This window comes from Strix aluco, chromosome 9, assembly GCF_031877795.1.
Source record: "Strix aluco isolate bStrAlu1 chromosome 9, bStrAlu1.hap1, whole genome shotgun sequence".
Lineage (NCBI taxonomy): Eukaryota > Metazoa > Chordata > Aves > Strigiformes > Strigidae > Strix > Strix aluco.
Window position 1 is genome coordinate 6,930,520 of NC_133939.1, and position 458,993 is coordinate 7,389,512.

General features: G+C 43.7%; 7 protein-coding genes across 22 annotated transcripts; 3 read left to right on the top strand and 4 right to left on the bottom strand.

The window, feature by feature from the left end:
- Positions 1–1,721: 1,721 nt before the first annotated feature.
- KLHL24 (kelch like family member 24) lies at positions 1,722–24,949 on the top strand. 3 transcript variants are annotated; one of them, XM_074833602.1, is made up of 8 exons: positions 1,722–1,846; positions 4,518–4,643; positions 8,132–9,119; positions 14,138–14,322; positions 15,451–15,569; positions 16,672–16,860; positions 17,279–17,467; positions 18,679–24,949. In XM_074833602.1, the coding sequence occupies exons 3-8, from the start codon at positions 8,200–8,202 to the stop codon at positions 18,877–18,879; spliced, it is 1,803 nt and encodes a 600-aa protein (XP_074689703.1). In that variant the 5' UTR covers positions 1,722–1,846; positions 4,518–4,643; positions 8,132–8,199; the 3' UTR covers positions 18,880–24,949. The 3 variants fall into 3 exon arrangements, with proteins under 3 accessions (XP_074689703.1, XP_074689705.1, XP_074689704.1); XM_074833603.1 differs by lacking the exon at positions 1,722–1,846 and adding an exon at positions 2,616–3,218; XM_074833604.1 differs by lacking the exon at positions 4,518–4,643 and having other exon boundaries at positions 1,735–1,846.
- Positions 24,950–27,599: 2,650 nt separating this feature from the next.
- On the top strand, positions 27,600–77,553 carry YEATS2 (YEATS domain containing 2). Of its 12 annotated transcripts, none has more exons than XM_074833605.1 (31): positions 27,600–27,661; positions 28,567–28,676; positions 31,768–31,865; positions 31,973–32,065; positions 35,059–35,301; positions 37,514–37,629; positions 38,767–38,928; positions 40,636–40,747; positions 42,207–42,251; positions 43,278–43,464; positions 45,140–45,379; positions 47,277–47,435; positions 49,861–49,964; positions 52,553–52,660; positions 53,719–53,892; positions 55,065–55,323; positions 56,085–56,246; positions 57,829–57,944; positions 59,046–59,201; positions 59,915–60,088; positions 61,477–61,675; positions 64,296–64,427; positions 64,675–64,773; positions 65,790–65,901; positions 67,140–67,213; positions 68,303–68,382; positions 69,334–69,535; positions 70,914–71,140; positions 71,994–72,068; positions 73,483–73,556; positions 74,389–77,553. In XM_074833605.1, the coding sequence occupies exons 2-31, from the start codon at positions 28,577–28,579 to the stop codon at positions 74,522–74,524; spliced, it is 4,218 nt and encodes a 1,405-aa protein (XP_074689706.1). In that variant the 5' UTR covers positions 27,600–27,661; positions 28,567–28,576; the 3' UTR covers positions 74,525–77,553. The 12 variants fall into 12 exon arrangements, 9 of the variants coding, with proteins under 9 accessions (XP_074689706.1, XP_074689708.1, XP_074689707.1 ...); XM_074833607.1 differs by having other exon boundaries at positions 74,416–77,553; XM_074833606.1 differs by having other exon boundaries at positions 52,556–52,660.
- A 2,827-nt stretch (positions 77,554–80,380) lies between these two features.
- Positions 80,381–96,701, bottom strand: MAP6D1 (MAP6 domain containing 1). The gene is made up of 3 exons (XM_074833615.1): positions 96,113–96,701; positions 84,893–85,010; positions 80,381–82,243 (listed from the first exon to the last, which is right to left on the bottom strand). The coding sequence occupies exons 1-3, from the start codon at positions 96,619–96,621 to the stop codon at positions 82,166–82,168; spliced, it is 705 nt and encodes a 234-aa protein (XP_074689716.1). The 5' UTR covers positions 96,622–96,701; the 3' UTR covers positions 80,381–82,165.
- Positions 96,702–101,513: 4,812 nt separating this feature from the next.
- PARL (presenilin associated rhomboid like) lies at positions 101,514–114,932 on the bottom strand. 2 transcript variants are annotated; one of them, XM_074833616.1, is made up of 10 exons: positions 114,674–114,920; positions 114,353–114,551; positions 113,945–114,085; positions 111,356–111,404; positions 109,265–109,360; positions 107,764–107,913; positions 107,242–107,312; positions 105,796–105,897; positions 103,825–103,922; positions 101,514–101,840 (listed from the first exon to the last, which is right to left on the bottom strand). In XM_074833616.1, exons 1-10 carry the CDS (start codon positions 114,718–114,720, stop codon positions 101,723–101,725), a joined length of 1,071 nt encoding a protein of 356 aa, XP_074689717.1. In that variant the 5' UTR covers positions 114,721–114,920; the 3' UTR covers positions 101,514–101,722. The 2 variants fall into 2 exon arrangements, with proteins under 2 accessions (XP_074689717.1, XP_074689718.1); XM_074833617.1 differs by lacking the exons at positions 101,514–101,840; positions 103,825–103,922 and adding an exon at positions 103,929–104,471 and having other exon boundaries at positions 114,674–114,932.
- A 3,808-nt stretch (positions 114,933–118,740) lies between these two features.
- LOC141927342 (claudin-15-like) lies at positions 118,741–132,769 on the top strand. Of its 2 annotated transcripts, XM_074834517.1 has the most exons (6): positions 118,741–118,805; positions 119,220–119,495; positions 127,547–127,711; positions 127,863–127,944; positions 130,715–130,825; positions 132,202–132,769. In XM_074834517.1, exons 2-6 carry the CDS (start codon positions 119,276–119,278, stop codon positions 132,299–132,301), a joined length of 678 nt encoding a protein of 225 aa, XP_074690618.1. In that variant the 5' UTR covers positions 118,741–118,805; positions 119,220–119,275; the 3' UTR covers positions 132,302–132,769. The 2 variants fall into 2 exon arrangements, with proteins under 2 accessions (XP_074690618.1, XP_074690619.1); XM_074834518.1 differs by lacking the exons at positions 118,741–118,805; positions 119,220–119,495 and adding an exon at positions 123,644–123,860.
- A 1,462-nt stretch (positions 132,770–134,231) lies between these two features.
- Positions 134,232–136,013, bottom strand: DUSP28 (dual specificity phosphatase 28). The gene is made up of 2 exons (XM_074834519.1): positions 135,413–136,013; positions 134,232–134,466 (listed from the first exon to the last, which is right to left on the bottom strand). The coding sequence occupies exons 1-2, from the start codon at positions 135,758–135,760 to the stop codon at positions 134,332–134,334; spliced, it is 483 nt and encodes a 160-aa protein (XP_074690620.1). The 5' UTR covers positions 135,761–136,013; the 3' UTR covers positions 134,232–134,331.
- Positions 136,014–142,090: 6,077 nt separating this feature from the next.
- GPC1 (glypican 1) lies at positions 142,091–358,438 on the bottom strand. Its single transcript, XM_074833619.1, has 9 exons — positions 357,878–358,438; positions 250,986–251,144; positions 173,614–174,005; positions 156,934–157,099; positions 152,330–152,460; positions 149,124–149,243; positions 148,217–148,350; positions 146,855–147,030; positions 142,091–146,410 (listed from the first exon to the last, which is right to left on the bottom strand). The coding sequence occupies exons 1-9, from the start codon at positions 358,032–358,034 to the stop codon at positions 146,193–146,195; spliced, it is 1,653 nt and encodes a 550-aa protein (XP_074689720.1). The 5' UTR covers positions 358,035–358,438; the 3' UTR covers positions 142,091–146,192.
- Between the last annotated feature and the right edge of the window lie 100,555 nt (positions 358,439–458,993).

Genomic DNA, 458,993 nt, shown 5'->3' on the forward strand with positions numbered 1-458,993 from the left:
GTACTATACAAGGTGAACTGCCTGTTGATTTTCTCTTTGCTGTTTATGTTGTTTGGGGTCCTTCTTGCTTTTCCAGCCAGAGGATGAAAAATTGACTGACCGATCTCACTTCTAATTAAATCTGTTAAGCAGTTCTGAGTTTTAGCTTGGCAGGAAAATGGTTGAAGGTTTCAATTGTTTAAGATGTTTGTGAAAACAATTTACATAACAAAATCAATTGACATTTTCAGTCTGTTTTCAGAAACTTAGCCTTTTAATTAGTAATTCTAACTGTTCTGCAAGGCTGCAATTTACCTGACCCCAGGGAAAAGCAGAGCTCATTTAGCCTATGAAAATCTGAGACTGGTTTGCTCCAGAGAGGATCAGTCCTGCAGTCCTGAGCACATGCTGCTTTTCTAATAGTTCCAGCGAAGGAGCAGCATTAGCTACTGCAAAGAGCACAAGGCTGCGTACGCTTCCCGGGGAGGGCCTAAGGAGTCAAAAAGAGGAGTATATCCTGAGGTCAGAAGACTGTAGCTTCACTGAAAGGTAAAGATACATTATGCCTGGGATCGATATCTAACATTGAGGAGAGCAAAGTAAGTGGCAGCTAATAGAAGAATTGATATTTCTTCCTTCCCCTCGGCGGTAAGGGGCAGGAGGGAGAGGTCATCCTTCTAGGAAAGAGAACGCAGCCAGTTACCTGGGTACATCAGCTCCACAGCATTGCATAAGGCCTCATTTAGTACTTGCTAATGAACTTAATTTAAGCATGTATGTCCCTGCCCTTGCCTTGCTACTCTGCTTTATGGACTTGCGAGTTTGCTTATGCTAAAGGGCATAATTTCCATACTCCCAGGCATGTTCCATCAGCCTGTGTTAGAGCATGGGCTGGTGTCCAAATAGTTTGGATATGAAGTGAATTTGGGCTCCAGGACAGGCTCAGACCTGCTCTTGAAATTGCACGGCGATGACACCAGGGTCCTGCTTTTATATTTGCAGTTGAGTGGCTGCCACCGCTGTGACCTCCAGCTGCAACAGCAGTGCTCTTCACGGCCCTGCTTAAAACCAGCCTTGGCTTTCTCCCGTTAGCAGGGAAAGGGGCACCCCTTTGTGCTACAGTTGAGCTGGGACTGGGGAAAAGCTCTGTCAGCTGACAATTCCATATTAATTCGGTGAAGCTGTAACTCAGGTAGACAAAGATCCCCCTTTGATTGATTTTTGTGCGTATTGGTTTCTATTTTGGTCGTGTAGACTGAAAAACTACAGAGATGGTGTTTGCTTTAGCTTGGGAGATGGCTCCTGTCGGGGGGTTCTGGCCGGGCCCCCCGGGCTGGCACAAGGCACTGTCACCGCGGAAGGCGCCATCCCAAGGCACCGCCTCCAGCCTGGGCACACTGAGGGTCGGGGTCCGGTCGGGATTACCGGGGCGGGGGGGGTGGTGCCCCCCGGTCCCATCCAAGGGAAGGCGAACGGCAAGAGCTCGCAGTGACAAAAGCTGCGGCCTTGCCGCGCCGCTGCTGCCGGGGGCTCTCACGGCCCCTCCGCGCCCTTTGGCCGCTTGTCCCCGGTTCCTCCCGGGACGCTGCCGCAGACGGAGCGCGGCGCGGACCCCAGTTTCGCGGCCGCCGGTCTCCGGGCGGGGCGGCGGGACTACAGCTCCCAGGGCCGCGCCGGGCCCGTGACATCACGCGCGGTGGCTCGGCGGTCACATGCCCCGCCGGCCCCTTTGTTTTGAGCGGCGCTGGCAGCGCGACCGGCGGCGGCGGAGAGGCCCGAGCGCACCGCACCGCTCCGTACCCGGCCCGACCCCCGCCCCGGGCGGCAGCTCCCGCGGGGCGCAGCGCGGCGGGGCCCGTTCCCGGCTGTGAGTGCGGGCCGGCGCGGGGGCGCGGGGCGCGGGCGGCGGCGGCGCCCCCGCGACGGTCCGGGAGCCCCCGGGGAGGGCGCGGGGCCCCGCCGAGGCGCGGCGGTGGCGGTGGCGGGGCCGGGGCGCGGGGCCGGCCGGGACCGTTAGCCGCCGCGCTGTGAGGCAGCGCGTCCCTGGCCCTGCCGGCAGCGCGGGGCGACCGCCGCGGCGGTGCCATGGCGGGCAAGGGCCGGCGGCGGCGCCGGTGCCCCGGGACCTCTCGGCTGTGTGTGTCGTGTGTGTGTGTGTGTGTCCCCTCGCCCCCCCGCTCCGGCACTGAGTGCGGGCAGCGGGGCCCAGCGGACGGTGCGGTGCGGCGCGCCCGGCCCGGCCGGCGGAGCGGGGCTGGGGGGGTGCCTGGTGCCCCCGGTCCCCCCGCGGCGGTTTCGTAACGCGGGGCTGCTCCGTGCCCCCCGGGCGGCGGCGGCAGCGGCGGCGGCGGGGGGCCCGCGGCCGCGGATTGGGCGGGCGGGCGGGGAGGCGGGGCCGAGGCGCGGGGCGGCGCGGGGATTGGGCAGGCAGCGGGGGGGGGGGCTGTCGCCAAGACGGCTCGGGGTGAAGGTGAGCTGGAGGGCGCGCGTGCGCGCGGCGGCCCCGGCCCGGGAGACGGTGGCGGCACTGCGCATGCGCGCCGGGGCACGGCGGGGGGGGGCTGCGACCCGGAGGCCGTTGGCTGTGAGGGGGGGGCGGCGGGGGAGCCGCGTCCTGGGCTTAGCCTCGCGGGCGCAGGGCGCCCGGGTTCTCCCGGCGGCTGTGGGGCCGGCCCGCTGCGGCACCGCGGTTAACCCCCGCCTCGCCGGCGCCCGCGGCGTGGGGCCCGCGCGGTTGTGCCCCGCGTTTGGCGGCGCTGGGTACAGGTGGTTCCCGCGGGCTGGGGGCCGCGTCCTGCCAGGCGCTGCCATTTTGTGCTGCTGCAGCCGCCTCCAGCCCCGCCAGTAAACAACGGGCGAGCGGCCCGTGGGCGTCCCCTCAGCGCCGGCCTTGTCCTTCACCCCTCGAGTCTGCTGGGTTGGCGCTGGGGCTCGTGTTTTTGGTTCTGTTTGTTTGGGTTTGTTTTTTTTTTTTAGTTTGGATGACGCTCTGTTTCCTTATATAGCAAAAAGGGGTGGCAACAACTTCGGAATGTTTTGGCCTTGAACGGTGCCTGTGTTCGGTCGCCCCCGGGCCAGGGGCACGGAGGGGGCCGGTCACTCTGTGTATGTGTGTGTGTGTGTGTGCGGACATTAAGGACATCCTCCGATTTCTTAAAATTTTCCTGGCTGGGGTTTGTTTTGCGTGTTTCGCGTTGCCTTGCTCTGTAGGATTCTCGGTAACGCCCACGGTTTCAGATGTAAGTCTTTATGTATTAGTCCAATTTTCACATCGTTACATACTTAAAATTCCTGTTCCTTTCGGTAAAAGTAATCTCCCTGGGTATCGGCCCGGCTGTCTCTGCCTGTGTGATCGCAGCGATTTGTTTCTTAGTTTCAAATTTAACAGGCAGTTGGCTGAAGCCCCTGGAAGCCCTTGAAACGCCTAATCTGGATGTGTGCAATGACCGGGGCTTTCGTTCGGGTTTTTTAAAGCAAAATCTGAATATATGTAAAAATAATAGTGAAACCAAGGTGGAAGAATGTTTTTTTCAGTCTCTTCCCCATAGGTTAATGATAGTATGCAGTGCTGCCTTTTTTTTTCCTCCCCTTTCCCTCCCCAGTGGGTGTGTGCCCTTTCAGGTGACTTTTTCACTTACAAAAAGGTTACCTAAAGACTTCTGCACAGTTTAAAGGTGTTCATTTTCGCTGCTTTGTTACTTAATAATCACGAGTCTCATGTCCAAATCAGTTCCTGTTTTTGCAGGGTGATTTTTGAGGGCACTTAGGGCTTTTTGTATGTGTCATCACCTTGATTGCTATTGAATTTTAGCATTCAGAGTATTTTTTTTATCAAAATAGTGTCTTATTAGAATAAAAAACTTTTTCTACAGTGTACCTAACTCCTTACCATGTCGATCAGCTTGTTCACTTTGAGTACATGTTTATTAGTTCTTCAGTAGTATTAAAAACTTCATCTTAAAGGCATTCAAAACGTCAATTTCTACCATAAAACAAGAAGAATTTATTGGTTTTTTTTAAAAAATCCTTTAAAATCATCAACTTTTTTGGTCTTTTTTTGTATCACAAGGAAAAGAAGTGCTGTGTTTGTTTTTTGGTGGAGGGAAAGGTTATGCTTTTCGTTTTTTTCCTCTTCCTTCCTTTAAAAGAAAAAAACTAGAGTGGTTTGTGGTTTAGCCAGTGTGTTGCAGTAGGTACAACGGGGAGTTTGTTTTCTCTGACTCCTGTGGTAACCAGACATCTGAGGTGAAGCACATCTGCAAATCATGTTATCTGAACTCACAAACAACTAGAATTGGCCAAACCCGAGTTACAGTTCCCATGCTTCAGAACTAAAATACCATTTATTTTATTAAGCTTGGTTGCATTACCTCGGGGGTGCTGTTACTAATACCGCAGCAGGTAATAGTAGATGTGACGCGTCTGGGAGCTGGAGCCACACAGGCGGTGTGTGGGCTGTGCTGGGGCTGTGCTGGGGGCTCCTGCCCTTCCCCAGGGCAGCCGACGTGGTTCCAGCGCCTCTGTTTCTCCCTTCACAGACGGTCACTGGTCCGGCCACGCCACGCGAGTGCTGGTGCTGACGTGAGGCAGCGGCGGTGGGCAGGGGCGCAGGGTGGAAGCCACCTCCACGGGCAGCGGCAGACGGAAGCCCAGCTCAGCTTCAGGTACACTTTCTTGAAACTACAGCCCGAGGGTGAGCTTGGAAGGTAGAGCTGGGGCACACCTGATGACTAGGTGTTACCGAAGGGCCTCGCCCCGACCCTGGCTGCATGCTTCCTCTGCTGCTTTCTTCAGTTCTGCTAACGGACCGAAGGAGTTCTGTGACACAGAAGTGACAGAAAACAGCTCTGCCGGAAGGCTGCTAGCTGTTGCCAGAGCTGCAGATGAAGGGAGAGCGCTAAAATACACGAGGATGTTGCAGTGAAGGAAGGAGTAGTCTAGTGCAGCATAAAAGTAATTTATAGGAGGATTTACTGATAGAAGATGTCAGGGCAAATATTTTGTAGACCTCATTTACTGGCCTCTGATTTGGGCTCTTAGATTATTTCTGAGGAATGTCTTGTATAGACAAGATTAAGGAAATAGAGGAACCTGATCTTCTGGTGAACCCACCTTAATTAAGAGATGTGCAGGTAACATCTGTGTTGGAGCTGTGTCTGTATTTGTAAAGCATTTTTAAAACCTGTTGAAAGAAAGTGTGATTTTTTTTTTTTTCCTTTCCAGTTTTTTGAATGGGTAAACTGGTTTGCTTAAGGTCCGTCCTTGTTGACCCTTGCTCAGACAAGCGATCCAATGTGTTTTGTATTTTTTTATACAATAATTTCTAATAGTGCCTTTGGGAAAAAATTATTTTGTTTTTCTTTTGCTTCATTTAAACTTCATGAAGAGATCTCAGTGTTAAATTCTCTAAATGGTTGGTGTTTTGTAATGCAGAGTCTGTAGGCGTGTGTAAGTACATATGCAGAAAGTGCAGACAGGTGTATCCTCTTGTGTTTCCCTCCTTTGTGCACTCAGCAGCTCAGCTTCAGGCACAGACTCCCCTCTGCCTTTCCAGCTTTGGGGCTGAAACATGGGGCAGGCAGGTGGAAGTGGTGGCATTTTAAAACTGCCAGAGCGAGATTTGCAAGAAGGCCATGTGTATGTCTGATAGAGCTGAACATGTGATAGTGTTACTGATAGTCTTACAAAATTAGTTTGCTTAAGCAAACCTACAGAAATGATTAACTGGATAAAATTGAAGCATAATATATTCAAAAACAGTAATTTCTGCAACGGAATGTAATTATTCTTCCGTTCTGTTCTCTTATGTGTGAATTTACAGTGTTTATCCCCTTGATTAGTTTTTGCTCCGTGGATTTTTTTTTTGGTCTCCTATTTCTTTAAACCACTGGGACACTAAAAAAGAATAAAATCATTTGCTGACCACTAATTTCGTGTTGTTCCAGCATAAAGAAGACATTGCTTCCTTCAGTGAGCAGTCTTAACCCAGAGTCCTTATTTCCATTTATTGGTGATTGCATAATATAGTGTTGGTTTAACTTCACACATAATGAGAAAGATTTAATCTTGAAGCTTTTTGTACTTAGTTGCTGTGTTTTGCCCTTTCATGCAATATGTCGGTGTCCTGTTTCTGATTTCAGGCTAACTTTGCTTTGGAAGAGCTCCATTGGCTTTAGTGAAATTCTTTTGATTTAAATCTGTGATACTAGAATCAAGCCTTTGGGGATTATATTTATAATTTCATTGTTACATTTCCCTTTTCTACTGCTGATGCTTCACTTCTGCCCACTTTCTCATGCCAAATAGTATGGAATCAATTGCAGATAAAGTTCAGTGTATTGGTTAGGGTGTTAGCAACTGAGCTGGTGAGGTGGTGGTAGTGGTTGTTGTTGCTGGTTTTGGTTTTTATCTGGCCTGCATCATTACAGGGTGGAACAGTTGTGAAATACATTGGATAGAATACCAGCTACAGATTAGACTGTTTATGCCTCCTTAAAATCTCTCTGAGGCAATCAATCAGTTATTAGATAGGCTCATTGCAACGGTGTTTTTCAGGCATCAATGTTGACAACTGGTCCTATTTTAATTAAATATTTTGTAGAGTAAATAAGCCATACCAAGAATCTACCTTGTAAATATGTTTAAAAATTTTATATGGAAGATGACAGTTTTAAAGCCTCTTTTCTCAATGAGTATATGTATGGCACACATTCTTTTCTTGCTTTTTAAGAGGGTGCCTTTTAAAAGGTGCTGTGTAAAAAGCCTGTTTAGAAAAAGCGTGTTCATTGCTTTCTATATTAAGTGATGATGTAGCCAGACTGGGATTGTGTAATTGCAGCTCTAAAGATGCTGGCACGTCAACAAATGAAATTGCTGTGAGGAGCTGACGTCTACTGACTGTATAAGTGGGGAATGAGGGAAACTGAATATAACCTCTTGGAAGCATGAAAAAAATCTCCATAAACTTTAAAATAACTCAGTACATGTCCTTCTAGACATAGAAACAAGTATTACATGTGTCTGGAATGATACCTGTGTCAGACCCAAGAGGGCGTTTTGCCCAGCCTCTTGCTGCCTCAGTATATTTTGGTGGACATTCATCCAGTTAATTTGAAAGCTCAGGATTGGCAAAAAGCCGTATCACTGCTAGGTTGGTTGATCACGTTACCTCTAATACACGCTGTCTGCAAAATCAGCTGCAGTTTCTTCACCTAAAAACATACTATTGGCATACACTAACATTTGAGTGCTTGATTTTTGCAACTTCAGTGCTCTGATTAATGTGAGTCTGTGTTTGCATGCTGGGGGGAACGTTGTACACTGTCTATTTGAAACTGGAAAGTGTTTGAGCAAAAGGTTTTGCTAAAAATTATTGGCTAGTAGTACTTGGGAAAACAGATCTCCCTATCCTCAGTGAGTTGCCCTTGGTTCTTATTTCCAGTAGTTTTTTACCAACTAATATAATTCTTTCTTCATTCTGTTTCATGTGCTAGCAGCTTACGTTCATTTTTAATTGAATCTTAGATTATCAGTGAACTAATTTTTAGATGCTAGGAATGAACAGGTAAAAACTTATGGCCAACGTTATTCACTGAGATAACTGAATGTTATTAAACACTAGTATTATAAGACTTCATTGTGAGAGACTTGGTAATGAAAATGGAGTGATTTCTCTACTGAATTTTTATTTTGAAAATCTCAGGGGTTTTTTTTCCCTTTTTAACTAGTGCTGTTGTAGTAGTACTTGGAGGCTCCAGCTGAAATGAGGATTACACTGGAAAATGAGAAAAGCCCAAGCTCTGGATCTTTATCCAGGAAATCTTTGGCTTTTGTCCGTTGGGTGATTTTCTGGAGCCAAGATCTCCTTTTTTTACACCTTGAACACTAATACAATGCCAGTGGTGCTGAGACATTCAGAACTTGCCATCCATGGCACCTGTTCTACGGGTATATTTTGTATTTAGCGTGTGGCAGGTGATGCTGCATTGCCCTGCACAAGGTGCATGGTAACTTGCCCTGTAATACCATGTCCCCTATAGTAAAGGTCAAAAATTGTACCAGTTCTTAGAGTGACCAAATAAGTATCTTGTCTAATTCTCATATGAAGTTAAGAATATACCAGACTGAATACTGAAGTGTTTTAATTTTTCAGACCGTAGCACTGCGAAGGAGAAACTCTGCAAATTTTTCTCAATGACTCTATAGCCAACTGATGTAACAATGGTACTAATATTGGGACGCAGACTTAATAGAGAGGATAGTGGGATACGAGATTCCCCTGCAACCAAGCGGAAAGTTTTTGAAATGGACCCAAAATCATTGTCAGGCCCTGAGTTTTTCGACTTTTCCTCGGGATCATCCCATGCTGAAAGCATTCTCCAGATCTTCAATGAATTTCGAGACAGCCGGTTGTTCACAGATGTTATTATCTGTGTGGAAGGGAGGGAGTTTCCCTGCCATCGAGCGGTTCTCTCGGCCTGCAGCAGCTACTTCAGAGCTATGTTTTGTAATGATCACCGAGAAAGCAGAGAGATGCTAGTGGAGATCAACGGCATTTTTGCTGAAGCTATGGATTGCTTTTTACAGTATGTATACACTGGCAAGGTGAAAATCACTACAGAGAATGTGCAGTATCTCTTTGAAACATCGAGTCTCTTTCAGATCAGCGTTCTGCGTGACGCCTGCGCCAAGTTCCTGGAAGAACAGCTGGATCCTTGCAATTGCCTGGGAATCCAGCGCTTTGCAGATACGCACTCGCTCAAGACCCTGTTCACCAAGTGCAGGAATTTTGCGCTGCAGACGTTTGAGGACGTGTCCCAGCATGAAGAATTCCTCGAACTGGGGAAGGATGAGCTTATTGATTACATTTGCAGTGATGAACTGGTGATCAGTAAGGAAGAGATGGTGTTTGAAGCTGTCATGCGCTGGGTGTACCGGGCGGTTGAGTTGCGAAGACCAGTGTTACACGAACTTCTGACGCACGTCAGGCTCCCGCTGTTACATCCAAACTACTTTGTTCAGACTGTGGAAGTGGACCAGCTGATTCAGAATTCCCCAGAGTGCTATCAGCTGCTGCACGAAGCCAGGCGATACCATATCCTTGGAAATGAGATGATGTCTCCCAGAACTAGGCCACGCAGGTGAGGAAATTTTTTTTTTCCTTATTTTTAGGAGAAGGACATAGTTTGATATACACATGCCCAGAAAAAAAATCTCTTGAAGATTATTTTATTTTGCATTCTGGAGCCACTACAGTTACACTTCAGTACTTCCTCAAAACACATGAAGCTCACATTTGTCATGAAAATGTACATAAGTGAGTCTTTTTGCACAGATCACTTTATTGCTGTGAAATAAGCGACTGTTCAGGTAAGTGAAGTTATATTACCTTGTAAGTAAAATATTTTCTAAAGGTTAATGTTTGCTAGATGAGAGCTTATGTTATTTCATACAATAGCAGTGTCTTGAAAAGAACTTACTGTGCTATAGCAGGTTAACCATTCCGTTTCCCAACCTTATTTCTTTTTATAATAAAGTCATGTAAGTGTACAGCACACTGTAAAGGATGTGGATGGAGAGTCATATTCAGAGCATTCACATGCTACATCACAAATACTTTACAGATGGAGTAGTACCTGGATTTGTAATAGACAACAGCAGGTCTAAGAACAGGTTCTTAACTGTAAAGAAGCTAAATCTTGCATTTTTAAAAAATTATGAAACAGTTCCTGAAGTATTTCATGCTTATTCTATGACATATTAATGATTCAGAATTGCAGCTACTTAATAATGTGTTACACAAATAGGTGACTGAAGTTGGAAGAAGAAATGAGGAAGAGTCCATTAGTGGCATTTATGAGCAATGGTAGTTACAATTTTTTTTCCTGAAAAATGTTTTCCCAGTAAAAGCCTTACCTCCACATGATAGTTTGTTGTTAACTCCAGCTGATCTAAGCTGTAGTTCTAGAATCATGTGTTATATTAATGTGGTGCAGTGACCTGGTCTGGACAAACAGATTGTGTTAGGAGTTAGTCCTCTTTGTTTACTCTTAGTCAGATGTGGTTGCTTTATAGTGACTGTGCAGGGAACCTTTTTTTTTTTTGGCATGTGTTAAATTGGGGGGAAAAAATATTTGGCAAGCATTTGCCCCACTGTTGGCTTTCTAGTCTTCACTCCTGCCATGAGAGAAGAAATTCTTCTTAAACTATTTGCAGCCCTGCTGCCAGGTTTTCTAAGCTGTATGTTGCCATGGAGGGTCTTTGGAAACTTTTTTGGTTCATGGGAGTTTGGAAACTGGTGCAACGATGGTTTCTGAGGCATTTCCTACCCTGAGTCTGGGCCTGAGGGAGGGACCGTGGGAATTCAGACCAAGGACCTCCTTGTTTCATGAGCAGCTGGAGTGTGGCTGTATCTTGTGGTATTTGGTGTGGTGGTGGTTGTACGTTTATTATGTAATTTGATAAAGAAAGCAAATACACTCAGACCTAACAGTCTTGACAAAGTGCATGGTGTGTATGTATTGAGAACCTGAGCAGCCTCAGTGTAGCATTCCAGTTTGTAAATGAAGTACCTTGCCCAACACAAGTGATTTCTGAAGCAGGGGGGTAGAGGGATGTTGGTTTGGGATTTTGTGGGTTTTGTTGGGTTTACTGCTGAGTTTATTAAACTGCACTGTGAATTCGAGTAGGCAGGAACAAGAGAAGTAATTTACAAAGAGAAAAACTGGCTGGCCTCCCAGCAGGAATTTTTTTCCCCTTTTCTATATACATTCATGGAATAGTTCTTTGTCATTTTCTTTCTGTTGCCTATAGCAAAAAGAGATTGTGTTCTAAAACAAGTTACCATGTCCCTCTTTCCCCCATGTTTTCATCACACCTTTTTCTGGGCATTTCTGGGGGGTTTGGGGAGGAGAGGATGCTGGAGAGCTCTTTTCCTTCTTTCTTGTCTTCCTCCAATTTCTTTTTTATGTAAACTGTTTCTAAAAGGAGATGGGCTGCAGGGTCAGAAATTCCCATGCCAGTGTTTTTACTGAAACTTCTGGAAATTAATTGTGATTCCTTGTATGGGTATGTATGCACCTGCGGGCGCAGCGGGTTCTACCCATTTTTTAAAAGAACAGTGTGGATTGCAATTTGCCATTGAGTTTCTTTTTTTTTTTTCTTTTCGAAGCAGTGAAGAGTTACCTGCAGTAAATACCAGTTTAAAACGTGGCATAACGGTTGCCTGCTTGCTCTTTTGCCACTAGGCATTGTTGACAAATGCAGGTCTTTTTGAAAGAGCTTTCAGTTTTGTACTTGCAACGACATAGTGACATCTTGAGGTTGTCTCTCATGCTCCTTTTAAGTCTGCCTTGTCCCCTGCTGGTTGTGTCGCACAGCAGTGAGCAATAACACCTTTCCATATGCAAACCAAACCATGCTTTTCCTACAGTATGCTTTGAATTATCTTCAGATTTTCATGTACCTGTGGAGTCTTCAATCACACCATTTGTTAGGCTGTCTGATAAAAATATGAGTGTTCTCTTGAATTACTTAGAAGTTACTACATTCACACATTCTAACACATCCTTTTTAGTTGCCTTTAGAAAACTTAATGTAGTTCCTTCTTTTTCCCCCAGGGAGATGAGTTTTTATTTCACTTCACATTTCTGTCATACCATTTACTACCCAAAAGTGAATTAACGGGGGGGGGGGGGGGGGAGGGGGGAAGTGATTTACCATAATTCTTGTAATTTGTCTCCCAAATTTAAAATGTTTTTGGATGTAATCAGATGACATTCAGAACTACTGAAGTTCTTGTGGCCAGCTGACGCTGTGCTGGTTGGTGTTCTCACCTCGCCTAGAGGTCTGCATGTAACTCAGGAACCCCTGGAAACCTGCTCTTGGGAATGCACAGTTTTGTGCACCTCTTTCTGGTGGGAGAGTGTCTGCCGGAATCTCTACAGTGCTTGTTTTACCTCATGTCTGTTATTTTGATCACACCGTTTCTTCTGAAGGGCTACAAGGAGGACTTTCTGTACCACTGATTGAGATCACAGCTTTTTCTAATCTCCATTCAAATACACTCTTACTTCTCTTCTGGAATTAGCCTTTGCCTGTATGTTCTTTTGGTGTACTCCCACATTTTTGATTTTTTTCTTTTAAACTGATGTGCTCTCCATCATTTGCAAAAGATCTTTTGGAACTAACTTTAAAATCTATACAGTGCAAGACTCCTTCAAGAAAATGTAACAGAGAAACTGTTTCTTAAGTGAAGAAAGGATATAGTTATATAGGTACTAAAATGCTGGGAAAATTCTTGGTTTTCTGTGGATTTGAAATACTGTACTAAATGAAGACTTTCTTTAAAGAGCAAAACTCCATCATAGCAATATTCATAAAGAGCTCTCTCTGATCAAAGATTTTGGTTCATTTAGTTTTAAAATAAAGATTGATAATCTGGTACAGTAAGCTTTTCAGTAGTTGGAGGCCTTGATTCTAATCTAGAAAGTAATCAACAGACAAACCTCTTTCATACATACAGTTAGCTGATGTAGTTGGGCTTGCTTCAGAGGCAAATTATGAGATGAGTATTTTGCTTTTAAGGAAATTCTCTTCCTGGGTAATGCTTTGCTGGCATGGGAACTTCCCCGCTCTTACCCTTTGAGAGATTCTTTTCAGAGTTGTTCCTCAAAAAAGCAAAAAACAGTAACAGTAAATACATAGAAACCAGGAACGAGCATGACTTCAAAGCTGAGCAGCTGAAGAGAGTGGTTCTTCTGGCTAGTTCAGGTGCGTAAGTATACTTCCTCAGATACATATCTTCTATGTAATGTTATAGTGCATTGCCTTTGCCTGTTTAAAATATTCTGAGTAGAAATATATATGGCGTATTTAAATTACAGTGTGTGGTGACAAGGAGATAGAAGGGCTAACTAGTTTTATTCCTGATGTTTCAAAATGGGGAACCTGTTATCATGATTTATAAGTTAATATGTGCATAAGTTCACATGTTAGGAAGTTTGGGGACAGATCATGCAACTTTTATCTCAAATGCAGTCTTAAGTCCTTTTTTTTGAGGACTGCAGTACTCAGCAATGGTGTGAATGGGATGGAAGTTAAAGCACAACACAACAAAAAGGCTTACTGAAAAAAACCTCAATCTTGCATTCAGTTTTACTTAAATAGTAGACAACACTCCTTGAAATAACTGTATCAGTGCAAAATCCTTTAATCTAAAAATGCCCTGAAAAAAAAGGATTTTGACAGATGTTTACAGGAAATTATAAATTTGCAGGGAGGAATAAAAGTTGGTCATAATTTGATTTGCATGTTGAAGATGGTTGGTTGATTTCTCCACATTCAAATGTGGATCAACATATAATGAGTTGTTATTGCTGCAGATATAGAATATGTATAATGCAGAAGCATCAGGTTAGTAGAATAAGAATGAGTGTGTGGAATAGAATTTAAAGGCTTATTTGCATGTACTGCAGACTGTCTAATACTTAATTTTTTCACACTGAGTTTTTGTTTTAGGCTTGAATTTTTACTTCAGCATTCCTTAATGTTTCCTTCTTATCACTACACTTCTTTCTCACTTTCTTGACTGTGCATTGGCTCTAAGGTCTGGTTTTTTTCCTCTTATTCTGGTGACTGTATGCCTTCAGCTTTTTTTTGCATAAAATAACCCAAAAGATTTCAAACTTTTTGAGTATTTAAGCAGTGTAAAGTACTGTGAATTTTGAAAAATTCAGGGAGGACACAGGGGATGCGAGGACTGGTTTCATTGTGAAACAGATTGCTCATCTCATTGTCTCTGGCCTCGCTTGAACTGTTTCTGAAGCCTCTACATACACAGTCAAAGGAGAACTATTATTAGAGTAAGGGCTTTCTGTATTTTTTAATTATTTGATTTTTACATAGAATGTTGTGCAGTGCAACTCCACCACTTACACAGAATACCTGTCGGTGGAGTAACTTGCTGTGTAATGAGACAGCTGGAAACAGTGAGAACCTCTGTTTGCTACATGACTTTTTTTCTTTTTTCTTTGCTGTGTAAGTTAATGCTAACTAGTAAATTTCCCGATTTTAACAGAGTTTTGAAGACAATGTTGTTTGCCTCCATGTACTAATAAATAATCTTTTACATCTTAGTTTTCTGTGTTCACTTTTTTAGATCAACTGGTTATTCTGAAGTGATAGTTGTTGTTGGAGGCTGTGAACGAGTTGGAGGGTTTAATTTGCCGTATACTGAGTGCTACGATCCTGTAACAGGAGAGTGGAAGTCACTGGCTAAACTTCCAGAGTTTACCAAGTCTGAGTATGCAGTGTGTGCTCTACGGAATGATATTCTTGTTTCAGGTGAATAATCCCAAAAAATTTTAAGATTTCTTTCTTTTCTTTGTTTTTTTGTTTTCTTATTAAGTACTGTGAACTTCCAGATGCTCAACTGACAATCGCGTTCTGATGTAAATGATGAACATCAGCCCCAAACCAATCTTACTGTAGAAAAAAGTGTTTTCTGGGATTTTTGTTTGGTATTAATTGGTAGTGTTTTGCAGCTGATTCCAGGGTGTCAATTGTATTTAAAGAGACTAGTTTATGCTCGTTAAGTACACTGCTTTAAGATTTATTAGTGGCCTGTTTGCAGCAACAGTTGGAAAAATTGCAAGCAAAAAATCGAAAGCGGTGTTTTTTCTAGCAGCATTTTCTCTGCTACAAAACATTCTGTGTCCTGGTTAAAACACCAGTTGCCTAGGAGCACTGCAGCACTGGTATGTTGCTGGTCACTTGCTTCTGTCCTATGGCTGCCTAGACTCTGAAAGAAAAACAGTTGAAGCTTCTTCTCATCATGGGAATGTAAAATGGAAATGAATTCCTTTTAGCACCAGAGTTGGGGATCCATTTATACCAGCCTTTTACAGTGAAATGAGCAATAGCTGTAGGTGTTAAACACCTCTCATTCAGTCTTTTAGCAAGGGTAAATTATAGGGTGCAGCTGATGGTTTAGAAACCAAGCCCCATGTGTTAGTTTAACCAAAGAAATTCTCTCCTCAGATGTGTAGTACCTATGTTTGAACAAAATGTAAAATGAAGGAGATGGATGCATGAACCAAATGGAGGAGCAGCTAGTGTTAGGGATGTGCCATGAGGCACATAAAGTTAAGATTTCAAGTGTCCCATCCAGGTAGTGACAGTGAAGGAAACCTGAAGAGCATGGGCAGAAGCCATTAAAATGCATTCCAATCTCGAGAAATAATCTCATCGTGTTACTGGGAAAGGCACACATAAGTGAAACAACTTAATGTACGTTGTCATGTTTGAAATCCACTGAAACAGACTTTTTCAGTCTAGCCTATAAATATAGCTAGATCTTTATTTCACATAAAAAGGATACAAAGTTTTCATTGCCCACCATAGAGGGACATGTTAATATTTCTCATTCAATAATAAATTTATTCAAATTGTCTTATTTTTGTTTTTAAAAAGGTGGAAGAATCAATAGCCGGGATGTTTGGATTTATAACTCTCAACTTAACATTTGGATCAGAGTTGCCTCCTTAAATAAAGGCAGATGGCGTCATAAAATGGCTGTTCTTCTTGGTAAAGTAAGAGAAGTATATTTATAATTTTTTTTTTATAGTGGGGATGTTTGCTGTGTATAAAAAAGCAGTGGAGAAAATATGTATGTATTTAGTATTACTTTGTATTTCCTATCAAATAATTATAAAAATGCGTATTTTCAAATAAAAGACTATTTTAAACAACTAGGCTCTTTTATCAGTTAGACACTATCTGTGGATATGGAAATCATGTTATCCCTCAGTTGGGATTTTTTGTGTTTGTTTTGTCATTGAAGTGTCTTATGCCCAAGAAGCAATTTTTTGGGAAGCAGAGAAGCATCTGGATTTGCCTGTGCTTCAAAAGTGCTGTCAAAAGTTTAACAGTTTATGCAGTTAACAGAAACTGGTACTCCTCTGAGTGTTAGCTCTCTGCTCTTTTATTTGATGTTTTATGTTGAAATTAACCAAATATGTGCTGTGGGGAAATGGGAGGTTTTGCTGTATTTTGAAGGCATTAACGCAAAACCAGTAGTTGGGATCAACTGCCTGTGGGGACTCCATTAGTGAAAGTTAGGGAAGATGTGCATGTGGTATCCCTTGGACCTCTTAAGAGATGAAACTTGCAGCTGGAGCAAACAGAGGGAAGAAGGTAGACAGAAGCAGTAATGAGCTCTGCTTCTTAAATACGAGAGAAGCAACAGGAAAGTAAAGTTTACAAAGTGAGAGGAAGAAATATTTTTGTAAGCAAGTAGGAAAAAAGCAAAACACACAAAAGCAAAGGTAAATTCAGATGGACTTTTGCTGCTGCTGTTGCTCAACATAATTTGTGAAAAGAGAAGTGCAGAGAAGTGCCTTTTTTAACAAATGCCATTCAAATAGGAAGTTTCTCTCTCAGTATTAATAATACTGTGCTTTGGACGTGTGTTTGCAGTGTCATTCCACATGTGACTGAATGGAACTCTCCAGGGAGTCTTTACCTATTATTTTTAGATGATATCCTTCTCCTGTGTATAAAGTAAAATGTGGGGAAAGTACCCCTTCACAAACCTAGCAAATTAGGATTCTTGCAGCTTTAATTTAATTTTGTATTTAAACGTAATAACTACTCTAAAAATGAAATGTTGATAGTTTTCACCACTTTGCACAGGTATATGTTGTTGGAGGATACGATGGGCAAAACCGCCTCAGCAGTGTAGAGTGTTACGATTCGTTTTCTAATCGATGGACAGAGGTGGCTCCCCTTAAAGAAGCTGTGAGCTCTCCGGCTGTCACCAGCTGTGTTGGCAAACTCTTTGTGATTGGGGGTGGTCCTGATGACAACACGTGTTCTGACAAGGTCAGTTGTGTTTGATTGCTTCCTCTATCCATGGTAGACAGTGTTGCTGGTTTAAAAACAGATCATACAGGGATCTGTTTTAACTGTTTTGCTGAATGGAATATGGAATTACTACAGTACAAAAAGTAGAGAGTAGAAAACGTTAACTCAATGATACATACTGTTCCTGTGGTCTTTCTCATGGATACTGTCATCGCCTTCAAGTTCTGTGAATTCTTAAACTTGTTAGGAAAGTAATGTTGAATATAGTGCATATATAGACAATATATGGACTTATATTTATATTGACTTCATTTTCTTGGTGGGATATTGCCCACCAGGTATTTTTGCTTTGACTCTTCTTGTATAACCTGTGTGGGTGTGCCAGGCTGTTACTTCAATTAGGCTTTTAATCTGAAATGCATGTATTTGTTTTCAGGTTCAGTCTTATGATCCCGATACTAATTCTTGGTTGCTCCGTGCAACTATCCCTATCGCAAAAAGATGTATCACGGCTGTGTCTTTGAACAATCTGATCTATGTTGCTGGTGGGCTTACCAAAGCAATATACTGCTATGATCCAGCTGAGGACTACTGGATGCATGTACAGAATACATTCAGCAGACAGGTAATTAACACTAAAAGCCCTCTAGACATCTGAAAGGTATTTTTTAATGTTAATATCTTGGCATGAAATGAGTGTACACTTGTTTAACCCTGTTAAAATTGCATCTCTGATTCCATTCTTTCTTTACTTCTTCATCTTCATTCAAAACCTCACGGAAGAGGAAGTTTCTAAACCAGCAGCTTTTCAGTTGGGTGTTGCTGTTAGCCAGTCCAGACTTTTTATTTGAGAGCAGTTACTGTTGGAAAACAGTGTAACAGTATAATGGATGATGTTTTAATTGTATAGAAGTTGATCTCTGTCAAGTTCTGCTGTATGTTTTAATTTAGACTGAAGATAGTAATTTCCTTATAATTTATTAAAGTTTTTCAATGTAACAAATATTGAAGGCTGTTTTTACAGTGTGGTAAAAATAAAAAAAACAAACCAATGTGTGGCACAGAAAGTGTCTGCCTTAAGCACCAAGAGCTGTATCACTTCCACGTATGGAACTGAGCAGAATTTACAAAGGTGTCCCCTTGGTAGTAAAGTATCTGTGTATCAGTTAATTGTCCTGGTGTTTATAAAACATCAATCACATACTCTACGGTATCTAACAGAATTAACAGAAATTTGTTCTTCTTTTTCCTGGCCTTCCCTCTATTCCTCTGTTTAGGTCTGTGTTCTCTATTTAACAGAATATTTTTTTCCATGCCGGCTTTTAAGGAAGAAATAAAATCCTCTCTCTCTTTGTTTCAAGTAAGGCATAGTGCTGTCTTTCTCTTATGCACTCTTTTCTTAGTCATGGCTTTTTACCTCCCTCTTTACATCCCTCTTCACTATCTGTTACTCCTCTAAGGTGCTTCTCCTTGTTCCCATTTTTTTGCATTAATAGTACCTACCGTGGCCCCTCTTCTGAAAACCTTTATTCTCTCTCCCTTTCCTTATCTCGGATGTTTAAATGGTAAGTACAGTGTTCAGCTGTATTCCATTATATCCCTTGTCTGAGCTGTGTGTAGTGAAGGCTTAGACCTGAACTAGTCTTTTCTGTAGGATTGTGCTGCTGCTGTCCCCAGTTACTGTGCTTTCTGCATTGGCCCTCTCAGGAGGGAATAGTATAGGCCAGTCTCTTTACAAAGGGTAGTCACAATGCTGTCCTGCACTGGGGTAAACATGCAAGAATCGAGGTCTTGTTTTTTAAATAATCATGTATTCCTTTGTCTATTTCGAAACAGGAGAATTGTGGCATGTCTGTGTGTAATGGAAAAATCTATATCCTTGGTGGAAGACGAGAAAACGGTGAAGCCACAGACACTATTCTTTGTTATGACCCTGCTACGGGCATTATCACAGGAGTAGCAGCCATGCCCAGGCCAGTATCATATCATGGCTGTGTGACGATTCATAGATATAATGAAAAAGGCTTTAAACTGTAATTTTTTTCTTGAAAAAAGAAGATGATGGCATGAATGAATCCAGTGGTCTGCCGCAAGACAGGCTTTTTAAAGATAACTGAAGTGGGAAGAAGCCCTTTCCCTACCTAAGCGTCGTATGAAAATTATATCCTGTGCCTTTAGAAAAAGGGTTAATTTAACTTGCAAAACAAGTCTACAAATCTATCCAGTAACCAGAGTTCAGCTGTATCTGCTGTGGGCTCGGATACGAGAGCAGTAGTAGTACATTGTACTAGTGTTCAGAAAGCTTGCCCTATGTGTGATTAGTAATTAAAATCTTGGAAGCTTTTTGGGGAAAGTGCCTTCATAAGCATTTGTGCCTGTGTCCTAAGAAGTGATATCTGCAAAATGTTTCAGGTTCTGCTAATTGGAAAAATACATAGGCAAGTAAATTCCAAAGAATCATCTAGGAGAATTACTGACAATTTAAAAAAAGTATATAATTATAATTCATATGCATGGCATTCTTACAAGCAGATTACTTGGCGCAACCGAGTAGATTTTATGTCAGATCATGCATGGTTTGGAATTTAAAAAAAACCAAACTCAACAAACCAAACATAGGACAAATACTAGAATCTCTGAGGAGTGCTTTTTTCTGAAGGAGAAATTGGTTGTTTAGTGAGCCACTGCAACACACTGTGGTAACGATTGTGTACCTTAACACTATGGACCTTGTTCATAGTGTTGTTAAGTGTTCATCAGAAGTACAAGGCTACATGACACGGAAAACTAGTGACCACTGGGGTGTAGGCATGCATCTGTGAAGCAAATTTTGAATCCCAGTTTTTAACTTTTTGAATAGTATGGCTGGAGTTTGAAAGCTACTGGGTTCACTCTTTGCTCACTGCAAAGTATCTCTAGACTACTCAAGGAATAAAGGCTGATGAACTCTGGATTCTTCGCTTTTCTGAATCGCACTATAAACTACCTGATGATAGAGATGGGGACTTGGGTTGCACCCTACAGCTTATAAATTGATCTTTTGGATATCTCATCAGAGATAGCAGAGTACCCACCACTTATTTCTTGGCCTTTCTTCAGACAATCACTTACTCTAGCACAGTTAAACTACTGTATAAGCTGCTTGGCCATCAATAAAGAAGTTTTTGAAAGGTCCCTCCTGTCACCAGAAAACTATCTGTGGACCTGTCCACGTAGCCATATGAGGTATCTCCCACATAACATGTTTGGATAATTTTGAAGCCTAGGAAGTGCCTGTATTTTGATCCTTTTTTTTTTTTTTTAGTAAAGGTATTTTTTTAAGTCCTCCCTAGATTCCTGTACTATGTCTCTTTGTTTCCAGTACACAGTTGTACAGTTGAGGCACAAGTTCATGAAAACTGAAACAGCACTTGAGAGTTGGAAAATGAATAGGATTGTCTGTGTACCAATTTCCTGTTAATCACCCAAAACCTCAGGAACTGCCTTTCAAAAGAATTTGGAGGACAGCAGCCAGTAGGGAAGTTGGTCAGTGCCAGGGCAGGAAAAAAAACACATAAGCCCCCTGCAGAGACAGCCCTGGCCTCGGGGTTCTGGTCTCCGTGCTTGCTCAGGAGGGTGAAAACAAGCACCATTTCTGGAACGTCGTTTGTTCCACTGGACTTTCTTCATCTGTTTTCCCAGAGTATTTCTTCATGAGATGGAAATTCTGACCCTCAGTAAAACTATGCCAAACTGGGAGTCATCATTTTCAGTAAAATATGGTCATGACTTTTAAAGAGCACTGGGAGCTGCACTTTGTGATGCATTAACTTGTAACCTCAGGAAAGGACACAAATTTCAGTTTCTGGCTGAATACCAAACACTGTTTTGTATATGTTAAGAATACTGATAAAATACAAATCTCTGCGTATCAGTGGTGTAATTAGAAAGTTAGTCCCTGAGCATGTACATTCACACTGCCCTAAAAAGAAAGTCCCTCAGTAATGTAAGACAAATGAATCAGATAAATTAATCCTTTTCTAAGTTTCTTGTGTTTCTGCTCACCAGGTGTTACTTCGAAAAGGTAATTTCAGTACCTGTGAATAAGGTCCGTTGATAGCAATGGTAACTGCCCAGTAACTGATATTATATACTAACACTGTATATAACTTGTGCCATCGTTGTAAATGAAAATGTAAAAAATGATAGGAGCACTTCATTGGAGATGCAATTTGAGAAATACTCTCCTTTCCTTTGATTTCCTTCTGTTTGTATGAAGACCTGTAATGTTGATTGTCATGCTAAACTGTTTAAACATGCTTTATTCTGTAGGTGTAGAACAATGTCATTTATGTATAGGTATCTTTTAATCTGTGTTTATAATACTGCACTAATCTGTAAATAACAAGATACTGCTTTCCATGGTTTTGAAGATTCATTTTATAGTTTAGTTGTCTTAACAATTTATGTACCGTTACCTATTGTTTTGAAAATGACAGTGTTTAATGAACCAGTAAATGCAGAAATGTAGATGTAGAAGAAAACTTCTGCTTGCAGTTCTTGAAACCTGTATTCAATGCTGAACAATTACGTGTGTGGAGCATTGCTAAAATGGCAGTTACTCATGCAATGATTTCCTTAAAACAAGCAGTACTTTTTTTTTTGCTTGTTAACTCTGTAAATAATTTGCACTTACGGCCTGCTCTGTTAGAACAATTATTTTTAGATATACTAGAAAAGAACAATTGGACTTTTATAGTTTAATGAACATGTACCATTTTTTTAGAAGGATGCATTAATTTGGATGTTGCATTCCTGAGCCACCTGTTCTCTGATGCATTTCACCTGGGTATGGATTAATTCAAAGATTTAAACTCTCACTGTTGTGCGTATCTGGCTGCTTGCAGTTTATGGGCTTGAGCAGCAAGGGGGGTTTATGTCTCAGCTAGGAGAGAAAATTATTACTGTCATCGATTAGAGCTACCAAACCTATTACATTTATGATGGAAATCTTTTGATTATAAAGTAGAGACACCTGCACAAAGATGTAACTTCAGTCTTAACCATACATGGGGAGAGGGCTCAACTATCTCCAAAGTCACACCTAAAAAATAAATTCTAAGAGTTGTCTAATAATTCACTCCACTAAACAGATAATTACCTTTTAAGTATTTCACTCTTAAAAGGAAATGAGAGTAAATATTTTCCTTCTCCGTATTGATGTCCATGATGAGTTACATCCTCAGCAATATGATGTTAATTGAAAAGAAAGTTGATGCTTCCTTGCAGCCTGGCTTCAAGAAGGTTTTGAATAGATAACTTCAGTTCTGCATTATAGTGCAGCCTCTAGCCTTCTGCTTTTAGATATACTATGCATTCTCTCATTTTACAGACAGCCAGCGTGTAACGTTGCCTGGTAATCATTTAGTTTTACTCCCGTCTTGGTAGTGCTTAAGTGGGCATAATTTGTGGAATCTCTTCCATTTGTACCATCAGATGATTCATTTTATACTACATTTTTGGTAAGCACTTTGAGGATTTGGCACTGTGCTTTCCAGCCTAGCACCAAGGGTCCAGAGGTGTACTGTTATTTTTTTATTCTAATTGGCACCAAGGCCATCTTCATCAGAGATTGCTTTTGTTTCTGCTCTCTGAAGCACATATATCTTTAATGCAGATTATATTGATACAGACCCTTACCATAACTGACTCAAGCTTTTTAAATGGTATTTTTAACACTGCAAGTTTTTGAGAGAGGCTGATGATGTAGGAAGAGGAGGTGCTCACCTTGACAGAGGTTCAGAGGAAGCTTTGGTCATCTGTGATTGTTGATCACTTGTGCTTGAGAGCAAGGATACTGCTGACTGCTCCAGCTTCTTCCTCAAAATAGTTGACTTTACCGCATTATCTTAGATAATTTCTCAATTTATGCTGCTTTTGTTTTATTTGAGCTGCAAGGACAAAACAAGCAGCAGTCCCACTACTTGTGACTTCAGGTTTCCCTCCTGCCCAAGGCATGTGGAGTGTTGGAGCTGTCACTCTTGGTGGGTAGGCAGAGCTGAGAACTTTGTCCAGCTCCAAAGAGAGAGACAAGAGAGAAACTTATTGGGGTGGGGTGAGAGATGGCAGGAGGCAACACAGTGTGTTTGGGGCTTGTGTGTTTGGCTGGGCTTGCTGAAAGCAAAACATTCTGCATGCTCATAAGCTTGCAATTCCAGATGCTGAAACTCAGGTGGTAAAAATACTTCACATTTGTCAACTCACTGAACTCAGGTGAAGCAATAAATATGCATATATGGTCATGGTCTTCTAGGGGCAGTGTTCAGGAAAGCCAAAGGTTCATTTTTCCTAATTGCCCAAGTAGGCAAGTATATGTGGGGTTTTTTCTACCACTGAAGATGGCAAAAGCCAATTCAAGAGTATTAAGAAACTCACAAGACTTGATCACTGTGTGGCAAAATGAATGTTTTCATCTGAATGTAGTCTCATGCACACAAGAAGGTACAAATGAAATGGGTGGTTGTGCTTGGTTAAAAAATCTGAGCAACGTATACCCAGAAAAAAGAGTCTACGTGGTAAGATGAGATTTTTAAGCAGAAATTTGCCATCTGGTTGGGGGCTAAGCAGTGATTTTTTTTTAAATGTCTAGCACACAGGTTTCCTCAGTGTTGAATTATTTCAGGTGGTGTTAATAAAAATGGATCTCTCTGTCAGTGTATCATGATTGTGTCAGTGCTATGAACCTTGCCTCCAAACAGTAAGCAGCCTCCTACCACCCCCAAACCAGATGTGTGAATCACATGCTCTCTGCACGCAGGCCTTGCGTCAGCTGTCTTCCATAACTAATGTTACACATAAGTTTATGTTACTCAAAGTGTATAGCCCTGATAACATTACTAAGAATTCTATTTACAGGAACGTTTCTTGTTTTCTAGTGTAGTGCTCCAGTTTATGCTCATATGTTTATGTGCGCACATCTGTGCGTGTGGATAATTTTGTGATCAATTTCTGGTAGTGCTGTTATAAGTAATGCACATAAAAGCCCCTGTGTACAGCATGTTGATAATGTAATTATGGCTTCCTTTGTATTATTAGTTCCAAAGAAAATAATGTGTGTTAATTTTGAAAATACCTGTGCCTTGAATTCACCTATATTTTTATCTATTGTGAAAGAGAGTTTGGATTACTTCTCTCAGTGTATCTTTATTAGGATTGGTCTTACTGTCCAGACTGTTGATGTCCTTCTAAGACAAATAAATCTTGTCATTCATTAACCAGAATAGTTAAACCTCTTGTTTAGAATATGTCTAGAATGCTTCCATTATTACAGTGCTATGGCAGATTTAATCTAGGGAAATCAGTATTAGTTTTTTCCAATTTTTTTTGTTTCCAGCACTCGTCAGTGACAAAGGACTTGAGTTTAGTCTTTGACTTCCTGTCCTTAACATACACAGTTTCTTGTTTTAGTCAATAGCCTCTATGATATTTCTGAATGCTCCGACTTGTCAGTCATGAACCTCTTGTTCAGTATACGTAACATGAAGCAATAATATGGTGCAGCATGGCAATAAGCAAATCAAGAGACTTGAATGTAATGTACTATTACTAATTTCATCTGTGTAAATGCTGGACCTATGAGTCATTCTCCTTTTGGTGCACCTGTAGCAATTTGCAGTCAGATTAATAGGAGCTACTTGGCCATGGAAAGAGAATTTACCTCCTGAACTGTTACTCATATGATATTTTATCTTCACCTAAAATCATGTTTGGATTTTCCTTTTTTTTGCTGAGGAAAACAGCAGTTCATGTTATTCCTTGCCAGTTCCTTTACTTACTGGACCATAAAAGGCGTAGTTCTGCGAAGAGCTGATCTTGTCTTCAAGAACAACCTGGTGCAGCACAAATGACATTTGAACAGAAAAGTGCAGACCACTTACTGTGTGCCAGAGTCAATGTAACGTTATCTCGCATATAACATCAAGGTCTTCAGATTGTGCTGACGGTAGAAAAGTGATTTTGTAATGTAGCACAATTGCAATAACACCTGTTATATTTAAATATGTTTCTTGCATAATTCTTTGAAATTTTTTTAAAGTTCAGTGTACCTAATAAACATTTGCCTTTTGAATAGTTCACTGTGTTTTATTTGGGTTATGAGAGGTCCCAGGGTGGGGCTTGGTGGTGCAAGGAGGAAACTCCTTCCTGTTTTTTTCTGGGTCAGTTAACTTGTTGGATTCTTTCCCTTTGCAGCCTCTGTATCTATCCATCAGTCCGTTCTGTCTCCCTGTCTAGGTGTTCTCCCTGCTCACCCTTGTGTCCTTGTCATGGAATTTACTCTTGATGTGAGTCAAGGCGAGCTAGAGGCTGTGCAGAAGAGTAAACTTCAAAGAGGAAGAAAACGAAAAATGATAAAGCAGGGGGGTGGGATATGAAATACCAGTTAGTCCTGGGTATTGCGATGGGAAAAGGATGTGAATGGACTTGGAAGACGAAACCAGCATGGGAAATCAGGAAAAGGTAACCTAACGCTAGGAAGAGGACTGGCAACAATACAGCTTGGAAAGAATCCTATAGAAAATTTATTCTCCTAAAATTAGCTACCTGGCTATCTTGAGGTCCCACTTGAAGATGGCAGCCTAAGGGTTCAGACTGAGATGGAGTGGCACTACTGCAGTTGAACTGATACAAAGAAAGTATTTGGTTTAATACCCCATTTTTTACAGATTACACCCATCTTTCGTGTATTTCTAGTGGTACACTAGCTGTACTCCTGGCTGCTGCTTCCCTGTAACGTGCGTTCTGGATCTCAGACTCAGAACTTGCCCTTCATGTAATCCTAGTCTTGCCTTTTTCCCAAAAACATTTCTTTTAGACATTGAGACAATCAAATACAACTTCTATAGCTTTGCCCTCCAGCCCACTGAGATCTAACCTGTATTGCAAGTCTGTTCCCTGTGTGGTGTATTCAGGTGTGGGGTGTTCTGGTTCTACCAAAATAAAAGCCAAAGGCACTGAGGCCCTGATGTTCAATATACTCGGTGTCTCCGACACAGAGAAATAAGTTAAAAAAAAAAAAATAAGGAAAGGGAAGCTCTTTGTAGAAACGGTGCTAGACATTCTCCATTTTAATATAACTTAAATGGACATGATGATGCTGCATCTTTCATGTTTTTTTCTGCAGCTTTGAGATGAAGAAATCAAGTAGCTGCAGTTTCAAATCTACCCCCACAGAGATGAGAGAGTCTAAATGTTGCACTCCTGAGATATGTACTGGTTTTCGAATACCTTCTCTCATGAAATAAAACTTGGCAAGCCAACAGCATCTGCTGCAGTTCTACAGTGTGGCAAGGCTGGTTTACAGCAACCGGGTGGCTCTTGCTGTGGTGCCAAAAGTTACAACCAAGCTCAGTGCTTGCAGAAGTTTACTTTCTTGAAAGGACTAACATCGCCTGAAAGGGAGTCCACAGGCTGCAAAGCAATGGAAATATTTTTGAGGGCTGGAAGCCCATCTTGAGATATTTTAAGTCTTGAACATAGTCAACTGGCAGCAATATTTTAACAACAGCCTCTTCTTCCTCTTTTCATTAAGCAGGAAAAAGGAAGAAAATAAAATTGAACTGCACTATATATGTACTTCTGATCAGCGTAATACAAATTTGAGTATAAGAAGAGTATATGTCGATTTGCCATAATTCACATTGTTTGGTAAGAAATCAGAAAGCTGTTGTAGTAGTGGTCCTGAAATCAGAAAAAAAGAGGACTTTAAGGGCTAACCCTTGAATACTCAGCATACACTTGCTAATTAATGGCCTCATAATAAGTTTGTAAACACATGTATGAGCAGGACATTAATTTATGCTGGTTAGCAGCTCACTGTATGAACCATGGGACTACCACAGACCAAAGAACTCTTTGCCATTAGCCACGCCTGACAGAGGTGTTACAGTGGCCAAAACCAAACACAAATTGTGGTATTAACTACACTAATTTGGCCAATTTTGGCTCTGATTTGAGAGACTAAGAAATAGGGCAAGTAGTAAATGTGATATAAGGTATTTTTGAAGCCTATCTTTAGTGAGATCAGTGCAAAACTCCCTTCAGTGGATCTTGTGTGCCCAACGGGTAAGGGCAGGCCGGGGCCACCACCCCGGCCATGAGGTGACACGGTGCTTCGCGCTTGTGGGGGGCTGTGGGCACCCTGCATCTCAGGCAGCCCGTGCCTCAGTTCTTGGTGTGGTTTGTGGGTTTTTTTTTCTAATCATCATCCTGAACATCATCTGTATTACAATGTCTTCCTCAAATGAGGTTGCTTCACCCAGTAAGTCAGGATTCGGTCGATACAGCTGAACAGAAGCATTCCGCTGTCGCCAATCGCGGTTTTCTTCTGGCGTGGAGGGTCAATTACTGCCCCAGACCGCGCGTTACCTCCGCACACCGAGAGAGGCGCGGTCGGGTCTCCACAGCGGCGGCCCCGCCTCGGCCGCCTCCGCCGCGGGAGCCTTCCCCGCCGCGCCGCTCCTCCCTCCCGCCCTCGGGAACCGGGTCGGGCCTGCCCTCCGCCTGCCGCCGAGGCGGCACCTGCCCGCGCCGGCAGGTGCGGGGCCCCCCCCCCGGGGCGGCCGCCGGCCCCGCCCCGCCCCTTCGCCGCTGTCCGCCTGCGCGGGCCCCGCCCCAGCGGCTGACGGGCAGCAGGCACACGGCCCTGCGCTCATGGCGGCGGCGGCGGGCCGGGGCGGCGGGGGCCGGCGCTGAGCGCCCCGGGGCGGCGGGCGGCGGCGGGCGGTGCAGGCGGCGGCGGCGGGGCCGGCGGCGGGGCCGGGCGGCGCGCGGCGGAGCGCGGGTGAGCGGCGGGGCGGGCGCGGGGAGGGGGAGGAGCGCGCGGCCGCGGCGGCGGCGGCTTTGTGTGCGCGGGCGGGGGGAGGGGAGCGGCGCCCGCCGCGCACGTGGGCCCGGCCGCGGGGACACTGCCCCGCCCCCCGCGCCCCCGGGGCGGCCCGGCACCGGCAGCGCCCGGTCCGGCCCGGCTCCGCTCCCCGGGGCCCCGCGCCTGGCGCGGCCTCGGCTTCACCTCGCACCTCCGGGTCCTGCCCCGCGGCGGCGGGAAGGTGGCGGAGGCGGCCCGGCGGGGCGCGCGGGGGGTTGGGGCCGCCGTCCCTCCCGGGCACGACGCTGCGCCCGCGGCCTCCCGCCTCCGAGGGGCCCCTCCCACGGGAAGGGTGGCGGTCCGGTTAAACGGCGGCGGGGAGGCACCGCGCCCGGGGGAGGCACCCCGGGGATGGCACCCCGCCCGGCCGGGGCGCGGGTTCCTGCCGAGGCACCTGTGCGCGTCCGGCGGGCCTCGGCGTCCCCCCGCGGGTTTGGGTGCGGGGGGCTGGAGCTGCGGGCTCGGCGGGACCGGGCGCTCCCCCGGGGTGGCGGTGCCTGTGCCGAGGGCCGCCCGGCCCTCCCGCAGCCCCCTCTCCGAGCGCGGGGGGCTGTCCCCGCGGTCCCGGCGCACCCCTCGCTGGCCGGGGGCAGCGGTTGGCCGCTGCAGCACCGCCCCGGGGGGCCGCGGCCGGAGCTCCTGGGCGCTGCAGAACGGGACCGGCTCGGAGCTTGGCGGCTGTGGGCTGACCTCTAGCAACCGGGGAGGGCAGGAGGTGTCCCAGCTCCTTCGGGAGCGGCACCGCAGGCCTCCCCACGGGGAGCGGTTGAAGCCCAGAAGGTCGCTGTGGGGGACGTTAATGCTGTTGTTTTCCCTCGCAGTGGAGAGAACATGTCTGGGATCAAGAGAGTGATCGCAGAGAAGGACCCCGACTACGAGGAGATCACCATCACCCATCCCAGCAAGCGCCACAAGGCAGCCGAACAGTCAGGTAGGAGATGTCGGAGCTGGAGGGATCTCCCGGCTGGAATGGGAAAGGCTGTGGATGCACGTGCTGTCTGCAGGCAGGACTGGGGTAGGAGCCTGAGGGGCCAAAGGGCAGGAACGGAGCAAGGGTGCTAGTGATGCCTCTGTATAGCCAAAGGAGGGTGTGATTGTCGTACACGGAGCCGTTCCTACCTGCTGGCTGAACCGTTAGTAAGGCGTGAGGATGCAGACTTGGGTGCTCTATCGGTAGCAGCTAGAGCACGAGCTCTCCAGGGCCCCAGCCCTGTACGTTGGCTCCTGTTGCTTGCTGAAGCATTTGCCAGTGCATCTTCCCAGCAGTTACCCGTGCTGAGCTGGGCTCCAACCTATGCGTCTGTTTTGCAGTTGAAGTCTGCTTCTAGAAACGTTGGAGGTTTGTTTGAATTTTGGGGGATACCGGTCGGAGTACGGCATGGCAGCGAGGGGAAGAAATCCATGGCACTGCAACGGGGGTAAAGAAATCCACGACCCTGCAGTAGGTAGACTGGCTCTTGGAAGATGACAAATGTTTGCAGGAGTAGGCGGATAAAGTGAAACAGAGCAGCGTAGAAGGGATGAGTTAGGGAGAAGGACTTTCAAAGAGGCAAGGGAGGAGGAGGAGCAGCTACCCGACTGAAGGAAAGGTGGATAAAGGATAAAGAAGTGTAGTGGAGAGAGAGTAGCTGGATGAGTAGGTTTGCATTTGGCACGCTCAGATGTGCTTGCCTTGGGAAGCAGCCTGTTGGCAGGCTGCCTGGGACAGGTTGCAGTTGTCGCTGGGCAAATGAGAGCAGAGCTTCTTGCCCCTGGGACAGGGAGTAGACTAGCGATTTTTGGCATAACACAGCTAGTGAGAGGATCATGATGGGAGGAGCTGACAAACAAGATGGTGAGAAAACCGAAGCTGGCTGTGGGATGTGAAGAAGATCCAGGAACAGAGCAGGATGCCGGAGCTGCCAGTTGGAGAGGGACTGATGATGTCTTCGTGGGGGATGTTTTGGAGGATGGCGTACAGCTGGACAAGTCTGAGGAGGTTGAACTCCAACTTGAATGAGTTTCTGGGCAGGTCCTGTCTGCCAGGTCGGTTAGGGGCCCTGACAGTGGAGCTGTGCTGGAGCTGGCCGTGGCAGAAGAGCGTCACCACCCCCAGCTGCCTGCCCTGCCTGGCTGCCAGAAGTCGCCACCCTCTGTGGTGGAGTGTCCCAAGGACTGCAGTTGGGTTTTTAATCCACTTCTGAAACAACTTTTCAGATGGTCTTAATAATTAGCAGGCAAAGTCTCAGGGCCTTGGAAAACTGCCCTTGCCAAAGTGAACTTTCTGTTCAGGTGATTCCTCTAAATTGACTTCTTTCTTCCTCTCGGGGAAGATCTCCAATTGTTGATACAAGAATTCCTCAAGTACACAAAGTTCACTAACACAGTCTTAATTAGGGACTGTGGTTGACGCTAAGCTGGGAAAAATATGAAAATAAAGCGTTCTCAAAAGCTTCTGTAATATAACCACAAATCCTAAAGTGCTTTAATTGTCATAATGCTGGTGTTGCATGACATCAGCCTTGGGAAGAGATGCAGTGGTCCCTGTCTGAACTGTACATCTCATACCTTAATCTGTTTAGGTTTTTTTTAAGTGTGGCCTTACATGTGAATTTCCTAGGCATGGTGTTCATGGCTGGGGGAAAATTATATCCCTCTGGTTTTTAATTTTGCGTTACTCATACAGATTCAACCATAATTCTGTTTTAATGTAGGCTTGAACTATTTCTGGTCCTAGAATATATACATACGGCTATCTGGAAATAAGTAAAAATACTTAGGATAGCCCTGTTGCATATAGAAGCATCAGTTGCCTTGCTCCTGTTGTAGGTACCAGATCAGACAGTAAAATTATGTATGCTAGCTGGAACATACCAGCAAAGTTTTGTCTTGCTTTTGATTTCTTTACTCTTTCTTACTGGGATGTTAGAAACCTCTTCAAACAGATATGTACCCTTTAGTAAAACAAATGCTTCCTCTGAAGCTCAAAACAAAGTCTTGGTGCTGTCACCTCCTATTCCACATAGAAAAAGTGTGAGATTTTTTCAGAGGAACCCAGACTGTTTCTCTCATCTGCTCTCCAGTGGGGTCACTGTACTTCTGACACAGGCTGGAGGGCCTTTTCCAGGCTTTCTCCTAGAAGTACAATTTTTGCTTTTCCAAGTTCTTGCTTAGAACTTGATAAAAAAAATGATGTTGTTTGAGCCCCCTTGATATAATGGAGGTGACTTAAAGGGCAGTATTGAAGTCTACGGTAGGTATAGAGCAAAAAGAATTGTTCTTCCTATGCTTATACATGTTCTAGAAAAACACAGTAAGATGACAATTTAGTTCTTGGCTGCTAATTTGCCATAAGGTATTCACACAGTTTGAAATATTAAACTACATGCTTTCCACCGAGGTCAATAAACTCCAGCTGAAAGGCTAAAATTTTTTGACTGCTGTGCTGGAAGAGGATTTTCTAAGAAGTAGACCAGCTTTCGATAATGTAGTTTCCTTTGTGGGTAATAAAAGGCTTGTAGGCACTCCAAAGCAGGCTGGACTTCATGTGAGTGCTGAACATATAAAGTATTAGTTTGCCTTATTATTGCTGCATGATGTGTAAATTTCCTGGATATGAATTGGGCCAAAGAGAGCAGAAAAATGTACGTAGTGTTCCAGCATACTCCTGCGCAATCGCAGCGGTAACTGCACTTGGCCGTAGCACACTTGAGTTTTTCTTTTACTGTTTACAGTTTTACTGAGACAGAAGTAAACAAACTGGTCCTGTTCTTCCCATCTTGTGTTATTTGTCATCTCAGACCTAAAAAGGCAAAAATAGCTCTCCACATAAGCCAGCTTTTAAAGATACATGTGGTTTTTGTTAAGACAAATTACTTTCTTCTGCAAAAAAAGATCCTTCCCTTTTTTGTGTGTGTGCTGAACTTATCCCTTCGCTTCTCACTCCATAAAGATTTCTGATCTTTATGTTTTCAAATAGAGCCTCAAAAATAGAAATATAAATACTTCCTCCTTCTTTGTTTTCCATGTGTGGGCTTGTACAGCTCGAGATGTTGCTGTGCAGAAGATTGAAACCATTATAAAAGAACAGTTTGCCGTTGAAATGAAGAGTAAAGAACATGAAATTGAAGTTATAGATCAGGTATAAAGGTTTTGTTCTTAAAAATACATAAGATCCTGGTGTATTGGGTTTTGAGGGGATTGCTGCAGTGGTTAACTGTTACTGTATGTTACTACTTCTTTTCATAGCGCCTCATTGAAGCAAGAAGGATGATGGATAAGCTGCGTGCCTGTATTGTGGCTAACTATTACGCATCTGCTGGTCTCCTTAAAGCTGGAGAGGTAAAAATTACTTTGGGAATCATAAGGCTTTAGGGAATATTTGCAAAGGAAGATGTGTAGCTCACTGGCTATTCAGCTGATGTTTGGTTTTGAGATGTGATTTTCTGAAATGGTGGAATGCAAACTGCAAATGGGGTGGCAGTGGGAGAGGAGACTTGTACATCACCACCTGGGCCTCACGTACTCAGCAAAGACGAGTCTTCAAGGAGCGGTTGAGAAGTCGTTCAGCCGCCCTTGGTTCTGGTTTCTGAAATACTCTGCATTTGTTTTTTTCATCAGTTCTTGCATGAGAACACCTTGCCTCTCACACACTGCACGGTTTGTCTTTGCAAAGCCCTGAAAAATGGGGAACATGTTTTCCCATTTTGCAGGAGGATAGTGGAAGCAGATGGGTTTTGGAACTTCTCAGGGAAAAAAAAAAACATAAATCAAGATTTCTTGAGGCTCTGGCAGTGCCATGAAATCATCTTCCCTTTACCCTGGTAGCCAGTCTGTTAATGGTTTGGTGAACAGACTGATGGCAGCAGTAAAGCAGGAGGTAAATCAAGGAGCTATCACAGAGAGATTAAACAAACCCCAAACCCTGTTAGTTAAATCCCAGTTCTGAACATTCTGTGCTTAATGGGCTGGTAATGGCAGGGTGTTCATGACTCCTGCAGACTCCCAATTGTAGTTCACTACCGGTACAGTCTTTTCAATTCAGGGAGTAAAGGTCTGAGCTGATTTTTGGAAGCTGTAAATGGGTGCCACAAACCTGGGTTTTACTTCAGTCACATGAGAATTTCTCTTCCAAGCAATGGCTCGCACTGCTACTCCTGCTTTTCCTATTTCCAGAAGGCTTGGAGTGGGGTAAAACCAAAAAGGTTCAGCTTGCTTTTCCCCTCAGTGAACTTGAGGTGAGCAACTGGAGTTGAAGAAGGTTATGGTAGTATTGGGAGGCTTGGAGATCCCTCTTCCCTCCTTGATTTTTGTGTGGGCAGCTGAAGAAGGTGAGATAGGTTCTGATCTTTGAAAGTGCTTTTATGCAGTGTCATCAAGAGCTGTACTGTCCCCTGTTCTTTACTTGTTCTGCCATGCCGGGTGTTTGTTTTTTTCCTTGCTGATTTTCACACTTGCCAGAAATAACAACTTTTGTAATTGTTTTGAAGTATTCACAAAACTTACTGGTGCATCCTTGCTTTGTTTAGTTTTCCTGTAGTTTTTATGAGTTTATGGCTAGTGTAGCTGTATCTTCAACTGCGGGTTTTTTTTTTTTAAGTCCTGATTTGCATGCAGGCTAAATCAGTTCTCTTTTTATTTTGAAATTGTTACTGTTTTCAGATTTCTTTGGTGTCTGTTTTTAATGTGTGGTTAATGTATGTTTGACTTGGCAGTGAATGATTTTCTTGTTTCTGCTTCTGGTAGAATGGGAGTCTTTGTAGTTTAATTCAGAACTTCTAAGAAGATGCTTTGCAAATTCCTAACCTGTTCTCATAAGTTTAAACAGTTCTTCAACCCCGTGCTGCTGGGTTTTGAGGCTTATGATTCCATGTGATTACAGTTTATTACCATTTCCCACAAATTAGTGGACAAGGTGTTGGTCATTTTACTTGACTAGAGGTTTAAAAAAAAAAAAAGTGTCTTGCTGGTGGTTTGGTTTTCGTTTTTTCTTGGTCATGTTGTGTGTGTGTGTGTCCCTGCCATTGGATATATGGATGTAAGACTCCTAAGTAGGTAATTGAGAGTTGATAATTGCTTTGCTCATGTACCTCATGGACAACTGGAAAGAAAGCTCTCAAATGAAACTTTAAAGTCCAGTGTGGGACAATGTTTAACTCCACTTCTGCTACCACCTCTCAAGGGCAGTTCTGCTGCTCCATAGTGGTGCTGGTGTTTGTCCCTATGGACCCACTCCATCACATTGGCAGAGTTTTGAATCAGGGAATTTACGTGGATTAAAAACTCTGCAAGGGAAAAAAAAAAACCAAAAGCAGCAACAACAAAAAAACCCCACCAAAAAAACCTACCAAAAAAACCCCCAAATCAGTTTCTTGATTTGTTTTTCTTTGTGACCTGCCCCCTCCCCATGAATAATTGTGCCAGCCTGGCTGATCTGGGTGGTTCTGGCAGGGAAGAAGAAAGCCTCTTTCAGCTGGTACTGCCTGCAAAACAAGCTGTCAGTGCACTCTGGTGTGAGTCTGTGTCGTCGGGAGCTGGAGTGAGCCTATCTGCCCTGGCAGAGGGGTGTTTCTGCTGATTTGATTCATCATCAAACCAAGGTGACAGGGAGGACTGGTGACTGGGAGAAGTGGCCAAGGGACACTTGCTCTGAGTGATGGGTGCTTTCCTTACTACTTCTGAGGTTAAAAGAAAAAAAGGGGCCTTTGTCACAGTAATGAAAAAAACAAAGGAGATTAAAACACTCCCCCGCCCTGTCCTCCCCCTGCAGGTTTAGGAGGATCTAAGATTAGCTCTAAGATATCCATTTTGAGGAAAGTTTGCAAGCATGCCTAAGCACATTATTCTTTATCCTCCCTTAAGCTTTGGGAGCAGACAGGGTGCTAATATGTGTAGCTTGACTCATAAGCATTGACAAGACTGCCAATGAGTATCAAAACTAAAGAGCCTGGTGCATTTATGTACCCTGCTTGCCTGCAAGAATGAGGCAGCTGTGGCCTTTCTGTGTATGGCAAAAGGCTGTAGGTGTCTGCACAGGAATGGAAGATGTTATTTTCAAAGTGATGTTATAGGTATTTGAGTAGGCTGCAGTCCTTTCCAAAACCAGGTGGGTTTCTGAGATCAAAATGTCTAAAGGAATAGATTCAATTTGGGATGCAGTTTCTGTAGAACAGTTTTAAGCTTTTGTCTTCTGTGGCATATGATTTTCCTGCAGGGTAGCTGATTAAATATTTGTTCTTTCTTCATACATTGACTTTTTCTCTTCTGGCGAAGCTTTGTTTTTATCTGGGCTGCAGGGAAATAGTGACTGGATCTGCCTGACCTCTTTGTTGCAGGGTACCAGGTCATGTGATGCGACAATTCTTAATCACCCTTCAATCAAGAAATTCTTGGAATCGCCCTCTAGATCGTCATCTCCAGCTAACCAGGGCTCAGACACTCCATCTGCTAACCACTCCGAGAGCGACTCGCTCTCTCAGCACAATGACTTTCTCCTGGACAAAGACAATGGCAACTTGGACACAGACGAGCGGCTGACAAACAGCCTGGACCAGAGACAGAGCAGAAATACTGGCCGGGTAAAGTAAAACTCGAGTGGTGGTCAAGTTGTTGGAGGTGTGTGCTCTGTCTGGACTCAGTGCTGGCACCAGGAGCTCTTCATGTTTTCACCCACCTTGCTGAAGATCTGTTTCTTACCCTCTCCAACCGCTTGCTCCCACTGTCTCAGCCTGGCTTTGCTGTAAGGCTAACTGAAGTGTATGTAACTTGGGTAACTCCTCTTAACTCAGTCTTGCCCGACAGAGAGGTCAGCCAGGCAGCGGTGGTAGCGTTTGTGTTCGCACAGCTCTCTGCTGCTGTCTGGGTTGGCAGCCTCCCAGGAAGGAGGTGTTTTACTGCTTGAGCAAAGGGTTTTGCAGTGCAGGTAGAAGTCAGGTCAGGAAGAGTAGAGCCTGGAGAGAAGAGCAAGATGTGTTATTCCAGCAGTGTTTTTATGAGGTAATGCTGCTGCCTGGCCCTGGATGCCCACAGGGTTGCTTGGAGTGGTTGAACCACTGGAGTTTGGGGTTTAAGCAGCCTGTGATAAAAGCATAGTGACACTGGTGGGTTAGCTCACCCTGGGAGCGTGAGCTGGTAGAGCCTGGGTGCGTCATTTGAGTTATTTTTCTCTTGGTGGTGCTGCTTGCTGTTGTGATAATATCACTGTTTGCCTAACTGAACCAGACTGACCCAGGTTAAAAATACCTTCTGTCATTGTTCCCCCATACTTTTTTCTGGGGTATTTTTGACCTGGATCCATTCCCTTTATGGCTCGCCTTGCAGCTACAGAAATGCTTCCTCTGTTGGCTGCAGTTAGCTCCACTGGGGAGGCTCTCTCGCTGGCTGCAAGCGAAATGAGCCTTAGTTGGGGAAATGAAACTCTCCAGTTTCTTTTCAGTTCCTTTAAGCTGTCAGGCCTGCCAGAGGAGTACAGCCTCTAACCCAAACCAGGGATGGGTATATCTCACTGCATGTGACTACGTTCTGCAAGTGAACAAGTTGCAATAATATGTGGCAGAAAGAGCAATGATTCTGCCTCTGAGCAGCCTGACACCCTCTATAATGGGGCTGCAGTTTGCTGAAACCCTGCCTAGGGTCCATTGCAGAAGGTAGATACACAGTATATAATGTGGACCCACCTATATCGTAAGCCACCAGACCTATGTAACTTGTTTCTGAACTGGGGGCATTGATGGAGCAGTTGCATTGCTTGGGTGTAGCATGTTGGTAGATTTTTGACCAATGCAGCTCGTGGCCCAGAGGTGGCTGAGGGAGTGATGAGGAGCAGGAGCCATCCCAGCCTTCTGTGGCTCCAAGCTTCAGTTTGAGGCGTCACTGACAACAGAGGTGGTGTAGCAGTTCCTAGTGAATCCGCTGCTCCCCACGCTGACACTCGTCTGACGAGTGCTCAGCAGAGTATGCTCCAGGAAGCTGCAGCACCAACTCTGTTGTTCATGAGAGGATGACAGTCCCTTATTCTCAGGGCTGCCCCTTTATCCAACAGAGTTACAGAAAAGCCTCTCATTCCCCTGCAGATGACAGTGCAGCCTGCATTGGCACTGTGGGCAGACATGGCATCATTTTACCAGGGAGTCTTGGCCACTGTTTAATAGCTGAGGTTGTGTTATGATGTTGCTTAGGCTGGATTTATTATGCCCAAGTATTACAGTGGATTTGTAGGCTTATGTAGATGTCAGAGATGTGACATGGCTGACTGCTATCCCTGTTGAGTTGGAGCTGAATTCTCGTCTGAAGCCCAGCCTCAATTCTTCACTGAGAAGCAACGCTGGAGTCCCTCAAAGCAACATAGGCTGGGAATGATGAAAGATTTAGATTTTCAGAAGCCACTTGTGGGAGATATCACTTTGTTTCTGATTAGTGACCAACACGATGTCACTCTAGCAGTGCTTGATTTTTTCAGATAGTGCAGTGGCAGTGCTTTTGAAACCCAAGCTGAGATCATGGCTCAGATCCATGGTATGTCACATAATGTAGGCTCAGTTAAGCTATGCAGTGTACACTTGGCTAGGTAGTATATCATTGTTGCATGCCTGAGTTACTTCAGCATGCCTAGATAGCAATTTAAGTATTTTTAGGGATGATTCATTGTTGGTCTCTCATTTAGCTATACAGGTTTACTTTTTTTAACAACACCTTACTTTTCTAGCACCAAATAAAATGATGTTTAAGAGGAATGTTTGGTTTTTTTGTTTGCCTTTTTTTTTTTTTTTTTTTTTCTTCCCCTACCCTCAGGACAGTTCGGGTGTTTCAAGCTCTCAAAAACCAGGACAACGAAATGCCGGACTGTCCAATGATGAAACCTCACGGCTTTATGTGAAGAAAACGATTGTGGTTGGCAACGTCTCCAAGTTAGTATCCAGAGTCTGAGGGATGGTCCTTTTATTTCAAGATTAGATGGAATAGGAGGTTAAAATTAGGAGACAAATAAAGTTGCTAGACTGGCACAATATGAGGTAATGCCCTTGAATAATCACTGTACCCAAGGCTGCCCTCCTCTAGTGTCTGCACAAGTGTTCTAGTGTTTTAGTAGTTGTTTTGGTTTTTTATATATATATATGGAGATTTTAAGATCTGTTTCTTGGAAGGGGAGTCTTTCAGCCTTCTGACCAGTTAGAAATCCCAAATTTTTCCATTAAAATTTGGAAAACCAGGTTGTCCTAATGGCTAATTCAGTGTGTCCATAGGAACAATGTATTTTTTTTAAACTAAAAAAACCAAACCAAACCACCAGAATGAGGAAAATTGTGAAAGTCCAGCATAGTCTGAAGAAGTGAATTTGTACAGTTTTTATAATTTTTTTTTCCCCCCAAATTTTAAGACACGTAAATATGTGTAACTTTTGAACTTTGAGGAAATCAATGAAGAAATGCATTCATTTTAGGAAATTATGCACAAGTCCAGGTTTTAACTCCCCCCTCACACTACTCAAGTTGGTCTTTTCCTCTTCTTGCATAGAAAGTAGCAAACATTTGCTGATGAGACTTATGATGTTAGAATTGTTTCTTGAAAATCTGCCTAAGCCTGGACCCGGAACCAAGTATTGACTGTGAAGTTTCTTAAAAATTTATAAGAACTGTTATTTTTTGTATTTCTGGTAGCAGCTGCTGATGTAGTGTTCTGGTGCGGTTTTGCTTCCTGATATCTCGGAATAAGATGGGGAAAGGGATCTGACAGTGGTAGGGTGTTAAAATTAAGTCTTCCTAATTAAGAGCCAAATGTTTAAATGGGTGAATTTCCTATGGCAGTTGTGCACTAAAATAGAGGAAACGTGTTGGAAGCATAGAGTAGATTATGGTACCTGTGTCTGTTCTGGATGAACTGTCAGAGTAAGAAATAACGAGCAGAACTGTACAGGTTCACAGGCAAGGTTCACATAGGAATTTTACCATCCCAAATTTTTTGCTTAATTTTTTCCAAAATACTTTTTGTGGTATTTATCTGTTTGGGATTTTTATCTTGTTTTTGTTTTTTACTTTCTTTGCCAGGTACATTCCCCCTGACAAGAGAGAAGAAAATGATCAGTCGACCCATAAATGGATGGTGTATGTCCGAGGCTCTCGGAGAGAACCCAGCATAAATCATTTTGTCAAGAAAGTTTGGTTCTTCCTTCATCCCAGTTACAAACCTAATGACCTGGTAGAAGTGAGGTAATAAGGATTTATTCCAGTGACTATTCCAATCTTTATGCTTGCCAGGCTTACAGTGCCAAGGTTCTTAGAAAGTTAGCAACTTCTTTTCCTGGTTTAGTATTCCATGTCTGTCTTAACATGTCTTTAGTATTCCATGTCTGTCTTGGCTTGACTTACTCCAAAATAATAGTAAAAATAAATCAGTTTTTATGTAGCAAATGTGCCAAGCAGGATTTTTTTTTTAAATTTCCTACTGAGAAAAAAGCATTCAATTGTTGCATTTCATGTTATTCATGCAAGTTTGTGCATCTCCTGTATGTGTTACACTGTCTGCTGCGCAGGTTAGACTTGTTGATAAAAGAGGTGTTTTCTACCTCCCTTCCATTCCAGTGTATAAAAGAAAGAGGAGCCTCAGAAAGCTGTTTTGCCCATAATTTTAATGATACACATGCGTTTGGGCAAGAAATGGTATCCCCCTCCCAAATATTTCTCCAGTGTAGTGAGGTCAGTGGCGCTGGCTTCGTGCTTCATCAGTGTAATGGTGCTGATGCTACAGAAACAGAGCAGCTTCTCTGTCAAACCTGTATTCAAAGCTGTGACTCTAATGAGGTGAGCAGGGTCGGTTCTCTATTGATTGCTGCAGGGAAGTGCCCTGTCAGTCTTTCATTCTTGCTCCTTTGGACAAGACAGCAGGAGGATGCCTTCAAACTACTTTGTGTCCTCCCAAAGAAATTCCTCTCCACAGCATGCTCAGCTGCCTTCTGGAAGAGCATGGGGAGACTGCCTAGGTACAGAATGGCAACTTAATTCTGGCTAAATTAAACTACTGAAAGGCAACTCCAGAAAGACTTATCTGAGATAAGAAGTGTTGGTATGGCTCAGTAATGTTTCTGAGAAGGCAACCTTGAGAACGACGAAAGCAGACTCCTTTGTTTTTCTTATATAACGTACTAAATTACACTTGACTGCTGTCTTTTTGTACCTTTCTGAGTTTCCAGTATCCGATATCAGTGCTGTTTGTCTTCTGTTTTAATCCCGTCTGGTTAATTGATTTCTTGTTGCACAGTCCCAGTTGTCATAGTGAACATTAATGTTCTGGACTAAAAATAGCCTTTAAGCCTCTTGCATTCTGTTTCATTGCAAAACTGCAGTTGGGATTTACAATAAAAACAAGCTGAAATACAAAGAAAGTAACAGTAAACGTTAGAGACAAGTATACCCTTCTTTTTCAGCTTGGAGAATGCCAGTGTTGAGTTAGCTTTTCCTTGTCTGTGTGTTGTTCTTTTAGCGTTATATGAAGCATGTGCCTTCTTGCTACTAGATACGAAATAACAGAAAGTGACTGCATAATGCTACATTAAAAACTCACCTTGCTGCTGTGTCCTAGGAGCTGACTTGGGGTTTTTTGGAACAAGTATTTTTCATTTGGCATTATGCAGCCTTTCTGTTGTTGTTGTTGTTTTAAAAAAATGTTTGTTTGCTGTGTTCTCTCATCCAACAATGTATTACCATTTTCTTCCCTGTCCCCTCGTGCAAAATAAAAGTAGGTTTTCAGCTGTCCAAAGCCACAAAATTCTCATTTTTGTGATTGCATTCTCTCTTTGGTGAATAGCAGGCCTGAAGATAGCTTTAGTTGTCAGCTAGAAAGCAGTCTTTGGCTTTCTGAAAAAGGGGTAGGTGAAAGCTACTTCTGCATCCAGAATGTGAATCACCATTTGTTTGCAGAGAACCTCCATTTCACCTGACCAGGAGAGGCTGGGGAGAATTTCCAGTGAGAGTCCAGATACACTTCAAGGATAGCCAGAACAAGAGGATTGATATCATACACAATTTGAAGGTATTTGAACAAAATATCTGAGAGAAAGGCGATTAAATGAGCTCTCCTGTGAAATCTAGAAGAGGCTTCGCTTGTGCGTGTGATTCTGTCTCTCTCTGTTGTGTGTATGTCCTGCTGGTTATTTGCACATGTATAGTTGAGCTGGAGAATAAAAAAAAAATCTGGGAAAGCCTCTTACCTTGGCTATATTGGAGTGAATGTGGGAGCCAAGGAACGCAGCTTTGCAGAGGCTGGAACTGATTTTACACACAGCAGCAAAACATTTACCTGTTGTTTCCCTGCAGTCTGAGATTTTTGTTGTGCTCTCACTGGCTTTAACTGGACAGGGTGCTGCAGGGCTGTCCTTCTGTTGGTAAAGGGTTGTTAGATGTGTTCTGTTCCTTCAGCACTTGCGGGTATTGGCTAGAGATTATCTTTTGTTAGAGTGGGCAGGCTGAGATTCCCCGTTCATTCCTTGTGCCTTTTGAAGAGAGCCTTCTTTTTCAACTCATTCACCTGTCCTGTGACACTTGATAGGATTTATAGTATGCAGCAGTCCTGGAAAACTAGGCCATTGCTCTTGTTTTCCTTTTAATTAGTAGTCCCTAGCGTTAGTGGAATTAAGTCCTGAGCTGGTTTAGTTTCCTGTTTCTTTGAGCAGCACGATTAGTTTTATTTAAATTCTGCCTGCATTAATGAATTTCGTGCTAATGTAGATACCTCATTGCAACCCCAAATATAAACAGTAGAGAAGATTGGAAATGTTCCTCTGGAACTTAGGGACGTTTAATGCAGATGATGAGTAAAATATATTTGAAGAGAGATAACTTGGGGAGAAATTGGTAACAGATGGACGTTGTGCATCAAAGAAAGCCCAGCCTACAGATGAAAATTGAGCCAGTCCATGGCACACAAGAACTCGAATCAGCGAATCTTTGCTGTTCACATATGGAGCCTGTGGCTGCTGTGAGGTGATGAGTGAGCCGAGGCCTCCTCTGTGGCTGCCAGGCTGAGCTCCAGGGCAGTGCGAGCCTGTCAAACGCAGCTTAGATATCTCTGGGATTTTCTGCCTCTATCAGCTGATACTCAGTGTGAACAGTGAATCAAAAATTATAGTGTAAACATAGCCTGCGTACTGGTCGGTTTAAATCTCTTTGATTTTTTTTTTTTTTTGTCATTATTATTTCCTTATATTGACATCAGGAATAAAAAAGGACACTCCTTGAAGGCTCGTCTTAGTCTGAAATAATATTTCCCTAACAATCTCATTTCTTTCATCTTGGTTGTGGTTGACTTTTTTGCAGAAGAGAGGGTACTTAACAGAGTACGCAGATTTCTGACCCCGTGGCCTCCAAAAACTTGGATACACTGCTGCTCAACTTACAATACAGTTGTTTGGAAGAAGTTGAAACTATGTAAATTCTAGCTAATATATTGCTTTGCCCTGGTTAATATAAATATATTATATTGTTTTACCCAGTTGGACAGGACCTACACAGGCCTGCAGACACTTGGCGCAGAAACGGTGAGTCAGCGGGTCGCAAGATGGGTGTTGGACTTTGATTCCCTTAAGGATATTTAAAAAGAAAGAGATACATGGTACTAAGCACAGAGTCAGACCCATTTGATTTCATGATTTCTGGAAAGTAGATTTTGCTCTCTTGTTAAATGATTATGACACCTTGTCACTATTCATGACAACAGTAATTTTATTTTCTCCTCTCTAGTTCAGGGGAGACTATTTCCAGCTCTTTCATAAAGACCTTAACTTGTACTACAGTTCCAATTTTTATTTCTTTGTGGAGCTTCTGGTACCAAATGTCTCTATTTGAATTCTGATGTGCTACAGATCTCATACATAAAGAATATAAGTTAAAGGGATTACCCAACTGTCCTGCTGAAATTTTGCAGTATGTTAAGTACTTTTAAGTTTCTGCATCTGTCAGAATTCAGTATCTTCATGGAAAATGAACTCTTTAAACTTAAAATAAATTAACTCATTTGCTGTATCCCTAAAGTTTTTTTTTGGTATTATTTTCCCCTTGTACTGTAGTGAATGGAAATTTTTGTGGTGAAATTGCATTACTTCAGCTTTTCAGTCTGTGGAGAAAACATTAATGTGAGATGTCTACTGTGATTAAAGAGCACTTTTGAAGAGTAGATAATGTGGTGTGTTTCTCAAGGCCTTATCAAAAAAGGCAGAAAAGGCAAGCTGCGGTTTTGTGCCTGTCCCTAAGGGGGTATGCAGTCCTTTCCTTAGTGGGATGCTTGGAGCTCAGCTCTGTATTCCTTCCAGCGTTCACTATTCAGATTTCCCCACGGACTGAGAGATGTGCTATTTTGCCATGGGGGTTAAATGTTGGAAGATTTTTGTCTTAGCTTGGGTGCTGCTGGACCTCTGGGAAGTGTCCCTGAAATGAATGGAAATGTTATGCAGAGGTGGGGGGAGGAGAGGTTTCTAGACATTAAAATGAAAAGGCATAGTTGTGTTCACTTTTTACATCTTTACCCAGCTACCAAATATTAATGTCATCCTTTCTCCTATTTCTAGGTAGTGGATGTGGAGCTACATAGGCATTCCCTTGGCGAGGAGTATCTCTTCTCCCAGTCTTCAGAGTCTGACCTTTCTGACGTTCCTACATCTTTACCACTGCCATTGAGTATCCCAGCCCCAGTCAAGGCTTCTTCACCAATTAAACAGTTGCGGGACTCCAGCCCAGATGCTTCTGTGGACAAAGGTAAAGCGAATGGCTGTTGGTGAAATTCGAGTTCTTGGAACTTCAGCTCTTCTGGATACCTCCTCTTAATTGCTCTTGTGACTTAAAGGTTGCAGTGCTACCTTCTCCTTGCTCACCCCAGATGATCATTTCCTCAATGTACCATGAAGTGTAATTCTGAAATTGTTATGGTTTATTTGGGTTTTGGGTTTGATTTTTTTGGTGTTTTTTTAAATCTGGAGTTTGTTGAGTGGGCTCTGTTTTGCTAAAGGTAGTGAATATGGAGCTTTATGCAGCAGATGCAGCTGGAAGAAAGGTTGTTGAATAGCACTTGTAGTTTTGTTCTTGACAGACTGTTTTCAGAGGGTTTTCTAGGTTTCTGAATGTTTTGGGGACTGTGTATACATTTAAGGAATTGGTCTAGTGGTGTGTTCAGTTAAATATGTTGGTGCCTAACATGAGTTGACTGTGGGGGAACAGAAATGACTACATAACTGTGGTGTTGAAAATAGAAAGTGAAAAAGATGTAGTGTATGTTTGTCTGAGGGATGGCATCTGTGCATGTCATGGTCTCATTCTCACCAGCCCCTGTAAGATCAGGAAATCTGGCGTCTGTTGCAGTGGGGCTGCAGTTGATGCCTTAAGATCATTTGAATTGCCTGAAATAAGCTAGTGCTGGCCTCTTGGGCACACTGTTACGATTCTGAGTTTGCGTGAAGTAGGAAAAACTGTGCCTCTGTTAGCATTTAGCTTTATTTTCTGAAATGTATGGTGTCAAGGCTTACATGACAGACCTTGGTTAACTGGGCTGATAAACAAGGGTGTCTTTTATGGTTTGTGCATTTTAGTGTGAGAAACTTGCTGGAAAGAGCAACTTTATATTTCAAAATATGGTTCCATGCAACACGGTCTGATGCCTTTCTTGATTCTTCCTGACATTCCTGTGTTCATGGAATTGGCTTTAAGCTGGTGTCTTGCATGGTGCTCTTTGTGGTAGGTGCCATGATGCCACTGGCAGTGTTCTGGCTCAGCAAGAAGAATGCCCACTGTTTAAATGTGATGTTTTCTTGTGGCCAAAAAAGGAGAAACACGGCCAAATTTTAAATGCACAGGCTTTTTAATCAAAAAGGAAGATACGCAGCACCTTTTATGTGAGCAGTGCTGCAGCCAACAGTAAGGAAGTAAACCTGCCTCTCTTACACTGACAGGCAGTGGCTTCTCTCATCAGCTCCAGGTTAATTGATCTTCTGCATCAGATAAGCCGAATCAGGTGAAAAGGCAGTAGGTGGTCTACTTGTGCTCTTACACAAAAAAATGCGCTGTGAGAGTCTCTGTGAAAGATCCAGCCTTAGTCCTGTGGAGCTCTAACTGAGGACACTTGAAACTACCAGCAGCTTTTGGTCAATGGAATGGTTGTTCCAAGAAAATATGTAAGAAGTGGGTGATCACCTGACACAGCTGAACAGCCTGTGCATGGTAGCGTTTTATTCTTCTGTTCAGACACAAATCCAACAGGCTTGCGTAGGAGGAACCCCCTACCCTACTTTCTCCTCATTCAACACTGCCCACCAGTTGCTTTTCCTTCCTTCCAGAGTGTATTTGTTGTACCTGAATTTTGTTTGTGTAGAGAAGCGCAGAAGGGAATTAGATTTCTCAGCCTAAGAACTATTTCTCTTCTTTTCCCTGTTTTAATCAGGATTCCCTGGGAATGCTGAAACCGAAAGACATGCCACGTTTTATTCCCTGCCATCTTCGATAGAACGGACTCCCACCAAGTTAGCCACACAGAAAGTTGCCTTTGGCTCTCACGGAAATTCAGCCTTTCAACCCATTGCAGCTAGCTGTAAAATAGTGCCTCAAGGTCAGAGTCCAAGCCCTGCAGAGTCACCAGGAAAATCCTTCCAGCCTATCACCATGAGTTGCAAGATTGTATCAGGTGAATGATAGTTTACTTACCCCAGTGCTTCACCGTGGAAAACAAGAGAGTGAACCAGTTGGACTTGTTTTGTGTCCTTTCCCTGTTTTCCTGCCAATCTTTGAACATCAGGCAGTAGGAAACTCTAGAATAAGGAGCTAAACACACTTCTTAATGTTCAAGGAAAAAAAAATCAAGTCTGAAATGCTTCACATCAGATCAAAAGCAGGATGAGAGCTGTTCTCTCCCTGTTCTTGAATGCTTTTAAGTATGATAAAGATAGTCTTTATCTGGACTGCTACCTACAGAAAGGCCCAGGCAAGGACACATCTTCCATGTGGGGTATTTGTATGTGGGAAGAAGACATTCTTCTCCCTCCCACTTTCAGACAGCTGGGATGCATTAAGAAGAAAATTTGTTTCCTGATTATTGGGCAAATAATTAGGTTCAACCTTGTAGACTCAAATGGTCCCTCTTGGACCTGCGATATCTCCTCAGATGGAACAGCTTTTGTCTTCCTCTTCCAAAAGTCCGCCCTCTGGATTAAATTGTCAGCTGACTGCAGTGAGCAATGTGATACTTTTTTAATAGCTTCTGAACAAAACATGGTCAAGGTGCTGTTTACTCATTTCACTTATAGTCCCTTCCCTGCCTGGACATCATGCCATCCACTGGATGATGTTTTACATCAGAAAGTTTTAATGTGCAGCTCACCATGTCACATGTTGTGAAGCTGAAAGATGACCCATTACATCCCTTCATTTTCTGGTGTTCAGGGTAGAGAGGATGAAGCACCAGCTATCAATATGTGTGATTTCTGACGATCTGCTCCTAGATAATTTTCCTCAAGTGTGTCTGGTTTGTTGTTTTTTTATAAATTTCAATATTGTTCCTTGACATCTTAAAAAGGTACTCAGGCTGATTTACTTTTGAACCTATGCCAAGTGCTTTCTTCTTTCTTAATAAGCTCTTCTTTTGATCTTCTTTTCCTAAGGCTTCCCAGAAAGCAAGAATTACAGGAGCCATCCTATCTTTCTTAAAATCCTTGGACTATTTTGTGTTGATCTTTGCTATTTAAATGTTTCCCTACTCAATATTTTTTCCAAGGTTCTGCTGTCTGACAAGAAGTGTCACCCCTTTTAGATTTCAGAAGCAGTTTATAAGACATGGAGGTTTTATTTGACCAGCATTTGTTCCATTTTAATTGTCAATCACTGCCAAGAAAGCAGATTAACAGGCAGTTGAAGCTTAGTGTGCTTTCTGCTGTTTCTTTACTCCGATCACTTCCTTGCCTGTCCTTTTCTCTGCATTTCTTGTTTACCCCCTCATGCAGCCTCTTTCTTCTCTAGTTTTTCTCTCTCCTTGTCCTGTTACCCTGAAGTTGCACATCTTACAGTTTGCTTTCAAGGGCTTCTGCTGTAGTGAGAGCAGTGAAGAGACAAGAGCGTCCATGCCTGTCTGATGGCTGCTGTATCATGCAGCCTTTTTATGTGAACTGCTTAGTTCCTGGCTCAGAATGCCTGTACTGTGGGCTCCACGAGTGAAAGAGAGAGCCTACAGAGGAGCTCGGCTCTCTTTTTTTCATCTCCTTGGGTGGACTAGTTTTGGCAGTGAGAATGATTTAGGTAATGTCCCTCAGGATTCAGAGGTGGAGCAGATGACTTCTCGGAGTCCCTTTGAACCCTGCTTGTCCTGGTAGGCAGAGAATGTCTGGGGTGGGTATGAGCCATAGTGCTTTACATGCCTTTTCCTTTCCTTCTGTCTCCTCTTTCCTTCTCCAAGTCCTGTGATCTTGCTCAGGCTGGGAAATGCATCCTCAAAAAGTGTTCCTTCTCTAAGTTAAAAAGTACTACTACTGCTGTATTTTTATGTTCTTAAAACATTTACAAGATAGAAGCATTGGACTTTTTTTCTTAAGGTTCTCCAATATCAACCCCTAGTCCATCTCCGCTACCTCGTACCCCAACCTCCACTCCGGTGCACATGAAGCAAGGCTCTGCTAGTTCAGTCGTTAATAATCCATATATTATTGTGGACAAGCCTGGACAGATGGTTGGAGCAGCAGCCACAAGCACAGGTGTGTAGTGTGATCACAGAAGGCAGTGGCTTAGTCTTACCCGTTCAACTTTATTCTCCCTTTAAAATGATTAGTATAATAACAGTATTTCAGCTTGTGAAGATGGAAAAGTCGTCGGCAAAGAAAGAGGGAGGTATTGTTGGTTTGCACAACTGGCCTGTGTAACATGATTAAGGGTATCTCAGACTTAAACATAACTTCCTTTAGGAAACAGCGCTTAATATAAGGCCAGGTTGAATTCACAGATACCTCTTCAAAGAGAGCCTGTTCTTTGCAGGCAGCAAGGGAAGGGGAGAAAGTAATGTAGACTGGTGCACAGAGATTTAGACCGAAACAGTGCACAGGTGATGGGATGAAAACTGTATCACAGATGTGGACAAAATGCATGGAGAGCTTGCAGTGATTTGCAGATCAGTCTTAGGTCCCGGTGTACGGTGCTCTAGATGTGTTGAAATGTGTAGACCTAAGTTACCAGGAGAACAGCCGTGCTGGTTTTTGTTACTACTCAACTTCTAGCTGGTCCTATTCCAGCCGGTTTGGATTCCTCTAACTGGATTCCCTCAGTGCTTCAGTGGTGACGTAAGCCTGGGGTCAGGGGAGAGGACTGAACTGCAGGAGACAGGTGATGGGTATGGGAGTCAACTGGTAATCTTTGTGTTGGGGCTGGAGGAAAGGTCACTCAGAAGTCATTTATTTGTTGTGATTAGTGGCCAAGAACCACTGTCTATTTAAAAACACACTTGTGTGTGTGTACTTGCCAGCACCTTAGAAGGGTGTTCAGAGCCACGTGGTCAAGTGCAGCATCCATGTAACAAACTGCTGGGCATGGTTGGAAAGTGCAAAAATTCTTCTCTTAATAATGGTTCCTTCTTTTATCTGAGGGAACAGAGCTGTCATGTTCATTTTAACCTCATCACAGAGGGAATTGGTAGGGGGAGCATAGTCATAGCTGAATTTTTTAAAGTATGTTTTGGGGCTTTCTTGGTAACACTGAAGCTGTTTCACCAATAGGGTGGGGGTTTTTTTGGTTGGTCGGGGGTTTTCTGCCTTCTTCCTTTTCTGTTTCTGCTTTACCTCCAGCCTGACTGTCTACTCTGTATATGTGGTTTATCATGGTTTGGGTAACTTTTGTGTTCTCCTAGAGATTTGTACATTGAGGATAGGATCTGTAGATGCACCAGATGGTTTGGACATGCAAGTCTTAACACCATTAAAGGTACAATTTCCCATCACATTAGTGTGATGTAAGTACAGACTGGCCTGGAAGAAACTGCCTGCTGCCTCTCCCTCCCCTGCACTCCTGTCACTTCCCCCATATCCTGCACAACTTGGATCAGATCAGTGGCAGAGCAGAAAATTAATACCCTCCCCTCCCCAAATGGGCTTTGTTGTTAGATAGCCTCATCGCCCGACCCTGTGTGAAGGAGCAAGAGGGCACGTGGAACTGGCTTTTTGGCAACAGCAGCCAGGCTGGATTGAGAGTACTGGGATACTACAGCCAGCCACTGATAAGACTGCAGATCATATTTAAAAAGAGGGGCGAGATGTTTCTGCTCTGTGAAAGCCAGCCTTCCTAAACCCCATTATTTCAAGAAGTGGCTGCCCATTTACTTTTAAATTTAAGTGCAGATCGTAGTGCCACTGTATGAGACTATTACTGTGTTTTTGTGTGTGTACTTCATGGCTTTGGCCTCTCTTGAACAAATGAAAACTAAGAAACCAAACCAAAAGCAGTGACAACACTGCTGCTGAGCAACAAAGTGCTGTGTATGCACTCTGATAACACAGGGTAAGTTTACCACTGAACCAGCTCGGGGTTGGGGGGGTGAGTCAGGAGAGTGCTGTGGCATATGTATCCAGGTGTTAATTTTGCAAGAGCTGTCTTCTGCAGACAGAGGACCCTGTGTCTTCGTTCCTTATTTCTGTTTCTTCCTTTACCCTATTCACTCTTTCCCTTCCTCTTGTTACTCCTCACTTTGTCTCCCTCCTTTTCTGGCCTTCCTTTCCCTTCCTGCTCCAGCCTCCTCCAAGCCTTCCCCTGTGCCAGTGTCTGAGGCTGGTGTAGGTTCAGAGGGCTTCTGGACAGTGGAGAACGTTACATCTGCAGCAGCAGGTTCTGACTGGCAGCTCATTTACTGTCCTAGTTTCACATATTTGCACCTCTAGCCACCCGGGAAGGTGCCTGACCATTTGCTTGCAGCAAGTGGAGCTCTGGGTGGAGAGGACCTTCTCTGGGGCATGGATTCTGCAGGTGGAAATTCGGTAGTGGATTTGTTTTGTGCCCATGCCAGCTCCCTCTGACGTACCTCACGGGGAATACAGAGTTGAAATGAAATGTTACGTCTCTTGTTAGAAGAGGTTTCATGTGTTCAGTGGCACTGCTCCCTGGCCCTCACCCGACATTGCTTTATTTCCCGATACACAGGGAGCCCAACCAGCAAACTGACCAGTGTTTGTCAGGCCTCTCACGGAACTGGATCTCCTGTATCAAAGACCCACGGGAGCAGTTTTGTCACCTCAGCTGTCAAGGTAATGTTCTCATTAGGTGTGTACTTTCCATTTAAAGTCCAGCTTCCTATTAAATAGGGCTTATTAGTATTATAAATTCTGCATTTTGGGCAAGTTCTTTTGGTTGTCATTTCATACGAAGGTTTACTGTGTCTAACAGACGGAGCCATGTGAGAACATGGTGGTTATACAAGATGATAGTGTCACTTCATGCAGCTCTAATTAGACTTGCCTACACCTCTGTTAAAGGCACTGCTCTTTTGCTTTTCTACAAGGAAACGCATGGAGGACATAGCTCTCAAGATGTCTTATCTGTCAAAAAAGCTCTTCTGTAGCTGCCTTTGATCTTCTTCATTTTGGTAGTGACAATAAATGATTAAACCAGAGGTGCCTACCTCAAAACCTTCACTCTGTTCACTACTTTTGTACAGCAGCTGCTCGTAGCAGCTTGAAAATAGCTCAGTGGTTTTACAACTGTCTGCATTTAGAAAAATGTTTGTGTAAACAGCAGAGTAACCAAATGTGTAAACAAACAGTGATAAATAGGGTTCATGCTTCTGATCTGGAAAGCCCAAAAGGTACAGAGCTGAAGAGTCTCGCATAAAATCTCTCCCACATCTTGTGCTAGGAAGGATATTTCTGGCAGGGAAGTGGCGTCAGCGAGACTCTTTCTGAAAGCAGCTGGTAGGTGTGCTGCTGAAAACAGGAGCGTTTCCTTGTCTCCAAGTCACAAGAATATTAATGCAGGATATGGGGAGGGGGGGAAGGCTCGCCAGTCAGCTTGCAGAGAGCAACTCACTTTACATTTGGAACTCAGATGCTTCCTATGTCTGTTCTGGAAGAAGTGTTGAAGATTGCTGTCTGAAGCAATTAGTTTGGAGTAGCATTTTAAGTGTCAGGTGTGCAGCTAGCTGTTCAGCTTTTAAGAGCCTGTCTGCTCAGATGGATTTCACATAACTATGTTGAAAACCATTCGTTAGTCTTTATTTTTCACTGATTTGGGACAGTTCTTTCTGAAAGGTTTTCAGTGAGTCGAAGTAGGCACATGTCATTAGTAACAGCTGAATTCTGTACTTCCAGGGCAAAGTTAAAAACTGAAGATATTTTAAAAATACAGATATAAAAATCATAGCTCTGTAAACAGAAATTTGATTTATGTCTTCTGGTTGGTGGAAAGCTGTAATTTTACAGTTTCTTTAAAGAGGAGGGAATATCTGATAGTGTGGTGTTACAGATTGTGCTTAATTCACCACTTTTCATCTCTTCACAATGGGCTAGTTTCCTCTGTATTTTTAATGACTTAATGCTGTGTTTCTTCAGACACTTTCAAATGACCAATATGCAAGCTGCTGCTAAGAGGACTGGTTATGCCTCTAGCCTTGTCTTCACACCTCCTCCTGTTTGCTACCAGTTGTATGGCGATGTGGTAAACCAGAGCAGACAACCAATCTGGTTGAAAACTAATCTGTTTTCAGCCATCTGTGTCAGTACAAGGAAGATGGCAGGAGTATTAGGTTAGTGTCTGAGGATGGGCCAAGTGATTGTGAAACCACGGCTTTGGAGTTCACATTGATTATAAAAGAGTACAATTATTTTACTTAAAGCAGAACCATAACAGACTTTCTCAAAAGCATTTGACTTCTCTACCAGCCTCAGATCCAGAAATGCCAGGTGCATGATTTTGCAGGTGTGGATTTTTTTTTTTTTTTTTTTACGCTGTTTAGTTACATAGCCTCACTGTTCCTGTCAAATGGTGAGTTCTGCCTGGAAAGGCTGTGTGCCATCACATCTTTCTAGTTATAGGAGAGCAAAAATTCATCTGAGAGAACTTGGAGAACTTTGCTTGCACACTTAAATTGAACATTTTTTTCCCCTCTGTAACTTGCTGCTTCTTAGATTGTCTTCTCTCTCTGAGATCATGTATAGAATCACAGAATGGTTGAGGCTGGCAGGGACCTCTGGAGATCATCCAGTCCAATTCACCTGCTCAACACAGGATCAACTAGAGCACGTTGCTCAGGCACGTGTGCAGTTGGGTTTTGAGTGTCACCAAGGCTGGAGAGTCCACAGCCTCTGAGCAACCTGTTCCAGTGTTTGATCACCATTACATTTTTTTTTTTTTTAAAAAGAAGATTTTCTTATAATTAAACAATTTCCTGTGTTTCAATTTTTCTATTTCTGCCTGTTGACTCTTGTTCTTTCATTGGATACTATTGAGTGTTGTCTGGCTTGATCTTTACACCTTCCCATCAAGTATTTATACACATTGATAAGATCCCCCCTCAGCCTACTTGAATTTTACAGCTCTGAAATGCTTTGTATAAAAAGTTGGTCGGAGAACATGAGTTGATTTCTTTCACCTGTGTTTGATATGGTAAGATAACAGTTACTGCTGCTGGAGATGTAATTTTCCAAATAAAATTTGCTTTGTAGGTTGTGTTAAGTATGTTATACTCCTTTTACTTAAGTGTTGACTGATTTTGGAAATGTCTTGTACAGGTAATTTGGCCTGCCCAGATGGTCCCTTCTACCCTTTATTAGCAGTCACTTTTTTAATTTCTTGTATTGGACATTTCACTAATTTTTGTGCCATGTCTTCCTATTTGCAGCAGGAGGACTCTCTGTTTGCCACCATGCCACCCCTTTGTCCCATTGGGAGTCATTCCAAGGTGCAAAGCCCCAAATCGGTCACTGGAGGACTTGGAGCTTTTACAAAGGTATTCCTCTTGGCTTTTGTGCCGGGACAAGGAGCCCCATAGTGCCATTTCATGCTGACTTGTGCCACAAACCATGTAACTTCCAGTGCATGTAAAACTAAAACCTTGCTGCCAAGGGCTCTCTAGCACCTCTCAAAAATGTATCTTGTTTTCTTGTCTTTCACTGTCACTCTACTGTACTTATGATCTTTTTTTATCTCCTCTTTCATCCTTTCTTGTTTTTCTTTGAATCCCTGTCATACTGAGGCTGGTATTTTAAAAACTGTGTTTAGTGGGATATAGTAAAAGTAAATTTCAGTAGATCTGTCAGGAGCTGCTTAAAAAATGATAGAGTGATTTTTGAATCTCAGAAGTTGCTACTTCTGAGTGTGTTTCCCTAAATGTTACCATCTGGAATTTAAAGTTGTTTCTGGCAGTATTAGGTGATCCAAGTAAAAGGTGGAAGAATGCTTCCTACAAGTTACAGTACTTACAGCAATCTAACGCAAAAAAACCCCAGCCTTTCTTGGCTCACTGCTCTTAGGGATTAGGTTTAGGGCCTGTCCCAGAGAAACATAAAACATATACACAAGAGAATGTCAGCTATAATAATCTACAGTATCTATAGTTGTAATACTGGTTGTCATTTTGCAGGATAGAAAAATATTGAGGTTTAGAATGTGTTCTGAGCAAGAGGGTGCTTAGAAATTTGAAACCTTAAAGTGTTGTGGCTCCATGCTGAGGTGCAGGGCCTGAAGAAGTCAGGTCTGGCCAAGTCCGTTGTTAGTATGACTAGCAGTTGTAATATTACTAGCAGTTTCTGTGGTTCTGTAATTCCTGTGAGAACCTCTCAAATCTGGAATGCTTTGTAAATACACACACACGCACCCCCCCCTCACACTTGTGTGTTGGGAGTAGCCCTTGTCTTGGAGCTGGGTTAGAGACCACCTGGTGGTAAGAACCGTGTCTGAGTCTACTGACTGTTGCCTGCCCTTTCCTGCAGACAGGCTGTTCCAGAAATGATCCCCAGTGATTTAAGGTGTTTGCTTTTCTTGTTATTATTTCTTCCTATTTAAAAGGTGATAATAAAGCAGGAGCCAGGAGAACTGCCCCAGCAACCCCAGCTACCAGCAACAGGGACAACCACGCAGACCTCTGTGCAGCAGTACGTCACTGTAAAAGGGAGCCACATGTTAGCCTTGTCACCGCAGAAGCCTGTCGTGAGCACAGGCGAGGGGACGGTGCAGTCTAAGGTATGAGGCACTTGGGCATCTTTGGTGTGGTCTAAGCTGTCTGTCTTGTGGTTTTATTGCAACACTTCATGCTTCTCTCAGGGGTGTAGGACTGCTTCTGTCTCACACCCAGGCAGCAGCACCGTGGTTAGCTGGTTTCCCCGTGTGCTCAGTGGTTCATATCATGCTTACCTGTAGCCCTTGAGAAGGGAGCAGGGTGAGCAGCACTGTTGCATTTCATTGTGTCCAGGGAACATCTCCCACTTCTGTCTTAACCCATTGCCAGAAAGTTGGCTGCTATCATCAGCTCTTGCTGAAGGTGTTTCCAGGTGTTTCTGTAAGAGGAGGCAAATTCCTTGGACTGCAGGCCTGCAACAAAAAAGAACAGGACAAATGGGGAGTGGGGTGGAGGCTGAGCCAGCACTAGCGATAGGTGGAAGCAGTCCCACTTGAGTGGCAACTCAAGTGTTTTATTGTAGGAGTCTGTGCCAATGCAGTGCTGCTATGACAGGAGTGATGCAGCTTCTGAGAAGGCACGGTAACTGTGCAGTCACGAGATGACAAATGTGTCAGAAATTAACTCTATTCTTGCCTGTTTCCATTGTGGATAGAGTCAAATCATATGTCAAGTACAAGAGACTACCTATGGAGCTTTCACTTTTGCATAAGTAAATTTATATTTACATTTGCAACAGTTCATTATCCTTTTTACTGCTTTATTTGCGTGTTCGAGCAGGTATGCAAACTCGTGTTTCCCTGCAGTTATTGTCAACACATAAAATTGAAGCACTTTGTGGGTTCTGCACTGAGGCTGTAGTTTTCCCAGGGAGTCTGTTCCTATTAATGTGTTGAAACTAAATTTCTGGAGCTCTGTGCTTTGCCAGGGCAAGCTTTATCTTCAGCTGGAATAAAGCCAATGCTTATATATCAAAAAAAGATGGAAGTGCCCTGTAATTTGAACATACCTAATCTTTTGTGGGTGCTGTGAAATCCTGGTTGTGTTTAAGAGTTTATCTTTTTATTTCAGATTGGTCTCTTGCCAATTTAATTTTGTTTCTGAATGAATAGCTTTTATACAGGACTAGACATGTATAAAGTGTCCTGAAATGTCTAGAGATGGAGGTAGCATACCAGCTAGAATTCACATGATTTCTCTTGCCAGCAGCACATCATCCAATACTTATTTGTTGCAGGTTGTTGGTGTTCCAGTTGGTTCTGCTTTACAGTCGACAGTGAAACAAGCAGTGGCTATAAGTGGTGGCCAGATACTTGTGGCAAAATCTAGCTCTTCAGTAGCCAAGGCTGTTGGTCCGAAGCAGGTTGTGACTCAAGGTGTAGCCAAAGCCATCGTGAGTGGAGGTGGAGGGACAATTGTTGCTCAGCCTGTGCAGACTATAACAAAGGCACAAGTTTCTTCTACAGGTGCTCAGAAAAGTACATCTCAAGGCTCAGGTAGAGTAATTTTACATCTTGTTAATAGCTCATAATGGGTAGACTTTGAGGTACTATAATGATTTCTTCAACTGCAGAATAACTATGTGTGATTGAAAAACTTCAGAATTAATGGGTCTGTAGGGAAGTTCAGGCTGACTGAGATTAGTAATAAAGAAAATGATAACTCATTATCTGTAAGGGGAAAGAGGGAGCACAAGTACTTTAGAACATGCAGTGTTCTGTGAGTGGAGATCAGACAGATGTGCTGGAGACCTAGCAGACTTCCATGGAGCCAGGTCTCACATTTTTGCCCAGCATTGTGGTCCTGAGATGCTCAAAGGGCTCCACATAAATCCAACCAACAAGAGCCAAACTTCTTATTTCATCTTTGCATCTTCCCCAGTATGGGGAGTATGGGTGGGAGCACCCCGCCTGCTTCTGCACACAGCTGGCTTTAGTTGAGCATGTTAGTTCAGGCTCTGACAGTTTGAAAAGTGTGCCATGGCCTCTGCATTGGAATAAGCCTGTAGATCTCACAGCTGTGCTGCTTTGACCTGCAACCATAAGTGGTACTGCACGCAGAGAGATTTATTTTTTTTCCAGACCTATCCAAAAAAGTGTCTGTGCATCGCTGGTGGAGTTAATCTGTGGTTAGGCCAGCTAAGTATGGATTATCAAAGGCTAGCTGCGTGTCACTCCTTGTACTTTCATCCTGTGCAGATTTCAATGCATACTACTTTCTGCAAGCAGTAGTTTTACTTTTTATTCTTTCTTTCTAGTGATGGCTACACTGCAGTTACCAGCCACCAACCTGGCAAACTTGGCAAACTTACCACCAGGCACCAAACTGTATCTCACCACCAACAGCAAGAACCCTTCTGGGAAAGGAAAACTGCTTCTGATACCCCAAGGAGCCATACTGCGAGCCACAAATAATGCCAGTTAGTCTTGCAGGGAAATGTAATGAGTTAAATAATGTAATCACTGCATAATTAATAAGTTTGGTAGTTTTTCTATAACGCATCCTGGTACTGTGGAAGTCAGTAGTGGGATTAGTGGGATGGGGTTTCTTTGTTCACAACAACACAGTATATGGTGCTTTTTTAAGACTGAGATCTCACAACTGTCTTCTGTTTTAGATGAAACTGCTCTTCATGCAGTGCTCTCAATGTCTTTCTGTGCTGAAAGCAGAAAGTGTAATTTTCCTCAGAATTCAGCAAAGGGTTGTCTTTAACTTTTCCTTGTGATGTGTAGGAAGGCACAACTGCATTTTCATGATGTAGAACTGAGATGGATTTGAATGTAGTTGTGAAAGCTATTAATAAGTAATGGAATGACACCCTGGAGAAACTAGAAACATAAGAAGCTAACTCTGAAAAGGACAAGATACTGTATCTGGAATGAGGGAAAGAAATAATTTTGAATGTTGATACAAGGTTTAGTCCCAAGCTGTTGAGACCAGCAGAAGCACTTTTTTTGTTAATGGGCTTGTGAATCAAACTTGCTGTGAAATACCTGGAGAATAACATTGCTAAAATAGCTCTGATGGGTGATACTTTTGTTTATAGCGTGTTGTGGCTGTAGGGAAAGAATACTGCCCATTTTGGACTGTGTAGATGAAGAGTTTTGTCGTGAGCCTTCTCCAGAATGCTCCTTTTGAGGCTGGGGGTTGGGATGAGAGATGGATTGGGTGTAAACTTTTTGCTCCCAGTTCTGATGCTGGCACTGAGGAGGAGGTATCATTCAGTTTAATATATAAGGTAAATACCAGCAACATAGCAATAGAGTACATGTCACTGAAGAAATAGATACTCTGGCTGAAGGTATTTTTGGTCTGTAGAACTTGTGATGGGATCCCCATTTCTTGAGATTTAGAGAGATAGCTGGGGCAGTCCAACTTTGACAAGTAAGTAATCTCACAGGCGTTGAGGAAGAGCAAATACTTGTGTTTTTTATGACAGAGCCATACATATTTTTTTTACCCTTGTTTCTTAATGAGAGACTGCAAAAAAAGTCAGCGTTCAGACTGTTCCTTCTGAAGGCAGAGCAATATCAAAGTGTCACTGCAAATTACCACTGCTCGGTACCCATGATCTAATACTCTGTTAACAAAATTGCATTGGAAGAGCCAGTGAAAGTACAATTAGGAAGCCAGTGGGATTCACAGTGCTTCTAGGGCTTTTGCTGCAGATACATAATCTGCAAAAGACTGATGAAAAGACTATTCATCTGTTGGGCAGAGTTTGCTTTTGATAGAAAATTCAAAAGCAGCCTTCAGTGAGCTTTGCTTGCCCACCAGACCTTATTTCCCCATAGCTCCTTTCATTCATGGCGTTTGCTGAGCTATAAGAGAACACAGCAGCACATCTGAACTGTGCTGTACTGGGTAGTAATGTTATTGAGATGCAAAACGTGGCATCAAATGCCTTGCAAAGTGTTTTCAATTACTTGTATATATGGGGATGCTTTAGCAGCCCACAGTGTCTGGTCACTGAAGGGTCAAGCCTTTTCTTCTGGTTACAGGTCTCCAGTCTGGTTCTTCTACAAATAGTGGAGGAGGAGGAGGAACCCAAAGCACAAGCAGTAACTTGTCACAGCACCTCACCTATACATCCTACATCCTGAAGCAGACACCCCAGGTCAGTGGCATAAGCATCTCAGTTGAAGCAGATTGACATTTCAGGCTGCAGTGGTGTTAGGTGGGTGTCCTGTGGTTCTGTAGTACATGAAATGTTCTTGGACTATGGGGTCTAGATCCATCCTCTCTGACAACCCTTGCATCTCTTCTCTCTGACAAGCACCTGCTTTGCCACTTGCTGTTGCTATTGGCACATCTCTGCCCCTCACCTCCCCTTGCAGGGTTGTGCCCTCATGGCTCCTTGCAGGCTGAGAAAGCAGCGCTGAGTAAGGCCATGCTGAGCAGGGGGTGGAGAAGGGACAGTGCCTGGTGGCAGGGCCACAAGGGTCACTGAAACAAGAGAGGTGATCTGAGGGAGATGATGGTGGAAGAGCTATCTTAAACAGTAGCATATGTTAGAGTTGAAGGAGAGCATAAGAGGTAGGAGAATAAAGGAGGGTTGTTGGAGGGAAACAGCAAGGCTGAGTAAGAAAGAAAAATGGGGAAACCCAAGATTGTGTGAAGGGACCCGTGTGTGACAGTGGGTGAATGAAGCCTCTGAAGGGTAGCAACTGAATACTGATGTGAAGCAGGAAGGGTGGCAAGGTCTCGGGTTGTAGGTTATTAGAGCACACGCCTCCAGTTGTCGCTGTGATTTCTGCATGCTGAGCTCTGAATATATAGCCTTTGTAGGGGGACTAAATACATTTTGAAGTGAGAAGATGGCAGAATGTCTCAATTTCTCCTTTTTTTTTTTTTTTTTTTCCTTCCCCCCCAGCCCAGCAGAAGCTTCTCTGATCTTGCATGCTAAGCAGCATTTGTCACAAAGAGTAAAGTTGAAGAGCATAAAGTGTATTAAATTGTAGTGGATTCCTCTGACACGACAGGAGACTGGGTTTCTCACCCCTTCCCTTGCATCAGAATCTGTTCTGCACCGAGAAGGCTGTGTCCAGCTCTTAGTGCAGAAGCATCCACTGTAATGAGCAGTGTCTTGCTTTAGAAGAGGAAGTGTTGTTGTTGCATTTTATCTACAAGCTTTTATCCTGTATTGACACTTGCAGATTTCTGTTGACTCTTAACTGTGTTTCAAAGTGCTGACCTCCCTAACTTGTTTCTGGAACAGGGCACCTTCCTGGTCGGCCAGCCTTCTCCTCAGAGTTCTGGAAAGCAGCTGACTCCAGCTTCAGTTGTTCAGGGCAGTGTAGGAGTTGGAGCATCTTCCACACAAGGACAAGCACTAAAAGTGATAACTGGCCAGAAAACAGCTCTATTTACACAGGTAAGATGCAAATGAGGTGTTTCTCTCTTACCAGTTAGCACTTTATCAGATAAAGTATAGGAACCACAGCAATACATTGTGAGAGCTTTTCATTTTGTAGTTGTTTGGTTTGGTTTTGTATAATTATGATGCTGACTGTACTGTGGTGAGGAAAGCACGTAAAGGCCTACTGTCATATGTGGATATTGGACCACAGTTTTCCAGCTTTATTTCTGTGCTCAGAGTGGGTCGTGTGTAAGCTTGGGTTGCTAGTGTGTAAATGTCCTTTGGGATTTCTTAGTGAAATGAATTAGAGAAGTGAATACAGTCAGGTGCAGAAATGTGCTTTAAGTATTTGAACCTTAGAAATGGGTCACCTGCTAAAGGTCTTAAAATTTTGGGGGTTTGGTATCCTTCAAAGGTCCTTCTTCTAAAAACTACCAAGTGGTCCCTATGAAATTCAAAATCCCTGAGAGTACTTGTAATTGATCATCCAAAATTCAAGATTGATAGACATATTTTTTCAAAGTCAGCAACTTGGTAAAGTTGATTTTTGAGGTGATAGTTTTGTTCCAGCTATTACTTGCCACAATTTGCCTTTTTCAAAAGTCTTGAAAATATTTTTCAGTAATATAAAAAGCATTTGTCTTGTTTGTTGTGTTTTGGGGATTTTAAAGTCATTTTTAAAAAAATCCAAATACACCTTTTTCCTTACACTGAATTCTTTTTCAAAGGCTGCACCCAGTGGACAGACATCACTGGTGAAAATATCAGATGGGTCTATAAAATCAGTGCCTGCCTCATCCCAGCTCTCCAAACCTGGCACCACTGTGCTGAGAGTGTCCGGAGGTGTTATCACCACAGCTGCTGCTCCTGCTGTGGCCCTTCCCACAAACGGGGTGGCCCAGGTGAGAAACAACATTGTATTACAGAATTTTGGCAATGTTTGCACTCTAGCCAGTATAATCTCCAGGACAGTCCTTCTACTGCTTTTCCCCCCTATTGGTTTTCTTCTCAGTCAGTGTTGCTGGTGGGCCTGCTCTAATTTGTGTACCAGCACAGTGCAGACAACTCCTTTTCTGCTGGGTTGTTTGCTGTTTGACATGAAGTAAATACCTGTGAAGAAACAAGGGGAGAAGAGAAACTGAAACTTGCACTTTCTTGCTTTTAACATTGTTGAAATTCAAGTAGGCAGGGAAGGCTTTATCTGAAACAGCTTTTACAATCACACAGATCAGATTTTTTGGGCTATGCAGCTTTTAAACACCAAATCTGCTGCTGGCACAAAAATTTGCAGAAGAACGTGAAATGCCTGAAGGTCTGTATCTGGCAGGCCAGTGAAAGCCAGGAGTAACTAGACTGTAGGTCACTTCTCTGAGATCACAGACTCTCCACGGTGCTTAGTCCCCAATCTGCTACCAGCTGGTTTCAGAGGCTAGCAGTGGCCAGAGTTCATGGTCCTTTGGTCCTGACTGTGTTCAAAGGATGTCACTCCTCTCCACCCTGGGGGAGTTGTGACAGCACAGCCTTGGAACAAGGTGCTTCAGCACACAGTGAGGTTGGAAGCAAAATAAATGTTTGCGTTCCTAGAGTGGATACAGCCATGTATCCCATTGATTCAGGATGTCCACCTGAAGTGGAGTTGGAGTTCACGGGGTGGGGAGGAGGCAGCAAAAAGGAGAGTGTATAATTCACTCCGAGGGTTCCCCTAGCCTCGCTGCTTTTGCCTGTGGGGAGGCAAAGATTAAACAAGTGGAGAGTTGACACCGTGCTGCCCTTGGAGGGCTGAATGCTGGCGTACACAGCGTATATAGGTGAAGATGCTAAAATTTGTGTTAAGTGCTACTCAGTGTTTTTGCAGCTTTCAGCAAAGCCGCAGAGATAGAAATTTTCCATCCAGCCTCTTTATCCCAAACCTTTTTCCCATTTGTCTACTGATACCTCAGGACTTCTGAGCAGCAGGGAAATATGAAGCATTCCTGGGTCAAATTTCTCATCTGGAGGCCTACCTGCTTGCTGAAATTAAGGGACCTGGCTCCAGATACTATCAAAGCAGTTGTGGTAGCAGTTCCTGTGAGCATGGTTTCACTTTTTCTGCTTGAAACAGCCTCCATTCTTTATGTACTATCATTGTATATGGGCTTTTGGATATGTGCTTGAGAGCCTCTTGTTTGTTAAGGATGGATAGATAAACATTCGGTTTTGCTACTTCTAGATGTTACCTCGTTGTGCTTATTGTTGAATCATCCATGACATGAAAAAGAATTTGTTATCCCTCTCTGTCTCTTTCATGCAGCAAATAGATAATGCAGGTTCCAGCTCATCATCTTCTGGAACTCCTGCAGCAAGGACATCTGGACAGCAACACCAAATCTGTATAAGCCAGAGCCAATCTACTTCATCAGTGGTGAATAAGACTGCTACTTCCACTGTTGTAAGTGTTGCTTCTCTGATGACTACACCAACGCCTGTGGCTGGAAAAGCTGCCGTATCAGGTATTAACTTCCTTCGTGCCTTTGCTATAGAAAGTTAAAATCCAGATGCGAGTTCTTTAGAGGTCTTCACTGTAAATGGAAGAATATAGTTACCTGCATTTGTGAATGTGTAAAAATAAAGTCATGCTTTCTAAAACGTATCTTACTAGCGTAACTTTTGGCTTAGCCAAAGAGATGTCGAAATCATTTGTCATCCTATCACATCAGTACATTGACTGTATCTGTTACAAATAATAGTTGAGTTGCCCGTTGGTATTGGAGAGAGATTTTAGTTTTTATGCCAGATTCACATTAGAAGATGCATTCTGCCTATTTGAGAGCACAGTGTATCACTGAATGCTGAAACTATCAAGGTACCAGCAATACTACAGACTTGATTAGTTTGTGAAAGTGAAACTCCACTGAAGTTGGAGAAGCTGCATGAGCAGAATTTGGCTCTGAGGCTTTGCATCTGCTCTGTTTGGCTTGGAAAGGACAGAGATGTTGATCAGGGGGGACTGAAGGCTTTGAAGTCAGAATCCATTAAGTACAGTGAGGTAGGCTGGATCTGGAATTTTTCAAGTTAATAAAGATGAGGTAATAAAGATGGACTGCCCTTATGTAGAGGGGAGTTTTCCTTATTTACCTTTACTGTCTTCCAGTATCTTTTGTATTATGGAGAGCAAATACAGTGGATTTAATTTGAATATTACAGGTTAAAATTGGAAATTTTCATTTTGACTAATTTACCTGCTGGCATGTTCTGTTCACTTGAAGTGTCTTCTTACTAAGTGGAAACAGTAAAAATACAGAAAGAAAAAATAAGTGACACTGAGCTCGTCTGACAGTGTCTTTTTAAAGCAGCTCTTCCTTGTTTCCTATGTACGGTCTTCTAAACGCATCCTTTTTCATTACTCTGTTTTTCCTAGAGCCTGAAAGTAAACAACATAGGCAGCTAAGACTGCCACAATTCTGCAATAAGCAGTTGAGTATTTTACTCTTTGCAAACAAAGCAGCAAGGGTTTTGTTTTGTTTTTAGAAAATATGCCATTGTAAATAGCTTTCAGATTAAAACTCCTGTTTAGGTATGAGAATGTTATCTAGATTTTGTTTTGGTTTTTTGTAACCTGAAGCACTGATTTCATCATGAAAAACTTATTTCTTCAAGAATCCCAAAAGAAGCAGGGGTTATAAAACATGTTATTTCAACATAAAAAACAAAACAACAACAAAACAAGTGTTAAAATTCTGAAGATTTGTATTTTTAAAGGAAACTTTTCAAAAAATCTCAAGTTTTCCCTTGTTTTGCAACAAACAATATCTCCTACTCATCAGGCTAATAGGTTGAGTTGAAAATGTCCCTTCTTACTCACCTTGCCATCTGGATCCCTTGCTGTCCTATCCTGACACATCTGTGCATCACACACAAATGAATTGGTAATACTGGGTTAGCCTTCTTGCCTGGAGGTGAAAGCCTAACTGACCAGTGCTGTGCATCTTTCAAAACCATGAGACATCTTCACCAGACCTTGCATGTCTGGTATTTGGAAGGCAGCTGTGTTTCTTAAAAAATAATAATAAAATATGAGGAGAATGGAAACTTTCTCTCAAAACAAATCGTGAGTATAAAATTATCATCGTGAAACCAAGAAGTCTACTGTTGTCAATGTTCTAAAATAGAAGCCTTTTAAATTTCCACAGTCTGAAGAAGACTTAGCTATAGATGGAACACAATTATATTGAAAATAGCTGGTTTACTAGTAGAAAGGATGGATGTAGGCCCAAATCACAGTGTTAGAGTGCTGGCTCTGATGGCTTGCGATGTCGTCACTGTGGAGGAGAGAGCTGGTGGACAGGTGATGAGTTCTACTTGCCCATGGCCCTGTGTCACAGCTTGGAGCCGTGCTGATTTCCACTGAAGTCATTGGGTGCTGCCATTGATAATGCTGTTAATATCTGAATGCCCTGCTTGTTCTTTTAGCCTTGTCTAAAATCAGTGATTTAATTCAGTCCCTAATTTAATATGCTTCATAGCTTGATTAGCCATCCTTATGGATGTATTCAGGGCATGTCACAGAAAGACGCAGGACACTCAGTTCAGGTGTGTCCATCAGACTTGCTGCGCAGCCTTGGGCTTGTCACTTAGTTAAGATGTGGTTGATGTGCTCTGCTGACTGCAGTGGATGCTGCTGAGCGGAATTGCAGAGGTGTGTGTGGCACTTGGATACCTCAGTGAGAGTGGCTGTGTAAGTACAACAGAGCTGTAGTTCACTGGCTTACCAGACCCTTGAGCACAAGGTCTTGTTCTGACAAGAACTCTGCTGAGCCTGCTTCAATTAAAAGGTTTGTGTTACATCAACTTTTGCTTAAGATTACTTAGGTAAATAGGAAACTTGCTTTACAAATATCAGTGCTGTGCAGCATGCAGTACTGCACACACTGTGGTGCACCACCCCAGTATTTTAGCAGTCAGATGTGTCAGTAAAAACTTGTCTGACACTTCGCTGAACTGTGGCTTGTTAAGAGGGTGGCAGTGCTAGCTTACATGCCATCCTGGTGCAGGCAGAAAGGGAGAGAAGTAGCTGGAGATTAACTAAATGGTGTGTTTTATTTAACATTTTGTCTTCCGTTCTTCTTGCAGGGTTGCTAAAAATCCACTCAAATCAGTCTAGTCCACAGCAGGCTGTTCTGACAGTTCCCAGCCAGCTTAAACAGCTCGGTGTAAACACAGCTTCTGGAGGTGTTCAGACAATACTCATGCCTATGAACAAAGGTAAAGGGCAGAGGAGGATGACAGATGGTGTTTGAAAATCCCCTTTGACACAGGGTAGCTCTTGGTCACTGTTGGCATACGTGGTCCAAAGTTAGAGATAGAAGAAAATGTAGCAAGGAAATTCATCCCTAAACTTTGTGCTGCAAAAACACTGTGTTGCTTCTGAACATGGTTATTTGTCAAAGTGTGAAATTTGATAATTTTTTCTTCTTTGTTGTCCTTTTTTTTTTTTCTTTTTCCTCTTCAGTGATACAGTCACTTTCTACCAGCAAAGTTTCAGCTGTTTCAGCTGTCACAGCAGCAAGTACGATTGTCCCTAGTCCCTCTCCAGCATCCATCACTAAAGGTAACAAGGAATTTCTCAATAAGATAAGTAGTGGAAATAAGCTGGTGCTGCTTTATGCAAATGGCCTGGCTATGAAAGTCGACTCTGTGACTGTGGGTTCTTTTATTTCCATTGTTAGTAGGGCTTAAATCAAATAAAAATGGTATCTGGGGACTAGGAAATTAACAGTGACTTCCCCATCAACAAATCCCAAAGCATAGGCAAGTAGAGAGAGAAATGAGGATGTTCTAGAAAGCTACTGTGAGTACCTTAAACATTCATTGTTTCAATCCATATTTGCAGAAATGCATGGAGCAGCATGTATTTAATCACAGTTACTGCTGTTCTCAGAACAGTGACTGGTGAAATGTCCCGGAGAATGCTCTGCAGCAGCACTAGATGTAGACAGCACGTGTGCATGCACACACACACAGGGGAAAGATGGACCTACAGTAATTCCCAGAATAATGCATAGGCCAGCTGAGATACTCAAGGTCCAGTTCTTGCAGAACTGTCATGCGTCTCTCCCATCCCAGATGAATGAGCAGACTGCCTGGCTGTTCTGGGTTGGGAACGTCTCCTTCCCTGCTCCTGTCTCACCAGAGTTCTGTCCTAGATGTCAGAAAGTTCACTGATGTCAAAATCAGCGGTGTCTTCAAAAAAGTTCTCACTCTGAAATGTCACTTCCTGCTAAAACTGTTAGTAGTTTTCTATCCAGCTCTTTGTTTACAAAAAGGCCAACATACATTTGCAGGCAGTTCAGTTTAGATCAGGCAGTCATATGCAAAACATCAGCAATTGATGATGCAGATTTTCTATAAAGTGTGAGATGGGAGCACGTTGAGATTTGGAGGAGAGGAACATGTTCTGGTGGCTTTCTTTCAGCAGAACTGAAGGCCAGATTTGTTCATGCTGAACAGTCAGAATGCAAACAACAAATGAAGTCATGTTGTTCAAGACCTTTAGTCTTACAGGACACTATTTATCAAGCTGACTGGTGCTTTTTGTCTTTTAAAATGTATTCTGTTTCTTTGAAGTTAAGATGGAGCCTGATTCAACAGGACAAAACTGCAATTCTGTGGGTACCCAAGAAGGCCAAGCAGCAGTAAAAACAGAAGAGAGCTCTGAACTTGGGAATTATGTTATCAAGTAATTTTTCATTTCTCTTAAGGATTTCTGATATTTGAAATGCTAGGGGGAATGGAGGAGATTCTAGGGATACATGTAGTAGTCTTAAGTTTGACCTAGAAATACATTATAAAATCTTCTGTCCCGTACACTGCTGTATCATGAATCCTTTTGGGTAGCATTTGTTTCAGACAGTGTTACAATATTTTCTTTGTAAATGGATTTGTACGCAGGGCTTGTGAAAGGGGAAAACATTATTTGAAGATTTGCAGTTGTTCTGGGGTTTGCTAAAATCTCGAGCTGCTAAAACCTCTTTATCATCCACTGCTTGTATAATTCCCATTGCCACTGTGTGTCCTTACTAAGCTGAAACTGTCCAGTGAAATGCAGGTCAAAAAATCTGAAATAAGTAGAACTGTCTCTCCTCTTGCCTCTCTAGTCTTGCTAAGCTCGTATACTTCTGTAATTACTTAGTATGAGGGCTGCCTTGGTTCAGAATTGGAATTAAATAATAAAGATCATGGGAGTATTTGTTCACTGGACGCTGTGAAATCTGGTGCCTTGTTTGTGATGCCCTTGCAAGTACTTGTTAGGTGTTTTTCAGCAGAACTCAGTTTGCAAAATTTTCTCTGCTTATTTTTTGTAGTGTGTAGGATGTTTCTTCTGCTCTTGATTCCTCCGGTGGCTGACTTTCCCATCTCCATGTTTTGAAAAGTTTTGTTATCCTGACATATCCCTGCAGACGTTACTCTGGAGAATATGTGTAGGAGACAGGAATAAATCTTAAGTCACTACACACTGGAAATTCTTTTAATTATAAAATAACTAATGGAAAATATGGTTCTTCACAATTAGATACAGTCTGGCTGGTTAAGTAAAACTTACCCAAACTCCCGTAAGTACAAAGTTTCCCATGCAGTATCCCATGTTCCTACTGGGACAGCCTGCACTAAGGTCCATCTTATCCCTCAGAGTAGCGTTGCGATGATGCAGGGATTTCTTCCAAGCCTGCCTGGAAAAACCTGTCTTAGTTTCTTCAGCTTGGCAGATGCAGCTTCAGATGTGAACACTTCAACAAGAGGAAGGGCTGTTTGAAATACCTTCTCCGGATTGGGGCATAACAGTTTATCCTCACACTGCTATTGCTATAATGCAGTGGGGCTAGGGACTTTAAACCATGCAGCGATTTTGAAACCTTTTGCATCTGGTCCATTGTTTCCAACAGTATTCTTCATTGTGATTCTTTTTATCCCTTGCAGCATAGAATATTTGGAGAATATCCAGCAGCTTTTAACAGCAATAGTGAAGAAGGTTCCATTAATTGCTGAAAAAAGTAAGCAGTAAATGAAAAGGGTTTGCTTTCTATTTTCAGTGTATCAACAGACTGCCTTGCATATTCTGTAGCCACAAAACTTATTAAAAGGCGGAATGAAATGAAGCCATTCTCCTAGAGAGCTTACTCAAGGGGTTATTCTAGAGATACTTAGAATTAGATTCTTCCAATAAAGCTAAATATGTTGTCAGCAGTTATTAACTTTTATCTGTTTTTTGGTTAGAAATAGATTATATTTCTTCACATAATGGCTGCAAGTAGGTCTTCTTTTCCCTGGTTTGTCCTTAATTGATGTGTTTTTCTCTTTTTTTCTTTTTTTAATTTAATATCAGGGTTTCAGAAATGCTTGCAGAGATGATGGCATAGCTCAACATTGGAATGTGTTTGTTGTTGGGGTTTTGGCTTTTTTTAAAAAAAAAAAAACAAAAGGTGGTAGTTTGCAGAGAAACATTTTAATCTTTTCTGGTACTTTATAAGTGCATACCTCTTACTCATGTACATAGCTGAGAATGTATCAGCTTTCTCTGGTAACTAATGCACTTTGAACGAGTGGTCCTGGAGACTGGGTAGGGCAGACCCTCTCAAGATAAGCACAGTGAACAAAGTAGGAGTGGGTGGCACAGTAGAGCTTTCATTACATACAGCTCTCTGGCCTACAGTAGCATTCATGAATCTGTTGCTTAGGATTCATATACTCTTCTCATGTTTTTGCCAGGAAACCTTTTCACTGTTGTTTCATTTTTATGTTGTAATTTGTTTGCAAAAAAGCCCCAAATGAGGAGACTTTGACCAGTAAGACAGACTTACAGGTCCACATCATTACAGTTTTTGGAGGAAAAAGCAGCTTAAAACAGCTCATAGCCACAGATTTCTGTGTATGTGATCAACATCCAAAACCCACAGTGTCTGCTGCGCTCTCTGTGCTGTGCTCGGAGAGAGCACAGCATCTGTATGAGTTAGAGAGTTACAGTCCTTCATCCTGTGAGCATGAATCACATTTCCCTCTTCCTCTCCATTAAATAATACCAAAATTTATCTTACTTCACTTACCAAAAATTTAATACTGTATTTTGGCTTTGTGTTTTCTAGATGAAGATGCAAGCTCTTTTTGTGCCAGTTCAGTGGAACAGTATTACAGCTGGAATATTGGAAAGAGGAGGGCAGCCGAGGTAATCCTCTCCTCCTGTGTTTCATAAGCAGTCATTAGGGACACAAGAAGGATTTCTGAATTATGGAACCTTTCTTGTTGGCTGATTTGTTTTCTGAAGCAGTCTGTCACATTTTAAATGGAAGCATTCCTCACTGCAATGATTTGTGTCCAGGTAGTGATTCAGTTCATTGTTTGGAGACTTTCTCAAGCAAAAGGGACTCTGAAGGTCATTTTTTGGCTGATTCAAAGCAAGATGTTTTTGAAGCATTTTAAAAATCAGAATTTTTGCAAACTGTCCTGTTAGCACTTCATCCTCATCACTCCTCTATGGCATATTATGGTCATGGGAATTTTACCCAACATACTTTGTCTATCTTTTCATGGGACTGTGTCTGCTTTCTGTAGGAAGAGAATTGAGAGACATAAGCAGTGCTAGTGCTGAAATAGATTGTTGGTTCACCAAGGATAAATATTTCAGTTAATTTGGACCTTTTTGTATTGTGGTTGTTATGTTTCCCCCTATTTATTCATAATTTTATCATCTTGCTATGGAGTTTTACAGGGAAGATGTTAAAAACTGATTAGACCCTCTGCTGTTGCCAAATTAAGTGATTAAACAGTTTAACCAAAACTTTGAGAAATATATTTTGTTCTAGTGGATTTCTTGCACTATGTCATCTTAGGTGTTACTTGGGAGATGATACATTTCAAGTCAAGGCAAAGGTGTCTAGGCCCCTGTAAATGTGTGTTCCTTTTTCTTGAGGTTTTGTTTGGATGACAAAGCAGAGTTTAAATGGCCTGCCTACAGCTGCCTAATATCAGGATTAGGACCATCTTCCACATTTGTTTTTCCTCACCATTCAGACTTCTAAGAAAATCGTGTTCCTTCTGTCTTCCTTGCAACCTGGATTATTGTCTAGCCTTAAATGTTTTAGCCAGCGTGATGAGCTTTCCCTTTGGTTTGTCATAGTGGCAACGAGCAATGACAGTGAGAAAGATCCTACAAGAAATCATAGAGAAGCACCCCAGGTTTCACAATATTACTCCCCTGAAAACAAAGCACGTGGTGCACTGGTGTCGATGCCATGGCTACACTCCACCTGACCCTGAGACCTTGCGGAACGATGAGGACTCGATTGAAGACGTGCTGACGCAGATAGACAGCGAACCAGGTGAGTATGGGGGGACAGAAAGCTCCTTTCTGCCAAAGATGCTGTTTATTAAGTGGCTCAAGACTGTGTGTATGCACACACACGTGCTGCTTCTTCAGGAGAAGGGGATTCTTACTTTCTTTAACTTAATTTACTTTGGAATAACAAAAGTTGGAGATCGTAAGGGCAAGCCTATAAGTGAGACTGTCCCTTGTCACTATCAGTCCTGATGTTTTCTGGGGCCTTTTGGGTTTTATTGTGCTTTGGGGCACTTGGAGGCCCAGTGTAGATAAATCTTATGAGAGGTGCTTCTCGCCCCACAGTGTAATCATTTATAAGTGGGCACACAAACTAAGCATAGGGACTAGTGACATTTCTGTCCTTGGGTAAGTTTAGCCTCTGTTAAGGCTTAGTGTATGAACAGTGTGAGTGAGTTCAGGTGCAAAAAAAACCAAACCTAACTTGGCAGTGGTGGTGTGGAGCTCAGTGGGGGTTAATTTACCTCCAAAAGTGTGGTGAATTGGCCCGTGTGAAGCTTCACATTTTGTTATTACCGCTGCTGCATTACTCCACTAGGCATAGCTCTGGGATCTCCACAGTCCATTTTAGTATGTATTAAACATACATCTTTAATTTCATCCATTCTTCACAGTTAAGCTCCCTTGTTTCACCTTCAGATAATCCTTTTCCCAAAGCTGAATGTTTTTCTGTTCTGATCATACAGGGTTTTAAGGTATTTCACACAAGTGTGTGGATTTGATTATTCTTTGCTAGGTCTGGCCCTGCGTTGCAGTTGTTGAAGATGGAAAGGAAGCCTATATCCATCTTTTAATATTTTTATCTAAATAACTAGATTTGTGTTTGTCTTTGAAGAAAAGAATCTGTTTATTGTATAGCTTTCCACTAATGGTTTTACTGGCTCGTGTTGAGCACGCAGAGGAGTTGCCCTTCCATAATTTCACTGAAGATCTGTCTTCTGATTTTTCTTAAAAAGCATGATAATGCTTGTCACAGTGTAGAAGATGATTTAGTGCTATATGGTGCTTGCATAGTAAAAGCTGCATTTCTCCAAGCAAGTTGAAGGGCATCAGACTGCATTGCCAGTTGTCAAAAAGCTGCTGTGAGGATGCTTAGGAGACTCGCATTAGCCTGGTTTTGTTTGAAATGCAGCCTTCTTGATTGGTGTAAGGGCAGATGAGGGAGAGGACCATGAGTGTCATGAAGATATAATTAGAAGACTCTCAGTGACTGTTTGCATTTCTGTTCATCCTTATGTTTGGTAGGAACTGCAAAAATAACTTCCAATTACCTTTATTTCTTACCATATTTTGAGTGTGCATCTGTTTATAAACAACTTTTCATAACCTATCATCTGTCTAATTGATTGCTTCTTTTTCAGAATGCCCTTCATCTTACAGCAGTGGTGAGGAGCTGTGCCGAAAACTAGAGGAATTGCAGCAATTTCTGAAACGAGAACCAGAACACGAAGAGGAAGTAGATATTCTCAACTTTAGTGAGCCGTTGAAAGTAAACATTAAGAAAGAACAGGAGGAGAAACAAGAGGAGATGAAGTTCTACTTGGCTTCCTTGCCTGCATCAGAGTTTGTGAGGGACACTGCAGAGAAGGTGCATAAGTAAATCATAAAGCTAATAAGAACTGTTGTTAAACTAGTTGTGATCTTACATTTATTTAGTTTCCTGTCTTTCATCTATATGGGCCTCTGGATGCTTTATGGAAGTTTTTATAAATGCCAGAAAAGTTGGACCTTCTGACTCATGACACTCAGCTGGGCAGTGCTGGCAGGAGAAAGTGAAGCACGTCAGCTGGGAGGTCATTTCAGAGTAGCTGTATTGCAGAGCTTAGTACCAGAAAAATCATCCTGGAAGGCTAGAAACAAGGGGAAATGAGGAACGAGGAGCACTAGTACCGAATTCTTCCTGTCCCATCACGTGAAAGACTCAGACTTGTTGCTTGGACCGGTGCTGTTTAATAGCAGCTCCTGAAAAGGAGTTGTGGTAAAGATTAGACCACAGCAAACTACTGTTTGGATTTCTTCCCACTATTCAAATTAGAGTAAAAGAAAGGTAGAGAGGAGTGTTCTGCCACAGCAGCAGGAAGGAAAGAGAGAAGACTGGCTCGGCTTGTAGGAAAGAGTGCTTGCCATTTACCAGCAGAGACAGGAGCAGCCTGGGTTTTGGGCAGACTTTCTGAAACAAAAATTAAAACTTGCTGTTGTTTCTTCTGTGTTTTAGAGGCATTTCTGCAGGCTGTTCTACTGGTCAAGCTTCATTTTCTCCAGATCTTTTTAAAATGAAGCCTGAGATACTGCTTGAAAGTTCTGCAATGTCTGCTTGCTTGCCTTTTAACTACCCTTTCTAATAGATTTTTTTTTTCTGTTAGTCTCATTCTCATCTAATCTGTAGTACAATGTGGGTTGTGTTATATGATGTACTAATTCTTTTCCCTCTCATTTTATAGATAGGGATTTCTTTTCAACCTGCTGAGGTACAAAAGAATGTTTATGCATCAGTAATAGAAGATATGATTTTAAAGGTAAGAAATTACTTCACAATAAGAACTTTTCTGTGACTATTAGCCCAGTAATGTAGGAAAAAAGATAGAATATCCTTATTAATATGCATTTATCAGATCGGGAGATGCAGAGTCTGATGTCTATCTTTGTGCATGTATAGAAAGATATAGCTGGCCAAAGAGAGTCATATACTTCTGTGTGTGTTTCCAGCTTTCTAACTGATTTGTTGGCTTGGACACAGAATAGTGACTTGCAGATTCCCACCGTGAGTAAGTTACTGACTCATTGTGTAACTTTGAAAGTACTCCTTACTTTGTCCTACCCTTCAGAATTGGGGGGAAATCTGCTGGAGGTCTGTAAGACTTGATTATTTTATACAAGTTTAGTTATTTTTTCCTAAATACTATTCAGGTCCTTTTTGCCTGGGTTGTCTCTGCTGGGAGACTGCTGAATTCCTGCAGACAGTAGCAATTCTGCCTTATATGAGAAACCATTTCTCTATCATAATCACTTCTGGAAAAAGAGAGATGGTTTCTTAGCAAAGCTTTGAACAACATGGAGTTGGAGTTCTTGGGTTTGGACTGAAGGCTAGCACGGATTACTTTTAGCAGTGCTCTGCTGTATTTCAAGCCAAAGACAATTTTGGGGGTTGTTTATAAAGACTGCTGCTTATCAGAAGATTAGTTTCACAAGAGGTAATTGATTCCAGGTTATACATGCACTTGCGTGCACACTTCTGCTGTGCTCTGTCACTGCTCAGAGTTGAACTCGGATATAGGTACATCTACTTGTAGACACAGATTGTAACCATCAGATTGCTCCATTATAATTGTAGAGTTATGCCAGCTTTCCTGACTGAATGTCCCAGAAACCTCTGCTCTAGTCTTGATATGGGCACAGAAAGCCAAGACCCTTAATTAGCTTTTGACTGAACCTTAATTAAGCCAAGCGTGTAGGGCATATGGCTGCCGTCTGCCTGCTGTCCAGGCTGGGAGGTTTTTGTGAAAGTGTCTTGCCATAAGCCTGGTGACCACAGGGGGTGGCCAACAAGCATATACCAGCTCTCTGGAGCATACCTGGAATCTGCCATGGGCAAAACAAGCTCTGGTGTGTGAGGGGAAGGGCCCTAAAATGCTCTTTGAAGCACAGGCTCTGGAACACTGGATCCACCCTGCTGCGCACATACTGCTGTGCAGGTCCAGAGAGAAACCAGACTGCTCTGTGCACCTATAGGTCTCTTCCTTTCTGTTAAATATACTCAGTTCTTACTACTGTGCTAATAAAACTCACTTGGGCATCTTGAACTGCCCCCTGCTGATCGAATACAGGATTGAAGTGAGCCAGAACTTCAGCTGCTCTTCCACTGATACTTGAGCAAAGACCATTTTCCTTTCCTCTTTTCATAATGCTGTCTCCTGATGTCTTTTGTCACAGGCCACTGAACAGCTGATGAGTGACATCCTACGGCAAGCGCTAGCTGTGGCATACCAGACAGCCCCTCACAACAGGTACAGCAGCTTGTTTCTTCTTGGACCACTTATGCCAGCACTAAGGGCTGAACTGCTTGAGGAATTGAGTCAGATTTTGTGTGGCTCCGACCATGTGAGTGAGGGAATTTATGAACTATATTCTGGGAAGACCCAAGCCTTATGAGGGGATTTGTCATCTCCTAGCAGTAGCAAAGGATGGAAACATAGACAACATTAAAAACAGGCAAGATTCTTTGGTGTTGTCATGTTCAAAGGCAGATGACCTGTTTCTACAGGGCCACATTGGAAGGACCTTCTCACTCTTTTCCATCTGAGGTTACTTTGTAGACGGCTTACCCATGGCTCGCCAGAACTTAAACAACCTAAATAATCTCTTTTCTGTTTTACTGATATACTCTTTTTCTGGCTGAGATACCGAGTGATTTTTACGATAACGATTAGGCCACATTTTGGTTTCTGTTCAGCAGCATGATTTGGGATAGCTTGAAATTGAAAAAAGAGAACAGAACAAAACAAAATCAAAACACTAACGCTCTGAGAAAATGCTTAGGTTAAATACTTGCTTGTATGCAATATAGAAATGCTTATATAATATAGAAATGTTTATATAATATATATTAAATATATGTATATGTTATATATATCTATAGTCTGTGCTTAACTTCAGCACTTGATTTTCTTGTCCCAGTGCCCAAGATGTTTCTCCCAGTCATTTGAGAGTGGCTTTTTTGTGCTTTTCCTGTGTTGCTCTAACACAGGGGTGGATTTTGGGGTTTTTTTTATTCCCCCTGTTAGTAAATTTATTGACTTGCTGCTTTATGGACACGTGTCTTTTTATGTATTATAACAGCATCTCTGATGCCTTCATTCCCGGCAGGACTCCAAGAGAGATCACAGTGATGAATATTCACAAAGCCATCTGTAATATTCCCTTTCTTGACTTCCTCACAAACAAACATATGAAGATACTAAATGAGGAACAATGAAATAGAGCAGAGAAGATGCTACAGGAAAGGTGGATTTATGACTGAAGTTGGGTTGACAAATCCAGTATTTCTATAGGACACAATTACATACATTTATAACATTGGGCTACTAGATTGTTACCTCCAATTAAAGATGCACCTTAATGCAACAAAATGATGCTCTGTTCCAAATCAAGTTGTTAAATGTCAGTGTTTACTTGGTAAGTGTATGTTCAGTGGCTGAACAAACATTGTCAGTTTGCATCGAGTTGCTAGCTGTGAGAGACTCCACAGGCCTGGTCCCTCTGAGACAGCTGTATTGATGAGATATAACTTTTTTTTTTTAAGAAAAGAAATTATGTTTTTTGGTGCAGTCTACGTACAAGTTGGTGTCCCCATGCAGTGGGCAGAACAGTTGCTTTGGCACTCTGAATATAAGAAAAGTCAAATGCAGCTTTTAAAGGTGGGCCATTTGAGTAGATGGGTGGGTTTATTGGTTAGGTTTGGCTGGGGGGGAGCAGAAAGCTGATGGCTGCAACAAATTCTGCCAGTCCTGTTTGAGCATGATGTATGTGACTGAGAACACAGCTGGGTAGGCTTATCGTTAGCTTATGCAGCTACGTATCACCTAACCAAATTCCTTGCCTCTCTAGAGGTGTCAGATGCCACCTTTATCACCTCAGAAAGGGTAGACTGGCACATGCTCAGTCAAGATGAGCAAACCATGGTCAGGCTTGGGAAGATTTGGCTGACCACTTGTCCTGCATGGGAAAGGAGAGGAGCAAGGACAGTATTCCATGTTTGTGGGCTTGGACTGGCTGAAACCCTTTGCTTGCCCAGTGAGTGCCTCCTCGGGCTGCCAGGAGGTTTAGAGTGTGTTGGAGGGCAGGTGGCCAGCTGTGTTGTACAAGTCTTTATGTTTTGACAGCATTCACTAATGATCAGCTTGGACTGTGAAATGCTGTGGGAGCAGCACCACTTTGGCTTAAGTTCTGCTCAACACAGGCCTGATAGGATCAAAAAATCAGAGATTTGCTGCTTTTGGGGAGCTCCTCTGATGTCTTGACTGCAGGAATAAGTTCTGCTACTAACCCCAGCACTTACCTGTCTCAGGAACATCACTGATGTAGGAGACATGTCTGCAGCCTGGCTATCAACACCTTGCTGAAGAAGGCTTTGCTGACAACATCCTGACCACCCCACATCCACCACCCCTTTGTCCTGCCCCATGGGTGCTTGCTAGTAGTGTGAATAAGCCATTGTAAAGTTGGTGGGACTCCTGTTGGACTGTCAGGGTGCTTGTTTTGTGAGGCAGTGCTGTCATGTGGGTTGAGCATGGGTCAAACAGCCAGAACCTCCAATGCGCTGATCTCAGCTGGGTCTCTGATCTGCTGCATGGCCTTTGATTTAATCACTCTGTGCCTCAGTTTCCCCATCTCTGAGCATGGGGAGCAGGATACCTACCTCACAGGGGTGTACTGAGGCCTCGCTCTTGTTGGTGCCGTGCTTTGACAATACAAAGCCTTTTATAAACATTAAACTACAGTTATCTTTCCTGGCCTGGGGTAGGAACAGAAATCTTCAAAATGTTATCTTTTGGTGCTTTTTTGGGGCTAGAAGACAGGTGATGGTAACTCCAGTAGTGTGCAGGATCTGTGGAAGATGGTTCAGTTAGTGGTTTCAGGCTTCCAAGGAGAGTAGCGTAGGTTTGATGCAGTTCTTAAACTGAAGAGGGTACTGTGTACCTCAGATGAGGCGCTGCCTGTCTTCACCTTTTAAAATTAGGGTCTGCAGGAAGGCCCCTCTCAGTTCATCAGAGCTAACGGGGAGTTACAGTTCGCTTGAATATAAGAGTTGGCAGAACCTGACCCTTGAATCTAGGAAGTGGGACCAGTGGATGAAATCCAAACAGCGTTCAGAGAAGGACTTAAATGCCCCCTAGAAAGGGCATTTCAGATGCTCTGGATTCAAAAGATAATCCTGACTTGCTCGGATGAGCTGAGTGCAGGATTGCCTGCACGAGTAAAGCGCACAGCTTAGTCCTGACAGTTTTTCAGCTGAGGTCAGTGTGAAGGAGTCGAGCAGTGGTGATTTTGTTTGAGCTCAGTGTTGAGAGTCGGGAGGAATCCAGGTAGCTGGGGAACTGCAGGCCCCACGCTTTGTTTGTAGGCTGTAGTGAACTCAAAGTGCATACTGCTTTCAGGCGCCTCTGTACACAGCTTTTACAAAAGAGAAGGGCATTTTCAAGATATCTGTTGCTATTGCTATGACAGCCTGCAGGTTGTATGGGAACAGCCTCTTGGGCAAACTCAGTCATGCTATGATCTTCTGCAATGACACATGCATTTCCAGCCCCCGTCTCTTGTGGGCTTAGTTTCTGGGATTTTGATACACCCAGATCAGCTCTTGAGGATGCAAGAGCTCATCTTTGGGCATCTGTTTGCAAATTGTGGCTTCCTTGCCTGTGTCCTGCTTTTCTGTGAGGAATGGAGTTTCAGAATGAGTCCTGAACCTGGCCCTGAAGCAGGCAGGTAATGCCCCTTGTTCTTAATGGGGTTCTTGCAGAGGAGATCTATTGCTACATTTCTGAGCAACCACAGGTTATTCTCCTAGGAGATGCTGTATTAATAATATATAAAGTTTGCTGAAGAAAAATAAACGTGTTAAAAGCAGATAGAAAATAACACATTTGGTTAGTCCTTCAGATATAGAAAACATTTGCAACGAGTTCTTTGAATTTTGAAAAGTGGTGGGAGAAAAATTTGTTGGCGAGAAGTTCCTGTGGGAATTGCTTGGAGATGAGTTAGAGGTTGTGGAATTTCATGCACCCGTTCAGGTGTGTGTGGAACGCTACAGATAATATGGTGTGTTAAAATGTTACGGTATATTTCTCTGGCTTTCTAAAGAGTCTTGATACAAGTTAAAGATCTCTTCACAAATATTGCCCCTATTTGTAATGCTGAGTGTTTAAATCCTTCATGTTATCTGTATTATACTGTATAATTGTGTAAGATACGTATGTTTACAATAAATTCTTTTATTAGCTGTGCTAGGATTGTCTTGACTGTCACCTGTCACTTGAAATTTCTCCAAATCCACAATTTTTGTGTGCTCTATATATTCAGAATGTTTTTGTTAGTTCTGGGTAAAAATTGGTAGTTAGGGAATTGATCTGAAAGAAAAGGTAATTTTTCCCTTTTCTAGTTATTTTAAAGAGCTCTTGGTTTTGGAGGTTGGGGGAAGGGAAGGCAGGAGCTCAGCAAGCTTAGCTCCTCCAACTTCATCCTCCAGAACAGCCTGTTTAAACAGCAAGTAATTGGCTTGTGTGGAAGATTGAAAAGCAGGGTGGGTTGATGCTGGCTGGCTGCCAGACGCCCACCCAGCCTCTCTCACTCCCCTTCAGCAGAACAGGGGGAGGAAGTAAGATGAAAAAGCTTGTGGGTCAAGATAAAAACAGGGACATTGTGTACCAATTACTGTCATAGGCAAAACAGACTCAACCTGGGGAAAATTTATTGCCAGTTAGAATAGAGTTGAATGGTGAGAAACAAAGACGGAAAGCCTCACCTTTCTCCATCATGCCTTTTTTCCTAAGACTTGACTTCAGTCCTCCATTCCTGACCCCCACCTCCTCTCACTCCGCGAGAGGCACAGGGGAATGGGGGGTTGCCCTTACCAGTCCCTCTTTGCCAGTCCTTCTCCTCCCTTTCTGAAGCTCTCTGGCTCCCCTGAGGGGCTCAGCTCCCTCGGCTGCCCCAGGGCCACTGGAACTGTCTGTGTCCAGCATGGGGCAGCCCCGGCCTCACCGCACAGAGACCCCACAGCCCCACTGCCAGCGCCTGGGCACCCAGTACAAAAAGAAATTGAAAAAATAAAATAAAATTTAACTTATCCATTTTCCTCAGGCTGTGGGGAGGAATCATGGGTGTCTGTGAGCAGACTTAATGCTCCGTTCTCTTTCAAAATACTGCAGAACTCATTTCTACTAAATCCGATAAAATTGCCTCCCAAAGAAGCTCACAGTACAATGCCTTTACACCGCCAGAGCCAAACAAATGACAATGACGTGGCCAAGAGAGGCTGACTGCACCCTGGGCTGGGCCCTTGACACAAACCCCCTGATGCCTCCTCTCATGGCTGCTGTGGCCCTGCCCTCATCTACATGAACACATCTCTGGGATGTGGCGGTCAGCTGCGGAGTGCCCAGGACCATCCCCTTCAGAAATGAAGGTATTTGCACGCAGAGCTGGCACGGGAGCAAGTGGTGTGTCTGGGTCCCAGGGTGCAGTCTTGGTGACACCAAAGCCTCTGCCACCAGGAACAAGGGATCATCCATCCCTTCTGTGCCATCTCTGCCCTGAAAGCAAACACGGCCTCTCCGGGCTCCATGGCACCAACATCCATTTGTGGCAAATCAGGCTGGTCCCTGGGATCTACATTACTGCAGTGGCCAAGATAAAGAAAATTGGTGTGAGTAAGAGGTGATGGGCTTGCATCTGATTGTTCAACCTTCAAGAAATTAGTGCAATGTGAAGAGAAACATGCAGTTTATGAAAGCAGGGAAATCACTGATGTGCTGCTTGTGAACTTTTCAAGTTCAGGTAATGAGAACTGTCCTGAGTAATGGAGTATTTCCCACACCAGAGCTTCACCTGAGCATGTGGAAGGGCAGGTGTTCACAGCTGCCTGGCACAGTGGGTGCAGCTGGCACAAAACTCACTCTCAGCATCCCAACAGACCAGGTGCCAGCAAGATGGAATGAAACAAGCAAGTTTAGTGTCACCCTATAGGTAGTAAATTATAATGTGTCAGGTGTAAAACCTTCCTTTTAAAGGACATTTCTTTATGTGTCAAATAACCCTTGTTTGCAGTGTGATTCAGTTGGAAAGCCTTGATGAACTTAGACATGAACCCAGAGCAACTGGGAAGACAAACCCTAGTGTGAGAGCAATGTTGGAAGCAGTCCTGGTATCGTGACTCCCTGAAGCCTGCAAAACCTGTGTAGATTTGCCTTCTTCAGAGGAACTTGGTGTGTTACCTTTCAATTTGACTGAGGCAGGCACTTACCATGCAAAATCAGGTATGTTGCATCAACAGCCAATTGCAATGGTAAGTACCTGCTTGGTTTTCCTTCCATTCATCCCTCCTGTAGTTGGAGCCAGGAACAGCTCATGAGCCTTTGGCTTTCTCCTGGAAGTCTCTGAGGCATAGCTAGAAGAGCTGGCATCGCACTATCTAGGGAAGCTGGTTGTACCTTCAGCATCTTCACTCACCGAAATGTTCTTGCAATGATCTCTGTTAAAATTCAAAGCTAGCACCATTTTCCCATGATCTGTGTGAGAAGACAGAGTGAAACTGTGGTGAAACACAAGTTGCCTGTCCCCTTCTGTTAACAAGCACATTGTGGGCACCACTGAAAGGGAGTCTTGAGAGCATGGCACCTGCATCAGAGTGGATCTAGCCCCTGTGTTCGATAGTGAATGTAGCAAATTGGTATCATTGGTTCATCCTCTTTTCCCCTTCACGTTGATGGACTGCTTGCTGAATGGTTTGCTTTCCCTTTGAAAATGTTGGAGAAAAATCCCGTAAGCGATTATGAATTCTGCAGAGCAATAGCTTTCCTTTGGAAAGCAGTTGCACTTTCAAATCAGCAGTTAGGCCACAGCTTGAAATGTGCCTTGGAAGTCATTCTTGCTGGGGGTCTGTGCCTGTGGATAAGCTTGAGGAGTAACAGATTGACTGCTGATGGCTGTGAATGCAGTCGGGCATCTCCCTGATAGGGTGTCCTGTGTGTGCAGCTGTGTGAGAGAAATGCAGTGGCAAATTGATTACCCAAGGGTTATGTTTTACAACAAAAAAAATTTGGGAAAGAACCAATAGCCAAAATACATTTTAATTTATTAAATTAAACCAGTCCATTTGATAAAATACAAGCTTATTATATTACCAGTTTGTTTACAACTGGGTTGATTTTTTTTTTAAGAAATACAGTGAATTAAGAAGAGAAACTGAATAGACAATTTATCCTTTTTTTCTTCTTTTTTTCTTTTTTTTTTTTTCTGTTAATAAAGTCCAGGATTTAAATGAACTTAAATTCTTTGAACAAAACCGTTAAAAACATTATAAAGAGATTAAACAAGCAGATTGAATTCTTAGAAACATCTAACATGCAAAACCTGTAGTACAGTTTGAATGTTTCAAATGAATTTCCAGAAAAATGCATCTCCTGAAAAATTATTTTGGCAAGCACTGGTATTACTGTACGTTCCTCTGGGAATTATCGGCAATGCATACGTGTTTGCAGAGTCCCCAGAGTTCATTAAATTTGCCTTAGACTTCAGCTAGTAAGAAGGTTAAGAAAAAAATTCTCCTGTGTTACAGTCTATTTCATTACAGATGAATGAATAACTGATCAGTGTTCAAGTCTGAGGATAGTTTCCTTTCATTCTAGCCAACGCATTTGTGTGTTGCAAACACATAAAGTAAAAGTTTTTCAATTTCTTCCCCCAAAATAATTAGTAAAACCATGAAATAAGCAGTAGACTAATTATATTGCATAAGTTGTTGCAATAGAAACTGTAAACCCACTACAGTCTCGATGAACAAAGGCTAAAAAATGTTTTCTTAAAACACACGTACCTCAGCAAAAGTTAAATGCACACCAATCTAAAAAAATTAGCTTCAGAATAATGATACTTAAAATGGCCTATCTTAAAAATGAAGGATGTCTTACATTCTACGTTACATTTTTTCTTTAAGAAGAGTTTCTAAATAACATTCGCTTCTGGTTGTTCCTAGCATTAGCATTACCAATATACAGGCAATAATTTAGGAATTTCAAGGCAATATTTTCCACCTTGCATATGCAAAGAGGTAACATTTATTAAAAGTATAAGCATGTCCTTTTCATTAAAGGATCACAAATTGCTTTAGGTAAAATCCATATACAATATTTACACTCACCCTAACAGCTATACAAATTACATAAATATCTTAGATCCTCTGGAGCCTGGTAGGTGCCTAGCTGACTCTGTCCATGCAATCCACTCCCAACCAGGCTGGTGCATTGCTGTCAGGGCTGTCTCCCAAAGTTGAGTCCCCTCTTGCTCCTGTGTCAGTTTGGAGCAGTTCAGAAGTTCTGGAAGTCCAGACCAGCCTCTCTGATGCTATGGTTCCTGGTGATGTCACTTGAGGTCCTACTTCAAAACCCTTCAAGAAGCTCAGAAGTCAGCCAGACACTCCCTGTCTTTCACTGGCCTACTTAGAGGGTGCTGCTAAATAAGACTCTTTTTGGTTTTAATTATCCATCCCACTTGTGATTGTTTTCCCTCCCACCCTGTGTAGTTAAGCGTAGGGATGTTGCCCGCAGTACTGCCTTTGCTGCCCAAAGTCAATCTCCTAATGTGACGCCAGCTGGCAGAGTAATGAACCTGCTCCTGTGAGAAACTAGGTCACTCCTCGCAGCGTGTTTTGCCAGTTCTGAACCAAGCGCTTTGCGGTTTGTTGTGTTAACAGAAAGTGTGTGTGCATATCATTAATCACTGGAGCTGTTTTTGATAATACCGGTTCTTTGATCTTAACACTCCTCATGAAAATTGCATAGTGATACTTCTTAACAGAAACACTGCGTTTAAGCTGCCTGGGTGTGAGGAGGGTCCAGGTTCACACGTTGAGGATCCGTGACGGCGCCTGGAAAACAGCAGAAGGGTTGGGGGAGAACCTGGTCTTCACCTCTGGGATCTAGTGGGGTGAGGGGGGAGAGAAACGTTAGTGTGACACAGGGTGCGGCTGTCTGGAGAGTTTGAGGGGTCTGGAGCGTTGTGATGTTCCATCTGCCCTCCCCTGTAACGTGCCACTACCCGACAGGCGTTAGCTCTTGGCTGGGCACACAGGATGATTCAAGGGCAGGTGTGATGCTGCGCCACCGAGGAGGGGCTTTGTTTAACCCACCCCTTGGACCTTGAGGTGTGTGGTGTGATGGGCAGGCCTTGGCAGGAGCCAACCTCTGCAAGATAAAAAGCTGCCCTCGTCACAAAGCCCCGCTGGTACATACTCTACAAATATCACAACAAATTCACCACTGGACTGGTGCTGGATTTAAGTGAGAGGAATTACAGTGGTGTCTGTCTGGTCCTTAACCTTTTGGAGAATGCCATACAGGCTCGGTCAGAATGCTCCACTGCAATGCTTTATGGGGCCACAGGCTATGTGCGCTGTCAACAGAGGCACAGACCCAGTGTACCCGAAGGAGAAAAACTAGTTACTGGCCATGCCAGGCTGTGAAACCGCAAGGACTTTAACAAGGATGTAAACTACTCAGGCCTGGAGGAAAGGTAGAGGTAACAGAAGTTGCTCTCTCTAATGTCTGTGGAGTCAGAATTTCACCCAATATGTAGCTGTTGAGGTTGCACTGAAGCATGAAGGACACCTGGATGCTTGTGTCTTCCCTAATGTTTAAAACCCGAAGGATCTGAAGAAAAGGACTGGCTTTAATTGTGCATCCAGCCCAGGACTCTGGGTGAATCTGACCATAAAACATGGAAGGGTGGAAAGCTTTGCTGGGTGCTGAGTACTTCAATGCACCATCCAAGTAGAGAAAGAAGAGCAAGACCACAGGCAAAGAGAGTACAGGAAAAGCTATTGATCTCTTTGTTGCATTGTTCTGATTTTTCCATTCCCCTGGGGATGCATCTGACATGCTGAGGAACAAGAGGAGCATCACAAACAGCCTGTACACACAGTAGCTGGGGAGAACCACCAGTCTGAGTCCTACATGCAGGCTGTTAGGACACAACATAAACCTACTTCCCATGTCCAGCAAAGCCATGGGCTTCAGGCAAGAGGGAAAGTCCAAATGGCTAAGTGTAAACCAGGAAGAATCTGACTTCTCTTTGAACTGGTGGCTCCTCGGCACCATCTTCATTCCAGACTACACCTTTCCCATGTTGTCCCAGAAAAAGGGACCTTTGCTTTCATGGTCCAGAGTGTGGTGGCATGTGTTTGTGTCTGGGATTCCAGACTTCTCTTTCTCTTCCTCCAGAACTGGGATAGAGACTGTAAGGGGTTCATCTAGGACCCTCTCATTTGCATCCTATCTGACAAGTAGGAAGACACTGTATTTTGCCCCTCCGGTGTCAAAATAAAAGATTAAATGCAAGGGTCAAAATGCAAGGTTTAAGGGTTAAATAACCTCTATCCTCATTGTTGCACCTCAGAGCAGCCCAGACTATTCAGAGCAAGGAGGAAGTTTTGGTGAGGTTTGCAAATTCTGTTGTGCCTGAGGTCAACTGTCCCACTTTCAGTAGAGCTTGGATATACCCAGCTTGTGCCTTGTTGCAGCAGTGTGTCAGCAATCCTCTGCGGAGGAGGCACTTGACTGTCTGCTGATTAAACACTTCTTCCTTGTGTCCTCCAAGGCAAAGATTTACTTTTTACATGTGGCCCTGGAGTAGCTGCTATTACCTCTAACGGCACAGCACGCTGCGGCTGGGGAATTCAGCCCCGGCCTCATCACTGCTTTCTGAGTCACTTGGTGCAGCCTGTGAATGGCTTTTGCGGTTGGTTGTGAAGCACCATTCTCTCCGGTGGTCTAATGCAAAAAGCAGCTAAACCAGAGCCTTGTCAGTGTGCACTTTCCTTCCTTGTGGGGATGGGGAGGATGTGGGGCCCTGCCAGGGAAAATGCTGAGTACAGAGAGAACGTTTCCTTGTGGGATTTTCAGTAATGTTTAGATGTATTTTGCCAACAAGCAAACAATCTTATGCTGGTTGTAGAAACTCGCAGAAAAATCCCAAGGAAGTCTCAGAGGCCCAAGAGCTGTGTGTCTTGGCTGCTTGCCACAGCTATGTCCTCCTTGGTGTTGGTAGCAGGGGCAGCTTCTGCCCTTACCAGCATAGGGGAGTTCTGTCCTGTCTGGGTGGGTGCTGTTCCTCAGGCTGTGATCTGCAAATGTTCCCATGCAAACACCTGTGTCCGTGGTTGATGTTAGCTCCAGAGGTTGAATCTTGTGCTACAGCCCTAACACCAGTGCACACTGACTGCTCTGAGTGTGTGCAGAGGGTGTAAATGCACCTTCCACAGAGAGAATGACACATGCCTTGTATGTAAGGTGTTCAACTGAGGGAATCGTGAATCTTGGAACTTCCTGACTGCCGCGCAGTTTAAAATCTTGGTCTCGGGTTGAATTATGATAAGTTACAGTATGACATTCTCTACCATGTCTCTCTGAAAGCAAGGGATGGCCACATTACCTAATGGGCAGTGATGAAAGAGTGGTCAATGAGCACATGGCTTTATTCTTACATGCACCACACCAATAAAAAATGAGTTCCTGGTGTGTACTTTGGCCTTTACTCACATTGACTTTGGGATTTTAAAAATGTTAATTACCTTAAAATCTGCCTTGTAGCTTGTCTCTTGAACAAAATGGTCTTCTGGGATAATGAAGCCTTGCTTTGTCTTTATAGGCTTGGATGGTTTTGCTCCAGTCCATGGGCGATACTCTTGCCTGAAATGAGATTGTCAAGACAGAAAAACCCATAAAACACAACATACTCACAGGGTACCTCTGCGCAGAGTGGTTGCAAAGCCAGAAGGCAAGGCTGGTTACAATCGGCTCATAAGATTGAACTTGTCTGAGGCATACTGAGAATAAAAGAACTGAGCCTAGGGGCCTGCCTCTCTCAGAAAGCCCAGGCTGAAAGATGCCACAGGGCATAGGCAGGGCTAACTGACTTAACTCTTCTGTTATTCCTGGCAAAATTGTGCTCTCTCACAGAGGTGCTTGGTGTTTTCCTCCTCTATAAGAAAAAGTCAGGGTGACTTTTTGCTTGATAGCTCATTGACCACTTACAATGTAAAACATTCTCTGGCTCATTGGTCACTTACAATGTAAAACAACTTGGTCTGAGGCTGCGAGTGCCTAGTCTTCACACGCGTGGAGGGAGGCTGCTGATGTTCCCTTACTTGGCTTTAGCTCGCTCAACAGCAGGCGCCTTTACCATTGCGTGCTGTGCTGTGCCTCTGTGGCAGCTCAGTCTGAAATGCATCTGAAGGGACGCACCATCTCAGCTGGCAGATGCTTCTGCTGATGGTTTTTCTTCAGATGGGGGCAAGTGCTTTGACTTTGCATGATGATGTCTGAGAAAGGTGGCACTTGGCTGACCTATTCTTGGCGCAGTGACATCTGAGAAATGAGTGAGGAGATGCACTGAGGAAGGGGCAGCACATGTTTCAAGAGCACTGAAGAGCAGCATGGCAAGGTCTGGCTTAGCTTGGCTGCCCGCTCCCTTCTGCAGCCTTCCCTCTGCTTCTCTCTACCTCTTGTCACAAACAGGCTTCACTAATGCCCTCTCCATTAGGACTTTCTGGATGCTGCAGTAGCAGCCAGCTGAGCTGGCGTGTCTGCTCTCAGGAGAAGACAGAAGTCTGCTCTCTGTGTATGTAACTCTGGCAACCAATTCAGGCAGCTTCTGTAGCAAAAGTAGAGGCGACTACCCAAGATGTCACAATTTTATGTTTATAGCCTGGCATATTTAAATAATAAATGCGTTCTACTAGCTGCTTATACACAGGATCAAGGGCTAAGACTGAGTCCTGAGCCACGTCCAGGCTACGGAAATAGGCTGTGTTTTAATGTGCTGAGCTTAGCTTTGATCGCAGCCTTTCTGATTCTCGTTTTTCCCAAGCATGCTATTTGCTATTTTGATAGTAGCTGCAAATTCCTCTTTTAAAAATCTTATTTAAAGAATGGAAGTGCAGAGTATTATTTTAGAATGTATAGTTTGGTCTTGATCCTTTTAGTATATTACCAAAATATCCACTGCCTGGTTTATGCTTGATTTCTTAACATAGACTCAGCCTTAAAATGCTGCCTCTTTTCTTGGTTGATTTGTAGACTCAGGGTACAGTCCTGGACTGTATCTAAGCCAGTGAGAAACCAGCATGTTAACACAATTCCAAAAAATTAAGTAACTGTTTCTTGTCCGAGTTAGCTGCCAGCACTGGCCTCCTGTCAGGACAGATGAGTACGGGTGCAGGCACAAGGAAAGGGGCAGGAGCTCGCAGCCAGGGCTGACAGTAGTTTGTCAGTTTGAGTGAAGGTGGAGAGAGTTCTTAAATCCACGTAGTTACTAATGGATATTGCTCTGTGGAAGAGCTTCCTTCCTGCTGTCAGAAAGCAAAACCAGGCCCCTGTCAGGGCTGTCTATGTGCACTGCAAATCTTGTCTATAATCGGTTTGCTCTTGCTGTTCTGAGCCGCCACCTCCTGCCTTCTCTGCATCTTGCCGTTCAGGCTTGCTCAGACAGCAGGTAAGTGCCTGTGCAGCTCTCCTGGTGCTGCTGGTGCAGTTCCTGCTGCTTTCACACCTCAGGATAAGTAAGCACCTTTGCAGAAATGTGATTTTGGCCAAACGCTGCCACAAGAAGACATTCGACAGGGAATCCCAGATGCATGTGAATGCAGAATTAAATCTGAGCTCTGCTCTGCTGCGCAGCCAGAGGGAGGACACAGAGCTACTGGGCAAAATATCAGCAAAATGGTACAAAATCATCAATTACATCCCAGCAGTTTCCAGGAACTGGAACCTGCTACCCCACATAAAGCCAGATTGCATCAAGGGTGCTGGTGGCATTGATTCCCAACCATTCACCCTCGCGCCAGCTGGTCTCCCTACTGCATTACGCTGCAATGGAGTGTGTCCCCAGCTTTCAGTGAATGACTGTGCTGCCTGTCTCTGCAGTCGCCACTTTGTAGCAGATCATTTGCTGATTTGGCAGGCCCCTGAACACAGCCCTTTTGGATCACAGGACCCTCATTTTGGCTGGGAGCCAAACTGTTCTCTTCTCAGCCTGGATAGCCAAAACTATTTTCAAAGCACCTACATGCAATCAGGAAACGCTCTCCCTTCACCCACGGGAACAGAAATGTGAGGGCAGATACAGTCACGGCTCAGACCCACAACAGCATTTCTTATTTGGAATTGGGATTTCCCCATGGAGGAAGCCTGGACTCTGAGCCACAGGGAAGGGCTGGACAAAACACAGACAACTTATCCCCTCTGGGAGCTGGGGCACTTGAAACAAAACGAGAAATGAAAATTATAACCTTTGGTCCAGAAAGTACAGCTAACTAAATTTGCTCTGCCTTTCAGCTTGCAGGACACATCACCCATCTCCAGATGTATAGCCAAAAGTCAGAAGGAGCACGAGCACAAATACTACTTTGGTGACTTGACTAGACATCGGTCTTGGAGTCATAAGTGGAGACAAAATGCATGAGCTACTCTGAGCCTGGGGAAGAGGAACTACCTGTTTTCAATGTTACTTAGTTTAAGATGTGAAGTGCCAAGATTTAGTGACTGTCTTCCAGGTCCAGCTCAGCCGTTCGTTGCTTCTCCCTCTCTCCCCCATTCATTACCATGGGTGGTGTCTCCTCCAAGACCACACAAGTAGCAGTTATTAGCAAGAGAACAGAGTGGCGGGAGAGGAAATTACAGAAATGGCATGGAGAAGGGGAGAGCCCTGTGTGGTGTGACATCCAGCTGCCGCTGGGGATGAACACGAGACAATGACTGTTGCTGCTGGAGACAGTCATCTTTGTCCTTCCTGCTGTACCCCTCCTCCTCCTCCTCCTCCTCCCCTTGTCCCTAGACAGTAGCAATCACCAGGTTACCTCGGGGCTGCAAGGACCTGCAGTGGAGGGGAAATAACCTGCAGGTCTGTAACTCAGTATCCAGGCTCTCTTTAGATTCTCTTTGGTTCTCCATTGTTACAACCTAGAGGTGAGATTTTTGATCTCCATAAATAGAAGTGACCCAGTGGTACTTATAAGTACTAAAGCACTGAAGTTGTGAAAGAAAAAGGCTTTAAAATAGTAGAGATCAAAAGGGAAGGGCTGCTTTTTGTTTACTGCTATTTCTTTACATCTGACTCGCTCTAGGAAGGAATAAGAAGCAGCTTTTTGCAGGTGGTTGCCCCTCTTACTCTGTGGAACTGTTTGATCACATAAATCACTGCTTTGTCGATTGTTTCTTTGCCCCTTCTCATAATTGGTTAATAGGGTCCAGGGAAAGGTGCTTCTTTTGTAATATGTCAGGATGTGTCTGGAGGGGAAGGTTTGGATCAATGCAGTGTAAGACCGAGATGCGCTAGTGGCCTGCTGGGACAGTCTAACCCCCTGGTGGTGATGGGAAAGTGAGCAAGTGGGAGTACAGCTTATGTATATGCTAGAAACAAACAAAAAAAAAGCATTGGACTATTAATTACCAGGGGTTATTATGAAGCCCAGCTTTGAAGAGAGCTGTTTCAGTGAGCTGGTGGTTGTGTGCCATCTCCCTCCCCGGGGTGAGCAGGACCACCTGTACCAGGGCTGTTGAACAGTCTACACAGGAGGTCAGGCAGGGGGATGCTCTCATCATGATTCACTGTGTGGCCTCACAGAAGTCAGAGGATGATTTGGGAATGATGGATTCAGGATTGGTCCTTCTGTTCCTTCCACAGTGCACTGCTGTTGCAGCTCAAGCTGCTGGGTGCTGCGAGCCACACGGCTGCCAGCCCAAGTGCTGCTTCCAGCTCTTCCCCTGTTTCATGCTCCACAAATGTTTTCTGGCCTTGCAGAGAAAACTGCCTGTGAAATCTTTTTTATTTCACTGACCTAGTGAAAATCTAACCTAGAAAGCTTTCTAATTTCACCAAAATGGAAGGCAGTTCTGTTGGGCATGGAGAGGCAGAGGGCGGAAACACCAACTGTGCTGTTTGCAATGCTGGGGCTGCCCTTTCCAGCCAGAGTTACCTTCAATGTTTATAGCATTCCTTTGCCCCAATGATGGCACCAATGCCATCATAGTTGTCATTTTTGTACCTCATCTTTATGTCATGGTTTGCTTCGCATGATTATCAGTGGCATTCTGAGCCACTGCATCACAGTCCCATTTCTCATTTAAGAAATGGAGAAAAAGGCTCATTCCGTATAGCTGAACTTAACTCTGAGCTATACTGCCTGAGCTAGTCTGCATTTATTCTTCCACCACCCTCTTCCTTCTCATACCCAGCACAGCAGTGAGAATTAAACAGCATGATGAACATTCATCCTATTTTCTCTTCATAAGGAAAGTTGTGTGCACAGCTTGGGCATGTTATTTTCTTTTCAAAGCACACACTACTCCGGATGTCTGTTGGGGAAGCCAAGGTGTGCAAGGGGTTCAGGCAGAAGGTGTAGGGTGTGAAATGTCTCCCTGTTTGTGATGCAGCTCCTTGCAGGCTCCTGGCATGGCCATGTAGCCGCCCCTTCAGGTGGGACAGTTTTGTGTTACTCAGGCAGAGCTGGGCAGCCAGCCGTGCTCTCCCAGAGCACAGGCTGAGTCCGCTTCCCACAAAGACTTACACCCACCAGGGTGCTGGGACATCTCCTGGTCAATGGAGGACTGCACATATTCTGAGTCATGGATGCAGTGGTGAGAGCTCTGCATGACGGACAAAGCCAGGAGGCCCTCCTGGATGATGGAGCCATTAAGCTGCTTTTCCTCTGAGCTATGTCAGACACCGGTGAGGTGCTGGAGGCCCTTCCAAGCCTTGGACACAGGAGCAGATTGTGCCCATTGTCCTATCCAGCCAAAGAGCACAGAGCAAGGACAGAAATGGGGGAAAGGAAAGGCTGATGGAGGGGAAAAAATAGAGAGGTAGAGGAAAGACATAGCAGAGGGGTAGAGAGACCAGCACCGAGGAATTGCAGAAGAGGAAAGCAGAAGATGCCTGGCTGCTTCCTGACTCAGTTCTCACCTGTAGCAAGGTCAGGCAGTACCTGGAGCTGCTCATAACTCACAGGAAAGAAGCAACAGCAAAAGACTGGACTGAAAGGCCAGGGAAAAAAAACCTTAAGGCTCAAACTGTTGTCTTAGGGTGAGTTTTGGGGGCTTGCTCTGCTCACAGACAGATCCCTGAGGAAGAAGCACTTACAGTGGTGTGATAGCACAGGCAGCTGCTTCTCTCTATTGGAGCAGTGTGAATGGGGGTTTGTGGGCAGGTCTTAGGGTCTTGACTTCTGTCATGACCCCAGTTCCCATTCTTTTCCCTTTTCTTCTAATGTAAGTCTGGGTGTACTCCGAGTGGAGGAAATTCTTCCAACCTTTATGCAACAGCTTTGAATCTTCCCCATTTCAGTTCTGCAGTGTACTTTGCACAACAGACATCCTCTCTTGAGCTACTCTTTCCAGCCCCCCTCACTCTCTCCTCCCACAGCTCTGTCCCTCTCCAAGCCCTCCCTTCCCCTGGCCAAGCTATGCAGCACACAGTCTCTCTGGATCTATCCCAATGCCTGCACCAAGCAAGCTTACTTCTTAAACAGCGTCAAAATCAGGGGCTTCAGTATTAATTTCCCCAAGCACCAAGATACTTAAGAATGTAAAGATAACTGTAAGCCTTGATTATAAAAGCTTTACTCCTATTATTAAGGATAAGCATGCATTTAAATATCTTGCTGGATCAAGGATGGAGCTCCTCATATACAGTACTATTAACCCTGCCAGCTCAGGTGTGTGCTGTGATCCCATACATTGCTGAACATGAGTGCAGGGTTTTTTTCTGTTTTCTTCCCCACAGCTGAAATAAGATGCTTTTCAACATGAAGCAGTCACCACAGTTCACCTTGCCTTTCTGCACAAGCAGTATTTGAAGGTGGGTGAATAGTACAGACAGCCAAGTAACATGCTCTGTGACTGCACCCATGGTTATGGGGGAAAGGGTCATTCCCCTTCATTCTGGGGTATCTCCTGTGGTGGGGAGGATGTCTGCTCCATGGTCACAGTGCAACCACTGGCACACGCTGAATACTCACGCAAGAAGATGGGAGTTCAGTTTGCTGAGGGATCTTCCACCCTGCTATTCCCAAAATCATTAGCAATGGCACATCAGGCCCTTTCCCCTTAATGACCCCAGCTCTCTACACATTTTCTTTTCATCAAAACAAAATTGCCCACTCTTGGTGAGCAGGAAACCCTGCTAATCTCAAGGTCCCCAGCTTGGTCTGCTTTACTGCTGTGCCTCCCACCTGTGAGTAAGTCGGCTGCTCTCGACTCTCACGCCTGCTCAAAACACCTATAGTGCAGAAACACCAACCTCAGACATCAGGCTCTGCTCGGGGCTGGCACTGCATGTGTGCAGAAATTCAGAGTCATCCTCCCCCTCCCCTGAGTGCTAATACAAGCAAAGCTGATGGGTGGGGGAAGAAGAGGCAAAACAATCACTCACAGCTCCGATGCAACATTTTCACTTACACATTTGAAGTGCTTTCCAAAAGCTGGCAGGTTACCGAAGGGGAAACTGAGGTCTGAACTGACTTAAAGAAGTACAGCTGAGCCTTGAACAGGGTTCTCCTTCCAGCAATACCAGCCCTGGCAGAGAGGTTGTGCCTTCATCCCCATTGCCTTCTAACAAGGTAAGATGACACTCAGAGAACAGAGCCAGCTGGAGGTACCTGCTGACAGCACCAGCTTCTCTCATCCGCTGTAGAAGGGAGCTAAGGAAAGCACTTACATATTCCTAAAATGTCTGCTAAATGCAATCAAGACCTAGTACTACAATTAATTAATCGTGTGCAAAGCCAGAAGTACGCAGCATCTGCAACTTATTGCTGAAAGGGAGATGCCACTTCCAAGACCCAGAAGGACAAATCCTTATGAAGGTGCAGAGGGGGCCCCTCAGTGCTTTCTTCCACCTCCTCCAGCATCAGTAAGGTGTACTCTACCGCAACCCTCTGCAGCGGTCGCTGGGATCTTTTCACAGTTGGAGCACATCCCATTTTAGCCTTCCAAGTGCAGCTTGTATTGATCTGCCTTGGCCTGTGTGCCTGAGCTCCCCCCATGTAGGCCAGTTGGGGTTTGACTTCATTCAGACCCTGCAACTCCAGCCAAAATCCAGGTACCAGAGACAGAAGCTGCCCCAAAGATGTGGGGACACGGGGCAATAGTTTGGAGGGAGCTGTGCTGTCCTTTCACCCTTTATATAGAATTATTCGTTCAAAATTAAAAACATCTTTGCTTCCTCAGAGGTACAGGTATTCTTCCAACACCCCCTCCACCTTTATCTTTCTTCAGGCCATAGAAAGGCTCCCCCAGAAGTCACTAGGAATGGGTCTTTTTGTCTTGGTCACTGATCCCGGGGGGGGGGTTTATTTTGTTCTGGCAAATGCCACGTCAGGCTGACTGACTGCACCATGCACAGCTAGTTTTGTATGCAGATGAGTTTTCTTCTGTGCTTAAAAGAGTGCAGAGAGAAAGATGTAGCAGCAACTTGCAGAATGAAGTCTCATGGGAGCAGTGCACCGATGCACAAAAGCGTAACAAAAGGTGCTGAACATTATAGGGGACTCACTGCTACACTTGGGTGTTCCACAAAAACAAACATTCAATACGCTGTTGTAGAACTGTGCAGTCAAAATCCCTGAATTAAAAAGAGACAAACAAACCACAAAACTGAAAAAAACCCCCAACGCCTTCCAGAATTAAGAAAACCATCACTGCCATTAGCAGCTTGGAGTGGACCATATATCAACGCCAACTTTTCTGCACCGTCCTGTTCAAGCCAGTGTTACCCTCCCTTCAGATCTTTTCTCTTGAACATTAAGGAAGCCCAGGCAGCTGCCGAGACCTGACAAAGTCACAAAATGCAGCTGGAGGCTGCTGCCTGGCAGCACCCACACTGCCAGAGCCGATCCTGCGGGCAGGAGCCTCGCGGTGCACGCCTGACCCGGCGGGGTGCGGAGCCTGCCGCACCACCGGTAGCATGTGGGTCTCAAATGACCCATTTCTTCTGGGAGCAGATGCAGCTCCCCACACCCACGAGAGGCCCACGATCCTCAGGGCCCCTCAACCCACTCACGGGGCTGAGCCATAGGGAAGGGCGGATCCACCTGCAATAGCAGAGAAGGGGGAATCTCCCCAGCGTTCTCCCTTGAAACAGAATGAAGGTCTGACCAAAACCACGTGTCTTCCACACCTTCGCTCCTCTCCAACCCACCTGCAGTAGTCCCTGCCTGCATGTCTCTGCACAGGACACCCTCTCCCTTCTCCCAGACCCCCTAAAAGCATTCTGTAGTTCACACCCAACCTCCTCCTGAGGGCCCAGCACCCTCCAGCTGCCCCCCGGTAACACAACCCCCCTTTGCTTTGCCTCTACCACAGCTGATCTGCCTTTCCTGCCTCCCCAGCGCTGCCTCCTCACCTGTGGGTGGGTGCAGCCTACAAGAAGCGGGGCAGGTCCCACCTGCCAGAGGGTAGTGGAGCTGAGTGGCCACCAAGGGACAGCGTAATGCACAGGGAGGGTCTTTTTCTCCTGTTAGGAAGATGAAGAACATCAACACTTAATGGTGCTGTTTGGCTGCTGCCTGAAGAGGAGATAAATGTCTGCAGACTGCAGTGCTGCCTTTGGAAAACAATAAGGTAAGAGGAAAGCAGGACTGAACTGCAGCTGTGTTAGTGGAAATCCTGCTGTGGGGGCTCAGCTTGCAGAGGGTGGGGGTGCTGTGGATTGTCCCTTCCCTGCCTCACACCAGTGGAGCACTCCTGGGGCTTTGGTGGGACCAAAGCTACCAAACACAAACCCAGTGCCCCAGGCATAACTGAAAATGAGCGTGAGTGACTCTGCCAAGTACCAGCCACTCCACCCCTGCTTAGTATTTATTTATTAAAAAAAAAAAAAGCAACAAATCCAAATAGACTCTTGCAGCCTGTGAAGCTATTGTGGACTCTCCTCCTGCTGCTTGTTGTGACTCCTATGACTTTTCTAGGGCACATTCAGTGGTATGGGGATTTCTTAAATTTGCAGTGTCGTACTGGGTGATAATTCAAAGAAGCTGTGGGAACTCCTAGAATAAGACAAAGGTGGTTTGACTTGTACAGCCCTCTCTGCATTAGTTGTTCTGTATAGCCCTCAAACAACTTAAAGGTGTTATGTGAGAACTGTATCCTGGGGTGGTTGCCCCAGCTTGTCCTCTGTCCTCGTCCCGCATGAATCCTCCTGTCAGCTCTGAGGAGTTCCCCGACTACCCTGAGGTCTCACTTTTTCTAAAACTTTTGATTTGTGTGTTGGTATCTCGCCACTGCTTTGTCCTGTGATCTGCAGATCTTTTGCTCTTTCATGACAGCAGTTGGGAGCCCCGTGTATGAACAGACGAGTCAGAGGGCGGCAAGGTGTGAGAAGTGACTCTTTGCTGAGGGTTGGAACAGCTGTAGGGAAGCTGCAGCTCTAGTGTAGGCTAATGTGCCCTTCCTCTGGGGTCAGGCTCAAGAGGCGGGGGAGGCTTCAACAGCAATATGGAGATGGATGTGTTTCCGAAAGATGAACATTGCTAGTCTTGTTTAGGCAGGCTTCTCTGTTGAAGTAATTCCTGCGCTCCTAGGAAATTTAAAAGTGCTTTTCTTTTACTCTGTGATTGTCCTGTGAGATGTGGCAAAGGATAAGATGGCACATAAATTCAGACACTGCAGTTATCCCTTCCAGAGTCGTATATTAACTGCACCAGTACCAGGGCAGCTGCCTGAGCAGGGTAGAGTGGGACCAGCAATACGCTCTCTCACGCAGGGCTGTAATCCTTCCCAGGGCCCCCAGTGTGTTTGTCTTAAAAGCGCTGTGATAAATAATCTAATGAACTGCAATTATGAAAAGAAACGTCTCCTAGGTACATAATAGATAGTAAGTGTCTAAATACTTGGAATTCTATTGGAATAAAAATAATTGCTCTATTAATATACCTCATAGGTATATTAAAACCTGCCAAACACCATTATGAGGGAGCATGTGGTCCCAACGTGCAAGCAGTACCGCGTTCAGCAGCAGCCTTGTAGGAGCTGAAATCCCCTCTCCTCACACGGAAGGAGAACAGGGGCTGAATTTCGGTGCATCCTGCCTGATTGCTTGCTCCAGAAAATGAGTGTCGGTAGCAGTCATGCTGATCACAGGGAAAGGAAGGCATCAATAACATAAAAGTCACTTAATCGTTTTTAAAAGCTCTTTGGGAAAGGTGGTGTGTGACAGTTTTCCCCATTACCCACACTGGCACGTTCTGGAGGGTGCAGCCCCGGTGTCTTTGCGTCTGACTAATCCCCGAGGCGGTTTTGGCTCGATCGAACGCGGCGTTCCAGGGGTCTTAAAGGGAAAAAGCCGGTGGCAGGGGCGGGCTGGGGGGGCGCAGCTGCCGAGTGCGGACAGGTCCCGGCGGCGGGGGGGATCCCGGCCCGGCTTTCTCCCGCTCTGCCCCCGGCCGGAGCTCGGGGAGGCGGGAGGCTGGGCGGCCCCGCGGGCGCGTACCGGGGCGGGCTCTGCTGCAGAGGCTTTAGGGGAGGTGCGGGCCGGGCTCGGGACCCGCCGGGGAAGCAAGCGACGCTTTTAAGGACCGCACCTCCAGAAGCCCACGCGGCTTTGGCGACAGGGCGAGCCCGCTGGCGTGGCGGCGGACCCTGCCCCCCCACCCCCGGTTACAGCTCCCCCCCGCCCCCCGGCGCGGCCGCTCGCCGGCATCCCCGCCCCGCGCTGCGGAGGAGCGTCCCCCGCCCGCGGCAGGAGCCCCCCCCGGGGCTCGGGGCGGGGAGCGGGGCGGTCGCCGGGGCCTGGTTACCTGTAGGAGGTGGTGTGGCCGCCGTCCGCCTGCGAGCGCGGCCGGAGCTGCTCGGGGCCGCCGCAGCCGTCGGCCACCGGCCTCCCGCCGCCGCCGGGCAGGGCGCAGGCGGCGCGGCCCGGGGCGGGCTGGGGGACGGCCCCGTCCCTCCCGCCGCCGCCGCTGCTGGCGCTGACCCAGGGGAAGGCGTCCCGCCTCGGGAGGGGCCACGCTCTGAAGTCCCGCCGGTACTGGGTCTCCGCCGCGAAGGGCTCCCCGGCGGCCGCCGCCCGGCTCCTCCCGCGGCCGCCCGGCTTCCCGGCGGCGGGGGGGTCCCGCGGGCGCGGGGCCGGGGCGGGCGGGCGGGCGCTGCCCCGCGGGGGGGGTCCGCCGCGCTGGGCCGCCCCGTCCTCCTGCTCCTCGATGTCCGAGTAGTTGTGGATGGTGAGCGGCACGGAGAGGTCGGACTTGTCCAGCTGGCTCCAGAAGCGGGCCAGGCAGCACACCCGGCTGATGCAGGGCCAGGCCATGGCCGCAGCCCCCCGCCTCGCCCGCAGCGGCGCCCGCGGCTCCGGCGCCCGCAGCCGGCCGCGCACCCGGCTTCAGCCCTCATCGGCGGCAGCCCCTCCTCCCGCCGCCCCCTTCCCCCGGTAATGACACCCCCTCGCCGGGATTACGGCCCGCGCACGTGACCCGGGCTGCCGGCGGGAGCTCCGTGCGGCTCCCGGGGCCGGCGGGGGAGAAGCGGCCGAGAGCGGACCCGGGCTGCGCTTCCCCAGGCCCCGCCGGTGGCCGCTCCCGGGTGCTGCTGCGCTGCGGCGGCAGCCCCGCCGTGTCCTGCCCTGCCCTGCCGTGCCCCGCCGCCTTGGCGGGGCTGGGGGCCCTCTGGGGGTACCGGCTGCCCCCTCTTCCTGCGCCTTCGAGGCTGGATGTCGGGTTTATGCGTTAGGATAAGCTCGGTAGCATACCCAGTCACAGGCATCCGCCGAGCGAGGAGTGTTGCTTAATGATAATTTCTAACTTGCTTAATTATAATTTCAAGTTAGCCGTAACCATTTATCATTAGAGAAAGCATTTGTATACGAAAACTGGTATTTATAAAATAAGCGATCTGGATGAGAAATAGCAGCTTTGCGATGCTAGTTTCCAGTAGCTGTCTACAAAAAACCCATCTCTCTTAACATTCCCCTCCTCCATTTACATTAACAGTTTAACCACTTCACTTTTAAAATGCTACCTATTGACCAAAATCCATTGTCTATTATATATCTTAATATATAGTCCACATTGTTTACTGCTCACCAGAGACTGGAAATTACAGCTTTGCTTTTGTACATTCGGGTTCAAAACCAAAGAGTCCTGGTGCAAACCACCGAAGCTGCCAGAATTATATCGGGGATAAGTCTGGCTTTGAAATTTGACATCTTATGTAATAAGTGGCTACAAGCCATAATGCTCCTCCACAATTCCCCATTCAGTGGGTTATTACAGAGGAAGCTGAATCTCCCAACGGGTCACCAAATTATGAAATATAAGGCTGTGTAAGTGAAGAATGCAGATAAACTGAGACGCTGTCATCTAGTTAAAAGGCTAACTAGACAGGTACTTCATCTTAGAATGTAATAATCTAGTTACAGGTGGTTATCTGGTAAGATCTAATAAATTAATTACACAGTGGAACTTGAAAAACTAAGATTTGCTGCTTTATTTCAGCTGAGCAGTCTGTATCTGTAGCGTATTAACACTTCAGCCCTCAGTCTAGATTTGCACCTGCTTCTGGTGGGGAGGAGGGCTAGAAATGTGGATATGGACTGAGGCAGAACCTCTCCGCAAGTGTTTGGCCTCTCTTTGAAACACAGTTACCAAGGGATAGAAAGAACGCTCTTTGCAGATGATCCTGGTCCTAAACACCTGATCTGGCACTTGCTGGTGCTACTAGCAGTTTTGATTTCACACACCCCCCTCCCATGTGTCAGTTAGGGCAAGGAGACTCAGAAATTTCAGGTAACAACATTTTGGTCCCACACAGAAGTCTTGACACAGTATCATACGGGATATTGAATGCTGCATTTCATTTGTTGCCTGAAAAACCCACAAAAGTAATTTTACTTTTAGGAATATGCAAGGAGGTAATTCTTAACTTTCTGCTACTCTTTTTTTTTTTTTTTTTTTTTTTTTTTCCTAGAACCACTCTGCTCTACACAGTAATTTTTAAAAATAAATCAGACTTGGGTGAAATGTACAACACTTCATCCTGGTAAAGAGAAATGGATTTTACAGTCGTGGGAGAAAACAGAACATCCGCTTTATCATCTGTTATCACTGGCACAGTACAAATGATGCTCTGATCCTTGTTCCTAGGCCTGACTTAGCAAAATACATTGGAGAATAAATCGGATGTCTCTGCTCTCCCTGTGCCTGCCGCTTCCTAGTACTGAATTCAGCTCTGGCACTGCGCGTCTCAGAGCCCACCTACAGCATCAGGGAGCGCTTTGAGCAGCTGCTCGTCATAGCTTGTAGGATGAAATTGGCACAAAGGCTATCTCAGACGGAGAAACCAGAAGAAGCTGGATGAGATTAAAAAGTTGTCTGCATTTAGAAGAGATTTATCATGATTAAAAGCTGGGGGGGGAGGCGGGGGGTGGAAATACTGCAACAGTAAGACAAAGGAAAACCATCAAATCAGAAAGCAAAACAGCTGTTGCTGCCAGGAATAGGGGCTGAAAGCTCAAATCCACTGTTCTAATACTAAAATGAAAATTCAATAGAGCAGATCACTACACTGAAGCAGAATATGCCTGAAACATGGCAAGGCCACAGCAGACTTTCTTAAAAGTCATGGAAAAAGGATGAAGGCTTGTGTCTCGACATGATTAACCATGACTTTATACTTACTGCTATTTTCCTATGCGAATGCTAGCTGCTGCTTCTGCCAACCATCCACATAATTACCACATTGTACTTTTATTCACAATAATAATCTCTTTGAAAAGCAGAAAAAAAAGCCTTTCCATGTGGTTAGTTTTGTTTTAGGTGGTTGGTTCTTTTTGTTGTTTTTTCTGGGGTTGGGGGGCTTTTTTTCATTCTTCTAATTTCTTTGGCATTCAAAGATGTGACTAAATACTGAGCTACGGGCATATACTGATGCCAGATTTTTCAAGGAGGGCATTTGCTTGCCAGAAAGTTATCTTACTCTGGTGAGCTGTCGTAACTCCAGGCCATTCCTTGTCTGACTTTCCTATTGCAGTTTGAAAGTCACTTTGGACCAGAGAAGATAGTTTACCTCTGGCAGATAATGCTGCACGAAGGCTCAGGTGCAAAAATGACATGAAACCCACTGCTTGGCCATGTGAATGTTCTTGTACCACCTTACATATGTTAAATACCTCTAGGGTTTCTGTAAATGAGGAAGACTTGGATACGGAACAGCCTTTAGAAGGGTCAATGCTGTTAGGCCTAAAGTTAAGGTGAAGCTTAAGCATGAGACCCTCGAACTACAGCCACTGTCTGAAAAGAAAGCGACTTTCAAACCTCTCTGGCTGTTCCAGCTGTTTTTTCAGGAGCTTTGCGTCTCTGCAACTCCAAGAATCCAGCAGAAGTGCAGGCATCTGAAGGGTCAGCCTGAAAATGTCACAGCGCTCATCTGCACTCCTGCAAGCTGAAGGGCTACAGCAGTACCACACTGCCCTACCGGCTCTAACAGACCACGAGCGGGACTCCAGGCTCTGCAAGTGATACAGGGGCATCGCTTTCAAACTTTGAGGTAGACACTGGCTACTATGGTGAAGAACTTAATTGTAACCTTGGCTTATTTTTCTAGACCTGTAAAATATGATGTCCTTCAGGGTTTATACACTGTTATTTCCTGCAATATTACACCCTGCTGTTTTCAGCCAGGTTCTCTAAAAAACCCTTATAAAATACATAAGTGTTGGAGAGACTACATAAGTTGAGTGCACAAGAGGTAATGCAAGGAAGGGGGGAAAAAGCGGACAAAGACAATAAGTTAAATAGGTGAAAAAACAACATGCAAAATATTGTGAGCTATGACTTTTGAGCTTCTTTGGCATGAAATACTCCCTTATGACCAGCCCGTTCAGTGGCCATCTTCGTTCACTGCCGGCTTCTCCCTGCCTCTGCGTCTCCCATCTGCGGCTGCCCTCTGCTGCAGGCAGGGCTGCACTGTGCCTGCAGCCCAACACACCGCCAGGCTTGGTCCCAGGGTCGGAGAAGGAAGTAGGAAAGGAGAAGTGGTTTCAGATTAGAAAGCCAGAAAGCTTCTGCAGCAGAGCAAAGGAATATTAGATACTCCCACTCGTTCATGTTTTAAGTGTTTAAGTTGACAGGCTCTTAAAGGAACAAACTCTCAAGTGTCTGATTTTCCAAGGGAGAAAAACTTAGACTCGAGTACTGGCCTGTGGCAATAAGGGAGTTTACAGTGATTTTGTACTTACATCATTTATTACAATGGGTGCCATTTAGTATTACGCATTCTTTATCCCTACAAGAAATGTATTTTCTGTAAAGTTAAAAATCACAGGTTGCTTCTTACAGATGCAACATGTTCTTTAGCCAGTCAGTCCATCCAGAATGACTAATTCAGCCTCCAGGGAAAAGTTAAGGGTTTGAACCCACCAACTCATATCTGGGCAGACTCCTCAGCCCGTTGCGTGGGGTTGTGTAGTCATACTTGCAGGACAGGCAGAGTAGCAGCATACCCAAAACCCCACTTTTGTTTTTATTTGTATTAATAGGAACATTGGTCACAGTACTAACCTCAGGTTTACTTTAGCAGTTACTCCTGGTTGCAGTGTTGCTGATCTCAGGCGCCTCATCTATTTTTGCTGAAGGTGCTTATTTTTCTAGAACTGGCACATTCCAAACCAAAAGTTACTGTTCTAAAATTCTTAGAAAAACCTTAAAGGAAACTAGCAATACAGTACAACTTTAAAATCACAGTATAAGTCATTCTTTCACTGCACGTAGTCATGAAAGAGAAAAAGCTATCATTGTAGTAAATTCTAACAAGATGTGACAGCATCTTCGAAGTGGATAGAACTGAGAAACATAGGTTGAATAAGCCAGAGCTGATGAATAAAGCTGGACCATTAACCAGTATGTAAGCTTTGGCAAACAATCCAGTATTGCTTCATGTTATTTCAAGTTTAAGATCAAAAGAGACCATTGGCTTAGCTCATCCAATCTTTTCAATGCGTGCCTTCTAGGAAAGCACCTAGTGTTGTCTGGTGGACATTAGGCAGATGCATGATCTATTCAACTTCCTCAGTTTTAAAAATGTTTATCTTTCTAAGTATTAACCATTTGTACCCCCTTTTGCAGTTTTTTGAGCAGCTTTCAGTCACTTCATTGGAAAGCATGTTTTTTTATTCCTCCTTTAAAAAAGGTAATGCAGACTGTTACCTCAGAAAGCAATAGGATAAAAACCTTTATTGTTCCACCTTTATCAGAGTTCATTTTCTATTGATATGCATTTTTGTCACTGTAGTTTACATTAGAAGCTTCAGCTCCTTAGAGGCTTAATGTGGAATAGCAAAAAACCTTCAAAACCAATTCAGTCCCACATCTTCAAGTAATATACCACTTGGGCACAAGGAATCTCCAGGATTAGAATCAGTTAGATCTTCCACCTCCTCCCTTTCCTGTGTTCTTTGTCCTCATTTCATGCCAAGCTTTCACCAGTGGTTCTCTGTTCTTCCATATGAGCTCATGGCCGTAAGTCACGTACCACCTGAGAAAGAAATACTAGTGAAAACTAACTGCAACTTTTGTCTGTATCTGAGGAACAGGTTGATTACTAAAAAAATTAAGTAACTCAAATGCTTAGTATAGGAGACAAGATAAAACTAAGGCAGAAAGAACAACATTCTTGGAAAGCGGCAGTGGCAGGGAAGGCGTTTGTTCTCTTGATTCCTAATAGTCTTTTCTTTGTGTTCTTGCTTGTCTTAGCCCTGAGAATGAACGGTTTTCATCCCTTTAATTTCATGCTCTCATGACTTCTACTTTAAAAAGATGCAGAAAACCATTTCCATTTAAGAAACTGTTAGAACAGTACTATTGCTTGTGCTAATCCTTACTGGCAACACCAGGCAAAAGTACTTTTCTCGTATGTAAATACAACTGCCCCAGAATGAACAGCCACATTCCATTCAAAGTGAATTTTCTTCTATAAACATCTAAAAACATTTAATCTATCAAAATTCTAGCTTGATTTATATTCATAGATAACTATATATGCTGATATATGCATATCAACATAAGTAATTAACCAAGGGAGGTTATGGTGGAGAGGAGAGGCAGGAGGGGAAGCAACTGCATGGAAATAGGTTGAAGGCTCTCCCACAAGCCTAACTTCACACCTAAGCCCTGAACAACAAAAGCACTTTTATATGACCCATCAGCCAGTGCTAGGTAAACTGGCCATTCCTTTAAATCATATAGGTGCTCTCCGAAGTGGACAACTGTCCTTTAAATCATATAGGTGCTCTCCGAAGTGGACAACTGTCCTTTAAATCATATAGGTGCTCTCCGAAGTGGACAACTGTCCTTTAAATCATATAGGTGCTCTCCGAAGTGGACAACTGTCCTTTAAATCATATAGGTGCTCTCCGAAGTGGACAACTGTCTGTGAGGCAATGGATAGAAAATACTTTAGCCATTCAACTTATGTTCTAAATAGAGGCCCTGTTATAGGATGAAGTGACCAAAATGATCGCAGAGTAGAACACATGTAGGTGAGGAAGGCAAGATACTTGTCAACTCAAGACAATTTTTACTGCAACTGCTACCCTATTTTAATAATATGTGAATTTGCATTATAATGAACAAGGTGGTATCATCATCATGGCAGAAAGTAGTTACCATTCAGCAAGACCTCATCAAATTGTGATGCCACAGAAGGGGAGAAAAGGAGACTGCAGCACAAAACTTACTGACAACAAGGCCAAGAAATAGCAAAGGCAAACCAGTTTGTAGACCAAAATGAAAGTGTCCCCCACCTGCTCTCTGTCTGGCCTAGTTAAATCTCAGGTAGGCTTTTAAAATGCCTACATAAAATATTTAAAAACACTCTTAGCAATAAGTGTGCAGATTAAGACATCATTGCAATCAGATAGAAGGGGAAAAATTCATTAGGCAATGCAGTTCAAACATGGAACAATGCAGAACTGTTTCCTACAAACTGGTTTCTAGTAGTTCTTCCCAATTAGGAAGGCTCCACACAAAGGCAGTGCAGCAACACTGAGAAACAGCAGTAGAGGCTGCTCAAAGGAATTTGGCCTGAGCTTATACTAACTCTGTAGCTCTCTAAATTGGCAATTAGAGGAAAAACACTGAGACAAAGACATTTTCTTAGCTGCTTAATTCTAAAGTTATTTTAGTTTGTCCATGCTGTGTTTTGTGAGAATCTTTTCTGCCTTTTGACCCTCTTCAATGTGCTGGGGAGAGCAGGATAGAGACAGCCAGCCCAGGTTACGGTGACAGGACAATCTGACATCTAATCTATCATTCTGAGGCAGTTCAGCTCAATTTCTTTCAGTTCTAAGCATCTGTTAACGGTATTTTCCACACAAGGATAACAGTGAGTTGCCTTCAGTGCTACTTAAGACAGCTTTCCAAAAAAACCTCACACTTCAGAAACAAGAGGAAGTGAAGAGGAAAATATATAGGATAAATTTAAATATGAAACAAACAGAAGTTAGTAAATACAGACTCACATTCCAAAGAGAGCTCCCCCAAGATGTGCAGCATGGTCAAAAAGTCTCCAGCCTAGAGCAAGTCCTGCACTGTCAAATGCAATTATGGCTTTTAAAGCCTGGAAATAAACAGAACATGGAAGGGACAGGATCAGTCACAGCATGTAATGGCCACCAATAACAGTGTTTCTTATTCTGGCACAGAGCAAAAATCTGGGATCAAAACACATCCCCTAAATTTTATATCAAAGCAATCACTGTAAAAAAAAAAACCACAACCACCCAACAGTTTTAAAACAGACTTGAGTCCTTTGTTGCACTGTGCTGTCAAAACACAGCCATGAGCAGCTACAGAATAGTGCTGTGTAGGAATGTGTGCTTTTCAAATGGTCATCTCTTCCAATCTTAATTTCTAAAGCTACACATACATTCCAAACTCAGGTCAGAGAAAAAAAAAAAGGAAGTTGCTTGAAAGAGTATATGCTATAAAAGACACCACAAAGTACATAACTGCAACATTTTCATTCACTAATTCTGACATAACTTAGATTTACTTAGATGCCTCTGTTCTCCCAAACACAACCCTCTAGTGGATAGAACGTGTGGGGCAGCATCCCTGTCATCTTATCTGATATAAATGGACCATCACATCCTCCTCAACGACACATCTGTTGGAAGGTAGAAAATCAGGATAATAGTGAACAACTCCATGGCCAGAAACAGCATGAGCAACAAACAGCATACCATCCTCAGGAGATGTAAACCACCATAACTGCAATTATGCAAAATTTTACTAAATGTCTCATTCCAAAAAACCCCAACAGACTTAATGTTAGGATGAAATGTTACTTTAAGTAGGATTTCTTTCCTTAAGCATATGTGTTAGGATAGCAGCTATATTGCTACATTGGCTTGTTTATTTCAAAAGCTGATTACAGTATACAGACCACAAAAGTAAGGTAGGCTAAAGGAGTACACAGGGCTTAGAAATACAATTACATAGTAGGGCTAAAATTATTCCAGCGTTTATACTGCAATAGCCAACGTTGCTCTTGTTTTACTGCTGCAATGAGTACTTCCTTATGGCAGCGCTCTATGTGGCTCTGCCAGTATTTCTACCCTGGCCATCTTTTTAAGGAAAGATGCAGTTAAAGGGTAGCATGCAAAAAACCAGGTCCACTCAAGCAGAAGTGCAAGGAAAACACGAAGGCTGTATCTAAGATCACTTGTTCAAATCTGTAAACCTCACTCACAAAAAATATTAAGTCTCAAGCTTTGTCACTTCAAGATCGTAACTGCTTTAAGTAAAACAACTTTAAGTAGTGGGCCAAAGATGATTAACGTATTAAAGCAAGTCAAGATAGACACGAGAAGCTTTTCTTAAATGGGGCAGTGGATGTGCTTAAAAGAACTTAATGAAACAAAAAAGGAGTTGTAGTACTACACATGAAGAAAAGCCTCAGTAGTTTATTTCTAATCCCAGCAGTGTTCTTGAAAGTATCAAAAGATGGTATCCAAATGAGGAGGCAGGTATTCCTCCAGGGCTGGAATGTTATTTCCCTTGAGAAGTGAAATTCTGGTTTTCCCATCTTGATAAATTAAAGAGTGCATCATCAATATTAGATTAGCCTGTAACAAGTGCTGCTATAAAAAAGTATCACCCATCAGAAAGAACAGTGCGTGTGTGCACATCTCCTCAGGCAGGGGAACCCAAGTCCCTCCCAACATCTTTCACCTCTTAGTATCAGACTGAAACACACCCATGGAGGATGGAATTTAGAATAATTCTGAATTCACTACACACTTGTGTAATGACCATGCTAGGCTGCAACAATTCAGAATCGGTCTCCAGGAATTCCGTGACCTGTATTCTCTTTCAAAATAAATTTAACAGCTTAGAAACACAAACAAAGAGGACACATGCCCAGATACTGGAGAGGTATGGGGGAAAAAGTTAAGAGTAGGATTTCTTTGAAGTTCAAAGGCACTTACACTTCCTGCTGTAAATGTGAACATTGGAAGAAATATGATGGCTAGTTTTGCTTCTGGCATCTTTGTACATACGGCTGCAAGGACAGTCATTATCGCTCCTGACTGTAAATACATTAAAATATATGAAAGTAAGCTGAGATGTTACATAAGGGAAAATTAATTTTTCTGCATGTGAACCCATTTTCCTTTTGACTTGTACTTTCAAATGCAGCCCTGTGGTAAACCTCAAAGCACAAAGCACCACATCAAAGTTCAGAATAAAAATAAACCAAGACACCATGATTTAACTTAAGTATCTGAAATTGAAAATACTGGAAAAAAATACCCCTTGGATACTCTTATATAATTAAGAAATAACTCCCCCAATTTTTAAGATAACAATTTATGTTAATATGCCTTTTCCCCAGTAAACCCTAGAAATCTAACATATATTAATCAAACACAGACATCTCAGATGAAGAGAGTCATTCTGAAGCTTGTACCAAAACAAAGAAAGTAACAGATGGATAGGGACAAGAAATCTTTTGTCAATGAAACAAACAATTCCCTGCTCTGCACTAAATTGACCATGGGCTTTTGTATCCATGAAATACCTCAATGAAAAGGCTGTGAATACAGTGAACTAATGCAACGTGTGGCAAATTCAGTAAGTTCAGATCAGTAAGTCTAATGGAAAGTAACTTGCTCCAGATATAGTTTATTCACAAGATCAAGGGACAATACGTGGACAGCACTACCAAAAATTCTAACTTTGGGACAGTTCAACAGGTTTTTTCATTCCTATTGGAAAATAAGAATGTGACTTTTGGCTTTTATAAAAATTATTTAGTAAAGTCAATTAGAAGCCTTTAAAACTTGGTAAATGGCTAGGTTCACCTCAAATTTATAGCAAGCGTTTTAAAATGTTCTACTACTAAAAATACTTGTGAAGAACCGACAAGCACAACACCTCGTCAGTCTGCCTCGTATCTTTCATACTGTGAGACTTTTGGCAGAAGAGCTGCTGCCCTTTCTGCACAGCATGCCCTACAACTTCTGCTGGTATCACATGCTGATTTGGATTGTCTGATTATATTATCTCTTTCTGAAGTATTCAATTTTTCAGTTAGAGAAGACTGATACACAATTATGAAAACATTTATGAAATAAGTTACAGAACTGAATTATCTGCTTAGTGACAGGAGGTCCTGCTGCTACATACTCATTTACAAGCCATTAGCATTAAGTGGCATTAGCTCTGGGCTGCCGCTGCAAGAGAGTTAACATTTGAAGAACAGGCAAGTTCTTGCACAGGAATCGCAGCCTGGTTATCTGTTTTTGGTAAACCTTCCTAGTTTCCATTATCCCAAATTTATTCTTGGCTTTTAAGCCAGTTAAAGAATACAGCAGGCATTGAAAATGGCTTCAGAGATCATTACGGGGTCTCCCATATTCCAAGATACTTACAGCTCCAAGGGATGGTTCAAACCTTCCAGTGACCATTTTAGCAACATAACTGACAAAAGTGGAGATAACCCCTGGAAGGGAAAAAATTCCTATTGGAAACAATGCCAACAATGCAGACAAGCATCAGAAAGTTCAACAATGTTACCTGAACATCTTCCTAAAGAAGGTAGTGGAAGTGGCATGGGTGGGTTTTTTTGTTTTGGGTTGGGGTGGTTTTTGTTTTAACTTGGATTAACTGTTATCTTTTCCCATGAAACTCCCATGAGTCTGTATTAACAGCTATTTTATTTTGTCATGGTATTTATATATTTATATCCTAATATATATATATTTTTATATCCTAAAAACCTATCAAAATTCTGTATGACAGCAAATAAATACTGCAGTTAGTTTAGAGCAATGTGTGGGACTGAACAATGGCCATCTGTCACCATACATCTATTAACTGTGCACACACTTTACTTGCATGCATACATATTTATATTTTTTTAGCGTTGTAAATATATATATATTTAACATTACCAGCAGAAAGATACACTGCAATGAACTGCTCACATCCCAGAAGAGACACAATGCTGCTGGAAAAACTCCATAAAACATACATATTTGCTGCCATGTGGAAGAGAGAGAAGTGACTAAACGTAGACAACAGCATAGGAGAACACAGGGCTCCTACAAAAGGGAAAAACAATTAAAAAAAAGTCAGTGTTTTAATTTGCTTCAACTTACATGTCATGCAGACTAGAAATTTATCAAGACATACTATAGGCTAATTATGCTTAGAATTCTCAAATACAAGCTATGTAATAAAGCCAGAAATGTAACAATTTTCAAATTCCTTGCAATACCTTCTGAAAGGTAGAACATATACCCCAGAGGTAAGCAAACTGTACAAACAGCTACTTTAGAAAAGTCTTAATTACCTACTGGGGAATATTTCATATAAAACATTTATCTTATGACATGTCTCCTATGCTTTGGAAAGGAAAAAAGATTTTATTTATGTATGTATACAGTAAAAAGATTTTTTAATATATTAGCACCTGTATAAAATTATTTTGCTACAGAGATGGACTCAAAGAATAACGTTCCAAAGAGCTACTGGCTCTCCTCACTTGAAACAGCGGCCTTAAAAATGCAAAAAAGCCAATTAGCAGGTTTGAAGGTCAACATTATTTAAAATAGGAGTGTTTGGAGTGACTGATGCTCAGATCTGGGTAATAACTAAACTTTAGGTTTGGAGTGTGTGTGGGGAATTGGTTGAGTTTCCATTTTTTCAGCAGAAATTAAGAGGATAGCAGAAAGTACTCTCCTAACACATTTGTCTCATCCTTCTCTACTGTAGAAGTGAAAATTAATTGTTCTGCCATTAAATACTAGTAACTTGCTTTCCTAAGTTAACATCTTCAAAACATTTCACACACAGTGAAAGCCAAGTTTGTGGTGGTTTGGTTTTTTTTTTGAAACAAGGCCTCTGTACGTAACATACAGACTAATGCTTGTTTATTGACGAAAGTGCACATGAATGCGACAGATGACTGTTCTATCTGCATGCCACAGAACATTAAGGGGGGGGAAATTAAAAATCACATTTGAGTCTAGTTTTTGAATGGCATTACATAGTGCAATTTATTTTCCTCCTTCCCAAAGAGTGGCATGGTTTGCATTCTGTCCAGGAAAGCAGTAGGGGTTGATATCACTGGGAGAAATGTCTCTCCACCTTTACAAAGGCATGAGCTGCAGCCTACTGAATGCAGTAAAAGGCCAGATAGCAGGCAACAGTTTTGACGCTACAATATTTAGAAAAGCACCAGTGTTTTGTTTGTTTTAAAGAAATCAGATCCATTACTTCTAACTTTTTCCCCCTCAAACCATTTCCTGTCTGGACAGCGCGATGTGTTTGGGCATGACTGAGACTGCTTGTGGGTGGTGGAGCTACAAGCCAGCTTCAGCTTCTGCAGTATGGTCAGAGGTTCTGTTACATTCCAAGGTAGAGAAGTCACCCGAATTACTGTTCACTTACTGGAAGATGGATCTGAGGTGAAATATGTAAACATAATCCGACGCATGCCAGGCAGCCTCCATAAACAGAATACGAAGACATTTGCAGCTATAATACCTATAAAGAGGGGGGAAAAAAAGTATAAAAGCAAATTATGAATGTAATATGCCATAATGCTTACTGTAAGCAGGCATTCAAAAGTAAGCTTACAAGAATCATACTTTTTCTTCACTATTCCATTAAAAGCAGTATACTTTATGGAGTTCAAAAAAACCCCAGAAAAATACTGAAAGCTATATTTTTATAGTGGAAGTCTTTCAGAAGCATGACATTTAATTGCAACTGTTTGTTAAAACAGTGTAATGAGTGCAACAGTCCAGAAAATCTGTACTGAAGATGTTCAAGCTACAGTTTCAAACTTCTATTCCACTGTAGAACCAATGAAACAAGAGTCAGATTAAAAGGTCTCACTTCTCGCCTCTCAAGCTGCTTATTCCCAAATGCTGCCAATCTGCTGCCTGGTTGAATTTAACTGTGCATGGAGGGGAAAAGATTAAGGGAACCATATAAACACGCAGTATGCATCCTGTCCATTTTTGGGGAGCTTTGGTTTTGAGGGAATCGTAAAGACACTGTTTAGAGATCAAGCATAAAAAGTTGAGTTGACATTGCTAAGGCATAGTCACCTCTGAGAGACAGCAAATGCACAGCCTTTTACTTCACAGAGGTTTATTGCAATCTTACTTTATTTCAAATAAAAATGTGAATTATTAGAAACATAATGATGCAAATTTATTTTTTCTTGTTTAAAGTGTCTTCTCTATTTCTATCCAAACATTTAGATATTTAAAATGTTTTTATAATAGCTAGAAACATTAAAGAGGAAAATAATTCTGATTCCTGGTAAATGCCACATAATTATTCTCTATTTGAAGTTTGCAACAAAATGTAAGAACTGTGAAAAACTATGATATACAAATCCTAGAACCAAAACTTCAATAAATTTCTTTTGACACTCCATCCTATTCCACCATGCTCTATTATTAGAGGAAGTATTTTGCCTGCATGCTAAACCAAGATGTTACAGAACTGTCAACAATCTCAGTACAGTAAGTCCAACCTTGTTATGGCAATCAAGGGCAAGGGTACGTATCTGAATGGCTCAGGGTCTACCAACTAGAATTTCTATTGCCAGTTAGATTAACTAGATGCTGAGGGACTTTCTAGAGACCACAGAACATGAATCTTCACCACCCCTGCCTCAGTATAGTATTTGTATCTGCATCGTGACCTGGCTTGCGTGTTGAAGAGCAATTCAAAGCACTGTACAAAGCTTCTTGACAGCACTTGTTAATTGAGTGGCCTGAGATTATTTCTGCCCCAAACATTCAGCACTTATGCAATCTGTTCTTAGACTGGGAGTCAACTCTTCAAAGAGGTAATAAGTGTGTTGAAAATTTTTTTCTAAAGTGTTTCTACAGAAAAGTAAATGATATAGAAATAGCATTTAAGTAACCTTATGCTAACAACCTGCTAATATACATTCAATGAATACTTAATGTAGAATATATAACAGCAGATATGGCTCAGCTACTTTATTTGGATTTGAATCAAGTTCTCATCAATTTCTCTCCACATATTACATTTATCTTGGGGATTTCAAGTGACATTAGGCTAACCAATCAAAACTACATCATAACCAAAGGAAAGCTGACAAGATAATTTTCTGCTATTTTACATACATCATGCTACAAACAAGAAGCATCTACTAGGGAATTTTATTTCCACGTATCAGTGGAATATATATGCCTATGCCTTCTAAAAGCATTTGCTGTTTTTTTACAGTTCCTGAGGAAAATGTTGCCAGGAGAAGATTCTAGCTAATCCTCTACACTCTCTTGCACAGATGCATAGGAATGTTTTTAATGCATACAAAAAATAGTTTGTGAGAAGGAAGTGCAGCAGAAATAGTGTATGTGCAGGTGTAAGTTTACACATGCTTTGTGCCTAACAACCTAAATGTGGTATGAAAGCCATCTGTTTTAACATACTGTACCTGTTTGCCATATTTCTCTTCCTGTGAATGTCTAATACTTGTAAGCTAACACAAACCTGTCACAGTCCGCTGACCCTCAGTCAGGTTATTCCACCAGCTGTTAACCTGAAACAGAATCATACATCAATGCCACTGTAGAGTATTTGCAATTTCAAAAACAGTCACACAAGGTTCTACCTTTTTAAGAATAGAAAGCATTTGAAATCTGTTAAGTAAATTGGTTTCAAGCTTTTTTATTTCTGACTGGTTTAGCTTTCCAAGTTGGCATTTTCTGCTCAAGAAGTTATCTACTCTCCTTTTCATAAAATATCCCAACGTAGATGAAGAGTTTCTTCAAAAAAAATGCAGTTATATCCTTTTACACAACTCCATGGGTTTACCTCTGCTTGTACTAAACAAGGATCTAGCCATAATGCTTACTTCAGCAGATTAGCCAAAGTTAGTATAAACCCTGCCTCAACTAAGCCTCATCCTAATGCTGTCTAACATCACACCACCCACCTTTGAGAGATTCCACTTTTGTGCCAGGGTCACTTTTGCAGAGGTGGCTCACAAGATGTGGAATCCACTCCCCCTTGCGTCCAGCTCACCCAGCCCTCCTCCAAGTTTAAAACCCCTGAAAAAGTTTATTTTGAGTGCAGTCAGCCCACTGACAAATTCCACCCCCCTTTCCCTTCCTCAGCTTTCAGGATAATTTTGGACGAGTATTTTATTGATAGCTCAATGACCATCCAACCGTATTGATGGGGACAATGTCATAAAAATTATCTCTAGGATGGAGGTGGGGGGAAATAATACTGTGCGTAAAACAAACCATTATTTAATATCAAAGTAACAACTTCATTACATTTGTTTAATTCTCTGCCACGGGATTCAGATACTGGTATTTTCTATGAAGTCGTCCAGTATAAGAATACTAAACAAACATGAGTTTTCTACAATACAGGAAGTAGATGCTCTCAGAAGCTACTGGGGGATCCTGAATTTTTAAAAATATAATTTAACAACTGAAGATGGGGATCAGGAGTTTAAGCCTATTAACAACAGGGCTGGTTTGGGTTTGGGGTTGTTTTTTTTTTTTTTACAGCTAATCATCAGATCTTCCCCTTTAGGTTTTGAAGGAAAACAAAAGACACTGAAAATATTAAGTGTCAATCACAATCTCACCTGCAGTTCATACACACTGAGCAAGAAAGCATACTAGGCCTGGCTAGGATAGAGTTAATTTTCTTTATAGCAGCTCTTACATGGTGCTGTGTTTTGAATTTTTGACTAAAACAGTACTGACAACACACTACTGTTCTAGCTTTTGCTGAACAGTGTGTGCACAGCACCAAGGCATTTCCCACTTCTCACTCTGCCCCTGCAGTGGACAGATGGGGTGCTGGGAGGGGACACAACTGGGCAGATGACCCAAACTAACCAGAGATATTCCCTACCATATAACATCATGCTCAGCAATAAAAGGGCAAAGAGGGGATTTTAGGAGGTCTGGTCATGAATTGGCTGGGCACTGGTCTACCCACAGGAGATGGTGAGCGATTGCCTTTGCATCACGCGTTTTGTTTTCGTCTCTCTTCTCCCACTTATCCTTATTACACATTTTTTTTGGTTGTTGTTTTATCTTTACCCCCAAGTTTTCTTGGTTTTATTCTTCCTTTCCTCTTCTATCCCACAGGGGGTTTGTGGGTGAACAGCTGTGTGGTGCTTCGCTGCCCACCAGGGTTAACCCACAACACACACCCATTTTGAAAGAAGTACCACAGCGCTCACAATTCACATTACAAAAACAGCTCCCCCTGTGTCCTGCCCAGGACCCCCTGCTTCTCCAGCTCCACACTCAGCCCTACTTCCCTTGGACAAGGAGACCTGAAAGAGTAATCAAGCCTGCTCCATCACAAGCCACAGTTGTAACCTTGAAACAAATGTAAAGCATATATGCATGTTTAGTTTTAAATACACTTAATTGAAAGCTAAATGACTGATGCTTTCAGGATGTCAACTAAATTTATAATAAGCCTTGGAGGACTTATGTTGTTCTCACTGCCTGAACTCCAAAGTATTTGCATGGAAATGTCAGCTTTCATAGAGAAAAAAAAAAAGCCCTCTAAACCCTCATCTTTGTGAGGTAAAGGTTGAAAATACGAACGCATATGAGAAGCTAGAGCATTAAAAAAAAAATCTTATGCTTAAGGTTCAGAATTTAAGCTAGCTCTGCACTCTTTGGGAATTCATGTTCACTGTTGAGAACACTTAAGATATAGCAAGAATAGATTTTTTTTTTTTAGTAGTGAAGAAGCAAAAGGTACCTAGTTTAGATATACAAACCACTACTACCGACCTCTCTTCCCTGCATTTCAGGGTAAAGGTGATTATTTTTCTCCAGTGTAGCTTCTGCAGTGATATTGTGAATTACAGTTTTCTAGAACTAATTCCACCAGTTTTTCTTGTAAGCAAATGTATCTACTGTACTTTGCTGAGAACCTACTATTTCTCCAAGGTAGAAATCAAGATAAACAGGACAAGTACCTGTTGTACAAACAGTGCTCACAAGAGTGCCTACACCAGAGGAAAGATGCGGCCGTGTTTTACACTCCCGCAGGGACCCACCCGTGCGCGAACAGGCCGGGCCTGGCTCCGTGTACCTGCTTTCTGAAGTCCCCCCTCTTCTGTGGCCGTATTTTATCCAACCAGTCTGCTCGAGCTTCCTCAAAATAGGTCTGGACCCGCGACTTGAGCGACTCATACTGCCAGATGGCGGCGGACCCGAAGGCAGAGCCTGTGAACTGGGCGAGACGGCGTAAAGTCAAGATGAACGCACCGTCCCGAGGACAGTCCACGCGTGGCTTCGGCCGAGGAAGCCAGGCTCGCCCCGGGCTTGCGTTGCGGGCCGTTCCCAACTGCTCAGCCCTCACCAAAGCCGGCACGTTGATGGGAAATAAGGCACCGCTAGCAGACGGCGGCCCCGTCACCGAGCCGCCCGCCGGGGCTCCCCACCTACCCCGCTCGCCCCCAGCCGGACACGGTGACCCCGGCCCGCAGGAGCCACTTACCCCCACCGCGAAGAGGAGCGGCTTGACCAGGCGGCGCGGCGAGGGGCGGCCAGCGCGGCTGGGCGGCGGCGGCGGGCAGAGGCTGCGGCGCGGGGGCGGCGGGCCGGGCCGCGCCTCAGCGGCGGCGGCGGCAGGGGGCTCCTCGGGCCGCGGCCGCGCCCGGCGGAAACCCTGTCGCCGCTCCAGCAGCACCGTCAGTCTGCGGGGGAAAGACGCGGACCGTCAGGACCGTCAGGACCGTCAGGACCGTCAGGACCGTCAGGACCGCCGCCCCCGCCCGCCCGGCCGCCCCCTCCCCGGCCCAGCCCGGCCCGGCGCTACCTGTGCGGCCGCGGGCCCCAGGCGCGGCCCCAGCACCACGACGCCATGTTGGGCGCCTCCCCGCGCGCCAAGCTCTTCCGGGGCGGCCGGGCGCCATTTTGAGGGCGCTGCGTCGGGCGCCCGGCGGCGGGGCCGGGCGAGCCGCTCGGTCACCTCCAGCGCGCCGGGCGAGGGGCAGCCCAGGGGTTCCCCGGGGCAGCTCCGCACCGTGGGCGCCGTGGGGCTCCCAGGCCCCTGCCGTGGGCGGCATTTTCGGCAGCGCCGCAGCTGCTGCCGGCCGCCGGGTCGGACCCGCCCACGTCCTGCCGCGGCCGCCATGTCGAGAGGGTCGTCCCGGCTCTGCGCCGCCATAGCGGGAGTGGCGCTGCCGGCCCCCTCTGGCCGCCATGATGAGCGTGGCAGCTCCTTTACCTCCCGGGCCCTTTCGGCGAGTAGCGCTGGCGCCATGTAGTTAGGGACCTCCTTAGAAGCGTTCTGGAATTGACAGACCCTGTCTCCTCCCAGCCTGGGGCTCAGGCTGCAGCAGCCCAAGAGGCAGGGAGGACGCTGCTGCCTGTGCCTCAGCCTTGCCGTGGTCTGCAGTGTGGCTCCACTTCACCTCACCACCTTGCCTCACCTCGCTCCTCTGCCCTGCCGCGCCTCGCCTCACCGCCGGGCCGCTCCAGTGAAGGGCTGTGCGCGGCTGACCCTGCCCCACGGCCTCCTCTCAGGCCTCTTCGCCAAGCTCTCCCTTGCCGGGTCGGTTGCCCCCAGGTGTCCCCTGATCCCTGTGCCTTTGGCCGGGTCTCCCAGTCTCTGCCGCCTGTGCTGCTCCTCCTGTCCCGATCTTCGCGCCAGCGGCGCGGCCGGGCGGCTGCGGGCAGCGCTGGTGAGGCACATGCTGGCAGAGAGCTGTCCCCGCCCAGCCGGTGCTGCAAACCCCAACACCCTCCTGAAATTAACTGGAAAAAGAATAGGTGTGTTTGCTTTGAAAATCACTTGTAATCGATAAGTTTCAAGAAGTTGCATGCACTTCTCTGGTTATCTATGTTGCCGTGGAGATAGTAATGGGACAGCCAGGCAGTGTACATGCCAGTCGTGCCTGGGCCTCCAGCGATCAGAGTGCAGAGCTGCCAAAATCAAGCAGCTGAATAAACAGTGGTTTATCTTGGAGGTGCATGGGGAGGACAAGAAGCAGCAGTCACGTGTTGCAGCAGGAAAAGTTCTGTGAGGGTGTGAGGAACACACTCCACCCGAGAGTGGCTGTGCTGTCTCCACAGCTCTGGGGGCAGCTCTGTTGTGACTGGACCAGGCTTGCACGACCTGACCCAACGTTTAAGCTGTGCTTTAGCAGAACGTTGGCATCAGCGCGTTCCCTTCCAACCCAAATTATTCTGTAGTTCATTTTGTGAAGGGAAAGTTAATAGCAAGATGAGAATGATCTGTATATTGTAATTGAAAATGGCTATAAGCCTCATTAGACTATTAGTAAGTTACACCAGCTTCAGAAGCGTGGTTACAAAGTCAAATCGTTTGGAAGTAGAGAGGAAATTAATTAATATGGTTCCTCTTTTTTTTTTTTTTTTTTTTTTTTTAACAGCTGGTGAAAGAGTTTGCCTTCTCAACTCAAGGCCAGGCTCTGACCTGAAGAAACCTCTGTAAATCTGTGGTGGGAGAATGCTCTAAGTGGTTTAGTACCGTATTTAAATGTGCATTTTATCTCTTTCTGATTGCACTCCTGGCCGTGGGTCAGCCTCAGCATTTGCTTGAGCTAAGAAACCTTTAGCAGGTTCAAAGCTGTATATTGCTGGTGTTAAAATGTGTAAATACATATGTAAATGAAACCAGTGTTGTAATCAATGCTCTGTCTCTGTTTCTCTATGTAACAAAATGAAAAAGAAGTAATTTAGAGTTTAATTAAAGAGTTTTTTAACTTGCAAGTTTAGACCCTTTTATCACTTGTTTTTGCTTCCAGAGACCTTATCAGGATTTTTTGTTTAAGTAACAAATATTTTTCTTTCTTAACACTTCCTATCCTTGTTCAAACCACATACATTTTGGCTGTGCTGTTTTTAATGTTAAGGTGATCCTTTTGTTCCTCTAGGCCTTGTTTTTATCACATTACAGCTCTTAGCTGTATATAGCCTATGTGTGTAATTTGCGAGGGATGATGCTTTATGTATTTATTTGGTTTTGGTTTATGGTCATTCTCCTTTAGACAGTTGCAAAGCATATTTGCTATTGGTTGTGGCATCATCTCAAATCTATAAACAGTGACAGTGTATGGCAGCTAGTACAATCAAGTCCTTGAAGGGCAGGGTGTATGTGGTACAGGTTGAAAGAGGAGGAACAACAGCAAAGTGGTTGCAGAGCGGTTCAGGGCTGCTGGACCTCCTCTGGGCAGGAGCCAGGCAGGTCTGTCCTGCCTTGGGGCACGTCTGAAATCACAGTTTTGTTTGTTAATGTGATCCACTGGAGGAGTGTCTGTCTGCACCAATTACTGATTGTAGGGCTTAAATGCTGCCAGGGAAATATAAGGAATATAAAGAAAATGGATTTTGTTAAACAAGCAAACAGCCCCTCCGCCTTGCCCCCCCGCCCCCCACCCCCATTATTTTACCCACTGGAGACGTGCATTTCAGGAGAGGCTCTAGGGCTCTCTGCTCTTGCCTTGTGTGGCCTGTTGATATTTGACCCATTACTGGGCTTCCAATCCTCACTGAGACACCAGACCCGCTCCCTGACCCCTAAGGATTCAAATACCAGCACTGCATGCTTTGCTTTTTAAGTAGTAAAGGTTTTCTTTGCATGCTTAAGAAGATCTGGAAAATAAACCACCTTTCAGTTGGTCCATTGTGCACCGTGCTATCAAAGTTTATTCTTCTTGCCACTTTACATCTCCCTGTGTATTGAACTGAAATGTCACCATCTTGATTCAGACCACATGTGCATCTTTCTGTTGAGGGACACTCACCCACAGTGAGGAGCCCACGGATGTTGTATCATCTCTAACAGGTGCGTTAATACAGGACAGTCATTTTAAGGGTGGGAGGACTCTTATAGTGGTATTTGTAGTCCTGCTATAACATGGTTGAATTTGGGTCAGGGTGGAGGAAGGTTGTTACTCTGTATTTGTGAAATCTAGTTTCTAAGCTTCCTCACTTTGAAACCTACGGTATTTTAAATTATTGTCTTTTAATGAGAAGTCTGTGTTTGTAACTTTGACATATGTCCTGCCCATAGTGATGGTGCAGAGCATACAGTTTTTGCCTCTTTTCCTTACTGCCAGGAATTAATTGTGATAGGTCATACCTATGTAGTGGGCAGAAACATTCATTTGGATTATTGGCCTTGCTTAATTTAAATTTATCATTTATTTCAGATATTCACTGTTGACAGTTATGTGTGTTTTGAAGAGGTTACACAACCACTTGAGAGACAAATGCTCCCTCCTCAATGTGAGATTAAACTTTTATCGTGGTATATACACTTTTTAAAGAGTGGAATAAATCCTTCTTTTCCTGTGCAAATGCATTCCAAGTGTTGCAGTCATTTAAAATGAATGATTATGGGAGGAGCCTTGAGTTCTTCTCTTTTCTTTTTTTTTTTTTTTTTTTAATTCAGAAAACTTGCATATTACTTCACAGTGGGGGCTGCATCCTAAAACAAATCCTGTCTTGAACTGTTTGCCTGTCTTATATGGACACGCATGTCTTATCATGAAAACAGTGTCTTGGTGCCAAGTGCAACAGAAGTTCCAAGTAAAACAATCATTGTGAAAATTGTAATAATATTTTTCTGTATTGTTTTGGAGTCTGATGGTGCGTGGGCTGCTCAGTGGCACTGAAAAAGCAAATTATATGCCAACGGTTACCAGGTTAATCTGAGCATTTTTGGTACTAACTTACATGATATTGTAATTTGCTTATTTATTTGATTTCACTGGAACTTCACTGTAGCAAAAAGCTATGCCTGAGCCTTTTTGCAACAGCTGGGCAGAGCTTTGGCCCTGGGTCCTTGATTTTTAGAATGGGGGGAAAGGTCCTAAAGAGTACAAAACTTTCGCTTGTTTGATCAAACTGGTCCTCACAAAGTGCTGACACTAGTGTCTAGCAGGAAGGTAGATGAAACAGGTTAGAAACATACCGTAACCGTGAGTATCAAAATTTATTTTGTTTTACATTTGTATTGATAGGCATTATAATTGGAAGATGGATAATTTCTTAAAGTATTTGATAGTTTTAATTTTAAAAGAATTTTGAGTTGGCAAACAAGCAGAGAACAGATGAAACATGGCAAATTCAAATCAGAGAATTCCTCAGTTGGGTACTCTGGTTTTACTTTTTGTGGTAAACATGTACAGTAATAAAATTGTTCCTAAGAAAGTACTCAGATGTCATAGAATATTTAAGTATTCCAATTACTTAATGAGATTTAGATTCCAATTCAACAATTGTCTTATGTGATGAATTATTTTGTACGTAGGCATCTTTCTGATGTTTTTGTAAAGATCAGGCTCGTGTAAAGATAACTGCATGTACTGTATGTGTATAAACCATTTCAACAGGTTTCCGATATAAGAAATTTCAGGAGGCTTCTTTGAAAACAACTTCTGTCAGAAGAATGGCGTCGTCTTCTCTACAGATTTGTGCGTTGCTGCTGGCTGTAGCAGGATTCACCATTTTACTTGTTACTACCATGTCTAACAGATGGAAAATTTCAGACACTGCAACAGTGCTCGTTACTGCAGACTGGATTTCTGAAGGTCTTTGGATGGACTGTGCAGTGACTGCTTCTGGATCAGTACAGTGCAAGAGATTTCGCTACATGTTGAGTTCAGACAGTAAGTACATGGCATATGTATATAAAATCCAGGGATGTAGTTTTATTCCTTCTTTCTGGACAGCATGCTAGCGCAGCTGGACAACATGTACTGTGGTTGTCACAAAGGGTCTATTACAGACAGGATTTGTCCTGTAGCACTTGCAGAGAGGCTTGAAGGGCTCCAGTGAAACCCGTATGCTTCACCCTACAACTCAGCTTAGTAACTGCTGTGGCTTTATTGCCCTCTCTGTGTTGACACAGAGGTATGGATGATATACAGTGAATCTAAGATTATTTTTTTAAATTGTTTTGGAAGAAATAGCATCCTTTTAATTGGCCTAATTCTTAACTACAAGCAGATCATAAGTCAATGAGCACTGGTGCTTGTTTGTGCTTTGGTGTGAGATAGGACTTCTTAGATATTCCAAAACTTGTCTGATACTTTGTGCTAAATCTGTTCTGGAATTTCTCAGAGGTGGCCAGTTTAAATTAAAATACATCTGTGCAACTGATGCTTTTGTATTTTTTGAGGTAGACCATGCTAGCAGGGTAGTTTATCTTCAAACAGAAAGAGAAGAATTGTCTTTGTAGGGATTGAAAATTATTTGTTTGGATTGTGCCACATTTTAAAAATATCTTTCTGTAAACACTTTTTTTAATGGTAAAAGACTAAGAAAGGACTGAGACTGAAATTCTTTCCTCAGAAAACTGAGTATAGAAACAGTAACAGTATAGCCTTTGAAAACTGGTGTTTTGTTAAGCCTTTGGTCTTAAACAGAATTTTGCATTTATTCTTTTACAACTTTCAGTATTGTGCAGCCACTTTATGAGTTATATCATGGAATCATTTCTTCAGCACTGAAGTCAGAGCAGCCTGAGAGCAAGGCAGATCTCTAAAACGTGAGTTTAACTCTGAAGAGTTAACTCTCAAGATTCAGCATATTTCTGGTTCTTCCTCAGTGCCCTGCCTTCGGTGGCCTCATCTGCTTTCGTAACAGTGGTGCCAGTTTAAGAAGAAGTATCAGCACCCTGTTATGAGGTCAGAATTTGTAGCCTCAAAAGGAGGCTAATCATATGCTTCCAAGGGTTTTAAAAACTACCCATTGCATCAGAGACGATGTCAGCTTTTCGTACTGTGCTGGTACCTGTTCTGCTCCTCTCCAAGACTTCCTCTATGTAGATAGCAGGATGCCTCTTTCATCTAGAAACTTAGATATGATTTCTGGAAATCAGAGTGATGAGATGGGGCCAACAGTCCTTCAGTTCTCGTATGTGGTAGGAAGATGGCGCAGATGCTTACGATGGTGTGTGGCGGCTCTGCCTTTCCTCCTGTAACAGGGAGAAGCAGATGTTTCAGCCCTGTTATAGAGACAAGTCCCTGTTATGGAACAGCCTCTTTTTTTAAAATGCAATTTCATTACACCCAACATGGAAAGAAAATATTCCCCAGGAACAGAAAACTTGCCAGTGAACAGAAGCAGTTGCCTCTCAGGGGTTCTCTTTCCCCCCTCCCCTGGCCCCCATAATTGGAGAGAGGACCCCTGGTTGGCAGGACTTGGTGGATCATCTTCAGCTGTTCAAAGAACTGCGTGTCCCCTAAAATCAGTGTGGGGTTCCCCATGGTAACAGGAGGGCATGTCATGTGGCTGCCTGGAGAGTAGTAGCTGGCTGTCAGGGGGCTGTTTCTACAGTGCTCAATCAGCATTCCTGGGTCTTGAAACAAATATACAGAGATGATCAAAAAGGTACAGCTCATGTTGATCAAACCTTTAGTGGGTTAATATTTTTAGTATTATTTTCCCAACTGTATTGGCTGATTTGATTTTTAAAAATATTATCTCTGCCTGTAAACCATCTCTCAACCATATTACATGCAAATATGCTCTGTTCTGAAAATATCAGAGGGGTTAGGAGCAATTTCTCTCTAAGGTCATAAGGTCTCTCTATGATCAGATATGGTGACATCTTGGTGTGTCGATGTTAGCATTTTTCTTACATGAGGAGTATACTTTTGTAGTGCATTTCCTAATTATTCCCATTTACTGCACTTGATTTGCTTTGTGGAGTGGTCTTGGAGTGCACAAACTGGTTTCCTTGTGGATGACGCAAAGCAAGGAAATGTGCTCCAGGAATGCACCTCCTGAATTCCAGCTGTTGATGGGTGTTCAGTTCGCCCAACGGGGTTAGAGCAAGTCTGAAGGAAAACGCCAAAGTTGTGGATGGGGTGGGTGTGAAGCTATTGACACCAACTCTTTTACTCTGCTGATGCAGAGCATCCTGCAGAGCAGCATTTGCTGTTATGTCCATCGATTACTGAACCATAGTTTACGAAATGCAGTGAAGAGTTAACCTGATGTTCTTTAACACCATTAAAGAATGATTTCTTTAACAGAATGATTAAAATGCCTGCTGCCATATAGGAAGAACTCATGCATTCTAGATCTGCAGTTTAATCTTTTATGTTTATATTTGTGCTTTATGCTGCTTGTTGAAATAGCTTTCTTAATTAGGAAGAGATATTTTTTTAAAAATGAAATTCTAAAAAAATTTTTTATCCTTGGGAGCAGTATAAAATCTGAGGACATGATTCAAGTTCCCAACTAAACTCAACTTTGAAGTGCTGCCAGCAGAAATGATCACTGAGGTCACCAGGGTAGCACCTGTATATGGACAAATTAATCTGAAACTCTTTGAAGAGTTTTTAATGGGATGCAGATACTCCAGTATACTGGTACAGTGTGTTCATTTTACTATGCCATCATTTTTAAAATTGCAGGGACTTTGCAGAAGGAGGGAATTCTGTAAAAGTCACCCCAGAAGATCAATTCTTATCACACACCACCTAGTTTCTTTAAAATATTGTAAGTACAGAGCTGCACAGGATCACACTGGCTGTGCTGCCAAATCTGTTCTTTTTGAAATCAATGACCATGATCCCCTTGGCTGCCAAGGAAGCAAAAATGTCGCGGTGGCACTATAGTATTCTTTTGCAGCTGAACCTACCAACCTACAGCATCAGCTCAAAGTGACCAGTGAATTTTGAAAAAAAACCCCCATATCTGTTATGGGCAAGTTGTGACTCTCTCAGCGGCTAATCGTTCTTGTAGTCTTTATGTAAACGCCGTGAATCTGTTACCATGTTGTGTCAGCAAAACTATTTTATGAAGAAACTCTGACTCCATTTCCTGCAGATAAGAGCTGATTATCGTTGCAAGAGATGGTTAACCCCATTTGGATACATAAGCAGTTTGAAATATTAACATTAGTGGGTGATGTGAATTGAGTCTATGATTTTGTCTAGTCAAGAGCAGAAGCAAGTACACAAAGTTTAACATACTCCTACTTTACTTAGAACAGATTTTTTTAAAATACTAAGGTATTTTGACAGACAGATGCAATCAGCTGATATGTATTATTTTTCATATAGCTATTTTCCTTCATAATTTTATTCCTTTTGAGATAGGTCTGTCACACTGGCTCATTCATTCCCTTATATTTCATTTCCATGAAACATAATTATTACAATTGTAAGTGGAACTATTTTTAAGCCTGAATGTATTAAACTATAGATCCATAGACTGTAAAATATTAATGGAAACAAATTTAACCTTCCTGAAAGAAGCTGGCAGTACAGTTGCTATGGATTACTTAAGACCATAACTCCAAAAAAATGTGCTAACTTTTCTAGCAACAGAATAAAGTTCCTGTTCTCAAGCTTTTTCATGCTTGGGTCATCACGAAAATAACAGTAAAGCTTTTTGATTTGAGATCAATAATAAAGTTGCAAACAGTTTTAATCCTGTGCGAACCCTAGTTGACTTCAGAGGAGAGACAGAAATGAAATATTTGCCAATATTATCATTCTTACAAGATATTTTGTAGAAATACTGGCTGGACTTTCTAGGCTGAGACTAAGAATAGGCTCATTTTGTCACTTCTCATTAAGAATTAATATTGTTCTTTTTTAAAAAATGTTAATATTTATCATGAACTGCTCCCACTTCTTATTGTCATGCACTGTAAGCCTTATCTCTGGGGTTGAGCAAAGAGCAAAGGTAGCGTCATTTTGGAGTGAAACCCAGAGATAAAACAGCAAGGAGGCTTCTGAAAGGCTTCACTTGATTGTAATCTAATTATAGGGATATTTAACTGTTACTACTCACAAGCATGACTGCTGCGTTGGAAATTGTTGGTTTTCTTTTGTGCTTGGGTGGGTGGGCAATTGTTGGAGCTACTTTGCCAAATAATTACTGGAAAGTCTCCAGTATCTATGGTAGTGTGATCACAACATCTACGTTGTTTGAAAACCTGTGGAAGAGCTGTGCAGAAGACAGCACTGGAGTATCCAACTGCAGAGAATTTGACTCTATGCTTGCCCTGCCTGGTATGTGACTTTGCACAGTCTTGTTTATATTGCTTAAAAATTTGTTGGAAAAAAGTAGAAAGGCTTTTGTTTTAGTAGTCTGGTAGTACTGAAAAATAACTGGTCAAGAAGGACTTTGTGGGTTGAAGTAATAAAAATCTCTTAAGCAGCAGAATGTGTCAAGCACATTAGGAAAGGCTATAATATAAGGCAAATGAAGTCACTTGATCAAGCATTTATTTTAATAGACATTTTAAATATGATGTAAACTCTTTTCTAGCATCTTGTGGGAGGAATTAGTAGGAGACATTTTTTTAACACATCTTGTGACAATTCCATGTTTATTTGGAATTTTATAGGCCTTCTTTTGCAATACTTGAATAGCTGTACCTCGAGTTTTTTCATATAATAGGTAAATACTCTTTATAGCTAAGAAGTGGTAGTGGTTTTTGCATGTTGAGACTGAAAATTGTAGATAATGTAAGAAATACAATGAGTGTATGTTATGAGTATAACTTATACAATGAGTATGTTATAAATTAATATACTTGTCAGGACTTGTTAACTAATGTCTTGTTGGATGTGGTTCTAAATATCAGGAAATTTAGAGCTGCTGGTTCCTGTACTCTGTATCAGTCTTCATCAGATTTGTGGATTGTCCTCAAATGATCAACCAAGGCAGTATTCAGTGGGTAGTAAGCATGTCTACAGACAGTAAAGCTAGTTTTTATTAATCTTGAATAATTCCGTACATAGATACTTCTTCTAGAATAAAAATGCCTTCCTGCTTAGTTGAATCTACACTGGGAGGTGGCTAAACTAGATAGGTAGGAGGATACTCCTAATCTGAAGAATGAGTAGTATATTGCTAGTGGGAATGAGGTATTAAATTCACTTTCTCTCTCAATCGGAAATAAACTGATGTTGTTGACCAGCTCTGACACTAGTGTAGCAATTCCCTGAAACTGTCTGTGTCCAGTATTTAGGGAATAATCTGTTCTTTTCATCTTTCAGTGTTGTGTAACCATTGGTTTTAAGATGCATGTGGGAATTAAGAGGAACATAACCCTATTTAAACTTCTTAGGCTCAGCAATAGCAGGATCATGTCCGTCAGACGTTATCCTCTGCAGAGTGCTTATGTGAGTGTGCATTTGGTTCATGTATAAACCACCTCAAGGGCTGGTTCATAACTTACTGCCGGCTGACTCCAGGCAGCATCTTGTCATTGATGTATTTACATGGGGTGTTGCCTCTGAGAGTGTCATAGAGCTCCCATGTGTGCAGATGTGGGCAATGGGGCCACATCAGGACAGCACCTTGGAGCTGCTGAGAAAAAAGAGGTTTTAAAGAATTTGGGGGCGGCGGGACAGAAAAAAGCATCATGAGTAGATGTGCTAAAACAAAAGAGAGAAAGGAAGGCAAACAACAGCAAGGCACCTGGAGAATTGCAGGTAACAATGTGGAGTCAGCAGGAAGGAAAAAAATGGTGCCAGATAGAAGGTAAAGTGACAGACCAGGCTCTGAAAGTGAATTTGTGAAGATTAAATTTGATCTGTTGAAGAGGAGATCAGTTACACTGTTGAGAAGATGGCAGTGTATTTGAGGGGTATAGGCAGACGGAAGGGGAAGGGAAAAGCAGCTTGCAGAATTGTAGAGAAAAAAAGGTTTTAGAAAGGAGAACTGACAAAGAAACAAGTTAGAAGACACTGAATTGTAGAAATTTTCAAGAGGACAGTTGGGCAAACCAGGAAGGAGGAAGAAAGTGGGTTTGGTAGAACAAGGGCTGAGCAAACAGTGGGACCTCCAAGAAACATCTGTAGCACTTGCAGATATGAGCCAAGGCAGACTAAAAATTATCATGGTCAGTGTAGGTGTGTTTCAAATCGCTGTTTAGAAACTTAGCTGAAACTGCTGCAGCAGAAGATGTGAGGGATTGGGGGAAGGGGAAAAAAAAGAAAAAAACAAAAGCGTCTTTGTTACCTCTCCTCAGAAGGACCGCAGAAATTTTCCATGAAGGTTTCCTTATTGGCAGCTGAGCTACGTGGTATACCTCTGGCTTTTGTTTTGTGCGTGGGAAACATCGGACTTGGTTGTTTTAAACAGATTCAAAGGTTTTGAGTTCAGCAAGCCATTAGCCCAAATCACAAATGTTTGAAGTGAGGACCTTTTTAAAAGCAATATTGCATAAGATCGAAACCATGACTAACTTCTATCTATCTAGCTAGCACTATCTATCTAGTCACAACTAGATCAAACATTTGATATAAAGCAATTAGTTAGCTGCCAAAATGCTTTTTAAACTCTTTTTTTTTCTTCCTTTTAAGGTCCCATAAGTGTTTCTTTCAATGACAGGATTTTGGGATAATTTCTTACAATTAGTATTGATTGATAAAATGCACTGACTTTGTATCTTGTTCAGTAAGCTCATTTTTAAGATAAAGACAACAGAAAATGAGCTTTCTGGACTGTGAAGTAAGCGCCTTTGTTAAGGCTGTTGAGATTATCATATTGTGGTACAAAGAGGATATGGTATGAGAACTCTTCTGTTAAAATAGTACAGCCATTGGCTTGCAAGCAGTTAGCCTGAGGGTATGCTTGTGTGTCCTGGGAAGATACGGGGAGTCCCATCTAATACTGCAGGAGTCCCAAAGGCCTGAAATGTAAGTTGTTGGATCCCAGCTATGGGTAATTCCTGCTGCCACGATGTAAGATCCCAAACTAGAAAGCAGCGCTGAAGTTGAGCACTTGTCCTAACAGTATCTTCTGCAGGCAAAAACCTTGCCCTGTTAATGGTACTCTGAGGGGTCTTTTCACTTTTATTACTGTCTGTATTTTTTCCTTGAAAATTTTAAAAATAGTGCTTAGCAAAACATTAATTCCTCAAATGATGTTATCCTTTAATTCTGTGTATTTACCTTTGTGTCTTTGATAACTCTCAAGCTTGCAGGACCAATACTCTTAAGCCACATAAGAGTTGTCCCTGTTTCCGTGCAATCGATACCAAATGTGAAGGCCGGGAGCTGAAGTGATGCAGAATGGTCAGCATAGCAGATTCCCTAAATTGCCCAAACCAGCTGTAACCTCTCCACAGGAGTATGTCATAGGGAGGAGAGGAGTGCTGCAGCTCTCGGATCCTCTCGTCTCCTGCTCGTTACCCTGACTCAGAGTTTAAAGTGTACAGCTAACTCGAGCATGTTCTTTCCCATCTCTCACTGGAAGTAGCAAAGCTGGAATATTTTTTCAATTCCTCTGTAGTGCCAGAGCCCCGCACACCTTGTCTGGGACCTGGAGTTTAGAGGTTTCCTGTGCACTCAGCTGTACAGGTGTAAGGAAGTCATCAGCATTTGTGAGTAGAAGACATTTCTGCTCTTGCAAATGACCATATATACCGTTATATGTTTTCACAGGACTTAAAGATGTAAGCTATGAAGGGCTTGTATACTTTTTCAGGATTTACTAAAGACCCAAGAGGATTTACTGAGGTTATAAAGTGTAAGTGTGGTTCAACTCTGAAATCTGATTGACTTGAAGGCTAAACACTCTAGGGTTTGGATGCTTCTCTGAACCAAATAACAAAGTTGGACAAGATTCACTCATTACTGCTCCTATTAATTTTATCACTCCCTCTAATCACTTTTATTTTTTCAGCACAAGATTAATTTAATTTCTGTATTATCCTGATCTGTTTTCTCTTCTTCTGTCTTAGCTCATATTCAGGCATGCCGTGCCTTGATGATTGCTTCCATCCTTTTGGGATTCATAGCTACAGTACTCTCGCTGCTTGGTTTGAAGTGCACAAACATTGGGTTGAGCGATGAGGATGGAAAAATGAAGTTTGCTGTCACGGGAGGATTTCTCTTTATTTTAGGAGGTAATATCGAGGCTGAAATGAGAATGCCATCAATACTTTGCATTGCTTTCACGGCAAGACTAAATGAAATGAACGCTTGTTCTTGGTTTAGAGCTGTTACAGCCATTAAAGCAATCATTTGCCTGTATGCTTTTTAAACTTTTTCTGTTAGGTCTCTGCTCCATGGTGGCTGTTTCTTGGTATGCTGCGATGGTTACTGCTCAATTTTTTGACCCACTGTATGCTGGAACCAAGTAAGTTAATAGATCTGTCATACCAAACTCCATCATGTGTTACAGACAGCTGCACTAACCTCAGCTGCTTGAGTTTCAGAACCTGGGTGGATCTTGTTATCCAGTTCTACAGAGGAAAAACCTGTCTTCAGAGAATCTTTTCACTGCAGACATGTTGGTGGGGAGGGAGGAGAGTTCTATTCTGGAAGGCTTAGTGAGTGTGTGGGGATTATCAGCCCCACATCTGAGGGGGTTTCTCTACTGTGTTTACATTTTCTTGTGAGACTCAGTAAGTGCACATCTCAATGCTATCAAGAAGAAAAGGTAAAAGTCTTAATTTTCTTCAGCATTTAGACCAAAAGACGTACAAAATTCTAGCTATGGATAGAATACAGTGCCTCAGATGTACAAGCAAATGAAAAAACCTACAGTAACCAGCTTGAACTGTGTACTGGTGACCTGCAGATAGCTGAGGAACATCATTAAGTTGTGCTGCTTGGCTTAAAGAAGTAAAAAAATATTTGTCACTATATATTAACAGCTCAACATTTGTCTTATGAATTAAAATGAGGCAAAGTTTGGAGGGCTATTAGATCATACGGTTGTGCACAAACAAGTTTTGAGGTATAAAAGCCCTTATTCTTGTCTGATATAAAAGCAATAGTCTTCAGAACTAAATGCCCACTTATGGCACCTTATCTAGGTCAATAGATTTAGCAATGAGGAACAAGGGTGGAGGCGACAGGGCCTCTCCTTCAGCAAGGGGGAAAAAGGAAGAGGGAAACATAATATATTGCCTGTGGAACATGAGAGAGCTGGTTTGGGGAAAAGGGGACATTTATCATTTGCCAGTACCTCTACCGAGTATATAATTTTTAGATCAATAAACTATAAATCTTCAGTTTCTAGGATCGTATTTGAAGTGTTTTGTAAGTTTCCTCCAGAGAATCGGTTCAGGGAAGGCAGAGGTGAAGTGCTTTGTTATGAATCAAAGTACTTCAAGCAATTGCTTTGGATGTTTGTCAGTTTTCCTCGTGTTTTCAAACAAGCACTTGCAAAGAAATTGCGCTTGTGAATACTTTTTTGTTTTATATCCCCTTGAGAGAATTACATGAAGGGTAATAAATACGTTAGAGGACCGAAACAACTGTTGATAAGGAATGTCAGTTAGTGGGATGGTTAGCAAGTTTTATAGTTATCTGGTGCAGCTTTGGGGCTTCAACATCAATGCATGTTAATCAGTTACCAGATTGTTTGCATTCAGTAGCTAAAGACATCTTTTTTTTTGATATCTAAACTTCGATTTATCGATAATGACTATCGATTCACTAAGTAGTTCTGAGTTAACTTTGATCACTGGTAAAGCCAGACATGATTTTGAGGAGTTTGTGCTCCTTGGACTCTGTGAGACTGTTTTAAATTCAATTGCAGGCCAGTATTGATCTTCACTCTTAAGAGAGTGGCAAATCTGTTTTTTCAGATTGCATTTTTTTTGGCCTGACTTCAGCGAATTAGGAAAGTTAACCCCTACTAATTCTTAGAGGAATTTCTCATACAGCTGTGAAGGCAATGTCCTGCAGATCCTTCCTATATGCTTTCCTTCAGTATGACATTTACAGCATTGCTGTCTATAGGTGACTAGTGAGCAGAGACAATTGCATGCACTTGGGCAACAGTCACTGATTGTTCCTTGGTATTCCTCCAGCAACTTGCACTCCTGTTTTTTTGAGATAATGATTGTCTCCTTGTTCTGTGTTTGGAAAGCACCTAAAACAGCAGAGACCTTGTGGCTCCAGTGTGCAATGAGAACACAGAGAGCAGTGAGCCTGTGTAAACCTCTGAAACCTCCCAGTTAGCATTAATTCTGGAGTCAGAAACTTTGACAGTGTCAAACAATGCTTTTATGTTTACAAGTGGAAAGAAAACACACATTATCTGGTTTCAGTATACCTTCTATGTAGTCCATGATGTGGGAAAGAAGCAACACCATGACACTTATTTTGCCCTTATGTTGGGTATTGCAGACCACAGAGGTACAGCCATATTGTGGTATAGTCTTTGTCTGAATATAAAAACTCATTTTCCTCTTTTTGTGAAACTCCTGCCAGGCTTTTCCAGGCTCAGTTGTGTCTAGTCTTTGTGTCAAATTCATCGTCAGTGAATTTCTTGTTTCCCGAAAGGTGTAGTTTTGTACAGTAAAACGGGGAACTATTCTTTTTCAACCTGGGACTATTCATAAACGTATTTCAGCCATGTAACCACAGAGAGTGCTGAATATTCTTTAGGATACATAAGTTGAAAACTAGGCCTATACAAATAACTAATTGTAGGTGATCTAGCATCGTGTCCATAGGAAACAGATTTCTGTGGTTAGCCTTTTCTCATGACACAGACAGCAAGGTCCAAATCATTCAGTTTCACAAAATTACTCCAGTTGCACAGCCAATACAAAGGCAAAATAAGTGTTGTGGGCTTCAAAGAATGTGTATGAATATTATTTATTATCAATAATTTATTAAATATACTCAAGTGTTATTGCTACTTGTCTTTATGTTGCTTAGTACTTTCTGTACTGCCACTAATTTGGCAGAGCACTTAAATATAAGCGTTTTACTGAACAGACACAAAGCCAGATCTGTTCTCCTGTTACCTGTTGAAGAACCTTTTAGTTAGCTGACTTCTACGCAAACTAGAATTTGTTTGCATTATTTGTGCACCTTATGGCTGAATCTAAAATAATGGCTTTGTGATCCTGTTATATGCTGTTTCCATAAAACCTTTCATGTTCCAGGTATGAACTAGGAGATGCCCTGTACTTAGGCTGGGCTGGATCTGTTCTTTATATGCTTGGTGGCATCTTACTGACCTGTTCATGCAAAGGGAAGAAAAAGCAGGATTACAGGTAATCTTGGATTTGTCAGTTGAAATAGTAGCTGTCAGTTGCATACCATTTTCTATCTGTATGCTATTCTCTCTCTCTCAACCCCTGGTATAAATCTGTAGCCATATAAAGTACAAACAGGAAATTGTAGCTATGAATTCAGTGCTATGGCATGTCACAGACTTGTGATGGCAGGGGATGCTGTACCAAATACTTGCACCTCCCAGATAGTGTACCTGTTGATACTTTGCCATCAGCGGTCACCTGTAGCTAGTATTTGCTAATTCTGGATACTGATGATGGTTCTAAGATCTACATGATGAAAATGTGCAGTGAAAGAGCAAACTACCTATTGCCAAAAGAAAAGAATATCAAAGAATACAGTGTATTATAATCAAGTTTCTCTGCAATACTCAGTACTATTAAAATATTCAAACGCCATTTAATTTGCAGAAAGTGTAATGGCATTTTCTTTTGATCATTAATTGATCATTAGATGCATATGATTTTTTTCTTGTTCTTTATGGAAATGTTTGTGCATCAAATCAGAAAAGTTGAGATTTCTAGCCTCAATATTTAATCTTGCCTGGATTTTTTTCAATCTTAAATTATTCACACATACAGAAGGTCCCTTTCTGAAGGGGAGGGATGAAATTGTCAGAAATAGCAGAGGTCTGTGTCTACCCAGAAGAACCAAATGGCTTGGAGGCTGTACTAGCTAAGCTTGAGAGGATGATAGTGTGGAAGGAAGAAGCATGCTCACTGCTGCATTTAATCTTAGGAAAGTTATGTCAAAACGCATAATGAGTGAGAGTGTTCCTCTGATACTCCCTTGCCTAATCTGAAGCCATTTAAGTTTTATGGTAATATTTCATCAGCCACATTGGACTTTAGATCTCGCTCACCACACTTTGATACAAAGTACCAAATATCCTGAAATGTCTTGAAAATCAGGGAAAAATGATGTATGAAATAGAAGTTCAACATGACGAATAACATCTGAAGGGGCTGGCTTGAAGATACTTTTGTTTACCTTTCTCATCATCTTGATTCCTGTATTAAAAGCTGCAGCTTGCACAAAGGCATTAAGGTCTAGGTTCTCTTTTGCTTTAGGGACTTGACTAAAATGCCTCTAGGAAGAGCACACGTGAGTCAGCAATCCAGAGTGCATTTGTGGTTATGAGAGAGATGGCTGGGCTGCCTGTCAAAGAGCCCATCTCTTTCCCCTTGGCTACAAGACTGATGAGAACAATAGGCCTCTAATTTCTGCGCCTTTGTGAAATATGTGCTATTGGTGGGTTGGATACAGACCTAAATGAGTAACTTCCTAAGTAGCTGAAACTGTGGACGTGTGTGTAGTATCTATTATTTTGTATCTTTTTTTTCTTAATTTACAGTTGCAACAAATATGCATATTCAGCAGGCCAAGCAGCTCATCAGCAGCACATACACGCCAAAAACTCTGAGACAGTCATAAGCAACAAGGAGTATGTCTAAATTTACCTTTTACATCACTTGTAATGTTAGTAGGTTATGGACTGAAATAAAGAAGTAAACTACTTCCCGGGTTCCAGTTCCAAGTTGCAATCTTTCATCTTAATTTGGAGCAGTACAAGGAGGAGGTATGGTTTTCAATGTAAATAGGAATGGTTTTCAGGGAACAGCTTTCAAATGTAAATAATTTTCTACAGAAAATGCAGTGATGTGAAATCCTGTGGCATGAAGGTTTTCTGCATGCTAAGAAGCCTGGTAAAATTTAACCACAGAGTGCAGTGTATCCTGACAATCAAGAGCAACTGTTTCTATTTCAGCTGACTCAAAAATGCGGAACTGATATGCTGAAGCTGACTGCAAGTTAATATGCCTCTGTTGGAAATGTATTGTGTTTTCATTAATGTTTAGCTTCCTACTTCTGTTTAGCAGCTTTAGCTTTGGACGGGAAATAAACCTTATTCCACAGACTGACTGAGACAGAATTTTTGATTTTATCCATTATCCATTAATAAGGATATAGTCTATATATATACTGTGGGCTTGAAGTCACATGTTATACTGAAATTCATATTATATGTGATAGTCGAGATTCATAAAAGCTACAGCAAATGTCCTAACTACCACTCACCTCCAAATCTGCAGCTGTGCAACAAATTTCTTGTTGGTTGTAATGCAGATACCAAAGATAAATGACACAGAATGAACCAAACACAGATGGGAGTGGAGAAAGCATCTGGTGCGAAAATGCCTTGTGATAACTAAGAAGATGATAGCCCCAATTTTTTATTTTTATTTCTATGGTTTCAGCTTTTAAAATAATCCTGTTTTAACTTTGAGCAATCTTTAACTTTGGGAACTTCTACTGCATCTGAATTGCCTAATTCATGTAATTCCCTAGTAGCTTTAGTCTCTGTCATTTTTCCATCAGAATTTCTGCCTGAAACTACTCCACTGCTGGGAGCATATGTTTGCCTTGTGTAAGCACCTAGACAGATGACAATGAGCTAACTTTAGTTTGTATTGATGCTTTGAGCAACATAGAATGGAATTTCACACTGCAGGTTCACAGGTTTCTTAACTTGTCCCTTTTAAATTACAAATGTGTCAATACAGTTCAACAAAATACCTTGGTGTTTCTCTCTACTTTTAATGTCTTATGATAAACATAATTGTAATCTGATTTAGAAGTTGCATGCAGCTTCCTTGATATCCCAATAGATAATTTCACAGGGCAACCTGCAAGCAGTCTTAGCAAAAATGATTTGGCCATGCTGCTTGCATGCAGATACAAGGCATGAGTTGGGCACTGATAAATCTTGTTAGGCTTAGTAAGTAAAGCTAAAAGGAGTTAGGATTACTTTTAGATTGCCAGTGTCATCTTCTCTCCACTATCAACTATTGTTTTAAAAATCATTCCTTTGGTATTTTGGAAATAATTTCCAAAGCTGAAAAGGCACTTAACTTGCATGGTGGGAGCTGAACTCCTTACCACCATCTGTATATTCTGTCCTCTGGATTTTTAGGTAGTTTTGTGATGGTATTTTGGTCTAGTTGAATGTAAGGCAGAGATGAAGCAGTTCCAGTGTTGGTTTCCCAACAAAGACTGTGTCAGCTCATGAACATGAATTCTGATCCAGCAGGTGAGATAGAAATTCAGAGCTTCCTTGGTCTGGCATCAGGTCTTCTAGTGATGTCGTGGGGAAGTTTAATTAAAAACCAAGAGTAAAATCCCTATGTACTAACTCACTCGTTCGTTCAATACATTGTTATCGTATCCAGTGTCATTCAGGGGAAGATAGCATGCGTTTCTCTGGCTTGTTTGCAGTCCTTCCAACCATTTCCTGGTTTTGCTGTTTCTCCCTCCTTAGCTGCCCCTTTCCCATGCACCTCCAACGGTAACACTCTGAATGCATTTAATGAACCAGCAACTCAGTTTGGGGAGTAAGGCATTTTATGTATAGGTGATATAGGAAGTGATTTTTTTTTTTTTTTTAAATCTGTAGCAAGCCATTTAACTCTCTTTACAAACAACTTCACACATTGCTATTTTTAAGTCCTTTGCTCAGCAGAGCAGACTGCTTTGGTATCTTCAAATCTTCTTCATATCTCTGCAGCTGAGACCAAAATCCTGCATTGGGTTCTGCTACTGGTCTGGCAGCCTTCACAGCCTAGGAAAAAGGAGAGACATGGTAAAAGCAAGGGTGGGTATCATGCAAGTGTTTTTTTTTTTTTTTCCCCTCTTACACTTTTGAGAAGATTTACTTTGGTTTTGATTTGGCTATAGAATAATAAACAGATATTTTGGTGAGCTGACCTCACCCTGTGCTTGCTAAGACCTCCTGGCACGTGGCCCCTGTTACAGAATGGATTCATGGGTGAGACACGAAAAGGAGCTGTTGAATTTACTGGAAATGTGAATGACTCTCACAAAGTGTGGTGACGCTGCTTGTGTTTAAGATAGCGTGAAACTTGATTGCGTATCTGCACACCTCTGTCTAGTGCTGAGCAAAACCGTTATCTAAATTAGAGACTTAGTGATACACCTACCAAACGGGTGAAGCCTAAAAGACCGTAGAGTACGAGTCATACGTATTGCATTGGCTTCTTAATAAAGCTGAGATGCTATTACTCGTAGCTAGCTAGTCCCTGGCTATTTAGCAGCCCTAACAGATGATGTTTCTTTGCTGTGTTAAGCTGTCCCATCATAGGTGATAAAAGCAAATCCTGCAAAACACCTTCTGTGCACACTTGCATCCATTTCACTCATTTGCTTTATGTCTCTGTCTTTAACTTCACTATCACGACTAAGCAAATGCTAGGGAAAATGTTCACAAGACAACCAACTTTGCAGATCTGCTACAAGGGCTTAAAGCCTATTTGCATTTGTAATTACATTTGTCCCAGAAACTTCACATTGAAAGCTTATTTGTCCAAGCTGGGGGTGAGAACAATTTACAGTGGAATTTTTATTCATATGTTGAATATCTGTGTAACTGCTAATAAACAGGTGAAAGCACCAAAATAATTCAATGAGAAATCATCGTTACTCATAATAAGCATTGCATTTCTTACCCAAAAGATGTCTAACTATAAATCTGGGTACACGTACAATACCTCAAATGCATCCTTGAGTGGGAGCTTTCGGTGTCTCATCAGATACGCGATGCAAATGGCAGCGGAGCGGCTGCGGCCATTTTTACAGTAAACCAAGCACTTCCCCCCGCTCCTCACGGCCTCTTCGATAGCGTCACCGCACCGCTCGAAATACTGGTACAGGTCTTCAGCCAGGTCATCGAACACGGCCACGCGCATGCCCCGCACCTGCCGCAGGCCAGGGAACGGCTGCTGCCTGGTGACATTAAGGCAGAAGGTGACTCCCTCTCGCACGAGCAGGTCCTCGCTGCATGCGGCCCTGGCGTTGCTGATGAGCAGCGAGGGGGTGACCTTGCCAAGCTGGAGCATCGGCAGCCCAGGCCGCGGTGCCGCCGAACCTGCCGCCCCGCCGCAGAGCTCCCGGGTGACCCCGCGTTCGAGCCACGGCACAGCCCCGGGGCGGCGGGAGGCCGGCGGGGTCAGAGTGTGTGCTGCTTCCCCCAGCGATGTGTGCGGGCTGCGCTGCCCTGCGGCCGCTGTGCTGGGCTATATTTATCCCGCTCTACAGTCTTGGGCGTAAAGGCTTCAGGCAGGTCCTAGTGCCTGCGGGATCCTGAGTGCTGTATGTAAAAAGCTGAAAACACAGATGGTAAAGCAGTTGGCTTTGTACAGTCTCTATCCCTGGAGCAGCTGCTCACAAGAAGTTAAAACCTCTGTCTTCCTCATGGGAAGGCCACTGCTGTGGTCAGCACTGGTGCAATATCGGCACAATGATGCAATAGTGATCTGATCACCCCCAGCTCACCACCAGCTCAGCTAATTCCCCTCACCTACAACAAAAGTGTCTTTTGAGTAGCCAGAAAATGATTTACTAGGCTAGCTAGATATGGTAGTGCTAATCTTTCCAGACTTCAGTAAAATAGCTGGTGTGGTGCCAGGGCAGAGCATATCTTACGCATGAGTGTGCTTGCCAAGCTGCTTTCCATCATTTCCCAGCAGTTCTGGCTGACTGGGGAGGTCCCGACAGATTGGAAATTGGCCAGTGTGACGTCCATATATAAGAAGGGTCGGAAGGATGATCCGGGAAATTACAGGCCTGTCAGCTTGACTTCGGTGCCCGGGAAGCTGATGGAGCAGCTCATCCTGAGTACCATCACAGAACACATGTGGGACAACCAGATGATCAGGCCCAGGCAGCATGGGTTTATGAAAGGCAGGTCCTGCTTGACAAATCTGATCTCCTTCTACGACAGGGCGACCTGCTTATTGGATGAGGGAAAGGCTGTGGATGTTGTCTACCTTGACTTCAGTAAGGCCTTTGACACCGTTTCCCACAGCATTCTCCTGGTGACACTGGCTGCTCATGGCTTGGATGGGCACATGCTTCTCTGGGTAAAAAACTGGCTGGATGGCCGGGCCCAAAGAGTTGTGGTGAACAGAGATAAATCCAGTTGGCGGCCCGTCACGAGTGGTGTCCCCGAGGGCTCGGTTTTGGGGCCACTCTTGTTTAATATCTTTATTGATGATCTAGACGAGGGGATCAAGTGCACCCTCAGTCAGTTTGCAGATGACACAAGTTGGGTGGGAGTGTTGATCTGCTCGAGGGTAGGGAGGCTCTGCAGAGAGACCTGGACAGGCTGGAGCGATGGGCTGAGGGTAACTGGGGGAGTTTCAATAAGGCCAAATGCCGGGTGCTGCACTTGGGCCACAACAACCCCCAGCAGCGCTACAGGCTTGGGGAGGAGTGGCTGGAGAGCTGACAGTCAGAGAGGGACCTGGGGGTGTTGATTGACAGCCGGCTGAACATGAGCCAGCAGTGTGCCCAGGTGGCCAAGAAAGCCAGTGGCATCCTGGCTTGTATCAGCAATAGCATGGCCAGCAGGGACAGGGAAGGGATCTTACCCCTGTACTTGGCACTGGTGAGACCGCACCTCGATGACTGTGTTCAGTTTTGGGCCCCTCACTACAAAAAGGACATTGAATTACTCGAGCGTGTCCAGAGAAGGGCAACGAAGCTGGTGAAGGGTCTGGAGCACATGTCGTATGAGGAGCAGCTGAGGGAACTGGGGTTGTTTAGTCTGGAGAAGAGGAGGCTGAGGGGAGACCTCATCACCCTCTACAGCTACCTGAAAGGAGGTTGCAGAGAGCTGGGGATGAGTCTCTTTAACCAGGTTGACATAGCGCTGAGGGATATGGTGTAGGTGGGAACTGTCAGTGTTAGGTTAATGGTTGGACTGGATGATTTTCAAGGTCTTTTCCAACTGAGATGATTCTGTGATTCTGCAATTCTGCGAGCTGTGCGGGACGGGCGGGGACAGGGCCCAGGGCCCAGGCAGGGGAGCGCTGCATCAGCCAGTGCCAGGCAGGTGCTGCAGGGCTGGACACAGGTACCAGCTGCTTCCTGGCAGATGAAGTGTGTGGCTGAGCTTCTCAAACACTTTTCCTTCTGACCATGGTGCAAAAAGGAGCCTGTGACTGATATTTGCTGCTGGCATGAAGATGAACATGGCCTATCACAGCAGCAGGGCATGGACTAATAGGACCGATGCAAAACACAATGCCAGCCAGTGAGGAATCAGCCGTGAGGGACAAGGATGAGCTTTTATTCCATCATGGAGGGAGGGGAAGCCGACCTGCCACACACCTGCCATCACCTGGGTCAGTGTCAGCCTGCCAGAGAGATGCCAGCTCCGGGCCAAGGCTGCCGGCTCCCACACCTGAGCACAAGCGCGTGGCATTCTCGCCTGCCTCTCGGCACACGCCTCAGTGCCCGCGGGCTCATGCCTCTGCCCTGGCGCCTCCTTCACCTGGGGCTCGGGGCAGCTGGCTGGAGAAAGGCTCTGCCAACCTGAGGGGAGACGGTTCACCCTGGGTCCCCAGAGTTGGAAGGGAGAAAGCTCAGCAGGAGAGCGTCGCCCTGATGCTGCCTGCCCCAGCAATGCGGGGAGGGCCCTTGGGTTCTCCTGCAGCCACAATTTCCAGGAATTTCAGGCGCTCCCTGGCATTGGCTCTTGCCCAGCTCAGCATTTCCACAGTGCAGCCCTATTCCCAGGCCATGATGCTGTGGCCTTCCTGCAATCACTGCTGGGGATTTTCCTCATCAGACACGCACACATCAGTTCCCTGTACGGTGGAAAGGAGCCAGCTGCTGCCCTACCATCCTCCTCCTGCCTGGTTGGTGGCAGAGGCTCTTCTTTCTTTTGCCTGTCCTCATCGACGAGCTTTCTCAGGCCTTGGCAGGGGTCCCTGGGCAGTGGCTTATGGACACACTCCAGTTCAAACCTGGGTGCAAGGAGAAGACACCAGTGTGCACTGAGGCACCACAGCCCCTTTGCAGTGTGCAATACTCATCAGAGACATTTTGGCCATGCTGTGAAGGCCATCGGTTTCCAAAGCAGAGCACAATGTACCCCAGGATGCCAGGCAACGTTGTTACCCAGCAGAGCAGCCCAGGCCATGGGACACTGTTGCCTGAATTCCTCTGCACGGCCCATGAGTCCTGCCTAATGGCACGACTGCATGCTGGGGACACAGCTGACAGCCCCTCTCCCATGGGCCACACGTAGTCACAAGAGCAGCCAAGGAGGGTGCTGGAACAACTGCTTTGAAGGCGGCAGTCCCCAGCATCTGCCTGTGCAGGCAAGCTCTGGCAGTCCAGCACTGCCAGATCGGCCCTGAGCCGCTGCCAGCTGGGCCAGCCGAGGGCTACGTGCACGCATGTACTCTGGAAAGACAATGATGCAGCCAGAGCTGGTCAGGGAAGCTGTGGTTGCTGTGTGAAGTATCACCAAGTCCAACAGGTCCCAATCCCTGTCTGCTGGGGGGGTGGGGGAACGCCCCATGTGTCCTCCTGAGCTTTGCCTGGCCTGCGCCCCACCGTGTTGGTGGGACATCCCTGCTGCTGCCTGGGGCCGCCGGCCCTGGGGCTGCCGAGCAGCAGGTCCCCACGGTGGGGAAGGCAGCAGAAGCAGCCCAGCCCTCCGCGCAAGCATCACTAGCACCTTCCCAGACTTTCCTGCCAGTGGAGCGGCTGCTCGCAGCAACACAGAAACCTCAAAGCTACAGCAACCCTGCTGTACCCTAATGGGTGACTTCAGCTCGTTACCTGCCTTGTGGAAATTTGCTTCTGTAGGTGGCAAGTGAAGAAAGGAGCAAGTTTGTTTAGGCTGTGATTGCCTTAGCTTGTACAGTTAAATTGCCATTGCTTTATGATAAAATGGTCTCAGCTGTCCCCTTTCCTCATCTCAAATGTAGGGCTGATGTATTGAGCAGTGAGATGCTCAGTGCAGTCTTTCATAATAACTAACTCTCCCCGTCTCCTAGTGTCTGAGCTGCTGGCATGTGGGACCTGAGCGCTGCCTTCGCAGCTGCTGCTCAGCTGGGCTGCACCCACTTGTTTTGGGGGGTGAGGGAGCCTCTTCCTCCCTTTCCCTGCACCCCTGGCACCTCTAGTTCCCCACTGCTCCAGCACCCTCTGCCCAGGTCCCCCTCCCTTGCCCCAGGTGCCAGCGGTGGCAGCTGGGTGCTGGCGTGTGCCCGGGCAGGGTGGAGAGGCTGTCGTTCCCAAGGGACACCAAGCCAGGGGTGAGCTGACTGCTCCGTGCAGCCCCTCTGCCCCTCGCCCTCCTCTGTGAGCGATGCACAAGGACCCATGTAATTTCCTCAGATGTGTTTCTGCTGTGCAACATCATGTCTCACTCTTAGAAAAATGTATTTCATTGTCTAGTTTTCCTTCCTGAGCACCTGCTATTTGCTTCTGTGTGTCATACTTGGCTTTAGTGTGGCCCAAAATCTGTTTAGAGAGATTATCCTGGTAGAATAAGGCCAACAGCAAGAACTCTCCTCCCTGTGAGAAGTGCCCACTGTGCTGAGTTCTCCCATCACAGCTGCTGTTGTTACCAAAACCATAATTGTTATTTCGCCTGGCATTGCTCCTGATGTGGCATGAACTCTCCACTGATCCGTATGGGCAGCAGCAGCCCAGCAGCTTGCTCTGGGATTTGCCAGACATGTCTGTTGTGACTTACTGGTGTGAAACTGGCCCACCAGTTCCCTGCAGCTCACCCCAGCACTTGTCCAGGAGACCCCTGCGTGCCACCAGCCCAGAGCAGCATTGCTGTCACATTAGCATCAGCAAATGTCACTGCTTCTGCACCTGAGAGGCCTCACTACCAGCCTACTGATGTCTGTGACCTACCTGCCTGCAGTTGACTTGAGAAAGGTCCTTTGTGCTTGAAAGGTTGTCCCTTCCCACCAGCCTGCCCTGTATCGTGTTCCCGTGCAGAGGAGGAAATAGAAACAGGGTAGGTATCATGACAGGGAGAGTAATTATAAGCTAAACGCAAATGCCATCTCCTGGCAGGGAAGACAGTTGCCTCCTCTGCAAGAAGATGGTTGAACTGCAGGGTAATAGTCCCATCCCTGGCTAGAAAAGGTCTGATGCCTCAGTCCAGATTTTGCTGGGGGCTGCTGGGGGTTTTCTAGTCTTGATGCTGCTGCCATTGGGAGGTGGTGGAAACACTTTGTGCAAACAGCCCCGGTTATGCCGGCTGCCTCTTGTCCTCTTGCCAGGCACTGCCGTAAAGAGCCTGGCCCCATCATCTTGGTGACCTTCTTATAGGTAAAGGGCTGCTATCGGGGTCCCCAAAGCCCTCCGTTCTCCGGGATGCAGGGCTGGGTGTGGCGGCAAGGAAAGAGGAGCTGAGCTGGGCTTGTATCACGCCCACTCCTTCCACAATTTCTTAGCAGTGAATTTGCAAATGTATGGTGTTCAGTGGCTTTACAAACCAACAGAAATGTTTGCAAACAGCTTCAATACACGCACAGCTTTAAGTGGCCATTATTTAAGATCATAATTAGACACAGAGGAGGCAAAAGAGGTGACTGGTCTGCAAACAGCTTCGCGTAGGAGAAGACCAACATTTCTACACTTGTCTGTATTCATATACATTTGTGCATGTGGTGCCTAAACTGCTGTAACTGCGGGACATGAAACCAAAGAAATACCTATTCACTCAAGGGTATCACTCATTTTATTAAATTTAAGTGATATTTGCTTCCAGGCAGACAGATACACTTTTAGTAGTTTCCAGTCTCAGACACTTCATGAGCGGCTTTCGATGCATCACCTTGACTCCTGCATTCACCCACTTCTGGAATTGGACAGTGCAGAGCTGACGCACAACCCCTTCTGCTGCATCAGTTCAGTCTCAGGCACACGCTTGAGATCAAACATCCATGTCACTGGGAGGGCCCAGCGATCTGCTTCGCTTGCTGGTAACCCTGCCAACAGTTGCACTACTACAAGGCCATGGTAAATAATTAGCACAACACTTTGTAATGACAAATACCAAGGGTATTTCTGATTCCTTGCATTATAGGCCATGAGTTTTTGTGCATCTGTATGAGAAAGACAATTTTTAGCATACCTGTTTCAATGACTGAAGTCAGGTTCACCCTGTTCCCACACACATGGCATCCATACAACCCCGGCAGCTGTTCCTCCAGATCACACAGGATTGAACGCAGGCAAACCCGTAATGCCAACACTGGCATCAGCCCATTACAAACCCTGTGGCTGAAAGCAAGCTTTCACTCCTCAGGACTCCTGACCTGGCCTTTATCTGTGCCTTAACAAGGAAAAAGAAAGAAAACTCCAAACTCAGCTTAAAGGGAGAAGAAATAAAACTGCCCTGTAAATACAGATTTAAGTCTCCAGCCTTTTTATTTATACAAGGATTCAAAGAACATATTTCAACTTTAGATAAACAGTGCAAGAGAGTTACAAGTACCTTGGTAACAGAAAGAAATAGATAACTGTCCAGCTATGCCAATAAGTGAAATAATTCTTACTCCTGCAGATAGAAATGCATCTGTTTAAAGCAAAGGTGGACTTTAGATATTTTGCTATACCTTAGCCCCTACCAAGCCCACCGGAAAACAACAGGCAGTTTGTCATTTGTAAATGATAAGTAGCTGCACTCTCAAAGCCTTTTGAGACCCTCGCCCTTAGTTAAAACATACACATTATGGCACAAAAGAGCAGGCTGAAAGACAGAGACACTTGGAAATCCACTATTTCTGGTTCTCCCCTTTCCAGGGACAGGGGTCCTTGTTAATATTTTTTCCTAGACCACTACCCCCTCTGCATCCCTGTGAAGTACAAGGCCTTTTCAAACCAGGACACCACGAATCACCATCTCGATAACATTGAAGCAAATGTTCCTCCCCAGCCATCCCCGTTCCCCACAGCTCCCCGCTCACGCAACCAACCTACGGCAGCCGCCAGCCCCCGTCGTGGCTGCAGCCCTGAGCCGCCACTGCCACGGGGATGGGGAGGTTTGTCACAACGTTTTCGAGGAGGCTGTAGCCCAGGAAATGTCATTTATAAGCACTGAAAGGCCCCAGCCTCTGCATCAGCCCGAGCACAGGCTCAGGGCTTGTCTGGACCTGGGCTGACTTCAGCTTGTTGAGCCGTGCCAGCAGTTGTCTAGCTGTCCGGTAACTATGGTTTGCTTTAGGTTTGCTTTAGTTTAGAGCAATACCGAGTCGATACCCTGGGGGGGACTCGGCCGTTTCAGCTCCCCAGTAGAAGGTGGCATGGCCAAGCGCAGCCCCAGGCCACCAAATTGCAGCACATCGGGGAAACAGCTTCAGGGCAACGAAGAGAACAGAAAAACTGAATAACCAGGAACTGGCAAAAAGCAGCAGCGTAGGCGGACTGTGTGAAAAGGTATACAAAATAAACCCAAGCGGACCCAGGGCCGAGGAGGGAGGAAGCGTCAACACCAACATCATGCGCCTCCTGGCGAAGAGGGGGAGAGCCCCCGGCACTGCCCTCGCCTGCCCGCGCAGACCTCAGGGTGCCGACGTGGGTCCGACCCCCAGCTCGGCTCCAGGACTGAAGCAGTCGCCCTCGGGGCCCAGAGGGACACTGAAGTGGGAGGTCAACCCCAGCCAAAGGGGGAAGGCATCAGGAAGGGTTTCTCCCACATAAAAGTTTTTACTGTATCCTTGAGGCTTTGTCTTATTAATTTGGACTATCAGGTTTTATTATTGTAACAGGACCAATAATTTGGACTATTAAATTGTTAAAATATTAACTAGACAATCAGTAAATTCTTGGCTTTACATTTGAGGTGTGTTCCCCTTGGGGCCCGTAGAAGCTTTTGAGGGTAACAGGCTGACAGCAAACACTAATGGCACAGAAATGGAAATGACAAGGACTTTCCTTTCAATCTCCCATTCTGCAAAGCAAAACGCTGACCTTGGCATCCATGTCTTAGAACTCCAATCCAACCCAACCATTTTTTGAAGAGGTTACAATGTTTTAATCCCTCCCTCCCCTTTTTCTTTTTGCTTTGGATGTAAAGTTTCTGCAGGACTGGTTGTGGAGATTTCTGTAACTGAAGGCTAAATTTGTATTGGCAGTTCTGGTTAAAAAAAAAAAAAAAAGAAAAAAAAAGAAAGGAACTCTTTAGAGCAGTAAAAGTAACATGGAACTTGCCATATTTCTAGAAGTAAATAAATCAGTATAAATTCATGACTTGCATTTACCCACTCGTGGGTTCTGATGGATCTAGTGTCATTGTCTGTCCTTTAGCCAACGTCCAGCATCCTGGCTTTCATATCTGGAACCCTACCAGATCAGATCAGTTTTAACCTTACAAGAAAGCGAGTACAGGGCAGAAGGGGTACCAAGTCAGTAACATCAGTCACTGTAACTTGGAGAAGCCAGTCATAGCTGGCCTAAAACCTCTGCCTAGCTCGAGGCACCGTCAGCGTCATTACCTGGCCCCCAGGTAACGCTCTCTCTGCACCTGCCTGCACCAGCTTTTGGCGTTACCTTGCTCATGTTCTCATCTTCCCTTAAATTGCACATTCTAGAAACTGCTAATGTTAAAAATGTATTTTTTCCCTTTTCTTAGAAAACAGCCAAACCCCAACCCCATGTTTGCTCAGCCCAAAGACACGTCTCCCCTGGCAGGACAGAGGAGAAATGCTCAAACATTTGCTGTGCAGACCAGTAAAGTACGAGATAGATACACCTCTGCCCTCCCTCTCACCCACAGTACAAACACATTTGAAACTCAAACCCAACCCTGTACGAATGAAGCCCAACCCCTGGGCATGCTCTTGGCCCAACCAGTCACAGTGACTGTGTGGTATCTATAACATCTGCTAAACCTACATCTCCAGCCAATGCTTGCTGTACCCATCAGGTACAGAAGCCTTCTGGAAGCCCTGAAGCACACAGCCCTACAAGCACAGACACTCCTACAGCTACGTGAGGATAATTATATCTTTCACTGACCACCCCCAGTCTCAAAACCCAGCACGGAGTCCACCCCACCAAGCATTTTGGGGTTAGGGCAGTCGCCCGCCTGACCCAGAGGCTGGTGTGTGGTGGGACGGGGCGGCAGAGGGTGAGCGGGGCCCTCCCTGAGCCAAACCGGAGCTGCTGGCGGGTGTCTGACCCACCATCACACCCCGACCCTGCAGCAGTTAGGGAAGGTGTGTGGGAGCATGGGGAAGGGACAGGGAAAGTGGGAATTCACTTAGAAACCTACAATGCAACAAGAACGAACACCAAAAGAAAACTCCCAACCAAAAACGTGTCCCGTCCTCACATCCCGCCTGGTAGGTGCTACCTTGAGTGAGTCTCTGGGGTAGGGACACTGCCCAGGCTCATCGCTACCAGCCCCTCTCTGCCCCTGGGCAGCTACCTGCGATGTCACTCCTGCACATGCCTGGTGTGAGCTCTCACAACCAGATGCAATGCTCCAGTTAGTAAAAAGTCCCTGGTGTGTCTTATTACCAAAAAAATAGGGATACCTATCCACAGCTGGGGCCAGAGGAGGAGGAGGTGTCAGCACAACTGTCTGTCAAGCGGAGAATCCCACTGTGCATATTTTCATCTCTCTGTTACCTACGACAGTACTGCACTGCAGGTAGAAATTGGACCATCATTACTTGGGTAAAAAATGGCTTTCCAACTAGCATGCAAAGAAAAAATACCCCAAACCCCAACCCCTAACACTCATTCCCAGTCACTTAGATGTAGAAGACCTACATTTCAAATTGTTGTCAGCTACGAGCTCTAGTCAAGAAACCCACTTGTGACCTTTCCAAAGAAAAAGGGAGTTCTGCGTTTTTGGGTCCAACAGCCACTGCCAAACTGTTTCAGTTCAACCCACCAAACCTGCTCACGCTCCTACATACGCTGCTGGAAGTGAAGGGCCATCTCTGCCTGCCTAGGAAGCACAGAGGAAAAACCTGAAAGAGCCCCTGAATGCAGCACCTGAGGAGCGCTGACGATCTCGGTCTCTCCGCGTTACGAAGTGGCGTTGCTCTCGGCGCCGTCGCGCTCTCGGCAGCTGTGTGGTAAGCGGCGCTCTGGCCAGCGGCTGGGTAACAAGGTCAGGGCAATTGTGTGTTCCACTGGAGGCAGCAGAAGAGCTGCCCTCGGTGGGGCCGGCTGGGATCCCCCCAGAGGCCTCTCTGCAAAGGTTTCTTTCAGCCCCGACAGCCAGTTTGTGGCAATAACAAAAGTAAAACAATGAGGTACAGAAAGAAGGGCCCAGCATTGGGGAAAAGACCAAGAAAGAAGAAAACAGCTCGAGCACTGCCAGAAATAGCAAACAACTGAAACCTTTTTCTCCTCCCTCTTTTTTTTTTTTTTTTTTTTTTTTTTTTTTTTGCCAAGGTGAATTAAATATGTCCTTTGGTTGGTTGGTTGGTTGGTTGGTTTTGGCAAAGTGAAGCCCTCGGCCGCAGTCTCTTTCCTGGCTGTGGTAGTGAGTTACCGCCACAAGTGCTGCGCGGCAATGAAAGCCACCGAAAGGAGGAGGAGGAAGGCAGAAGGCAAAGATCTGCTGCTGGCCCCATTGATGCCGTGTCCAGACTGCTTAGGAATAGCGTGCGTTTCTGGCTGCCTGGTGCTGGGGCTCTTAGAGAGTCTTTTGCCACAGACGTCATCAGGACAGCTGTCACCACTCCCGGAGCCGCTCATGTCGTCACCTGCACAGAGACAAACATGGGGTGAGCCCTGACTGCCTTCCCCTTGCTGCAACCCCAGGGAGCTCTGGCCACCAGCCCTGCCCTGGCCACCTCCTCCTCTCAGCATCCCTCAGTGTGGGGTGCAAGCCTGTACCTGATCTCCAGCTGCCTTTAACCACCCGCTGCTGCAGCAGCTGGAAAGCTCTGGAGCAGACAGGAGCAGTGGCCCCTTCAGCTGGGCCAGAGGTTTCAGCAAGGCACTGAGAGCAGCACAGCCTCCAGCCACGCTGCAGCAAGTCAGCTGCACTTGAACAGACCCTCTGCAGCCCCGAGCCAAAAGCCAGGTGGCCACATCCCCTCTCTGCCCTCGGGGCCTGGCTGCAGGGTCTGCCCCCGCAGGCTGCCAGGGCTGACTGCTCAGCCCCTCTCGCCTGCTGTGGGCTTCTCTGGTTCTGCTAAACTCACTTGCATCTTGGAAATCCACATCGTTCCCGATGTTAGCGTTGCCCAGCCGGTTTGTCATGATCTTTAGCTGCATGATTTGCTGGCGAATGGTCATATCGGGCTTGGTGATGTCCACTTCCACCTCCGGGTTGTTAATCTGATTAGCCAAGCCATCCCCCATCACTTCGGGCAGGTAACTGCGAAGGAAGGCAACAGGTTTAGATGTCTCCCCCCAGCTAAACTCACCTCTCCCCATTACAGACACCAGTGATAATCCAGCCTCTTTGAACCCCAGAGAAGCTGCAGTCAGTGGCGCTGGCTTGTCCCACAGCCTCCATATGCTGGAGTTTGCTGCGAGGCAGCCAGGTCTACAGACGGCCAGACCCCCTCAGAGCCTGGGGCTTGCCCTGAGGCCATCTCAACCTGCAGGAGGTGGCTGGAGGCCTTGCAGCATCACTGTCCTGGCATAGGGAGGGGTTTCCTGCAGGAAAGGCCGTGTGTGGTGCTGAGGGGTTGCTCTCAGGCTGTTACCTGTGGAGCCATGGTGACACTCCCCTGTGGAAAAGCTCTGTCCATATGGGAGTCTGAGAAGCACCTTCATCCCTGCCCTGGCTGAACCCTGTGGGGACTGACAGCCTGGGATGACTGAATCCCTCCAGCCTGATGTGACCAGACAGGACCCCCAGGGAAGCTTCAGTTAACTGGGAGCTGTCAACCCGAAAACAAAGCTGTGCTGCTCCCCTCGGCAGGGCCCCAGCCCATCTGCTCCCTCAGATCTGCAGCACTTCTGGCAACGGTGTGAAATATGGAAGAACCCAAGGCGCTGGCTCCAGGCTGGCAGAGACCAGCCCAGCAGGCCTGTGGAGAGGAGCGGGGAAAGGTGCACATCCAGCAGCTGCCCATCTTCCCTCACAGCCCCCCTTTAACTGTCACCCATGGGTGGGAGGTGTTTCTGCAGCTGTTTGATGTCACTCGGGTGCCTCCTCTCACGAGGGAACAGCATTTCGGAGCAGGTATGGATAGAAAGACGTGTATGCAATTCCCAGCAACAGCTCTGGAGTTTGTGAGGTAAATCCAGCCCTTCTGCCTTCTGAGTGGACGTGGTATTGCAAAACTGCTTCATTAGTACAAAACTACAGTTATTTCACGGTGAATGCATTTCAGTGCTTAACCCACCAACACACAGCAAGAGGACAACAGGCTTGACATTCCCAGGTACCAAATTTTCAGGAAAAGCATCATCTCTGTGGACAGGGACAGGGACACTCAGTGCTCAGTCTGAACCAGTGGAGCTGGCTGAGATGATGTATAAGTGCCTTTTATCAAACCTTCCCTTTCTCACCCCAGAACAGTGCTATCCTGGCACCTGGACCCTCTCCATACCTGCCCTTGGTCATCCCGTTCCAACACTTGTTGTCCGCTGATGAGCTGGCCATTACTTTTTTGCTGCACAGGCTGCCAGGCAGGGTGATCCAGTAAGTCTTAAGTGCTGTCAGATTCCCTTTGGCATCTAAAACCTGTAAACAAAAAGGACGCTCAGGATCAGATCTCTGGGGTGCCCCAGGGCTGTGGAAAGGACAAGGATTCTGCCTATTTTTTTTCTGTTTTACCATCACAAAGCCTGTTTTTATGCAGACAGGATGTGTCAGCAAGCTTCCCCTAAAGACCAACGGTCAACCCAAGCACCCGAGGCTGAAGGTTACATGCTAAGGACTGTCCTGGTACCATAGGGTTAACCAGGAGAAGATCATCTTCTGGGCCATGAGGGCAATGCTGAGAAATAGCCTTGGTGGAAGCCAGCAGGGCTCTGCCAGGGTGGGACAGGCAGGTGTCTGTGAGTGAGGAGCCTCTGAAATGTGGGACCATGGCAGATCCCGCAGCTCATCATCCATAGAATCCAGAATCTCCATGGAGGAGGACCTCTGGCCCCCGTATCCAGGCTGGACTGCCTGAGGCTGAACGACACCAAGGGCAAGGAACCTTTTCAGATAAGTTTAGCACCAAATCCCTGAGAAACTGGTTATGAGCAACCTAAACCCCGACCCTGTGCCAAGGCAGGATCAGATCTGCTTAGGTCATGCTGGCACTTGCCAACCTGATTTTCTTCAGATTTGCTAGCAAAGGCAATTCAGCAGCCTGTGGGATGGTCTGACCTGACTCCCAGGACCCAGCGCTGTGCTGGCCAGGCTCCCAGTGCTCCCAGAGCTCCCAGTGCTCCCAGGGGAGGCAGCGCACCAGCATGCTGGCCTGGGGGACACCAGCGGGGAGGCAGATTTGGAGGAAAACTCACCAGCATCTCCAGTGCTTGCGCAGAGGATTTTGCTTCCAATACAACCTTCCCCCGCCTTTTCTTGTCCTCGCTGCTGGAGCCTTTTGTGCTGATTTTGGGATTTCCACAGCCTTGGAAAACCTGAAAAACAAACCAAACTCTCTATCCCGTGTTTCGATACTATTTCTTTAATTAATTAGCACTCCACAGTTATGTTTTCTTTTTTCTTCTTAAGTATGCTTATCTTTCTACTTGCAAGATCTCTGAGATTCTGGCTTAGTTTCTGGTCAGGTTACTCTTGTGCCAGGATGTGTTTTCAGCTCACTGTAACTGGTTTGAGTTATCGCTACCAATTCAGCACTAACACAAAATTAGCACATGTGTTTGGATGAGTCACCAATGTTGATATTAAGTTATTTCTAGCAATTTTATCTGCTGCTATTATGACTGAAAAATAAAATTCTGGGAAGAACAAGATGGGAGTTGCTCATATTCATTATACCAGTGGTGTGGGCTTCAAGATTGCAGAGAATGTGAACTTCATCAATTTGGACAACAGGCTGAGGTGGGACTACCCCAATGACTCTTGCAGTTGGCACCCACACTCAGCAAATGAATGCCCCCTCCAACCAGGGGAGCGCCAAGACAGTACATGTGTCACAGTCTGTCAAGTTGGATGTTTCAGGGGCGAATGAGGAGGCCGAACTGATTTACCTCCTAACTTTGGGTACCTCCCATCATCCTAACTACCTGCCCAGGTGTGCTTTGCAGCCAAGGGAGAGCAGAAGCACTCTGAAGTACAAATTCTCAGATCTTGCCTGTAGGAGGAGAAGAAGGGTACCCTGGAAGCACCTGTTTCTCCCAGTCTCTGCATGACCAGTCCAGGCAACGACACCTCTGCTGCAGAGAGCCAGTGCGCAGGCCACTGAGCCTCACTGTGGCTGGTGGAAGGAGTCTCTGACAGCCAGATTTAATAAAGCGTCAAAGGTCAGGAGAACCTTTGCACTGTCAGTTTGATTCAGGAAACACCAGCCTTTACAAAGAAAGCCTTTTGATTTGAAAAGATGGCTCCGAGCCTGTTGTGGTTACCAGGGTGCTGTCAGAAGCTATGGATAAATTTGACTTTGCACGGTGTCCCCTTAAAGCAGAGAAATCAAGACCTCAGACAGGAGCATTGCTGGCGTAGCTTAGGCCAGCTGCTGAACGCTTTTGCTAGTGGATTCTGACAGCCATCAGCAAAGTCCTAATCCAGACAGGAGTCCCTTCGGTGACAGTGGGTCTCATCGGTGTGTCTGAGGGACGTTCAGCCTAGAAAATCCCATCTTGGGGTGCACTGTCCTGCTGACCAGATGGATCCAATGACTACGGCAGTTCAGCACCAAGCCCATTTGTTCATCTGTCTCCTTTGCTCCGTGCAAAAAGCCCCACCTTGAAAACTGCATGTAGAGCATTTTCAACTTGGTTCTACCAAAATAAAACCAAATTGGTTTCACTTTCTTATTGGCCTATTACTGTTGTTAGCAGGAGACAACTCTTTCAGGAGGTAAAAGCCCTGGGAGGTCTCCAGGACAGTGGCTTTGTGGCAGCTCCAGCACAACATGGTATCAAGGTGATCCTCTTGCCAGCCCAAGGGTTTTAGGTGAGCAACGCCCATTAGTGATGGAGAGGTGACGTGTCCTGTAGACTGAGGTGATCAATAGTCTCCTGCATAATGACAGCAAATAGACATTTGCAGCCTTTGATAGCTCCTGCTGTCTGAAATCCATCGGAGAGCCACAGGGAGAGAGGAGGAGTGCGAGGAAGCAGGGAGAGTGCTCCATGGTGCAGTGAACGCAGGGCTCAGTACCAAAAGTGTTTCTTTCCAGCCTTCCCTCAGATCCCAGGAGAACCCATAACAGAGGGTGTCACTGGGTTGAAGGGCCACTTCTGGCTCTTCTCACAAATGACAGACAGTGCCCTGGGTCTAGGCCTGTGGCCTTCAATCCTGGGAGAGAAGACTCCCAGGACTGGCCTTGGCCAGGCCTGAGCTCATCTGGCAATGATAACCTTTACCTGATCACTTTGCCATGCTCAAAACCGGAGCTTAGAGCTGCAGCAATTTGCAGCTCCTGACCTCTGCTACCAGTGGCACCAGCAAAGACTGTCACATCCACCTGGTCACCAGATCATACTGAGAAGCTTATCAAATGGGTTTGGTTGCTCCAGTCGAACACCAAATAGATTATTTGCTCATTTTCATTTTACCAGATTTACTATATGCCCCTTGGAAACACCTTTCTTCGCAGATGATTTTCTACGTTTTCCCACATCATGGGCTTGCTTTTATGTGGACTGCCTCAGTCTCACCTAACAAGGGAAGAAAGAATATGGTCTTTCACGTCAGAAAAGAAACCTAAACAAGTACTTGGTTACATGCTGCTCTTAATGCTTTGACGTGTGCCGGTGAATTTCTGCTTGGCTAAGCAATACTTCTGGCCCTTCCTTTCTTCAAGGCCCAGTTAGGACCTGCCCTGCTCCTTTCATCTCCATCTCTGTCCTAACTGTGGGATAGCTGCAGGGCTCAGGGAATGTCTGGGCAAAAAGCAGGAGCCCTGGAGGGCTGGTTTTGTTCCCAAAGCTTCTCTTACCTGCAGCTACAGAGGTGATTGTGGTTAAGTGGATAAATATACTAAAAATAGAAGACCAATAGAAGAGAACTTCATGACATACTTCTTGGAAGGCAGGTGAGTGTCAGGAGAGCCTGTTTTATACTCTCCAGATGGACTGCCAGATGGCAGCTCTGTCCCACAGATACAACCTGATAGCACAGTGTTTCCACTGCACAACATCACCCTAAGGCAGGTTAAACCAGCTGCCTTCTGTCACTAGGGACTGTGCACTTTCTGTAAGTGCCTCAGCTCAGCCAAAATACTTCACAACTCTTCAGACACAGAGGCACCTGACAGCAAATGGCACCATGCCTCCCACAATCACTGCGTATACAGTCCCACCGTGTGTGCCTGTACCTGGAGAAGGCTGGCAGGGTGTGGCACAGAGGAACATTTGGAAACACTTGAGAATGTTTTTGCCTGTGTAAGATGGGTGGTTTCCTACCATTAAAAGAATAGGCATTTGATCTCTTTCGTCCTTCATCTCCTTTAGTTCAGTTGAACAGTGAGCACAAAAAACATTTGTCCTGGCAGTTACACACGGTGTATCCTCAGCCAGGCCCAGGCATATGCTCTTACCTTGGCTGTGATTGAATCTTTGTTTTCTTGCAAGTTGGAGATAGCTTCAGCGATCCTCATGTGAATGGTCCCTATTACAGTGTCTACGTTGTACGGTCCATCAATCCGATCAGCCACTACGACCAGGGAATCTAGTAAAACAAGACAGAGACATCTCTCATCAGACTGTACAAACCAAGTTAAAGATCACACTCGTGCCGTGTGGGATAAGCTGCTGGCCCCTCGGCAGGCTTGTTGGGAGACATCACTCCATTTTCACTACTGCCCAAGTGCATGCTCGTACTCCTCCGGCATGGGACAGCTGTCCCTTCCCAGTACACACGTAAAGCCACTCTCAGTGGCGAAGGAACACAGGTCACCTCCTGCAAATGGTAAATGCAACCTGTATTCACACAAAGTGACTAACATTTCCCAGGGTGCTACAGAAAGGAAAAATGGAAAAGAAGAAATATTAAGTAATGCATAGCAGTACTTGACCCTAACTCATTGCATGTCTTCAGCAAAGCACTGCAGCCAGCAGAAAGAGGGAGAATGAGGGTCAGTAAAGTGCCAAAGGTACTGGATGTGGCAAATAGCTTCTGCAGCAGTGAAGGAGTGAGAAAAGGAGTAATTCTCCTCACCACCACCTCTGAAGGACAACATGTGACCAGCCAGGGAAATATCAGGCTATAAAGGCAGAGAAGCAGATCAAAATGCCCACAACTACACTGGTAAACAGGACAGGGAGTGACTGAGGGGTGCCTCTTGCTTTCAGCTCCTCTTATCTTGGAAAGCTCTGATGTCCAAGTGCGCCTACCTGGCCTGGAAGCTCCTGCCTGGATGGCTGCTTTGGGAATGTGCATGGCTTAGAAAAAAATTACCAGCCTCTGCCTATCTCCAGAGATGATTCTCAGTTCTCCAGCTGGGTCTGAAGCAAGGACAGCCTATATACTCATAGGGCATTGGGCACTGGGGAATGTCACTGCAGAGAAAAGCTGACATCCTGGGTGTCCAGTGAGATTTAAATAGGATCTCAGGGCAGGGCCAAAACTGGGTTTGGACATCTAAACCAGGTCTGATTTTGCCAGTCAAAAATTGTATTTCTGAAAGTCACTGCTATGCTGCTGCTGCCTCAGCTTCCTACGACTTGTGCTTTAGTAGCCCAGAGGCCAGGCCATGCATAAGCTTCTTCATCAGCATTTAGGCACTTGGCATTCAGTTACATGTGACCTCAGATGGCTCCAGTGTGGTCTTCTTTCCCCCTAGGCCACACCAGAAACCTCCTGGCAGGACAAGGGATCTGTCTGAGCACTGAGGTGGCCTGTGCTCATCTGGAACAGAAAGCGCTTCATGTTCCTGTGGCCTTGCAACATGGAAGAAAACAAGTGTGATGGCTTTGTGTTGGTTCTTCTCTACACAAAGAGGGTCAAATCCCAGGGTCTAGGTTGGAGATTTGTACCATTCATAAATGGAGTTATTAATTAGGAGTGATTAATTCCTCTGTCCTAAATCCTGATACCTCACCTGTCAGCCTGGCAGGAGACTGTCACAGCAGATGGTGTGATGTTGCAGAAAAGCTTATTCAGCATGAGTTTGTACTGCCAATGTTATTCATGAGCAACAAAACCACCAGGTGAATTATACCTGGCAGTCCAACAGAGTATCAGTAAAACACCTCCTTCAACCTACACCATCCCACAGTGTGTATGTGTCACCCGTGATACTGCTTTAAAGGACTGATGCTTATCTTTGAGCCACACTGCAAATTTCCTTTGAGCAGGAGTCCAGACAGCTGGGGTACAACCATGGACCACTGTCATTTCAAAGCTGCTAGGAAACTATTCAGTCCATTGCCTGGGCAAGACAGCAGGACTTGGCCCAAATACCCCAAATTACTTCCACGAGGTCTAGGTGAGGTTTGTGCAGAAACACTAGGTCCACAGTGGACGTAGTGTGTTAATAATGAAGGTCTGATCCTGAGCCTACTGTTGTCAATTTAAGAGCATGCTCAACCATCGCAAGTATGTTCTGTCTGCTCTTACATGATTGATGTTCAGAACCTGACAGCTCTCAGAGAATGACCAAGCTGGGTAAAGACTGGACAAGAAACAGCACAAACTCACAGAAGATACCAGATCATGCCCACAGGGCTCACAGTCTGAAAGCAGATCTAGCCTGCAGAGAGCAAGGGCATTAGTCACACAACTGGGAGGCCTCAAACCTTGGCCAGTCTGGAGCACGGATCACAAAATACTCTTTGCTCACGTCTATAATATAGGATTTAACAACATGCAAAGTCACAGATTGGAAACATTATGTATCTATTTTCAGGACTTAAAAAAAAAGAAAAATGCTTTTGCTGGTTAGCTTGAGCAAGAATGGAAACAAGGGCCACAGTTTCTAAGTTAATGTGCTCTCATCTCCTGCAACACAGTCCTATGGCAGCAATGATTCCTAAAGCTAAACATGCCATACAATGTTATTTTATATTCTGGGAAATAACATCTCCTGCAACATTCAAGAGCTTGCAGTTTAACTCTGCTGCCACTCAGGGGTTGCGGTGTCATCTTCGAGAGTGTATTTTCCAGACAATTTTAGTTTGCAGACACTAATGTTGAGATACAGACATTTAAATCAAAGGCTGCACCCCCAAATTAGTGATAAATTATGTTTGAACCACTTACTATAAAAAACTCCCTTAATTTGACCTGCCCTAATTTGTCAGATTGAAAGAGCAATGCTGTGTTTAGTGTAACAAAATCCTCTCCAGCTACACAGAAGGGCCTGGAGAAAGGTGAAGAATGGACAATGTCAGTGAACTGCTACCTTTGACTCTACGCCTCGCTCCAGTCCTTGATCAAATTGTGACCTCTGACACTAAAACGTACAACTGCAATTTGAAGGAAGCTCCAATTTCCTCCTAGCCATCACCCCTTGACAGTGTCTCCCGGGGAAGAGGAAGCCAGAATAAGTGCAAAATGCACCCAGAATTGCCTCCCTGTCAATCAAGCAGAGCTGTATGTTGACCTTTCAGGAAACGGGCAGTCATCCTGCCAGGAAAGCAGTGACGGGTAACAGTTGGCTTGCTCTGGTCAGAAAGGCCAAAGTGCCATCAGAGTCCTGGTGTAAACCCTGGGGAAGGGAATGTTCCTCCCCCTCTTTTGCTGCAGGCTCCCAAGTCACTCTCATGGGGAGCACTTCCAATTAGCCGCAGTAAGTTGCCACTTGGTTCGTTAGCCCCAGAGCGAGGTGCGCAGCTGGCCAATGCACCTCACCGAGCAAGTGCACCAGCCTCTGTGTGCAGCGGTTTGGTATTTATTTTGCCATGTCCCTTGAGAGGCAGATGACACTCCTTGTCCTTCAGTGGGATTTTTATTGTTAACACCACCAGACATCAACCCTGAGCCAGCCTGTCGGGCTGCAGCAGGCTAGTGAGTGAGCTGGCGGTCTTGCTGGCTCCCGTGGCAAGACACGGGAAACGACCAAGCCCGAAGCTCATCTCCTCTGGTGCCTGCCTTCCATGAGCCCAGACAAACACTAAGGCTCCCTCAGGTCTCAGATCACTCCAGATCTAAATGTACAACCTGGGAGAGAAAGAGGAGCTTGCTGGGTGATGCTCTGTGGGCACAAGGAGTGAGAGCTTTACCACTGCAAACAACCTCCCCCGATGGACTGCAGATGGGGAAAGGATGTGCACTGTAACACAAACACAACATTTTTCTAAACACAGACCCTCACCAGCCTTAAACCATGTCCATCAGCTCCACAAGCCACTCTCAGCAGTAGTTCACATTTAAACTAGGAGCCACGGGATCTGGAAAAAACAGCTGAGTGACACCTGTGGTTTTCTTAAAAGAGATGCCCAGGTCTGATCAGGCAATGCAGAATTTCCTGCAGGAACACTTGGCTGAAGTTCTGCAGCCTGTGTTGCACAGCAGATCAGACCACACCATCACAGTGATATTTCTCAATGAAATGGCCACCTCTATACAAACTACTTTAAAATATCCATTACCTTAGCTGAGTGACAAAACAACCCTGAAATGAGCTCTTTTCTTATTTAAAATACAAGTCTAATTTTCTCATTCCTGGTGACGTCTGTGACTTCCCCCTCCCCATGTATTTGTTTAAGACACCTCTTTTGTTTTAGAAGTACGTGATTCTGGTCCCTTTGCTCTCCATCCATGGAAACAGTTTATGGCTCCACGTCTCTAGGCTACCTCCCAAGGAGGGCAGCAAGTACTTCTCCTGTGCCCTCACAAGTGCTCTGGTATGGATGAGGCAGCTCCGAGAGTGTACATGTGGCAGGATCTGTCCCTAAGCTTCAGTGCTTGGAAGGGAAGAAAGAATTACTCGAATGCAAAGTGTGGGACAATCCCAAATGAGCACAGGCAAGATGACAACTCTTTAAGCCCTTGTTAGCCAGCCCAGCAGTGTCCCTTCTAATAGTATTAAAGCCCAGCAAAATGTCCTGCAACAGCTTCTAGGCATCAGATCATGGACAGAGAAACTATAGTGTAAAAGAGCCTCCAACAGTCCTTTCTTTACTCGCCAAACATTGCCTCAGAGAGTTCAAAAGGTGCCATGAGAGGCAGCTGTGCTGCAGCAGAGGAAGGCCATCTTACCCATCAGGTACTTCCACTCGGTGTTCAGGTCTGCTTGGTTGGCCAGGCAGCCCTTCACGACGTTCAGGCAGTAGTTGTTGCATGGCTTCACGCTGGACATGCCCCGGCAGTGTGGACAGTACATCAGCTTCATGATGGCACGAGTGCACTCGTGGCTGAGAGATACCTGGGGAGGAGACAGATCAGAGTGAGGCACACAGGCTGGTCAGGGGGGCATCTGGGAGAACTTCCCCCTTTCCCAGGGGTGAAGGAGCTTGGTGTGATCTGGAAGGTAGCACATTTACCCAGGTGCATGGCCCTGGGAACGCTGCTTCCCCTCTCACTGCCTCTCCTTCCCCCCACCCCTCCTCAGGTGTCACCCCCGTCAGAGGGACAGGACCTGCGAGGCAGCTGCTAGTTCCTCAGGCTGTGTTTGAACCCAGGGTTCTCGGAAAAACCTGTATGTGAGCACCATCCATCCAGCCAGGTCTGGTGGCCACAAGGACAGCCCAGGCTGTCCACTGGCTGTAGCCGTGACCCCGACATGTGGTGCACGCGTGTCTCTGGAGCCTCTGCAATCGGGGCCACCATCGTGCCCTTTCTGCAGGAAGGGTCTGTTCTTGCTGCCTGGCAGACACAGGTGTCCCGCCACAAACTGCATCTCTGGCTTCCTGGGGGGACAAACAGCGGGGGCTGCACATGGAAAGTTCTCAGCTGGCATCTTTGGAAAGGAGAATGGCGTTAGGGGAAGACTTGAACAATTCCAAAAATACAGGCAATTGAGAGCCCTCGACACTGGGAAGTGATTGCTCTCTGAAAGCACTTCAGGAGCCGCAGGCAGCCGGTGAAGCAGGCCAACACACGCCATGCCAGTGACTCACAGGCACTGCACGTGCAGTCGATGTTTTGCAGAGGTGACCCTGGAGGCGGCTTTGGCACCTTTAATTAAACCACCCTGGTCCCATAAGCACAGAGCCAGTGCAGGTGCAGAGCAGGGTAGCAGCCTCTGCAGCACGTCAAAGTCTCCCCAGACTGTCAGCCATGGGACAGTGTCCCTCTCTGACTGCCACGGGCAAGGGGCTGTCAGTGTAAGCTGAGTGATGAATAACAACCTGGCAGACCCTGCAGAGGTGCTGGCAGAGCTCAGTGCTCCCCTCTTTCTTTGCTGAAGTGTTTTCTCATTTGTGGTCTTTTTCCATCTTCGCTCAGATCCATTTGCAATTCCCTTGTCATTCTTTTAAAAGCATTTACAAAAATAAACATAAGCGTCTGCATGCAAGTCTCATTTGGTACCAGGTACTTGGCACTCACAAGGAGCCCAAAGGTGGAAAAGTAATGGAAGGGGCAAATCTTGACATGGAAAAATCCCTGAGCCTCAAGCTGTAGCAGCAATGCTAAGAACTGCCCTGACCTCTTTATTACTTGTGAAAAATACTTTGAACATGGCCTTTTAAGTTTCTTCTGGGGGACTCCAGAAAGATTCAGTTCTAAGTCACCCTTAGGAGAGTGTGAACATGCTGAGCCCACTATTAGAGGTTGAGAGAGAAAATCCCTAAGCTTCCCCCCTCCTGAAACTGCCTGCATGGTAGCACCTCACTTCCAGTCAGCCTTGGAAAACGAATGTTGGATGATGCTGGGGCTTCATCAGGCAGGATTTTGTTAAAATTACCTTGTGAGAATCCTCTTCAGGACCAGGACAAAAATTTCTAGGTCTCAGAGACAGAACCTACACAGAAACCGCTTCCCCGCCTCAGCCACCAGAACAAGCCCTGAGCTGCCTGTGGAAAAACGTCGTGTTCCACGGCGACCAGAGGGGCTGAGCCTTGCAGGAAGCACCACGCACGCCAAGGCTTCGCTCTGCCTCCTCGGCGAGACTCCTGCCTCCTTTCTGGGACAACTCCCGCAGCCAGACACCGGCTGAGGCTGCCGTGCGGCTCTGCTGCCAGGAGATGGAGGCTTCGTCCCGCCGCACCGCACGGGAGCCACACGCTTCATCTCCGGGAGGAGCTGGCGAAGGCACCGCCGTCTCCCGCCTCAGTGATCTGAGAGGGGATGCAACAAAGCAGAGGGACAGGCAAACAAAAGAATAGTTTACTTTACATCTCAGGGTTTAAACAACCATGACTGAAGAGTGACTGAAAAGACAACTAGGAAGAGCATGTTGAACTTCCTTGCTCATGAATTTCGTGGCTTGCATCAGAAATAACGTGGCCAGCAGGGACAGGGAAGGGATCTTACCCCTGTACTCGGCACTGGTGAGGCCACACCTCGATGACTGTGTTCAGTTTTGGGCCCCTCACTACAAAAAGGACATTGAATTACTTGAGGATGTCCAGAGAAGGGCAACGGAGCTGGTGAAGTGTCTGGAGCACAGGTCTGATGGGGAGTGGCTGAGGGAACTGGGGGTGTTTAGTCTGGAGAAGAGGAGGCTGAGGGGAGACCTCATCACCCTCTACAGCTACCTGAAAGGAGGGTGCAGAGAGCTGGGGATGAGTCTCTTTAACCAAGTAATAAGCGATAGGACAAGAGGGAATGGCCTCAAGTTGTGCCAGGGAAGGTTTAGACTAGATATTAGGAAGCATTTCTTTACAGAATGGGTAGTCAGGCATTGGAATAGGCTGCCCAGGGCAGTGGTGGAGTCCCCATCCCTGGAGGTGTTTAAGAGTCGAGTTGACATAGCGCTGAGGGATCTGGTGGAGTTGAGAACTGTCAGTGCTAGGTCAATGGTTGGACTAGATGATCTTCAAGGTCCTTTCCAACCTAGATGATTCTGTGATTCTGTGAACACTAACGCAGGCTGAAGACCTTCCAAAACCAGAGCATTTACACAGAAACCAGGAGATGCAGCTAGGAAAGGAGCTGCGACTTCTCCTTCCCCAGACAGAGCATTTGCGAACAGGAATTATACGGTGAAGCTCCAACTACAGTGTGCAACCTGCGCAGGCAACCATGTCCTGAACATAACTTTGTCTCCATGTTTCATGGGCATGCCTCGTCACTGCTCATCCCGGCTTACCCAGCTGTGGCCATGGAGCACCGTAACCTCACACAGCACAAACCGGGCTGCAACGTCCCGGGAGCTGCGGCACAAACGAGTCACGCAGCTGAGCCCTGAAACATGGGACTTCCCAGAGTACTGATGGGAACCAGGGAGCAGCCGGATGGTTTGCCTGTACCCACACAGACCAGTGGTTGCACTGCCACAGCCTTTTGGAGTGGAGGGACTGAAGTGCGTTGGCTGGAAAGCGGGACTGCAGCGGCCTGCGCAGGAAACACCCCTGGGGCGGTGCGGGCCAGCCAGCGGGTGCCAGAGAGGACAGCCACCAGCAGCTAGAAAACAAAGCTGTTTGGTACGCTGCCAGGGCCCGTAGGGGACACTGGGAGAGGCAAGTGACAGATCTTGGCTCAGAAAAGCATCTCCAACAGGCTTAGCTTTAAAGTACGGTGTAAACCCAACAACTGTACTGGAGCTACCCAGGTGACCACAGAGAGCCCATATTTAAATGAAGCTTGTGACAGGCCCAGTGGGCACTTCACAAGTATTTCTGTTTGCAGAATTTATCCTGGTCTCTGCATCTATTTCTGTGTGTGTCTTTTTCCAACAAAACAGAAAGGACCTTCACACCCTGAGCACAGCACTCCCTCACCCACCAGAGTCGTGGTGCGGGGCCACCCGTGCCCTGCCACCGTGCAGAGCTGTGGAGGGGAGCGGTGGGCCCACTCCTTGGTGCCCACTTACTCCATCTGGCCTCTGGCACGACTGGCGAGTGTGGGCAGCTGCCAAGGCTCCCCGTGATGCAGACAGCTGCCTGCTGTCCTGTAACCCACCTCCCTCCGACCTCTCCACGGCTGTCAGCCAGCCAAAACAGCCTGTCCCCAGCTACACTGCCTGTGTCCCTGCTGGTGCCCACAGAACAGCCGCCTCCTGCCCACACAGCTCTTGTGGGCTGCTGCCACCTGCCTTGGGGAAGCGGGTGCAGGCAGAGCACTGGGTGGCAATGGCACCTGAGGCTCAGGCTCAGCTCCTGCGGGTCTGGGGGGGAAAAAAGCTGCTTTTGCACCTCAGCGAGGATCATTTCTGGATGTCAAGGAGGAGCCTGTCACTCTCATAAGGTGGCTTTGTCACCCGGAGGACAGTGGAGTGCCACACTGCCCCAGGGGGGGACCCTGTGGCAGCCAGGAGATGATCACCCCTTGCCCCTGCTCCCCTGCCCCAGAGCCTCTCCTCTGAAGATGAGCAGGTGGCACATCCACCACCAGCTGCTGCTCCACTGAATCTGGCAGGTGCCAAGTGTTCAACTTAATCTCTTGGCAGGATAAGTATTAATTTTTGCAGGTGGAAAAGGCCAGGCTCCACTCCCTTTCCCCAAAGAACTACCCAAACCCCTCCTGTTGGCAGCAGCACTCCTTTTTCACAGGCGGGCTGAAGAGGAGAACCGAGAACAGAAGGATGAGAGGGCAGGAAGAGGAATTTCAGAGAGTATTTTCTGCATGTTTGCTTGGCCAGAGCTCAGTTCCACCCAGTCCATGGACTTCTGCTCTACACAGGACAGAGGAGAGTGGGGGTTTGGGGCTCCCAGAGCCCCTCCCAGCCCTGATCCTGCACCATCCCTTCGGGGGACCTGCAGCATGTTAAGGAACAGAGCCCTTCAAACATCTCTTAGTCCTTGTGGATTAGTTTCCTTAAGTAACCTTCCAGGGTTTTTCAGGGATGCTGTATCCACACAGGGGAATCCCAGTCCCAGTTAGGAGGGGCTGAGATTCCCTGCCCTGTATGGAAACAGCAACACAACCAGGAGAGCGCTGCAGCTCCCTTGCCTGCTCACCTCTTGGGCACAGCCACTCCAGCAGTGGCACTGGGGAGAAGAGCTCCTCAGGCTGGAGCCGTGGGGCCACGTGCCCTCCACGGCAGCTTGTTGCAGATAAACACCCCCACGGTGAGACTGAAGCAGTTTCTCTGAGCTGGCAAAGTCAGGACTGACCTCCACCTGCACACTGAGACATCTTCACTTCCTTGTGCTTCTGTTTTCACCCTTCAGCCTTTAAAAGAACCTGAAACGTTATGACCTACCCCCCTGCCCAACAGCTAATGGGTGCCACCTAAGAGGGAGAACCCCTCTGGCTTCCCAATGCAGATTTGCAATAACTAATAGATCAATAAGCAACATCCTCTATACATCATAGGTGGCCTAAAAGCATGAGCATGCAAACTCCTGCAGATGGAGTGAAACATAACATAATTTCTTCATCTTTAAATTACCTGGCACAGCGTGAAGACAGTACATGACAATAATTGATTTCTCTAAGTACCATCAACCTGGCCCAGCCTGTGGCTGGTTCTCTTTTAAGGAGACATAGTTCTCCTTTAACTTTAGTGGCACCTATAGTCTTTTCTTAGCTCAGTGACCTAGAAACTGAATTAAGATGTTAAGAGAACATGCACAATACATTGGAGAAGCCATTTCCCAAAGAACTGAAAAAAAATTACTGAGAGATATGGCTTGGAGCCAGGACACTCTTCACTCAGTTGTCAGAGGTATAAATAAGTATGCAAAACAAAGCTAAGCCCAGCTTAAAAATATACTGTTCCTACGTCATTGCTCAGTTAAAATCCACATACTCTATTCTGATCCCAGTGACATCAGTGGGTACAGTCCCTTAAAGTGTAAGCCCAGTGATGAAGTGATAAGGAAAAAATATTATCTTCTAAGACATACCCAAAATAGGGGACAAATTGGTATTGAGCAATAAATAATTTTAATTAAAACTACTTTACAGCTGGGAATACAGTAGTTGATTCGAGTAGCAATGAGGTAACGCAACAGGAACAGGTGGCTGCCTCATAAAAAGCCCTGTTCCACCATAAGCACTGACATTTCAAGGAGGCTGTCATCAGGTATTATCCCACGGCTGTGGCTTGCAGCAAGAGCCGAGCTCTGTGCTTTTCCATGGCTACTTTCCAAAGCCTGATATGTGCCCATGCTTTGTTGATGAAGCCACCAGGCCAGATGTGAATTGCTCGAGGCAAGAACTTTGCCAGAGCAAAAGATCCTTGCAGACTCTCTTGTGTCACGCCTCGGACGGAGCTGGAGCCTGCTCGCAGGTTTGCACAGCTCACGGCACAGCCGCCCATCGTGGCTGCTGAGCTGGGGCTCACCGTGCGATTATTCAGCACCAGTGCTTGCACAGCAGCCAGCAGAGAACGGTCACGTGTGGAGATAATATGACAGAAAATTGGGAACACATAATTCTCAGCATTTGGAGTGGCATTGGTTTCCCTCATTTTTCCTCCTCCTGAGCAATGTTTAAATCAATTACAGTAAAATGAATGACTTTTGCAAGTGATTTGCTGAGAGGATGGGCTGGGGGATTAGTCGCTAGCTGAGTTCCTTGCCACCCCCCAGCCAATTTAGAAAACATTCAGTGTGAAAGGCTTCAAACAGAACACCCCTCCTGCCATGTATTTTATTAATATGCTTTGCAAGCAGAGAATCACAGAAACACAGGAGGCTCAGGGATAACAAGCTGTCACCTACTCTGTCTCCCTGCATTGAGACACATTTGAGGAGAGCTAAGTCATTCTTCATATTACCTAAAGCATAACTTCAGAAGAGTTGTAAACTTTCTGAAGCGAGTACACAGGGAGGTGAAACTGCTTGTAGAAGGGGAAAGTATTCAGCTCCAACAGGTGAGACACCCCTGCACAGACACTCGAGGGACTGAAGACACCTGAGTGCAGACAGTTCTTGGGACAGCCAGGGCTTTAGTCTCTGTAGGAGACACAGCAGCAGGGCAACACTCTGGCCAAAATGGGCAAGATTTTTCCAGAGCATAGGAAAAAGCCTTCATGTCCTTTCTCTGTGCCTTTAAAGAACAAATCAAACTTGTGATTTACATGTTCAACCCAAGTTACCCATCTTTGCACAGATACACATGCTCACAGATAACAAAAGCATGTTTTATAGAGCCATGGGACACTTCTCTCTCAGCCCCACCATTATCTGTTCTTTCTCCCACCAAAGCACCTACCCAGGTTATGTGTTGATTTTCCAAATAACACCCACTGATTTGTAAGCCTTTTTTTCAGTGCAAGGTTTGGTGCAAGTCACAACAGATGCAAAAAGGGGTGCAATTCCTCCTGGCCTGACCCTGGACCTCTCTGAAGCTACAACAGTGGGAGGCTTTTCACCCTTCTGAAATGGGACCTCATTTGACAGTTTGCACAGAAGAACAGAGAAGTGCAAAGAAGAGACATGTTTTCTGCCATTACCCTAATGCCTACTGCTTGGAAAATATTTGAGACCCTCTAAAACATCCCAAGTAATATTAGGGTACAGAAAGGACCATGGAAGTGATGATAGGAGTCTTATACGTTACTGAGTTTTCACAAGCACACTGTCTCTTTTAGCTAAAAACTGCTACACCCTCCTCACTCCAAAAAGCATTTCTTTATCCAAGACAATTATTTCCTGAAAAGGTGGCTGGGAAGACCAAAGGACGAAGTGTGGGATGCAGAGAGAAGGGCCCTGGGGAACAGTGACCACAGAGGCACCAGCGCTGGGACAAGCTCTGTACGTCACGGCCAGGACTTACAGGGTCTTTTTGATCAAGCAATGATTCTCCCTCCCCCTCCCAACTTCCTGAGCGTTGGAGAAAGGTTGAGCTTTAGGAAGCCACAGGCACCTGGAAAATTGTTTTAACAGTGGCAGTACCCAGCTGCTTCCACAGCAGCACGGTGTGCGGTGGGCTGTGCCGCCGGCTCTGTCGGGCACAGCACGCCTGGCCCTGGCCGGCTGCAAGGGCCCTGCTCCTGCAGCTGGTGGCAGGGCTCCTGCGCCCATCGGGAGGTAGTCAGCTCCTTTGGCACCCAGAACCTGCAGCCAAGCTGCAGATGATGATTTTGAAGTGCTGGTTTCAAACAAGGAAAAGAAAAGAAGAAAAAACCCTACCCCAACCCCAAATCCTTTCTCCTTTTGAAGCCTGGCTTAAAAGCAAATTAGAACCTTCAGCCTAGCTGCAATTTGATGGGACTCCTCGGCCTTCAGGGGCCTTTAAGTACATCTGAAAGGCATTTAACACCAATAAAATAAGCTGAGCTCTTGCCGGTATTCTTCCTACCCTCCCTCTCCTGTTACACATTCACCCCCAGGCTGCTGTGAACCATCTGTGCCTTGCTTCCCAGGGGAAGCAGGGTTAGGTAGAGGGGAGAAATTTGGGGATGGAGAAAGAGGCCTGGATGAAAAACACAGGCTGCTGGAAGTGCTGTCAACTCCCCTGGCTTGTCATAGGGATGCGGGCAGGTTGGCTGATGGAGGCAGAAGGCTAAGCTAGTACCTAATGCTGTCAATGGAGCTGTTTTTCTGTAGGCTCTGTCCCCTCTAAAAATTTTGCCCAGGGGTGTATGAGGGCGGCCTGCAGGGAGCTCTCTGCAGTGTGGTGTTGGTGTTCACTGAGCTGGACCACGTCCCTGCCACGTGGCTGCTCTCCTGGTCCCTTCCTGGCTTTAGTCTCCGAAGAGCAGTGCAGACACAAGGTGGGCACGGGGACCTCTAGCACCTGGCTGCGGTTTTGGCGTGATGCAGGGATGGTTGGGGTGAACACAGAATACCTCCAGATATATGTCAAAATGTGCCTGCACTAACTCTCAGGTATATTTTTCCAGGTAGAAGGACTCAGTGTCTGAATGGCCATTCTAATCTCCAGAAGCACCAGTTAAACCCAGTGACACTAGGCAACTCAGACTTCCAAACTGACGGATGCTTTAAAGCCAGCAGATAGCAGGCGGGTTTCTAGAAGCAGGCACGTGTGCTGGGCAGCTAGAGGCAGAAAGCACCTATAGCTGGACACCTCCACAGGTCTGGGGGCTGAAGACAGCTACGCAGGCAGCCGCAGCTGAAGCATTCGTAGCACCCTCACTTACCTTCCCATGAATATTTTAAAGGCAGGTGATAGAAGTAAGGGAAGTTTTTCCTGCCAGCTGTGAAACACCCATTCTGGTTTAAGAGAAAACAGATCAGCTCTTCAATTCACAGATCTGGCCATGTGTGCTGGGAAATGCAGGCGGGTGTTCAGAGCCACTCCAATTACCCCAAATCCCTCAGTTGGAATTGTACAGTTGGGATAAAGTTGTCAGTATGAAGAACAGCAGCTACAAAATAGGCCAAGCAGGGGAGCGGATCCTGCCGGGCCAGTGGTGGAGAGCGCTGCTGAGCTGCCTGTGGGATGATCGCCAGCCCAGGTACAGGCTCAGCCAGCCAGCCTCGTCCTCTCTTTTATAACCAGACCGGGCCGGGAGGACAAGTTTGTGTTTCGCCAGAGAGCTGGCCGGCTCTGTGATCAGGGCTATCTGCAACATTGCAATTTCACGTTGGGAAACATTTCATTTTTACAGTCTCCCTGCGGAAGGACCCTCAAATACTATGACCAAAAAAAAAATCAGGGCTGTGCTGTTCTCTGCATCTCCACGTGTGCAAGCTGGAAGTCAGGGCCACGGCAGCTCCATGCACTGGGCTGTCAGTGCCCAACCTCCCCCATGAAAGGAGCGGGAGCTGCAGGTGCTCCCATCCCTCCGCTGGCGCGGGGAGCAGACCCTGTTCTCTCTGCCACATGGTCAGCAGCTGCCTTGTGCATGTTTATGCCAGCCCTGATGTAATTAGCACCTTGACGTGTGTTAAATGAACCAAGCTTTGCAATCTTTTAGAATAAAACTCTAAAAGAAACAGCTGCAGGGCTGACAGAAATATGATTCTTTCAAAGTCTAATGAATTGTATAATCACTTCAGTCATTATTTTGCATCTTCCTTCCACAAATGCACAGCGACGAGTCCTTGGAGCACAGTGAGTTTTAAGCCTCACCAAGTCCATCATTCAAAATACATCAAGCATGTTTCCAAACCCCCGTCAGGGATCAGAAAGAAAGTGGGGCGCAGGCACAGCATGCTGGTGGTGGCTGTACTGGGGACTGGTGGCAGGGGCAAGGCACAGACAGCCCTGCAGTTCGGTGACCCTCTTGCTTTCACCTCAACGTGTTCAGCTCAGCACAGGAATGAAGGCTGATGCCAAATCCATGTCCTTCGTGCTCCAGCAAACCAGAGCTGCTGTTAAGCCTGAGGCCAGACAAACTGCCTGGGTCCATCCCCACCAGCCCAGCAGCCAAATGGCCATTTTGCAGACTCAGAAAAAAAAATTCAAAAAATGAAGGCTAGGGTCATCCAGCCAAATTGGGGCAGCAAAACAGAGAGCAGAATTGGCCCTGTCTCCCTCCACAGCCAGTGGTGAGGGCACTTCCAGAGGGCAGTGAGGATGGCTCCAGAAGGCAGTACAGCCTGCGAGCGACACCAGACCTGAGGGCAGGACCCACAGCTGACCAGGAGGATCTGTCCCTTCAGATTCCTGTGTAGTGCCTAACTACCTTCAGATATTAAAATGAGGAACATCCATGTGGATACACAGACTGCTGTTATGCTCCTCTCCCTCCAGAGGAAAATACTGCAAGCCACCACCTGCCTATTCAACACACTCCCCGCTCTGTTCATCTGACGCAGTTATTTCCAGCTGGTACAATTTTCAATCCTTTGAAAACTAGATTCAATTGACTTTTAACCACCAGGTAAATACAGAAGACATATATCTGCTTGTCTGCATTATTTCTATTATATTCAGAACACCTATGGGTTTTTATCCCTGAAGGGTTGTGATTTAAACATAACAATGGATGGAAATACTGGAAAGTAATATGTGAAATACATAAGGAAGCGTTCAAGACTGCATGCTCCCCATCCAGCTCAATTTGAACCTGTCCAAATAAATTCCAACATTATTGCAAAATTCTCTCCCTAGCTTTACATGCAGCGGTGCTGGAAAAGAGCAGTGGGATGCAAGGGGTGCGTGTGGGGCTGCAGGAGCTGCTGTACCAAGTTGTTTAAAGCAAGAAGGCAGCTGATGGCAGGCTCAGGGAGCACAGTCAGCTCAGGGAAAGGGATATGCAGCTTCTGGGTTTGCAGAGGGAATTGGGCTGACAGGGACTTAAATCTAAAACGTTTTAAGCCATGCAATCCCACATACAAACTGCCCAGGAACAGCTCGCCAAGAACACATGAGACACTTAACAAAGGTGAGACTGACTTGACCTGAGCAAGGAAGGGCACATCCCAGCCCTCTGCGCCCGCAGGAGCCACTGCAGGAACTAGTCCCTGAAGGTGCAAGAGCTTATTTCAGCCTGTATTCTAAGATGGTGTTTACAGGCAGGGGTGTCTGAAGTACCCCAGGCTTCTCAACTCCTGGGACTTCAGTCCTCCTCCTCCTCCTGAATACAGCCAGACCTGCAAAAGGTGCTTGTGGCATTTTCTACCCTATGTATTGCTGCTGGGTCTGTTGCAGCACAAGCTTTTAGCACAGGCACCAACCAGCTCCTTTTCAGAAAGTCCCATCAGTGGTTTGCAAAGACAGTAGGGAAAAAAATGAAAAAAATCAGCACTCTCCACCAGTTTCTGTTTGTACCTGGCTGTGGTGAGCTGCATCCCATCTCTATCTCTGCTGGTGACACCAGCACCCTTGGGACCTGCTGCTCGTGTCCCACACAGAGATCCTGCAGGACTCGGTTTCACATTACCCCCACCTCATTTTTGTAAAGGGGGGGCCAGACCTGAGGCTGAGCTCCCGGATGAATGGTATCTCACCAAGCAGAGCTGTCTATATGTACAGGTAGCTGCTGTCAAAAGGTGGGAGGCTTATTAAATCTCATGCAAGCAAACAGATGATCTCCCTGAAGGAAAGTGCTACCTCTATTTCCTAGATGAGAGCTTCTCCCAGATGAAGAGATAATTTACTGTGGCACCCTGTGGCTCTTGGGGCAAAGCTAGTCTCTGTACAACAGCATCCTGCCATTGAGGCATCATCATAACACAGGAACACACACCTCTGCTGTGCAAATACTGAACAGCTCCAAAGAAAGAGGTGGGATAACCTCCAGTGAAAAGGAAATAAATGTGGTAATATAAGGATATTGCCACAGAACAACATTCTCATAACATCTATTTACAAACACTAATATTGTCTTTTCAGGATCAAGAGGAGGCCAATTTAGATAAATGCTTAATTTTATTACAAAAGTGAAATCCTTTAAATGAAATAAAATGTTATTTATGGTTGTACGACTTGCTGCTGATACTGTGAATAAAGATAAGTCACTGAAAGGATGGAGATGTGTCACCGAGCACGTGGGACAGGAGGTCACTGCACTGTGCTGTTTTAGCACAGTGGTTTCACAAGTGTGTGAAAAAGATTATATTCTTCACTTCATTTTATTCAGTCAGACAAATTTTATGCCTACTTCACTCAAAAAGCAACTGGGAGCTGAAAGACAGAAGTCAACTATGTCCTTCCAAGTTATGGAAAAAAGGGGGGTATGAGAAATGGCTACAACCTTAAAGGACATGAGGACCAGGAATGACCATACTGTCTTTGTTATATTATTGACTTGTTGGAAATGTAAAACATGTTTAGATGAACATTATTTTCCCTATGTGTCCAGCACATTCACTTAACTGTTAAAAACATCCATAAAAATTCTATTTTTGGGCCTTTTTAATTGGAATTCAGTTCCCATCCAAATGCAGCTTGACCCACCATGTGTTTAAAAATTACTCATATGGTAAATAGGAAAGGTGCCATTTACCTTATACTAACATAAAAGTTTAAAAAAACAAGGCTGAAATGTATTGTGAGACACAGATTGCTTAAATCAAAATGTACTGATAGATGACCTTCACCGGTAAAATGAAATACAGGACTTAGTGGAAAAGCTTATAATTAGTAAAGGAAGTCATCATATTTTGTTTCAAATTCAAATGAGATTCATCCTTAAGAACATCTACTAAGAAAAGGAAATGCAAACAGCTATTAAAATTGATTACTTAAGTAAGGGTTTCTTGCTTACGTAGCTGGTGTTGCTTCACATCAATCCCACTACCATGGGGGAACTTAAAATTCCAGAGCAAGAAGCAACAAAAGATTGTCCTAATAACTCACTTTCTGACTGATGAGCAAAATTCATTTTAAAACACCTCCTCTGCCTGCCTTTGGAAACAGAACATTATTTCTTTACTTTTTCTATGCTCTCACCCAAGATTCACAGGTTGTCAAGTCTCCCAGGGGAACTTGAGGATTCTGGACGTTTTTTGATGTGCACGGGGCAGCTCTCCTCCCCGTTCGTCGGTGCAATATGGGCACGGACCAGTCTCCTTTTTGGCAGTCCTGGTGCAGACAGGATCACCTCTGCTACCTGTCCCCACAGCACTTTGTGGAACAGTCCTGACCTAAGACTTAGATGCCTGAGCAGTATCATAACGTGAGTAATAAATAACAAAACCAGCCAGGATATTCCTGTTTATTATGCTGCATCTCTCTGACGATTTTTGCTTTTGTTATATAAGGGGTTATCTCTCAGCCCTTGCTATCTCAGTTTTGTCCCCCCCTCGCCAGTATTACAATTCACCTACACCACGTATTTCACAGGACCACATTCTCGCTCTCCTTGCTGAATGTGGCAATTGCTCACACCGTGTGGATCTCTGAGCAGCACCTGGCAGGCAGCAAGTCTCCCCGCACAAGGCCTTCACCTGTTCCCTTGAAGCTTGGAGTTGCAGCAAACGCTATTTTTGGGCAGCTGCCAATCTCACAACCAAAGAAAAGGATCCTAAACACAACTGGGATATTTCTTCTCTCTTGCCCTGGCACACAGCACAAGGTGTGCATCCCTGGGGGAGCCCCTTCTGCGTGTGCCCTTCACTAGGGACTTTGTGGCTGCTGCTGTTTTGGCAGCTGCTACTTCATGCAGACGATGAAAAACTTGGCATTGTGCAACTTAAACAAAAACCTGCAATTTGTCCTGAAAGAACAGCTACAGAAACACAGAACCTGAATGTGAACACAGAGATGCTGCGCCAACACCCCTACGCCTGTCCCAGGGCAGGGCACCCACCTGCGCATCCATCCCCAGCCCTGACGCTCTGCCCGGGCAGCAGAGAGTTGCACCAGCCACGCGTGTGCCTCGGGCTCCCTGGGCCCCCTCCCACAGCCACTGTGGCAGGAACCGTGGCATTAAAAGCTTTAGATCTTGGTGTCAGCGCCTGCACTTTGTCAGGGTGACTTGCCTTAAAAGCTAGGACGGCAGTAAAGATGAAAAATGTTTTTGCTATTTTCTCCCCAGCTGCCCTCAAACTCTTTATCCCCAGCAGGATGCAGAGCGCTGCTGCCAACACACTGCTCCTGTTCCCACCCCTCCGTGGCCACCAGCCACACTGGCCAAGGGCTGCTCGAGGGATGGCTTCCTACCAGGTCGAGGTCGGGCAGTTGCAGACTACGGAAGAAACGCCCCTTGGGCACAGTGGAGAGGCAGCAGGGATTAAAGAAATCTCACTAAATCCCTGTCTGTAGCTCAGTCAGGACTGGCTCTTCCCCATTTCAAGACAGCCAGAAAATCTGGCAAACAGCACCAGTCTTTCTCTAGATGCCCAGTAACGCAGACTCTGCACAGGACCTGAAACAGCAATAGGTTACAGGTGACAAACACTGAACCGGATGTGTCTGAGAAGCCAAAACCAGGAGGGTTTTAATAGAAATCAGTAGCTTTTCTGGGATTTGCAAATAAATAAAAATGAAGTAATCTAATTTTTCAGAAGCCCGAAGCTAAGTAATTTATTTCTAAGTGTCCCTTTTAAACAGGCTTTCTCAGACTTCCTGACCAAAACACTGCTGCTCCATATGAAATTTCAGCTCAAAGTTATTTTTAAAGACTACTGCTACAGCTGACAGGAAAGACAAATCCCGGTTTCTGATCTTAATAAAAGTCTTATACACTTTCTCCTAACGTCATAAGTATAAAGCAACACAAAAAAATGACTAAAACCAAAGCACCAGTTGCGGATCGAGTTCAGCACTTCACATCCGTTTGGCACTAGTGTAAATCCACATCTGGTAAAGGGAAGTGGGTAAACCAGGCCTTTTGTTTTAGACACAGCTGAGGGCTACCAGGGCATCCATAAAAAGGATTTCCCACCTCAGCATTCTCACCCCCTCTTGCCCAAAGTACTAAACCCATTCCTGAAGAAAGGGGAATGGGGCAATTTTGGCCTTTGTTACAAAATCACCTCTCGGGGAGGCTTTGCTGAGGTTTCCCAACTCAGTTCATGCAGATTGTGCTACAACAGCAACATGCCAGGTTAACTGCAATCCCAGGGAGGGCTCTTGTGAGAGAGAGGAATGGTTGGGACCCTCCTGGAAGACTCTCCATCCTGGAGGAATGGGTTGGGGGGAGGCAGAAGGAAGAGGAGGATCTGTGACTGGTCATGTAGCCCACATCCCATTTGATAAGCAATGCCAAGAGAAGGAGGAGAATTCAGAAAAGGGGGACCAGAATCAAAATCCAATGGGTCAGAAGTCTACATGAAGGTGGGGGAAAAATATGCTGCATGTCGGTATCTCAGGTCCTTCCCTTCCACTGATACCATGACCGCAGCTGCCCTGCCAGCCTGCTTTACCCACCAAACTTGGCTACAGGCAGAATCACACATGGCGAGCTGGAAATCTCTGCCATTCCAAGGATTTATGAAAAATACTTTACTTTGGTCCCTCTGAAATGACATCATTCTCCTCTTTTATCTCTCTTGTCAGGATAGTGTGATGTTAACGACATGTACAAAGGCTTTCGGGTAGCTGAACAGTTTTATAGTCCCACACTGATAAATTAAAGCGTTTGTCACTATTACCACATTAATGTTTTTTCCTGAGATCAAAGTCTGGATTTGCTGCATCAAATAGTGCCGTCCTCTGCTATGCATTACCATGCATTACCTTCCGAGGAAATGAATTGAGATTCCATATTTTTACATTCACATTTTAATTACACCCTGATTCTCACACCTGCTGATTGCCATCTCCACATGCAGTATGCAAGTCATTTTTTTAGTATGGATTTTCTTCTTGCTACCTGTGAGAAAAGCCTGAATATCTTGTTTCAGGACAATTGCTGCCTTCTGGCTCTGAAAGGCTGCTTCTGCAGTAAAAAATACAATTTCTTTCCTCCTGAAACCCTGGATTCAGTCATGTTAATTTACATTTATATAACACCTTTCATCCCTGAAGATCCCAATGCACTTTACAAACTCACCCTCTCTGTACACAGAAGCTGTACAAATATATGTGGCTACATAAACAGACACAGCAAGCCCATCACCGACCGCTGAAACGCATCTCTCTGTGTGTATTCCCAGCACACCTGTGACAAGTCAGCTCTGCATACCCTACATCATATCGCCATCAAGGAGGAAAATAAGGCCGTGTGATTTAGAGGCATGCCATTTCCCTGTCGGGAAAGAGCAAGGAATCTAGGCAAGCAACAGAATGGCTTTACAGCCTTGGCGACCGACATCTCCTTGGCACTCTGCTGCATAGGTTAAAATGAAGTAGAGACTGATTTGTGGTGAGTTATACCTCACTTCTGTTCTATCAGTGCCTGTAGAAGTCCAGGCTTGCTGTTCCCTTTCACTGATGAGTGACCCTCAAGCAGTTCGTTTTCTAAACCTGAAAAATACCTTTATAATGAAAAGATAAAGGGAAATAAGCCCCCCTCTCCCCAACAGCAGTAGTTGACTGATGTCCTGCCAATCTGAGGATGGAGGAGAAGGAAGAACCCCAACATACCTGAGACACCTTTCTGACCACGTCGCTGCCCACTAGAAAGCCCTGTGCATAGGAGCGTGCCGCGATGAAGGCTCGGGTTGCCTTCACCTTCAGGTCCCTGGGAACTTCCCCGAAGGGTTTGTGCTGCTCTGCGTGTTTCACCATGCAGTCCAGGTACTCATCTGTGATATGGTACTGGGGATTCATCAGCTTGAAGAGTCGCTCCAGCAAGCGTGTCCAGAACTCATTGAGGGCCTCTTCCAAGTTGATGTTGGAGCCCCGGTAATAGCGGCGTAACTCGCTGTACAAGTCCTTGAAGACCTTCATGTTTTGAGTGTACAATTCCCCATACATGCTTGGAAAAGCATCATAAAGGGCCTTTTCTGACTTGTTCAACAAATCCTGGAAATAACCTGAAGAGAGAAGAAAAAGGTGATGCATCAGTTGGACAAGCAGGAATGCAATGGGCTGTGCTGTTTTACAGCACAACCGAATGCCCTGAGAGAAGAGATGGGCCCTAACAGAGCATTTCCTCAAACCAACCTTACCCACACTCTCAGTTTTGAGCCTTAGCTGAGAAGATTGAAGGAGGAACCCCCCAGTGCTAGTGCCAGAGAACCACGCTCTGGGCCTCCTGGCCTCTTCTGGCTGCTTCACCTAGAACCAAAACTGAGGCTCTTCTCTGAGTGCTTAAGGTGCCACAGTGTTACTCATAGGTTTTCTTTACAGAACACATCAACTGTCATTGCTTACATATAACCGTAACTTGTCACAACACCTTATGAGATATTCAACCCTGAACCAAGAGCCAGCTGCTTCTGGCACAGACATTGACACTTGTTAAACATCCCTAGCAAACATTATAAACACACAAGGATGTCTGGTGGCTGCTCAGGAGATGGAGGTCTATTCTGTAATAACTGCTGTTAAGAGTCAGACTAACACATCAATATTAGTGTCCACACCAGAAAGAAGCAAGTTAAAAATTTCATCTAGAAGATAACCTGAAGTCTTCCATTTAATCACATGAAAGGCTGGAATTCCTCCAGTATTACCTGCTCTTACTATCATACAAAAGTGAAGGCTCTTCTGAAGAAGACTTCTTCAATTTTAAAATAGAACTTACCCCCCCTCCCCATTTTCCTTTTTTCCTGGCAGGCTGCCATTCCTGGCTGAAGCACTGATAATCTGGGGAAGCCAGTGGGACTCCAGCACAACAAGCACAAAGCGCAGTGGTCTAAGACAAGGTCCCTGCAGGCATGAACTTTGGGGCAGCACGTTTACTTGAAGAAGACATGGCTTTACTCTGACTAACTGTTGTTCCCACCGACGCAAAAACACCACAATCCACTGCACAACTTGAAGTTGCCTTTGGAAAGATGACTGCAACTTGTTTGAGCCACCTTTCTTTCCTGCCTTACTGCTTATTTTCCAACATGTTATTTCCAAAGCCCTGGTGAGTTGGAGCAGGGCTGCCACCAGCAATGGTGCCAACTCTTCAGAGATGCCCCCATCAGCTCTAGTCATGGCAGCCAGCCTGGTTCTGAGGCACAGCCCATAAAGCGTGTGCCAGAGTCCCAGGTGCTGCGACAGGAACAGGCACATATTATTATGCATTTAAAGACAGGGTTGTACTCAAGTGTTTTTGAACTGAGGCCGACATTATCATGTTCAAGTTTCTCATCCCATTTGACTTATTTGGATTTGCATCCTACTTTTATTTAGATATAAACAACTAAATGGTTTTATGCCATAGGTTCAGTGGTCATAGAAGTGACAGAAATGCGACTCTTGCTACATACAGCAGGGTAAAGGTGACAGACTCGATTCCTCCCTTACCAACATCTTTAGGTATTGCCATCTTCTCGACTGCCAGCTACCTTCAGGCTCTCTGAGACTGCACAGTAGGGAACTTATAGAAGAACCAACCCAATTCAATTTATTGATTTATATAAGCAACTTTAATCAGCACTTAAGTCAGTGAGAGAAACAATGGTTCAAATTATCATTTTCATTTCAATTCCATTTGTACTTTTTAGGGCCTTTTCGAAGCAAACCTGATTACACTATTCTTTAAATCTAAATTACTATTATTTTTTTTGGTGATGTATGATAAGATCTAGTTGGTGGGAAACTGTTATTCAATTAAAATCAAACAGCACGTCTTTAGGTATATAAATTAACTTCAATGTGCTAGGCATATAAAAAAAGAAAGAAAAGCTTCTGAAATATGCATATTGCATGTGCAAAGCTTTAATAAAGTATTTTTTGAGGGAATGGCACTGACTACAATTAAAGACCTCTAAACTTTTAGAACTAGTAAAGCTCATTTCCATAGGTCTTGCTTATATTCAGAAACTGGAAGGGCCATACAAGCTTTCCTACATTAATAATCTCTCATTTGCTTCTCAGATTTAAATGAAGCTAAAACTCAACAAGTGGATTGAACAAGTGAAAACACCTTCTGCATCTGCACAACAGGCTGCTAATACTGAAAATTCCTGTAGTATTTTAACAAACCAATACTGAGCATTAACAGCCTGGCTTCCTCTAGCTACAATCATGTATTGCTTAATAGTTTAAAATTTGCTTTAAGTGGTTTTAAAAGACCATGAGCAAACTAGATTTTAGCAGAAGTTTGGTTTAATCACTTATGCAGAAAATAAAGAAATGTTATCTAAAATGTGGAAGAAAAACTATGGTTTTCAAGTGTACTTTTGGAAGAAATTTACTCTTATTCCACCTGACCTGGCTGGCAGTTTGTATCTCCAAACATTTGTATGGGGATACCTCTCAAATGACTGATCTGCATGTGTTTCTCCATCTTCCCTATTAAAACTGGATTTCTTCCTACAGACACCAATGTAAGCGTGCTGCCAGGGCACCTAAGCCTCCTATAAAATTACCTTGTAATGGGGGTTCCTAATATGAATAAAGTAAAAAGCTGATCTCATCAACAAGTACTTTGCTAAAGGACCTCAGTTTAAGAAGAAGTGATGTCTGCAGCACATCTGTCTTAACACAGCTTATCAAAGCCTCTCCTGTGGAATCTCAAGACAAAGGACGATTTGACCCCTGACCTCCCCCTGGGTCCCAACTCCTCCTCCCCACCCCAGCTGCCAGAGAGGAGCTCTCTCCCAAGGTAGGGCAAGCTTTCTTGCAAAGCCTGGGGCCTCTCATCCCAGCCCAAGGGACTCCTTTGGGTCTGCATCTCCCCCGACTCGAACAGTTCAGCCGTTGCTAGCTCCAAAGACAGCAGCACAAGGCAATCTTTTCTTGTGACAAAATTATCGCTATGAACTGCAGGGCACTAACACAGGTGAGAACTTTCCTTTTACCAAAAGGCCTCCTCTACACGGAATAATTGTACAATATGTAATTAAAACTTGGCAAGTGTTACTGGCACATATATAGCACCTATCCTGGTAACCCTCATTCATCGGCCTTGACACAGACTGCTCTGCTGCTGCTGCAAAGTGCTCAGGTATCACCTCTTACAGCCATGGCTCCGTCCCCGGCATAGCAGCTGTGTGCACCCACTTCTAGGAAATTTTGGCTACTCCACCAACACGTGAGAGACTGTAAGAGGATGGTGTACTATTTGGGAGTTTCTCATCCAGCACTTCTCTCCTGCCCTAGCATTGCACATGAGCCTAGGCTAAGGAGATCACAGCAGGGCAAGCCCACATCAGGGCTGCCGCAGCCCCAAGCTCCCAGCCCGTCCACTCTGGCACAGCTGGGGGCTGACCCAGGGCTGATCCTGCTGCAGCATCACCACTTCTTGGTGCATGGCCACCTTCCCCTGCAGCATCTCCTGAAGGGGCTCACTTGCCAAGCAGATAACTGCCAGGCAGATGATTTGTCCCAGCAGGACACTTTTTAGGGTCTGACTAATCTGAGGTGGCTTCGTTTTTGTGTTGCCACAGCCTTCCTACCTGTACAATGAACAGAAATGGCATTCACCTACATCAGACACAAAATACAAAGTTTCTCTGGTGCTGATGAGATATCTAAAAGCTGCTCCGCATCTTAATGTATCGCTCCAAGCGCTGCTGGTTACCCATTCACAATTTAATTAAACTGAGCTCAAACTCACTTTCTTGTATAATCAGTGTTCTTTTCTCTGTGCCAAGTGACACTAACTGAATAAATTGCTCAACAATCCAGGTTCGACATGCAGCTTGGCACTCACCATCAGTAGGAAGAAAGCACCAACAAACGCAGCCCGATTTGTCAATCCAAGGTAAAATGACTTTTTTTGTATTGCTACAGGAGAAACAAGATGTATATCTTCCTGCCAAAAAATTGGAAACTGTTCTCAAAAAAGTCCAAGCTAATTAAGAGTTGATGAACTGTTACTTCTCACCTAAGTGAGGGAACACCAATTACAGTCAAGTCATTTGTGGCTGGTTCTCAGAAAGTTCTTCTAGATTTCACACACTGAGAAGAAAATATATCTACATTATCTAGGGAAAATTAATTAGCAATTAAGTCTAAATGTGTTTGTGATGAATGGCTGACCTGGCAGGGAATTTAAATGCCTGTTTTGCAGCATTAGAAGGCAGTAAGAAGTGGGGTTTGTCAAGAGGGATGCACAGAAGCTTGAGCTAACTGCCCCGGTCCTCGACACGATCTCAGCCTGCACCGCTTGTACACTTAGCACAGGTATCTCTAATTAACATTGCATCTTCTCCTTAACTCTCCCTGCCTACTAATATCTAACCTTTTAACGTATTTAGACATGTGTCATAGATTAAGGATATGCAGGACCTTGGGATAAAACAATTTGCTGAACCACAGTTTAGGCATCTGTCCTTCTTGATTTCAGGCAGAAGCAATTATTTATTCTAGGGGAAGCACCCCATTATCTGTACCCATGGTGGGTGGGGGACCCTGAGGTAACCTGGGTGGCTGGAAATCTCTAATAATACAGCTGTCCCACTATTTCTAGAAGTTAAAAATTACCACTCAGTGGGTCCATTTGGATTTATTAACTATCATTTGTACCACCACTGCTGGGTCTGCTCTGGTTCCCAAAGAAGAGTTGCAGTGATTAGCTCAGGCAGGGCATGAGCACATGGAGGCAGATTCATCCAGGTCACATCCCCAAGGCCCTGAGCTCTGTTGACACCACGCTGTCCAGGCCAGCAGCAACAGACTCAACCCATGCCTGTGTTCATGCACCGTAGCACGTGCCTTTGTTAGCCTTGGAAAGAGCAGGGATGGAGGGAAAGGGCTCATGAGGAGCCAGCGCTGGAGCTATAAAGCCCTTCTGCTGCAGGAGTCACCGCTGCACTCCCATCCCTTGGAGCAGGTACACAAACAGCTGAGGTGGCTCTGCAGAGCCCCTGAAACGATGCAGAGCCTCTGAAACGATGCATTTGTTTCCACTCTGAGTCACAAGAAAGCAGTTACGTATTTTCTGGACCCATGCTGAAAAACCATGGATGTTCTCAGCTTCTGCCAGCCTCAGAAATTTGACAACGGAGGTGTACTAGCCAGAGACACCTTCCTGCGAGTCACCCGCTAAATCCATGACTGGGCTTCCCTCTTTCAAAAAGTTTTCTCAAAGAGCCATTGAATAGGTGAGTCCCTCCCCACTGCTGCTGGTTAAGAGCTTCACAACACTGCAAAGCCCAGCTGGTGATTTTCTAATGTCAGTAATTCAGACAAATCAAGCTCAATCTTTCCTGGGCCAATGAAAGGCACAGCTCCTCAGTCAGGGCTGTTCCTACATGAAACATCCCCTTTCACACTCTTGATGGAAAGGTATTCAAAAGAAAAAAAATGAAATGGGAGTCTGTTTTATTATTATTGCCTCTCACTTCCAGGCTCAGAAACAAGACAACAGGCTTTGCTCAAATGAAATTTCCTTTTGGCAGAGGCCAGGTCTGAAAAACTTCTGCATCAAACACAAAAATGTCAGAAAGTTATGAGCAAAGAAATGAAAGGTTTTTACAACTGAGACAATTCTGCAACCTTGGCCGCTATTTCTCTTGATGTTGTAGTGACAAAAACTTACTTCTCAGAGAATTAAGTTTTCAACCAGAATCTATAACCTTTGCATTGCATTCAAGAGAGATTGTAAATCCCCACCCATTCCCCTGCTTCACAGCTTCCCAGAGTTCACAGCTCATTTTTTCACAGTTTCCACATTTTCACAACTCTGGATTCAAACTGGGAAGCTGTGAACAGCAAGGCAGGGACTGGCAGTTTCTCTCTGAAGATGGAAAGTTTTGAGTTCCCCCTTCCTCACTCCCCCCAGCTCTTTGATACCATTTGATCACTCAACATCTGGAACACACTGGAGTTTCTTCAACTAATATAATGATGGAAGAGGAATGGATGTAGGAGGGAATGAAGGAAGAACATCCAAATGCTCTTTGGGCATGCGGCAGATCAGGCTTTCTTCAAAACCCATCAAATTTTAGCAGCATACTAAAAAAATATGAGAATTGAGAAAGGTGAATTACTTTCGATCTTAATATTATTAAAACCTTAAGCAGAAAACTGCAGTACAAAAAGTCTTAAGCACAGCTGAAAAGAGTAGTACCAGATTGGAGGCAATGAGGGAGGAAAACACATTGCTCAGATGATGCCATTAATTCCAAAAACAGATTTTAAGAAGAAATCTCTTCCTAAAGGCAGGTTTAGTGTTGGATGATTGAATTTGGTGAAGAGTCTGGGCAACCACCTCTACCTACATCTGGAAGTCAGTCATAAGAGGAGGGGAAAAGCATCAGGGTGCAAGCCTGCAGGAGGAAGGAAACCCATGGCAGGTGATACCTCCAACCTTGTACTTTTCTTGGATCAGTAGAAGCAGCACCCAGAGCTCTGTCCTGTCTCCACCTTCCAGCTCCAAGCTCTTCCTTACTTCTTCCTTTCTTAATACAAGAGCAGACTGCTCCACCCCAGGACAGCAAAATTCAATTTCGCTTATGCTTCCAAAAAGCCTTGGGTAGTCCCAGCAGGAACTCCTAATTGACTTATGCTGCAACCATGTAGTGCAGCAGTGCTCCACAGCTACAGAAGAGTTGTTCTCATGCAAAAGATACAAAAGTTTTTCAGCAATGGGGCAAGATGAAAACTCTCCTGCTGGTTGGACAGCTTTGCATGGCAAGCTAGGTTTGTGGTCCAAGAGCCTTGCAGTGCAACCATAAACTGCCAGGACAGCCGGAGGTGGGGGCAAAAATGTGAGGAGGAGGAAGCATCAAATACTGTATCATAATTTCTCAAGTTTGAGCAAGCACATGAGCCTGCGGTGGAATTCACGCAGGGCCAGAGCCATGGAGCGTTTCTGCAGCTCTGGAGGGAGGCCGGGTGAAATATGTTCACCACTAACATCGCTATCATGTTTCAAGAAGACTGGACTAAGAACAGGAGAGAAAAATAAGTGTGGTGTCCTGAACATGAGTAAAAGCGGGCAAAAAAATAGCATGGGGATGTCTACTAGAGCAGAGCTTCCTCTCGGTGCCAGCCCTGCCAGTCTGAGGCACAGTATTTTCCTGGGCTGAGTTCCCATTTAATACACTGCTGCACATCCCAATACCGATTTGCTTCTCCAGTTGGTTTTAATGCTGTCCTTGCAGTCAAACTACTATTAGAAGAGAATAATTCAGCAACAGATTTAAGCCATTAAAATCCATATCTAATGCATTCATGTCTATTTTATTCACTTCAGCAAGTACAATGATATTTTATTTATAAAATTGTTATTACTCATTATTAATTTAAGTACTACCCATGGCTGTGCTGAAGAGCTGCTATCAATACCACAGCAGTAATACGATCTGGTTTGTACCTTAGCTGGGTGTTGCTAAAGGAAATAACCATGGCGAGACCAAGTGGCTTAGGCTCCATGTGCAAACAGCTCTGCATGTAGCAATCCTGATGGCATGTTCCTTGGGAGATACCGCTCTCCTCACAGTTTCACACTCCTGTGAAACAGCTGCTCTTGTGTAGCTGTTTCCTCAGTCCTGATCCACCCTGGAGAATGCAGTCCCTCCCTGCGCAGTCTGGATCACTCTCCTCTACAATGTCCGTCCCACGTTATGCATTGCCCCTGTTTGGTGGCTGTGACCTAAGAGGCATCATGAGAAGCCAAGACTGAGAACCGTGTAGGAACACAGCACTGAAGAGATGATGTGGGTCAATGAGACAAGTGCCAGCTCTGCCATGCAATCATCCGATTTAGTACTCTCCTAGGCCTGCTCAGTGCCCAGCACAAGAGCAGTTAGAGATTTTGCCCTCCCTGCTTCTACCAAAAGGCTGGTCCAGAACATCTCAGATGGGTGCACTCCTTTTCTTAATTTCTGGTCTAAGTTCATTCTTTATCCACTTGGTCTCTGCCAATGTGGTTCTATAGTTTCAATAGTTGTTTTTGTTTCCTGGTGTTGAGTCTCTGAGATATTATACACAAAGTTCCATATTTTCTCAGCATCCATGCTGCCTTGCTACACAAGCAAAGGTACTTTTCCCTCTTCACACCTGACAGACTCTCCAGTCCTTTTGATTGTTCCACTATCTCTTCTCTTCACCTCTTCTGGTTGGCATTAATTTTCTTAACTGTATGTGGTCAGAATGACAAAGAACATCTCCTTTTCTTCACTGGAAATAACACTGTGAATACTGAAAGGACTGCACTTTCCTTTTTGAGGAATGCATCTCATTAGCATTTCACAGACTTTCTGCCACCAAGTGGTACATCCCCAACTCTCTCCTTTGCTATTTCCAACCAATTAGTCCCCAGCTGTATGCCTTACTCTGGAATACTGAATTTCACCCTATTTCTATTATTTTGGTTGTCATGATTATCCACTATTCTCTTCAATAGTGACAACTTTTCTCAGCACTGTGTTATTAACTAATTTCATGAATGCCTTTCTTATCATTTGTGCCAGTCTTTAATGGGGCTGTTAACCAGGCTGGGCTCTAGGCCTGTCTTTGAGAACCACAACCGGGACCTCCCTCCAGCCCACGGGCTCTTCTTTCAACACAATGTACGTCCCCTTGAGCATGTCCTTCACCTGACAATTCCTTTACTAATTTTCATCTTCTTCAGCTTAATTAACTACTCAAAGTACAGATGCAAATGATTTTGAGGTCTCCTGAGATGAGGTTAGATCATAGAACAGACACACCACAAGCAACAGTGAATGCAGGTAGCTGTATAGGATTTGACCTAATCTCTACAATAGCTAGCTTTGGGTAAGAGCAAAGGATGGCCTACCTTAAACAGGTTTTAGACTGGGATATACATCAGACTGCTGTTTTCTTTTGTCAGGAAAAAAAAGCGCTTTTTGAGAAAACAAAGAAACTTTTTCCTCCAAAAAAAAAAAAGTTACTGCTACATGAAAATCCTTTTTGGACCATGGCTTTGCTAGTGAGAGACCCGGGGAGGGAGCACTGCCAGTCACTCCAAAGTGCACTTTTTCTGCCAAGACTTGGATAACATTTTCACACTTTTATAACGGAAGCTTGTGCCCATTTGACACTGTTTTGAATGGCAGAGAGATGTAATTACTTGCATCTAAATTTTTATTCTTCATATTCCCCCTCTCCTGTTTCTACAATTTGCCAAGATAGTTAGCTTTTATTCAAGGCAAGCAGGACTAGATCCAGCTACCAAGTAAGGGAATAGAGGACGTTCCCTGGCTGGAAAGTTCTCCAGAGGGAAGAGATGACCCTCACTCAAGGAACAGCGGGAAAATGGATATTCTGCTTGTCGTCCTGGTGAGCACCATACGACTATGGGGGCCCAAGCAAAGCCACCCAAGGTGACAGTGACAAGCCTGGGCGTCATGAGCACAGCCACTGAGACAGACTCTCCCCAGCTCCAGTAGCAGCTCCCTCCAAAACACGGCTAGTGAAGACACCACTTTAAACTTTGATGATCCTGCTGAAGTCTCCATTACCTTTCTAATGTCCCTCGGAAACAGATCTGTGCAAACCTTAAGATACCCCTGAATTCAAGTTCATCTAAAAACTTTGCAAAGACAAGAGTCACTTGGGGCTGGGGGGCAAAGAAGACTAAATAGTCTGTGTGACTGGCAGGACATATAAGCAAAGCCTGTGCGTACACTGCAGCATTAAGAGGAGCCAGCATCCCCAGGCTGGAACGCCTGAGCCCGCTGCAGTATTCCCTTCTGCCTGGTGGAAAAATAGCAAGGAGGAAGCAGGAGCAAATGGCACGCACCTGCTCGGAAAGTGATTCCAGGCACCACACAACACCCTTGCATACCCCGGGATATTAAATGCCATGAAACATAATGCAGCTGACATCCAAGCCATTTGCTTCGTATCTCCTCTATTGTTTCGGCTTGACACGTCCATGTTAGGGAGCTTGCTGCAGTGCAACACCCAGGGCAGGAGGAGGGGTGCTCGGGGTGAGGGAGGCCTGGCAGTTGCTGTGGGCTGCACATGTGGAAGTCCACGTGTGCTGTGCATGCGGCTGTAATCCAAAGGTATAAATGAGGTGTGCCCAGGTCTGTGTGTGCAATGACAAAGAGCCTCCAGTGGTGCACGCAGGCAGACGGCCCCTTGCACACGCATGGCTGGAAATATTCAAAAGTTGGATGTGACTTGGCTATGGGTCTGCATATGAGACTGACAGACAAGCTGCTCGCAGGCTAGGTTTTTCACATGGTTTTCTCAAACTTGAACCTCCGTCAAATTTCAACCCTGTTTCCTGTAAATCTCTCAAAACCTTTTTTGATTGAAGCTTATACAATCCAACACGGTGCAACAAGCCACAGAAACACGTGCCTTTTCTAGATACTCTGAATATTTACATATGAGGCTATACGGGGTCATACCAGAGCAATACAGTCTGGAGTTACAGGCAAGCCTGCAACCCTAGAGGCAAGGCAATACTGCATACTTAGGAAAGGCACTAACAACAGGACATGGGATGATCTTACCCCTCAAAACCCATCCACTAAAAGTCTTCCCGGGCAAGCCTCAATGTTTAAGTCACTGCTGGTCACCAGCTTGCATGGACTTGTCAGACCCTTTTTGAGCTTAGGTACACTACTAAGCTCTTGCAATAAGCCCCACATTCAGTATATTTTCTGGGAAAAAGTACTTTCCTCCACCGATTTTAAATCTCTACGGTACAACAGCCATAAACCTTCTAGTGCAAGAAATAATACAGTATACTCACTCCTCATTTGCCATCTCTAAGTGTTTCACAGACCTCTATCATACCTCCATGTCTTTGCTAAGCTGAAGAGTCTTACATATAAAAAGTAATCATGTACTTTTATTTTCTTCGCTGTTAGCCTTTTCCTCCTCAGCACAGGCTCCTTTTGCCAGTGTATCAAGCTGCAAAGACTCTTGTGGTCCGAGGCCCTACGCCCCATGCTGAGGAGAAGCCTTGTGCTCCAGCCTGCCTGGTGGAGAACAAAGAGCTGTGCTGCAAGGTCCTGCTGCAAGGAAACCTGCCGTAGGCTGAAAGCCCTTGCAGGCGGGATTTGGTCTGTTTGCATCCAGGGCGGGATAAGCAAATACAAGAGATGTGAATCTTAAGATCGTTTTCCCCACGTGTGTTCCTGGGATCTGAGCTGGCAAAGAATTTTAATCACGGTTCCTTCTAAATATATCTGTGCTACAACTACAGACTTGCAGCAAATGACGAACTGCAAGTATTGCCCCAGCAGGCTCTTATCAAGCAGATTTCACTGCAACCTCTCTGTGAGATAAGGACTGGGAAGGCGCGTGGGTGGAATTCATCGAACACACATCAAAGTCAAGTCTGATCTGGTGGCTTAGTCCTCACTTAAGGAAGAAAAGGCACCTCCCTCTTTAGCATGAGCTGAACTCTTCTTTAGAGCCACTCATCTCCCTCTACGGACTGTAGTAGCAGCTGGGATAACTAAGCTAAAGTAGGCTGAACTTTTGGATAAATGAAATTTTACAAGATGAATTCCACTCATTTTTTTCCTCTAAGAAAGCCTGCATTTAAAGGAAAACCAAAAGCATCACAGCTATCACTGACAAGAACATGAAAGGTAGTAAAAGTAATTGCTAATACTGCCTGTTCCTTTTCAGGTTTGTTCAGTAAGACCTGAGAGGCTCGATTTCTCTAACAGTAAAATAAACTCAGAATTGTCTTACAATATTGAGGGTTACTGGCAGTTTTAAAAGGAGCGGTATACACCCTGGATAAATGCACAGTACATACCTATACAGCAGAGGTATTTTTCACTCCTGAAAGAAAAGTGTTCCTTTCCTTCAGCTGAAATAAACAGCCGGTTATGCAGAAATGTGCTCTCCCAGCTGCAGATAAAAGGGAGACGGCCAAGGTAACCTCCCGACACCTCAACTGCATGCCCACCGGGCTGGTGACAAACTGCAGAGACATGGCATGAATGAGAGAAGCAATGGATCCACTCAGGAGATGCCTGCGCAGGTTGTCATGTTTCCAGCAGCACCTTCCCGATCAGCCTCACTGAGGCTGAGTTTGACTTCCTGCCCCTTTCAGCAAGTGCCAGACAGCTGCCACTTCACACATTAACCTGCCAGAGCACAACATCTCAGCCTCCTTCCCTCGCCTCAAATACACGCTGTTGAAGGTTGGAAATAATTAAGCCTTTATAGCTTTCAATGCACATCTTCTGACTTCTCTCTTACTTATAGAATATACCATTATCATGAACCAATTTGACACTAAGTTAGACTCTTTGCAGTAATATTTTAATTGAGAAAAACATCAGTGAATTATTATCTCTTTAGAATTAAATGCATTTCATTATCTCTGCAAAAAAATACAGAGGAAAAAACTCCAAGGTTTGTGCCTATCTTTGACACTTTCCATGTTCAAAGAGGGACTTATGCACTCAAGCTTCTCACTGCATAGTTTTCAAGATCAAAACTCCTTGTTTAAGTTTTCAAAAGCTGTAGGCTTCATACTGCGGCAGCGGGACAGAACTGACTTTGGCTTTTTATCTTTTTCTTTAGTGTTGCCCTCTGCTCAAAATGGCCTCTAGACAAACTATTTATTGTTGGGTTAATTAGATCATTTGAATCTATGCTTGCCACTGCATTTTTGCAGTTTGGAGTATCTAAGACACATGGTCCTTGGATATCTGAGTATCCTGAGTATCTGATACGTGGCCTTTCCCAAAGGAACAAGGAAGATAGAAATTACCAGCTGTGGGGATAATATTCTAGACAGGCAAAGTTCCCGTGTTATTATAGCAGGAGTTTATCTAAGTCTGCATAAAGCTCTTAATCCCTAGTTTTCTCTCTTTCATGCCATCAGAAAAGAATTTGTCTCTTTGTAAAAATAATTTGCTTATGACATTCCCACCCATGGAACCAGTATGAAAAAGAGAAATAGGTAAAGATGAGAGAAGACAGCTACTGTTAACAGGTCACCCGAAGTATGCATGTGTATGTGTATCTGACAGCTGGTAGTGGAAAGAATGTACACATATACAATAGTAGGCATGCCTCTTATTTGAATAATAGGCAAATGAATATCAATCGCTATTTTAATATAACTGAAATATGGATATATTATATACAGCTACCCTAAAATAATACTAAGTCATTACAGCACACTCTCAGAAATTAGGAAAATCAGAAGGATGGTGGGTAACACAGCACTTCCTCAACCCTCCAACACACAGGGATTATGCTAGGTATAACCACATGGTACTTCTCTCCCCAGAGGACAGAGAAGTGTGTCCTCTTCCTAAATTTTAAGTGCCTGCTTCAAAAGAAGCAAATTTTATCAGTTATTAAGGAAAAGGCATTCATGTTCCCTGGCAGATATTACAAGAATAAATCCAGTAGCAAATTTTAGTTCCCCTCCCCTCTGATGGTACCTGTTTTGTCAACACCATTAACTTTTCACCTTGTCCAATGATAAAACTTAGATATAGCTTGGTTTTCAAAAATCCTGAGCATCATTCGACTACTTCTACTCTAAAACACAAAGTCACTTATAAAGCAGTCCTAAAGAGAGATTTAAGCTTAAGCTTAGCTTACTTACCCTTTTTTTTTTTTTTTTTTTTAGAAAAAGTTTGTTTGTTTGTGTTTTTAAAGGTTGCTAAGTATGTTCTGGCCTATAGCCATGCTGGGATAAAACCACTGGATTCTCTGTCTGAGCCTGGGAGCCTCGCTTTGCTGGAGCTCACCTGTGACCCCCAGGTAGCGCTGGCTGTAGCCAAGGAGATGTGGTTGATCACTCAGTGAATGTTCAATCACAGAAAACGAAACAAGTAGAAAGACTTCATTCAGCCCTGTCATCTCTTCTGAAAGGACTGATGAAAATGTGGCACCAGACCAGGAGGCGCAATAGCTCAAGTGTCCTAAGACCTGACTTGGTGTTGAAAGCCTTATGAAGAGGATTAGTTTAAATCTAGAATGAGTCATAAATACTGAGGCATCACAAGCTATGGACACCTAAGTTATAGTTGTACTACTACTGAATTACTACTGTTTGAGTTCACTGCATTTCATTGAGATTCACAGAAGTAGAAGACCTTGTCCAGTATTTAGACTTTTTTTTAATTGTGTCTGAATATATTTTCTAATGGGCATAAACATATTTTTGTTTGTTTGTGGACTATACACGTTACATATTACTGGTTGGATTTATTACTTGTGTATAAGTCTTTAAAGTAAAATCGCATCATGACTGTGACCAGCATGGAAAATCTGCCACAAGATCTATTTGTTTTGGAAAATTGTGTGAGAGCAGAAGCTGCTGTTCCATCCTAACTATAGCTTAAAAAACCCCCATCCCTCAGCTGTTTTCAGATGAGACACAGTAACTGAGTGAATGTTCCCAGTCAACAATTCAGCTAAATTCCTGTGGATGGCCGCAGAGGCTACACCTGACAGTGGTGTATAATGCCGCAGCTATCTATAAATATGTGGCTACTGTCACTTCTGCACCCTCCGCTTTCACTCTGTATGAACAGGACAGACAGAGGACATCAGCGTTTTCACTGGCCCATGTGGCATCTTCACTTTGTGCAAGCATTGCAAACCTGAACTACCATGAACACAATATAGTCCTTATTTAGGGGCCAAAGTAAAGCAAAGCAGAAATTAATTTCTGTTTGGAATGCTCCACCCCTCCCAATCAAGTGTGCTTCCCTCAGCCAGGGCCGACTTACAGACCACCAGTCACCCTCACAGTATTTGTAGACATATAAACCTCATCAGAATCTCATCTGGAGGAAATACAGTTTTGAAGGCTTGGGAAAGAGTCGGCAAGAAGTTGAGAAATGCCTCTTGTCTCCCATTCTCATTAATTCCATTTTAAGATGTACATATAATACATGTATTTACAATTTATATGAATCAAAGATAAATCACCTTAGAATCTGCAAGCATTACAAAACCTCAGAAGACAACCTGCTTGGGCGCCTTTGCCTCTCAGGACTATTAGCTGGATACATCAATGCCTGAAAACATCTGCATCCGCCATTGGCTGTCATCATGCTTACAGAACTGAGATCAAAAATGCGTGTTAAAGAAAATATTAGCTGAGAACTGGAATGCTAACCACATTCTGACTGCAGCTACGCTTAGAAAAAAAAAAAAAAAAAGAGGAAACGACATGTGCTCCTTCTTTTTAAAAATTCATTTAAAACAACTGAAAAAAGGCTTTGGTTACCCTGAGATGCTGGCACTCTCTTCCTGCCTGAGATGGGGTTTCTGCTGCTTTTGAAGCATCTCTGGCTCAGGTCCAAGTTTGAAGGATGGGAGAAATGGATACTTGTTAAAAGCATGTGCTTGTTCCATTCTACCCAACTTAAAACTTTCCTTTTTTTTCTGTCAGATTCTATGCCAAGTACATTGCACCAGTGAATTGGACATGAATAATAAATTCTGACCTCTTTAAAATGTCCTCCCATGAATTTAGACTGAAATCCTCATTAAAGAGCTAGACAAATTAATGCATTTACTATGCATTTATGAAGATGCACAGAGATGTTGACAAGCAGCCGTCATTCACCTTTTTCTCTTATCACAAACACTTGGGGACAATCAGAGAAATCTCAGATCTGGCAAGAGATTTAGAATGGACAAAAGGAAATACTGTTTCAAACAGTTGAGTTATGGAAAACCCCACCCCTGTTACAAAATGTCCTGGATGCTGAAGACTAAATTAGACTCAAAAGATGATCAAGTCAGAAAAAGGAAAGTCCATCTGGTAGACTTGAAACAAAATGAACAAGAAGTCTAGTGTAGCAAAGGAACTGCAAAACATTAATGGGGCAGAATGCACACAAAATAACTTTGATGCTTCCTCTGTAAACAAGGGTGCACCTTACTAATTGCCATTACCCTGGTTACCCTGGGATGCTGTCAAGATTGAGGTAAGAATCAAAGCAAATTTTATTCTCTGCGAAAAGAAAGTTAAGACACTGGTCACTGGACTCAGAACACTGATCCACCGAACCGCAGCAAATTCGCATGGTCCAAGCCACAGATCTCTCCCCAGAGCCACCTCTGGGTCCTGCTCAGCTCACCAGGGACAAGGCACCCCACAGCCTGCTACAACCAGGACCCAGGGCTTGGACAAACGCCTATTTCTGGCACTGTTCCCCTAAACCAGAACCCTCTTCTTGATGAAAATCCCTTTCTGTGACCTTGCTGTGCCTAAGTGTATCCCCAGGGATCTTCTATAACCCAGAATCTCAGTGATTAACTTAATTAGGATAGCAACTTATGCATTTCCTGTTAATGAAAACCCATGTGATACACCACTAGATGATGATATGCAGACGTGCTTTCTGAACACGAGCTCAGACTGGGTGAAGCAGACCATGCTATAACCCAACTCATTAAAAGACAGCTTGTCCAGGTGACACAGATGTAGCCTTTTCTTTACAAACACACTGGTGAGTGAGACCTGAAAAATCTCCTCTGCATGTAAATGAATCCAAGTAAACCTACAAAGGTGTCTTATACTACTACTGCAACAATAATAATAAATGCGGCTTACTGTCAGCCCTGGGCAGAGGCAATAGATAACAAGACAACCTGAGCAGTAGCCTCGATAAGGCTCTCTGGTAAGAAGAGCCTATCCTATATATTGACTTTTCCACGCCTGTTGTTGTGGGCGGTAATTCAACAATTTGCCTTTGATTCCCTTAGGATGCTCCATCTGGGTTCAGATCAATGGCCCACCCAGCTGTTTCAGTGAAGTCTGCTTTTAACTTGCCGACTATAAAACAGTCATATAAATTTCTGGTGTGCTCAGGAAAAAATACTAGTGGTCAAGTGAGGTACATTCCCCAGAGAACTTTATCCAAGTAAGCCAGTTTGTGTCTGGAGGAACCACTTTTGGGTTATATTAGCTTTACAAAAGGGCATAAGTACTCTTCTGTGCAGTTAGATAGGACAAAGCAAACCGAAAGACCTTTCCCAATGTTTGAGGGAGCTGAAGAGCCACTCCCAGACCTAAAGTGCTGTGGATGTGGAAGCTGCTGGCCGGCGGGGCCCTGGAGGAGGACCAGCCAAAGGTACTGTGAGAACATGTCCAGTCATGCTCTTTTCTGAAATCCCCATTTACGCCATTTAACTGGTACACATAACGAACAACTCATGTAGCTAATTTTCTACACTTTTAATTCCCATTTCAACCACGTGCTTGACAACTTTCTGTTTATGCTGCTCCACTCTCTTTAAAGAGGGGAAAAACAGCTCAACTCCTTGATAAGAACATAAAGGACAATCTTACTTCATTTAGAGCTCCCTGTGTCCCTCTGATACACTCCAGGGCTCACAGCACTGGATTCTTCACACAGAAACTAAGAAGGACTATAAGGAAGAAGTGGCATTTGTGTGCCACTATCAGTAAGTCAAACACAAGAGACCCCTCTCCCCCACCATTTCACATGATTGATAAACAAACCTTCAGCCTTCAAAGCATCTGACACCGGTGTCTTGGTTCTTTTGCTGTTACTGTTCTCTCATGTAATGAATGGAGGGATTGCTTTGCATGATCTCCATCTGCCCAGGTCCTCCTTCAGCATTGTGCAGAGATGTCTCTTTTCACTGACTCATAGGATTAGGCACCTGGAGACCTCAGCTGAGGTGAGATGAAACTCACCCCTAATTTTCAGTCTTCCATTCAATTAATTAAATTAACATGTTAAGATCCTGGGACCACCTCCCTGCCCTTCTTTATAAATACTTGGGGAAGGAAACCCCTGGCATTTGCAAGCTTGCTCCTACTTCAATTCCTTTAATCAGTGTCCTACAGTGCTACAAACCGCTGCTGCTTTGTGGTGCTGACAACAGGAAAGAAGTCATTTAAGGCCTTTGCAGCTGATCAGTTTGAGACACAGGCTTCAATGCTCCTTGGTAAGGTTTTCTGCGTGGAGTCTCACATAGCTGACAGCGTGCAATGTGTCTGCAGCGTCTCTCAAATGAGATGAAGTGTCACAGAAGCCTGTATGTGCACATGGAAATCTGTGCAAGTGGATTGAACAAGTAAAAAAGAAGGCAAAAAAACAACCCCAAGGGAGGATTTCCTATCTATGCTGGTCTGTCCTCTAGGATGGAGCTGGAATGTGCTGGCAGATTCAAACCAACACTAACGGAGAGAGGGATGGAGATGGGTAGTAACACAGCTCCTACCAGTCTTGTGAAACAAGGAAGATCAGGCCAGGAAGAGGAGAGGCCAGCACACTGTCTGCATGGGAAAGGCTTAGCAAGCCTTCAGCTCACTGACTCCTAGAGAACGCACGCAGGAGACAGCCACTATAAACGTACTGAGTTCAGGAAAAGCTTCAGTGGGATCCTACAACTTCTTTGACATGAAAGTCAATTGTGCATGAAATATAAAGTCCTAGAATAACAGACTCCACTAGTTCTAGTGCTCATGGAACCACTTGCACAATATGTTAAAAAATAATAATAGAAAAACAGGTCATAAAATTTTGGCAGAATGGAGCAATGGAGCTGCATGTCCAGAAGCCAAAGTGAGTCAGAATAAAAAAGAGAAGCCAAATAGCTGCAACTTATTGATTAGAGATCTACTGAACAAATAGCCCTGGGAACTACTGAACCAATTCATCCTCAACAAAGGAGAAAGCAAGAGCTATTTCCTTGAAAAACTGCCTTAGAATGACATAATCTGTAACAATATTAAAGCAGACCATATTTGTGATTATTATTTTTTTTAAATTATGCAGTACTACTTTTTCAAGTCTAACAGCTAACCTTAGAGGTTGGGCAGGACCTGTTACACTTACTGACATATTTCTAATTCAGCAAATTGCATGGGCAAGCACCTTGAATGCAAGTGGCTGGGAGCAAAAGTCGCCTGCCTTTGCCTATAAATACAACAGCAGAGGTGTGGAGTGAAGCTGCTCTGCACCTGAGTACGGGGCAATTGGTCTCTGAGGGGTCCATGACCACTGACACCAACAGCACGAATCCCTGTGATCAGGTGTGAGCACTCCCCTGCTAATGCAGCTGGAGCCCAGTACAAGCCTCACTAGTGCTATACTTCCCTGCTGAGCATGGAAGGGCAAGGAGTATCTGCTGGATTTTCATCTTTTCAGTCACAGCAACAGTTTGTGCTTCAGTGTGAGGGTGGGAGAGAGAAATGCGTGTTCAGTTTTAAACATAGAAAGCCATGCCCTTCCTCCCTGCTCCTCTGCCTCCAGATACATGGGCTGTACGACAGACATGGAGATGAGACCACTCAGAGAACACACGCACTATCAAAAGCAGAGAGTGCGCTTTGTAACTAACTTCAGTTGCGTTACTGAAAGCTTTAACTAAGTCTAATGAATGTTTTTAGCCCATGGCATTTCTATCACTTGGTTTGATCTAATAGCACTCCTTTTTCTAATCCTCTTAGAATAGGCTGTTTTAAAGGTTTACTCAAGCTGACACTTAGAGCATGGTGCTAAAGTATCATTACAAGCAAAGCTATCTGGTGGTCATTAGCAGATGACAATTAGCTGAAAAACAAGTGTAGCTTGAATCACAGGACTCATGCCTTCATACTAATTTTCTCTGAAGCTCCTAAAGACACCAAGCCACAAACAGGGCTAATGGCAAAGGGAGAGAGGCTCCTTCGGCTCCCCATGGCAGCCAGGTGGGGAGAATCCTGCACAGACCCCCAAGTCCAGGCAAGCGCTCTGCCTGCCTGGGAGTTCCACTTGCACAAACACAGCCATTTTCATTTTTAGCTTTTGTGGAATTTTCTCCCTCCAAACGCTCTCCTTTCTTTTCCCCTCACCTTTTTTCTTTTCCTACTATGGCTCTGAATGGATCTGAAGGGCTTCTGCTGTCTGGTCTTAAACAGATACCACAGAACAGGACACTGAGTTATCACTACCAGATTTATTTTTGTCTGTCTGTACAACATGAGGTTTGAATGGGTTTCTGAAGTATCACTGTGGCAGACTTTGGGGATAACGATACTGATTTTGGTCTTCAACCAGCTGCCTTCTCAAATATAATCAATGTATTCTTTTCTCTCCCCACAGCAAGCATAGTTAGTTTATATTTGAACTTTTCCATCTTTGAGAACATGTTTACCACTGCCTCTTTGAAGGACATTGGATCTCATTTACTTGGACTTCCTCTGTTCTGCTCTTGCTGTGAAGAAAAGCCCTTTATGTTGATGTGACACTATAAAAATCCATAATCATAAAGTTAAAAATAAAACCCCTGCTAGAATAAGATCAGCTGAATATACTGAATTGCTTTCTGCGCTGTATTTTCATGTTTGACTTCAATTAAATTAGTTTTCTTCAGCAATTCAGAGGCCTCTATGCCACTGAATATAAAAATCATGGTGTATTTATGGCATAAATAAGAGCGCACAACATCAAAGGTCTTACTCCAACACAAACCTGCTTTTTACCACTCAGAAATTGCCACCAAGGACTCGTTAAACCCCAGAGCCTGCTGCTCCTGCCTGCAAGAGCTCTCTGGGTGCAGGCAGGAGTGCTAGGAAACCCAGTGGGCTCTTCAGCTTGCCTGGTTGTACTGGAGCTGCTGTGCTAGTGAGGGCTGTGGTTGAGCGCAGCACTGTACCATCTCACAGCCCCTTAGCTGCAAAACCAGAAACTATTTTGCTGCTGAGACGGTGCTCTGGGCCAGGCTGACTTCTGAGTCCTCTTTACCCAGCATAACCTCCTAACCAATGTGCTATACTTGCAGTCATGACAAATAGCAGCCAGCGCCACCCGGCTGTGTAAGACCCGAGCTTAACAACCAGAACCACAGAAAACCAAACCTTTTGGCACTGGCAGAAGCAAATGCCATTTGGCATGACATGTAGCCCTAACCATGACAATATGCACCATTACCAGATGCTGATGAAGGCAGTGGGGTTCATCAGTTCCAGCAACATCGACCATCACCATCCTAATGTCCCCTGTGGCAGCAGTCACTGCAGGGGTGAGGGATCATAGCTGTCTGTACCGTTTTCTGCCTTTTTTCTGCAAAACCCACTGATCCTGAGGAAGCATTTGGCAGATAAGAGAAGGGGATGAAGAACATGTAGTGGAATTCTTCATCCAGAGTATTTATTGCAATCTTGAGTCGTGCGCCGTGGCGGAGGGTTTGATTCTCCAATAATTTCACACTACATAAAAATCGAATCTGTGATAATTTAGAGAGGCTATCAACTGCTGCTGATCTTGACCATAAACAAAGCAAAACCAGTAATTGGTTTTACTGAAAAACTATGTGTGTTTTAACACTGGACTGTTTCAGGGGAAGGAGAAGAAGATTGGAAAGCACTGGTTTCAACAAACATGAAATTGCACAAAAAGTAGCAAAAATCACATGACACTGCATTTCCACACATAAAAGCAAATAAAAATTCTGTAATATTGGCTTCTTCAATTTAATCCAGTCTTTGATATTTCAGTTTGTTTTGATATGAAAAATATGAATTCATCACCATATTGAGTTTTCCAATTACTTCATTGTGCTTCTATTAATAAGAAAAAGCTATTGATTTAAACAATGCATACACAACCATGACTTTTCAAACCAGAATTAATATTTTTCTTAAAGGTTTTTCTTTTGGTGAGCTATTAATTATTAGAATTCAACAGCACAATAGTAAAAAAAACATACCCAAAGGGTTAAATCTCGCAGCTCTTGATCTGTCCCACGGCCACAGAGTGCATATGCAGCATCCATGTGTGGGACGAGGATCACAACCTACCAAGTGAAGTGAACCTTAAGTGCAGCCCCTGACAAACATCACATTTATGGCTGAATTTTCTGCGAGAGAGGAAAAAATAATGACTTATGGCTACGACGAAAGCTTTTTAGTCCTGTGGCTCACAAGCTGCATGGCAGCTCCTGGCAGCTTCCCATCAGAAGTGTTGCAAAATTTAATATTAAGGCTCATGGACCTCTGCAACTTCATGAGTCAACATGATCCCCAGCTGAGGTTAGGAAGGTGTGCAGAGGGCTCTAACTAAACCCATTGGATTCCAAGACCTTAAATCTTTTTAGAATTTAAAATGAATCTTCTCTTCCTACACTGCCAGAGTTTTACTCCTCCCTCTTTGCTGTTCCACATTCTTACAACACTAAATTGGGTGCCATTAATTACCAACATAATTTCAGGGTTATCACATAGGGTTTCTACTTTTAAAATATTCCTGTAAACCGCAAAAGGCAAGCCTGGGGCTTGATGATGCAAAAACCCCTTCCACTAAAATTACAGGAGTGAGAGACTTGGCAAAGATTGACAGACTGAGCATTCTCAAGGCAAGAAGTTAGAAGGCCATAACTCATCCGTGCCTCTCCGGGGCTGCAGAGCCACCGCCCGGCACACGAGGAGCTCACCTTAAGTTCCACTCCAGTTTAGACTATAAAGTACCCATTACCCTCGCTTGGTGCATATATAGCTTTTCTTAAATTAACACAGATGCCATTTCCTATTATAAATAATTTGTTCCTCAAATAGACATTTTCAGGAACAACATCTGTGCCTGTGCTTAATTTTCAGCATGCTGGTTGTCTTACAGGAGTCAATGGGAGAGGTCACACCAGTTAAACTAGTTGTGAGAACCAAACCCTGTGGGACTGGGGCCTTCATTTGTATTTTGCTTTTGTTTTGTCTTTGCCTGCTGTGGTTTTTGTGATATTTCAGTGACATGACTCTCATGGGGTATGGGGGGGTTATTTGTGGGGGATATTGGAAATGCCAGCCTTTGTATTTCAGCTATTGGTTTTGACATGAAAGGCAGTTGTAAACATTTTTTAAATCATTTCAGAAAGCCTCAGAGGCAGTTTTTTAAAGGTAATTCTTAGTAGCATTGACTTTAACTGTTCCATGCTGCTGACAGGGCCCTTGCAGAGTCTCCAAGCTGCTGTAATAAGAAGTGGAAAATCATATAATTTAATAATAACTTTAATATATATAATAATATAATTTAATAATATAATAATATAATGCTGTAATAAGAAGTAACATGAAGTGGAAAACAGGGGCCAGCCCATGCCCTGCCATGTCCGCTAACCCAGGCAGGCAGCAAGCTCTGTAGTCAGTCACAGGCAATGCTGTGACCGAGGTCTTTGCAGTTCTGCTTGTGCCTGAAACACAACTTACAGCTTCCACGGCCCAAACAAGCCCCGCGACACAATGGGCCCGTGCTGTGCACTGTACCCTTGTGTTAGCAAAGAGCATGGCAAAGCTGCTGCCTGCAGACTGCGCCCGGGGAAGAAGGGCATGTCCATCAGGGATGCTCTCTTGAGCGGCAGTGCTGCTGGCACTATCTGCACACTCCTAGGCTGTGGGGCACAAGCAGGGATCCCCCCGGGAGTCCCTCACTCCCCCCTCATATGCTGCCCCCCATCTTCTACTGCCCCCGAGCAGTCTCCAAACCCCGGCACCAAACTCATCTCTCATGGGGCAATTACCTGGCAGGGTGATACTCCGCTGGGGTTGGGAACTCCCTGCCGACTGGGCAGGGACACCCGGGATCACCGCAGCTACATTCACTGGGGTTCATCCTGCAGAGCCCCACGGCAGCGCTGCACCCCCGCGTGCCTCCACCCAGAGGCAAACATTAACCAACCTCCTGTTCAGAGTGGTTGTGTGTGGCGTGGCTTTGTGTGTCAAACCTGAGCAACATGGGGAAAAGCTTTTCGGTGGCAAGCATGAAAGATAAGAGGTTCCCAGTGGCTCAAAGGGTATATTGCTGCTTTCATACCGCAAATAATAGATACCAAACTGCCCCCAAGAAAATTTATGTATATTAATATATATACACATATACATGTAAGATCAGGAGATTTTACAAATCATTCCTTCATCCTTTTCCAAGTTTCTCCACACCCATAATCTATAATTTCACGTCTGGTATAGACCTGATGGATTGCAGCACTGTTGACATACTGCAATAACAAATAAACAGTTATTATTAATGGGACTATAAATCACATGATCAACCCCTGTGCCAGCTAATTGTAGTCATTTACATTCTACCTGCAACACCACCGCTGCCATTGCAGCTGAACGTGCCATTCCCTGTCGTACCCAGCCATAAAACCACGGGTGTGCGGAGTCCCACGGCTGCTCAGTCCACCCCAGCCGTGGCAGCCCCTCCAGGCATGAACAAAGGGAAACTTTCTGCAGCATGACGGCTGTGTGAAAGAGGATCCCGATATAAAAATGAATGTATTCAGGTTTTCATCTCTGGTTCATTTACTGCTATGAATATACAGAAAACTGAATGCCAATTGAACTGGTATGTCTGGGCATTAATTTTTCTTATTACCATGAAGGAATGGGCAGTAGGTTTTCACACCACGCCAAGGGGTGACGTTGCAGCAGAGCTCCATCATTCAGCCACTACACAATTTGCAGCTTCTCAGATACAAAACTCAGCAGCTTGGCATGTAGCCGCAGGCTGCCGGATTCCAGTGACGATCAGCCATGGTGGTTAATCATTTCGTCTTCATGTTGTGAAACCCTTCCATGCATTCCTTCAGTGTTATCTACTGCTGTGTTGGGTTTTAGCTCAGGCAGCTCCCTTGGGATCTCAAAAACCAGCAAGGTTGTTATTTTTATGTGTGTTCGCAGAATGGGTGAGACAGACTCTAAAAGCCTGTGAACCATCTGGGTTTGTTTTTTTTTTTTTTTTTTTAATTTTAAATAAAAAATCCCAGAATCCCCTGCTGCCAACTCTGGTGACGTGGTTAAATAAAGTCCTTGTGCCACCCTGCTCGCAGGGATGGTGGGCAAATTCAATGGCTGGTATGAACAGAGGCACCAGCTAGGGACGGAGCTCAGTCACACACTTCAGTGATCTGAGGACAGAGGTGCTGTCCTGAACCAGCGCTTTGTTTCAGGTTTGTCCTGTTTCTGCCAAGAGGAAAGTGGACCACATTTCTCAGTGATATCTCCCCAGTTCTTCTGCCTTCTGTTAATTGGAAAACTGGTGAAAGGAGCAGATGAAGGAGGCCAGGTAACCCTGCTGTTGCATCTGCTGGCAGGAATGCTTTATTTCCTTGAAACACACCACTTGCTTTGGTTTTATGGCAGGAGGCTCCGTATTAGGCCACATCCTTTATTAAAAGAGCACTGCTCAAAGGTTAGTGTCCTTTGCAACACTGCAGGATGCAGTAATTCCCTTTTTCTTTGTGAGCTGGTGCAAAAAGTCAGTGTGCTTGTGCCTGTCCTTCTGCAAGACCACAGCTGCACGGTGACACATGCGCTGGCCCGGTGACACATGCGCTGGCCCGTCACCTCCTGACGGCAGTGTTTGCATGGGATGGAAATACCAGCCGGATTGACTGGGAGGAGGGTGTTGGGTGGTATGCAGCTGGGAAAAGGCCTGCCCTGATAACGAGAAACAAAACTACTCACTTCCAAACTTTCTCTCACCAAAAATCAGGCCATAATAAGCACTTGTCAGTAGAAGAGGAAAAAGTGTTTCAACACCAGCTTTCAGGAGAGTGGGAAGGGAGCAGAGCAGCAGCAGGAGATGTGTCGGCTCATTGTTTCTCCCAGGCTCTCTGCCCCGAGGTTAGAAATTCTTCCAAGTCTCCCTTCCAGGATAAAATTTCCCTCTGGAGGCTGTTCCTCCTGATCTTTAATGTGTTTTCATTGCTGAAAGAAAAGAATGTATCTACTACCAAATTTGTTATTGACTTCTGGCGGGGCTCAGCTAGTCTCTCTTGGCTGGAAAACACGTTGAATTAATCTGGGCTAAGCAAATATAGACAAGAAAACAGACTTATAACATGAGAGCTTATTCTGTATTATTTTATATAAAAGAAAACTCTCTGCCACTTGAAGACGCCTCCCTTTCCCAGGGGAGGTTTTTCAAACAGCCCAAAGCATGGGAAGCATCCAGGTCAAACACCAGCTCTTTAATCCCCATCAGAAATACATACACACAGACTTGTCCATCACATAATCCAGCCTCCCCCACCCAGAGGCATGAAGTGAACAGCTTTTATCAGTGCCAGATTCACTATCTTTTCTCCAGTGGATACTGGAGAGGCACCAGTCCACCCAGTGCCTCCTGCCATGCTGGAGGACACCCTGCAGAGCTGAGCTGGGATGGTTATTGAAATCCCAGCTGATTCCTGCAGCACTGCTTGCCTCCCACAGCCCCTCTCCCCAGAGGGGCAGCGATCCCACCCACCAACCCGCACAGCTCCTCTTCCTCCTTCCACCTGCTCCGGCACTGATACAAACCTTGCTTATTCCTCTCAGGCAGGAGTATATGGGGCGGTGGATATAGATTTTCTTGGAGGTGGAAAAAGTAGGAGCAGGAGGCTGGCATGAGACTGGACAGGCAGAAAGGAGAATGAGGAGATGCACCAAAGGCAAGAGAGACAGGTTGAAATGAACAGACTGTGAAAACGCAGTATGTACCCACTTGGGCTGAGAGCAGCAGTAATAGCAGAAAAATATGAGACAGAAAAATATAAACCAAAGAAAGAAGTTGCCAAAACCGTGATGGGTCTTTTCTACTGCACCAGGAAGCTCCTGTGTGTTCACCTATCTGGAACAACAGCACTGAGCACACAGGTTATCATAGAAAGAAACAGCAAATTGCAATTAAAAATATTTAAAGAAAGGGTTAACCAGCATCACTCTGCCTGAGTGGCACATTCCTCTGGCAGTAATGTCTTCTATTTTTAAGATATTAAAAACTGAGCAAGTACAGTGGCATCTGGCCCCTAATTTGCAGAAATAACAAATCAAATGCCCTAAAATTGGTAATTTGGTAGATTAAACTATCAAAGTCTAGTCTGTTGGTGTCCACATCTGATAGTCCTTTGATCTTGTTTATATCTTAGAAATTGTTTCATGGACTAACTTTGTTGATTATCTTCAAACTGTGACAGGTTTTATTCCATCAGCAACTCAGTTGCCTTCCGAGCAACAGCCTGCTCTTTAAAGTGTAAATTAAGAACTAGTGAAGAGAAGAAAGAATGGAGTTGTTTGAAGGAGCTGCTGGATGTCAACAGAGGTCAGCACTTTGGTTTCTATTTCTTAACTACATATGTACAAATGACCTAACACAATCCAAAATTAAAAGCTATGACCAAGAGAGGAGGAACAGCCAACTACAGTGTTTCAGCATCCTGAGCAGCGGATGACGGATCTGGCCACATCAGGTCCAGCCACTGGGACAGTTTTGTGGAGAAGATGATAGAGGCCACATCAGATTCCCTCCTGGAAAGCCTACACCAGCGGGATCTCCCAGTGAGGAGGAATGGACAGCCTGTTCTTTTGCTAAAGCACATGACAGTGCGTGCAACTGGGGAAACACTAAGCAGAACAGAGTTTTTAGAAATGGCAGTGCATTGCCCATTCAGATATCAAATGAGCTGGCCATAACCCAGGAAATGCAGGGAAATGCAGCTTATTCCACTTGCAGTTCTTCTGGGAGTAGAAGAGGTTAAGGAGAGGCGGCTGCGAGCTGGTGACTGCTTCAGCTGGCTCTATTTCCTTGGAGCTGCCACTGCACAAACTACCGTGCTAGTCCTGCAAGAGAGATGCTAACCCCGGGCTCTCTTCAAGGCTCGTGGTGCTGCTGGCAAGGCTTGGACACCAGCCACGGCTGCCCAGCACGGCTGGTCCGCGCCTGTGCCCAGCCTCTGCTATACCAAAGCAACTGTCGGGGCTGGCTTGGGCAGCTGCCGGCGATAAGCTCTGCATGGCAGGGCCGCGAGGTGCTGGCGCTTGCCCGCTCCCCGGAAAGCAAGCCCGTCTAAATTAATGTGCTCTAACTGTGACGAGCTGCCAGTATTAGCCTGGCTTTTTGAACTAGCCCCAACACCGCACAAAGATTAGATCTTTATTTTAACAAGATTATTATGGTTTCCTAGGCAATCCAATGCATACAAACAATGGTACTAACAAAACATTGGATAAAGACATATCACTTCAATTCCCACATACTGCAAAGTATTACTTGCCCTGGGGGAACTCTGTTGGGAAGACGAGAATGCTTCAAGAAAGTTAACCCTGAAGAAATGAGTTGGAAACTTCCAAGTCTGACCAGTGTGAACATGTTAGAAACCGTGCAGCTGACATACAATCTCCAGCCTTACTAAGTACGATATTTTACCTCTGAGCCAAGGTTTTGCCCAAACCACGTGAAAACTTGCTTATAGATATAAAGAGAGACAATTTACATAGGTACACCTCTATCTTAAGAAATGTGATTCTGCACCTGAGGGCCTGCTGTATGATTTTTAAAGAGGTTTGACATTAACTTTATTGTTGTTATTCTTTGTGTTATTGTGCTTCAACTCAGCAATAGCTACTCAACTTCAAATTATTAATCAAATAAACATATGCAGAGGTCCCAAGGGCATGATGCCAAAAGCCAGCAGGCAGTTCAGTAAAACAGTATGAATCTGTCTAGAGCTGAAATTCAAATGAAGTTTACTGTTTCACAAAACTCAACCAGTTCCTCCACCACAGACTTTGCATGAACTGATTGAGTTTAAAATATCTGACTTTTATGCCAAAACTGACAAGTCTCTATGCTTGACACTCCTTGTCCTCTACTTAATCTGTAGCCAGTATTCCTGGGGAGGACCCACAAACCAGTGTCACATCCCAATAAAACAATCTTTTTGCTGCTCAGAGGGGTTTCCTCCTCTGCAACAGAACCAGCAAAGCATGGTTTGCAGCATTCAACAAGCTGCTTCTGTGCAAATACTCTAGAAAATTTCAGCACTGTCCACTAAGACAGAAAACTCTCAGTTTTCTTATTAATCACCCACCACCTATTGGGAACTTTGGTCCCACCTAACAGTCAAGAAGCACAAAGAGATTCAGTTGAGTCGCACCCTGAGACTCTCTCTCCCACCTGATAAAAATGGCGAAGACACACACTTGCAAACAAAACCAGGGAACTCCTCTTCCATGGAAGTGAAATCTGCTAGCTCCACAGAGCAAACAGTCTGACTTAGTCAGACTTGAGGGATTCAGCTCTGTTCTACCAGCTCCATCCCTGCAGATTCCTGCTCCTACTAAAAAAACAGTGACACCCGGAGCGCAGTATCTGCTAACACATGCTGTACACCAATGCCTCATGTTGCAGTACAACATAACTGGTCGTTAAACCAGGAAAATGAGAATTGCCTTCTTTGGGTTTTGATGGGGTCCACTCAATGCACTATTCTACTTAGTGCTGCCATCTTGTACAGGAGCTAACCACAAGCTGCTGATAAAGAATCTACATAGCTTTGGTAGAGTAGATTGCTCATCAATTTAATAGCTCCACTCAATTTTCTTAATAAACCTCAGGAGACATCTTCTGCATTCCTTAACTGACCTAATCTATGGGGCCCCGCATAGAACAATCAGTTTTTTTTCTTCAAAAACTGATGGTAGTAACAAATTGCATTTCCACAGATGAAATCAATGCATTGCAGAAACATTGCAATGCTGCCCGGAGAAGAAAAGCCTCAAAGAACACCAGCTCATATAAACCAAACCCCATGGGGCTCAGTAGCTGTTGGAAAGGACAAGAACCTATTTCCCTGCTAAACAGGTTTGCCTCTATGTATCTTCTTCAAGTAGAAGCTGACTCCAACTTGGTAAAAGTTGGAGATTGTGTGGCATGTTTCATAAAGAGCAAGGATCTCTCGGATCAGGCTTGCAACCAGTCTTCCCCACTGTATTGATAACATGGATTTGAACGCTCAAGGCTGTGCAGGAACTGAAATCATTAGAGCTGGTACACTTGCCTCCAAAGCCATAATAGCAAGATCTTTCAGAGCATTACATTACCCTTAACCCTTAGACCCAGCTGGTCTCATGGACTAATCTGGATTCTAGAAAGTAAAGCACCTCTGTGAAGCTGTTAACAACAAAATACATGTCCCCACTTGCATGATGCTTCCACTGCTGGAGAGACCCCGAGTCCAAAAGCGCCTGTGGGCCATCTAGGTTGACCAAGATTTTTTCATGTCAGAGAGCTAAATTTCATCAGTTGCATCACAAGAAATGTCGTAACTTGCATTTTGGTAATGCATATCTTCCAGAAGGGTATATAAAAAATAGACTCCATTGCTCCTCTCAGAAATATGTTCCAACAGTAAATCTTCCTGGGTGCTAGAATATGCGCCTTAGTTTACATCGAACTGATTTTAGCACTCAGCTTGCCTGCTAGCAAACTGTGAGTGTAACACAAGTAGAAACCTTAGAGAGCTGAACCTCTCACCAAGCTCACTAAAACACACCGGGTAGGCACAGCTCTATGGAGAATTGTTTGTCCAGGAGTTTAGCAGAAAGCACAGAGTTTTTCTCCCTTTGGGGTACAGTGGAAAATTTCAGACACCAGCAGCAGAGGTGAGGGTCACGATCCTACTCTGAAGCAATCCTGTCTGAAGCACTTGGGCATCCAGGATGAACTGATGGAAGGCATGTTTTGCACAGACACCCACCTAATTCCTCTCATGCATGGAATGAGCTCTTTTTAAACCATACAAATCCTACAGAAATATCAGTGATGCTGTGATTGCTCCCTGTCTTTCAGATGAGCCTTTAGGGCCGAGGACTGTCTCTTTGTCTGACATTTATACAGCACCTACTAACTTTGAATCGAAACCTTGATGGGTTCTGTATTTGTATCTCTCTGTATAGGTACTTCTTCAGTCCTGTTGTTACAGAATCTACCAGTAATAGTATGAATGTTTACTCAATTATATTTATTTTCTCTGGAAGGATATTTAATTTTTTTTTTTTTTTTTAAAACCATGTGCTTGCAGTTTCTTGGCAAATGTTACTAAGGAATGGAAAAGAAAAACCCTCAGCAAATGGTGCCAAGGAATGGCAGAAATTAATTTCTTCATCCTACACCTCTTCAACAGTTCTTTGCCCTTCCAATCAAGCCCCCTTTCTCTGTAAGACCTGAGAGCACTGGTGCCTGTGGTCATTACAGAAATATTCACAGTGCTGCAGCCTGCCACAGCTGATGACAGCTCTATAATCTAGGTGCAATCGGATATGTTGCCATGTTTAAGTCAGCTGGTTTGTGTTGGAGGTTTCAGTGCGGCATGCCTTCGAACTGATGTAATCCTCCATGTTTTGTCTGAAAAGTATGGCTTTTGGTCAAGTTCCTCTGGAGCCCAATGAAAGAAACCTGTATTTTTCAGGTCCTCCTTGGCCGCAGTGATAGTCGGTGGGAGGCTGCCACATGTAATTCAGAAACTTGGGCTCATCCCTGGGCAGCAAGCAGAGCGCTTGCCCACAGAAAACCCACTGTCAGCTGAAACCAACCTAAATTACCACCTGACTTTTTAAAAAAAGAGATTCAGCCATTCAGAAGCAAAAGAGATTTGCCAAATCAAACTAAGCCCCTCCAAGAAATTAACTCCCATTTGTTTATTATGGAGTATTTACCACCTTACAGCAATGTGAAAAGCTGAAACATAATTCCACTTGGGGAAACTGCCAGGGGCTGTTTTGCCGAGAAAGACAGACATGCATATTCCAGTCTCACTGATGCCACGGGAGCCACCCCTTCCAATCTGTGCCTTTTTCTATAAAACCAAAACCCTCAAACGCCATCAGTCTTTTCTATTTGCAGCCGCTGATTGCATGCCGTCCTCGCCCTTCAGGCTCTGTTGTTTCCTCTGACTTTGCTGGATTTTCAATGCCATTTCGTCAGCAGGCATAGAGATATGCTAACACTCTTTGCCTTCTCCCCAGTGACCAGGTACAAGACCCACTACATTAATTCTGATTTTAACTGGCTGTGCCCAACACTGCTGCTGCTTGTGAGCTGCAGAGAGGCAAGTTTGTAAGCTCTGCTGGCCCACTCCAAAGGATAAAGGCTTTATAAAGCCTTTATAAAATGGTGCTGGGCTAGTTTCAGAAGGCACCAGAGCGCCTGTGAGACAGAGGGTGTCAGAGCAGTACATGACTATCAGGGTATTTCAAACCAGTGATTTTCCAGTTTCTGTTTAGGGGGGAAGTGGGCTTCTATACAACGTTTGTATATTCAGTATCGGTGGCTTGGGGACTGGCTCGTTCCTACCCTGAATAGAAAATGGAAAATAAAGGGCCATTCCCTTTTGAAACTTTATAAATGACAGCAGATCAAAATAAGAACATCCTTGTGTCCTCTTCCTACAGGCAGGTCTGAACAAAATTGTAGGATTCTCAGTAATTAATTGCTACTGTATCCAAAACAGCAAATCAACCATTTTCATCTGTTACCTATGCATGTTTCTGTCAAGGGAAATGTAAATTTAGAGCTGGATGAGAAACACTTTCGAGGACTGGGCAACAACACTGGAAATTATTAATTCCTTTACCATACTTTTTAAAGGTACCTTTATTCAATTTTAACACTCAGCTATAATTTTTCCACATAATATTGGATAAGTCATGCAAATGACCCCCTTACTGATATGACATTACTAGCAATCAGTTCATAAATCACAACAGCTTGGCTTTTTCTTATAGGTCACTACTACAGAAAGGCTGGTTCAGAAAGAAAGTAGTGGACTAACCTGTACAAAAAGCTTTTTCAGGGCTGACATTAAGACCCAGCAAACAAAAGCAGAGATGTCAGCAGCTAAAGGCAGACAGCAAACTTCCTGTATATCTTTTTCGCTTCAGGCAGATTATTAAAAATACAATATATGATACAACCCTGTAATGGAGTCACTCCAAAATCTTGGCTAATAACACTACAAAACTTCCCAAGCACTGCCCTTCCATACCTACTCACACTGCATTTCACAATCTAGCAAGGTACGCAAAGTTAAAAAAAAGAGCTACTGAAAGTGACCTTTGAAAATAACAAAATGTTAATTTCAGCTGTTGTTTTATGTATCCCCAATAATTTATCCATGACCTGACACAGCTTCCTTGAGATCTTCAGCCTACCTGTCTGTGATCATGCATGTGTAATGCACGCTCGGCTACTGCGGTGCCCGCAGCACGTATCGCTGTCGCCAGTGCTCCTCCTTGACCTGTTTCCCTATAACAGAGCTTGATGCTTTTGACAGGTCTACCTTGACTATCCATGCAAAGCAAAAACTGGTGAGCCAGGAATAAAAGCTGCTTTGTGAAGGGGAAAAAGAGAATGACTGAGAACCTACCCAAACACACCTTATGTACAAAAGCTGCAAGTGTAGGTTGGCCAAGGTGAGTCTTATGGCAGGGGGGCAGTGGTGAAATTACAGCCCTGGTGCTGGCCTTGCTGGTAATGCTCAATGAGTTTTGTGCAAATACAGGAAGATTTGGCCATATCAATATTTAATTTTGAGTCATATTTCCCAATATGGTATATGCTTTCGGTATTGTTTCCTTTTAAACTTCATTTACATCATGCTGTTTGGTTTACTTGCCTATATACATGCACACAGATACAAAGACATGAGTAATGGAAGTATTGGGGCTTTAAGAGCCAGGATTTGGGGCAGCTTACATACATAATGTATATGTTACATACAAAGCCATGACTTTGTGGTAACCTTCAGGAAAGCCTCCAGGTGATGATGCATAATTAAGGGGCTTGCTAAGCCTAAAGGTACTGAGAAAAGCAAATTAGAGTAAAAACAAAAACAAACCCCTGTTATACTTAGATCTAGTATTAGACACCTGTTGTGGGGGATTTATAAAACACCCTTAAAGCAAGTGATTCATAAGCCATAGGCAAGCGACAGACAGGTAAGATACAGAACAAAATAAGCTGATGTGAAGCTTGTCGGTGTGCTGGTGAACCTCACACAAAGTACCAGTCCTGCTACCCTGACACACCCTCCGTGTTCCTTAAAACTGGCACAACTCAAAAATCAAACCACAAAAACATGTTTCATAAGAAATAATGTGTGATGGCAAGCTGCCTACAGCAACATTTAGTATTTTTTCTTCTGTCAGCAGGAAATCTGGAATTTTCTCCTTTGCCAGATGAACACTGTCCCCACTGAAAGCCAAGGGCACGCAGGGCTGCGTAATAGGGAATAACACTTCTTGGTCGCTTTCATTAAAATTACTTTTCACTGTATTTAATATAATTCAGCTTGTGCATCAGACTTTTCTTCAGAACTCATCCTCTGTACCCAGTTGAGAAAACTAATTATATCTAAACATTTAAAAAAGCTTCCTGGGACTGTAACAGATGAGCAGTGAGGTCTAAACCTCAGAACATTTCTGTCATGCGAGTCTTCCCATGTCAACTCAGATCTTTTAATTTTTCGGAGATGTTCTGGGATTTGAGCCTTTACTTAAGCCAACATTTTCCATTCTCAATCGTTCAAAACAGTTTTTCATAATTAAACCCAAGTGATGCCACAGTGGGAACCACTTGGATGATGAGCTGCTATACAAGTCAGTCTGTCAAGATGAATCAGTTCGTTATATATCAACTTAGAAAAATAAACTCTGTATTCATGGCAGAACACATTTAAGTTAACAGCGGATTATGGATACTTCCCTTAGCACAGTGCACACCCTCAAGATAAGGTTATTTTGTTCAGCAAAATCTGATTTGTAATTGCTGCACAGAAAAAAAAATGCCAAAGAAAAGCATTCAGCCTGCCCTTCGAAATGAACAAAACCCGTATGTAAAGCCAAATGCTGCTGGGCACGCGTACTCCGCTGAACACACTCTAATTGTATTTGCATTTCACACACTGTTCTACATAAAGGCAGTATAAGGAAACATTAACCAAATCACAATGAAGGTCCTTTATGCATGTCAAGAAAGGAAAGAAATGCAACAGATATAGAAGAAAGTACAATATGTCGAATGAAACAAGCCACAGTTAGCTAGTCAGCATTTTTTTGTGAAAAGGAAGACAATATTTGCAGGTAGGGGTCTAATTGAAAGCCCTCTAAAAGAAGCGTTCCTTCTGACTTCAGCAGGATTTTGGATCACATCCAGCGGATCCTGAATGCTGCCATTATCATATGATGGATGTGAATATATACCATCACTAGTACTCAAAATGTCACCTTTTAAAAACTTTATAAACAGACAAACATGGAAGACAGTAAAAATGAAGAAGATACCCAAGAGGAACTACTGAAGGAAAAATCAAGTCAAACAAACAAATCATTAATGCTCTTAAGGCTGATTATGTAGTTTGGTGATGGGGAACACATCACAGAGGGAGATGAAAGCCTGAGCTGTGGCTTCAGGTTCCCACAGTCTCAGACACTAAAATTCAAACACCGGCTTCCTGATTTGCACAGAAACCTATTCAAAAGTCTCGGTTCAGAGAAATAGGCAAAAAAATCGCTGCTTGTTGCCCATTTATCCAGACACATCCACATCGCTTTCCTTATGTTGTTTGTATCTGTTCTTCCTACTTGCTCTTTTGAGATCTCTGTGTTTCCGCACCCAGATGAAGTGTGGTAAAACAAGCTGACACAACAGCCATACGAGTGTTATCCCATTTCTAACTCTCAAAACTTGCTTGTGTTTAGTTCGATTAGAAACTGGGGATGAATTCTTATTTTGTTTAAATCGTTTTTTCTTCTTCTTACTTGAAGTTTTCTCTTGACATTGTAAACAGTGTTTTAGGCAGGCAGGTGATTAAATGCTCATTAAAATAACTAATTAGTGTAGCACCAAAAATATGAGATTATTATCCAGTGCCTTAAGGGCTAGGGTCTTCAGAGGGAAAAAAGTTGATTTGAACCAGAGAACTGACAGAAAACCAGGGCCTCTAACAGAGTCTCAAATGAAGTCTAAGCTGCAATTGATGTACCAGAATTATAACATCTTCTGTGGTCACCAGCAGATGTTATTGAACAACTTCAAAGCTAAACAGTAAGTACAGAAGAAAACAAATATTCTTCTGTACTAAGAAAGGGATTAGCACATCACAGCAAAGTCTGCAAAATAAATATCTAACTTCTAATTGTAGCTCTCAGCATTCTAATTACTTATTTGCCCACCACACACACGTACCCCTTTGCTGAAAACTGCAGGATGGGTCTGCGCCTACCAAGTTGTTGCACATTAAGTTGTACAATCTTATTACATATGCACTGATTACGGCTCACAGCAAGGGAGCCATGCTGCGGAGATGCTGTTTACAGAGACAGTTCAGTTCTCATCACAGGCAGGCAGAAAGGGCAGACTCACAAGCTCTTGTTACTTAAAAATTTAAAAAGAATGCAGAGCTTTGCCCTTCGTGTATAAGATGAGACTTATTCTGTCAGACAGTTTTCAACATAATTTGCAAATAAATGCTTTTATAAAACTGCGGAGACCGCCTTTATGATCTGATATAAAAATCAACAGATGACTGTTATTATAATGAAGAACTTGTTCAACAGGATTACATTCATTATTGTAAGTGATTTACATCCTATAAATCACTTCTTTGGGGATTTACTTTAATTTTCCTTTGGCTAACAGTGCTACTCATTCTGTTCCTGCTATTTTGGAGATGAAAGTTTGGAACATCTCACATATGTAGAATGCACAAATATTACAAGACAGGCTGAGAAAAGCTGTCCTGTTTGTCAAGTGCCTTTGGCTAAAGGAAGTTTTGAGCTTCTTGTACCATCTGTGTCCATATCCACTCATTACATTCAACGCTGTTCACGCAGTTCCAGCCTCAGAGCCAGGTCCCTGGCCAGGTGCAGCTCGGCAGATCTCAGCAGATCTCAATGGATCTTGGCTGATTCCTGTCAGGTGAGAATCTCGTGTCTTACCCCAGGAATGATTTCTGTAACTTTATTCAGATGGTGCAACACTGGAAGAAACATCACAGTGACCTGAAAACAATTACTAATGCATCAATGGAGGAGAAGAAACACACTAAAAATGTGGCAGCCTGGAACAGAGCAAGGATGGGTTTCATGTGTCCTGAACCTTCTGCCTGCAGTGCCAGAGAGGAGAAATCCAGGCTAGGCTGGGCTTAAAATCATAGGAAAGCATTACAAGCAGAAGCCATGGTCATGTTTGATTTGCAATCAAGCTAAATCAAGCTAAAGGGAAAAGTACCTGTAAAGTCTGGATAAGCAAAATTTGATGTGGTGCAGAACATGGAATCAAAATCAAAGGGAAAATAATGCCAGGGAAAGAGACCTGGAAATGGAGAGTAAGTCCATCACAGTCCTAAAGGTTTCAGGTACCTCTCTCTAATTAAAGCTTGTCTCCAGCTGAAGTCATCTTCAGTTTACAGAATGTAATGAGGAGATACAAATAAATAAAAACTATTTAATGTGTGAAAGGTTGCAAGACTGAGTCCTAATGCCTGAGCTCTTCCCCCAGTAACTTCCAGATAATCTTGCTGCTCAGCAGCTTCGTGTGCTCCAGCCTCCTTACCAGGAAAGCAAAAGGAAAGCTGGCTGACTTGAAGTTTGGATGATCACTGCAAGCTTTGTCTTGCCCTCATCACTGTGTCTTGGATTTCAGTACAAACTTCACATACCCAGATGCAAAGGCAGAATTTTGAGTGGTATCTCTTCTGCCTCTGAAAGTCTCTCAGGGATGGAGGTCCTGTTCCCAGACGGTGCAGAGAATGATATGAAACACAGACTGTTAGCCAGCTTGGATACATAAAGTGTGATATAACTGTGAATCAGTGTTATATGGTGGAAAGGGTATTGTCATACTTTGAAATGAGAGCCTTTAGAAGTGAAGATTGGAGGGGTTAAAACTGATACGAAACTCTGAGGGAATTCCACCTTGAAATTAGCCCTTTGGGAACCATAAGGATGGAACAGGATCAAGTTGAAGGGGAACTGCACTATCTTGGGAAACCGACCATGACCACATCGCTTTGGATGAGCAAGGGAGGCTTGCAAACGCCTGTTGGATCCCGCATGCCATTCTGGGTCCCTGATGGAAGTTAAAACAACGGAAAATGTTCTAGATAAAATCCCTGCCTACTCCCCAGAAAGACTGAATCCTACTGACTTCTCCACACTGGAAATCATACTATGGAAAAGATGAGCAGCATCTAGGAAAGTTCTCTAGAACTTCACAGTTTCCTTATTTTTTTCTTTTTTTTCCTAAGAGCAGCTGGAATACAGAATAACCCAGGAGAGCCAGCAAAAATACTGTGGCTCCAAAAATACTCTCTCAGCTGGGATTCGGCAGGCAGGCACACTTTCCAAGGGGCCACAAGTGATGTGTCCAGCCGTTGAGAAACCAGCCTTGCCATCCAACAAGGACTCTAAGCTTTTGGTGACAACGGCTGAGCAGCCAAGCAGCTCTGGGAAGCCCAAGCGGCTTGCACGTCTGCAGCCGAACAGCTGCGCTATGGTGGCTCCTGGGTAATCATTCCCATCCCTCTCCTGGTCTCAGAGGGGGTCAGCCACTGCTCCCTCGCCTCCATCTGGAGGAGCAGCTGGACGTGACACGCCAAAGGAAAAACTTCCAGTGGGCAAAAATAAAAATCTCTCAACGAGAAAATTTTTATGCTAGGAAATGTTACCAACCCAAATCCCACAGGGTCTCACTAACTAGTAATTCAATTATTCAAATCCCTTTCCAAAGGCACAGTTTTTTTCCCCCTGAAGAATGGGCTGGTGACCGGCAGCCCTGCAGGGAAAGGAATGCCTGTGTGGTTTCTACATTCCTTTCCTTCCCCTTCCCCTCCCAATTAAAATAACTTTCCTTTGCTCCATGAGGACTTATTTTGCCCCTCAGACCACCTTTTGCACAAGCTGTTCTCTCTATTTTAACCACACGCATCCCGTGTGTGGCAGGACTGGTGGGGACCTGCATGGCCGTGCCTGGGCCATGACCTGGTGAAGTGCCTGGCCCCCAGCTTGGCTTTGCTCCTGCCACCCCTTTGCTCCCTGTGGTTTGTGGCGTGGTGGGCAGTGGCTATACAGCTGCTGGTGCGGCCCCAGGAGCGGCATGGGGGACCCCAGCCCCAGGTACCCCAGCCCTGGCTGGCTGCAAGCCCAGGCGATGCGCCCCAACCTTCTTCCCCTGAGCTAGAGGGAAGGCCTGGCCCATCCACACTGTGTCACCTACAGCAAACGATTTGTCCTGTGCAGTAATATCCCTCCATGATGGAAACAAACAGTCAGTCACCAAAAATAACCAGGTCTTTAACCACAAGGCTGACAAGACCCTTCTTGTTTCAGGAGGCTGCATTGCCCTCTTCTTTAAAACCTGGAGTCAACTCATTGAAGTTGAGGCGCCTTTGGGGAGGTTATCAGGCTTTTAAATATGCGGCTTACTCTCTAAGAAAATGAACAAACACATCAGCCCTATGTTTCTCCTGGAAATGTGCATTGTTATCTTTAGCAAAAAGATATTATTTTTATTTTCAGGAAAAAGCTCCAGGGAACAGTGCTTATAACCCAAAACTATGTTATATCTCAAACAGCCAAGAACAGTTGCCTTCATTGGGGCTGGTCTTGAAACTGGGATTTTCCGCAAAATGACCCAGAATCTTTACAGAAAGATGGACAGAAGTGCCAAGAAAAGCCCTCTAAGCAATGGAAGTGGAAAAGGAACACTTGGCTAAATTACACGGACCCCAGCAAGTGTGCAGCCTCTCTATGCATCCCCATGGGGGAGCAGCCCAGAGCCCTGAGCCCTGCTACTGCTGAGCACTGTGTGGTGAGCCAGCTCCCTCTGCCAACAGCCCTGTCCTGGGGAGCTGCACGAGACCCCTGCGAAGACCCCTGTATCACTGAGACGCCTCCCTGGTACCTCTGGTTCCCAGTGCAGCATGGGCTTTAAACACTGCTGAGATCAGAAAGCATGTTACCAGGTCAAACTAACAAGATGTATTGTGCAAGCAACAGCTTTCCTCTCCTACTCTCTCTGACTTCACAGGACACTTGAGCAAGAGAACGAGCTTTAAATTTGAAGTTAATGTAGAAACGTGATGTTTAAAACCATCAAACAATTTAAAAATATGGCTTTAAGCAGAGGCTTAACATGTTGAACCATTGTACTCCTCTGCACAGGGAGAACAGGAAAGTAAAAGCTCTTGGCAGCTCTTCCCATGATGGACTGGTCTTTCCAGATGCAGGCTGCATAGCAAACAAGCATTTCCCTGGTCTTTCTAACACATCTATGCTCTTATCCCTACAGAACCAGTTTTCAATGAAAACAAGGTTAGTGAAGCACTCTGCCTTGTGTCAAAACTCTCTCAATATTTTACCTATGTAGATGCTACCGAATGAGCAGATTCAATGCTATGTACACAGCATTTGGGACTACAGTTTTCCTTTCTGATGCTCAACCTCTGTCTTCAGACATTGTATCTGTTTTTAGACAGACCTTTCTCTTCTCCGTGTCTACCACTTCCTGCCTCAACAATCAAGCACAGAGGAATCACATACAGTCATCTGGTGATGCCACCTCAACTATACAAGCTCCAAAGTGTGAATGGGGAACCCACCTGGTGAGCATGCTTAGGCTACTGCAGGAATCCCCTTCTCCCTTCCAATGGGTAAGTTGCCTCTGCAGTACAACTCTCCTTCCATCACAGTGAGAAGCAGCAGAACACAGTGTGAGCTCTTGCAAATTGTTGTTTTCTGGACATGTTGCTTTTTATTTGTACAAACATCCCTGCTCCATCTGCTCAGCTTTAGGCACATTATTAATGCAGTGGCAGCCTGAAAAGCCTCCACTCCCTGCACGAAGAACAATGTGACTTCAATGACGAGGTTTCTGAAAGGAGCTGGTGCCAGTAGGAGAAACAAGGACTTCACCATCAGCTATGGTGTGAGCTGAAGAATAGTCTTGAGGGTGAGAAGATGCCAAGGACTCACCAAAGAGTGAGTGGAAATGGAGGCCTCCCAGAGCATATGAGGCTTGGCAGAAGCAGTTGTTAATACTGGTGCTGGTTTGCAAACTTAAGTCCTGAAAGTGTAAATGAAAGCAGGGCTATGAATAGAAGAGGTTACAGAGACAAATGCCTTGATAAACTTGGGATCCTGGAACTATAGTTAGGGGTAAAGTATGTTTCCCAAACCAAATTATTATATTCCAATTGTTCACAACATGCCCATAAAAACTTAGGAGCAGAGAGAGAGGACCTCAGCTAGTATACATAAGCATGCACAAGCCCATTTTGGGCTCATCAAACTGCCTGGCGGCTGCCATGGTTGGCAAGCCCTATTTTGCTAAGACCATGCCGACTTCAATGGCCACAATGGGAATGGTTCCAATTTCCCTCTGATCCTGTGAGAGGCCAGCCACTGAGGATGGGCCCATGGGAGTGTACATAGAGAGACACTGACCCTCTCTCCCTCCTGAGAAAATGGTATCTCTGTGAAAGGAGACCTCAGAGGACTTCCTCCATGCCAGCTTCCTACCTCTCTGTGCTTTCCCAGCAGCACAAGTAATGTGCTTGCTGTGAGCAGCATGACAAAGGCAGAAGGCACATGCACAGCTCTTTCGCCAAGGGCAGCACAGGTTAATTCCCCTCTCTGAACACCCATGCAACAGCAAAGGCTCTTCAGAGACTATGGGAGAGACAAAATAGAGAATATTTCTGAGGTACTTCTGGTTGACCAAGCCTTCCTGCCTTGCTTTATTTTTGCTTCATCATCCAACCTTCTCTGGTTTTGGAAAGTTGGAGCAAAATCAGTGCAGCTGGTATTCAGCTGGACAAGCCTAAAAATATGCCTTCTTCCCATATGCATGGAGCAGAAATTTTTGCAGCTGTATGGAACTGCTTAGATCAGGGGGCCAATCTTCAGCTTAGCTTTGCTGATGTCCAGTATGTCTGCCAACCTACACCAGCTAAAGAGTTGTTAGAAAACATGTCAGCCTGTTGAAACGCATGGCACAAATGTTCAATAACACCCTATGAAATCAAAAGCAAATACACTAAAACAAATAAATCTAATAAAAACATTATATATTGGTTTTGTTTTTCATCCATGTGCATTAAAGGTAAACCAGTAATTCCTCTAGATGACTCTTGCAGTACATTTTTAAAGAGGTTGCAATCAAGGACAATTGATTAAAAAGCCTGAATGCTGAATGTGCCCAAACACTTCCACTATCTAGCAAGATGTGGTTTGGAAAGAGACCGAATCTCCTTTATTATGCCAACCTCATGATATGATCACAACCTTCTTTTTTGTGAAAGTTCAAGCCTATATGGGGTCATGCTATTAAAAACCCACTCAAATTCTAGTATCAAAACAGGCACATCTGAACCAAATTACAGCCTCTTATAACTGAAATAGATAAGCACAAAAATAAAGCGTTTAGAAAACAGTTTAGAAAACTTTAAAGTTTTATATATTTTTTCTACTCTCACTTTTGACATTTTTTTACTATTTTTTCTCCTGGATTCCAGACTGTGACACTGCAAGTAAATCCATAATATCAGGGGATATGCATTTTCAGAAACAGTAAATAAGGAAAGAGTCCTGACTGGACAGAATATAAACCTAGAAATGCAAAACTTAAGCATGGTTGTTGTATCCAACAGTTTGAACACTGTGATGGAAGTGGATTATTGACAGCTGCCTCAGCCAGCCATCACCGAAGAGAAATCAGGTAAAGTAGAATTATATCATGTTCTTGGGTTGAAAGGGGAGGTGGAAAAAAAAGAGTGACAAGCACTTTGAAAGCTTTGAAGAGGAGAAGAGATAAAGAAGACTAGGCCAGAAAGAAAACAAACTGGAGGGTAAGGAAAGCAGAAGTGCTGACAGTACTAATATAGAAGCAGATGACAGGGTAGACAAGGAAGACTGTGGTGAAAGGTAGGATTTATGTATCACATTTCTGGCACCATTCCTGAACATTTCTGAGGGCACAACCTCCAAAAAGAACTAAATTTAACGTAGAGTATATTCAAAAATGCTTGTGCCCCTCTAGCTGCCTCAGCTGCTGACTGCAACGTTTCCTCTTCCCCAGCTCAGCTCTCCTGTTTGTTTGTTTGATGCTAGCTGTGCTCTCATCACAAATTAACAGGCTTGCTAGTTCCAGCACAAGATGATGAACATGCTGAATGCCTTCAACCAGTGCAGAAGCTCTCAACTGCTTGGAGAAACCAGTTTATTTCTTATGGGAGTCACTTAGCGCTAAATGCCAACCTTTCTGTTCCCACAGCTCCTCTGAAACTGAAACACATGGCAAATCTCTTCATAGTTTTCAGAATGGTTTGTGCAATAAATCTTAACAGCCTGCTAAAACATGACCAGTTGCTGAGGTCCCAGTGGATTCATGGGAAATTTGGTCCCCCCTTCTAACTCCACTAAAGAAAAAATTAACACCACCACACCCCCCTGATATGAAGACTACATAGCGAGAACCCCCTTACAACAGCAGTGTCAAACATCAGAGAAGCATTATTATGGTCTTCTGGGCTATTACAGTAGAACAGCACTTCTTTGTCAAGGCAAATGTCAGAGGCAAACACTGAACACTTCCCTCAGACCTGAGTTTTCAATGTGCAACAGTCTCCAGTGAACAGCCTTGCCCACTTCATGTCATTGAAACGTGAGCTCCAGGGCGCTTCAAATGCTAGAAGCAGCTGCCAGCCATGCTTCTAAACAAACGTTAGTTAGCAAAAGGAATACATAATCATTTTATTATCTACAGGTACCATTGAATCATCACTTCTGAAAACCTTCCCAGATGCTCTGAGGATCCAATGTGCAAAACAGCCCACAGGGAAGAGCTTTGCAAGCTGGAGCTGGGGCACTGTCAGTCATTCAGCAGCTTTGGCTTCCACCATCTCAACTGTTTTTCCGTAAATATTGAATCAGTTGCTAAGGGATTTCACTGGACAATATGATATCACTCTGTTATTGCACCAGTGACTATATATCATCCCTTGAAAACAGAACAGCGTTGTTTAAACCCAAATGTAATTTCTTGTCAATACAGCTGTGGTGGGAAAGTCTCAAGAATCCATTTGGTGAGCCAGCTCCCTTCAGCTGCTGAGCCTGACGATGGTGCTTTCTCCAACATGAAATGCAATACCTCCCCATTACAATGGGAAATCCTAGAACAGTTAGGACAGAGCTTAGGATAAAGCATATCTTCAACAGCAAATACAATCTCTCCACTCTAAGTAAATATACAGAAGTTGATAGCAAAAGGCATGTTGTAATAATACATCACCTCCCAGGAACAGAAGCATATTCATGAGAAAAGCTAAACAATGGATTTTGTTCCCCTAGAAAATCTGTTTTAAGTTAATAATTTGTGATATGGGATGGATATGCATGTTACAGACAAGAAAACACTAGACAACTATTTATCAATGATCCTTCTCATGTACTGTCCTTGTATTTGAAGGTACCTAATGATTTTCATGGGGTCTTTTCATTTTATGAGCTTCATCAGAAACTCTTTGCAAAGAGTTGATTCGTATTATAAGATCCAAGGAGTGCCAGTTTCTCCAGCCCCAGGAGGGAGTTTCAGTTCCTCAAGATGGATGTGAGGGTCTCAGAAAGTTTCAGAGCTTTTCAATAACTCAGCAAAAGGTGGTGTAACAGCAGCACTAGGTAACTGCGCTCCTTTCAGGGCCGGCTACATTGGCACAGGCACCTTTCCAAGGGAAAGGGGATGAGAGGTAAGAGCTAGTTCTTGGGTTTAGACTGTGTATTTCAGGCTTCGGCACGATACCCACAGCCTGAGCTGTGAGAGGGTGGGGAACGCTGGTCTCGTGCTGCTGTTATGCAGCCTCCCGTCCCATGCAAACATACCACTGTTGCCCTGTTTTCTTGTTGTCACAGCGTAGCATGGGTGGTCCTGCCTCCACACGGTACTGTCGGATGCTCCTCTCAACCATTTAACTGCCTGATGCCAGGGCTCCTCAGCAGCTTTTGTCAAGCAGTATCTCTTGACGCATAAATACTAATTTGAATACAAATGCACATTTAAAATTCTCTTCCGCATTGCCCTGTTGCAAATAAAGCCCTCTTTCTCAGCTGTGCAAAGGACTCACAGAGAGAAAATGGCTTAAGTATAATAATTTCAAAACACAGCCACTCCGAGATATCACGTAGTGATATTCACGGTGGGCTGAGGCACATCTGTGCACATTTCTCAAGGGTTTTACAGGGCCAAAGTATGTGAAAGTTTGTGAAAGGGCTTCTTGTTAGAAGCGGAGCTTCCCCCAGCTCTCCCAGTGGAGCTGGATTCCTCTGGCAAACGCTCATGCTCCCACCCAGGGGCTGGGCTGCCCCAGCCATGGCTGCTGCCTCCTTCATCCTCCTCCTCCTCGGCAGGGCCTGGCTGCCTTGCAGGAAAGGCAGCCCACATACTGACAGGTAGGACTGGCTTTTTTAAGAGAGTCAACTTGGATGAGAGTATATACGGCAAGTCACAGATGAAGGGTACATAATTAGTGATAAATAACTTCCTAACATGACCAGCACATTTGTTCTTAATTAGCCTCTATTCACATTAAGTGAATTTATGTTACTGCTGTTATTAAAAATCTTTGCAGAGGACAATCAATATGAAGTTACAACAGCAGAATGCTAACAGGCAACGCGTTGTACATGGATGCGTTTTGAGAATATCCATGCAGTGTGAAAATGACCTTCAAATTGTAGGAAAACAATATCTGCATTTCCAATGGTCATTCTTCCCAGCAAAATGGATTTTACTGTACTGCTGGGCAGATCTCTCCCCAGTCCCCCTCCCTCTAAACCATTTAATATGATGGAGATGATTAGGATGACTGATCTGCTCAAGTAACTATGAATTTTTCTGACATCATCCGCCAGGGGAAAAAACAAACTACCACCACCACAAAAAAATGCAACCCAAACCAAAAACTGACCCCGTGTTTGAAGGGCCTGGACCCACTCTGTGCGACACATGCAGCTAAGGGAGACGCACAGCTGTTTGACTTTTGCAAAATGCAAGGTGTGACCCTATTATGATTAAAGTCTTTTTGTTTGTCTCTGCGCTGAAGTGAAGCAGGGAGTTTTTCTGGGTGGGGATGAAAAAAGCGATCAGAAAATTCTTGCTACTGAGTCATGACCTGATGGAAAAAAATAATGTAGCTATTTCACATGCTTGGGAAGAAAATAATTTCAGCCAGTGGAGACATATAGGGATTATCTAAATCAAACACAGAGGAACATCTGACTCCTTCTGGTATTTCTTGTGTTTAGAGTATGCAATACTGTGATGGGTCACTCCTGCAAAATGTTCTATACTTGATCCAGCTTCTGTGGATCTGGATTTCAGCACCTTGGCAACAAGATATAACAGTAACAGTTATTTTTTCCCCTCCAAAGAGCTTGACCATCACTTACTTTAATCATTATCTACTAAAATGGGAATTCTTTCTACTGAGATGAATGCTGGCCAGTGTTTCAAAGTCCTTCCTAGCATGGACCAAACCTTACTGGAGAATACATACCAAGAGCCACCCACTGCAACCCATGATCACACAGACAGCCCCATCTCTTCTCGTGGTGCAGCACCACCACGGAGGCTACAGCAACAGCATGAGAAAAGAAGAAACACCTACTCTTTGTTGCACTTTAGAAAGGGGACAGCAAAAGAATGGGCTACGTTTGTCTTCTGCAGATTAGCAGTGTTAGGTGAATCCTGCTGTATAAAACATCATCTATTTTAGATCCTAAATTAGCATACCTTCAAGAGTATTAAACAATGATTAATAACTTCCTGAGAAACCAAGTAAATTAAATACATATCATCCTTTTTGACACATCAAGGGCAGTACAGCAGAATATAGGTGGGCAATGAGGAGTAACGTACATAAACTGACTTTAAAAAAAATCAATAAAAACTTAATCACAGAAGAATATAACCAACATATATCTAACCCATGGAGATGTTCACAGGGGAATTTGAATTTCAGCAATAAACCAAATTCATTTCAAGTTAAACTAATATGGACATCTTGAATTTATTAGTGAAAAATGAAAGCAATGTGAACTTTAAGTTTTCAAAGGCAAAAAGACATTTAATAAAATTTCTCTCTTTTTGCCATGGGACTAAGGGAAAAATCCAATAACGTATTACCTGTGCAATTCTGATAAGTTATAGATTCTTATTTACAACACGTTTTAGTTTGATTTTATCTTAATATTCTGTAATGATTTTCTGTCATAATTGAAATTCATCCTATTGTTAATCATTATCATAACAAAGAAAAATTATTTAGTTTATAACTAAGAGAACACAACTAACTATTGCTATTAAAGACAGCCTATGGGTATGTTGCCTGGATTACCCTCTATTAAATAACAAGTATGGATTACTTTAATTGGAAAATTGTTTTGAAATAGTAAAGTATGGTAAACATTTTCTACAGAAACTTGTATTGCTCAAAAGCATTTTGCCAAAAACATTGTTTACCAAGGAAGGACTGAACCATAGATATTTCAGTTTGGACAGCCTGTGAGAGCGACCTATAGTTGAGTTCCCTCATGTCCACCACCCCATCTGTGGGATTTTGGTCAAAGTGCATCCCTGGGGATGCTTCTTGCTCACGCGACACAGCAGCAGAGCCTCGCAGCCCCAGCAGTCAACCCAGGCAGCAAGAATGGAAACAACCCACAGCTCCTGGCACCACTTCCAAATAACAACACTCTGGGTTTTGGTCCAAACATTTAATTTGCAATGAAATTCGTAATGTTCAATTTTCAGCTGAAAGACAAATATGTTTACAGAAAACTCTGATGCAGTTTTTTTCCCTGTGTTCACTGTAATATTCCATAAATTCATGCCTGTCATCAAATGACCACTGAAAAGCAGTGCTTAATAGGCTTTAACCTGCTTACTTCCCAAGCAGACAGATAACAGCAAACACTTCAGACAAACAAAGCCCTGTGCTGTACCTGCTGGGTACCCGCTGCACACCGAGGGGCTGCAGGCTGCTTGCACCAGGCTCATCCCATCCAGCCTCGTGCCAGGAAAAGTTCCTCAGACCTAGTTGTCTGATGTCTCACCGGAGGACTAGACACTAAAATCAGCATCTCATTTCCAGCTATTAAGAATTTTTTTCAACTCTGAGAATACATGTAATATTGGTATTTTTTCTTCAAAAGACAACATGATGAATGGCATGAACAGGGAACATGATCAGAACAGCAAATAAAGACTAAAAATCCATATGACAAGGAAAGGCTGCTACAAAACACTAATACTCAGTGATAGCAAATGCTCCCCAGTCCATGGAGTTCAGTTTTGAAATGAAGCTGAAACAGTCAAAGTGAACACTGCCTACCTTTAAACTTTCTTCTTTCTCAATTCTTCTTGATAACTAGCTCTAAATTTTAATGTATTTATAGCACGTGCCTCCAGGAGAAGTCCTACCCACTGGCAGAGCATTCACACTGGGCACCTGAGAAAATACAGACTATGTGGCTGGCACGCAGCGAGCTTTCACAAACACACCACCACAGAAGAATCAAGTCCATGCTTTGAATACTGCAGTAAAAAATTATTTGGACTTCTAAACCTCACCAGTTGTATCATAACACCATGCCTGTTTGCTCTGAGACATAGCACGTCCCCAGGATGGGGCCAGGACGGTGCACACAGGCATCCAGCGATCCTGGAAATGCATCACTGCAGAGCCCAGTGCTGCAGCCACAGTCCTGCCTGGTTCAGGTCTGCTCTGCATTTGTCTCAGAAACCCTGTGCTGCTGTAAGAGACATCTGTCATCCTGGAGACCCAGCCTTTCTAGGTATGCTCCCAGGTCATTTGCTCAGCCCTACTTAGATTGCACTTTTATCCTTTCTATGAAAATAACAAGAAACTTTAAAAAGAAGCCATGAAAAAAGCCTTTTTCTTGGCTGCAAGAAGAGCCCTGTGTGAATAGATCCACCAGACGTGTAAACAGCAGGTTGCGCACCCAGTGTTTGTTTTTCAGCTCAAACAAGGAGAGTGTGCTCAGTGATGAAGGAGGTTGAGCACAGACTTTTATCCAGCCACTTCTCATCTCCTGATTTCCCTTGCACATCCTGAACCGCCTGAAGGCAACTTAGAAAACCCCACAAAAGGCATAAGGCACATCATCCTCAAAGCGGTGTTTGTTCCTCTCACAGTTGTCTCGCGCTGTCTTCCTCCACAGCTCCCTTCCTCCGCCCTCTTCTCCTCCCTCTTCCATTGCTCTGCAATTTATTTTGTTTCTTCAAAAACATACTCCCTACTACGTACATGTCTATGTGGAGCTCTAGTGAGCTACCAGGTTATCTGACAGATACTCTCTTATTATACCTCTTGCATCCACCCTATCTTCCTGTACTGCTGCGATACGTCCTTCCAGGCAAGGCAGTAAGGCATTACCTCTGTGTTATGAAATGCCTGGCACACGTCTGGGTACCGTAAGAAATAAGGATTTTTAAACAATACATAGCTGCAAGACAAGTCTACACTCCAGATCTTTACAGACATAGTGACAAACACTTCTCTTATCCTCATTCAAAAGGTCTCAGTGCTTCAAGGTAAACACTTGTGAAGGGCCACAGGGCTACCTGTGCTCGCCAGCGCCAACCCACCCAACTTCTCACATTAAGCAGCACTGAGCTTCACCACAGAATTAGTATTTATAGCTGCACTTCTCTCAAGAGTTCTGCAGTCATTCAGTCTTGGAGGCTTTGGTTAGGGCTTGTCTTTACTTCTGACACCACGAGAGCAGTAAAACCTTGTTTAATATTTAATGCAGGCCTTAAAAGCGAATGGGCACCTCCCTTCTTCCTGCTTAAGCACCAGGAGCTTTCCACAGGGCACACACAGCCTTTCCCTCCTGTCACGTGGGAGGGCTGGCTCGGGGACTTTGAATTTTGGAGGACCTTTCAAGGAGTGTCACGCACAGTGAGCGATGCAGTCTGTCAGCATCACACTTCTGCTCTCCAGAACTGAAAATCTCTGGCGGAATAGACTCAAAGTTAGTGTTAAAGTGCAGCACTACCTCAGGGTAGCAAAGAACTTAGAAAACCATCTTCTCCAGTCCTCCTCAAAGTTGGTAATGAAAAATTTCCTTACTCATCTCTTCTATGTGGCTGCTTATTAAAAATAGTAATTACCATGGACTTTCTGTAGAAGAAGGAGAGCATGACCTGAATAAAACAGGTGTCCCAAAGTGGTCTTTCTACAGACCCTCTGAAGAATACTTTTTGTGCTCTTCATAGCCCAGACAGGCCCATGCTCCAGCACAGAGGAAAGCAAGGAGGAGAATCTATAGCCAGAAGCAAAAAGGACAAGGAGAAGTATTTTAAGAAAAAACTTACGGATCCAGAAAAGAACCTTCACAATTACATGGAGCTATTTCTGTGCAGAATTAGCAGACTTGCCAAGGATAACACAAAGAGGAAAGTAATTATATTTGCTCACTATTTAGAAAAAATTCAGATGAATGCAGTGCTATCACAGGGTGATGACCAAATATTTCTTATTCTAGCAGTAAAGGTGAAACAGTAACAACTGAAATAGCACTCTTAAAAACAAAAACCTTCAGCTACACAGTATCTGTGAGTGCTAAAAGTGCTGTAGCTTTTATAGTTACTTTTAGTAACCCATAAAACACAGGACAAATTTCAGAAGAAAAATGTGAATGTTGTACAAATTCTTAAGAAGCTAAATGAGCAGCTACAGCTCTGCCAGCCTGATGCCGGTGCCCTACCTGACTTGTAAAGAATTAAAGGGAGATGATAACTTGTGTGCAGCCTGTCAAACCAAACGACCTGAGTTGCTCTACAAGCTACAACAGAAAGCCCCATCACAGGAAGGGTAAGCCCAGCCCTGACATGCCAGCAGGAGCAGGATTTTGCAGGTGAAAGTGCAAGAAAAAAAAAGCTCTCCCTTGCCTCTTAGTCTGGTTATCACTCATGCCCAAGCGATGGGGTCTGGACCACATCTTAAAAAACCCACATGCCCTGCTGCAGAAAAGAGCTAACAACACAGAAACATTTGTGGGATGGAAGGATGCTGGAGGGAGGATCCTTTGGCTTCTTTATACCCTCTTTAGTTTCCTAGGCTTCTTCTGAAATGCCATTTCTTTGTCCCAATATTCTTATCCATTTGCATTTCTCTTCCTTATTCTTTGAAGTTTAAATTTTCCACCCTCTTTTGTCTTTCATGTGGATCTATCTAGAAATTGGTTGTGATATTCTCACTTACAATAACTGTGTACTTGTGAGCTAAATCCTACCCTATACTCTGTATCCCTTCCTACACCTAGATTTCATCCTAGAAAATCACTTCTATCCTTCTGCAGACCACAGTCAGCCAGGTTCTCACTATTCCCAGAGGTGGATGACATTGCTAATGTGTATGTATTACATACAAGCAGAAATCAATGCTGTCTGCTGTACATCTGGATCAATATCATGGAAATAAAAATGGATTCTGGACATATGAATAAAAAAATATATATGACAAAAAAGAAACCAGAAAATCTTTAAAGAAACCCATAAAACAAAGGCAGAAAAAAGAAGCAATTCCACCACATAAATACCTAAATTTATTTGCAGTGCAACTATTTTTAGATACCCCATTTTTGTTACTAACCTGCATTTATTCTAACGTGGGTTTTCGTGGTTTTTCTTTAACTGTCTGTGGAAGCTTTTTGGTCAGATATAGTAACAAGCACTCACCACAGTAATTTTAATTAACAAGCTCTAATAAATTTGCACATGTTGCAATATACAGCTCTAAAAATACATGTGTGCATCCCCAAGACTGCGGCCAGATTGCTCTGCAGCGAGGCTCCCCAGGAGCCATAGGCTGCTCTTTGAACATCAAGTCCAGCCCCAACGCCAGCACCACTGCTCGCAGCACCCAAGCAAGGCCCCCCTGCCCCAAAACCGCTCCTGGCTGCCCCCCCCCCCCTAGCACTTGTGCCCTGTTTCACCCACCACATCGAGAGGCTCCCACAGGCCTGATGCTGTATCCAACTCTGCATGGAAGACAAAGATTGCTCCCTTTTTTGGGTTAATCTCAGTCATTTTGTCTAGAGCCAACCTGTCAGTCAGAGGCAGACTCAGCGGTTGGCAGAACCACAGTTTGGCAGCCATACCCAAGAGGGGGAAAACTAAATCTCACTCTTGTCAAAACCTTCCAATTCCCACTGAAATTGTTCAGTCCACTGATGTTTGTCCCCATTTTTTTAACCTGTAAAAGGCTGTTCACACTCAGTGTGGGACACTGAGCAAGAACATAGCTATGTTTTTCCCCAACTCTGATAGTCCCCTGCCCCAGACCTGACTCCCTTTTCTATGGGAATGTTGCACAGTTCAGTCAAGGGTGTCAAACCCAATGCAGACACAAACCCCACCTGCTCCTCCCATCCCACACCCTGTTCTCAGATCTGGCCCTGATCTCCTGGGGCTGGAGTGGTCCCACTGACATCGAAGAGACCAGTGCCAGGAACAGGAGCTTAATAGGATTAGTTTCATATTTTCAAGCAAACCATGGCACAAAAATTCAAAGCTACAGAGAGAGCAGCTTTCCTGGGGACAGCCTTTCCAGCCTGGGCTTTTTGTGGCTGCTCAGGGGGTGCCCCAGGCCTCACCACAGCACAGCCACTTCACTGCGTGCTCCCAAAGCCGCACAGCTAGCGTAGGTGTTTGAACCAGCACACAGAGCTGTCGCAGATCAGGCAGTGCTCCTCAGAAGTGCAGTGCCAGAGCTGGGACGGCGATGGGGGCAGGGGAGCACGTCACACAGCGGGGCCGTGGCCGACAGCCAGGTGTGCAGCCTGGGGAACAGGCGTTACTGAGATATAAGAAAATTCTTTACTAGCACCCGTGCAAAATAAAATTGCCTGTGATATGCAGATGGTCAGTCAAGATTGGATAATGGTAACGTGGATGATCTCTGCTGCATGTGGTGTGCACACAGCTGGTCAGCACGACACCCGCTGGGACTTCTCTTTTTCAAAGAAGAGAAGAAATGGTTTCAGGTGGCTATTATTTCTTATACATACATATTTCCCATCACAGATATTTTAGAGGTGGTATTGGTCAGTTATCTTTTCTTCCACAATAAATTGTTTCTCATTTCAAGGGAAACATGCAGAAAAGGGTGTCATGTACTTATCACATACCAGAAATGCCCAGTCATATCACATTTAAGTACTTAGAAGAACTGAACTATAAATGACAGAGCATCAACATGTGCTGAACAGAAACAGGACAGCTCCTGCTAGGTTTTGTGAACCTTTCCACAGTTTGGAGAACTTCAGAGGATTACACCCTGCATAGACAGCAACAAGTTTGCAAAAGCTTCTTCTGTGCTGTACATTGTGCTGGCTTATGGGGGTGTTATACTGATGCTATTAGCCGAGACTCTTTTGACATGATGTAAAGCATCTAATAATTATACAGCAAATATGATGAGATGGAATTGAACCTGATCTCAATTAGCAACCAGAAGTATCCTTCCAACTGAGATTAATATTGATTAAACCATAACAAGACTAGTACTTGCCAATAAGAGCTCTATAAAATCAAGGAAAGGTGAGGCCAACCTCTAAGTTGGGAGTACTTTGTCACAAGCTGTAAAGACAAGTGATTCTCCTATGGCCTAATTTGTCCTTTTCAAAAATGGAAGTTTGGCTCTGTATAATTCAGGAAATTACAGTCATTTCAGTGGACAGTTAGACTGGCCAGGAGCCCAGAGCAGAGATCAACAGCCTTCAGGAGACGGCTGTTTTCCTTCCAACTTTCTCTATTCCTGGTACGATATTAATCACACCAAATCCCACTCCTCTCTCCCTTTCCCCCTTCTGAGAAGTACAAGTGAAGATGTGGTTCTCGCTACTGGTGTAATGTACTTCAAAATATGGGCTTGTGCTTTTTAATTTCCCTCCTTGCACCAAATTAAGGTGGATATTTTGGAGTTGAATATTGGATTTATTGGCTCTTCCCCCAAGTGAGGTATAATAGTTCCACCAGTCCAATCCTACATTTCCTTTACATGGAATGATTGGATTTATTGCTAGCCTTTTTTAGATCATATTAAGTCAAACCATAACAACTAAGCACCCTTCAGGGCTTACTGCAGATTATAAAATGCTGCTTGAAAAACAGACATGCAAGGGTATGAAAGGCAACAATACAAAGCTTACAACAAATCTTATTTTCAAGATTCTTGATCCTACTTAAGTAATGTTTTAAAATGTTCAGGCCAACTTCAGAGAGCTGTTATACAGCTCATGAAACACTGAGTGCTAATATCCTTCAAATGTATATAATATGTATATAAAATACGTAAACACAGAACATTAATTGGCAAGTACCTGTTAAAGCAAACTTCTTTTAGTAAGTTTTTGTTAATGCTTTTCCGATAAAGAGCTACTTGCAAAGAACAAAGACCAATGTGACAATTATTAATTACCTTAAAATCAGTGTAGGAGGCAAACAAAGCCTGGGAACCTCTACACCCTAACAAATCTTGACTTGGGAGACAATTTATGGCCATGTTCCTAGGCTGCCCAAAACAGAAACACTTCCCTAAAAAGAGGCTTGTGTGCTTTCTGCCACAGTAGTCACATGGCCCTGGCCAAGCAGCACAGCCGCAGCATTTCATTAACACGAGCTGCAGTAAGATCTGCTCCACGGTATGCCCTGAAAGACAGACCTTGTCTGTCCTGCTGAGGAGATGTCTATAGTTCATTAGTTGAATAGAAAAAGGCACTGAGAGTCCAGAAGAAAGAGGCAACAACTTTTCCAGACTAGTACAGGAGAGATCAACTCTAAATGCAATATAAAGGGGATGAGTCTCTTTAACCAAGTAATAAGCGATAGGACAAGAGGGAATGGCCTCAAGTTGCACCAGGGAAGGTTTAGACTAGATATAAGGAAGCATTTCTTTACAGAACGGGTTGTTAGGCGTTGGAATGGGCTGCCCAGGGCAGTGGTGGAGTCCCCATCCCTGGAGGGGTTTAAGAGTAGAGTCGACATAGCGCTGAGAGATAGGGTGTAGTTGGGAACTGTCAGTGCTAGGTTAATGGTTGGACTGGATGATCTTCAAGGTCTTTTCCAACCTAGACAATTCTGTGATTCTGTGATTCTGTAATTAATATCACTGCACAAATATAGCAGGCCAGTGAGCTACAGGCACAGCCAATGAGTATTATCTTGCCAAGGAACTTTTCTAGCCATCTGAAATTTCACCTGTGCACAAAATTGCTATCTTTCACATTCAAGAGCAGGCAAAAATCAGCCTAACATGGTGAGGATAATAAAATGTAATCCAGAAGCTTACTAGGAAATAAACAAGTTTGCCTCTAGCAGGCCATGATGGGAGAGCACCAGGAAGACAAGAACTACCTAGATTTTTTTTTTTTATTAGGTGCAGCCACTGGGACTTCTGCAGTTACTTGGGACAATGGCAGAATCTCAGCACAGTGACATTCGAATGCAACAGAGTTGTAAGAGACCAGTAGCTGCCCAACGATGCACTCATGCTCACTAAGCCTCTAATCCTAGCTTTGGTTTCTTTTTCCCTCCATAATCAGTTCAAACACTGCTAGAACTAATCCCTGTTTGCAAATTTAAAGGTTGTTTTTCTTCCCTCTGCTTAGGATCTGCCTTAGGTCACACATAGGGCCAGCATGGGTGAAGACATGGGCCAGACTCCCTCCAGAGTCTGGTATTCCTCTACTGCACACTAATGCCCATAGCAATAGTAATAATAATGCCATGGTGACAAAAACTGCAGCACCTACTTACTCAGCAGTGGTGCTGACTCAGGGGCCACTCTTGCCCATTTCCTGGTTCCATCTCTGAACAGACCCTTGCACCCCCATCTACAGCACCTCTGCCCATCCTGGCTCTGGTCTAGTCCTGCTCTGTAGTCTGTTCTCATGCAGCCTCTTCTGGTACACTGTTCCCCCATCCACTTGATTCTTCCTTTGATAAGAGATGCGCTGAGGAGAAGCCCTGGCCAGAGAGCCATGGGCTGGATAGGACAGTACCTTCTCTTGAATGCTGGCCAAGCTGATACTCACTCACATTACGATCCTTGTACCTTGCTCTGGAGTTCAAATGGGCATTTTGGCCAGCACAACTGCATCTGATTTCCAATCCAGGTCACCTTCACATCACACCAATGATCAGGCTTCAGTCATTAGGTCCACTGGCATTAATGATCCCCTTGTAACTCTTCTAGGTGTTATGACATTGCATACTCCTTTGTTTGGATTATCTCAAAGCATCCCATTTCTTGTTATTATAGAAAGTCAAGAAACATAAAATGAGCAGCGCTCCTAAAAATGAGTTTTATACCCAGCTCCACTGTGCAAGCAGAGTTACAGTGCAGAGAAAATTACAGGCAATAAATAAACGTGTATATAGATAGAGGATGTCTTTTAATACGTATTGCAAAACATTCTTTGGAATGCTTAATGAGAAACCTATTTCTGGTTCTCTAAAACCATTTTCTTAAGACTTAGTGAGCTCTGTACTTAACAAGGGTTAGTGGGCCAGCAAACGCAGTATTTTACATTTCCATTTCAAAGGATTCCAGCAGAGGCAGATATTTTCAAACATTGCATTGCAAAATACTGCTGCTATTAAACCTGTAAGACAAACTAATTGTGTCACCCACCATAGAAAATCTCAGTGTCATTTGGTATGCCACTGGAAGTGCAGAGGGATGGTGGGCATCCCTCCAAAGTACAGGTTACACCTATAAATACTCTTTCACTCATCCCATGAGCTTCTTTATCTGAATCTCTGGGATCATGTGACACTTCTGGAACCGACTTTCAAAAAATGGAAATAGCCAGGAGTCTACAATAAAGGTTTTTCGTCCTTGTCTTACACGGTCTTACGAAGAGGGGTCATGTGGTTAGATTGGGCTAATTTGATAGAACCACCTACTAAAATAACAGCTGATACTCAAAGATGATCTGAAAAATACCATCCAGCAATGTTCATTCCCCACTGCTGCCCCCTCTTGCCCAGAAACTGCCCAGAATTAATGAGCATCAGACACATCCCCAACACCACTCGTGCACCTCCTGGCTCCAGAACAGGTTGCTATTACTCAGGCAGGACACCCTAGCACCCAAGATGGACAAAGACCGGAACAAATCATGTGCCTTCATTGCTTGTGCACATGCAAACAGCAAGAAAAGCACCGTTACCTCTTCAGTGGCATATCTGTCACACAAGAACATCACACTATGTTTCACAGTTAGCAAAAGTCTAAACGTACTCACTTAAGTCAATACACAGGTCAGAAGTACACACTGCAGTCAATAAAGAAGGCAAAGATGTGGAGAAAGCCCACAGATGACAGACAGTAAGCACAAGAAAGAGTAAAAGATGGCTATGCAACATCACACTAATTTCACAACAAAGAAGGGGTGGGTTTTGAGTGCTAAAACAGGCAAGTAATAAAACCTGACATATTTAAGTTGAAGATATCGTAAGAAACCTAAAGATTCCCCATGCATCAAGAGAATGGTCTTGAAAAAGCAATGACCAGTTGCACCAGTAATTTATAATCTCTCAGCTGCTGAGATTGTGAACAGTGGCACTTTGTAATCTTATAGGGAAAGCAGCTCTAATGCCATCTGGTCATATACTTCCAGCCAAGATCATTTAGTGGAGCCTGTAATTAAAAAAGTTGTGCATCCTCCTAAAAATCTGAATTATGCCAGCTGTGCCACAGCATCACTTGTGTTTTCAAGCAGAAGGACAGCTGTCATTCCCTTTCTCTGAAGACAGGAAGCAGAGCGTCTTGCTCAAGAGACCTAATTTTTCTTGAATCACCCTAAATTATCTTACCTGTCGCTAAGAAAAGAAAGGGTGAAGTTCCGGTTAACTTTTTTTTTTTTTAATCTTTTACTGACATACATACAGCACTCGGTTTCTATACCCACTTTGCTGAGCTACTGTGAAGAAGGTGATATTTGGACCTTAACTCTAATCTGAACTGAAGCCAGTACAAAGGGAGCATGGGCTCTACAAAAATCAACAGACCTGCCTTGGCTTAAAACCAGTTTGAGAGAGGGTGCAGTTAAGTTCATCATCTTCAACTCTCCTAACGAATGAGATATTTCACATTTTAGATATTACCTCAGCAACTTACTTCCAGTTTTAAATGTCTCTGTCATCTCATATTAGCACTCATCATTCATGCTAATGTAAACTAAATGGTACCCCTTCTGAAATAAAAAATAAATGGTATTACAATGAAGGTTGCAGGGCATGGAATTTCTAATCTGTCAGCAACTAACTGTTGTAGGTACTTCTTGGTACTTCTGTCCACTGAGCCATCAATTTGAGCCTGTATATTTGCTATTATATTATTTTAAGGTCAAATCTTGTTTGCCTTAAGCACACAACTACTCCCACTAGCTCCAAGAGGCTACTTGCAAAAGCAAAGATATATAACCTCAAATGAGCAGCAAAAGAAAAACCACCACCAAACTGTCTATAGCAAACTTATACACTTCCAGAACACAAGGGCTAAGAGCATGCCTTCAAAACCACGGCCTGTCTAGACTTCTCCACCCGCTCACAAAGAAAAGCAGCACCGGGGAGAATTATAGCGCAATACTCAGTGTGACAGGAAGGAAATAGCATTGGGAAATGCTTATTTTAATGACAGAAAAATATTTGCCAGGCTTGGGCTTAGCAGCAGTAGAAATGTTATTACTTTCCAAGCTGGAAGAGGAAATATTTCAAGGGCTATTTTTTGACACCTTCACTGTGGCTTGATTTCTGCATCTATTAAGAAAAAGTCTATATAGCCTCTGCTGCGGATGCTTTGCAAATCTTTGCATACAACTCCATTTTACAAGGCTATAGTGTGATAGAATTGTATATAATTTACATCAGGCTGAATAGCTACCAAAAGTGAATGTATATGAAAATAATAAAGTCCCCTTGGTTTTGTTTCCAGAATTAATGCTAAATTCAACGTCTTCTTCACTTTATTATTTCTTGGAGTACATGGAAGCAAGACAGAAAAGTGCCCCAGGAAGCACTGCTGTATAAAGAGGCCTAATTGGATATGGTTTCCTTCCTAATGCATAAGTTTGTCAGCCTTTTAACATAAAATATCCTTAAAAAGTTAAGAATATAGAAAGCTGTATTTCCTAGCGATTTGCAGTTCTATCTTCCCAGCATGCTTATGTTGAGTGAAATCCATTTACAAATACCATTATTGCAAGCACTTCAAAGCCTAGGAAATGTCTATTAATTGTAATTACTGTGCCTGTCTTGGGCCATCCTGAGCCTCCCTTCAAACGCCCATTGATTTTGGTGGGACTGCAGAGTACTGAGAAATGACACCAGCAAGTACATTAGCTCTGTTATGCTGCTCTGAAATTAGACAGAGAAGAACCAATATTTCTGTGCTGTAAAGTTCCAGTAACCCAGACAATCATGGGAAGTGCGGTAAGTGGATGGCTTTGAAGGATGAACATTTACAAATGTGGGACAATCTAGCTCTGGAAATTACCTCTTATGATGATGTACTTTAGCTTCTCCCTCATTATGTGCAGGCAAGTTTTTAGTCTAATTTCTGGGTTCAGGGCTTTCTGAAAAGAAAGAGTCACTTCATTTTGGAATAAAGGGAAGTGAGAGAAAAGAAAAATGAGGCAAAGACATGTCTACAGAAATGCTTAACATGGATTTCTCCTGGCTATTGCTTATTTCTCAACTGCTCCTTTTCAATAGAGCCAATCTCTGGTTTTAACATATAATGGTATCTTTCCTCTATCCTACTCCTTCCATGCATAATAAAGTGCATATAAGGTACTTCTATGGCTGTTGTTACTAAAGGATGTGTGCACCTCTTTAGTCTATCTATCTTTGTAATACCTGTGGGAGCTGGGAAAGTCCTATTACAGTCTTGGGCTCAGAACACCAGAGATATTTAGAGGCCTGCCACTGAGACAAATGGGAATAGCTGTCCCATGACTTTTCTGGCTCAGAGCCTCCACTATGTCCCTAAAATCACAAAGGACATCTTAAATGAAGCAGGGAACCACTCTTAAGAATCTCACTACCTAGGCTGGGGGGCTCATTTCTGGACCATCTTTTCTTCTTTGATTTACTCTTATGTTGCTAAAGTATGAAGATATTAGACAAGGTAAAAATCAAGTCCTTATTCTCTTCTGTCTATGCATCCCTTAAAAGTTTTCTACTGTTGGTATACACTGGCTACAAGCACTTTGGTGTACTCAGCTTTTACTTCAGCACAGTTTTCTCTCAAAAGGCTCTGCATAGACTACCAAATCTCTTATTTAGCTCAACACTCCTGTCTTCTTTCCCTACAGAGCAGCAAATAGACTTTTATTGCCCTTTGCACCTGGTTTTGTTCTGCAGAGCACCGGTGAGCAGTCGCTTCTGCAAAGCAAAGTGTGCTCAGGTGAGGGCTGGGCAGCTGTGCAGTGTCTGTACACGCACACACTTACCAGCATGGCCGACTTATAAAGGAAATTTCCATCTTTCCTAGGGGGGTTCACCAGATCCCTGCCCAATTCTGAGCAACAGATGTAGAAAACACACAGGCCACCTACCCACACAGCACAACAGGAGCAGCATAGCTCCTGTCCTCCACGCTTGGGAATTTGTCTAAACATACTCTGCTTATGAACATGGGTATCTATTTTGAACATCAAACTTCCCAAAAGCAAACAGCAAAGTAGTCTGACACAAGGTAACACTACACAGTTTTCATAAAGAAACAAAAACTCACTGTCTCAAAACTGGGTTGTATACAGGCACCTTCGGGTGGTCAAACAAGCAGCTACCCTGAACCTCTTGCTTTGGGTGGGTTACCACAAGCACCCTGGCCTCTTAATGCAATGGCACTATGACCTTTAGCGACCAAATATTCATCAGGACATCACAGGCGGAATATTTTTTTCTTACTGCAACCACAGGAAGACGTGATTTTTTTCTTCCAGTCACCAAGGAGCCCAGAGTAACCCCAGAATACTGTTCCATCCTAATTGCCACAGGCACATGCCTTTGAATAAAGAAGAGATGGTATTTTCCACTTCCTCACAGTAATTACCTCTTAAGATATGAGTTAGTTCAATCTTTCCAGGATTTAAATTAAGCCAAGTATTAAATCATCCAAAGCTAACTACCTGAACACTTTCAACATCTTTCAACATCTTAAAAACAGACAGTCTTTGATGCTCGTAACTTTAAAGCCACAGAATTTTGTCTGGAAGTTGACCACTTAAATTCCCTAAAGTGAAAGCTGAGAAAAAAGAATTATTTCTAGACTCAAATTAATATTTTATTATTTAACCCATATGTGAGAAGCGTCTTGAGCCTGCTAGGTGGATTTTTATATTAACTTGAGGTTCTCTAGGGTGTTAAAAACAGGGGGTTTGTATTTGGCTTATAAACACAACAACCACATTCGCTCGTGTGTTGGGGGTAGGAGGGATGAAGATGAGAAATTCCTCTATAAAGGATTATATCGGATTTTGCACTATTTAGTTTGTCCAAGACATTAACATGCTAGCGTGGTCATGGTGGTAGTCCTTCAGAGCATGAACACGGGTCTTGTTCATCAGATCAGCAATTCCTGTAAATAAGAAATTACAAATTGTTCCTTGGATATTAGTTTTGCTAATTTGACAGTGTTGAAAATAACTTTATTTCTAATAGTTCAAAGTGCGACTGCTTCCTTGCCCTAATTGCCTGTTTGCAGCAATCTGAAATGGAAGTATTTTGTCAGCTTAGCTTGACACAGTGAATTTCTATTATTGGATGAAAAAAACCTTCCAGTATCTGATTTCAGGTTCCAAATTGTTTCAGTTCATTGTGAAACTCTGGAAGTACAGAAAAAATGTACTCTATTTTGAGTTTAACACTGCTACGAAATACCCTAAATCTGCAACTCTACAGATAAACGTCTGGGTTTACACACAAAAGAGGACAAAACTCTAGTGAAATAATTAGCAAGATTTACTGTAGCGCTATGACTGCAGAAAAGACCTGAGAAGATTTAAATGTGCTGTTGGTGGCTGCTTGCTTCCTGGGTTGCTTGGGAAGCTTCTGGTGCAGAACACAACAAATATCAAACAGTCCAATTACCGTGATGAAACCGCTCAGTCAACACGCTGTGACCCATCACTCGGGTCTGGCAGGGAAGCATTTTATCCATATATGTGGTTTGTGGTTTGTACAGATATCGCCTGCTAACACAAATGCCTGTCCTTTTAAAATATATTGCACAATAGAGACCTGTAAGTTTTACGACAGCACAGATTCCAATCTTTTTAGTTCTTTTAATGAAAATTAATCATCATACTTTTTTTAATGGAAAAAGACCAAACCCAAACCGTGCCTGCTGACATAGTTCTGTGTATCACTCCTAATTCCTCTAAATGTGCTTTTCATGTTTGCAAGAAATATCCCTTTTGTCTCTCTGCCTACATACCCCAATCTATTCCCCAGATGTCTGAACATGACCGCTGCTGATCAGGCTATTTCCTCCTGACTGCTGTCTGCCAACATCTCCCTTCTGTGTGCTCAGGAATATACCTTTAAAGAGCCTGAATGGAGGGTGTACAAGTGTTACTGGTTACAGGTTATTTATATATTCTCCTGGTGTTAAGCTACCCCCATCTTCAAAGCAGAGTCACCTTCCACAGAGAATCCTTCTGATCTGCAAATGCAGAGTGTGCAAAGCAGAAAATTCTCAGTCCTGGTGCCCAGGAGGGACAGCCTGTTAAAACTCAGCCTTTCCAGCTTCTTCACACCTAAGTCTCGAGGTGGTTTTTCACCTTATCCACACAGTGTCCACTTCAGTGGCCATGGAAGAGCCCCTCCAGCAATTTCAACAGCCTCTGTATCAGATCCTTGCCATGTGTCATGTTTATTTAAACAGAAGGGAGGCTTTACACTCCATGAGCAGGGCCATGGGACTCTGAGTGTGTCTGCTCGTTTAGGAATGAAGAGCAGATATACCAGGGAAAGAGCTGTTACGATGCCAGGCCAGTTTGTTTCAATAGCCTTTTTTGGTGGTGTTAATCTCTGCCTGTTGCAGGGAGAAGTGAAAGATTCCCCCAACAGGGATGCCTGGTCATGTCCTTCAGTGCCGGATGAAGCATGCGCTTTCGCCCCATCCCTGTGCCCCACCAGCTCCCATGCTGAAACATGAGCAGTGGCTACCAGGATCACTGCCCCCGTGCACTGCAGTCACTTAATGGCCTTACACATATTCCTTCTATAGTAAGTCTTGCCACAATGCTTACCTCTGGTCTAATAAAGACATTTATTCCCACAGCTATATTTCTGCTACTGCTGTTCACTCAGCAGTTGGCTTTGATGAGATGATTTCTCAGGGTGACTCATATTCCACCCTCGTTTCACCCAGGCACACTCCTGAGGCAGCTGTTATCTGGGCAGCAAGTGTAGGTTTACAGCAAGCATTTCACGTTGCATGCTGGCCACCTCCTCCCTTCCCACTGAAGATGCACAAGGCAGGTGCCTGTCAACCCTCTACCATGAACACCTCCAGCAAAAGTGTCCCAAACTGCTGCCATGGACGCTTCCAGCTCCTCCAGGAGCATTACTGATCTCAGCATCGCTGATCAAAGAGCTCCCAGCTCTGGGGTCACGCAGGCAGCCCACCAGCACTCAGAACAAGACAAGACAAAGGCCCCAGATTGCTTAGAGAAAACTGCGGCGTGCAGCTATCCTATTGTAAGGAGAGGGCTACAGGCTTGCTCGCTGAGCTCAGTAACTAGAGACTCAAATAACAGATAACCAGATCCTGTAAACTCATTTCTGTTTAGCTCTGCTGACCAATGGTTTCTTTCCCTGTTTTACACACAGCAGACAAGGGCTTGCTCTATTTTCTTTGGCCGCAAGAGATAAAATTTTATATTTGTTACTGTGTTTTTAATTTTCTGGGTTTCTTTCAGAATGATATAGTCTGTCACAGCTTTATTCCCCAGTGTAAACCTGAAAATCACTGGGCCAAGTTACATCAACTTATTTGGTGTCAAAAATTGGCTCAGTTTTACAAAAAAGGCTCTTCAGTGAGTCAGCTTCCCATTAAATCTTCAGGGATGTTAGTCCACAGGTGGATCCTACTCCGGTATGATACATGTATGGTGTTTTCCTTGTCTAGGAATAAACCAGAACTGCTTCAGACACACTGTGCTTCAGCTGTATAAGATGTCTTGATTAGCATTTCTTGTTTTGTTTTCAGAAATAAAAGGAAATAATAATAGACTCCAAATCTCTTTCTTGTTCATAGCTGAAGCTGGCCCACATAATTAAAGGTAATTGTTAGCTTCTTAACAGCTTAGCATTTTCCACTGCACCTTCTAGAGGAAAGAAAAATCCAGACAGAAGAACTATTGAATTTGAATTCAGCATTCTCAGTAGGCATTTTCCTCTTGCATATACGCCAAAACAGTAAGTAATGTAGGCAGCAAGCATAGAGAGCAATTGCTTACTGGTGATCAAAGGTAAGAAAGGTCAAACGTTTATTTCCTATGTTGCTCCTATGCGTGCAGTGCCCAGAATCTTTTAATTATATTTCATGGTACTCTGAACTTGTACAAGGACATAAAATATATTTATAGCTCACTTAAACTCTTGGTAATGAAACAGCCATCCTACGCAGGACCTCTGCTAATCAGCTGAAGACTTTCTGTGCATTAACTTTAAAAATGCAAAAAAGCGCTTGTTCGTTCTCCAACAGAAATGCTTATCACAGTTTAAAGGCAACAACAAAGAAAAGCTATTTTTTTTTCATTAGGTAACAGTTTGAGTCTCTATCAGTTCACCTGTGATGTTTGAAGTAAAAAACCAAAATTGCACAGGCAATGCACATTTATTATAACTGTTATTATAGCGCTGGAAGCTCTCAACCACGCTGTGCCAAACACTGAAGAAACATATAATAAAAAGATCACCCCTCTCTATAGCTTTTCCTGTCTAAATATGTCATTTTCTCTCTTTTAGACAACAACAAAAAGGAGGTAATCAAATAAAAAGGTCTTTAAAGATTTCACTTAACTAATCATACTTGATGCAAATTTCTGATGAGCTGACTGAAAAGCTCCCGGTCTACTCTGCTCCTGTAATTATACACCTCACAGCAAACTTACCATATGTATCTTACACAAATCTTCCACACTGGGGATCTGCTTTAAGATTAATTTTGGGGAAGAAGATTAGCCAAACATGTAAACTGTTTCTAAGGCTGAGATTAAGGAAAGGAGTTGGTGCTTTACAACAGGCCCAGTTAGCACCTTTGCTTTTCTTTTTCTCCCAGAAGCTGTCAGGCCGCAGCATGCTGGAGGGGTGGTGAACACGGGGAGGGAGGCAGGCTGGCCCTCTGCTCGGGGCTGTGGCTATCTCTGCACCTCCTGGGCCAGCGGCACACATCCAGGGAAGGGGGCTGCTGGAGCACTGGGCTCCCGAACTGCCTGCTGCTGATTTGATGCCACAAATCAGAATCTCTGGGGTGAAAGTGGGACCTTATGTTAGATTTGTAAAGACTATGGTCAAGTCTGTCTTATAATTGCAAAGCCAAATATCCCCATACTTAGGCAAAGGAAAACATTCAAGTTTCTGGTGAAACCTTAATTCAGTTCCCTGATGTGTGTGTATTATGATACAATCTTTAATTAGCCTATGAGGAAATTAATAATTATGTACTGAGTGCAGAATTTGGCTGCTGTACAGTAAATAATGCACCACGCTACCCGACGAATGATGATGATTCAGCAGACATCATCTATCACATGCCCTGGAAAAGGCAAGGGGCCTGTGAGAAAAAAAAAATAGTCTGGGATCATATCATTAAAGAGTGAATATCAATAGTTTATTTCTGCCAGAGAGGGAAGCACAAATTAAGACTGCACAAGAAATCTCAGTTCTAGTCTTTCACCTTGTTTCATGATGGACTAGGCAACCATGAAAATATTTAGTGTTTCTTATCTGTTTCATACAGCAGACACGGCCAAACAGAAACTGAACTGTGTACAAGCGCCGAGACCTGATGGCGAGGGGTCTGGCACTACCAGGAAGGCAAGGGTGCCACTGGGCTGGGCTTCACCATGACCTGCTGACAGCGAGGGCTCGAGAGGAAAGCTCATCCGCCTTAGCTCAACCACCTCTTCTCCAACCTGACTAAAAACTGCTGTGACAGACACAAAAAGCAGAGGATGCTAAATCCTGCAGAAACAAGAACAATTATATTCCTTCCAAAGAGCTCCTCAAGCTGGACAAAATTCAGGTTTGAAATAGCCCTGATTTTTCCGAGCTGCAGCAAACACATGCCCGACATTTAAAATACTGGCTGTTTTCGTCATGGGTACAGCCAACTGCGTAGCCTTCCTATGCACTTGAAAGTGTGAAGGAGGAGGATCAGTTGGTGCCCCCAGGCTCTTGATGCCAGCCAAAGCGGTGAGTGTTGGAGGAGGAACGGTGAGCGTTGGAGGAGGAATGCTACCTCTCTACCATTATTAATTGGGAGCCAAAATTGGAGAGCGAAAATACAGACAAGACCTTGATTTACAGTGAACAAAGACAAACAGGATACTCTACTTCTGCCCTCAGATGTCACAAATAAAGCATAAAGCAAACAAATTATGGCTATGTATTATTCTTGAATATTTCCTCCTAAGCCCTTGCTTTTCCTAATGACCAGGAGGGCAGGAGCAGAGCCACAAGCATGGATGAGCACAGCAGAAGAGAGATGAAATCTTGCTCTCAGGAAAGTAAATTCCAGCCATTTCCTCCACGACAAGTTTACTACATGCTGCCGCACAATACTTTTATTGGCATTCATTAGTCCTTGAGGACCAATTTATTCATTTTTAGCAGCATTAAAACAGAGGTTGCATTTTACAAGTGAATTGCTATACTGCTGGGGCTGTAGGAAGCGGCTCAATTATCTCCAGTGTGTTAAAAGCTGAATCCAGACTTGATACTAATCTTAAATTGTAACAAACATTATTTCCCCAAGCCTTGATTAATCAACAGTCTGATCCCCAGCTCGCAGCTGTCTCAGGCTTTTGAGGAGGGAGGTTGGCGGTGTTGGGTTTGTTTATTTATTTTTATCATTGCCATGCAGCTTGGGAACCTGCAGAGCAGAGACCAGTCACCACTGGGGTGCTCAGCAGTGTATTACTTGCAAAACATCACCAGACACGAAAACCAAGAGATTGAAGCCCCCAGTATTCACTGCTCCTCCTTTTGCATCTGATTTCTCCTCCTTTTGTATCTGATTTCTCCTTTATTTGGAGCTTCATTTCTGTTTAAGAACAGCTGGAGACCACAATTTAGCATTTACATTTAACTAGATATTTGTGGCACTCCCAAGTCAAATTACCCAAACTTGTTACCTCTTGACATGTAAATATACTATAATATTCATTCTCAGTAACACCTGTAAAGAATACAGCAATTCTTGAAATTGGGGCTTGCCCTGTTTCAACTAAAATACACACATATGTCTACATATGCACATACATATATATATTTGACCCTCTCCCTTAATCAGCATCTCCAAGCCACTGAGCTTCAGTGAATTCATGCTCTTGACTGTACTACCTTGAAAAATATCACAGCCCTTATTCTTCATGTAAGAATCAAAATCCAAGCAATTTTCATGGCCCTCATTATAGTAATTTTTCTTATTTTGTTTAATTTTGTTTCAGATTATCACTTGGCACCTCTCGCAGGTTGAGCCAGGGAAAGAGATTATCGTTGTTGTTTTAAGTAGCAGGTGTAGTGATCAACGTGAAAATGTATGTACCCTCTTGGAGATGTAGTTATGAAAATGGAGGCAAGAGTTCCAGCATTACATGCAAAAATAAAGCTAGGTAATTGATAAAAAGTTGCTTCAGAGGGAAAAAAATGAATCCTTATTTGTTCTCTCTACTAATGAATGCAGCCTCACTATTTTTACCAGGGCTCTTGTATAGGCTGCTTTCATGCTGGCCTTTGGGTGAAGCATGCACTGATGGTACCCTCTTAGTCAGCAGGAATCATCGCTGAGCAATGTGGAGTGACTTTCTGCAAAGGACAGATCCTGCTGCGATAGCAGCGGATTAGAAGAAGTATTACTAAAGAGAAATCTTTAAAGGCCCTCAATGAAACTATCATTTTTACAAGTCCTCTTCTAAAGATGGCAATCTAGCTGAAGTAAAATTCATAGCGTATCCTACTCCTGGCTCCACCGACTCCACGCACCTGATGCTGGACTCATGTTTTGCAGAATCAGATCCTATGGAAAGAAGATGGGTTTTCTGATTTCTATTTCTCTTCACAGTGAAACAAACTCAGCTCATTGGTGCCTTGGCCAAATCTGCAGGTTTATGAGAATGACTTAACACTACCCAGTTTTTTCAGAAGTAGCTACGAACTGTTGGGTAAAATGAAGAGTTTCTTTCCCTCTAACCTGGCTAATTTCAGCAAATACAAGAAATGGAATCAAAATACCCTGACATAGCCTAGAAGGGAAGTGAGGCACTGGAAAAAGCTCTGCTGTTAACTGCGTTTTTAAATGCAAGAAGCTGTGTTGGTCTGAACAGGAAAGAGGGGTAGAAGTGAAGCATCCTTAAGCAGCCATAGCAAATACAAAGGTGAAATGTTTGACAGCGAAGGCATTTAGCCTCCTTCTACTGCAAGAGGGATTATCTTTGACTCTCCCTGTAGATAGATCAATTCTCTGCCTAGATTTCATAGGCACAGAGCACCCTTAAGATTCCACTGGTACTCATGTTACACTCTAAAAATCAGCCCAACTCCCTTAATCACACAGGTTACCAGATGCCAAAAAAATCTGTAATACTCTTGCCCCTATTTATACAAGTTGCTTGCAGACCTCTCTCATGGTTTTGATCATTACTTCCACTTTGGAAGAGGTCTTACACAAAAAACCACTCTTACCAATGACTCAAGGAGCATTTACAGCCAGGACCTACTCCCTCTTAGGTTGGGAGTGCTGAGCATTAATGTATGGAGAGGTCTTGGTTGATAAACCCCTGTGTAACATGGACTGATAGAATATCTTTTGCTCTCTTACCAGAAGAGAATCACTGTGTTTGATGATCTAGAGGGACTTTTGGTACTCTTACCCAAAGCCAAGGAACTTGAGCTCTGTTCCCACCTCTAGCACAAACCTATCCTATGAACTTCCACTCATCTCTTCCCTCCACAGTCCACTCACCCAAGCCTGTTTTTTGTTTGTTTGTTTATTTTGTTTTGTTTTTTGTTTTTAAAGAGTCTTTGGACCACAGGTTGAGCCTCAGACAGGCAGGATGCCCTGCAGTGCATTACAGTAACAAGAAGCTTCTTGGCTGTATGGACGTGCTACTTCAATGCCAATAACTAATAAAGCAGAATCAACAGTTTGCTGCGAGCATTTCTGGTGAGAGAGAACAAAGTACTTCTATCATCTCAAATGAGAGCAGATATCTTGAAGTACTCAAAATAACACAACCTCCTATGTCAGGACTTGCCACATATTTCAGTAGTGTATTTTCAAGCTTGCTGTGAATGCTGATCTGTAAGTGAGGACAGTACCTTGTCACTGGAGCCCTTGATGCTCGCATATTACCACAGCACCTGGCTAGGAACAGAGACATGATTCTTGGCAAATGCCAAGCTGGGAGGGGAATTACCAACTCAAGAATTGATTCAGAGCACCTACATTCTTTGCAGTAAGAATAGCCCAGGAAATCCTAGTATTTTCCTCTTATGAGAAACATTGAGCATCAGAGACCTGAAGGGTGAAAACTGCTTCATGTGGAAACCAGTAATCCAGCTGGAAGATGGCTGAGCATAAACTGGTTCAAGACAAAGGCTCTTCTGCAGAGCCATGCAGAAAAACCTCAGCTGTTCATCTCCCATTTCAGTGCTCTGACCTCCATCCAGCCATCTGGGTGTAATGCTTCTTCAGTCACTGAAAGCAACATCCAGTGCTTGTAATAAAAGTTTGGCTGCTTGGCTGCTTACTCTGTGAAATCAGAGGTTTTCAAAGAGATTCATGCATTGATTCCTGAATGTTAAAATAAACTGTGCCGTCACTTTCTTCTGAAATGATTATCTGGACATTACTAATTTCTTGCTAAATATGCCTGTGTCATCCAGTATCTCGGAAGAGCAGGTGCTTTCTTTTATGTCCCCAAGCAGATGCACATTTCACTGTTCTCTGAGCACTCAGAGGCAGCTTTTTTTGAGTGTGTGACAAAACATGGTGACAGCTGCTGAACCCAAGATACCTGATCTACCTTTTCTACCTAATCTGACTTCTGCAGAGATGAAGAAACTCATCTCTTGCGGTGTGAAAACCCTTGCAGGAGGCACCCCACTGCAGTGCTCTCATCCCAGCCACCACCACTGCCTTGTTTTGTTCTCTTTCTTTTCTATAAAAAAAAGAATATTGTGCCTATGCCATCTGTTAAGCAAAGTGCTGCACGTACACTGCAATATACCCTGCAGCACACAATGGAGCCTTGCAGATTAAACGTGAAGAGAAGTGACTGTAAGGGGAGAGAAAACTCCAGGTGCTGGAACTGTTACAGGTGAGCCTAAGCGTTTGCTTCCCCGAGGCAGCTACCTGTCAGGATGAATCTTGCCGAACCCAGGAATGCGCCTCTGTAGACGCCGCACCCCATTCCAGGAAACCATAAATACCAAACAAGATGCTCAGCACCACACATGAAAGCATCTTCTTTCTGCGGAGCGTGATTGTGGGGGAGTGACAGCCGGACTAGCATCAATCCTGCCTCATGCTGGGGTTTTCTTAAGGTGGTTCCTTGAGCGAAACAAGGAAGGAGGCAAGTGTGGGTACTTGCTGCCTTCCTCCTAAGCAGGCCCCCAAGGGAACCCCCTTGTTTGCTTCTCTGTCCTGGGTCTACCTGGGACCCTGCTTTTTTATTTCCAGGTTAAAGGACATTCTCTCTCTTTTTATCTCATCCCAAAACCAACCCTAAGGGAAGGAAGTCCAGGGGAGCCAAAGGAATCATCTTTGATAGCTCCTCTTATAAGTACTTTTGATAATGTGTCCCAGAGGCAAAGCTGGGGGGCAACTGAGCTTCTTCTGAACGATGCTGCCCAAGTGCCATGCAGGAGGGGGCACAAAACAACTAATGGTGCTTTGAGTAGCACAATTTTGCCAAACAGGGTACCCTTGGCCTGTCAGAGAAATGCAGTGCAGCTGAATGAACACTTACTTATCAACAGTGATTGAATCCCAGGTTTCTTTTCCTCCTGTTTCTTTGTCATCTCAGCAGGAAAAAAGATCGTCAAGCTTCCTGCTAATTCCTGTTAATTCCCCCCTCCTCCTCAGTTTCCCTGACTCTACTAGCTTTTTGTTTGGGGGCTGAATTGTTTTAGGTTTGTTTATACTTTTCAGTTTGGAAGAGATGCCTGTGCACATACACTGATTGATATTAGATGTTCAGTCGTGAGACCAGCAGAAGGTCAATGCAAGACTGATGTCTGGAAAAGCAAACATCAGGTGAGCCACGGAATTCGTCCCAATGTCCCCACCACCACGTACCCATAGGGACAGCTGAGCCTGCACTGGGACCTGCTGCCACCTCCTGTCTGCCTGAGGATGCCCTGGAGGTCAGTGCTCTCCCACAGAGCTGAGCCCATGGCCAAGGCCACCAACAGAGGCCACACACCACAATTTCAGGGGCAGAGTCCCAGCATGGGGAGTTACCACAAAAAAAGAGCATTCCTGGCTAATTAGGGGCTTCTGGATCAAAAGCAATACATTTAAAGTCCAAACTCAAACGCTTGGCCTTAAGGAGTGGCCAGTGCCGATGCCAGGGGTGGCCAGAGGCAGCCAGCTCACTGAGCACAGGCTGGGACTGCCAGAGGGACACTGCTGACTCCACAAGTGCTCCTTTCCACAACCTTTGAAACAAAGCAATTTATTTCAAAACAAAGCAGCATTTCCATATTTTGAGGCATAACCAGCCCCTGGAAAATTTCCTTCCTGTTTCTACATAAACACAGTATCTTTTAGAGAGCACCTCACCAAACCCAAACCACGCGATGCCTCCACAGAACACCCACAGCTGAGAGCGACAGCAGCAGGATGCTGGAAGTGCAGAGCAGTTGTGTTGGGGCAACACATTTGGGACACAGGCACTGCAGCCCCTGTGGCCCAGATAATCATTGCTTCGGTCTTGCGTCAATCATTTTCTGCACAGAGTAGTCCCACATCTCCTGGAACACGTCTGGTGCGTGGGCCACCAAATTTGGATACCTTACCATTTCAGGCTGGCAGGGCTTGGTTCATGTTATCATCAACTGAGAAAATACCTGTACAATTCAGATACAGGCCTGGATTTTGTAGTCCAGGTTTAAAGTCAGTGAGGTAGGAGAGAGCTCTGCCTGCTGGGCTTACTCCACAGCCTCCTGATCAGCTTCCTTAAGCATTCACAGTATGTGTAAATAAATATATGTATATAGCCTCTCTCCCCAAACAGTCCTTCTGGTACCATGGGTTAAATAAGTCAGTTCCTCCGACAGAGACATATTTGGTTGAATTTTAAACACCGGGCCTTTAGAAATCTCTAAAATTTTAACTATCAGCGTGTAACAGCTTCTGGGACGTTCCCCACCTTGTAACAGTTCTTCATAAGAAACATGTAACTGCCTAAAACCAACTCTCAAATAATGTTAATTATCTGCATGGTCTGTGTTTCAGCATTTGCAGTTTTCAGCTACTAACATTGGACATTATGAAGCTTTTACATGACATCAGCTTTCCAATGAGCAGCCACCTATAAAATACATAATTTTTAATCTGCATTTGATTGCCACAGCTTAAAAACCCCAGAATTTATGGGAGCTACAAATCGTTTTTAGACTGTGCAGCATAGAATAAAAGCCAAGATTTTTGGTTCGGCTTGTTGATATTTCCTGAAAACATGAAACAATTCTGAAAGGACAGATTTCCTGGCTCACAGCTAAAGGTCAGCAGTCACACAGGGAGCGCTTGCTAAGTGTACCAAAATGATTGGGAAGGAAAGATTGGCACAACATTGTAGTATTATTAAAAAGTGATTTAAGTGGGGAAAAAGGGAGAAAAGAGAAAGAAGGACAAAGATTAGACTCTCAACAAGTGAGCTTTCATCGAGACTAGAAAAACAGCCTTGTTCCTTGCAGCCCCTCACTGTCACTCCAAGCACCACTCGCTCTTGCTCCCTCTTTCCACCCCTCCGCCAGCTGTGCAGCGCCAGCCCAACGCAGCTGCTCCGGCCGGGCATCACAAACCACTCCTCTGGCCTCTCCTCCACAGTCCAGAGGTTTTTCCACGCTCATCTCAGTAACAGATTGTGGAGGCACACGTTTCATTGGGAAGGACAGGAGTTCAAAAGTTCCATGACTTTGTGCAACAATAACATCCAGTTGTGTGATTTGCAAAAAAAAAGTTCATTTTCCCAAGGAATCTCCCCCAAACCTGTCCCATGTTTATAACATTCAGCTCAATTAAAACCAAAGCACTTTACTGACTAACTCCTGTTCTGCAGCCGGCAGAGGGGGCAACAGGCAGCTCTCATCAGTTTCTTGAAATCATCTGCTTGAACAAAGTTCCTTGACAAAGTATTTCATTTTATAATGATACCAAAAATTTCCCATCCACTGAGATGACACCAGTTCAAAAACAAGCACATTCTGCAATTAAAATCTCTGAGGCATGTATAATGTTGGTAGCATCTTTAAAACAGTATTTAGTACTAGTCTCAACAGAGACTATCCCAGGCCCCGCCAAGACTCCCAATCTTGTTTTAATTTTTATTATTCACATTTTTCGTTTAAAGAATGGGGCATGTACAATTTTCCAGGCAAATAACTCTGACCAAAACCAACCTAACAGCCTCCAGCAAGGTCCCTACCACAGGCTGTGCACCCATCCCTGCCTGAGCAAGGGCTCTAGGACATCAGAATCAACAAAGAATTTGTGCGTATAATCCTGCTAATGAAATGCCACTACTCAGACCTCAAGGTCCTCCCTAACACTGATTTACCAAAAGCATATGCTCCCATCGTTCATGGTCTGTGCTTTTTTTCTTTTTCAAATTAAAACCAATTGGTTGTAGAGCAAAAAGGTTAACAGCAAGCCAATGACCACATGTGTAACTTGAATCTGCTGCTCCCAAATCGGACTAACTACAGTAAACTAAACCAAAACAACAAATGCACTAGTAAGCAGCTAAGCAATACTGCAGGCTGTTAACTTTAAATTTAGCCCTGGCAGATCCTGGAGGAAGGGCATCCCAGAAGGCATGTGTCTTCTGCTATACAGAGAGAGCACTCAAACCGTAGGATCCTATTCCACATGTATCACTTCTGAATATATGGCTATACCTATTGTATAGCATCTCTATTTCATATCTATATTTTCTCTAAAAATACTTTGCATGAGATAAAGGACACTCTGCTCTTGGCCACAAAGCGTTTGCCCCAAAAGCCGCCAATGAGACTGAAAGAACAGATTATAATTCCTCGCACCAGGACAAAGCCATAGCTCAGAGTAGAGGTGCTCTGACAATTTAGGGTTTTACAGACCACAACCTGTAAGGATGAATTATTCTCCAAAGCAAAATGTTGAACACTAGCATGGAGAATATTACTTCAGAAGGAGATTGCTGTAGCCTTGCTATTTTTTAGCTGGAGCTTCAGGGCAATTTACAAGTAGAGACTATTGCCATGATGAACGGTGAGATTACAGAAGCAAGATTTGCTGTGATGAATCTCAAAAAGACAGCTCCAGGCCTACAGTTCAATGTGCCACACCTGCTAGCAGAGAATACATGAATAATCTCATCTCCAGGCTGCAAATACTACGAGAAAGGGTTGGACATCCCCATCCAGTGGAGCCTCCCCTATGCCCTCCTAAGGCCAAACAAAATTGCTAATATGAAGACAAGCTGTGCATCAGTATCTCTGCAACCCCAAAACCTGCACTTTACACTTCTGCTAAGGAAACCCAGCTAAACCAGGCATCCAGTGCCAGAAAGGCTAGAATTCATCAATCTGACATTAAAAAACTCTTTTCTTCAACAGCTCTAAACAGCACTATGTGCACAAAGTCTTGTTAACTGTGAGATTAACTGGAAGATAGGGTGGTTTCTATGGCATTGTTTCAGGAGCTGAGGTGACTCCATTGCCCCATCACCAGAACTTCCCCTGTTTTAAACTATCTATGCAGTAGTTAAAGAAAAAATAATAATACTGCTTATAGGTAAAGTCATGCTTGAAACTCAGACACAATATTATAATTTTTTTTTAAATCATGTCTTGCATAAATTATAAACTCTATATTGATTGCAAGGGTAGTTAAGCAAACTAAAAAGGTATAATGGGAGCAGGAGACATCTTCTTGGCCTTGTGGGCTCAAGTGAGGTTATTCCCACTGCAAAACACCAATGATCTGTGCATTATGGTCTGTTAAAGTAATACTTGGCTTATTGAACACTTACTTTGTTTGATGCTTAAAAGAAACTCGGGTATGCACCACAGAAATACAGCTCTATTTTTATAAAATGCTGGGCAACAAAAACAAAAAAAAAGGAAAGCCCTTACAGCTGTAATTAGCATCTCAACACCAGCATCCCCCTTTCATATGCTTGGTTTTGCTTACTATTATTCTTATTGCTGTTATTACTATTAATCCACCAAAACATCACACTCATACTAAACCAGTTCTTCACTAAGCAATTTCTGCTCGTTAGTATAATCCTCAAAGCTTCCATCAAATTTTGCGCTCTCTTACACGACAGATGTAGAACTATGTTCTTTTGAGTGTGGCAAAAACAAAGAGCAGATATATCAGTCAGTGCTGCAATAAGCAGTGGAGGGAGAGGGTGCCAAGGCTGGTGGATGTTCTGCATTAACCCCTGTGAAGGGCTGGATTTCAGAGGCCAGTGAGTGCGCTCAGTGGCCGCTATGTCACGTCCCATTCAGGCATCAGTCTGAGCAACCAGCATTGTAAGGCTCTTTTCAAAATCCTGGTTACCGCTTTTTAAGGCAGGTGAAAATCAATTAATTTTCAGCTTGTAAAGGAACGCCTTTGCTGTGGTCAACCTTGGCCACACAGTTACAATGCATTCTGCAGAGATGCACTGCCTTTTCTTTCTATTTAGTACAAAAGCACTTAATCTTGGTTATCAGCTCCCTGAAGGTCAGGCTTATTTCCTTAGATCTATTATTTACTGCTTCAAATTTCCAGTTCCACCTTTCTGGCTATTATAACTTCTTTCCCAACTCCTATTCTTTTCACGATAACTCCATATGACGACTGTTGATAAAGTTAGGAGGACCGTGATTCTAAATGTCTGACCTTCTTCAAAATCTGATAATGGATACAGTTTCTGATTCATAGGTCATCTCAATTTTGCCAATAAACCATTTATTTCCAGTGGCCTTCAGACCTTGAGGCTTACTGTGCACTGCAAAATGGATTCTTCAGGGAACAATAAAAATAAGAGAGACATCCTTAGCCTTTGCTTAGCACGTTAGGAGGGATGCTGTACTTTGGGGAGCATGTTTATCCACAACATCTTATGCACCACAGTCTCTAAGATCTCCACTACCATACAACATTTTCTGATGCTTGTATAAAGCTGGAAGTTATAAGAGTCTAATATGAACTAACCTCCTTTTCATTTGCAATCTATATGGAAAGGACAAGAAAAATCCATGCCTGCTTAACACCCCCCCCCCCACCAAGGGCTATCCAGTCACCTTTACCATATTCTTCAACTTACAGCTCAAGGCACAGTGCCAAGTTTTACATCACTACCTCAAACGTTATGCTGCTGTGGTAAGACCCGATTACGCCATGCTTGTAAAAGCTGTGTCGGTGCCAAGGTACACAATTTTTTGGTATGAGCGCCTGCCAGCCTCCTTCAGTGGCTTTACTGAAATGGAGTTCTCAAAATGTCTTGGTCTTGCAAAAACACTGCCAGAGGTACAATTCCTATTGAAGGTCAATATTTCACGCAAACTATTGAGTAAGATGCAGGGGAAGGCGTGTCGAACACAAATCCCTGGCTTGAACAGTGCTTGGAAAGTTAAACAGTGACTAGATCCTGAGCAGCGGGGAACCAAGTAGGTTTTACTTACTGTCAAAGCTTCTATGCTGCGCTGTTAGGGTTGTCTGCACAGAGCGACCGGCCTCTTTCATCATGGCTTCAAATTCACTTCGGCTTTTGTTTGCAAAGTTCTCCTCCATCTCGCTGGTGCAGCAGGTATAGCCTTGTGGGCAGATTCGTAGGTGCTCCCCTAAAATGAGAGAAAATGTAGTTCAATGGGCAAGTCTGGAAAATGAAGGATTTCACCCCAGACAACCTCGGCATAAAAATACTCCAGTTCTCTAGTAACCTGGATCTGTATCAGGCTTTACATGTTTACCCCCCAACTTGAGTTATCCTGCATTAGTATAGTGGTTGGTGTGAATAAAGGTACAAATTTCTTTACAGAACGGGTGGTTAGGTGTTGGAATGGGCTGCCCAGGGAGGTGGTGGAGTCCCCATCCCTGGAGGGGTTTAAGAGTAAAGCTGACTTAGTGCTTAGGGATATGGTGTAGTTAGGCACTGTCAGTGTTAGGTCAATGGTTGGACTGGATGATCTTCAAGGTCTTTTCCAACCTAGATGATTCTGTGATTCTGTGAAATTTTCTCACTGATGACTATGAGGGAAAGAAAAGTGAAGGACATAAAATTCATACATGGGGCAAGGAGAAGGGAAATGCAAGTGTCTCCTGCTCAAAGCCCGCCATAGAATCCAGCTCTGCCTAGAATCTCAGAAGACATGGAAGTCTCTGATTAAATGACATACTAGTCATCCTCATTAGACTTAACATGTATATTAGAACAACTGTTTGAAACTACTTTGTCAAGAAAAAAACCCAAACTCCAATGCCCTCCCCCGATCCTAAACCAACCCCCCAAAAAAACCTATCCTGAGAAGGCATTTCCATAACCAGAAAGGTTGAGACTAGTGAGTTTTCAAAAGACAAGAGACTGAATGCCAGTGGAATTTGGGTGACTAATTCCCCTCCACACGTTTTGAAATCTGCCCATTTACTATTTTTTTCAATGAAAAATTTATCTCCCAGAAAGAGGCAAGACCACCCAAAAAAGAGCTGCTATGACAATCACTGACTGATTATTATTATACCCTTTGCTACAGGGAAGGACAGGAAAGGTAAGAGGAGTCGGCAGTCAAATTGAAAAATTCTTCAGTATGGGAGCTCCTCCTGCCCTCTGCAATCTCTCTGTTGTGGAGAAGCAAGCGTTTGCATAGGCAGAGTCAGCAACATTTTAAAAATAATTGCTTAAGTTCTTATGAGTCCTTACAAAGACACATCCACCTGCAAACACACCCCACGTTTCTCCTTACCCAGCAATAAGAATTCATTTGAATGAAATCAAACATCAGGGTTATTTTTTTTAAATAAAAACCCATGTTGTTCCAAGCATGCACTGAGATAAACCAATTACAAAGAAGTTACCATGCTTAACATAATTTGATTGGGATTACCATTGATTTTGCTGGCAGTTTTACAGGACTGCTATCTTAACATCATAGCTGAGCTGAAAGATATTTTTAAAATCATGTTTTATCTTGTGTGTCTCGACAGCTTCAGATCCTGAACCTAAGAGTCCTTCAGAGTTTCCCATTAAAGTCCTTAGCTATTTCATGCATAGAGACCTTAGTAAATGGTTGCCTTAGGGTAAAGGGTCTTTGAAACTGGGCATGTGTCCTACACTTGTGAATGCCATGTCATTAGTAGCCTAAGAGCAATTTTGTCAGGAGTGCTCTGTAGTTGATGTATTTTAGGCAGAAGCCATACAGGATGAGTTTGCATTTTCCTGGCCCTCGGGTCCCTGCTCACAGATGGCTCTGGAGCAACCTCTGCAGGGTGCTGGGGTGAGCCTGCCCTTGGAAAACAGGTTATTGTGTGCATTTGCACCAACAGAGAAGCCTTCCTGCCTATGCGATGGGAACTGCTGCTCACCAGCTTTTGTAGGAGAACAGCTTCCATCATCAGGCTTGTGTCGTGCTCCTGGCTGACAGGAACGTCAGGGAGGGCAGCGTGTCCTGCAGGCTCCCATCTCCCAGAGGACCCCCTCCCAGTGCCCACGAGCACCCAGGCACCACTGCGCCACACCATCAAAGCAAGAGGAAAAGCAGCAACTCGCTTCAGTACAAAAACTAAGAGTCAAATATAAACTTGTGGCTCAATGCTTGCCATACCAAATGCAATTTAAGTTACAGTCCTTGCCTAAGCCTTTCCTTCCTTCATAAACAAGACTGTTGTAATCCATTCCCTGAGCTCATTTCTGTAAAGCTGCATTTTTACAAGAAAGCCATCATGACGATTGCTGACATGTCACAGACAGGCTGAAAAAGAGATATAATTTTTTGACAAGACACAGCTTTGTTTCCTGTCATGGCAAATTAAAAACTTTTTTCTTGTCCAGCCTCTTCCGTCCGATTTCTGCTGCCACGGGACTTCTGACGGGGATCGAAGTTTTGTTGACAGTTGTTTTACTGTGGTAGACATCCTTCCATGCTGTCCTTGGTGTCCTCAGGACAAACTGAGGCCTTTTCAGCCTCTCTGAAAGGCCTATAAAAAAGGAAATGGATCCCAAAGGATCCCAGTGGTTCCCAAAGACTGCCTTTACCACCACTGGCTCAGTCGCTGATAAATTTTGCAGATGAGGTCCTGGTCCTGCAAGCCCTTGCACATGACAGCACCCAAAAGCACGAGCACTCCTGCCACTTTTCTGTGTGCCATTACCCACCAGGGCTTGCAGGTTCAGCCTAAGCCATGAACAGGCCTTTACAAATCCTGTATTTTGGTAAACCAAGATAAAGCAGTGGGAACTGACCGCCTGGGGAACTCCCATCTCCTGGCCTGCTGCCAGTAAGCAGGGCCTGGCTGCACAATGGTCTCCTACCCCTCAGGAAGGATCGGAGCAGGACACCTGCCTGAAACCAGGGAGAGCAAATATGGCCACCCCAGCAAGGAGACACCTACACGTTCCTCAAAGCTGCCTGGTTCTCCTGACCAGGCTTTAGACACAAAAGAAAGGGGGAAGTGTGCAGATTGCCTCTGGGTAAGATCAGGGCCTGTCCCCAGGAGGAAGACGGATAGGGAGGAAGAGCCCCATGCTGTGCCCAAGCTCCCTGACAAACAATGAGGAGCAGCAGAAGTGCGAGGTGCACTAATTAAAACGTGACATGACCAGACAAAACCCTCCATGCTCCCACCCCAGGCAAAGCAGAGAGCCTGTTTCAGCAGGATGGCATCAGTCCAACACCTTGCTGTGCTAGCAGAGCTTCAAATAACCTCCAGCCAGCCGGCACCATGGAACAGAGGGGGAAAGAGACAGAGGAGAAAAAAGACAGAAATCAAGGGAAAAGTCACACTGGTAGCTAAAATTGCTTAATTTTACACAACTTTGTGAACTGAATGTAGAATTTTTTTAATGCTTGAACTCAGAGCAGTTTCAATCCCTTTTGAAGCAACATTTATCTTGGCTTTCTACAGGCATCTGTATGGTACTCAGCACCACAGCACTTTATCTCTGTGGGAAGCAAAGTTTTTATCATTTGTCTTTGTAATTCATACTCGCTACACACAAAATAGTCTTACTGCACTATGAAAATGCTTTGCTTTCTTTGCTTTTTAACCTGATCCACCCTGGAAACAATCACTATTATTATTTAACTTTTTTATTGACTCCAAAATAAATGCATTCTAGACCATATTTTCCTCTCCTTGTATTTCAAAGTTCATTTGTTTGCTAACTTGCCGTTATGTCATTGCTGAAGCTGCACTATAAATATCTCTGGGTTCACTTGGCAGGAGATTATCTGTAGATATCTATGGAGAGCTAGAGGTGTTTTACGAGGAGTAAATCTGCAAGATACAGTCTGTGTTCCCTTCTCCACTGCTGCGTCAGAGAAATTTCCCCTTGTATAGAGCTGACATGTTGCTAGTCGCTTGCTCCAGAGCGCATGCTCTTGGCTCCTGGAAAAGCTTTACAGAAAGCAAGTGAGCACGGCAGAAGCCAAACCAGCAGCAAGCAGAGGGATGCTCCAAATCTCCTTGAAGGTAACGGATACGCTCCCAGTGACTCAGGCCAACACTGGGTCAGGCCCAAAGAGAATTACACTATCCCATATGAGTCTGTAACTGAAACCCAGCCATCTCTCCCCAGCCCTTGACTTGCAGCCCCCCAGCTGAGCAGGTCTGGCAGCAGAGCACGGAGGTGCCCAGGGTACATTTGACGGCTCAGCTAATACCAGCTCTGCACTGCCCTAAGCACTCTGAATTTAAGACATTTACATTCATAAGTAAGAGAAGATGCACTTTCCCTTCAGAAAACTATCAGCTTGCCCTAGCCTTCAGCAGCCAAAATGTGTGGTTCAACCTGGGTCTCCCTGGAAGAGCCAGCTCTCCTGCCAAGGCTGCTGAAGTTAGGGAGGGATGTAACCCATCAGCCTTACAGTCTCTTTGGAAACAGAGACAGGACAGAGCATGCATGAAAACAGCATCGAACAAATATCTCATTTATGATTAACTGCCCTGGAGTGGAAGGGAACAGGCAGGAGGCTGATGACAAGAAAATATCACACTGCCTGGCTACGGGCTTGGATTGTCCTTCAAATACCCTCTCAGCTGGCTGGGTTAGCAGATCATTTTGGCTATCAAATTCATTACTGTGTTTGAGAGTGCCAAATATTAAATCAATTGACCACTTTCCCCTTGGGGATGGAGTCAGGCTGCTTTGTGGCAGGGTCCCCGCAGGGGGAATAGCCCTACCCACATCCACCATTGACATGAGCTGAGACGAGGCTCAGCTCCCTGCTTCTTCCCGTGTGTGCCCCCGGCCTCACTGCCCTGGCCCACGCAGGCTCTCCTCGGCCGTGGGCCCGCCTGCCACAGGCTGTGCTGGGAGCTGCTGTGGCCAAGGTGTGTGGTGTAACACACAGGGCGGCAGGATCTCAGCTAACGGAGCTCAGAAAAGCTCCCTAGCTGTTCACTGCTGCTGTGTTTCACCCCACCACAAGGCTCCGTAGCCACAAAAATAAGAGAGGACGGCAGTCCTAGGGGTGTAAAATGCAATACTGAGAGAAGAGTCCTTGGCTCCTTTAACCATGTAAATAGTGCTATTTCTATCTCTCTCACAGGATGTTGGAGACTGAATTCATTACAATGTTCGCAGAAGGTTTGGGGTTATTTGGATGTGTCAGAGTATCTAAATGCAAATTACTACAAAATCATTCCTCCCAGAGGTTAATTTATTTCAGGCTGTGATAAATCTGTCATGATTCTTCCCTCACAGTTGCAACCCTCCTCCCACTCACTCTCCAAACTGCTCCAAAAACTCATCGTGTGCTCCTAGACCAAAACTGAGCCCTGGCTGCCTCACTCCAGCCACTCATGTCAGGACACTAACAGCCCAAACCCCTCGGGGGTTTCTGGGTGCACATGTCTCAGGCAATCATGCTTGCTGAAGTACAGCCGGTGAGCATGAGAGCACCTGGCAGCCGAGGAGCCCCAGTCCTCTCCTGCTGTCCCTGGTAGGCACTTCTGTCTGTTGGTCTCTCCCTCTTCACACCTAAATCCCATGCAGGCTAATGAGCATCCCAGCCACAAACGGAGGACAAAACAGTGTAATTCAGACCACGGCTTTTTTTTTTAAACTATGTCAGAGTGTCTGCAGCTAATGCAAAATGAGCCTGGAAGTGGTACAGATGTTAAAAATACCTTGCAAAGAGGTAGCGCAATGAAAGTAAATCCCCTTCCTTATGCCTCCCAGGTTTTCCTGCTTCAGGTGTTCCTGTCCTCATCGCTCTTGAACTACATCTTTAAAGAGAACATGATTTAGCGCATGCTGATAACTAACTGACAGCATAGCCTCTAGCACTAGTACCACGACGCTACCTTGAAACACAGTTTTGTCACAGATAACTCCTAGAGGAAATGGGAGTAGCCAAAAAACCTTCGGACTAGGAGACAGTCCTGGCTGACCACCCTAGGAAGAGCTCTTCATGCCCTTTTCACTCTAGATGTACTGAGAAACATCAGCTGGCAAGCCGCTTCCAAACACCTACGCCCCATAATATTTGTGGTGTCCCATAAGGTGTCCAGGTGTACAGCTGGTCTCTCACAGTAGCTGCTAACATCAAACTGAACTGGTTACCAGACTGCTCTATTAAGCAGAGTGCATATCAGGAATTTTCCCATATTGCAAAGGCAGGTGTTAGCCAAGCACTGTGCAGCCTGTTTCTTTGATTTGCAGTCAGCTGTCAGCAAAATATGATATCTTCTATTTTCTGATTATGTATTAAGAGTATCGTCTTTTTTTGGCTTTGGTTTGCACATAATGTCAGGGGAGTCATAGCAGGCCTGAATATTAAGTATTGTACGACAAATCTTCACACTTTGATCAAAAGACACTGAGCCATGTTCTCCCTGGTCTTAGCAATACCACAGGTTGAGGATATGCATGGTGGGGCAGGGCTATGGACTGGCCAAGAAATCAGGGGCAGAATATGGTCATGAGGAAGGGCTGTGCTCATGTGAAGTCATGATTTTCTTGCACTTTGATACCAAGAAGCACTCTCAGGATAAGAAGCAAAGGTGGCAGGGTGTAGCTGGGAACCAGCCCCGCCATGGACTTGGTGGGTATCTTGGATGAGCCAGACTAGGACCTAACGCAGCAAAAGGGAGAGGAGAGCCAGAGAGAAGCTGTCTGCTTCACCAGCACCTGCAGGAACCCCTCATGGACCTCAGTGCGTGCTACACAGCAAGACCCAGGTTAACCTCAGCCAGCCCAAGGCCACTGCAGAGCAGTTGTCACAGCTCACGTGCGGAGGACTGCGGGTGCCATCTCACCTGCTGCATCCACGCTGGCCCCCCCACGCACATCGCTGCTGCCTCCCAGCATTGGTAAGGCGAGAGGGATTTGGCTCTAGCACAATCAACTCCTATTTCTCTTCGCCATTGCTGAGGGAGTAGCTGGGTATCTCGAGGGACTGATAACAAGGGCATGAAGTCTTTTCAAGCTGCACACCACAGGTCTGAATTTGTCCCGTGTCAGCAGCTTTTATAATGCCTTACCATCTGACAGCTGATCAAATAGCTTGTGCTATCTGAGATGAACTAATGTTTTCGTTCCAGATAAAGAAAGCAAGCACTACGTTCCACATCAGTGATAAAAACAGCAAACTGGAAAAAATAGCTAGAGAATATGCTTATTCTGTTAAAGCAATGCATGTGTTTAAGACAATAATAAAACATTAAATGCTTGTTTCTGCAGCTCATCATTCAGACCAGGATTATACCAACAGAAGTGAACAACCAAGAGCAGATAATCCAGAAGATTTGCTCTTTCTACTCCCTACCTTTCTACTCCTACCAGGATTTAATAAACTATCAAAACACTGTTAACTAAATAAGACAACTTAATCTGGCTACTGCGTGGAGCTGGCTCCCTACCAGGTTAGCACTGTTCTATAATTGCATTACAGTGAAACCCTGACACAGTGAATAGATACAGGTATTTCTGAGAAATACCACAACTGGCCTCCTCAGAGGAGAAAACCACTGATGTTTCCTATGGACACAGGCTGTTCAAGTCAGGAGCCTGGCTCCCAGGGAGCTGGGCGGGAGGGTACAGGGGAGGCTGAAGGGGAATTTCCTCTGTATTTGCTCTGTTCGTGTGTTGAAATACTTCAGGCTCTGAGGCTGTCAGCTCAGTGTCACGCTCACACACTGGAAGTGTGATATCAATTTGTTTAATCCTAGACCCCGATGTCAGAAGAATTTATAAGGCAGGCAAACATGGGCAAAAAAAGTTAATTAACAGAGGAAAAAGAGCCACCTCCATGTCCTGGAAAAATATTAAGTATAGAGTAGGTAAGAGTGCCTTCAGAAATGACAGTCTGAAAATCCTAATGTCATCTGTGTATGTTACAGTGGCAAACTGCCCAAAGGAAGGGAACAGAGAAAGTGTCACAAACGCTGACAACAGACTTGATTCTTACTGAAAAGATCTGCATGAAAGCACTTCACCCACACATTGCTCCTTTGGGTTTTGGGAGTGTCTTTCTAAATGAAACAGAACACCCCTTCCACCATTCTGCTCCCCTGCTTTCTCACTCAGGACCTGGATCTGCCCTTAACTACATGGCCCTGACTGCGCACATGCAGCAGGAATCAGCACAGGGTGCAATGATCCATGCCTCTGTTTAAAGACAAAGTAGGAAACGCTTTATAATTTGCAGTAGAAAATATCTTTTTCAGTGGTTTGAGAGAGGAATGAAAGAACGAGGGCCAAATCCACACGTACCACAAGCAATGAATAACCTCTATCTAGCAGAACTGACTGAACACACCAAAACCCAACAGTCCTCAGATCCTCTTCTGGGCACTGGACCCATGGTTGGGGAGCTCCTGAGCAGGTCTCTGCTCCAGAAAAGGAGATGATCCATTATGAAAGGGTTCAAAGGGGAGCCAGGACATGGTCTACAATTAGTACTCTCCAAATAAATCAATCTTGAAAGAAGCCTTCAGTTCAGACTAGATGAGTTACAAGGATCATGGAGAAACACACACGGAGATCACTGTTATACCCTTTCCTCTCCTCTTCTCTGAAAAACAGAAAACTCTTTAAAAGAATCTTAGACAAGGGAAGAATTACCTTGTCTCTTCACATAACATTTGCAGGGACATACTGAAGTTGTATGTCATAATCCATCACTGTCAACCTCTTTCAGAGTTGTCCTGAGCACATCAGCTTCTCACCAGATGTTGTGGTTTTTTTTTCTTTTTCTTCTTCTTGGAACAAAGAGTCTTTTTATCCTCAGTTTGCTGCAATCTAAAATAAGATCAGACTGGAAACCTATCACTCTTATCAGATTTCTTCAGAAAGCTTGTAAGATTGTTGTTCAAAAATGGGGAGTGCTCATGGGCAGTACCAATCATTTCAGTGCAAAGAACAAACCTGGATTAACCTCTCATGGAGAAGTTAGCATTCAGAGAACATTTCCTTCTAACCCCAGCAAAACTGCTCAAGCAGTAGATGCTGGTGTGAAAACCATGAAAATCATCTTTCTGGGTTTCAGACACATGCTCAACACCCGGCTCCTGTAAGGCACCCCCGATTTCTTATCCCTCTGCCACCCTCACAGGATGCTGTGATGAGCAGGACGTATCACACCAGGGAGGAGGTTGGGTGTGATGCACAAGTGGGCTGCCACGTCTGCCCACCTTAATGAGCCATACTCCAAGTTGCTGGCTTGCCCAAGTGAGGATGCTGCCTCCTCCTGCGGAGCACAGCTACAGACACTGCTGGTAGCGCCAGGAATGGCTCACTCCCTTTCTGCTGGACAATGTGTGCACCTAAAAAGGATTGTGCCTTCTAGCAACAAAAATCTCCCAAGGGAAAATAAACAAACTAAAAAACGTCAACCACTCTGTCTGCTGTTAAGAATGAAAATGACTCCTGAGTTTCCAAAAAAACCTTGCCTTTAAATAGTTATTAAACTAAGTTCTTGGATCTGAATCTGATTCTGAGAGTTCACAAAAAAAATAGCCTATGCCTAAAAATTTAAGAAACTAGGTTTAATGACTCTCATTAATCTTAAATTCCATAAATGTGTGTACACTTTTCAAAATTAAAAATGAAAAGATGCATTTAACGAATTGTCTGAATCCCACAAATTCAAGATCATCGTTTTTTAGATCTTTGTAAAAATTTAAGAGATTTCACCTATGCAGAGTTGTTGGCTTGTGCCACAAATTAGGAGTGCTTATACCTCCTCTGAATCTCTTTGGTGTATGTGTTGGCAGGGATGTGGGAAGGTGCAGGATTGGAGGGGCAAGTTCTGGCTGCTGTGGGCTTCTTCACTGTGCAACTTGAAGCTTCTGTCAGCCCCAGAAATGCTTGGTTCTTCTTCAGCTATTGCTTTGCTATTTATTTGTCTCATGAATGTTTTGGCCGGCAGTGCTGAACAACTGTGGAGCCCCTTCTTACAATCTGAGCCACCATGAAAGGAAAGGGCTAGTACAGAGTCATCTTGTGGGAACATGAAATTGCAGACTTTCAGTTTGACAAAACTGATGCAGCTGATGCAGAATTTGGATGGGCGGGTATCAGAATTGAGGCTGGAGTCTGCAGAAGCTCTGGCCACTGCATGCAAGAGATCTGCAGCAGAAGAGTTCAATATGCTGCCTTTCACTTCTGACTGCAGAAGCACGTAGGTGAAACTTGTGCCATCGCTCTTCTTTTTATGCCTCCACCTGCTCTTCCAAAAGCAGATTACAGAAAGCTGCCTGTAAACCCAAAGATGCAATAGATATCCATAAGGAGCTCCTCTTCTATGCTCAAAATTAATCCAGAGCTACGAGGAGATGAGGGCACCACTCTGGTCCTGCCACAACCATTCCATGAACGGAATTCTGTTTCCAAAAGTGTCAAACCATAATCTTTCACCCCCGCACAGAGGGGTGACCCAGAGGACCAGGTTTAAACTAGGATGAACATTTAAAACTCCAACGCCCTGCTAGATCTCAGCGTGGCTCATAGTGCATATGCCCAAAATTTTACCAGAGAAATTTATTTTAGGCAACTTCTGTTTGAAAACTTAATGGAAGTGTAGCTGTTCTCCCCTGAGCGTCAGGAACAGATGACTAAGAAATGTTGCCAGTATCTGTCTTTCAGCGAGATTAGTGTTGGGTTTGTGTGGTATCCTATTTATAACTTTGACAAACAGCTCACCCAATCATTTCATACTTAATCATAGCTGTCTGCCCAGCTCCCTTCAGAGAAAAGCTTTTCAAAAAGTATGTGCCAACATAATATGAACAAAAGGAAGCAAACCACAGTCAAGAAAAAAAGACCTCGCTCCCAAAACCAGCAAAAGCTCACGAGCTATAGAGAAACCAGGTCTTGGTAAATCATAAGGCATAATTAGAGCGTCATTATTCATGGGACTGCATAGCTATAGTTAGTCAGTGTTTCCACTGTAAACCCTTATTTTCATAGAGGTTTGCAGTTCAGCTGCAAGGAATTAGTCTGTGATGATATTTGGCAGTAGAAATTTTAGAGCAAGGATTATTTTTTTTAAACCATTTAAAGATTTTTTTTCCTCCACTTTCAATTCCTCTCTTACTTCTGAGGCTGTAGCAGTACTCATAAAAGAAATAAAAAAGACTTCCGTGTGCTCTTTGATGTTTGGTTTCTGTGCATGTCTCTGTGTGGTTAATGGGACCAAAAATACCAATTTAAACAGGGATTTTCAAATACAGAAGTCTTAAAAAATTGAAGTTGCAATTCCCACAACAATTAGAACTAAACTTTTCTTTGGATGTATTCATAAGTATTACTATCTAGGGTGTTAATTGCTATGCATTAAGGGATCTTTACATTCAGAGTAAACCCCGCATATCCATCTAGGGCTGAAGATGGGTTTCCATTTCATGGGACAGAGCTGTTAGATTTCTTTACATCTTTCTTTCTTTGAAATAACATTTTCCAGGGATTATAAAAGGTAACTTGCTGCTGGACTCACCCGTAAGCCCTGTGTTTGCCTGGCTGATCCTCCCCGCCTACCCGACTCTTCCATTAGGGCTCACATTTCAGCACGTACACAGGTATGGTTGGGACCACTAAGAGGAAGCATGAGGAAGGGAAAGGGACAGGAGAAACATCTCGATGGGAAGTTTTGTCCCAGACAATATTAAATACAGCCTTTCAGAACATTTTCAACTACTCAAGAGAAACAGACTGCTGTTTGCATTTGTAAGAACATCAGAAGAATGCATTTGTTCTTTTCCAACTAGCTCTGGCTGAAGCATCCTAGAAATTCAGCATCACCAGATACGAATGAGATTTACTTTCACACATATGGACCACATGCTAGCAAGGTACAGGAGTCTCTGGGCACTATGCCTCGTTGTCACTGCATGCCACGAGCAGCACACATCAGAAGGTAACTGCTTCAAGTGCAGTCCCAGCTCAGAGTGGTGGAACAGTTACCCAGCTTGAAAAAAACCAGCGTAACACCATAAGCATGAAGACTTCCAAGTCTCAGTCTGGAACTGGATCACTGTGAATGGTCTGAGTGTTCATACCAATATCTTTGGTGCATAGGCTTTTAAAGAACAGACTAGTTTATTCAGGCAATTTGATTTTCTAGTGAAACAGATGCCACCAAGTAACATGTAGTCCTGGACCTTGGTGTCAGCATATGGGTAACTGGGCCACCTCTGAGCTTCTAACACTTTGCAGTGCTCATGTCTTCCTTGAAGTTCCACACCCTAGCACTCATGAACTTCCCCTTGGACAGCTTGGCAGAGGTGACAAAGATGAGAGTGCTTGCAAGGTACCACGCAGCATTCAGGAGGGCAGCTGCCTTCAAGCTCCCGGCAATCCCAATGCACTCTTCAGAGGACTAGAACAGCAACATCATCTCTTCTGACTGGGAGGAAAGCACATACACCACCACCTTGACCACTGTGATTTGTGAAAACCGTAAAAGAAAAATCCTCCTTTTAGACTGAAAGTACTTATCTCTGCTACAAATTGTAGCAACCCCAGTATTTATGTTGCAGTGAGGATCTGAACTCCTGCCATGTCTTAAAAACCGTACAAAGCAGGATTCCTAGATATACTACTTGAATCTGCTTTTCAAGGTGGTAGTTAGAAATTAAGAGGCAAATGAGCTCAGTAAGATTACTCATGTACCTTCAATCATTTACGGGAATGTTAGCAAGATCTTGGCTTCAGAGGGCTGGATCACACTTTCCCACTGCAACCATTATTAACCTGACATAACATGTTCATAGAATAAGAGATGATAACGGTGCCGTAACTGGTCTCCATAGAATATAGCTGTGATTAGTGAGTATCTTATAGAAACTGTCATTCATTAAGCACTCAGTTAAATGCATAAAGATGGGTAAAGGAAAAGCTCTGCAATTTCAAGAATTTATAACGTGAAAAAGGTCTGTTCTTGACATTTTGGTTATTGGGTCTTTTTCACTTGAGTGTGGCTAAGAAGTGGCAGATCCAGTTTAAATGCAAACTTCACTTTTTTTTTTTTTTCCCCTCATCATTCAGTCTTCTGCAGCCACCTTAAAAGACATCATGGGCCAGTCAGTAAAAGATGCAACTTTTAAAACCTGAATTTAGTTCTCATGATATTGCGTATCCAAGTAGGTATGTTATTCCCATCTGAGAAAATCTGTAGTGCTTCAAAGTGCATCTAACACATCAGGTCCCAGGTATTTAACTAGGTCTGAAGCCAGGATCCTAGTCAAAGTGGCAAGCTCTCCTTTTGATCCCTCTGTTCTCTGAGCTCACAAGATGCTTTTGCTCTTGAATAACCACATTCTTTGTGCATCATGGGACAATAATACTGTCACCAAATTTTTCTTTCCTGTCTTAGAAAGAAAGAAGGGACCATCCCCAGGATTCAGAAAGCAGTTTTATCAAGTCTGCAGGTCAACTCCACTTCCAGGTTCAGTTAAGCCAGTGGGAAATGTTCTTGGCACTCTTAAAGATGTAATATACTACCTCCACACATTCACCAGCCTGGCCGCTATTAGCATAAGTCATGAACATAATTCAAAAGCACTTTCTCTTTTTGCAAGATCTTAGGAAAAATTTAATACCAGTCTGACCAGTAAGTAAATGACACTATGACTACCACCACAATCAGTATGTTTTTCAGAAATGCCTTGCAGCAATCTTGCCCTTGCTCACCTCTTGGCTTGTTTCTGAGCTACTGACGTAAACCCAAGTACCCACAGAGAAGCAAAGGCTCTCAGAGCAGAAGACTGTTCTGCAGAGCAATCATACTTGTGTGTAGGTTGCTTGCCTCCCACCAGCTAACTATGTGGCCTTTACTGACCAATTTGGTAGGACACTGGAGGAGATGTCTCCTCTGAGCACCCATGGAAGTAAACACTGTACAGTTCTCTTGGTTTTGGTGTTTATAAGCAAGTCATGTTCCAGCTTTCAGGATTCCCCAGGGTACTGCTGAGGGACTGCTCCTTTCCTACCATATGTGCTCACACAGCTTGAATGCCAGTCATGGTGAGCCTCAGTGAACCTGCACTGGAGAAAATCCAAGTGGAAATCTCACGGGAACAGGTGTTGTCACTGGGGATGCTTAGAAACAGGCTGGGAAAACAGGTCTAAATACACAGTATTGAGCAACTCAAATTTGCTGTATCCACTGAGACCACATCGTCCCAGAGGACTTTTTCATCCTCCACTTCCCAAGATGTTATGACCTGTTCATCTCCCCGGCTGGGGTGCCAGGCAACGGTATAGATTGTAGGTGAGGTTCTTGTACCTAATCTGGGAATCAGGACAACCCATCCATCAGGATGTGCAAGTGACTGTCAACTATACTTACCCAGCATTAGAAATAAGAGGGTGCAACAAGATCTGCACCTTTAATTGCATCCTCATTCCCTGTGACAGCTGAAAACCCCTTAATTAATACACTTCACACACTGTCTATTTTTGATCTAGTTCAAATTCCAACCATCAGCAGAGCATGTTTGTCCCATCCCTGTTGAGAGTCCCCCTGGGATTCCTGATACCCATCACTCAGCCTCGCTTGAGCAGCAAGACGGCAGCAGATACCTCTCCCCTGCTATGAAATACTCCCCTCCCTTCCTTTCTGAGTATGACTGGCTCCCTCAGCTTCCTCAGCACTCCAGATTGCCCTCCTTCCCTGGGCGTACAGAACTTCACCCTTTAATAAAACAAACTCCTTGTCTTACACCTGTCTTTCAGTTCCTGTCTCTGAAATTCAACTGTGAGACTTCTCTGTTACATTTACGAAAGGTATGTGACTGGTCTGTAATCAACAGATTCTACATGTCCTTGCACACATAGGGCTCATCAGCTGTGGACCATACTGCATTACTGCAGGAAGGAGAAGACAGTGTGGCAGACTGGTAGCTTGACTGTCATCTCTTCTTGTTCCTTCCCAGGCTCTTCTCACCGACACAGATTACCCACTCATTCTTTCTTCTTCCTCTTCTTCAACCCCTTTCACCCTGACCCTGTGCCTCCCCACATCTGTGCAGAGTAAGCAAGCAATGCTGGAGTGGCAGCACAGCAGCTATGTTCTAAACTCCCCAGCTCCTCTGAGCCAAAATCTTTGATTTCCTCAAAGTCCCTGGCAGCACTTTGCAATCACCTGGCTGAAGACAGGGACAAAACTTCCCTGCTTTTATCCTAGCACGACCTTCCACTAACAACCAGCTCCCCCCTCTGCTTAGAGTTCTGCATGTACCTTAATAAGATATTTATTAGGGTGCACAACTAACAAAACCTGCACTTTGAGCAGCGGTTGCCTTAAGCCAGCCACTAAACCACTGACTTCTGAGGTAGCATCTGACAAGGGGAACATATCAGACTGGATCAGATCTCCTTGCAGAGGAGCTGCTGTTAGAACTCCAGCTGCTCTTCACCATGATGCAAAGCACTTGCTGTAACTCTTCAGGTCGTTGCCCACCTGAGGCCTGAAGCTGCTCCCACCGAGGTTGATGGCAAAACTTCCACTAACTTCAAAGTCAGAGGCACTGGACTCCCAGTGCTTTCAGCTCTTGTAACTCACCTGTGTGTTTAACAGCAGGTTTAGCCAAACTGGGAAGAGCTTTCATATCCATCAACCCTATTCTAAGCAGCAGAGAGGTTTGTCCAAACACAGGCAAAGCCCTTTGCTCAATTAGTTTAATCGCAACCATTATATGGCGAATGGTCTGATGTCAGGAGCTTGAACAAAGTGCCCCTTTTCAGAAAAGAAGCATGCTGCAAGTAAAATACTTTATAGACACTACTGACCTGAACCTACAGTTCCTCCAAGGTCGACTTTGTATACTCTGTGCCAAATGGCCAACTCATTCCTAGCTATGACACTTCAGACTCTGTAATTAAAGATGCAGGCAAAGACGAGCTTCCTTCACAAGTCCTGAAAGTATTCTGATTTCATCCTTTTGCCTGCCAGAAGATGTGGACTTCTAGATGGATTTTAGGGCTTGCTTTTTTCCAACGTGAAACATAGTAAAGAGATCCAACAGTCACAAGAACAAGTTAACATACACTTTCTGAGGCAGTTCAAAGCTACCAAGACTTCGCATGAAAACAAAAACAGTAAAACAGTTTCAGGACAGAAAAATGATCTCAAAGCCTTACCACACTCTAACATGGGCAATTTTCAATGTGTCTCTTATTATCTACTTTAATTCCTAGCAAATTCCACTTCCATTGTTGATTTGTATTCAAAGAAGCCAGGTGGAGCAGCCTGCAATGCAGTACTGTACTTTTCAGAACTGTTGTCATTTTGGAGTATCCTAATCCTTCCCTCTTCCCTGAATGCCTCACCAAAAAAACTCCACAAAAACGCAACAAACCCACACCACTATTCCAATTCTGATGGATCTCTGTTGCCTTTTGAAAACTCTCTACTATGCTCAAATATTCATCTGACCGAATGGAGAGTGGGAAGGAAATTTAATTACATTTTCTCTAAAACCCCAATGTACCAGGAAGTACCAGGCCAGATGCTCCTGAGCAGAGTGAGCAGGAAAGACCAAGTCCAAAGGGTGCTTGCCTATTTGATGTCTGTGACCCAGCACCAAACCCAACTTTGTCTCCCCTTTCTATAAGCTTTCTTAGCTCCCTCTAAGCAACCCCTCAGTCTGCTCAGGCAGTGGGTCACGGCTCCCTTTCCAGCAGGAATCCTCTCCCTGCTCAGCTGTGTGGGGCTGACATCAGCTGTCAAAGGAGATGACTTGCCTTAAAAAGCAATTAATGCACAGTGATCCTATGGTATGGGTTATGCAGGAGGGCACTCCAGAAGATCACAGTCCCTGTAGCTTTACCACCTACCAGTTACATTCCTGAGACCTGTTGCTGCTGGGAAATCTCTGTTGTTACAGCGACCTGTGGCATTCATCCGGCCTTTCCTCTTCTCAGCAGCCTGTTCTTCTCTCGCATCTCTTCCTCTGACTTCACCCATTCAAACTTTGCCATCATCTGTCCTTTTTCCTCATCTCATAGATAAGCAGCCTGACAAAGGCACACTAGGAATTTTAACTACCTGAATGCAATGCTGAGGTTGCTTGCTTAGTAGGAAGAAATAAACCCCATCAGCTGCAGTGCCATGGATTTATTGTCTCTGCAAGGCAGAATGGGCATCCCTGTGGTGTTAAGAAAACAAACTTCTCCCAGGAATGCTCTCAGTACCTCAGAAAAAGAAGCATTTAATGGAGTGGCCTTACTAAAAGTGTGTGTTGCACCAAGGCTTACAATCAAGCAGTTTATAATAATAAATTGTGCTTATCTTCACAAACCCATCAAAGCAAAGGCACCGTTTCTGTCACTTTGAGCTAGAGACCTAGAGTTCAGCAGTGCTACCTACCCTCAGCCCCAGGCAGGCTCGGGGAAGCCCCCGAAGTGTACTGCAGCCTGCTGGCACCTGAACTGCAGAACACCATCTTCTCAGGTGAGATGAATTATGCTGGTAAAGGACTTTGGCACCACATTCATCTTGGACGTGCACAGCAAAATGGCTGGCAAAGATGGTCAAGGACAAGGATGAGAAAAAAACCCACCACGTCCCCTGAAACAGCTCATTCACTGAAATCTACCACTGCATTGGGCTGGGTGTCAGCACGCCCACCCATCCACAGAAAACGTGCTTCTGCACAAACACCTGCATGTCGCCATAGCCTCATGCAGTGACTCTCCTTCCACCTGAGAAGTGCTGGAGAACCCAGTAGAAACAAGTCCAGCAACTCAGATGCAAATGTCTAATCTATCTGTGCGGAGGGAGCAGCGGGGGATATGAGCAGGTGCAAGCCACAGCACTCCTGCATAACAAGCAACAAGTTTTTCCATAACCAAAGTGAAAATATCACTTCCCTGAGGAACTGTGTATTAATCATAAGCCTACTCAGTTTTAGCAACGCCTGCTACGTTTATTTTGATCCTCACTGCCACACACATAGGAGCGGCAATACCATCTTTCCTTGGAAGTATTAGACATTACAAACCTCGTTTAAGAAAACAGATTTTGCCAGCAGGCCATCAGAAAGATAAGAAATAACCTGACTACACTCTAGGCCATAATTGTTTCAGGATTTAGCCATTGAAAATACACCTTTTGTAGCCTGCTAGGGTTGGGAGATAGCATCTTTTTTAATCACCTTCGCTCAAGCCCTTCAGATGCTGCTTAACAGCTCTATTCAGACATAGAAAGCACAATTCTGGGCTGTCTGTCATTCCTGCTTGCAATCACTATTTGTTTCCCGTGCAGTAAAGGGTTGCTGTCAGCTAGGCTGTATTTTTTCTTCATCTTGCTGATGAAAGTAAGATTGTGGGAGGCCCTTACAAGAGCTTATAACCCTTGTCTTTCCCAGCAGCACAGCCACGGTTTTGCTTTTGATTCAGCTCCCAGCCCATGAACCTCTGTGCCAGTAAATTGAGCAGTATCTAGTGTTTATATCTCCCACTGGTCACTGATATTTTTTTTCCCCAGGGCCTCACTCACACAGCCTTTTCAACTCGTGTGCTTACCCCTCGTGTTTTTCAGTCACTGTAAATTTGGTTCAGTGTCAGCTAAAGTGGGATCAATAGCTGAGCCGGACCCAGACAAACCTTTGCTTGCATTCACACGCCGGGGCCAGACCACCACAGAGCCATGGGTGGGGCAGGGAGACCCACCTTGTCTCCTCTTCGCTTTGCCCGAAGTTTCTTGCATCTCCTGTGGGAGGGATGTGCCCCACCATGAAGCAGCAGCTGCTGCCCTATCGCTTCCAGAGCACGCTCAAGACTCTGAAGCTGGATCTGTGAGAACTTGTACTGTTTGGATTCAGGACACTACATAGTTACTGCCACAAACCAGCAGCTGAGCGGCCCTGAAACGTGGCAGTCCTTAAACATGTCTCTTGAGGTCAGGGCAGGTGACTCATAGTAGAAGCGCTTAGACTGGGTATCTTCCTGTCTACTCTGGCCATTACTGCCTAGGGTGTTGAATTGTTAAAATAATCGGATTAATATTTTCAAGAATGTTTTGTTATTTTAAGTGACTAACTTCAGGCATCTTAAGGAGGCCCAGTTTTCAAACTGCGCTGAAACTTGCCTTCCAAAATTCAGAGCCTCTCTTGTTACAGCAAACTGAACAAGTTAAGGCAGTGGAACAAATACCTGGTAGTAAATGATGAAAATGGAGAGCATGTGCTGGTCAGGAACAGCCATCTTTCTGCACCCTATTTTCCATGTTTCCAGTGTTACAAATCCAGTCAGAGTTCTTTTAAAATTCTCTTTCTATTGAGAATAATGAGGTACCCACAGGGGGGAAAAAATGCTGAATATCTAAGTTGCTCTTCATGCTAGCTGTAGGCCCTGCAGCAGAGCAAGGCTCGGGCTCCCACCCTGTCGCCCCTCGAGTTCGTGACAGGAGGCAGCAGCAGGTGAAGCATCGCTGCTCCGTGGAGAGCCCCTGCCTGAGCGGCTGCCTCCTCCCTTTGCAGCAGAGCAGAGGTGCTCGCTCAGGGCTGCGGGCAGGAGGCCGAAAGGCAGCGCACAATGGGGCCAAAACAAAAGGGGGTGACCCCCGGGGAGGGGGCACAGGCAGGCCACCACGGAGCTTCGGACAGGTCTGCTTCCAGCATGCTGGCTGGGCGACAGGAGCTCGTGACGTCGAGAGCCCTGTGCAGCACGACAACACAGAGCAGCAGCTGCCGGCTTACCTGGGGCTCCAGCCCCCCGCTCCCCCTGGCAAGTGCCTCCGCTTTGCCTCTTCAAAACCCCAGCAGATGCGATCTCCCTGCAGGGAATGCCTTCCTCCCTCACGTCAGAGCAAGGCAGCAAGCAGCTATGCTGAGAGTGCAGAACTGATGTCCCTCATGCATGGTAGAAATGTATCTTCATTGGGTGTGAAGGGGGCTGCAATATGCTTCAAACTGTGCCTCCAAGCCAGGACACACCAGGACAGTCTGTGTCCCAGAGAGGGGCATGCTAGAGGAGCTGCACACCTCTGCCTCGCAGGGGTGCTGCAGGTCCTGGGGCGAGCAAGGGCTTTGGTTTTGTACTGACTCAGAATGGCAGATGTTGCTCTGAGACGGAAGCAAAATCACCACACGAAGCATTTTTGAAAACACCAGGGAGCTAAGTGGTGTCTTTAAGGACAGCAGTAGGTTTATAAGGATGCTGCTGTGCCCAAATCACATGGCGATGAGCCGAGCAGGCACGGTTGCTCAGCAGGATAAAATGTCGAGCTGCGGGATCAAAGGAAGACATCACCCACCACGCGGAGCCAAATCCAGCCAGCCAAAAGCGTGCTTCCCTCCCCATCTGCCCTCCCACTCCCCATTCCACCCTGGGTGGATGCTGCAAGCCCCGGTGGCTTTTCTGCGTCATTTGGACAAGCTTGAAACTTTCCTCAAACAACTGCCAGGTCTCTGCAGTGCATCTCCCTGTCCTCTTATCTGCTCGGCTGCTGACAGCGTGTGGGAGACGAGCTAGCAAGTGGCGCTCTGCGAGTCGCGGCACGCCACCTCCCAATAACAAGGCTGTGTTTGATCTCCCCCTGACAAGAAGCGGCTGACGCTCTTGTCTTTGTCTGCCATGCTATTGCTGGCGCACGAAGGGGAAAGGAAGAAGAGATGGGGGTGGAGAGCAGCCTGGTCCAGCGGAGCCAGCAGGCAGTGCTTGGAGAGCCATGACAGCAACGCCAGCCCAGGCGGGGAGAGCCCAGCCGCAGAAGGGACAGCACTGAGGGCTCCCCAAGAGCCCATGGCCGAGCCTGCTGCCCTTCTTGGGTCCAGAGTCAGCCCCTACCCCGCAGTAAAGGCACAGAGCCACCTACAAGTGTCCTCTGGCACAAACTTTGCTGCTACTCCCCCGGCAGAGAGAGCACTGCTCCCCAGCGGTTTCAGTTTTATATTCTGGCTCCCCTCCAAAGAAAATTTTCCCTGTTACTTGGGGTATAAAAAAAAAACCACTCAGCACTTTGGGCCTCTACTGTCTGGGCCAGAATCCCTCGGTGCATTTTGGTATCTAACCGCTCACAGGTATTACCTGCATGCAGAGCTGAGGCGCACCTGTGGACTTGGCCTCAGTGACCCGAGTGCAGCTCTCACAGCAGAACACGTCTACTAAGTGAGTGAACAGTCATAACCAAAGAGGATTGGGGGCAACAGCCTTCCAGTAAAGCATCCCTGACACTGACATTTTCTACCTGACTTCCTTAATTCAGTTGAAATGGGTCTTCTGATTTAAGAAGCATTTCCCTTACGTGTTCTAGGATTTTTCATAAGGTCTTAATTGAGTATGAATGGCATGGGAGGGAAAGATGTGAAGTATTGTGAAAGATGTGGGTATTAATTTTATGCTGTTGTTTAGTATTTTAATATACAATAGACAATCACAAGCTACAGTAGGTATTACAACATGCTGCACAGATAGCACATACACAGTACAATGGCTCCCAGCTAGAACTGGCTTGGTTTAAGCAGTCGTAAAACCAGTATTCTTGACAGTACAGTAGCTGTTTTCTGAGCCCAGGTTGTTTTTAAGATATAATCTACCATTAGCAATAAAAGGTATTCAAGGTTCCTTCTAAATTACCTTTTGGGAAAATGTGCAATAGGATGCAGAAGAGATAGTTTGCTATTTTCTGTTTAGGTTTATCTTGAGGAACAGCTCTGAGAGCATATATCCACCGGACAGGAGTTCTTGTGTGTGACACACAGCACTGCATATCTAAATGTTTTTATCAGTTCTTTGCTTTGGCTGTATATAAAGCAAGGAATTTATTTTACATGTAGAGAGAGCATTTAAGTCAGTAAATGGACTTTTAAGATACTTGCAGCTTCAACAACCCAAGAGCAAGAGAAAAGTAGTATCTGAAAAGCCCTGTCTAAACCACCTAAGGTACTTCAGACTACAATGTATGCCTCCTACCACCCCTCTGCAGAAGCCACAACACCCAAAATGCAATCTTCTGACTCGCTTAATTTCTGTGGTCTAGTTCTCCCCCCAAAACTCCTTGGCATGTGCCAGCAATATCTGGAATTTCTTTTCCAACTCCCATCCAAGCTCTGGACAGGGTCAGAACACTACTTTGTTTGCAAGATTAGACACAGTCCTGTGCATTTAGCCCAGGACAGATACTGCAGATGGAACACGCCACTTGTTTCCAAAGACATTGCCTCCCCCACCATCTTTTTCCCAGTGCCTCTTTCCATTGGGTTAGCAACGAGATTAAATTCTGTTCAGATGATCTGCCTGGCAGCTCCCTTCTAGCAGCACATGCAGCCATGCCTGAGAGCACCCGCCAGGAACCTTTTCAAAACACCTTTGCAATTCACTGCAATGGCAACTAAAGAAGTTCAAGAACCAATACTTCATCCTCCTCCCCCCTGCTTTCAGCCTCTCCTCGTCTCCCCTGCTGACCATGGCGAGAGCAATCTCACAGCCCCTATTCAGCTGAAAAGGCACGCCATGGAGTTAAGCCTGTGTGTCTTCATGTTTCATCCAAACCACTCAAGTGGCAAGGAGCGAGACAGCCTGCCTGCTGAATTCCCAGTCCCCAAACGCTCCCCTGGCACCGTGAAAGCTGTCATTTGCATTCTCCAATTTCCAAGTGTTGAACAGAGTTCATCTGTGCTGAATACATCTCTACGGTTGCCTTCCTTACCAGCTGTTTTACCTGCAACGCACTGCCGTTTGCAGCCTTATGCTTATTGTGTTCCAGTGATTCCTGTTTCACGTGCACAGCAGCTGAAAAGCAATTAGGGGCCAAGCCGCCTTCCCATTGATTCCAGTTGTTGTAGCCTTATTACTGCAGTGGGCTCAGGGGAGGAATAGGGGAGATATATGCATGCATGCAGCTGATGGTTACATTCTTTCCCTAACTGGTCACTTTGCAAATTCAGCCTGGATGTGGAGAATCCAGGGAGACAGGTTGGGGGGCGGGCTTCTTCTCCCCCATACCTCCAATATATACTAATTATTAAACAAAAGATTCATCAGGTGATGAACCATTTCCTGACTGGAACTGGGTGAAACTTTTGTTGAAGATGCTAGAAAAAGCAACAAAAGCAGCTCACTCTCACAGCTGCAGTAGGCTCAACACACGCCATGCATTAACAGCAACATTTGCTTATTTTGGCCGTAACGTCAGTAAGTCAGACTTTTAATATAGCCTACCTGCGCATCTATTGTGCACAGTCATTTTGCAGAGCAGAACCGTTCTTCAGGATGGACTGTTTCAATGAAATGCAACTTACAAATTGTTTTTGTTTAAAATAAATCACAGAAGGATTCCCTGCAAAACAGCAGTGCACCTAGGCAGTTACTTAAGGGCTGTTACTCATTTGCTGTTTCAACTCCACCAGGTCCCAGTACTGGTGTCACTAAATGATCTCCATGCATGTGCAAGAAAGCCTAGTTCTTCTGACTTTTCCAGAGGGAAAAATCCTTGTCAAACACCATTACAACCCAACGACAGAGAAGACGCAGCAGGCAGTATAGTAGCAGAGGTTTGGACATAGAAGGCTGAATGTTTCTAACCTAAATTCAGCCATATGAGCACCACATCCTGCTGCTTTTTGCAACCAGCAATCCTGACAGCCCAGCTTGAAATCAGTGGCTATTCTACAGTCCACAAACACTGATGGTGAAAGTTGAATCCTTGTCACACTGCTTTTCCTTGTGAATTTATCATTCCTCTTCCAGACAAGCCAATGCCATTCTGAGGGACTGCAAGCTACCAGCATCTTAGTATCTCATCTCAGTTTGGACAAGACACACACCCCTGCTAAACTGCAGGTATTGTGTTCTGTATTTACCCCTCCAAAAGAGGACAATAGCTGATATATAATTGTTATTACTCCTGACCATTAAATACTTCACTGAAACTACTGTGTGCTTCACCATTTGGAAAACAACATCTGAGAAGTGGATTTTTTACTTTTCAAAACTGTTGGTTAACATAAACTGAAACGTAACACACTGCGTTGGGGAATGAAGATTTGCAGTCCAAAGGAAAGATCATGGTGTCCTCCTGCCTTTGGCAACTTCTGCGCCCTACTTCTCCTGCATGAAGTATGCAAAGTTCTTCAAACAACACTTGACTCCCTGTCAAGTACTCTTCCCTTTGCACCTTCCACTTAGAAGCAGCAGATTAGCAGCTGGCACACCACTTGCCCTAGGGCAAAACCCCCCTACTCCCAAGAAAAGCCTGAGCTCTGCCATGGACTCCCATGCTGTGGCCTTCACTCTATTCGTTACTGGTGAGCAGACTCCCAAGCCCTGGTTTCCATTATGCCTTTCCTGTCCTACGCCTGTCTGCTCCGCTCCTGTGAGCTGACAGATTATTGAAGGCTACAAGAGCACAATTCTTGTACATATCAATAACCTGCCTGTTCCAGAGAATAAGCAGACTGACCTAGCGGACACCATGTGTGTGTCTCAGCTGAGAAATAAGGTCAGCAGAGAGTCATTGGGTATGGGAAGTCTGGCCCCATCAGCAGTGTGTGTTTGTTGTTACTTTAAAAATTAATTCCTGTACTTGCTTCAAGGAACAGTTGGATTGATAAGATTTTTATTTTTGTTTAATAACAGTGATAGTTAAGGATAGTCAGGTGAGTTGGGCTGGATGTGAGGCCCAATCCAACCTTCAATTACAATAACGAAAGCAACTGCCTATTATTAATGGATGTAGTTCTGATACGCTGAATTGGCTGGTGTAAGCCTGAGCAATTCTACTGGCCCTCATTTGCTAATAGCTAGCATCCATTAATTATCCTTATTGCAGAGGAGTATGTGTAAGGGCTGCTCAAACACAAAGAGACTGCACTGCATCATTTTCTGCTGTCAGAGACTTCCACACAAGGGCTAATCTGGAGCAAGCCTCCCCCCTGCTACTGCCAAGGAAGAGCTTTTGATCTCCTGGTCATGTATTGAAGAGGCATGGGATTGATGAGAGATGGTTTGGAAGGAGCTGGGCTACTGCCTGGTCCTTGCAAGACCTGCTCCAAGGGTGTCTATGGGCAGATGCTGGGAGGGAAGGCAGATGGGGAAGTGCTCACTCCTCATTAGCAATTATTTGACTACTGCCAGCAGCCATCAACCTAATATGGATTCTGACTGCATGCTTGTATGGACGTATAGTGGTGCTTTCTTAGCTCTGGAAAAGGTCTTTCCACATACCAAAGAATTTACAGCCTAACCAGACATTACAGCAAAAGGGCAGGTGAAGGAAGCTTCGTGCAGAAGGGGTACTGACTTCCTCAAGTTTACGCAGCAAGTCTGCAACAGAGCCAGAAACTATCTAAAACTCCTGTATCTTGTATTTGCCCTTTAACCACCAGGCTGTTCTTCCTTGTGAGTCCTTGTGCTATGACTGACAGGCATGTAGAAAGAAGGGCCATCTGCATAGGCCAGGAAAATGCAGTATATCCAGCTCCAGAATCTCAAAACTCCATCTTTATACGGAAGTTTTGTGATAGAAAAAGGTTTTGTGAATGTCAGCATTTCCATATTATCACCTTCTGTACACAGATTGCCATGGCAGTGAGAATTTAAAAGATAAAAAAATGCAATTTAAAGATAAAAAACAGTTTAAAGCTGACAGTCTCGAGCAGTTTCAGTCCCCTGCATCTCATCAGTTTTCATTCATCTAATGTTTTCTTTTAAATACTCAGCAAACTTAGATGCTTGGAAGGGAAGTGCCATACCAAAGAATGCACTTCTGCATGTCCCCCACAGCATCACAGCCCAGGGAAAAATGGCACTAATAGCACAGGGGAGGGTTGTCTCCTGTGTCCAGTGTTTGCTGCACTGCATTACAAACCATAATCTGTTTTAACCTCTCACGCCCATCACAGCCACCCAGCCACGGCAGCTTTAACAGATGCAAAGCCTACTATAGCAAAGTGTCAGAGTATCAGCTGCACTCTGCTGGCAGAGTGTGTTTATCCTGGAGGACTACAACACCCAGAGCAAGCACAGAGAGTATTCTCAGGCATAGAGTATTCTGGCTTCAGTAAAGAAGAGACAGAGATGGTATCATGAAAAATGAGACAGTGCCTCAGAACCCTGCCTATGTACCAACTTTATTGCCATTTTGTGGATTCAACCACAAGCAGCTTTTTTAGCATTTTTTTAGCCAGCTACCAAAGACAAAAGGCCAGGAATACAGCCAAGCAAGTAAAATGATCATAGTAGTTATGGCAATAGCTGCCTTCATAAAACCATCTTACACTACTTCATGATAAGATAAAGAACCAGAATTTGAAAGCAGCGACTGACTGCTATTGTCCTTTGTCCAAGGAAAACACTGACTCCTGCTATTTGGTAACACAAGATGAACAGACTCACTGGAAGTCTAGCTCTTGAGAAAGAAACCTGTAAATTCAATATGGCTCTCCTGGCATGAGCCAAGGTATTTCTTTGTTTCAATTCCACAGCTAAACACTTCAGGCTAAAGAGCAAAGGGCAGCCAGAACCAATGCGTCCACTGAAATGGCCTCTGCTGTTGCAAAACATGCTGCTGGGCCAAACGTGGGACTGGGAATGAAAGATGAAGTCTCTCACTTTCAGACCATCAGTCTGAGCCTGGACAGGACAGTAGTTGTCACCACTTAAAGCTGTTTTAGGGTCTGTGCAGATGTCACTGGTGATCTTAGCCCAGCTGAGGCCAAACAACATCTTTGCTCACACATGCAATCCTGCCAATAGATATGGCACCTACCAACTTCTTGGGGAGCTCTGCTTGCTCAAGAATTGCAGGATCAGAAGAAAACAAAACAAAATCCCTTGCTGATAGGATTGGCCCCACAGCTCAGGACTATCTCCTTTTCCCAGGATTGCTCCTAGAGACTAGAGAACAGGGGAGGACTGTGCCGAACTTTGAGCTGGGAGAGCAATACTCTTTTGCTTTACAAGAGGCTTCACGTTTGCCAGCAGCACTGTCAGTTTCTATTCTAAGATATTTTGGGGCTTGTTCATACCTGAGATGAACTGTTTCTTACATGCTTTCCTGTGTGTTTTTAGGTGACCCAGAACATTTGAGAGGCGTTTAATTTGAGAAAATACCTGGCTACATTTTGAGATTTTGTCTCTGCCTCTGACAAGAGTCCACTTCTTGAATTACCCCTTCATTTCAGGGAATAAAATGAATGCCTCCTTGCACTCCCACTGTGCACCTTTGGCCTTTCGATGAGAAGCCAAGAGACAAATGGCTCAATTTCTCTATCCAGCACAAGAGAAGTGACGAGGAAAATTTGTTGTCTCTCCTGCAGCATCCACAAAATTGACATGCGAACCCAGCCTCGTGCCAATCAAACACGCCCTGCCAGCTGTGAAGTCCAGGGGTAGGAAAAGGAAGGATTTTCATGGCTCATTCCAGCACTGAGACTTCACAAAAAGTCATCTCTCTTGTACAACCACCTCTTATACTGGGGGAAACCTCAGTGAAATCCAGGTGTTGCAATGAGATGGACAATACACTGTGTGGATCTTGACCGAATCCTGTTTACACTGTTCAGTTTTGGGAGGGAGAGGGCAGGTTACATTCGTGTTGAACATATTTCAGAACAAGAGAGCACAAATATTGTATAGGGCTGTTCTCTTTTTTAAGTGGCATGCCATAGTTCTGAGCATATACCATGCATTAGTGAGAGAGAGTGGAAAGCTCACAGTCCCCAGTATAAGGGATACCACAAGCCAGACCTTCATGTGTTGTAAATCAGCAGAAAGACCCACTGCTATGCCAATTTAAACTATCCAAAGAGCCTGTGTTCCTGAGTCAAAGTGGTAGAACGAGTAGCAAGTACCATATCCATATTCCTAATGATCAGAAACGAAGTGGTACGGGTAAGGAGAAATCGTAAAACAACGACATAAGTAGTGGAATAAAAAAGGGAAAAATTGCTCATCATTTGGACCCCATCTGCCTTGAAAGGCAATGGTGTTTTATTTCCTTTGGTACAGGAGGGCTTGCATAAAACATAAGCAAGGTTGTACAAACCCTTGGGGTTTAATTTGATTCTAGTTTATCTTTTGATCAGCACATCAAACAATTGTGCAGCATTTTCTCCTCCCGCCTCCCCTCCCAGTTTCTAAAAGCTGCCTGAAATATCCATGTGCTGTCTCTCATCAGGGCACCACAGAGCCTTCAAGGTAATGGCATTATATTTAAAGTGAAGTCTTTGCCAAAACACCCCAACACAGGGACAGACCTAATGCCTGCAAAGGGCTTTAAACCCTAGATTAAAGATGCCTTTCAGTTTTTTGAGCCTCTTTTGAGTGGAAAGGTTATTACTGGATGGAGAAAGCGGAGGAGAAGGCAAAATTATTACCCATCACAGCAATTGCACGAGGCCAACCTTCTGCCATTTACACCACCGGGGACCCATCACAGCTAGACAGCAATCCAGATGTAAACATCTGTGACCTGTCCCCATTGTCCGCAGACCAAATCACTAGAGGAGTCTCATTCTGCTCACACCTCAAATCGCAGGCTGTTTCAGTGGCTATTTCAAAGTAGCAAAGTCTTTGACCTCTCAGTACAAGGAGAAATACCAGCTGTGCCATTTGTGATAGGAGGCAAGTCCAGAAGGAAACCATCCTGTGCACCAAGAACTAAAGCCCCTCCGGGATAAGTGGCCGAATCAATGGTGCGATCACAGTTTATACAAAATAGTTTGCCTGGCTCATTACATACGTGTCTGGACACACCTCACAGCTTACAAGAAAATAATGATGTAATAAAAGAGGATTACATTTTCTTACCCAGCCTACAAGCTGCAGAGAACAAAAAACAAGCTTTCCAACAAATTCATCAGGGAAAATAAAAAGCCAGGAAATCTGACTAAGTGACCAGGGACAGTGCTGCCTCAGGTTCAGGGCAGTGGGAGATACATCTGGTCAGTCCTTCCTATAGCTGGGAGCTAACAATAATCTTGTGTATGCAGTTTCAGATCTTTTTGTTGTTGCTAAATCATATTTGGTTTAAATTACCTCAGTGACTTCTCTTTCTGTTACTGATGTTTGCCATTCAGCCTCACAGAGCCACAGTCTCCACATGCACACCACTATGAATACACTTCACCTTTACCAAATATTTCCTCAAAACCACAATTAATCTTTAAACCTAACGCAACTGTATGCCCCATAAAAGGCATTATGGTACCAGCCCTGTAAACCAAAACCCTCTATTACTTATGGAGTGTAAGTGGACCCAATGAGTAGGATGAACCATAAGACTCCTAACCTCAGTGTGTGGCAGCAGCCCCTGGCTGACTCCCACTGTCTCTAAAAAGTCCTGCACTCACTTGTATCTAATAAAAGCTAATGGGAGTCCTCCCACTCTAAGTGCTTTTGAGAAAGTCCTCAATCCTCTGAGCACTTTGCTGCAGTCCCCCCCAGGAGAACACGCTCATGATGGCAGTTTCTAGGATGGGGTGCCCACAGCTCGCTGGCGCATGCAACCCCGGGAGCCATGGCAAGCCACATGAGCTACAGGGCAAGTCCTGCTCTCCCGGGCACATAACACGCTGCTGCACGGAGAGCATTTTGCTGGTGACACCATGCAAGAGTTGAACAACCGAGGTAACGAGCTGTCCCAGCAGTGACAGAGATCAGGTTTCCTGATCTCCTGGGTTTACCAAGCTCTCATGGCATGGCACCTCCTACAGGCTTACCTGTGGGTGTCACGCAGAACATCAGAGCAGGAAAGCCAGCAAAAGGCCCTGCAATGCGTAAAGAAGTTTGCTACGCTTTGTATTATAATATTCAGGCTGGACAATATATTAAACTGATTTAGCTCTCCTATGCTGGACACTGGCTTATTTTAGACATGCTTTGTTTCCTGTTTTCATTCTCTTCATACTTCTCATAATCTGGTATAAAACTCTGGGTTTGCTTTCAGCACCTTCTGTAGCTTGATTTAAAGGCTAACAAAGAGCTCAGTGCATATTTTACATTTGAGGATAATGGGAAAAAATCCTACATTTTTATGACCAGAAGGGGGCCACTGTATCATTTAATGTGACCACCTGTAAAGTACTATTTCCCTCTGCTGAGCCCAGTAACTGCCTTCAACTTAATTAGAGCTTGAAGCATTGACAGTTCTGATGTTCCATATAAAGACCAAGCACAATATAAAACAACTTTAGAATAATAAAAAAAGTTCTGAGAGCCTCCTGGGTGTTCCTCACATATCATAAGGAACTTAAAAATCCCTTAACAGTCCCTGCAATGTTTTTTTATGCCCCAGTCTCAGTTCCTCTGAATAAAAGCAGACATTCTTCACTGACCCAAATAAGCTGCAGTAATCATAAAAAACTGATCTTCCTTGTGGGGTTTGCTGCTCCTGATATTTAAGGGATTTTCTTGGGCAAGTCATTTTTAAAACCTCTCTATGCTTGGCTACATAAACATTCACATCCTCCTGAGTTCTTAAACAAAAGCTCAGAGAAACCACAAGGATGGCAAATTAAACCGAAGAGTTATGAAGACAAAAGCAGGACTTTTATCACTGCACTTAAATTCCGATGATAAACCCTCTGCAGAGGCCACCTCCGGCTCCTTTCTATTGGTTTCCTTGTCCCTGGTCAAAAAAAAAATTATCACAAATCAGCTCAACAAAATAAGCGTGTTGATGCGTGCACCAAGCTGCATTACATTTCCTTCCCCACTTACAGCATTTATGCCAGCTCTACTGCCTCATGGATTGGCACTTGCCCTGGCTGGGACCATTTTGGGGAATGTTCTGGCACTGCCTCGAGCCCCCTCCTCAGCCCTTCGCTCTCAGCCCAAGGCGAGGCGCCCGCTCCCCGTGCTCCTGGGCACACATGCACGCCCCGGGGCCCTGGGACCCGCTGCTGGGTGACCGCAGCCACTTTTCCAGCCAGGGAAACATTCGACTTTCATGAACACTGCAAATAAGGTAAGACACAAAAAAGTTTGAGCTGCTTGCCACTACAACTCAATTTCGGAAAAAGCCCTCATAACATCTTTTCAGGTAAGTTTTCACCATGAATTTCTTTTCATTTAGGAACATAAGCCATGCACTGCCCTACTGTTACTCCAGCATCAAAAAAGCTGATTCAGATACGTCAATCCTCCTCCTAGCAATGACAAGTGGACACTACAGTCCTGAAAGCTTACTTTGAACGCTTCTGTTCTGGGTGTTCCATCAGAGGCATGGTTTGAAGCCCACCATTGGGCCAAGAACTGTTCCAATTCCTCTAACTTTAGGGGGCCACAAATGAAACTGAGTAAACCGACAGGTAAGTAAGTGCAGATATGGAACAAGAGCAGGAGGAGAAGACAGAAGAACAAGGAAGTCAAAGTAAAGGGAAAAGTAGCCATGGCAGAAGGATGTGACTGAAATACGCCCAAAATATTTTATGGTTACTGTACTGAGTGGAGATTATTGCTTGGCTTTTCAGAGGCACTGAAAGGAGTCAGCTGTCCAGCTAACCAGCACCATGAGGCACATAACTCACGCCTTTAACTGCTTTGGAAATCCCAGCTCAGAATGGCAAAAAGACTCTGCATTCATTCCCTTTGCAGTAGCATGATTTTTCCAGTATGTATTAGAGTAAATTCACTCCCCATCCCCTCATTCTGGCAAGGACCTCCTGCTATGTCAAGAAACCTTTTTGGAGGCTCCCTACCTAAAGAAATGCATGCAAGTTAGCAAAGAGCAATTACACATGTGCAAGTTAGAAAGTGCAAATGTTTTCCTTGCACATGATTGTGACACAAGTTGGCTTCGGAAGCGTAACAAAGCCCTCCCTCCCCCCACTTTACAACGGACAACAGAAAAGCTGGAGAAAAACCCACAGGAGTTTTCACTCACTCTCCTGACTTGCACAGATACATCAGGAGACATAAGGATCCCATAACCTGAGACCTACCTGTAATGCCTTGTCCCATGCACTTTGGACCTGCAGAAAAAAACTATTTTTCCTCCATTAGAGGAAGTCCAACACAGGGACCCCTCCTCTTATAAGCTCCTGGATCTGTGCACCAGAGGGCTGAGACTGAGCTATACTCCATTTATTTATGCAGGCTTTATGCCTGGAATAATACTAGGCTACCTTGCTGAGTAAAGAAGAAAGAGGTTATTCTTCACCTTAGTGCAGTTGCCACTGGACCTGCTGAGATCACCCTAATGCCTCTGAAGAGCAAATGAAGTGGCCACCCTGCATGGACAACACTCTCCATAGCATGCATCATCACTGTGACCAACCCCCTCCAAATGTCATGTATTTTAAAGGCCTTACTGGGGTTCCAAAGATTCAAGCCAGCCATGTACATATTGCTCAGCAAAGCCCTTTTTCTTGTTTAGAGCCACCAGGATGCACAGAATTATTTTCCTCCTAAAAACTGTGTTACCACAGGAAGCTTATACCATAAACTCTCCTACCAGGACTAAAACATCACAACATTCTGTACTTGAGACCATACCATAAAGCAGCAGTCACCTCTGACCCTGCAATCATTTGGAAGAGCTAAACTCTGTTATAAATCCTAATTTATATGCCAAGTGAGTACAGCCATGGAGCAAGGGATCAGATCTAGCACTCACAAGTAAAAGCCCATAAAAGAGGGGGAAATGTGTCATTAACATTTACTCCGCAAACAGGCAGACTGGAAAAAAAAGCATTTCTCATTTCTACAACAGGGCTTGCGAAATTGAGAATGATATCAAGGCTCACACATCGTTCTGGAAATCAAAATCTCTGTTTAGATGCATGATGCTAATTCAGCTCTGCCTTGCTGAGGTAAATTAAAGGTCAAATATAGATTTGAAATCTTGTTTAAGCTTCTTACTGCTTTAATAACAAGCACTGAATTACTTGAGGGTGTTCTTAACAGTGAACCTGTTTTGAACATATTTCAGCCAAAGATATTATTTCCACTATCTTGTTACATGAGTTCCTAACCAAGAGGTACATTTGCCTGTCATGACCATCAGTGCAAAATTAAAACATATTCCACTGAGAAGGGTTCACAGGGCCCCCTCGGCAGCCAGTTGGAGTTAATGAAGGAAATTAATTTATTGGGAAAAACTTTTCAGACCATAATCAACCACACTTTTTATTTGCTTACTGTTACTGGAGAAGTGACTGCATATTGTTCACCCCAACAGTCAGAAATGGCACCCCTTGCCACTGCAGATAAACACCGAGAAGTATTTTAATTGATATCTTAATGGAATTGTTTAACTAAGCAGTAAGAACAATAAGCGTGCATCACTCAGACATTCACCTACCCACAGGTGCAATACTTGTCGTGAGGGCAAGCATTTCCCCAGCCTAGGGAAACAAGAGATTCACATAAGACTTGAAAACCAGTTACCACTGACTGGGACTAAACTCAGCATGGAAGGCAGCTAGGCTGCGCTGGGCATGGCCGGTGCTCAGCGTCGCTGCTCCAGACCCAGGCAAGTGCCTGCGACCACAGGGGAAGGGGAAGCTCTGTACCCACAGCACAGCCCACACTCAGGTCAGCAAACAGAAAGGCAGCTCTGCAGCATCCCCGAGTTCAAATGCCATCTGGGGAAATGTAAGCAGCTTCTCCCACATCTGCTATCCCACGCCGAGTTCTCCACAAAGGGAGCAAGAAACCAAGAGCTGACAGCATTGCCCAGCCACAGCACTCCCCAGCCACCAACCCCACCCACATGTGGGGAGTGAGGCAGAGAGGCCAGTAATTAATTGTGGAGCCCAATGATGAGAACTGCACGCCAGGTTTAAAGATAAAGGTTGTTACAAGAAATTGTTCTGCTTGCTACCTGCAAAGTAGATTGTGACTCACACACAGTCTGTGTGACAAACTCCATTTCTACCAAACTGCAAAAATTGTTTGGGGCAAAGTCAGATACTGATCTGATCAGATATTCAAGATAGAAAGTATTGTACAAGAATACCCAGGGATGACTGTGTGATCCACCTGGTAATACAACATTGCACGCTGACTGCTTTCCAAAGACAGTTCAAAAACAGAGAGAGCATTTGAAGAACTAGATTTATTTTCCTCTTGATTGGTCTCCCTGCCATACAGAAGGTGCATTGAGATTCCACTGGTGATCGAACTGGACGGGACATTGACATAGCTCTAGGCCCTCATAACCTCAGAGGGTCAAGGGACACCTAATACTTTCTTGTCCTTATGTCATTAGATTGTAATGACTTTTGACAGGGGAAACAGTGGGCATTATCTGACTCACAGTAATATCAATGGGAGTTTTATCTGCTGAATCCTGACTCTAGGATCACACCCATTCTTACTTTTGGATAGACTAACACCTAGGAGGAGATCTTGTAGTGTAAGAATAATTGGGTGTAAAAAAAACAATTCCAGAAATGAGTGACATAAATGCTTATGGGGATACACACTGGACCTGCACACGGATCCAGTACTGCTTGGAAAGCAACAGCTCATCTATGAGGCCAAACCCATAACCTCAGCAGCCTGAAGCAGGAGCCTCTCCTGCCAGAGGAATAAAGACCTAAGTACCAGCACTAGGAAGGCTGCAGCAGGTTCACGAACCCACACTCATTGCCCAGCAAGGTCCAAAGCGAGAGCTGGCGACGGCATTACTGGCACCGGTCCTTCCTGCTGTACACAGGCTGCTTTGGAAGTATCCGCTCTACCCCTTTTATCGAAATAAGTGGGGCATGACTTGACACCTACCAAAGATCTCTAAGAAGATATGAATGTGTGTTTGTTCGTTCTTCTAACTTTATTTGGTCAGTCAGCTCTATCTTTTAATTACGTCTGTCCTTTATTGCACTGACAAATGGCTGGGTGCTCAGCCATATTTATTGTTCCACAATAAAATAAACCCTGCTTGATACCAACAAAACATAAACAGAGTTTATGAGAGTCAGGAGGAATTGTCCATTGTATTAATTAGTTTCATTTCTCATTTAAGGCTGTGTTTTAATAGTGGATAAAATTAAGTAAATTTTCTCAATTATATAAAGTGCATATGGTGAGCTGAATTGTGTATCGTACAATTACACATAGCTTTGGGATTCAGAGCATAGCTTTGTACCACAAAACTCTCAGCAGTGTGAAGCCTGGGGCTAATATTAGTGAAATTACTTATATAACTTGCTCTTTTATTAACGTGAAAACAGGCTATGATTAAAAGCTGGAAGCTGGAGAAAGGAACTATCTGGACCAGTTTACTAGACAATGCTGTTTATTAAATTCCAAAACCACTCTAGGACACAGGGGTTAAAAAAGGAGAGATTTTAGAAAATTTAGATGCACCATTTGTCTACAACAGTTGGCTAGGCTGCACCAACCGACCTGCATTTGGTATGCACTGTACATACTGCATGTCCATTTGAGTTCAAATAATAGTTGGTTTTACTGCTATATTCTCAGAAAATTAAGGAATTAAAGAACAAGTACAACCATTAAAGGTTGAATGAGGACTGGTGATTCAACTGTGTATCTAAACAGAAAGCAAAAGGCACATGCCTACATAAACCAGAGTGATGCATGGGACTAAGCTCTGGCCTTAGCTTCAGAGCCTCTCCACCAATATCTGCATGTATGCACAACTAGGCACCTTGGCTTCACTTGCAGCATGCGTGAGGGCGGGTGTCTGTCTTAATAAATTAGACATTTCTGATCTACATACAGGTTAACTAAATTATTTTCTTCTGGAAGATGCATGTGCTTAATAGACTAGTTTTCTGTCCATTTGAATCTGTGGCAGCTGGAATTTTCCAGCTAACAGCTCACCATAGCAAAAACGAGAGGATGCATTCCTGGGAACCTCAACTCCCTTCCTCCTTAGTCTGCAATTAATTTCCTTCGGCTTATGCTGAAAGGTCTGCTTGTTTTTTTCTCATGCTTTCCCCATGGAATGGAAAGAGAATTTAACAGGGTTTTTGGAACAGATGTTTGGGGAATCTGGTATTTAGTCTACGACAACTGCTTTGTAAAACTGTTCCTTACTTTTGCATAAGCCACTTTATAAACCCAAATAAATAAAACTCTGTTCCAAAGTTGCCCTTGAGGACTCTCTCAGCACTATCACTGCTGCACTAAGCACTGCAACTTCAGTTCCTATTAAGCCAACAACAGAGCTTTCCACAACGTTACAAAGTGGCACCATATAATTAGATCAGAATTATATCCACTGTGGTATTTGTGATCTTGCTAGAAGGGCACTGAAGATTGTCTGTTGACAGAGAAAGGTGGTAGCAGATCAACATCCATTCTTTTTGCAAAAAAAGAAAATCTCATACTGGAAGAGAGCTACTACCTACCACCAGTACATTTGCTCATTCTGTATCTCACCAAGCATCCGATCCGCAAAACTCCACAGAACTTAGGGGGAAATCTGTCCATCAGAGGAAGCACTCGGATTCCTTCAAAACTGGTTCTAGCACTGTTCATCTAAATGGGGAGATTTACTTCAACAGTATGAATTAAACATTAATGTCATTCATATTTCTGAAGATGTTTCAGAGGACTCTACTCAAGGGCCACGGGAAAGGGCCATTCTCACAGCAGCTTTGCGACTATAGAAAGCCCTCTCTATCTCAGGAGATTTTGGAAATCTAGGCACTGAAAAGGGGTTCCAGCATTAGCACATCTTATTGCACACATAGAAAGTGCGAACAAAAGATCTCCAGTGGTTAACACAAAGTTAATTCCCCAAATGCAGTCCTCTTACGGGTCCTCGGAGCTTCAGAAACAAACAGTGAAGATTTCTGAGTGCAAAAGTCTAAAATCAGACTCATACCAAGGGGTATACAGATTTCTGGAAGCTGTTGAGTAGTCTGCCCTTCTGAAATTGAGAAAAATACCTAAATTTGGGTTGAATGAGCCATGTTTAGGTTCTTCTGTTTGAAGATCTCTATATACACACTCATTATGTCAAGGATACTGCAAGCTCTTCCAGTGCAGTGCTAAGAAAGGATACAAGTCACATAGGAACAGGATTTTCAACTTCTGATTTGCTCATCTCCCATATTCAAACACTGGCCTCACTCTGTGCCAGAAGCAATGGTGACACTATTATCACCCCTCTGGGAAAACAATACTGAAGATATCAGAAAACCTGCACTTGAAAAATCAAGATCTTCAAGAATTTATATAAGGCTGAAATTTGCTTTAACTATTTTACAACAATATCAGTACTATAAGAAGGGAATTTTGATAGGATATTTTGAATAATAAAAATATCCATCAGTCCTTTTGGAGAGTATTCATCAGGCTTGGCACTATCATCAGCTGCAGTCAGCATCACTTCCACCCTCAGTGCCCCAGATCTCCCACAAACCATTACACCTTCAGCCTGGAAGAAGGTCTGACAAAACCAGAAATAGGAAAGAAAAATCAGGTAACAATGCTACAGCTGTGCCCATGGTGGAGTTACCTGGCAGGAAGAAGTGGAAAATATTGCTCATTAAAACCAGGTTTCAAGTACAGCTTTGGACTTTCTGAAACATGAATGATTTAACCAGCCCTAAAATGAGCAATACTTCAGACATGAACTTAATATTCATTTATCTCATTGACAAACAGGCAGGTCTCCATCCACCTGATTTATCCCACCTCTTATTTTCCCCCCTCCCGTATGGAAGGGCACATTATCCACTCAGAATATCTAACCTTACAGCACACAGGTGAGCACAGCCTGTGGTGAAAGCTTTACCTCCTAGAGACTGCCAGGAGGGAAAACAAAGCAGCCAAGGAGGCATTCAAGAGCGAAGATCCAAGTACCATTAGCCAGTATGTGTGCAGTGCTCTGTGCCTGTGAGCTCCCTGTAGCCAGAAAAGGTGGAGAGACAGCAGCTTTATTTTCCTACCTTCTGTTGTGCTTTTCAATTAACACCTCTCAATGCTATGGCTCTTTTTACCTTATACAGAGAAAAGCTCAGACTGTAACATCACAGCCTATGACCACTGAAAGCATACTCTCCCTCTCTTTAACAAGAATATTGTGATATTTGAGAGATCAGCATAGTAGATGTATTTATTTTCCACTTAAAAGCGACTTAAATCACATCTGGCAGAAGAAGGAAATTAATTAAAACATATTCTCATCTTGCTTAATGTTTAAACCAAGTCTCCTACCACCCACTCTGCCTTTTAATATCACGTTGGCAGGTTGAACAAATTGCTAAGAATCACCGATGAACATCCTGTAGAAAAGAAAGCCATTAAAATGAAACTGAACAGGTTCTAAGGAATAGGGACGCTCCCTGAAGCCACAGGGTCACAGCATAAGGCAGAGGCGATGGTTTTCTAACCACTTACAAGCTCTGTCCAAACCTAACAGCTATTCCCAAACTGACAACTGCTTCATGTGACGTATGGAAAAGTAGGAAAGCACAGCGTGTCTGCACAAAAACAGAGATAAAGGCAGTAACACAAACAGTGGCTGACTGTTTTCACTGCTGGAAAAAAAGAGAACAAATAGTCCACTTAGTCTCACACGACTGTCAAAGACGGAAGGACCTCTAATCTTCTGGGGAACGGAGCCAGAGGCGTGCTGGGGCAGTCTGAGTGCTACAGAAGCAAGGCTTTGTGGAAAACTCTGCAAATGCTGTTTTCATATGAAACACAGTGATGAAAATACACAGAGCTAAGGAGGAGAAGCCTGCCCCTTTCTCCCAAGACCAACTCAACCCTTCAGCTGTCTCCGCTGCTCTTCAGTGGAACTGACACCAGCCTATCCTTTGTCTGTCTGCCAGCATGTTCTCGCCTCTTAAAAGCACTTTTATTTCTAACAGAAAGACCCTTATGGCCTATCTGTAAGAAAATTGGAAACCTAGCCACCTGGAGAACACGGAGGGAAAGCACATTTGGCAGTCCGTGGGGAGGCAGGCAGGCAGGAATGGGGACAGGCTGATCTGTTTCCAGTCACCCCCCAAAAAACCGCTACAAGTCCACATACTCTTCTGCCTGCAGAGAGGCTGCAGGCAGGACACGCTAGCCTGCCCACACTGCCATTGAGACCCACGGCCACAGACTTTCCCACTCTGGTACTGGGGGGTCTCGTCTCTCTCACCCCATATCGCAGCACCCTCCTCCTGCGAACACACTGAGGGGCAGGGCAGGACCTCGGCAGTCCCATAGTTTCTCACCTAAGCAAACACCGTGATTGCTCACTGCAGCAGGGAGCATGCAGATTTGCTCCTTCACGCCCTTCAGGCACGCATTTCTGCCAGCCCCTTGGAGCCCTGCGCTCCCCACCTTGCTTTGCTACGTGCTCCTTGATTAATTTTTTCTCCAAGGAATTTGTGGTGTATTTGCCCAAGACTTCTTATGACCCATCTCCACCCGAGTCAGTGCTCCCTCCATATCACAGCACAGCAATAATGAGCATACAAGACATCTATTCCTTGGGCCTTACATCATTACAGCAAAATCTTCTGCAAACCTAAGGCCAATGCACAGTAAGGGCAATGAAGGAGTACATACATCATGCCTCCTGCCCACCACATGAAAACATGTTTTGCTTTGGAAATAAGATGCACCACAAAGATGTGCTGAGGAGAAAATAAAGCACAAAGGAGTGACATGGTTTCTCCTGATGAGAAGAAACTGAGCGCCCTGTGTGCTCCTGCAGGAGACAGCATCTTCCATTGCTGAAACGAGAGTCCTGCCAGCGTTACATCAGTCATGTCCAGTTCACTTCTCTGCAGGCTGGGGTACGGCAGCTGCAGGTCATAGTTACAAGCATGGGCAGAAACAACCCAAAGAAATAGAGAGGCTCCTCAGAGCTTAACAAGGAGCCCACTGCTTTCTCCAGAAAACACCAAGAGCCAACTGGGTTTGTTTCACAGCAAAGGGCTGTTACAAAGCTGTGTGGGAGAAGGAAGGAGTAGATGCCCCCAAGGCTGTTATGAAGAGCACACTTCAGAGCAGCTGCTCTCTCTGTTATCTAATCTTAATTTTACTTGAGGTTTCTTCCCATTTTGCCTGGGGTACCCAGATCTCTCCGCACATGCTCCTCCTGGGGCAACCAGCCACAACTTGCCCACGTGCACTGGCCTCCTCTGTGCCCAACGTTGGCCCCTGCGCTCCCGTCGCACGCTCCCAAGGCAGGACAGAGACTAGGCTTTGCACACACTTTGTACAGGCTCCCCTCTGAGACATTCCCTTTGATGCCACCTCTTCATCTGTTAAATGTCTCCAAATTGCCAAATCCCTCAGGGATTCTAAATATTAAACGAAAAGGGTTATTAAAATACACCCAGCAATAGAAACCAGGGTGAGGCTGATGGTCACAGATAGCCTGAACCAGAGTTAATTAATACATGCTCACTTAGATTTTTTTTTTCCCTGTTTTGATAAAGGGCAATTTATAGTTGGAATGACTGTCACAACGCCCCATGACCCTCAGTCTAATTATAAAATATAATGTGGAACTGCAAGTGCAAGATCCGAGGGAAGAAAAACTCTGGCTCCTGCAGCTTTTACTTTTTCCCATTCCATCTTTCTTTTCGCTGGGTGTAACTGTGGCTCCAAATGCATGACAAGCCCAGAACATTAATGTGTGTTTATTTAGACACTTCTAATGTGTTTGTGTTGTGTGTTTCTAGAGCTACAGACCAAAACAGGCAAGGTAACAGCTAACCAACTGCAGAGCAAATTCCCAGAGGGGAAGACAAGAAGGGTTAGTTGCTGAATGCATCTTAGTCAGGAGAGAAGCTGGAGCTGTTTTAATTGTTCATCAATCAATTAACAGCACTCTCAAATGTCTAATTAAGCAGACAACTGGAATTAAGCAAAGGGCATCTCTGAAATGCCAGCCCTCTTAACGAAGGCACTTCTTACATTCAAGTGAGTACTTGATTAAGGTGTGCTTGTGTGGAAAGATGTGCAGAAAAATCCTCAACCAAATGATTAGTACGTCTCCCTGCTAAGCCTATGAAAAATCAAGCCTTTGGTAATGCAACTTAACCTTCACATCCAAGTGAGCACTTGAGCTAGCCAGCAAAGTGCAAAACAAATTAGCCTCGCTTAGCGTGCAGGACTGTGGCACAAATGCTGAGATGCCATCAGTGGGCATGCTGGGCTCAATCAGGAAAAAGGTAATGGGGACGAGGTTCATGCCCGTGGTGATGGACCTTGAGGATGCCAATGACAGCACAGCAGGCCAGAGGTTTGAGGCAGGCGCTTCTGCAGCAGGCTCACACAGCAGCAGCAAGCTCCTGAGGGTTTGCTCTCCCTTCCACAGACAAAGCCAAGGCAGGCAGTGACCTCTGCACACAGGGCAGCAACTTCAGAGCCCCACCATCAGTTGTCAGAAGGCATCAGCCCAGACAAGCTTGGGGAAGGATGTACACCCCTGGGCAGCTGAAATGCTGCTGCTGGCACGTCAGCAAAGAATCATCTGGGGGGGCGGACGAGACCGTTATCTTGATGGAAGAAGGATGACACTGAAATGCTTGTGATCACTGGAAACGGATGGCTGCTCAGCTCCCCGGGATTCATTGCAAAGACAAGCAAGGAAATATGAAGATGCTGCCACCATCAACTACCACAGACCCTGAGTGAAACCATGCAATAAAAGCAGAGCAGCAGCAGGAGATTTAGCATATATCAGAGAAATTCAAAACTGATCCTGTTTTTCTTTAGTGCTCACAGAGATCGAGAAGTTTCCACAAAAGCTCCACAACTGGTTGCACACACTACATTACATAGCATATGCCGTGGGTCTGTGTCCCAGCTGTTTAACATGATCCTTTCCACAGCTGTGTCCAAATACTTTAAAAAAAAAAAATTCACAGAGAGAAGAAAAAAATTTCCAGGATTTCCCTGGAAATATTCTGCAGCGTGAGGCTATTCTTGTTCAATAAGTTACCCACAAAGCAGCCTGACCAAAAAAAAAAAAAAAAACCACCAACCCAAAGTTGTCCTTCCAAAAGAGGATGAAAAGCAACAGAGCTCTGTTGGACTCACCTGGCACATTTACCTACACAAGAAACTCCTAGCCTCTCTGCATCAGGGTTAGAAGGACCCTACAAATAACCCAGTGAAAACTGATAGAGCTATTCTAAAAATCTCTCTCGTGGGCTTAGTCCTGAAGTGTGATATTTTGATACCGACTTTGGCCTTAAGCCGAGCTTACTGGTACATACCAGTCTAGGGAGATCAGTTTTCTTTCATCTTTATCGGCTTTTTTCCACCCTGGCAGATACTCTGTCTCCTTTTCGGCTTCTCCAGTTGCTTCAACATCACAAATTACCATCAAAACTTTGTGTACTCGCTTTCCAAACATGTAAGCTGATAAAATAACAACTGCTAGGTTGGCTTTACTTTGCAGCAAGGGAACTGTGACATTAGGTTTTATATTTGTAAACAGATTCTGTCTCTTAAAAAAGAAAAAAAACACCACAGGAAAGAATGAAAAAAAAAAATTGCAGAAACCACCTCCCTTGTCACCAGGTGCTCTTGCAATGGGCATCTAAGGGAAGAACAAACCTTGCAAGCTTACAACAGTAGAAACTATTTTAACGCAACAGTTTTAACAGTTTTATATACAACATATATAATCAAGGTAGAATAGCCTGAGGTGTGACACATCTCTTGTTTTCCTTAAATATTTTCTGAAAATCCCAGTAATTATTTATGATGTTGCTTCTGGAAATAAATGCTCTCAGAAAATGAAAAAAAAAAAAAAAACCAAAACAGAAAAAAAGAGTCATGACAGCAGTTCTGGCAATTCCTTGGAGCTCAGCTTCAGCAAACCAATATTGGCATGTTGCAATATTGATAATTTTTTTAAATATATTTTTTAAAAATTCTACTTTTAAAACTCTTTATATAAAGAAGCCTAGATGGTACAAAATTGTACCTGAATAAGAAGAAATCAAGCAAGCTCTTCCACAAAGGAAATTACTATCAAAATTGATGCTTCCTGCCATGTTAAAATTCCAATAAGCATTTATCTCAGCAAATCCTCAGCAGCCTCTGACATTTCTATTATTGGTGCTGACTGGGTTCATCCTGCCCTTATGAGAATAAATAGTGGAACCTAACAGGGGAAGGGAGCTGCTGCAATAATATGCACATCAGTCATCAATTTAAAGCCCCTCTATGGCAGGTGAGAAAGTTGGCTTTTCCCAGACGTGATGCCAACAGGAACAGGGAGGGGAGGACAGACTCAACAGCTATATCTCCCCTGGTATCTAGCAAGGTTATGGTGGTGATGCCCCACTGTCCATAAGCCAAGCACTGCAGCATGACTGGTTTTCAGGCCTCTGGGGGCCATGGTTAAGGAAGGTACCCAAGAGCAAGAGCTAGCCTGCTCCTGCCAGGGGCCACTGCCCATCGCCCAGCCCAGCTCTGGGTGATCCAGCAGGTGAGGAGGCCTGCTGGCATAAACTTGGCCAGGAATATCCACACCAAACATGATCCAGAGCTCACCTCTGCCTGGTATTGCTCAGGAGTGCTTCAGATTACAGGGGAGGCTGGATGAAAGAGGACAAGAACGCAATGGGGATAAGAGGGAAGGCAAAAACCAAAAGTGCAAAATAAAGCAGGCCAGCATGAGTGTCCTAAGAGAAAGAAGGTCCTGAGGTGAAGTTCACGGTAAGCAGACTGCTCTAGAAGAGCAATTCAGGGATACGCACTTATCTAGGGGCTGTTCTTGTCATTACAAGGAGGCAAATTACTGCCACGCTGAGCCCAGTGCCACCAGAAAGACTAATTCCCCACAGCCAAATCAGCCACCTGCCAGGAAGGGCGTGAGGGAGCCTCGCAGCTCTCCCTCTCGCCTCCCTTCACACAGCTCCAGCTCAGGCACGGGTTAGCTTCCTTCCGCCGCTAACAGCTACGGCACAATATGCCGCCTGTCGCTGCTAAACGAGAAGCACCAGTGCCAAAACCTGAGTGCCTTTCCCTGGCTGAGAACCAAATTCTTTATTTAAATGTTATTTCTATGGCTCCTTCCTTGCAGATCTACAGCCAATCTTAATTCTTTTGGGAAACCAAAAGAAACTGTCTTGTAGCCTTTCATCATACATTTGCTCTTTCAGAAACAGATACCCTTATTTTTTTAATCTTCTCTTTGTTTGTTTGTTGGTTTTTTTAATTAAAACTCTTTCAGTTCATAACATTAGTGGTCCGTTTGTCCTTAGAGCTCACAGCAGTACTGTCAGTCGATTCAGAGGAAGAGAGCTTGCAGCTTGCATGCATATTTGGATTTGGAAAACTGAGTGACAAAACAAGCATCATTGTAGCTTCTTGGTTATTCAGAAATTATTTTCTAAAGTAACTTCAGACGTAGAGACTCTCCAAGTAAGTGGCTCTGCATTACTGCAATGTTGCAGTAATATATACCCTCATACCTCACCCACAGACTGTTATCCATTCTCATGCTCTTAATACAGGCAGTCCCAGAAGCCCCTCGTGGAAGAGCACACTAGAGTGCAGAGATCAGTCTTGCTTCCATATGTAATCCATAGAGTAGGAGACCTCTTAGGGAGCCTGGTAACCAGAAGGACTAATAACAATATACCTCTCTTCTGTTTATGTCTGGTTGGGTAACAAAATTTCTTTCTCAAAGGTACTTTGAGGGCCGGGGCTCAGAACAGCTTTGCTTTGTCAGTGGGCGCTGCCTGCAGAGGGAAGCAGCCATCTCCCCTGCCTTGCTGCTGCTGCTCCACAGAGTAGCCAGGATGAAACCCTTGCTTCTGATTGACCACGTTTGTACTGCAATGTCCAACGTGGCTGAGCAGGGAGAGCACAGCTTGCTACCTTTTGTATACATAACAGCCTGACAGCACTTCAGAGTTTCAGAGAAACAGAATCCTATTAAGATAACGCACACGCGATACGCGTGTCGTGAGATAAAATGCCAGAGGCCGTGATAAGGCAGGGTGTGGAGGGTCGGCATGTACCCTGTCGGTGCCTGCTCACACGCACACATGCGCGTGCACGTGTCAGGCACACTCCTGCATTAATCGTGTGCTCAAACTGCCACCGAGCAGACAGGCAGGTGTTGCAAGGAGGGCAAATGGATCAGCAGAAAAGGGCTTCGTGAACCTAAACACATTGTAGTTAAAAGAAAGAGCACAAACCCAGAGCCCTATAGCGACTACAAGGGTGGCAAAAACCTCTGGTGTAGCATGACCATGCTCAAGGCTCCTCTCAGACCTTTCAGCCACAGGCTTCCTTGACCAGACCTGAATCCATCCTAAAAACAAAGAATTTTTCTTCCCTTTTTTCTGACCCATCTCCCACACGACAGAATTAACCATCACGTTAGGTTTTGGTCTAGTTCATCAAGATATTAGTAAAAAGATCAAGCCCATTCAAGTCCACTTACATGCCAGGAAGGAGGATGCAGTCAGCCTTATAGCAATGGCTACTAGAGGAGAGAAGGCTTGGGGAGATCTCATCAATGTGTACAAATACCTGAGGGGAGGGTGCAAAGAAGATGGAGCCAGGCTCTTTTCAGTGGTGCCCAGGGACAGGTCAAGAGGCAATGGGCACAAAGGGAAACACAGGAGGTACTGTCTGAACATCAGGAAACACTTTTTTACTGTGAGGGTGACCAAGCACTGGCACAGGTTGCCCACAAAAGTTGTGCAGTGCCCATCCTTGGAGATACTGAAAAGCCATCTGTATGTGGTCCTGGGCAACCTGCTCTAGGTGATCTTGCTTGAGCAGTGGGGTTGGATAAAATGACCTCCAGAGATGCCTTCCAACTTCAACAATTCTGTGAAATTATTAATAAATGCCACAGGCTGAAGACCAGCCTGGCAAAGGCAATGCTTTTTGGATGAGCACTGATGGCCCATTAACACAGCAAGGAAATCCAGCTCTCAAGGTAGAGCTTCAATGGGAAAAGCACAGAAATCGCTCTGCAGACCAAAGTTAGCTTTGGTCTCAGGAAAGCCCACGACTACTTCATTTTTTCTGAAATGTAAAGCCAAAACCCATTCTTTTCACTGAGCAATAACGAAGGGAGAGAAGTTAAAAGGGTTACTTCTAAGATATTTGTACACTTTATAAACTAAGGGTATAGTTAGGAAACACCTCCAGTAAGCTCAGAGAGCTGCTGGCTCTGGAAAGCCACGCTCGGAGGCAGAACATGAGCTCCAGCTGTACTGGCAGCCAGGCAAGTGTCCAGCAATGAGGATCAGCGTCCTGGAGTGATAAGCAGAGCTGTCACCAGGGAGAACACCTTAATCTGCTCTATCTCCACTTTGCTTCTTTGCTTCCAGTTTCGTAAGCCAGGTACAAACCTTTTACTCTGCTGGAGTGCTTTTTGACAAGGTTTATTTTTAACTACTTCTTGCAGTAGGAGTAAACTTGGGATAATCTGGCAGGCACTGCACTCTGTTCCTCAAAAAAGCAGTAGATCTGCCTATAGTAGGATGCAGATATCTTCTCTTGCTACCCCTGCTTTGGGAGCAGGGATGGTTCATTTTTCCCACCAAGCTGCAGCAGTAAGAAATTTCTCTTTGAAAACTTACCCAGTACACCTTTAACCTTCAGTGTTAAGGACATGTGTTCAGACATCTGCTCTGCAGTATTTTATCCAAAATTGGTATTTTTATCCTATCACAAAATCTTAACAAAAGTGAAAAATGTGTTCTTATAACTCTCTAGCTTTACTTCCGCATATCCCCTAAGATCCAAAACCTCCAGGCTTCCCATATCTGTTTGAAGATGGTTGCAGAACTCAACAAGTCTGTACCCTTCTATTTTCACATTCATTTTTCTTCCCCACTGATACCACAAAGCAATCTCTAATTCATAATCACATCCGTGTCAGGTTCCCAATCTTAAGAGAAGCACTTGGCACTTTAATCTTCAAGCAGATTACACATTTCCTGTTAGGACTTGAAATCTAACTCTGTGCATGTGTGTGGGTGCCTGCATGTTTCTTAAGATTCGCTTAAAAAAAAATAATAAAAGGGAAGGACGAACAAAGGGTTGAGATTTCTCTATCAGGGGTCTGGAATTAGTTTCACTGACGATGAAAAAACAAAGCGGAAGTGGCTGCTTTTCCTCCACTCTGCCTGTGTAGAATCCTGGACACTTTCTGCACCAAGTCCCACGGCACTAAAAGACTGTGCCTGTGCCCCCAACTCCTTACCGCACTGAGTGCTGGAAGCACCAAGTCCCGACTCCTCAGGAGAAACTGCAGCACTGTAATTACACAAAGCAGGGCCATTTGTGATGTGCACGTTTGGGAAATAAGGCTGTCTACCCAACACGGAAAGCTAACCATAGAGAAATTTACAGAAGGAGAGAAAGTCAAAACAACACATTTTTGACTGTGAAATACTCCACCACTGAGAAACTGATAAAACAAATTTAGCTTCAGCAGCCTCTCTCCTGGAATGAGCTGGCATTCACAAGCCTGCTACAGAGCCACTAACGTCCAGCCAAATGTGGAACATAAAACACGATCTCCCCTAAGAGGGGCTTGCGTGTAGGAAGGACCTCCAGATGAGAACTTGACTCAGGTTACTGAAGGCTGGCATGAGCCCTGCTAGAGAAAAGCACAGGAGAGATGAATGATATTAGAAATACAATAGAAGTTTTGAAAAGTGAAATCTGACGTGTTAGTCACTGCTTTTAAAAATATCGTCCCCTTAAATCTGCACTGGCAGCGTATTAGCAACAAAGTTAATAAACCTAGGACACACAAATCATAGTCAGTGTCAAATCAAAACTCTCTGCATTGCTCTGCTTTAACCTTGATCCAAAGGGACCGCTTCTGATGCCCGGAAGCCTTCAAGTCTCCAGGTTCATCCATTTCCTGACTTCCCGTCGGAGGCTACCAGTACCACCACCAGCTGGGTACTGGCTGGGTACTTCTGTGATGTGGAAGGCTGTCTGCTAGAAACTGGAGCAGGGTCAATAAATCAGAGTACATACTGCATGCAGATGAACAGCCATTATCCTGAAAAACTTTTGGTCACCAGCAGTCTGGTTCTGATTCAAACCAGAGACTGTAGTTCTTGAACGCAAGCAGCACTTTTATATTCAAGCAACAGAATGAACAACTTCTTTTCTGTCAGTCCAGAATGGAGTAGATTTTAGCTAGGGAAGAGAGTACCTTACATTGGTATTTTGAGCATATATATATTTATACACCCATAGAAAAGAGCAGGATAAACATCTCCCTCCCTTTTGATGCATTTTGCCAGGAACTAAGTACAGTGCCTGGAGTTTCAGCTGTGTTGTGGGCTTGCCACTCCTCAGCGTGACAGCAGGATTGTGCTGACAGCTGAAGAATATTCCCTCTCCCAGGGATGGAGCAGGGAGCTGTCAAGGCAGGAAGGCTTTGACTAAAGCTGTGCCTGCCAGTGCGTCTGATGAGAAAAACATGGTGGTACCTAAAAGCTAGCAGTTACGGGATGTAGCACTCCCTCACACACTCATTTTCAGAACTATTATAATCAAAGAGTGCTCTTAGCAGTTTGCTTTGCTCTATATAAATGGGGGACAGAGGCCAGCAGAGTGTTTTGCAGTTAATCATACAGCACAATATGAAATAGCTGTCAGTGAACTGCCCCCTATACTATTTATTAAAGGAGGAAATGCAGTAAGAGTGGTAGCATGTATCTTCACTACCTCATCCCTGCTCAGTGTGGCATCTTGTGCCTGTAATGCCACCTCATCAGAGCAGCCCCAGTTATGTTTCTATCCCCAAGGTCACAACCCACCAAACCGGTGCTGAAATAGCAATCAATAAAATGCAGGCGTCAGCCTGGTGCGAGATCCCATGAGCTGCTTTCTTACAGCACATCCCAGATGGAAACTGGGCTGGCTCACAGGAGAGGCAAGAACAGCTTAGAAGGAATAGCAGGTCTTATAAGGAAGTAAAATATGATGAAAACAACCAGCAGAAGTAAATTTAGACTGAGTATCAAGGCAATGCAGTGCTGAGATGTGTTAGAAAACACAATAGTGTCCCCAAAGTACTGCTAATAGAGAGCTAGTTAGAACTGGGCTGAAGAGGAGCTAAAAAGATAGCAGTCTTGCTCCAAATCAATATGGCCTGCAGGTCTTATTATGTCTTTCCTGTCTCTGAAGCCTATGAAATATGTAATCACCTTGCCTGTTTGCTCCCTGACCCTTCCATAAAGTCAGTCACTGTGAAGGCCAATTAGTGCAAGGTGAGGTAGGTTTTCCGCTGCTTTACATCTCCTCACTCGGAGATGACCCCAGTTCTCCATGCCATTGCACAAATGCAGGAGAGCATCTGTAAGAGAAGAGCGGGGCTCACAGAAATGCAAATCAATAGTTTGGAGGTCCTTTCCCTACATACACACACACACGGAAGCTCTGTACTTGGCATAAACAGCCAAATCTGATCCAAATCACTGCATAAGTAAACACCTCATACCCAGCAGAGGCTAATAGACTCAAGAGAAGGGCACTTTGGGAGGAAATGGGACATGAAGCTTGAGAGGGCAGTTTTAAACGCCGACTCTTACCATCAACACACTGGGAACCCAGGAAGCAAATATCCACTATTCACTGGAGATCTGCTGTCCCGCATGATTACAGAGCTAGTCAGGCAGAGGTGATAAGTGAGCTGGGCGCAGTCATTATACCTCTCGGTCTGCGAGAGATTTATTCAGGCCCATCAGAAAGAAATGAGACAGGACTGTGTGACCTGACTTGCAATAAGCTTCAAAAAAAGAAAGTCATGGCCAGGAGAGGAAATGAATTTGGCAGAGTCCAGGACAAACCCAACACACAATATTGGCTCTTAGCTTCTTGTTCATACTATGCAAAAAAAAATATGTAAAAATAACATCAGTGACCTTTAAGGACTAGAAACCATGTTGAACCAGGGTAATTCTTAAAATGAAGAATCTTAAATAATAGGGAATATTATTGCCTCCGATCCCTGGCTCCACACCCACAGAAATAAAAACAAACCTTCATTGCAGAGAATTTTTACACAATAGTGTTATTTGTTCATTTGTTTTCAAACATTTATTTCCTAAGATAAGCCTATGTCAAATCGAAGAGTGGGAGAGTGGGAGGGTAGCTGTCCACAAATCCATTCCCAAACTGTTGGTCCAGGAGCTCCAGAATTACGTAGCCCCAACACCCTTTACCTGGGGAAAAAAAATTCTTATAAGGCATATGTGGCTGGGATCTTTATATGCTGCCACATTACAAATATTAAGAATGTAATTTTCCAGAGACCTAGATACTTCTTTTAGGTCAGCTTCTCTCACCTGACTAAGCTGATATTAGTCAAAGCTTGAATTCTTTCTTTACTTTTGGTTTTGTTGGGTTTGAGTGACAGAGACTGACCTTTGGAGAGAAACGAGGTCATGGAGCCTGCAACAGTGCATGCAGATACACAACTGCTAAATGTCCACCAGCCTGAAGAGAGACAACTTTTGGATTTGGTATTTCAGATCTAATGTGAGAGGTTGTAATTCACACTTGAACCTTCCAAGCCTGTATCTGCATGCTCAATAACCGAGATGTGGGTAAGTGCAGAGACCATTTACACTACACATTTCTCAGTTGTATCTGGTGCTCGGTGTTCAGCACTGTCCTTAAACTTACCTCTTCCTAAAGCAGGTCCTTCACCCTGCAGTGGAGAAAACCCATCTATCCTGCATTAAGGCAGTGGTTTAAGTACCAAACAGTATGACAATTCAGCAGACTCAGGGTCCTAAAGTCTCCTGTCCCACATTTATTGAGGTATGTAAATGAAGATAAATCCAGTACCTGCAGGCTCAATTCCAGTTGCTTAGTCCAACTGAGCTAAGGAAAATAGCAGCTCTCTAATGGGTATGTCAGTGCGTGTCTGTGCTAAAGCTGCAGTTTGTAGGCAAGCATGCTTCAGAGACAATCTCCCCATCACCCCCACCCACCGTGCTTTGGCTCACAAGGTTAGGGCAGTCACACAGTACAGGAAGGGGATTCCTTTCAGCTGAAACTAAACTGAGAGATGTGCACAGGATCACATCAGAAATGCATCCATTGCTGGAAGGTGTTCTGTCTCCAGCGCAGAAACAGTCTGTGGTAAAAGCCCTCAAAACGCATACAGCACGGACATTTGGTTTGTGTGCTGTTCTGCTTCGACACACCTTACCTGCTGGGGCAGCCCCCAGGGTCTCACCCATGGGCACTACGATCACCCAGGGCACACCAGCAGCAAACCATGGTTTGCCCGTCTGCAGGACCTCATTATTTACGTTATTTGTACAGCACCACACAGAGGGCACACAGCACACATGGAAGTAAGGTCTCTGCCCATCTCTCTGCTTTTCTTTCTATAGTTTTACACTTACCTGCTCACATCTTTTTCTTCTTTCCTACTTCTGTCTTCTACCCACCTCTTTATTCCTTTTAATTCTGATCTCATTTTCTCTTCATCTCAATTCTTTTCCTGTTCTCTCCTGCACTTCCCTAGTGCACAGACTCCCTTTCAGCTCTTGCCTTTTTTCCCCACTGACTCTTACTACTTTCCATTTTCATTAAGTCTCCTACACTATTTCAGTTGTTTATAAGAAAGGCTTTGAAGTGACTAATTGTTAGGAAACCTCAGTTACAGGTCAGGCCCATAGTGCTAGGTGGTGTACTAGGATGGAGCATTCAGCTCGTTCCTCTACAAGGACTTCACAGTTTGAACTTAGCACTTCTCCGCCTCTGCGCAATTACTCCTGTTTGCAGTTGGCACTCAGAAGAAGCCACACAATGACACTTCTGTTTAAGCAGGGGACTGAGGTTTCCTACCACAGCTGGGTGGGGAATGGGGTGTCTTTAAGTGAGGCAGATTTTGTGGCTGAAGGCAAGCCAGAAACTTACGGATATTGAGGTTGGCCCTCTCTTTCAACCTTTAATGCTAAGCACATTAAATAGGCATAATAGTCCAGTATTTCCATAGGCACCCAAAGGCACTGGACTTGCAGGAAGGAGAAACATATTACTACTGCCTCCTGAGAAAACAGGTGTTTGCCCTCCACATTTATTTTAATTCCTTCAACTTTGCTGCAGTTCATAAGAGACTAAAAATTTATTACCAGAGCTGTATGAGAGTTTCACTGTTTCTGCTTTACCACAGAGAGGAGGGACAGTGCAAATAAGAGGGAAAAAAATAAAATAAATAAATAAAAAAGTCAAGCAAATTTTAAAAACTAACATTGTGGGAAAGTTTAGCAAGCATAGTGACTGGAAGATTTATAAAGGTGTGTAAGAGCATACTGACCAAGACTATTGCAGTAGACTCACCAGAGACATTCTGAGAACAAATTATGCCTCTTTGAAGGAAACCAGGTATTAAAAAGAACATTATTCCCCTCTATTTCTTATTATTTTCCAATAACCATATAATGCTCCTGTGGTAAAAAAGTAACATGAACTTATGCTGACCTTTGGTATTTGAACTCAGACCGAAAGAGAATAGGAAATGCCGAGTCCAAAAGAGGCCAGAAGTGAATGGGGGCTATTAGTAACTGTGTGCTGCGGGAAGACGCACTGGTGGTGGCAGCCCCCTGCACTTATACTGTATTCAATACCCTGCTCCTCCTTGGAAGACAGGAGTGGATGGTGCTTAATGGGCTACAAAACACACCGTTACTGTCACCTTCTTCAATACAGACATCCATGATGCCTACAGAATGTGTTCTTTTCTTTTTTCCCCAAAGGCCAGGTTGCACATTTGTATTAGGGAGCCATAGGCCACCTAAGTCAGGTTGCACGGACCTCAGTTTTGACACGGTGCTAATGCTGCCTTTCGTTGGGTAGCATGTGGGTGCCAATATTGCCACTGGCTAGTTCATTAAAAGGGCACTTGTGATGGCAGCCAAAGAAAAGCATTAACTTCAAAGGTGAAGCACATGAGACAATTTTGATCCTGCATTCCACTCTCATTTAAAAAAAAAAATCAAATAAAATACAATAATCACAGTGACATACGATAAGTCTGCTAACCTTAGGCTTCCAACCACCAATCTAACTCTTCTTCCTGCAGTTACCTCATCTGTACATGCAAGAGAAACTCTTCAAAGGATTCTTTGGAGGACAACTTGTCTCATTTAAACTGAAGATAAGGGGATCTCAAGAGTAGAAGTCAATCAAACTCAGTTTCACATCTGATCACACTCATACGTCCCAACAAGAGGCTTTGTTACAAATGCATTTGAAGTTTTAAGGATGCTGCCAACTTTCCAGGAGCTTAACACAAAAAAGGTAGCCAGGGGAGATGCCCCAAGAGAAAGTTAACTGTAGAGGGAAATTAAAAAAGATATTCTGAATACAGACCACAGAATGTGAACTGTGCCAAAATATGCTCAGAAGTTTCCTTCATAACCTTGTAAAACACTGGAGAAAGAAGTGAGACAATTTCTCCTTTTAAGAGGGAAATTTATTCCATTGTAATTCAAAATGCAAGCCCCATTAAATTTATAGACTTCACGTTTTATTCAGTTGTAAAATTCCTGCCCTTATTTGCCAGATCTTGTCTGAGACCTTAGCCCAAGTCCGCAGCAGTGCAGTGATGCTGGCACTAGCTGGCAGGGAGCTGTGGACAGACGGACGCTGCGGAAGGGCAGCACCCGGACCTGCCTCCAGCTTACCCCATCACACAGGAAAATAGTGGAGCAAACCTATTTTTCATCTTTGACAACTTATCCCACAAAAAAAGAAAAAAGGGTTTTTTCAGTCAATCAATTCTCACACATTCCTACCAGTTGCGGTGCTGGCAGAAGGGAAGGGGAACATGCAGTGTGGGCTTAAAAGGCTGGTGGTCCCCCTCCTGTTTGCTGTCAGAGAAAAGTCAGGGTAGACTACAGCTCTGTAGCTGACTCAAACTCATTTCAAAGAAAAACTGGATTACTTGTGAGCAAAGCTTCCCCAGGGAGCATGGTTTTGGAGCATGGTTTTGCAAGATGGACTGCTCTGGAGATTTAGTTCGGTTACCTCCAACTCAATTCTTTTCCCCAGAGCCCGTAGGAGTTCAGCAGTACGGCATGGTGTCTAGAGGCATCTGCAATGTTTCCAGAGCACTCACATTACAGGTCAATCTTCCCGAGCTGCTGAGCAACATCAGATGCCTCTAACGACAGTGCCAGAGAGGAGATGCTCAGGCTCTACACATTTGTCTAACAGCCGTATCACACACTTTACTAAAACTATGAGAGCACTACACCGAATATAAAGGGGAGATGAAAAAAGATGCATGTTGAAACTGAGATGATCATCGAAACTGCTGTTCTTACAAGCCTAAAAAGTGGGTTTTCCACTGCTTAATTAAGTTCAAAGAACAACGTTCGATGAAATCTATTCATCCTAATAGTAAGTGCTGCAACTCCAAGTAGGTAAACACTATTCTTTGAATCATGCTGCAAGTCAAAAACTCTTACCAAAGCTGTTCATTTAAGCCGTCATACTGAAGAAGCCATGACACACTCTGTCGTTCTCTGGACTAATACTGCTGTGTCTTTATACCCAACTTCCTAAGACACATCTTTCTTTTATTTTATTAAATGCTGGAATTATTTTGCTGCTTGTTGAAGGTGACACATGCTTAGGGTGGACAAAGAAAGCTCGTGCACCTCTTTCGTGATCTGAGTAGTTCTTTGCAGATAATTCAGTTTTCCAGTCAATCTAATTATAGTCTGAAGTTATTGCAGCAAAGACTTTCAAGTACAAAGCAAAGAAAATCGAGTAGGAGCAAAAGCCGTTCATTAATCCCAGCTGGCATTGGTAGGAGTGGTTTGTGCCTTCAGGCTATTCTCCCCACCTTAACATTCAATCTTTATCTTACCTATTATGTGAATCAGATGGTAAATATTTTACTTTCTCTAAACTACAGTAACCCTTATGGTGATTGCAGAGACAGTTTGTTTTGTTATATGAGTTTCTTTCTTCCCATCTAAAACATTCCTGAGCAAGATCCCCAAACAGTATTAACTGACACTGTGGCAATGATTTATTGAGAGGATAGGAATAAGAAAAGAAAGCCTGTTCATGAAAAGAATTTCTTCCTCCATAATACCTTTAATAAAAACAATAATCTATTCATCCTTCTTTACTTTTCATCATCTTTCCCTTATTTAAAGGAACTACGTCTGCCACATCAATTGCTGCTAGAATTTAATTTTTAGAACTTCAAGTCATTAAGATCACAAGGTAATTTTAGCCCGGCAGATGCAGAATCTCACCACTTCGGGGCATGATTTGTTACAAGGGGGGGAAGGAGGGGAAGGGGGAGGGGGGGGGGGACAGACACCCAACCCAGTACCCAAACCCTGCAGGTACAAATTCTGCCTTTTTCTTTTGATTTTGTAGGGCAGACAGTTTGTCTTCTAAGATGCAGCCTGTGCCTTGGGAGGGAAGACACGAGTCTGCCTGGGCCAGCGAGGTCCCTGCACGAGTAGCCCACTCGGGAAGGATGCCCATCTGCCACATGCTTAACCTTGTCTCTCTGAATCCACAGCGCTTTGAAGGTTTCCTATTCAATACTGCAGCCAAAGGCTATTCCAGAAAACACTTCATCGTTTCTGGCACAGTTATATTATGCAGCCATCTGCAATTCTGCACCCACAAAACAGCTTATAAATCATAGCAGAGCTGGTGGAGGATTAATAGGTCTCCCAAAGTGCTGGTACTTCAGGGTTTGTCCAAGGGCAAGCACGGGAGACCTGCAAGCCCTCGCAGCCTGTGCTGGGCAGTGCTCCGGGAGGCTGACACTGTGGGCGGCCGGCTGTGTGGCTCCTTTCATCAGGCTGCATTCGTCCATCCAACAAAGGAGCACAAAATCCCTTTTCTCCCTCTCCCCTCCCCCAAGAGGAGGGGACCTTTTTCTGACAAATCCGCACAATGAAGGATGGCTCTGGGGGGAAGCACAAGGGTGCATGGATTGAATCTGGCACTCAATAGGCGAGGCAGAACCAGGCAGTGCCTCGGCTCAGCTCCGCTCCTGGCAAACCAAAATTAAGCTTGTGGGGTTGTAGCATGATGTTCTGAGCAAAGCCATGACAGCAACACCTTAAGTCACAAGTTACTATTCTCTTGAAGTGTTGGAGGTCAGCACTGCATTACGAGTACAGTGCTCTGGTGCAAGCTCCGAGATGCATGTGCCAGTGGTACCACCACTGCTCTCACCATCTGCTCTCATTTCCAAAGACAGAAGTCTTTGGGGGATAGTTGAGATTATCAAACAAGTCTGTGGTTCCCAGTTTGCCAACAGACCCATCAGGGACTAACACCTGTTATGATTCATGGCCTTTCGACAGCCTGCCTGGCGTTCACAGTTAAAGGCATTACAAGAGGGCTGTTGCAGCCTGGCATGCTGGTCCCAGGGAGTCCCCTGTGCCCAGAGGCAGCTGGGCAAAGGCCCTGGCACAGCCAGTGCCAATAGAGGTTTCTGTTCACTGTGTGTCCCAGGACTGCTGCATCTGTGTCCCAATGGTCACCCGCCACCTGCCCACAGTACATGTCTGCTCCCCACCCGCTCCCACCACCCCTGTCCTTCCCGCAGGACCCCACAGAGGGTGAACTCTGGGACAGACTGGTTGTTGGGAGCAGACTTTGCCTTAGACTGCTGGCTCCAGGGGAGGTGGCAGGAGGTACCTTCAGTCCCTCTGGCAGGAGGCAGGCACTGGCCCAGCACTGGGACCAGCCAGGCTGCAGAGGAAGATAGCAGGTGAGGCAGGGGGGACAGCACTTAAATATTTATTCTGGCCTGCAGCCTGCTCCCTCTCCTCATTTACAGAGATTGTCCTCCTTCCCAAAGCATGACCTACTCTGCAGGGGAGCACAGGCACCTCAGCGACCAGCAGTGGTTTAAAAATCCACTATCACAGTAGTGTCCTACGGGTGCCAGGTGCCAAGGGCGGGAGGCAACCTGAAGCAAAGCACTTGCAAAAGCCTACCACATCTCTATTCAGCACCGATAATCCTTGCCCCTCCTCTCCCAGCTTTCAGGCTCTTACGCAGCCCCCCAACACTGTACTACCAACTGCCCAAAGCTTCCCCTGACGTTAGCTTTTGTATCAGTAGCGACAGCAGCCTTGGCCATCTGCGTGCTGCACACACTCTGACAAATCCTGCTCAGAGCAGGAGGAACATTTCAGCTGAAGACAGCGTCTGCTGCTCTTGACCAAAGCACTTATTTCAAAGGTGTTGTAATTGAGTGTAAAACACAAGAGGAGACAGCAAAACCTGATATGGCATTTGTTACCCAGTGAGCAGAGGTCTGCACTAATGTTGCTCAAGGTAGTTTGTTTAAGGTCTGTACATTTATTTATCATCCTGTGCTTGCAGGAGAGAACTTTTCCTTTGTGTTGTACTCCAACAAGAGCCAGGCAGAGTTCACTTCTCAGAGCTGTGGGAGAGAAGGAGACTGACATCTGCTAACCAAAAGAAAAGGGATTCCCCCAATCCCCAAACAAATTCAGATATGGAAGTGGATGGATGCTGATACTGCCTTCAGCACTGAAGCTGCAATGTGCTCTGTGAGGGCAGATCCCAGTTCAGCAGCATTCATGGTAAGATCACACAGTAATAAAGGGAAGTCTGAATGAATGAAGGGAGAATGCCACATCTAGGCACATAATCTAAAAGTCCAACTCAATTTCTGTATGGGCTTTTATATGAAATTTTAGCTTATTTCATATGCTAGATGAAGATTTTTATTTAAAGCTGTGTCAGAGTTCTGAAAGATAGCATTCATTAAATCTACTTCGCCCTTGAATCCATTTTTTTTTTCCAAAAAAATCTCTCTCCTACCACCCATTATTCCCATCTAATAGTCTCTCATTATTCGTTCAGCAGTGCTTAACACTGCTCTTTCTTTTTAAAATTATCCTCACTTGATTGCAGTGATCAAAACCAAAGGAATATGAGTATTTCTCTATTCAGTAAATATAGACAATCAGCAAAATATGCCATAGGGGAGTGTTTTTAGCAGATTCTTCAAAAGGACACCAAAGCACCCTGTCTAGGTCTTACGGAGAGATCAGGCAGGACTCCTGGAGATGAGTACAAACAGCATTAGGCACCTGCCTGTCACCCCGCTGGATGGGTTTCCTCTAAGGCAAGACGATGGCCACATGCCTACATCATTCAATGGCTGTGGTGACACGTTCCTGCTTGCAGGGATGGCATCCCCATCCCTCATCACCTCTCAGGCACTACAGCATCAATGACTGACATGCTGCGCTTCATAACCACCTCTGGTACGGGAGGCAAAGGGTGCCTGAACCAAAGTCTGAAGGCATCAAGTTGAACCCTGTCCTCCTGCTGAGCTCTGTTCATTCCTCAGGTTTTTTTCTGGAAGGAGAATCAGTCCAGTGGAGACCACCAAGATGGGTCTTTACATAGACAGGTATTTCAGAAAGGCTGATCCCAAGAAATAAAACAACCTCAAAAAACAAAGCCCCCCTTCAGGACCCTGAAAACAACTAGAGCACCCCAACCACAAGATTTAAGGAAATTACTAAAACACCCCCAAACAACCAAAACATTGTATGGTTTATACATACCTTTTGTATTATGTGCCTCCAGAGTTGAATGCCTTGGGTTGTATCTTTTATCTCTTCCTCTTTATCATGAAGAGGTTATGTTTTCTATTGTGTGAGGTTGTGTTTTTAATTGGAGTCAAACTTTGCACAAAGCCCCACTCTTGGCAACCAAATGTTCCCTATCATCAGGCCTGTGATGAAACCTCATGAGTTATCAGCACTGGGATCTATGTATAGCAGCAGAGCACAAAAATTTCCCATTCAGATCCCAGCCACAGCATGGCTATGACAAGGCTATCAGTCGCACAGTTAAGCACATGTATAAATCTGGACTGCTCTTCGTGCCTTGTGCTCTGCCAGCCTCCAGGCGCATGGATATTGCTGCTCTACGTAAACCCCAACAACTTTTCATAGTTGCTTTTTACTTTGACAAGGATAGCCTCCTTATTAGGCAAAACTCATGTTGCAGGTGCCTTGTTAACAGTATTGCGACATTAGGAAATAGCATTTCATGACCTCTCCAAAACAAAACATGTTCCAATTAAATCTGAGGTGGTACCTTTTGATATCGCCTAAACCAGAAATCTGAACCAAAAGGGAGGGAAAAAATGAATCATTAAACTAGTTGAAGTGCATGCTCTTGATCAGATCCTTTGAAAAAATGAAAAGACAACCTCCTTCAGCATTTCCACAGACAACACTGCTAAACTGAACTGATTTCCAACTTACACATGGCAAAGCCAAACGTACCTCAAATAGGAGATGTCTGGTTTTGAGCCATATAAACACACTGATTGGAAAGAAAGCAATCCAGGATATACTGACTGAATGACTTAGAATCATAGAATCATTCAGGTTGGAAAAGACCCTTGGGATCATCAAGTCCAACCATCAGCCCGACTCTACAAAGTTCTCCCCTACACCATATCCCCCAACATCTCATCTAAACAACCCTTAAACACATCCAGGGATGGTGACTCCACCACCTCCCTGGGCAGCTATTCCACTGTCTGACCACTCTTTTTGTGAAAAATTTTTTTCTAATGTCCAGTCTAAACCTCCCCTGTTGCAGTTTAAAGCCGTTCCCTCTTGTTCTGTCACTAATCACCCGTGAGAAGAGACCGGCACCAACCTCTCTACGATGTCCTTTCAGGTAGGTGTAGAGAGTGATGAGGTCTTCCCTTAGCCCTCGCTTCCTCAAACTAAACAGTCCCAGCTCCTTCAATCGCTCCTCATAGGATTTGTTCTCCAGGCCCTTCACCAGCTTCGTTGCCCTCCTCTGCAGTCGCTCCAGCACCTCGAGATCTCTCTAGTATTGAGGTGCCCAAAACTGGACACAATACTCCAGGGCAGGGCACAGGGGGACGATCACCTCCCTACTTCTGCTGGTCACACTATTCCTAATACAAGCCAGGATGCCGTTGGTTTTCATGGCCACCCGGGCACACTGCTGGCTCATGTTCAGCTGTTTGTCAATTAGATCCCCAGGTCCTTCTCTTCCAGACAGCTCTCCAGCCACACCTTCCCAAGCCTGTAGCGATGCATGGGGTTGTTGTGGCCCAAGTGCAGGACCTGGCATTTGGCCTTGTTGAAGCTCATCCTGTTAATGTTGGCCCACAGATCCAATCTATCCAAGTCTCTCTGTAGAGCCTCCCTATCCTCATGCAGATTGACATTCCCACTTAACTTGGTGTCATCTGTGAATTTACTGATAATACACTCCACGTCCTTATCAAGATCATCAATAAAGATGTTGAAGAGAAATGGTCCCAACACCGAGCCCTGAGGAACACCACTTGTGACCGGCCTCCAGCTGGACTTAGCTCCATTGACTACCACTCTCTGGGATTGTCCATCCAGCCAGTGCTTGACCCAGCAGACCGTTCGCTCATCCAGGCCATGGGCATCCAGTTTTTCTATGAGAATACTATGGGGAACTGTGTCGCATGCTTTTTGAAAATCCAGGCAGGTAATTCACTTCATGTGAAACGCACTGTTTCTGTAGCACCCTAGGGTGTGCCCTCCTGCACAGCTAACAGCACTGATGGAACCACAGGAAACTGATATGAGAAGTCCCCGAGTAGGTGCGACGTGTTCCTCCCAAGTCTGCGACAGTTTTATGTCGGTGCTGGTCTCCCAGGTACACAGACTATTAATCAATTGCTCTCCTCCCTCCTGCGCTTCCATTCTCACAGCATGTGTTTCTGAATGCATTTCCAGGCTGTGCAGCGAGGAACCTTTGTCTTACATGTGAAGCCACTATGGTGCCTATGCCAGTGAACTCACAGACCCCAGGAGACACCAAAAGGCAGAGCTCTCTGTGGTTGGACAGACCCACAGGTAGTGTCTGTTTAGGTGATGCACTGATACAGTTAAGGAGATATCTTAAAGAAAGGAAGGTACAAGTCACAGCTCCAGGGAAGGGATTTCCACCTAACAGCAGAAGTCATTTGAGACTTTCAAAACATAACTTAATCTGTGTAAAGACAGTCAGAGCTAAGTCGTATTTAATTATAAAACCTTCCCCTACAGAGTCTTGCCTGTGCTTCATTTCTGTAAAACGAGTGAAGAGCATTTCTCCACCCCACAGCCCAGTTTTCAGTTAAATTCTGCGTCAGTAAGTGATGGGCTCAGAGAAGTACTCCAGCAGATACATATCTAGTGGCTATCCACAAAGAGTGGATATCCACTCGCAAATCCAAACCCCTCTATGTGACTAAGCATCAGCTGTCATCTTCAGGGTCTTTACATCATGACCCTGACCTAGTTCACAAACAAGAACAAAAGTCATTGTGGCTGGTTGAAATTCAGCATCTTCCTGATGCCGCCGCTCCTGGAGTGCTCCGTGAGTAAGCACCAAACACACACTGGAACTAAGCTGCCTCTAGAGAAACCTTGCAGTCTGTTTACGTAGCTACACAGTCCAGAGAAAACACTCATGGCTTTGCATCATAACCAAGACATAGATTGGCTCCCCATCACTGCACTGCATCTGGACATCATCGTTAGCATTGTCCTTTCTGCTTGTACATGCCAGTTTCTCATCAAATCCCCTTCTTCTTTCAGTGACACTAAGGAAATCCTTGAACAACAGCCTTGCCTCAAGGCCCCCACACTTTCCTCCCCAGCACCCTGCACACCCATGCTGCTCCCCCGGGCACCTCTCCATCCCCACAGCCCTCCTCAAGGCTGCCCGCCCTACCTGCAGCTGGCAGGAACCAGCTGACTCACAGGGACTGACTGAAGGGCAAGTTGGGGGAAACCACCACATATCTGCTCAGTAACAGATGCACAAATGACTCCTGGGGTACTGTGAGAGGAGAAGTCGCAATGACATGACTCTCTATCAAGGATTACACTCAACTGGTGAAAGGGCAACCCCAGAAAGCCAACAGCTCAGTGATCTTTAAATTAACAAGTTGCAAGCTACCATAATGCAACAACAAACAGAGGTGGAGTGACCTACACCCACTCAAGATCTCTCCCTCAACACAGTTATCTGATTACAAGTGTGTTTAAACACAAAGTTGACACCTGCACAGTTCCCTGTAATCTTCTATTTCAAGCTGAGTATCAATGAGGCAGAAAATTTTATCAGGAAGAGATTATTTTCTCCTCATATCATCTATCCTGACACTATAATGTAAACAGTTAAAACGTAACTTCAAACTGCGCAATCTCTACCACAAAAGGTTGAAGGAAAACATTGTTTGCTGGGTTGCAGTGTATATGCCTACTTCTCTTCGTAAAAGCTCTAACAACAGAGCTTTGAAAGCTGTTGGGCTGCTCTAAATAAGACAACATAAGCGTACAGCGGAACCGAGACACATGCACCACAATGTAGCTTCTCTTCCCAAGTATTTTCAAGCAGTCAGTTGCAGTCCATGTTACAGCACTATTTACAAAACAAGGGAAGTACAATTCTAATAAATTTGATGAATAGGGTCGGCAGCCTCAAGTCCTTCAAAGGTAAAAATTCCTAGCTGGTTTCATCTCAACGAACTGTAATAAGCCCTCAAAATAACATGCAGTTCTACATATCACGAATGTTGCCTAATAAAAGCATCTCAGCAAACTGGCTGTGGAATGGTATAAAGTTTGGGAGGTGAACTTAAGAGATGCCAAGCACCCACTGCCTGTTCTTGAAGGTAAGAGGAGTTGTGGGCATTCAGCATGCCTCGGAATTAACCCTTAGGAACAGCAGCTCTCCAAATGCACAGCAAAGATTGCCATTGTTGAGACAACTGGTCAAATTTTACCGGCTTAAACGGACACATCTGTAGCTCATTAAAAATGAGAAGTAAAAAAAAAAGCTTAACTAGCAAAATATATCCAAAGCAGTTTCGTCCCCAAGGACTGAAGAAGAAATTAAATGAGACATATGCTAGTCATATTGCTTAACACATGGTTGGAAGGTACTCAGAAACCACAGTGACAGCAATATCAAAACCTGAACAGAACAAAAGAGACAGCTGAACATCTCCAGGGAGCATTACAGCATAGCCTATGCCCAACGTCAAAATAAATAATATCTCAACTGACTACATGTATCAGAAACTGAACAAAAGATCAGTTCTGCTTTCAAACAATAAAACTAGGAAATCCCTTAATTCTGTACCCTGTGCCTTAGGTATCGACATATTTATATACTACACTGATTTACTTGCACATGTTGCCCTCATAAATGCCAGGGTTTGACCTCTTGATCACTTGAGCTACCTCAGGATTTCTGAAAGCCATAACCAGTGGTTACAGTCAGGGTAGTGGCTGTCACTTGGGATCTCCACACTAATGTCAGCTCCCAGTGTTTCATTACAGGAATTTTCCATTCTCAGAAAGCATGAGTTATATTGACAGCTACTGCTTTAGCACCTACAGGAACCAGCAAGAAGCACAGAAGCAGCTGGGTCAAAAGGAGACAGCCAAACAGAAGTTGCTGCTCAGTTTAGATGTCTGAGAAGACTCCGGATACAATTTGCAAAGGAAAAACAACTGGACTTGCCAATTTGGCTTTATGGGAACCTCAGACCAAACCTCACTCCCTGGGACCTCACTTGCTGGGACTTGCAACTCTTTGATGTTCACAAAGTCAAAAGATGGAAGGTAATGACTCTGTTCTCACTGCGATGAAATCTTCACAAGATGCGACATCAGCCTGGTTTGGCTACGAAAGTCCAACAGGAGGAGCCTTAGAGGCAGGGAGATGGAGGGATGACATTACTGACAGGGCATATTGCCGGTTACAAAAAGAAATCTGAAATATTTCAAACACAGCACAGAAGCTTGTATTGAAAGCCAAGAAGTACCTACAGAAGAGCCATTGCATTGCTCATAGGGGTTTAATTAATAAATGACTGATTAGATATCCATGCAAAACACCACAAAAGGCCATCATTTTTAAAGCATCACAGTCCACATCACTGTGCAGAAAACTGTCAAACACATAGGCCAGATGGCAGATCAAAGTCCCAGCCTGATGAACAGCACTGAGGTTAAGCAGTGTCCAACAGAACCAATGTTATTATAAAGTGAACAGGACAAGGTAAAAAAGAGAACAAAAATACCAAGAAACACAAATCATCTTCTCTCTGCAAAAGAAGACTTACAAAACACTTTAAAGAATTCTGACTGCTTAAAAGGGAAAAAATAGAGCATATGAAAATCATAAAATTGGCACTAAGTGAAATATAACTAAATGCAGGAACACACCGTAGGGAGAGGTATCATCAGCAAACTGATGAAAATTTAATGGTCATAGGTCTTCCTTAAAGTCTAAAACTGAAGTTATAAATTAAGCTAAGATTAAGAACACTACTTATTCTCATCTAGTTTAAGAGAAAAGTGCTTGTGGAACAGGAGGAGGGAAACCCACAATTACTGCCCATGTATCTGGGATGAATGAGGAAACTGGGGAGTGGGGGGGAAAAATCCTATTGTGACATAAACCCCATCATCTTTACTGCAACTAAAAATCAAAGATTTAGTGGAGTTACAAATTTCCATTTACAGATTTGTTTCATTGCTCTCCTGTGAGGTTTATTACTGAAAGGAGTAAGATGGTGTGGATGTTTGGTGAAAAACATTCTCCTGTTAGTAAATAGATATTTCCATCCTCTACAAGTGGCTTCAGAGTTCTCCAGTTGTTTGCTTGCATCCATACCAGCCTCACAAAAGCATCTGGTACAACAAATAAAATATACTGCAGTACAGGACATGTCTGAATTCAGTGATTTTGATGGTTCTACTGAAATCAGAAGGCTTTGGTAGTGATTGCCGTATGCTTCTCAAATTTTGAATTTACCGATTTGGCATGGTCTGCTAGCACTGTTGGTCTGCAGAAAAATTGCCTACAGAGTAGTTCTAGTAACACTCAGGGAGCTGACAGAAGTGTATGAGGAGCTCCTACTTTATATCCAAGGAAAGAGTTAGGAGCTATACCGTCTAAACCTCATCAGCTGGTTTTAACAGGAGGTATTACCTTCCCTGCCAACCTAGCCCTGCTTAGGGCCTTTGGCTGGCATACTCAGAAAGAGCACAGAAGATTGCAAAGCTGGGAGAAAAGATACCATAAAACTCTTAAGTCCAAAATATGTGTCTCTATCACGACAGAACAATGCAATTAGAAACACTGCTACAGAGAAGCGAGACAGACAGACAGAGGTCTGTCCCCACTGGTAAGAGCCAGACCCAAAGGCTACTGCTTCCATAGGGTCATTTCCCTGCCTTCTGTAGGCATTAACGTAGACTCTTAAGGTCATTTGCAGAGGACACACAGATTTGTCTTCCAGAGGGAGTGAACAGAAATAGCAAACTAGAGGCAGAGGTTAAAGAAAGCATTTGTTAACAGCACATTTTACAAATAGGAACTTTGCCCATCTTGACAAGTTGCATGTGAGCTGAAATACGGCTCACTAGGTGGGAGCTGCTGGGGACAGCAGGAGCTTGTTCATCGGGCTCCCTAGGAAGTGTCACAAGCCCCACAAAAATGGATCCAAATGCCAGTGCAGGTGACTGCAGGGCTCTCTGCCCTCTGCAGCGTGTCCCGGCCCCCGTGCCCCTGCACATCAGCCCAGATGTCCACTACCACACTGTGGGGAAAGAGTGAGGCAGCAGCTCTTTTTTCTTGAGATGAAAACACCTACTTACACATTCCAAACTCTTCCATGCAAAACAGTGGACTACTCCGCAGCAGTGTCTGACTGCAGATTAGCTCTTATACATTATACGAGGCAAAAGGTTGTTCCACTCTCCAGTATCAGATTTTTATTAATAAATTGTACTAGAGAAACCCTGAACAACCTGTGTGACGGTTTTGCTGTACTGGGCATTTTACGCCTACATCATACGAGTTAATTTTTGAAGGCAGAAGCTGTTTTTAGGGCATTCCCCAAGAACGGGGAGATAAAACGAGCAATTACTGTGCCTGTTTTGCAGTTGGAGGCCCAGGTGTTCCCCTGCCAGGTCTTGAACAAGCAGCCGTTTTGTCACAGCACCGTGACAGGCAAGGCCATGCAGCCCCTTAGGGCAGGGCACTAGCACAGCTACAGAGCCTCCAGCACTCGAGAGAGCATCTCTGCACGGCTCTGAGCAGGGACGGGAACAAACGTCACATCTGTGGGCGCTGCACTGAGCAGCAGCTATGTGGCCCAGAAGAAATGTTCAAGGTCACAAAATTGACCAAAAGTTGCTCTCAAGTTTTCAAAATCCCACCTCTGGAAATGTGAGATGTCCTACAAGGGAGGAAAAAGAATATGGGGAAGGGATGTGGAGAAAGGCAGGACCGTCCCTTGCAGCAGCTTCCTGCAGCTAAATGAGGTTAAGCAGGACCTGAGCCCGCACTGCCAGCCACCCTTGAGAAGTCCCATGGTGGTGTGAAGCACACTCTGTCAAGTAAAGGAGAACAGGAACGACAGCTAGAAAGAAAAATGGAGAGTGATAAGAGAAGCTAACAGCAGCTCTAGCAACTGCCTGAGGACACACTGGGAAATATAATGTATTAAAATAACAGTTTTAAATAATGGTCTAGTTAACTGATGCTAAATTACAGCTGAATGCCTGTAGAAGTACTTATGACATCTGCACTTATACCATTTCAGTTCATTGGGATTAATATTATTCTAATACATGCCAAAGGAATTAATAAGTATTGGTACTTTAAAGCCTTTAAAGTGATGTTTGAAATAGTTTAGCTTTCTTATCCCCCTTCTCCTTCCTCTCAGCCCTCGCGAAAGCTCATTTGCAGAAACTTATAAAAAAATAGAGGTGATTTCACAAATTTCATACACTTGAATAATGATGTCGTTCTTATTATGCTACTTTCCACACCTGACAACTGGAGGAACACTTCAGTTCTTGCAACCACCAGAGAGAGATGGGCCTGGTGCAAAAATAAGAAAACATGCCCAAAAAGGAAAAGAAGGTATGATCACACCTCTCTGCATCCCATAAACAAGAACAAAACCTGAAATATTACCTATTGGCCAAGCTATGATAACAGGAGTAAAAAAACCACCAAAGCATCACTCTTCTGTTCACATAGAACTAAGGTTCTTCCTTAGGGCTTCCTTCCCACTCTGCTCCAGGGCATCTGGGAAACAGCGGGCTGGAAGAGAGAGGCAGGTGGGGAAGGACAGGGACCCTACCAGTCCTCCCCTTCTTGTGGTCACACACCAGCTGCAAAAGCAACTGCAGAGCAGTTTTGATGGCTTGGCCAAAGGAATCGCTTCCTACCACCCCTGACCAAAGCGCCTTCCAGAGCAGCCAATATTTCAGCTCCAAAAGCCACATGCTGGGTTGCAGGTGTTAACTCACAGGCTCTCTGCTGTTATCAGTCTCAAGTGTTGTTTTTCAAGCAGTGACACACAAGGAGTTGTATCTAAAAATCTCATTAAAATTTAACAGGATTTGGCGCCCTTAGCTTTCTGATTCAGCAGTGAAGCCTCCAGCTCAGATAGTCAATGTTTTTATTTTCATATATCACATTGCTTCTTTCACAGTACCACATGCTAGCAGAGTAATTCAGCAGCTGAAAACTAGTCTTTTATACCTTCCACCATTCATCGCCTTTCATATTCTTTCTTTTGATAATGGCTAAAGATGGTTTCTTTTTCCATCTTGTGTATTTATTTTTATGTCAGGGATATCCTGTCCTCAGAGCCCACCTTCTTCTCCAGCGAGCTTTCCAATATCAAAGCAATACTGGAGGAAGCTCAGGAGGAAGCGGACAAATCATTAATGAATGGGAAGCCTCGACCTACAAAAGAATATTTAGGGTCAACTTGACATTTCTTAAAATCACCCTGTTTTTAGGAGAGCTATGCAGGGCAGGAACATTCAGGATTAGACAATATCAAACATTACAGCCAAGACCAAGAGTCCTGTTGACTTTGACTTGAGGTTAGATACTGAAAGAATCACCTTTCTCAGGGGTTCAGGGTCTGAGTAAACAACAGCTAAAGGGAGCATTAGTATGTAAAAAAGTATTTGCTGGATATAAAAAAACCCCACCCAAACATAAAAAGAATCCCACACCGACCACAAAACAACCTCCCCGTGCCCAGACTCATTCCCCAGCTTGGATGTACCCGGTTTAGCTGTCCCCTATGTGAGCCACTGTGATATGACAAGTACAGATACAATTGTCAGAAAAGTGGAAAATGAGAAAAGGCTAGGATGCGTCCAGTGATGTCAAGACTGACATTTAAAGGCTATTCAATAGCCTGATACAAGACAGAGATTAAAATCTTCTTTAAAACTAAGCCAGAAAAGATGTAAACAGTAATACTGCAGTCCCAACAAGACCTTTGATTTTTAGGAAATGTGGCCCATCAGGTAGGATCTTGCTTTATAACTGAGGGACAGCAGTCCAACTTTCAGCTGCACCGTAAGCTAAATAAGCCATCTGGGAAAGTCCCCCCGACCCATCTATAACTGTTTTGCCATTGACATGTTATGCTTCAACACAATTGTAATAGAAACACTAATGTTTGCCCAGTAAATAGCATGCCTGCTACTGTGGTGTAGAAAACTAGAGGAAGATATTAAAAGCAGGTGACAAATTATGTCACCAAATAGATATGCCATCAACACAAACATGATGGCATGAGGCACTGTAAAATTTTGGGAGTTTTACTAAAATGGGGCAACTCTAACTCAGCAGTGGCTGTCCCGCTTGTAACATGCTATTGTCAAAACCACGGCAATAAAAAACCCAGCACTTCTTAACACCCACAGTCACTGCACTCCCTTTCTCCTCTGGCTTTTTCTGCATATAGGCAGATACACTTTACATCATGGAAAAGAATGGTTAAAAACTTCATGAGAAACTAATTAAGAGGGCCTGAAAGGTGTCTCAAATGAGACTGACAGTATAATGAATCACTCAATGCATTTGTGCTACAGAGTGATGAAAGGCAGGGAGACACCCAAGTGTTGTGTTAAGGTTTAGGGTGCTGCTGTAGATCTGGGGCTCGAGACAGCGCAGAGTTGAGTCACCCCAAGAGCAGCACTGCGACCTCCAGCGCACAGAACTACCCACACGTGCTCAAGGCTGGTATGCCCTTCCAAGTGGGGCAAGACACCCTCCCTTCAATGGCAGCATGCAGATACCAGGGAGGGGAATGTAGCCACCAATTCCACTGTCCCACTGAGCAACTCCAGGAGTTCAAGAGAAAAATTTAGCTGTATTTAAAAAAAAAATAAATCCAATCTAGAAGCACTGAGTTTCAGGTTTTTCTTTGTGTAATGCTGTTCTAGTCAGATTTATACCCCAAAATATTATGACAAAATACATTTAACTAGGAACAAGAAAGTACACCAAGGCTTTCATAATTTTTCTTTCAGACCATTTTGTTTTCTTCTTCCTGTGGAGATTATTATTTAGCCATTATAAAGCACTTGTGACATATATGCATAACAATTGAGTCCCTTCCATTTTAATCAGTGTAAAAGAGTAACGATTATTAGCTAAGCAATGCATTAGAAACAGGATCCCAAAAGCCAGCTATCAGCAGGCTGATACATTGCACCCTAAAAAACTGTAGCTGTCCTGCTGGCAGCAGATGCGTAGCCAGCAGGATGCACGTCCAGGTACCCAGGCTCATGCTCCGCTGCTCAACCATACCACTTCCCCATAAACTGCAGTGGATGCCTCCTAATGTCAGGAAAAGCTAGGGCAGCATCAAACATGGAGAGCATGGAAACACGGCAGCATGCCACGTTCGTTCCCACATATTCATGATATTTTCCAGCCCCGTTGTTTCTCAGCGGGCCCAAAAGCTGAGCTCTGGGACTAAATGCAAGAAGTTAATACAGAAGATTGAGTGTTACGCAGGCAGGAGTGTAACCCATGTCAGCCTATCTATTCCATGAGCTAAATGCAGATCAAAGGAAAGAAAAGCAAATACCCTTTCTAGCAAAATCCCAAGTTGATTAAGGACTTTAAGGAGACAAAGTATTAGACTTGGACTTCTTCCTTCCAAGATAAAGACCCAAACATAGCAAGTCCTGACAGATATGCTTGCCCCATTTTTTTTTTTTTTTTTTTTTTTCCTGTTTGCACCAAAGTGGCAGGAATGTCAGGGTGTTGGTGGGCTGCAGTTCCCCAAAGCCCCGCACAAGATACACCGTTGTTCTGAAGTCTGGAGCATTTGGATGAAAAGTTTAAAAAACTCAAACACACAGTGGAATTGATTAGTGATTAAAGGAAGGATTAAATGCTGAATCTAGGGCAATCAATAGCCCTGCTAATGCTTAGTGCAAGATTTCCTGCTCCAGCCAAACCCCCTTTTCTTCCCTTTGAGACCATTCTCCTTATCAGTGGAAAGATGATCCTTTGAAGATAACGTCCATCTTTGTTTCCCCACACACACCATTCTTCAGCACTGCTGCACTACGGCGCAGTGCCTGCATCGCCACTGCCAGCCAGGCGACAAGCCCTGCAGGATCCTCATGTCCCATCGGTACCCCTGTGCCTTATCACTCAGCCTCCCGTCCCCGCCAGGAAAACCCCACCCCACCCCCAAAAACCCCCATACACCCTTAAAAGCACTGAAGGCATAAATTTACTCCTAGAAACAGGGGGGCTCCAACGGTCTGGGTTCAGGTTTCTTCTCCCACAGACTGGGCTGAATCTATGCAGAATGTTTACAGACAGTGATGTGGGATGTGGCTAGCCCCACTATTATTTTTAATTTATCAGAATCCATAATAACAGCAATTAGCCCCCAATTAAGCAAAAGATCTGCATGCTTACACTTCACAGCAACAGATTTTATTTCTTTTCTTGCAATGAAGTATTTTTATTAGCCAGATGGATCATGAAATTATTACAAAAACTGGGATGTAAACTCTCTAAAAGCACCTAAAGTAATGAATACTGATTTATAAACATTCAGGATTAGAGAACAAATACTTAATTCTTCCCTAATCTCTCAGCCAGCACTGCTTTGTGTTCAACATACAGAAATATAGATTAACTGGGCTGAAGTTAATAGCATTTGAAGGACAGAGCTGATCAGTCATGCATAGCACCATGATATGCAATATGCTTCCACCACTGATTTACTGTAACTTGTGGGATTAGGACAAATTCAAGGACTGTCACCTTCCTGTTCCATTTCCAGCTTTCCCCATAAACTTACAGACACTGAGATTAAAGATATCAAAACTTGAAAGAGCATCAAAGTGGACACCTTATAAACCTATAAACCAGTGTACTATGCTGGGATTAAGTGCCAAAACCAGTATCACCATATATTATTCCTGCTGAGTTTCATGAGAACTGATTTCTATTCCCAGCCCTGCCAATGACTTGCTTTATGACTTGGGGCAAGTCACATCTTGACATTTCTGTGTCCCCTGTCATCCTTACCCACCTCCTCTGCTCAGCAGGTAAGGCCCAGACTGCCTCTTTCGCTGCAGCAGAACCGCATGCAGCACCACTCACTTTGAACAAGGCCACTAAATGCTGCTGTAATACAAACAATTAATAATAAAAGCCAACATCTGGTACTATTAACCTCTGTTTCAAGCTATGTGTCAGCATAAAGCGCACTGCTTTGGGTGTTAGAAGGAAATGAGCACAATTTTCTGAAAAGCTCCTAGGTACAACTCACTGAGCCAAAAAAATTTTATCTTCTCCTCTCCTAGCTAGTGGTACCCTTCTGTTCCTGCCAGTTACATGACAGCTTTAAAACCAAAATCGTTTCTGTGTAAATGAAGGCCTTATTTGCTTCAGTGGGTTTTTGTTGTTTTTTTTTTTTTTTTTATTAAAGATGCCATTGAGGAGAGAAAGAGTGTCTAAAACCTGATTTCAGGCAAAGCACAAGAGCTTCCACCCTGTTGCATTATGACACAAGCGTAGAGTGATTATCACAAGCACCAATATTAGCTAGGCAAATCCAGCAGAAGGCAGGCTGATAAGTCTGCTAAGGTAGGTGTTCACCAACATGTTACATCCAGTTGCAAAGAATCAGGAGAGGAGGAGAGGAAAAGTTATACAAAAGCAATGAACACACTGCACACTTACCTGTAGTCACTCCAATTTATCTAAGCGTTGCATGGAGCAGAGAGCCTCAGAAGGGAAGAAACCTAAATGAAATACTATTGTCTTCTGCAGGGAGCAAACTTGTTTTCCTGGAGCAGCTGTGTGCCAGCATCATCAAGAGTTAGCACTTCATTTAGCACAATCATCAGTTCAAGGGTTTCAGGTGTTTTACAGCATGACCTTTGCCCACAGTACTAACTCCAAGGTCTCCTGCACATACTCTTTTCCCTTAAGAAGTCCACTTTGCCCTCAGGTGAGCTAATATACATCAGAACCACTTTTCACAGCATCTTTTCCAAAATCATCACATCTTATACAGCACTTTAACTCTTAAAAAACATCTCAGTGTTTTATGAATTTAACAAGATAAAATACACATTCTCTTTCCGGGTCACTTCATCCAACTGTGAGGTGCGGGCAGCTCAGGGATGAAACGCTGCTGGAGTTTAATAGTTCACTAGAAGTTTTACAGCAGCAAGAAAACACCATCCTGCACACCAGAAACTGCATTTTGATACTTGAAACTGGGAGTTAGCCACGCATAAGGGAAAGAAAAGCAAAATAAAAAAACCCCCAAACCCCACAACTCGCTTGTTTTGTGCCTGAAACATAGGCGTTTTTCCATTCATTGATGCCTAACTCATGTACGGGAAGAGAAGGAACAGTTGTTTGCTTTATCCTCCCTGCCAGATTTTGAACTTGATCTCTAATATTATTTTGTATGTGCTACTATCACAGCTGCATACTGTCAACTAATTACCAGCAGTGAGACGACCCTTCGACAGAGCTTATCACTAGAGACACCCTTTGAAAGGCCACCAACTCTCCTCCATGCACACCAAGCAGTTTGAGCAATGCAGAAAAATATTGTAAGTATCAGAGCAGAATTATGTGTTTTGCAGAGTGTTTTCTCCTCCACTGATCCACCACCAGTGGTAGCTGACAAATCAGCTTCTGGACATACGCAGGAAGCTGCAGTTTGCTCAGGGGAAGTTGGGTCGTTGTTTTAGATGCAAAACATGTTTCTCATTCTCCCAGCTCTCCTCTCACTACTCTCTATGCTGTCCCTTCAGATTATTTTAACATTATTCATAAAAAAGCATCCCACATCACCTACCTCTGCTGCCTGGAATAGCCCTCTTATCTGTCAGCCACATCAATCCTCCAACTGCTTCCAAACTGTCTTCAAAAACCTCTGTCTTGTCACTTCTTAGCTCTCAGTTTCTTTTCTCCCCCGTGATTTTGATGTGGTCATTCAACTTAATGGAAATTTCTCCCAGAAAACTGGGTATGTGCCACCAGTTACCTTTTTCATGTGTATTTTTAGACATCTGACCCAATGAATAGAGCTGCATATAAAATACAGCTATTTTACTTACAAGCTGCAAGCACTAATTCCCAACATTTGTTCCAAAAATTCAACGTAAAACACCTCTCTACTGCTTTGTGTAGTTGCCATTAAAGCTAGTGGATGTAACATACAACCAGTGAGGAGAGATTGCTCTTGGTTGTAAAGAAAGAGTTTGTTTGGGCAGATGCTTTAAATCAAGACGGTTTATTTCACTCCAAGTCTGTTTAGTGGCTCAAGGCACTACAGAGTACTCAGCAAAAGGAGTCCCCCTGTGCAGTTTCAGGCAATTTGGGACTAGATGCTGAAGCTGTACTACAGTGAATAAGTTTATTTCTGGGAGACAGAATAAGGGTCTTCAGAGGTCACACTGGAGGTAAATACAGAAACCTTTTTATATGCTGCTACATGGAGCCTCTGGATAAGTACCTCAAGGAACCTTCTCCAAACCAAGGGGGTTAGATTGCTCTATGTGGGTAGAGATGCAGCAATTTCAGGACTTCAAAAGCCAATATGCCTGGGAGACCACATTTATACTTGCATTTAAATTACTGTGCAAGCCACATTACACACAACATACGCGGGAACCTAATGAAAAAAGATTTCCATGTTACTCGTCATTCTCACGGGTAAGAAAGTAAGTCAAAGTGAAAGCATTACACATTAAGTACAGAATGAAGACAGAGTACCACCACTTGCATAAATATTTACCCTGACAAATTTTAAAGCTCTTTTAGGAGGCTAATCTCCTTATATAAGTGATGGAGACAGATCAGAACCTGGAGAGCAAGAACATCCAAACACAAGTTGGCCTGTGTAAAACACCTGAAGCTGGCCGTGGGAATACCTCTCTGTGTAGTGTATGACATTTTGCAGGCACTGCATTAAGTCCCATGAGCTCCAGATCAGCTTTCTGAAGGCTCACTCTGACTGCTAGACCTATCCTGCGGATTCACCTTCTCTGAGAAGGCAGAAATTCCACACGCAGAAGCATATTTTGGCCACCCACCTCCAGCATTACTGCAAAAGGAAATGAACTAATACTTGCTCAGTATTTCAAGTATTCCCCATATAGGGTGTATCATCATTTGGTTAAACACTAAAAATTGCCAAAGCTCAACTTGCGCAGGTGAAAAGGGCAGATGTATCACTTACTAGTCAGTCCTCTTTAACTCCCAAGCCCTCTGGAGAAGCCTGGAAATGCAAGCTCATCATTTGCTCTCAGATCCAGCCTGGATATTTGACGTTAAGGCCTTATAGACTTGGTATTTACCTTATAAACAATAACCCATAAAGCTTACTGAATGGTGGGGGACATTCTGGTGCAAATTCAGGGTCTCCCATCTTCAGGTGAGTGACTTTGTTCTAATAGGTAATGAAGATGATGATGACAACTCCTGAAGGTACTGAAGAAACACAACTCTTGAAAGTTTAAGAACCACAAACTTGTGGATTCTGCTTAATCCGCAAGGAAATTTACTTTATAGGTCTATAGCATACAGGGCAATAGAAACCCAAGCCCAGATGTGCCAGGCACAGATCCCTGTATACAAGTAATTCATTACCACAGAGCGTGGCTAACCCTGATGGATAGATAAATCAGAGATGGGATGAGGGACAAGGTAGCAATGAATGCTGGTATCTGCATAAGGACGTGCTCTGCGAGCTCACAATCATCAGTACGAGTTACTTAAAGCAAACAAGCATGTCCCACTGTAGCATCACTGCCTTAGTGCATGGCTTTTGGCTAGGTGCCTGGCTTCTAAGGGGGCCCATGACAGAAGGCAAAAGGGGATGTCCATGTAGTACATCACCATGTGTCTGTATCAGCATCTTAGTGCAGTCACTGCCAGCCTCTGGAGCCAAAGTTGGGTATTTGCTGTGCACTTTCGTACTGGTCATGAACTTGATGAGGGATATTTGCTGCAGAGCACCTTGTTATGTTCTAATGAAGGATTCCAGGAAAAAATAGATGATAGAGAAGTAATAGTGCCTCCTAAAATGAAAATCTGGGCAGTGTCCAGAGATATCTATGCAAATTGTATATTTTAACCACAGGATTTCTGCAATATTTTTCTATTAACCATCCACCACTGGTTTTAAATCTAGTCTGCCTTCATTATAAACCAGAAACAGAAACGACTGCAGTGGTCTTCCACACTAAATATATTATATCCTTACGCTGCAATTTACCTTCCTCTAAATAATGTTATTTCTCCCTATGCTTAATATAAAGAATACTGCAAAGACAGCAATGCAATTATTTATTTGCAAGAGGAATGGAAAGGTTAAAGGCAAACACTATATAAGTTATTATTTATAGAGCGCAATGGTGTGCTTTCTACAGTTGAAACGCAAAAGATACTGTCTATTCCCTAGAGAGATTTCATTTTAACTGAAGCAGAAACAATACTGAACAGTCATAAACGGTACATACAGTGGAGGAACACATTCTGAGCTGCCCTTATTTCTACACGGTTATGTACAGTGATTATGTCTAGACTTATAACCTCTCATATTTTGTATCTATGTCTGTGTACAGTGCTTTAAAGTTCAGTGTCTCATGGAAGAAGTGCATTTTAAAAGGAAGACTTTATGCAACTTGGTACCGCCAACCAGAATTTAATTAGGTGTTGTTTTTCAGGTGAAAGAGGCACTAGCAAAGTCCTAACACCCAATTTAAGAACTCTTTCAAACTCCCTACTTATTAAAACAAGGGAGGTACGCAAAAAGGTCCAAGAGCATTAGGAGGCTGCTGGAGTTAATTCCTTAAAAATCTGTAAAATTCAGGCCAGATTCTAACAGCCACATACCAACCAGGGCCAGAAGCATCTGTGCATGAAAATGTATGCACCTCACCTTCTTCAGTCCCGAAGGTACACATACAGAGTAAAACAGCTAATTCAATAACCAAGACTGAGATTTTGTTAGGTGCCTGTGGAAGTTTGGTGCCAAAATCCCACTCCAAGTGATGTGGTTGAAACTAGGGGAATGCAATGTGGAACCACTTCCATTTGTGGAGCTATTCCTCAAAGTTTTACAGGTAGGCCTTCAAGTGCAACAGTGACCAGCTGTACCAAATAGGTGCAACAGAAGTATTTTCACAGCAGAAACATCTCTTCTGGTTTTGTCTTTCATCAGAGCAATGTCTGATGATTTCTTGCATCATAAAAATGCAAAGTATGCAATCTCACACAGTGTTGCTGGGTAGTCCTGTTGAGATATAGGGGTTTTACCAAGTTTTTTCTGTGATTTAGGATGTGTTCAAGCCTAAGATAACAACCACCATCGTGCTAACACAGTTTCCTTAGCAATGAAAGCCACTAAAAGAGACAAAACTCATGAGTAATACCCCAAAAATTGTCCAAAGACAGCACAGGACACAGTTACAAGTAGTACAGTTTGGATCTGAGCTCCTTGCTTACAATGACTTAGCTACCTCCCCTGAAAACCAAGGCAATCCTGTAAATGCAAAAAGGTAAAAATAAAGTCCTCCTCTGAGTATCATTGCTGAGGTACTGGACTGTTGCCACTTGTTTCAGTAGCTGAAAGAGAAATGCAGGTTCACTGACCTTTTCTCTTTTGTTGGTACAGAACATTCACATCCAAAATTACAAGAACACCTCTGGAAAATCTCCAAACGCAAGCAGCTTAAAGAAAAAATAATGGGCAAATCTTGCACAACATTTCTGAATGCAGGGATTCTAAAGGTGGCGCAGGATTGTCAGGCGCTGCTGTCCAAAAGATAAATGGGATTAGCAAGAGGAACAGAAAAGCATCAGCCTGGTGGAGCTCCATATGCATCACTGTGTATGGTACATTTGAAAGATGATCTAGTGCTCACCCATTGCCACCTTCTAGGCATGCACTTAAATATCACAAGAAATCCTGCAGCTTTTCTAAGCCACAGCACCAGCCACACAGTAATCGGTGACCGGGGGGGAAATCCTCTTTTTCCTCACAGCCACCCCAGCTTGCTTTGTCTGGGCAGCACTCAGCTCTTTGTGCTGTATGCAACCCCCCTACAGGACCAGGAGTGGATGGAGTACTACCAAGAAGGATTTGGTTTATTATTATTACTGGCCTAAGATCTAGGAGCTCCAGTATAAGCCTGAATCCCACTGCACATATGCCAAAGGCGCACAGGACAGACATGGCTCCCTGCCCCAAGGACACCGCTCAGGAGCTGCAGCGGTTCCTGTTACAGCCAAGCTCTGCTGTGTTACGTGATTCGGAGACCTGGGCATAGCTTCAAAAGCTACAGCAGTAATGAATCATGACACCAGTTACTCATATCTTGCTGTAATGTTTAGGAAAGTGATCTGTAGTATTTGTGTGTCCAATATACAGAAATTGCCACCTCCTCCACACTCAGCTAAAGCTACAGCTGCTACTTGCCTCAAGCAGACAATATATAAAAAGACTGGAAGGCTGAACAGAAGCGGAGGAAGTGACCAAAGAACATGACCCAGCTCCTGTGCGTGCCAGGACCGTCCTCGGGTACAGTGAAGGTGGAGGGATTTAAAACAGCAAGAAAAAGAAATCCAACACTGCAATTCTCTACTCAGATTTTCAACTCAGAAGACTTCGATAAGAATTATGAAGAATCAGTTTGTACATTGCCAATTACATCTGTTTTTAAAGAGACTGAAAATAAACATACAGTGGACTTCATGACCTCCCCATGAGCTACTGAATTTGAGGTGAGGGCAGCCCCACCAAAGCAAATGGGATTTCCAAGGTAAGAGAGCATTAGCTCATGATGATGTGAGACAGTGTGAAGAGTAACTGGATCAAGCAAATCTCCCAAGGCCTGAACCACACAATTCATCTCTAACAGGTATTTGTTTCTATACTCAATACCTGTATAATGCTATTGACTCACCTTTGTTTAACTGAACATATTTGAGTGTGATTCTCTCCAGCTATCCCATGTTCATCTTTTCCCAAGCACAATGATGTAAATCAGCACCAAATAAAAAAAAAAAAAAGCAAAAAAATCAACCAACCAACCAACAAAATTGCTGTGCAAACTGAAATGAGCACTGGGTTTGAAGGCTGTGCAGAACCAGCCCTTCATTCTCCTTCTTTTTCTTGCTATTCATGGTCACAACTATTAGTTAAACCCCACATGTCTCCCCTCCAAACCATGTGATTTCCTCGTGTGCGTGGATTTTAGTCAGAAAGCAGACAGATAGAAATGCCACACCAAACAAATTCACTGGCAGCAGCGATATTCTGGTGTTGGCTCTTGCAGAGAGCCTTCAGCTATCCAAAGTTTAAATTAACTTTCCGAGAGGGCACAAAAGCCAGACCTCAGGTAATTACATACTCATCTCTCCCTTGGGCTCAATATTTATTTATTTTAGGACGTCTAACAGCTCTCTTGGGCTTGCTCTACAACTCAGGAAAAATGATTACCTAGTCCCTGAACCTACAAACTCTATTCTGTGTAAATTTTACACCCGGAGCTATGCAGGGTGATTAAAAAAGGCAGAGTTTATCAAACTTTCTGAAAGCTTGATTTGCTTCATGGCTCATCTGTCTTCATAAAACCCACTGAAGGCTGAAACAATGGGTAAAATTTCACGATCAGCACTTAAGTAAGAAAGAGAATGTGTATGCAACCACTTAACTTTATTGATTTTGATTTTTATCTTGTTTTCTTTTCATAATAATTGGTAAGGGTTATTTGTTTTGGTTTGCTTCTTTAAACAAACCACCTTACGAGGCTATTAATAATAATTCACAGCCCACTATACTTTGAATCTTTTTGCAACTCTCAAAGGGTACACAATCCACAGTTTGAAATGGGGACAATCTTCCTGGCCTTAAAATCTTAAGCTCTTACACCGATGCTTCAATTTACACACACAAGTCATTCCACTGCAACACCCAGCAGCTTGTCTCTTCTGGGCTTTAGAGCTTCCTGCATTATCAGAAGGACCTTCTACCCCACATATTTTATATGGCTATCACCATGAGAGAGGTCCATGTGTAAAAGCAGATGTTTTCCCACCGAGGTGCTGCTCCGGAGGTCCATTTAAAAATTATAGTGGATATATGAATGTATGGAAACATGCAGTTTCGTGTTTTGTTTTGTTATTTTTTAAAAGGATATTTCATAAAGTGTTGGTTCAACAGCTGGAACCAACTCAATGACTAGGCTACACTGAAGGGGATATCCCATTAAGATACATGACAAATTGAGCATTTGTGTTGATATAAGATCTGCTTTTCTCACGCTCTAGGAAAATGTGGTATATTATCTCTTTGTCTGTAATTTGAGGGTAACTGAAATGAGGATTATATGAGGCTGACAAGGACCTTTGTCCGCCTCCTTTCTCCACAGGCTGCACGTGCAGTTTTTACCACCGTTCCCAACACTTCTGTCCACCGCAGATGGAGAACAGCAAGCCTTGTACAAAGCCACCTTTCCAGGAGGAGCAGAGAGACATAATTTGTCTGTAGTTCAGGCAGTAGGTTACCAGGAGGCTGGCAGCCAAGCTTCAGACTGCAGCTTTAACGTCTGCCACACACAATACAGTATCAGTGGGAAATACAACCCTCTACCCGCAGCCTTCCCTTCCGACCCCCTGGCCTGACTCTTCTCCTGTCCTCACACCAACAGCGCAAAGCGACCAGAGACACCGTAGCTACACGACACATTTGGAAGGATTTTACATACTTGCTTACGTGACAGTTCAGCACACAGCAACCCCTCCACCACTTTGCTACGCTGGAGACTTGCTAAAGGCCATCCACTCAACGTATCCCTAGAAGGTGTTCCATCAGAGTAACAAACGCCCCAGCACAGTTGAGAGGCGTGCTTCCTCTTTAGCCAAGCCACAGCTAGAAGAGGCATTCAACACACAAAAACGCTACAGCTACCTGCCCCAGAGAGCCGATGAAGCCCAAGCTGAACAGTCGTGCATGGGCCAGACTCTCACGCCGTCTTTACTACTTCCACCCTGGAAAGGGCTTTACTAACAAATGGCTCAGGCTCTGTCAGTGTCCTAACCCTGGCCAGCAACACAACCTAGGTTCTGATGATACTGCCAGCAAAAAATCATTCTATCTATTCACACTCTGTGCTAAGGACTAGAAAAATAAATTTCATGTTAAAGCATAAGTCATGTAAGAGCTGGTTCTCACTTAACGTTAATTAGCACCACCGTAACTGTACAATGTCTGTTATTTAACATTCTGGCATGTTAGTTTATAGAGCAAGTTTTAGCCGTCCAGGCTCTTTATAGCACCCCCGAACATTTTGGCCTGGCTGGCCCAGTCAACCACTTCTGGGTCTCCAGCTTGGGAACAGCTGGATTCAGTCAACAAACCTTTCCTCTCTGGTGTAGGGTGACACGGCCAGCAAGAAACAGGATGCTGTCCTGAGACAAAGCAAGATTAGAAGCAAGCCTAAAGCTGCACTGGTGCAAGAGAAGAGAGGAATCACATTTTTGTCATATCTACTTAACAGCTATAGTCTAATTTTATTCTTAGCCTAGTTGAATCAATCACTTATCTCTGACCATCCTGTGTCACTTGTTTTTATCTGTAGAAACTCATAAAACTTGAGAATACAGTAAAGAGTGAAACAATATTAATGAAAATCAAGGAAATTAGGAAACATAATTCTGAATACTGAGCTCTCAAAGCAACCTTGAGCAAATCATTCCACTTCATAGCAGCTTGATTTCCCCAACCACAAAACAGCATAGCAAATGCTTTGCTGTTACTTTATTTGAGCGGCCGTTCTGAAGTCTCTTAGGATATGCTTCGCAGATGGAAAAGTTGATGAGGAGATATATATATGCATATATAAAACATTCATATACCCCAACGTGCCGAGATTCCAACATGGCAAAGAAGCAATGGCAACGACAGAGTGAAAAATATCGTTTAACTCACGACGGTAGCTTTGAAAGTATAACAACATGAGTTCCTTCCTTCCACAGGTGCAATTACATCCCACAGCATGCCTAGGTAAGTGAGGCAGGATCTTATTTTACCAGCTATGACCAGTTCATCCTTATTGCTGGTCACTAGCAACACCCCTTTCTCTGTTTTAGGACCTGGAGGAATAGGAGGAAATAAATACCATATCAAGGCAGAAGACAGCAGATATTTTTATGACCAGATATTTTGATTATTAAATGATTATTATGAGCAGATATTTTTATGAGGAAGCAGAGGTCCTAATAAGTCTGCAAAACATTGCGTAAATGTCTCCAGTCAAAATTGTTAGGTCTGGATGGTGCACATTTCCTAAATGCTTAATATTGAAATTACCTCCCAGAACAGTTTCTCTGTGTTTTGCTAAACTATTAAAGACAGGTAGCCCAGATCCATACAAGAACCTCCGGCAAGAAAATACTTAGTCAATTCAACTGCATAATGATGGCAGATTTTGAAAGCATGTGGTGACTGCAGAGGGCCAGAAAGTGAAAATACTATCAGTGAGGGGCAAGTCTTCACCAGGCTTTCCAGGGGTGTCTGGAGGACCAAGCCACCAGCTGCCACAGTGGCTGTACCAGTCAGGAGAGCAAGCGAGAGGGATGTTTCTCACTCAGGTCCATACGGACACGTCTACGTGGCCGAAAGGCGAGTGCGCTCCCATGGGTGGCTTGCACCGTGCAGGGCACAACCAGCTCTGCTCTCAGAGCCCAGTACGTTCCTACGGGAATGTTTAAGGCAGGCCAAAAAATTGAAACTGCTAATAGAAACCAACAAGTTTAGACTTAAAAATGAAAAAAGCAATACTTCAGGATTGTCTTATAATGCAGACATAAAACAGATGATAACTATTTAAAATACTTCATAAAAGTACTGAAACTAAGCATCTCCTAGAGGCAGAGCCCTGACAAATCGCCCAGCCACCTACATGCATTTATGGTTGTGGCTGTCCAGGGATCACTTAGAACTAAATTAGCAATGGAAGTCATTAGACAAGGAATAATTCCAAGAAACTGGAGTCTCAATTGCAGAAAGTGAATGAAGAAGTCATAATTGCAGGCAGTGGGGCAAAATGACAGCGTACCAGTCAGACTATTTCTCAATGAAAGAAATGTGAATTATAAAAAAGTCAGGCAGTCAGCATGTGCCAAAAGTGCCCTGAAGAGACTATCGTTATTTCCCCTTTTAGGCTACAGAACGCCATTTAACGCTTTCCATTTAAGCCAGAAGACACATGATGAGGTCCCTTATAAAACATGAACAGAGACTCTTCTGAGCCTGAGGATTGCTTCTGCCAGCTGTAATTGCACTGCCTCGGCCCCATCAGGCTGCGGGTAGTCAGCACCCACCCTGCCGCACTCGCCACACAGAAATAGCTAAGCTTTTCTGTAACAGATTTACCTCTCAGAAGGAATGAAATCCAAGGAGACTTGAAATTGAAGATATGTGAACTACACTGCTATTTCCTGTGCCCCGTTTGACAAAATGGGATCTGATATTTTAGAAGGGCAGACCTCTTCATCTACTTACCCTGTGACAGGATAAAAGAATTTGTGCAGGAAATGATGTGCTATGTTTCTTCATCCTGATGTAGCATAAGAAAAGGTGCTTGAAACTCCCTTAATACACTACGTGCTCTTCATTTCACAGTCCGAAAGTCCAAAAAGGCTGTTAAACCTTGAAGCTACAGATCTCTCAAGTCTGGGAAAGCATTCTGGGGCAAATCATCACAATATTCTCACCCTGGTCCTTCACTCTTCCTCAAACACCTGCATCTGGTGTCTGTCAGACAGGGACTGTTGAGCCATGCAGATGTTTGGTCTGACAGGTTATCCCTTCTCTTTGGCTCTCCTCCTCCCATCACTGATGTCTGGCTCCATACATACACCACCAAGCCCAACTTCAGCCCAATTTTCAGCCCTCTGTCCCTACGGCAGGGCAGGTGTGTGCCACGGAGCCAAACAGCGTGGGAAGGAAATGACCAGCAGCACTAGTGTGGCTCTCCCGAGTACAAGAGAAATTCCTGGTGATGGCTCCATCCCATCCAGGAGAGGAGCAGCTGTGCAGCTGCCAAGTGCTGCAAACCACAAAGGCTTGATCAAATGGAGGCCCTTACTAGCAGACATGTGTACTGAACTAGGACTTTTTTTTTTTCTCTTGTCACTGATGAACAGGGCCAAGGAAACACACTCTGGATACACACACGTACCCAAGCCACAGACAGTTTGCTCTGGTGAGAGCTCAATCCTAATAACAACCAGGTCTCTGCTGCTAGAAGCCCTGTGTTTTTCAGCCCTGTGATGGTGACAAACTTCCATCGCACGACACAGCCAGAATCCGGTTAGGCGGATGCTGCAGAGCAAGTGTGGGAGCAGCCCTGCCTGCACGCACATGTATGCAAACCTACTCTCCTCTCCCAAGGCACATACCCAAATGCACAGGACTTCCTTGCTTCGCCATGCACCAGGGCACCATCCCTGGCAGTTTGGTTTGTAAAGATCAGTCTTCAGTTGGTCAAGATTTCTCACTTCTTCCCCTTCCACGGCCTCCTACTGCTCCCTTTCCCTTCCAGAGGCATGGAAGCACATCCCAGCTCTTTGCACCGCCCATCTCCATCAGAGACAGAAGCCATGAGCACAGGCAGATCCTTTGCAGGAGCTGAGGCACAAACACCTGCCTCCCCACCTGACTAAGCAGTCACTACGCAAACCCTGCGAAGCCAGGTTCTGTTGTTGGTGAGACACACTCAGGCAGCCCATGCTGAACCCAACATTGACCATATAGAAAACTTGGGCTTGAAATTTTTTGTTTGTGTGAAGCAGTGTATGTATTTGTAATAGAACCTGGTGTTTCCTATATATTGCTGACAAGATGCTTCACTAGCAGAGTCAGACACACATGATTCTCGTTGACTTGCAGGTTCCCATACGTGCAGTGTGTCTCTCTGGCAGCAGGCGCAGGGTTGGGGCTGCAGAGTGTGGCTCTGGATTTGCTACAGATAGGTCACCTAAGAGACTTACTTATATTTAACGGACATACACAGCCCCAGCCTTGGTTTTAAGGAACAGGCAGCTTTTCAAAGGACAGAATGTGGCAAGATCAGTTAGTGGGTTGCAAGTTATGTCCAAGTGAATGGACACAGGTATCCGTTGGATTGGGATTGCAAAAGCACTCATTCCCAGCCCGATGGTTTCCAGTGAAGTCAAGAGGAGCTTCAATGGAAATGGTTCAGTCACAGGCGGTTTTGAAAATCCTACTCTTAAAATCCTTTGTGTGCCAGCAGCTGCTGCTGGGCTAACTGAGAAGCCCTGAGGCTTCAGTCCAGTTGCTTTTCCTCATTTGTTCCAAGCACTGAAGCTCCCACCTGGCCTGAGCCTCAATTGCTGATGGAGGTGTGTATGTAAGAGGATGCAACAGAAACATGAAGACTGATATTGTGCTTTTCTCAGTTACCAGGGAAGTTGTAAACCCCTGGCTGCATGCCTCTGTTGCAGAAAGAAAATTTCTGGTTCCAGAACCACTAGTGCATGTCCTTTCCTCATGGCTAAATTCAATAAAACTCAGAACCCTGACCTCTGTGTGTGACAAGTCAGATTTTCACCTTGTCAGTCCTGATGAAAGGTCTTTACAGACTGTCCTTGCGCACCACGGGCAGCCCTCACGGGGCCTTATCAAACACTGCAGAACTACTGCCGAAAGGAGAGGAACACAGACAGATGGCTGGTTTGGGAAGCCCTGTAAGCTGTGATCTGGACATGCAGGAAGCAGCTCCAATTTGTCTAGGCTTCTGGTTTCTTTGCAAGAGGGTGGTGTTTATGTAAACAAAGTGAAAGCAGAGGCTACAGTGGTGACAGACAGCTTTGGGAGCTTCAACAGAGGTTAGGACCTAGGATCAGGTTGCATCTCAGAAGCACTTTTTAAAAGGTACTGTTAACTCCCAGATTGGACAAGGTAGAGAGCTTTCCTTTATGAATTATAGATAAGCCCTCTGATGTAGCAAATGCCAGATATCCTGATGCTCAGCTAAATGAAAGGGAGGAGGGAGAAGAACCATGCAGAGACACCTCATTCTCCAATCTGGTGTGAGTTTATAATCAAAGATTTTTAGAGGCTAAGGGCCAGACTTTCAAAAGTACTCCCATAAGGATCTAAACAAGTGGTTAGATCTTCAAAGAGCTCAGCTCTAATTCAGGCACATAAATGAAGTGGACAGATTAAAACAAAACAAAGCAAAACCCACGCTGAGACAACAGCAGCTGTCTCTGTCCACAAGCAGCTGAGAACGACAGCTGAGAGAGAAACGTGGGCCGCTGGGGAGAGCTTCGGCAATGGCGCTTCAGTCGGAGTCGCCCAGCCTCGTCGCTCCCACTTCTGGAGCCTCATCCAACAATGCTGCTGGGAGAGTCCCTTTTCTCCTGCGAGGTGCTGGGTGCCAAGTGCTTTGCAAAATCTGGCCATGGGAACCAAGCTGGAAGAAAGCCGCATGGGCAAACCATCAGAAAATGTTATATGCCATCAGGGGATGATACAGACTCAGAGTTGAAGAAGTGGCCTTACAAAGTATCACCTCTTTCAGTAGAAAGGATAAAGGGTCCCACGGGATTTGGCAACGCAAACGTTTACGTTACTGCAAACAAACACTCCGGCTTTTGCAGATGTCTGTGAAGGACTGTCAGGCAGCTGTGGAAAAGGAATATGAGGAAATTGCCCATAAGAAAATGGTTAATTCAGACCAAAAAGGCAGGAGCAAAAGAGCTTGGCAGATCTTCTGAGGGTAAAGCTACAAACCCCATTTATTGAAAGTCTGGATGCTGGGTAACTTGATCTGATAGAGTTAAAAGACACTATTTTGGCCTGCAAGAGCCCTGAACCAGCCAAGTTCAGCCCAGCTGCTGCTGTTCACAGCTACAGCAGCACCTCTGAGCAGCGAACTCCTAGAGAAATACAGCTTTCTCAGCACGTCAGGGACCTCTAAGCAATGCCACATAACTGCAGACCACCAGTTTAAAAAAAAAAATATTTACTTAAAAATAATTACATATTGGAAAAAATCCTCTTTTTTAGTTTAAATTATGACACTGTCAAAAAAGGTGAAGGTAAAGCATTTTAAAATTATTTCATCTAGTTAGCAGAAGGTGGTGGTGGGTTCCTTTTTCTTTTTCTTTCTCCCACCAGCCCCTTGTACTACCATGCCAAAGTTGGCTGCAGAATTGAGAAAAATTATTTTTAAGGAGATATCCAAGTTTTCTACTAGCAGTTTTAATAGCTGGTTTCCTTTTGCCAGTGCTGTGCTTGGCCCTCTTGTCCTCTACTCCAAGATATTTCTACCTGTTCTCATTACTAGTTAGACAGCTTCAGGACCTGGCAGACAGGGCTACTTCTGACGGACAAATGTCTGGAAACAGCTGACTATTTACTAAGGGTCACAAACGCCGAGAATCCTTTAATTTTCCTACTCTCACCTGACTCCCACAACACTGAGGATCTACTGCAGATGGCCTGTCCTGACCTGAATGGGGTAACTTGTGCCCGCAAGTTTCCTGGGTGGATTACAATGAGCAGCCCAAGGCCAGAGTGGAAGCGGGTGGCTGCCCGGGGACAGCGCTGGGTGCCCCGGGATGCCGTCTGGTGTGTGTGCTGAGGGGCTGTCAGCACGCTGCACTCCAGGAAGAGACCTGCCTCCAGGATGGCAGGTATTATTTGCAAAAACAGGTAGCAGCACAAGACAAGTGGTAAGAGCTCACTTAGTTTGTACCAACATGCAGTTCTGCCTCATGGAGTGGCAGAGGGGACTGTTAGAGAACCGTAAAGTTGCTGTCTCACAAAGGAAGATAAAAAGCTTGGGGAGCTCTTCTTTACAGTGTCTTTTCTAACATACACTGGGACACCAGTGATGCTTTTGATCTCGCCTGCGATCTCCTCATTACTGGCCTTTGCAGCACTTCATGGCTGGGGACACATGGAGGTGGTTCAGCAGACCTTCACACATTACACTGCATGAGATATTAAAGGACTGGTTTTCATGACCCAGCTGTCCTTTCCAACTCCATACCCCTATGAGCTAACCTGCCAGACCATTATTCCTTCTTGCTGAAGAAGGAATGAATTCACGTAATGCAATTACCAACAAAGGATCAACTACATTAGTGTACAAAACAGAAATTCAGGATAGGCATGACTACCTGGTATATTAAACTCACCAGGATATCCCATTGCTCTGCCTTTTTCCAGATGAATTTTATAAAACACTTTTTTGAGCTGCTGCAATCATTTCTTTACCAAGCAGCATCCTTTCTTGTTTCCTCAAAACTAAAGTCTGCTCCATACAGAGTTCTGAAAAGAAGAGATAGGCCCTGAATATCTGTCACTTGAGAGGTTAGCTTAGATTGTTTTCAACAGTTTGTGGTACTCATAACTGGTTTTAAATTGACAGGGGAAAGCGGTAAAAAGAGTAAGATCTGTGTTTCTGAGCTCACATCAAAGAAGAGCTTTAAAGAATGAGTAAAAGGCTGTCAAAAAAAGGAAGGCTTTACCCAGCTGCCTAACAAAACAAGCTTCAAAAAAAAAAAAAAAAAAAAAAAAGAGACAGTGTCCCAAAACAAATTAACTAGATAGGGAAAATGTTAGTTGAAAAGTAAATATTTATCAGGGCCCGTACCTGCTAAGAGAAAGACAAGAAAGGCTGAAAAAATCTGATCACAAAAGAGATGTTTTTGCTGTAGAAAGAAGGGATGGCCATTGGATTTGGAAGTACTTACGGTTCTTTTCTGCACTACTGGCTACATTAAAGTCATCAGCCTGAGATCAGCTCTCCATTACACTGCACAGAGTCTTCAGATTATTCACTCCCTGACATGAATTCCTCTTACAAGGCTTCTTTAAACTTCCCTTTGTACCCCCAGCTTTTTAACTGCCATCATGAACCTTCAAGATTTAACCCTAGGAAACAAAGCAGCAGATTCCTGATGCAAAGATTAATGCCACTCCACAGAGAAGTGCAGACACATGAATTATCCACACGTCTTTCATGCTGACAGAGCCTTTAGCCCGAAGCAGCGTGCAAGGCAGGTACATGCACACACCCCACCGCTGGAGCGGAGCAGCCTCCAGGGTGAAGGGCGGCAGCCGGCGGTTTTCCCTGGTGGTTTGCTTCCCTCTGGATCTGCAATGCACAGAGCAATAGCAGTTTCTAAAGCTTTTTCTCCTCCGTGCTGAGCTATCCCAGAGCAGATGGTGTTCGGTGCTTATACCTGGAGCAGTGCTTAGCAATTCCAGAAATGCTTTCTGACGCATACTTCCCCTAAATTGTCTTTGCCATTTCCTAAACTAGAACTCAGCCTCATGGATAAGTACCTCCTCAGTCACTAGGCTCGAAGGGAGCCCATCATCAAATTCAGGCAAGCGTTACTCTCTGTGTAAGCAAAAGGAGGTTTTGGCAGCACCCACTCCTGTTGCCAGCCAGGATCTCCCTGGTCCTCAAGTCACTCCAAGCAGCTCAAATTTCCTTTCTAAAGCTGCACTGCTACAACTATCTGATACTGTCCCCTTTGCCTGGGCATCCCCCGGGGGAAAGAAGGTGCGACCACTTCTGCAAACCTTGAATTGCCTTTTGAATACAACTCCTCCTTAGCATTTGGGCTTATTAATAAGAGTCCTTTTACAGATTCATCTGGCCAGATGATCTGAGTGACAAGCAGCCATGCAAGCTCAAGCACAAAACAGACAAAAGAAAGTGCTTCTTTACATAGTGGGAGGTGAACTTATGGAGCTTGCTGCCATGGGAGTTTGTGGAGGCAGACCTTATCCAGCAGGTCTGAAATGAGATTAGACAGATTCATGGACAAAAGGTCTGTAAAGGACTGGGCAGGGATGCACCCCCTGATATCCCCTCTTCAGAAACTGCAGGTGTTTGGGAGTACAAAGTGAGAGACTTCAGAAAGGTGCCACAGCCACGCTCCGTTCCTAAATATCAACTTCTGCTAGCACTGTAAGACACAGCTTGCAGGGCTAGACAGACCATGGGGTGACCTAGTCACACATTTCTTATGTTTCTATGAGGTAACTGGAGCACCAAAGCCCCCAACACACCACTCCTAGGCCTGGCTACGAGAGGAAGAACCAACTGCCCTGTGAAGACACATATGGGTGCCTTCATATACCACATATTTGTATATGAAATCCTCAGAAGCCCTAGAGCCCTGCTTCTGCACCATCATCACACAAAATATGTAGTCCAAAGCACTGGGTGTAGGACACTGCAGAGAAAACCCAAGTTAGAGTAGTCTTCACCTTGCTCGAGTTCTTTGTGCAGACGTTAAAACCTAAAGCCTTGCCTCAGTTTGGTGGGTACAGCCCAGCAGTGAGTCCAGGGAATCTGGCTGTACAGAGGATGGTCATATGAGCACATTCATACACAACGAGAGGGGGAAAACAAATCACCCAATACATGTCAATTTTTATGCCAACCTGATGTGTAGCACGTGTGATTACTGCAGAAATCAACGTGGGTAATTACAGCCATCTGCACCCATTACTACCATTTGTATGTGTATTCATAGTAACTGCACATTACTTAGGCATGCCACTGCACAAACATATTAAACAGCTAATTAATTAAAAAAACAGGCCTTCTCTGCTTAGGAGGAGCCCATCACCCACTAATCACAAGAATACATTTTCTCCATCTGTCAGATTATTTGCCCCCTTCCCAAGGTCACCAGGAAAGATGCAACCGGCCTGCAGTCTCGAGAAGGCTCTGCTAGGGTGGTAAGCTTTCTGTTTAAGTGACTTCCTTTGTGTAGCAAGGCTTCAGACCGTGGCTGCCTCTGAAAACACAACCATGGCACTTCCACGGAACAGCACAGGGCTTTTAGATTACCTCAGGTGACCTTTGGATCTGACACCAACTATCTTTCCACCCCTCCCAGCGCTCACTCGCCAAGCACAGAAGAGGCTAATCACACGTCCCTGAACAGGGCAGCACACCAGCAGCCCAAGCGCGCATCCCCTACAACACACCTCTTGCCACGCTGGTTCCTCCTCCGGCTCCTGTTTCTACAGCAAACTCCTAATGCAACAGTAGATTATAAATACACAGAGGACCGCTGTGCCCCAGAGCTTCACTGACATATGGTTCTGTCTTCAGTCAGAAGCTATGGATTTAAATTTAGGTATGGAGCAGGAGGTTAGGTTTCAAAATTCCAAGATAAATCCTCCCAGAGGAGGCAATGAGACCAGAATTTTGTCCCTCCAGTACAGCCTTAAAGCAGATGGGATCATGGAGTCAGTACTGTTGAGCAAACCACACTGCTTATGCAGCCCTGAAACGCCGTGCCCAGCTTTTCAGCTGTTCAAAGACTGCTGTAGCTACAGCCCTTCGTACCAGCTGCTGCTCCACCAGGACCAAGAGAGTGGTCAGGACTCGCTGGACGTCCAAAGTTTGGGTAGAAAAAATTGCTCCAGCTATTGGCTTATATTACAGCAAAAGCTAGCGATACTCTGCCTCAGGTTGAATCAGCACTTGCATTAGCTCCCCATCCCTTTCAAAACAAGTGTTAGTGTGAAGGGGTAATAAGCTACAGGCCTAACAGCTTTGGCTGTTTTTCATTTGTGATGAAAAAAGGAACAAATACATTTCAAATCATTGTGAAATATTTGTGAAACAAATCAAACCTGTTCTTCCTGCACACATAAAAAGCAGTGCTGAAGAAGCCACTACAACCCAATAAAGTGCAAAACGTTTTCATCATTTGGCACTGTAGATGCTTACCCTAGTTATGGAGTAGCTCAAGACAGCTCGACAGTAGATTTTACTTTGGTTCTCCTAAAGCTAGAGACTTTACTTTGGTTCTCCTAAAGCTAGAGACAATACTCTATGTGTTTTTTTAAAAAAACCAAAACAAAACAAGACCAAAATATGAAATAATTTCTGTTGCTCCAGATGCTGGCAGACAGGCTGCAGCTGATGGTGCTTTGTCAAATGGGACCTGTGAAAATACTGTACTTGGATCACCACAGTTGTTGCCCAGACAGTCTGATCACTTTATACTCGCTAAGAAGTCTTCTGACATCTCCTGCCTACCCCCCCAAATTTCTACAGCTCCAAAGACGTCCAAAGCTCTGTACAGCAGAAGGAGGCAGAACACTCTGGTATAGCTCCTGCCTGCAGCTCCTCTGAACTGCTGCAAAGGATTCCAGGCCGGACTGAGGGCTGAAAGTAAGTGACCATGACACATGGGCACTTTGATCATTTCTAGACGATTCTGCTGCAGGACCACATCAGCATTGCTGTACACGTGTATGTTTTACACACAGACACACTTTCCCTACATTCTTCTCCAAGCACAGACTATTTACTGTTGTGCAAAGCACAAACTTATGCTGACTGGATCCATGATTTGGTCCAATACCTTCTGAACTAAGGAAAAACGCCTTCAAGGAAACTACATTCAAATGTGTCTGTCTCCCTCGGCTGTGCCCCCGAGAGGCACAGAGCAGAGGCAAGCCTTTCAGGAGAGCTGGCAGCCTTCAGTGCTCCCCGCCTGCCTGTTCCAGCCAGGAGGAACCGCTCCACAGGCAGAAGCCTCCTCTGGGCATCATCCCCTCCTTGTGCTGCTTGACCACCTTGGCCTGCTGAATCCGAAAAAGTCATCTAAACAAAACCTGCCATCCTCGGTTCCCCAATCATATGAGAAGCAGCAAACATGCTGAGTTAAGTGCAAGGTAAGCAGTATTTTTATTTGGTTAATTAGAATCACTCATCAAATGAAAACAAAGAAGTGATTTACTGCAGAACTGGTACAGGTAGTTGTTGCATAAGTACATTCCTGCATATTTGGCTACTTTAGGAATATTTTTTAATTAACAGTTTCTCCTAATCTAAAGCAAACCATAGAAAATATGGAAGGAGAAATTTCACACAAGGACACTGCCGAATCCCTCAACTGCCAGCTATTTTTTTTCTTCAGGGAGGATTTTAAATTAAAAGCAGATTGCCTTCATTAGCGTTACCAGAAGCCATGTAACTGCCAAAGCTGACAGAAACACAACTGTGATTTTCAGATTTGGCAAGTGTCTTTTTCTCTCTCTACAAATGTGGGTAATGTCATTCATATTAAGAGGGCTTTTGTGGGGGACACTGTGCAAAGAACAACTCCTTCTTCAGGAGCAGAAAAATATCTCCAGAGCAGCAGCTTCGTATTCTAGGGCACCAAGGATCCCTCTCCTTGTTTATTTTGCAAGAAAGTGCACTGCATTAAATTTGTGCTGAGAATGGTCAGACAGTAAGAGTGCTATGAACTGTCTCCTCCTGATGACTGAGCAGAATACAGTAGCAAGTGCCACAGTAAACATTTCAACACCGATCTTTGACATATAGCCATACTCAACCTTTCCGTAACATGCTGCCAAAGCCTCAGGAGCCATTCAGCATAGTTTCTCACTGAAATCCCTATTCTCTTTACTTCACTCTAGCTAAAAAAGCTGATAATATCCTGATGTGAAAATTACATTTCTACCAAGGGCAACTGTGCTTGCAGGCTTCATGGTGTGCTCCAGAGTCTCAGCCTTGGTGATAAGGGGAAAGTCTTGGTAGTATTTTTACTCCTTCAAATAATAGCTGCAGAAGTGAGGGAGGCATGCATGATGCCAGCCTGCCAGGGTGTAAGAGCAGGCAGCAATGGACGAACAATCTGCTGTTCATTTTTAGAGTGACTCTACCTGTCCTGCTCCCCTCCCTGGTACATTAGTCTCCTCTAACTTCTGGTGTTGAGCTTTCCTCAGTCTTAGGAAGAAAGCTTAACATACATAACCAAGGTGTTTAAAAAGACACTGGTGTATTTTAGTTTGTGTTACATGTGACACAGTGGATGCTGGCTTCAGGGGTTGAACAGAGTTGCTAATGTGAAAGCGAAGCCATGGGGGTGACCCTGACCTGTGAATACTCTCTGGGGTCGGTAACAGCCTCCTCAGCACCACCGCTGCCCCACGAGCTGCCACTGGCACAACACGGCAGGACAACCAACGCCTGCTGTGTGTAGTTCACTGAGTGTTCTATGATGAAAATATGACAGAAATTACAGGATGAAGAAATGAGACACATGGGTAATCTCCAAACACAACCCACATGCTCAGCAGCATGGCACTAGAGACCACAGCACCCCTACGTGAATGAAGTATTTATTCCCCTGGCTGTAGCTGCAATGGGAAGATCTGAACACAGTATTAAACTTTGCAGGAAGTAGCTTAACACAGTATTACCACAGTCACAAATGTAAAGTCTGTCTGTAATAATTAGGATTGTACTACATATGATTTTATTAGACAGTCTTATAATCAAGACAAAAATAGCTGTCTACATAGCAGTCACCAGTTTCTTTACTGTCTAAAAATAAAGCAACAAATGTAATGCAATGACAGGCATGGAAACAACTGAAATAATGTTAACCTATATTCTAGCCTGCAAAGGTAATAGCGGTATGCCTACTGGTAACCTTCAATCTAACCTAGAGTTAAAATGTTCAATGACTCTGCAATTTTGGTTTGTATCTGCAGAAGAACCAGAGAATCCAGTTCCATCACTGTAGTCCAACTCTTCCACCGCACAGTGAACAGAGTTCATCATCCATTGAACTAAACACTATATAATGAGTTAACAATAATTAAACCGAAAGAGATACAGATTAAAGGAATTTATTATTCCCTGATCTGCCAAGCAAATTGTTTAGATACCTGCAATCAATGAATAATGATGAAACAAAATAAAAACCCAACAAACCAAAAGAGCCAACAACAGGCTCATAAAAATCTGTTCAGCAAGGCCCATGTATCTTCGTTAGGTTGAACAGCACAGCATTTTAATCAACAAAAACCCCCTGTCTTTATACATCATGAGAACAGAGGCAGAATGTGGCCCTAAATTATGCCGTTACTGTTTATTATTCATGTATCATGGGACTGATGAAGATTTATGGTCCCATTGTGCTGAATACTATATAGTGAAATATAGAGAAGTAGTGAGACTTAGTACTCCAAGACTTTATAATTTAAAGACAAATTACAAAAACAAGGTATTACAATTTAAAGACAGTTACGCACAGATGGGGATTGGAGATACTGACAGATTAAGCAACTTGCCCAAGGTCATGCCAGATACATGTGCCAGAGCAGAAAATTCAACTCGAATCTCTGGAGTACCAGCACAGGTTTTTACTAATTTACATTGCTTCTCCTCTTGATTTCACTAGATATTTATTAGTTTATGAAATATGACAAGTTCAAAAAATACAAACATTACATGATAGTACTGGAACAATTTCCTTTCATCCCTCCTCCTCTGAAGAGCTTCATTAATGAAAGAGGTTTACCTACACATCCACCCAATTTATCTGTGTATGGCACAATTGCAGCATTTGAACAGAATCACAGAATAATTTAAGCTGAAAGGTCTTCTGGAGCCATCTAGTCCAACAGCTTGCTCAAAACAGGACCAATTAGAGCAGGTGCTGCAGGGCCTTGTCCACTCAAACTCTGAATATCTTCAGGGATAAAGATGGAAATCCCACCACCTCTCTGGGCTCCTCTTCCAGTGTTCACTCACTCATGTTGAAAAGTCTTTCTACGTATGTAATGAGAACTTCCCCAGTTCCAACTTGTGTCTGCCACCTCCCACCTCGTCGCTGTGCACCCAAGTCTACCTCCGTTTTCTCTATTCCCACCCATTAAGTAGGTGCAGACAGCAGTGGGATCTCCTCTAGCCTTCTTTCTTTTAGACTTTACTTCTCAATGTTGAACAAACCTGGGTTTGCCTCCCCTCGTACATCACGTCCTCCAGCACCCTAATCATCTTGGTGGCCTGTGCCAGATTTGCTCCAGTATAGCCATACCTTTCCTTTACAGGGTAGTCTGAAATGGGACATCATGCTCCAGGTGTCGCTGAACAGAAGGGTAATAAGGCACTCTACACATTTTCTTTTTTTTAACAAAGCATGCAAATAGCTAATTTTCTTTAACCAATTATTGTATTTTTATGCATTTTAACTACACAAACCCTGCATCCCTCAGTTTACAAAACAACATAGAACATAGTTTTTGCACACCACTTCTGGAAGTTTGCTGCTGCAGGGATCTCAGCATATGCAGGCACACCGGGCTCTGAGAGCAACCGCTGATCCAATAAAAAATACTGGAAAAGGGCATTTCAGATGTCTTTCTCTCTAGCTGAGAAAAAGGATAGCCAGATCAGCCTGAGTGATGTAACATGCTCAAAATATATCAGTGATAGCAGGATAACACAAGACACCATGCTGCTGGATACACATACATCAGCAGATATATTTAGGAATTTAGGTCCTAAACCCTGTCACAGAGTGTACTGGTAACAGTGAAAAATATTTAATTTATAACTGTGGCAGGAGATTGCTTCAGTGCAGCACAAACAGTAGCAGCAGTGTTACTTATTAAGACAAAACTCAAGCCCCCAGACAGCTGATCCCGGATAGTGGGAGAAGGGATACTGCATTTAAACACAGCGGCTTTCTTTCCTGGTTTACAACTGAAATGTGCCCTGTGTCCGAAGGTATTTGCTCTCTGTTTATTTTACCAAGAGCAAAGTCACAGCTTAAGCTTTGTTTATTTATATTTGCTGGCACCTGTGAAGATTTACCAATGAAAATTTCCTTTTAATTAGTTCTGCAAAAGTGCTATCAACCTTTTAGTTTAGGTTTCCCCTGAATGTACTGTCCTACGGAGCAGCCAAATCAGTCCACTCAGTGACAGGCGTTCATCCTGGAGGAAAGGCATCTGCACGGCGTGGAGACACGTGGGGCTTTAAGTGATCCCACACCTGACCAGCGCAGTACATGTGGCTATGGCGAAACAAAGCGTCCTCCATGCTGCTGCCCAGGGTGGGACAAACCAGTTGTGTGTCAGAAACAAGCGTTGCTCTGTATGTAACTGCTCACCTTCATCTTGGGAGGTTGCTGTACATCTAAGCTCAGGCAAGGAAATCTCGTCCCACAGAGACAGCGGCACAAGAAAGCTGCTGTGGGAGCAGTCCCTCCACAGCTGGGACTGAACCAGCAGCACCAGGAAGAAGCTGGCCCAAAACAGGCCACATCCCCTCCTCCAGGCAAAGCTGAGAATAGTCCAGTCTACATCTCCCAGAGCACAACTCAAGAGCTGCTTGTCAAAATTCCTTTCCCAGAACTACCACACCACATACAGGCACACACACATCTATATATAAAACCCATGAGTTGCTTCCAGTTTCTTGGCAATAAACCATAACCTCTCTTAAGGTGTTTTTCCCTAAAACAGCAGCAGTCAGCTTTTCAGAAAGACATAGCTGTATGCTCATTCCTTTCAAACACAAAATTGTTCTGGATGCCAATGTCACCTTTATACCAACACTGAAAGCAAAGCAATGGATCCCCAGCTTTGGACCAGGAGGAGTCATTCCTCCATTTATGGACACATTTAAAGCCATACCAATGATTCCTTATGCACGGTGAGAGCAAAGATGCATGCCACATCGAAGTATAGCTATCACATCATACCCAACAGATGACTTATCCAGTTGCATGACAGGTTTGTTTGTGAACATAGGGCACATGGCCAGACAATGCTGTCATCCACCACAAGCCCAGCATACATCCGCCACGCACCTGCAAAAATTTGTATTTTGGGCACAGAACAGATCTGCCACAAGTCACAGAATCATAGAATCATTTAGGTTGGAAAAAACCTTTAAGATCAAGTCCAACCGTTAACCTAACACTACCAAGTCCCAGTAAACCATGTCCTTAACTGCCACATCTACATGTCTTAAATACCTCCAGGGATGATGACTCCACCCCTTCCCTGGGCAGCCTGTTCTAATGCTTGACAACCCTTTCAGTGAAGAAATTTTTCCAAATATCCATCTAAACCTCCCCCGGTGCAACCTGAGGCCATTCTCTCTTGTCCTGTCACTTGGTACCTGGCAAAAGACACCAACACCCACCTGGCTACAACCTCCTTTCAGGTAGTTGTAGAGAGCGATAGTCAATATGACAAGGGGTGGCTGTGAAACTTCAAGGAGAGAGAAGCGAAGAGTAGTCCACTAACGCACCACATGCCTGAGGCTGGACATCACTTACCTAAACAAGCCCTTTTCTATCATGTATCATGATTTGTCTCACTTCTCACACTCTGCAACTAGTCAAGTAAAACACTTGCCAGGTAAACCTAAAGAGCAATTTACAGCACTCTGCTTTGTTCTCCCACACTTAATTTCAACCCTCCATGTCTAACATAATTTTGACTACCTTACATTAATGTGTCTAATAAGTGGTATCACATATTATCACCCTGTATAAACTCTGACACACAGAATAATTTAAGCCACGCTTCCCACATCCAAACTTTTTCTGCCCCAACATCAATGCAGCAGAGATAAGTAAGTTATTGTTTAGTATTAACTGATCAAATAAAATACAACTTCCCAAGACACAGCTAGTCCAACAGACACTGTTTTAAATCAACTTAATGCGAAGCCTAGAAAGAGGACAAATGTGCAAACTCACCTGGGAAGACATAACGTAGTATCTGACCACTGACCTGAGCACAGTACCTCCGTGGCAGCACTGAGGAACAAGGGGGTCTTCCTGCTCTTGCACTGTGTGCAGGGACTCCACTGCCTAACACACTTCAGAGATTCATACATACATTTATATAACATCATACCACTTTTTGCTTATCTGGGCTTAAATTCATTTAGGGAACATGCTAGTGGCAGATGAAAGGCAAAAGGCAAACTGAAACACTTCTCTGACCTCCCCAGGCACCTCCCAATCTCTCCTCTGCACCAACCCCCCAAAGCACAAGCAGTTGGGACATTGCTACACCCTACCACCATCAGAGAGGATGGCACAGGCCCAGGGGAGCCTGCGGCTGAGTCAGCGGGACTTCTACCCACGGGTTCCCACTATTGTGCAGCCCTTCCTCAAATTCACAGCAGATGAGTCTCTAGCTATGGTTTGGCCTTAGAGAGCCTCTCTAATAAAAATACCAGCCTCCTCAACATGGAAGCCTCTATGAGACCTCCCACAAATGAAAGAGGAGTGGGGGGGGGTGGGGGGGGTGTTTGCAGGGCTTGTTTGGTATTCTGTCACAAAGCCAAACAGATGTTTGTAAAATCTAAACTAGTTATACAACTGTTTTACACTCATGCAGCTGTGCACAGCGAGCAACTGCATCAGGGGGAAGACCACTGTGCTCTTTTAAGGCACTCTTACATCCAGGGACTAGAGTTTAATAAACCAAACTTCCCATGAGTCATTCAAGCCCTCTCATTCCAATTTAGCATTTATGATAGAGGAAGCTGCTGAAAAGAGCAAAGTGAAGTGGCTTTTCCAGCTTCGTGGTGAAAATCTGCATCCAGATGGGGACTAGGACCCAGACCTTCCTCCTGCCAGACCTGCAGGGTAATCACAGCACCCATTTCCACCATTTGGCTTAACTGGGGAGATGGCAGGAATAGCCAAGAGGTGCTAATACAGAAGCCCTGCTTTGCCACTCATACAAAATTCACTCTATGCTATGCTTGGCCCTCACTTCAGAATCAATTATACAATCTATAATCGCTGCAAACTTTACTGCAACAACATGTACCAAGAGCTTGTTTTTTTGGCTGTATTAAAAAATGTAAAATTAATTTCTGACAGTGCTTTTATTATATTTTTATTTATGAACAAAATTTACAACTAGAAGAAATTCTAAAATATTCATATTTTAGAAATATGCCTGTCCAGCTAAAAGGCAAGAGACTTGGGTAAAACTAGTGAAAACACTCCAACTAAATTATATAGTATAGTTTTACAATCCTATAAAATACCGATTTTTTGCAAGCCAAAACTATTTGTCATAGAGGATTTGCATTTTAGTCATATAAAAGATTGACTGTCTGCCTAAGTACTATCGTGTTGCTCCCTGAAACCACAGTAAAACTTTTTTGTTGTTTTCTTTTTTCGATACTTCAGAAGAATGCATGGCAATTTAAAAAATTCTTTACTCGTGTTGCTAACATAGGAGTTTATAACAGCTGGATTATTCTGTACTTTTGATTCATGCTGCACTGTGTACAAAAAAGCACAAAAAATTAAATTAGTTTTATAATCTCTGTACAGTCAACACAATTGTGATTAATGTATTTTCTAAAACTCAGCGCGAGAGCATTGTGAATAATCATCACAGCACACTCTGCTTATTCAAACCCTAAGAAAGAAAAAAGAAAAGTTTTCCATATCTGAAGAATTCCAAGTAAACTGGGAACACATTACTGAGCAGAAGTGACTGACCCAGCTCACAGCTCTGTCACGTATAGACAAGTATTTTAAGTGCCTACAGTCTAAAGCTTCATTATTTTTTGCAGAACAATCTGGCAACGGAGGTAACACGATTCCCTGGGAATCGAATGTTACTTAAAGACAGGTTTCACCTGTCACAGATATAACATATTCTGAGCAACAAAGTGTCAGGGTACATAGACTTTACAGGAGAGGGCAGTCTGTCCTTCACGGGTAAGAGGGAAAAAAAAATGGAAATTTTCTGCTTTCATAAGAGTTTTGAATTTTATTTATTTTTTGTAACTTTGAGGGGAAATGTCCTAATGCAGTGGCAGCTACAGCAACTTTGTGCAAACAAACTACAAAACATGATGGAATAATCTTCAAGCAACTGCTACAAGGGCTCCTGCAAGCTTTAGGGTCTCCCTTCCCTAGGTCTGTCCCCATCACGATGGGGCAAGAGTTATCCTCACAGCTGTCAGGAAGACATTGTCAATCCTTGTTCCACAGACAGCAAAGCAAGAATGTGACTTCTTCCAGGTTGATTTAAAGATGAAGAGACTCTGTACGGACTTGTTCCAGGCCACCACCCAAGCAGGTGGTGTGTCTGCCCCACCAAGCTGCCCACTGAACCTCTCCTTCCTTCTCACAGCTGTGCCTGGTAGTAAGTATTTGGAGAAGCACCGAAAAAGACGGCCCAACTCTGACCTAGCTTATACAGGCAGAAACAAGGAGGGACTTGCTTAGGATTTTCAGAGACTCAATCTATGCAGAAAGTTCAGAAGGGGCAGATGAAAGTCAGCGTCAAGCGCCCTCCTCAGCTTTACTGTCACGCAACCAGACGTAGCACGCCCAACTCCCTTCTGAATTAACACTTGACTAAGGAGATGCTCTTCCACAGGAAAAGCCGAAAAGGTGACTCTACACGTTTGCTACGTGCCTGCTGCAGCACAGAACATTCAAGGGGATATGGGAGAACCTCTGCATGTATCAAAGGCAGTTAGAGCCAAGCCCTGCTGTTCCAGGCAGCAGCTGCGCAGGACACCGAGCGCGGGGACTGCGCTTTCGGCGGGAGACACCCTGCCACTGTGCAACAGGATGCCTCACTGAAGACAACTCTCGGGGGGGGGGGGGGGGGGGGGGCTTTTGTTACTGCTTCTCTGAGCAGGAGCAACAAGTGCACATACCATCTTGGAAACTGCTTGTTGATTTTCTGCTTGCGGGAAGGCAAGCAATCACATTTGGAGGTAACGTATGCGCCGCTACAGAAGTTAGGCAGAGCTGGCAGGGCCAACTGTACGCCAGAGCAGCATGCCGTCCTGCCACTATCCCCTCCGTAAGGCTACCTGCCTGCTAGATGTACACAAAAGCACCTCATGGGACAAAGAAAGAAACCCAATATATAGAAATGTGTTGCATTTAGCAGAGGCTAGGGCAGCAAACAGAAATTAAGGCTGTTTCCCCCAAGGAAACCTGCGGATTTTCACAGAATTGGGATGTGTATTTCCCTGGTTTTCCCCCGAAATTCCCAGGCAGTATTTCTGCTGAATGCTGGAAGCGGATACAAGAGTTCTCCTTACACCAGCAACACCTGCCAATTGCCCTCCCACCTACCCTGCTCCTCACTTCCACAGTCCCGCAAAACAAGCAACAGGAACACCGGAGCTGCTGCCAGGAGACCAAAACTGCAGCACTGGCCCCAGCCACGCAGTGCTGAGACTACTGCAGACAGCAGGGTCAGGATTACAGCTCAGACCAACAGCTCTCTGAGGCTGGGCACATCCTTTTATCCTGCCTTCACCTTCCATGCTGTGCCCAATGCAATTTGATGCTGCAGTAAAAGTAGATGATACTCAACACCCCCTCCCTAGCCCGATGGGCAGCGGTGGATAGGGCCCGTGCTCAGCTGCTGCTGCTGGGCAGGTGCTCCATGGCCTCTGTTTTCAGTTATCATTGTTGTGGCCCGCAAGGAAAATAAAACCTCTGGCTCTAAATACACTTTTCTGATAATCAAGTTAGCAGCCCTCTCCCTGCCTTTGGTTAAGTCAAAGCACACATAATTATTGAAATTACCCAGAGGAATATATCTGGTCCCCTCAACGTGAGATAATTGTACTGAAAGCAACAGCATTAAACCAACTGTTTCACAATCCCTGCCAAAAGCCACACATCTCTATCGAGCCCATCCTGCATATCCAGAGATTGACTGACATGTGTTCTTAAACAAAGCAGGGCACTTGCAGGGCAAGAAGAGAAACAGGAGAGATGAGGTGAGCTCTACAGTTTCATACAGTGGTGGTGGTAGGTGTCTCTGGCTATGCATGCGCGAAAATTTTTTTGAAAAGAAAATATCAGGCTTTTGCTTCACCAACAAAAGAAGCTGTTGAAATAATTTTGTCAGACACAGCTGATAAGGATAATTATGTGGTGAGAGCTTAGTCATCCGTATCACAGTGACAGAAAGGCAGATTCTCTTAAAAATAATGTCAACACCACAAAACTCTAAAGAATATCTAAGCACAAAGCTTTCCAGATTTCAGACATCGCTTAGGTAAGCACTGGGTCTGCGAAGACACGGGCTCCCCCGAGCCTCCCGGCGCTGCCGTACTCGCCGCTAGAGGGAGCCCATTTTTCTCCAGAAATCTAATTTTCATAATTGCTTTGTATGCACACATTCACAAATTAACAAAACAATCACAAAGTGTAAAACATGTCAATTTCTATGTGTATTTTAAGTTAAACAGAAGTGGAGATACACAGTTCAGGCATGTCCTCCTCTAACATTCGCACCAATATACTTGCCAGATGGAGGAAAAGGCACAATTCCCTGTGTTTTGCCTTATCTGAAATAGCACTCTAAACCAAGCAGGCTACAAAGGCCATTCCAATTTGCCCCTAACAAACTCATTAGTGTAAAGGGGTTGCTATTGCATTCGGGAGTTCACCATATAGCAGCTAACCTTGAGAAATCCCGCCTGCCTTGAGTAACTACAAACCAAATATAACAACCACCTCAAAAAGTGCTGGAGCAGATTTTCCCCTTCCAATTAAGGGGTAAAGATCTTTCCCTGGGAGTGGGGGAACCGCAGATTTTATTTTTCATACCGCAGATGCAGGTTTACCCATCTTTGTATTTATGCCTTTTGTACTGTAACTGCCAGGAGTTAAAATGCCCTTCGATACTGGGTTTCAGTACCCTCTGCATACTCTGAGACCTGTCAAGTCCCATGTGCAGCCAGACCTCTTCTCTACTTAGTTAACACTCCTCCAAACGGCTCTAACACATACACCTGACAATGTATTCATTACAAAACCAAATCATGCAGCCTATAAGGACCAAAAGATTAAAAAAAAAAATTTCTGACTCCTTTCAGCTAAGGAACTAGGGAAGCATACGCGTGAGATATGTGACTGGATGGGCAGCAATATGGCCTGGCAAAGTCCAGCTGGCTTTTTTCTGTGCCCTCCTTTCGATGTGTTACACCCATCAACAAGCTCAACCTAGCAGTAAGCCAAGTCCATGAAGGATTAATCTCAGGAATAAACAAACCAAAGCAAAAGCCTAGTCCAAGGAGCGAGCGAGGGCCAAGCACATCCACATCAAATCACAACTTTCAAGTCTTCTCCAGTACACGGGAGAACTATCTCTGCTCAAGACACTGGGGAGCAGTCACCCATCCAATGTCAGTAATCCTAAGCCACTCCATCAAGTCAGCAGAGAAAGCTGGATAGCCTCCCCAAAGAGCAGTATTTTCTGCTGTAGGCTCGCTCTCTTCCGTCACAAACCACACTGTGAGCCCAAGAAGACCAGCCCTTAGCACAGGCACAGAGAAGTACACCTAGAGCAGGGAACTTCTCTCCCTCAGTCACCAGAGTAGGGGACCTGCGATGGGGTAATGGTGTCTGGGTAGCAAGAACGTGAGAAAGCAGGAACTGAGGCTTGCTACCTCCAGAAGACTTGAGAGGAACAGAAGAACTGGAAGCTCTCAAACTGTTTTCCCGTATTTTGTAGCAATCACAGAACTGGGGTGCAGGTCATCCAGCTGGTGAGTGGGAACCCTCTCCAACACACAGGAAAACTTTACTCAAGTTAGTACATCTTATGGAAGCAAGTATTGTAATTTTCCCAAACCCAAGGAGTAGGGAGCGTTTCCCCCAGCGTTAGAAACTTCCTTCTTCACCTGGGACTCTGGGTGCACGTCTGTCTGTCAGGATTACTAATATGAGCAGCCGCTTCTTTCATGTTTGGGAGTTTTGCCATTGACTTCAAAGTAGCGAGATATAACACCTTGCATATTCCCTAAACACACTTAATAACAGCACCTGACACATTTAAAGTGCTTAGACATGTTAAAGGCATTGTACAACACCAGCAAAAAAACAGGAACCCCTGTCTAGGTGGTTCATGAGAAATCTGGTAAACCAAGTGTCTATCCCTGAATCAGATGCTTATCTATTAGCCAGCTAATAACTGTGCGACTGCTTCTCTAACTGATCTGTACAGTCGTAAGCAGGGACTACCTTCTGGTGAGCTGCAGAGACTTTGTATTACTCATAATCCTCTTAAAACCTAACAAAGAATACAGATTAGAAGGTGTAAAGCATGCAGTAAGCGTTCTAAAACCAACATAAACACAGCCATCTCAGCCTGAGTCAGAGCCTGCATCATGCGAGCTTACTAAACACCTTTTGAAGTCAAGTTCTGGGGGTGCAAGCAGCATGTGGTTTGGCTCCTGGTGCCAGGCTGGTGTGACTGCAACACACACCAAGCAGCGCCTGGAGCCAGTTCAAAGCAGACAGGAGTGAGGTCAGCCTAGCATGGCAGCACCGCTTCGGGGACAAGGCCGTGGGGCTAAGAAATGAGTTCTCCCCTTTGCTTCAGGCCATCAATGGAAAGGGAAGGCACAGCAAGATCCTGTTGGAAAAGGAGAAAGTGAAGGGCTTTTGCCTCCAGAGGGCTCGGCAATAAGGCAACAACGTGGTTCTTGGGGTAGCTCTCGAACCTCTCTGACGACATGGAGAAGGCCATCATCAGGCAACCTCAGCGCAGGTCCAACCGGAGCCACTACTGAACAGCCTTCATCAGCATTTCTTAACTTAGCCAGAAGTTGTCGTATGTGATGTGTGTGCATTTACAGGCTTCAGTCCGAGGTAACCTGACAAGGCTCCATACAGATTACAACCCCCATGGTCAGCAAGATGAACTAATGCTGTTGAAACCAGTCTTAAGCAATGATTGAGTATTTTGACAAAATGTGGAATTATAAACTGCACAATCCTGTACTTACTACATGTGGGGGATACTGCAGGAGGGTCTCGAGGCTTTTCTTTTTGGAGACAACAAAACTGGCATCAACTTCTGCACTAACCTGCACAACCACTAAAGAGCACACATGCTACACAACACTATATTAGGAACATTTCTGAAGTCAGTACTAATGCACACCAATGTTTTAACTGTACCGGGCAAGTACTACAGCAATAGAAAAGGGCATTCCTGAATATGTATCAGTCAGAAGGTACGCAAGGTAATTACCAATGAAAATCATTAAGTCCGTTACCTGTTTTAACTACTGGGCTAATAATGTCAGCAGGAGGTTTATGTGTGGAACCTCCTTCCCTGGAGCACTTCTTCATATTACTTTCCATGCGGTATTCCTTGAGTTTTTATAGCATTTATCTATAGAGTTTCCCTGTTTACAGTAACAGCCAGAGATGCCCAGTTTGATACTGTAATTTTAACTACTGTTGCTTACGACTGCCAGCGTACACGCTCGTAGCGGCAAACAGTAGAAAACAAAACTCCTGGTTCCTAGAAATCCTTGTGTCCTCTGTCACTTTTTGAATCTCAGCAATCCGTAGGCATGAGATGCTTTACTCGCTGCTAACCTGTGATACGTGATACTTGTAACCACAGCTCAGGGGATCCTGAATGACTGGCCCTGTAGTACTATCCCCACATACAACGCTGTAGCCATCTCCACGAGTATTTGTAAACACTTAGTCTTCCAAGAACTTTCCACTTGAAACATGACTGCTAATGTATTCATATTTGCAATAATTAGATGCAAATTTATAAAAAGCCACTTTCTTGCTCAACTGAATTACTACTCTATTAATAGTGATGTTCAAATGGTTTTGAAATTCCCCACTGTTTAACTTCAAGGACTACTCATTTTATTTTGGAAATTTACTCTTGGTTGCAACTTGACAAAGAGAGTATTAATTTTTTCACATTTATGAGACATGTATATGGTTCAGCCTTTTCCATTCATAGGTCAGATAATGAATTGGTTTCCCTGGAAAACTACACAATGAAATATTCAACATAAGACATTCTGTAGCTTAGATGTGAACTACAAACTGCAATTTTACTGGGATGTCCCTGTAGGTTGGCTCTGGCACGTACGCCTGCATGTTTTATGCTTTGTCTGGAGGAGGAAGCGCCCACAAGTGAGGAGAAAGCTCTCGGCTATGGGTCACAAGTTGGTGTATCAAAACTTAGACACGAATTTTTTCTAAAAAAAAATACAGTACCTCAGCATATTTCCCCCAAGCTTTCAGGAAAAAAGAACAAGAAAAAAAAACCCAAACAACCCAACATAATCCAGACCTTGAATATTCCTTGGTATTTCTGTGGTTTTCTGCAAAGGGGAGGAAATCAACCAAGATTTGTCCAAAACTAGAATGAAGGCAAGAGGACACACTCTGATGTAGGTTGCTCGGGTTTCCTCCACGCTTTACAAGCTTGACACAGGGTCGTTTTACTCCTGCTTCATTTTTAACAAGTGACAAATGCCATTTATAGGTTTGTTTCCCACCCAAAAGAAGATTAAGAGAAACCAATTCTTCTCTCTCATAGCCTTCCGTTACAGTCCGATTACCCCGATTTCTGAACCAAAAACCCTGAAACCGTTTCAATTGTCCTCAAAACAGAAGAAACGAGACAATGAAAAAAAATTTAAAAAAAAAGAAAGAAGAAGAAAGCCACCACCGAACACTTGGTGCGATCTCACAGCTTCCTTCGCATCGCCGCGGCCGGCGAGAGACCCCTTCCAGCGCGGGCAGCGGCTGCGCGGGGGCTGCGAGGGGCGCGGGGTGCGCTGGCCCCGGGGACATCTCTCGGGTCCGACTTCTCGCCGCCCACGACCCGAGACAAACTCCCGCGGCGGGTGCCGAGCGCCCCCCCCCCCGCCCCCCTTCCCCACCCCGAGCCGTGCCCGGGGAACCCCCGGAGCGCAGCGGCCCCGCGGGCGGCTCCGGCCCGGGGGCTCCGCTCTTCCCGGCGCCTCCCCGCCGCGCTCCGCCGGGACTCACCGGAGATCTCGGCCTGGGGCACGCCGCTAAGGCTGAAGCCCTTGGCCCCATACAGCTGCCGGACCTCGGCGCAGCTCCTCGCCTTGCTGCCGCTGTCACCGCGGGCCGGGCCGGAGGCGACACACAGCAGCCAAAATCCCCACGGGAAGAAACGCATCCTTCTCCGCTGGCCCCGCCACCTGCCGTGCGAAGGGCAAAGCCAAGGTCCCGCGGCGCGGAGGCGGCCGGGGGGCCCGGGGCGGCGCGGCGCGGGGTCCGAGGCGCGGCCCCCCACCCCCGTCCCCGGGCAGCCCCGGCGGGACGGCGCGCAGCGGGGCGGCGGGGCGGGAGCCCCGGGTCGCAGGCGCTGCCGCTGCCCGCGGCGTGCGGGGACGGCGCCGGGGAGTTCGATCCGGACGGCGCCGCGGCCGGGCGGAGGGGGCAGAGATCCAAGTTGGGCCGGGCCGGGCCGGGCCGCTCGAGAGCCCCGGAGCGTGACCGCGTAGAGCGCTTTTGTTCTTAGCGCGGCTGCATCCCCGGGCAGTCCCGCCGCGATGCTGCCGGCTGCGGCGCCGCCGGGCCGGGCGGAGCGGGGCGGGGCGGGGCGGGGAGCGGGGCGGGCAGCGGGGCTGCTCCCGCGGCCGGGCTGGGCCGGGCTGGGCCGGGCTGGGCTGGGCTGGGCGGGCCGGTCCGTGCGTGCGGCGGCCCCGCTCCACCTGCGCGGCGGGCCGGGCGGCGGGGGAGGCTCCCGAGCGAGGCAGGGCTTCCCCCGCCGGACGTGGCATCACGCCGCCCGGCGCCAATCCCGCGCAGGGCGCAGCCCCCGCCCCGGGCCCGGCCCCGCCCCGCCCCCCCGCCCCGGGCGCTGCGCAGCGCCGGGCGCAGCCGCCTCCCGGACCCGGACCCGGGCCGAGCCGAGCCGAGCCGGACCGGTGTGCCTGCGGGGCGGCTCGGGCCGAGAGCTCCGGCCCGGCCCCGCGGCGAGGAGCGGCGCTACCGCCGCCTCTGCGGCGCGGAGTCCCGGTCCCGGTGCGGAGAGCCCCGTCCCGGTGGGGATTCCGACCCGCCTCGGAGCGCGGAGAGCTGGGGCACTCGGGGGTGGCACGCCGTCCTTCGGGAAGGACGCGGTGAACAGGGGCGTTAAACCCACCCCTGTCGGCGCTTAACCTGAAGCCGAGTTTCCCCAGATTTGTTGGGGAAACAACCACATAGAAGATGTAACTTACAGAAAGAACACTTAGTCAGACCACGGAGTCGAAAGCGTCTTAACTGAGAGCCTGGGAACCCAGCAAGGTCCTTTAAGTGTCCCTTTAAGAGCAGATGTGGGGAGAGAGGCGATTTTCAACTACAGATTCTCGGCTCGGGAGTTTAGTTCCTCCAGCAGCCTGCCAGCTCCTGAAACTGGTGCTGTGCAGCTCTGCCAGCCGTGTTTTAAACGTGTTGTAACTGCTTCCCACAGCACTGAGGCATCTGCGATCACCTGCGGGTCAAGGCAGTGCCCGTGTGTTTCCCCCTCAGAGGAGCGCACAGGCTTTTGGCCGGTATCTAACACATTTCACAACAGACAGAGGACCCAAAGATCGCTGCTCTGAGTCTTCTGAGAGCGGTTGTTTTCTATGGAAAAAGAGAGAGGGAATCTGCCCCGTGCTTCAGCTGAAACACATGTGTGAGCTTACACCTTACTAGACATTAGAAGCCCCACACAGAAACAACACCACGGTGCCCCCCCAAAACCCAGCAAAATTTATGAGAGATTGTACCTTTTGGACTAGTCACTCGGGCATGCAAAAATACATGGGAAAGTTGGGTCGTTCACCTCACTGCCTCCAAACTGCTTGTTCTCCTGAGGAATGAGTAAGGGAGAAGTAAGCGACAGCAAAGAGCCCCAGGGAGGGGAAGGATGGCAGTAGGGAAGAGGAAAGTTGTTGCTTTGCTATGAAATCGCCTAATGATTTCCTATTAAATCTTCCTAATTAAATTCATCTATGACATACCACAAGGCAGATTAAGAGGATCTAACTGCAAAGATAAGGAGAATTTTGTAATGAAGATCATGACTAAGGTGACACATCGTTACCACCAAAACTTAAAAACTGTGAGTCAGATACACCCCATACACCCCAAATCTTAATTCTTTTACAGATGACATTGTGCCTTTTGGTCTCTTGCTGCATCTCTCAGTGATGCACAGTTTAGAATCTTAAGGCTTACAGAGTCCCAAAAACTTGGTACACCTCAGCTTGGAGCTTGCTTTGGAGGCTTCCTGGAGCACAGAAATGGGCCTTGTTCCTGGAAATACGTGGGAAAAAGAATCTGCCATGGATGATGTAAAGCCTGACCTACCTTGTTTTTAAATGGGGTCTCTTTTGTAAATGCAAGAGTACCGCACACATAACAGGTTACCAAGTACATTATGTGGCACAAGGTTATTTCAGCCCTTACTCCTGGGTATTTATTCCAATTTTATAGCCATAACCCTTTCCCCACCCCTGGCTTTGAACACGTCACTCGGAGACCTATGTCAGAGATCTCATCTAATCAATCCAACTACAATAACAGCAGAAAAGAAGCACCAGAGGAATCCACACATATATTGCCAGGGCTACAGGACCACCAGGATCTTGGTTCCTCTTCCTGGAAAATCAAAGTGGGAAAATCAAATACTTACAGACACACAGTTAACAATGCTGTCACTCAGGTCTGTTGAGGGGAATGAACTTCAGGAATGCAAACTCCAAAGAGACCAAGTACTTGATAGAGAAGAAAGGCAGAGTCATAAACCTCTTATCTGGTCTGGCTGCTAGAGAATGACTTGGGATGACACAGGGGACCAAAGTAGTACCTAATTTTCTCTTTTCCTTCTCAAATCCTGGGGTTGGATACTTGCTGCCCTTGTATATCGAGGGCTTGCTTCCAGCTCTGCCCGAAGCAACCTTGGGGAAGCTCTCTGTGAGCTGCAGGTGCACCCCAAGGTTGCAGCACGAAGCCCTCAGCAATCATACAGCTGCTGAAGTGCACTGAAATACTAACTGCTGACAGGAAAAGAACTGGGACTGAAACCAAGGTTTTTGGCCTTGGAACCATCCCCTGAGCTATAGATCATTTCACAGACCGAAGTATTTCCCTTCTTTGTATACATCTCACTTCCCCAAACTGGGTGACAACAGTGCCTGCGGCAGGGACTACAGTCATGTCATTCCTGATGAAATCCTGAGAGACCGCAGCACGCACGCTGCTTATTCACATGCACTCTGCTATCCCCATGGTGAAACACTAGACTACCAACCGCCTGCACAGATCACGCTGCTAGTTCCCAAGCCCATTTCAGCAGCTAGAACTGAAGTGCAAGCTCTGCCACAACCCTCCATGATTAAGTGTCCATCATCAGGTCACTTACCTCCTGAACAGGGACAAGAGCACTCCTTGTCTGACCACCTGCCTGTGAGATGCTCACATATTATCATAATGAGAAGCTTATAAGTAGACAAATTAAAAATAAACCCAAGCTGATATAAGCTCTTCAACAGAGAAGCTATCTGCAAGTCTATGCAGGATCCAATCTCAAATTATGAGGCACATCTATTCATTTTGCTGTTAAATTTGTATGCACACGCAGGATTTGGCCTAGGTACATTTTAAGCAAATTGAAATAAACATCTTCAACATGTCATGATGAAAATGTATTTTTGGCATCTGTTATAAATTTGACGTCTTCTGTGTATATTTGAGGACCAGATCCACTTTCTGAACATTCTCAGTTAAAAGAACGGAGCTTGGCAAAATGTGAGCAAAAGACTGTCCAACAACGGGCAGAAAGCGCTGGAACTGAGGAAGATAAGAAAAAGCACGGTGAAACACAAAGATGAGTAGACAAAATGCAGAGGGGGAGAAAAGCACACAGCCAGCCAGTAGGATAGTCAGAGGAAGACAGAAAATCCATCCTGCTGTGGAGATCACCTCTTGACAGTCCCGACAAAAAGCGCTGCCCACTGAAAAGCTGATCCAAGCATTATGAAGAAGCAAGAATGATGAAGAAGAGCCAAATCGTCTGGCACAAGTGGGGAAAGCTACCCTTTAAAAAAAAAAAGAAGTGAACAGAGGCTTTGTACAACCTCGACTTTCATAGGGATGTCTTGTTTCTCTAGCACTTTCCAAAAGTTTCGCAATGCAGTGGACATGCCTCTCTTTTTCATATTGATGCAGATCCAGAATTGTACAGGCAGCAACACAATTACGCCCACCAGACCTCCAGCTGCTTTCAAAATGGACCTATGCTGAGTTACAGCAACCTGGAGTCTGACAGCAAAACCAGAGCAGGAAAAAACCCAGATAACCTTATCAAATTGCATTGTATCTTTGATGCCACATAAAATAGTAGAGCATTCCCACTTGAATTCAGTGGTGTTCCTACCTTTTTCACTATGCATCAAGTACAGAACTCACACAGAATGGGGAGTGGGGAGGTAAAGGAGATGGGCAAAGCCTAAGTGGGCTACACCTTCCTCCCTCTCACCAGTGTCATGTAATGAAACCCTCGGCACCTTTCCCTTAGCCAGTTTTATGCTACTTTTGATTCTCTGGAAATGTCAGAAAAACTGTCACCTTTAGATTAAAAATCTTCATCAAAGTAGGAGTATCTCAGTACCCTTTCTGCCCGTTTCTTTTAATCTCTGCTATATCTGTCTCCTACAGGATTCATGAAAGCTTTTACCCTGCTCCCTGCCCCCCCCCCCCCCCCCCCCCCCCAAACACTGGCTGGTGTTCAACAGAAGCTGGATGTGTGTTTTGCTGAATCAAATCTAATTAAGTTATTCAGAGGATTTACTAGATTACACCTTGCTATCTATAGCTGCTTACTTCTTCACTGTATCTTCCCTCATCAGAAATCCAGCAGCTCCTCCTCCCCTCTGCGCACATTCCCCCATGAAGCTTTTCTGACCAAAAATATCAGATCAGTATCTGGACTGCTGGGACATCTACGTACAACTGACAAATCCAGCTTGATCTCAACTGACTTTGTAAGAAGCCACTTGCCTTACAGAAATGCTAAGACTTGTTGGGATTTGTGTGTCCAGATTAATTATTCAAGAATATCATTCAGTAGATGTACAGAGTTTGGGATCTTTCCCAGGTCTTGAGGGAGCCAGATTCAGGCCCCAGGGCAAGGACAGTCACAATTCTGGCTGCTGAGGAAAAGGGGGAGGGGGGCTGCACAGAGGACAAGTGCAGCAGTGTATGACAAGGCTTGGCCAACCTGCTGTTCGACCCTTTGGTGGAACAGAGCAGCTCCCTTTAAATGCAGTGTTTAATGTGTGGCTGTTACTCTGCAGAGGGAGATTATGAACAACTAAATAATTTCAGGCAGACAATCTGGCTAACGCAGGTAATTGCTGCTCCGTGCTATATTTTGAATTGAACAACCCAATTTTACAGCAGCGACTTAAAGGAATGTATTGCTTTAATGACCTCTTACAAATGACTCCACCCTGCAGGACTGTACTTGTATTATATATGAGTCAGAGATTTCCCAGTAGAAAGAAGTCTTAAAGGCCAAAAAATAAATACATACCATAAACTCATTAGAGAAACTGATGCTAATTGGGTCTGCCCCAGGAAGTACATTTCATCCTTTCTGGACACGACTTTCAAGAAAGCTTTTCCCACTCCCAGCTTCCCAAAACACATGCAACAATGAACAAAGAATATGGACACGGCACTGAATCTCTTTAATGTTTGATAAGCAGAGCTTAGCTTGATAGTATGAAATGGCTCAAAATTTGCCCCAAAATTACTAGGTTAGAAATGTGTCATTTCAGCATGCCACTACAGTGATATGTAGAAGATTTCTCCCACTTCCTGCAAAAGTCACAATCGGATGACATCCTCTTATCATTCAAGGGGTTATATCCAGAAGTTAACTGTTTTTGAAAGGTATTTTTCAAGTATAAATTTCCCCTCATTCTCCCTGTCATCAGTACACACTCTCTTCCTATGAACTCTAGCTCGACAGCGTTCCTGAGCGTTGGCCCAAGGCATGTGGAATTGGGACAGACATCTCATAGACTTTTGCGAGAAAAAAACCTCATAGCCATGAAGAAAGGAACCTGCGGAATTGCAATACAGGCATCTGGCAATGCTAATGCAACTTCTCAGCTGACACTTTATCCTCAGCTGTTGCTACATTAAACACTACAGACTAAAGCACTTAGATGAATTAATACAATTATCTTGCATTCTGCTCAAGTGTTTATTTTTCCCCTCACATCCAGTTAGGTACAACATAACCTGTTTTCCTAGAGAAACTGGCTGTGAGGAAACACTGACAACACTCTACTGAAAAGCAATGAACACCTTCAGTTGTGAGCAGAGGCTCTCACACTCCAGGCTTTGTCTGTGCTAAAGAAAACGCCCAGTGCTGAGTGGGTGTCAGCCAGAGGTGCAGGTAAACTAGGGTTAAACACCAGCTAGCTGGCAGGACAGCTAACAAACTAACAGCAAACGTTCAGCAGCCTTTCACACACGGGGGAGAAAACCTGCCTTTGAGTTTGGAAATGCGTCCTGCCCATGCCTTTTTCTCTGCATTGTTAGCAAGATAATTACTAGGTGACACACATTTTTTGATGTGTGCCAGCTTCGCTTCTGATGTAACTGTACACACGAGTAGAGTTACAGCTGGAATGGATTTGGGCCAGTGTATTTTTCATTTTAAGATCTATGCATTTTGCAACACAAAGAACAGCGTATGAATCCACTATGGCTATATAACTTTAAAGGTGCGCAAAGACCAAGCCCTCAGGAGATAGTGTGAGGCCAGTGAAGGTACACCAGTTTAACCTGGGTGAGGATTAGGAACCCTTATAATCCAACATCCTTGTGTAATGTTAGTCTCTCTGGGTACTGTCGCTTTGGTCAAGACGATATAAACATACAGTGTTGGATTTTTCAAGACACCAGACAACGTGAACCCATCTTCTTAAGATTAAAAATAGAGTTTTTAATCTGGTTTCATTTCCTCAACCTGCTGGAATCCAGAGAGCATGAATGCAAGGAGATGCAGAGACACTGGGTGTTAGAAATGATAGAACTCACCAGGAGACTTAATTCTTTCTTAAAGGATTTTCTGTTGGTTGGTTGGTTGGTTGGTTGGTTTTTACAGTGCTACTTTTGATCATAGCCTTGAAAAGAAATTGTTTGTTATAGCTATGTATTTTCACATCGCATATATAGTTTTGCCTTAGGCAGGACTTTTCTTCTGTGGCTAAAGGAGCAAAGCTTAGTTCCTTTGCCTCTATTGTAGCAGATGCCAGGGACATTGCTTTTTAAAGCATTTTAAATAGAAGTTGGTGGGCTGGGGGACCCTGGATCACACTTTCAAATCTTCCTTGCTGCCTTACAAAAGCTAAGCAGTTAGGTGCAATGACTCACTCACACTGACATTTTTGGGAGAGAATGATGCCTTTTATAATAACGTTGATATTCCCCTATTGATGTCTCAACACTGGCTAATTTAGAAAAGAAACATGTAGTGCAAGGTTGAAAGGTCACAGGCCAGCCAAAGAACTCATGAGATCATGGGACCATGAAAGAGGCTCCGGCTTTAAAATAAAATAGCCTTTTTTCTTTTTGTTTCTTTTTTTTAAGGAACAGACAAACTTTTTTGAAAGGCCAGGAATTTAATCTGAACTCTTCTTTCACATACTGTACAAATAAAAACTACACTGCAGAACTACTGGGGGGGGTTCAGTAGAGTTTATCTCCAGAGGTCACTTTAATCTATATTGAGTAGAGAAAGAGAGGGAGAAGGAAGGACACACATTTACTTTTAGAAAGCTGCCAGACCTCTTTAAGCTCTGATGTTACCATTGTCAAGCCAACACCCTTCTTAGATTATTCTCCCCACAGTCTGCAATGCCTCTGCAGTCTAGTGAGTGTGAAATTAAATTATGAAATATTGGATTATTTGTGGCTGTTGTGTTCTGCTCTATCCACACTGTTCTTTTCCTTTTCCCAGTCTCCTGATTTTTCCCTGTCAGTGCTAAAGGAAACGATAAAAAAGAAAAAAAGCTAACAATATAATAAATTTACTTCCACCTCGTTCTCTAGAGTGGTGTTTGCACCCTCAACAGATTTTAACACAGATTCAGATTTGAGACTAAAATCAGGGTCAGATTTTCTGGCTTTGAGTCCTTTCAATGACTTCTAAGCCACAACATAGTATTTTTTTCCCCAAAAGAAAACTCTATTAGTTTCTTCCCAATATTAGGTGTATATAAAAATAATTACAGTCTGATGGAGACTATCTTTCAGATTCCAAATGAAACAGAGCATCCTTTCCTTTATAAGGGAACCTGAAAATGTTAATGTTGGATTTAGAAATGGATTTGCAAAAACACGAGGCCTAATGTGCTGTGTTCCCTTTTCCCTCCAGTGCAGCAGCAGCTAAAAAATTTTATTTGTTGATGCAATACATATAAACCATATATCTTTAGTATGAGAATTTGTTATTAAACCAAAGCAATTAGGCACTGAGTGCCTTCATAACTATAGCTGCTCAAACTGAAAAAGACAAAGTGGTTTCCTAATGGAACATGCAATTGATAAGAGTAGAAATTATTCTTTCATAGCTCATGTCTTCAGAATTTAAGAAAATAAAGACTAGCTCCTACAATGAAGCATTGTACTTTAGCCTTGTTTTCCTCCCAAATTTTCATAATAAAATGCCTCATTTCTGTGCTTTCTTAGCTCTTGTTTTTGTCACGTTAACAAGGTTCATAAACTCTAAGGTAACCAAGTATAAGGCACCCACCCGTAAAGCTTACTGACCAGTGAAAAGAATTTGCTTCTGGGGCATATTCAAAAGCACTATTAGAAACTGCATGGATTTGCTTAACCAAGTGAGGACTTGCACTGGATACCAGTGTACCCATAGAGTTCTCTGCTTAGAAAGAGACAGATCCAGTGTCAAGAGAGAGCTATTTGCAACCTCTGACTGCCTGTCTTTCCTAGATCCAGCCTGGTGGAAACAGGAGACTCTCTCGTGACTCTCTTGACATACAAACACACAATCATCTCAATTAAGAAGCTTATAAAGTACATGCCTGTAAAAATTTGTAACCTGCCTTCCACTGTGACATCCTGTTTGAGGTTAATCCTGGTAGGCAGCTAAGTACCACACTGCTGCAAAACCAGTTCGCATCCATAAGTATTCACTCTTTTTTCAGGGAGAATGCTTCAATCCATTTCTTTGAAAGTCAGATAGAGTTCAGGGCTCTTTTAGCATGTCCTTCTCACAGTGTCCCCCTGTCCCCCCCCCCCCCATATTTCAAGGTTATTTCAGTTAGTTCCTTGTATGAAGAGTTTGGCAAAGAAATTAACTCCAAACCATTCCTGTCCATGCAGCATCCATTATGAAAAGAATTCTAAGAGATCTCCATTTTCATTCCTATGGTCCTCCACTACGTGAGTGAATGTTCTGATGACCTTGCAGTGAGCCCGTAAGTCCTCACACATGCTATGGGCTCTATTAGCAAGTCTGTGTCACTAAGGTCTATGTTACTAGCATCAGCCTGATAGCTCAAGTTCCAGTTACAAAAGCTAGTATCAGAATTCAGAGTTGTTCATGTAGCTGCTGTTGCTCCCATGTCCTCAAGACAGACAAAAGTTGACCCATCTATGGCTGCCATTGGCTTGATGAGTCACAAGGTGAAACCACTGTGCAGTGTGTCCACAATGGCATTCTTGGGTATCAAAGCACAGCAGTGTCTGTAAGTCCTTAAAAATTATACCAGTATACTGTCTAACTTTCTTATGTAGGCTCAGACAATTTCCTTCCTCCTCCCATTGCTCATTTTCCACAACTCACAAATGTCTGTTTCACACAAACAAGAAAAATGAGCTGGCAAACACCCTGCCCATAACTCAATTTTAAGGCAGAGAAATACAATTTTCCCTAAATCTTTCCTTCCTAATGTTTTGTGAAATGAACTGTTCAAAACTATCTATTGAGAAGAAGCTGAAAATCCTTCCCTCCAAAAAGTAGCATAATAAATGTACTCTTCAGTCTTCAAGAGATGCAGCATAGACCACAAGAGAAAGTCCTCTTTTTCTCCATTTATGAGTTTTGATTAAGCATTCTGTTCATATGGATTTGGAAGTTTTGATGTCATCCTTTTAACTGTTTCTTTTGTGTATGAAAAGCAAAATTGGACATAGCCAAATGCAGAGGAAAACTGCAAAACTATCTTTTTTAGCTCAGTAGAGATGGCTGGAATCTCTTTTCTCAGACAAACTCCTCTTAACATCAGTGGAAATTTTACATAGCTATTAAGCAGAGGTATCACTCTTGGCTGGAAAAATCCTGAGGCACAGTCTGCTGGAAGCTCAGAGGGTCTCAGTGTGGAAGCTATATGCTCTTCCCTATAAATCCACTAGTGACCATTGTCAGAGACAGACCTTTGGTCTGACCCATTCTCATGTACAATTTACAGAGTCTCAATTTTCTAATCTGGTTATCTGAAACCATTTAAAGTTATGGTTACATAAACAACAGCATTAAGAACTCAGGTGACTCCCAGCGAGGCCCTTTGTGCACTTAGGTGCCTCAGCCCCAGGGAGCCTGCACGTGTGGGGTGGTGGTGCTGAGGACAGACTCCCACCTCCTTGTCCTGTCCTGCAGCACGCACGGAGCCTCCCGTGAACAGCTAGGCAGTCTCAGCTCTCATGGCAGTCCAGAGGAGAGAAGTATGCTTGTGTGTTGTGATACTTAGGAATACATTTGGGGCAGTAACGGATACAAAAAAACCCTCTTGAGGTATCTTACTGTTGTTGTTGTGGTTCCCCTTCCTAAACTGGTATTTGTATGACATACATATAATGATGCCAGCAAAGAAGACAAGTTACAGATATCGGAGGAAGTTCATAAGAACACTTAATTCATCCATCACGATGGTACCCCTTAGCATGCCTGTGCAAACCTTCCAGTAACACTGTATATTCTCTTTCTCTTCTCCCGTACTCCGTGAATCTCCCTGCTTTCCCTGCCTGCTGGTTTTGTTCTTTACTCAGCTAGAGGGGCTGCTGTTAGGATGCTCTTTCTCCTCTTTAGGCAGATTGCTTTGCCTTCTTAATGCTTCTCCTGATCCTGCCAGTCCAGGGAGCACGATGCTCAGAAGAGGAACTGAACTCACATCTTCCTGAGAGCAATCACAAAAACCGAGGTGGACGAGGTTTCACTTGCCTTATTTTGTATTCACTCAGCAGTGACCCACAGCCATGAAGAGGTTTTGTTTGTGTGCAGTAATCAAGCAAGTCAGGAACTCACCTCAGAACTTGCTGTGCAGGACTGCTTGTAGCCATAGCTCTGGCTCAATGATTCATCAATTCATTTGATTGATAGGGTTGATAGAAGGTCTTAAGGGCCTTCCTGGGAACCAAAATCAAAAGAAAATAAATCCAGCTATGAAGGTGCCCTATATCTTTCTAAAGCTTCTCTTAGTTGGGAACTAAGCTCATCTACTTTTAATTTCATATAATAAGAAAGTACGGACTTACCTTAGTAAGAACATGGCAAATATTAATTAAGTACTAGAAAGTAAAAAGAATGACAATAGCTACCAGGGAAGATAAGTCTGAGGGTTTGGGGTTTAGACTGTATAAGGCTGAAAAAATAATAAAAACCAGAAAGCATAGAAATTTAAAGCAGTACTTGTTAATTAGAGAATATTTAAAGCAGCAGGGTAATAAGAAATGTCCACTTTTCACCTGTGACAATGGAGACATCTCCTTCCCAGAATTAATTCTCTGGTCTTTCTGTACATGGTCCTGTTAGAGTGGGGTACTAACAACATCACTATGTTAGATCACTTAGTTTATCATATGCAAGCATCATATTGTGCCTTAATGTACTGAGGGTTCTCCCCTAAACCATGGGGTGGATTTAAGATGACCTCATGGAGCTGAAACACCCATTTGTAAGAAACTCTCTCACAGAAAAAGCTGAAATCCTATCATTATTGTTCCTACAATGGCAGAATTTCAGTGGGGACACCTGACTGACTTACTGTATCTGTGGCTTCCTTTCCCGCTGAGCTAAAGCAGTTAACAGCAACTGAGGATCTGCATCAGGCTTCTGGTTTCAGGCAGAAACCCATTTTATTAGGAGGACAGAGGCAAACAAACTATAAATAAAACTGCATAAGGGCTTTACAAATCAGTGTTTTAAAAACTTAACTTTTCATCAATCTATCTGCTGCTCTGCTCTCTGTGATGCCACTTTATCTCAGCAGAGACACAGGCAGCCTGTATTCTTTTAACCTCAGCAGGCTGTCACTGGTCTTTGATATAGCAGCTGTCTCATAGCTACCACTAGATTTCAATTAAACCAGGCTATATTTAGGGTGAAAATAGGGCTATTTTAAACTGCCATACCTGCCAACTTTTATTCACTCTCAGCAGTAGTTATTTTATTTGATGTTCCTAGTTTTAAGCTGTGCCATCCATAAAATTAAAAAGATACCAGAAACTCTGATGTATTTTACATTCACATCACCAAAAATCTATCATTAAAAGCAGCAATTCTCCAGAGAAGAACATGCTTAAAGATGATAAATAATAAAATGCTCTCTACTCATAGCCAGGGTTGCTAGCACAGACTTGCCGTGGTGGGGCAATACAAATGATTCTCTGGTGCCAAGGAGGATTAAACTCGATACATTTTTCACTGATCACAGGGGTCTATTGCTAACACTGTTAGTGCTTCCAAGGAAAGAAATGGCATGTGGGATGTCAGTGTAACACTTTTGTGTTGTTCGACACAACACGCTTGTCTTTGGAACAGATTATGTGATTTGGGGTAAAATAGTTACATCTCCTCAAGTTTTCACTGCAGTCATCCCTTTCCTCCTTCTCTTTGAATGTTGCATCGTTCATAAATCACCACCAGCGCCATTAACGGACTGACTACAACCCCCATTCCCCTCCGTTATGGAGGGGCACGCTTTCCAAAATACTGTAATGCTCAACCTGTGGTCAGCGTGGTCCACTAACTGCCATAGAATTTCTGTTATATGTACACGCATATGTAAATGCATCCATGCACTCACACACAGAGTGATGTTAACCTGGTATTAAGAGCACATCTCTGTTCTAAAACGTGTGAAGAACCCATATTTTTAGATAATGCAATTACCTGCATGAAAATGATGGTGCACATTTTTACGTGAACAAGAAAGAAAATCTTATTTGAGTCATCTAAAATTTAATAGGCTATGAACATAGCTAAAGCAAAAGATAACTCTCTCATGCAAAAGCCTGCTCATAAACAGTCTATAATTACACTTGCTGCCTTTTGGTTCAAGGCATGGACTTTATTAAGTGCAAGAGCTGTTTTTCTGCAAGAAAGCTTATTGGAGAGTGAATTAAAACAAGCATGATCACATCCTGACATGCATAAAATGATGATTGTCTCACTTGCCTTATATGCCAAGTGCTTACTCTTGCAAGGTATTTGGAGCTGTCAACGCCAGCTGAACTCAGCGAGACAGAGAGGTACTCAGCACATCTTAAAAAACCCTTGGCATCAGGAGCAGGCCTCAGAAACACTCGATGTTTGCCAATAAAACGTACCACGGGAACGATGGCAATTACAGAGCAACTATTTGTGCGAGCATTACTGGAACTCCATACCATCCTTCAGAGAAAGGAGGCTGGCAAGACGGAGGGGGGTTGCAAAAGAGCTACAGCTGTGGCTCGAAGACTGCAAACCTCCCTGACACTGGGGGACTAAACAAAGTGTACCGCTTTGGCTCATTATATGCAAAATACCACATGAAAACAATACTGTTTAAAGGGTCAAAGGGAGACACTCAAAAATCAGAATGCCAAAATGGTTACACCTATAACCTCTGCAGTATGTTCTGCCATAGCCTTTAGGTCTGTATGTTTAGGTGCATTAATCATCTGCTTCAGCTGGGGCATGAAATGGACAGTGCATACACATTGGGTAGTTATTCAGCGTTTTGGTTTAACCTCACTCTTCTCAGCAAGGCCCCAAACACTGCCTAGTTTGGTGTACTTTAACCAAGCCCAGCTTTGAAGGCAGGACAATTAATTTTTATTATTATTTTTTTTTAAAAGGCAAGATGGTATCAGAGCACTTGGAAAGATCATGGAATTTATTTCCACAACAAAGATACACCTTTCCAAATGCTCCTCAATGCTGCCTTTTTTTTTTTTTTTAACCCATTAAAAACCAACCAACCAACCAACCAACCAACCAAAAGATGTGCTTCCCTCTGCTTATTCTTGCACATGACTGAATCATTTTAGATGAAACTTACAAAAAAAAAATTTTAAAAAAGCTGTAAGCAATTATTTAGCTTGGAAAGTAACCCTGGATCAACATAACTGGATCCAGTTTGGCAAAATGATAAGCAATTGGGAAGAAAAGAATCCTAGAGTGAGAAGCATCAGGCAACCATTATATATCTCCAAGACTGTTAATGAATGAGTTTAATGCCAAGTGTGTATGTGGAGAGGGACTTTCTCAAAGATCTTCATTACCTGGGAGATAAAGGCTTAAGAAAAACCTTTGAATGGGAGCAATTCAGATGAGATGAGATACTTCTTTTTTTAACCACCAGGGAAGTGAGAGCAGCCCATTCAGGGATGTGTTATAATTTCCATTTCTTGAAGTCTTAAAATCCCTAGCAGACATACATCTAAAAATACGTTGGTTCTAACAGATGCTGGGAGATCAATGCCAGAATCTTCCAGTGCAGTGGCCAGAGCTGTGTAGGATGGTGGGCTGCAGAATCCCTTCTGCCCCCAAACGCTACTCTTTCCACAGTGAACACACTGGATAACCACCACTGTCTTTTCAAGTGGATGAGATTTTTTTCTGAAACATATGGCTACTGCTTTTTGAGTAGTCAGAGGTCTTCTAACTTTTTTCCCTTTTTAATATGTACACCAAATCTTTCCTTTTACTAGGAGTGTTGCCATAACGGTGGCTTATCCACACAAGAAATGGGTTCAGTAGAAGACTGCCTACCAAGGTTTCAGAGCAGTTGTAGTGAGTATGACCTTGGTACATGATTAAACTATGTACTCAAAACCCACTCCCCACTTCCCAAAATTTTGTCTGTCTCTGGAATCACAGACACACAGCAGTTATTCTGCAAAACCTCATGGCTTCCCACAGCTCCTGCTCTAGTACTAATCAGTGCAGCTGACTGAAAACTTGTATCTGTTTTTCAGTTTGATTACCATAATTTCTGCCTCTTCCAGCTTCCTTTTGCTGGAGTTTAGGACCATCTCTGATCTTTTACCTTTATTTGGCAATATTCACAGATTCTTTACCTTTGGCTATAATTTAGAACCATTCCTGATGTTTCAGAGCTTGTGCAGTTTTTAACTGCATGTCTAAAATATATCTTTAATTCCTTGCTGGGTTTTCAGTGCTCTTGAGCTCCAAGGCCTTCATGTGTCTCCAACCACTCCTTCTCAATTTATTCCACCTCTAATCCTTGTGTGCCGGTTGCCATTTTTTCCCCTTGCTCCTCATTGTGATGTGACAAGGAGCACAGCAAAACTGACACAGCGAGGCACAGAGATCCTGTGGGAATGGCTAAAAATTGACAAGTGACGGCAGAACAAGTGGCAGTGACCAGGTTTTGACCCTGAGATCTGATTCCACATTTAATGTTCCTTGAGATGATGTAGGAATAAACAGATATTTCAGTTTTACTCCTTTTTGTGATCTCTCTTATAGAAATATGACTAGTTTAGACCCATTGCTCGGAGGAATCTCAGTTTTGCTAGGATTATTTGATAGACCCTAGGCTCACTCTTATTTCCTAGACCCAGAGCAACAGATGTATGAGGGGTGGGCCTTTGAGGAAGGCTGGTGGGCCTGAGAAAACCTGACTTGATGTGATGGTAATGAGGGACCAGGCAGAGACAGCGGAAGATCAGTTTTGCTGGCCTGTTGGAGGCTCATTAGTGTGCCAGGAACAGTTTGAGGCTTTGGCACCAAGCCCCCAGTGCCTGCCCCATCTGCACACTGGGCTGTCAGAGTGACAGGGCTGGGGGGCTTGTTGGGGCAGCTCCCTCAGAGCAGAGGAATCTGACTATAGAGACAGCTCAGGGCCCAGGCTCCTTGTGCTCTACCTGCCTGGGGACACCTGGATGAATGCAGAGAGGACATATTTTTGTCACTGTATATAAACAGTAGCTGCCTGCTGTAAGCACTGTCTTTGTTCTTCCCAACCCCAGCCCAACACATAACACTTTCACAGCAGTCTGACCTTAAATCTCAATTCACTCCCAAGTCCCAAGGGAAAGGGAGCTCTGTGAGGACTCCAGGAGATGGGTCATGAAATTAGCATTTTTGTCTCATTAGCTTTTGAAAGCAGCAGTTACAGCACAAGGGACTTGGCCGGGTGATGTACCTACATATGCACAGCATGCTTCTACTAAACCCATTAGAGCACTGCATCTGCCTAGAGTACATTTTTCTGGCCAGAACCCATAATATTAATCTCTGCTGTGTCCTAAATCCAAAATCTGATTTTACACCTACTGTTCTGAGAGATGTTGCATGAATAAAGGGATACATCACTGTCTCTCCTTTTGCAGATGGAGCCACTCTGGGTTCCACTCCAGTGCTGCAGGACCCACAGGTGAGTTTGGGGATGATGTGGGGACTGCAGAGACAAAAGCAATGCAGAAGGCAAAAGCAGTATTTTGGGGGGAGGAAGATGAATGGGGGTGCTACCTAGAAGGCTACAGTAATGAAGATCAGCTGTGAGAAGTTTGACTGTTACCACTCTGCGTTGCACACATACTTCTTAGCTATGTCTGCACTCACTTCCATCAATGGCATACGTGGACATGGAGACTGATGCAAAGAGGTAATACTGCAAGCTGTGCTTGCATTAGGGCTAAAAGCTTAAGCATAAGCTCCCAAAATGAATGTCCAGTTTATAAAACTCTTTCATTTGGATGTTAATTTGGCAATAGCCACTACAGAGAAGAGATTTTGTGTCAGCTTGCAAAGCTATTGGGGCCTCTGCTAGCCCATATGAAGGGCAGCATGCTCCGATTGCACTCACCGAGTATGCGTAAATATCGTGGATACATTTGTTGCTATTGTCACGGTGTATTGAACTTGCTTAACTGTGCAGTCAACCCTTACGTTGCATGGAGATCACTCCCTCCAGATTCTCTGTGCGCACCTGCAACACCAGAAGGAACGCTGATAGCGAGTGGCCGTAATGTGGGCCCTGCTTTCCACAGAAGGTTGATGCAGATGAGGTCCCTTACAACCTAGTCTTTTCTATGATTGTGTAAGAAAGAGAAGGATCAAGATTTAAAGTAATTTCTGGGAAACTGTGTAGAAAAAAATGTGCAGAATACACAATTCTGGAGAAATCTGGTGGAAAAAAAGACCAAGCTACCTTGTTCTGCTAATGTTGAAGTTTTGAAACGGTTACAAAATTTGATTAACACATCTAATAGGACAGACAGTACCTAACAGCTGTCAGTAATTATTTAGCCTCTGGCTGGCTTGCTTATCCTGAAAAGATTAAAGAAGCTGCAAATGTGCTTCACAGTGGAGACAAGGAACTAAATAAGATATTAGTCTTTATGAGAATGAACACTTCACCAATAAAAATTACATGTGAGAGCTCAACTCTATTTCTTGAACAAAAAGAAGTCACTATTCTTTATAAACTTAATATTTCACAAATGCCAAGATTATGTATTTTGGGAAGAACCATGGGACCTAGTCAGCATCACAGAAACTGTATTTCCAGTCATAGTCATAGATAGGGTCTGTGATGCAGTCAGTATATGAGAACTGGGCATGAATGCACATGTTTTGCCAGGAGATGGAGAAATACCATTCACAGGAGCTGTCTATGCTTAACAGTTTCTTAAATCATGGTACAGAGAACAGAAGTTATTCTCACGAACTAATTTGCATTGTTTTACATAGTGGATATCGGCCATTAATCTGATGGCAACATTTGGGGCTATTTTACTACTACTCTGATTGTTAGGAGTAAGATTGCCATTAGCACAAGTTTGCTTCTAAAGGTTGGTATATGCTGAATCCCATACTCTGAGGAAGATTTATGCCAAGATTTTGGGCCAGACAGTGAGATATACCGTATTCCCTGTACAGCCAGGAGAAGCCAGAGCAGAGAGATGGAAATGGATGGAAAACAGTCAGCAGGAAATCTAAATGATTAACGGATAGATGGCTCTGCCAGGCAGTACCATACTAAAGGTTAAGCCTGGTTTTAAATGAGACTACACATTTAAAGCACCTCCCTCTACTTAAAACTTATTATGGAGATGTACAAAGTCAGTGGATTGCCTTTCGATTACATCTAGGAGACTGCAAACATCCCAGAGATGGGATCTTTTCTCTTCTAAGTATTTACACAGCATGCAGGACCAGAAGAACTATCTTTGTTGGGAACTCGGGACTATAATGAAATACAAACAACACTTACCAGGGGGTAGCTGCTCAGTGCCACTGTTACCTTAGGCAAGCATAATGTTTTGTATTAACTGAAAAGTGACATTGAAAACAGGTGAATTAACCCACTATTACTGTGTATTCCACACCACACTGCGCTTCAAGGAATTTGTGAACTAAACACATTTCTTGGGTTACCTACTCATGAAATTTTGACGTCAGAGTACAGTAACATTAAATATTAACTGATTCCCCAGAGGGCTTGAGGTTATTTCTTTCTAAATAGGCTAAAAACCATACAGCTAAAAATTATAGCTGAAACTTTAAAACTCAGCAAGTAACTTCAAGTTATAGTGAATAACTGGAAGACCAGAGCTAATGGGAAATCACCTTCCTTGGCTTCTTGTCATTCTTGCATTGTTTCCCTCTTACTAATACAATGAATGGTGGGTGGCTGTTGGTATTCAGGTGGGTATAATATGTAGCACCTTAGGAACCGTAATTTAGCATTAATTAGCATCCACTTTAGATAAAGTTAATGGCCAAGATAGTTATCCATTAAACAAATGAAACTTGGAATTAGAGTCTAATTGTCAAAGGAAGAGTCTAAAGAGTATCTGTCAGTTTTTATGGTTTTTTTTCCCCCTTAATTCAGATTAAAATTTAAATCAATAACCAGTTATAGCACAAGTTTTGTGTTGTTTTGGGGTTTTTTTGGTTGGAGGTTTTTTGTTGGTTTTTTTTTTTTTTTTTTTTATCCTTTACATAGAGAAAAGTCAAATGCACTGATTTTCTTTTAAGTTTAAATCTCACAAGGCAATAAGTGCTAGCTGGGCATAGCAAAACAATGCCATATTTGTGGAACAGTAATTAAGAAGCCCCAACCCAAAACAATTCTCTCCCCTCTCTAAATAGAAGGTCGGTGCATATTGAACTCTGTCATCAGCTATTACTCAAATTGAAATAGGTCAGGTCCCTGAACACCTGTAAATTAGCCTGGAAATTCCCTCAATTAATGAAACCTTGACTGCCTGAATTTATCCTGCCTTCCCCATAACACTTGGACAATCATAGCTATAGCATGTAAAATTAATCTCACTCTGTTACTTTCTGTAGAAGGGCATTTTGATTGCGCTCTGACCCCTGAGAGAAATGTTAATACTTGTTCATTCTCCTCCACATTTTGCTCAGCAGACGGCCAACTCCTGCAGTCCAAACCAGCAAGCTTACTTGAGTCGATAGTCACAGGCTCCGAAGAACTGGACTGCATGGCTAAGACCTGAATTTGCAGTTCCCCACAATGCATGTCCTTAAAGCAAGATGCTTACACTGGTTTAAAGAGAAAACTGCAAACCAGTATCTTATTTTCTGACCGTCTCTATATCAACACAGCAAGTTTCATATTTAATTTACTTTGAAAAATTATTCTTTTTGAAAAAGACTTTCAGTTACTTAAAACTATCAGTTGTTCTGTCCTCTTCTTCCCTTTCTAACGGCTTGTGCATAAGGTTTGTTCTGGAGCACTGCACTGTGCTGCAGGGTGCCATCACCCCTGGGATTTATAGGCAATTCCAACCAAGTAGATGTTCACCTTTTCTGGAGCTTGCTCCAGGTTTTTCATAAGGTTTAACTTTGCTGCTCTGGGTATTAGTTGTTGGGCCACTCACTACCAGTGACGCTATTTGTAACTCGTTCTTACACCATCAGAGATATGCACTGTGGAAACTGATAATGAATTAAGTGAACGCTCTCAATTAAATAAAACGCTGTCAGCTTCAAATAATAGCATAAGTGATGCAGTGATTAAAAGCAAACAAAAAAGGTGCAATGCAAGTAGCTGAATTTTAGTGGTGGATTAAGTTAAGCATGTACATAACGTCAACTTCTCTGGTACTGTTTTTGATTGGGTGATCTTCAAACGCATGGAAGAAAATGCTCATTTGCACTTACTGCCAATGTTCAAATCCCATAGCTAGGATAAACCAAAGTCATATTTAAAAAAATGTACAGGGACAGGGAAGGACTTTGTTGAAATAGTGGGCTAGGATCAGAAAAATCCATTTTACCCTCAGCCTGTACAGAATGCGCTTTCCCACCAGACGAGATAAGTATATCACTGCCTGCAGCCTCCCTCATCTATACTGAAGCTGCCTTGGCCCCAGCCTGCGTCTGCTGCAGATTTCAAAGGGGACTTTGGCCAAGGCTTTCTGTTTGCTGCTCCGTCTCCAGTCATGAACACCATGATGCCCCCCTTCTCCCGACCTTACCCCTTCTGTTCCCAAGTTTTTACACTGCAGGTATCATCTCTGTGCTGGCAGACTCCTTCTTCCAACACACTCCTGAAATGGAATTTGTACTGTCAGGCCTTAATTCAATCATGTTCTGCCAAAATCTGGTGTTGAAGATAACTGCTGCAGAAAATTATCAAAGTGCTCAGTCTTCAAGGAAGACTCAGTTCTCACAAGAAAGAAACTTTCTGTAGAAGGGCATTTTGTCCTTTCCCTTCTCTTCTAAATATTTGAAATGTTTTATCTAAGTGAACCTAGATTAAAAATAAGTTTATATATAGATACAGATATATATATATATATAACTACAATGGCCCTAAAGGAACCATCAGACATGAGCTGAGAACAAACCTGGAACAGTTTAAGATGCTTCTGCTGGTCAGGATCCAGCTGAAACAGACAAAGTGTACTCACATGATGTGAAAAAAGTTAGTTTTAAGTCACCTTCACTGACTGGAGGTGCCCCTAAATCTCTTTAATGGGGTAGTCAGATATGCAATGAAGCTAAAAGAGCATGTCTAATTTACATGCATAATTATTTCAACCATATATGCGAACTAAGCCCTGAGGGCCAGCCCTTAAAGAGGCAGAAGCAAGAAGCTGATGTAAGACTTGATAGGCAGTTTCAAACTCAGGTGAGCACAGAGCTCAGCCTTGTGGCCAAACAGAACCCCTTATTTTGAAAACAAAGCCTGGGCTCCAATCTTGCAGGTTACAGGGACTCCCTGGGCTCGTACACAACATCACTGAACCCAGACCACACTGACCAGCTGGTTATGGGAAGAGTCACAGGCAGCTGGGCTGCACTGCAGTGTGCAAGCAGAGTGCTCACGCTGACCTTTACTGCAAAAGTGCTCCTTCTCTGCAACATAACCAACTGCTACAAGGAGAGCTTAGCCCAGGCAGTGCTATTTCTAGACAGACTGTGCCAGAATAGCAAAAATCCAAGAGTTTAGGAAATGTACAGCATTTTGCTTTGGAACTGTCACTCACTTGAGGTTCACCCTGCCCCATTCAGCTGCTGTTCCCATCTGTACTCTCTGTTTAGTTTTCTGTTCATGTTCTGAAACTGAATTGGTAAGCAGAAAATTTTAGGTACTGAATAAAATACTGCCAAAAATCTCTGAAGGATACACTGAAGAGCAATGAGGTTGCTGTGCGATAGGCAAAGGACTTCCAGTCCAGAGAAACTCGGTACAGTTTCCCACTGGTGTGGTTAGAAGGAAAGTTCTTCAGAGCTCCTGCGGGGAAGCTGTAACCCGTGGCTCATGGAGCCACACACACATCCCCACTCCCTGTGCCCATTCTAAGGGTGCAATTAATTTCATTTTGCACTTAGTCGTTTCCACTCCTTCCACCCGCTTGTAGTTCGTGCCTTGTATTTGGTCTAGCAATCACTAGTGAGGTCTGGTTTACATCCAAAATTTTGCTGTTGAATGCAGCATATCTTTAAGAAACTCTTGATCTGAAGACACAAACACCAATGTCCTTAGCAATGTTTCTCAGTGGTGAACTCTTCCCACTTGCTAAAAATGCATGCTTCATTTTTAATTTAAATTTGTCTACCATTAGCTTCTAGCAATAGGTTTTCATTATGTCCTTCTTTGCTGGTTTAAAGAAATATTTACTAGGTGGTTTTTCCCCTCCATGAAGACACTATCCATTAAACAGCTCTCCCCTCTCTTCTTTTTGGTAAGCTAAATACACTGAATTCTCATATACACACTTATCTCTAACTGCTGTCTTCACTGCAGAACCAAGAAAACCTTGAATCTAAAATTGTAATCTTCCTTCCCTGTAGCTTTCTAAAAAGATCTTCTTACACAACTTCCAGTTTCTATTTTTTTTTTTTTTTTTTTCCATTTGAGTGGTGTCCTCTTAATTTTCTTTACTTGGAAGGAAGATAGTCCTTCTGAACCATCATTTCTGCTTGGGACTGCCACGTATTTGCTCATGAGCTCTAGCATCTACATACTAGCCCCAGTTCCAGGGTTGAAGTTTTTCTTCCATAGCAAGGTCCAGACAGGACTTCCCTATGTGATGCTTCTTGTAGTAGAAAAACAGTCAATTGGTGTATGGTGTAAGCTATATCTTTTCTGTATATGTCACTGCAAGATGCTTACACTCCCAAATACCAAAGTTTTAGTTGTGTTTCCTATAGCCATCTTTCCATAAACATCTTGTACCAAGTTTTGCTCATATCCTCCAAGTCTCATGAGCTCACATTTAATGGCCAGTGGACGTACTGGAAGAAAATCAGAGATGACTTTAGAGAGATGAGAGCATAAGAGCATGGTGTATAATGGTGTATAATCTGCATTTCTGTAGGACTTAGGACATCTTTCCTGCATGAGATGGAATGAAACACAGAGATCCCTGAGTTAGTGAAAGCTCAAGGCAGGAAAAAAACTCATGGTGAAGTTCTCTAGTGGATCCTCAGCCTTGGTTTAACTGTATTGCCCTTGGGCTGTGTGGGAATGACTCAGCTCATTCTCCCATCAGATCTTACTACCTCTACGACAGCGCCGAACCAACACCCATGTCCAGGTGTGAGCTTGCTCACACCCAGCCACCAGCACAGGCGCCTCTGTCTTCTGAGGCAGCACAGCAAGCTTAGATCTGATCTCTTCACGGGCATAGACAGACCCTCAGCATCACGGTCTCTTAGGTCACACACACATGTCCAACAGACAGCGGGTGCAGCTCCTATCCTGAAATTAAATCGAGTTGTGCCATTTTGACAAACTATTTCTCAGTGACTGATGGGATCTGCTGCCCAGGAGTGTCTGCTACAGGGCTCCTATGCCTACAGTACCTGGCACCGAGAGACAGGCAGCAGGTGCCAATTGTGGGCACCTAAAGGGCTGACATTATCAATATTAAATGAGCTCTAGAAAATGCACTTTGTACAGAAACTGTTCTCAAAGTGCAGGATTTCTTACATCTCAGACTCTCACTTCAGACCGTGTTTTCACTTATTTCACCGTGATGCCTGAAATCCAGTTATTAGGAGCATTCAGCTTATCAGTTAAATGGATTTTTGAGTAGCTCTTCATCATCTCCCTCCAATATTGTCAGGTTTTGAGAGAAGATGTTTATAAGCCAATGTATAGAGATATCTTTTATGTGTGCTAAAGAACTCTTTCTCCAAGATCTTTACACTTACACTCCAACTTATAATCAGCTTTTACAGCTATATTAAAGTCTTCAGAATAGGTGATTGGTTTTTGCAGTGGAAATCCCTGGTATATTCTTAACTGCACCATTACTCAATACAGAAGTATAGGAATACACTTAATATAATACATACAACATTTTATCATAAAAACTGCAATTACTTTCAACAGAACAACAGTTTCCAACCAGAAAAGCTGACCTGACTGTTCTTCTCTCAGCAAATGCTGAAACCAGCACTTACATATTGCAAAACAGAGAAGAATCTCTCCTCTGACAGGACAAATTATAAAAACTAATACTTATACTGTAAATAGATTTAAATGCCATATAACGTGGGTGTAAATTAGGGTACCATTAGAGCTATACTCATTTACGCCAGGCCTCTAACTAGCCTATAACACTGTGTAACTCTAGTATTAATTACTGGTGCTTTTTTAGTGAATGGTCTATTGTTAGTTCTCTCAGCAGGCATTCCGTGTTACTGGGTGGATTGCCTCACATTCACTTGATACACTGAGAATTATGGCATACCCTGTAACGTCCCAGCAAATGAAAACAGAAGTTTTAAGTGTTGTTTCTTATTATATCTCAAAATATATTTCCTTCGTGTTTGTGGAAAAAGAAGGAAGAATGACAGTAGTTTAATAATACAGAGCCTTTTGCTAAACTTAGCAATCAGATCTTGGGGACTATTGCTGCCATCACACAGTGCAATCACTTCATACAAGTGAGAAACCAGCATGGGGTATCCTGATAAAGTTCAGTACATAAATCAGCTAAGCCTGGGCATGCTACATCAGTCTTTTTGGTTGGTACTTTATTTTGATAACTACTGTATTTGTGTCCTTCCAGATAATATTTGTCTAACACTAACATAATCGATCTAATTTGAGAGTCAAATTTAACACATTTAAATCTATACCTAAACTCCATATGTTGTGTGCATTCTGCCAGTATTAACACAGCTGAATGCTGTGAGGCATATTAACGAATTTCATCTGCAATTTGTCACTTGTTTTAAAAGAACTTCGTTGTAGAAGTTCTGCAGCCAGTTCACTACATGTGTGAAGTCAGCAGAACAACTAATTTCCTACTGTAATAAGACTCCAGTCTCTGGTTGGGATGGTTGGTTGCTAGAAGAAATGGCTTTCTTAAGAATGGAAGCACACAATTGCCTTTCTTAGCTAGCTGATTATTCATTGTCAATCCAATGACCTTGCCATTTGTTTTTTCAGCATTGATTTGGAGTTTTCTTTTTCTTTGAAAAGGACGCATTACTTTCTCTTCTCCCTCCCCTCAGATAACTGCTGCTTTAAATTATGTAACTGCTCATTTTCACAACAGCTTATTAACTCACACTTGCACATTTCCTTTACTTCTCCCTTGTATTTGTGTATTGGTCAGGTCCTCAACCAGCAGCCATCAACTCTGACAACCCAGTCCAAATTGTCTCAACCAAAGTTTAGCATATGTTCCCCAAAATTATCAGGTCTGTTCAAGGCCCTGCATCTTAGAACATGAAAAAATAAATCATCCAAAGCTGCTGTGCATACATTAATAGTAATTAGGAAGGTTTGCACAGTAACCAAGACGGTCTTGTCAGGAAGACATGCATCTTCTAACAGTCCAAAACATGGATTTTTAGTGAACTTGTAGAAGGTCTTTTCCTTTTCTTCGCAGCTATATTACTTGGTCTAATAAAAGGACTTCAGGTCTCCCTGCCAAGCTTTCTCATAATTAATAATTGTGAATGAGCTAGCTGATGTTATCCTTGGACATTCTGGTGAGACTTGGGACATAAAGCCATAAATTAGGTCACCTGTCCTCAGCAGACTCTCCATTTCCTTTCTGTATTTTTATTGCGCTTCTACAAATATTCTCAGTGCAGAGAAAGAAGAAAAATAATCTCATATGGAGAACTTTTTAAATTCAGGTTAAAAAAAGGGGGAGTGGGTAAAGGAATATTTGAGCATTTTACGCATCTGTGCTTTCTGGGGCACCCATCAGTGAGATGATTCCCTGATCTGTGTTTATTTTCCAGGACATCAATTTAATTTCTCTGTTTGAGTCCACTGTGTTTTCACCTATGGTTCTTTCTTTTCTTTTGGGGTTAACTGAAATGGTGCTTTTCTACAGCTTAGGAATATATAATAATTTTCAAATATCTATCACTAGATGAAAGTAGAAATTAGAGCAGTCATTTTGTTATAGTAGACATTTGTTTTCTTTTATAGCTTTCCTGGCTGCTCGAGGGTAATACAATCAGAACAGGAGAAGTTTTGTAGTCTTGATATTCACTGATAATTTTATTGTAAATTTTCTGACAGTCTTCTGTTATTGCATTTATCTGCACATCTGAGCAATGAAAAAAACCCCATGAAATATTCAATTCAATCTTGGCAGAAACAGCACAATTCCCTTGGACACTAATGCATATTGCACCTAGTAATACCATGATATGACCTGAGACTACATTTTCTCCTTCAACACCCTCGAAGAGCTCTAACAATATGGCAAGGTGGTAGATCTTGTTATAAACTCATTCATACTGAGCCTTCATTTCTTTCATTCTTCAACCTCACTGGGACAATAAAAGATTGTTTCTCCTACCTTACTCAAAGTTTTAGCTCCTCTCGATAAATACATCTTCCTTTGATTGCTGTCCATGTGAAGAAAATACAGTCAAGTTTGTTGAAATGAATCAATTATCATGAATATGTACTAATCTCTATCCCTTCACACACACAGAACAGGCATCAGCAGTAGCTACCAAGACACATAATGGAAAATAGTATTTCACAAATAATGTTTTTCCTTACTCACATGAACTTGTTATGTGTGCCCGAAGTGTACTGAACTTGCTCAGATTCTTCCCAGTGGTGTCTCTCAGGCCAAATCAGTGTGGGTCTGCACAGTTTGTGAGATAATGAATGGAGAAGTGACAACTAACTCTGCTTAAAAATATGCAGTACAAAAGCAAGCATTTCTCTAACTCTGCTAAACAGCATCTCTGAGATAACATTAACTACCAGAATCACAAATAACCATCTCAGAAATGCACAGGTTTGCCCCAGTAAAAGTGACAGTAACCTTTATTTAGCCCTTACCTAAAAAGACTAAAGGAATACCCCTGAGACCAAGAAACTATTCATAGATGGACAGGGTCAAAGTCCTTTAAAACAATGCAGATTGCAGAACTTTATTGTTACTGACACATTCTGTTCTGAAACCAGTCTTGGTGCTAATACTCACAACATATCACTACAAAAGTAATCTGTAAGTATAAAAAAAAACAAAAAGAAAAAATAATTCCCTCTTCATAAGAAGTTTGACTCCAGTGCTTCAGTGTAATGCACAAGTACTGACACAAAAGACTTTGGCTTACTATTGTTAAAAATGAATTAGAATAAACTGTGAATCCCAAAACTCCAGTTAATACAAGCATAAAGAGAAAATTGGCAGGTAGCAGTTAGACAGTGGGCTGAATGGCTGCCATTGACAATGTCAATAAATAGGTTTTTCAAAGACAAACACATTTTATTGCATACGAAGACAACGCATTTTTCCACTTCGGGCTAGTGAGAGATTCTCATTTTTTAAGAAACATGGAGAACAACCCCTTTACAAGTTTGTCACAAGAGCAGATTCAGTCACTGTATTTTTATTCAACTTTCCACATGCTTCTCATAACTGTTTGTCTTCAATGCAGAACAACATGCTACTGATGTGTGGTTCTAACTTCACCTTAGACATGCATACCACAAAACTATATTTATAAGCACTTTTAAAAGTAAATCTTAAATGTCTTGTGTTAAGTAGAATCTGAGTGTGAACTGGGGCAGGTCATTTAGTGCAACTCCTGTATAATGCTTACTCTCCAACATGTCTTTGGCAAAAGTAGCAGCCATCACTGCAGAAGGTGCTTGAAAATGGCCATTAAGTAGTGCTTATTCTTAACATCCTTATACATTAAGGCTCCAAAATAGCAGGACAACTGTAGAACACTTAAGTGGGATTTTCAAAAACACTTGGCATTTGTCAAACTTCTTTCCAGTGAGCTCAACAGTTTTATCATTACCCCTAGTAAAAGCATAATTAAACCAGTGCTAAAGTGCTTTCAAATGCCTAATGATGTTCACACACAACCATTAATACAGATGCAAAATGAAGACTGCCTATCCAGACACCAACATCTTCCAACTTCAGATTACATTTAACTCAGATTTGGGCACCTTGGCTCACCGAAGTAACACAGAGATGGACACAAAAGGGTGTCCTGCTCTCTATGTGAAAGTCCAAAACAACCAACCTGTTGGAGTGGATTTACAGTATTTCCCACACTAAACCAGCCTGAGATCCAACTACACTTCATGACATACCTTACACTTGAATTATTCCTGCCAGCTTAAGTGGGTTAGTACAAAAGTAAAATGCTAGTTGAAAAAGAATAGAAGTTCTGGTAAATCCTGCTCACTGTGTAGGATATCTGATTTCCACCATTACAGGGCATATAAGAACCTGGTCTGCTGGTATTTTACTGGAAGACGTTCTCTCAAAAGATACCAATTTCAGGATGGAAGATGTCTTGGCAGAGAAACTTGAAGGAGGTATAGGAGACAGGCAAAGACAGAAGGCCGATGAAAACTGTGATAGCAGGTGGAAAAGAAGAAACAAAAATGTACTATTAAAAAAGAAATTAAAAGGGGGAAAGCAGAACTGGCATGCAGCACAAAGCAAGGATATAAAGCAGAAAGAAGCAGATCTCTTCGGCAACCTTTTTGTTGGTGGTGGTTTGCAAACAAATATGTTGATTTAGTGAGCTTTGGAGGAGTTTTTCTTTGTTCATTTTTACCTTTCAGAAATCAACAGCTTTCAGCCTTAAAGTCTGAGCTACATTCAAAGGCTTCAGAACACAAGCAATAAAAAATGACATGCAGCAAAGAAAGGAATATTGTGTTGTAAGGCTAAATACACCATGCAGACAGATATAATTACTCGAGTTTCAATATATGACCAATCTCAGAACAGCAATATTAAAAGAAAGATAAAATGAGTGAATGTCACAGAAAAATCTCTGCAGTTACACTTCTGTGCCAAACAAAGCTAGAAACCAAAGGGTCAGATGCTTTTGTTTGGAAATGACATTGTAAGCAAAGAGTTTAAGGCCAGCCACACCTGCCGCCTTTGCTGTACTGAGGCAAACGATTGTAAGAAATCTACACCATACATCAAGCCTGCAGCAAACCCACAACTCACGAATAATCCTGTCAGTTTCCATTGCAAAATGGACTATTAGGATTAATGTTGTTGGAGATCACTTGGTTTAAAGGCTATTTTGCTTCAGCGTGGGCTCATGTTGTTCCAGTGGTGGGAATGGTGTCTATTCTGATAGCTTTTAGATGAAAGCCACAATGAAGTGCTAAAAACCACCTATAGTAAGATGTGGCCAGACATCTGAGCTTGGGATAGAGGTGAGTAAGGCTGGCTACCAACTTTTCATCTGAATAGCTGACTTCACAGTCTTTATTTGACTCAATGCATTTGCTGTTCTGAAGCCCACTGGAATCAAGATCTCCATGAAACTATAGCCAGGATTGGATCAGACTCTAGGTTTTTTTTTTCCTTCTTAGCAAGCCACAGCATGTCTGGATAGAGAGAATTCGCTTGATCCAGCTGCTTATTAGAGAATCTACATTCAGGTACACAAAAAAAGAGATTAGTAACTACTCCTTGTCTCCAGGGAAATCACTTTTCATTTCAGGTATGTTGATGGATCATAGGGCAACAGCCGTGGCACACAGGACAAGCTATTAGTGAGTTTGTCCCATAAGTTATCTGCACTTGAGATAGAGAGAAAGAAGTTTCATTTGCCTTAAAGGCAGAAGTGTTCCACCAGAGTGGAATGATTGACTTACCTTGGAGCACTAAGGCTGATCATTTGGCACTAGTGTAAATGAAAAATTCATCATCACTGATGATTTTTGACTGCCCTAGAAAAACCAAATATTAATATGGCTTAATACAGCACAATTGAAAATCCAGAATGCAATAAAACTTTCATATTATGCTAGCACAGGGATTTCTTTGTGTTATTCGTTCAAAGAGTAGCATATTCTCCCTCTCTATTTCAAGTCATTCTTTCTGGAGCTGAAACAATACGGTCTTTTATTGAGTGCCTTTCACCACCCTTTCAATATATGGAGTCACAGGTATTCTCAGTCTTCAATAAATGATAAAATTTTTGTCTGCATCTTACCACAAATTCTGAACACAGAGTCCTTGAATTATTTCCCCAAGAAATACTTGGATATGTGGTGTATAAGTACAATGGTCTGTGAGGTACTTCGGCACTGGGTAAACTCCACTCCAGAATATAAACTGAGATGATAGAAAAAAGGATTCTTCCCTGAGATAGGTGATGGTGACCTTTAGAGGCTTAGAGCTGTTAAACAGCCCAAGTCTATGACGTACAATCTCTATACATGAGACACTCAAAGGTCACGGGTTGAAGACACAATTTCATATTTTTCTTAACCTGAAATTGGGATGCCATTGGTAGAAAAGAAATAATAGTCTACTTTGGAATAATGTAAAATATGAATTATCCACAGGGGATTCACGTTTTCTAATTAAATGCCGATTAAAATCAATTAAGAAGCTACAGCAGTCCTGCACTAATGAGGGAAGTGATATTATTACCTCTGCATTAAGTACTGTATCATTCACTAATTCCATTTAATCACAGTGAATTTTTTTGTTAATACAAGGACCTAGACTAATATTGCAGTAGATTTGAACAATGAATTATACAGGTTCAGTGTTTCCTAGCCAAAGTAACACATTTTCCTGTATACTACACACAACGGTAACTCTAAACATGATCTTGCGACAATTATAAGAGGTGTCACCTACACTTTTTAATTCCTTCATGTGTCAATAGTGGTTTTGAACTCTACGGATTGCTAGTAGTAAATTTTACTTGTCCTGTTAAACTGTAGGTAGAATTATAAACCATTGTGATACAAGATTTATAAAATCTTTCTACCGTGTCTTAAGGCTCCAGTAATGAACAAGAAAAAGCACAAAGATGAAGCCAATATGTGATCTAGTAAGAGAACAGAAATATGTGTATTAACCAAAATGTTAGGGGAGGAGACAAAAGGAGCCAAATGTCTTCATGGCCATATGATGTCCTAACTCTCCAAACACAAGAATTGTGAATGGGCAAGAAAACAAAGCTGGATCCTGGTCTGGGTAGCACAGACCCAACTTCAAACAAGACTAGTAAAGACATTCCTTCAGGAATTCTCCAGGACACATTAACCCTGGACTAGGTTCAAATAACTAATGAGCCTCCTTATGAGCAACTGAAATGCTGCAGAAGTTAAAAAGGATCTCTCTTATTCAGTATTAACTTTGATAACATGCTTTGTTGTTTTTTTGCTTTGTAACTTAGTCCCATTATTGCAAATTTGTGTTCCCTTAGCAAATGATAAAGCTGATTAGAGAATCTATAGTAACCTATAGATAGCATAGCATGGCTCCGCTCCTTCAGGCAAATGCAAATCCATTACTCAAGGGAGCACTGGCAAATTCCTGGAGTGCATCATCCCACTGGATATGGGGTCGGGGGGTTTCTGAATGTCTGGAGGAGCCTGTCCCAGAGCTGCACAAGTTTTTTTGTAGGAGTTTAACACACCTTGCCGGTTGTAAAGGGGGGCTTGGGTCTCTGCACCAACGTGAAGAGTGAGGTGAGGAACTGAAACTCAGAGCTCAGGCTTCGCATTTCCCTTGTTGGTTTGTTTTTGGTATCTGATTAGTAACTGTTTCTTGTTGGATTCACTTGGACAAAATCTATCTGGCTTGTTGAAGCAGCTATACACCATGTATGTTAGTGCTTTCTTAGGCAACAGAGTCTGCAAGTAATGCAGAGCCCTGCGTTGAACGGGCACTTATTAAAGAGGCATTTACTAGTGAGTCTATCAGAGCTATATTATAAGCTTCTCAGTCTTACTGGCCACTAAACATAAATATGTCTTAAAATGCTTTAGAGTGATTATAGTGCTAGGCTGAATAGTGGTGACAATTTATTCATGGTTACTCATATGATCATTTTTAATGTGATTTCCATACTTCAAGAAGCCTTTTTTTCCCTCTAAAGTGCAGTCTCTCTGTAAGACATGCTTCTTTGCTCTCTAATTACACAGAAGGCTGGAACAGAAGAATATCTACAACTATGTTTAGAAACGAAACTAGGGTGGAAAAGGGAACAAATATTGTTTTCCAGACTGGCACTGCCTACCACGCTAATACTTGACAGAGAACAGGTATGATCGCTGCGCTGCTGCAAAGCATTTAGAACTTGGGACCTGTCATACTGGATCCAACCCAGGTGGTCTTGCAGCCCATCTCTCAAGGGTGCCCAGCACAAGCCATTCATGCAGAGACACCAGGAACTGCACAGAAAGGTGGGAGAAACTAAGTGCTTATACTGATTGCTATTTTAGAACATAAAGTCATCAGCGCAAAGCCAGTGTTCCTGGCAGGTGAAGAAGTACTATACTTTATCCCCAATTTCAATGGAGCATGGTGATGCAGAGAGGATAAGCAACTTAGCCTATGATTTGTGGTGACTCAGGGAGCTGAACATGGGATAAATCTGGTAATATGACTCTCACCACTTTACTGAAAATGAGTATTGTATGACTCTGGATGTATTTTTTTCAGAACACTCAGTCCCTCATGAATATTGTTGAAGTCTTTACTATGGGGACCCTTGGGAAGGCCAGGCCCTGCTGTGGGCCCTGAGCAGAACTCCACCAGCCTATAAGGGCTGCAATCCCACATACATTGGAAACCAAGGCATGGACACTGTAGTGATCCATGGGGTTTAGGAAATGAGAAAAATTAGAGAATGAAAGAGAGGACCAATAATGAGCAAAGTAATGATCTGTAAAATGTCTTTAAAATGAAACCTGTAGTGTTTATCTATATCTCATCCTTGGGAAACTTATAGCCCCTCCAAAAGCCTCGACCAGAATCACCAGGCTCACAGCCTGGGCAATTCAAATACTTTCTGTTCAATGAGAGGAAACTAATCCACCTGAGTTCTCATTTTGGGATGAGCCTTTAAGCCTGGATGAAGATGAAAATCTGAAGAGGGACTCGTAGTACAACATGCTACTGACAGAAACAACACTTTGAACAGTGTACCTTGTCAAAAAAATTTCCATGTTGGCTTTTTATTAAAAAGCTTGCTAACCCTTGCTAGGACTGACAGAGAGAAGGAAATGTCTTGCAGCAGTCAAGGCAAGTCGTAGGGCAATTGTTGCAGTTTAGAGCTCATAATTTTTTCTCCTTTTATTATTCTTCAGCCTGCTGTGGCTGACACTATGCATAACCATCTCACAATCACTTCCTTATCACATTTGATTTCCCATGTTTCACCCTGCAGATTTTATCTTGCTAATGAAACCTAGGCTATTTGTCCTCAGGTATTCACATGGTCCCCATTGCTAGTGAGCTTGAAGACATGAACATCTTAATGGAGCCTTACAAATTCCACTGGCTGCTTCTGAACCACCCGAGATGAAAATAAAGACTTTAAGTCATTCAGGCTGGGTCACTGGTGTTGTGTATCAATTATGCAGATTCCCTCAAATGGATTCTGAAAGCATCTGTCACACATGAAAGAAAAGCTCTGTGAGCCTTTGCTAACAAAAATGTCTTTTGTTCCCTGACAACCTTGTACATAAAGGTGTGAAACAAGACGGTTCAAACAGGCTTTCCTACTACATCGAGCGAGCAAAGCCTATTGCAGTGATGCAGGGAAGATAGCTTTTCATAGATTTGGAGCACTGGATGGGTAAGGAGGGGGCTGGCTACCCCTGGCCCAGGACTCGCCCTGGGGCAGTTCTCACTGAGGGAACAGCATAAAGGGAATTCTGTTCCCTCCCTGGGCACACAGGAACTCGCAGAGAGGAAATGTGCACAAGCACAAGGCTATAAAAGTTTCAAAGACTGTATAATGAGAGTGATATGCTGATTATCAGCTTAATTCCCATTTCAAACACCTAAGTCCCTTTGTGAATCTGGCCCTATAGACTTAATCCTGCATATAGCTTAATTAGCTTAATTGTTGACCATGTCTGGTAAAGGGATGGTAGGCAGGACAGTGTGTTCTGGGGAAACTGTCCACACCCAGCAGGTCAAAGAAAAGCTTATGGTGGATGGGGCTTGGAGGCCTCTAAATGGAAATGGCTTTGTTTCAGAAACAAGAAGCCTGGGAAGAGGCTGCAGAAGTTTGTGTTCAGATAGGCAGAAGTAACTGGGACTGAATGAAGAGGAACCTTTTAAAGCTTTTCAGGACCAGAATGATCCCATGCTCAGGGCACTGAGGATTGCTTTTACATTCTTATCTCCAGACAAATGTCTAATTTCACTATTTATGACAGGGAAGTGAGCGTGTGAGGATTTTGTGACTTATTTCTGTTCACTATGAAAGAGCATAGCTCAGGCTTGTCAGTATTTCCTCCATGTGTCATTTTTCTTCATACTTCCAATGGGACAGAGTCCATGTGCTGCTTCTTCTCTTGTAGCTTCAGACATCTTGCAGGATCAAGATCATACTGCTTAGCAAACTGTTTTCTGACATGCAGGAAGAATTTGAGGCTGTGACTGGGGTCCTCATGTAGAGGAGACTCTCTGAGCCATGATAAGGGCTCTGGGAGCAGACCCACTGCTGATGCCTTTGCAGGGACAAAGGCTGCCACACATCCCTCTGGCACCATGGCTGACCTTTAATCACTCTACAGTTCAGGTGCCTGAAGTCACATCTTCTGCTATAAACCACTAATAGCCCAGCAAAAGAAGGACTTGAGTATATTTCTTTCTGTAAGAACAATAAGATAGAAGTTGGCCTTGTCTGGGGAGCTTCTGGGGAAGTATTTTCTGTTGCATGCAGGAAGCACGCAGTTCTACTTTATGCAGCAAAAGTCAGGTGTGTAATTCAATTAATATCTACCTAAGACTAAGTATCCACATAAGCCTTTAGTTAGGTGATTGACAATGCCAGAATTGAAGTTGATTTGGGAATTTTTTTTGTTAACCCTGGTGTACATGGTTAAATGAGGGGAAAGTTGGGTCTACCAAGCTGTCTCAGTTTGTAGAAGGCTCATTAAAAAAATAAAATAAGCTGTCCTTCTACAGTGAAGAAACCATTAAATATAACTTCTATAAATATTTACTCATGTGAAAAAATTCTTAATCCAAAGAGTTTGAGAAACATAATCTTGTTTTACTGGTCCTACTATAAAAAGAATCCAAGCCTGCCCAACCTGATCAAGCTGCCTTTCTAATATTGCAAACATGTGTATGGAATTGGTTTTTTACATTTTCCCACGTTGTCCTGGAGGACAGCATCATATTACATTATACACCAAAGCCACAAACATTTAAACAGACATAAAGTTCATCCTGGGTATTAGCTAGTTATTCAGTCATTCAGCCAAGGCCGCTAAACTGGAGTCAGAGTAAAGAGCAAGTACCAGGAATTTCAGTGAAAACAACCTTTCAAGAGCTAGCAGTCATCCGCAATACAAGATCTTCATTGTACAATCAAACTTAACAGACTCACTGATACATTTAAAAGATCAGAAAAGGAGAAGCAATATCCCAAAAATCCTCTCCCTGTGCCTCTAGCAGCGCTGTTGCTGTGGTTTGTGCAGCAGCCCATCAATGCTTCGTTGGCAGTGGAGACCTGGCTGGAGCTTGCGCTTTCTCCTGCCTAGCACAGCTCATGTTGGAGGCAGGTCTCCACGTGAGCTCAGCAAGGCTGCTCAGCTACCAACCAGGTACTCTTTAATTCTCAGCGCTGCACTAAAAGGTAAATCTCCTGCTTTGGGGCTGTACTCCTAAACGTAGCATGAGTGTAGACCAGCTTGAGATAGTTACTGTGCCCATTGAGAGAGACTGGGGCTTTCCAAACACCCAAGGCCACCTGCTTTAATGGTTTGAACCAAAGCCTAAAGACGGAGATCCCAAAATACAGTATTTTGTAAGATGCCAGTTTCACGGCAGGACCAGTGTCCTTAAGTGATCATGTTCACACAGTTCACAGTTGCTGATCTACCTTTGCAGTATGGGCAATTGCTGACCTGTGAAGCAGTCCTCTGACCACTGACACTGTCTGTGTAAAGCACTCATTTCACTGTCAGTCTCTGTTCAGCTGAACAAAAGAGCTGTCAAATACTCTACCTTCTCTCCCCAGTTACTTCACTTCCATTATTTTGGGTCCTTAAACAGAATCACAGAATCATCTAGGTTGGAAAAGACCTTGAAGATCATCTAGTCCAACCATTAACCTAACACTGACAGTTCCCACCTACACCATATCCCTCAGCGCTATGTCAACCCGACTCTTAAACACCTCCAGGAATGGGGCTCCACCACCGCCCTGGGCAGCCCATTCCAACACCTAACAACCCGTTCTGTAAAGAAATACTTCCTAATATCTAGTCTAAACCTTCCTTGGTGCAACTTGAGGCCATTCCCTCTTGTCCTAACGCTTGTTTACTCTTTGTTTAAAGTAATAAGTATTAGCATGTCTTTTTTTTTTTTTTTTTTGCCAGTGCTTGGCAATCTGTTCTACCACTTCAGACAGGTGGTCTTTTTTGGTAGACCATGCATCTCATCTTCTTCTCTGTCCTGACAGTCTTTGACCCTCTGTACACACTCTTCACACTTCCAGTCAAATGGGCATCTGTTTTCTCCTCCTTCCTCCTTATGGGAAGGTTTCAGCTAAGTGCTTAACAGACTCTGCTAACAGTCATTCAGTGACTGAACAAACAAGAATTTTTTAGAGGAATTTTGTTTGAAGGTTCATGCAAAAGCCTAATTTCTTCTTGAACCTACTCATTCAAGCTTATTTTGCACTTAGTTATTCCTGTAAAAGTAAACATATGCAAATATGTCTTTTCATTTAAAGCATAACTATATTATTCTATTAATTAAAAACATCCTCATGTACTTTTCCATGACAAGACTGTGGTCCTGATTTGCAATAAACACTCGTTACAGCAAGCTTAATTGATGCTTTAACACTGGAGCCTATTACCATTTGGTGTTTGCTAATACAGTCAGTGGCTAGAGTTTATATTTCTCTCAGAAGTAGTGTTTAATTTTCTCCCAGTGTTACCTACCATTAGTGGACCTAACTTACCAGAAAATGCAGCAAAAAACATGGAGCTCCCAGCCTCTGACTGGACCAAGTCAATACTTTTCAGTTGGAATAAAAAGGAGAAGTGAAAGCAGCTTTTTGAAAGGCCCAAAATAAAAATAAACATTAACGAAAATATATTTGGCAGAAATAATTTCTAGGACGTGGCAGCAGAAACATTACTGAATCTAGCTTCTCTCACTCACATAAAGCCACATGCTATGCCATCAGGTTGCAGTTACTTTTTTGCTGCACCTTTCTGTTGCTGGTTGCATGAAAGATTAATAGGGGTAGGGGTTACTTGGCTTGAGAGGTTTCATGGGTTGTACGTTAGCTGGGGTTATTTCACATGAAAATGATGCAAACACTGTTTGCCCTTTTGCACTATCCCTCATACAAGAAGGGATATCAGTTTGTTTTCTAAAGCCGTCTAGGGCCTGAGGAAAAATATTATTTATTCTAATTAACGTAGACAAATAGTCATTTAGACCCTCTCAGTATTCAGGAGAAAACTAAAACTGAAGATGAAGAAGCTTCATGCAACCATAGCTACGTTTTCAGAATAAAGTTTAGATGAGCACACACACATATGTGCATGAAAAGCATGTGTGATTGTACCCGTATTAACTTAAAGCATATGGAGATTATACCTTATATCTCATGCTTTCTGGATCATTGATGCTGCTGTGATGTCACCACTTCATTTAGCTTTTCTGCAAATATAGTGGAACATTTAAGATGTCTAGGAAAGATGGTCTTTTGAACATCTTGTGAGATAATTTTGGCAGGGTATATCCTTCTTAGAACCTACCAGTATTACAGAATAAATATACAGAGAAATATATTCTAATTTACTTTTAAAAATATTTTATACAGGCAAACACATCCACAGTGTGGATATCTCCATATATACAAGATGCATTATGATTTTATGTGCATATGTCTACATGTAAACTATATGTAAAACACGTATTTGGGTTTGTTAGAATATAGACACCTACAAATAGGAACTCATATATAAGTACACAAATATATTAAATAGGACTGTAGTCTAGTTGTTAGTTTCAGTTCATAAAAATTATATAGGATTAAGTTGGCGTGCTTAATAAAGAGATAAAACAAAGTCTAATGTATTTCAAGGTATAAGGTGCCAATCTAATCAAGAGGAGGACATAGGTATTCAGAAGGCTGTAAAAACCTGTCAGTGTTAAAGCAGAATGACAGATATTTATATTTCCCAGGGGGTTGATCTACAGAATTTCTACAGTGGGGATTAAGAGAACGATTCTCTGACACAGGAGCTCAAGGCTTTGATTAATCCCAGTGTGCAAACCCCATGCTGCTAAGGGCCAGGAGAGTGAGGATGTACCAGTGCTGCAGACTGCAGTATAGTGTAAATACACCTGAGCCACTTTAAATAACCTAAGTGGGAACTAGAGGCAGCCTTGATGCAGCAGCAGAAAACAGAATGTCAGCTTCGATGCAGTGTAGTTCCCTTCTTACAAGAGTGCTCCTGTAACTAGTCTGTGTCCAGTATCTCTGTACTGTACAGCAATCCACTCTGAAGCCATATCTTAAGTCAGAGCATATAATTCAACACCAAAGAACATGAGGCACAGGTCGGTGTTTACTGTTGGTCTCCTCAAACAGAAACCCAACATTCTGTGCTTCTCCTCCTCGTGAGAAAGCCAAGACAGTGTTCTGCCTCGTGTGCTGCATGTTATAACATGTCACTGCTGATACCTGATTTCATACTCATGTGTTCAGCTCCTGAATGTAATTTTTTTTTAAACTGACTTATCTAGACTTCAGCTACTTTTTTTTTTTTTTCTTCATTGCAGAGAAATACAGAAGCAGCATGAAACTCATTCTGAGACTCTGTGGGGAATCCAGAGAGAGTCCCAATTCTTTTTGAAGAGGATTATCCACGTCCTTATTCCCCTCTGCAGGGACAACAACAGAAGCTGCTGCCGTCAGGCCGTCTCCATTGCTCCATCAAATCCAACAGGCAAGTTGCCTGCTGACACAACTCCATTAAAACCAATGGACTTTCATCTTTGGAGATTATAGCCCTAAAACTGCTTGCAAGGATTTCTGAGCACAGATTGACCTTGAAAAGAAATTAAAGGCTCTGTCATCGATTGCCAATATTTGAAATTCCACTGTAAACTCAGGAAGAACCAACACTTGGAAAAAATTCCACATATCCTATGGATAAAAATCATGCCTAAACAAAACAAGCACACATTTTTATGCTTAGTCGCCAGCGACTGTAATGTCATCTAATGTTTACGTATACAACATCTGTATTGTTTCTAAGGTCTTATACTAACTTGAGAACCCATGGCAGACAATGATATGGGTGCTCAGTTGCTCAGTCAATTAGTTAAATTACATTAAGCACACTGTCTAAACACTTTAAAAAACCCAAAACTGAAGTGTCACAAAATTAATTTTAGGAAACTTCACTTCTGAAGTTCAGGTTCCTGCATTTGAAGTAATTCACATTAGAAATTAATGTGGATTAACTTTCCTTAGTATCTCTGCATACACATGCCCTAAGCGTACAGTGAGAGGAATTCAAAACTAGACCTTCTTTTTCCATCACAGCTTCCCCCTCCTGCTGTATTTTCCAGTGAAGTCACCAGCCTCTGTAGTTCAGCGCAGTTGTCACTAAGTTCAATGAAGCTGTCACGGTTGCATCAGGGATTTATTTGGAACCTTACATTAACTTTAACACGGGAACATGTGGAACCAGACATATGTCACAGGAAAAGGCTACTCAAAATAAACATCTGGGGAAAAATGAAGGAGACAGGAGAGCTTGGTCCTTTGCACACATCTCAAGCTGCTAACAGCTAGATTTGCTGTTATGGTGGGTAGGCTGCACCAGGGCTAGCTGGAATCCATCCCTGGGAATCTTTCCGAGTGCTGTCAACAGTATGCCTGGGCTGGATTTTATTTTAGCCATCCAGCTTAACCATCGTCTGTCTAAAGCCAGAAATGATGCACTCTCCTTCCATCGTGACTCCCTCCTGAGATCAAGAGACAGAAAACCATCCCCGTGTCTGTCCCTGATTATGAGACAATCCCATCCATGGGTGAGGGGGAAGGATAAACAACATGTGGGGAGCTACACGCGGTGACGGGGAAATTCACTGCACAGTGGAAGAACTAGGGCCTCACGTGCTCAGGTTACACAAGCATGTTGTCTTCATTGTGTACCAACAAACAGCCTGGCTAGGTGTCATCTTGGATTTCTGAGTGTGTGCTGAGTTTAGTCTGTTTGTTTTAACTCCTATTTACAATGCAACACTTTGAGGATTTGGCATGATTTACCAAATGGATACACTTCCCTTGCAAGATAAGCAACAGAAATACTTCCCTCCAAGGAAAATTCTGTTTCTGGGACACAGCAGACCATGCCGAATCCCCTCAGTCTTTTCCCAGTCACTGCATCCCCATCCACACATGGAGGCGAGGAGAAGGACGAGACCTTCCTGCCAGCTGACAACTGCGTAACTCCAGTGAGCTTGTTCAGATGGGTAAGACTGATGACATAAAAAGTAAAGAGATTTGGGGGTGTTCTGGCTGACTATTTGAAGCCAGACCAGGTGGTTACCAATTAAGTGTAAACAAAACTTGCATTTGTTTAAAAAAATAAGAAGCTTTGGTAAAATAAGAACTAATATTTTTTGTTTATCTTGGCCCATGCAATGACGTGCATTTTACAGTTTAAAAAAAGCAAAAAGAGATAGAAGAATAACTTTTTAGGCCAAAGTGTGAAGCACTTTTTGCAATTACTTTTAAAAGTAATTTTGATCCCCCCAAAATGAAAAATATTTGCTTTCAGAATGCTCCCTTCCCTTTCAGTAGCACAGAGAAAGGAAAAGAGAGGTACTGGAAAAAAAAAATTCCACCCCATTTTTTCCAAAACTTTGGATCACTTGGAATACAGAGTAATAGTAAAACTGGGCTGCCCACTTTCAGGGAGGATGAGTGCTTGCAGCAGCCTGTGACAGCAGTCTGCAGGAGCCCCTGTGTGCAGTGGGTCTGAAACACATGCAGTATTGCGGGAAGAGTCCGCGTCAGCAGCAGTCATCTGGCCTGCGTCTCTGCCCACAGCAAGGACATTTAGAGAAGACATTTACAGCAGAAAATATGCCTGAACCATGGTCCCCAGCACTGTCATCAGCGTTTCATGCTTTTTTATTACCTGTTTAGGCACTGGCTGGGATGAGAACCTAAGCCGATGTCTAGGTTCTTGGGTGGTATTTTCAGTTTGAGCTGGAAACACGCTTTCTGCAAGCTAGCTCAGACAAATTTACAAAAATTGCATTCACTCAGCAAGAGCTTATTTTTAACACCTTTAGAAAAAGGCCTTCAAATGGCTTTCTGGTTCTTTCTGGCTTTTACAGAATTAGGTGTCTCATCTGATTTGGTTCTTCCATAGATCCCACTGCTGACCCATGATAACCTTGTCAACATGATACCAAACACATTCTGCTTCAGTTTCACCTCTGTAAATTTGGGAAAAAATTCCTTAGTATTTCTCTCATGAAAGAAACCCTGCAACCACAACTGTTCTCTCTTGAATACTTGACTTTCACAGAACAGTGCCTTAATCAATAAGCAAGACAACAGCTTTGAATGCATACAAATCATGCAGGTCCACTTCACTGCAACCATAAGCTGCAGTTTATTTTTGAGCAGATAAACATTTTCCAACAGATTGTATGTTAATGACATTGCTGCTGGCAAAACAAGCTACCTTCACCCTGAGCTGCTTCCAGATGCTAAACAAAGCCTTAATACACCCAGACTATCCTTAAAGGAAACTATCTCTACACCTGTATGAATGATTTAACATACAGTGCTGTACATTCAGCATCACTGGTATATAAGATGTTACCTCTGAATATGCAATGAAAGTTTTTGATCAAAGCATAAACAGAATGAGAGATTAAGAGTTCCATGAGGTTCTGCAGCTGGGTTTATTCGGCAGTTGCAGAGACTGTGTAGGACTTTTCACTTTTTTCCAAGATAACCATTTCAGAATGTATTCTCTCTGTATACAGAAGATTTCTTCCAGATTATTTATTTGTTTCACACATATGCACCTGCCACAATGTATAGAATGAAAATAAATTCTGGGAGAGTCTTGCTGTTGGAAGAATATGGTAATCTCAGAAGAGTGATGTCTAGTCCTTGTCATTTTGCCATATAAATATTACTGTCCTAATTTCTTTGGTGAAGCCGGAGAAAGATGCCAAATCAGATTACACCTCTGCAGACTTCTTCATTTGTAAATAAATAAATAAATAAATAAATATTTTTTAAAAGCCACTATGTTCTCTTCAGACATATATATTGGTAGAAATAAAGCAACTTGTAAGATAATGCTTTAGCAAAGAAACAAGCACAATCCTGGTTAATTCACCATCCAATACTACTGGGAAGGTGTTGGGATCTGGAAAGATGTTAATAACTCAGGACTCTATACCTGGGATGATTCTGTAATTTTTAAAAAAGTAAAATCGAAAAAAAAAAATGTGTTCAGGGAAGCACAGAAAAGCATTGCTATAACAGCAGAACAAATCAAACACTGATCAATATCACTGTGGTCACCCGTTAACAAAGACTTGTGGTGCGTTTTGAATGCACTTTGGATTGAAGCCATATTTTCCCCTGCTTCCCTGATGTCTTATGGTAATGAAACACATATGAAATGATTTCTGGAAGAAGAATAGTCCTCCTCTTCCTATTTTCCTTTCATACATCCTTTGTGGTGGTGCCTAAATTGCAGATGGGGTTTGGAAAACAGTGCTTACAGCTAGATCTGACTGAAGATGATAGAAAGCCATACCAATGATAGATCTGAAGGACTTCAAAATGGAATTTAAGCAGAGTTGGTTCAGTCACATTTTGGAGCCATTAGTGTCTTTGTTTCAAGCAGCGTCTGTCCTTCCCGCTCCACTCCTACAGAGCATGGAAGGCAGAAGGCTGGGGGGAGACTATTTTGACTTTCCTGACTGTAGAAGACTGTAATGAAGAATTTTCCTTTTAAATATAAGGACCTGAATTTTAGCATCTCCGGCAGGCTGTTTCATTTACACAAACTATTAACAACCTAGTAAACCCTGTGTTTGCTCATTCCATTGCCAGATGCATGAAGTTTCTCAGGGTAGCAAAGTTGCTAAGCAGTGTTAAGATGCTGATACTGCTGCCTAACTAATATCCTATAAGAGGCAACTGCTATACATTAGCATAGCTTTTGGGAACCAGCACCACCACACACCAGGGTGCTGCTCGGTGGTGCTCCTGCTCATGCACAACCCGAGAGCAGCGCAGCGATGGCCACACAGCAGCTGTGGGGACACAGACCAGCTGGCCCAAACACGGGACTCTCTGCTGACATAGTGACTCTGCTTTCAGAAGCTGACACGCCCAACACGGCACCAACCTGCATGGCAGAGACACATCCCTGCGCAGCACAGTTATCTCTGCTACTGTGGCACCTACAGACACCAGCAAAGCAGGGGAACCCATTTTGTTTGATTCCGTATCTACCAAAAAAAGCCAGAACTGCTTCTGACATATCTCAGGAAGAGGTGACAGGAGGCTGGGTTACAAAAGGAATCAAGCAGATCATGAAAAACAAAACAAACCCCACTCCCACCCCTGAAACACACTTAGTCCCTCTGATTTCCCCTTCTCATAATAGGAGTCAAAGCCACTACTGAGCAGCCCATAGCATGACTAACAACAGATTTAATTGCAGGCTGAGCTTCTGCTCAGTTCAGGCAAAGATCTAGAAAGGTGTGTTTTGGTTAGCCTGTAGTTGCAGGACGCTAACTGAAAGCACCTTTCTGTTTCAGGTGAATATAGCTGCATGCAAGACCCTTCTCAAGGCATTTCTACACAGAGCAACAAGACATTTACTCAAGTATGATGCAAGACATGCCATTTTCTGCAGTATAGGATAATGAATGAAAATTTAATGGTAATCAAATCAGACTCGAGTGTTTTAAAAAAACCCAGATTTTTTTGTTATCTTTGAAGCCTTTGAGCAGCAGCAGTCTCTCTCCCTTACCTTTAATGGAAGGCTCTGCAGCAGAAGCAACCCCCCCCCTCACAGGGCTGGGCTGCATCCCTTGACACAGATTGACAAGGGTGGGTACATGTTTTTGTCTAAGGACTGCACTTGTCTCCCTGGGCCAGATAAATACTTGGAAAACAAAACCTTGTACTGTCACCACACCCCATTTCCTTGGGAAACTAAGTTGCCAAGCAAAGCTCCCTTAGAAGAAGCTTTGCATAGAGAATACAAAAGGAAAAAAATCAGTATGGTTTCCTGATTGCTATAACTTAATACACATATACCATATTATATAGGGTACTGTGTAGTTCAATGTCTTATCTTTAAAGAAAGAAAATAAAATCCATGGCTTCTTTTGGAAACCATCCATATTTTCTTCAGATGTGGTTTAGAGTCTGGGGCTTCCAATTGGAAATATTCTGACAAGGATCTGATTTTTCAGGGTAGGTTTTCATTCCTCTCAGAGAGTCTCTAAGAGGTGTTTCAGATGGGAATTTCAGGGATGCCCACGTACTGGAGAGTTGTCACTAGAAAAGGTCTGAACTATATGGAAATGGAGATTATAATCCATACTTGTGTAATAGCGACTGTGCTGGCAACACCCGGCGAGAACAGAGTGGAAAAGAGCCTTAAGCCATGGTACAGGCTACCTCACCTGTGACTGTTCTGTTCAAGAATCCCTCTTGAAGACCTGTCTCCACATAATTTTCCTATACTTTACTTGAAGTATTTAATTGTTTAATTTGAGGAGGCAATTTCTAGTTTTGTCCATGGTCAGTCTACATGTTAGAACAGTGTCAGAGAGGAAAGTCAGCATGAGCATGCTACCTCTGATGGAGATAGCTGAAGACAACCCTGCTGTCCACCAAGCTTTGGCATTAAAACCCAAACGCATGTATTTTTAGCAATGTCACCCTTTTCTGATTAGATTCTGAGATTTCACTCCATCCCCACTGCAATATATCCCCTTCTTCACAGGCTTTAAAGAAGATTCACAGGAGCCTTTCTACCATCTAATACAACTGGTGCCCTTCCAATTCCTGTGATGCCAGCAGCTGCTCGGACAGATCAAGGTGATGAACTTCCACCTTCTGTAGAGAGCTGTATTTTGGGATGGCATTGCAAAGTCAGGAGCTGCAGGGACAACCTAGGGCATCATTTAGCAACAAGCTAACACTGGCTTTGGCTGACTTGCAGATAGCATGAAACAACTGTGTTCACAGCCATTTTGTTATCTTCAGGGAGAATCTTAATGAAGCAAAGTTTGTGGAAAAAGGTAGTATCTTTGATCAGAAAAAAATAAAACAAGTCTTCAAGCACATAAGGCTTTCTTCGTGTCTGAACTAGATAAAAGAACACAGGTAAATTTAAGATAAGCCCGAGCCCAGGTTAGCCATGGAAGAAAGGGATGATATCCATACATGACCATTTAGATTGTTTTCTTTCTGAGCTCACATAAAAACTGACCTCAGTGCAAAGTTTTCATAGGGATAAGTGAAAATCATAACAAGCTCTCTGGAAGCAAAACGCCATGAATTCCAGAGTTATTGCAACTCTCTCCCACTTTTTTTGTGACTAGAGCACATTGTATCACCTGCCAAATCTTCTGTTGTTCACAGTAGAAGGTCAAAGTGCTTAATAAGAAAAGATATAGCAGATGTGTTTTGGATAAAACTGCATTTTTGATCTGGCCACTAGCTTTACAAATGCCATTCTAATTACTTCAGAAAATTTCACTAAGTTTTAATCGCACTTGTACTTCTAGTAATTTACTTTCAGCCATGTTTTAATTAGTTAGAGATATAAAAAATACTTTCAAAAAGCCCTCTTCAGACAACAAAACACCTTCAGAATACAGCGCATACCTTGCCACAAAACTCTCCGTGATACTTGCTCTTATAAATCATGTCTCTTTGAAGCAGACAAGGACAGATTACAGAAAAGCCTCCCCCTGAATTCCTAAGAACCTGGAACCACTGCCTCCCACCTCACCTTCATCTTGGTCTATTATATAGCACGGCCATTCTAGCTACAAACTTAAGGCAGAGTTTTCAGGTGTGACCCATTCTCCTCACTGCCAGATAAAACCCTTTCCTGCTCCAGGTGCACTGCACTCTATCATGCGGCAATAAAAACAAACCCTCAGAAGGCAAATCATCTTGCCAATCCTATCCAGCTGATTTCAGTTGCATTAGCAAGCCCAACCAAGTCTTTTTTTTTTTTCCCCCCTCTCTGAGGCTCTTTCAGGTCAATTCCTGATTTCCAGTGAGTTACCACATCCATATTCTGGTTCCATAGTTTCAGGGACTCATTTACCTATTAGATATAATTTCTGATTTATCACCCTGCAATGTCTGAAATTCTTTTCCATTAATGACAGCAGCAGCCGCCTTGATTCTCCAGAGCTTTGATACATAGCAAATGAAAACCGTGGGGTAATGGCTGTTTCTCTGACCCCAACAACATGTTACCTAGAAAAGAGCTTACTATGCTTATGCCTACAGAAGGATTTAAATATTCCCTTCTTACAGATTCATGTTTGTAAGCAGGGATTTTCAGAAAGAGTACAGAAACTCCATTGGAAAAAGATTATTTTTAACTGTAAAGATGTAGCTAACAGCTTGCATAGGTACAGTTTTAACAAGCAACAAGGAGAGGAATGTTTTCAGTCCCCTGGATCTGCATGGGGGACACGGGAACTGGTAAACTGTTCCCAAAGTAAACAAGTGGAACAGTCAGAACCAGAAATTTGAAAAGTTCATATTGAGGAAACCTGCCTGGATATGATATACTACTTGAAATCTGCTCTCTCAAACTCTCCTTTCATTTTCAGCAAGTCCCAACATGCAGTGGTGCAAATTATACAGAGCACCAGTGAATAACAGAATATGAGATGTTGGATAAAAAGGGAATAGGGGTTTTCAGGGGATTTTTTTTCTAGCAGTATACTGAAGCTTTGATCCATAGTGCATTGGTGGCCTCAGTTGACAACTTTTCAGATGTTTACCATCCAAGTCCTGCTCTTCCACTTGTGCCAGGCCACTGAACAGGACAGCTCTGCTAAAAGCCCTGCTCCTTTTCTTTACCATACAGTGCAGCATGGAGGGAAGAGCCCATATTCCTTGGTTTGCAGCAGAGAAGCTCCTTTCCCTTTAGAGATGCCTGCCTGGCAGCCAGTCTCTCTTTTCAGATGCAGTTTTTGGAAATGATAATCTCTGATTACCCCAGAAGTACCTGCTGCCACAGTAATGAATGCTCAGGATATTCTCTGAGTAGGCTATGACTTTCCTTAGCTTGAGTGGATGGTTTTTCATGATATTCTGCATTTTTTTCTTTCAAATCTTCGCCTCACATAAGGAATAGTGGTTTGCTTGCTGCCACCACTAAATAAATAGTAAACAGAGAGAGCTCTGAAGTTAGTCATCCTGGAGAGTTCAGAACTTCTCAAAAATTGCAGGGTAAATGTTGTATGAATATCCATATCATGTCAACTAATATCTTGGATACTTTTTAAAAAGCAGCCTGGAGTCAGTCAGTCATACTGACGTGTTACTGATTTTGGCCCTAATTGATGATCTGTCTGAAAAGAACAAAACTACTACTTTGGTTTTGGTTTTGAAACTGACCACAAATGTTCACATCCCAAGCCTGCTGGATTTTATTTGACTGCTCTTAGTAACAGAAATACCTCTATTACAGCAGTGCCAAGAAGCCAGACTGAAACCATACTGTGTTCAAGACAGTTCACAGAGACAAGAGTACAAATAGCCAGAAAAAGGGGATCAGATGAATAGAGTTAGCAATAGGTAAAGCAACTAGTAAAAGAGCACATGCCTGGTCAGCAGAGGCACTTAAAGCACTGACACCTTTTCCCTAATGGGCTTATTCTCTGCCAGAGCCATTTGTGGAGGAGTGACATTCCTCTGAGCCTTACCTAGTTTAACAAGCTGCCTTCCCTTTTTTCCTGCCTCCTTGGGAAGAACAGACGATCAAGATTTCTATCAGACACAGGAAACTAAGAGCTTTTAACTAGGAGTGGGGAGAAGAGAGAGGCACAAAGTCCACTTACCTAAAAGGGGTGCAGACTGAAAGAGGTTGAAAAGCCCCATATGCGCTCCCTCTCCTGTGTCTCCATCTGTCCCACATCCTCCCTTTTGTAGAGAGATGCCACTCCAGTGTCTTTCTCAGGCTGGAGCAGGACAGATCCCTGGAGTTGCACAAGAGCAGGGAGACACTAAATGATATGGAGCATGTGAGCAAGGATATATGATGTGGGTATTCTGGATTTGGGGAAATGGAAAAAGATCCACGCCACCAGGCAGCTTTTTAGATAAATCTCTGTAAAATGACCTTCTCTGAGTTCACTTGGGGAAATTCTGGCAGCATAGCCCAAATCAATTTAAGCTTTACATTTCAGAGAGCTGGCAACAGGAACAGCCTTGCAGTGTGTGTGTGTGTGGCAATTTCAAAAGTCAAGCGGCCAGCTCAAACTAGAACTCATGGCATTTGGGCCCATCATCATCTCTGCGTGGGAGGTCTGATGGAGGACTCTGAAGTGCTGGGTGTGGTACCAGTTCGCCTCTCAGAGCACCCAATTGCATGGTCAGTCTCTGAGCCTGTATGCTACACCCAGATTGCACATAAAGAGCCAAATTTACTTGGAGCAGCACAGCTGCGTTGGCATAGCTTCCTGCCCAAACACACGACTGTTCCAGGGAGGTAGCTTGGGTACATCTATTTGGCATAATAATGGATATAAGCAGATCTGTAATTTCAGAGTTAGAGCACCAGAAAAGATACAATGTGCTCTTATTCTTTATGTAAGACTTAAAAAACCCTAGCAATTTAAGCAACGAAGCAAATTTGATAAAAGTTTGATGATGGTGTTTTTCCCAGGCCTGTACAGCCCTCCACAACAATCAGTATGGGGTACTCCTGCGCATGCTTGCTGCTTTGGACAATGTTTGACATCACAGGGTAGGTTGTCTTTCCAGCAGTTTCCCGCACAGCACCTTTGCATCTACAGGGGACAGGCATCAGCGGTAGCCAACGAGATCTGAAGGAGATCAGCAGGACACTGCAGGATTATATTATTATGCCAGCCCAGTCATTCAGCTGAGTACATATTAAATTCAGCAGCTGGCTTGTGGCCAACCTTCTATTTCTCCTCAAGCCTGAATAGCCACCAGTGGGTTTGCAAACAATTGCCCCTGCACCAGACAGGCTGGCTGGTACCATCTTTGCAGGCTACTGGGGTTTTCTCCGCATTGCACACAGCCTTTGCCTGAATTATGGCATCTGTTAAAGAGCAGTCTTTGCAGTTCCTGAGGAGCCTACTCCGACTCTCCCCCACATAAGAACCAGAGATTGGCCTCCAACTCTACTGGAGGGAGGATCGGGCCCCCTTGCAGAACAAGCGCCTACCAATTAGTGACACTTACTGATTCTATCTGTAGAGAATCATTATGAAAAATGCAAAGCATTATGCAGCCACTATTAATCTTCTGCTTTTGTTGCATTTACTCATGGTTTATGGCCCTCTGAGGAGGATAAATGATCAAGGCATGTACTCACATTGTTATTTGTCTATTTGTCTGTGCAACAATACACGTGCTCAGCACTAAGTAGAAGTTATTTTTCATGGGGAATGCAGCTTTAAGGCTTTTCAAGGTCAGAAGGCTTTGTGAGGAAAAAAACCTGCAAGTGACTCCGGCTCATTTGCTGCCAGCTCTTCCTTTTAAAGTTACAACCCACACAAGACCATAAGCGGGCTAAGACTCCAGGAGGAATGGCCACAGAAGTGCTCTTGTATCTTTGACTTTTGCTAGGGTACAGTATGGCACACAGGTGTGTAAGTATGACAGATAAGGTCATTGTTGTCAAATGACAATTCCTGTTCCAAGGTATTTAACATTGGTGGAACAAGCACGTTCACTCTGCACTTGAGATACTGAAATCTCTCCTCAGTTTATTGCTCTCCTCACTGGCTTATAGCTCATTGTGAGCAACAACATTTTGGTCCAGTTTTGTTTATGGTAGCAGGGATATATTTCTGGAATTTAACTTCTAGCAAATTCAGTCTATCGTACGTCTGCAGTGGTGCTTAACTAGCCAGCAGACACTAACAAATAGCACTAAGAAATGTTCCTTGGCACTGCATAGCTCTTTGCAAGAATGACCATCTCCATTATGAACGCAGAGTACTTAAAACAATATTAGTCCAAAAGTGGGAATGCAAAAGCAATACAAATATTTTAGTAGGTGGTACAGAAACTACATTCTAGTTAAAATGATCAGATTTCCATGTTTACTTTGAAAACATACAGATGAAAGTACAAACTTTTTATAAGTTTTTAGTCTTAATTTAGAAATGTGGTATTATGGTAGGGATGGCACTCTGAAATTTGAAAGATGATAAAGATGAGAAGCGGTATTTTTCATCAAATAGTCACATGGTAAAGCACAGCATTTGTCCCTTCCCTGCTCAGAGAAACAGTGAGACTGAACCTGGTCCAAAGCCAACCGTGTCAGTGCAAGTCTTCCCGTCACTTATGCAAGCTTTTGGATCTGGCCTGGTATCCCCAAAAGACTGTAAATGTCTTCGGCACCATGTCATGTAAAACAGGGAAGTAAAATGTGCTGCCAAAGTAGATATCAGGTAAAGACAAACATCTGCCGCCTGATTCCCCCAAACAAAGCTCCATTCAGGCAGCGGGTAATATCAAATATTTATAAAACATAGTCACAGAGGAACTCGGTTTCACACCTCCCGATTATCTTTTGTTCTTGTATTTCTTCCTCTCTGTTTCAAGTCAACCAAAAATAGCAAGAGAAATGTGAGAAGATTACTTTTCCCAAGACACTTGTTAAATGTATTCTTTAAAATAGTTTTTGTTTCCAGAAAACTGTTCAGAGTGTTCACATTTGCATATATCAGATCCACTCAGTCATTTCTATTGGTGGATCTAGCAGTCATTAAGTTAAAGCAATCTAATTTCAGTAACTCAAGATGTGCAAAGAGCAAAGCTAGTGAAGTATCTGACAATAAATATTCAGACATCTTGGAGGAAACTGAACAATATTTTCAAAATATTTTATGAGATATGATTCAGTGCATCTGGCCAGGTGATAAATGGCCGCCGTTGAGTAGCAGGTAGTTTGCAGGACATTATCAATGCTATGCCATGAATATTGTATTGCTAACAATAAATGTTTTGACACATAACGATACTTTTATATATAAATCAATCAAGCACTACACCCTCAATTATCCATACTGGTAATTGTTTAATCTTTTAAATTGTTGTGAATGGTACCTTCATCAAGGGTTTTGTCTGTTATAAATCAGAACGATTCATTTAATACCTCCATGGGCAAATTTATTTACCTTAGTGGAAGCACAGAGAAGCAAAGAGACTAGAATTTGGCCTATAATCTTCAGAAACAATGGATTTCTCTTAACCTGAAGTGTTGACTCCTCCAGCTTCATTTACAGCAGGTGCTAGCACTGATACCATGTCTTTTTAGAGACTCTATGGATATGTACAAGCTCCAAACTTTATGTTGTTAATTACAAAAGTGTAGAGCAGGAGAATCTACAAAATAGTTCTCTTTATGATTTGAAAATTAGTGCTAAAGCCACATAGCATTTTAGAATCTTTTTTTTAAACTAAAAATAGATTTCTATCCCATTAATTGTTGTTCCTGTATTTGGCATTACCCCGAGTTGCCTACACTTTCTCCTATTAACATTCTTATAGCTACTGTTCCTCCTCCTGGACATACATGGAGAAAGGCTATTACGTCCATGCTCCGACAACACGTCATCTGTGCTTCCAGAGCTGACAATTGCCTTGACCTTTCTACCTGACACTTTGCATTGCACTGCAAGTTTGCTTGCTGTCCACTATAATTTTTGGACTGCACATCTATTTCTCTCCATGCCACTGAATCTCTGGGTCTGGTGTTATTTTTCCTCCCAGATGCCCTCCATGGCTTTTATCCAGGCAGATTCTTATTCAGTGGCATTTAGGTCATATTTCTAGTACCTACACTTGCTGCAGTGTCTTTCCTTCATCTTGAGTAGCATCCATATCAAGTCTACTCTGGCAGCATATATGCTTTCACATGCCACCAAGTGCTCTTTCAGATTTGTAGAAAACATGTTAGGCAAGAATAGATCTCATGTGAGTGTGGTAATTTCCACTAGACATCATCTTCATCAACCTCCGGCTTTTATTTCTAATTGTTTTTTTCTCCTCTGCCAGTTAGCAGCCAAAAGACATAAATTTCAAAACACTGCAAAATTAAATTTTATGAGTAAGACTTCACCAGAAACCACATTAATATCAAGCCAAGTCTTCTTCATTCACAACAATCCAATTTTCAAGCCAGCTTTCATTCTTATAGCCCAAGATAAAGCATGCATTTATGATTTCTGCAGCGGGTGATGTACTTCAGGATACCTGTGCAGTTTCATATGGAAAACTCTGCTATTTGAAAAGGAGAGATCACTACCTCTTTTTTCAGCAGGGACCTGTGACAGGAGGAGAGCATATAACAGAAAAGGAGAAGCAGGTGTCACTATATATAGGGACACTTCAATACAGTCCTTCTGATCACTGGCTATTTGCTAGTGATCAGAAATCTGAGGTTTCCAGGCATGGCTAGTAGAGCAGCAGCTCAATCAGAGCTATAGCTCCAGCTGGCTGGATTGCACAGTTACCACACAAGAGCCATGTGTCCTGCATGTATGCGCAGTCCTTTCCTGGGACTCACCGGAACTGCCATGAATGTCTTGAATGGGTACCCAGATTATGGTAGAGTAAATCCTACACAGTAACCATTCAAAAAGTGTCAGACCTACTACACATCTGCAGGACACCTTGCAGCAGGTCTGCATATGCTTTTTTTTTTTCATTTGTGAAACCCAAAAATAAGTATGTCAGCCCTCCTTGTACAAGAGCTTTTCTGAACAGAACTTTGTACCACCCTGTCTCTGTCCCTGAAGCTTCCTTAGCAAAGCATGTCTTTGTCTCTGTTATTGCAGAAAAGACTGGGTGCCTATGTTGGTAGCAGACCAAAGGAAAATATAAAAAGGAAGAGGAGGCTGCTGGATCTCAGACCTCCACCTGTTTTTGGAAGATCTCTAATTGTCAGCTGTGGCTGACCTTTCCAGTCATCTCTGCACTGATGCTTCACTCTAAAAAAAAGCATCAGTCTGCTCCTAGTGTTGCCTTCTGGACTGATGTGCAGTGTCTTTTCATGGTCTTACTAGAGTCTGAAATTAGATCCGCCAGAGAGGAACTGCCAGGCTTTTTGAATTCTGGTATTTCTAAGACATTCATAAATGCTAGACGTGTCTCTCACCCACCTTATACATCCTGGAGGTCAGAAGGAAACCTCAGAAAAGCACGACAATTCAGAATCCAGAAAAAAAGCTGCCAGACACTGGAATTTTATTATAGTAATGAAAGTTATCTGACAGGAATAAATGAACCCCTAACAGCATTCTCATGTACACACTCACTTAGAAAAATAACCAGCAGAGGGAAAAGAGAGCAACAAAAATCCTTTCTCAGAGGCTCCTGTTATTTCTTTACTTTTATAACTTAAAAACTGTACTAGAGGGCAAGACAGTTGGTGGTCCTGCAGTGTAGCCAGCAGGGCTGCCATCATGGGCTTTCTTTTCTGGTCCTTCTTACCTTGCAGTGCACAAGCGGTCTGGTTCCTCTGCATCCTGCAGAGTCCCTTACATAGGAGGCCTCTGGTGAAAGCAAGTGGCAAGTGGAGATGTGGCCTGTGATGCAGAAAAGAGCTCCTTCCTACAGCTTTCCTTCCAACCAAACTCTCCCTGGCTCTGTCACTGAGAGGATGGTAAAGATCCTGTCACCTCAAGGTTCAGGTCTCCCTTCTACCTCAATATACCATGGAAATACACAGTAAGCCTTTATCCTTCCTGTTCCAACCACATCTTTCTAGAGCCTGCTCTGCCCTGAGCTTTCCATTACATCGTATTCACCCAAAAGCACTGGCACTGGCTTTGAAATGAAAGACTGTTTCTCTGAGAGGAGTTTTGTGCCTATGGCTCTCTGTACAGCAGGTTTTAGCATGTTATACATACAGTGCATTGCCAGGTAATGATTAGCAATGCCTGCCATACGAGTCCTAAATTCTGCATGTCCTGCACTCAATTCCAACCCCAAAATTTAGAGACCCAGGTGGTCCTTTGGGTTATCCTCATCCAAAATCACAATGAACAAGGGACCAGTTAGATACAGTAGGGTATTGCTTGTCAGGTCCTCTCCTCTTTCATACATGGCCTGTCTCTGTGTCCCTTTGTCTGGTCCCGTGTGTGGAATCAGCCTGTTTGCTGCTTTGGCTCCTTCTCTCATCCGTATATAAATAAGGACCTGTGTCCACAGACTTCATTACTCATGTCTGCTTTTCTCTGCACCATCATTACTGGCATCACCTACAGAAACTAAAAGCTGATGTATATGCTTTCTCTTGTGGATAAAACCTGTAAGTCTCTCCATGTGCTAAGCCATCTCATTTAGTTTGCCTCTTACTCTTTAGCATTATATTTCACACAGCAATTAATTCATCCTCTATTTCTCACTACACTGAAGGCTGTACCATATTGAAGTCTGTATCTGAGCAGAACTAGTAATTCATCAGCACTCCAATATCTCTATGTACAATGTGCTCATTTTGCTATAATGGGCTTTTTTAATCTTGCTGACAATTGAAATGTTGATATTGTTAAGGTTAATGACACACTGATAAATACCAGAAAACACTTTTACCCTCAAATAGTTTTTAATCATGGCTGTTAAAGTGTGACAAGAATGCCTTGTGCCTAAATAGGCTTTAGGAGCAGTACTTTCAAAAAATCTGAAGCCCCCTTTTACTACCAAAGTGGTTTCTCTGACAGTTACTAGGTTTGCTTTTGTGCCAGGTTGTTAGGTTTATTATAGTGAGTTTGTGTATGAACTCGCTGGCTTTTCTTTCACACTTCTTAATGGTCTGCATTTTGTGTTAGATGTGCTGAGATGCCTTCGATCTGTACCTTACAAATGATGAAATCAATTCAATCAGTAAACAAGCTAATGGAAAGAACCAAAAGCCTGTGAAAGTTTTATTGGGGTACAGTCACCTAAAAGGTACTCTGTCTGATAGAGTACATTCAGCTATGGTGACAGGGTCATACGAAGGCAAGGTTAACACCGATTTTTTACATTTTAACTGTGCACATTTTAACACCAAGTTGCCTGTGGGGAGATGTTTGCATTGTACTAAGAAAAAGGCATGCCCACTTAATTCATATAATTGCTAAGCCAGCATGCAGAGAGGGCTGGAGAAGTAGTTTCCATTTTTAATTCGCATTGTTTTTTGCTGGATTTCTTCCAAGTGTTGAACCAGCAAAAGAAATATGAAGCACTTTACATTGTGTTCTCAGAGATACTGCCCTAGCTCTCTTCAGCCAAAGAATGTCTATATAGCTTCACTGGAGCCTGAGCAGCACGTGTCTGTCAGCTGATGATCTGACCCTAAACAGAGATTTCTGACTGCATAAGCTCTGTGAAAAAGACAGCAGAGATGGATATCACAGTATGTACAGTATGAAGCAATGGGAATGCAAAAATAAAATTCCCATTCAAAGCAATGGGTATTTTGCAGCACTGAAGGGATTCAAGTGGGGAAATAAAATCCAAGATTTGCAGGTCTCATAAATTACACGTGTATTTTATCTACATGAGGGGAAAAAAAGCCTTTTGCTTTGGCATTTACTGTCCTTGATTTGTCCTGCTAGTTCCAAAAAAGAAATAGCTAGTGCTTGCAAAGACTTTCAGATGAACTGAGTGTTTTAGAGCATGTTAGCCAAATGCCACTCAGATCCATTCTTGCCTCGCGCTGAAGCCAAGCAACTGAGCCAAAGGACAGTGCTGGGGAAGGACAGTGAACTAATGGAAATGGCTAGAGATATATTACCTCTGAAAGAAAGAGGCTTGGTGAGAAATGGTTCTTGCTATTTGCATTATGAAGTATAGCGCCTTTGGAAAAGTCAAGGTAACCATTTTCCCTACAGAGACTAGCCAATATGTCTTAGCTCTGTTCTGAAATAGCCTGTGCTACCTGTGCTAGCAAGAGGGCTCCAGAAAGAGTCCACTTCTGATTGCGGATTTGGCAACGACTGGAGCTCTAGAGCCAAGGCTGAACGTGACAACCAGCACTGCTCAAGTCCAAGTTATATGAACAACATGAGGATGTAGGAACTGCCTCCTGGCTCAGACCAATGGTTCATCTGGCCCAGGATCCTGACTCAGTCAACCTAGTCACTCTCTGCTCTCCACCATTTACTTTTTACTGTTGTAAAGCTGTTGTATCAAGGATGTTATAGGGTATATTGCTCAGTCCTCTTAGTATCTATAGACTCTTGGTCCGTGAATGTCTAATCCCTTTTTGAACCAGCTCATACTGTCTGCCTCTACAAACTCCTGTGGCAGCAAGCTCCAGAAGTTCACCACCCACTGTATAAAGAAGCACTTTCTTTCATCTATTTTAAACTTTTCCCACCACCTTCACTGAGGTTTGTGAACACTTGAAGTGGTTCAAACAGTAACCGCTGCTGCATCACAAGATAACAATAAAAATACATATGTGGTCCCTATTGCAGACATGAGAGTTCCAGAGTCCTGCAGAATGGCTTGCAAGTCTCCAGGAACAAAGAAATGATCATGCTTTTGGACTGATTTATTTCTAGAGTACACTAGTAACATTTTGTTGGTTTAGCCCACATAGCAGCACCCAATGCAAAGGAAAAATAAAAAAAGCTCATTTTTTATATACATACACACACACACCAGATGTTCTATATTTTTAGCTTGTCTGCAGGTGTGTTGTAAAAGCAGTTTTGGGACTCATTGATTGTGGAGTTCTGCTAACTGTCTTAAGCTTGTACCATTCCAAAAGAGATATAGTCTTAAGAGTCTTAGTGCTAACAAGCTAAGCACTTTGCAGGAGCTGGCTTTTGGTTTGGCTACATTTATTTCAAACTGAGTTATTCTCTGCTAATTAAACTTTTGAAACGGAACATAGCTGACAAGAAGTTCTGAGTAATTTGCTCAGTCCTTGACATTAGTCAGGAAGTCTCAAAGCAGAGGCCACAGAAGTACAAGAATACTAACCTCCAAGAGAAGAAACAACAGTCCTTAATTAGAGTCTTACCTCAGATGTTGTTGTGAGGGATGAGCTGAAGATATCAAAGATATCCAAAACACAGATGATTCTGGTGGTAAATGATCAGTTCAGACACACTGGCTGGTGGATCCCTAGAGGCAAAAAGAAATGGAAGAAAGTCTGAGTACAGCTTGGAGACACAGATGCAGAGCCTTGGCATTTGCCCTGTGGAATTCTTGGATGCACTTGAAAGGTTCCTCTTAAGGATGAAAGTGCAGTCTCTGTTTGTTTTGTGCCTGGAATGAACTGACACCATCATATTATCTCAGACTCATTGGCAAATGGTTTCTTCCAATGGCTGCAACTGTTATTGGATTACAAAATATGCAAACTGACAGATGGCTGCTAAATTAGTTGCCAAATGATTAACTGCATGTTAATGATGCAATAATTTAAGATCAAAATTTAAGGGAAGAATCAGGTATGAAGGAAACCTGAAAACTGCTCTCATTTTCATGCCACCAGTGGCTAGGCTCTATCTTACTAGAGCTCACCATTAGCCAAGGACACACATTTTTTTCTAAAGTTGTGAGCAGCACATGAATTTTCCCTACTCAGAGCAGGAATTAATAATTCAGGGACTCTTCACCCTGTCCCCAAACTTCAGTGAAAGCCTTTGAACTCATTCTTTAAGCCACAAGACTTACTCCCCTCCCTTGCTCCGACTAAAACTATCCTCCAGTAGAAACTGTCTAATGCAGTGTTTGTGGAGGCCTGGAGACAGCCATACCTTTTTTACCAAATGTTGTGTATACACATTAGTGCTGTTGATGTCTACAGCAACTCTGGACTGTATAAGTAAATGACAGTAAATCCTCTAGAAGACATACTGCCCCCCAACATGAGCCATAGATTTAGGTACACCCCAGTAGTAAGGTGGCAAATATAGGACACAGACTTACAGTAGCAGTGTCAAGTCAGAAGTATGAAAAAAGGCTTAAATTAACATCTTAGAAGCAACAATCACAGCCAGAAAGCCTATTACACAAGACAGACTCAAATTACTGCCTGGTGTTGCAGCTCCTAGGCACCCAAGCTAAGGGAGTCCACAGGGCCAGCCCCCATGTTCTCTCACCCCCCCGCCACTGTTGGCCAAAGCCCTGCGCCATGTCCCTGCCACCCGGTTGCAGTGGGGAGCTGCAGGGCTGCTCCCACACTACAGCAGGCAGAAGCACTCTCCTGGCCATCACTGGAAACAAAAAACTTCTGATAAACAGACCTGGCCTGTGATGAAAATACGACCAAGACTCCCATTTCCTACAGGTAGGTGATAGATAAAGCCAAAGACATTTGAAGGAGGAAAGGCAAAGCACTGCCTATAACGGCAGCCTCCGTTTTTCTTCTCCCTTGATATACTACTATACACAGCTACGTATCTTCAGTTTCCAGACTCAGGTCAGCACTGTCAGCAGCTCTGTGATCACCACTGGTGCTCTAGACAGCGATGCAAGGACACCCCGGGAGTGCTCTCAGAGCCAGCTCAGTCTTGCAGCTCCCACTGGCTCTGCTTCAGGCCTGAACATAGTCAGGCTTCAGTTAGACACTCCAATGTGTTCCAGCTACAGCACGTTCCCTGGCACCCCAGCTAGGACCTGCACACTGGCTCTAAGTGTGGAGATGTGAGAGCCAGGCAGCAGGGTCTGGCAGGGTTGTTGCCCCAGCTCCATCAGGTCGGTTGTCCTGACCAAAAGTAGCTATATTGCTTCAGAAACCAGGCTGGTCCCCGACAACAGGGATCATGTTCCTTTCTTCCACATACAGTTAATTTATATAAAACCAGCACTGATGTTTACTTAGCTCTGCATAACACTTTCTGAGAGGTTCTGGAAAAGCAGATCTTTGTCTGTGATTCTGCACTGCATCAGGCCTAAGCACAGGAGGCAGAGGGGGATGGAGGTATACAAAGTGGTGGCCAGCATCTCCAGCCCCAGTACACAGATTTTCAAGGTAGGGATTACTTTTGACTTTCTCCATGTGATTCCTTAAATGTTATTGTTCTGGCCTAGGTCATTGTCATTACATACCACTAGTCATATGACTAACAGTAACTGCATGAAAACATCACAGTAGATGATTGAGAACTACCAGAAAACAACGTATATTCAGTTAGTCAGACCAAGAATGGCAATTTGCTTGTTCATATTCATTTTGCAAATGTATGCTGACAATTTTAACTTTTGTAAATGCAAACTGACATATAATAGTTTTTTGGGGACACAGCGGCAGAAATGTATGACTCTTTTACATCTCACAGTTAGCACGTACCACTGAGTATTCCTCTTCCAAACTGTCTGGCTGTTAGCACTTAGAAAAATATCAGTGTCCAAAACTGTTAAGACTTCCTTATTAGCCTCACTCACCCACCTCAAATCCAAAACTTTGTACAATGATTTCAAACCTTCACCAAAAAATAATATACTTCTGATCTCTGGAGTTGCTGGCCAAACACTTAGCCTTCCCGTATGTGATGGGAAGTCTTGTTCTAGCTAGTTGCCTGAAATACACAGAAGGAAACCCAGTTTGAATCCTGCTCTCACTTGGCATTAGAGAATTTGGTTAAGTTTGTTTTGGGACATGTCACTGTGGTCTTTTTCCTTTTAGTTACCATGGCTGCCCGAGAGAGACATGACGTGACGGAACATCTGCAGTACACGCAGTTCTCCTCCCCAAGTACCAGACCAAGAAAAACAGCCTGGCAATGAAGTCAGCTAACTACAAAGTAGCACATGACAATTTGTATGCTTTTTGCTGCTGTTGAAGTAAACCAGTTCAGAATCCTGTGGGCACTTCTACTCTCTTTTTTTTGTGTGTGGGGTCCTACATGTTTCTAGAAGGGCTCCATGAGATGGCCTCTACCTCTGCATGCAAAGCAGTATTGTCTCTCTTCTGCTCTGTTTCCACTGCTGCTTTTTGGTGAACCCAGCTGACTGCAGTTATGGGATGGAAAGAAAACATGTAAGGGATGTGTAGAAGGAAGATGGATAGTCAAATTTCAGGCTGGAAAGGAGTGGGAATGACCCCCCAGCAAACATTAGCTGTCTTATTTTTGAAGAGCTTTAAAAACTGAGGAAAGAAAAAAAAATACACAGGAAAAAGTCTGTACATCCAACCTTAATTATGGTAATGGATCACAAGTGGCTTCTGGCACTTAGTTGAAACACGTCACCCTGTCAAAGACCAGTGAGATGAAGCACCAACTTCCAGCCATAAACCAGATCAAGACAGGCTGGCAGTTGTGAAGCAGAGAGCCTCAGGAAATCCAAAGTAGGAGAGTCCAGCAGCTTCACAACTCCAAGCACAAGCAGGCTGGATACCCTGTTAAAGTCATCATACGCTGTGGATTCATCACGCTGCTCTTTAAATGCATCTTTCTGCATCAAATGGCACTTGTAGTTAGGCTGTGTCATTTCACATTGCATTAGCCTATATCATGCCATATCATTTGGCAGTAAAATAATATGCCGTGACATAAACATAACCTGGGGCATGTCGCACCCTATATTTACAGTATTTAATATATTTGATTTAAATATATGACCATCTTGTCCATTTTTTTCACACCACCTTCTTACTGAAGCTGATGGGAGAAGCATATGAACAAGTGACAGGATAATCAGGATCCAGAAGCACAAGATGAGTGACAGTCTAGTTCCAGTGGCTTATTACTAGCAGCATCGTTTCAGTTAACCTTGCATACTTCTAATTCCCCTTTCTGCCTGTGGAACATCCCCTGTTGTCATAACGTCAGTGAATGTCATTAAGCCTGGATAGTCACTTGCAAAGTCTTGAATAAACCAAAGGAATAATATTGAATTTTATTAAAGCTGTTCAGCTTCTTCATTTGGTCTCTTGCTTCTTGCTTTCTCAAGGATATCCTGAGGAATTTGACTGTTTACTTCTTGCCAGATGAGGTCTTTTTTTTTCCTGGCCTAGATTAAAGTCTATATGGCATCTTTTGTTGATTAGCCACAACCAATTGTGACAACATAATATATATCATCTATATCTATAAATATGATGACATGATATCTACTTTGGTGAAAACTTCCTCATCTAAGACAGGACAAAAGATTTCAAGACAGCCAGTCACTACATACTGTAATAGCACTCTGAAATATCTCCTCAGCACTTATCAGATCAATATCAGTAACTGGAAACAGACTGGTCTGGAGCAAGACATGAGGATACAAATTTGTTACGATGCTGATGAGCCTTCAAGTAGAAGCATGCTGCCAAAGTGGAGATGAGAAGAGACACGGAAGAGCTCAGACAATAAAGCACCATTTCCCAATCTCCTAAAATTCAAGTGCTTTGCTTCCAGCACACCTGTTCTTCAAAACTAATCTGCTCTTGGATGAAAACTTGCACAGAATTAAAATAAAAAAAATATCTACATTGCTCCGAGTCACAGTCACAATCAATCACAATGGACAACCAATAAATGCAATATATGGTATCTTCAGTAGAAGACAGAGTAAAATTAATGAAGATGCCCAAACCTGGCACCTGTATACGATCATAAAAATGTAGACAACCTCTCTTGTTAAAAAACAAACTCTCTATAGAATTTTATATTGCTGTGCACAGGCAGTTTCTGGGCAGTTTCTGTGTTACAGTACAGCAATAATTTAACTGCACACAGCAGCCCTGCCTGGCAGTTTATGGAGAATCTATAAGGGAGCACAATATCCAAATAACATGTCGGGGGGATTTAGATGGGCACAGTACAGTAACTGGAATTGGATTTGGGACACTCTCACAGCCTCGCTCACAATCAGTTACAAGGCCCTTTGGAGCTACACATGATCAAAATCTTCATTCCTGCCTCCCTGACAGACTGCTCTCAGGTACACACCTCAGGAGTGCCTGGAGATAACGTACTGTCACGTTCCCCTCTCTCATCATACCTGCTCAGAGCACCCCCAGGGATCTGGGGCTAGAAAGCCCACTGTGGAGTGTGTGCTGGAGGGTGGTGTCAGTGGCCACAGCTCAGTGCCACATTTCTCTCAGGGGGACGTGTGCAGCTGAGGTGACCACCTGGGTTCTCAAGCTTGGTTAACTGGGATGCCCATTGATACTCTTTCTTTTTGAGAACTCAGTAATAGGGCAATTCTTAACTTCAGATAAAGCCTTTGACTCTCTATTTCTCTAAGTGACCTTTTCATGTACAGATGAACACTGTTTATGTTATCCTCCCCTCTGTCCCCACTTTAACAGGCAATGCTCAGAGGTTGAAATGACCTCCGTAAGATCTTTTGCCATTTAAGAATCAGAATACAGGAAACGACTCAAATTAGAGCGCATGAAGTATATCTATATGTCAAACACACTGTTCGTTTGTGACAAAACCAAACATGTACGATATCTGATGTCTTCAGCCCATTTCTCAAAATCATTTCCAAGAGTGTATCAGCAAATACGTAAATAAGCATGGAAAGGAACAAAACACAACCAGTGCAGCTGAAAGATGTGCTGAAGGAGCTCACATAACCAAAAGAGTTGAGTGACCCCATTTTTTTCTGGACCCATAAAATGTGCTAACTCACTTCTCATACCTATGTCTAGCAGAGTTCTTGCACCAATATGCTTTAAAAACCAAAATCTCTACTTTGGGATAGGTAGCCATCACTCAAGCCCACTTCTAGTTTTCCCTGCAGGTGGGTCTATTTCTGAACACTCCTAACTGCTTTCTGGGACAGCTTTGTCTTTGGAGTGAGGGGGTCCAAACCCAAACAACACTCCTTCCCTGCGCATAGTGAATGTGGGAGGATGGAATGGGAGGTACTGACAGTCAGCTTCAGGTTACCTAGATGTTGTTCAGAGCCTAATTTCCCAGTGTGGTCAGTGGTCTGTAGGCAGTGGTGGGGGGAAGGGGAAGAGAGGGGGTGATTCCCATCACTGAAGTGGGTACCCAGCCTCGGCAGGGGCACCATGCATTCATGGAGATGGTCTTGGTAGATTCCTTGGGGAAAGCGTCACAGCCAGAGACATACCACTGAATGGAAAACATCTGCTAACTTGGCATTGCATTTCTTTAATATTTCATATTATGTACTTCAAGTCACTAGTTTCTTGGGGATTTGTTCCCAGTGAACATTTTAGTCGTTATCATTTATTGCTTGATGCTCACAGGAGAGTTTCTCACTGAAGGTTCACTAGATTAAAAGCTGGAACATTTTCTGACCCAAGTGGAGCTTATCAGGTTAATTTTCATCCATGTCAAGATGTTACAGCATCTTGAATCAACAGAACAGTTTTGTGCCTACTGCTTAGTTCAGAGTTAAAGAGAAACCTGCAAGGTTAATGAGTAACAGGAAGCAATTCATTAAAGTTTTGATAATGTAATATTTCACAGAGATTTCACTTCATGATAAATTTTACATCCCAAAGGAAGAACGAAACCTTGGAAAAATGTGTACCTAGTGTAAGAGACTGGTAAGCAGGGAGGACTCCTTAGCACTAAGGATTTTGGCAGCTTTAACACTTTATGGAGTTCAGGTCTTTATTCAGAAGTGCTTATTCATTGAATTGCTTTCTTAAATGTGGCTTTTACTGATAAAATATTTCATAAAAATTTTGATGTCTTCCCTTTAAAAATTCAGTTCTGTATGGAAACACCCTCAGAACATCTGCAGATAAGTTTCATTTAACTTATTCTGTACCTTGAGAATTAAATGTTTTTAACAAAGAAGTAAAGCACATGTATCTTCTGACACATAGAATGTTAGCCCTGCTTGGAGACAAGATGTCAGACTGAACAGACATGACATCTGGTCTGCTAAGGTGGTTTCTACAGTACCAACAAACACAAAGGAATTCTTGCAAAGTGTTGTAGCCTGCAGTGGGCTCCAAAATGAGTCCAAATTGGCTTGCTTTCTGTTTTAAATCAAAATTCTAGTGTCTAAATTGACTTCCTAAACTGAAAAATCCAGAGATTTGTCTTTTAGCCTAGCAAGGATTATCAACTAGAACACTAAAATTTTGGCTTCTACTTTCTCCATCTCCCTACTTCCCAGAGTTGCTCAGGAAAGAAAAAAGCCCTTCCTTCTTAACCAGTGAACAATAGAAAAAATATGAACATGACAAGAAAATGTGATAGATGACAGCTCTTGCAATAGCAGTTGAAAGCTAGGGCCTCTAGCACAATTCTACTGAATGTGCAACGTTAGTACAGTTACAGATTAGAAAAATGAATGTATTTATTTATGCAGTGATTATTATGCACTTTAACACATTAGTAACTGGCATTTAATTTCTGGAATAACAGCTTAAATCCAGCCATTAAATTAATTTTAATTAAATGTTTGTGAATGCTTTTTGCTGTTATATGCTACACGGCCATCGCTAACGACCTGCTCCATCTAGTCTCCACATAGCGTTACTCCCTGTAGGAAGCCCCTCACCACTCTGCCTGCCCTGTTTTGGGGAGGGTGCCAGTATTAGTCTTTATGCACAGGGCCTGATTTTTCTGCTGTTGCGGGAAGACATCTCATTCCTCAGACTGTCACTGTTCATCACTCAATACTGCAGGGGATCGGCATCACGTACGCCGGGGAGACGATGCATGGGAGGATGCAGCATAATTTGCTGCGCTCACTGCTGTAGTCCTCAGTGTTTCTCTTCTCCTGCAACTCTTTCCCCTAAGGATATTTCTCGCTTTCTGATAGGTTTGAACAGAGCTCCTGGGTGTTTACATAAACTTAAAGGATACAACCGATTCCCAGAGGGCTTGGATTTTGCTTTCAAAAAAGCTACTCGCATGCTTAATATTAGAGGCATACCTGTTGTCTTCCCAGACAAGCCCGAACACACACACACAGGAATCCACAGTAGTAACTGTAATCAGTCACCTTTTCTTCTCACCACCCTCCCCATAAATCTCCTTCAGAGTTAAGCACGTAAGCCAGTTAAGCAATATGGCTTTTACGGGCTGTTGTCATAGTACCTCTCCATCGACAGGGACTTCACAGAACAGAACTGCCATTATCACCGAGCATCATCATGTCTAGCCCACTTCTGCAGACAACCATGTCATATAATGTTGTTTGTCAAGTGATCTCTTTCCACCTGACAATTAGATCCCCCTCATTAGTCCTTCTGAGAGCTGACCCAAAACTCACTACATTTATGGTGAAAACTTCCTTCTACTCTCCTGAATTTATATTTGGTTAATGCCCATTTTTTTCTGTCCCTTATGCAAGAAAAGTTTAGGTTTAAATGGTTAAGAAGGAGAACTTCCTAACATTTTCTTGCCTAAGTCACCTCTGGTACTATATAATTGTGCTGCGGGTCAGATAGATACTAGTAGTTAATCTTTTTTCTAATAGAGTAAGATAGCTGTATCACAGAAGAAAAAGATGAAAAAAAAATTTTTATCTGTAGTGTACTTGGTGTTAGGTGGGTGAAGGGTAAAATACCAGCAAGTGTGCACAGGGAGAAAGAACACTATGGGTGGAGAGCAAATCCTAGCTTCTTCACTGGAACTGGTTAAAGATGATTTTGGAAGGAGTGTCACAGCATCTGACTTCGTTAAGCTTTCCATAAACTCGATAAATAAAACTCCATCAAAATAAATTGAGAAATACTGTTTTCACATGCTTAAAGCAGTAATCTCTGGAACTATAGGGGGACTATTAGTGGGACAGTCATTTGTCTGCAGCTGCCAGAAAAGCCAGGAAGTGGGAGAAATGGTATTCTCTGCTGCTAATGAGAGTCTTTTCTTGGGAGACACTTTTCTTGGTTAGTGGGAGAATGGAAGGAAGATCAGCTCTTTGTCTGCAGAAACAAGCAATTACAGCAACAGCATTCATAACTTGCCGGAGAAAGCACAAGAAACAGGCCTACAGCTCATAGGGGCTCAGAATTCCCACTGCATTAAAACAAACACACAGACACAATGTCATTGGAAAAAAGTTAATTCTCCTATTTAAATAATCCTTAAATTTTACCACAGAACAAGATTTGAATTGATGAAAACTCCAAACATATCATTGACTAGCACACTGAGGAGGGCTTTTCAAAGTTGTGCCTTGGTGACAGTTTTCAAGATCCCAGTCTTGCAGCCAGAAGTAGGGAAGCCCTGGGAACACCAGCCAGACCCACTGAGGCCTGTGGCCACTGCTGTAAATGCTTCTGTCTGCTTTGGCTCCTGGGAAGGCAAGTGAATTGACAGGAGACTATTCCCGTTAGAGAATTGTGAATAAAAAACCCCAATGTGTTCCTACAGACTGTCTTTATTTCACTGCATACCTTTACCTTCTGACTGAGGAACAGTCCACTGGAAGATTTACACAGTGCTTGGAGTAGGATTATTGTCTGTACGCTGATCAACTGAATCAGAAGTTCCTAAATTGATGGACACTTCAGACACATTCAAGGAGAAAGGAAAGGATTTCAGACAAGCATTTCAAAACTAGTTCCTGAGATAGATAGTATTTCAAGTAGAGAGACACATCACCTGATTTGCCAGACCACTTATCCCACAGCTCCCACTGCGATGAGTAAAAATTTCTGGATGCTCAGCAATTTTGAAGAGCAGGATACCTGATTTGGGAGCAGATGAACAGGGCCAGCATGATGGTGGTGGCTCAGCAGGTGGCATGCAATACTGGGGAGGTGGCAAAATGCTCACCCGCTCCCATTCGGGAGGCAGCCCCTGTTCAGCAAACGCTCCTGGATGTGGCATTTCCTATGGCTACATTCACAGCAGACTTCTCTGAATCCAGCTGTGATATCCTGCAGAAGAGGAGGTTGCATGACTTGCCCACGGGCCAGCTATATCAGTTTATTTGGTACAAGGTAGTCCCTTGCCTACAAACCCTGCTGCCCAGTGTCCCTCCACGTATTGCACGGGGCACATTGTTTGCATGCTGCTGCACACAGGTTTAGGCAGTTTAAATCCTGTATGTGGATTCAGCAGTGAGCATCACAAATTTAGTATTTGAGGTACTGAGTTGTGAAGACATTGGCCTTGACCTTCCAGTTTAAAGAGGAATATTTCATGTGAGTCAATGGAAAAGAACAGTTTCAGCCTCTATGGATTCGGCACATAATTTCCTTCTAAAACATGCTGACACAGAAGTTACATGCGGCGGGGGGTGGGTGGGGAAGAGACAGGGATTTTAGCTGATTCAGTTCCACATCCAATGTGATGAAGAATCTGAGGTGCATCTTCTGGAAATCCAGAAATTATTTTTTTGAAAAATGAAAGGAACTAAAGAACATGGGAGATGGACTAAAGCTTTTACCAGTCTTTAAAGCACCTGTGACTTAACGAAAGAGAAATTTTTTGTTTCAAACTTTTCAGAGTAGAAAGCCTGAAGGGCTGACTTTAATTAATTTGCAATTTCTTGCAATAATCTAATTTAGATGTCAGACAAAGTTCTGGGTTATTACTTTTCAGAGAAATTACAATGTAATTGTTATTGTTTTCTTCTATAATTATTCTGATGGAGTTAACAAAGGATATTTTTAATAAGTTTTACTTATCTGAGAGATAACAAACTAACATAAACAGAATTTAGCCTTCATTCAATGCCGTAATTTTTTCTGTAGACATATTCACAGTAACATTAGAATTTTGCTAAAGAGAAACCTGTTCCTGTGTTGATTTTCAATCTGGCTATATTCACATATCAGCAGTATGAAGGGGACAACAAAACTGTTGCACCAATAACAAGTCTGCTATACTTTTATTTAGAAGCTCATCTCTTAGGCAAAATACTACTACTCTTTTTTGGAATATATCAACATATTCCCATGAACTTCAGTGAAGATTACAAGATATATCTGGACAGATATTGCTGTCTATCAAGGCATTTATTTAATGATTTCACTGGCTTTAAAGAGATAGTGCTAGCCACTGTTTTCACGTTGAATATCAAACATTAACTTTGACAAATATAGTTTGTAGACATGATTGCACCTGGAAGCACGGGCTACAACATTTAAGTGTGCATTTGTGGGAAAGTTTCCAGTCTTGTTTTCATACCTCTAAGCTTGGAAAGCAATTAGACACCATAAAGTTGAATTTTTAAGGTCTCTATTTAAAAATTCAGATTTCGGCATTGCTCTCTGCTTTTTTTGCAGCAGCAGGCAGCATTTGATGACCAGGTTTGGAAAGTCAATGGCTGAGCATGCATGCACATACACTATCATCCATACATCCATGTTAGCTGTAAACCATGCAGTGAGCTTTCTTGTGGGGTTTCAAAACTGTCTTCCTCTATTTAGATACAATTGTATGGATAATCTCACTCTTTAAGCTTTTCACCTCTGTGGATGGGGACGGTCCTCTGGAAAAAGTCTGAGTAAGGGCTATGTCAGATCTACAATATACAGCAGTATTTTCAGAGACTTAAATCATGGGAGTTCCCACGAGGTAGTGACCTATGTTTATAGAGCTGAAGATTATGAGCTATATATTTTATTATACGACTGTCTCAAAACCATATTGTATTAAGTACTCCACATTGTCATGAATCACTGTGAGAATCGCTGAGAAAATGTATAGGCTTCTCTCCTTCAGGGTCAAGAGTACATTCCTCTGTGACCCTTCATTTTAACATGAAGCAAGAATGTAATATACCAAAGGCTCTTTTTCCACTGACTTGAGTGGAAATGGTCCAGAGTTTATTAAACAGCAAATAATTCCACTATCAATCTAGCATCTTAAAACTGGAAACCACCTACAGAGAACAGACAAGTATGAGCCAACATTAAAATGTAGATACATACACACAGAGTCTGCTATTCAAAGAGAGTGGCTTTAATAAAGCTCTTTTTCTGGAACATATTCTTTCTGTCGCCTGAATGACTGTGGTCTTTTTTACCTTAACTATAGTGCCCAGTGAATTAAGGCAATGTAAATTATTCAGGTATGTCTTGTTGTGAATCTTTAATGAAAAATCTCTGTAACAAAAGAAAAAAAACCCTGGACATGTAATTTTGTCCATCTGCAAAGGCCTTCCCTAATTCTACTAAAATATAGTACTTTTTATTAAAGAGAGAAATCATAAAATTAACAGCTCATTTGATTCTGCTACTTACATTTCTCAAATACTAAGAATAACTTGGGCTAAGCATTATTTCTACTGTCAGATTTTTATAATGAGAGATCTGAAGTGCATTATATATTCACAGAATGCTTGAAAAAGCCTAGAAATTGTGTATGAACAGCAGTTAAATTTTGAGCGTGAAGAGCAAGATCCCTTCCCTTTCAAGGATCACAGTTTTTCAATTTAAAAAGACAGGCAGACATTGTAGCATCTAATTTCACAAACAAAAATATTATCTACTCTCATCTACTGTAAGCATTTTAGGATAACTAGAGAAGTTATGTTTTTATATATCTCATTTGAGTTAAAAGTATTTTTCAGTGAAGAGATAATTGATATCGTGCTTTTAGAGCAAACCAGTGTATTTAAATGCTTTAGAGATAAAAGATATTGAAAGTTTAAAAAAATTAATGTTTAATAACTAAATTTTATGAAATGTTTAAAATCATGTATTATTCAACATTGCTGGTTCAATTATTTAAACTATGAGAAAAACCCCGTTGGCTGGTCAGTCCCACAGTAGGGTGTTTGGGAGCCCTGTGCAGGGCCGGCTGCTCTTTCATTCTGAATTCAAATTACAGGGCGCATGCCCAGAGCACCCATTCCCAGCACGAAGGCGGAGGTCCCTGCATGTGAGGCAGTCTCTCTCCCACCGCTTGCTCTTCAGCTGCGCCAGGCCAGTCACCACCTAACACCTTCATGCTCCTGGGTCACTAAAAGAGGCGATGGTGTCATCTTGACCTATATGACACTGAAATAGTAGGGGTATGAAGTACTGCAGGAGGGCTCACTGTGTCTGTCCGTGGGACCTGGCCTCTGTAAAGCTAAAGTTTGTGCCTGTAACTTGCAAGGAATCAAAAGTATGTGCTCAACAGGCATGTGGTTTAACCATAATAAACCTGAACATTGCAACTACCTGTGCTGGCTCACACTGCTTCATCACACGCACACAGGAGACAAGACAGAGGCATTCACATGCGATACAAACTCCTCCCAAACACAGCTCCAGAGACGGCTGTGGTGTTACACCAGGACAAGGGGTTTCTGTGTGTTTTGTGGCTTGTGGGTTAAGTTCTACCAACGCCTGGCACAAGCATACACCTTGGAAAGTCTACCTTAATCCACCAGACGGTTACTTATACTAGCAGGAAATGTAGGCTTGAATCTTATAAGAAACTAGTAATTTTTTTATTTGTTGAAGTTTATGAAAGAAAAGGTTTGTCTGGAAATGTAAGTACTCCCAACAAGGCTTCCAGAAATAGCAGCCCTCTTGTTTCAAACTGGGTAACTAAGGCAGTGATTTATAGCAGCTTACTGTATTTTCTTGAAAAAGCTCCAAAGTGAATCATCTCCTGCAGCATCAGACTGAGCTGAACTTTGTTCGCAGATTCTTCAAAGTCAGCTGAAAGGTGTAGGGTGGGTTGGGTTTTTTTTGTTTTGTTTTGTTTTGTTTTTTTTTTTTTTTTTTAAAAATGGGGCCATAAGCTTCAATGCATATGTCCTTACGTTAGGCATCCAAATAAGTTTCACTGGGCCCTCAGGAGGGCCTAGTGTAGTGAAGTTTAAACAGGCAACATCTAAATGTTTTTTTAAAAATCTAACATTCACATGCTTAAATATAGCTTCATGCTTCTAGTTGTAAAATATGATTCTAGGACTTGAGATTTTCTCCTCCTGGGTGAGTGGCCTAGTTGCCAAGCTATAAAAAGTCATTTACTCTCTCAGTCTGGCCCAATTAATATTTAATTATGTCAGGCAAAGTGGAACAGCTTGAGTGGAAGGACTTGAGGGTCCTTGCAAAGCCCAGGGTAGCCCAAACTTACAAATACATGTGGCACAACAAAAGCAATAACTGAACCCAGGTCTTCTGCATCCTAAGCAAATGCCCTGACTGCTAAATTGCTGGATAACAAGGAACAAATGGTATTACCTCTTTTGACAGCTGTATTTGGTGTTGAGACCAAACCACTAGATTTGCTCTGAGGCTCAAGGTCCTCTGAGAAAAGGAAGGCAGACTCTCAGCCTGTGAAGCCTGGCGAGGATTAAATGCGAAAGAAGTGACTACCTACCCCCAAATTTGCCAAAACAATGCATATCTGCAAGTGCTGAGACAGCTTCAGCACCCAGTCAGAATACTCTTCATTTTGGATTTCGGAAGCTCAGTGGCAATCAGGCACCTAAGCCCCTCTCTGATCTAACCTCTGATCTGGGGCTGGATTTTGACTCAACAGTCTAAAGTGACAGGAAGGGGAAGAGAAAATTAATTCATTTTTCTGCATACCTTGTTTTCTAGCTGCCATTCAATGTTTCATGTCAGGTATTTTATGCACAGGATGTTACAAAGAGAATTGCTTTGTGTTTTATTTACATCTAAAAAAGATTTTCTTTAACATTTGGCTTCCTCAATTCAAAATACATGCTTCCTGGACTGAAAAAAACCACATTTTCCCACTGATATAAAAGAAAGCTTTCCAGTTCCCATCACTATTTTGTAAATTCAGCTTGCAATTCCTAATAAAAGTAAAGCTCTATTTATGCTGTTACTTTATACTGTACCTGAAAGCTTTAGGCAGCCAAGGGCTAAGGTGAATTAACTCAGTTTTCTCTGTTGTTCAGAGAAAATGAAATGTGGATGTAAAGGACTACACATTAACCTGACAGGCCTATGTTTAAGAATAGCCCCTAAAGATGAACAAAATCCTGAATGTTGAAATAGCACATTTCTAACCTAGAGGCAGACTTTGGGGCTTGAGTTAACACAGCGCTTCGGGATATGGTGTAGTTGAGAACGGTCAGTGTTGGGTTAATGGTTGGACCAGATGATCTTCAAGGTCTTTTCCAACCTAGAGGATTCTGTGATTCTGAGCTCACACGCTCTGACCATGTGGCAGGCAGGGAAGGCAGCATGGGGAATGGGTGGAAGGGAGAACTGTGCCTGGTCCCAAGCCAGCATCCCGGTTAAAGATGCCCAGATGGAGCGAGTTTGTGATACCTACAACCCTTGCGTCCCACAGTGCTTCACAACCCACAGTGCCCAGACCTCTCGCACTGGGAGCTCATCTCACCAGTGCTGCAGCTCCTTCTCTCCCCAGTGCAGAACTCCTGTTCCCTGAGCTCTTGTCCCAGATCTGCTCCAGCCCAAGGCCACCTCCATCCTTTTTGTTAATACTTCAGAAGACTTTCAGTTGTCTACACCAAAGCCTCACATATCCTGCACACCTGAGCCCCTCATTGCTTCTGTCCCACATCTCCCACTCCCCTCTCTCCCAAACACCTTCCCATCTGTCTTTGTACCTACCACAATGCCCCCTCACTTTAACTTCTTCACTCTTTAAGGCTCCATATGTACCCATCCAGACTCCCCACTCCCTATCTTCAGGGCCACAAGCCCTGCTGAGGTCCCAGTTGTTCTGTTTATGCTGACATGACTATTGATTTTGTGGCCTCTGCTGTCCCTGATCCAAGCTCCAGCTTCCCACCAGCATTCACCGCCGTGTTCTAACTTCCCACCCCAGCCAACCAAGCTCACATCTTCCCAGGACTTTGCATGCTGAAGGTCGTTCTGTCTTCTGCTTCTGGCAAACATTTTCAAAACCTGAACACAGGCTACACTTGCCCTAAAATCTGCCTGGCTCGGCTCTGAAGAAATTAAAAATAAGCCACACCCAAGAATAATAGGATATATGGCAACTATAAAGATCTGCTAGTGTGAATCGGCTGTTAGGCCCCCAAAACAGGCAACTACAAGTCTAATTTCCCTGAACGCATATGTGAATCCAGGTTTTGTTTCCACAGTGCATCCAATTATATCTGAAAATTATTGGATGGAGCTGTAGAGGTAAATATATTTACAATATATTTATTGTAAGAAGATTTATTGTGAAGAACCTTGATGATTTAAAATGTGATATAAATATCAATAAGCCATCATTATAGTGCTAAGCTGTAAGTAATACACATGGGTTTATAGCTGTCACAGCTTAGTTCCCGTGAATGACCGCTTAATATATGTTAAAGAACTCCCTTTTGTCTCAGGAGTAGCAGATTACAGAGTATTTTTTGACTTCTTTCATCACGTGTTGACATTTCTCAGAGCTCAGGCCTGAAAATGAATTATCTGTAGCAGCAGGACGTTCAACCAGCCCTGACATCCAAGTGCGATACGATTTCTGTGGACAGGCTGATCACTCTCAGATCTCACCTGCTGATTAATCCTGAGTATCAGGAGTACAAATTACAGAATACATTTTGCAAGTCAAGAAGGTGGTGTCCAATGCTCACAACGTCAGTTGTAAGCCTGATAGCACAGACCATAAACAGCTTAAAAGATTGTCTTGTAAGGATAATATTATTGCACTGTAAGTGTTCATATCAGTACTTAGTAAGCAGTTAAGGATGTCTCACATCCTGCTGATGTTCTCCAGTTTGGGGTTTTTCTTGCATTTGGCAAACTATGAAAATATCTGAAGAGTTTAGTGATGTAACTACTCCCTTTGGGGCTTCTTCTAAATATTGTTAGTATCTGTGGGAGAATATTATGCCTTGATTTTAACGGATCTCATCTCCAATCCTACTTTCCAGTAATTTTATTCATTATAAGAATTTGTATCATTATTTTTCCCCCTTTTCTAGCATTTATCATTTCTATTAAGATGATGAAATAAAGATTTGGTGATATATTTTAGACAGGCATGTACTCAGATTGCTATTAGTATTCTCTGTTTGGTTAACCTCTTACTCAATACTTGTGGTAGACAGTAGATCAGATTTATCCTTTTTCCAGCATGAAGAATACAGACATCTCAGCATTAAAAAAAGAAAGACAGAGAAAAGGGTAGCATGTATGTCATCATTATGGAGACTGCAATGTTTTTATTGTGTTTACCAATTTTTTGAGAAAAGGGACACCTCAGATGTCTGTGTATTTGGAAACTTGCTACTGACCTGAGCCATTAAATACATTCATAAAAGTTTTGCTACTTCTAAGAATGCTGTCCTTACAACATATGAATATCACCTAGTAACTTTGAAACTGTTCTATGAACTATCTGTGGATGTAGAGTCAAATTTTCAAATATTCAGTCCACAAAGTTGGAAAGGCATTTTAAACAGCACCTACTTGAAATGGTCTTAGAACAGCTCATCACCCAGCAGTTCCTACAACCTTCAGCAGCTCACTCTTCATGTTCAGATCTTGTCCAGTATCTACTATAGTTTTGCTCAAAAAAAGCTTGAGCTGTAACTGAAGCCAATTGTAATACACTACCTCAGGACACGTCTGAGAAATGCACAACTCTCCGTAACAAAATGCCTATGCAGTTTCCAGTGGCTATATTCAAAAAGCTGTAAAAGGCAGACACAGACTTATACAAGCTTCCCTGTAATTAGAAACTTTATGGATCTTTGTAGCAGTTTTTTAATAGCTTAGTAAAGAACTGAATCAATAGAGAATTTTTATGAGACTCCTAAGGCCTGCATGTATTAAAGCAGTAAATATTTCATTTTCTTTATAAATGTTAACAGAAATAAAATGCAGCAAGATGCAATAAGACTCAAATCTATAGTACTTGGTTGGAGACATACACTGTTCTGTCATGTTTGCAGAAGTCAGGACAGTCGGAGCAGCAGAGCCAGAAACAAAGCTGAGCTGGACTCCAACTTCAAACATGACTCTCCCAAAAGAAATCCTCATCACACTTTGTCTCACTGCATCCTGTGACCTCCTCCCACTACCACCGTTGCATCACCAACCGCTTTTCCCTTGCCGGAGCCAGCTCCTCTGGCTCCCACTTTCCTCTCTGCCTGAGGGGAGCTGTGGGAACACTGGTAAGAAGAAGGGAGGCCAGCTGCAGCAGGGACTGCTTCCGTGGCTGGTCTACTACCAAGGCAACTTCAGCCCGTGAATTACTGTGAGTATGAACGAGAGCCTGGGAATGCCTCAGAAATAATTTTCCCTGCATCTAAAGCGTAGCAGGAACATTTTCCTCATCTTTTCTATAAATGCGCGGGGTAAGAAACTTATGCTGGTGCTAGCATCATGTCACTCAAGAATAATTCTATCAGATTTATTACATCTCAGTGCTTCAGTAAATATTTAAAGAATCTGATTGCAGCATATAAGGTTCTAAGAGATTAAAAAGAAATAAATTACCTTACATTAGCATATAATATTATTTACCCAAGATAATTAAATCAACTCAGTTAATCACTAAATCAACTAAATCTTCATTACCATTACATGCTTAAGGTGTACAGGTGACGTTTGGTTAGAAATGTTAAAGTAATAATGGTTGGTTGGTTGAAGTAGTATTAAAACACATGAAGTATCCTTGTCATTAGTCTTAGACAAAAGTCAAATTTGCACTGTAAGAGGGGAAAGTACTATTCAGTTTTGAAGGGAAAAGTACAGTTTAAAAATATTTACCACTTTACCCTCTACAAATATTAAATATCACAGTGCCCTTAACCACTTCACAGGTGGGAAACAAATGCACTGCGGCATGCACCATCCGAAGCAACTAATGACTTTCATTAGGCCTAATCTTTAATATTTTATTTGATACTTCACAAGGACCCCTTCATTTGAGTGCTTACAGCTATTTAATTGTTCTCTATCAGAGTGTTCAGGAAACTCCAAGGTGATTATTATATAAAAAGGTGGCTGGTTAGAATCATTTTACTGCCAAAAAAAATGGAAGTCGTGTATAGCAGATGGATAGCCAAGGAGGAATGATCAGAAGAAGCAAGTTTGAGAGAAGATGGACCACTGTGATTAGCAGAAGAGAGACTTTTTTCACATGAAACAGTGACACTGTATGGCTCTACGTCATATTTTGTTTGCTTTCTGCACCTTTGTGTATCTGATAACATCTGGATACTGCTCTACTTGCACAGACACTCCTTTCTTGGGAGAAAAATCTGGCAATCCCTGTAACTGCACACAACAGCAATACACCCAGGGAGTCAGAACTTCCCATCACCGCTCCAGGCAGCTGAGCCAGAGCTTTTCCCAGGGAAAAGCTGAACTTCTGCAATTTTACTGTTCCTTTCAAGATGTAACTTCTGATTAAAACTTCCTTCAATCAGAGGCATTCACTGGCAATACTAAAACTGTCGCTTCTCAGCAACATCTCTGTAGCAACTGATTACAACGAAGGGAGCTTGTTCTGTTAGCAGAGATAATATTACACTGTAGTGTCCCAATCTCACTACTTGCAAATGGAAAATAATCCAATCTTTATTGCTAACCACAAAAAAAGCATTAAAATTAAACTTTTAGAATATTTTATTTTATGGTTACTAATAAAATGAATTAATAGCCTCTTTTTTTTTTTTAAGGTTTGAGTCCTCTTGCACTTTTTCCCCCACACATACAATATCAGCACCATTTTTTTTCTGTTAATATCTCTATAATACCTATATTTGTCTGTATTCTTCCAGTTATAGGCCTGGAAAACAGAAATAAGGTCATTCCATCAAAGGCAATGGTACAGAGGGAAGTAGGAGCAAACATTCACTTAAAATCATGATTAATTTATGTAATCTACTGGTCACTGCCTATTAGAAACCTTCGTTCCCCTCAGTTGATCCATTGGGACTGTTAATGTCTTCCAATTGTCAGCTTGAGAACCATCCTCTCTCACGCATATGCAAAAGCCTTATATTTTTAGCCTAGATGTGTTGATCCAGGTGGCATCCCTTAAATTTCCATTTACTGGGAGTCCATCCAAAAGGAGATGGAAACCTTCTTGGCCAACTGCATTGCAGGAAGTGGGCCCCGAGTGAAAAACCATGGCTGAGTATCAGTGAAAAGCAGATAGTGGAGCTCCTGTGAGACCGTAATGTAAAAGGTAGGTGGGAAGGAGGAGTTGTGAGAGCTTGTCAGGACCACAAAGGGCTCTACACCAGATACAGAAAGCAAAACTTTTATGCTTGCTCTGTTTTTATTTGTGGTCAATGTTCTCAGTTATAATGCAAAGCCTTGCCCCAGTTATTTTGAAAACAGTGGATTGTCTGATCAGATGAACTGGGGAATAGCTACATTTCAAGTACTTAACACTTGCAGTTTAGGTTCACCTCTCACAGCTCATCCTTGTCAGCACTTTCCGTATTTTCTGTTCTAGTATATAATGTACAGTTTCTATTCCTTTATTCTTAATCACCTTTACTGTGTAATTTTCTTAGGTACTTATCTACCTTTTCATCTCCCTGCTTTGCCTAATTACCTGTCCCTTTCCTTCAGATGGTTCTTCTATTCCCTTTGTGCTTTTCAGAATCATTAGCATCACATTATTATTCTTAACAGCAGTACATTTATGTTTATGATGCAGTGTTTGCAAATAAATAGAGAATTGAACTTCTGGCTGTATTTACCTAAAGCTAAAAGAAGAAAATGCAATGCAGGTTGAATTCTTGTTTCATTTACTTGCTTATTTTTGGGCAGAAGAATTTTTAATGACTTTAAAGACCTCTGCTTTGCATTCAGTACTTTTTATAGCTTTGGCCTTTCAAGGAACATTGGAAGTATTTATCAAATCATATCATTTGAGTACCAAAAAAATGTACTAATATTGAATCCAATTTTCTTCTTTCTTGAGTACTGCTCTTTTCCTTAAGGAAATATTTGTAACAAAATCAGATAACTGAAATGATTCTGACTGTGACACTCTGCCCTGGGAAGCACTTCTTGCTAGTCCATGTTTGGCTCTATAAACTTCATAAAAGGATAAACCTACCCACCTGGTGTTTTACTGCTATAACCAGTTGGGTGTTTTGGGGTTTTTTTGTGGGTTTGGTTTTTTTCTTGTTGTTGTTATTTCCTCCTGGCTGTGTGGCTACACTACCAATGGGTAAGAAGACTAAGTGATGCCTGGCCCTTTTCTCATTCAGCAGAAGGACAAAAACTCCTACAGATTACAGTGAAAGCAAAGTTAAAGTCATCCAGCTCCCCAGCCAGGCAAGCATGTAGTTGTGCAATAGTCACATTTAAGTCAAAAGGCCTATTGAGTGCATAAAGTTCAGCACAGGCATCCCTACCTGATCAAGGCCCAGTATGCCTGCTGATCATACATCTACAGATTCATCTGGTTTTTCTTTTGTAGAAACAGCAGGAAGGTGGAAGCTGTTGGAGTATACTATTGCTTTGTTTGAGCCCATTTTAGTTAAAACTAGCTCATGCCATTGTGGTTTTGTATAAACTAGTCTTGCTTCCTGACAGCCTAAGCACCGACTGCCATAGCCACAGCAGGCTCTCAGCCAGACTCTATTCAAAAAATTGACATAGAGAAACTTGGCCTTTGAAGAAAGAAAGAGACATTCTCTCTTCCTCCAGGTTAGGCAGCAGCGCCTTTAATTAGTCCAGGGAAACAGGGAACTTCTTCCACTAGGGAAGGTCCCAGTTGCCCAGGTCTTTGTGAACCACTCACACCATGACTCCATTTCTCTTTCTCCGCTGGTCTCTATTTAAAACCATGAGCTGTAACTTGTGCCCCTTGGCTGCTCTCACCCCCTTGACTGCCATACCTCATCATAATGTGGGGTCTGCTGATAGCCTGATTCTTTAGATCCCTTCTACTGCTTATGTTCATATGAAAAAAACACTTGTCAAACTCTAAATACTAGGCATGAAGTGACCCCAACATCTCAGTATTAATCCAAAGGTAATTTGATTTGTTACATGCGTTTGCCAACAGTACGTAACTACTTGAATTCTAATGGGAATTCTGGGCCTTGCCCATTAAATGCATCTGTGACTTCCAGGACCAGGTTGTACTGCAAGATGCATGGTTTTATGAATACAAGATGCTGGCTGGTGGCCCCTGCATGGCCTTCAGTGCACAAGAGCACAAATCCAGGCTGCTGCTGGGTTCACAGAACCGGTATGTGTCCAGCTGCCAAAGTAGCAGGCACTGTTAGCTCATGGAATCGCATCTCACTGGGCATAGCTTGAAACACTGAAGTGGCAATTACTGCTGCTGCTTCTTCTAAGAGGAATCACTGAGCTCAAAGCTGATGCTTCTACCATTTCTTATTTTTCCCTTGTTTTATTGTTTAGGTCAGAGACATTACCAGCCAGTGAATGTACTAAATCATATAGGAAGAAAAGCACTTACACATCAATCTTTCCCTGAGAAGCTACAGTTGTGTTTTATTAACAGAAACATTTCAGTTTCATAAATACTTAATGAAGTGACCGCCTGTAGCAGAAAGTCACTTCAGAGCTAATTGTTGCTGTGGTCAAACCACCAAGCTGCTTAGTATTTGCTTGCAGCGTCACATTACAATGAACACAGCTGACAAACTGGTTATTAAAGTATTGGAAACATCTCCTCAAAACCAGTGATTGTTTAGTTAGTAGAAGTCAGTTGCATTACCTCTGGAATGATGTAGACCAAGAGTCTATTGACATTCTGCATGAAAGAACAGTCAAGGTAATGAGTACATCCTATACAGTAAAACTAGAGACTACAGACTACGGGGGCAAAATGTCAGTGACAATTAATTTGTATCCATTTATTTCCACGAGAGTAGCAGAAACTTAAAGTTACCCTGCCATCTTATACTGGTAGAGCAGTGAGCTACAGACCAGAAGGTGCAAGAGAAAGAAACACAAAAGGACCCCGCTGATCACAGGAGAGGTCTAAGCAGTGTCCAAAGGCATCACGTGAAATGCTCTGGCGGTACCAATGGGAGTGGCACAGAGTGGCCACTCATCTGAAAGAGGTCAGGGCAGTGGTATCTGCTCAGCTCTTCTGAAATTGGATAACACAAAGATTACTGCAAGATTAAAGTAGATAGAGCTTGTACAACTAAGATATACTGAAGAAGGAATATAGTAAAACAGCATCTAGATGAGACAAAAACATCAGGATATGAAGCCTTATAGTCAGAATCTGATTTAGACAGCCAGTGAGGGATTTCGCATTAAAGATAAAATAAATTTATTGTGTATTTATCTTTGTAGGATGCTGAGACACATTAACACAATGAATTGTACATAATTTCCTCCAAGATAATTCAAGATGCATCCCTGTACCTAACAGAAGGGCATTAACACCTAAACTGGAGGTAGAGTGTTTTCTTCCTTCTCTTATCCTTTTTATTCCCCTTTATTTGAAATAGTGAACTGGGTTGCTCTGTTCATTTTTCTTTGCCCATGGGACAAAACCTGACTGGTGGCCTGAGAGGACAAAGGTGTGTGGCAGAAGCTAAAGGAGAGCCTTGTGCTGCAGCAATCCTGGGTTTTATACAGCAGTCCCAAAATGACCTGCTCACCTGCTATAGCAGATGTCCCCATGTCCGCTCAAACTGCATCACAAAAGAGGTCTTGACCACCCTCAGGTTCAGAGCCTAGAGCAGCCTGGCCATACCAAAACCCCTATCCATAAAAGCCAGGGAGAATATAAGTAGTGGATACCGACCTACTGGGGCTAGGGCCTCCAAAAATAATCATCTGTTGGTCTCACTGTGAGATTGCTATTTCTATCATTACTTCTCCCTGCTACACTACACAGTGAGTCAGAATTCATGGTTAAAAGAAGTGGTGAGTCATACCAAGAATCACTCTCCCAAACCCATAAAAGTTAATTTATTTATCTTCCTTTTTAGAGACTCTTGCTGACCATCCACTGCTGTTACAGGGTACACAAGTCAGCAGTCTGACAGGTTTATTTCAAATATTGATCCAGAAAAATACATATGCTGAATCAAACAATGGAAAAACAGAGTGGACATGCAGAGACCTCAGCACTGAAATACTATTTAGAAAGAAGCAGAAGTTGCAGAGGAAAAAAAAGCCATGTCAGGTCAAAGACTGGAGAGCTGCAAGGCTGCAGCTAGCATTCTCAAAGAGTTGCCTACAATGGGCAATCTTAAAGAGTACTGGATTTCATCTCTAGATATACCAGAGGTTAAAACAATGAAAGATATTAGAAAATATAAAGTGGCATAGAAAGACTCTCCTGAAGAAGAAACATGTATGGTTGATTGAAGGAAAATTTAGTTGATGATTATGGTAGGCAGCATGTTGACTACATATAGACATTTAAAATGATAAAACAGCATGTGAGAAAATAATCCATTTAGTGTTTTGCTTTCGTGTTTTTCCATTACGTTATTCATCACATTTATATCTCAACTGATAAATACCTTTTTAATTTTTGAAATATAGCTAATCTCTTGCTGCGGAGTTACCCATGGAAGAATACTGTTGAATGTATGGGCAGTAAGAAACATACGATTCTTGTTTGCACTGGGAAATTTCCTTGGGCAAGAGCACTATGGCTTCCTGTCTACTGCTGTGTAACACACACCAACAAGCATTCAGTACATTTATGGAGAAAGACTGCTGTCGGGTCAGCTTGCTGCAAGGACAACACAGCTTGCCTGGTGCTTTCCTTTATCTTTTTTACTGTTGAAATGGAGACTTATGGTCAGTAGTGGGGAAGCTGGGTAGGAAATATCTAAACAGACAGGACATATACAAGTCCATGGGACCTGATGGAATGCACTCTCAAGCACTGAGGGAGCTAGCCAACGTCACTGCGAGGTCACTCTCAATTGTCTTTGGAAGGCCATAGTGATCAGGGGAATTTTCTAAGGACTGGAAGAAAGCAAATCTTCCTCTTACCTTCAAGAAGGGCAAGGAAGAGGATTCAGGGATCTACAGGCCAGTCAGCCTCACCTTGATCCCTGGGAAGGAGCAGGTCCAGGGAAGGGCCACAAAGATGATCCCCACAAAGGGACTGGAGCATCTCTCATGTGAGGAGAGTCTGAGAGAACTGAGATTGTTCATCCTGGAGAAGAGAAGCTCAGGGGGATTTTATCTGTGTGCATAAATACCTGATCAAAGAGTATAAAGAAGATGAGCCAGATGCTTCTCAGTGGTCCCCAGTGAAAGGACAAGAAGCAATGGACACAGACTGAAGACATGAAATACCATTAAACATAAGAAAAAAACCCAAACACTTCTTTTACTGTGAGGATGATCAAATCCTAGAACAAGTTGCTCAGATGTGCTGGAGTCTCCATTCTCTACAGTATCGAAGACTGAACCAGACATTGTTCTGAACAGACTACTCGATAGAGGTCCTTTCCAACCTCCATGATTCCATGATTTTGTGCGAGTCTGGGTTTGTGTTTGCCGTGGTTTAACCCCAGCCAGCAACTAAGCACCACACAGCTGCTCGCTCACGCCTCCCCTCTCCCAGTGGGATGGGGAAGAGAACTGAAGGGAAAAAAAAGTAAAACTTGTGGGTTGAGATAATAACTGTTTAATAAAATGCAATAACAATAATAATAAAATATAATAATACTAATTGTAATGAAAAGGAATATTGTAGAAAGAGAGAGAAATAAAACCCAAGAAAAAACAAGTGATGCACAATGCAATTGCTCAGCACCTGCTGACCAATGCCTGGGAAGCGATCTGCCACGCAGCCAACTCCCCGCCTCAAGTTTATATACTGAGCACGACACTATATGGTATGGAATGTCCCTTTGGTTAGTTCGTGTCAGCTCTCCTGGCCACGCTTCCTGCCACCTTCTCGTGCACCCCCTCGTTGGCAGAGCATGGGAGACTGAAAAATCCTTAACTTATCCTAAGTGCTACTTAGCAATAACTAAAACATCAGTGTGTTATCAACATTATTCTGGCACTAAATCCAAAACACAGCACTGTACCAGCTACTGGGAAGATTCTTGACAACAGTCTCCTAGAACAAACAAGACAACTTAAAATCCCAGACTTCTAAAGGTTTTCAAGTGGTCTCTATATATCAATGTTCTATACTGACAGGCTGATAGGTACTTTTTTTTTTTTTTTAAATGTGTACTCTTTACTATAATCCTCCAGATAGCACAGGGAACCCCAGCTATATTCTTTTCTTTGACTTAATATAAGATTCATTAATTCTCATTACTTTATACTACTGGGCTGTTGGAAATCAGCATAACTCCACTGAAATCAGAGGAATTATACCAACTGACTTTAGAAGATGATCTGACTATTAATCCTAGTGCAATAGAATTTTAGATTAAGATCTGAGCATGCAGGTCTTTGGTGACAGCCAAAAGCAATCTGATTAAAAGCAGTTCTGACTTCACTCCAAAGCACAGAACTTTATTTCAAAGACTTTTCATGAACCTAAGGGCTTACAGGACTACCTGACAACTCAGTAGTTTCAAATCATTTAAAAATAAATCCCATGAGCTTCCCTTGGCCTTTAATAATATCAAGATTGGAAGTATGGGCTACAGCATCTGACCCCATTACAAAATCTTTTCACAAACTGATCAGGCTTTCTCTTATTTACAGTTTTTGATATTACTATGCTTACACCACTACTTCTTCCAGTTTTTTCTTCTAAGTTCTAGACATCAGTCATCAGATCCTGCTTATTTATTTTTATGGAACTGTTTCTGCACTCAGCCTCTGATGTTACCCCACAGCGTATACTTAGAGAACAATTACTTTGCCAAAGTAAATCAGCCTAGTCTTCTTAGTCTCCATTTATAAAACAGGTTTTCCACACCCCTAGTGTCCTAGTAGCCTTTTTCTGTACCTTTTCCAGTGCGAATCAATCCTTTCTGAACACAGATGACTAGAATTATTCACATTGTTTAAGATGAAGTTAACTCAGGACCTTGTGCATAGCCCTATCTCCAGTGGAAAAATATTGCCTGACATTTTAGGTTCACATTCATCTCACTTACAGTGACAGTCATCTTCTGATCAATGAATATATTTATGCCTTGCTTCTTCTTTTTCTTTTTCAAATGTAGAGCTTCAGCACTATGCAAGAACTATTATTATTAGTCCCTAACAGCACAGGCTTGCCCTGTGCGCTGTGGAATTTCTGCTCATTTTGTCAGTTCAGTCCTTAGAGTTCTCTTGTTTTTCTTGTATAGTTTGATCTTAATTTTGGATCAATTTTATGTGTAATCCCACCTACCTGTGCAATTAATAAAAATATTAAATAAGTCCATCTGTAAATCTCCTCTAACCTTTACTCCTCCCTTCAGCATAACCTACTATTGTCCCACATTCAGCCCACTTAATTCTTGCCCTTGTCTGTATCTTCATCATCTTGACTATTAAGTTCCCATCTGGCAAGGCCACATGGGTTGCACACTTGCTGAGGCACAAAATACATGTGTGCAACCAAGGAATGACAAAATGACTGCCAAAGACAACGGAATGAAGGAAAGTCTCTTTCTATGTGTCTTATCAGTCATTATTACTTTTAGGGTGCTTTAAGGATGAATAACTGAAGATGCAAATACCTGAACACTAATTTTTGGAAATAAAGTATATGATAAAGTTGACTTTATATCAACTCAACCGTTTTGCCTTTAGCTAAATTTATGTCAGGAGTGTCTTTTGCTCACGCATCAGATGAAGACTGAAGAGAAATCACCAAGCACATGAATGGGACTCAGGAGACATGACCGTTTGTGCCAGTTGGATTTCCTTTCCATCTGTGTCCAGCCCTGTAAATGGCAGTAGTGCCTGTGATCTTCTTTGTTCAATGTTTCCAGAGCTATGAATGCTAAGTGATCTGTAGAAAGGACTATATTCCTAAGCGTCTGCCTTTCCCACTTGATCTATATTGAAAAGCATTTCCTCTGTATATAGACCTTGCCTCACTTACAACCAATGCTCACACCTGACTACAACAGTGTTACTACCACAACCTGGAACTCAACATAAAGCATTCAAGACAGCAAATACACAGTATGAAAAAAAGTGAAGCTAAATTGCACATACTTCCCCAGTTAAAAAAGCACACACCTTTGGGGTTCATTAGCCATATCTGTGTCTCTGACTACCAAATGCAATGACAAATACCATATGAAATGAAGAGTGCTTGTGCCTGTTTTGTTCATCCCATCAGATGGTCTGTAATACAATATGCAGTAAGCTTGCTAGAAACCAAATATATGATGTATCAATTATTATAACAGTGAAGAGGATTTCCTGCGATGAAGTTCTTCCTTGCGTCTTTGCTCCGATACCACAGTATCATCATCATCTCTTCAATACTGTGTTGTTTCTTCTACACTGTGTAAGACCAATTTCATGTGCCCCTCTAAAGAACCAGAGATTGATACCAGAGGATAAATGGAAAGAAAACAGTGTTGTTTTGGCACTGCCATACCTGTCCATTTTCCTTACAGAGTACATCTGAAGCAACCTGCTGGCAAGGGAAGGAGAAAAGAAAGCCTATCCTTGCTAGCAAGTTCCTCACACTTATCTGTGAAAGACCAATTATAGATTCTATTATATCAGTAATAACAGAAAATCATGAATCAGCAAGCTTATTACAGGAGCAGCAGCAGACTGAAAACCTATACTACTTTTGTACAGTTTATAATAAACAGAGCACTGAAGTCCTGAACCTGGAAAAACATTTTTCAGGTATTTATAAATTATTAATTTTTTTTTTAGCCTCTCCCTAACAAACCTTTTGAAAAGTGTGAACCAATCTGCTAACAACCATTGTTCCAGTAGATTCTGTTGCTATATCAGGTTTTACAGCACACATTGTTAGCTTCTTTAATAAGCGCTGTCATTAAATTGCCTTGTGAACATTTAAGGATGGCGCATCTCAGAGGTAAATTATGCAAAAGATTAGGATCTCTTTATAGATTGTTTTTCTGACCAAATCACTTGGCTGGATGGGGGAATATTGAAGACCTAGAGCCATTCAGTACTGCAGCTCAAAGGCTGAGAAGGTTGGGCTCCTGGAGCAGCGGTGAGCAAGCTGAGCTGACTGGCAAGGCCTGCAGGAGGGCAGCTCACTCTGCACCACTGCCAGGCGCAGAAAGAGGGGTACTGGCCCTGCAGACAGCACCTAGGAAATACAGCCCTCTGTCACACTGAATCTCGAGATGCTAACAAAGGACGTGGCCTTAGGAAGTGTGCTTATTAAAACCTCTCATGCTCTCACACACAGTGCTGAATTGTTTGTTAAGCCCCCACAACAAACACAAAAGACAAAGGGAAATAACCACAGGGCAAACACCCACCTGCTGGTTTTCAGATGGAAGAAAATGAAGTACCTTGTATATTAAGATCTTTTGTTCCATGAAATAATGCACTTGTTCTAGTTAAACAATTCATACCTGGCTAGAGTTCATTCCCATTGTTCCCAATGCTTCAGAGGGTTCATAGAATAGAGAAAAACTGCACCACTAATGTTTCATTTCATCCCCCTCCGATGCATGTTGTGAATTACTAGAAGTCAAACACACCCCTACCAGGTTAAAAAATGATAAATTATTATAATCCTCCTACTGGTGGCAGAATGGTTAGCAAGAGTATAAATGAAAAGCTGGTACTTTAGCACAGCAAGTAATTGTGAACAGAAGAGGGATGGAGGGTTGTGGACACACAGTTACATAGGAAAATGTGCAGTGATTGATAGTCATACTGTGAAAAAAAGAAGTAAAAAGCCACATGCCACCTGGAAGAAATGTTTGTGTATTTAAGGACTTGGAGAGCAATGCATGTTTCTCTTTATCAGGAAAATTTGCAAGCAAGAAGAGGAAAGTATAAAGGGAGGAAAGGAGCCACTAAGTTACAGATACAAATGGGTGTTGCATCATATGATCACACAATTTCTTTTTAACAGTTGCAGTATTTTTCTTATTTTACTTCTTTTCTGTTCCTGACACACGATAGACATGTTTTGTCTACGTATGACATTTCACTAATGCCAGAGTATTCTCTCAGCTCCATGTGCTCAATGAATCATTATAACATTTGGAGCAGAGATTTATTCACAGTAATTAGAAATGATTCCCCACTTCTCTCTGGGAGAGGCGGGGATCACACATCCACCCTTGCACAGCCTCTAACCATTCTTGATCTGAAGAGCATGCGTACTGTAGCACTTTTTCTAAATCCGTTCTGGAGCCTGCACTCAAGAAGCAGATACTCCACACTTCTTAAGCCTGCTTACTTAGCACAGCAAAATCACAGGGTCATTTGGCCTGTTCCTGGAGAGATACTTCCCTCACAAGTCCAGAGGAGAAGCCTGGAAAGGGACTGGGCTGACAAGACCAAGTCTTCTAGGTCTGGTTGCTGCTAAGGGTACAGTACAAATCCATGTGTGTTTCCAAGGAAAAAAGAAAAAAAAAAAAAGAACTTAAATAGCCCATGCTATGGTTGCCTCTATAGAGTGCTTCTTCAAAATAAACCTGCACAAGTGGCTATCAAAATCTTTCTACTCATTTTGCTGCTGAACTGAGGCAGATTTAGAAACCTGTTTGTATGCTGTTGAGCAGTTGCCAAGATTCATGCTCAGAAGGGTTTCTTTGCATGGGCTGAAAAGTTAGTTGTTCCATTTAGATGAAAGTTTAGCCTCTGGAGAAATGGATGGCAGCAACAGAAGTCTCCCAGGAAACTACTGTGCTGGCAGTCTTCTCATATTTTCCAGGGCAGAAGGATTTTGCAAGCCTGTCAGAAATGAACTGTGCTTACTACCTGACTTCCAGGGGGTTTTATTTTGAAGCCTGTTACACTCAGCTGAGTATGTCTGACACTGATGCTTTAGAGCTATTAGTAGAGCTTATCGGCATCTATTTTAGTGTTTTTCCCTTTGCTGAGCATGGATCCTATACCGGTTTTCATGTGCGTGTCTGCTCCAAACCTATCAGAAGGTTAATAAGCCTGTTAGCTGGCTCTGATGCGCTAGATGGCCCCAGTTTATTTGAAAGCTGACATTCCTCAGTGCCATCTCCATCTGCCTCGGGTAATAGATCAAGCCAACAAAATCTATTTCTAGTTATGCTGTTCATTGTATCCAGCAGGAATCAGGGTAGTTGTTTCTTCCTGGTAATGTCAAGAATTTGCCCACCAAAGAGAAACTCCCCTCCAACACTTCTCTGTGATAGCCAGCCCTGCTGATGAGATGCCACACTAGGACTGTCTCTGTGCAAACCCACATTTTGCTGTGCTCCCTAAATAGGGGTAGGAGCCCAATGGGTTTGACTGAACAGTTTCATTCATTTTTGCTGAGGTCTAAATCAGAAATATGCTTCCACAGTCTTTAACTTGAAAACCTTTAGATAAGGAGGACCTGATTTTTTAGCACTATGAACTTCAACTAGAGGCTAAATGAATGTTTGATGAACAAATTTTGGTTCTGTGGCTCTGTCTTTTCCTCTGGATTATAAGGAACTAGTAGCCCTTGAAACACAGTTTATCAGATAAGACTTCAAAGTGGATGAATTGCAACCATTTGTAATTTCAGACACCTCATACACAATATCATCAATTGCCATAAATAGTTCTCCTTAGTGAATACAGCCTATGTTTTACCTATTTACCTCTTAAGATTACTGGCCAAGTGAAAGCAGGGCAGTAATATTTCAAAATATTAGCATATTCTGTTGCTTAAAGTATATGTAGTTTGGAAGACTGATATTGTTGGTCTTGGTAATGTTGAAAAATCTGTTTGGTTTTCAAATTTTAAAATGTAGTGAGGCAATAAGTAATTAAAGACGACTGGGCAGTTTCCTTTCTGCTCCTCCTTCCCAATTGCTGTTTAGCAGCCATTCCTGTAACAAAGAATACTGTGAATCCAGCATAAATAACACAGTCCAGATCTGTGCATACTAGGCAAAACAGAGAGCAACTATCTTGCAGAGACAGGGGAGACAACTGCTCAGTTTCATCACAGAAGAGATGCTACCCAGTGCCTTACATGTAATAGCCTTAGCTAAAGGTTTGCTGTCAGCTCAGCCCAGAACAACATTTAAAATTATTAAGTACTAGACCTGGCAGGCAATGGGAAATCAGCTAGACAGGGTCTAATGCGATTAAAGGATTTAGTGTGTGTTCTGCGTTTTAATTTTTTTTTTCTATATGAACTCTAATTCTAGAAATAGTTTAATAAAAAAAAACACTAAGAGAAATATGAGACATCCCTGTGATGGAATAATGAAATATGTGACATCCCTATGATGGAATAATGAAGTCAAATAAGGCTAGCACATGCATCCAGAAATACATATGAAACGGTAACAGGATGCAGTTATAACGACAGCTTCAGTGTGCTCTGTGAGAGAGTTAAGTAAAAGCAGGGACACTGATGTTTCTAATTCATCTCACCAGTGGATCCAGAAATGGTTCTTAAAAAGCAAAGACCCAGTTAGCGGCCTGCTGAAGCCTTATTCTCTCCTTTGCAAGCACCATCCCCATAGGGTCCAAACCCAAAGACATTGTACATAGGCTGTAAAAACTCAGGATTTCCTTCCTATGGGAAATTCTGATATTTTGTGAAAGGCTTTGTTCTGAATTAGAACAACAAGAAGAAATTTAGAACTAAGGACATTGTGGAAGAAGTTAAAAAAAAGTAGACAAGCCAAAATGGGTTGGTTTTGGTTTGGCTTTTTTTTTTCCCCCCCCTGAATGAAACAGAACAGTTGATTGCTCCCAGCTCTGGAGGATTTTCTGCATGTTTTCTTACTCTGAGGGACTTCACAAGAAGTCCTTGGAAGTCATCAGTGGGACCCTACACAGAGAAGGACAAAACCTTGAACAAGGGCCTTTGAGGCTCTCTGCCAAAGAGACTAAAGTAAGCCATCTCACGCTGAAGCTGAGGAGCCCTGAGCTTCTCATTTCTAGACCCAGTATCAGAGAGCCCAGAAAGCCTGTGGTCCCAAACCTTTCAACAGCCCACACGCAGAGCCTGTGCTTAAGCCTGCGCTTGAGTCCTTCAGCTCCCCAGTATCAACAAGGCAGCAAGAAACCAGACAGCTCTCTATTAGAAACTCACGAATATGTCAGCAATAGGTTGTCAAACAGCCAGGTTTCCTCAAACATTTTGGTTTTGACATAACTGACATTTTCCAACAAACTCACTCTCCTGGGGGAAAAAGCGTTCTTGGAAAGTTCCCATCCAACTGTACTTGTGATATACACCTACAGAAATAACACTTCATTTCAAGCCCTTTCAAGCTTAATTTATATGAACCCTACCAAAAAAAAAAAAAAGAGTACAATTGCATGTGATGAGTGCCTAATAGTATGCAATATCCTCCTTTGAAAAAGCATCTTTTAGAGAGTACAGCGCATCTACGTAACATTTGTGTATCACAATCTGTACATGTCTGGCTCTTAGTCACTGAAATAACACCTTGGTATTTCATTTTTGTGACGGCTTATTAGAGCATACTACCTTCCTTTGTGGTAACATATTCTCATGCACAGCTTGACATTACAGTGCACACAGATTGCCCAGAGAAATGCAAGCTTTTTCTTTTTTTGGTGAGATAATTGATCTGAACTTGCCTGCATTCATTTCCCTCAAGATGCTTCAGATTAAATGAATGAATCTCATGGTTGCAGAAGAGCCGAATATTAAAAGGATTATACTCACCACAAGAGACCCAGTAGTCCTACATCCACAATCACTTTTACACACTTTCTATCTGATCTTCAAGATATGATGTCTCCTCACTAAATGTCAGCAAGTTGTGGAGTTGTGCTGTGTTTAGAGGTAGAGTTGCACTGACATATTTTGCTCAGGCAGACTGCATACCAAGGAGTATGGTTAAGGTTAATGACCTAATGTAGAAGAAACCTTAGCAAGCAGGTGAAGTTCACTACCAGAATTACTAAAATGACAATGAACTTTGCTCTCTTCCAGTTTTATACATCACTGCACCCTGGGAAGGTGCAATCTCCTCCTAGAATCACACCTGGCCATTTAACAGTGGTGTTTTTAAACCTAATGATGGCTAGACAACCCTTCATTATTTTTAAGAGATGGAATCACTATCTTAGTAACACTGATTTCTGAAAATGTAGGATGGATTACATCCACTGAAAAAAAGATCATGAAACAGCAGTTGCTATAGGTTAGCACTATAGTAGATTTTGCTAGCATTTGAGCAGAGGAGATGGCGGCAATGGATTAAAGTGAAGTCACCAGCAGCAGGTACAACATCCTTAGCTCTCATCATGGGAGTAGCAGAATCAGAATTATGCTCTTTGCAATGGATGTCCCTCCCTGCTCGACTGGACCCTCGGGGAGCAGACCAGTCTTCTAGACCTCTCTATCTAATGGCCTCTGCTCTTTAATCTCCCATCTGCCAGTAGCTGATTCAGGCACAATTTCCCTCACTCAGCATGATCTCACTTTCTAGATCCAGTCCAGATCTCACAGAATAGTTTAGGAGATCATCTTCTCCAGCTCCCTGGTCAAAGCACCTGGTTGCTCAGGGCCTTCTCCAGTGAAGTACTGAATATCCCAAACCTCTCAACAGCCTGCGCACAGCACCTGCACTTGAACTTGAGTCCCCCAGCATCAACAAGACAGCAAGAAAGCAGGTGTTCACTTTCCATTAGGATACAAGCAATCTCCTTTAGTTCAGAGAGGTGTCCTCCAGAATGTGAATTCTAAGTCTGCAGACTTTGTATTCATATAAGTCCTTCCTATTAACTGGGGAGGGACACTGTGGAGGGACAAGGTCCCAACGTCCCTTACCAGACTAGGCACAGAAACAAATAAAAGAGAATCAAGATAAGGATTTTACCACACTCATTACTGCTTAAACTACCCACGAACCAGACAGCTTGTGTTGGGCTAAGACAGAAAGCTATACCAGTAAATTGGTGGGGCATATCAAATGAGAGACTGCAGAGAACTACCTAGTCACTGCTTTAAATATATGCATTAGATGGCATTTTATAGAGCAGGAGAGGGAAGTGTTTCCTCACTAGAAGTAAAGAAGCAGTCAAATCGGATCGCAGGAATTACAGGCACCCAGGCATTCTTACACTGACTTTCCCTGTTAGTATGCCAGAAATAAGAAAAAAAAAAAGTTAAATTTTCACATATGCTGCCTCCCTGCCTACATCTCCAACCAAATGAAGAGTCATCTGTAGCCACATTTTCCTGGGAGTGATGACTTAGATATGTCATCCCATTCTTCCTACACACACACGCACATATAAAATCACCAAAGCTCCCCAGTTGTGGCCACTGAATTATGCCATCTTTGTGTTTACATCATCCAATTCACCACAGGACCACTCAGACCTGATGGTGCATCCCTCTTTCCACAGGGGAATGACCAGCTTCACAAGCCACTGAAATGCAGGTATCTCATGAGGGAAGACAGCACCTTCTTCACGGTACATGGCAAGTCTGCACAACACACAGGGCTGGAAAGAGATCACCACCAGATCCCACTGAAACTGCAGGGGCACCACTCATAACCACACACCAAGCACAGCAAAAATATGACCAGGGCATGGAGCCAACATACATGCTTTTGCTAAGGGCATCATCAGATCAGTACTTGCCTCTAGCACTCAATGCTTAGAAACCCAGTGTCACGCCTTGTCCCCCAAATACACTGTAACACAAAGTTTGCTCTAAGCAGGAGAAACAAAATGAACACAAATGAAATAATGAGAACAGGGGATTGACAAAGGCTAGGTACTATCCCAGAGAGCTTTAAAATTTATTGCCTGTGTTTTAACTGTATCACTAAATAACCCTTTCTAAAGGGGAATCACTATGGCCACAAAATCAGCACCTGTGTGTGTGGGTTGGGAGAAAGTTTAAGTGAGAGAAACAGATTGCTCTTTAAAGCTCTTTTACATAACGTGGCCACAGAATCCCTCAACAGCTCTTAAAAACACTTCAACCAGAAAAACACATTGGATGACTGAACAGCACAGGGGGAACAAAGCGTAGCTCTATTCCCAACCTGACGTCTGTGAAATTTTTTAGATAGGAGCGGTATGGGAATCTCTCACGCTTGTGCTGTGCATCAAATTCGTCATCAGACTCCATGGGAAGCACTCCGTTAAGAAGCCAAAAATTTCCAACACCTAGCCATCCTCCAGCAAGCGTGGGGCAGGACCAACAGGCAACTTCGGTACGCAAAAGATGTGAGAGTGGGCATGTGTGGATTTTTTTTTTTTTTTAGTTGACACAAGAGGTGTCCTTTAGGATATACTACTATTAAAAAAATACTGATCATGTTGACATAACAAGGTAATGTTAAACTATTTTTTCTTAAACATGTATATGATGCATTGGGAAAAAAAATTAATGTCTTGGCAACCAAACGCTGGCATTAAAGGCTACTTGCCCTAAAAAAAGATAAGGAAACCTTGAACACTTTAATAGAAAAATGGGATGTCAGTTTTACCAGTTTTTCCAGAAAGGTATTTAACTAGTTCTTGAGTAAACACCCTCTGCTTATAATGGAGCTCTCCCCTGTGGTTCCTTGCCCACCAGTCCGAGAATTAAGCAAATTCACCTGTAGGTCACCTCTTGCAAGGATGCAATTCTCTGCTTTCTGAAAACATGATAGAGCTGCTATCCTTTCATTTTTCTGTGAAGTACTGTGTTTCCTGCTCTCTTCTGCTTTTTCAGGACACGTTCCCTACTAGTGCTAAATTCAAACTGTTGGCTAAGCAGAGAGCAGGGTTGGAAAAACAAAGAACAGGGCTGTAAAAAAATCATTTTAAGGAATGGAAAACAGACTGTTTTATCAAATCAGAACAAGATTAAAATTGCTGCATTTGAAGTCCTGGAAAAATATAATTTAGCTCTAGGGTGAGTGTCAATAAAATCACTCCAATATGATTTCACACCTCATGTCAATGCATTACTATTCTTGCTGCAGGTAAGCTAGAAAGAGAAATTTATTGCCATTGCGTACTGACAAGTATGTAACTTGGGTAAGTTGTGAGGGTGCATTAGCCTTGGAAAAATAAAGCATCTAGAACCCAGAAACCAACATGTTCCTCAAAAGTCACCCACACCAGGTTTGTTCACTGTCTGAGCAGGTGAAAAGGCCTGTTTGCCATAGCTGCACGCTACCAGAGAACTTTGGTAGGAGCAGGGGCTGTTTATGCAGGTGGGACGGGCACTCTTGCACCATTTCAGGAAGGAACTGGTACATTTATTAGTTGCTCTTTTGGGAGTCGCAGATGGCATCCCTCCAGCATAACATGGTTTTCAAGTACTGACATGAAAACCCCGAGACAAAAAACATACACGCAGCATAAGCCTAATATCAACAGCTCTGCTTGAGCTGGCTCCAGTGTACCTCCTTCCAGGAACAGACACCCATCTCCATAGGGCACCACACTGGGCACAAAACTAGGTTGCTATACCTTTACAATGAAAGTAAAGGCATAGATAGACAAGCAGGAAAAAAAAAATCCCGCTGTGGCAAAACAGGTCATTATTTTCCATTTAGTAACAAAATACTTTGCAGATAGTGCCATTATCACCTGTGGGGGAATGAAGCAAAACTGTTCTCACTGTGGAGAGCATCAGCTGATCACCACTGGGTGGTTAGGAACTTTGCTTTATCAAAACACACTACCTGCTCTGGCCCCACCTCTAATGCCATTTAAATTATGCTGCAGGGCCATCAATAGAACCAATGCACTGGGAAGGAGACGAGAGATTTCCAGGGTAGCATAGTTCTCATTTAAACACCAGGCATCTTGCTCACTACAGAGAGAAAAGCTGGGTCATTTGGCTGTGGTTTTAACTTAGTCTTTGTGTGAGAGGATTGCAAGAAATATACTCTATAAACTCAGCTTGACCTTAGGTCTTGCAATACTCAACGCACAACAGGTGTATTAAGGCTAGAAAGACAGACCAAAAGTTTTGACTTTTCAAGATGCTAAACCAAGCATTTTCAAAGAACTGCCTAGAATTAAACTTGTAAGCTGTTGTGAGACTAAATCCCAGTACAACACTGGGGTGAATGTTATTTAAGCTTGATTTCTTTTCTCCTTCCAGTTTCTTGGTTCACCTCAGTGGTTTCTCAAGCTAATTCAGTAATTCAGGTGATACAACAGGATTTTTTGCTGGTGATTCATATAACTCAGAAGACTCACTAAAGCCATTTTAATGCTGCTGCTTTGATGCTAGGAGATGTGATCCATTTAGACCAGATTTAAACAGTGCGGGGATCCCTGTTCCCACTGCATAGCAGCACACATGGGCATCAGCCTACCTTTCCGTAGCTGTTATCCCAGACTTCTGGCACAGCAGAGGTGCCATCTCTAGTCCAGGATCTACAGCCAGAATTGGGGGCCAATGGGGGAGCACAAGTGGGAGGGCTATGCTCTCACTTCACTGGGTAAAAGCAGACAGGACACAGTAATAAACCAGTGGTCCTAAAACTTGACTTGGGGACTCCCCTCCCTTTCACCACTTGTTGCCTTCCTCCTTTTCTCATGAGCTGTGGCCAAACACCCCTCCTTCTGCAAACAACCGTTCAACTCCACTCATGCAATTAGTGCCTATCCTCACACCCCAAGCAAACAAGTCACTCCCATCCACCTTTTGCAGATGAAGCCTGTTCTCCAAGATCCTTATGCAAGTAGCCACCATCCTCTAGTACCCACCCCAGAGAAGCTGGCTGTTGCCAAGGAGGGTGGCGCAGGGTCCTGGGCCAGGCAGGCTGCAGCTGCCTGATCCAGAGGTTTAGCTGCTGCTGGAGAGAGACACAAGGCAGAATTACAGCGGGCAGGATCTTGCAGATCCTGGCTACTGCATCCACTCTCATGCCTTTATTGGGGCATCATCAGCTTGATGCTTTTTACCAAGCTGTGGCAGGTTCCTGGCTGTTCCTGCTACCGCGAGTGCTCAAGCCGAGCTTGCTCTCTCCTACAGGGAAAGTGTGACAGACCACCTAGAAACATCCCACAGGCCAGGCTGGGGCCAGCCCCCGAAGTAAATGCATCACCACTTAAGCTTCATTAGCAGAGTTTGGAGGTAACAATACAGTGCTTCCTCCTCCACTAGGAGTAGATCTGATTCCTGTTCCTTTAGGAAGCACACAACGTGTGGGAAGTTCTATCTGTTCAGAGTTTGGGGCAGGAAGGGAGAGTGGTTTTGTTTTGTAAAGGACATAGAATAGTTTACTTTGTGGGTACAGCCTAGCAATTGGAAAAGCATGAGGCGGGTCCAACGTTTTAATGTAATGGTACAGCTATTACTTATCTTTTGTACATACAGAGTTTAGGTAGCAAGAAAATTGGTCCCTGCTCAGACAAACGCCCCCAGACTACAGTAAATAGGGTTAGTAGGAACTGACTTGAAACACTGGGACATTCTCCAAAAACAGTCGCCAAAGGAACAGCTTGTTTTCCTGGCAGAGATGGAAGAGGACAGAGACTGAATATCACATATAGGCCTAGGGTCGGTCTAGAAGTAGAAGGAAAGACTGGAAAAGAAGGAAAAAAAAAGATTCAACTAGTTATGCAGCATAAATGAAGACACTTCGTACAGACCTCTGGCAAAATAGGTCACAAAAGGCAGGCAACAGAAACACTCCTCATGGATAACAGCATAGCTTATGTTTTCTTCAGAAATATGATCATGTGAATGAAATAAACTGTCCAATATGTTGGCAATTTAAATGAAAAGCCTTGGATCAAGAAATATAGTTTAATGTTGCAACAGTGTAGAATATGTTGTCCTCTGGGCAAAACAAAAGCCAGAATATTTTTTTTATGTTTCTGCTTTAATTACTTCTTAGGAAAGAAATGGCCACATCAAACTAGGTCAAGATGACAAATCACAGTAAATAAAGCCTGCCGTGTTGGTTCATCAAAATTAGGCTCTGCAACATGTTCTTGGTCTAATTGGGATTCCACAGTAACTGCTGAACCTGGCTGGGCAGCCTGTGCTAACCCGTAGGAGCAGGGCACCAGGAACAGCTCATCATGCCGAGATTTTGGAAGTTGCAGGGGTGCCTGCAGAACAAGTCAATTTAGTATTCTCCTTTCAGGGGAGAAGTAAAGTATCTCTGCAGACCAAACTGAAGCATTGTTAACACTGAACAAAGGTACAACAGTGCTCTTGAGCAGGAAAGAGTGATTTCACAGCACTTGCAGATGAAAGACAACATGCCCCATAACACAGTATAAAAATATCCCCAAATCTCCTACTTTACAAAGTGATTCAATGAAGAGCTATAAATAAGCAGGAGAGAGTCAGATGTTACAGTGAGAGAAGTTGGTGACTTAACGACACATTAAGCTGATTTGGATAGTTAAGAATCAGTGAGTATGTTCACACAGCAATAAGAGAAATAAGCAAATAAAAAAAATATATAAGCCTTTCTGTGGCTCTTGACAACTAGAGGTAAGCAGAGAGAGATTTTTCTATATACATTGATGAGATTATAAAAATGTGACCAGATGTCTTCTATGCTTCATAATACCCCATGAACCTTTGAGACATCTGCAGAAAAAGCTTTGAGGATATTGTTTTGATATGCAGCCTTCTGCTTCCCTTCACTCATATTGTTTCCCTTAACAGTGGACACAGAGATTGACTTCAAGCAGCTGTTCAACCCAGAGCAATCTGATTCTCTTCATTTTAACAGGATAAGGAGGCTACAATAAGTGTATTAACTTGAAGGCCCTAGAGGAGTAGTTTCTTGCTTAAATAGTACTTGCACTGACAAACAGAATCAATACAAAATTAAAAATGTAGAATCTCCTCCTACCAGACCACATTTGTATTTCCAGATTAGTCACACAGCATCTTCAAAAACTTATTTTTCATCATTTTTTATGATGAGTGGCAGAACTTAACCATCAACATAAGATAATTTTTGGGCTTATTTCATTTTATAACTCATATGAAGCTATGGATATCCATATAAAGCTATGGATGATTTAAGGATTGTCTCAGTGTGTCGTTTCTGACCCACTTGAACCAATTGCTGATGAGCCACTGGAGCTAAGATCAGAAGTAACTGGACCACTCATTGCTTGAACAAGGGCTGTGAACACAGCTATTTGCATTGGTCTGGTCACTGACTATTTGCTGTTTGAATAAAGCTATTTTATTTTTATTTTAATTTCAGATTGCTATAAAAAGTTTTGGGTATATTTTTCAAGGAAGCTAAAAGTATTAGAATAAAACGCGTCCGATCTATAATAAAAAGGCATATATAAAAGCACGTTTCAAAGTTAGAAAGGGACATACTCTAGTTGTTTTTTTTTTTTTTTTTCCCCACTCTTTGAATGGCTGAAATAAAACAAGTTTATGCTGAACTTACAAAATTTTCTGGTGGACTCGCTTTTTTTTTTTCCTTTGGACAAAGTTCTGATGAAAAGATTTCATGTAGCTTTTCTTGGAGCCAAGTAATTCATGTGGTACCCAGAGAAATAAATTCTTGCAATGATCCTCATCTAAAGGCAATATCAGACTGAATAAGTCTGGCATCTTCTCATTTCCTTATTGTTGCTTATACAAATTAACCATAACATACCCTTAATAATTACGAGGCATGTTTCTATCCCAAAACACTGCCAAGAGGACATACGAAGTTGCCTAATCAAGCCAGAGAGATGGTCTACACCACATTTGGTTTTGTACCTGGTTCTTTGTTCCAGCACAGGAAATCTGAAAGATTTCCAGACCTGCCAGAGAGACAGCAGCACTGGTTCCACTGAACCAAAATTAGCGTTGCTTGTTGGACTCTAAGGCAAGCTCCAGGGATTTTACTCCTCCAGCACAGTGGTCTGGGGTCTGTGGAGGACTTTAGCGAGAGCCACCTTGCATCTCTTTTTGCATCAACTTTTCAAAGACCCAAATAAGGAAAGTCATTTAGCATTTCATGTGGCAGACAGATGGGTGGGAGGAGTGGTACTTGGAATGTCGAATAGTGTGAATGAGGCATTTGGGGATGGATTTAAAAGATTATACAGTGAGCATGGTGTACTGACAAAATCATTGGAGCCAGGGAATCTGGTTATGCATTAACAGAGCAGCCAATTAGTTAAGATTTTATTCTGGTTTTGGCTCTAGGTTTGCCTCTGTAGCTTTTCACTAGACACCATTCCTACTAAAAGTCAGTCGTATTTATACCATGGTTGAAAAATGCATTGGCGAGTTGCTAAGACTAATTTTAAAAAGAACTGACAAAGTAAGTTTTAATGAAGATACAGGAGACTAGAGAGTGAACACTATTTAGATGGATGTGGAGGAGTAAATCTACATTTAACTCTCAAAAAGTCAAGATAACTTTGCAGCTAAGGATTAATACAAGTCCTCTGATTAATTTTCTTTTTTGTATATGCCTGCATGGGGAAGGGAGAAGCAGGAAATGGAAGCAGGGAGACCTGTAAATAAGAGACAAACTGAAGAATGTTGTAATTCTGCATTGTTAGTGGGGTGTCTTTTGTCTTGCTCAGATTCAAATCAACAACCCGGGGATGAAGATAGCTCAAAATGCATATTCCATCAACTGCTATAAATGGGAGTTGTACCTGGGACTTTGTGGACTCTTTAGTTGTTCCCTCTTGTTTATTGTCTGGACTACCCTAATGCAGCTCTAGCTTTCATTAAGGTCTCTTAAAAGTCTGCCTTGACTGAAAGCTTCCTTGCATATTTCATGCTTGTACATTGCTATTGGTTGTCACTCTCAAAACTCTTGTAGTTTCTGACCATTAGCTTAAAAATATGCTGATACACACAGGCATGAGCATCTTTCTTTCCTTCCACATTTGCCAACAGATGCACAATCCAAGTAGTTCTTCCCTAAAACTTCTATTTTTGAAAAATCATTTGAGTTGCATCAGAGAACTCTTCAAGCTTGTGACACCAGATCTACATGAAGATTTTACATCACCGACACCTACTCTGGACATGCTGCTGTGTCATCACTGCCAGCAATGTGTGGATCAAGGTGGCAAACACTAGAGTCACCAGAATGATTTTTTTTTTTTTTTAACAGCTAATTATTTTGCCAGTAACCTCTGCATGACCCTGCACAAGCTGCTTTATCTCTCTTTTACTTCCCTTCTACTTTTACTAGGGATTTATCATCTTTAGGGAAGGGATTGTCTGTGATATGCACAGCACATGCCACTGTGGATCTCTCATTTCAAAGCAGTAACTACTGATACCAAATGATGACAAAGGTCTCAGAAATTAAGAGAGACACAACGTGGTATGAGATAGATTTAGCATTGCCTTTTTTGATTTATGAGAATTTTCCTCATGCTAGGTTTAGAGCTAGAACAACGCATACCCAACAGTGCTTTTACAACTCATCTATGCACAACGCAGTATTTTATATTTATTCATGTTTCTGTTTTACCCATATTTAGTAATGAGTTTGTTTGTGGTGAAAAGTGGGGGGAAAAAAATCCTTAGTACAGTGCAACAGTAAATCTCGCAGCCCATGGGATGGAGTTTTTCCTTAGCAATGGTTTTTGAGACAAATGTGAAACTGTGGAATAAAATGGCAGGAGAGTGCAGCAGTGCTCCCCCACGCCCAGCCTCTCCCCTGCCCTCTAGGACAGCAGAACAAGCATAATGGTCTAATTTTTTTTTTTTTTTTAAAGTACAATTATCTCCCAGTAGAAGAAACAGTAGAGTGCAATAAAGTAACAAGGAGGAAAAAACATACGGTTCTGCTAGGTAAGGACTCCTCCTGGTTGGATGCGGGGCAGCCCACATCATGTCATATGTGACTGCTAGAAGGAGGGCAGAGCAGAGGAAGACAGAGCGGGAGATTACTAATCTGCTAAAGTGAGTGCAGAGAAATGAGGTTACC

Bases quoted from the DNA above. Each gene is read 5' to 3' on its own strand.
- KLHL24 (XM_074833602.1), top strand. From the start codon at position 8,200: ATGGTACTAATATTGGGACGCAGACTTAATAGAGAGGATAGTGGGATA. The intron at 9,120-14,137 runs GTGAGGAAATTT...TCACTTTTTTAG, and splicing joins CCCAGAACTAGGCCACGCAG to ATCAACTGGTTATTCTGAAG. The intron at 14,323-15,450 runs GTGAATAATCCC...GTTTTTAAAAAG, and splicing joins GAATGATATTCTTGTTTCAG to GTGGAAGAATCAATAGCCGG.
- YEATS2 (XM_074833605.1), top strand. From the start codon at position 28,577: ATGTCTGGGATCAAGAGAGTGATCGCAGAGAAGGACCCCGACTACGAG. The intron at 53,893-55,064 runs GTATGAGGCACT...TATTTGTTGCAG, and splicing joins AGGGGACGGTGCAGTCTAAG to GTTGTTGGTGTTCCAGTTGG. The intron at 65,902-67,139 runs GTAATTTTTCAT...TATCCCTTGCAG, and splicing joins CTTGGGAATTATGTTATCAA to CATAGAATATTTGGAGAATA.
- MAP6D1 (XM_074833615.1), bottom strand. From the start codon at position 96,621: ATGGCCTGGCCCTGCATCAGCCGGGTGTGCTGCCTGGCCCGCTTCTGG. The intron at 85,011-96,112 runs GTAACCAGGCCC...ATCTCATTTCAG, and splicing joins GGCCACACCACCTCCTACAG to GCAAGAGTATCGCCCATGGA. The intron at 82,244-84,892 runs GTAATTAACATT...TCACCCCACTAG, and splicing joins GCTACAAGGCAGATTTTAAG to ATCCCAGAGGTGAAGACCAG.
- PARL (XM_074833616.1), bottom strand. From the start codon at position 114,720: ATGGCGTCGTGGTGCTGGGGCCGCGCCTGGGGCCCGCGGCCGCACAG. The intron at 109,361-111,355 runs GTTTGTGTTAGC...CCCTCTTTATAG, and splicing joins GGGTCAGCGGACTGTGACAG to GTATTATAGCTGCAAATGTC. The intron at 101,841-103,824 runs GTGAGTCTGTAT...TTTCTTTCTCAG, and splicing joins GGGGGAGCTCTCTTTGGAAT to GTGGTACGTGACTTACGGCC.
- LOC141927342 (XM_074834517.1), top strand. From the start codon at position 119,276: ATGGCGTCGTCTTCTCTACAGATTTGTGCGTTGCTGCTGGCTGTAGCA. The intron at 119,496-127,546 runs GTAAGTACATGG...CTTCTGTCTTAG, and splicing joins CTACATGTTGAGTTCAGACA to CTCATATTCAGGCATGCCGT. The intron at 127,712-127,862 runs GTAATATCGAGG...TTTTTCTGTTAG, and splicing joins ATTTCTCTTTATTTTAGGAG to GTCTCTGCTCCATGGTGGCT.
- DUSP28 (XM_074834519.1), bottom strand. From the start codon at position 135,760: ATGCTCCAGCTTGGCAAGGTCACCCCCTCGCTGCTCATCAGCAACGCC. The intron at 134,467-135,412 runs GTATTGTACGTG...CCTTTTTCCTAG, and splicing joins CACTCAAGGATGCATTTGAG to GCTGTGAAGGCTGCCAGACC.
- GPC1 (XM_074833619.1), bottom strand. From the start codon at position 358,034: ATGCGTTTCTTCCCGTGGGGATTTTGGCTGCTGTGTGTCGCCTCCGGC. The intron at 152,461-156,933 runs GTAAGATGGCCT...TTGTTTTACTAG, and splicing joins CGAGTGGAAGTACCTGATGG to ATTCCCTGGTCGTAGTGGCT. The intron at 148,351-149,123 runs GTGAGTTTTCCT...TTTTGTTTACAG, and splicing joins CGCAAGCACTGGAGATGCTG to GTTTTAGATGCCAAAGGGAA.